Source organism: Hypoxylon fragiforme, assembly GCF_022984875.1.
Source record: "Hypoxylon fragiforme strain CBS 206.31 chromosome Unknown GGS25scaffold_2, whole genome shotgun sequence".
Taxonomy (NCBI): domain Eukaryota; kingdom Fungi; phylum Ascomycota; class Sordariomycetes; order Xylariales; family Hypoxylaceae; genus Hypoxylon; species Hypoxylon fragiforme.
In genome coordinates, this window is record NW_026054757.1 from 132,041 (window position 1) to 673,517 (window position 541,477).

Sequence of the window (541,477 nt, forward strand, 5' to 3'; positions counted from 1 at the left end):
CAAAGTGTAAAACATACATTAAACCCTACATATGTACTGTACTATGTAGAGAATGCATGTGGGTTGATGTTGCTCAGGGTCTACCGTCCACCTACCTACGTACCGAGATACATGTACGTAGACAAACCAGGGGGGCGTGTACTGCACATGTGCGTTAAAGCTACCCTTTAGATAGATAATCACTTATCAATCCCCTTACCCATAGAGACATCTGGGCCTACCTATGGACCTCACCTATGCATGTTGCTACCTATTACATATGTATGTCTCCAGGGCTACCTACATGTATATCATGTAGGTTTGTTCCCAGCCCCCTGCTCGTGCCTCATGCAGCATTGCTCTCTTTTATGTAGGTCACCGCCAGTCCAGTCGTCATGGCCAGAGTCGCAATTCCTAAAACCTGTGCTCCGACAGTTTGTTACCTCCATAGTTTCACTTCTTCAATCTTCTCGAAGGGGCACATGAACACGTTGTGTCGGAAGTGGACCGTTTTGGTTTGGCTCAGCCGTCGATCAAGCATCTAAGGGAGGGGAGGGGAGGGGAGGGGAGGGGAGACCAGATGACAGTTGTTTCTACTCAAACTCAAAGCAATGTACGGCGGCTTTCAACAAAGGAGTAGACCGGCAATGATGGGATGAATGACAGCTCGGACTTGATAAGTGACCATCTTGATACCTCCATGTAGTAATGAGGCACATGTCGGGTACACGGTCCGTTTAAGCCTCCTTGACTTATGCGTCCATCTAGGTAGTTATAGAAACATGTTGACGATAGTGGTTTCTTCACTCAGTTGTATTTTATTCCCACAACCTAGAACATTTTCCTTACCTATTTGCAGATCTTGGTAGAGTACGTAGCAAGTATCGTGTCGGATTATACCGCTACACCAAAAGCTGCAATGATTGATCTTTTATGATTTTAGTTTAGGTATGTGAGTATATCTTACATATCGCCTCTTCGTCGCCGTGGGGGATAACCTCAACCACCTAATGCGAAGACGACCCGTCTACCTACCTGTTTTCTTCAGAAGTCATGACTCACGAGTAGCATCTCATTTCGATCAACGTCATCTTACGCGCATATTCAAACATGCAGGGGATCGGGTATCATATCGCCGTGTTGGCAGAGCCGCTTTCAAGACTTTAGGGTCGACGGCACGTTGTTTCCTTGTTTCATGGAATAGTGGGATAATGGCCGGTGGTTCGATTTAGGGCACATACCTATCTATTCTCCGCGTAATATATCAGGGTTCGTTATAATTCATCACTTGGAAGAACCAGGCAACCCAGGGAAGCCAAGCTAAGCATGTGGCAATCATGGGTAGTCACTCTGTGAACCTGTATGTATGAACACACCGTCTACATACCTCCAAGATAGCAGTAGACTACCTTGCTGATTCTTACAGAATACTACAGATCAGATACCGTGCACGCAAGGGCGGGGGATATCAAGGCTGTCATATTGTGACTGCTCTCCTCTTCCCAGAACCCACTATACTAGACTATTCAACGCCAAAAATGCATCGATCAATGCCAGTATCACCATGATAGATGGATATTGTTCGACAATACATATGCTCTCAGCTCATGTACCTTGAGCCTTTGGTAAAAGCACAAGTGACCAGTCTTACTATAGGGTACCAGGACATGAGAATCCAACAGACGGGTATCATAAGTGATGACCCATTTGTCTCTCTCAACGACGCGTATAGCCGTTCAAACTATACCAAAGAGCGGTCTCTCGGATGCTTGATGATGGGAGACGACAGCTTGTACCCAGCTTGAAAGGACAAGTGCCGTGCCTTCATGGACGCGAGAGACGGTGCGACGGTGCCTGTACCACCGTTTCATGGACGATCATACCAGAGAGAACAGGCCCAACCAAGGAGACAAAGACGAGAACGGGTACGGGGAGTGGACCCTTTATGTGTACGTCTCCTGGCCTGCTCCGCCAGCTTGACGATGCTTTAAGATGGGTATATACTTTTCAATTATTGCAACACTGTCCATTCAGTTAGCATAAGGCCCCTATGTGAGGAGGTGAGGTTGATGAGGGAGGTTTGCTTACTATCTGTGAGTAAGTCCGCAGAGTTGGAAATGGGTCGAGGGCACCGTAGGACGAATGCCCAAATGGGAAAGAATTAATAGAGGCCATTTTATAAAAAACGATCGCGAGGCTGCATTGCATACACATGTATGTATGTATGTGCTTCACAGGCCACAGGCCAGAACATATAGGTACTTGCGGGACTGGGAGTTGAAGTATCGTGAGGATTGGGTGTACTCCGTACAGCGGGGAGAAGTAGCGATACTTAGCTAGAGTGTTACCTTACCTTGCCTTGCCTTGCCTTGCATGTGCTTGGCGTCGTGACCCAAAATATACCTAGGTAGGTATACTACGGTATGTATGTAAGTAGGTACCTACATACTCACATTCCCATCCTTGACCCGATATCAGTATGTATGTATATCTGACTTCAATGCTGCCATGTACATGCTAGAGTACCAGTACATACCACATACATGTATGTAGGCATGTACGCCTTGTCTCTACTACGTGTATGTATGCAAATATGTAGCACTGAACTAAAATCTCTAGACTCTAAAGGTCCACATTGAATCTGGGTTAGATACTTAGGAAGCGTACCCATTTACAGATGTACATGGTAGTAGATCTCTCGGAGGCGGACCGTGGATATTCTAGTTGGCGATATAGCCCAGCTAGTCTCTCAACTTGGCCATAGTATACCGGCTAGTAGTCTACCCAGGTATGTACAGTAAGCCAACCCAGACGCTGCTATCTTAGCTAATTCATATCATATCTAGGTACGTTTATGTAAGTTGTAAGCAAAGTTCATACTATCAATGATTTGCGGATGGGCACCAGCCACATCTGTTATCCACCGCCAGCATCACTTACATCAACTACCATGGCAGCCATGTAGGTAGGCATGTACTAAATATGTATATGTATGTAGGTATGCACGTACATATTGGGTACATGCCTGCATGCCTACATGCCTACATAGGTTGATACTTATTACCTCCAGGCTACTACACATGTATTACCTACTTGTCCATGCCTTGTATTGATGTATTGAAGCTGGCAGTGTACATCTCAGACAAGTTGAAAGAAGAATGCAGATACACACTTATGAGGTTGGATACTTACCTCTATGTAGCATGAAAGTAATTACCTGTCTTACCGTTTTCAAAAATACATCTACTATCAATGTTCGTAGAGTATTACCAACTGAGGTGCATATACCATCTCTTAGAAAGCAGACCACTACATACATATGTACATGTATTACATGTTACCACTCATTGACTCCTTGGTACTATACATCCATGTATATGCCATGTAATATATGAATAAATGTAGGCTTAGATCTACTCGAAGAGGCCATCGTAAGAAGTCTAGTTGTTTGTTATGTTCTATAAGACATAAATAATCATATTAAGCAGATGACATTCAGGTCATGTTATATTATTCGAGAGATCGAGAGATGGGAAGAAACAACATCTCAGAGGGATAAGGGGATGAAGGGATAAAGGGATAAAGAGATAAGAAGGGGGGATCAGCGAATAGTACGGCGCATAGTAATGCATATATGCACTATTAATGCATGCATGTGTGCAGTTATGCAGAATGTATGTACCTATGTAGCGCGTGGATACAGGCTAAATCCCCCAAGACCAACATCACGTGATGACTAACTATTTTAAATGCAAGCTGGCAACTTCCAACGTCCACACTCACATGCAACAACCAACATTGCAGTACAAGGATGGTACGTACTTTTACGTATGTACATCGAACTACATGGAACATTGAATTATCGGGTTAGTCTTCATGTAGATAGCTTAGGAATCTTGACCCATGATTAACCGAGTTAAGGGTTAAATCGGGTCGGCCTGGGCTTCTTTGACCTGGAACCCACATCTGTTAGTTTGACCAATTAGCGAAGGCAAAGCTGGTCCTAGAAGCCATGCCAGCTCAAACATTAAAGGTACTTTCCATCTTCGACACCTGCGTACCGTGAATTCTTAACTCTTTCCACACTTTTTCTTTCTTGAGGTGCCAGTACTCGAACCTAGAACCCACACACCCCAGGCCGCACACGAAAAAAAAGATTTAGACACCAATCCAAAACATCAACCAGCTTGAGCCTTGAGCCCAAGATACTTCCATTAATACCATTGATACTTTCATCAATAGTTACTTTCAATTATCGAAAGTACTTGAGCATCCGAGTCCTGGTTAGTTTTAAGCTACTTGCATTACCTCTTGCCTATTACCTACATACTATTAAACACTACAGTCACTACTACTTGCATCAATAGTAGTAGTAGTACTGAAGTATCAAGATCCGATCTTCGCAAAACAACAGAAGTCACTTTTCCCTCTTCTTTATACTATACTACTTTACATATTCATCAATTCAACAAGTACCTGCCTACCTTACCTCAGTTACCTGCTACCTCCTGCATACCTACGTTATACATCACCTTACATTACATTACATACCTAACCTGGTAGATACCTGAAGGTTTAACGCTACTTGTTAGGATCCTTGCATGAGTGTATGTATCATCAACCTTCGATTGCGATTCTAATTGCCAAAAAGTGCAAGACGTTGACTCCTCGCGAATTTTGAGGATTTTTTAGAGAAAAGAGGCCGCCGTCTCCGCCACCTCCTTTGACCAACCGAAAGGAAAGGATCTTTCATCTTACCACCAGTAATAGAAAGGTATGTATCGTGACACTTTAATTTTTTTCTTCTTTTTTCGCGCGCGCATATTTGGTTCGTAGGCAAGCACCCACGCCTTGCGAACTAAAATTTTCCCATACTACCATCTCATCATCATCGTCATCAATCACCATATCCATCATCCATAATCGCCCTAAGTCGTATGCATTACCATGGTATGGTAATTGGCAAGCATCAAATAAATACATTTTGCTAGTACGACTCGGGAGCAAGCAAAGTTACTTTGGATTGGCTGCATGTACCTGTCCAAGTATCTTACCCAAGTATCTTACCCAAGTATCTCAATTACCAAGGTATATGGGAACATCATATGGGAACATCGGGTGTATCTGCGACGTACCTACACCGCCCTAATGCCCCAACTCCCTTGTCCTCCCCCCCCCCATCCACCCTAAAAAAACCCAGCCAGAAAAAAAAAAGCCTAAAGAGGAGCACTTGAGAAACAGAGAGCCAAGGAGCCTTGATCAGATTGTGCTGCGAGCGGCATAAACATAAAAGATTTCACAATTACACAATTCACATTGCACAAGCCAAGTTGCGCGACTTTTGTGGAGTCCGTGCTTCGGGACTAGAGGGAGTAAAAGTTTTTTTTTTTCAGGTGCTACAGCCTACACAGCTTATCAGGCAGATACCAAGCCTACCAGCCTACCCAGCCTACCCTGCTTACCCAGCCTACCTAAACTTTAGCCCGGCGTTCCCACTACTTTTGAGTGTCTTCCCATGTTTTTCAACGGTTCATCATTCCCGTACCCCTCCCCCCATCCACACAGTTTGTTCCCTCTACCTCTCCCTTTCTCACCTCCAAGTACTCCGTACATCTCTACCGAAGCACGATACTTAGAACTCATTCCCTGTTCGTTGCAACAACAACTTTCTACCCCAACCAAGTTAACCTTACCTACCTCAATTATTCTTGCGTTCGTTCATCGGCGCCGGTGCCTGCGCACCACTTGAACTTGACTAAACCCTTCTTGTCACTTTACTTCACATTGCATTTGGTCTGTCTAACCACTGTTTATCCTAGCCGACCGCAGAATCTACTTTTTTCTGCGCAGTACCTAGTCAGACCACCTAGTCAGACCTACTTACTACCTACTTACTACCCTAGGTAGTGAGAGAGACGCGTCGTTTGTATCTACTAACTGCACGTTTTTTTTTTTTACCAACCGTCGCCTCAAGGTTTCTCAAACTTTGACCGTTGAGTAAAGAAGATCAATAAGCAGCACAAACTACTGTACGCGACCGAAGAAAAGAATAACGAGATTTTGCATTTGCATTGATTGCCCCCCCTGCCTTGTCATTCGGCGACAGGAAAGAAGAAAAAGAAGAGTGAGACGAAGAAGATTAGTCGAAGAAGAAACAAAGTTCAAGATCGTGTCAGTCTTTATGCACCAGCACCACTGATACCAGCTGGACACACATAACCCATACGTACATACGAATACATACGATACATCTTAATTGCCTGTAAGTCAAGAGTACCATCTACTTTTTGTCGCATCATTCATTGTATTGTATTCCGTATCATCCTATACCCTACCCTATACTATACCGTGTTCATTATTTCACTATGCCAAACTTCCCTATACTATATTCAATCTTCACTACATTGCCTATTATTTCCCCATTTCCCTTTTGAAGAAGCATCCCCAGAAGCTCCCCAGAAGCATCCCCACTCCCCGAACCATCAACACCCATTGCCTGCATCGACAAGACTTCTGGTTGCGCGCGACCTTATGCGACCATGTGACCAATTCGAAACAAGCGCGTTTGGCTGTCTGTCCTCGGCACTGCATCGCACCAGAGCCCATGATCATTAAATTCGCCATTATCACTATCATCCATCATGATTCAATTCAGTCCCATCTACGCCATTCACGATGTTGCTGTCGACGGGCCAGATTTTAGTTTGGTACCGGACGGTCAGATTGAGACCAATGTCAGCAGCATTGTCGCATAACGACAACCACGCGCTATATGGTGCCAGCCCCCAAAATATGGTCCCAAGCCTTTTCTGTTGCCTCAGGCGCAAAGATACAGATACATGAGAGTTCACTTCTCTGTCATTTTATCCTTACAGTCCATGGGCATCATCGTTGCTACCTACCTACCTACCCTTCATATATGATCATATATGATCATATCATATCATATATTATCTCGCTCCTTTGTTGAAGCGTCTATTTGTCTAACTTGTAGCCAGTGGTAAATTTTTCTCAATTCTTCACCTCTGCCGCCACCGTTACTACATTAGGCCTCTCCTTTGTTGCTTCGCCTCCCCACGTCTTCCCATATCCATCCATACCCATACCCATAACCCATAACCCATACATACCCATACGGAACAATTCTTATTTCCAGAGTGTACCTCTGCCCTACTTTTCGTTCCGAAGTTGTTTGTTTTTCTCCGTTTTGACTCATTTCCACTGTTTTAATTTTTTTCTTTCTTCTTCCCATACCCTCCAACATTAAAGTATTTGGCTTTTGGTCCATGTACTTTTTTTGAACTCTCCCAGAGAGGTTGTATCAGGAACAAGATACCTTGGTATATTTTTTTAGTTAGCTGACGCTAAGTTTGCCCATTTCAGATCATGCAGCAGTGGCAGGTCGGCCCCGTGCCGGAGTACCTATACACCAACTCCACCCAGCACGCGAACGATGGTATGCAGTAAGTATCCCCTTTTCCTACTACTCTACCTTCCTACACCATGTTCCACCTATGTACTGTACCTGTTCAATCAGTTTCCCCCCGAACACAATACCTACTACTACAATAATACATTACATATCCCCCCCTCCCTTTCCTCTCTCCGCGCCCCCCCTCGCCTACCCCAGATGGCTTGTACACATACGACCCAGTCGTGTTGTATAAAAGACCTGGTCATATATGTACCGGAAGTATATCTGCTGTCTCAACCATGGATTCGTCCCGCAAACATTGAGCTAGGTCGACCCGTCCATGCTCCACTACGAGTGGCGGGACCCCTGGGGATAGCTTCACCAGGTCCATCCTTCCTATATGCAAGCCTAGCAGAATTCGTTATCCTGCAGCTTGCCTGCTGGTTTCCTTCCCCATACCCTTGTTTATTCCATCAGCTCAAAGGCAACCGCAGCTTTTGAATCTGGCTCTGGCTCTGTTCTGGCTCTACTCTGGCTCTGGCACTTGCTCTACCAACTGCCTTGGATTTGGAACACCCAATGCCGTGCAGCCATGATTGCATTGCTCTTTGTTGTTGTCGCTCCTAGCATAACTAAGCTGTATGGGCAAGCTAACCTTGTTGCGTGATACAGCTCTAACCATCCCTACCAAGCCGACATGTCACGTAGGAATGACTTCGCTGGTTATACGCCACAGCCTACGAACCCCGGTGCCCAACAGCACCAGCCGCACGGTCAGCAGCATCATCAACAACTCTCTCAACATCAACAACACCAGAATCAACCACACCAGCAGCCGCATGGACCCCATGCCCAGCACCCGCATCACCAACCGCACCAACAATCTCATCAGGCGCAACAGCACCATGCGACTCCTGTCCCGCCGCCGATGACTATCCCGCAACCTGCAGTAGCTACTTCTCAGCAGTCCACTCCTACGCCAGCCCCAGCCCCAGCTCCTCCCCGCGGTCGCAAGCGAGCTGCGCCTGGACATCAGCAACCCCACGCTTCCGCCCCGAACGCGTCAACCCCTGTTCCCGCGGTCTCCTCTGCCGCCGCCCCTACTTCGTCTACTCCAGCCCCCGCCCCGGCAGCTACCCCAGTTTCCGCCGCGCCGCAGCCGCCAATGCAGGTGACTCCTGTGATTCCACCGGCAGTTCCGACAAAGGAAGAGGCCAGCACCCCGTCGGTCCAGCCCCCGGCTAAAAAGAGTCGAACCAACACTCCTTGGACACCGGCCGAAGAATTGCGATTGAAGCAGATGAGAGATGCTGGTAACAGTTGGGCTGAAATTGCCAAGGTGAGTCAGGTTACATACCCATAAAATCGCTTTATATCACTAACTCCAGTGGCAATAGACTTTCCCTACGCGAACCGAAGGTAGCGTCAAGAAACATTGGTACAAGGTAGGGGATTTTTTTATAAAAAAAAGCATGTTTTACTATTGGTTCCTTCGTTACTAAGCCATAACTAGGATATGCACTACGCTGAGTTCGCCGAGGATGAGAGCCAAGCCCTCCTAAGTGCTATCAAGGACTATGAGAACAACAAGTGGAAGACTATCGGCCAAAAGGTCGGCAAGCCTGCCAAGGTTAGTTGCGCCCCATTGTTTAACATGCAGATATGTTATGACTTCTTGCTAACTGGCATCAAACTAGGCATGTGAACAATATGCCAAAGAGCATTTCCCGGATCTCTTTGCGCCGCAAAAGGCACGTTACCCACTCCAGGCGCTACGCGTCTTATTTTCGTTCCTTCCTGTGCCCCATTCCTGTCATTGCTAGTATCCCTTCCATTCTTGATCAGCTCGTGCTAACCGGATTTGATGAAAGTATAGCAACCTCTATGATGGTTGTCTCCCTGAAATCGCACCACTCGAACGAGGCTGCTCCTATATCCCCCCGGATCAATCGACGACGTGAGGTGAGATGAAGGCGACATGAGGGTGGTGAGATAAGGGCGACATGGGTGTCTTAATTCCTTTCTCCATTATTCCCGTGTCTAGTTGTGTTTCGGTATATCGCTCAGGGATGATAAGGCTTTTCTTCTCTTTTTTTTCATTTCACACAGCAAAATTCCCCCGCGGGAGAATGATCGGGTTGTCGGATATTATGGGGGCTTGAGAGGACTAACATTCATGTATTCGCTTTCACAGGCTTGATTATGTATTGAAGGCATGGTGGAAAGCAGGGTTCAAAGGGTTTTCTAAAAGATGTTCTATTTCGAATAATCGATTTCGTGTGTGTTAATGCTGATCAGTCGGGCGACACCCAATATAGACTCGCCAATGTCAGATCTGAGATAGGCGAGCCGCTGGATGTCCCTGTCGGTCAATATCAAAAAGAAAACACCGTTTCTACACCGTATTATCATTTGTGGATTATTCAAGATGCATATTTTCATTGTTACCGCAACTAAATACATTGAATCGGATCAAATCGATTTAATGAAGTAGAGTCCCTCTAGTTGACCCAATGGTCCCCACCTCTCTCCTCTCCTTTTGTTTCACAAGAATATCGTGAGCTGAACTCTAGTGTTTAACTTGGTTCAGGGTAGAGGCATATTGGGATGGATCCATATAGAACGGTGAGTGAGGGGTGCTATCGATCAGTGAGTGACACAAAATAGGGGCTATTACCTACATGTATGTACTACCTATTTCCTACTATTAGGTACCTATCGCCTAGATATGCAGCACACATGCCTACATTACATAGTAGTCTGCTATTTACCTAGGTACTAGATAGGTAGGTACCTATAGTTATTGGTACATACATGTAGTTATCGGGACGCTTTGATCCCGCCGTTGCGTACCCTAGGTACGTAAGGTGGTAAGCTTAAGGGATAGGGATCACATATCTATATCGAATCGAAATTCGAGGTTTTAGACTAACTTGGTCAGAAGAGATTTCTTTCTTTTTTTTTCAATGGAAAAAAAAAAGGGGGGGGGGGGGGGGGGGGATAAAAACTCTAACAGCCACACACGTCTAGGGGCAACAACTTTACGACTGGAAACCCTAACCTTACGAGCTCTTGGGAGGTTTGGCCAAGCTGATACTAACTTAGGTGCGAGTGGTATGTAGGTATGGTTTGTATGTATGTATGTACTGTAGGTGGGTGTACCGACCACGCAAGATCTCGCCCCTTTTTTTCTTTTAGCTCAGCAGCAGACTCCAAAGCTTACTCGATTCTGACGAGTACTGGGAAAGATCAATGTATAAGGAGATGTGTGTTTCCTACTGAAGCGTAAGATGGAATGAGAAAGGAATCGGAGGAGTTTTTACTCTTTTCCCCTCCTGAAAATACTTACTTACTTAACCTGGTACTACTTACTGCCTAGTAGTAGACAGACAGACAATAGCAGAGCAGCTGGCTGTGTATGTATCACAAGAGATCCACGGACAGACGGGTACGCACAAACATGAGTTAAGACCTACCTACCTACCTACCTACCTACTTACCTGCCTACTCTCCCAACCACCACCCCCCCTTCCCTTCTATCTATCTCCCGCCCCCCTCTCAAACTATCCGAATATACCATGCGCGTATCCGACGGATAATAGAAAGGGCAAAGACAATAACGTACGACGTCCTAGTAACTCCTGGGAGAGACAGAATCTTCTCTCTCTGTCTCGCTCGCTCGTCTCGTCTTACGCGAAAAGAATTATGTTATGACGAAGGGGGAGTGGTGATAGCAGACCTACCTACCCTACCTACCTACCTACATAGCAATACCTTACCTTACCTGGTGACGACACAGACACAGACAGAGACACAGATAGACAAGCAAATTGAGTTGAGTGAGTGTGGGCCGAACATTAGGTACCTACCTAGTCAGGTAGAGCAAAGAGTGAAGAGATGGCGACGACGACAACGACCTTCCGCAAGACGACGCTCTCGCACGCGCAGAAGACGGTCCTGGCCATGTCGCGCGCGCAGTACCTCGACGCGATCCGCCACGCGCGCCCCGCGGACAAGCTGTACGTCGGCGTCTGCATCTTCCGCATGGACACGCATAGTTCCCGGCCGTCGGTGCTGCTGCTGCGTCGCTCGGGGTCGTGTGGGTCGGCTGCTTCTTCGGGTTATACTGCGGCTGAGTATAGTGATAATGGTAATGGTAATAATGCCTATTACACACATACAACAGCGAGGACGCCGACGAGCACGGAGTTTTCTTCTTCTTCGCACTGGGGGAATGGGAATAGCCAGCAGGCCAAGCAGCAGCCGCGGAACTCAAATCCTGGTACCAGTGCCTACGACATGGGGGAAGTGGTCGAAGGAGGACGAAGAAGAAGTTACCCCGGCGATGGCGGCGGCGGTAACGGGAACAGTAGCCGGGGCAGAAACGTCAACGGCAGCGGGACCTGGGAGCTCCCCGGCGGCAAAGTCCGCGACGGCGACTTCTGCATCTCCGCCGCCGTCGCGCGGCAAGTCGCGCACCAGACCGGGCTGCGCGTCGCGCGAGTGATCGGCGCGCTGCAGGACGTGCGGCGCGTGCGGCAGGTAAGGATCCTGGACTGGGATGATGATGGCGTGGGGATATTCAGCACGTACGCGGACTTGGACGCGCTGGATGGGGCGACGCTCACGAGTTTTGTGGTTGGAGGTGGTGGTGATGGTGATGGGGCGGGGGTTAGTAGTGGGGGGACGTTGAGTGGAGGGAGTAGGAGGGGGAGTTTGAGGGGGAGTTTAAGGGGGAGTCGGGATGGGAGTGTGAGTGGTGGGAGTATTTATAGTGGGAGTATTTACAGTGGGAGTTTTTATGGTGATAGTATCTACAATAACGATGGCGGGGGCGGGGGTGGGAGCTGGGGTGGGAGGGAAAGGGAAAGAGAACGGGAACGAGATCGAGAAAGAGGGAGAGGGAGCATAGGAGGAGGTGTAGGCACAAGCGTGCTATCATCCTCCTCCTCGTGGGATGCCACTGCCGCCGCTGCGCGCCCCTCGCCGGTACATAGTCCGCAGCTGGTGCTGCGCAAGGAGTGTCTGCAGCTCAACTACGCGGTGCTGGTGAAGAGCCACGACGACCTGCGGATCCAGTCGCGCGACCACGACGAGATGGTTTGGGCTAGTTTTGGTCGCGCCGAGACGCTGGATATGCCCGAGGAGATCAGGATGGTGGTGAGGCAGGGGCTGGCGTTTGCGGCGGAGTATTTGTTTTGATGTTTGGATATACTACTAGTAATAGACATATGTAGAGACTCTGAGGAGGGAATCTGCTTTGATAGTGGTTCTTACATGTACGAAGTATGATCATCTACTATGATGAGGACCACGAGGTGTGTATGTAGGCATGCCAATACGAGTGACGACGCGGCCATTGGTTTAGTTTGATGGATATCCTAGACACGAAACTATAATTAGTTTAACTCGATGCTTGTGTCTCTGAAAAGAGACAAACATACATAGCATCTCCATATCCCATCGTTATCTCCCTTAGTACATACGGCGTAGGCGTAGTAGAAAAAAGAAGAGAAAAAAGAGAAGAGAAAAAAAGGACGTTTGAATACGAGGTTTTGCGACCAACATTGAACAAATTGGAGATACCTATCATGTATCTACTACATTTTGTATGCAGTAGCCCCGGAGCTTTATGTAGTACCCAGTACCTAGTAGTTACCCAGTATAGCTAACCCAGTAACTACCTAGCAAGGCTACTAGGTAGTAGACTCCAATGCTACTCCACATTACTCCACAGCAACTTGAAGTTACATGTACTGTAACTAGTAACTATTGCATGGCAGTTCCTTGTCATTCCAATTTGCAGTTCAGTCTTCTTTTTTTTCCCTTTTTTCCCTTTTCTTTCTTTCTTTCTTTTCTACTGGCTTCACTGCTTCACTGCTTTGCTTCCTCACACCTCGTCACATTGTCACATTCGGATCATCTTCACAGATTCCCATTGATCCACAAACGGTATTCCTATTCCTAATCCTGTTCCCGCTATTCCCAACCGAGAATATCATCTACATTAGTAACTACCATGTATGTACATACTAGCACACACATCCAATGATTCTCCCATGATCCCATCCCTTCAACGTTGTAGACAGCCTAACACCTTTCAGCTGCTGGGATAGGTAGGTTACTATTATGTACGTAGGAGGCTTAGTACGTAGGTATAATGGCCCATGGCAGCAAGGTCCTTGGCTCCTTGCTTACTTGGCTCGCCAACATTCGGCCTTCACGCCATTTTCCCATATGTTCCCCCCCATGTCTGTCTGATCTCTGTCTGATCTCTGACTCCTCCTTTCCTAATCCTCCCTTGCTTTTTTTGGCTGGTCATTTCACTGTTCTTACACGTGGGTTGTGAGTCTTTGGCATTTGTTGCTTTGCTCGTTCGTTTTTTTTTTTTTTGCCCCCGTTAGTTCTCAGCCCTCTGTTTGGCTTTGTCTGTTGTTGTAATAATTTCAGTCGCTATCCTTTTCGAGGGAGAGAGTAAGAGAGAACGTCTGTGTGCGTGTGTGAGTGAAAGAGAAAGAAAATCGCGCTCCAGAGAAACAAGAATAGGAACATCGCCTCGATCGCTTCTGAATTACATACTCTCGCTTGAAACGCCCGGTAAGGCTCGGCTTACTCTAGCTGCTAAAGCTGAACGTGGTCTATGCTACAGGAGAGATCGCTGTCTGTCATAGCTTGTACATAAGTTGATTGACTTGTTGAGCCTCCTATTGTCTTCCCCTTTTGTCGGGAAATATACACGCGCCTTCAGACGTCAACCTTCCTTGGCTCGGTGATCGCGTGTCTGCCCACCTTGCCTATTCGCACGAGGAAGTGTTCATGATCGTGAACTAAATCGAAGATATCATTTCCCGGCTTCACTCGCTTAGCAACTACCTCGAATCTTCGGCTTTCTGTACATATTATATATACCTACATAACGACTTATGCGACTCGGCCATCGATCCCGCTAGCGATTACCCAGTACTTTCCATAAATATTTTGATATTACTCACATATATACATAATACTTTAATAATGCTTCGAACGATACCCACGGTGGCCTTGGCCATACTCGGCGCCTCGACCGTATTGGCTCAAACCGCACCGACGTGCTCATTGACCCAGAAGTGCCCGGAGGATACTCCGTGCTGTTCTCGTAAGATACCATACTGGCTATATATGTCTCTGTTACAGTTGATCTAACTTGGGGAATCTAAAGAATATGGACAATGTGGTGTTGGCGCATACTGCCTAGGAGGATGTGACCCGCGCATGTCCTTCTCCCTAGACGCGTGCGTGCCAGCGCCTGTGTGCCAGGATAGAACGATGAAGATGGACACCACAGACCGAATCGTTGATGTCTCGAAATACCTCGGTGACGCTGACAAGGCCGACTGGGTTGCGCAGGGTAGTCCGGTCGCCCACAAGGGCAACGTGCTTTTAACCATGCTCCCTCACACTGCTGGAACTGTACTCGCTTCAACCGCTTACATGTGGTACGGAAACGTGAAGGCACAAATGAAAACGGGGCGCACCGCCGGTGTTGTTACTGCCTTCATCCTGCTCAGCGACGTGAAGGACGAAATTGACTTTGAGTGGGTTGGTACCGAGTTGGATATTGCGCAGACCAACTACTATTTCCAAGGCATACCTGACTGTGAGACTTACTTGATTCGTAAATGTAGCATGTGGAGCTATGGTACTAACTTGGACTTGCAGACACTCATTCCAAAAACATCACAGGCCTCACGGACACCAACCAGGAATGGCACACATACGAGATCAGGTGGACCCCCGAAAAAATTGAGTGGTATGTGGATGACGTCCTTGGACGCTCTTGGGAGAAGTCAAAGACATGGAACTCTACAACGAACCAATGGGACTTTCCGCAGACACCATCTCGCGTCCAGCTCTCGATCTGGCCCGGCGGTGATGAGAAGAACGCGAAGGGTACGGTGGACTGGGCCGGTGGTGCGATCGACTGGGACAGCGACGACATCAAGAAGGACAAGTACTACTACGCCACTCTCGGCGAAGTGAGCATCGAATGCTACAAAACCGACAGCGCACCTGGTACCAACTCAGGCAAGAGCTATATCTACAAAGATGCCAAGGGCACAAACGACACCATTGAGGATGGAGATGCCAACACGGTCCTCAAATCCCTCGTGGGTACCGGCTTGGATATGGACAAAGATTACCCAAATTCGAGCGACAATTCGGGCGACCAGGGAGTCATCCCCGGTCTGAGCGGTGGTGGTCCCGGCACTAACGGCCAGGCGGCCGGCGGATCCTCCGGCACGGGTACCAGCGACGGCTCTACCAGCTCCAGCAGTTCTGCCAATCCCGCTTGCTCACAGGGCTTCCAGCAGGTCTGTGGTGGCGATACCACGAACGAAGGAGTCCGACAAGAACGTAGCCTGGGTGCGAGTGCGTTCGCAGCTCTCGTTGCCGTTGGCGGTATGCTCTGGATTTAGATGAGGATGGAGGTTGAGCATGAGGGGTGATACGCTCGTCACTTTATATACCGATCTAGGATACGATTTGAGTACAGGGGTCGTCTCGAGTATGACTGGGTGGGTTGGGTGTGCATGGGGATTGACTCACGTGTCAAGAGATATATGTGAGCCCTCTCTAGGGCGATCGTGATTGGATGCGCTTAATGGGTGTCTATGACTGATATGTACCTAGGTGTACATGTATTTATCACTTGGGGAGGTAATGGCGCGATGCCGTCCGCTCCTTTTTGGATATCAGCGCTATCATGTTGCCGAGAGATCTAGATGGGATGACATGTAGTTGGGACTCGGAACTTGGATATGTAATGCATCTTGGCTATGTGGCGTCGATATCCTCCATACCATATAAAGCAAGCCTGTTGTGCTGTTGTGTTGTCCAAGTCTGGCTTTGGGGGCTGTTACACTGCCTTGCGATTGTGAAAGCATGGAATTATGTGCATGTCTAAGTGAGGTATTCCAATGGTATCGAGTGAAGTGTCCTCGTTTGAGACCAACCAGACCAGGCCACCACCCCCAAGTTACCTGTTCAACATGCTTCGAGCTATAAATGCAATGTCATCGTCTAGTCATCTGGCGTGGCTATGCTCATATAGTTAACCCCTTTGAGGAGAATGACTCTTACACATCACTCACTCCTAAAGCCACGATAATATACAGGGAACGGGGTCGGGTTCGAGCTCCGAGTGTGGGATCTCCCAAAGGATTTCGCTCTGTCTAACGATGCATAGTATACGATAGATAGGATAGATAGTCTGATACATTTCTGTCGTTATCAATACAACTAACCTAGTACATAAGCAAGAGTACTATACTAACATAAATAAGTTTCCGAGACGGGCTGATTAATCCTCCGTCTCTTGCTTCTCCATGTATTCTAGACCATGGCCTTACCTAATTTGTTTCCGCGCATAGCTTCGCCCACGCCCACCACGATGTCCCATGCCCACCTACCTAGGTAGCTAGTTACCTAGTTAGGCCAAGTTCATTCACTCTTTGTATGGCTCATCCATTTATGCGTCCGAGTTTCAGCTAGTGCTGTTGAAAATGTTGCCAGATTTATGTTTTCTCGGACTTCTTTTTGGCTAGGATATCTCGAGATGGTTTGTATAGGTACCCTAGTGGGATGGGTATAAGGAGGAGAGTGGCCCCTTTGTGATGCGATTTGGAATATTAGGTGATTCAGACGATATATACTTACATATATCGCACACATATACACTCACACACACACTTCCAGCAAAAATGTCCACCTCACCAAGCCACCCCCACAAAACCATCGCCTTCTTCGGCGCCTCCACCGGCGTCGGCCTCGCAGCGCTAAAACGCGCACTCGCCGCGGGCCACACTTGCATCGCGCTGTGCCGGACGCCCTCCAAGCTCCTGGACAAGCTGCCCGCGGCGGACAGGGAGCACCCGAACCTAAAGGTGGTGCAGGGGGACGCGCACGATTTGGCGGCTGTCACGCGGTGCTGTTTGCAGGCACACGCGCAAGATGGGGAGGGGAGCGAGGGAGGGGGAAAAGGTAAAAAACCAGTGGATGTGATCCTCTCCTCCATCGGCGGCGTCTTCCAGTTCCCGCGCATGACGCTGGACGACCCGCACGTCTGCGAACGGGGTATGGCGACACTTCTCGAGGCTGTCACCTCGGTACGACAACAGCAGCAGCAGGAGCAGGAGGGGGAGGGGGAGGGGGAGTGGACGCCGCGCATCGTCGTCGTGAGCACGTGCGGCATGGCGCGGCACCGCGACTACCCGCTCGCGACGTTCCCGATGTACAAGTTCCTGCTGCGGGTGCCGCACGCGGATAAGATTAAGATGGAGCGCGCGCTCGTGGCGGGTGCTGGCTACACCTACACGATCGTCAGGCCGAGCCTGCTCGTGGACGCCGCGGCGCCGCAGCGCGAGATCCGGGTTGGCGTGGACGACGAGCCGGCGGTGGGGTACACCATCTCGCGGGACGATGTTGGGGGTTGGATATATGAGAGTGTTTTGGATAAGGGGGGGTTTGGGAATAGGATTGTTACGGTGACTTGGTGATTGATAATACTTTTAATACTTACCCGGGGAATTAATGCAGCACGGGATCTTACATGCCTTACCTAACCTAGGGGCTGCTGAGAGATCTGGGGGCTATGTTTCGTTTGCAAGCTAACGAACGGAATTGATTGGAGGCGCTTTGGATGTTGGTCCGGTGTAGTTAGTTATATTGTCACTTGCTTTTCTTTTTTGTTTTAGATACCAGTCAGCCGCTCAGCTCTTTACCCATCGAGTCACCTCACTTCCAGGTTACCTACGAAGTAACCTACCTAATCTACATATGTAACCTAGTTATGTATGTATATATATATGTATGTATATATGAATGCCAATGTTTCAAATGTGGCCAGTTCCACAAAGTCACGGTCCCTTTTCTTTGTCTCGTTCGCAGGTTCGTTTGCTAAGATATTCTGGGCGTGGTTACATCGTTGGTTGAAGATGGAGCCGCTAACATAATGTCCCTGAATTCGGGATGTCCAATACCACTTGATCTGCGCCTAGTCATCCCAAGCCCAGCGGGATCCATAGCCGCTTGGTGGTCTTTGTCGCCCCGTGGCGGGCTACTGCAGGGGGAAGAGAATGGCCATTGATGGTTTGTGGTACCCTTTGTTTCCCATATTGATAGGTGGGAAGCTAGCCATTTTAAAGAAGGGTGGTAGGCAGTTAAAGTACATACATAGTCAACAAGGCTGACCTCTATTCCCCCACTGTATGTACTATGTAGTATGTGCTATGCAAGACATTTATAGCAGTTGACATTCCCCTTGCGGCCGTGGCTACGTCTGTCACAAGTAGATGTGTACAATCTTCTTCTTAGAGTGAATATAATAAGGCCAAGCAAAGAGCCTCCATTTGTCCTCTCTTGTTGATCGTCTTTGTTTCTGGCAATTCAACTAATGCATTCTTCCTAAGTTGCCTCTAGTTCTATTGTCCCCCTTTCTTTATTTCTGACCATCGAGCGTGGATCGTTTGAGGTGAGTACCTAGTAAGGATCGAAGGCTTATCTTTGCAGAATAGAGTATATATAGCTGACGAGAAAGCAGAGGTATTCACATATTCACATATTATTGGATTATATTGGATTATATTGGTGACAAGTTTTTGTTACTCGCTCAAAAAGACATAACCGTCACAACAAGTCACAGTTTAAGCGTTCCTTCCCTGAATCACTGGATTCTGTTACAATACAATAGAGGTTAGTAGTGCCTACCTACCTATGTTTGCTGCCACTGCTGGTAGTTGATAAACTGCTGTTCAGGCACACTCAAGCACACTTCGTTCCTACCTTCGTTAAATCATACATAACTCTAACAAACCAAGATTTCCCCAAAGGAAACCACCAGGTACAACGGTACAACGGTACAACATTTAGTCTAAGACAGACATTTAAAAAGAAAAAATAAAAAATAAAAAAGTACAAAATGTTACGCAAAACTCTCACCTCACTCCTCACTCTTGGTATGGCTTCAGCAATGCCATCACCACTTAACGCCCGCCAGGACTCCACACCCCCGGAGCCGCGCAAACTTATGATCGGCGCTCCCTATCAAATCTTAGCTGCCAACTTCACCGGTACTGAGTTCACCATAACTGCAAATCATACTGCCGTCGGTTCCGCCCCCAGCTGGTTGCTATTCAGGAAACCTGGGTTCTTGTATGCCGTTGACGAAAATGGCAATGATACGAGTCTTTTCAGTTTGGAAATACGCAACCACCAGCCTGACCTGACCTCCTCCGTTAAGGGCTCTTCTGGCGTCGTCTTCTTGGAGTTTAACGCCGATCAGACCCGAATGATTGGCGCTGGCTACGGTAGCGGCAAGATCGATATTTGGGATACTGAGGAAGCTTCCAAGAACTTGGCGTACATAAAAAGTATCGACATCCCAGGTACACCTAACCCTAAACAGGGAGTACACCATCCGCACCAAGCTCTACTGGACCCTACGGGCCGCTTCTTCGTTATCCCCAACCTGGGCGGAGACACCGTGCTGGTCCTCGATACCCAGGACGGCCAATTCAATTTCAGCGGTAATGTGACGCTACCGCCAGGCACGGGGCCACGCCACGGTGGCTTCGTCACAGTGAACAGCGCTGAGGATGCATGCGCCGAGCCGCAGCATTACTACGTACTAGCCACGGAACTTACCAGCCAGCTATTCTTGTTCAAGCTCGCATACAAGGATAACTCGATCAGCTTCACGCAGATGCAGGTGCTGAGCACGTTTGGACACGACGCACCCCCGGCCAACGCCACCTCGGCGGCCGCAGGCGAGCTCGTAGTCGCCGCAAACCAGCGGGACGTGTACGTGTCGAACCGAATTACCGGCAACACGACTGATAGCATCGCGCATTTCGTCTTCAAGCCCAACAACGGCACCGGCGCCACCCTCGACTACGCAGAGACGATATCCACCGGCGGCCTGCGCCCTCGAATGTTCAGCCTCAGCAAGGACCCAGACCAAAGCCTCGTCTTTGTCGCGAACCAGGGCGGCGATGCCGGCCTAGCCGCGTTCAAGCGATGCAACGTTTCTGGAACCTTGAACCCGACTCCCGTCGCGACGATGCCGATGAAGTCGCTTGTTGCGCCGGAGCTTGCGGCGACGGAATTCATGGGTCCGCAGTTCGTGATGGAGATTTGATTCGATAGTTATATCCTGCTCTTACTTCTGCTTCTGCGCCTACTAGTACTAGGGATGCTCTAGTCTCGTCTTTCGAAAAAAGTATCAGCTGTGGGCGAAGCTGCATCGATCACGGCGTTTGGGTATCCAAAATGAAAGATGGATGGATGGTAAAATGGGCGTGGAGCTTATATTTTTATTTCTTTATTCTATTAAGGTTAGGTACCTATTTCTTCATTTAACAATTTACGTGCTTTTCATGATTTTTATTTTTGAGAATAAACTTGTATTTCGTATCTGGACTCCTGGAGATTCTATGGGTCCAATAAGTGACTTGGCCGTATGACAGATGAAGCTCATTGGTGTAGCCTGGGTAAGCTTCCTTTCAAAGGCGTGTCTCGACTATTATTAGAGCTAATAGCGCCTCTAGTCCAGCAAATCTGAAATCAAGCACATGAGCATCGAGGGGACCTAATTAATGTAGATCGATCGGGGGGCGGATTGCAGTGTCTTTGCATCACTATAACAGAAGCGTGTCGTGAGGCAACCTGCAATGTAACCCCACCAACGTACCGCGACGACACATGAACGGTGGGCATCAAATTAAAATACTTGAAGGGCGTAAATCGAGATCCGGCCTCATCAGGTCGAGAACAGCCTAGGTAAAAGATATTAATGGGAGATTATGGGAGATTATCTTCCCCAGATTATTCAATAGCGGTTCTTTGGATAACCTGTTTGGGGGCGTCCCACGGACTAGAAGCTACGAAAAGCTGCGAAGCTAGAGTCTGCTAGATAAGTCACAAGCTGATTCGCGAGATTTGTTGCTTTCGAGGCTGAAATCAGAAAAGCTGCCCAGGTGCACAGCGTTCAACAGGATTTTACGTCATAGAAGACCGAATGCGGAAATTAAAATCTCTTCGAGTAGCTGTTACTAGCCTGTTAGTTTCAATTTTACTACGGCGCATAGTGCTACATAGTTACTAGTAGTATGGTAGAGTCCAGTAGACATTGGTAGTTCGTGTTCCAGTTCCACTTGAGTTGACTTAAACACGTGTTTTACTCAACTTTGAGGGAAGCCTACTGTCTACTGTCTACTGTCTACTGTCTAGTCTAGTCCTCGGTTTTCTTTTCTCCATAAGACAAACGATGTCTTAAAAACAAGGACCTTGGAAATATCAAGGAAAGCTGACCTGATTGATGTGCAATACGTACGCAGAGTACGTAGATGGGAAACCCGCATTCCTACATACTACATGTAGGCACACATACATACCTACATACCTTAGTAGGTACTCATGCCTTTCATTTCTCATCTCCAACCTTGGCAATTTTAACATGCTATTGCGTGCATATGAAACATGAACGTGTTTACTGATGTACCTACTCATCACCGTCAACAGACCGCCACACCGGTAAGTCGGCATATTCAAGGTATGTAGGTAGGTAGGTAGGTAGGTAGGTATGGGTTGATACATGCATGTATCATGTATCTAACCTTAGGTTAGTTGTGTATCTGTAAACGAAAAGGGATATCAGTCTTGTATGTATGTATTTCCGAACCCATACATACACGTGCGCGTAAAGAATTCGGCCAGCATTGAAGTCTCTCGTTGTCGATGGAACTTTCACTACAGAACTGTAAGCGTGAGATTCCAATGAATTGATGAGCTTGATGAGCTTGATGAGCTTCTCTTCTCTTCTTGTTGAAGAATGACGGGTAGTTAACTGAAATAACCAAAATGATTATTATTATTATATACATAGTACTTGATCAGTAGCACGCTCGGGCCAGTCACACCTAAAGAAGACTGTAAATCCACTGTTATTAGCTAATCTAATGCAAGTTGTTCGTTGTTTGTGTAGCCCTTCCGTACCTGTCCAGCTCCGGAGCACTTGCCCGATGGTTATGACGTATAAGATTGTTAATTTCATACTTCACGTCATCAAGACCTAATACTTGGGCAAGAACAACCAAAGATGGACAGCCCACATCCCACTTCGGAGGAAAAGGTACTTGTTAATCATGCCAATAAACAATGTTTTATCGTGTACCTGGAAGTTAGCTCTCGGGCAGCTGCATTCGCTCGTTTTGGATATTGCCCATGTATGTACGTCAACATATACAACATATACAACATATACAACATACATACATCAAAGTATATAATAAACACCTTTGCCCCTCCATTCGTCTTGACTTTTGCTTTGATTCTCCATTTCTCACCTTAAAATACTCTACATCGTACACTCAGATATTTCATAAGTCTATACCAATATCTATACCCATTCCATATTCATACTCATATTCATACTCATATTCATATACCCCCTAGCCTAATACTGTATACTTTCTACGTGATACCCCAACCTAATCCTCTTTCCCATCCTCTGTCTCACTCTCCTCGTCCCCGAACAAGATATTTGATATCAAGATACCCCATCATAACGCAAACATGACGAGCGTAAACAAACCAACAGATGTCAAGCAAAAGGAGGCGGATGTAAACAGGAAGCTTCAGATATATGGCATCATCAACGCTTTCCAAAGCGGCAAAGTTCCTTCTGTAAGTGTCTCGTAACCTTATACCGTTTTAGGTGTTTACCGGCCCAAAGACTAACTTTGAGCCAAATAGAATGATCAGATCGACGTTGCCCTAAACAGTTTCCTGGAATCCAAGGCATTAGCGACTCCTTCAAAGAAGCTTTCATCCGAGGGACGAGAGTTGGTCGCGGATTTCAAGGACATCGTAGTACAAGCAAAGAAACTGCTTCTATCCAAGAACGAGGGGAATCTTCTCCAAGATTTTATCTGGCAAACGCAGCAGTTCGATCCGAGTGTGGTGAGCGTACCCAACGCGCCAGTCGACAAGGATACGGTGAAGCAGCACGGGGACAAGGCCCTCGAGGGGCTTCGTACCCTAGGAACTTTGATCATTACCAATGGTCAATTCCGCAAGCTTCGTGAGTGAAATAACATACTATAAACCCTTAAGAAAGGGTATTCTGACTAACATTTTTGTAGTCAATGACGCCACTGTACTTCTACGCGACATTGCTGGTGACGCTGCCAGCAATGCCGGAAATAAACTTCGTCCTTCCGGCGAAGTTCTCAATCAAATTGATAGGCCCGCCGACGATAACACCTGGCACGATGCTCCAAACTTCTCCAAGGAAACCGTTAAGTCCCAGCTGCAGAGTGTTTACAAGAGCAACCCAACACAGGATGCCAAAGGTGCCGTGGCTTCGGGAGCGCAAGCAGCCCGCCAGTCGGATGGAACCACTGGTGATCGCATAAATGCTGTGCAGAATGCGGCAAGTAGGGCTACTGATCAAGCCAAGTCTAATATCGATCCGGAGACTCGAGAGTCCACGAAGCAGACCACTCAAGAATATCGCGCTCGCACTAAGCAGTATCTATCCAAGAAGATGCCAGAAGAGCGTCGTGACCAAACTATCTGGCGCCTAAAGGTATGCAATAGAATCCTTCTTGTTGTTATTGTAACGTTGCTAATTCAAATCATAGAAAATGGTTGTTGAATGTCAGCAACACCCTGACTATAACCAAGCTATTACCACGTTACTCGATTTGGCTGAGCAGTACGGATCCCATGGTAGGAGCCTTGCCGCTGGCGGTACTGGCACTGTTAAGGAGACGCGCTCTAGCCTCGCCGCCGCCGAAGCTGACCTGAAGGTATGATCTTGTTCCTACAAAAGAAGACTGTGCCAGTTGCTAACACGGAATTAGACATTGATTGAGCGATTTGCCAATGGAACCTCAAGCGACGACCTCTGGGATTCGATCAACACCATTTATGAAGATGCCGACAAAGATGCTGAGCTTAAGAATTGGTTCAGATCACTCGATACTTATATCCGCAAGTGTCTCCAACAGCCCGGATACATCATGGAGGATGTTTCAAATGAGGAGTGGCATGTGTTGTATGACCACGGCAACTACCTCCTTCGTGAGAAGTACAGGACCCACACCGATCGTGTTGTCGATGAGATCAAGTTCCTGGCCGACCAGTTTGACCAAGATCCTCAGAATAAGGCTTTTGCAGCTTCCCTCCAGAAGTTGTTTAACGATCTTGGTACCGACGAGAGTGGCAAATCCGCTTTCAAACCTCACCTTGTCAAGGATCTAACCGATGTAATCATCCCTGCTGCATTTGAGGAGGTTGCATACATTCCTATTCCTCGTATTGAATATTCCGATCCCGAGATTGATGCCGTGGTGGAGAATCTCGTGTTGGAGAGCGACAACTTCATGCCGAATGTGCTAGAGGTTGCCAGCGACAACTATTTCCGCTGGGGTCGCAAGAAGATTGCCAGCAAGAACAAGACGTCGATGGACATCAAAGTCACGGGCATCCAGATGGACTTGCGCGATGTTAGCTTCCATGTCAAGCGCAAGCAGGGCTTCCCCTCCATCACCGACACCGGTGTTGCTAACATCAAAATGGGTGGTGACGGGTTCTGTTTCCGCTTGAAGATGTCTACAGCAGATGAGAAGGATCGACAGCATTTCTTCAAGATCGACAAGGTTGATGTCGATGTCAAACACCTGCAGATTAAGCTTGTCAAGTCGAACCACAAGATTTTGTTCGGTCTCTTCAAGCCCATCATGCTCAAGGTTCTTCGCCCAGTGATCCAGAAGACTGCTGAGAAGCAGCTGAAGGATCAATTTACCCAATTTGATCAACTATTGTACCAGATCAAGCAGGAGGCCGACCGGGCGCTTGACCAAGCTCGCGAGGATCCTGAGAATGCTCCCAACATCTACAACAGATATGTCAGTGCCGCTCAGAAGCAAATGCTTCAGGGCAAGAAGAAGGCCGAAGCTGCTGTGGCTGACAAAAAGGTCAACATGGCTGTGACCAAGGAGGACAGCATCTTCCCCAACATTCATCTACCTGGTGGCATCTCATCTAAAGCTACTGAGTACAGAGAGTTGGCCCGCAAGGGTGAGAAATGGGAGAGCCCAGTGTTCTCAATCGGGGCTGCGTCCAAGAGCACCAACCTGCCTCCTGCTCCTCACGTCACCCGTAAGTCGCATGCCGTGGGTAGCAACACCACCAGCACCCACTACACCAATGGCAACTCGAATGGAAACTACTCGACTGGCCAATACACCAACGGCAGAATTGCGGACCACAAGAATGAATATGCTCCGACAACCACTGCGCCTAACACTCTTACAATCTAGGAAGCGTAGAGTGAGTGCGTATGCCGCTCCTGTCTCATCACTACACTTTTAGTGATGACGATGGGAAGTAACGAGAATGAAAAAAGGTGTTTGAGGGGAAGGGGAAAATAATGAGGTGGTATGATATGACAGGCAGGAGTCAATGATGGTTATACCCGGAGATACCCAGGAATAAGAAAGATTTTGCTTGGAAAGATTCCCAAAGGCGAGAAGAGGGAACGAAGTTGGTGATTACTGCCTGTCTACGGACCTAATTTTTGTATATTCCCTTTGTTTTTCTGTTCCTTGCATTAAATACCTACTTAGTATCTGCTTAGTTAGCAATGTTTATGCGCGATTCCATTTCAAACATGAAACATGAAACATGATATTCAGGATATAATGCCATGTGATTGATTGCTGTAGTTTTCAAGTGTTGTTGCTGCTGTTGCAAATTTGTATATCGTAATTTCTTAAAAGTTGTAGAAAAGGGGAGACCTCATACTGAAGTTTGTCCTGGCTAAAATTCGGGTTAGTCAGCAAACTCCTCGTTGTGAGCATTAATGACCCCCCATTTAGGGCTTTCTCCATAATGACCCCACCTAAACTTAGCCAGGGCTGCCAAGCCAAGTTCAAGCTAAAGCGATATGCCGGCTCTCACCGCCTCTTACATCCCACATTTTCCATCAATTTGAATTTCTTCGTCTGTGAAATTTCGACATTTCGAACAACTCAACTTGCGAAACTTCATCCACGACCAAAGAACGCGTTGCCATTATCACCATGCCTCCCAAGCAGAAGACCCCCCGCGTTCAGGAGAACATCTCCCTGGGTCCTCAGGCCCGAGATGGTAAGATTCTCTAATTATCTGTACAATTGTATAATTGTCTAATATAATTGTATAATTGGTGTTGTCGTTGACTAACCTGGTGATTTTGATTATAGGCGAGCTCGTTTTCGGCGTCGCCCGCATCTTTGCCAGCTTCAACGACACTTTCGTTCACGTTACCGATCTCAGTGGACGCGAAACCCTATGCCGTGTCACTGGTGGCATGAAAGTCAAGGCCGACCGTGACGAATCTTCTCCCTACGCTGCCATGTTGGCTGCCCAGGACGTTGCTGCTCGCTGCAAGGAGCTCGGCATCAACAGCTTGCACATCAAGATCCGCGCCACTGTAAATATATCCCTACCCCCCAAGCGCTCAGTCTTGAAACAAAAGACTCTTTGGTGGCAGAAGACTAACAGATGATATGTAGGGTGGCAATGGCACCAAGACACCCGGCCCCGGTGCCCAGTCGGCTCTCCGCGCCCTCGCCCGTTCCGGCATGAAGATCGGTCGCATCGAGGATGTCACCCCTACCCCGTCCGACAGCACCCGCAGAAAGGGTGGTCGCCGTGGTCGTCGTCTATGAGCGTATTGTATCGTTCAGTACCATTACCTGGTACCTGGTACCTCTTCTGCACGTGAAGGCGAAGGCATTGGGCATGGGAAAGAAAAAGTACGGGGAGAACGGCTTCATTGTTGCCTGGTCTCCATCCATTATTTGGAACCCCCTTTTTTAAGTAGACAAATAAGAGAGTTAGTCTGCTAAGTACCTTGCTGCTGGTCACTGCGGAATCATGACGACGATTCTTTGCCCCCTCCCATGTTTCCCCCATGCTACATTGACGAGTTGTGCTTGCTTGTCGCTTAGGAGAATGAGAGTATTGAAGTAATGAAGAACACTAAGAGTAATTGAATTAGTCCCTGGTGCTAGGCATGTTTAGAAGCGTAGTTGTAGAGAGACTCAGTTACGGGTGTGGCTGGTCCACCGTTCGGCTAGCATCGTGTGTAATGTGTAGGGCCGTGGCGGATATAGGAGGTCCTACATAGGTTCCCTACAACAGCTCGCGGTAAGTAACCGTCTTCAATGATCGACCCTGAATAGGTTTTCCTAGCCCAGGTAGGTACAGTACAGTGCATGGCATTCAGCTCACCTGCCAACCTATCACGGTGGCTCCATTAGTACCTACCTACTTATCTACCGGATATCTAGCATATACGCCATAGGGCATCCCTCTCCCCGATGAGGTTCATAGGTTTTACTAGAATACGAGAAACTAACACGCCCACTACTAACAAGGTACTATCATCTATTCTGCCTAGGAGTTACCTATATAGCTTCATACGAACACAATATGCAGCGAGACCTCGTCAACTACATACACATGGCATCAACAACGAAGCCAGAAAGATCATCTTAGAAAGAAAGCGTTCACAAAAAACGGACAGACAGACAGAAACAAGAAACTGCTGACGTTGATGTTGATAGTTGAGTTTTTGGTATCGCCGCCTTATGTCCTGGTTATACTGTTATACTAGGTAGGTAGTTTGTATATAGTTATCCATATATACCAAGAATCTGAACTCCCCTTAACCCCCTAGGTAAACCCCCAACCCCCAACCCCCCTTTTCAACTCCAAACGCTCTTTTTTCTTTGATGAAGAAAAGAAAAGAAATCACTGCTGCCGACCACCCTTTCCCCTATATAAACCAACTACCTAACTCCGATATTAAATTCGTTTCTCCATTAAATTCATTCCATCCATGCATATACGTAACCCAGCCCCTGTCCTGTCCTGTCCAGCCTATTCGTTTTCATTATATCTTCCCTATATCTTCTTTCCGAAGGTTATATATATATATGTATATATATATGTGTGTGTGTGCGCGTGTGTGTGTGTGTGTATTAGATGTCATGTTAGATGTCACGAATCAACAGCCCTCCCACACTTCCCACACAGCAGCTTCTGCTTCCCCGCCATCTTCTTCGCCCTGAACGTCCGGTGACCGCACGCGGGGCACTGCATGTCTTCGCCTTCGTCGTCGTCATCCTGTTCCTCGCTCGTGGCGACTTCGGAGCTGAGCCGGCTGAGGCGACTGCCGAAGGAGTCCATGCGGGAGGCGATGGGTCGGGAGGGAGGTAGGAGACGGCTGTCGCTGCCATTGTGTTTGTGTTTGAATTTGTGTTCGGGGGGAGGAGATGGAGAGGACGATAACAACACCGCCTCTGCTGGTACGCTTCTTCTTCGGCGCTCGGATTCTTCTGCCGTTGTTGTTGCATGATCGCGCGATTTAGCTCCTTCTCCGAGTCCTAATAGACTCCCGCTTCCTACAGTTCTTCGCCGGGCATCTTTCACGGTTTGGTTACCGGAGGCTGGTGCCGCGCTCGCAGATCGGTTGTGCAAAGGACTTTTTGGCCCCGGGGATATCCCCCTCGGTGGGTTCCCGATGCTTCGCTGCTGACTGACGTTGCGCCATTTGTTCAGGTTCCAGAACGCGTAGCTTGCACCGGCGGGATCTAGGCGCAGATCGTCTTCCTCTTCGTCCATGGGGCGGAATGAAAAGCTCGGCGTTGGTGGCAGTGTAGGTTCTCGCAAGCCCGAACGGTCGTTGGTCTTGTTGGTCTGTAGACTGGCGGTAGGACTTGCAGGGCTTTGTACCATGGATGAGTGCGTGTAGGGTTGTCTTCTTGCTTCCGAGGCAGGATTCACAGGCGTGCGAGCTGCCTTGCTCGGAGACAATGACCGCTCGCTACGAGCAGGCGTGGATATGGAGATAGAAACCGGTCGTCCAGGATGTCCTTCCACTCCATGTCGCCATGTATTTATTCTATCCGAGTTGGCTTGGAATACAGCCTGGATGGGCTGTGTGAGTGAGCCGCGACGAGAATGTGGATCTCGACTGCCGGTGCTGATCTTCGTGACTATGCTACCGCTGCGACCAAGAAGCCCATCTCTTCCTAATTTCCTAGAGAAGGTTGATGCTGTGTCCCAATTGTCGTGTCGACGCTTGACGAAGGCGCAATCTTGGCGGAAGATTTTAATCAAGCCTGCGTGGTCTGTAGTGATGACAATATTACCATCGTAGTGGGTAGAACGGGAAATAAACCCAGGAGATTCGTCAGGCCTCTTGAGTTTGGATGAAGCTTCCGACTGCACATCTTGAGATTCTACCGTCTGATTCACTGGATTCACTGCAGATTCTTCTTTGCTGAGCAACGTTATAGGCGGAGGGTTACAAAGGGTGAATATGGGATCCTCGGAAGTTTGAAGTAACTGTCTCGTCGTCGTCGGCGCAAAAATAGCCCCGGTTACAATATGGGAGTGAGCCTCAAAGTATTCGCAAGGCCTCTTCTCCTTGTTCTCAGCGAGCCTTGGGCTAGTGGACCATATGAACGCTCGCTTGTCTTCACTTCCACATATAATATAACTGCCGTCGTCACTAAACGTCGCCCTGATTTGGCTACAGGCATTTTCATGACCCTTCAACTTTAAATCAAGATTCTTTTCCGAAAAATCGTATATTCTGATGCGAGAGTCATTCGAGGTAATGAGAACCTTGAGAATGCCATCGGGGGCGTTGGGAGGAAATCTCATCATTTCGATACCAGTTATCTTGCTCCCCTTGGCGTTCTTGCCCCGCGACGATCGCACGTGGATCTGCGCAAGGTACTTTAGCCCCTCGGTCTCGTAAAACATACAGAGACCATTAATACATCCGGCCAGGGCAGTTTTGCCATCAGGGGAGAAGGCGACTGCGGTGATAAAATCCGACAGCTGGCTTGAATATGCAACGGCCTTGTCGGGAATACTCCATAATCGTAGGTAAGAATCGAGCGATCCGGCCAAAAAGAACCGATCGTCACGAGGGTGGAATGCGATAGAGGTAACGAAGTCCTTGTGCTTGAACGTGCACAAGCATTCCTGTCGGCTGATATGCCACAGACGAACAGTCTTGTCCATCGAAGACGAGAGAAGAAAGTTGTTTTTGCTCCAACTAAGATCCAGAATCTCACCCGTGTGACCAACAAACTCGCGGATTGGTTTGGCACGGAAGACTGGCGCACTTAGGTGCTGTTCCTTGTCGTTCGTGGCCTTCTCTTCCTCGGCGTACGCTTTGCGGTCTTCCTGTGTTGCGAGAACTGCCCATATGCGCACAACTCGATCTCGACCACCGGTAGCCATGTATCTACCATCTTTACTAAACTCGACAGCCCAGATCGGACCACCCTCCGAATCCTCCTTACTAGATACATGGGATTCGGTGGTGCCGCTAGTGGTTTTCGTCTCATCGTCTTGAGCTGGCCGTTGCGTGCCTACTAGCTCCTGAGCCAGAAACATGCGGTTGAACTCCTTGACCTTCTTGTTCTGCGCTCGGACCCTAATATATCTGGGAGGCTCTTTATGGTGAGGGATGTACCCTCCCGCACCGATGGCAGAAGAGAAGACAACAGCATTTGCGCCCTCCGTTCGTAATTCGCTAAGCTCGGATTCGTCATCTGGGATCCCCTCTTCCTTTTTCTTGCCACCGATCATACTCAGACGACTAAGGAACCCGCCCTTCTTATTCGCGAGCATCCGTGAGGCCACTCCATTCTCCCTCGGATTCGAATTCGAGCTATACCTCTTGTCTCTAGATATATCTGGCTGGGCAGCCACCTGTCTGGAAGATAGGTCGGAGGAAGGACGAGGAAGGGCCTCGTTGGCAGGGCTATCGGGCCGGACGGGGTTGCGAAACCTCGAGGCGATGGAACGCTCGGTATTAGTCCGCGAAAAGATATGCTAGGATGGATAGACAGGTCAGCCTTGCTAGTATAAACTTTGAGGGAAGCATAGTACGCACGTGGGTTAAAGGATCGATTGCTAGGGGGGATGCGACCTGCGGGCCAGGCCGCCCGTTAGCATTTTCCGTGTCTTTTTTGTCCTTCGCATCCTTTCCTCCTGTATCTCTTCGCGATAATCTTGCGCCACTTTTCTTGGCGGTACCTAGCAGTGTGGTGTTGCTGCCTAGTTGGAGGGTTAGCAAAAGAGAAGGAAGGTAATGTGGATTCTTTAGAGTCTGTGAAGTCTTACTTGGATCGTCGGAAGAGTTAGGCGATCGTCCTAGTTCACGAGGCGATTCGGGTTGATTTGGATTTATCTTCAAGTTCGCATGCGCATTCGTAAGAGTGGATGGCAAATCACCTTGGTGAGGACGCGCGACCTCTGCGGCCGATGGAGATGTCGACATCTTCCATTATCTGGCTACGACCGAGGTCATTGGTATGTGGCTTGAGTTCACGCAGGTTGGACGAATGAAAAAAAGGCTTGCAAACGAATCTAAAGTGATAAGTCGTTAGGGGGGGTGTGTGTGTCAAGGTGTGTCGACGTATGTCAGGATCTTGCGCAACCGAGTTGATGAGTTGGGCTGGTTTGCAACTCCGTAACATCCGGCTTTAGAAGAAGATCTAAGAGAATTAGTGGTAATGCGACTTTGGAAGATTTCAATATGTATCTCAATCACATAACTATGAGTAACGAGACTGCTATTTAGGTAGGTATAGATTCAAGTATTATACAAGTATTATAATATATATTAATATGGACATTCCGGCTACTGGAGTCTGGAGTCTGGACTCTGCTTCTTTAGAAGAGCAGGAATTCTTATTAAATGAATAAATAAATAAATAAGTAAATGCGAAGACTTCCTGCTTTGCAAATAATTGCATGTGTTGCATGTGGTTAGATCTGGTAGATTAATCTATTAATCTGTAGTATTCTGTACTATAATCTATTAAATACCCTCAATTAGTCTCAGTTGGGTAATGCATGGATCCGTGGACCGTGGACCATGGACCATGGATATCATGCACATGCATGGAAGGAAATAGATGAATGGAGGAAATGGCATGACCTCGATCGAGACAACGAACGGTTGAACTTTGATGATACGGAGCGTTTAAAATGAACCACTTCAAACCTTACCCTCTGTAACTATGTAACTATGTACAGTAACCTTGAACCTTTACGTAGAATATTAAATCCACCGTTGATTCAACGTTGAAAGCCTAATAGGGCATCATGACGCAGATTCTTTTATTATACATTCATGCAGGTCATCTTATTGGGAACATACGTCATTGAAATATCACAGCGCTCCAATAGGAATTTATTGGTAGCCTAGTAGCCTAGGAGCCTAGCGGCGTTAGAACATTGAATTAATTCAATCCGTCAATTAACTACTTATCAACATTGAAATTGATAAAATTGATACCATGGTAAATATAGGTACCTACCTACCCTGGTACCCAGTCACCCAGTGTAGCTAACCCAGTGCATTGGCAAGACTCCAAGACTCCAAGACTCCAAGACTCCAACGAACCACATGAACATCACACAAGGCCATACTTATCTTTGACCCAAAAGTCATGAGGGAAAAAAGAATGATAGATATCCAGTCTCTAGTTAATATTTGTTTCATATTATCGTGTCCTCTCCCGTGTCACCCTCCCCGCCTTCATTTGCCCTATTCTCATTTCCATCCCCATCCCCATCCCCATCATCATCATCTAGATCTAACATGGGATATGTCAATATAGCTGCTATACCCCCTAACGCATCTAGTCGCTGCCCGCTTTCGTGATCGCTACTTAGTATCCTTGCCTCTCCTCCATCTGCCTTCACTTTATCAACCATCGCCACGTATCTCCTTCTTGTTTTAATGTCCATACTTCGGAATAGCGAGTTGTTGATCATCAAGACACCCCCTCCCCGGCCTACAGCACCCTCCCGGACCGCCTTCTCAACCGGCCCCGTACCGTACCACGCGCGGCCGTCGTCGTTTCGTATCTTTTCAAAGAAGTCGTCCATAATCCTTGTCTCCTTAGAGAATTTCATGTGTTTCATTGTCGCCATGACCTCGGGACTTTTGAGGATCTCGTTCAGGCTGTGCAAGTAGCCAGAACTCGAGTGTACTACCTTCGCTTCCTTGGCCATTGTCATCATAGATTTATCGGCTTTTCGGCTACCTTCTGTAGATATGTACTTTTTGAACTCTCCTGCGACAAAGCCAGGACTGGCCAATAAAAGTGGCCGGGGCATGGAGAAGTCTATGCTGCGAACCAGTGTGGTCAAAGTCTTCTCGAAGAACCGTCTCATCCCTGAATCTTGTTCAGAACTACTTGATCTCTTCTTGGGTATCGTGCTCTCCACTCTCTGCTTGAGTATGGTGCGATATTCGGTGATGAGACATATGTTTGCGACGCCTTCTTGCATCACGACAGCAGCCACAGCACCGTCCTTGTCCTGCTTCAGCGCGTCTGAGAGGGTTTCTTTTGCCACCGAATCCCAGCCATATTTCTTCCATAGGGTGAAGGTGCGGTTGAGCTCGAGATCAAGGGTATGGTATTGGCCAAGGTTGACCCAACTGTTCTCGACGATGACGGTGCCAGAGACATGCAGTTGCGACGAGCCCGGATCAAAGAAGGTGGAGGTGACGCGTATGGTAAGGTCCGTGTGTACTCTTTCTGACTGGGTGCTACCAGTCTTTGATTCCGTTGTCACTTTTCGGATCGCATGCGCTTTGACGATATCTTCGGGGCCTATTAAATTATTCGCGTGCCACTTGGTAACACTTGAAGTTAGATGAATAGGTACCTAGTATGTATTAGGATGGAGTGCGATGATTGAGACTCACCATGTCCTCTGGTTCAACGGGAAGTAGAGTGACACTTCCTTCGCCTATTTCATCTAGGCGTTGCGACGCCTTGGATCCAACAAGCTGCATATTTGATAGATGATGAAGCTCGTGCTTGCTGTTACAATGGATCGATTTGTATCTAATATTACAACTTTGCGCTAATGTGTTATAGATGGGTTCACTCTGAGAATCTAAGTTATATAGGCAGGTATCATACAGTCTATGATTCTTGAAATATTGAAGTTGTTGTTGTTGTCGGTAGAAACTAAGGAAACAGCCTTGGAAACAAATAAGCAAATAAGCAAATAAGCAAATAAGCAAATAAAGCGCCGCTCTTATTAGCTGAAAGCTTAACGAAAATGCGATATTTACAATTCAGGTTGCCCCTCTACCCCGCCCCCCACTTTAACAAATATGTATCGACGTATCGTATTGTAAACGACGGAGCTAATGGAAATAGTACGGCGTACTTTTTTTTTATCAGATCAAGTCATGGCCATCAGGGGGTAGTACAATGCAGCCCTTGCATACTATTTAAGCTTCAGAAAGGATATCCAGGTCATAATGGAAATATTTCCAACTAATTCCATTTTTCCAAACCGGAGATAAAACTAGGTAATGCCGTTGACGGGTTTAGTACATGCTTTATAATCGGCCAAGTTATAAATATCGTTTCAAGTTATTAATACTTTCAAGTTGCATTCTATAAAGAACTTTTGCTTCCATCTATTACGTATATGCCCTCATGTTCTCTCGAGTCTCTTCGAAATTACGCCCAGCATTTACTAGCAAACTAACAGCATTCCCTTTCGCAACAGCGAAAAGTAACAGGTAAGCAGGCAATTATAATTGTTCTGTGAGGGGAACTCACGCAAGGCTAAGCAACTAACCTGTTTATTGCTATCCTCGTCATAGAACCATGACGACCTATACCCTCAACTCTACTGTCAAGCTTAACAGCGGCTATGAGATCCCTCGGCTAGGATTTGGAGTAAGCATTCCACGTAAAACACCTAGGTACTAATCCCTTCCCAAGTAACCAAGTTAACGCCGCATAGGTATACCAAACGTGAGTCTTGTGTTGTCTACCCAAGTCCCACATCTATCTGGGCACCTAGTCAGCATGCCAGTAACAGATACCCTTATCTAATTCAATTATCTTCTTTTAGTCCGTTAGAAGTGACCGAAAAATGCTGCCTGGAAGCTTTCAAGGCTGGCTACCGCCACATCGATTCGGCCGCTGCATACCGGAATGAAGCCGGTTGCGGTGATGCCATGCGATCCAGCAAACTTCCACGATCTGAAATCTTTTTCACGTCCAAGATTCCACCCAAGGAAATAGGCTACGAAAAGACCAAGCAACAGATCGAGACAAGCCTGAAAACCTCGGGCCTAGACTACATCGATCTCATGCTCATTCATGCGCCGTACGGTGGATCGAAAGCTCGGAAGGACAGTTGGAAGGCACTCGTCGAAGCCGTCGAGGAAGGCAAGAGTCAGTACTGTTCTAACCTAGCGTAATCTAGGTACTTAACGACTAACGGTGCGCCAGTTCGTAGTATTGGGATTAGCAACTACGGCATCCATCACTTGGACGAGCTAGAGAAGCATATTGCGGAGCTTGAGGCAGAACGTGGCGGCAAAGGTAAAGGTGGAGTCATCTCGGTCGGCCAGTGGGAAGTCCATCCGTGGTGCCCCCGTAACGACATTGTCCAATGGTGTACTAAGCGCAACATCGCCGTTGAGGCATACGCTCCCGTTGTGCGTGGAGAACGATTCGGAGAGAAGGCTCTGGTGAGTCTGGCCCAGAAGTACGGCAAGACTGAGGCCCAAATCTTGCTCCGATGGAGCTTGCAGAAAGGCTACGTTTTGCTTCCCAAGAGTGTCACACCTTCCAGGATTAGGGAGAACGCTGCTATCTTCGACTTTGAGATCTCTAAGGAGGATTTGGAGCAGCTGGAGACTAACGAGTATGCTCCTGTGTGCTGGGATCCCGTTAAAGCCGGTCTGGACGACTAAGTTTCTCTGAAAAATAAAATGGGCAAGGGTGGCATGATTCTGCTTCACCTTGAATTAGAGCGCTATCTATACGTCAAGCAATACTAATGGAGATATCCAGATCCTATACCTGTATGATTCCACCTACTGGTATTTGCCAGGTCTTTGAGTGTCGTTTTTAATTTACCCAGTGTCTTGAACGACAAGTATATTTATGTGTTGAGTATAGTCAGCATATATATGCCTGTTATCACTAACGAAATATGACAGCCTTGGAATATTCGAGTGCGTAAGACTAATATGTCAGATTAGGGGCTGCCTGAGGAGGAAGGAGACCCGACTCCATGCTTATTAGCTACAAGCAATTATAGTTCTTCACCATAACATGATCTCAAGTCTAACGACACTTTCCAACAACACCTTCCCAAGGCTTCAGGGGTACACCTGACTGCTTCGGCTTATCTGGGACACCTTTCCCGTAGTTACCGCAGATCCAGGATTCGACCTCAAACTCCCGAGGCACCGTCCACTCCAACTCCTTCCCCGAGAAGTTAAGAATTACGAGCCAACGTTCGCCCTCGATGCTCGTACGGACGTAGGCAAAGACATCTGCGTGCTCTGCCGCCAACTCCTGGAAATCGCCATATACGAATACGTCAGCGTGGTCTTTCCTGCGTTTCAGCGCTTCTTGCCAAAACTGCCAGACGGAATGTTCGTTGGGGTCATCTGCTGCCAGCTGGGCCTCGACGTTTACCGTCTTATAATCGTCTACGACTCGCATCCATGGCTTCGTGTCTGCGTCGCAGAATCCGGCGTTATCCTTTGCATTCCACTGCATCGGCGTTCGAGCGTGGTCACGCGCTTTCATGTCGATGATCTTTCGTCCGTAGGCAAGCTTCTCCTTGTCGTCCGAGTACAGCTGTAGGCACTTCTTCCAGTAGTTGATGGTCTCGATGTCCTTGAACTCGGAGATGTCCCAGGTGGGTGGGATATTGCGAAGGCCGATCTCTTCGCCCTGGTAGACGAAGAGTGTACCCCCTAGTGTTGTCTGCATGATAGAGAGGAGCTTGGCGCCCTTCGTGCGCCATTCATCGCTGTCGTTGGTGTACCGCGAGACCGACCTTGGGTTGTCGTGGTTTTCGATAAACACCGAATTCCAACCATCATTCTCAATCATGGCCCGTTGCCATTTAGTAATGATAGACTTCATCTCTTTGACATCCCAAGGCTTGAGAGCCATCCTCACGTTCGGCTTGTCGATGTCGACCAAGTCGAAGATGAATATCATTCTCAGTTCTTCCGAGTTGGCACCGACGCTCCGGATAACCTCCTTTACGTCACTGACGCCGGGCATCTCGCCGACCGTGATGGTATCATACTTGCCTAGCACCTCTTCATGCATTTCATGAAGGTAGTCGTGTAACTTGGGCCCATTGACGAAGTACTTAGTCCCGGGCTGATACTTGTGTCCAGGACCTAAAACTACGTCCGCGTCGGGATACTCAGGGTCCTTGGAGATTAGGTTGATGACATCCATCCGGAAACCACTGGCGCCTCGTTTCACTGTCATGAAAATTGGTTAGTTCAGACACTGCGCGAGGTTTGGTTATTAGCTTTGTTCGGTGTATTTCTACGTACTCCAGAAATGCATGACATCCCAGACTGCTTTTCGCACCTCTGGGTTCTCCCAGTTCAGGTCGGGCTGTTCCGGTGTGAACAAGCTGAGATAAAACTCGGCAGTCTTCTCATCGTAGGTCCAAGCCGAATTAGCCTCGCCCAGGATCTGGGCCCAGTTGTTCGGTGGCTCGGGTAAGCCATCTGGGCCGACGCTCTTCGGCTTCTTCCAGATATACCAGTCGCGCTTGGGACTATCAAGGCTCGATCGGCTCTCGAGGAACCACGGGTGCTCGTTGCTTGAGTGGTTGACCACCAGATCCATCATGAGTTTCATATCTCGCTTCTTAAGCTCGGCGACCAGCTCGTCAACATCCTCTAGTGAACCGTATCGCTCATCGATTTTCTTATAGTCGGCGATGTCGTAGCCCATGTCGGCCTGGGGCGACTTGAGTATGGGCGATGACCATACTACGTCGACACCCAGTGACTTGAGGTAGTCGAGTCGCGACGTGATACCCTTGACAGTGCCCCATCCTGAAGTGACGCCAGACTTTTTTCCTCGTATTGATTAAGAATTAATCATGATGCCATGTATGAAAGAGTTTCGTGTTGCTTGCTGGATCATTATAGAAATAGTAGGTAGTCTGGTGCCAAACTTACGTGGCATTGGAAACTTGCGGGATAGATTTGATACACGACTGTTAAATAGGCCCTGGTTAGTTTATATTCAAGCTTGAGGAGGAGTTGCACTACACGGTGTTGTTGTCTTGTCTTACCGGCTTCTTTCCACCACTTGGGCGTCGAATAAGATGAGTCTACAGCAGCCATCTTGAGATGAATTTGTGCCCCTTTTTATTTATCGATCTTTATTTACTATTTGGTGCTCTGTAGTGAGACTATAGAGAAACATTGAATATATCAAGTATATAAAGTTTACTTGGTATGTTTCTTCCCCCTCGTTCAAATCCACGGGTGACGTCGATCGGCAGACGTTGAGATTTACACTACGCTACTATTGGTACTTGCAGCGTGTACAACAACGGTTCGCTACAGCTGTCCAGTGTATATTATGTAGCACTGCATATTATATGGACAGCTGCAGCTCCCCCCCCTTTTTAAGTGGGTGTCTTCAAGTATTCAAGTATGTATTCAAGTTATCACTCAGGTACTTAGGTACACATGCATGCTACTTACATAGTTTTTTGATCGCCAGATATCCGCGGAGTTCCGAATTACTGATCAGTGTCTTTTGTCTGCGAATGTTTCATGTAATTAGTTCCCTTAAGTTTCTTACGCGAAACGTCCATCTTCCGTATCCCGACCGACAAGTAGCTTCAATGAGACGTCTCGTTAAAGGAGTAAACAGTATCATTATGGAATCATTATGAAAGCATGTTATATGAAGCTTTCCAGGTTTGGTTGGATATATATCTCACTTATCTCTAACAAACGATATTACTTTATTTATTTCTTGACTTTCTCTCTGCATCTCACGAATTCTTCTATATAACCTCAATAAGCTGATATCCTCGAGTATGTATTTTGTTCCCATCGGCACAGTTGTAGGATTGCCCAACCTCCTGAACCCCGGCAGTCTTCTCATTCCTCCGCAGAAGCACCGTTCCTTAGTAGAGGGCTACTCTCCTCGTCAACCGCCACCTTTTGCTTAGTAGTAGTACTAACCACTGGCTTATTCTTCTGCAAGCTAACCCAGATCGCAGACCCGATGATCAGGGCACTGCCGAAAAGACTTTCCGCGGGAGGCGTGGTGCCCCAGACTATGCGCTCGAGAACGAGTGCGAATACCATTTGTGTGTACTAGGTTAGATCCAATAGTTAGATTTCTCGGAGTTATATGAGATGATATATACGGAATAGTAGACAGATAGTTTGTAGGTGCTAAAAGAGGGACTTACTATTAGATTCGTCGCCCTCCCAGCCTTTTCTCTCTGAAGTCCTTCGGTTAAAAGAAACTGTAACAAGAAGCCAGCCACGCCTATCGCTACCAATAGAGTCCTACAAAATTGTCTTAACTTAGTAATCACCTTCAACAACTAAAAAAAAGGGGGGGAGGTGACACGAAAGACTTGTCTTACCATTGCGTGACATTCTGCGGTATCTGAAAATGTAGGTCCGGATGAATCAGGATGACAAAGAACGAGCCGATCGTGGCGATGACGGCGAAGTAGTTGACGCTGACGAGCGAGTGCGTGCGCTTCCCGATGACGCGGATGGTGGTGTATGCCGTAGCTGCGCCGAAGGTGCCGATCACGGCCAGGATAACGGCGAGTGCGCGCTCGGCTGGCGTCGCGGGGACCGAGGGCACGATGCCTTTGGGCTGGTCTATGTTCAGGAGCAGGTTTGTGCCTTCGTAGCCTGGTTGCTCGTCTTTGTGAGGTGGGAAGAGGAAGGTTGGCCGGGCGATGAATAGCACGCCTACGAATGCGAGGAGGCCGGCCATGGCCTCTTTGACTGTGAATGGTTCCTGAGTAGATAGGTAGGTTAGAGATGGGGATTCAAAATCAACGGTGATTCATCATGTATTGGAGCTAATATATATGTGAAGGTAGGTATACATACCTTCAAAGCCACGAAGCATAAGAACGCAGTCATGGTCGGTACGAGGAACGTGATGACCGTCGCATCAGACATATCCAAGTATGAGAGCGAATCTGGTTGGAACTGTCAGCGCAAAGTGTTCCTACGAAATGCAGACAGACATATACAGAAGGAGACTACACTTACAGTATAAGCCAGAGAGTCCCGTGAAGCCAGCCAGTCCTCTCAAAACCAAGAGCCCTCTCACGTCCCGACGGCCAAGCGGGAAGTCGGGCACTTTCTTGTACCACATGTACAGAGAGCCCAAGAAGGCGGTAGCAAGCATGCGTACGAAGATGATTTGCAAGGCGTGGAACTTGACTTCGAACCCGGTCTCAAGGAGACGGGTGGTCATGGCCATCTGAGGGGTCATTTGTTAGCATTAAACTGGTCACTTTGGACGCTTTAGATCCTTTGGATCTTCAGAGTCTTTTTACGTACCAGCGATGCAAACACCTGGGCCATGAATACAAAGACTAGGCCAATATTTCTCTCGTAGAAACCCTTGAGTTTCTGCCAAAGGGGTTGACGTTCCTCATCCTCGGCACTTATAGGACTGTGATCATCTACTTCTTCACTGCTAGAAGATATTACGTTTTCGTTTTCGTTTTCGTTTTGAACATTTTGGCCATTGTCGTCGATTTGCGACGACTGAGCTAGGCGGCTTGGCCGGCCGTCCGTATGGACTTTACTGGTGTTTACGGAGCCGTAGGACATGGTAGTTTTTTAGTTTACTTTATTTTAGTCCCAGTACATTGAAGATAGTATGATTTATTTATTTTTTAAGGAAAAGAGGGAGAAAAAAGAAAAAAAAAAGGAAAAAAGAAAAGAAAAAGAGGTGATCAGACTTGTATTCATTAGTAATTATAAAGTATTAATAAAGTATTAACCTGGATGAATGTTGCCCGGTCTCGGCTTCGGCGTCGGGGTTCTTACTCTACTCCACTATAATTTAGTAGCTGCCGACCTAAAAAAGGGGTGCATACTCTAATAGCCGGGGTACCTAGGTACTAGTTACTATACTTTCCTTACATTGTACCTAGTATTGTACCTACATATGTAGTAGGGTTACCTAGGTACTAGTTACTCCTTCTCACCTAGAAAAATCAAAAACATAACCACCCCCCTATCCTTTTCGCCTTCCCAGACCATCCTCCCTCCTCCGGCTCCATATCATCTTTGGTATACACATCCGTAACCAGATCCATCTCACTCGCTCTCCTAAACTTTGTCTTCTTAACCAACTTCCACACCACAAACATCAGCGCAAAAGCCGGCAGCTCAACATAGTAGCTCACAAAGTCCACAGCGCTGAACCTCGGACTGAAGCAGCTCCACCCCTGCACGAGTACGATAAAAACATTGAGCACAATCGAAATGATTGGGCCCGCCGGGTACGTCCAGTTCTTGAACGGCAGTAGGTGCTCCTTGCCCTGCGCCCTCAAGCCGGCCCGGAACCGCAGCGACGCCACGCCGATGCTGATCCAGGACAGCTGATTGGACACCCCCACGAGGTTCTGCAGCCATGTCCACAGCTGGCCGGCCCCGATGAAGGAGGCCCCGAACAGCAGGCCCGAGATGAGGGACGTGAAGAGCACAGACACCCAGGGAACCTGGAACCGCGTCAGGCGGCCGAATACTTTCGGCGCGTGCCCGTTGACAGACAGCGTGTACAGCAGGCGCGAGCCCGCGAAGAGCGCGTGGTTGCCGGCCGAGATGACGCTGGTCAATATCACGGCGTTGACGAACGAGCCGGCCACCTTGGACCCGGCCATCTGGAACGCGATGGTAAAAGGGGACGTGCTGGTTTCCTTGGAGTTGAGACCGGGGTAGTTGTACGGCACGTTGAGGCCGATCATCAGCGCGGAGAGGATGTAGAAGAAGAGGATGCGCCAGAAGACGTTGCGGACGACGCGCGGCAGCTGGCGCGCCGGGTCGCGGGTCTCGCCCGCCGTGATGGCGATGGACTCGGTGCCGCCGTACGCGAAGGAGGCCGTCACGAAGACGCTCGCGAACCCGCCGATGCCGCCGACGAATGGCGCGCCGTCGATGCGCCAGTTGCGCCCGCCGATGTACTCGTGCGTTGTGTTGCCGCCCACGTTGACGGCGATGCTTAGCACGATGAAGATGACAATGGTGACGACTTTCAGCAGGCACAGCCAGTACTCGACCTCGCCGTACGCGCGCACGTTGATGATGTTGGCGAGGATCAGCAGGAACCAGATGATGAGGCCGAGCGCGTACCAGGGGAACGTGTCGGTCCAGTACTGGAGGATCAGTTGCAGCGCGACGAGGTCGGCGGCCGTGGACACGGCGTCGTTGAACCAGTAGTTCCACGTCAGCGCGAAGCCCCAGGCGTCGTCCACGTAGCGGGCTGAGAAGGTGCAGAAGGAGCCGGCCACTTTTGGTGAAATAGAAACTCAGTTAGCTCAGAATTTCTTTTTTGGTATCTAATTAAGTAGTAGGCAAGGATTTCTCTCACCAGGCACAAACGCCGCCATCTCGCCGAGACACAACATAGTCACGAACACGATGGCTCCGACGATGGCATAGCATATAAGCAACGAGGCCGGACCGCCGGTGGCCAATGCCTTGCCGGTGCCCAGGAACAGTCCCGTCCCGATGGTTCCGCCAATGGCGATCATCTGGACCTGGCGCGGGGACAGCGACCGCCGCAGCTTATCCTCGGCCACAACCAATGCGTGATCGGCGCTGTGGGCCGCGTACGCAGGGGCGTTCTTTTCCGCGTCGACCTCCATCTTTTGCTTGGTGACCTATTGACTACCTGGCTTCGCTGGCTAGTTGGTTGGCTAAGGCTGGTAGGTTAGCTTATAGTTGAGGTTCTATCGCAGATTGCCAATCTTCTATGGATTATCTAGGTATGGTACAGTTCCTACCTTGCCTATGAAGCAGCGAATAAACCAATGGATAAGTAGACAAATTTACTTATATCGAAGCACGTCATTTCACGTGAGAATTGTGTGTTTTTTTTTTTCTTTATTATTAGTTGTTTTTTATTAGGCTTCGGTAGACATCTTTGCTCCATCACCAATACGAATGACAGGTAGAAACTGGGGAAGACTGGGGAAGGAAGAAAGTTTCATGGGACTAGCCAGAACAGGACGGGTTGTATACACTGACCTGCCTAATTGGGCAGGTCAGTGAAGGCGACACGATCCTTATTGAGTAATGTGATCTCAGTTTGGATAGGTATAGATATCTTATATAGTAAGGTAGTAGTAGTAACTAAAGGCCAGGCAAACAAATGAAACAGTTTGTTGTCCTCGATAACTATGGTGGGACTATGGTGGGCAGGCTTGGCTTCACCGAGAAACTCGAAAATTCAGCAAATATATGGAGCTATATTTATCGTCAAGGTAGTACACATAGTTAAGGTGTAAGCAATGTTTGTTCTCTAACCGAGATGCTAAATAGCAATGATGTCACGGTGCTTTTCTGCTAGTCTCCTTGGCAATATATGTGTCTAGACTCCAGTGTAGCAATTCTGATTATAACTGGTTTCTGATGAGGCTCCACGATGGTGGGCCGAAGGGGATCTCGGCAACGTCCACTAAAACAAAAAAAAAACAAAAAAAAAAAAAAGGGGGGGGGGGAGGGGAGAAAAGAGTGGTTATCAGAACGCCACCGTGATTCTTCATCTCAGATCTCAGAATGTGACGAGATATTACAGACCTATACCTGCATATATCTATACTCGTCAGAATGATCAGACGAGCTGGTAGCATGCAGGTCTTGGCTTCTGTTTCGGAATATTACGGCAATATTTTTGATCATTCTTGCTCTCTCTCTTTCTGTCATGGGATATGATAACAACCACTTGACCTAGGTAGAGTTTGGTAGAGACATCTAACAATTTCCTTAACAGACTCAATTATGGTTCATACTACACAATACATCACGAACGATACAGAGTAGGTACGTTATGTTATGTAGGTAGGTATAACAGAAATGGAGAAGAACTGGTCCAGGTGAAATTAGGTCTGTGATACCTATTCTGTTCCGTTCTGATCCTGCATTCCTGCAGAGATAGATGCAGGCTCGAGACTCGACTCGACTCTGTGAGGGACAAACACTTCTGCTTACACGCAGCTAGCTAGCTATACCAGAGTTGTCGTTGGTGTAAAATGACAAGTGATAGATTGCCCCAAGCGACACTATACCTAATTACCTATAATGTAACCCTAACTGACGCCACAACCGTGCATTCCAGATATTGAATACCTGCACAGGCTACCTACAGGTCCTACACTCTTAATTACCACCTAGTAGGTAAACTCGCGAAATGATGCTAGCTTGCAGACCTAGCTGCAGACTTGGCACCTGCATCCGGTACGGGCCACTAGGCAGGTTTGCCGTATGATGGCCGTCACTGACCTAGGTTAGCAATGTCTGACAGACTCTGACTCTGGCATTCCTGTGATAGGTATCCCTATAAAGTCGCGCTACCTTGGGCTGAAAGGCGAGGCATCGATCTTGGCAGAGCAGCTAGTACAAGTCCTATTTATTACTACATGTAACTAGCCTAACGGTTAGTACTATGTAAGTATAGTCTCGATCACTGATCTGTTCTACCTATAAAAACGATAATAAGCGATTTTATCTGAAGAGAGTGGAATAATGGAGATGGCCAAGACCGGTTATTATCTTCTGGTAAATTCGTCAGGTTTTTAATAGCATTCATTATCTAGTGAGTAGATGTGTAGATAGGTACTCGACTTTCTTTCTACAGCCTCTCTCTCTCTCTCTCGCTCTCTTTCTCCTGTCAAGTCTCCCCCCTTTTCCTTAACCCCCCCCCCCCCCCCTTATCCACTCTGTGTAACCGACTGCCCTAAAAGCCGGCAAGGTGGAGAGTAAGTAGCGGCATCTGCTAATTTGACGGTCCAACGCTCCCGGAAGCCCGGTGATAAATCGCCTCTCTCTTTCCTATATTCCCTATTCCCTATTGGTTCGCTACCACAAGTTGCAGCTTACTGGCATGAGTAGATAGATAGGTGGTCACCAAGTATACTTCTGTTATTGGATGAGCAAAGTTTGTGGATGAGTGACCTGAAGTTGCCTGCATAGTAGGTATGCGGCCGGTGGTATGTATGTACCTAATATACGTATGTACTACCCACCCCAAGAGAGCGAACCCAAGCTTGAAAGTAAGGTACTGTACCTATATGTATTTTGCGCAGTTCAACGACGTGTCTGAGCATGATAAGCTGACCCGGATCTATAACCCGCTTCTGATATAAACTAGGGCAATGCCAGGTAACCTAGGTAAAAGGTGTCTCACATAGGTAGTAGGTATGTAGTAGACCTTGGAGAACCTGAACTTGAACTTCAACATGACGTTTCTATCAATCACCCTGGCTAGGTAGGTAGCTGTCCCTCGCAATAATCATGCAAACCTGGGGTAGTGTGTGATATGTCATGCTTAAGATTAGGTATCTATATAACTAGCACGTATTGCATGCCTATATCTCGGTTCGAAGCATAGTCTTAGGGCACATGGTCTAGTCTATTCTTGTCTGATGGACGTAAAATGAGGGTATATTAAGAAGAGGAGGGGACCTCCAGCAGACTTGGAGTCTTGATGGAAGCTCCTCTCTTTTCCCCCTTTTATCATTCTGGTATCAGCTAGAAGTTGACACGAGTCACGAGATACGATACAAGATAAGGGCAAGCAAAGGAAAGCTACACGCAGTACCTGGTACCTCTTCTAGAAAGCCAAGATGGTCTCTTCTTGGGGGCTCTTCGCCTCAGCTGCCCTCCTATCGGGGCTAGCTCTGGCTGACACCTGCTCCACTCTCAAGGCCACGTCCAACATAGACGTGACGGACCCCTTGGACTTATCGTACATCACCGAGCAAGCGGACTACTGGTCCACCTCCTGCTCCTCCATGCTCCCTTCCTGTATCATCTTCCCCAAGGATGCCGACGAGGTGGCGGCCGTTGTGAAGATACTCAACAACAACGCGGAGAACTTCGCCATCAAGTCCGGCGGGCACAACCCCAACAATGGCTGGTCAAGTGTCCAAGGTGGACCCCTGATCTCAACCCAGCAGATGAAGCAGGTCATCTTGGACCAGGAGACCGGCATAGCTCGAGTTGGACCAGGGCAGAGGCTGGACAGCATATCCGCCGAGCTCCAAGGGACGGGTTGGACTTTTGTAGGGGGCCGGATTGGAAACACGGGGGTGGGCGGCTTGGTGCTGGGGGGTGGCCTCTCCTATATGTCTGCACAGTACGGATGGGCAGCTTCCTCGGTGCTGGAATATGAAATCGTGCTCGCCAACGGTACCATCGCCACCGCGTCCGCCACCCAGAACGCAGATCTGTTCAAAGCTCTCAAGGGGGGCGGCAACAACTTTGGGATCGTGACGACGTATGTCCTGCAGCTATACCGCCAGGGCGATGTCTTCGGCGGCAACCTCGTCTTCCTCCGTACCCCTGAAACCGACGCCAAGCTCCTCCAAGCCGTCCGGGACTTTACGGACTACAACGACGACGACAAAGCTGCGGTGATCGTCACAGCGGAGCGCGGCAACATCGACCTCATCGATACTTGGATCCTCTTCCTCTTCTACGACGGAGCCGTGGTTCCGGAGGGGATCTTCAAGAACTTCACCGATGCCGGTCCCCTGCTGGACACCACCAGGGTGCAGACGTACGCCAGTCTCATGGCCGGCAGCAACTGGGTCATCGTGAAGGCGTCGGTGGTGCAGATTGGAACCGAGACGATCCCGATGCCGTCGGCTGAGAACGGCGTCAAAGTGATGGAAGGAATCCACGCGCACTGGAGGAACATCACGGATACCGTGCTGCTCGAACCAGGGATCGTGGCTTCCATCGCTTATCAGCCGTTTCCTAAACGGATTGCGGAGGCGGCACGGGAGAGAAGTCCGGATTTGATCGATGCTGACGATGCAGGCAATCGACTCATTCTGGAGATGAACTATAGCTTTGTGCCGCAGGGTGACTACGACAAGATGGATCTAATCCTGCAGCAGACAGTAAGTTCAGAGTCTACCTACACAGCCCTTCAGAAGTAAAAGAAGTCGATAAAAGAAGTGGTAGAGTACAGGTTACAACTAACACCTTGGTGTCACAGTACGGTGGCGTACGGGATCGAGTACTGGGTTGGCAGCAGGATGGAACGTTGCCGGAGATATATCTGCCCATCTTTATGAACTACGGATTTCATCAGCAAGATTACTTTGGGAGATTACGTCCTGAGAACAGAGCGTTTGCGCACACGGTGGCAGAAAGTGTAGACCCTGAGGGATTCTTCCGGACGAGAATAGGAGGATGGAAGCCTTGATTGAGGACTTGCCCTTCTTTACTCACCTACCCACCAACCCTTCTAGCCATTGGCATACTTACACACAGTTATCGTTTAATATCATATTTTTTATATTTGTATCTTTTATATTTGTAGTTGGTAGAATTGAGAATAACGTCTCGGCTCCCATGTCATCCTAACAGAGTGAGAGGGAAGATGTAGCAAACAAAGGTGGCTAAGCCACAAGTGAGTAGCACCTAAAAGATAAAAAGAATTAAAAGAAAAGAAAAAACAAAAAGCAAAAAGCAAAAATGAATAATTGATGCGGTCTGTGTGGATTGAACACACGACTTTCAGATTTCATGAATGAAGTTCATCTTCAGTCTGACACTCTCCCAACTGAGTTAAGCCCGCATTGTTGAAAATTTGCTTCTTAAGAAAGTTTATATCTCCAGGTCTGTTACTATTAGTAGTAGATTGTGTCTAGCTATTTAGTCGTGTGGGGCTACGATATTAGTAATTTAGTATTATGCAATTAACTAACTAGTTAGTAGTTACCTAAAGGTTAGTAACTACTAGGTAATTAGTTCTATTGTACAATATAATACATACTAAACTGGCAGTTGGGAACAGCTGCTCCGTGCTATCCCCCTAACCTCTCTCTCTACCTCTCTCTCTATCCGGCCTCCATATATCTTGTGCATCCCTCACAACTGCCCACGCAACACCTTATCCGTAGCCCGATCACGCATATTCTGCGACTCCGTCCCCACCGAGTCCAGCTCCCTCGGTTCCTGGAACCCGATTTCAACCCGTTGGCCGCTATCATTTCCTGCCAGCGCACCGCTACTAACGTATGCCGCCGTAGCCGTAGAATGGTGATAAAGCGCCGCCGAGGAACCGTTGCTGCTGGACGATGGCCGAAGCTCCTTGACCAACTGCCACGGCGGAGTATCTTGGCAGTCTTGGGGGAGGCGGCCGGAGCTACCAGGGAGAGCGGTGTCTCTTCTTCGCCGGTATCGCCAGAGCAGGAGAAGAGCAGCGACGAGGAGGGCAAGGAGGGCGGCGATGCTGCCGAGCACGATTCCAGCCATCACACCTCCTGATACTTTGGCAGACGGTGTCTAATTTCTCCCCGATTAATCATACTGCACCCGCAACAGGGGATAAAGGCCATCCTTCCTTGTCCCCGCACTCACGCTGGTGAAATTTTGAAATCCATCTATGGGGTGCGCGTAAACCTGGTCGTTCGTGGCCGTGGCGACCCAACTGACCGTCGCTGTTACACCAGCGCTATCATACGCCGTGACTTTGAAAGTCTCTCCGACTTGGAAGTTGCTGTAACAGGTGCCTCCATATGCGGGCCGGTCTGCGTCCGCCGTTGTAGCCGGCGGGTGGAATAGGAAGCCACTACCACCACCATCAGAAAATGTCATATTTATGCCATCATTAATGATATATTTGACTCGCTTGGCTCCTACGTCCTCCTCTATCACTTGTGCTCACTCCGCCTTCACCCTCTATCTTATAATTTGTCTAAAGGTTCGCGGGTCTATCGCAGATGTATATTCCACTTACGATGCGCAGCAAGCGATATAATTATTCGTCCACGTTTTCACCGCGCTCCAGCCTGAGGGGCAGACCAACGGAGAAAACAGGGGAGCGATAGAGCTTGACGAGTTTTGTATCTAGGGACGGATTCGTCAATAGCTTCTCTCGGCCATGAACTTACTTCATCTTCCCATCACCAAGCAGCGGGGAAGGCCTCGCGAGTCTGTAAGGAAAAGGAGGCGGGGGGGGGCTTATATCACGCACTACCAAACGATTAGTTTGTCTACATCATCAGTAGTCCAATCCATGGGGCCATCATATCCAACACTTCATACTGACTGACCACTTGTGTATCCGGCTGCGAACTCGGTTGGATAGCATTCCCCAAATTTAGATCCAGGCACTGGCTGTGGCTCATTCAACCAGATCTCATAACCCGGCGAAGACAACTGCGTAAGATGCATCTCTCCGCATGACAAGGGCGGCGTAAACGTTGTCGTCAACGGCTTTACGGTAATCATGAGGACAGACATCGCCGGTGCTGCAGTCGGGTTGGCACTGGTTAGTGTTCCAGAAAGCCCCGCCGCTGTACTTGTACTTTCTCCCATGTCGGCTGTCGATAGACGTAGGATATCTTGAGATAGATAGATGAGAAAGCGCGCTGAGAATAGCGAGCCCAAGAGCGGTTCTTTTTCTTTTCTTTTGAGGGGGGGGCAGGATTTGTCGCGTGAAGAGGGAAATCCGGCCATGGACAGCCTTGAAGGATCTGGTCGGTGCATTCCAAGTCGTTGTGTAGCGTTCGGACGTAAAGGTGCTGTGCATGTACAAGGGGAGGACGGTAACGCCAATGTCGCATCTGGGACGGCACGGCAGATGGACGACGATCCTGAATTAGGAATCATTTTGCATCCTTCGAGCGCCTCGAGCCTTACGCTGCATAACCGGAACTGGGTGAGGTAGGATAGACTCCGTGTCCGCATATCTGACCACTGCAAAGCCTTGCCCGCCACCCCAATGCCGTGTTTCAGTTCTCGTACAGGAAATTCGCTACGACTGGTGTAGGAGATAGATGATGGTCTGGCCACATCGGTTTTCTCCATGCATTAAGCTCTTCCGCCATGTGTCTTGCCTTTACGAGATACACTAATATTCTATAGAGTACCTATTAGGTAGGTATCACAGGTGGAATGTCCCGTACTGGGAAAAAGAAGAAGAAAGGGGCGGGGGCTTTACTGTTATGTATCATCCGAACTAATTCTCTCGACGCCAAGGTGAAAATAGCGCGCACTCGAGCCTAGAGATCCTTCAGCTGCGAGGAAGATCGTATATGTAGTACACACGCCCGTTGGGCAACAGCCAAGTTCCCTGATGCAGGGCATGGCCATCCACATCGTTCCTTTGAAAGAACTTACGCTCTAAGGCCACCGTAAAATTTGTCTTGATGGCCCAGAAGTAGCAACACAGTTGTCTACCGGGGAAATTTTGGCATTTGCTATCTGAGAAAAGTCAACAGTCAACAGTCAAACTTGAGACACCGCTACGTCGAATTAGCAGAAACATTATATCGTGATTCGTGAAAAATCTTGCTAGATAAGCCGCGAGGCTCCAACTGTTAGCTCGACGGCCTTTTGTCCATCCATCTGCAATGCCTTTTTAATCCCATATATTCCACAAGACAACGTTGATTCAGTTCAAAAAGTCCATACGTCTCAAAACATCGCCACACACACCCAAGGGCCAGAAAGGAAGCGCTCCAAAAAGGGAAAAGCAATCTTGAGAGCAAAAGGAGCAGATAAAAATCAATGCAGCTCGAGCCTCTGAGGGTATCTCTGCCTTCCATCTCTAGCCTATTGCATCCTTTCCCATTCGTCTCCCAGAAACGAGGAACAATATTCGGGTTTAAAAGTTATGAGAAAAAAAAGGTGTCGCGAGACGGGTTCCCATGTTCGAGTACATGTAAGTCTTAACTTCAACTCTGAATGAACAAGCACCGACACCACACACATCCGACTACAAGACGAAATGATATGGAAAAGTAAGATTGGAACTGTGATCCTTAGATACCCAATAGCACTACGCTAGACATCGTCTAGCTATTTGGTAACGGTGGCCAAGGCTAATGGTCCTGTTTTCGTTTCTGACAACAGATGCTTCTTTATCATCCAGCTCGGTAGTATACATTTAGTAGCCAGGGCCGTCCATCGAGGGGTTGAACGAAGGGGGATCCATGGCCATAAATTCGAGCAAGTCAACGCCTCCAACATTTACTCCCTGATCTGTCATCGTCACATTGGAGTTCTCGCCCACGCTTTGAAAGAGGCCAGGTCCTGGTGGGAGGTACCACATTTGGTCATCAGCAGCCCAATCAGCGCCAGATTCAAATAGGTTTTCGCCCATGTTGGATGCCTCTACAACATGACCGCCCATAGCAGGTGTAGTAGGCCCAAACACTGAAGTGGGCCCAGCTGGATAGGGGAAGTTGCCCGTACTTAGGTCAAACGGAGTGGCTGAAACGTTACCAGAAGGGGTGGAACAGCGATCTGCGCAACAAGTTAGAATCGTTCCAAGAATGCATACATACAAATATAGATGATAAAAAAAAAAAAAAAAAAGAAAAAAAAAAAACCTACCAGGAGGGACGGTAAGCCCTTCTCTGAATTTAGTATGGCTCAGATAGCCATTCTCCATACCATTACTCTGAACATGTCCATTTGTAGAGCTAGCTTTAGTTGGTTCGCCATTCGCGCGAGGACTCTTGCCTTCTCCAGAGGTCGTGGTGGCCGGGGCGTATTTAAACCGGTCTCGAAGCCGTGTAGTAAGCGACTCAAGCAAGTCGCCGAACCTAGTACCAAGGTGTATATCATCTACAACGCAGGTTCGTAGCGCATAGACCGTACGATCTAGAAGACCAATGCTTACTTCCACGTCAGACTTGGGAGCACCTAGGGCAAATGTCTTAAGCAAGAACATGGCACCACTAATGATTCGAAAATATGTTCGCACAGGAGCATGTTTGAGGTAGCCCTCCTTTAACAGACCGTCGACAACAGTTCGCAGGAGATTTCTGCAACCATCCACCACCTCCTTGACATATTCTTGATCCTGGTGACCGAAACCACCCAAATGGCCAAGAGGCAAATTACCTAGAAAATTCTGCGTCTGTGGTGATAGTTGAGGGTTACTGACAGCTACATTGCCTCCGTGAGCAGCATTCGTAGACGCTCCGGCGTTCGCGGTGCAGCGTTCAACCACCGCTTGCAAAGCCAAGGAATTAACATATATTCGCACATATTCGTATTCAATAGTCAGGATGTGACGGATATTCTCGGGCATATCAAAACGCTGGAACTCTCTCCACCAGTTCTTGAGGATCGGCTGAAATTCCTTGAGTGCCCTCGTGTAATCGCCGCTCTGGATGATCTCCGTGGTATGTTTTCGGGATCGGAACAGCCTCTCGTTGCCCAATTGCATGGCGTCGCTTACTCCCACCCAGCAATGAATGATCTGATCATCTAGTTCAACATTTGGCACATAACTAAACGCGTTAGAAATGACCGATTGATTGGTCCCCGGTGTGTTCCCCTCATTAGAGATCGGACGTCTTCCAGAAAGGGCAGGATCGGTTCTTCGGAGGCTTTCAGGAACCATGTTGGTCCATCCGAGGCGACCAGCTAGCTGGGTCAGATATACCAACAGCAAGCGCTTGATGCGCGTCGCACGAAGGCGATATGCTTCATCCTCGTACTCCGGTCGCGTGATAGCATTAGTCGCAAGCAGTTCGTCAATATCGTCGAAAACGCCTAGTTCGTAAGCGAGTCCCAGCGCGTTACTGAGCAACATCCAACACATGCGATCACTTCTCCACGCAGGTTCAAGCCAACTTTCGATTCTTCGACCCCCAACATTTCCGCCAAGTCTTTGAGCCCCTTCTTCGTCTCCAATATCGGAATGGGTCGGCATCGCTCGAGAGGGAAGCATCAGTTCGTCAATGGCCTCATCGGGAGGAAAGTGTAGCGCTCGAGGATGCCATTCGGTCAAGATCATAAGAGACTCGATTGTACCTAACGTCCGAAGACTGCCCTTCCTCAAACCTCGCCACGGTGCCGTGCTAGATGTCTGAGATTCATCAGCGCCAGATCCACAGAAGCCCCCACCAAATGCCTCCTGTCCCCAGAGACATCGTTCGATCATCCTGCGCAGGTATCGCCATAGCTCTTCGTGGATGGCGTGAGATCTACAATGGCCACCCGTCGATCGTATACGGTAGTATCTCGAAGCAATGGTCAACAGAGTGACCGTGAGTATGGGCTCTTCGGTCAGGAGGGTGACATGCGACGATGGGCTACGGAAGGTCGGTGGCGATATGGGCGTCATGGGAGATAAATATTCGTAGTAACTTGTGTGAATCAGTTAGCAAGGGTACATTCGGCAATTTTTGTGACAGCTGCGCTGCTGCTACTCGTCGACCTACTATACTATGTATTTCACAGCCTCTTCCTTCGTAAACCAGCCGGCCCTCACAAACCTAAATCGCGACCAAGCATCGAGGGCCTCCTGGTACCCGGCCTCATTTTCCACATTTAGCCGGCGTTCCATATCAGCCACTTCATCATTCTTAGTTGAGGATTGTAGCAGCGGATCGATTAGGTCTGCCGACTTAGACGTCGCCCGTTCAGCCGGACGGCCATGAAAGTTGGAGTTATGATCTCGTGGTGTTTTGCGACCGGGTACAGGGACGGGCGAAGGCTGAACAACAGAGGCAATAATTTCGTGTTGCCTATTCAGATCATGAGGACTGATGGAATAATCAGTAATTGGCTCGTGGGAAGTCATATTAGACAGACGAGACGGTTGGACGGACCTGTCGGTGGCAGCCTTGTAAAGTAAATCGAGAGCATCGTGGGGTCCATAGACCTCTTTTCTCATGACACTCTGGGCTTCGAGGTTCTCTAACTGAGCGTTTGAATCCTCACCAACGTCATTATAGCTTGTCCCTCTACTCTTCCGCCCATCTTCGCGTTCCGAATTAGGTCGCCTCAAGGGTTGTGTCCTACCGGTCGAGCCACCAGGGGTCAAAGGCACGCTACTAAAAGATTTCCTGTCGACAACGGAAGGAGGGGTGTCGTCGGAATGGAGTCGCTTTCGGGCATTACGGATGGTATAGTCGTCTTCTTGCTCCTCGATCTCGTCTTCGTTCTTGCGCTTGCGTCTCGTGGCACTAAAGTAACACTCCTTGCTTTCGCGGCGGCAACGCACGCATGGAGGGTCATGAGGGTCGTCTACGCTCCCTAAATCGCATCGCACTTTTCGTCTCCGGCATGGGATACAGGCCTGGTATACGCGTTTGTGCTGAGAAGGCTGACCCTGTTGTTGGGACTGAGACTGAGACTGGGACTGCGGCTGAGTCTGGGATTGGGACTGGGACTGATGTATGGACTGGGGTTGGGGTTGCGAATGCGCCGTGTTCGCGGGCAGAGATTGACGAGACTGTTGGCTAGCGGATGGCATGTTGGCAGCGGAAGCGGTGGGATTATCATATTGAGACATGGCCTGATGCAGTGGTGCTATCGTTCTGATCTGATCCGATTCTAGCCTCAGGTCCGGCTCCGGCTCCAGCTCCAGTCACGGCTCCAGCTACAGCTCCAACGCGAGCTTTGGCTTCTCGCAGATGCATTAACGAATCGCACAACACCCGGCGCACGCCGACTGCTGGCTCGGCTTACGACGGGAAATAGGGAAATAGGGAAATTCGAGAGCTGGAACAAAACACTCGAGCGCGCAAAATGGAAATAAGCGCTCTTTTCGAAATGGGACGAATCGAAGCTATCAATTGGGGGGAGAGTCTATAGTAATCCCGATAACGTACTAGGTCAGGTAACTCTGAACAACCTTGAAGACGGTCGATTATGAATGAAGTGGATTTTCTCGGACTTGCGGGGTCTGAAGACCGAAAATAGCTGAGATTTTGAAGTTTGGGAAGGTTGGGGATTATACAGTATGCGTAGAAACAGCCATACAGTACTACTATGTAAGGATGGACAAGATAGGTCCTACATAATAGTACATGTATAGTTGTATACTTGGGAAGGTAGTTGATGTTGTTGTTGTTGTACAGCTTCAAGCTTGTAATAAAATCACCTATGTATATGTAGTACGAATAACTATCGTAGACTGTTGTCAATATTGTACCCTATTCTCGTTTCTCTTGCCTGTCTCTTGCCTGTCTCTTGGCTCTGGATTCTTGGATTCTTGGATTCTTGGATTCTTGACTGTTGACTATTGTCTTGTCAGTTCAGTCTGTTCCGTTTTTCTCGTATAAGTTATGTCGGAGTCAGTCGGACTTGGATGGCCATTGACCTTTTGACCTTTGATAAGCCGCAGTTGTCGCAGACTCGCAGTTCACGGTTGTGGGTGGAGTGGCTTATTTCAGTTTGTAATCGGAAAGAGAACAACTTTGAATGGAATTAACTAGGCAATGGCAGGGGTTCGATTGGAGCGGTTGGTAATCATGGAGGCACCGCTATTCCAGGGTATTGAAGCAATCAGATAGCAGGATGGTTTCTTTACCAATGAATTGATAGTACAGAGTGGGATAAAGTGTGATTTGTATGTAGTAGATACGTACATGTAGTAGTCATGACACTGTCATGTATGTATGTACTCTCCGAGAATTGCAATCGAGATACATAACTTGAACCTTAAGTCGGTGAAGATAAGAACTTATTAAGAAGAAGCACATGGCACCTACATGTACCAAATCATAAACTTCAGGGAACCTACAGGGCTACTACGGTACCACCCGTACACTACAGTGTACAGTACAGCAATCGGACCCCGCAGCTAACGGTTTTAGTACTATGTATCATTGATCCATGTACCTAGTATTGTATTGTACAATACCTAACGCGAATGTACTATGTACAGTATTCTCGAATCCAATACATATCTTACAGTCGACACAAGGCCTCTCATCATGTCATGTCTGGTTGACAGTGGTTGTGATATAATACCCGGTGATACACAATACAGTATATCAGGCACATACACACAGCAACCGCTTACACCACCCCTTCATGCAATTGATACTGAAAACGGTAATCCCAGACCGCCAATAAGATTCTTGTGTGTGTGTGTGTGTGGCTGGGCTGAAGCCTGAAGCAGAATGACTTTGGTCACGTTATCGTCTACTAGTAGTAGTTAGTAGTTACATAGCATGACCCCTTCAGAAGAATACCTAGGGTATGTAATAAAATAACCGTCGTCATCCTCTTCTTCTTCTTCTTCACCGTGTTGCTTTCACGGTTCCCTTCACCTTACGGCCCAAACTCCCCATTCATATGTATCCCCCCCCCCCATCCATCCCCATCTTCCCTCTCCGCATACTCCACTAAATAGACCTGTTCCGTACCTAGCAGTAACCGGTCTAAACTGATGATCTCTCCCCAGCCTCATTTAATGCTTAATGTGATGTCATTTTCAGCTCGACAGCCCACAAGGCGTACTATGTAACAAGTTGTCTACATATTAACCTAATTACCTAGTAGTAGATAACGAAGTGCACATAATACTCATAATACACATAGTACGTATACATAATTCATGGATATACCTAGATGGTAGGTGTCAGGTGTATACATAAATATTTACTAGTACTTGGAGCCATAAGCCAACTACTAATAGGTAGCTCCATTCGGACCTACTAAGCAATATATATATATATATACTTGGACATCCATGATTCCATGGACATGATGGACCTCATAGATAGAACTTTTCTCTTTTTCTTCTTCTTTTTTAGTATCAATTCCTTACAGGGATCACAAATCGAGAGGCCGCCTATCACAAGTCATGAACCTACACCCTTACCTTTACATCCCTGGGTATCGATATATATAATACCTACCCTTGGTACCTAGTAGTTAGAACTTAGACCTGACTAGCCCAGTACATAGGTGTGTATGCATATGCGCGCAACGCGTCCTCAACTCCTCGTACATACTTGAGCAATCAGTAATCTACTGCAGTTTGTCTACTACTACTACTACTACTAACCGATATGTGTAGGTGTAGTTGGTTGTAGGCATAGGTTAAGTAGGCATACAATTCAAAACAAACGTAGCACCTATTGTTATCTTGATACGAATCTGTAGCCTAATGTACACAATAGCACACATACTATCTTATTATCAAAGTCATCGACTTGTTGGGGAACAAATTGCGAAGTGCCCAGGCTAAATGGGAACAAGCTCTGGGGGGTATCGTGCGTTGGATGAAGCGTTGAAACGCAACCAAACCATACGCCAATGTCACCATTGCCTCCTATCAACCAATGCCATTATTCATTTTTTGGCCAACCCTAAAAAAAAGGTGCCTTGGTTCCAATTCCCTGAAACGCCGACGCAAATGCAAAATGCAACCTTGGCCCCTATGTTGAGGTGACCGAATCCTCAAGTTCCGTCCGTGTACACATCAGCCCACAAGGTCTGTGATCTTACAATTGACATGACATCTAAGAGATGTGCTTCAGGTCAACCTGTATAGAGTTAGCTATTCACGTATCCACATACCCACTCACACCTGTATACATAGATATATAGATATACATGCATCGCGAGACGAGACTTCATCTTGTGCTTACCAGAAAATCCCAGATCATACGAGAAAGATGCTCGGGCAGCGTGTACAGATCAACAGTGAATTCACCAGCGTCAATATCGTTCTTCGTGTAGGTGTCATCCGCCTTGTTGTCGTGAATCATCTGAATGACCTGGAGGAGGTCCTCCTCGTTCAATTTGCCGAGTCCGTCGGCCATCTTCTCGAAATCGAATGCGGCCTTCTTCTTCTTCAAGTCGTTGGCCTTGCGAGCCTTGGCAGAGGCCTTCGAATCATCCTCGTTGGGAATTGGGCCAGTCTCACGGAGGATAGAGAGCAGTGCCTGAGAAGGATTCTTGAAGGTGACTGTTTGGATCGCTTCGTATCGGGGAGATTGGAAGTTCAAATCGTGGTAGACAGTGGTCTTGCCACCCTTCTCCGTGGTGAAAAGGTCGATGGACATCTCGAACTCGCCCCAGCCTTCGTTCTCGCAGGTGAAAGGGTGCTCGGTAAAGGCTACATGATTCAATAAGTCCTCCGGAAGATCAAGGTTGGGAAGAGAACGCGCGCGCGCATAATTGGGGGGGGGTTACTTACTCTGGTGAGTCTTATCCTCGAAGGAAGGGTGAAGATTGTAAGTGACCTTGGTAAAGCAGTTGGCGGGGTGTTCGTTTCCAGCTTGGTCAAGAAGGTAAATCTTGACGCTCCATTCCTTCATAGGAAACTCCGTCATGGGAGACGGCTTAGGACTAAACAAAACATAACAGTGTCAGCAACAACAAGAGGCGGAGGGGGCAAAGCTAGAGGTATGTAGAGGTATGTACAAGACCAATTGAGACAGGTCGGGTATGATGATTCAACTCACATGTTATGCTGCTCAGTGACGAGCTTGATGTTGCGCTGAAGGATGGTCACGTTAGTCAAGATTGGTTCAGAAGAATTGCGAATTGCGAACTGCGAGGCGCGAACCGCGAATTGCGATGGATGGATGGATGCATCAAAAATTGGGAATCAAGGAATTGAATAGAGGATAAAAACCAGTGGTATGTAATAATAATCAGTTGTATATAACATTGGTAGGTACACAAAAAAAAATGATATAAAACATGATAGACTTACCTCGACAATCATCTTGGAAGACTTGGCTTCAACAGCAGCAGATTCAGCGGTGTTGGGAAGAGTATCGCTAGCGGGAGGTGGTGCCTAAAAAAAAATAAGGGTGAGCGCTGTTAGAGATGTGTTCGCGACAAAATGTGTGTGTATGTGTGTGTGTGTGTGTGTGTGTAGTAGTAGTAGTAGTAGGAGAAACAAATTGAATGTTTTAAGGTGCATGTAGATTTGTATCTCGTCGCGGTTGCTGGGAATGGGTATGGGAATGGGTATGGGTAATGGGTATGGGTATGGTGGTATGGTAAGGTATGGTAAGGTATGGTAAGGTATGGTAAGGTAAGGTGCAGCGCGCGTACCTGGGCTTCTTTGGTCTTGTTCTTGGCCTTGGCCTTTCTCTTGTTCTTTTTGGCACTGTAGGCCTTCTTCTTTCTACCAGCAGCAGTGCCAACTGCAGTCTGCTTTTTCTTAGCAGGCTTTTTTTTAGCTGCAGCTGCAGCTGACATGCGGGTACGCAAAGTCGGAGGCATGGGTCGGATTATCCCTTGTAGCGTATCAGAATACTAATTGGGTGGCTGCTATCTCGGATAAATCTTTAATTCGTTGTTTGTTATTGTAGGAAGAAAGGAAGTGGGACAAGGTGGAATTAATCCGAGAATTTATGCACGTGATCTAGATTTACTGATTGGAGCTACATAAGTAACCCCCACTAACTACCTGAGAACCGAAGCACCTACATATCTCAGTAATCTCAGTAAATCAAAGATGAAAATACTGGAATATTCTTTTTTAACATTTTTTCCTTTCCAAAAATGGACAAGAAAATCAATTCCAGCCCTATTTAAAAGGGACTCCAACATGCCTGAGGCTCAAATATAGTGTTGAAGATCCCAGTTTTACAACTTCATGCTATAACACCATTCCTAATTTAGAACCATCAAGGTCGAAGGTTGTTGATAGCACCCAATGCCATCGAGGCCAACAAGGGACCCTTTACGCCTCAAAGCAGCAATAGACTCGGGCTAAATACACCCCCTTTCTAGAAGAAGGAAGTCTCATGACACATGATAGACTCAGCAAACGACACCACACGGATGTCTGCTTTCTTTGGTAGACAACAGTATCAAGAATGTTTTATCTAGCTCTTCAGTTCAACAGAGATCATATTCAAGCTGCCAACCCCAAGTCTAGTCATTACGTATAATAGATACACTTATATGTGTGAGTTGGTGGGTATCACAAACCTTCCTTGGCTGGCCATAAAGGTTGTGGAGATAGGAAAAGATCATGATCGAGCTGTTATAATCATGCTCTCCAAACTACGTAGACACAAATTTTCTTCCTTATGTCCCAGGACTCTATAGAACCGAGCATAACTGTCGATACATCTATTAATGCGTAGAAAACCAATGGACGAAATCAAGCAAATACCAGTGATCAACGAGAAGGCCATGAATAAGGAAGATGGAGCTGAATCTGGAGCTGAATCCATATCCGCTGACCAAGTACAAGAGCTGGACGCGAAGGCAACGAAAAGGCTCTTGCGGAAAATTGACATTCATGTCCTTCCTATGATGTGTCTTATTTGCCTGTCAGTTAGCAAACTCCTCAGAAAGAGATCAACGAGACATCAATCAACTGCACCATGTCTACTAGGCGAGTCCCTAAGGTATATATTAGTCGGTAGCTAACAAACTCCTCTCAGACTTTGCTTCCTCGACCGCAGCAACATCGGAAACGCGCGACTAGATAGCTTGGAATCAGACCTCCATCTCACCGGTCTACAGTACAACGACTGTCTCGCCATCCTATTCCCATTCTACATAGCCGCGGAGATTCCTAGCAATATCATGATGAAGGTAGGTGAACACATCTGCTCCCCCCTTTATATCCCATCAACTAACAAACACCACCAGCGCATCCGCCCCGCAACCTGGCTCTCCCTAACCATGCTCCTCTGGTCCATCTGCACCATCGGCCAAAGCTTCGTAGCCTCCTACCCGTCCCTGCTCACCACCCGCGCCCTTCTCGGTCTCTTCGAAGGCGGCTTCTTTCCGGGCGCAAACTTCTACGTGACGCAATGGTACCGGCGCGACGAGTGCGGGCTGCGGATGGCCGTCATATTCTCGTGCGCCACGATCGCGGGGGCCTTTGGTGGGGTGCTGGCTAGGGGTATTGCTGAGATGAGCGGGATGGGTGGGTTGGCGGCTTGGTCGTGGATTTTCTTGATCGAGGGGCTGGCGAGTGTGGTGGTGGCGGTGGGTGCTTTTTGGGGTGTTTGCGATTATCCGGCGAGGTGAGTGATGAAAAGGGGAGAAAGACAGAGAAAGAGAGGGAGAGTCGAGCATTGAATCTCCCCTTTCCCCTTTCCCCTTTCCCCTTTCCTCCCCTTGGCAGTAGAGAACATGACACTACCCCATCCCTCACACACCTCATCAACTAACCCAAACCCCTCTCATCCATATAGCGCCACCTTCCTAACGCCCCTCGAGCGCAACGCAGTCCAGCACCGCCTCGCCACCGACACCGGCTCCCTCTCATCCTCCCCCTCCTCCTCCTCGCCCTTCTCCACCAAACCCATCCTCCTCGCCCTCCGCGACTGGAAGATCTACATCCACATGCTAATCTGCATGGCTGGTTTCTGCCCCGTGTACTCCTTCTCCCTATTCCTACCCACCATCATCCGGAACATGGGGTACTCGGCCAACACCGCACAACTGATGAGCGCGCCGCCGTACGTGCTCGCGTGCGCCTTCACCGTCGGCGCCAGCGCGCTCGCGGACCGGTGTCGGCGTCGCGGGGTCTTTTTGCTGGGATTCCAAGGCGTCGCCATGACAGGGTTCGTCGTGTTGTTGGCGGCGGGCGGGAGGCCGGGTGTGCAGTATGTCGGGACGGTGTTGGCTGCGATTGGTAAGTATATGCCTTAAGTAATTTCATACAGCGTTGTCGATAGCCAAAGAATCTACCTGGGTACGCATCCTGTTCAACTAACTAACAATCATCCGCAGGAATATACCCGCAGATCCCGCTCGGCCTGGCCTGGAACAGCAACAACATCGGTGGGAGCCTGAAGCGCGCAACGGGGATTGCCATGCAGGTCATGGGCGGCAACTGTGGCGGCATCGTAGCCTCCTATGTGTATCTTTCAAGAGATGAGCCGCGCTTCGTAGTCGGTCATAGTATTTTGATCGGATTCATCGGGTAAGTCTTGTTCAGGAACCCTCTCCCTCTCCCTCTTCCAAGTTGTTATGGCTACGGACCTTGTCTTATTAGCTTCCCAAAACTCATTTGTTACTACTGTAGGATGGCCTTCGTATTAACGCTATTCATGACTACATGGTGCCGCAGAGAGAACATCCGACGTGATGCTGCTGCCGAAGGGGAAGCGATGGCCAATGAGTTAACAGCAGAGCAGAAAGAGTTGGAACAGGAGCTTGCTGACGACAATCCATGGTTTAGATATACTATTTGATCTACTGGGTAGCATATGGGTAGAATATAACAACCCTCGTAGTGGCAACCACTATTCTTAGAAGCTAGATACCAGTTATAAAAGCCATGTTGGATAATGGACCATCCCCTACCTAGGTACCTAATCACCCTGACACGCCGTTTAGGGGCTCCTCAGGAAGCAGCATAGTATACAATACAGTAGAATCCCACGAAACTAAAGATAACAATAAAAATGTTAATAATAGTAAGAAGCACATGTATGTGGTGTATTTTGCAGCAACTCGTTTGTAATAGAGCTTGTAAGTCCTTCATCATGATGACCTAGATATCATCCAGGGGCTAAATACCGTTTGGCGACAGATACTACTAGAAGCTACCATTGGTGCGGCTCGGTCCCAGGGCCGGTGAGCCCTGGGGAACTGACTGCCAATGTCTTACTTCTACACAGGCCCCAAAATCATCTGCGTTATCATTGCTGGTGGGCATTAACGCTTATCTGACAAGCAATTGGTGAACAGCAATGCGCGCATGCTATGCAGCCGTATCCCGCTCCGAGGGGCACTCTCCCGTTATGCGAACTCCTGCATAACCATCGACTCATACATCCATACATACCTACATACATCCATCCGTCCATCTTGCTACCAATAACATTTTAAAAACGTGGCCTTCGTACATATATCAAGGACGTATGATCAGCTGAATGAATAGATTTGGAAATCATATAATGCCACCAGGCGGGTCATAGCCGACTCCCCTGGCATTGCCGGTATTCAGACCAGCGCTGCCGGGCGCTTCAGTGTCCACCGGCGCTGTGTTGGTTTTCCGTAACATGAACATGGGCTTCTTTCCTTCCTTGTCCAATTGCTTAAAAAGGATCAATGGTTTCTCCTCTAGGCCCAAGCAGCGTTCTTGATCGCCATAGACAATGTAGAGCGCATATTGATCCCACGGCGCGTTGATTTGATATTTCTTCAAGGCAGCCGGAAGGACCTTGTAGCAAGGGTCATCCATACTAACCCTGAACGACTTGAAGATCTCTACCGAGGCTGAGCTCGAGCCGGGCGTTTCAGGGACAGGAGTCTGCATCCGCCGTGGGGCTACAGGCTGCTTCGCATTATAGCCATGATCGCTTTCCGAGAAGGTCGTGCGGCTAGATGGTGTCGGTTGCTCGTTGGAGCGGTACGTTCGAGGACCGAGGGTGGCACTACCCAAAGTAGGGGGTGAGGTGGGCGAAGGCACGCCCGCAGAAGAATACCCAGGTGAGGTAGCTTGGCCACTGCCGTTCATGGCAGCCAAATGTGACGAAGACAAGACAGCTCTTTCGGCGGCATTCGAGGGATCGAGGGTTTGCTCTACCGATGGCCGCTCGTGAGTAGTCTGAAGGTGAGAGGGGGATATGCTTTTGGGGTTCGTACCAAGGACAATTTTCTTAGTGGAGTAATGTCGCTTCAGATCACCAGATGGCTGATTCGACGAAGGGGTGGGAGCTGGAGGAGATATTGTCGCTGTTTCGTAACCGTGTCCTGCCTGGTTGTTGGCTACATGAGGCAGAGGTTGTTGCGCGTCCTTGACAAGGCGTAAAGCCGGTAGCATGTCTTCCCGCAATCGTCTGAAGTCATCTGTCATCCGTCGGAAGTCCTGTTCGAGAAAGCTCATTCTCTCATCTCGGAGACGTAGTTGCTCGACTAAGTGTTTGATGTCTTTTAGAGTCGCTGTCGCGTATTGAGCTTCGGCGTCGGCAGCTACATGATGAAGTGGTTAGGTTAATTTCGGAGGGAATCAATGAATTGGGACTAGGACCAGCACCAGGAGAGAGGATAGATAAGGAGGGTGGTGGGGGGAGGAATGAAAAGAAAAGGAGGGAAGATAGTAAGTAGTGACATACATAATGGTACATAATGGTCACTTTCTATAGGAACGTCTTGAGCTTTCTTCACATCATAAACACTCTTGAGAATAGTTAAGCGATGACCGACACTGGTCACTCCCATGGCCTTGAGGTCATCATGCAGCAAAGCCACCAAAGCCTCGCCGACGATCTCGTTCTCTAAATGTAGGGCGTTAGAACGACGATCACGAATGAGCAGATCAATGTGCGAGACACACCAATAAATCTATCTGAGTACTGCTGCAGGCCTATCGTAGCAATGAAGTCGGCGCACTCGTCGGCATCCCACTCAGATATTATGGTCTCAGGTAGTCTGTCGGCACTGCTGCGATGGCCATAGGTAGTGGGCGTGTGTTCGGTCGAGGAGCGGCCTTCGGAATCGGTTGGGGAGATCTCGGAGTCGGTGGCGAGAACTGGTGAGCTTGTGTGGAGGCTCCTCTCGTACTCATCGTCGGCATCGGATTCCGCGTAAGCGGTACCCGAATCGAAGCTCATCGTCGGCCAAGAAGCCTTCGAAACCAAGGCAAACAAACCAAGGCGAAGCAAATGTTAATAATCAAATTTAAGACGAGATTCCGTGGCTTGCGTAAGCTTGGCTATTATCGTCTCCTTTGTTTCAACCCTCTCTCTCCTACTCTCTTTCTTTCTTTTTCTCTTCTCTTTTTTTTTTCTTCTTGTTAGCTTCTTCTTCAACTTCTTCTTCTGGTCTGGCCTTGACGTTATGCCTTTTACTTTCTCGTCCAACCTCCCTCCTTTGCTCTCTCTCTCTCTCTCTCCTCTTTCTTTCTTTGCTTGTGCTTCTCCTCTCTGTATGCGTCTCTCCGCTCGAGCAAAGACGGGGTGGCCAAATATTGAACCTGAACTTGAATCTGCGACCTACGACCTGTGACCTGTGACCTGCGACCTGACCGATATGGATGGACCTTCTAAAGACGGGGAAGACGGAAGGAAATCTCTTGTTGCTAGGATTAACCCCGGGAATGGCAAGTCAAGATATGCCGATCTTAAATCCGATAATGGTAGAATTGAATTGTCGAGAGACAGGCAAGAGGATGGTTTGAGGAAAGTGACGTGACCGGCAATACTAGGTATGTAAGGTTAGGTAGGTACTTAGATAGAAAATGGGTTGGCTGTTTCTTGGATCGACACAGACAGGACAAGTTAGGACAAGGCAAGACAACACTGAACATTAAAGGCAAGACCAGGCAAGACCAGGCAAGACCAGACAAGACAGGAAGAGTTGATGAAAACCGCTACAGTGAACTTTGAGTTGTGGTACATGTAGTAAGTAGGTACAATACATATGTACGCTACATACCTAGTAGTTAACTACCTAATTACATAGTGTGTACTACTAGTAGTACTAGCTAATTAAAGCAATATGTGGTAGTATACCTACATGTAGTATAGTTCCGGTTCGCACTGTTCGGTGCATGTACCGCTGTAGCATGGACATGTAGGCCCATTGTAGGGTTTAAGTCGCTTGTATAATGTACCCAAGTTAAGCGTTAAAGCATTGCAACATTAAAACGTTAAACTAAATAGACTGGGCTGATTGATTTGACGTTGCAAAAAGCCCAGGGCGCCTGTTTTTTTTTTATGGTATTGCCCCACTTTCTCTCAGACTCTTCTTCGCAATTTAATTCGGTCTGTACTATGTACCTGGCCTCTTCCTAGTCGTCCTTGTCCATTAGTACTAGTTATTTATTAGTAGTAGTCTTTGGTGGGGGTTCTGGTACCTTTTTCTGCGTGGTCAATGCGCTCGCTTCACTACCTACGCAACTGGCAACTGCATTCTATCCTACGGCATAATAAAAGGGGGGCCTACATATTTACCTAGTACATCATGTCGCAGCCCCTGAATTAGACTAATACATATGTACTAAAAGTGGATTTGAGTGGGCAGATGTAGCCGCTGCTTGGCGCTACCTCTATGTAACTCTGTACATGTACTTTCTTCCAAGTATTCTTCCCAGTATTCTTCCACAAAGCTTCAATGTTCAATGTTCAATGTTCAAGGTTCAATGCTCTTTAGCTCCTATCGTCATGCCTGGCCTAGCGTTACATTCGCTTCTACCCATTCACCGGCACCGCGTCTTTTCGTCATCTATCATACCACCGATATCTGTTCCGCCTTTAAGACCGGTTGCTCAACGACCATAGCGCCCACAATCTATCCAATGCCTTGTACGCCATTATGTATGTACTCAATAGTCACTACTTATAGGTTAAATATTAGTACTAGGTAGTATATCTAATATACATTGTAGGGCCCTGTAATATCTGTAATATACTGTAAAGCCAACAACCACAAGGTGCTAGGAGTCAAGCCCAGCAGGAAGTACAAGTTGTTTAGTAGCGAATGAATTTATATTCCTATCGAACATAATTTAAGGCCAAGTCCAAAGAGGACAGGCTAAAGGTCATTGTCGACCCTGAGCCAACTGGCGGGGGCGGCAATACATTAAGTACAGTGTCAGGGTATCTTTGACTTCCAATGCTTGTGGCAAATAGGAGTTGTTTCCACCGAGCCCAACCCGTTTTTGACATACCAGCCGGTGGTGAAGAAGTGAACCTAGGTTTATCATAAAAACGAGTGCGGGCCAACAAACCCCCCCTTTAGATCCACAGCCAATTACGGGCCAACAGCCGTCCATTACCAACGCAACTCCATGGCGCCCATCCTTCCTCTTGACGTATGACGTTATTCCCATGCCGTGACAAAACGCCTTGATTGCAACTCATTCCCCGTCCACCTACAGCGGACAGTTCAATCTCTTCCATTATCGTAACGGTAACAGGGTATCTTCTGCACCCCGTTCAATAACTTCCTCAAGTGTCCATCGTGGCGGCTCAATGACAGCATCAGCATCTCTCTCTTGAATAGAGCCATCCGGTAGAGGCCTGAGGCCTCCAGCAATGCCCGTAGAGAATTTCAGTTGTAGGATGTCTCCGACCTCATCGCACGCAACCAGAAGACGATCCATGTCATCCTTGTTGTGGGCAGCCGACACGCAAAATCGTGCACGAGAGCTGATAAGGGGAGTGGCAGGGTACCCCACAACGACAACCGCGATTTTTCGCTTGAGCATTTCGTGGCTAAAGGCAGAGATCTTAGCTGGGTTATACAGCGCGACTGGAATGATGGGAGAATCATCATGTCCATAAACGATCAGGCCGAGACGCTTAAGACCAAGACGGAGATAGCGAGAGTTGAATGTGATGCGCTGTAATCGTTCCTCGCCTTGACCAGGAACAAGTTCGCCAGAGATGATCTTGAGTGAGGATAGAATTTGCATCAGGACAGCAGGAGTTGGAGATTCACCAAACATCATAGCGGCGTTCGTGCTCCTCAGCTTGTCAATAACGTGCTTCTCAGCTGCTATATAGCCTCCATTGGCACCGAACGATTTGGTCAAAGTGCCCATGAGAATGTCAACGCGGCCTGGGTCAATACCGAAGTAATCACAGACACCACGTCCTCCAGGGCCAAAGGCTCCGATACTGTGCGCTTCGTCGACATAAAGAGAGAATCTATATCGATCCTTGAGAGCCAAAATACCGGGCAAGTCGCAGATATCACCATCCATAGAGTACAGTCCTTCGACAACGACAAGAATCTTCTTCCAGGGCCGGTGAGTTCGAGGCTGGCCTTGGGCAAAAGCTTCGCGAAGGCGTTTCTCTAGATCCACACAATCGCCGTGTTTGAAAGAACGAATGACAGCACCAGAGAGACGAGCGCCAAAGCGGATTGAGGAGTGGTTCAACTCATCGGACAAGATCAAACAACCCCTGGAAACAAGCGCGGGAAAAGAGCTGGCATTGGTGACGAAGCCCATTGAGAAGACCATGGCGTCCGGCTTTCCAACAAAGTTGGCAACTTCCTTCTCAACCTCACGGACAAGGTCACAGGTGCCTGCATCGATACGAGGGCTACAATAGCTAAGCCCGTATCGTCGAACACATTCCTCGACAGCGTTAGCACAGGGTCCCTCGGATTGTGCAAATCCAAGATAGTTATAAGAGCTCATGTTCAGAGTTTCGGTTGAGCCTCCAATGTATTCATAGGACTCATTAAAGTTGTCCGAGATACGGTTCAAGACATTGATATATCTGCCCGGTACGCCAGTGGTGGTTCTTGCAAAGCAATCATCTATGCGCATCTTCAGTCGCCTGGTATAAAAGTTGTCGAAATCATCATTCAAAGGAGCGTAGCCATTGGCTGCGCGAAGAGTCTTGTAGGTCGACTTCTTGCTAATTCTCTTTCCGAAAAAGTCTCTGATGTGACCAAGAGCGAGGAGAAGCAGATAGCTGATGTAGGTAGTTAGGACGTAGTAATAGGGTGGTTCATCAATGATGGCCTCCTCGAGGTGGTCCCCGTGGTGCTTAGAGACATAGCGATGGGTTGGGTGAACCAAGGGACCGAACTCGGCATCGAATCGCTTCTGGCGTGATATCTCGGTAGAATCAGGTGGCTGGAATAGGGTGGTTGGTTGCTCATCATCATTAGGTTCGCCAGCAGTGGCGGTTGAGAGGGAAATAGATGGCAATGACAGGCCAGAGGTGGTGACCGATGGAGTAGAGCTATTTTGCATGGTCATAAGGGCTTGCTGGGAGCCTGGTTGCTGGCTCGGCTTAGGAGAGGAAGAAAACAGTTGACTAAGGCGATTCCCTCTGGTCTGTGAGGGCCTCCTCTCGCCGGTCTTCTCCGACTGAGGCATGTTGTTAGAATTGGAGAATGGAATTGAGATGCGTCGTGGCATCTCTATAGGTGAATGTCGGTAATAGGTCTCGTAGACTTCAGGCGACAGTAGGAGTACAAGTAGCGCTGAGCAGTCTTAAAATGTAGGTCTACTGATTGCGAGTCTAGAAAAGGGTGTTAATTAGGGATCATACAAATTCCAATTGTGTTTTGATTGTAAGGTTGAGTGAAGGGAAAGGAAAGGAAAAGCTAGAAGGATGGAGATATTCCCAAGGGTAACAACAGGTAACAATGGCAAGACCAGCAATATTGAATGAATGGTGCCATCGGTGACAGGAAGGAAAGCACAGATTCGGACCAAAGCTTCAACGTTGGTGACGAGCCTCCACAGAGCACCGCATCAAAGACGCAGCTTACTTGGTAGGTTGGCTGAGCACGCACTCTTTAATGTGCTGTGGCACAATAATTAAGCGGCTGACAATGCATTGGAACATTGAAGCTTAATGGATGTCGATTGTGATTGTGTATGTGTATGATAATAAACAATGATTCAGGATTATGATAGAAGGGGAAATCAACTTACGGTGCCCTTTCCTAAGCTCCAGTAAGCTTCCGGGTTTCTTTGTTCCTTGCCCGTCGGTGCGTGCAATGGCAGTGCAGCGTGCAGTGAATTTTGTGCTCTTATTGTTCCACGGTCTGCGGATGCACCGGTCGCAAAGCTCCAACGTACCAAGGTAAGTTGAGAAGGTCAAAAATTATCGAAATTGCAGCTTGGGGTAAGGAAAAAGGAGAAAGGTCGATTGGCTGATGTCTTGATTGTTGATTTCTGAATAATGATATCAAAAATTAATGAGGGTGAATTAATTAAAAAATAAAAAAGGACAATTATTCCCGTGTAGCAATAGTCACAATAATGACAGCTTCCCTCGACATCAGCCAGCACCCTTTCTGAGGTGCACGATGATAAGAAAGAAAAAGGAGAGACGAGACGAGGAGGAAGAGGAAGAAGAAGTAGATCAAATTTAGGAAGCGTGAAAGTGTACATAGGATGTACTGAATGTACCGAGGGTACTAATGTACTATGCTGTCTATGCAAATCTAATGCTGCAACTTGCCTGCAAGTTTGAAAAAGGTGGGTATAATCTACCGAGCTTTAGGTTTAGTACGTTTGAATAGTACATATTTCTTCTAGTAACTACCCTACGACGGGCCTACGTAGTATGTAACTAGTGACATTGAAGTTAGGTACCTAACCTGTCAGCTTAATCAATCACCCGACTGCCCGGCTGCCCGATAACTTTTTTCTGCTACAAGGCTAGGCGAGACCCGTAATAAACGGGCAATCCTGAAAATCCCATCCCTTCTTACTAATTAGCCACCCAAGGCACCAGTTTTCTTTTTTTTTTTGCTCAACTCCGGCCGATCCGCGCCCCCATAACTTTTTATGTTCAATGTTCATGTTCATTATCAATCCCCATTATCACGCCGCAGCTAATACCTAATGCTGTTGAGACCCTTTTTTTTTCTTTTGGACCTATTAGGTACCTAGCACCACCTGCTTTGGGCGAGCTGCATCGTTCGCAGCTGCAGTTCGTGAAGTTCGTATGTAGAGCCCCGCATCATCGTCAGCAACCCCTTTATAGAAAATATGTACACTAGAAAATGAACATAAGAGAATGAACATCCAAAGTACCAGAGCTATAACTAGTTATTATTATGTTGACTTTGCTCGCAATAATAATAGCTGTAATGAATGCATTTATGCTTGGAGATAACATTGATATTAGTATGTGTATGTATGTATGTATGTATGTATGTATGTATGTACAGTAGGTGCGGCATCCTTCCTTCAACTTTGAAATTAAGGCATATGCATAATATCTAGTAATCACAATTGGTATACGCGGTGTAATTAGCCCTTGGTGCAAGCTTCATTTGAGCTCACGCGATTATGCTTGGCGCGGCTTCGGCTTGCTCAATGTTGTTTTATACATAGTACGGATATGTGAAGGATCCCGAGGCCCTTCCACCTCACGTATGTACATATTTAAACAGATACTATGTTGTAGTACGGAGTAACTAACTAGTTATGTATTATCTAAGATGCTGTCATCATCCGCGTCTGCCGGACCTTTGGCATTGTTACATAAGACACCAAGACCTTCATACATGAATACATATATAATAGCGTATTTCCATCATTGATGACATCCGGAACTTGGAAATACTACTATGTACTAAGGTTAGGTGCATGTACATACATACATACATACATACATACATACATAACATTGTTCAAGGTAAGCTGATTGAGGCGCTCCCAGTGTTACCCCAAATAAAGCTTGTTTCGATACTTGACTTTGAGACAGTACACCAACCTTCAAAATACTACTATGTAGTATTACATACATACATACATACATACATACATACATACATACATACTAGTAGTAGTAGTAGTAGTAGTGCTACATATGTAATGAAGCCTTCATGAAGGTTTGAAAGGTTTGAAAGATTAAAGTTTGTATTTTATTTCTAAAAGGTAGGTGAGGTACACACTCACTACACGTTGACGTGCCTTCCAGATGGGTCTTAACGGCCTCTATCGGAGCTACTAAATTGCTAGGGATGACCTTTGAACATAATTGGCATATCTACATCTTTTATTTACATTCAACCAACATCTTGAACTCAATGAAAACAAACATTGAGCCTATCAGCTATTGTCACTTTGACATTTCTTGAACTTTACACTATACCCGTCAATATTCTTAACATATATCCAACATATATCCAACATATATCATCAGAATGACTATCAGCTCCAAAGCCGTGCCAGTCGAGTTGTGGCGCCATCCAAGCCCTTCCTCTACACCGCTATACAAGTTCCTACAGCATGTGAAGGTCAAGCATGGCATAGACACTGAGGATTATCCAACTTTATATAAGTGGTCTATCGAGAATATATCCGACTTTTGGGCCCAAGTTTGGCATTTCTGCGGCATCAAGGCGTCCAAACCATACTCATGCGTAGGTAGTATCTTGACCAGTTGAGAATATATCACTTATATACAAACAAGAAAGCCATTGGTCTACGCAGCTACATATCTACATATCTTCATTTCTCAAATTCCGACTTTTTCTGATCAAGATCATCATGTCTAACATGCCACTCAACAGGTCTTGCCGGATAATGCACCCATGTTCCCAAGGCCGGACTTCTTCTCCGGATCACTCCTTAATTTTGCCGAGAACATCTTGTTCCCGGAGAAAGCAGATATCGTAGAGTCCTCTACCGCTGTCATTACAGCTACTGAAGTTGACGGACAGCTCATCTCAACGACATGGGCTGAATTACGAAACGCCGTGCGGCAGTGCTCGAATGCGCTGAGAGCTGCCGGATTAAAGCCCCGAGATGTAGTCGCTGGCTTTGTTTCTAACCACACGCAAGCCCTTGTAGCGATGCTCTCCGCCGCCGCCATTGGAGCCGTGTGGACGGGGATCAGTCCGGATAGCGGTGTAAGTGCGGTCCTAGATAGGCTGGTGCAGATCGAGCCGAAGGTTCTATTCGCCGACAATGGGACTGTGTATAACGGCAAAGCATGGTCCAGCACGGACAAGACATCGCAGATAGTCGATGAGCTCAAGTCTAAAGGCCTAGAGCTCGTCATTATCATAAGCAACGTCCAAGACTTCGGCTGGGACTTGGAAGCACTCAACTTAAAAGGAGTTGTGGCGAAAGAATACGAAAGCTTTCTGAAAAGGTAGATCCCAGAAGAAAATCCCCCCTTAAAAAATCGTTTGAAGAAAATCCATATAGTTGATATTAACGTCCATATAGCGGCGGCGGCGAACCCCTGAGATTTGAGCAACTTTCACCATCACATCCCCTTTATGTCTTATATTCCAGTGGCACTACTGGCCTCCCGAAGGCCATCGTACATACCGCACTAGGCACATTAATACAGCACAAGAAGGAACATGTTCTTCATTGCTCGATGGACTCTACTTCGAGAATGCTCTATTACACGACCACATCTTGGATGATGTGGCATTGGAGCATTTCAGCCCTCGCCTGTGGAACTACTCTGGTCTTGTACTCCGGTTCGCCCTTCAGACCCCATGGCTATTTATCCCTGCCTAAACTCCTCTCCACCCTGCGGATAACTCACTTCGGTACTTCAGCCGCATATCTCACCACGCTTGAGACCAATGGTGTTTACCCCATTCGATCACTTGACCTTTCTCATCTACAAGCCATCTACTCAACCGCCTCACCCCTCCCACCATCGACCTTCTCATTCGTTTACGAGGCATTCCCTGCTCATGTTAATTTGGCTTCTATAACTGGTGGTACCGACATAATATCATTGTTCGGTGCCCCGTGTCCGCTACTACCTGTTCACGTCGGCGAGATTCAATGCGCCGGGCTTGGTATGGCTATTGGCGTAGTAGATCCCATCAGTGGCGCCGCGACACCCGGCGAAGACGGCGAACTCGTATGCACCAAGCCGTTCCCCTGCCAGCCCCTGACATTCTGGGGACCCGAAGGACAATCTAAGTATCGGGCTAGCTACTTTGAGCGCTTTGACGGCCTATGGCATCACGGTGATTTCGTGCGGATCGACACCAAGACAGGTGGCCTGACTATGCTGGGTCGCAGCGATGGTGTCCTCAAGCCCGCTGGTGTACGATTTGGGAGTGCGGAGATCTACAACGTGCTTACTCGATTCTTTGGCGGCGAGATTGAAGATGCTGTGTGTGTTGGTCGGAGGCGGGAAACGGACCGTGATGAGACGGTCTGTCTATTTGTTGTCATGAGCAACGAGAAGACGTTCACACCCGAACTACGTGAGAAGATTAAGGATGTCATTCGAAAAGAATTAAGCCCTCGGCATGTCCCTGGTGTAGTGGAGGAATGCGGAGCGGGAATCCCGAAGACGGGGAATGGGAAAAAGTAAGTCTCCATATCTTTTCACACAAAATTACTTATCATCTAACCTACTGCTAGGATTGAGGTTGCTGTCAAGCAGATTCTATCTGGTATGAATATCAAGACGAACGCCAGTGTGGCAAACCCGGAGGCTCTGGCTTGGTTTCAAGAATGGGCAGCAACGCACAACTAGATAAGAGGTCCTACTTTGTATAAAGGCTGAGTTTTGCAAGTTTCACGAATAAGGTGAACAACATTAGCCAAAGGCATAGGCATCAAAATAATCATAGAAGAAGACAAGAGCATATATATGGGATAAGAAAGGATATACCTAAAAGATAGAGCAGCAGTACCTAACTAGCGCGTTCTTGCCACAATATACTCCTCAACCTCTCCTTTTCATCGTCTCCTCCGAATATGACATCGATCCCCTTCCGTGCTAGGGTCAACACTTCCTCTCGCCGTAGCTGGAAATGCTTCTGGATGAGCATCCACTCATTTGACAGCGGACTCTCGAAGACGCCCACGTCGTCCGTCTGGTGATAATATGCGTTAGCCTAAGCTTTAATGGAAGGCGATACTCCAGCTGCCTAAGCATTGAATTTCCGGTCAGGGGGGGGGAGAGGGTCGAACTTACACAGGGCACGACAACCGGTCCCTCCACGCGCCACCACTCCCCAAAGTGATGCGCCTCGAAGCTACCCACGATCATCTTGGCGTGAACATTGCAACTCAAGCACAACTCCAGCCCAATACCCGTCCGCGCCGAGATCTGCCGCTTAACCGCATCGGGGACGTGTATCACGTGGCCCAAACGATGCGGCATCCAAGCCATGATGGTAGCGAGCTCTGCTTCGCTGGCGCTGGCCTCGGCCTCGGCGAAGTGGATCGTGACCTTGAGCCCCGCGGCACGGGCCTTCTCGACCGCGGGGGTGAACAGCGAGACGTCGCCTTTCATCGGGTCGCCGCACAGGTCGATGGCCACGACGCCTTGGTCGCGGAACGCGGTCGCTAGACTGACGACCTCGAGGGCTTCGGCGAGGGTGTTGCGCCGGTCGATGGACAGGATTAGGCGGGCGTGCAGAGTGGGTGTTTCCCGCGCCGCGGCATCGAGGGCGCGGAGGACGGTCCGCACGTACCCTGCCTTGTCCAGGCCCGCGGAGGGCATCGCCCGGGGCGTCGTTCGCAGCTCGAGGTACACCACGCCGTCCTGCGCGAAGTCCCGGAACACGGATTTGGTGGAGTGCTCGACGGACGCGGCATCATTGACGAGGTTGTAGATGTACGACGAGAAGAGCGGGAAGAAGCTGTAGGAAAGCTGGCCTTTAGCGCATTCTACGAGCGGTGCTATCTCCGTCTCTTCCTCTCTGTCTCTTCGCATTTTGTAACCCCCCCCTAAAAGAGAGCGAAATTCTCTTACGTTTTTAGATCGTAATCATGTCGACCTGGAGGCATTATAAGAAGCGGATCCTCGAGGTCTGTTGCCCCTATGGCCTTTTTCCCTTGCCATATTTCATGCAAACATTGTCGGCTGATACTTCCGGTTAGATGGGCGTGAAGCTGCCAAGTTGCGAATCATGCAGTTAGTACTAGTATATATGGCATTGTAAGACATTATATGCGAGCCAAAGACACGCATAAGATATGTACTGGTTAAGTATAATAAGGGGTGGGTGAGATAGGCAGGCGTCAGCTGAGCTTCACCCCTGGGCCAACACCATCTAGGCCTATGAAAGAGGTGGGATATATATATCAAGATTCCTAAATTTGGATATAGTTACCTCGATCTTCGGCATGGACTTGAAATCTAACTCGGATTCCCGGACCATCATGTATTACATCAGACTAGGCGAGGTATATATATGTGGTGGCCGTCTATTATGATATGAATATAGTAATTGGTGCCGAGGTAAAGATTGAGAGTATCAGATAGGCTCATTCACCGATGAGATTTGAATGGTTTAATGTTGTGTTGCGTAAGACCGACTTTGTAGGCTCAATATTGCTAAGTAGGTAGTTCGGGAACCGAGGAAGCCAATCTCTTCGTATTCAAAAGATAGTCAGTCGCCGCCCCATTAGCAGGTACATACTAAGAAGAATGTACGTATGTATTTTACAGACGAAATATACGCCTAGCAGTTACATGGTCACAGCAGATGTGGTGACTTTTTTTTTTAACCTAGTACTAACTATTGCGTTAGCATTGCTATTAACGACGTCAGGTATTTGCTATATGTATTCTAATAGCAATTGACGTAACCGGAACAGATTCATCGTTTCTTCTTCAGCTTTTTGAAAAATAAATATCGTTACCGGGATAGTTAGAACTGAAGCTGACGATATCTGGGTATAGAATGACACAGTATTGTTAACTGTAGCCGAAATCAGAGGCAAGACGTTCTTCGCTAGGGCAATAAATTCTTCTAGAAACGCCATCTGCATAACGTTCAGATCGTCCCGGACGATCAGAGCACACACGAAACCTGACCGGCCTGCCTCTACCTACCTTAAGTACATGGTGTACCTACTTAGGTATGGTAAGTACTATTATCTAGTGGGCAGACTAGATGGATTATCTTCAATGATCAAATGTCTTCAACGAGGACGGCAAAACTAACCGAAGGGCTCCCTTTTAGCTCCTTTGATGACCAAGCTGTCGATACCGTAATCACCTACTAGCTGCATAGTAGCTGCACACATGGCAGTAGAGCAGTAGGTATGTAGGAAAGCTAGGCGAGACGAGGATCTCGAGCGTCTTATTGAACCATTGAACCAGGACGGCCCAAGGCTAAGGCCAATGCAGTTTGGGTACCCGCCCTTTGACCATTCTGGTAGCGTACCCGCATCGTAGGACTCTAACGAGGATGGTTCGCGTCCCGTAGCAGCGGAGTCCTATTAAGATTGTGGCCAATCCCGGTTCGTAAAAGGGGCAGGTTAATTATACACAAACATGAATTCTTACTGGAGCTGGATCTCCGTCCTCGCTCTCCGACGAAATGAAAAACTACGAGTGTCTGCATTTTGGAGAAGGATGGTGGGCAAGAATTGGTAAGGAAGGGATAAGATTGGTAGGAAGACGAAAGGAAGTATGAAGTATCATAAATGTACATTACTATGTATGTATGTAAGTAATCTACTAGGTACTAGGTAGTTACTAGGTACATGTAATCTCTGGCCATAAGATTGGTCAGACTGGGTACTAGGTAACTAGGTACTATGTACTACATGCATGTATGCATGTACATCACTAAGGACTAAGGTAGGCTACCTCAATACTATGTAGTTACGGCATAGTATGTAAATAGGAACTTGAAGATTACAACATTGAAGCAAACAATATTTAAATCTTCAATGTTTATTACTCCAAATGACTTGACATATGTGTAAAATGCCTATACCAGTTATGTACCTGCCTTGCATGTAGTAGCTAGCATGTAGCGCTTGAAAGTTGAGTACATACATGTACGCCGTAAGCAAGCTTTGCTATCAGCATTTAATAAATGTAATTGCAGGTGAATGGCGCAACATGCTATCCCTGTAGGACGTTCCACCTGTAATACCACCAGAATGCAAGCTTGTAAATGCATACATGTAGTTAGTTATGTACATCAATACTTACCATGATACATGTCATATCTCCTTGATTCATTCCATGTTGGCATTGGACACAATACGTCTGAGGCTGGCCTAATATACAACTCATATTTTTATTTTTTTATTTTTTTTTTCTTTTACACATGTGACTCTGGAGGTATCTGCATATTTACACAATGTATGTATATAAATGTAGTAGTATTGCTCAAGCTGGCGATCTGTATTAGTTTATACATATATGTACCTAGGTGCATAGGCACATCATTAACCACATTGATGAACGTACAAAGATAATGAGCAAGAATATTGAAATTGAGAGAGGCACAGAAAGAGAGACAAACATTAAATATATTCAGTTAAGGTTAAACGCGTAAATATCTAGGTATATCTAGGTATATATATATGTACTTAACATAGATATGTACATATTACCTAGTGCTATACGATAAGTAATACATTTTGGACCCACCGTATGAACCATAACCAAAAGTCTTCATTACGGTACTTCCTTGCGCATCGATGCTCAAGCTGTAGTTATGTAGTTTCGCCAAGGATTCCTTTGCCAGCTTCCTCCTCTACATAATTTTTTTATTACATAGTAACTATTTCTTAGTTTTAGCTTATCTACTTCCATACTAAGGTTAATGTGCTTTAATTATCATCTCGTTTTGTTACCAACTTCAATTCTGAGCTCTTGCTGAAGTTGGCCAGACTCCAGAGAGTCAGATGGGTACTATTAGGTAGTAACTTGAAGTAAGTCAGTCAGTTTGTCAGTCAGTCAGTCAGTCAGCCTGCTTGCCTTCCTTCCTGACTTCCCGCCTTCCATCTGCCACTACTTCCGGTCATCAATCCAGAAAGGAAGGGAGAAGGAGAAAAAAGAAGAACTTGTTCTCCGCACCTCTCTCTTTTTTTTTTTTTTTTCTTCATTGCTTCTCTCTTGTCATCTATGGTCCGGTCAGATTGCCTTCTTTACCTGCATTGCATAGATATATGTATATGTACACACATACGTACATACATACATACATACATACATACATACATCCATACATCCATACGTTGATAATACCTCTCATACTTCAATTTTCAAATTTCGAACTTATCTTCTCCTTAGGTCTAAATTAAATCTGACATTACTTAGCAGCCTAGCAGGGTGTGCCTTTTTATTTATTTTTATTCTATTTCTTCCTTACCTGGTCCTACTAGTACCTATAACTCTTAACAATCCCCCCAAAAATCCCATCTAAAATATACATACTAGGTTTAGGTTACTGGGTCACTGGTCAGAGCACTTCCTCAACAAGGAACCCCCCCCCCCCCTGGAAGCTTGTCTTCTCCTTCTCCATCTCCATATCCCCCTACTACCCCTACAGCCACTACTACATACTACTACCACTACTACCACTACTATCCCTACTAACCCTACCTGCTAGCACCCTTACCCCGAGTTGATCCAACCTCTCATAACCTTTTTCCCTTCTCTTTTTTTTTACCCCCTTCGGTGTCCTCTCCGCTATTCGCGAATCCCAAAAAAATCAATTCATCCACACCGCTCGACGACACTCATCACCGTTCATCCAATTCCCTCACGCTGATATCCTCCTCGGTCCTCTTCTCTTCAACGCCCACTCATCGCCGTCATGGACTCGCAACGGCCGAACGATGTGTCGCCCGAGGCCATGCAGGCGCGCATCCAACAAGCGCGACGCGAGGCTGAGAACCTAAAGGACAGGATTAAGCGGAAGAAGGATGAGCTGGCCGACACAACTCGTAAGTCTTTCATCTACTATGTCAATTGGCCCTCATTCCCGGTCATCATGGTTATCAATCAAATATTGCACCTTCTTCTAACCTTAGCCTCTTGTTGTTTCCAGTTCGCGCCGTCGCGCAGCAATCACACGAGTCAATCCCCCGAAACCAGTTAATGAAGACGAAGAGGACGCTGAAGGGTCATCTTGCCAAGATTTATGCTATGCACTGGTCTACTGACCGAAGACATCTGGTATCCGCTTCGCAAGACGGCAAGTTGATTATTTGGGATGCCTACACGACGAACAAGGTCCACGCCATTCCTCTGCGGTCATCCTGGGTCATGACCTGCGCTTACGCCCCGAGCGGTAACTACGTCGCTTGTGGTGGTCTTGACAACATTTGCTCCATTTACAACCTCAATCAAAATCGGGACGGTCCAACGCGTGTCGCTCGTGAGCTCTCTGGCCATGCCGGATATTTGTCTTGCTGTCGATTTATCAACGACCGGAGCATTTTAACCTCGTCTGGTGACATGACTTGTATGAAATGGGATATCGAGACCGGAACTAAGGTTATGGAGTTTGCCGACCACCTGGGCGATGTCATGAGCATCAGCTTGAATCCCACAAACCAGAACACGTTTATTTCTGGTGCCTGCGACGCCTTCGCTAAGTTGTGGGATATTCGCGCCGGCAAGGCTGTGCAGACGTTCGCCGGCCACGAATCGGATATCAACGCCATCCAGTTCTTCCCAGATGGCCACTCTTTCGTCACAGGTTCCGATGATGCCACATGTAGGCTTTTCGACATTCGAGCGGATAGGGAACTTAACCTCTACGGCGTAAGTAGATGCATTGAAAACACTCCTCGCCATTCGCTAATGTTATCATTCAGTCTGAATCTATCCTGTGCGGTATCACATCTGTTGCTACTTCTGTGTCTGGTCGCTTGCTGTTCGCCGGCTATGACGACTTTGAGTGCAAGGTATGATTTTCTAGCCACCCATTTTAGAGTACTGATTAACTAACGCTTTGCAGGTATGGGATGTGACAAGAGGAGAGAAGGTTGGTTCCCTTGTGGGCCATGAGAATCGTGTCAGCTGTTTGGGCGTTAGCAACGACGGCATCAGCTTGTGCACAGGTTCCTGGGATTCAGTAGTAAGTACCAATTGCCATAGCATTCGGCCGGCTTCTATATATGCTAACTTCTTCATAGCTTAAAGTTTGGGCATACTAAGTGGGAGTATGCGGTGACGATGTTAAGAACCAATATATGGACCGCCGCCATCGTCAACTTCCTCGAACGAATGAATATTTCGAACTAATTTCAACCTGATATACGCCTTTCTGTATCGTGGAGAGCCGGCTTATCAGGACGAAGTCACGACAGCCTTTTTCAACCCCTATTTTCCTTGCTGGCCTGCGTTAAACTTGATTCCCACCCAACGACTGTTTGCCATCGCCAACCCCCCAAAACCCCAGTGAAATGTGTAATTTTACTGGCCTTATTCGTCCTTCGATAACCTCCATAATACCATATTTCTACCTATCTTCCATCTATCAGCCATTCTGCTAATATACCGCTCCGGACTGGAACAATGTTCTTGAACACTGCGTGGCCCATACCGTGCCTTCCGAAGCTACGAAACCGCGACTCCCAAGTCCTCGAGGGCGAATGTAACGATCTGGTGGATAGGCTTCCCTCTTGGCCATCAGTCTTCTCTTCTCTGGCGATTTTTGGTACTAAAATTTCAGCAACTCGATACACGGATACAGTCCCACCCCACCAGGGAACATGTTGATACGAAAAGCCTTTTCACCCGGAAATCCCTTCAAAATTCTTGCTCGTCTCTTTTTTTATTCCTGTTCATTGCCTTATAACACCTCGAAATCTTATTATGGTAGATGGTGTTGAGGTACTGATTTATTTTTATTTTTTGCCCTCGGATAAAGAACAAGTACACTTGAGCATGCGGCCCGGCATGTTCAGTCTGGTGGGAGAGAGCAACGCAGCATTTGGGCTTTGGCGATGGCTGGTCATCTCGCTAGTGTTTCCTGAAGATTGTCCCTTTGGTTGGCGTGCCCTTCCTGGTATTATGGGGGGAGAGAGAGGATTAAGCAGGTTGGGTTGTAGCTGATGTAGGGACAGGAGAAACACATTCGCATCCGGCGTCGCACCCGCCCTTTACTAACTGTCTGTACCATAGTCATGTCATATTGAAACGCTGAAATTATCCAAAAAAAAAATTTAATGGGCATTTGAAAAGATGGTGACCAAAATGGTGACCTAAGCGCGTTAGATTGTAACGAACCTGACCTAGTATCCCGGGGAACATGTAGGAGCGATTTTCCGTGCCATGCCCGTCCGTACAATTGTGGTGAGCTATAGAGTAATACGGTCATGAGCAAGAATTGCGTTGATGGTATGGATGTGGCTACTTCCAGTGGGCTTGTTATGTGATGTGCGATCATGACTTGTATGATTCTGAGGGGGTAGTGCTTTGAAAAGGTGATGGATTTTACCCAGATACCAATACGGCCTACCAGTAGTGTACTAGGTAGGCAGAGGTGTGCCCAAGGATGGTCCTCTGGTATAAGTACAACATTTGTAGCGGTTAAATGTCGAGCATCAGGTTTACATGCCTAGGGTTAGTAGGTTGGTGGATATAAACAAAGCGACGTAAAGACCGTTACAGGTTCCGACTCTCCAATCTGATTCAATCTACCTATTCGGCGGTAAAGGATGTAAAATGCCTAGAGATGCCACAAGCGGCCCAACGAAGTTACTGGGAAAGCAATGTGACTCCTGCTTACTTTCCAAGGACCCGGTCATATGATGATGGCAACCGCCGGACGTGTTTTCCACATCGTACGTTGCCGAATAGAAAGATGGCTCGAGACTTACCTGGTTTGGCCACTCAGGATACGATGGGTTATGTGACATGAAAGGGCTTGAATAAACATAATGCTGCGAACATCATGCTAGTTAGAAGTAGGTGGTTGTCCGTTGTGATGTTGTCGGCATAACCGATTTTGACCGAGTACATACGGACGTACATCCGGACATAGATACATACATGTAAGAAGTAATAGTTATTTTTAGGGGAGGGGGGGCGAGGCTGGGGACGCCCCTTATTTCGGCCGCCCCTGGTTGTTACTCTGAGCTAGCCAATGATTATGCCTTTATGCTGTGTATCAATGTTGCGTATAGTTCTAGAAGCATTGCAAAACTGACTGCCTACATAGATAGATAGATGGTAAGGCTGTATCATGCAATTAATGGATCACGACGTGTTGCGCCGTACACTACTGTACATGCCTGGCTGGGTACGTGATCTGGTGATCTGCGAGTGGCACCTCCAACGTAAGTAAATCCCCGGTTCGCTGATCCCATCTGGACGTGCCCGAGCATGACGATGGCATTATGGGCATTGTGGGATTATTCCTTCGACTTGGAAAAATAACTAGAGCTTGGATTCCAACGCTTGGGGCCAGCGTAGCATGTAGTGTATGTATCTATGTAGTATTCGGTAAGATTCCAACATTGAAGTTGCAACCATCGTCACTTTCTCCCATGTAGTACCTAGGGTAGGTAGTTAATATGTTATACAGACCTAGGTATAGCATAACTATGCATGATGTAGTATTCGTAATTAACCGAAGAGATTCTACATAGTGTAGTGTAGGCAATATAAATATAGAAACTGGATAAAGAAATTGTGAAGTGGTCATTCCGAGTCAATCATATGCGTTATGCCCTTCTCCCTGCCAATTCCCACGTTTTTAATCCCTGCTGAATACTACCTTGATCGGGATTGATTGCATTAGCCGTAAATAATGCCTTTCATCTACGGCCGGTAAGATATATTGCCGTAGACAAAAAGTGGCTTTGCGCTTTGCTCTTTGCCCTTTTTCTTCGTCCTTTTTTATCCGGTGATATTTTCGGGGGTTTTTTTTGTTAAGCTAGAGGTTAATTAGGTATAATGAAGTTAATATAGTACGTCAATGGTGTTAATTGTGGCGATCCATATACATATGTAACTAACTATACATTAAGTACTTTTGTATAAGTAGTTAGTTACTTTTGTACAATAAAATCAAACAAAAGAATTGAGGAAATGAATTGAGGAAAAGAATTGAGCAAACTGGAAGAAAATGCGCTGGTTAGTTAGTGGGACCTGTGCATAGTCTCTTACGGTAGCGTGCCCAGGTGTTATCTGATTAGCCCAGTTAGACGCGACATTGGACAAGTTTCGTCAGTTTTGTGGCGTCTGAAACATTCTTGATGCATGCCACACCCACACTCCTTCGAGCCTCCCTCCTTTCTTTGCTTGTCATCGTCTCATGTTTTCTTCCTTCCTATTTCCCAATTACTAGGTATTTACTAGTGTAGGTATTTACTAGGTACCTAGTATAATGTTTCAATATACTAGTCGCTTTTAGGTATTATTCCAGAATTATTCTCTTCATTTTTTGTGGTTTTGCATAGTACATACTACATAGTACATACTACACAGTTAGTACTTCTTTTATTTTCACTTCTTTTTATTCCTTGCATCCAATGTTCCATGCATTCCAACTAAACCCCAAAACTGACTAAACTAAATAAACCCAGTCAACAAACCAGCCCAAACCCTACAAGGCCACGTTCCCAACCCTCGTCTCCTCGTGTTCGCCCACACCGACCCCGACTTAAACCATTACATATATCACCCCCCTCCCCTTCCCCGTCTCCCTATATTGCTCACCTGCTCACCATGGACTCAACTTCTACTACCGCGAAGAATTCAAACCCAACCCCCGCTCAGGAAGAATTCCAAAACTTCCTCGATAAAAACACAGATAACGGCCCACGCGTACATCCCGACGATCGAGAACACGCTCGTCAAGAGGCTGAAAACTCGGACCAAGACGAAGGTGAAGACGAAGAAGACCGCTACCGCAACAGTCAGATAGACGCAGCTATGCGCGCTCCCACCTTGACAGGCGATGTGAAGCTGCCCCCGGCAACCTTCGACTCCGGTCGTAGTACCGGTGTTAAAGGCGTCATTGCCGACGCTCGCTCCTATGAGCTGGCCCGCCAAAACAAGTGGCGGACTAGGGTCCGTGCTGCTCGCAAATCTGTCTTCGGCAAAAACGACGTAATGAAGACCCCACGTTCCCATAACAGTGGAAGTGACGAGGATGGAGACGAGGACGAGGACGCGTTTCTACAACAATGGAGGGAGTCACGAAGGCAGGAGCTTGAGAAAGAGGCCAAAACTGGTTTTCATAACCGGAGAACGAGCCCAAGCCTAAGAATGTTTGGACACTTCGATACCGTAGATGCTTTGGGGTATTTGGATGCCATCGAGAAAGTGGGCAGAGAGTCGATTGTCGTCGTGTTTGTTTATGACCCCGAGGTTGGTTGAGTCCCTCGCACAAATAGCTAACTCTAACATGAACTGCGTGCTAATGGGAACACAGTCTGAAGTATCGAACCTGGTCGAAGCGGCGTTGAAACCATTGGTCACTGCGAACCCTTACATTCACTTTGTCAAGGTTCACTACGAAGACATCGAGTTCGACAATGCTGCCGTACCTACCATATTAGCGTATCGGAACCAAGGTGACCTGTTCGCAAACATGACAGGGATCATCGACATGATACCCGAAGACGAGGACTTTGACAGCGACTCGTTGCGGAGGATATTCGAACAGAATCGTGTGCTATAAGTCATATTTGAAATACCTCGGAAATTATACTTGCATCCACTAGCCTTGCCGAACGGCTATGCGAGAGCTATTTCTACCACGGCGTACTATCTAAGCCCTTATTAAACTTGTTGGAATACACAACGCAAAATCGATACCCCCCGGCAACTCTATTGTCCCCCACTTTCTCTAAAAGGGGAAACACCATAAAGTTGTTGACTAGTCCACGTTGTTGACTAGTCCACGTTGTTGCGTGGCCTGCCAACCGGACCAGACCATTTAAGGGTCACCAGATTTTGCATGGTCAGAATAGTACATACGTCAAGGGTCATCTGGCTCATGTTTAGACAGACGATGGGGGGTTTGATTGAGGCAATGACGGTAATGATGGAGACGAGCAAGATGCGTACGATTGATGTCATTGCCTGGGAGGGTTGGCTAGAAATGCAAGACGGCTGGCTTCATGATGATATCCCGTCAAAATAATACTGGTGTTTAGGAGTTATCATACGCATAGGCGGCATAAAGACCGTCTGGGATAAGGGGTTTGTTTCTCGTAGGCATTAAGATATCCCAAACGCCAATGCATGGAATGGAATGACTACCGATAAAGCATATTTGGGGGCCTTGATCTTGACTGTTTTGGGTTGATTACATGGTTGTTAATACCCTAGGTATGTAGTGCATATAGCTACTGTTTACCTATATATACACGGATGCTGTCGCTCGTATATTTGTCCTGTCGTCCTAAGATGCCCTAAGATGTCAGCTATATGCGAATCAGTCTACCCTAGGTACATATCATATCTTAGTACCTATGTAACTAGTTTTGATACATATGTACATAGCCTAGGGTTGTCAAGGATAGATATCGTCAATGATGACTACATCTATGTAGGTTAGTAGTTGTGTAGGATTAGTGCCCAACATCAAAATCGCGAGGCTACCGCTGGCAGAGATATGTACCTACTACATTGTACATGGGTAAACACCGGTACCTCAAAGCTGTACCTACATGTACATGTAGTACTAGGTACATAATAACTTACCTAGTATGAATATGTACATTCATTCATGTACATCAATATCACCAAACCCCCACCATTCTCCATCCTTCTTCAACTATGGATTCAAGGTGCACCACCCACACTAGGTAGCTAACACTAGGGCTGTTAGGTACATGTTTAGTACAGACTCCACCTCTTATCAGCCCCTCTCTACTAGGTACCTATCAACCCCCGATTCGCACATGACCATGATGACCTTACGGCGTAGTAGATGTCTAACCTAGATGTCTTGGACCATCAATGTTGAATCCGCGAACTTGAACATACACAACATACACAAATAATACATGTACATGGTTTTGCGGCCTAAAAAGAAGGGGAAATAAGCATCGAGTACGATGTATGTGGGAATTCTTGTTGGTCCCAAATTCTTGGGTCAATGAACAGATAGATGGGTAAGGGAATCTACACTTAGGTACTTTGTATATATAAAATGAAAGCATTAGCTGCAGATCTATTCCACATAGATTCCACATAGATTCCACATAGATTCCACATAGTTGAACGTCTACTCGCCTTACGTACATCCCACATTGCCTGGTGACCTACCTAATGTAAGTGCGCAGGTGCACAGGTGCACAGGTGCGTAGGTGCGTAGGTGCGTAAAGTACGAAATAGAGGGACAACCTTGGTAAAAGGTATGAATCTAACAGTCTATAGGAAGTGGCAGTCACGGCTATGAATCTTGGAAACCAATCCTTGGGCTTCACTTCGTCAGGTGCACAGTATGCATATCTAGTACTACTACCTACTAATGTAGGGTATGTATTTAAGTGCAGGTCCGATACAGTGTATTTAGTGGTTATATCAAACATGGGAATCATTAAATTGGATGTAGTTAAATCAATAGCTGCGACTACATCAATACAATAACTACAGTACCTACCCTCCTACCTACTTAAACTCTAAAACTCCATACCCCGCCCCCTCCATGTCTATCCGCGCGCGCCGCCATACGTAAGATAAATTGAGTAAGTTTAAGGCGGCTTTACAACTTACATCTGCCTGCCTACTTACCTACCTACCTACATACGTGCCTGCTTGCCTGCTTGCCTGCTTGCTTGCATAGTATGTAGTCGGCTAGCACATAGTAGCAATACCTAAGGCAAAGCAAAGCACTAGCTTAAGGTAAAGTTACCTCCAGGGCTATCTACCTTAGTGACCTTACTTACCTACCTTACCCATTATCCATCACTCATCATCACCCATCATCAACCATCTATCCATTCATTTCATTTATTTATTCATCCATCCATCCATCCAGCCAGCCAGCCAGCCAACCAACCATCTAACCATTTAACAATCATACCCATCATTTTTCATCATACCTTCTTACTACCTTCATATTTCCTCCAGTCATCTCATCCATCTGTCTTGTCTCTTCCTCACGATTTCCGCAGTCCTGCAAGGATCGCAAGGATCGCAAGGCAGCGCCAACCCGCCGCCAACGGAACCCTCTTGATGAGCTTTGCAACGTACGTGCGTATCTCATATATTGTCTCTTCTCGACTTGCCTACCTACCGCCTACCTTGAGGCTTGGGCCTACATACACTCTTTCCCTTGTCCTCTTTTCCCATCACATCACTCACAGTAGCCTGCCTAGCCTTCCCTTTTCCACATGCAACTATTCTAGCAGCCTAGAGATCTTGTAATAGGTAAGATAGAATACAGCACACATATTTGTCCCTTCACATCTTGATTTGCCTTCCTATGTCTCGCCTCGGTTTACCTTGCCTGGCCTGTCCCGGGCCCAGAACTTGACATGTTCAGGTTCTAATCAGGCCAGTTTAGATTCATTCTACCTATCATACCCCACGCTCCATTTTGGTTGTCTTATTGATTTACCAGGGAAAAAAAGGAAGAAGAAAATAGAAACCCCAAAACCAGAATCCTCCCCAAGTGATAACCGAAGAGCATCCTAAGAATCAGGGATTACAAGCGAGGCTCGCTGACGTTTCTTCGCACCTCTAGGTATCTGAACATTTCCGTACTCTCATCTTGTTTATTATATACCACTTGGGCAACCCAACTTATACCTCCTTAGCGTAGTGGTGTTGTCTGGTACGGATATTTGCGTATCCCTACTTCCTCACTGAAACCCGCAGCATACATCTTGTTTGCCTGCTCCTAGCCTGCTTGCATTCTGTCGTCCTCGCCTCGGTTTACCATATTACTACGGTAAACTTGAGGTATGACGTGATTTGGCAGAAGGGCATCTTACTTTACCACGTAATGGAACAGCCCGACCTCTCGATATCTACCGATATTCCGACAGCTGTTCCCCGTCAATCCACCGAATCTCCCACTGATAGTACCTCGGCCGAGTCAAGTCGATCCCACAGCTTCGACCATCTTGCCCATTCCGTTCCATCTCTCCGATTTCCCCGCCCGTTAGGCAACCGACAACTCACCAACTGGGTTTCTACCAGTTCGCCCGACATTATGCAACCAGAAACCCTCCTCGACGACGAGCCTAGCCTCGCCGAGCTAGGTTACGACGTCATCGGCACTGATGGGGAGAGTCAGGCCGAGTCCATTGCTAGCTCTTTTGACTATCAAAAGCCTGACGATGTTCAGAGCCTAGCCGGCACCGATACTGGAACCGATGTTGATGTTAACGAAGTCGATACTGAATCATCCGATGACGAAGAGGAAGAAGAGGCACCCACGCTAGCTAACACAGCTGAGAGCCCGAGCATCAGTAGCACACTCGTCGAGCGTGGCGATACAACCGATAACGAAGACATCGACGTTGACACTCTTTTAAATCGGAGTCTTGAGAATCCTACAGACTTTTCTCAACATGGTCTCCCGTCATTGATGTTCATGGGGCAAAAAGACCTAGGCCATACTAAGGAGTTCCTCACACAAAGACAGAAACTGCCCTCTCAAGATGTAAATCTAGGCAAAGGGGACACTGCCCTGAAACGGAATAGGTTTGCGTACTACAACTCGGAGAGCTATCGTCTGGCGCTCAGATATGCCCGAGGAAGTCGCCGCGTTTTGATAGTTCTGTCTGGCCTCGCCATTCTGTACAGTCTTGCTATCGCCGGCAAGCACTTACTATTCACTCCACCAACCCCAAAGGTCTTATCTACCGTTCCAGTGGCGTCAGTCTCTTCTGCTGCGGTTCCCTCTTCTGTCCGACAAATCGTTCCCAGTTCTGCGTCCACCCCAACCATGACGAGCTCCAATACACAAAAAGCTCTACAAACCGGTACCTCGCCGAGCAGCCTTAGCTTCATAGCGTTTGGAAAAGACAAATCACAAGCAGGCCTAGCCAGCCAACCACAGCAACAAAGTATCTGCTCGGCAGAGCTATATGATCGCAATGAGATCATGGTAAAGATTCCCCAAACCCATAAGTCCACCTGGCTTGCGAGGGATGCCATCCTGATCGCAGTTAGTCGGGGCCTTTACGACATCCCGACCAAGGTATCCTTAGTAGAGGAGGGCTTCTTAATTGAAGTGCCACTGGAAGAGGCACACGATGTCCTAGCCGTATCTATTGCGACGACTTCTCGACCCAAGATTAAGGAAACATTCCACGTTGACTTCGGCAGGAACAAGTTTATAGGAGCCCTAGATGCTGGCAAGCAACTTGTAAAGGGCTTTGCACAAAGGCTTGTCGACACCGTCAATGAGACAACGGCATGGGTTGAAGAGACCTACATTCCGGCTTTAGACGTCATGTCGAAACAAGTTTGTAGCCAGACTTCTTCCGTCTCCGACTCCCTCATCCAGGGGCTCAGAGAGGTGGGAAAGGCGGCCCTCGTGCACCCGACTCGACTTACAAACCAGGTTTTGGCTCGTGTCAAGGAATCATTTGATAGCGACGATCTAGCACGACGCCAACAAGAAGCCCAAGTTCAGCTCGGGCGTGGCGCCCAGAACGTACGTGACGATCTCGCCCTACGTTATCTCTCTGCGCAACTTAGATCTAAGCTCTTGTGGTTGCGACTTCAAGGGAAAACTGAGGAGTATGAACGTTATCTTTCAAAGGCCGAGGCTTACTTGAAAGACCGAACAGAGGATGCAGAGATGGCTAAACACGAAAGAGCCAAACCTATCAAGGGGCAGGCACGATCTAAACGAAATCAGGAGCATAGCGAAACGAGAAGATCCCTCTGGAGCAAAGCAAAGAGGGCGCCTCGGGCATAATCTGATTCTTCTGAGCACTTTATATTACATGGTTGGCTCAGGCGAACTGAGGGACGGCGGCGTTGGGCTTTAGTGATGTAATTGTCTTTGCTAATTATTACGTTCCTGTTTCTACCATTCTAACACCAATGCAGAGCGAGGAAATCTCCCATATCCATCCATATTCTCCTTTTACCTCCCCTCCCAGTCACTCTGCTTTGGTTGCTGCGAATGTGCTCGAGGACAAATGACCAGGGTTACGATGTGGCATCTTATTTTCTCTCCTTTTTTTTTCTACTCAGTCGAGTACTAGGGGCTGTAAAGGATTGTCAGGGGTCGGACAGAAGGGATATTCCCACATGTTCTTATATTCCATCCGATTCAGCATTGGTGTTGGGTGGTAGTCACCCCGGGGGGCGTTAAACAGCTCATGTTAGTGAAGGTTATATCACGTGGATAGTGGACTCTGGGATTGAGGGCTATTACGGTTGGCTTTGCATCAATCTGCAAAGGAGGGAAATGCTGATTAGACGCAGAGGAATCCCTACATAGATCATTGAGAAGATGTCGGATAATGCAGTGACTTCATGCTTGCACCTCTTTGGTCCCCCTTAATGAGATGAAGTGACAATCTCGGGGATGTCTTTATAATGTTACAAGAGTGTATACTTAGTGATCAGCTGTTGCCTATTACCTGCTATACCTAGTATCCTTTACCTAGGTCCCTGGAAAGTACTGTAATAGTAGTATGGCATTTAGGTGAAAACCTGTGATTAGATGGGCTACCACAAATGACAGATGTACTTGGGTACTACCTTAAGTTGCCGAGGGGTCCTTAGAGGGGTCCTTAGCGTGAAGTGGGGTTACTTCGAGTTGCTCCGTGCACTTGCTGCCCGACTTGGAACGTGGGAATAGTATATGTATTTGCGACTTCAATGTTCTTTCCATCAATTGTATACTTTAAGTACATACATAGTAGATGGTATTATGTACAGTATGTACAGTATGTACAGTATGTACTGTGAGAGGGGAGGGGAGGAGGGGAAGGGAAGGGAAAAAGAGAAAAGGAAAGAAAAAGAAAAGAAGAGAGCAAGGAGGGGCGAGCGAGGGGCAATTCTTTGATTGGGTTCCCCTCCTCCCCACTACCCACTACCACCCTTTCGTTTGTCTTGTGATTACCTACCTTAGATAGTGTACGCTACATATGTACTACGTAGTTAGTTGTTACTGAACATAGCAGCTACATATTACGGTAGGTAGTACTAAGTAGTGGTACTAGGTATGCAATACTAAGGTTAGGTATGTGGAAGAACTAAAATGTTATCGCAATCACAGTTATTTCAGTTTATTTCAGTTATTTCAACCTACTATGTAAAATACCCTAACTACTACATCTAATAAATAAACAACATAAACACAGACAGGCTGCTTGCTTACCACTTTAAAATCCTATCCTATCCAATCTTTTTTGTGTTGTACATACGCTTCAACTGATCGGTACGTGTGGTCTACTACATATATCCTATACATCACTATCTGCCTACGAGGTACACATGTTCAATTAGTTCCCAAGCTTTTTTTTTTTTTCAATTTTCAATTTACAGATCTATCTGGGTAAGGTGCCTTTTGTTCTATACCCTCGCGTTGCGTTTTGGGGTCACCTATCATATGTATGTATATATGATGAAGATGGCAAAGGTGTATGTACCAACATCCTACCTGCCTACCTACCTACCTACCTACCTACTTAGTGACTAGGTATAGTACATACAGGCAGTAGGTTAGGATGTTGTTGTTATTCCATGTTATTGTTGGTGTGGCGGCGAGAGTTTTTATTATTTTTTTTTAAACTGACATTTTTTTCTTGCTCTTGTGTACCTTTTTATTTTAATTAATGCGTACGGCCTAAGGTACACACAGTATATACTAGGTCAAGTGCCTGGCTGCCTGTTTACCTGGAGTCCTGGACAGTCTGGACTACCCATATGTACCTCCTACCTTCTTTCTACCTTGCCTTACCTAAGTTACCTTGCTTCATTTTTATCCAACCTTGACCTACCCACCCCTACCTTACTTACTTCACACTTACCACCTTACTATTTTACTACCCTACTTCCTACATCTCCTTGCAACTCTACAACCTGACCAATTTCGAATCGCAAGGTATCGCTTTTTATACTCTATTTTTCATCGTTCCTCGGCGCGAAACCCAATTTCGAAAGTGATTGCCTGACAACGTTCCTTTTTCTTACATTATTGCTTCGCAGTATTCGACATGTCGTCTACCGAAAACACCGACCCCAAGGTCGAGGGAACCAAGCCCGCTGAGATGGCCGAGAACAAGCCCATTACCTCTGCGCCTGTCTTCTCCATGTTTGGTGGTGGCGCAAAGAAACAGAAGGATACAGATGAAGATCGCGGCGATGTCTCCGGTAGCGCCAAATCCCAGCGCGAGGCCGCCGCTGCTGCTAAAGGTGATGAGGAGGTGCGTCAATATTTTACTCATCTCTCTTTGCCCACATTTCCCCTTCCTCATCGTTACAATGTGCGCTAACACCATGAATTCATACAGGAGGCCCCTCCCGATTCAGAGGATGTCCATTTCGAGCCCATCGTTAAACTCACTGAGAAGGTCAAGACTGTGACACACGAAGAGTCTGAGGAAGAGACATTCAACATGCGATGCAAGATGTTCAAGTTCACGCAAGACGCCGATGGAAATGGCGAGTGGAAGGAGCGTGGCACTGGCCCTCTTCGTCTACTCAAGCACAAGGAGAACGGCAAGACTCGCCTAGTAATGCGACGAGACAAGACCCTCAAAGTTTGCGCAAATCACTACAGTAAGGCCGCCTTGGAATTTTGTTCATGACGGGCCAAGAACTAACATAACTACCCAGTCACCCCTGACATGACGATTGCTCCCATGTCTACTAGCGACCGAGCCTGGCTTTGGAACGTCGGCGCTGATGTGAGCGAAGGCGAACCCGAGGCCATCACCGTGTCCGTTCGTGTCGCAAATGCTGAGAGTAAGTGATGATCCTTGATACTGTTGTTTGCAAAAACTTGTACCCCGAGCTAATCTATTCTTCTTCTATAGACGCCCAGCTCTTCAAGGAAGCCTGGCTCAAGGCCCAAAAACAGAACGAGATCTTGTTTGCCCAAGCCGAGGCTGCGGCTGAGGCTAAAGCTGAGGAGGGCAAGGGAGCTGAGTCGGAGTCTAAGACGGAGGAGAAGAAGGAGGAGGCAGCACCTGCGGCCTCATCGTAATTAGGCGGTGTCTATTTACGATGTCGATCGTGTTGAATTCCAAACCTATTGTGGTATCTTTGGAATCCCAATCATCACAACCCCTATTTCCCTTGCACTCTACTGGTGAGCCGTTCATGGGAATACGCTGTGGTGAAGGGTTTGGAAACACGGGTATACCTATTCCAAGTAATCCGGCGGAGCAGTGATGGACGATAATTATGACGATAGGAGAAGACAGAGAAGGAGAAGGAGACGAAAGAGACATTTAGATGGTCCAAGGGTGAATGGAGCACTAGTCCCCCCCCCCATAGTCACGGCATTTTGTCCCTTGCGATACACTTCACGATGAATAACAAACCCGATCCCCCCCCCAGTAGAATGTACTTGACAAGGTGTACAGTTGTAAGAGCTGTTTGTATGTCTTGAATTAGGTCTTTTCTGAAATGAATTCCAAACTGAAGACAGCCAATATTCCTGTCTACATATGTACCTACATATGTAGTAGACTTAAGTATTTTGTACTTTATACCTACCTAGGTACATAGGTACATACATGCCGTCAATATGTGAATGTGCTTATCCTTAAATGGGTGCATATGGCACGTGATTTCGCGAAAAGCAGGAGTAGGTTAAGAGGCTGTTTGGGAGCATAAGTTTTGCTTATACTTATGGTCCGTGACACTTTAGTACATAAGTATGCTGAAGTGCGTTTTGATTGTGGGGGTTTTCTCCACTAAAACCACGACCAATCAACGCATTTCTCGATGTCGATAAGTATTGAGATGTTTGTGTGTGTTATTTATGAAGAGCAACACTAAATCCGCAGTAGGAGTACATGCATTTCGTCCGCAGTACTACCTGGTCTCCCATACAAACTTAGGTGCGCGCACAAGTACCTCTGCCACAGCCAATTCAACGGCACTTCCAACCCACTCCAGCCCATCCAAACAATTTTTCAAAAATCCCCAAAGACAGTCATCTTTGTCGCCTCGACGAGACGGATTGATTGATATATGTTTCAGATCTCAAAAAATTCAATTGATCGAGACATTGATTGATCTTTGATTGATCTCTTCGGGCCCTACTGTGTCTTGTCCTGGTAAGGGAGGTGGTCCATGCGCGGTACCGGTCGCAACTTCAACCTTGAATAACTCTTGCAATAGAGCAGCTGCGATCGTGCAACTGGGATCAATTTGCTCCTTGAATTGAGCTCTTCAAATTGATACCTTCAACTGAAGAGTTGAAGATGGTTTGGATGGGTTGCAATTGATTGACAGCTTGGTGTGTACTGGAGCCGCCGGAGCTGCGCTACTAGCGCCATACTGCGGACAAAAAGCTAAGTACTCCTACTGCGGATTTAGTGTTGCTCTTTATGAATTTGAGCTGGACTGTAGCTACCTATTGTCCAGGCGTTAACAGGAGGTACGATGGGTCAAACCTAAATTTGCTGTACGGCCATGTACCTGTTGATATTCCACAGATGCTACCTTTTTTAAGCTTTGCAATTGAATAATTTCTTCAATACTATCTCAAATCAATTGATCAGGGCCCTATTTGAATCGCATTAATTGACTGATTAAGAATATCACTTTGCAGCGTTTCAATTGACCCGGTGCGGGTGATATTTGAGGTTGAAGACCGGGAGCAGTAGTAGCCGCCGCTGTGTGTTAAGCTTAGGGCGTCCACGTGACCCCCTTTGGAGCTGCCACGCCGCTACATCGGGCTTTAGAGCCTTTCAGGGCTATTCGTATATTTTAAGGCCCCTGTGGCCCCTGTGGCCCCTCTGTAAGTAAGGACATAAGTAGAAATAAGCATCCAAATAGCTGCTCATGAAAAGGCAATAAGCATAAGCTATTTCAAGAAAGATGATTGGATAAAAAAAAAAGTATTATGGTTCGATCCACAAGCAGAATTATAGTGGGTTTCAGAATAATTATACCTCACAAACACTTTACTTATCCTTTTGCTGAAAACCCACTAATTCCCCATAAGTCTTTTTTTACTTATGCTCCCAAACAGCCTCTAATAAAGTTAGATAGAAAGATAAGTTTAGATAGTGATATGATTTCGTATCTAACGCGTTCGCATCGCAAATCAAACTGTCAGCCCAGCAAGTAAAGCCGATCATGATCACATAATAAATCGATTAATATTTTTATTCTTCGATGAGTAAATAACTATCCTATATAGGTACCTAGTAAATACCTACGAACCATGGCACGCAAAAGAAAACAGAAGCGCCAAACTCGGCTTACTTTTGAGCCTGTTCCGTCTTCAAATGCTGCAAATGCTGCAAATGCTGCAAATGATTCTCCGTCGTCGCCTACAAAGGTGCGATACATCAAGGGCAATGACAAGAACAGTGGCGATGGCATAAAACTCAGCAGCCCAATTCGGACCCTACAACCTACAAAAAAGTCACACATCACAAGTAAGTTCTTGTGTTTGCCCCTTTTCCCCTTCCCTTTTTTCACTTCTATTAAGTATTTCTTAAACGTTATAGCCTACAGCTATCCGTCCAATAGACTAACACTTGTGCAGGATCATCTCAAGATGCATCGTCGTCTTTATCATCATCAGCCGGGCTACCCAAGGCCAAATCCATGTCAAGGCTGCGTAGCTCCCAGCGCCTTGCTGTAGCTAACGATTCCTCCGATGATGTGGCAATAGTTGAGCCTCCAAAGTCGTCTCAGTCAGTCTCCACTAGACTCAAGCACACAAGCCTCGGTGTGGACGACGATGATGATGAAGACGATGACGAGCCTGTCTTGCCTTCCTCTACCCGGAAACGGCGTCGTCCTGTAGTGAGATTGTCAGCCAGTTCTGAGGATGACGATGATAAACCTATCATCGCTCTTAGTTCAATGAAGCGTGCTCGCCCAGCGATGGTGATCCTCGAAGATTCAAGCGAGGAAGATGTTTCTCCCACGAAGAAAAGGAAGACATCACACCTTACACCAGAACGACAACGACTGGAGAGACCAACTCAACCGATCTCTTCCCCCGTAAAGCAAGCCCCCCACAAAGGTCACCGCTCCAAGAAGGAGAAGATGAAAGAATTACTTCGTCGTCGTCGAGCAGGCGAAAAGGTCAGCAAACTTACTTCGTCAGAGGAAGAATCCGATGAAGACAAACGAGGATTATACGATACAGATCCTGAGGAGGATATGTGCTTCCTGAAAGAGTTTGATGATGAAGAGACAGAGAATGGAGAAGAAATTCAGCAGTTGCCACAAGAGGACGAGTCTAAGAATAAAAAGGAGAGAAAGGACAAGAAAAAGGATAAGCAGGATGAGAATAATGAGAAGAAGAAAAGGAGAGAGAAGAAGGACCAAAAAGGATCCGATGAACAAGACTCGAACGAGAAAGGAGATGAGGAGGAGGATCTAGATGATTTTGTGGTTGAAGACGATGACACTACTCTTCTAGGGGCTCCGGCCAACCTCGATCTACCTCTCGAGTTCACTGCACAAGCGCACCAACCTCTTAGGTACCAGTTCAAGCTGATGGTTGAGTGGCTGGTGCAGAACAAAATTAACCCCGCCTTTGCTCGGGACGACCCTGTCTATCAGAACGCCTGGCGTAAACTCGACGACGAGTTCAGAGCCCTGGCGTCGTCCAAGTTTTCCTCCTCTGCTTGGAAGATGGAGTTCCACCGCGCACTGAATGCCAGACCCATCTTGGACTCCTATGAGATGGATGATGTGGGCGACCATGGAGCGACCGATGAAGGCACGTGCGAAGCCTGCGGTCGACGCGGCCATGTCGCTAGCTGTGTCATCATCTTCTCGGGCCACGCTTACCACAAGGACAAGCTTACGGAAGTCGAGTCAGAAGACAGCGACAGCCAAGACAGCGACAGCGAAGAGAGCGACCGCAAGTCTTATGACGCGCAGGGAAACCCCCTCCCGCCCCAGAGCAAGCGCTGGTATGTTGGAGTCGTGTGCTGCGAAAATGCCAAGATAGCACACAGTCTGATTCACTGGAAATACGCCCAAAAGCAGGAGGTCGAGGAGCGCCTCGTGCACGAGGGCTGGATGGAGGTGTCGAAGCTGAGGGAGCGCGAGGACATGAAACTTCACAAACGTCGCAAGGTGGCCGAACGTATTGTGGATGGCTGGTGGGAGGATGGCAGCATCGCCAGGATGTACGGCGAGTTCAAGAAGATGCTGGAGGAGGCACGCAATAGGGCAACTTCGAGCCGTGCTCGCTTCCGCTAGGCGCGGTAATCGGGAGACACGGCTATATCGCATTGTCACCACCTATTTATTCACTGCCGAACTCTAGAGGTTTATTGTTTCTCTCCCCTCTGCAAATGATACCCCTGAGGCAAGTTGTATACAATACGTATCTAAGTAAGTAGGTATGATGAATCCAGACGATTATTATAACAAAACCAACCCATGGCGAATCGTGCAAGTCTTTGCAAGGTGTCAGGACTGCGTGCGTAGCTGGAGCTGTGTACTATAAGAATAGGTTTGATACTTTCTCTATGTGAGGTTCATGGTCTATACTACTAGGGAAGAAAGAAAGAAAAGGGGGGAGGAGACCGCTTGTTAAGGAGTTGAAAACAATGGTATTGCAAACCTCAGTATTAGGATCACGAAGTAATGAACAAACCCAAGCAAAAGGGGTTCGAGATTTTAGACGACTTAGTTAGCTACTACCTAACACGATTCACTTTTCCATACCTAGCATTTAACTCATCCATCCATCCATCCATCCATCCCCGCCCCATCCGGCCTATAAGTTTTCTTCTTGGGAACATCATCCTCGTTCGCCTGATACGTGACTCTATGTTGTTTGGTTTTCGTTCATCTTATCTAATTGCTTTCGCCGTCTTCACAAATTCCCGTATCCTCTCTAGACTCTGCTGACCGTCCTCACTCTCGACCCCACTGCTTACATCTACTCCTAGAATCCTACTTCCCTCTTCGCCAGCCGCCTTGACAACCTCGGTCACATTGTTCGGGGTCAGACCACCAGCGAGCAGAATTCGCAACTCTTCATCCTTAGCTAGTGCAGCTTTGACATCAACTGCGTCTAGGACCTGGCCCGATCCGGAACCTGAGTCGAAGAGGGGAGCAGCGTGGTACCCCCGGGCCCCGATACCAGGCTCGCCAGGTGCGAAGCGCCGTAGCACGGGAACGGGGATGGCGCGGGCCCATTCTACGGGCTCGCGACCGTGAAGCTGCACGATGTCGAGGTCGTAGCGCGCACGAAGCGCAAGTATCTCATCGAGTGACTGGTTTTGAAAGACACCGACCAGGAGGGGGCGCGTGTGGTCGTGAGAGGCCAGTTTGCGAGCCGCCGAGGCGAAGAAGTCGCTCGCGGAATTGTTAGGTATGGCAGCGGGTGATGCGGACGCGGGTCGGGAGAAGGAGTGGACTGCCTTGGAAATGGCTTTGGCAGCATCGTCAATCACAGTGCGTTTCCGTCCCGGGACGAGGATCATGCCGATCAAGTCCGCGCCGGCCTCGGCAGCCGCGATCGCGGCTTCGGGGGTACGGGTCCCGCAGATCTTTACGAGTAAAGGTCCGGGCTTGGGCTTGAGTTCGGTGGCTGTGGTGCGACCTGCGCATAATTGTTGGATAAATTGCGAGGCGTTGGGAGCTCGCATGATGGCTTCCCCTACTAGGATGGCATTGACGCCATCCTTATGGTTGGCTACAACGTCGTCATGGGTGTTGATACCGCTTAGCGCACATATGATAGTCTCCTTGGGAACTAGGCTACGCAACCTGCTCGTGGTACTAAGGTCAACCTCAAAAGATTCTAGGTTTCGATTGTTCACCCCGATAGCCTTGGAGCCAAGCTTAACGGCCGTCGCCATCTCTTCCGCATTCTGGACCTCGACTAGAGGCTCCATACCTAGGGAAAGCGAATAGTGGTATAAGCGTGTGAGCAGGTCTACATCTAGCATCTTTACGATGAGGAGCACCGTGTCGGCACCCGCAAGCCGCGCTTCCAAAATCTGATACTCCTCGAAGATGAATTCTTTCCGTAGCACGGCTGGTCGGTTGGGCATGCTGTCTAACACTTGCCGCACAGCGCGGAGGTCTTCGATGCTACCTTTGAACCAATCGGGTTCTGTGAGAACGGAAATGACGCTGGCGCCTGCGAGCGCATATTTCTTGGCTTGCGACGGAGCGTCTATGTCGAGGGCAAATATACCCTTTGACGGGGAGCCACGCTTGATTTCGGCCATTAAGGATATATCAAAGGGGCTCTGCCGCAGGCGATCCACGAATGAGATTAGGGGCGGCGCAGCGTTGAGTTGATAAGCAGCTTCGAGATCTCGCGGACGATGGGATGGGATCTCTTTCTGGGCCGCTACAGCTTCTTTTCGACGGACGTATATTTGCTGTAGGATGTTATTCTTTTTCGGGGCCGACAATGATGACGGATGGCCGACGCCGTTCTTCACGTCGTCGGCGCGCGCCTCCTTGTACAACTGCTCGTTCTCCGCCCAAGTACCCCCTTGCATATGCAGGAAGTTCTTGATCATGACTCGGCCATCGGCAGACAGGATACTCTCGGGATGGAATTGGACGCCCTCGACAGTGTACTGCTTGTGGCGCACGCCCATGATGACGCCCTTGGAACCATCATCTTTAGGTATCCAGGAGGTGACCTCGAGGGATTCGGGCAAAGTCACATGAGTGCCTGCCAGTGAGTGGTACCTAGTGACGGGGAGGCCCTGAGCCATACCGGCATAGACGCCTTTAGAGTCATGAGCTAATGGCGAGGTCTTTCCATGGAGGATCTCGCCGGCAGACTTCACGTCGCCGCCGTATACATCAAAAATGCATTGTCTGGATATGGAATTAGGTGGCGAGTATGAGATGCAGAATGGGATGCGACTTACTGGCCCATGCAAACACCAAGTATGGGGACCTTTCCTGCAAAGTATTTGATAGCATCGCGGCTAATACCCGAGTCTGTGATGGGGTGACCCGGACCGGGGCTGATGACTAGCTGGGTCGGGTTCTTGGCGATTAACTCGTTGAGGGTGATCTGGTCGTTCCGGTAGACGGTAACAGCGGCACCCTCTAGGACAAGGTATTGGTATACATTCCAGGTGAAGGAGTCATAGTTGTCTATGAGGATTAAATTTGAGGCCGTGGAGACAGGTGGTGAAGGATCGGGATGATGAGGGGAGTGATCAATGATATCTAATGAGGCCATATTTTCTTCTTCTTTCTTTTTTGTTTTTTCACTTTCTTCGCTTTTTCCCCTTTCTTATCCTTCTTCTTCCCCTTTCACCTTTTTCACCTTTCCTTCTGTCTTGACTGGTGATGGCTTCACGTAGAAATCACGTAGAAATCACCTAGTGAGTAAGTGTGGTGGTTTTGATATATCTTCTTCTTTTAAGTCACTCTGGATGAAGGAATAGGCAAGAAGTAAAGAATGAGGAATAAGGGGATAGCTTTGCAAATCTTATCCTTGTTTGTTCCGATTTTATAACAAGCACCTTCAATATTTCGAGCAACAGTTACTCATCCAATTGTGAGGACCACATGCAGTTATTATAATATGTACCGTACTAAGTTAGGCACTTCAATGCTCTAAGGATTCTATTTCCGGGCATCGGAATTAACTAATGCTAATTAATACAAGACTATCGATAAGGTAGTGTTACCTTCCCACATACCTACCTACCTCCTACATACCTAACTACCTGCGAACATCCATTCTTTTTTTTCTTTTTTCCTACTAGTTAACTACTAACTACATAGACATGCATACCTAACAGTTACATACCTACCTAGTAAGTAAATACATACAAAGCCTTAACCTTGTATTTGCATGGGTCCAACATTGAAGCTCTCCCAATTATTATTTTGATAACTATTCTTTTTCTCGTCCTGCGCGTCGCAATAATCTGAAAATCAACACTTTTCTCACTCCACTCTCTTTTTACAACTACCCCTACTATTGCTCCTACACCTACTCCCTCTCATACTCCCTTCACATGCATCCAATGCCCATTCAACTGCGCATTGCCTGCTAAAAGCTGCAGCAATGGCAGAATCACTGTCCGACCTTGTTTACCTGCCCTCCTTGGAACTTTGCTTGAAGGGCGACACTATTGTTCTGTAAGTGGGAATTATTATGAAATAGCGAAAGAGAATGAGAATGAAGCTTGTTCAATTGCTAATCTTGTGTTTACTCCTTGGCATCTAGATCATGGAAGTTGGTAGCTTCTGCATTGACTGACCCTTCTGGGCATCGACTAGATAGCCATGCTATTATCGACTACTTGACCGATCCTCTCGTCCAGTCCTTCTTCACTAAGCCAGGCTCAGCTTTCGATCCCCCAGCGGACAAGAACTCTCACCATGCAGCCTTCGTCAAGAAGACAGCCGCTATTCAAGTTACTCCAGCCCCGAATGACAAATACGACATCAATGTCATCAAAGAGGATGCTCTCTGGCTGAGCAGGAATGCTCGCATAAATGAGATTGCTGCTCTACGAGTAGTGGTTGTGGAATTCCAATCCCGACCACAGAGCCAACTCCTCGGCCCCATATCAAACCAGGATGTCGCAAACCTACGCGAAGCCGCTGGTGCTGCGAATGCGCAAACAACCAACATCCTCCCTGGATTTAACATCGCCAGCACACTTGACGCTACAGAGATACAGGCGAACTTTGAGAAACCCGAGAGCAGGAAGCGTCGCATATTCCAGACCTACCTTGACGAGTGTCGATACTACGCCGCTACAAATGATTATATACTCACCCTGATGCTGCAGGAGTCCCTGCCTATGTTGCCCGCAACCGATGCGTCGAGGACGATCCGCAAGTCATTCTTGCAAGCGTATGGCATGTCTCCGAAGCAGCCTCAAAAGTCTCCACTTGACACGCCTACCAAGACCTTTCATGCTCTCGTAACTCAATATCTAAACATACTGCCAGACTCCGTCTCGCGTTCTCAAGCTGCCTTGGATGCCATGGTCGACGACAAAGTCTTGTCAACCGAAGAACTCAACGAGCGATGGATCCAGACATGGCTCACCGAATCCCTACACCGTATGGTTGTGATCTTCCAGCTATTGGACTTGTCAAGCGACGTCTTCGTATCAGCCCAGGTAGCCCAGCAGTGGTTTTCGTTGGTCAGCGCATTCAGCTTTTTGGGCCAACTTCAGTCGGTAGGTTATGTCCAGTTGTGTATATAAGGCGCTGAGGTCTATCCGCATAACCCCCCAACTAACATCACGAGTAGTATCCGGAGAGCATATCAGATCTCGTAGCTGCCTTACAGAGCCTCGTTTGCGTCATCTCACTATCAATTCTTAATCTACCTAGGATGATGGCCTTTTTCGAAGGAGAGGTAGACTTGAATACAGACGACGAATATCTCGCATCTTCGAACGTCCTTGAGCACATACACGACGTGCTTGAAGGCGCAATCGCCTCAGGTTCATTATATGCAGTTCCAGTTTTATTCGCCTGGGTTCCCGTCGTGCATGCCATGTTCTCGTCTTACCAAGAACGTGCGGAGAGGCGGGATGCCATTCAAAACGAGAAGGCCGTGGAAAACTATGATTCAACGACGCAAATGATCCCAAGTGCCGGGAGGCGGAACTCTGCAGGGAGTATCACTACAATTGACAAGCGGAGGTATGACGACTTCCTTATTAACAAGAATTTGGACCGCGATTTCAGGCGAGTCCAGACTCTGGCAGTGGTAGTTACGGACGAGGCACGTGTTTACGATGTTATTGCTGCCATGTCATCGTGTCTAGGTTCTTCTGATGGTGCCATATTTCCTGCTTGCATGGGCTCCCGTATGAGAGCCACGTTTTTAGATCTGCTCAGAATTACCTATCCTTTCGTGGGCTACAAGTCCGAGCCGGTCTTTGCGCTGCTAGCCATCCTATCCGGTGGCCAAGGCTACTGGGACCTCTCACGACCCAACAACACATCCGCAGAGCAAGATATACTCACCCTAGCTCTAAACGACGAAATCGTCGTTGAAAACTATTTCCACCAAGCTCTAAACCGATTTCCATACGAGTTCATTCCATTTATCTCCCTATGCCGCACCCTCTACGGATCCCAACATACCACTAAAGACAGCAATCATGATCTCCTCCTCAAACTATTACAAAAAACGCCTACTCTCACCTTCACTCTACCTGACCATTTCGTGGATTATCAACTTGCCAATGAGGAGGATAACTCCAACGGGTTTCAGTTCCTCGAGGATTTCCCCCTTATTTCGGCAGCAGCTAACTGGAAGCGGTTGGCGGCGGAAGAGGAACCATTTATAATACCAGCAGGCACGTACGGTCGCTTCATTGTGGACGAAGGACGGATCGTGCGAGTTGAATATGAGCACTCTGCCCTCGCTCTACTCGGGAAGCGACTAGATGCCAATCTTGCCGCCAAGAAGTATGATATGGAGCTCGGAGAACTCAGTAGGGAAGAAACAGCAGAGGCCATCTCGCTGCTTGCAACTCTAATACACATGGAATGCCGTACAGCAGCGAGTTCGAACGATAGTTCTTCCAACACATCCGAATCTGCATTGGCCATTATAGGCGAAGCGAGTCGGGCGCTGTCGCGAACTAAAGATATCATATCAGTTGTGTGTGATACAATGGACGTTCTGCTAGACGGTGAAACCGATAAACAGGAGCCAGCTGCTCTAGTGGCCTGTTTACAATTTCTACACGCCATCTTACCAATATGCCCGGGTAGGGTTTGGTCATATATGTCGCGCTGTACGATCCTCAGCAACGAAGGTCAGGGCGGCCGGCTGGCTAGATTGGTTGGAAGCCTTGACTTGTCGGAATCTCGGTTCAACTTACTGACATCTGCTGTGCGTCTCTTCTCAAGTCTTATCGACAGTGCTATGAGTAGCTCCGTGCGGCGGAAAACAAGTACCAAGACAAACCCTCGTCAAAATCAAGCTCACGACATTTGGCTTGGTGTTTCTGACAAGGTAGTAGGTCAGGTTTCCCTGTCAATCGTACAAGCGGCCATGGATATTCTAGAGAGTTCGTCTACATGGAGGTTCTCGTCCGTTCTGGATCGAATGATATTAGTACGTGACGTGGTACCCATCCTAGACAAGGCCGTCTTCTATACGTTTAGCATGGACGACATAAACTCCAAAACGTATTTAATGTCAGCACTAGAACCGGCGGCCAAGTACGTGATCGATAGCTTTCTAGCACCGTCCGCCGGAAGCCTCCGCATCCAGCCACTTCTTGTGACCCTGGTGGCTGCAACACAACCGTTTGGATCTACTATATATATCAACAGGACCGAGGCCTTCCGTGCCCAAACCGAAGCGGTACTCGGACTCGCAAGGAGCCTAGTGAGGGTGGCAAACTATTTTGACCGGCCCTCTTCCACGGTGGAGAACCAGTTATTCAAAGCGACACCTTTTGTTGCCCGGGTCTGCGCTTGCCATGATGCTTTCAGAGGACCAGCTATCGAGCTACTAGAAGCGTTGGTGATCAGCGCCGGCAAAAGCTCCGGTGAACCGCCTTCCCTGCTTGGATACTTAGGTCCACAGACATCCCGTTCGTTCATTCAACTTTTGTCAACCTTGGACAGGCCTTTCAACCAGGCCCGAGAGGTCAGCACGATTTGGAGATTCTTTTCCACTATTATCCGAAATCGTCAGCAATGGATGGCCAACTGTCTGCTCACAGGAAAAACGCCACGTGATGTCAAGACAGGTATCAGCAAGGCAACGGAGGCATCCTCAAGCTCTGTCCTCGTTTCTGCTCTCGACAGGCTTGTCTCGATATCTAAGTTGGAAGAGTCCGAGACACTTGCTATCTTGGATTTTGTTACCTCAGCCCAAAACTTCTGGCCATGGACTATCTTTATCCTACAGAAGAACAGCAGCTTTTTCACCGAACTACGGAGCTTCGTCCGCGACCTGAAGCCCTCGTCTATTACTTCCAAATCTAATGCATTACAAGCCTGTAATGAAGCTCGGCTGGCTGCTTACATTGGCGAAATATTTGCCATGCAACTCTTCCATCTCCGACAAATAGGTCAAGCAGGTGCATTCGCCAACGAGTTGACACGCGACCTGGACTACTATCTGCGTGATGGTGTAACCGTTTCCGGTTACAACAGAGGCCTGCATGTAAATTTCGCTCGAAATTTCAGCAACCAGTATCCGGTGTGTAGCCTAGACAACTTCAAGAGAACCTTGCTCGAACCCCGATCGTTAGGGGTTGAGTTTTATTACAATCTAGGGTTCGCAGATAAGATACTTGGATTTGATTCCGGGTGGGTTGGACCTCGAAGCAATGGATTCAGGAGTGAGATGGAAAAGGCCAATACTAACCTGTCGTTGGTTGACGCCCAAATCGTAAGTAACCCAGTCCAGGCCTCAGCAACAGCAACAGCAACAGCAATAAGTAAAATTGAGTACTAGCTAACAATTGAGTAGTGCCTCTATCATGCCTGGGAATTTCTCCTCCTGGAATTGAGTACCTGTTTACCAGGTAACGATACGCTGAAGAGGCATTCGCTCCAGGTTGCGCAGCAATGTTTGGAGGCGAACGAAGAAACACAGACACATGACCAAGTCTTTGAGCGGCTCGCCGAGTCACGAGTTAATCTAGCGCTCATGCTGGTGCAGAGGGTGGTCAACAGCGCTCCCTCTCCAGGTGATGTTTCCCAGCTCTTGACGGCCTTGTGGGGGACAGTCAGCAGCGTCCAAGAACCGTTTGCGCCGGAGAATATTTCACTCTATCGAGTACTTCTTAAACTACTCTATGTCACCTTGAGAGCCCAGGTTCAATCACTAACGACGAATGCGGCGTCTAATAAGCAGGGGAGCAATGCGGCTGCTGCCATGGTTTCTCAGACGGTCTTAAGCATACTGGATATCACGGTTGCTAAGGGGTTCCGAAGTTTGGTTTCGTTAGTTCACGATTCCCACACACTAGTCTCCCCGAGTGACTTTGCGCTCATCAACGCCATCTTGCAGGCCTGTCTCTGCGTTCCGGGAATGGATCAGAACCAGACACAGATCCTCAACATCATGGCCACCCACGATGCGGTGCAGGCTGCAGTATCCCTATACTCGTGGGCTGACAAGTTGGCTGACCAAGGCGACCCCATATATGGCGAACTGTCGCTTTTGTTCTTACTAGAGCTGTCTACATTGCCTCTAGTAGCAGAACAACTGGCATGTGACGGTCTACTAAATCACATAACGTCAGCTAACCTAGCCACGTACCTTCAACGAGCGAATGTCAAGCCTTTTGCCGAGTCGGTTGGGCTACAACGGTGTTATAGCATATGGGCCAAGGCCATTGTCCCATTACTTCTCAACATACTGACCGCATTGGGCACCACCATCGCCCCCGAAGTAGCCTATGTGCTCAACCAGTTCCCCAATCTCATGCAGTCGAGCGTCGAGCGATTTGAGCCCCCTGACGATGGCAGACGGCGAGATCGCAACGATCGCGATTATATCACCCTTTTGTCAGTATCTGAGATCCACTCGCTGGCTCTCATGACGCGGGTGCTAGGAGGTCTTCGCGTTAATAATGCGAGAGATATACCGGCGGTGGAATGGGACTCGGCGGGACTGTCAGAAAGCGTCGAGTTCTGGGTAGACCGAAGGAAACTTCTCAGGGAGAGGTTGGTGACGCTAGGGGCACGGGAGGCGGAGTGGAGGGTTCTACCAGCCACGGAACGAAACAAATCAAGGGGGATCGAGAGCAAGCTAGAGGAGAAGATAATCGAGCAGTTGGAGTCTGTACGAATAGTACTCGGCGAAGGATTGGAATGAGTACGATGAAATAGGATAGGGTCTTAGGGGTCTTAGGCAATGGAGAATCATCAGTGCCTACCTACTGGTGCGATGCCATTTTTGTTTTGCTTGTTTTTTCTTCCTCTGCATGTAGCATAGAGTTGAAAAGGTGAATTCATGACCCAAGTAAATAGGGTGAGGTGTCTATCGTAATGCGCCCAACCTCGACAGGGCAAAAAAAGGTCTCCCCTTTTTTTCCACCCCTTTTCCTTTCCTTTCTTCCCGCCGTTCCTACTTTGCTATTGTTACATGTGAGGCTATTCCCCTGTTTCTCAGCCTCAAATCCCTGTGCTCCTGTACCAGTGTGTAATAAGAAGGGCGTTTTAGGCATGCCCTAGGTTAGGTTAGTCCATAGTCTCAGCCTTTCCTAGTCCAATGCTCTTTATTTCACGATGATGATTCTTATAATTCGGTCGCAAAGTTGAAGAGCAGGGCTCAGAAGGTAATATGGATGGATGGATGGATGGATGGATGGTGGAGCGCAAAAACGCAGTGCATCTATCGGAGGCCACCCCCTTGCTGCTGCTGAGTCATGGCGGCATTGTGTTCCTGGAATCTTTCACTGAGGCGTTGGGACATGGCCATGTGTTTCTGGACACAGCGGGTAACGCAGCCAGACTCGCGGGAGTTTAGTGATTTAGAGGTGAAGTCGTCAATGCAGGACATGAAGCAGTGATCGACAAGGTTGCTGAAGAGCTATATGGTTGGGTGGTTTGCAGTTAGCAACTTGAGTATTCCTGGGTATATCTCTGCTTTGGTATCTCTACCCAGGTATGTTGTATCTAGGAAGGTAGAGGAATTCACGTACGCCAAAGAAGACCTTCATCTGCTGCTTTTGCATGCGCTGCTCCAACTGGCGCGTCTCGGCTGTGGTTAATCTTTTGATTGATAAATCATATTAGTTGTAGGTTCATTAACTAGTATTATATATAACATACCCGTCCATGTTGTGTGAATTGTGATGTTGTTATATTGTTGAATTATTGAAGTTGTAAATTTTGAGAAAGTTGAGTATTACTATGTAGAAACCTTAATAAAAGAGTCAATTGCTTGGAAAAGTTCAAGGTATACCGGTACATAGTACAATAACTACCTTAAGGTTAACTACCTAGTAGTACGTACTATACATTGAGGTCCAGCTCTGGCGGGGCACAACCTTAAACTTGGGAAACTTTTGAACCAGACCGCCCGCGCTAATCGCTAATCGATTAAAGCCAAAGAAAAAAAAAAAAAGAAGTTCTGCCAAATCTTTCTATTTTCTCGTTTTTATCTTCATTTTCATCAGGTACAAATAACCACTTACTTCATATCTATATAAGTCAATACAAGTCCGCCAATATGCCTAAGTCAAAGCGATCCAAGGTTGTCCACATGACCCAGGTCAACAAGAAGACCCGCGAGCACAAAGAGAGCCTCTTCGAAAACATCCGCAAATGCATCCCCCAGTACCAATACTGCTACGTCTTTAATGTTGACAATATGCGCAACACCTACCTGAAGGAAGCGAGACAAGAATTATCCGATAGTCGGTACGTAGTACCGCACCTTGCCATATCATTACCAAATCATTACAACATAAAAGTATACAACGAGGTGCTAATGTAGAGCAATCAATATCTATAGTCTCTTCTTCGGCAAAACCAAACTTATGGCTCGCGCCCTAGGTCACAGTCCTGAGGATAGTTACGCCGACAACGTTTGGCGGCTGACCCCCTACTTGCGGGGTACTGTCGGTTTACTCTTCACCAACCGCCCGCCCGAGCAGCTATTCCCTTACATCGAGGACCTCTCGCGCGACAAGGTCGATTTCGCCCGCGCCGGTGCCATCTCCCCCCGCGACTTTGTCGTCCCCTACGGCACACTCTATGCCACCGCTGGCGAGGTGCCTCTAGAGCACGACGTCCCCATTGGCCACACCCTCGAGCCTGAGTTGCGCCGCCTCGGTGTGCCCGTGCGCATGGTCAAGGGTCGCGTCGTCTTGGAGGCTGGTTCGGAGGTTGGTTTGGACGGGGGATACGTCGTCTGCCGTGAAGGTGACGTCCTCGACTCGCGCCAGACCAGGTTACTCAAGCTCTTCAGCATCTGCCTCAGCGAGTTTCAGATCAAGATTCTCGCCTATTGGTCTGCTGCTACCTCCGAGGTCATTCCTGTCAACGCCCCAGCCGTAGATGGTGTCGACAACGTTGACGAGGACAGCAATTAAGAAACTAAGGAGGAGAGAGGGCGAAATTAGAATAGGAGGAGACAGCCCTGGCTGCTTGCTTGCTTATTTCCTTATTTTTTTCTTTTTTCACATCCACTCCCCGTGTATATTCTTTATACTCGCATGTACGTGTGTGTGCATTTACGGTGATACCATGGTTTTCATTGGCGTTTGGTACAGGCAAAAAAATCTTTGGGCCAAGGTGATTAATAATTTGAGGGACTATTTCACGACTGCGTACGAGGCCAAAGCATAGGTGGTCGGGACAAAATAGAACAGAAACAGAAGACGTACGTAGCCAGTTTACCAGTTAACTAGTAAGGGTGGCCAGGGCGTTGGACGGATCATATAAGACTATCTTACATATCAAGACTCACTACTTGAAAAAGATAGAGCTTAGTCCAGCACGATACACTGCCATACTACACGCAAAATCTCGTTTGACTCATTGCTTAAGTTTTCCCATCATCCTACACCCCGCCCCTTTTCGACGATCAAGGTACCCTGGTCAGTAGGCATTTTCATCATTGCTTACCTCCGACCTTACCTGGAAAAAAGAAAAAAAGAATCAATCAATGGCCCATGTATTTGTTTCCGATGGTTTCGGGCTAGTCTGGCAGGTATTCCCTCTGCCGTCATTATAAAGTAAGTTACATGTAGAGAGGAAGAAAAAAATATTACCTCGCGAAATATGGCACTAGCAGCAGTAGTAGTAGTAAGCAAAGGTTGTGGCGGCCCAGGAGATAGATAGGTTCGAAGACGTCAACGACGATAGGCTTAAGTGAACGTGATCGGATCAAGAATTTTGCTGGACCTCACATGAGTTGGTAGTCTCTTGTTACCTTTCTCCTTTTTTTCCCTTCCCCCCTTTTTTGGATTTCTTGGCTGGTGACGGTATGCTGTTATGGGAGTTGGGTCGGGCTGGATGGGTTGTCATTCTCCTTTGTGGTAGCTTTTCAAACACGAGCTTACCCTTGCTTACCCTTGATGTCGAAAGGCAGAAGGAAAAAGTCGGAATGGTTGCAGAGGTAGAAGCAGGATATGGAAGACATGAAGATACCCACCAAGACAAACAACTCTTGTCTCGAAACGAAAAGAACGGGTTTTAGTAACGTCGTAGTTTTCGTGGATCCTCGTAGTTGCCTTCAAAGCCACGTTTTCGGCTGTCGTCTTCTCTCGACCGGTCGAAGTCGCGATACTCTCGTCCGCCACGAACCGGCTCAAAGTTAGCGCCGCTTCGGCGGTCACGATCGCCGAATCTACCTCCGTCACGATGTCCGCCTGATCTATCATCATATGAGCGACTGCCGTTGCGCGAGTCATACCCACCACCACCTGGTCCACCGCGATCCTTATCGCCTCCGCTAAATCCGCGACGTCCAGCCCAGTTAGGACCAGCCGGGGCGTTAGGGGGCGGGTTGAACCCATTCTGCTGACCAAAGCCACGATCACGGCTGGGACCGCCAAAGTCTCCACCACTTCCGCCAGCAGCTCCTCCTCGGAAGCCGCGGTCACGGCCAGGTGGGAATCCCCCTCTTCCACGGCCCTGAAATCCTCCACGGAAGCCGTCGCGTCCACCAAAACCGGTTCCGAACCCAGGCCCTCTAGGCTGGGGAGGTGCAGCTTTGGAGTATCCTCGACCACCTAGACCACCACCAAAACGACGAGGCTTCCAGCCCTTGACTGTGCGGCCTCTTTCAACGTCTACCTTAATGCGGCGGTCTCTGATGCGGATTCCATCGCAACCATCTAAAGCAGCTAATTACACGTGCGCGGCAAAGCGCAATTGTCAGTAAAGCCTTACCAATGCCTCATACCTTGTCTTAGGTAAAGTAGGAGGGGGATACAGGAGGGGAGGGAGAGTAAGGCAAGCCTGAGGGCCAAATCTCATGGGATAGACAAGACGGACAGGACAGGGGTGAGCTGAACCGACGGGTCGAATGGGTTAATCTAAGGGGGGAATCAATGGTAGTATTACCTCTCATATCTTTCTCGCGTTCAAAAACTACAAAGGCGTATCCCCGATGGGGCTTCTTTTTCTTGTTAGGCTTTTCGTTGGCGTGGGTATCGGACACGATACGAATCTAAGGACGGAATATCAGCATCGAATTGCATGACGAAAAATAGGCACGAGGATTGTATAGCATACACGCTCAATTGGCCCGAAGCGACCAAATTCTTTCTCAAGATCATGTTCCGTGGCATCGTAACTCAGTCGAGCAACAATGAGGGTCTTGAACGGGTCGCCACGGATGTTTGGGTCCTCATTGGGTTTATCTAAAAGAAATATTAGATATATTTTTCATACATGGGATATGCGACAAGGTAGATGATGGTATGCGGTATGCGGTATGGTATTAGGGTAATTACGAACAATGTATTGGTAGTTCGGTCAGCAAGTCTTCTTGCTGAGCCTTCTTCTCAAGCTTCTTCCTGTCGCGCATCTGCAGCCAACTCTCGGTAGGGACGTATCCATCATTATCCTTATAATCGGCAAGCACTTTACGGTATTCGGCCAGTCCAGTGATAGAATGCGTCTTTCGTTGCTCGGGGGCAAAGTCGGGAGGAGGCACCCATCGCAAAGGAGGTCGCGGGGCGAAGAGCGCGAGGAGATTTGGAGGTAATTTATCCGTCATGGTCGCGTAGTTGTTAACGTGACGTTGTTAGATGATTAAAGCCAAAAGGACACTTAATATTAGATAAAAACTGTGTAATGGGACAAAATAAGGAATGGCTCGAACCCTTGGGGTTTATATTAGATTCGTTTTGGTTTGATTGATGGATGAAAAAGAAAAGGGACGGAGTAATTAGAAGAAAGAAGGAGAGAGAAGGAAAAAAGACGAGTGTTGTTTCGCGTCAGTTTAAGTTCGAGGGAGAAATTGAAAGCTTGCATAAACAGTTGCTCCATAAATAACTAACCTAATAACTAAGTGCTTGTACTAGTTGTGCAATGTATACAAATAAAAAGGACAGTGCAAGTAACGAGTATTCTAGCAATGCATGTGCGACATCCTACTTAGTTACATAACTACTAGGTATTACATACCTAGTACTAGGTAATAGTTATGTACCCATGTACTTTCTCTTATTAACTACAAAACTACGAAACTGCGAAATTTCAACTGACACGCAAAAAGAGACACGCAAAGAGAGAGCAGAGCATTGTCGTGAACTTCCATTTCCATTAGTCGCAACCATGACTATCCGGGCATTGGAAAAGGTTTCCATTGGCCAAGTAATTCATTCCAAGGTTCTTCTTATTTCAAGGTAAATCAGCCCACTAACAAAAGAACAACAGAATGGCATCGGCGCCTTCATTCTGCAGTGTAGAAAGATAGACGTTCACTATTGCGACCACTCCGGAAGCTCCAGAGGCATGAGGTAAGATCGATACCCCATATCTAAGGAGTACCCAACATAACATAACACATGACACTAATGCGAATCGGATTGTTTCTTTGTAAAGTGCCTTCATCAAATCCCAACTCGCCAACTTCGCAGCCAAGCATCCTCAAATCGAATTCGCTGTATCTCCCCGTCCACGAAAACACCCCGTCCTCATCGGACACTATATAAATGGAAAGGAGAAGTCTATATGCGTCAAAAACCTCGACTCTCTTCAGATATTAAAGAAGATGGAACTGCTACGAGACGCCAGTGGTGAGAAGGTCAAGAAGGTTAACAAGCCAGTCACTAGTATCAGCCAAAGCGTGAGAGGAATGTGGAGTCCTTACCACGGCAATGGCATGACCGTATAGCGAGACTATTACAATACTAGAAACTTGCACGACTACATATTCTCAACTACACTAGCAAAGTGTATAGGGAAATAGGTAAATAGGTAAATAAACATCCATGGCCACAGACGCATCAATTATGGGCATGTTCCAGAACACCTAGGCAGCCCATTTGTATGTGCATACACGTTCGCAGTCGGTTTTTTTTATGAGCAAGCATATGTTATCCGGACTATACTAGTTCATATGCGCACTGCGTTCTATATTGCATTATCCTTAGGTACTAATCTAGGTACAGTAGGACAACAAACAGGGACGAAAGGTAGAGGTTATGAATACCTATATACGTAGGGTTCATAATCCAAGTAAAGTCGCTCTATTTCATATCATCCCTCACGTGGAAAGTGGTTCCCTTTTCATTTTCCTGGTCATTTTCCTTTCTTATCCTATTTTTCTATCCGTCTAAGATTTAGAGTTGATGATGTCGACAACTGTAGAATTTGTTAGTTCAGGTTGAAAGGCATGGAGTTGTAAACGAAGAGTATGCTACATAAACATAGGAATAATACTTACAAGCGGGCTTGAGACTGGCTCCACCGACGAGGAAACCATCTATGTCCTTCTCCTTGCTAAGATCTTTGCAGTTTTTCTCGCTGACACTGCCCCCGTATAGGATTCTGGTCTCATCTGCGACACTCTGGCTTACTTCCTTGGCCAGCCAGGAGCGGATGGAGGCGTGAACCTCTTGAGCTTGCGCGGTCGTGGCAACCTTGCCAGTCCCGATGGCCCAGATGGGCTCATAAGCAATAACGATCTTACTCCAATCCGAGATCTGGGCCTTCAAGGCAGAGAGCTGGGCAGCAATGACCTCAAGGGTCTTGCCAGCCTCTCGTTGTTCCAAGGACTCGCCGCAGCACCAAATAACACTGACACCATTTTCAGTTGCAAACTTGGTCTTTGAGGCCACAGTCTCGTCACTCTCGGATAGAATAGTGCGACGTTCGGAGTGGCCAAGGATGACCCAGTCGATGCCGCTATCCTTCAACTGGGAGACGGATATTTCCCCAGTGAAGGCACCGTTGGGCTTGTCGTAGACATTTTGCGCAGCCACACCAATTTCCTTCTTGGCCAGCTCGCGAACGAGGAGAAGGTAGAGTGCCGGCGGGGCTATGACCGTCTCTGATCATAAAGCATATCTGTGAGAAAAGCTACCCAGTAGATTTGGCATGGATAACGGGTGGGCCAACTAACCAACGTTGGAGTCCAGCTGGGCTTTGTTCAAATTGTCGACAATCTCCTTGATGGACGAGATGGTCCCGTTCCTACATGCGTTACAAGGTTTCTATCAGTCTTTGCAAATTCGTGGTAGACTATGTTATCGTTTATCTAATTTTTCATTCTGGTTTTCTCTTATTCGTGGTGGAAAGGACCTGATACATATGTAACATGTTGGTATAATGGGAGTTGCTTACATCTTGAAGTTGCCGCCAACGAAGAACTTGCGTGCCATTTTGAATGAGAGGGTTTTAAACCGAATATATCAGTTTTAGGTGGATAAGAAATATAACAATGAAGGTGGTTAAGGTGTTAAATTTAAATGGTAAAGGTAGTATATCGCAACAAAGATGGAAATAAAATAACTCGTAAGAGGAGAAATAGTATAAGTACTTAATAAAAGAGCTGCGGGTTACAACCGTATGTCATAATAAATTGTTAATAATAAACGCTTTATACGATATATCGCGGGGTTAAAAATAAAAAGGTGTTATCGATAAAGTAAATGTTAAAACAAATAAAGTAGTTCCGTGATCATAAGTAAGGCTTATCTTAGCGAGCTTATGCCCCGATCGGAATCTTTTTTAAACTGCCACTTAGAAAGTGGAGAGGTACATTCAAATGCATAAAGAATATATGGGTCTAGAATGTATCTTTTTATCCCCTGCGATTCTTTTTTAAAATTAAACCTTTAAAGTTAAAATTTAACTTTTAAGGTTATCGATTATAATATTTAAATTTAAATAATTTATAAATAAAGTAAGTTATTTAAGTTTAATTAAATTATTAATTTACTTTATAAGTTAAATTATAGCCTTATATATTAACTTTATTAATTAATTATATTATAATGCTTTAAATTATTATAATTATTATTAATTAAAATAACCTTAAGTTATTATTACTTACACACCTTTTTAACCTAAGGTTAATATAATATTATTTTTATTTATACCGTTAAACCTTAAATCTTAAAATTTATATAACTTAATCCTTAAATAATTTAATCCTTAAATAACTTAATCTTATATAATTATTTTACTTTCCTTTAATATCTCGTTATATTAACTTATCTTAATTGCCTTAATTTTAATTATACCTTAATATATTACCCCTTAATTACCTACCCGCCTTATAACTGCTTTATTACTTCGACTTTAACTATGCCTTAATATATCGCTTTATTAACACTTACCCACCTTAATTCCAACTTTATTTTAAGATCTTAACGCGCCTTTTAACTTAACGCTATTAGGTTTTTTATTTAATATACCTTATTACCGGTTAACCTTTTAATATACTTCTCATATCTTATAAAAAGTTATAATAAATATCTGGCATTATTAATGTTTTAATTTACGTTAATATTCTTATTTTTATTGTTTATATTATTTTTATTTTCGAGATATTTACGCTTTTAATAACCCTTTTTATTATAGCATTTATATATTTTTTTACGCTATATATTATTTATTTTCTTACCTTTATTCTTATATTTATTCTTAAATAAGATATAATTTTAATATTCCGTAATAAAATCGTTTTTAAAAACTTAAATCTCGATCGCCGTTATATATAAAAAAATACGTTATTATATAATCCACTTTTTAACTTCGTTTTATGCGTTTTTTAAAAAAAATATTTATTATTAAACGTTAATAACTACGTTATTTATATTATTATTATAATTTATTAAATATATAAACTATATAACGTAATTAATAAAGTTTTAACTATTATATTTAAATTTATAAAACTTTTCTTATAATAATATCTTAACTTAATCGCTTTATAACTAATAAATTATTTAAATTTATTTAATTATAACTAAGCTATTATTTAAATTAAATATTAATCGTATTAAATTCTTTTATAACTTTTTAATAATTATATTTATAATCTTTAATTTATTTATTGTAATAATAATTATATTAATCTTAAATTTAATTAATTATAATATAATAAAAAAAACATTAAGCTAAAGTTATATATTATTAGATTTATATAAATAAAAATTATCGTAAAACTTCCACTTAAATCCTCGCTATTTAAGCTTTATATTAAATGCTTTTTCTTTAATATTATCCTTTTTCTTATTATCCTCCTTTATTATGCCTTTTATTATTAATTTTAATTATAAAATATAAACCTTTAAACCTTTTATATCTTTAATTATAATATTAATTTGCTAAATGATTTAATCTTATTTCGTAACGCGTTTAATTTAAAAACATAAAACTAACCACTTTTTTATATTTTATAAACGTTAAAATATTACCATATAAATAAAGCAAATTATTTAAGTTTAATTAAATTACTAATTTACTTTATAAGCTAAATTATGGCCTTATATATTAGCTTTATTAATTAATCATATTATAATACCTTAAGTTATTATAATCATTATTAATTAAAGTAACCTTAAATTACCACTGTTTACATAATCTAAATAAATTTAAATAAAATTTAATTTAATAGTTATTTTTATATAAAAATATTTATTAAAACGTTATAAAATTGATTAATAATTTGTTTTTTTTTAGGAATTTTATCAATTTAAATGGATTTTATTTATTTAAAAAAGTGTTTATTTTTAAAAATGAAAATACATATTTAACCCACTTTATAAGGTCGAGTTTAACGTAAAACTTTACCTTTTAACCGCTTTTTAAAAAAAAGCCTTATTTTTAAGAAAAATAAAGAGTTTTGTTATCCGCACCCCCCTTTTTTAATAAACAAGCCTTATTTGCACCCTGGTACATTAAGATCGCAGCGTAAAAGGTCTACGCTTTAAAGCTAGCTTCCATTAAAAAATCTAATATAATTTCCAATCTAGAAATCGGATTAAAGTACATCTTATGTCGTTCAAATTAGCTTAATTAGATAATCTAAACGATATATATTTCAGATCAATACAACCGTTAGTTATAAAATTATTTAAGTTTAAAAATTATAGTTTATTTTAAAAATGGTACAAATTAAAATAGTCTATATATCACGTGATGCCCCTTGGCTAGCATTAGGCTAGCAGTAAAATGTTTATTTTACTCTTTTCTAAATAATTTTATAACCATTTATTGGGTTAGTCTAAAATATATATTATTTGGATTGTTAGGTTAAGACGGTTTTAATAGAGTTGGATACACTTTAATCCGATTCCTGGATTAGAAATTATTTAGGGTTATATGTTTGAAACTAGTTGGAACGCTCGGACGACCAGCATTTTTTCACTTTTTTTCCATGTACCGGGGTGCGAATAAGGCCCTTTTATCAAAAAAGGGGGGTGCGGATAACAAAACTCAAAATAAAAACGTTTTATTTATTATAATTTAATTTTTAATTTAATTTAAAAGATATTTATTAAAAAGTTCTTAAAATCGTTATAAGGATTTTATAAAATTTATGTAAATAACTTTTATAATTAAAAACTTACTTTATAATAAAGATATTTAAGTAAAAAATAATTTAAAAAATCTTCGATTAAAGCTTTAATTTAAAAATTAAAAAATAATTAAATTATACCCGTTTATATTATAAACATATTATTTTTTAACCCGTGTATATATATATATAAAATTAAAAAAGCGATATTTAAATTTATATAAAACCTTAAAACTTTATAAAGCTTTTTAAGCTTTATAAACTTTATAAATTTTAATGTTTTAAATATTATATAACCTTTTTTTATAAAATATAAAATTATTAAGCGTTAATAAATAAAAATAACTTTTTTTTTACTTTTTAAGCTTTAAATTAAATATATTTTTATTAATATATTAACTTTACTTAATTTTATTTTTTTAATTTATGTAATTATTATAATTAATTAAAAGCCGATATAATTAAAAAATATATAAATATAAACTTATAATTTAAGTTTATTAAAATAAAATAAAGCTTTAATTAAAAAGATTTTTAAATTATTTTTTAAAAAATAAAAAAATATATTTAAAAAGTTTTATTTACACTTTAATATATTAAAATTATAACGTAAAAAGTTTAAGTTTTAAAATTAATTTTTATTAAAGAATTTAATATAATTTTTAACTTAAAAATTAAATTAAAATATATTTATATAAAATTAAAATTAAGTAAAGTTTATTTTAATAAACTTAAATTATAAAGTTTATATTTATATATTTTTTTAATTATATCGGTTTTTAATTAATTATAACGATTAAATAAGTTAAAAAAATAAACATAAACTTATAATTTAAGTATATTATGTTAAATTTTAATTAAAATATCATTAATTTAATTAATTATTTAATTAATTAATTAATTAAAAATATTTAATTATATTTATTTTATTTATTTATTTATTAAGCTTTTAATTAATTTAAATATAAGATTTAAAGATATTTATAAAATAAGTTATAAATTATTTTATTTAAGTTAAATCGAATTATTATTAACGCGGCGTTTTACGTAATTATAATAAATACGTTTTAAAAGTTTTTATTAGTTTTAATATAAATATTGTAAGATTAAATTAAAGAAGCTTATATTAAAAAGGTAGGTTAAGATTTAAAGATCTTAGCTATTTACTTATATATTTAATTATTCTAATAAAAGAAGCATTCGAAGGCATGTGATAAATGGCCTTATCACTATTCCCGCGCCTTTTTTTTTTTTTTTTTTTTTTTTATATATGCCCGTAACTAAGAATTATTACGATCCGATTAAAACTATCGATCTAAACATTTATCCAATCTATTTAACCTTTTTTAACTTTTTCTACCTTTTTTTAATAATGTAAACTATTTTTTAATTAATTTATTAATTGTTTAAAAAAATTATAATAAAAATATTAATATTATACGTAAGGATTAATTTATTAATTAAATCTAATTCCTTAACTAACTTTAATTTGTTAAAAATAAGTTGGTAATTTTTATTAAATTTTTTAACAAATTATATAACGTTTTATATTAAGAATAGTTTTAAATATCATTTATTAAATTTTAAACCATAGCTTTTCTAAGATATTAAATATTTCAATATAAGGCACCTCTTAATGCGGTTAACTTAACATTTTTTAAATCTCTCGATTTTATATAAAACTAAGTTATTATTATCTTTATCAACGAAAATTTAGCCTGGTTTTAACCGGTATTTTAACCAAAAATTTATATTAATAAATGTAAAAGTAAGGTAAACGATTAAAACGATATAATAAATTTACCAATACTATGGAAAATTTAATTTATAAACCAAATCCTTAATTTTTTTTATAACTATAAAAAGATTTATACGTTATTTAAATCATTTTTGCTTTGATTTCTTAAACAAATAATAGCCTTTATAAAACTTAAAGAAAACTTCCTCTCCGATATTAAATTATTAAAGATTTTATTTAATATTATAATAGATTTTAACATTAACTACGGCATAATTAATAACGGCTTAAGCTTTTTATTAATATATGTCTTTTTAAATTTCGAAATTTATTACATTAATATCTATTTCTAAAATAAATAATAAAATATAAAACTTAAAGTTTAATATAATTTTATTTAAAATTTTTTAAATATTAAATAATAAAAGTTATTAAAATTATGTTAAAAAACGTTTAACATTTTATCCTAAAAAATATTAGGAAAAATAACGCATTAAAACTTTATTATAATTTTAACATTTTAGTTATGCCTTTTATTTATATTATTTATTTAAATATAATAGTTTATTATTATAACAATTTTAATATTGTTACGACGTTAAAATGTTTGCTATATTTTACCAATAAATTTCTAATTTTTATCTATAATTATTTTTGCTAAAAAGCCTTAATTTGCTACGATAAATATCTTATAAAACACTTTAATTTAATCTTTGGCAATATATATTAAATATTTAAAAATTAATAAGGTTTTTTTATTAAATTTATTAATAATTATTATAAAGGAATTATAATAATTATAATTTAATATATATTATATAATCCCTTTAACGTTAATTTTAAATAAATTAATTATAAAGTTTATATAAATTATATGGTAAGGGATATTAAGCTTTATAATTAGTTTTAATTTTTTTAAAGCTTTTTAGTAATTTATTTAATTAAATTAGTAATATAAATAATAAACGAGATATTAGTGTAATTTTTTTATTAGGTGTTAAATATTAAAGTTATTTAAATTATATACTATATAACATAATCCAAAATAATGCTTTTTATTATAAATTATCTCAAAAAATGCCTATACTTAACTTTTAAAAATATATAACTTTTAACGATTATCTTATCCCTTTATTTAAAAAAAGTTATTATTTTTAAATATATATATAAAATTCTAGGTTAAATATTGCGTTTATTTTTAAACTTTTAATTTAACAATAATTTTAACAAAATAAGGGTTATTAACATATTTAACCATTATAATTTACTTTTTAATATCGTTTATTTAAATATATATTTTTATTATATAATTAAAATCTGGTAATAGGGGTAAGGAATATTTATTATAATTATTATTTTTTATATTAAAATTATAATTATATTATTTAATGTTATTAAATATTAAGCAAGAAAATATAAAAGGTTTTAAATTAAAAATAAAAGGTATATAATATTAGAAAATGTAATTAAAATCGTTAATAATGTTATTTAAAACGTTTTTTATTTCTTTAATAACCTCTTTTTCGTCGTTAGGATTAAATAGTATTAATAGATAAGATAAGATATTTAGTGTAGGAATTATGGGGAACAGTCACGTGACCCACATGGTTTGTACCCATCTTTATAACTTACTTTAATTAGGAAAGGATCTTCGATTCTTTCTATCTTATTTAATAATTTTAATTATATTCATAATTTTGACCTTTTATTTATAACTTACCGTGATTATAGAATTACCTTATTTGTTCTAATATTAATCAATGGTTGATAAAATAAGTTAATTATAAATAGCAAGGAGATTTATATCGAATAATATTATCGATGGTATTAGGATAAAAAAAGATGAAGATTTGCAACTTTAGATTTGGTTAGAAATTCTTGGATAAAAAATTCCATCTGGAATTTCTGGATTGAAACTCTTTAAAATTTATAACTATTATAAATACAGGAATCTTGTGTTAATTTGAAAACCTTGGGACGCCGTATTATATCCGCATTTATAAGTTTACATTCATCACGCATGAAAAGATCAAATTAAGATCTATTAATAAATACTTAAGGCGTTACATTATATCTATGCCAATAATATCTAAAAACATTATAAAAAAACCTTTTACATAAACGATTTAATTAATAATCCCTTTATTAAATTACGAGATAATATTTGCTTTAATAAAATTTAGCTAATTCCTTTACCTAAACTAAAAACCTATTTAAGTTAATATTTATTTAAACTAATTTACTTAGGAAATATAATTAAGAATATATTTTTTAAAGATAATTATATCATATTTTAATAACTAAATATTTATACGCTATCCATTTTATAAACCTTAGCCTTACGTTACCTCACATTAATGCGCGATTATATTATTAAAAAAATTTTCGTTAAGCCGCGACTACACTTTTTATACTTAAACCCACTATCTTAAGTCACATTTTTTTTTATTATTTACAAAGTTTTTTTCCATAAAAGTTTTTTTTAAAAACTTATATTTATAAATATAAACTTAATTATATTAATGTTTATCCACTCTTTTATAATATCCATACCTAACTTTTTATTATTATTATATCTAATATCTATTTATTATAATAAACTTTATACATTCATTATTTTACATTTGCATAAACAACCACTAAAATAACAAGCCTTTTTAAAAAAGGAAAAAAATAAGTTATTACCCCAACTTTAAAACCAAACCATCTAAAACTAGATTTTAAACGAAAATATAGCCGTCCGATATAGGATATATATATTAAGGACAAATATAATAACAAAGAGGTGGATTTAAAAGATATCGACAAGTTAAATGCTTTAACACTAAATATATATTATACAAAAATATTCTTAATATACGACGATAATTTTTGTGATAAAGACTTTTAAGAAAAATATCAAATCAACTTTAACAGTTAAAAAATAAAACATTTTAAGAAACTAAACCAAATATTAAAGTTAAAAATAATTAATTATTTTTTTAAACATAACATATAAATTCCTAATCACACTTTTACTAAGAAATTTAAGAAAACTATTAATGTAGAAGAATTTCCTGTATTAATAAAAGATAAGACTATAAACGTAAGTATAAAGTATTTTATAATATTTATTTCCATAAAAAACCCTAATTATCGAAAAAAGCTATAATAAAATGCAAAAAATATAAATAATACTAATTTAAAACGATCTTTTGGAAAAAACAATTAAAATAAAGTTTTAAAAACCTATAAACGATAACTTATAAGATCGAATTAAACATTCTAAAAATTAAAATAATTGCTACCATTCTAACCCCTAATGCAAATAAACAGGCTAACTTAAACAAACCAGGTAGTTTATTTGCCCCAAATAACCAAATTAGATAAAATCCAGGTTTAAGTTTAGCTTTAAATTTAGGCTAAGGCTAAAGATCTATTATATTTGGCCGATTCTTTAGTTATAACAATAATTACCTTTTATTTAATAATATAACTACTTTTTAACAAAGATTAGTTATAGGCTTTTTAATTCCATAACATAACTCATAACCCTTTAACCTTTTAAACATAAACCTAAACTTCCGGTTAAAAATAGCTAACCAAACCTAAAATAATTAAAATAACCAAAAATAAGATAATTAAGGGAATTAAGATAATAACTAATTAATAATCCCTTTTAAATAAAGATTATTATATAAATAACAACTATCGTACAAACCATAATACTTATAAGTAATTACCAACCTTATTAAAATATATAATAATAATAAAATTAAATTTAATAATAATAAATATAATATTTTTAACGAAAAAATAAAGATTTTTAAAAATATATATAGCAAAACCAAAATCTCACCCTTAAGTTACGCTACCGCTTATTTAACCATATTAAAAGACCGCACCTTATAATATTACTATAACCAAATTACCCAAAAAAAACTTACTTAAAAACAAATAATTACTAAAACTAAAAATTTCTTCCATACTACTAAAAATCAACAAATATACATGTATAAGTAGAAAATAACCATAATTTATATTACGATAAAAAAAAATCCTAATAAAGATTTGCCTACTTATCTTAATATATTAATTAAACATATCCAACATTTCTAGAAAGAACTATTAATCGACTATATAAAAGATATTAACCTAAAGGATAACATAATTAACATCATCTAAAGCCACCTAATTTTTAACATTATTATTTTAAAACCATCTATTACATTTAAAAATGTTTACTTTAACCTCTACAATACAGCTAAAATTACCTACCGCTACAATACCCATAACTCATAATACCATATACCTAATAATCAATATTAAACCAATTAAACGTATAAGAATAATAATAAGCCTTAAAAGAATTATCGTCTTAAAAACACCTAATCTAAACGCCACTACAATAACCAACAAAATAAGAAAAATAAAAAATGCTTTATTTACAACAAGCTTAATTATTAATCAATAAAATATCTAATAAATAAACGCAAAACCAAAAAAAACAAATGGCATCGCTACGTTTAAAAAATCGGAAAAAAAGATTGTGGGAATTGTGGGGAACAGTCACGTGACCCACATGGCCCGTGCCCATCTTTGTAGCTTACTTCAATTGGGAAAGGATCTTCGATCCTTTCCATCCTACTTAACAACTTTAACTACATTCATGATTCTGACCTTTTATTTGCAACCCACCGTGATCACGGAACCACCTTATCTGTTCCAACAAGATATAAATAAGGATTTTACTACTTTCCTCTTAAACTATAAAAGAATTAATATTGCCACAAACGACGATAAAAAGTAAAACCAAATTAATTTTAACTTATGATATATAACCTATAAAAACTAAAACAATATTTACAACAATAATAAACAAAAACCAACCTTTTTAACATAATATCTGACCTAATATAATGCTATTAATAACAAAAACATTACCAACATTCTTACAAATTAAACAGCAATACATGCTTTCATTAAGATTAATTTATTTAATAATAACAATTTAGAAAAGATAACGGCTGTAACCCTTTATGAAACTTTTAAAATATCGATCGCGTTTTACTTAAAAAACCAATATACCAATACCTTTTAAGGCATATTCCCCAATATAAAAACAACCAAAATATTATTAAATAATAAACCTTAATTAAAAACCTTGTAACAAACTTATCTAAATATTTAACTTAATACTACCATTACTAATTAATATATAATTTATTTTGGGGATAACCTAAAATAATAAAACCTAAGCATAACATAAGTCTTAATATCATTTAAAATAATCCCGTTCCAAATTATACTTATAAATATTTTTTTTTTATTTAAACGATATAAACCGATTAAAAATATATTTTAATAATATGAAAAACATATTTACCTATAAAAATAAAAATTACCCTATTATCCGCAAATAAAGCCATTTATAATTCTTAATAAAACAAAAACGCTTTATCGCTTATTACTACTTAACAAAAAAAGAATTATGCCAAATATACCAACAATTTAACCATTTAATAATTAAACAATTTTATAATGTTTTTACAAAAACCAGATATAACGATATTAACCCTAAACTTATCAAAAAAATTACCAAATATTATTATCAATATTAATTACACGATAATATATTAAAAAAATTCAAATTTACCGTTAAAAATAACATCAATTTTAACCATATAATATATATTAACGTTATATATATTAATAGCCAATTAATACTTTACATTATCGATAAAATAACTTTATTTTAAACCGTTAAATTCTTAAAAGATATATCCGTAAAACAAGCCTAAAACATCTTAAAAATAATTTAAATTAACACTTATTTAAAACCGCTTAACAATTTAATATTTAATATAAATATAAACTTCATAATAAATAAAAGTTTTGCTATTCGCACCCCATAAAATTGCTATCGGAACTTATTCGCACCCTAATACATAAGAAATTAACGTTTAAAGGCCGTTAGTCTAAACTCTCCAACTAACTTCCATCAACAAATCTAATATAACTTCAAACCTAAGAATCAGATTAAGATACATCCAATACCATTAGGTCCGTCTCATTTAAACGGTCCAAATAATATATATTTCAGATTCATACGACCGCTGGTTACGAAATTATTCAGAAAAGAATGAAATAAACGCTTTGCCGCTAGTATAACGCTAGCCGAAAGGCATCACGTAATACACAAACCACTTCAATTTATACCATTTTTAAGGTAAACTACAATCTTTCAACTTAAATAACTTTGCAGCCACCGATCGGATCAATCTAAAACATATATCGTTTAAAAAATCTAATTAAAGCGGTTTTAATAATATAGGATACACCATAACGATAGCTTATATTAATAAGAGAATATATAGTTTTATAACAATTAAAGCTTTAAAGCTCGGACCTTTTATGCTAAGCTTTTAATATACTGGGGTACGGATAAGCTTCGATAGCAATTTTATAGGGTGTAGATAGCAAGACTCATAAATAAATTTAAAATAAACGCAAAAACCTTTGCCATTTTAATAAAGGAAATTCTTATAAAAACATATAACTTTATTAATAAATTAAAACGATATTATAAACCGTTAAAACACACCTATAAAATTATTTTCAAAAACATAAAAAAACATCGCATAAAACTATCTTACATTTTATAAATAACTATAAAAACCGTTAACAACATAACAAAACCCGATAATTTAATTTTAACATTACTTATCTTTAAAGTATATCCATAATTAATTAAAAACTTACTACCTATACCATCGTTATATTAATAAACTATTACCATTAAAAAAACCATAATAAAAATCCAAAAATTAAAAACATAACAATAAATAAACGAAACATTCGATATATAAAACAGCTTAAATACATTAAACACCCTTAACCTCCTTTTACAATCAAAAATTCAAATATTTCGAAAAAACAAAAACTAAAAAAAACCCTACAAATTAATAACATAAAATAACAAAACATACACGGTCCAAATTAACAACAAATTTATCAAATTTAAAACAACTATCGTAAAACCTTATCACCATAATAAAACTACATATATCCTAATCAAATCTAAATCTAAAAATAAACCAAAAAATAAAAATAATTTAAACAAATACGTTTTAAAACAAATACCAAAACGAAATCTAAAACCACAAACACCTAAAAAAAAACAAAAACATCCCCATAATAACAAAAATAAACTAAAAAAAAATATTATTAATATAACCTAAAAGAAAATCATCAATAAACAACTATCGATATAACTACATAACAAAAGCAAAATTACCACGCCAAAATAACCATTTAAAACTTTTAATACCTACAAAATTAAAAGCTTAATTAAATAAAATATATTTTCATTTAAAAAATATAACTATATCAAACATAATAACATCCAAATATTTAATTCATAAATCGTCTAAAAAATCAAAAACAAAACAATAAATAACCCATATAAAAAATCAAAACTTATTATTTAAAAATATAATAACATAAAAAAACAAATAATATTAACCTAATCATTAACAATTTAACAAACAAACCAACAAATTATTACAACTCTTACCCTTACGCTATTATAAAAAGACATAATTATTTAACTGCATAACATTACATAAACATATATATAATCTAACACGCCCCTTAATCGCAAGCTTTTAACACAATTACCTACCAAACTTATTTTAAAATATCCAGAAAATATTATTATAATAATTTTTAAACCGATTTATAAAATTACTAAAACTAAAATATATTAATAAACTACTTACTTTAAATATTATTAAAAACAACTTAATATAAAAACCTTAACTTATAACCTTTATTTACTCGTTATAAAATTAAATAAACGTTTTAATTTAATTAATATATAAACCGATAACACCTTTAATATCTCCAATAAACAATTTAACCACTTTAAAAACAAAAAACTAAAAAAAGCTAAACTTTTAACCAAACTTAAAACCTACCTTATTAATAAAAAACCCTTAATCTTTAATAATTATATTTTATTTAAAAATATAAACAAATCATTATATTTACGTCAAAAAAAACAAGAAAAGAAAATTATTTTTATTAAAAAATCTGCTAATAATATTACCTAATAATATATTTAATAAAAAACCTATAACGTTTATATCGCCATTATATATTAATTAAAAATAATTTATAATATATCTAAAATAATATAACACAAAAAACCTAAAAAAGATAAAATTGCTTAACTAAATAATAAACTTTAATAACAACTTAAAAACTTAAACAAAAAACTCTAATACGTTCCCCTTAACCTCCTAAATACTAAATTATTCTTATTTATAAACAAATCCTTTATAAACAATAAAAACTTAAATTCGTAAATAAATTACATAATTACTTTTAAAAACAAATTAACAAATAACAACAACATAATAAACAACAAATTCTTTAAAATAAAAGACAACTTAATATACTAAAGCTCGATAAAATATCAAAAAGTTACCAAAAATATCCTCGCTAATAAGATATACGCAATAATCCATAATATTAATATAAAAATTACCTTTAATAAAACCTTTACAATAATCTTAAACTAATAAGATATCCCGCTAATAATTTTAATCGTAATTTATATTAACTCTTTCTCCTTATATAAATACTTAATCAAATTAAATACTACTAAAAAAAAAAATTAATAATTAACATCATATCATTACGCTAATTATATAAACGCTAAAAAATTATAAAAATCTAATAAATCTAAAAAAAAAATAACCTAACTAATATTATAACTAAAATAAAAGCTAACAAAATATTAAAAACATTTATCGATACTAACTACCTTATATTATAATTATAAAAATAAGTTAAAAAAAATTAATACATTAAGATAAAAATAAGAATAAAATAATAAACAAAAATAATAAACATAAAAAAAGAAAAAATAACTAATATAAAAATTATAAAAAACAATTATATAACCCATATAATTTATACCTATCTTTATAACTTACTTTAATTAAGAAAGGATTTTTAATCTTTTCTATCCTATTTAACAATTTTAACTACATTTATAATTCTAACCTTTTATTTATAACCTATTATAATTACAAAACCACCTTATTTATTCTAACATTTAACATTAAATTTAATTAATTAAAAATATATTAAATATTTAAAGAAAATTAAAATAAATATATTAAAATTAATATAAGTTATATATTTAATTTAATTAAGTTAATAAAACGTAAAAAACTTTAATTTATTATATTATAAATAAATTTATAATTTATTAAAACCATTATAAAATATTCGTACGATTAAATTTACACCCAAAAATACCGATAAATTCATATTAAATAAAACATTTCTAATTTTATAATTTAATAATTAGTTTTTATCTTAATAAATATTTTATTTAAGAATTAAATTAAATATATATTATCCACATTAAATATATTACCATTTTATTTATTTTTATAATAAAAAACCATAACGCCATAATCTTATTTTAAGAAGATATTTATTTTAAAAAATATAATTACACTGTAATTCTAATATATTAAATAAATTAAATCTATAAGTTAAATTTAAAAGAAATAAAAAGCTTCCCTTTTTATTGTTATAAATTTAAATATAACGTTTTTTACTTATCGTTTTTTAGCTATTAATATTTTTAAAACATTTTTAATATTATTTTAACAATTAACAATTAATTTTATCTTTTATTTCTACAATAATTTAACCTTTTAATTATACTAAACAATATAATGCCTTAAGAATTTAATTATTTTAATATATATTTTTAAATTATAAAAGTTTATAAATTAAGCGATTTTTTATAAAACATTTATCTAGCCTTATATTAAACTTATACCAATATTATTAATTATAAACTTAAATAATTAAATAATTAAATATTTAATAAAACATTTTACTATAATTAATTATAGATTTAAATTTTAAAAACGGATAAATAACTTATTTAAATATTTCAAATAAACATTTATAAAAATAAAACCAACCGTAATATTATTTATATATATATAAACAAAGTTTTAAAATATTTATAATTTTTAATTTATAAATTTTTACGTAAAAAATACATTATTATAAAAACTTATAAAGATAATTTTTAATATTTTTAATTTTTTTAATAATATAATCACCATTTAATCCTAATATAAAAATTAGATTTAAAATTAATAAAAGAATTTTAATTTATTAATAATAATAATATATTTTTTATTACGTATCTTATTTATTATCTTATTTTAAAAAAGTAACGGGTAAGAATTTAATATTATAACTTTATTTAAAACTTTAAAATTTATTATTATACAGCTTTTATATTATCCGTTAATATTCTTCTATAAAATAAAAATAAAATAATTAAATGGTATAAGATTTTTTATTTAATCGATTTTTTTATTTTAATATATATTATTAAAAACTTTATTAATTATTTTTTTATCTTTAATATTAAATAAATAAACTTTTATAATTAAATCGATTTAATTTTATTAACTGTTAATAAAAAGAATTTTTATTATCTTATTTTTTTATATATTAACGTAACCAAGTTGGTCCTAAATATTATAATATTTAACTAATTTTTTAGCCTTTTTAATAAACCTAATATCTAGGTTTTTTTTATATACAAAAGTTTTTTATTTAATTTTAACAAATAGTAAATTAAATTATTAGGTTTTAAAAAAAAAGATTATAAGGATTTTCTTAATTTTAAACATAGTTTAGATATTTTAAAAAATAATTTATTAAATAATAAAAACGTGCGTTAATTTATTAGAAATAATTATATTAATATTAAATTATAAATCGATATAATAAATATTATATTTGTCCTTTTTAATTAATATTATAGCTATTTAGGTAAAAGAGGTTTTTTCTTAAGAAATTTGGATTATACCATTATTAATATAATTATATAAATGTTTTAAAAGGATATGTTTAAGTATTATTATAATATTATCCATTATATTTAAGTAAAAGATAATTTTAACGATATTTATATTAATAAATACGTTAATTATTCTATTATATATCCCTATAAAAACATAATCTTAAATAAAGCTAAAATTATCTAAGGATAATAGTTTAACATATAATATAAAGATTTATATAAACGTCTTAAACAATATAATTATTTTTATAATATTTAATATTTTTTTACATATAAAATTTTATTTATAAAATATTATAATAAATATTATAATATTAATATAAGAAATAAAAATTATAATAAATTTAAAATAATTTATATTAGCTTCGTAAAAATATAAAAAAAATATTCTTAAAAAAAAGTTTAATTTTAACTATTAATCGGATTAAAACCAAATCTAGATCTAATATTAGTTATTATATCTTTTTTTTTTTCAAATCAATTTACAAATAGTTATTATTATTATTATTATGTAAAAAGGTGGGAGGAGTAATTAGCTAATATAATATATATATAATATCTATATTAACATATAAACCATTTATTAGGTTATGTGATTATATCTATTTTAATATTAGCAATTTTTTTTTTCTTTAATTATGTATAATATAAATCCATTTTCAAATTAATTAATTAATTAATTTTAAACCAACAACTTTTCTCTACTATTCCCAAATCTTTTAAATCTTTTAAATCCTCCCATAACGTAACTATAATCCAATGGTTCTAGCAAGTAGCTTATTTTATACGCAGGCCAATAACTCAATCAGCTAATAGCTGGTTTAAGTTGGTTTAGGTTGGGTTAGATTATAAATGGATAAATTAAATGGTTAATCCATTTAATAGCTTTCTTTCTCTTCTTATAATCCTTTAAAATTAAGTTATCCATTTTTATAATAAACTCTTTTTTATACAAGTTAATGGGTTTAGATATAATAATCTTAACTTATCTAACCAACTTTTTTTTTTATACGTAAATGGGTTTATTACTTAGCTAATTACTTAACCCGTTTAAAAGCCTTTTTTTTTATATATAAACCGGCGGGCAACTAAGCTCCTATAAAAACTAGATAACTCGTATCAGCCAGGTTTTAAGATTTGTCGGTTAGGGCTTAATAAATAAAAAAGTTGTAAAATAAGGTTTGGTGGTTAAGATTATAAATAAAAAAAAAAGATTTTTTTAATTTTTTTAGTAAATTCCTAATTTACTTATCGGCTAAGCTAGCTAATAAAACTCAGACTAACTCTTAATTATCGATTAAACTAATAATAATATATTTAATAACTTAATTAAGAGCTTTGAGATATTAATAACAAACTCTTTTTTCGATGACTTAATGCCATTCACCTCTTTATTATAAAAAGACCTTTAACAACTTCAAAATATATTAACACAAACTTAATATAACACCCTAAAAGACTGTCAACTACTATTAACTCCTATTTAAAGAAAACTTATAATAATAATACCTTAATTCTCAATATTATTCACCTTTTTATTATAAAAAAACCTTTAACAACTTTAAAGTATATAAACGCAAACTTAATACGACACCCCGAAAAACTATCAACTATTATTAACTCTTAATCAAAAAAAACTTTTAATACTAATAACCATTATTATAATAAAAATCTTTAAATAAACGTCTTCTCGTAACCCAATAAAAAGATCGTCAATTAGATTATTTATTATAAACATCGTCTTATAACCTAATAAAAAGATCGTTAATTAAATCGTTTATATAAAAGACTTTATTAAATCTTTTTATGCGTGATAAACGCAAATCTATAAACATAAACATAATATAACGCCCTAAGATTTTCAAATTAACATAAAAATCCCGTATTTATAATAGTTACAAATTTCCATAAATTTCCATAAATTTTAACTTAAAAGTTTCAATTTAAAAGTTTTAATTCAAAAATTTCAATCCAGGAATTTTTAATCTAAGAATTTCCAACTAAATCTCAAATTACAGATTTCTATCTTTTTTAGTTAAACCTAACTATTTATAATTAACTCCGTAATCATTAATTAATATTAATCAAATTAAAACCAAATCCAAATCCAATATTAATTACTATATCTCTCTCTCTCTTTCAAATCAATTTACAAATAATTATTATTATTATTATTATATAAAAAAATAAAAGAAATAGCTAACTAATATAATATACATATAATATTTATGCTAGCACATAAACCACTTATTAAATCATATAATCACATCTATTCTAACATTAACAGATTAAAGTTAACTTATACGTTAACGATAAAAATCTTTCGTTTACTTTTATCATTATATAAATTATTAATTATAAAATTAAAAATAGCTTTTTTTATTATTTTAATTATATTATTAATTTCTTTAACATTAATTAATAATATTATAATAATTTATACGTTAAACGTATAAGTAATAAACTAATTTCTAAATATTATTATATTTAAATAATTAATATTAACATATATTATTATTTTTTTAAAGTTTTTAAAGATTATAAGGAATTATATATATATATATATAATATTAATTTATTATTAATGTTTAAATATCCTTTTAATAATTAAATTATAATTATATTAAAAAAATTATTTATTATAAATATATCCTTATTATTAATATAAATTTAAGGATTAATAATTTATAAAATCAAACAATTCTTATAAATATAATTAATAACGTATATAAAAAAATTAATAACGTTTTAAAATATTTTAAAATAGGTATTATATATATAAAAGGTTATGTTTTTAATAAGAAAATCACTTTTATAACTTAAATAAACATTAACGGTTTTTTTAATTTTATTATTAAGTTTTATATATATTTTTTTACGACTTTTTTCCTATTCCTTCCTAAATATAACATATCTAGTTTTTTATAATTTATATTTGGTTATTTCCATATTTAAGTTATTAATTTTAACTTAAACCTTATTTTAAATCTTAATATATTCGTTAATATATTTAATAAGGCAAATTTAATGTTGAAAATATTAAATTTATAGTTTTTAATTATAATAAAAACCCCGTTTAAAATAAAAATTAAATTTTTAGCTATAATTATAAAAGTTTTTTTAAATATTAACTAATTAATTATTATAACCTTAAAAATCTAATTAAATAATTAAGATTTAAAAAATAATTTAAACAATAATAATTATTTTATGAAATAAAATTACTATAATTATTATATCCTTAACTAATATATTCTTATATGGCATAATTATATTTATAATTAATATATTTATGTTAATTATTTAAAAAGTAAGGTCTTATATTTTAATTAACGTTTTCCTTATTAAAGGCAGCATTAATAATAATTAATTTTTAACCGGTTTTAATAATAAAAGTTATAAAAATAATAAATAAATTAAAAATTTAACGATATAATTTAACCGATATAATTTTGTCTTAATAAAAATGTTATTTTTCTTAAATATATCGTAAATAATTATTTAAAATAACCTTATCTTTTAATTTATTAATAAATTTATAAAAATTAGTTATTAAAGAATTATATATTTAAACGGCTTATTAATTAGCAATAATAAATTTATAATTTTTAACATATCTTATAAGCTTTATAACTTAAAATATTATATTTATATTTTAAATAAGTTTTATTTTATCATATATTATCGTTTATATCTTTTTAAAAATATTAATAAAATTAAACTTATAAACCTAAATAATCCTAATTAAAACAAACTTAAAACTATTATAACAAAAAACTTACTCGTTTAATATAAAATAAATTTAGAATTAAATAAATACGTTACCTTAAAATAATTAAATAAAATTAATAAAAATAATACTAATTTTAACCAAATGAAAAAAAATGGTTACAATATATATTATAAAATAAACTAATGTTACGTTAATATATATTAGATTTAATAATTACATAATCTCTAACATTAATAGATATAAAAGCATTAAAATAAAAATATCTCATATATTATAACTTCCAGCCATAGAGATTTTTGCTTTTCTTAAAAATGACGTTTATAACGATATTAATACTCCTTAAAATCTCTTAAATAATATTATCTTAAAAAATAACTTTAATTATAATAACTAATTTTATAACATACCTTTATTAATCTTTATTTATTATAAATTGAAAAAGTTTTTATACGTTAACATAAATAATATTTACTTTTAATAAAAAAAAAAATAACCCTTTAAACAATAATAAAAATAATAAATATAAAAGCTATTAAAATAATAAAAAAGATTTTATAAATAAAAATAATATAATTAAAAAAATTATTAATTATAATTATAATTATGATATAAAAAGGATTATTAATAATAATAATAATTAAAATAATATTAAAAAAATTATTAAAGATAATTATAATAATAATATTATTAATAATATTAATAATAATAATTAAAATAATATAAAAAAGATTATTAATAATAATTATAACAATAATATTATTAATAATGTTATTAATAATAATGAGTCTTGCTATCCGCACCCCATAAAATTGCTATCGGAGGCTTATTCGCACCCCAGTACATCTGGAACTAGCGTTCAAACGCCGCTGGTCCGAGCTCTCCACCTAGCTTCAATCAAAAGATCCAACACAACTTCCAATCCAAGACTCTAATTGAAGTGCATCCTGTATCGTTCGAATCAGCTCAATTAGACGGCCCAAATGATATATGTTTCAAATTGATGCGATCGGTGGTTGCGAAGTTATTTAAATTCAAAGATCAAAAAGCACCTTGAAAATGGTACAGGTTGAAGTGGTCCGTGCATCGCATAGTGCCGGCTAGCGCTACACTAGCGGCAAAGCGTCTATTTCACTCTTTTCTAAATAACTTTACAATTACTCGTCGCGTTAATTTAAAACATATATCGTTTGGAAGCTCTAATTAAGACGGTTCTAATGGTGCTAGATACACTTCAGTCCGACTCTTCAGTTAGAAATTATTAAAAGTTATGCTATATTTTTTGATTGAAGCTAGCTGGAAAGCTCGGACCAACGGCCCTTAAACGCTAATTTCTTATATACTGAGGTACGGATAAGCTCCGATAGCAATTTTATGGGGTGCAGATAGCAAAACTCATAATAATAATTAGGATAATATAAAAAGAATTATTAATAATAATTACAATAATAATATTATTAATAATATTATTAATAACAATAATAATAATAATAATAATAAACGAGATAAAAATAATGGATAAATATGTAATAATAAAAACGGAAATAATAATTATGATTTAAAAAAGTTTAAAAATAATAATCCAATATCTTATAAAATTTTACAAATAATTATTATAAAATTAAATATAAATAGCTTTAAAAATTTATTAAAAAATTTAATAAAAAAAGGAAAACATAAGATTAAATTAAAAAATTAAAAAGTAATAAATTTGATAAGTTTTATTATAAATGGCTTAACTTTTTAAAAAAGTAAATATACCTTTTATTTTTTTTTAAAAATTAAAGTTTATATTAAAAAAGTTAAAAATATCAATGTTTATTTTAACAAAGGTATTATTTAGGTTTAATAAATTATTAAGAAAGTTTTATAAGTTATAACTATTAAAAAAAAATATAATTATTTAATTATTTCTTAAATTATGTTAAAAAATATATTAAAATAATTATAATTTAATAAATTAGGAAATTACCCCTAGCTATAATATAAAAATCTTAATATTAAAAAGCGATATATTTTCTAAAATTTACAACGTAATTTTTAAAATTTATAAGATTCTTATCGTTATTAAAAATATAAGCTTTATAAATTCATATTTAAAACATTTAGGTTTAAAAGATAGAAAGATTTCTTAAAAAAATTCTTATTATATTAATATTAAAAATTTTAAGCAGTTAAATTAAATAATATTAAAAATTAATTTATTAATATAAATAATTATTTATTCAACCTTAAACTAATTAACATATTATTTATTAAAAAATGGTAATATATTTATACTTTAATTTTAAATAATATAATATTAAAAAAATAGGAACGTTTAAAATTCTTATTTAATATAAAATAACAAATTAATGGTTTTAAGGAATATGCAATTTATAATATTTAGATTTAATTAACATACCTATAATAAATCCCTATTTTTAATAATAAAGGCCATTACCTAATAAAAATTTTAATAATCTAAAGTTACCATAAAAGAAAATAATAATAATAAGATAAATAATAATAACAATATAAATAAATAATAATAATAATAAATTAAGAGACCCCTCTTCGATATAAAATTAATAAAATAAAATCTTGGTAAATAAAAAATAGGTAGGCAGGAAAAATAACAAGAAAGGTTATAAATCCTCTAAAAAATTTAAAAACCCCTTTATAATAATTAAAATTACCAGCAAAATAAAAATAAATTTTAAAAAAGTAAAACAAAATTACCAAATGTTAATTTTAATATAAATATTATAAGATTAAATTAAAAAAACTTATATTAAAAAAATAAGTTAAGATTTAAAAATCTTAATTATTTACTTATATATCTAACTATTTTAATAGAAGGAGCGTTCAAGGGTATGTGATAGGTGGCTTTATTAGTTTTTTAAAAAAGCTTTTTAAACGTCGCGTTTTTTAAAGCTTTTTAAACGTCGTAATTAAATAAGAAATGTTTTTAAAGCTAAATATTATTTATTTAAAAGATATTTTTATATTAAAACTTTTTTAAAAAATTATTATAAGAAATTATTAAATTAATTACGTTATTAAATATTTTTATAATTTTTAAAAAACTTATATAAAAAATTAAAATTAATTAAATCGTTTTTAACGTTAATTATTTAATAATTATGTGTTTTTTTAAAAGCTTTTTATTAATTATATTCCTTTAAAGTAAATAATTTTTATTAATTATATCTTTTTATATTAATTATTTTAAATTTTATTAATTATAATTATACGTTTTTTTAATACTTTTAATTAAATGTAATTAATTATAATTTAATTATAATTTTTTAACACTTTATAAATTATGTTAACGTTATTAATTATGTTTTTAATTAAATATATTTTAATAATTACTTTAATTTAATAATTATTATAAAAGTTTTTAATTTTTATATTATTTTAATTTATTTAAAAATAACATTAAATCCGTAATAAAAATATATATATTTTATTTATAATATTACTTAATTTCCCACATAAATTAAGTGCGCGTATAAATACCTTTACCACACTTAATTTAATATTATATTAAATTTATTTTAATTTATTTAAATAATTTTTTAAAAAGTTTTAAAGATAATTATTTTATCGCCTCGATAAAATAAATTAATTAATATATATTTTAAGTTTTAAAAAATTTAATTAATTAAATTATTAATTAATCTTTAATTAATTTTATTAAGCTTTATTATAAAATTTCTCTGGCCTTCCTTTAAAAAAAAATATCCAAAAGTGATTCATCAGCCCATGGCCCTTTATAAGCTCCGGGACAAGCCTTTAAATTATTTTTAGATATTTTTTTTTTTAGGAACTGCTGCGCTGGCCGGAGAAATTTTGCTTGTCTAATTAAAAGATTATTTTAAAAAGTTAAAAAAGGGTTAAAAGTTGGGAATAAATAATGGAAGGAAGGTATAACTATCTAAAGGATAAAATTTAACAAGTTATAGCAGTAACAGCTATAAAAATGTTTATATTGTAATAGCCATAAATAGCCACGGGAGTAGCTATCCACGTCTTAGTTAGGAGATATATGGCTGGGATATTTAATTTTTGGTCCTTCTAATCGACAAGATCTTTTAATTTTTGGTTATTTTAGCTAATAAAACCCTCCAATTTTTAGTTATTTTAGCCGGCGAGACCTTCTAATATAACTATTTAACATGGTTATTTTAAAAACATTATTCCCCTTATATTTTTATCCTTATATATTAATAGAGCTGTAATAAAACCTTAACGTATAAGCTATCGATAAAGTCTTAAAGTAATCTAACACCACCTTAACCATTTAAATTAAAGTTTAAACATATGTATCCCGTTAGAAAAACTGTTTAAAATCGTTTTAATTAAAGTAATATAAATTAGTTTAAAAATTAATATCAAAAATCAACATATATATATATATATATTAGACTTAAATAATGTAAACGTTATCCTTTCTATTAAAAAAGAAATGATATTAGGACATAGTTTGGTAAGTATCGGACTAGCGCTGGATATATTAAAACAAATTAATATATAAGTCGGTCAAATTAAAAAAAAATATGAAAAGATATCGATATAATAATAGATATTAAATATGGTTAATAAATAAAGATATAGTTAATAAATAAAGATAGGATTTATAATTAATTAATAAATAAGGAATAAAATCTATAGATAAATAACGATATAAGCAATAAATAAAGATAAGACGGTTATTAATTAACTTTTTAATAATTAAAAACGTTAATAATTAAAAACGTTAAAAGAAATATATGGTTATAATTAACAAAGTTTAAGATAGTTGGCATAAAGGGATGCAACCAATAAAAAGCGTTTGCTTTAAAGGAATATAGCTAATGAAAAGCTTTTAAAAAGAGCGCACGACTGTCGAGCAGCTGGCGCTAAGAACGATCTAACTAATCCTGATTTTCCTGCACGGGTTTTTGGGAATTACAGGGGTATTTAATGACGTAATTAATTCAATAATTTCCCATAGTAATTTCCCATAGTAATTTCCCATAGTAATTTTCTGAAAAAGTTTTAACATAAAAATATCCTCCGAATGGATAATATTTTAACTAAAAGTGGTAGTATAAGTAACTTATACGCGGTATTAATTATAATTTTTAACTTAAATACCTTAAGTAATTTAAGCCGTATAAATATGTAATTAAAATTAATATAATTTTTAAATTAAAAGCTTTAAATTAACGTTTTTAATTAAAAATTTAAAAATAATTTAAATTAATCGTAATTAATTAATAGTTTAATATATATTAAAATTATTAAAGTTGCGTTATTAACGTTATATTACGAATAAAAAGCTAAGTATTTTTATTACGAATTTAATATTACTTTTATTTAAAAGGTAAATAATATATTTATTTAAAAAATCCTTAAATTTTTTAATTATTAAAAAGTTAATTAATAATTATCTTATTTTTATTTATTAATTATATCCTTATTTTATTTATTTTTATTTATTAATTATATTTTTATTTATTAATTATATTTAATATTTATTATTATATTAATATTTTTTTTTATTTCTTTTAAATCTAATTTTTAATTAATTTATTTTAATATATTTAACGTTAATTTAATACTTATTAAACGTAATAAATGCTTTTTTTAACTAAAAAACGTTTATAATTAAAATTATTTTTATTATTTTAATTTGAGCAACACTAAATCTATAGTAAGAGTATTTAGCTTTTTATCCGTAGTATGGCGTTAGTAGCGCAGCTTTAGTGGCTCCAATATATATTAAACATCTAATTAATTACAACCTAACCAAACTATTTTTAAATCTTTAATTAAAGGTGTTAATTTGAAGCTTTTAATCTAAGGACTAAATTAGTTTTGGTTGCACCTCTTTAGGAGCTGTATTGGAGGAGTTATTTAAGGTTGGAGTTGCGACTGGTATCGCGCATAAGCCATTTGCGTTACCACTTTGATTTAGGATATTATATAGTAGGGTTCGATGAGATTAATTAAAGATCAATTAATAACTTAATCAATTGAATTTTCTAAGATCTGAAATATATATCAATCAATTCGTCTTATTAAGGCGATAAAGATAATTGTTTTTAGGGATTTTTAGAAAATTGTTTAAATAAATTGTAGTAGGGTTAAAAAGGTGTTAAGTTGGGTATGGCAGAGGTACTTATGCGCGTACTTAATTTATATGTGAGACTAGGTAGTACTGCAGACGAAATGCATGTACTCTTACTGTGGATTTAGTGTTGCTCTTTAATTTTTAATTATTTTAACCGATAAAATATTTTAATATAATAATTATTTAATATAATTATTATTATTATAATTTATTAAATTTTATTAATATATATATAATTAATTTAAAATATTAAAAACTTAATTTTCTTTTTTTTTATATATTTTTATTAATTAATTAACTTTTTAAGCTTTATTATAAATATATATTTTTTAAATAATTACGTTTTGCTTTTTATTATTTATTTTTAATTTTTAATCTTTTTTTAACTTTTTAAGATAATTTTTTAATTAAATAAGTAAAATTTCTTTAATTAATATAACTATTAAAATATAAGTAACATTAAATCCGCAGTAAGAGTACATGCATTTCGTTTATAATACTACTTAATCTCCCATATAAATTAAGTACGCGCATAAGTACCTTTACCACGCCTAATTTAATGCTATATTAAATCTATTTTAGCTTATCTAAATAATTTTTTATAAATCCCTAAAGACAGTTATCTTTATCGCTTCGATAAAAGGAATCGATTAATATATGTTTTAAGTCTTAGAAAATTTAATTAATCAAGATATTAATTAATCTTTAATTAATCTTATCGAGCCTTATTATATCGTATCCTAAATCAAAATAATAACGCAGGTGGCTTAAACGCAATATCGTTTATAATTTTAATCTTGAATAACTCTTTTAATACAACTCTTAAAAAGGTGTAACCAAAATTAGTTTGATCTTTGGATTGAGATTTTCAGATTGATATTTTTAATTGAAGATTTGAAGATGGTTTAAATGGGTTGCAATTAATTAATAGCTTAGTGTGTATTGGAGCCACCAAAGCTGCGCTACTAGCGCCATACTGCGGACAAAAAGCTAAGTACTCCTACTACGGATTTAGTGTTGCTCTAAAATATATATAATTATATAACTTAATACGTGATTTATACGTTAATATAAACCTTATATATACATTATATTAATTAATTACTTTTTTTACTTTTTTATATAATAATAATAATAATTATTATTTTATATATTAATTTAAAAAAAAGAAAAAAATATAATAATTAATATTAAATTTAAACTTAATTTTAATTTAATTAATATTAGTTAATAATTATAAAGTTAATTATAAATAATTAAGCTTAATTAAAAAAGATAAAAATTTATAACTTAAGATTTAATTAAAAATTCCTAAATAAGAAATTCCTTAATTAAATTTTTAAATTAAAATTCTTAAATTAAAATCTTTAAATTAAAACTCTTAAATTAAAACTCTTAAATTAAAATTTATAAAAATTTGTAACTATTATAAATATAGGAATTTTATGTTAATTTAAAAAATTTAAAGCGTTATATTATATTCGCGTTTATAAATTTACGTTTATCACGGATAAAAAAACTTAATAAAATTCTTTATATAAATGATTTAATTAATAATTCTTTTATTAAGTTATAAAATGATGTTTGTAATAAATAATTCGTATAACGTTAAATAATAATTGGGATAAAAGATTTAATGTTTTTTATTTAAAAGTTATTTTATTTAATTATAAGAAAATTAAAAAAAGAGAAAAAGGAAATATTTGTTAAAATATTCCTATTTTTATATAATTTTCTATAATAAATATTTCAAATAATGCTTAAGACTTAAAAGGTAAGTATAATTTTAAAATCTTAAATTTTAAAGATTATATTTATTAAAATTTCTCCAACCTTCCTTTAAAAAAAAATATCTAAAAGTGATTCATCAGCCTATGGCCTTCTATAAGCTCCGGGACAAGCTTTTAAATCACTTTTAAATATTTTTTTTTTCAAGAACCGCTACGTTAGCCAAAGAAATTTTACTTGTCCAATTAAAAGACTATTTTAAAAAGTTAAAAAAAGGTTAAAAATCAGGAATGGATAACAGAAAAAAAGGCATAATTATCTAGAAAATAAGGTTTAACAAGTTATGGCAGTAGTAGTTATGAAAATGCCCACATAACAATAGCCATAGATAGCCACAGGAGTTGTTATCTATGTCCTAACCAGGAAATACATAACTAGGACATTTAATTTTTGGTCCCTCCAACCAACAAGATCCTTTAATTTTCGGTTATTTCAGCCGACGAAACCTTTTAACACAACCATTCAACATAATTATCTTAGAAATACTATTCCCCTTATATCTTTATCCCTATATATTAATAGAGCCGCAATAAAGCCTTAACGCACAAACCATCGACAAAACTTTAGGACAACCCAACACCACCCCAACCACTTAAGGCTTAAACACATATATCCCGCTAAAAAAACTATTTGAAATTATTTCAATTAAAGTAGCACAAATCAGCTTAAAAATTCATATCAAAGATCAATACACATATATATATATAAATTATTGGATTTAGATAACGTAAACGTTATTCTTTCCATTAAAAAAGGGGTAATATTAAGACATAACTCAATAGATATTAAACCAACGCCAAATATACTAAAACAAATTAATATATAGGTTAATCGGATTAAAAAAAAATATAAAAAAATATAAAAAAATATCGATACAACAATAAATAGAAGATATAATTAATTAATAAAAATATAATCAATAAATAAAAATAAAACATAAATAAAAATATAATCAATAAATAAAGATAAGCAAATAAAGATATAATCAATAAATAAAGATAAAACGGTTATTAATTAACCCTTCAACAACTAAAAAGTCTAAGGATTTTCTAAATAAACATATTACTCACTCTTCGAATAAACCAAAATAATATAAAAATTAAAAATTTTTATAACAATTGCCAAACCAAAATAATTACTAAGATATATTTAATTAAAAATATAATCGATAACGCTAACATAATTTACAAAATATCAAAAAAAATTACAACTAAATTACAATTAATTATATCCAATCAAAAACGTTAAAAAAAACGCACAACTATAATTAACAAAATTTAAAACAACTAACATAAAAAAATACAACCAATAAAAAACGTTTGCTTTAATAAAATACAACCAATAAAAAGCTTTTAAAAAAAACGCACAACTATTAAACAACTGGCGCTAAAAACGATCTAACCAATCCTAATTTTCCTACACAGGTTTTTTAAGAATTACAAAGATATTTAATAACATAATTAATTCAATAATTTCCCATAATAATTTTCTAAAAAAGTTCCAGCATAAAAATATCCTCCAAATAAATAATAATCTTCTTTTTCTAATAAAACTTATCTTAAGTTTTATCGTTGTCTCTTATGGGTTTTTAAGATATTAGCCTCGTATAATTTATCGTTATCCTTATATAAAGAATTAAAATTATTTTTTTTAACTACCTTTAATTATATGTTAAGGTAGAACGAGGGATTTACGGCTTTTAAATTTTAATCGTAATATTTTTTTAACAGTTTTATAAAATTTTTAAAATTATTTGCTAGATATTATTTAAGATCTAGATTATAATCCTTTTATTTCACTTAATATTATAATTTTTTATAATAAAACTTTAATAATTTAATCTTTTTTATTTCTTATTCCTTTTTATTAAAATCTAAATCGATGATTTTATTATTAAGATTAGTTAGGTTTTGTTTTAGGATAAAATTATTAAGGTTTTTATGTAATTTATTAATATTAAATCATTTTTAGTTTTTTTAAAAATGAAAAAATTCTAATTTATATATATTTAATTTTGTAAGATATTTTTTAATAATTTTATAAAAAATTAATATTATTAGGAAGCTTAATTTATTATTAAAACGGTTTATTTATATGTTTATTTTATTATAGATAAATATTTAATTTTTAAATCTAAAATTTAGCTCTTTTTTATACTAGTTTACGTTATAAATCCATTACTTTTATACGCATTATATTATTTATTTTACGAAGTTTTCTTATTCTTTTATTTGTTGAGCCATATTTTAAGTTTTTTTTTATAATATACGTTTTAAAATAAATAACTATTTTAAAGATTTTATTTGTGTTTTTTAATTGTAAATTGTTTATATAGGTTTTTTTATTAAAACTTATCGAGAAGAGATACCCTTTAATGACTTATATGGTATTAATGCTTAAATCCCATTTATAGCTAATAATGCCTGGGACTAGTTATCCTAGAAATAATTTATAAAAAAATGCAATTTTTAGTCAATATATTTATTTATAATCTCCATTTATTTAAATGATTACTTATAACTAGTTATAATAAATTCCAACTTCGTTTTATATATTTAAAACGTTTTATCGATAAAATAATTGGTAAATTGTTTTTCTTAATTATTTATAATAAATATAAATTATTTTATTTATTTATAAAAACCGTTATAATACATCTAAATTACATTTTTCCTAATTATAATCTTATAATATAAGGTAGTTTATATTATTTTAATAAGTTTATTAATAATTATAAAAATATTATCATACTTATTTTTATCCTTTAATATTTTTTTAAAATTTATTATAAAATATTTTTATTGTTTGTTTAAAATAAGAAAAAACAAAAGTAATTCCGGAATTTTATCTTTTAAAACTTTAATAAATTAATAAAGATAATTATTTATATATTAGTTTATATATATATATATTTTTAGTTATTAATATCGATTAGATATTAATTTCTTAGTCTTTTTTTTTCCTAAATAAACAAATCTAAACTAAATGTATACTTCCTTAATAATCTATATTTAAAAGAAATTTTATCTGGAAATTATTAATTGTCTTTAATATAATATTAATTCTCCCCTCATTTCCTAATTAAACTTTTCTATAAACTGCCCCTTAACTTAATAATTAATTAATTTTAAATTAATCTTATTTGCTTATAAAAATTTATTTAAAAGTTTTATTTTAAATTTTTTTAAAAAATTTATTTCTTCTAATATAAAGATTAAAACAAAGTTATTACCGATATTAAATAATGTTATAATTAATTAAAATAATGTTATAATATGTTATTTGTTACGTTTCTTTTTTTATATATAAATACTTTTTATAAGTTATAAAAAAATATTTAAGATAATATTCCTTTCTTCCAATTAATAAATAATTATAAAATTATATTAAAACATTAATTTAACTTATTTTACTTATCGGAAATTTAAAACGCGTTTTATATTAAAATATTTTAATATTTTATAATTTATAATAATAATAAAAAAACATTTGTTTTATAAGTTAATTAATTTTAATTGTTAATATAATAATCTTTTTATTATAATTAACATCTCCTTATTATAGATTTTATAATTTAATTCTGCCTTGTACAAATTTTTGAAATAAAAAATAACTAAATATTAAAAGTTTTTAGGGAATATCTTTTAAGATAATGCCTTAATTGCCATGTCGTTTAAAACGTTGGTTTCTATTATTGTTTTTAAGTTATAATTAAAATGTTTAAAGATTAATGCTTTAGTTAACTTTTATTTAAGCTTATTAAATGTTTATTAGTATTAGGAAATCTAGGTTAAATTTATATGTATATGTATAAATTTAGAAAAAAGCTTTGTAATTTGGCCGTATTTCTTAATAAATTTTTTATAAAAGTTATAAAATCTTAAAAATAAATGTATTTCTTTTATTATAGCTTTTTTATTTTAAATTAATATTCCCTAATCTTGGATAATTTTTATTTTATTTAAATTTACGTTAACCTTTTTAGATTTGATTATATAATTGAGAAATTTCGTTTTAATTATGTAAAATTTATATTTGGTAAGGTTGGCTTATAAGCTAACTTCTTGTAATTTATTTAAAACTTTGTTTATATATTCCTCGTACTTTTTTTAACTTTTTAAATAAATTAAGATATTATCGATATATACGGTATAAAATTCGTCTAAATATTTGTAAAAAATATGGTTAATAAACCTTTAAAAAATAAACGGTCCATTTATTAGTTTAAACGGAATTACTTAATATTTATAAGCCTTATATTATATTTGGAACGTAATTAAATCTTCCACACCAAAAATTAATTTAATTTTATAAAAAATTTATTAAATGTTAATTTTAATAAAGATTTTAGCTTATATAAAACGTATTAATATCTTTTTTATTAATGATAATAAATATCTATCTTTTTAAATAATAGCGTTAAGTTTTTTATAATTTATGTAAAGTTATAATCTTTTGCTTGCCTTTTTTAAAAAAAGAATTAGTGCCGCTTATAATGTCGATGATAATTTAATAAATCTCTTTTCCAAATGTTTGGAAATATATTTTTAATAAGTTTCTATTTTTTTTAATAATATTTTATATAAAAGATTATATCTTAGGATTTCTGGCTTATTTTCTAATTTGATATTATAGTTGATTTTAAGTTTATATTTGGAAAGTTTATCCGATATTGTTTTGTTAAATATATTTAAATGTTTATAGTGTTATCTTAGGACTAATTTTTAAACTTTTTGGCGTAATTTTTTTTTGTTTTTAAAGAGTAATTTGTCGGTATGTTAATTTTTTATCTATTTATTTAATATGAAAAGGTTAATGGTAATGAGTTTTTATATGTTTGGTTTTTTTAATGTTTGGGAAAATCTAATAATGCTAATATAAACTATGTTAGATAGTTTATATTTATACCATTTAACTTGGGTTTTTTAGAATATATAAGGCTTTTATATATTACGGGATTAATATTTATCTGTTTATAGCTTTTTTTTTAGAGCAACATTAAATCTGCAATAAGAGTACATGCATTTCGTCTGCAGTATTATCTGGTCTCCTATACAAATCTAAGTGCGCGCACAAGTACCTCCGCCACGCCTAATTCAACGCCACATCAAACCTACTCTAGCCCATCCAAATAATTTTTCAAAAATCTCCAGAGACGGTCATCTTTTTCGCCTCGACGAGACGGATTGATTAATATATGTTTTAGATCTCAGAAAATTCAATTAATCGAGATATTGATTAATCTTTGATTGATCTCATCGGGCCCTACTGTATAGTGTTCTGAATTAAGGTGATAAGAGAAGTAGCCTATGCACGGTACTGGTTGTAACTTTAACCATTAATAACTCTTGCAATAAAGCAGGTACAATCGTATAACCGGGGTTAATCTGCTCTTTAGATTGAGACCTTTAAATTGATATTTTCAATTAAAGATTTAAAGATGGTTTGGATTGGTCGTAATTAATTAACAGTTTGGTATGTACTAGAGCTGCCGGAGCTGCGCTACTAGCGCCATACTGCGGACAAAAAGCTAAGTACTCTTACTGCGGATTTAGTGTTGCTCTTTTTTTATTAAATAATAAGATAAAATTAAATTTATTTCCTTTTTATAAAAGTGTTAATCTTCTTTTAATTGTTAATTTATATAAGACTTTCCTTAATAATACTTTTTTTAAAATTTATAAAATCGTTATAAAAATTGTAATAATATTTTAAAAATTACGATATAAATAAATATTTTTTTTAAATATATTTATTTAAATTTTCTAATCTTTTATTATATAAAAGCCTTATTTAATATTTTTTTTTAGAAAAGATACACCTATTTATTAATTTATTATTTTACAAACTTAACTTATATAACCATCTTTTCTTCATTTATCCTTTTTCTTAAAAAATCTATTATGTCGTTCCATATCTTTATCGTAAAATAAATCGATTAAAAGATTTCTAATTTAATTTATAAGGATATCCCTTATTAAAAGCAGATTAAAAATTTATTCCAATAGGAAAAATAAGCAACCTTATTTATAATTTATAAATAAGTTGTAGTTTTTTATAAATATATGTCCTAATATTATATTATATCTTATATTTGTTATGATTATTTTCATGTTAGAAACTACCCTTCCTTACACGCATAAATTTATCTTTATTACCAAATTAACCTCTTAAAAAATCTTACTATTAAAACCTGTTAAACTTTTCAAGATTTTTTTTTCTAATATCACGTTTAAATATTTTATTAATTTTTTAATAATTATTTTACTTATTATCATATTAATCGATATTCTTATATTAGCTAATATTTAAGTTATTAATGATTTTTTATTATAAATTATTATAATTTTTATAAATATAAATAATCTTTTTAATAAATAATCTATGTTTTTTAATTTATTTAGTCTTTTTATAATGTCGTTTCTTAATTTAATTATATCTATCTTAAGATAAAAATCTATTTTTTTAAGGTTAATCTTTTATTATTTATGTTACCATTACATTAACCTAAACTTTATATAAACGTTAGGCTTCATTTTTATATAAGTATTTTAATTTTTAATATTTAAATTTATAATATATAAAATAAAATCCTTTACTTAAAAGCTCCTTATAATCGTTTATATTATAAGGTTTTATATAAATCTTCTAATTTATTATAATAATTCCAATTATTTGAGAGTTTCTAACGTTTATTATAAATATTATTTATTAAGATCTTATTATAAAATATAAGGCCTTAAGACCTCATAAGGCCCTCTAGGCCTTGTGGGCTTTACAAACCCTAATGTCTCAAATGTTACGTAATCTTCTTTTATAGGATATGAGATTGTTAAGCGTTAGCAAATGGGAATAGCTTTTTTTTTATTTTTTAAGCTTTAGATTAAATATATTCTTATTAGTATATTAATTTTATCTGGTTTTACTCTTACATTTTTAAAGTTTCCCTAAATCGACCACCTAATAATCATTATGTTACCCAAAAAAAAGATTTTAGCCGCCGATTTGGTACGATAATATTGCAATCTTTATTACGAAAAGGATATTAATAAATTGCAAGACGAAAATGTAGAATTTGTATATTAAGCTTGTATTAAAAGTACTAGACGTTAAGTAAATATTCTTTTTAAGGATCTTTTTTTTTTTTCTCTTTTTTATTTGTTTTAATTCTTTATTTTTTGCCTATTTTTTTAATTAACTTAATAATAGAAACGGAAATAATAATAATGATAATAATTAAGAGATGTAATAAGTATTAGAGGTATTAGTGGATAAGGAATTATTAAAAGATAAATTAATTAATAAAAAGATTTTTTAATAGTTTAAGGTTTGTATTAAAGAATTAAAAAAATTTAAGAAAGTATATATATAAGTAAAAATCTTTGAAATAGAAATAGCAAACGAATTATTTTTTTTAAAAAGCTATAAATTAAGTAATATTTATCGCTAAGGATCCTAAATGTTTGAAGATAATAAACGTAAGATCGATATTAAAATTAGTTTTATAATTATATTTTAAATAGAATAATCTTTTTAAAAATATAAAGAATAGTTAGTTGATTTAGATTTAACCTTTAAATGAATCCTTAAAAAATTTAGTAAGTTAAAGAAATGTATCTTATATGCTTTTAACTATATAGAAAGATTTTATAAAATGTAATAAAAATATTATATAGATAGTAAATTTAAAAAAGAGTAAGCTAATATATACGATAATTATATTAAATTTAAGGATTAAATATTTATATTCTTAAAAGATGTCGAGAATTAAGAATTCTAAATTGCCAAAATGATTAAACGAATAGAATAATTTTATCGATAATTCCCTAAAAATTTTAATATCTATTTTAATTTATTTAAATGTTAAACTAAATTTAAGATAAATAAAATTAAAGTTTTTTAATTTTTTTCTAAATTAAAGCTAAGTTTTAGATAATATTTTAATAGATTTAAAGGTGTAAAGCTAATCTTAAAAATAGTAATGGTTAATTAGGCCTAAGGAAAATAGGATTTTTATTTAGCAATAATCCTTAAATGTTAATGTGATGATTTAAACGATAATATATATGTTAATAAGCGACGATGAAACGATTATTATAGACTAAAAAAACGAAACGACCGAAATAAGAAGGATAATTTAAGCAAGGAAGGAAGAAAGAATCCATAAAATCGTAAGACTAGATAATGCATTAAATGTTATACTTATAACAATAAAAAATATTTAGTTAATAATTATTTTAAAAAGAAGAAATAAAGATTAAAATCTTTAGAATAGAAAGAAAATTCTTCAATTAAAAAAAAAAAAGATAAAAATGATAAGTTATTTAATAAGCCATAAAATAAAAGAAAAGTCCCTGTTTTGTAGAAGTTTTAATTGTAAAATATAATGCCTAATTAAAAGTAGGATTGCGTTTTTATATGCAAGTTATAATCGATGCATAAATAAGGATTAACATATATGTGGATATGGATAATTATGTTAAAGCTAATTATATTAGTTACAAATTTGCTAAAGCTGTTAAACTCTAATAAATTAAGTATATAATGCTTATTTTACGCGGCATAAAAAAGATATAATGTTTAATTTATGGCATTTATAAGGTTTTAATAACTATAATAAATAATCGTAGCATAATGTGTAGTTTTGAATATTTATGCATAACGATTAATTAAGACTTTCGTATTAGTGGTAGTTTAATATTATTATTTATGATAACATTTTAAATTAAACGGATTATTTTAGATTTTGAAGATAATTGTTGGTAATTTAAAGTGAATATATTTTTATATAAAATTCTTATCTTTTATAAGTTTATAAAATATTTTTTTAAAAATAAAGTTTATATTTTTATTATTATTAACTTTATAAAGGTATTTTTTATTTTTATCGATAAAAAAGGTAATATAATTTTAAACCTTAATAAAAAAGTTAACATTTTTTTAAAATTAAATAAATTTTTAGACGTATTTAAATATAAGTATATTAACGATGTCTTATCTTATAAAAATATAGACTATCTTATTAAAATATTGTTTAAACAAATATCTCCTTATAACTTAATCTACCCCTTAACAAAAAATAAATTAGAATTATTATAAAAATATATTAAAGAAAATGTTAAGTGTGGAAGAATATAAGAGTTTAAAAGTCTAGTAAATATACTTATTTTTTTTATATTTAAGAAAGATAAAGGATTATAATTTTATGTCGATTATTACGGTTTAAATAAAATAATTAAAAAAAATCGATATTTTTTATTTTTTATCTTAAAAATTTTTAATAGAATTAACGGATTTAAGATTTTTTCTAAAATCGATCTTAAAGATGTTTATTATTAAGTATAAATTAAAGAAAGAGATAAATGGAAAATAATATTCTAAATATAATATGGTTAATATAAATATTTAATAATGTTATTTAAGTTAATTAATGTCTTAGTAATTTTTTAAAGTTATATTTATAAAACATTACATAGATATATTAATATATTTTATATTATATATTTAGATAATATTTTAATTTTTTTAAAAGATTATGTAGAATATATAAAACATTTATGTAAAATTATGTAAAAATTATGCAAGAATGGTTTTTATATCAAACCAATTAAGTGTATATTTTATATAATAGAAATTAAATTTCTTAAATATATTATTTTTGCAAAAAGAATAAGCATAGATCTTAATAGGGTTATAATTATTTAAGAATGGCTAATGCTTATATTATATTATAAGATTTAATAATTTTTAGGATTTTATAATTTTTATGAACGATTTATTAAAGGTTATTTACGAATAATAAAACCTTTGAATAATTTATTAATTAAAAGCGTTAACGGTAAGAAGTTAAGAAAAGTTGAATTTGATGGCGATATATGAGTAGTATTTTATGAATTGTGTAATATTTTTATAAAGAGTTTTTTCTTTTGTTATTTTAATTTAAAATTTCTTATAAAGCTTAAAATAGACGTTTTAGGTTTTGCCATATTTGGTATTTTGTCTTAACTTGACGAAAGAGGAAATTATTATTTTATTATTTTTTAGTTTTAAAAGTTTAAAGGAGTTAAGTTATGGTATGGTATGTTTAATCAAAAAATGATGGCTGTTGTAGAATTATTTAAATATTAGCGACATTATTTTTAAGGTAATAAGTATTTTATTAAAGTATTATTTGATTATAGAAACCTTAAGAATTTTATGTAATAATTAAAGTTTAACGGTAAATAAATACGATGATGTATGTTCCTCGCCTTATACAATTTTAAAATTATTTATTAAAATGGCAAGATTAATTTAGCCGATATATTATTCTAACGTTTTGATTATTAAAAGTAAGATAAGATTAATTAGAAAATTTTTATATTTAAATCAAAGATGGTATTAATACAAACATTCACAACTAAACATAAGATATTTGTAAATGTATGTAATGTATAAATGTTTTATTATAATGAAGAATATTTATTTAATAAAACAAACTTAGACAATCCCAATAATCTTGAAGATAATAACCAATACGATTTTAATTTAAATAATATAAAATTTATTGATATAAACATATTAGATTTTAATAATTTAGATCTAGAAGATCTTATAAGCGATAAAGATATATAAAATAGTAATTTAAATATTAAGAAGTTTAAAGTAAAAGTATAAATGTTCCTAAAAGCAATCGTTTAAGTATTTGCTATAGAAGAAGAACCTTATGCCGATTAAAGTTTAGACAGCTTCAAAAAACTATTAAAAAATGCATAAAATATCGATCTAAATATTTAATAAAAGAAAGTTATTTTATAAACCTTAATAAATAAAGTCTTCCGTTATTAGAGTATTAGTAATGATAGTTTAATTAAATATTAAAACTAAATTTAGATTTTTAATAAATAAAATATTAAAGAAGAAATGATATTGCGACATTATAATAATCTATTTGTAAGATATTTCTATATTAAATGTATATATGAATTTTTTGTAAGAAAATATTACTAAAGAAATATAAAAATCGAAATTTAAGAATAGATTAAAAGTTGTGAGATTTATTAAGGCTTTAAAGCATTTAAATATAAATTTTATGGAGATCTTAAATTATTCTTTTTATTTTAAAGTTTTTAGAAAGAATTAAGCATAAACTTCATTACCAGACTTCCAATAATATAATATAAAAAAAAAATCAATACAATATTTATTATAATAAACAAATATACAAAAATAATAGAATTTATATTTATAAGTATGGATATTATAGCAGCCGATTTAATTAAATTATTAAAAAAACACATCTTCTCCAAATACAATATATTAAATAGTATTATTATCGATAGAGGTTTTGTTTTTATAAGTGATTATTGGTTAAGGTTATACTTTTACTTCCAAATAAAACGTTGATTATCTACTACATTCCACCTCCAAACAAATAGTTAAATAAAAAAAGCTAACCAAATTGTCAAAAATTATTTACGTTGTTTTATTGGAGATAAATAGGTTAATTAGTTAACATTATTACCATAAACATAATTTGCATGTAATAATATAAACAATGTAATAATAGGCATATTATTTTTTATAGCATTTATAAGTTATTATCCGACAATCTAAGTTAACGTTAATGATAATATTTAAGAAGGAGATATATTAATAACATATGATTAAATGATTAAGCTAAAGGTAATTTGTAAGAAAGTAGAGGATTATTAGAAATATGCAATTAAATATTAAGCCAAGTATTATAATAAATATTGTAAGTTATTTATATTTAATACAAGATTTTTAATGGGATTTTTTATTAAAAATATTAAGCTTAAAAGGATTAAACCAAAGTTTATATCTAAATTTATTAAACCTTTAAAGATATTAAAACTAATAAACCCTCTTATATACCGATTTATACTTTTTGATAAGTATGTAAGATTATATAATATATTTTTTGTTTTATTATTAGAATTTTAGCATATAAAAAAAGGAAATAAGTTATTAGATTTCTTATAAATGTTAGAATTAAAAAACGATAATAAGGAATAAAAAATGGAGGAAATTATTAAAAAAAGAAAATATTAAAAATAAATATTATATTTAATTAAATAGGCTAAATGGCTATTAAAATATAATTAATGGGTAGATGAGGATGATATAAAAAACGTATAAAAAAAGATTTAATTTTTTAAGAAAAAATAGAAAAAGAAAAAATAAAAAAAATGTAAAATAGAATTGGAAGATATATAAAATAACGATTGGGACGATTGCATTTAGGAAGAAGGGATAATTATAAAGTTTTAAAATTTTATAAAATTCTTTAAGCCTTATGGGCCTTATAAGTCCTAATATCTCAAATATCACATAATCCCCCTTTATAAGATATAAGATTACCAGGTATTAGTAAATAGGAATAGCTTTTTTTTCACTCCTTAAATTTTAGATTAAATATATTCCTATTAGCATATTAATTCTACCTAATCCTACTTTTATATAAAAATTATAATTAATTATGATATGTTTTAAATAATATCTTTAATTATAGGAATTTTAATTTTTAATTAAATTTATCTTAAAATAATGTTATTTTTGGTTTTTTTAGTTTTTTTTTAATTAATTTTTTAATTAGTTTAATTTATTGTTATATTATTTAATTAATATAATAAATATGGTTATAACGTTATAATATAACGTAAAAATTTTTAAAATTAACGTTTTTGTTATAAAGTTTATTTATTATTTTTGTGTTTAAATATAAGGATAACTTCTTATTAAGCTACTTTTTATATTTAAATTATAAGATTTATACAAATCTTATTATTTAAATAAATATTAATTTAAAGGTAATAAATTTTTAATCTATTATTATATGTAAGTTTTAGAATTTAATATAAGTTTTAAAATAAATATTATAATTTTTAAAAGCTAATTTAAAATAAATTATTATTTCGTCTTAAATTATATATAGTAAAAAATCATTTGTTTTGTTATATATAAAAAATATAATAATTTTTGTAATAAATTCTTTCATTTAATTAAAGATATATACGATATAATCTTTTTTACCGATAAAATAATTAACGTTTGTTAGAACAAATAAAGTGGTTCCGTGATCACGGTGGGTTGCAAATAAAAGGTTAAAATCATAAATGTAGTTAAAGTTGTTAAATAAAATGGAAAGGATCGAAGATCTTTTCCTAATTGAAGTAAGCTATAAAGATGGGCACGGGCCATGTGGGTCACGTGACTGTTCCCCACAATTCCCACAACGTTATTTATTAATTTATTCTTTAATAATATATATTATTAAATAAACTTAATTTTAAGCTTTTTAATATTTATTTTATTATTTGTAAATATAAATAAGTCTTTAATTTTTATTAATTATAATAGTTTAAATTTAATAAATTAATAAATGTTTAAAATATTAGTTATTTTTATGATTTATTTAAAAAATAAATTAATTTAATTATTTTATTCTTAAAGTTTTTAATTATTTACTTTAATTATTTAATCGATTTTAACTTAAAAAACCTTAATTTCTTCTTTTAAATCAATTATTTAACCTTGTAACACATATATAATTTCTTTTATCTATTTATAAATTAAGCTTATTTTATTAATATTATTATTAGTTATGAATTTTTATATGTTAAAATATTAAACTTATTTATAAAATCTTTTAATATTTTTAAAAATATTCTTAATAATTTTAAATAAATTATCGTTTAATTAAAAAAATCTTATTAATAATAATATTTATGTTTTTAATTTTTAAAAGATTTTTAATAAATATTTAAATAATAATTTTTAAAACATTATATAATTAAATTTTATAATATTTCTTATAAACTTAAATTCTTTTTAAATATTAGGTTATATAAATTAAAATTTCTCCAGCCTTCCTTCAAAAAAAAATATCCAAAAGTGATTCATCGGCCCGTGGCCTTTTGTAAACTCCAGGACGGGCCTTTGAATTATTTTTAGATATTTCTTTTTTCAAGAACCACTACACTAACTGTAGAAATTTTACTTGTTTAATTAAAAAACTATCTTAAAAAGTTAAAAAGGGGTTAAAAGTTGGGAATAAATAACGGAAAAAAAGCATAACCATCTAAAAGATAAGGTTTAGCAAGTTGTGGTAGCAACAGCCATAAAAATACCCACATGACAATAACCATAAATAGCCACGAGAATTGTTATCCACATCTTAGCCAAAAAATATATGGCTGGGACATTTAATTCTTGATCCCTCCAATTAACAAAATCCTTTAATTCTTGGTTACTTCAACCAATAAAACCCTCCAACACAACCATTTAACATAATTATCTTAGAAATACTATTCCCCTTATATCTTTATCCTTATATATTAATAAAACCGCAAAAGCCTCAACGCATAAACTATCAACAAAACCTCAAACAACCCAATATTACATATATCTTGTTAGGAGGACTATCTAAAATTACTTCAATTATTAAAACAGCACAGGTTAACTTAAAGATTAGGATCAGGGATTAACACACATATATATATATATTAGACTTAAATAACGTAAACGTTATCCTTTCCATTAAAAAAATAATAATATTAAGACATAACTCAATAAATGTCAAACCAACACCGGATATGCTAAAACAAATTAATATATCTATAGGGGTTAGTCAGATTAAAAAAAAATATAAAAAAATATCGATATAACAATAAATAAGAGATATAGTTAAGGAATAAAGATAGGTAAAATAAGGATATAATTAATAAATAAGGATAAGACGTAAATAAAGATATAGTTAATGAATAAGGATAGGGTTATGGTTGGTCTATAATTAAAGATGTGGTTAATGGATAAAGATATGGTTAATAGATAAAGATAGGATTAATAAATAATAATATAATTAATAAATAAAAATAAGACATAAATAGAAATATAATCAATAAATAAAAATAAAATCCATGGTTAGGCAATTAATAAATATATAAATAATGGATAAGAATAAGATAGTTGTTAATTAACCTTTTAATAACTAAAAAATCTAAGGATTTTCTAAATAAACATATTACTCATCCCTCGGATAAACCAAGATAATATAAAAATTAAAAATCTTCTAACCGTAGTAAAAGATAAGATTTAAAAAGTCAATCAATCAATTAATTAATTAATATATAAAAGAGAAGAAGAGAGTTAAGCTCCTAGCGTTTTAGGCTAACTATATATACATTAATAAGATTTAGTAAATTGTGGCAGCAACAATGGAGATATGCTTATACGACGGTAGTAATAGAAATATGCCCATACGGTAACAGCTATGGATACACAGCTATAATTAATAAAATTTAGGACAGCTAATATAAAAAGATGCAGCCAATAAAAAACGTTTGCTTTAAAAGAATATAACTAATAAAAAGCTTTTAAAAAGAACGCACGGCTATTAAGCAGCTGACGTTAAGAACGATTTAACCAATCCTGATTTTCCTACACGGGTTTTTTGGGAATTACAGGGGTATTTAATGACGTAATTAATTCAATAATTTCCTATAGTAATTTTTTGGAAAAGTTTTAGCATAAAAATATCCTCCGGATAGATAAGATTAAAGTTAATAAAATGATTAATATAATAAGGGTTTATCTTATATAAACGTTTAAAACCAATTAATTTATTTATTTTTAGATGTTTTAAATGGCATATTTTTATTTAATAAAAACTAGGATATTTAAATATTTATCTTATTTAATTTTTTTAAATTTCTTAAAAAAATAGATATAAATAAGCTATTCCTTAAAATATTTATTTAATTTAATTATATTTTATATAAATAAATTTTCATTCCTAAGATATATAATAATTAAAAAAGAAAAACCACGGATTAATATAATGATTTTCTTAATTTAAATATTTTATTTTATAATAAAACATTTTATTTAATTTTTAATAATAGATATTAATATATTTATTTTTTAGATTATAAGATTAGTCTTAAACCGTCCTAATAAATCGTTTAATTATGATATAATTATTTTAAATTTCTTATTATAATTGCATAATAATATCTTTTTTTAAAGATATAATCTTCCTAAATATAACTTTTTTAATTTTTTTATTATAACGTTAAATAATAATTAAAATAAAAGATTTAATGTTTTTTATTTAAAAGTTATTTTATTTAATTATAAAAAAGTTAAAAAAAGAAAAGAAAGAAACATTTATTAAGATATTCCTGTTTTTATATAGTTTTCTATGGTAAATACCTTAAATAATGCTTAAGGCTTAAGAGGCAGGTGTAATCTTAAAGCTTTAAGCTTTAAAGATTATATCCATTATAATAATTCGATTAATAATCCCTTTTTTTAAGTTATAAAACGACGTTTATAACGATTTAATTAACGATCCCTTTTTTTTAAGTTATAAAACGACATTTATAATAATTTAATTAATAATCCCTTTTTTTTAAATTATAAAACGATATTTATAATAAATAATTTAATTAATAATCTTTTTTTTTAGAGTTTTGCTATATGCACTACCTATTTTTGTTATCAAGACCTTAAATGTATTATTATTAGGTATTATATATCCCATAAGTCTTTTAAAACTTTAAATCTGGAGTTGTCCCAGGCTTTTTAGCCTTTTAATTTTAAATAACTTTTCAACCACATATCGTATTAAAGTGTAACCAGATTTAATTAAAAGAGGATTTAGTTTTTAATTAATTAATATAAATCTTAAATTAAGGTAATGTGTGGTTGCGAAGTTATTTAAATATATAAGATGGTAAGCTAGGGTTACGTAACTACCCTTAAGGTTATATTAGGAGCTTTTAGGCCACACTAAAAACCTTTAAGCTATTTAGAGCTAAACCTTATTTAACAATTTTAATCTTAAATAACTCCATAAAACATATAGCTACAAACATACAACCGGATTTAATTAAAAAAGAATTTAATTACTAATTAATTAATACCAACCGTAATTTGAGGCGATATGTGGTAGAAAAGTTATATTAATATTTATTTTAAAAGCAGTTACGTGACACTTACTAACGTAACCCCAAACGACTTTAAAGCTTTTTAACAACTCTAAAGGCTTTTAGTGTGGCCTTAAAAACTCCTAATATAACTCTAAAAATAATCACATACCTTCTAAGCCACCACCTATTTACTTAAATAACTTCACAACCACATATCGCCTTAATCTAAAACCTATATCAATTAATTAAGAATTAAATTCCCTTTCAATTAAATCCAATTACATTATAATACAACATATAATTAAAAAATTATATAGATTAAATTAATATTAACAACTAAAAACGCTAAATTAAGGCCAGATTTTAAAATTTAAGACATATACTAATACCTAAAATAATATACCTAAGGCCCTAATAGCAAAAATAGGTAATGCATATAGCAAACCTCTTTTTTTAAATTATAAGAAAATATTTATTTAATAATTTAAAAATTCTTATCACAATAACGGTTATTAATATTATAAGCTTCCTTTAAATAAAAGTTAATAATAGTTAATAATTTTAACAAGGCCACTTGTCATATACCCTCGAATGCTCCTTTTATTAAAATAATTAAATATATAAGTAAATAGTTAAGATTTTTAAATCTTAGTTAATTTTTTTAATATAAGCTTTTTTAATTTAATCTTACGATATGTATATTAAGATTAACATTTAATAACTTTACTTTATTCCTTTTAAATTTGTTTTTATCTTGCCGGTAATTTTAATTATTATAAAGGGGTCTTTAAATTTCTTAAAGGGCTTGTAACCTTTTCCGTTATTTTTCCCGCCTACTTACCTTTTATTTATTAAGATTTTGCCTTACCGGCTTTATGCTAAAAAGGGGTCTCTTAATTTATTATTATTATTATCCATTTATATCGTTATTATTATTTATTTTGCTTTATTATCTTCTTTTATGATAATTTTAAATCATTAAAACCTCTGCTAGGTTATGGCTTTTATTATTAAAAATGGGGATTTATTATAAATATATTAATTAAATCTAAATATTACAAATTATATATTCCTTAAAGCTATCAACTTATTACCTTATATTAAATAGGAATTCCAAACGCCCTTATTTTTTTAATGTTATATTATCCGGAGTTAAAGTATAAATGTGTTATTATTCCTTAATAAATAGTGCGTTAATTAATTTAAGGCTAAATAAGCAATTATTTGCGTTAATAAATTAACTCTTAATATTACTTAATCCAACCGCTTAAAACCTTTAATATTAACACGGTAAGAACCTTTTTAGGAAACTTTCTTACCCCTTAAACCTAAACGTTTTAAATATAAATTTATAAGGTTTATACTTTTAATAATAGCAAAAACTTTGCAAATTTTAAAAGTTACATCATAAATTTTAAAAAACGTGTTATTTCTTAACATTAAGATTTTTATATTATAATTAAAGGTAATTTTTTAATTTATTAAATTATGATTATTTTAATATATTTTTTAATATAATTTAAAAGATAATTAGGTAATTATACTTTTCTCCTTTAATAATTATAATTTATAAAATCTTCTTAATAATTTATTAAATCTAAATAATATTTTTATTAAAATAAACATTAATATTTTTAATTTTTCTAATATAAATTTTAATTTTAAGAGAAAGGATAAAAGGTATGTTTATTTTTTTAAAGAGCTAAGCTATTTGTGGTAAAGCTTATTAAACCTATTATTTTCCTAATCTTTTATTAATAATTTAATCTTATCTTTTTTTTTTTATTAAATTGATAGGGCCACTTATTATATGCCTTCGAACGTTCTTTCTATTAAAATAACTAAATATATAAGTAAATAATTAAGATCTTTAAATCTTAGTTAACTTTTTTAATATAAGTTTTTTTAATTTAATTTTACGATATTTATATTAAGATTAACATTTGGTAGTTTTGTTTTACTTTTTTTAAATTTGTTTTTATTTTATTGGCGATTTTAGTTGTTATAAAAGGGTTAATGAATTTTTTGGAGGGTTTATAACTTCTTTTTATTTTATTATTTTTCCTGCCTACCTATTTTTTTTTATTAAGATTTTGTTTTATTGGTTATATGTCGAAGAGGGGTTTTTTGATTTATCGTTATTATTATTTATTTTATTATTATTATTTTTTTTTATAGCGATTTTAGATTATTAGAATTTTTGTTAGGTAGTGGCTTTTATTATTAAGAATGGGGATTTATTATGGGTGTGTTAATTGGATTTTAATATTATGAATTAAATATTTTTTAAAGTTATTAATTTATTGTTTTATATTAAATAAGAGTTTTAAGCGCTTTTATTTTTTTAACGTTATATTATTTGAAGTTAAAGTATAAAAATGTTATTATTTTTTAACGAATAATGTGTTGATTAGTTTAAGGTTAAATAAGTAATTATTTATGTTAATAAGTTGGTTTTTAACGTTGTTTAATTTAACTGCCTAAGATCTTCGACATTAATACGGTAGGAATTCTTTTAGGAAACTTTTCTATTTTTTAGATTTAAACGTTTTAAATATGAATTTGTGGGGTTTATATTTTTGGTAACGGCAGGAATTTTGTAAATTTTAAAAGTTGCGTTATAAATTTTAAAAGGTGTGTCGTTTTTTAGTATTAAGATTTTTATATTATAATTAAGGGTAATTTTTTGGTTTATTAAGTTGCGATTATTTTAATGTATTTTTTAGTATAATTTGAGAGATAATTAGGTAATTATATTTTCTTTTTTTAATAGTTATAATTTATAAGATTTTTTTAATGATTAATAAGGCCACTTATTATATGCCTTTAAACGCTCTTTTTATTAAAATAATTAAATATATAAGTAAATAGTTAAGATCTTTGGATTTTAGTTAATTTTTTTAATATAAACTTTTTTAATCTAATTTTATAATATCTATACTAAGATTAACATTTAATAACTTTATTTTACTTTTTTTAAATTTATTTTTATCTTATTAATAATTTTAATCGTTATAAAAAAATTAATAATTTTTTTAAAAAACTTATAACCTTTTTTTATTTTATTATTTTTCCCGTTTATCTAACTTTTTTCTATTAAAATTTTATCTTATTAGTTATATGCTAAAAAAAGATCTTTTAGTTTACCGTTATTATTATCTATTCTATTATTATTATTTTTTTATAACGATTTTAAATTATTAAAATCTTTATTAAATAACAGCTTTTATTATTAAGAATAGGAACCTATTATAAATATGTTAATTAGATTTCGATATTATAAATTAAATATTTTTTAAAGTTATTAATTTATTATTTTATATTAAATAAAAATTTTAAACGTTTTTACTTTTTTAATGCCGTATTATCTAGAATTAAAACATAAAAACGTTATTATTTCTTAACAAATAACGTATTAATTAATTTAAGATTAAATAAGTAATTATTTATGTTAATAAGTTGGTTTTTAGCGTCGTTTAATTTAGTTGTTTAAGATTTTTGACGTTAGTATAGTAAGAATTTTCTTGGGAAACCTTTTTACCTCCTAAATTTAAACGTTTTAGATATAAATTTATAAGGTTTATATTTTTAGTAATAGTAAAAATTTTGCAAATTTTGAAAATTGTGTTGTAGATTTTGGAAAGCGCGTTGCTTTTTAATATTAAGATTTTTATATTATAACTAAAGGCAATTTTTTAATTTATTAAATCGTAATTATTTTAACATATTTTTTAACATAATTTAAAAAATAACTAAATAATTACATTTTTTCCTTTTAACAGCTATAACTTATAAAACTTTCCTAATAATTTATTAAACCTAAATAATACCTTTATTAAAATAAACATTAATATTTTTAATTTTTCCGATATAAACTTTAATTTTAAAAAAAAAATAAAAAACACGTTTATTTTTTTAAGAAATTAAATTATCCGTAGCAAAACCCACTAAACCTATCACCTTTTTAATCTTTTAATTTAACTTTATTTTTTTCTTTTTTTATTAAACCTTTTAATAAACTTTTAAGGCTATTTATATTTAACTTTATAATAATTACTTATAAAATCTTATAAAACATTAAGTTATTACTTTTAAACTTTCTTAAATTATAATTATTATTCCCACCTTTATTATCGTATATTTATTTATTATTTTTACCTTATTTATTATTATCGTTACCATTATTACTATTAATAACATTACTAATAATATTATTATTGTAATTATTATTAAGAGTTTTGCTATCTGCACCCTATAAAATTACTATCGGAGCTTATTTGCACCTTAATACATAAGAGAATACTTAATGTTCAAAGGCTGTTGGTCTAAGTTTTCTAATTAGTTTTAATTAAAAAATCTAACATAATTTCTAATAATTTCCAATTAAAAAATCGGATTAAAATATATTTAACACCATTAAAACCGTCTCAATTAAAACTTTAAAACAATTTATATTTTAAATTAATACAACAAATAGCTACAAAATTATTTAAGTTAAAAAATTACAATTTACCTTAAAAATAATATAAATTGAAGTGGTTTGTGTATTATGTAATATTTCTTAACTAGCGTTAGACTAGTGTTAAGCTAGCGATAAAACATCTATTTTAATTTTTTCTAAATAACTTTATAAATATCGGTCGCATCAATCTAAAACATATATCATTTAAAAACTTTAATTAAAACAATTCTAATAATATTAGATATACCTTAATGCGGTTCTTACGTTAGAAATTATATTAGATCTTTTAATTAAAGCTAAGTGGAAAGCTTGGATTAACAGCCCTTAAACGCTAAGCTTTTAATATATTAAGGTATAGATAAGTTTTAATAACAATTTTATGGGGTGCAAATAGCAAGACTTATTATTAATAACTTTTTTTATATTATTTTAATTATTATTATTAATAATGTTATTAGTAATATTATTACCGTAATTATTATTAATAATTTCTTTTGCATTATTTTAATTATTATTACTAATATTGTTAGTAATATTATTATCGTAATTATTTTTAATAATTTTTTTAATATTATTTAAATTATTATTATTATTAATAATTTTCTTTATATTATAATTATAATTATAATTAATAGTTTTCTTAATAATATTATTTTTATTTATAAAATCTTTCTTATTATTCCAATAATCCTTATATTTACCACTTTTATTATTACTTAAAAGGCTATCTTATTTTTCTCTATTAAAAACGGATATTATTTATATTAATACGTAGAAATTTTCTAAATCTATAATAAATAGAAATTAATAAAAACATATTATAAAGCTAATTGCCGTAATTAAAGTTATTTTTTAAGATAATATTATTTAAGAAACCTTAAAAAATATTAATATTATTATAAACGCTATTTTTAAAAGAAATAAGAATTTTTATAATTAAAAATTATAATACGTAAAATATTTTTATTTTAATGTCTTTATATCTGTTAGCGTTAGAGATTGCGTGATTATTAGATTTAATATATATTAATATAACGTTAGCTTATTTTATAATATATATTATAATTATTTTTTTTATTTAGTTAAAATTAATATTATCTTTATTAATTTCACTTAATTATTTTAAGGTAATATATTTATTTAATTTTAAACTTATTTTATATTAAACAAATAAATCTTTTATTATAATAATCTTAAATTTGTTTTAATTAGGATTATTTAGGTTTATAGGTTCGATCTTATCGATGTTTTTAAAAAGATATAAATAATAATATATAATAAGATAAAATTTATTTAAAACGCAGATATAATGTTTTAAGTTATAAAGTTTATAAGATATGTTAAAAGTTGTAAGCTTATTACTATTAATTAGTAAGCTGCTTAAATATATAATTTTTTAGTAGTTAACCTTCGTAAATTTGTTAATAAATTAAAGGATAAGGTTATTTTAAATAACTATTTGTAATATATTTAGGAAAAGTAACGTTTTTATTAGAATAAGGTTATATCGGTTGGATTATATCGTTAAATTCTTAATTTACCTATTATTTTTATAACTTTTGCCATTAAAACCAGTTAAAAATTAATTATTATTAATGCCGCCTTTAACGAAAAAAACGTTAATTAGAACATAAAACCTTATTTTTTAAATAATTAGCGTGGACGTGTTGGTTATAAATATAGTTATGTTATATAAAAATACGCTAGTTAAAAATATAATAGCTGTAGTAATTTTATCTTATAAAATAATTATTATTGTTTAAATTATTTTTTAAATTTTAATTATTTAGTTAAATCTTAAGGCTATAATGATTAATCGGTTAACATTTAAAAAAACCTTTATAGTTACGGTTAAGGATTTAATTTTTGCTTTAAATAAAGTTTTTATTATGATTAGAAATTATAGATTTAACGTTTCTAATATTAAATTTATCTTATTAAATATATTAATAAATATATTAAAATTTAAAATAAAGTTTAAATCGAAGTTAATAATTTAGATGCGGAGATAGTTAAATATAAATTATAAAAAACTAGATACGTTATATTCGAAAAAAAAACAGGAAAAAAGTCGCGAAAAGGTATATATAAAATTTAACGACAAAATTAAAAAAATCGTTAACACTTATTTAAACTGTAAAAGTAATTTTTTTATTAAAAACGTAATTTCCTACGTATATAATATCTGTTTTAAAATATTTTAAAACGTTATTAATTTTTTTATATATATTATAAGTTTTGCTATTCGCACCTCATAAAATTGCTATTAAAGCTTATCCGCACCCCAATACATGAGAAATTAACGTTTAAGGGCCGTTGGTCCAAGCTTTTTACCTAACTTCCATTAATAAATCCAATATAACTTTAAACTTAGGAATTTAATTAAGATATATCTAAGGCTATTAGAACCGTCTTAATTAAAGCTTTTAAACGATATATATTTCAAATTAACGCGACAAGTAATTGTAAAATTATTTAGAAAAAAGTAAAATAGACGCTTTGCCGTTAGTATAGCGCTAGCCGGCACTACGCGATACACAAACCACTTCAACTTATACTATTTTCAAAGTGCTTCTTAATCTTTAAATTCAAATAACTTCGCAACCATTGATCGCATCAATTTAAAACATATATCATTTAGGCCGTCTAATTAAGCTAATTCGAACGATATTAAATGCGCTTTAATTAAAGTCTTAAAATGGAAGTTATGTTAGATCTTTTAATTAAAACTAGGTGGAAAGCTCGGACCAATGGTGTTTAAACGCTAAGCTTTTAATATACTGGGATGTGGATAAGCTTCGATAATAATTTTATGGGGTACGAATAGTAAGACTTTATATTATTAATTATATTTATAAAAATTATTTAATCTTATAAATTATTAATTTTTAAACTTATATTAATAATAAAAATATATTTATAATAAATAATTTTTTTAATATAATTATAACTTAATTATTAAAAAAACATTTAAATATTAATAATAAATTAATATCGTATACATATATATAATTTTTTATAACTTTTAAAAATTCTAAAAAAACGATAATATATGTTAACATTAATTGTTTAAATATAATAGTATTTAAAAATTGGTTTACCACTTATATGCTTAACGTATAAATTATTATAATATTATTAATTAACGTTAAAAAAATTAATAATATAATCGAAATAATAAAAAAAGCCATTTTTAATTTTATAATTAATAATTTATATAATAGTAAAAATAAGTAAAAGATTTTTACTATTAATATATAAGTTAATCTTAATTTGTTAAAATTAAACCTTTTTTTAAGAACATTTTTTTTATATTTTTATAAAGTTAATATAAATTATTTTAAATTTATTATAACCTTTACTTCTTATATTAATATTATAATGTTTATTATAATATTTTATAAATAAAATCTTATATATAAAAAAATATTAAATGCCGTAAAAACGGTTATCCCGCTTAAAACGCTTATATAAATTTTTATATTATATATTAAACTATTATTTTTAAATAGTTTTAGTTTTATTTAAAACTATGCCTTTATAAGGATATATAATAAAACAATTAATATATTTATTAATATAAATATTATTAAAATTATTCCTTATTTAAATATAATAAATAATATCGTAACAATATTTAAACATATCTTTTTAAGGCATTTATTGTAAGAGTGGGACTAGGTAGAGTTAATATGTTAATAGAAGTGTATTTAGTCTAAAGCTTAAGGAGTGAAAGAGAAGTTATTCCCGTTTATTAACGCCTGGCAATCTCATATCCTACAAAGGGGGATTACGTGACATCTGAGACATTAGGGCTCGTGAGGCCCACGAGGCCTAGAGGGCCTTATGAGGTCTTAGGGCCTTACATTTATATAATTATATTAATAATAACGTAATTTAAATTTCTTAAAAAAAAGCTTTTTTTTGCTTAAATAGTTGTAACATTAATTGAAAAAAATAAACACGATACCTACCACATCGGTTTATGGTTTAATGTTAATATAATTATTTCCAATAAATTGGTGTATATTTTTGCTGCTTAATAGATCATTTTTTAAGATGTTTAAGCTATATTTAAAATTAGGGAAGTTTTTATTACCCTTTCTTTTAAAATTTAACGGCTCGATTTACCATTTATTAAAATTAAATAAAAGGTTTTTATATATAAAAAAGACTTAAATATTAAATTTATTAAAAAAGCTAAAGAATTTGTTAAATATTATAATATTTAAGACTAATCCAGTTATATTAATATATAAAAAAATAAAATAATAAAAATCCCTTTTATTAAAAGTTAATAAAATTAAATCGATTTAATTATAAAAGTTTATTTATTTAATATCGAGGATAAAAAAATGGTCGATAAGGTTTTTAATAATATATATTAAAATAAAAAGATTAATTAAATAAAAAATCTTATATCGTTTAATTATCTTATTTTTATTTTATAAAAAAATATTAACGAATAATATAAAAGCCATATAATAATGAGTTTTGCTATCCGCATCCTATAAAATTGTTATCGGAGCTTATCCGCACCTTAGTATATCTGGAATTAGCGTTTAAGGGTTATTGGTTTAAGTTTTTCAATTAGTTTTAATCAAAAGATCTAACATAACTTCTAATTTAAGACTCGGATTGAAGTGCATCTTATATCGTTTAAATCAGCTTAATTAGGCGGTCTAAATGATATATGTCTCAGATTAATACGATGGGTGGTTGCGAAGTTATTTGAATTTAAAGATTAAAAAGCATTTTGAAAATGGTATAGGTTGAAGTGGTCTGTGTATTACGTAGTGCCGGCTAGCGTTACATTAGCGGCAAAGCGTCTATTTCATTCTTTTTTGAATAACTTTACAATTACCGGTTGTATTAATTTGAAACATATATTGTTTGGACGCTTTAATCAAGACGGTTTTAATGGTCTTGAATATACCATGCGGCGACCTTTAGATGAAAAGTTATTGCGGATTATATGTTTGAGGCTAGCTAGAAAGTTTGGACCAATAGTCTTTAAACGCTAATTTCTTATGTATTGGGGTGCGGATAAGCTCCGATAGTAATTTTATGGGGTGCGGATAGCAAGACTCATAATAATAGATTTTAAAGCTTTAAATAAAATTATTATACCAGATTTTTACCTATTATTTTCTTAAAATAAGATAATAAATAAGATATGCGATAAGAAATATATTATTATTATTAATAAATTAAAATTTTTTTATTAGTTTTAGGTTTAGCTTTTATATTAAGATTAAATGGTAATTATATTATTAAAAGGGTTGGAAATGTTAAAAATTACCCTTATAAATTTCCGCAATAATATATCTTTTACCTAAAAATTTATAGATTAAAAATTATAAACATTTTAAAACTTTATTTATATATATATAAACGATATTATAATTAGTTTTATTTTTATAAACATTTATTTAAAACATTTAAATAAGTTATTTATCCGTTTTTAAAACCTAAATTTACAATTAATTATAGTAAAATCTTTTATTAAATATTTGATTATTTAATTATTTAAGTTTATAGTTAATAACATTAACATAAGTTTAATATAAAGTTAAATAAACATTTTATGAAAAATCGTTTAATTTATAAACCTTTATAATTTAAAAACGTATATCGAAATAATTAGATTTTTAAAGCGTTATATTACCTGGTATAATTAAAAGGTCGAACCGTTATAAAAGCGGAAGATAAAATTAATCACCAAACGTTAAAATAATGCTAAAAACGTCCTAAAAACGCCAATAACTAAAAAACGATAGGTAAAAAATGTCATATTTAAACTTATAACACTAAAAAAAAAAGCCTTTTACCTTTTCCAAACCTAACTTATAAACCTAATTTATTTAATACATTAAAATTATGGCGTGATTACATTTTTTAAAATAAATGCCTCCTTAGAATAAGGCTATAACGTTATGATTTTTTATTATAAAAACAAATAAAACGATAATATATTTAATGTAAATAATATATATTTAATTTAATTCCTTAATAAAATACTCACTAAAATAAAAACTAATTATCAAACCATAAAATTGGAAATATCTTACCTAATATAAACTTATTAACATTTTTAGATATAAATTTAATTATATAAACATTTTATAATAATTTTAACACATTATAAATTTACCTATAGCGTAATAAATTAAAAATTTTTACGCTCCATTAACTTAATTAAATTAAATATGTAACTTATGTTAACCTTAACATATTTATCTTAATTTTCCTTGGATATTTAATATATCCCTAATTAATTAAATTTAATATTAAATGCCTTATCTTATTTACCGATACTACTTAACCCTAATAACAAAAAAAAGATTACTAAAAAAACAGAAAACGTTTTAAACGATATTATCGACGATTTTAGTTACATTTCTTAATATTACACACCTTTTATCCTTAATTTAAAACCTCTTATACCTTCTCGCTTAATACCTAATAACACTAAATAATATAATTATAATTTTAATATAAAAAATAATAATTACAACAAATATTCCTTACCCCTACTATTAGATTTTAACTATACAACAAAGATATACGTTTAAATAAATAACGTTAAAAAATAAACCATAATAGCCAAATACGCTAATAACCCTTATCTCGTTAAGATTATTACTAAACTAAAAACTTAAAAACAAACGCAACATTTAGCCTAAAATTTTACATATATATTTGAAGACAATAACCTCCTTTAAATAAAAGGGTAAGACAACTATTAAAAACTATACATTTTTAAAAATTAAGTATAAACATTTTTTAAGACGGTTTATAATAGAAAACACTATTTTAAACCACATCATATAACATATAACTTAAATAGCTTTAATATTTAACACTTAGTAAAGATATTACGTTAATATTTTACCCATTATTTACATTACTAATTTAATTAAATAAATTATTAAAAGACCTTAAAAAAACTAAAACCAATTATAAAACTTAATATCTCTTATCATATAATTTATATAAACTTTATAATTAACCTACCTAAAATTAACGTTAAAAAAACCATATAACACATATTAAACTACAATTATTATAATTCCCTTATAACAATTATTAATAAATTTAATAAAAAAATTTTATTAATTCCTAAACATTTAACATATACCGCCAAAAATTAGGCTAAAATGCTTCATAAAATATTTATCGTAACAAATTAAAACCTTCCGGCAAAAATAATTATAAATAAAAACCAAAAATTCACCAATAAAATATAGCAAACACTTTAACATCGTAACGGTATTAAAACCGCTATAATAATAGACTATTATATTTAAATAAATAACGTAAATAAAAAACGCAACTAAAATATTAAAATCGCAATAAAATTTTAATACATTACTTTTCCTAACATTCCCTAAAATAAAATATTAAACGCCTTCTAATATAATTTTAATAATTTTTACTATTTAATATTTAAAAAATTACCAAATAAAATCGTACTAAACTTTAAACCTCATACCCCATTATCCATCTTAAAAATAGATACTGATATAATAGACTTTAAAATTTAAAAAAACATATATTAATAAAAAGTTTAAACTATTATTAATTATGCCGTAATTAACACTAAAATCTGCTATAATACCAAATAAAACCCTTAATAATTTAATATTAGAAAGAAAATCTTCCTTAAGTTTTATAAAGGTTATTATTTATTTAAAAAACTAGAATAGAAATAATTTAAATAACGTATAAGTCCTTTTACAATTATGAAAAGAATTAAAGATTTAACCTATAAATTAAATTTTCCATAATATTAGTAGATTTACCGCATCGTTTTAATTATTTATTTTATTTTTACACCTATTAATACAAATCTTTAATTAAGACGCCAACTAAAACCAAGCTAGGTTTTTATTAACAGAAACGACAATAACTTAATTTTATACAAGATTAAAAAACTTAAAAAACATTAAATTAACCACGTTAAAAGATATCTTATGCTAAAATATCTAATATCTTAAAAAAATTACGATTCGAAATTCGACAAATAATATTTAAAATTATTTTTAATATAAAACATTATATAATTTATCGAAGAATTTAATAAGAATTATTAATTCACCCTTAACAAATTAAAATTAGCTAAAGAATTGGATTTAATCGATAAATTAACCCTTATATATAACACTAATACCCCTACTATAATCCTTTTAAATAGCTAATAAGCCGATTAAAAAATGATCCACGTCGTTAAAAAAGGATAGAAGAAGCCAAAAAAAGCCAAGCAAATTGGATAAATGCCTGGATCGATAGTTTTAGTTGGATCGTGATGATTCTTAGTTATAAGCATATAAAAAAAAAAAAAAAAAAAAAAAACACAAAAATAATAACAAAACCACCTATCACATACCCTTAAACGCTCCTTCCATTAAAATAGCTAAATATATAAATAAATAGCTAAGATTTTTAGATTTTAACTAACTTTTTTAATATAAGCTTCTTTAATTTAATCTTACGATACCCATACCAAAACTAATAATAATTTATTAAATTTAAATGATATTTTTATTAAAACAAATATTAATATTTTTAACTTTTTTAATATAAATTTTAATTTTAAAAGAAAGGATAAAAGGTATATTTATTTTTTTAAGGAGTTGAGTTATTTGTGGTAGAATTTATTAAATCTATTATTTTTTTAATCTTTTAATTTAATTTTATTTTTTTTTATTAGATTTTTTGATAAGTTTTTAGGGTTATTTATGTTTAGCTTTACAATAATTACTTGTAAAATCCTATAAAACATTAGGTTATTACTTTTAAACTTTTTTAAACTATAATTATTATTTTTGTTTTTATTATAAGTTTTACTATTTACACCTTATAAAATTGCTATCAGAGCTTATTTACATCTTAATACATTAAAAGCTTAACGTTTAAAAACCATTAGTCCAAGCTCTTTAACTAGTTTTAATTAAAAGATTTAACATAACTTTTAATAACTTCTAACTAAAAAATTGGATTAAAATATATCTAATACCATTAAAACCGTTTTAATTAAACAATCTAAATAATATATATTTTAAATTAATGCAACCAATAGTTACAAAATTATTCAAAAAAAAATAAAATAAACACTATACCACTAATGTAACACTAGCCAACACTACTTAATACACAAATCATTTCAACCTATACCATTTTTAAAATATTTTTTAATCTTTAAATTTAAATAACTTCATAACCACCAGTCGTATCAATTTAAAACATATATTATTTAAACCGTCTAATTAAATTAATCCAAATAATATAAAATACACTTTAATTAAAGTCTTAAATTAGAAATTATGCTAGATCTTTTAATTAAAACTAAATAAAAAGTTTAGATTAATAACGTTTAAACACTAGTTTCAAATATACTAAAATATAAATAAGCCTCCGATAATAATTTTATAAAATATAAATAGCAAAACTTTTTATTATTATATATTTATTTATTATTTTTATCCCATTTATTATTATCGTTATTATTATTATAGATTTTATTATATATACTACCTATTTTTATTATTAAAACTTTAAATACACTACCATTAAATATTATATATTCCATAAATCCCTTAAAACTTTAAATTTAAAGCTATCCTAAACTTTTTAACCCTTTAATCTTAAATAACCTTTCAACCACATATCACACCATAATATAATTAAATTTAATTAAAAAAAAATTTAATTCTTAATTAATTAATATAAGTCTTAAATTAAAGTAATACATAATCGCAAAATTATTTAAATAAATAAAATAACAAACTAAAGCCACATAACTACCCTTAAAAGCTATATTAAAAACTCTTAAACTATACTAAAAACCCTTAAACCACTTAAAACCAAATTTTATTCAATAATTTCAATCTTAAATAACTCCATAAAATATATAACTACAAACATACAACCAAATTTAATTAAAAAAAGATTTAATTACTAATTAATTAATACTAGCCGCAATTTAAAACAATACATAATAAAAAAATTATATTAATATTTATCTCAAAAACAATCATATAACATTTATTAACATAACCTCAAATAACTTTAAAACTTTTTAACAATTCTAAAAACTCTTAATATAACTTTAAAAACTCCTAATATAACTTTAAAAATAATTACATACCTCTTAAACTACTATTTATTTACTTAAATAACTTCGTAACCACATATCGCCTTAATCCAAAATTTATATTAATTAATTAAAAATTAAATTCCCTTTTAATTAAATCTAATTACATTATAATACAATATATAATTAAAAAATTATATAAATTAAATTAATATTAACAGCTAAAAACGCTAAATTAAAGCTAAATTTCAAAATTTAAAGCATATATTAATACTTAAAATAATACATCTAAAGCCTTAATAACAAAAATAAATAATGCATATAACAAACTTTATTATTATTATTAATAATATCATTAATAATATTACTGTTATAATTATTATTAATAACCCCTTTTACACCACTTTAATTACCATTATTAATATTATTAATAATATTATTACCGCAATTATTTTTAATAATTTTTTAAATATTACCTTAATTATTATTATTATTAATAACTTTTTTTATATTATAATTATAATTATAATTAATAACCCCTTTAATAATATTATTTTTATTTATAAAATTTTTCTTATTATTTTAATAACCTTTATATTTATTATTTTTATTATTACTTAAAAAATTATCTTATTTTTTTTATTAAAAGCAAATATTATTTATATTAACGCATAAAAATTTATTAAATTTATAATAAATAAAGATTAATAAAAATATATTATAAAATTAATTATTATAATTAAAATTATTTTTTAAAATAATATTATTTAAAAAATTTTAAAAAATATTAATATTATTATAAACATTATTTTTAAAAAAAGCAAAAATCTTTATAACTAAAAATTATAATATATAAGATATTTTTATTTTAACATTTTTATATCCATTAACATTAGAAATTACATAATTATTAAATTTAATATATATTAATATAACATTAATTTATTCTACAATACATATCATAACTATTCCTTTTATTTAATTAAAAATAATATTATTTTTATTAATTTTATTTAATTATTTTAAAATAACATATTTATTTAATTTTAAATTTATTTTATGCTAAACAAATAAACCTCTTATTATAATAATTTTAAATTTATTTTAACCAAAATTATCTAAATTTACAAATTTAATCTTATCGATATTTTTAAAAAAATATAAACAATAATATATAATAAAACAAAATTTATTTAAAATATAAACATAATATCTTAAATTATAAAATTTATAAAATATATTAAAAATTATAAGTTTATTATTATTAACTAACAAATTATTTAAATATATAATTCTTTAATAATTAACTTCTATAAACTTATTAATAAATTAAAAAATAAAATTATTTTAAATAATTATTTACAATATATTTAAAAAAAATAATATTTTTATTAAGATAAGATTATATTAATCAAATTATACCATTAAGTTTTTAATTTATTTATTATCTTTATAATTTTTATCATTAAGATTAATTAAAAATTAATCATTACCAACGCCACCTTTAACGAAAAAAATATTAATTAAAACATAAAATTTTATTTTTTAAATAATTAATATAAATATATTAATTATAAATATAATTACATTATATAAAAATATATTAATTAAAAATATAACGATTATAACGATTTTATTTTATAAAATAATTATTATTGTTTAAATTATTTTTTAAGTTTTAATTATTTAGCTAAATTTTAAAGTTATAATAACCAACTAATTAATATTTAAAAAAGTTTTTATAATTACAATTAAAGATTTAATTTTTGTTTTAAATAAAATTTTTATTATAATTAAAAATTATAAATTTAACGTTTTTAACGTTAGGTTTATTTTATTAAATATATTAACAAATATATTAAAATTTAAAATAAGATTTAAATTAAAATTAACAATTTAAATATAAAAATAACTAAATATAAATTATAAAAAATTAAATATATTATATTTAAAAAAAAATAAAAAAAAAGTTATAAAAAATATATATAAAATTTAACAACAAAATTAAAAAGATTATTAATGCTTACTTAAATTATAAAAGTAATTTTTTTATTAAAAATATAACCTTTTATACATATAATATCTATTTTAAAATATTTTAAAACGTTATTAATTTTTTTATATATACCATTAATTATATTTATAAAAATTATCCAGTTTTATAAATTATTAATCCTTAAACCTATATTAATAATAAAAATATATTTATAGCAAATAACTTTTTTAATATAATTATAACTTAATTATTAAAAAGATATTTAAATATTAATAATAAATTAATATCATATATATATATATAATTTTTTATAATTTTTAAAGATTTTAAAAAAACGATAATATATATACATATTAATTGTTTAAATATAATAATATTTAAAAATTAATTTATTATTTATACGTTTAATATATAAATTATTATAATATTATTAATTAACGTTAAAAAATTAATAATATAATTAAAATAATAAAAAAAATTATTTTTAATTTTATAATTAATAATTTATATAATAATAAAAGAGCAACACTAAATCCGCAGTAGGAGTACATGCATTTCGTCCGCAGTACTACCTGGTCTCCCATACAAACTTAGGTGCGCGCACAAGTACCTCTGCCACAGCCAATTCAACGGCACTTCCAACCCACTCCAGCCCATCCAAACAATTTTTCAAAAATCCCCAAAGACAGTCATCTTTGTCGCCTCGACGAGACGGATTGATTGATATATGTTTCAGATCTCAAAAAATTCAATTGATCGAGACATTGATTGATCTTTGATTGATCTCTTCGGGCCCTACTGTGTCTTGTCCTCAATCAGGGTGGTAAGGGAGGTGGTCCATGCGCGGTACCGGTCGCAACTTCAACCTTAAATAACCCTTGCAATAGAGCAGCTGCGATCGTGCAACTGGGATCAATCTGCTCCTTGAATTGAGCTCTTCAAATTGATACCTTCAACTGAAGAGTTGAAGATGGTTTGGATAGGTTGCAATTGATTGACAGCTTGGTGTGTACTGGAGCCGCCGGAGCTGCGCTACTAGCGCCATACTGCGGACAAAAAGCTAAGTACTCCTACTGCGGATTTAGTGTTGCTCTAATAAAAATAAATAAAAGATTTTTATTATTAATATATAAGTTAATTTTAATTTATTAAAATTAAATTTTTTTTTAAGAATTTTTTTTTTATATTTTTATAAAATTAATATAAATTATTTTAAATTTATTATAATTTTTATTTTTTACGTTAATATTATAATATTTATTATAATATTTTATAAATAAATTTTTATATATAAAAAAATATTAAATATTATAAAAATAGTTATTTTATTTAAAATATTTATATAAACTTTTATATTATATGTTAAATTATTATGTTTAGATAGTTTTAATTTTATTTAAAATTATACCTTTATAAAAATATATAATAAAACAATTAATATATTTATTAATATAAATATTATTAAAATTATTTTTTATTTAAATATAATAAATAATATTATAACAATATTTAAATATATTTTTTTAAAATATTTATATAAGTTTTGCTATATGCACTACCTATTTTTACTATTAGGGGCTTAAATACACTACCTTTAAGTATCAATATATGCCCCAAATCTTTAAATCCAAGCCTAATCTAACGCCCTAACTATCCATATTAATCTAATCCAAATAACTCTTTAAAACATATAGCTATAACCATACAACCAGATTTAATTAAAAAAAAATCTAATTGCCAATTAATTAATATAAATCTCATATTAAGGCAATATGCAGTTACAAAATTATTTAAATAAATAAATAGCAGCCTAAAAGGCATATAATTATACTAAAAGCCACGTTAAAAGCTTTTAATGCCACGTTAAAGCCCTTAAAACCGTTAAAAAGCCCTAAAACCGCTTAAAGTTACGCTAAAAAACATCACATAACTATTCTCAAGATAAATATTAATATAACTTTTTAACTATATATTACCTCAAATTGCAGCCGATATCAATCAATCAATAATTAAATTTTTTTTTAATCAAAACCAATTACACGTTAATAATAATATATGTTAAAAAATTATTCAAAATTGAAACTATTAAATAAAATTTGGCTCTAAGTGGCCTAAAAGCTCTTAACGTAGCTTAAAAACTCCTAATATGGCTTTAAAAATAATCACATACCTCCCAAACTGCCACTTATCTATTTAAATAACTTTATGATCATATATCGCCTTAATTTAAAACCTATATCAATCAATTAACAATTAAACACCCTTTCGATTAAATCTAATTACATCGTAATACGACATATGGTTAAAAAGTTATTTAAATAAATAGGATAGATAATTTAAATAGGCCCCAACTTTTAAGATTTAATAAACTTATAAGATATACAATACTTAATAATAATACACCTAAAGGCCCAATAACAAAAATAAATAATGCACATAACAAAACTCATTTATATAATTATATTAATAATAATATAATTTAAATTTTTTAAGAAAAAGTTTTTTTTATTTAAATAATTATAATATTAATTAAAAAAAATAAATATAACATTTATTATATTTATTTATAATTTAATATTAATATAATTATTTTTAATAAATTAATATATATTTTTATTACTTAACAAACTATTTTTTCAAATATTTAAATTATATTTAAAATTAAAAAAAATTTTATTATTTTTTTTTTTAAAATTTAATAATTTAATTTATTATTTGTTAAAATTAAATAAAAAGTTTTTATATATAAAAAAAATTTAAATATTAAATTTATTAAAAAAATTAAAAAATTTATTAAACGTTATAATATTTAAGATTAATTTAATTATATTAATATATAAAAAAATAAAATAATAAAAATCTTTTTTATCAAAAATTAATAAAATTAAATTAATTTAATTATAAAATTTTTTTTATTTAATATTAAAAATAGAAAAATAGTTAATAAAGTTTTTAATAATATATATTAAAATAAAAAAATCGATTAAATAAAAGATTTTATATTATTTAATTATTTTATTTTTATTTTATGGAAGAATATTAACAGATAATATAAAAATTATATAATAATAAATTTTAAAATTTTAAATAAAAGTTTTATTATATATATTATTTATTTTTATTATTAAGGTTTTAAATATATTATTATTAAATATTATATATCTTATAAGTTTATTAAATCTTAAAAGCTAAGACCTATTTAAACTATCTATCTTATTTACCCAAATAATTCTTTAATTATATATCATATTATAAAATAACCAGATTTAATAAAAGGAGAATCTAATTTCCAATTAATTAATATAAGCCTTAAATTAAGGCGATACGTAATTATAAAATTATTTAAGTAAATAAGTAACAAAACAAGAAATATATAATCATTTTTAAAGCTATATTATAAGCCCTTAACGCCTTTAAAACCCTTAAGCTTAAACCTTATTAATTAATTTCAACCCTAAATAATTTTTTAATTATATATTGTATTAAAATACCCCCAAATTTAATTAAATAATAATTTAATTACTAATTAATTAATATAAATCTTAAATTAAGGCGATATGTAATTAAAAAATTATTACGGTAAATATATTATGGAGGGTTATGTGATATTACTTAACGTAACCCTAAAAGGCTTTAAAGGTTTTAAACAATTTTAAAGGTTTTAACGTAGCCCTAAAAACTTTTAATCTAACCCTAAAAGCTTTTAATGTAGATTTAAAAATAATCACATACCTCCCAAGCTATAACCTACTTACTTAAATAATTTTACAACCATATATCGCCCTAATTAAAAACCTATATCAATTAATTAGCAATTAAATTCTCTTTTAATTAAATCCAATTATACGTTTATAACTATATGTTTTAAAAAGTTATTTAAATTAAATTAAAATAGGCAATTGGAGGCATTAGATTAAGCCTAGATTTCAAAATTTAAGATATATACCAATACTTAAAAATAATACACTTAAAGCCCTAATAACAAAAATAAATAATACATATAACAAAACTTTTAAATAAAATTATTATATTAAATTCTTATCTATTATTTTTTTAAGATAAGATAATAAATAAAATATATAATAAAAAATATATTATTATTATTAATAAATTAAAATTTTTTTATTAATTTTAAATTTAACTTTTATATTAAAATTAAATAATAATTATATTATTAAAAAAATTAAAAATATTAAAAATTATTTTTATAAGTTTTTATAATAATATATCTTTTATATAAAAATTTATAAATTAAAAATTATAAATGTTTTAAGATTTTATTTATATATATATAAATAATATTACAATTAATTCTATTTTTATAAATATTTATTTAAAATATTTAAATAAGTTATTTATTTGTTTTTAAGATTTAAATTTATAATTAATTACAGCAAAACTTTTTATTAAATATTTAATTATTGAATTATTTAAATTTATAATTAATAGCGTTAATATAAATCTAATATAAGATTAAATAAACGTTTTATAAAAAATTATTTAATTTATAAATTTTTATAATTTAGAAATATATATTAGAATAATTAAACTTTTAAAATATTATATTATTTAATATAATTAAAAAGTTAAATTATTATAAAAATAAAAAATAAAATTAATTATTAAATATTAAAATAAAAGTCTTGCTATCCACACCCTATAAAATTGCTATCGGAGCTTATCCACACCTTAGTATATTAAAAGCTTAGCATTTAAAAACTATTAATCCAAACTCTCCATCTAATTTTAATTAAAAGATCCAATATAACTTCCAACATAAGAACTGTATTAAGGTGTATCTAGTATTGTTAGAACCGTCTTAATTAAAACTTTTAAATAATATATATTTCAGATTAATACAACCAATACTTACAAAGTTATTCAGAAAAGATTAAAATAGACGCTTTACCGCTAGCCTAACACTAGCCTGGCACTAGCTAAAGAACATTACATAATACACAAACCACTTCAATTTATACTATTTTCAAGGTAAATTATAATCTTTCAACTTAAATAACTTTATAACCACCTATCGCATTAATCTAAAATATAAATCGTTTTAAAGCTCTAATCGAAATAATTCTAATAATATTAAATACATTTTAATCCGATTTTTTAATTAGAAATTATTAAAAATTATATTAAATCTTTTAATTAAAACTAGCTAAAAAACTTAAACCAACAGCCCTTAAACGCTAAGCATTCTCTTATATACTAAGGTACGAATAAGTTCTAATAGCAATTTTATAAGATGCGGATAACAAAACTCTAAAATAATATTAAAAACGTTTTGAAAATATCGATAATTAAAAAATGATAAATAAAAAATGTTATATTTAAATTTATAATAATAAAGAAGAAAGCCTTTCGTTTTTTTTAGGTTTAATTTATAGATCTGATTTATTTAATATATTAAAATTATGATGTAATTATATTTTTTAACATAAATATTTTCTTAAAATAAGGTTATTATATTATGGTTTTTTATTATAAAAATAGATAAAATGGTAATATATTTAATATAGATAATATATATCTAATCTAATTCCTTAATAAAATATTTATTAAGATAAAAATTAATTATTAAGTTATAGAATTAAAAGTATTTTATTTGGTATAAATTTATTAATATTTTTAAATATAAATTTAATTATGTAAATATTTTATAATGGTTTTAATAAATTATAAGTTTATTTATAGCATAATAAATTAAAATTTTTTATATTTTATTAATTTAATTAAATTAAATATATGGTTTATATTAATTTTAATATATTTATTTTAATTTTTTTTAATTAGTTAAATTTAATGTTGGATATCTTGTTTTATTTGTTAATATTATTTAGTTTTAATAATGAAAAAAAGGTTATTAAAGAGATTAAAAATGTTTTAAATGATATTATTAACGATTTTAATTATATTTTTTAATATTATATATTTTTTATTTTTTATTTAAAATTTTTTATGTTTTTTTATTTAATATTTAACGATATTAAATAATATAATTATAGTTTTAATATAAAAGATAATAATTATAACAAATATTTTTTATTTTTACTATTAGATTTTAGTTATATAATAAAAATATATATTTAAATAAATAATATTAAAAAATAAGTTATAACAATTAAATATATTAATAATTTTTATTTTATTAAAATTATTATTAAATTAAAAATTTAGAAATAAACATAATATTTAACTTAGAATTTTATATATATATTTAAAAACGATGGCTTTTTTTAAACAAAAAGATAAAATAGTTATTAAAAATTATATATTTTTAAAAGTTAAATATAAATATTTTTTAAGACGGTTTATAATGGAAAATATTATTTTAGATTATATTATATAATATATGATTTAAATAGTTTTAATGTTTAATATTTAATAAAAAAATTATATTAATATTTTATTTATTATTTATATTGTTAATTTAATTAAATAAATTATTAAAAAGCCTTAAAAAAATTAAAACTGATTGTAAAGTTTAACATCTTTTATTATATGATTTATATAGATTTTATAATTGGCTTATTTAAGGTTAATGTTAAGGGGATTATATGATATATACCAGATTATAATTATTACAATTCTTTTATAATAATTATTAATAAATTTAATAAAAAGATTTTATTAATTTTTAGATATTTAATATATATTATTAAAAATTAAATTAAAATATTTTATAAGATATTTATTACGATAAATTAAGGCTTTTTGGTAAAAATAATTATAAATAAAAACTAAAAATTTATCGATAAAATATAATAAATATTTTAGCATTATAGCAGTATTAAAATTATTATAATAATAAGTTATTATGTTTAAACAGATGGTATAAATAAAAAATATAATTAAAATATTAAGATTATAATAAGGTTTTAATGTGTTGCTTTTTTTAATATTTTTTAAGATAAAATATTAAATATTTTTTAGTATAATTTTAATAACTTATATTATTTAATATTTAAGAAATTGTCGAACGAAATTATATTAGGTTTTAAGTTTTATATCTTATTATTTATTTTAAAAATAGATATTAGTATAATAGATTTTAAGGTTTAAAAAGATATATATTAATAGAAAATTTAGATTATTATTAATTATGTTATAGTTAATATTAAAATTTGTTATAATATTAAATAAAATTTTTAATAATTTAACGTTAAAAAGAAGGTTTTTTTTAGGTTTTATAAAGGTTATTATTTGTCTAAGAAATTAGAGCAGAAATGGTTTAAATAATATATAAGTTTTTTTATAGTTATAAAAAAAATTGGAAATTTGGTTTATAAGTTAAATTTTTTATGGTATTAGTAAATTTATTATGTCGTTTTAATTGCTTATTTTGCTTTTATATTTATTGATACGGATCTTTAGTTAAAATGTTAGTTAAAATTAAGTTAGATTTTTGTTAATAAGGATAATAATGATTTGATTTTATATAAAATTAAGAGATTTAAAAAATGTTAAGTTAATTATGTTAAGAGGTGCCTTATATTAAAGTATTTGGTATTTTAGAAAAGTTATGATTTGGAATTTAACGAGTGGTATTTAAAATTATTTTTAATGTAAAATGTTATATAGTTTATTAAGAAGTTTAATAAAAGTTATTAATTTATTTTTAATAAGTTAAAATTAGTTAAAAAATTAAATTTAATTGATAAACTAATTTTTATATACGATATTAATATCTTTATTATGGTTTTTCCAAACGGCTAACAGACCGATTAAAAGGTGGTTTACGTTATTAAGAAAAGGCGGGGGAGGCTAAGAAAGGTTAAGTAAATTAAATGAATGTTTGGATTGACAGTTTTGGTCGGATCGTGATAATTCTTGGTTATGAGCATATACAAAAAAAAAACCAAAAAAAAAAAAAAAAAAAAAAAAAAGGCGTGGGGGTAGTGATAGGGCCACCTGTTACATGCTTTCGAACGTTTTTTTTATTAGAATAGTTAGATATATAAATAAACAGCTGAGATCTTTAAATCTTAACTAATCTTTCTAATATAAGCTTTTTTGATTTGATCTCATAATACCTATACCAAGACTAACACTAATTTTTTAATAAGCTTTTAGGGCTTTTTATATTTAATTTTGTAATAATTATATATAAAATCCTTTAAGATATTAGTTTGTTATTTTTAAACTTTTTTAAATTATAATTATTATTCCTACCTTTATTATTATATATTTATTTATTATTTCTATTTTATTTATTATTATTGTTATTACTATTATCATTAATAATATTATTAATAATATTATTATTGCAGCTATTATTAATAGCTTCCTTTATATTAATTTAATTATTATTATTAATATTATTAATAATATTATTACCGTAATTATTATTAATAACCTCCTTTATATTATCTTAATTATTATCACCATTAATAACCCCTGTTATAACAATCCCCTTTATATTATAATTATTATTATAATTAATAACCCCCTTAATAATATCATTTCTACTTATAAAGCTTTTTTTATTATTATTACGATTAGTAGCTTCTTTAATAACATTATTTTTACCTATAAAGCCTTTTTTATTATCTTAATAACCCTTACACTTACTACTTTTATTATTGCTTAAAGGGTTATCCCATTTTTCTTTATTAAGAGTAGATATCATTTATATTAACGTGTGGAAATTATCCGACGTTATAATAAACGGAGATTAGTAAAAGTATATTATTAAATTAGTTGTTATAGTTAAAATTATTTTTTAAGATAATATTATTTAAGAGATCTTAAAAAGTATTAATATTATTATAAATGTTATTTCTGAAAAAGATAAAAATTTTTATAGCTAAAAATTATAATATATAAGATATTTCTATTTTAATGTTTTTATATCTATTAGTATTAAAGATTATGTAATTATTAGATTTAATGTGTATTAGTGTGACGTTAGTTTATTTTATAATATTTATTACAACCATTCCCTCCACTTAATTAAGACTGGTATTATCTTTATTAATTTTATTTAATTATTTTAAGATAATATATTTATTTAGTTTTAAGCTTATCTTATGTTAAACAAATAAGCCTTTTATTGTAATAGTTTTAAATTTGTCTTAATTAAAATTATTCAGGTTTATAAGTTTAATCTTATTAACATTTTTAAAAAAATATAAGTAATAATATATAATAAGATAAAATTTATCTAAAATGTGAATATAATGTCTTAAGTTATAAAGTTTATAAAATATGTTAAAAGTTATAGGTTTATTACCGCTAATTAATAAGCTGCTTAAATATATAATTCTTTAATAGTTAATTTTTGTGAATTTGTTAATAAGCTGAAAGATAAGGTTATTTTGGATAATTATTTGCGATATATTTAAGAAAAGTAGTGTTTTTATTAAGATAAGGTTATATTGGTTGGATTATACCGTTAAACGCTTAATTTAGTTATTATTTTTATATTTTTTACTATTAAAACTGGCCAGAAATTAATCATTTTTAATGCCGTTTTTAATAAAGAAAATGCTAATTAAAGCATAAGACCTTGTTTTTTGGATAATTGGTATAAATGCGTTAGTTATAAACATAGTTACGCCATATAAGGCTATATTAACTAAGGATATAATAGCTATAATAGTTTTGTTTTATAAGGTGATTATTATTATTTAAGTTACTTTTTAAGTTTTAATTATTTGGTTAGATTTTAAAATTGTAATAATTGATTAATGAGTATTTAAGAAGATTCTTACAATTGTAGTTAAAGATTTAATTCTTATTTTAAACGGGGTTTTTATTATAGTTAAAGATTATGGATTTAACATTTTTAACGTTAAGTTTACCTTATCAAATATATTAATAAATATGTTAGGATTTAAGATAAAGTTTAAATTAAAGTTGATAATTTAGATATAAAGGTAACCAAATATGAGTTATAAGAAGTTGGATATATTATATTTAAGGAAAAATAAAAAAAAGGTTATAAGGAGGTGTATGTAAAACTTAATAATAAAATTAAGGAGATTGTTAACGTTTATTTAAGTTGTAAGAGTAATTTTCCTGCTCAAAATATAATTTCCTATATATATAATATTTATTTTAAAACATTTTAAGATGTTATTAATTTTTTTATATATGTTATTAATTATGTTTATAAAAATTATCTGGTTTTATAAGCTGTTAATCTTTAAATTTGTGTTAATAATAAGGATATATTTATGGTGGATGATTTTTTTGATATAATTATAGCTTAGTTATTAAAAAGATATTTAAGTGTTAATAATAAATTGGTATTATATATATATATGTAGTTCTTTGTGATCTTTAAGGATTTTAGGGAAACGATAATATGTGCCGATATTAGTTATTTAAACGTAATAATATCTAAAGATTAGTTTATTATTTATGCGTTTAATGTATAAATTATTATAATATTATCAATTAATGTTAAGGGAATTAGTGGTATAATTGAGATAATAAAGAGGGTTATTTTTAATTTTATAGTTAATAATTTATATAATAGTAAAAATAAGTAAGGGATTTTTATTATTAACATATAGGTTAATTTCGGTTCGTTAAGATTGAATTTTCTTTTAAAAATATCCTTTTTATATTTATATAAAGTTAATATAAATTATTTTGGATTTATTATAATTTTTGCTTTTTATATTAATATTATGGTATTTATTATAATATCTTATAAGTAAAACCTTATATATAAAAAAATATTAAACGTTGCGAAAACGGTTATTTTGCTTAAAACGCTTATATAAATCTTTATATTATATATTAAATTACTATTTTTGGATAGCTTTAGCTTTATTTAAGATTATATTTTTATAAGGATATATAATAGAACGATTAACGTATTTATTAATATAAGTATTATTAAAGTTATTTTTTATTTAAATATAATAGATAATATTGTAATAATATTTAGATATATTTTTTTAAGATATTTGTATAATTATATTAACGATAACGTAATATAGATTTTTTAAGAAAAGGCTTTCTTTGCTTAAACAGTTATATAATATTAGTTAAAAAGGATAAATATAACGCTTATTATATTGGTTTATAGTTTAATATTGATATAATTATTTTTAATAAATTGGTATATGTTTTTGCTGTTTAATAGATTATTTTTTAAGATGTTTAGGCTATGTTTAAAGCTGGAGAGGTTTTTACAATCCTTTTTTTTAAAAATTTAATAATTTAATTTACTATTTATTAAAATTAGATAAAAGGTTTTCGTATATAAAAGAGATTTAAATATTAGGTTTATTAAGAAAGTTAAAAAATTGGTTAAACGTTATAATATTTAAGATTAATTTAATTATGTTAATATATAAAAAGATAAGATAATAAAAATCCTTTTTATTAAAAGTTAATAAAATTAAATTAGTTTAGTTATAAAGGTTTATTTATTTGATATTAAGGATAGAAAAATGGTCGATAAGGTTTTTAATAATATATATTAAAACGGAAAAATTAATTAAATAAAGGATCTTATATTATTTAATTATCTTATTTTTATCTTATAGAAAAATATTAATAAATAGTATAAAGGTTATGTGGTAGTAGATTTTAAGGTTTTAAATAAGGTTATAATATTGGATTTTTATTTGTTATTTTTTTAAAACGAGATAATAAATAGGATATGTGGTAAGAAATATATTATTATCGTTAATAAATTGAAATTCTTTTATTAGCTTTAAATCTAATTTTTATATTAAGATTAAATAATAATTATATTATTTGTGACGTTAAATAACAATTGGGATAAAGGATTTAATGTTTTTCATCTAAAAATTATTTTATTTGACTATAAGAAAGTTGAAAAAAGAGAAGAAGGAAACATCCGTCAAGATGTTCCTGCCTTTATATAGTTTTCCATGGTGGATACCTTAAATGATGCCTAAGGCTTAAGAGGCAGGTGCGATCTTAGAGCCTCAGGCTCCAAGGATCGTATCCACCATGACATTATTAAAAAAGTTAAAAATATTAAAAATTACCCTTATAAATTTTTATAATAATATATCCTTCGCGTAAAAATGTAAGGCCTTAAGACCTTATAAGGCCCTTTAGGCCTCGTGGGCCTTACAAGCCCTAATGTCTTAGATGTCACGTGATCTCCCTTTGTAAGATATAAGATTGCCAGGCATTAGCAAACGGGAATAGCTTCTTTTTTATTCTTTAAGCTTTAAATTAAATACACTCTTATTAGCATATTAACTTTACCTGGTCCCACTTTTACAAAAAATTTATAAATTGAAAATTATAAATATTCCAAAACTTTATTTATATATATATAAATAATATTATAATTAGTTTTATTTTTATAAACGTTTATTTAAAATATTTAAATAAATTATTCACTTATTTTTAAAACTTAAATTTATAATTAATTATAGTAAAGTTTTTTATTAAAAACTTAACTATTTAGTTATTTAAGTTTATAATTAATAACATCGGCATAAACTTAACGTAAAACTAAATAAACGCCTTATAAAAATTATTTAATTTATAAATTTTTATAATTTAAAAACGTATATTAAAATAATTAAATTCTTAAGGCATTATATTACCTGATATAATTAAAAAGCTAAACCGTTGTAAAAATAAAAGATAAAATTAATTATTAATTATTAAAATAATGTTAAGGACGTCTTAAAAATGTTAATAATCAAAAAACGATAGGTAAGGAACGTTATATTTAAATTTATAATAATAAAAAGAAAAGTTTTTTATTTTTTTTAAGCTTAACTTATAGATCTAATTTATTTAATATATTAAAATTATAGTGTAATTATATTTTTTAAAATAAATGCCTTTTTAAAACGAAATTATAACGTTATGATTTTTTATTATAAAAATAAATAAAATGGTAATATATTTAATATAAATAATATATATCTGATCTAATTCTTAAATAAAATATTTATTAAGGTAGAAATTAATTATTAAATTATAAAATTAAAAATATTTTATTTAATATAGATTTATTAATATTTTTAGATATAAATTTAATTATATAAATATTTTATAATAATTTTAATAGATTATAAGTTTATTTATAACGTAGTAAATTAGAATTTTTTACGTTTTATTAACTTAATTAAATTAAATATATAATTTATATTAGCTTTAATATATTTATTCTAATTTTTTTTAGACATTTAATATATTTTTAATTAATTAAATTTAATGCTGGACATTTTATTTTATTTGTTAATATTATTTAATCTTAATGATAAAAAGGAGGTTATTAAGGAAACGAAAAACGTTTTAAACAATATTATTAATAATTTTAGTTACATTTTTTAATATTATATATTTTTTATTTTTAATCTAAAATTTTTTATACTTTTTTATTTAATATTTAGCGATATTAAATAATATAATTATAATTTTAATATAAAAGATAATAATTGTGATAAATATTTTTTATTTTTACTGTTAAATTTTAATTATATAATAAAAATGTATATATAAATAGATAACGTTAAAAGGTAAGTTATAATGGTTAAATATATTAATAATCTTTATTTTATTAAGATTATTATTAAATTAAAAGCTTAAAAATAAACGTAATGTTTAACCTATAATTTTATATATATATTTAAGGATAATAATCTTTTTTAAATAAAAAGGTAAAACGATTATTAAAAATTATACATTTCTAAAAATTAAGTATAGATATTTTTTAAGGCGGTTTATAATAAAAAATATTATTTTAAATTATGTTATATAATATATAATTTAGATGGCTTTAGCATTTAATATTTAATAAAGAAATTATGTTAATATTTTACCTATTATTTATATTATTAATTTAACTAAATAAACTATTAAAAAGTTTTAAAAAAATTAAAATTAATTATAAAGTTTAATATCTTTTATTATACGATTTATATAGATTTTATAATTGTTAGTCTTAATATAGGTATTATGAGATTAAATTAAAAAAGCTTATATTAAAAAGGTTAGTTAAGATCTAAAGATCTTAACTGTCTATTTATATATTTAGTTATTTTTAGTAGAAGAAGCGTTTAAGGGTATGTGATAAGTGGTTTTGTTATTATCCCTGCGCTTTTTTTTTTTTTTTTTTTTTTTTTTATATATGCTTGCAACTAAGAATTATCACGATCTAACCAAAACTGTCGATCCGGGTATTTATTTAATTTATTTAGCTTTTTTTAGTTTTTCCTGTTTTTTTTTAATGATGTGGATTATTTTTTAATTGGCTTATTAATTATTTGGAAAGATTATGGTAAGGGTATTGGTATTATATATAAGGGTTGGTTTATTAGTTAGGTTTAATTCCTTAATTAGCTTTAGTTTATTAAGGGTGAGTTGATGATTTTTGTTGAATTTTTTAATAAGTTATGTAGCATTTTATATTAGGAGTGGTTTTAGATATCATTTGTTAAATTTTAAATTGTAGTTTTTTTAAGATATTAGATATTTTAATATGAGGTGTCCTTTAGTATAATTAATTTAATGTTTTTTAAGTTTTTTAATTTTATATAAAATTAAGTTGTTATTATTTTTGTTAACGAAAATTTGGTTTGGTTTTAGTTGGTATTTTAATTAAAGATTTATATTAGTAGGTGTAGGAATAAGGTAGGCGATTAAAACGATGTGGTGAATTTATTAGTGCTGTGGAAAATTTAGTTTATAGGCTAAATCTTTAATTTTTTTTATGATTATAAAAGGATTTGTATATTATTTAAATTATTTCTGCTTTGGTTTTTTAGGTAAATGGTAGCTTTTATAAAGTTTAAAAAAGATTTCCTTTTTAATGTTGAATTGTTAGGGGTTTTGCTTGGTATTGTAGCAAATTTTAATATTAGTTACGGCGTAGTTAATAATAGTTTAAGTTTTTTATTAGTATATGTTTTTTTAAATTTTAAAATTTATTGTATTAATATTTATTTTTAAGATAGATAGTGGGGTATGGGGTTTAAAACTTAATATAATTTTATTTGGTAATTTTTTAAATATTAAATGATAGGAATTATTAAGGTTATATTGGAGGGTGTTTAGCATTTTATTTTAGGAAATGTTAGGGAAGGTGACGTATTAAAACCTTATTATAATCTTAACGTTTTAATTATGCCTTTTATTTGCGTTGTTTATTTAAGTATGGTAGTTTATTGTTATGGTGATTTTAATGTTGTTATAACGTTAAAGTATTTGTTATATTTTGCTGGTGAATTTTTAATTTTTATTTATAATTATTTTTGCTGGGAGGCTTTAATTTACTGCGATGAATATTTTATAAAACATTTTAGCCTAATCTTTAACGGTATATATTAAGTGTTTAAAAATTAATAAATTTTTTTTATTAAATTTATTAATAATTGTTATAAGAGAATTGTAATAGTTGTAATTTGGTATATGTTATATAATCTTTTTGGCGTTAATTTTGGGCAAGTTAATTATAAAATTTATATAAATTATATAATAAAAAATACTAGGCTTTATAATTAGTTTTAATTCCCTTAAAATCTTTTAATAATTTGTTTGGTTAAATTAGTAATATAAATAGTGGGTAAGGTATTAGTGTAGTTTTTTTATTAGGTGTTAAATATTAAAACCGTTTAAGTTATATGTTATATAATATGGTTTAAAATGGTGTTTTTTATTGTAAATTGCCTTAAAGAGTATTTATACTTAACCTTTAGGAATGTATAGTTTTTGGTAATTATTCTGTCTTTTTATTTAAAGGAAGCTGTCGTTTTTAAATATATATATAAAATTCTAGGTTAAACGTTACGTTTATTTCTAAACTTTTAACTTAGTAATGATCTTAGTAAGATAAAAATTATTAATATATTTAGCTGTTATAGTTTATTTTTTAACGTTATTTATTTAAACGTATATTTTTGTTATATAATTAAAATCTAGTAGCAGGGGTAAAAAATGTTTGTTATAATTATTATCTTTTATGTTAAAATTATAACTATATTATTTAGTGTTGTTAAATATTAGGTAGGGAGATATAAAAAGTTTTAGATTAAAGATAAGGGGTATATAATATTAGAAAATATAATTAAAATTGTTAATAATATCGTTTAAAACGTTTTTAATTTCCTTAATAGCCTTTTTTTTGTCGTTAAGATTAAATAATATTGGCAAATAAAATAAAGTGTCTAATATTAAATTTAATTAATTAAAGATATATTGGATATTTAAAGAAAATTAAGATAAATATATTAAGGTTAATATAAATTGTATATTTAATTTAATTAAATTAATAAAGTATAAAAAACTTTAATTTATTATGTTATAAGTGGATTTATAGTTTATTAAAACTATTACGAGGTATTTATATAATTAAACTTATATTTAAAAATATTAGCAAATTTATATTAAGTAAAATATTTTTAATTCTATAACTTAATAATTAGTTTTTATTTTAATAAATATTTTATTAAAGAATTAAATTAGATGTATGTTATTTATGTTAAGTATATTATTGTTTTATTTGTTTTTATAATAAAAAACCATAACGTTGTAATCTTGTTTTAAAAAAATATCTATTTTGAAAAATGTAATTATATCGTAATTTTAATGTATTAAATAAATTAAATTTATAAATTAAATTTAAAGGAGGTAAAAAGCTTTTTTCTTTATTATTTGTTAGTTTTGATATGGGTATTATGAGATTAGATTAAAGAAGCTTATATTAAAAAGGTTAATTAAGATTTAAAAATCTTAATTATCTATTTATATATCTAGTTATTTCCAATAAAAACGTGTTTAAGGGCATATGACAGGTGGCCTTGTTATTACCCCCGCGTCTTTTTTTTTTTTTTTTTTTATATATATGCCCGTAACTAAGAATCATCACGATTTAATTAAAACTATTAATCCAAACATTTATCCGATCTACTTGGCCTTTCTTAGCCTCCCCCGCCCTCTCTTAACAACGTAGACCACCTTTTAGTTGGCTTGCTAGCCGTCCGGAAAGACCACGATAGGGATATTAATATCGTACATAGGGGTTAATTCGTTAATCGGATCCAATTCCTTAGCCAGTTTCAGCTCGTCAAGGGTAAGTTAATAACTCTTATCGAACTTTTCGACAAGCTATACAACGTTTTATATTAGGAGTGGTTTTGGATATTACTTGTTAAATTCCAAACCGTAGCCTTTCCAAAACACCAGATACTTTAGTATAGGGCACCCCCCAACACAATTAACTTGACGTTTTTTAAGTCTTTCGATCTTGTAAGAAACCAAATCGTCGTCGTCCCCGTCGACAAAAACCTGGCCCAGCTTTGGCTAGCGCCTTGACCAGGGGTTTACATCGGTAGGTGCGGGAGCAAGGTGGGCGACTGAATCTACTAGAAGTAGCTAGATATATAAGTAGACAGTTAAGGTCTTCGGATCTCAACTAACCTTTTTAATACAAGCTTCTTTGATTTGATCTCACGATACCTGTACCAAGACTAACACTTGGCAAAGCTACCAAGTGTTAGTCTTGGTACGGGTATTGTGAGATTAAATCAAAGAAGCTTGTATTAGAAAGGTTAGTTGAGATCCGAAGACCTTAACTGTCTACTTATATATCTAGCTACTTCCAGTAGAAGGCGCGTTCGAGGGCATGTGACAAGTGGCCCTATCATTACCATAAATTTAAATGTAACGTTCTTTACCCATCGTTTTTTAGTTGTCGATATTTTTAGGACGTTTTTAGCATTATTTTAGCGATCGGCGATTAATTTTATTTTTTATTTTTGCAACGGTTTAGTTTTTTAGTTATATTAAGCAATATAATATTTTAAGAATTTAATTATTTTAATATACGTTTTCAAATCGCAAAAATTTATAAGTTAAGCGATTTTTTATAAAGCGTTTATCCAACTTTATGTTAAGCTTATGCTAATGTTATTAATTATAAATTTAAGTAATTAAATGGTTAAATATTTAATAAAGGATTTTACCGCAATTAATTATAAATTTAAATTTTAAAAACAAGTGAATAACTTATTTAAATGTTTTAAATAAGCGTCCGTAAAAATAAAACTAACCGTGACATCGTTTATATATGTATAAACAAAGTTTTAAAACATTTATAATTTCTAGTTTATAAACTTTTACGCGAAGGATATATTATTATAAAAACTTATAAGGGTAACCTTTAATATCTTTAACCCCTTTAATAATATAATTACCATTCGATTTTAATGCGAGAGCTAGATTTAAAGCTAGTGAAAAAATTTCGATCCGTTAATAATAATAATATATTTCTTACCGCGTATTTTATTTATTATTTCATTTTAAAAAAGTAATAGGTAAAAATCCAATACTACAACTTTGTTTAAAGTTTTAAGATTTATTATTATATAACCTTTACGTTATTTATTAATGTTTTTTTATAAGACAAAAATAAGATAATTAAACGATATAAGATCTTTTATCTAATCGACCTTTTTGTCTTAGTACATATCGTCGAAGATTTTATTAACCATTTTTCTATTCTCAATATCGAGTAAATAAACCTTTATAATTAAACCAATTTAATTTTACTAATTTTCGATAAAAGGGACTTTTATTATTTTGTCCTCTTATATATTAACGTAACTAAGTTAATCTTAGATATTATAACATTTAATTAACTCTTTAACCTTTTTAGTAAACCTAGTATTTAAATCCTTTTCGCATATAAAAACTTCCTATTTAATCTTAACAAATAATAAATTAAGCCGTTAAACTTTAAAAAAAAGGGTTATAAAGACCTCCTTAACTTTAAACACGGTTTAAACATTTTAAGAAATGATCTACTAAGTAATAAAAATATACATTAATTCGTTAAAAATAGTTATATCAACGTTAAACCATAAACCGATATAATAAACGTTGTATTCGTCTTTTTTAACTAGCATTACAACTATTTAAACAAAAAAAGCCTTTTCTTAAAAAATCTAAATTACGTTATCATTAATATAATCGTATAAATACCCTAAAAAGATACGTTTAAATATCGTTATAATATCGTTTATTATATTTAAATAAGGGATAACTTTAACGGTGCTTATATTAATAAGTGCGTTAATCGTTTCGTTATATATCCCTATAAAAACATAATTCCGGATAAAATTAAAACTATTCAAAAATAATAATTTAATATATAATACGAAAATTTATATAAACGTCTTAAATAAAACAACCGTTTTCGCAACGTTTAATACCTTTTTATATATAAAATTCTATTTATAAAATATTATAATAAATACCATAATATTAACGTAAAAAGCAAAGATTATAATAAATCTGAAATAATTTATATTAACTCTGTAAAAATATAAAAAAAATATTTTTAAAAAAAAATTCAATTTTAATAGATTAAGGTTAACTTATATATTAACGGTAAAAATCCCTTGCTTACTCTTACTATTATATAAACCATTAATTATAAAATTAAAAATGGCTTTTTTTATTATTTCAATTATGTTACTAATTTTTTTAACGTTAATTAATAATATTATAATAATTTATATATTAAACGCATAAATAATAAGCTAATTTCTAAATATTATTACGTTTAAATAATTAATATTAGCACATACTATCGTTTCCCTAAAATCCTTAAGGATTATAAGGAATTACATATATATATATAATATTAATTTATTATTGGCATTTAAGTACCTTTCTAATAATTAAGCTATAATTATATTAAAAAAATCATCTATTATAAATATATCTTTATTACTAGCATAAATCTAAATATTAACGGCTTATAAAACCAGATAATTCTTATAAATATAACCAATAATGTATATAAAAAAATTAATAACGTTTTAAAATATTTTAAAACAAATATTATATGTATAAAAAGCTATATTTTTAATAAAAAAATCATTTTTATAGCTTAAATAAATATTAATAATCTCTTTAATTTTGTTGTTAAATTTTATATACACCTTTTCGCAACTTTTTTTTTACTTTTTTTTAAATATAATATATCCGGTTTTTTATAACTTATATTTGATTATTTCCGTATTTAAATTGTTAATTTTAACTTAAACCTTATTTTAAATCCTGGCATATCCGCTAACATATCTAACAAAATAAACCTAACGTTAAAAACGTTAAATTTATAATCTTTAATTATAATAAAAATCACGTTTAAAATAAGAATTAAATCCTTAACTATAATTGTAAAAACCTTTTTAAATATTAACCGGTTAATCGCTATAACCTCAAAATTTAGCTAAATAATTAAAACCTAAAAAATAATTTAAACGATAATAATCACCTCGTAAAACAAAACCACCACAATAATCTTAATTAACATAACCTTATATGGCATAACCACATTTATAACTAACACATTTATATTAATTATCTAAAAAACAAAATCTTACGTTTCAATTAATGTCCTCCTCGCTAAAAACGACATTAATAATAATTAATTTTTAATTAATTTTAATAATAAAAATTATAAAGATAATAAAAAAATTAAAAACTTAATAATATAATTTAATTAATATAATTTTATCTTAATAAAAACATTACTTTTTTTAAATATATTGCAAATAATTATTTAAAATAATTTTATCCTTTAACTTATTAATAAATTCGCAAAAATCGATTATTAAAAAATTATATATTTAAATAATTTATTAATTAGTAATAATAAAACCGCAACTTTTAATATATTTTATAAATTTTATAACTTAAAACATTATATCCATATTTTAAATAAACTTTATTTTATCATACATTATTACTTACATCCTCTTAAAGATATTAATAAGATTAAACCTATAAACCTAAATAATCCTAATTAAAACAAACTTAAAACTATTATAATAAAAGGCCTACTCATCTAACATAAAATAAACTTAAAACTAAATAAATATGTCACCTTAAAATAATTAAATAAAATTAATAAAAATAATATTAACTTTAACCAAATATAGAAAATAATTATAATACATATCGTAAAATAAACTAACGTCACACCAATACACATCAAATCCAATAATCACGCAATCTTTAACGCTAGTAAATATAAAGGCGTTAAGGTGGAAATACCTTATATATTATAACTTTTAACCGTAAAAATTCTTGCCTTTTTTAAAAATAACGTTTACAATAATATTAATATTCCTTAAAATCTCTTAAATAATATTATTTTAAAAAATAATTTTAATTATAATAACTAATTTTATAATATGTTTTTATTAATTTTTGTTTATTATAAATTTAAAAAATTTCTATATATTAATATAAATAATATCTACTTTTAATAAAGAAAAATAAGATTACTTTTTAAATAATAATAAAAATAATAAACGTAAAAATTAATAAAATAATAAAAAAGATTTTATAAGTAAAAATAATGTTATTAAAAAAGTTATTAATTATAGTTATAATTATAGAGTTTTGCTATCCGCACCCCATAAAATTGCTATCGGAGCTTATCCGCACCCCAGTACATGACAAAATGCTTAGCGTTCAAACGCCGTTGGTCCGAGCTCTCCAACTAGCTTCAATCAAAAGATCTATCATAACTTCCAATCCAGGAATCGGATTGAGGTGCATCTTATACCATTCGAATCAGCTCAATAAGACGGTCCAAATGATATATGTTTCAGATTGATGCGACCGGTGGCTGCAAAGTTATTCAAGTTGAAAGATTGCAGTCTACCTTGAAGATGGTACAAATTGAAGTGGTCCGTGCATCACGTGATGCCCTTCGCCTAGCGCCAGGCTAGCGGCAAAGCGTTTATTTCACTCTTTTCTAAATAACTTCGCAACCAGCTGTCGCATCAATCTGAGACATATATCATTTGGACCGTCTAATTGAGCTGATTCGAATGATATAAGATGCACTTCAATCCGAGTCTTTGACTGGAAGTTGCGTTGGATCTTTTGATTGAAGCTAGGTGGAGAGCTCGGACCAGCGGCCCTTAAACGCTAATTTCTTATGTACTGGGGTGCGGATAAGCCCCGATAGCAATTTTATGGGGTGCGAATAGCAAAACTCTAATTATAATATAAAAAAAATTATTAATAATAATAATAATTAAAATAATATAAAAAAGGTTATTAATAATAATTATGGTAATAATATTATTAATAACGTTATTAATAATAATAATTAAAATAATATAAAAAAGGTTATTAATAATTTATTTAGAGGATATTTTTATGTTAGAACTTTTTTAAAAAATTATTATAAGAAATTATTAAATTAATTACGTTATTAAATACCTTTATAATTCTTAAAAAACCTGTATAGAAAAATTAGGATTAATTAGATCATTCTTAGCGCTAATTGCCCAATAGTTATGCGTTTTTTTTAAAAACTTTTTATTAACTGCATTCCATTAAAATAAACGTTTTTTATTAGTTATATCTTTTTATATTAACTATTTTAAACTTTGTTAATTATAGCTGTGCGTTTCTTTTAACGTTTTTAATTAGATATAATTAATTATAATTTAGTTATAACTTTTTTTGATATTTTATAAATTATATTAACGCTATCGATTATATCTTTAATTAAATATATCTTAGTAATTATTTTAGTTTAATAATTATTATAAAAATCTTTAATCTTTATATCATCCCGGTTTATCTAAAAAATAAATAATATATTTATTTAAAAAATCTTTAGATTTTTTAATTATTAAAGGATTAATTAATAACTATCTTATCTTTATTTATTAATCATATCCTTATTTACCCATCCTTATTTATTAATTATATCTTTATTTATATCTTATTTTTATTTATTAATTATATCTTTATTAATTAATTATATTTTTTATCCATTGTTGTATCGATATTTTTTCATATCTTTTTATATCTTTTTTTAATTTAATCGACTCATATATTAATTTGTTTTAGCATATCTAGCATTAGTTTAATACCTATTAAGTTATATCTTAATATTATCTTTTTTTTAATAAAAAGGATAACGTTTACGTTATTTAAGTTTAATAATTTATATATATATATATATGTTGATTTTTAATACAAATCTTTAAGCTAATTTGTATTGCTTTAATTAAAATAATTTCAAATAGTTTTTTTAGCGGGATATATATGTTTAAGTTTTAAGTGGTTAAGGTGGTATTAAGTTGCTTTAAGGTTTTACTAATAGTTTATACGTTAAGATTTTATTGCAGCTTTGTTAATATATAAGGATAAAAATATAAGGGGAATAATATTTTTAAGATAATTATATTAAATAATTATATTAAAAGGTTTCGTTAGCTAAGGTAACCAAGAATTAAAGGATTTTATCAGTTAAAAAGACTAAAAATTGAATGTCTTAACTACATATTTCTTAATTAGGACGTAAATAGCAACTCCTGTGATTATTTATGGTTATTACCATATAAGTATTTTTATAATTGCTGTTACCACAACTTATTAAACCTTATCCTTTAAATAGTCACGCCTTCTTTCCTATTACTTATTCCTGATTTTTAACCTCTTTTTAACTTTTTAAAATAGTTTTTTAATTAGACAAGTAAAATTTCTTTGGCTAACGTAGCGGTTCCTGAAAAAAAAAATATCTAAAAATGATTTAAAAGCTTATCCCAAAGCTTGCGGAAGGTTATAAGCCGATAAATCACTTTTAGATATTTTTTTTTAAAGGAAGGCTGGAGAAATTTTAATTATAATAATAATATTATTGGTAATGTTATTAATAATAATGGTAACGATAATAATAAATAAGGTAAAAATAATAAATAAATATACGATAATAAAGGCAAAAATAATAATTATAGTTTAAGAAAGTTTAAAAATAATAACCTAATATTTTATAAGATTCCGTAAATAATTATCGTAAAGCTAAACGTAAATAACCTTAAAAACTTATTAAAAAGTTTAACAAAAAAAAGAAAATAAGGTTAAATTAAAAAATTAAAAAAGTAATAGGTTTAATAAGCTTTGCTATAAATGGCTTAACTTTTTAGAAAAGTGGATATACTTTTCCCTTTTAATATTAAGGTTTATATCGGAAAAGTTAAAACTGTTAATGTTTATTTTAACAAGGGTATTATTTAGGTTTAATAAGTTATTAAAAAGATCTTATAAATTATAATTATTAAAAGGGGAAAATATAATTGCTTAATTATTTCTTAAATTATGTTAAAAGATACGTTAAAATAATTATAATTTGGTAAACTAAGAAATTATCCCTAATTATAGTGTAAGAATCTTAATATTAAAAAGCGGCGCGTTTTTTAAAATTTGCGGCGTAATTTTTAAAATTTATAAGATTCCTGCTATTACTAAGGGTGTAAACCTTATAAATTTATATTTAAAACGTTTAAGTTTAAGGGGTAAAAAGATTTCCTAAGGGGGTTCTTGCCGTATTAACGTTAAAAATCTTAAACGGCTAAATTAAACAACGTTAAAAATTAGTTTATTAATGTAAATAATTGTTTATTTAACCTTAAATTAATTAACGCGTTATTTGTTAGGGAATAATAATGTTTTTATGCTTTAATTTTAGGTAATATGGCATTAAAAAAATGGAAACGCTTAAAACTCCTTTTTAATGTAAAATAATAAATTAATAGTTTTAAAAAGTATCTAATTTATAATATTAGGGTTTAATTAGCGTATTTATAATAAGTCTTTATTTTTAATAATAAAAGCCGTTATTTAATAAAAGTTTTAATAATTTAAGGTTGTTATAAAAAAAGATAATAATAATAAAATAAATAATAATAACGATATAAATAAATAATAATAATAATAAATTAAAAAACCCCTTTTCGACATATATATAACCGGTAGGGTAAAATTTTAATAAAAGAAAAATAGGTAAGTAAGAAAAATAATAAAATAAAAAAAGATTATAAGCCTTTTAAAGAATTTGTTAACCCTTTTATAATAATTAAAGTTACCGGTAAGGTGAAAACAAATTTAAAAGGAATAAAATAAAACTATTAAATATTAATTTTAATACGGATATCGTAAAATTAAATTAAAAAAGCTTATATTAAAAAAATTAATTAAAATCTAAAGATCTTAACTATTTACTTATATATTTAACTACTTTTAATAAAAAAAACATTTGAAAACATATAATAAATAACCTTATTAATAATTAACTTACTTAAAATTAATATTAAGGAGATTATATAGCATATATTAAGCTATAATTATTATAATTCTTTTATAATAATTATTAATAAATTTAATAAAAAACCTTATTAATTTTAAGTTTTGTTATGTGCACTACCTATTTTTGCTATTGGGGCCTTAGGTGCACTACCTTTAGGTATCGGTATATGCCTTAAATTTTAAAATCCGGGCCTAATCTAGCGCCTCTAACGGCGCTAGCTGCCTACCTTAATTTAATCTAAATAATCTAAATAGCTTTTTAACCATATGTCTTATTATGATGCAATAATATTTAATTGAAAGAGAATCCAATTATGAATTGATTGATATAGGTCTTAAATTGAGGCGATATATGGTTGTAAAGTTATTTAGGTAGATAGGTGGCAGCTTGGGAGGCACGTGATCCCCTTTAGAGCCACATTAAGAGCTCTTAGGGCCGTATTAAGATGTCTTAGGGCCAGGTTAGGGACCCTTAGAGCCGCCTAAAGGCCCTAAAGCTGCTTGGGGTTATGCTAAGGAGTAACACATGACTATCCTCGAGACAAATATTAACATAACTTTTTAACCACGTATCGCCTTAAAGTGTGGCCGGTATTAATCAATTAATAATTGAATTCTTTTTCAATTAAAACCGGTTGTACGTTTGTAGCTATTTGTTTCAGGGAGTTATCTAAAGTTAAAGCTGTTGAATAAGGTTTGGGTTTAAGGGCTCTAAGGGCGCTAAGGGCCTATAGTGTGGTTCCAAAGGTGATCATATGCCTCCCGTCCTGCCACCTATTTACTTGAATAACTTTGCGACCATATATTGCCTCAATTTAAGGCCTACATCAATCAATCGATAATTAAACGCCCTTTTGATTAAATTTGGTTATATCGTGGTGCGACATATGGTTGAAAAGTTATTTAAAGGGATAGGATAAATAGTTTAGATAAGCCCCGGCTTTTAAGATTTAATAAACTTATGAGATATACAATACTTAATAATAATGCACCTAAAGGCCTAATAGCAAAAATAAGTAATACATATAACAAAACTCTTAATTTTTAAACATTTAATATATATTATTAAAAATTAAGCTAAAATGTTTTATAAAATACTTATTATAACAAATTAAAATTTTTTAATAAAAATAATTACAAATAAAAATTAAAAGTTTATTAATAAAGTATAATAAATATTTTAACGTTATAATAACATTAAAATTATTATAATAATAAGTTATTATATTTAAATAAATAATATAAACGAAAGGTATAATTAAAATATTAAAATTATAATAAAATTTTAATATGTCGCCTTTTTTAATATTCTTTAAAATAAAATGTTAAACGCTTTTTAATATAATTTTAATAACTTTTATTATTTAATATTTAAAAAATCATTAAATAAAGTTATATTAAGTTTTAAACTTTATACCTTATTATTTATTTTAAAAATAAATATTAATATAATAGATTTTAAAGTTTAAAAAGATATATATTAATAAAAAGCTTAAGTTATTATTAAGAGTGTTGCTATCCGTACTCCTATTTTTTGCTATCAGGGCCTTATTCGCACTCCTATACATCCCCTAAAACTTTAAATCCGGGCCTAATCTAGCGCCCCCAGCTACCCACATCAATTGAATCCAAATAACTCTCTGAAACATATAGCTACAAACGTGCAACCAAATTCAATTGAAAGCGCATTCAATTACCGATTGATTGATATAGGTCTCAAATTGAGGCGATACGTGGTTGCAAAGTTATTCAAGAAAGTAGGTGGCAAGCCGGGCGGCACGTGACTAACCTTAAAGCCACACTAAGAGCTCTTGGTGCCACGCTAAGGGCCCTTAGAGCCGCCTAAGAGCCCTAGAGCCGCTCGGGCCACGCTAAGAAGTGTCACGTGACTGCTGTCGAGACAAATACCAACATAACTCTTCGACCACGTATCGCCTCAGATCGCGGCTGGTATCAATCAATCGGTAATTAGATTCTCTTTCAATTGAATCCGGTTGCATCTTGGTGCGAGATGTGGTTGGAAAGTTATTCAAGGTTGAAACTGTTGAATAAGGTTTGGGTTTAAGGGCTCTAAGAGCGCTAAGGGCCCTTAGTGTGGCTCTAAGGGCTGTCACGTGCTTCCCGGGCTGCCACCTACTTTCTTGAATAACTTTGCGACCGAGTATCGCCCCATTCTGCGACCGGTATCAATCAATTATTAATTGAATTGTCTTTTAATTGAATCCGGTTGCACGTTTGTAGCTATATGTTTCAGAGAGTTATTTGGATTCAATTGATGTGGGCAGCTGGGGGCGCTAGGGGCGCTAGATTAGGCCCGGATTTAAGGTTTAAGGGCTGTATGGGATGTATAGAAGTACGAATAAAGCCCCGATAGCAAAAAATAGGAGTACGGATAGTAACACTCATTATTAATTATATTATAATTAATGTTATAATAAAGTTATTTATTATATGTTTTTAAACGTTTCTTTTATTAAAAATAGTTAAATATATAAATAGATAATTAAGATTTTTAGATTTTAATTAAAAGTTTTATTATTTACATTTTATAAAATTATTATCGGAGTTTATTTATATTTTAATATATTAAAAGCTTAGCGTTTAAATATTATTAATCCAAGTTTTCTATTTAGCTTTAATTAAAAAATCTAATATAACTTTTATTTTAAAACTTTAATTAAAGCGTATTTAATATCGTTTAAATTAATTTAATTAAACGGCTTAAATAATATATGTTTTAAATTAATACGATTAATAGTTGCGAAATTATTTAAATTTAAAGATTAAAAAGTATTTTAAAAATGATATAAGTTAAAATAGTTTATGCATTATATAATATCGGTTAACGTTATATTAATGATAAAACGTTTATTTTATTTTTTTTTAAATAATTTTATAATTATTTATCGCGTTAATTTAAAATATATATCGTTTAAAAGTTTTAATTAAAACGGTTTTAATAGCCTTAGATATATTTTAATTAGATTTTTAAGTTTAAAGTTATATTAAATTTGTTAATAAAAATTAGGTAAAAAATTTAAATTAACGGCTTTTAAACGTTAATTTCTTATATATTAAGGTGTAAATAAGTTTTAATAGCAATTTTATAAGGTGTAAATAGTAAAACTCTTAATTAATTTTTTTAATATAAGTTTTTTTAATTTAATTTTACGATATTTATATTAAAATTAATATTTAATAATTTTATTTTATTTTTTTTAAATTTGTTTTTATTTTGTTAACGATTTTAATTATTATAAAAAGGTTTTTAAATTTTTTAAAAAACTTGTAATTTTTTTTTATTTTATTATTTTTCTTATTTATTTATTTTCTTTTTATCGAGATTTTACTTTATTAATTATATATTAAAAAGAGGTTTTTTAATTTATTATTATTATTATTTATTTTATTATTATTATTATTTTTTATAATAACCTTAAATTATTAAAATTTTTATTAAGTTATAACTTTTATTATTAAAAATAAAGACTTATTATAAGTGTGTCGGTTAAATTTGAAAATTATAAATCGTATATTTTTTAAGGTTATTAATTTAAAGTAATATTAAATCCGTAGTAAAAGTATTTAACTTTTTATCCGTAATATAGCGTTAATAGCATAGGTTTAATAACTTTAATATATATTAAATACTTAATTAATTGCAACCCATTTAAACCATTTTCAAATTTTTAATTAAAGGTGTTAATTTAAAGCTTTAAATTTAAGGATCGAATTAATCCTAATTATACGCTTATAATTACTTTATTATAAAAGTTATAAATAGTTAAAGTTACGACCGGTACCGCGTATAAGTTATTTACGTTACCACTTTAATTTAAGATATCATATAATAACGCTCGAAGAAATTAATTAAAAATTAATTAATATTTCGATTAATTAAATTTTCTGAGATTTAAAATATATATTAATTAATCCGTCTTGTCGAGGCGATAAAGATAAATGTTTTTACGGATTTATAAAAAATTGTTTAAATAGGTTAAGCCGGATTTAAAGTGGCGTTAAGTTAGGTGTGGTAGTGGTATTTATGCGCATACTTAAATTTATATGAGAGATTAAGTAATATTACAAACGAAATATATATATTCTTATTACGGATTTAATATTACTTTTAATTTATTATTTTATATTAAATAAAAGTTTTAAATGTTTTTATTTTTTTAAAGTTTTATTATTTACACCTTATAAAATTATTATTAAAGCTTATTCACACCTTAATATATTTAAAATTAACGTTTAAGGATTATTAGTTTAAGCTTTTTAATTAACTTTAATTAAAAGATTTAACACAACTTTTAATCTAAAACTTAAATTAAAATACATTTTATATCTTTTAAATTAACTTAATTAAACGGTTTAAATGATATATATTTTAAATTAATATAATTAATAGTTGTAAAATTATTTAAAAAAGATTAAAATAAACGCTTTATCGTTAACGTAACGCTAGCCGAGGGGCATTATATAATGCATAAACCATTTTAATTTATACCTTTTTTAAGGTAAATTATAATTTTTTAACTTAAATAACTTTATAATTATCGATTATATTAATTTAAATTATATATCGTTTAAAAGCTTTAATTAAGGCAATTTTAATGGTCTTAAATGCATTTTAATCTAATTCTTATATTAAAAATTATATTAAATCTTTTAATTAAAGCTAGTTAAAAAGCTTAAACTAATAACGTTTAAACGTTAAACATTTTCTTATATATTAAAATGCAAATAAGCTCCGATAATAATTTTATAAAGTGCGGATAGCAAAACTTTAAATTAAATATACTTTATTTAATATATTAACTTTATTTAATCCTTATTTTTATAAAAAAATCACGTAACATTTAAAACATTAAAGTTTATAAGGCTTATAAGGCTTAAAAAGCCTTATAAGGTCTTAAGGCCTTACATTTTTATTGCGAATTTAATGTTACTTTTTATTAATTAAAAGTTTTATTTTTTATTACTCGTGAACCTAATATTTAATACCGTATTATCACTTTAATCGTCATAAATATCCTCATCCATGCCATCGGCAATGATATCCTCCACCGCGTCTTCCTCATCTATTAACATGTCTTCATCATCATCCAATTCGCTGTCTGTGTGGTTAGGCAAGACTTGTATCTTGTTACCTACCATTACGACACGAGCGGATTCACCGTCTCTGATACTTCCCCGGAGGATCAGAACAGCTAGACGGTTGAGAACTTCTTGCTCGATTAGTCTAGCCAGTGGCCTAGCACCGTACGCAGGCGAGTATCCCGCGTTACCCAAGTAATCCTTAGCCTCTTCCGTGACCTCGATGAAGACGTTGCGGTCGTTGTCTGCCAACCGCTTCTGGATCTCAGAAAGTCGCAGGTCAACAATTCTGCGGATCTCACGTCTTGTAAGTCTGTTGAAGATCACGGTAGAGTTGATACGGTTGAGGAATTCGGGTAAAAAGTAGTTACGCAGCGCGGTCGTGACCAACTCCCGAGTGGTGGCGTCGATCTTTCCGTCCCTACCGGCCGGCCGAGCTAAGTACTCTGCGCCCAAGTTCGAAGTCATGACCACGATGCAATTCTTTGCGTCCACGACACGACCTTGACCGTCTGTAATCCTACCGTCGTCCATGAGTTGCAAGAGGACGGTTAATATTTCCTTGGCAGCCTTCTCCACTTCGTCAAATAGCAGGATAGAGAACGGTTTCCGACGGAGGGCCTCGGTCAACTGTCCACCGGCATCATGTCCGACGTATCCAGGTGGTGCGCCAATCATCCTACTTAGAGAATGACGTTCCTGGTACTCGGACATGTCAAATCGTATCATTGCCTTCGGATCATCAAACAAGAACTCTGCCAAAGCCTTGGTTAACAGAGTCTTGCCAGTTCCGGACGGACCGCAGAAGAGGAAGCTGGGTGGTTGATTGGGATTGCTAAGTCCAGATCGCTGCAGACGAATGGCGTTGGAGACGGCCTGGACAGCTTCCTTCTGTCCGACAACGATCTTTCCGAGAGCCTTCTCCATGTGAATGAGCTTTTCCTTCTCCGAAGTCTTGAGCCTTGTGACGGGAATGCCAGTCCAGCGAGAGACAATTTCGTTAATCTGGTCTGGTCCCACAACATCTGTGACCATGGAGCCACCCGTGTCGTTATTGTTGAGAGCGGCGTCAGCAGCGGCCTTCTGGCGCTCGAGCTCTTTAATAGCGCTCTCTTGTTCGGGAATGGCATAGTATTGGAGATCTGCAGCTGCAGCGTGATCTCCCATTCGGGCTGCATCCTCCATCTTTACCTTGAGCCGATCAAGCTTCATCTTCGCCTCTTGAATGTCCTTTCCGCGCTTTCGTTCGCGCTCATACTTTTCTCGGAGCGGTCTCAATTCCTCTTCAACGTTCTCTGCGTCTTGCTTGGCAACTTGGAGCCGAGCCTTGGAGGCATCATCCTTCTCTCGGGACAAAGCATGGATCTCAATCCTAAGTTGGCGTAATTTACGCTCCAGAGAATCGATAATCTCGGGTTGGGACTCTCGGGCAACCCTGACAGCTGCGGCGGCCTCATCGACCAGGTCAACTGCAGAATCCGGTAGGCGACGGGAAGTGAGATATCGGCCAGCCAGATTCGCGGCAGCGACGATGGCAGCGTCGGCGATGCTCACACCATGGTGAACTTCGTACTTCTCCTTGAGACCTCGAAGAATGGAGATAGTCTCAGGGATAGAGGGTTCCTTTACTATAACCTGTTGGAATCGTCGTTCGAAAGCAGCGTCTTTCTCAATGTACTTTCGATACTCGGCAAGGGTAGTAGCACCAATGCAGTGTAATTGTCCACGAGCCAGCATAGGCTTGAGCAGATTGGCGGCATCCATGCCACCCTCACCAGAAGCTCCCGCGCCCATTAGTAGGTGGATTTCGTCAACGAATAGAACGATCATCTCTTTAGACTCGGTGATTTCCTTTAAAACTCCCTTCATTCTTTCTTCAAATTCACCACGGTACTTGCTTCCAGCAACTAAAGCACCGACATCTAGAGATAGCAGTTTGCAGGCGGCAAGGTTATCGGGGATGTCGGCATTGACGATCCGTTGAGCCAAGCCTTCGACGACGGTAGTCTTACCCACACCGGGTTCACCAATTAGTACGGGGTTGTTCTTGGTTCGCCGCGAGAGGATTCGGATAACTCGTCGAATCTCCTCCTCTCTGCCAATGACAGGGTCCATTTTGCCTTCCCTTGCCATGGCTGTCATGTCGATAGTGAACTTGGCAAGATTCTCATGCTCCTCTTCGGTGTCGGCAGTTTTCGAGTCCACCCTCTTCGTCCCGCGGATGGTCTGAACAGCCTCTTGAACTAGCTTGGGTTTGGGGATATTGGCGTCTTTCAGAGCGCCAGCGATGGTTGCATCTTCGGCAAGCGCAGTAATGAGATGGTCGACTGCGATGTAAGTGTCCTTCTGCGTCTTCTGCAGCTCCTGAGCCTTCCTGAGAATGGTGTTGAAGGTAGGTGACATAGATACGGTCTCCGGCGGAGGGTCCTGACTCGGCAGACGGACCAATATCCTCTTGAGGGCTCTGTCAAGAAGTTGCGGGTCGCCATGGGCTCTCTCAACTACTTGCTTGAAGAGACTATGAGTAGTGCCTGGTACGGCATTTTGTTGGTCCTTGGAAGGATCAGGCGGAGGGTCCAGAAGAGAGACAGCGAGATGGATTGGCAGTAGCTGGGAGTGAGCATATTGTTCGGCTAATGCCATAGCATCCTCCAGGGCCTTCTTGCCCCGGTCTGTGAACTCCATTCGTGAAGTCATTGTGAGTGTGGTATTTTTTCTATCAGTATCGGTGGCTCAGTGGGATGGATGTGTGTAGAGCTCGATATTGAATATGTAGAGTGTTGGATAGAATGGTTTGATTATGTTATGAAAGAACCCGTAATGTATCAGGCTCTGCCTTTTGTTCTGAAATGAAGTAATCGTAATAATGGGGTATCAATGAATATGAACAGTCGATCTGTGTCTAATGAAATCAAGTGAAGAAAAAGAAGAAGAACGATGGTAAGAGTCAAGATATGAAGGTTTGTATTTATCTTGCTTGGTGGAAAACTAGAAAAGTAGAAGTGGAGAGGAAACATGCGATGATGACGGAAACAGGAAATGGTTTCAGAAATCTACTCGTGCTTACTTCAGGTATCCAGGCACTTCTGGTCATCTGTTTATGTTCCTAGCAAGTTCCTAATAGGTTCAATAGGTTCCTCGCAGGTTCCAACCAGGCTTTGGCTACATCATCAGACGTTTAGGAAGCTTCGAGTTTGTTGTAGAACGTTTGCGAAGCTTCTACTAGGTACTACCAGGTAGTGGTGGGGTAGCGGGTCGCTGACTGCCCTACCTGCCTTACCTGCCTGACGAAACTTTAAAAGCTCTGTCCAATCGCGGCGCTCAACCATTATAAAGTCAGGTGCCCACCAAATACTACGCATAGTACTAACCTACATGTAGGAGTTATGTAGTTACAGTACAAGTACATTTAACTACATGTATGCGATAACGATAAGTTACTTGCATACAACCCGTGTGGGCCGTGTCATACATACCTATCAATGATACATAGTACATAGTACATGTACTAGCAGTACATGCACAGTAGTAGGTACTAAGAACCTTGTACCCACTAACTAACTGTCGCAAGTGGAAAATGGAATTTTTTCAAAACTTATCGATGAATGAATATTCAAAGTCTTCCAAGCTCAATTAGAGCAGTCCGCTTAAGTTGACAATAACAGAGCTTGACGACGCAATTTCCCACGATGGCTTTAAGATCCAATTCCATAATTTCCCAGCTGGGCAGGCTGTCCTTTGGTTTTACGCGGACGAGCGTTCGTTTTAGTTCCACAATGACAGAGGAAAGACGAAGGGAAATAGAAGCATCCACCCCGCTGGCACATCATGGCGAAAAGTTATGGGTATTTTCTCACTTCCTCGACGGCCACACCGTGTATTCTACTGGCCCGGTGCTCAAGGTATGGTTTTGGGTTATAGAGTTATACTCTTTTCTTTCTTTCTCAATAGGTCCAAGACGCTGATTCTAATACTTGACCTAAAGGCGCACAAAGCGTTACGGCAGCTCCCATTCACCGGCAAGAAACTTAAGCCCTCTAAATTCCGAAGAGACTACTGGCGCCCCCTCGCCATGATTCAGATCCCCGAGGGCTGCGGCGTAGTGGGCAGGAGTGTGTACAACCTCCTGATGGAATGCAAAAAGCTGCACGAGCTGTATTGGGAAGACAGCTTGTTATATAACAAGGAAGGGAAACCGTTGAATAGGCACGAGCGGGGAAGAAAGATCAACGACCAGAGGATCAACACGATTGCCGACATGGCTGCCATCCTTGGGGGCCAGGGCAAGGGCAACAAGATATGGCAGAAGGTGACGGAAGACCCCAAAGAACTTGCTATCCTGGACGTGGGAGAAGACACAATCGTGAGGGACGAAGACGGAGTTGTCAAGGCACGAGTAAAGGCTGAAGTTTGGTGGACGGACATTCAAAACCACAAACACGCACGAAGTTGGACCTCCAATGTCACCCACTACCGCTTTGAGGATGCAGCATTAGAGAAGTTACTGGACGAGGGCACAGAGGAGGAGAATGAAAAGGGGGATGAAGAGGAAGATCGAGAAGAGGATCAGGAATCAGCACCCGAAAAATCAGATCCGAAGCAAGCAGAACCAAAAGAGCAACCCCAATGAGGATCAGATACGAAGACCACCTCTAAATAAGACCCATTACGCGACGAGGAGATCAACTGCTATCAATACAGCTTCCGCAGTTGAGCATATTGATCATCATTCTCTCTTCCTAGCATCCTAAGTACATTATATGGTACAGGTCTGGAGACGCTGTATTCTAGTAGGTATGCCATCAATGTATTATATATTCCAATGAACACTGCCAACCCTAAGCATAGAGGGGGCAACCCAATAACCCAAAAGAAAAGAAGAGTACCCCCCAAGAAAACAACACCAGAGTAATTTAAAATTTTAGTGCGAAGGACTTGAGATACTCGTAGTGCGACACGTTCTCATCTACGCAAGCCCTAATAACTCTTTGGGCTTCCTCGCCGTACTTCTGTCTCCACTCCTCGTTTTCAGATTCGTCGGTGACAGTTTTCTGGTTTCAAACATGGTTAGCAAATAAAAATCAAGCTGAGTTCGAATGGATCTGGAAATCAGTCGGAACTTACATGAGCCTTGGTCCTCGCAGTGAGGCTCTTGCTACTGATGGCGTCGTTGTGAAACCCATTCCATTTCGCAAAAGCGTCAGAGACATACTTCTGATTGTCCTCGTCGTCCCATTTCAGCATGTCGGGCGAGAAATCGATACCGGTCTCCTTGCAGAAGGCCTTGACAACGGGTTCCGGGTGGTCAAGGAGATCATCAGCATCGATAATAGTGATGGTGACTCCTTGCCCCTCCTTTTTTCCATTTGTCTCCCCATTCGTCGTCTCCCCGCTCGACTCTCCAGCTAGGCGCGGTCCGACTATTCCTTGCTCACGCAGATAGTTGAACAGACGACAGAGCTCTACGTATCCAGCTTCATTCGGCATGAATTTCTTGAAACCGGTAACTTCGTCTAACGGAGGCACGCAGCATCGGAAATATGAGGGGATTCCTCTTCTCGGGTGACGGATGAGGAAAGTCCAATGGAACTGTTTGAGGATCTCTAAGGGTATCACCGTCGGATTTCCCTCCTCGGTGTAGTCATCACTCTTGCGCAGGGACGGTACAATCGTTGCCGGTTTCCCATCCGGAGGCATCAAGTAATAGGCCATATCTTTGATGAAAACCCGCTTGCCCTGTGAGGATGAAGTGTAAGTGCCCAGTTCATGGTTAGGCCCCAAAATCGGTTAAAAAGGGGATTCATGCCATTGCAACTCCGCCGCCTTGGCCATAGCACGACGCTCAAATCGAAATCGTCCGCAAATATGTAGTGTTTGGAAAAAATTTGTTAAGAGACATCGCGCTTGCGACCAGAGCAGGGTAGAAGAATATCAAATTATAAGGGGATAGTGGCGAGGATTTACAGGGACAATTGGGGACGTCAGGAGATTCCGAACCTCGCTCCCATCTTTTCCCAGCCGGCTGAGGACATCATGATATGTTGTCTTGGAAAAGCCACTGCTTTCCCTGGCCGCCTCGTCATCGGCATACCGCTGACTGAGCCTCTCAGGGCCGTAATAGAAACTATCTCCAAACGGTTCGTGGGCACATTTGAGAGTATCACGACGAGTCATGAAAACCTGACAGATTTTTTAGTATGTTTAATCCAGAGTCCAAGGATAGCCAGTAGCCAGGTTTTAAGAACCAACCCTCTCGAAAGCGGTGGAACAGGCACGTGGGTGCGTGACCACAAAAACAGGCTTATTAGACATGGTAATAATAGTAGGTAGTAATTGTCGAAGCTTTTTGGCTTCGATGTTGTGATCGATGGGTTAAATGAGGTGATTGGTATTGTGGATAAGTCTCCTTCACTTAAAGAGAGCACCACGCATAAAATAGTTGATCTTTGCGAATGACTACTAAGATAGAAGAATGAGTTTTTTTATTTTTTTTTTTTATGTTTTTGTTTTCGTTGGAAGAATAGACCGAGGGATAAAAGAGGAGAGAGAATTTCTTGAGCAAACCTGCCTAGCGAGCAAGGAAGTCTGGAGAGACTTATAAGTTACCTGAAGCTACTACTAACCACCACTATTATTGATGTACATACATGTAAGTAAGAAGTAGCAGGTGCAGTGGTGGTAACTTTACACATAGGTAGTATGTACTTGCCGAACAAGAGGTTGTTTCTGTCCAGTGTCTACTATTCTAGAACCCTACCTAGTAGGTGACTCCACCCACATAGCTTTTTCTTCGTAAGGCAAGGTTAACGGCTTACAACACCTTGTTAAACAGGGAAGCCAATTGGATGAATAAGCTTCATCGGCCAGGCAGGTACAGAACTATACCACTCTGTAATGGAAGAAAGAATAGCCCCCGGTGTGGATACGCCTAACGTTTCTAGAGAACTCTAGACGAACCCCCAAACTATAGGTTACGTCATACATGGATAGGTATACATACAATACCTAATGCCGTAATCCTAATATCCTATTATATTCCTATACTGGCTACGTACCAGCCTGTACTATTTTACTACTATATAGTATACATACTACTAGGTACTAGGTAGCGTATGGCAGTGTGACAATTGGTGCAACAACCTTTTTGCTAAGGCGAAGACTTGAAAGTGGTGGCGTGGGTATGCAGTCTAGATGCCTGGTACTTAGTAGTACATGGCCTGTTCGAGGGAAGAAGATCAATATAACCTAGGTTAGACGTGTATAAACCGGATACTTTGTATGTACTCCTCAGTAGGGCCGATGGCTATGGATGGCGAAAATCCCCCCCGAAAAAAAAGAGGTCATCTTTAAGCTCTTTAAGAATTTTCCCCCCCCAAGTCTCCTAAGCGTTGTTTTAGGCGAATACCGAATATCTATCACGTACTTAGTAGTATGTACTTGTTAGCACTAACTATACCTAGTATACATAGTAGGTAAGGTAGGTCGACTTTGTTGAAAAGATGATGTTCTACAGTTCTACTACCTAATCCTCTCGTAGAACGCGTAGAACGAACAAGTCATGTGGGAGGTTTGTCTGGTGGCTGGCTTGACATAAATATCGTCATAAGTGGGATGGGCGCGGACCAAATTCATCTTCTAACTTAGTCTGCCCCAACTCCATATATTCAGCCCGACTTTGGTTCCCTTTTTCACTGTAACAATGTAAGGTTAAGTTGATGGTTGCTTTATTTTATCAAAGGCAGCACAAATTGTATATGAGGGTTAGGGTTGAAGAGAAATGGAAAAGGAGAAAGGAGAGAAAATGACAAAAGCCAAGTCATGTACGTACCTGGCAAACCCGCATGCCACGTCTCATCCCACCCTCTCCCGGTTCCATCCGGCCGGAAATTCTCCCAGTACACGGCATTGCCGGCGACCGGCTTGAATATCACACCCGTGACTAGTCCCTCGTCTGCGTGTGAAAGCTCAGCCGCACGCTCAGCCAACTTGGTGCACTCGACCCATTGGCACCACGGGTAATCGGGCGCCTCTCGCTGAAGCAGTGGAAACTCGGTCCCGCCTCCCTCAACCTCGTCCGCTTGCACCCAAGCCATAAAGCTACTAACTCGACCCCAGCCTAGAGCACCCGAACCCCAGTCAAAGTGATGCGAGTAATGCTGATCGGTGCCGTAGCGTTGGGTACGAAGGCGTTCAATCCATAAATCATTGCGCCAGCCTTGAACCGCTCGAGCGCGGCCTTCAATGCATCGTACAGTGTTAGTACGAGGTATCAATGCGACCTCGGAGTCGCGAATGGTGGTATTACGGTGTGTCGATTGGCCATCGTTGGTAACGGTTGAAGGCTCAAACAACGGCTCGCTACGGATAGTTAGCAGCGAAGCAGTACTCCAAGAATGAGAACAGTGATGCGCAACCTACCTAATTTCTAACAAGTGAGATCGTTCATCTTCCGAGATGAAATTCTCAATATAAATTACAATAGGTGCCTTGGAAAGTATGTACACCGAATATGAATTAGGGGAACACTCCGGGGCTGTTTGGTTTGCCGTATCTAGAGCAAGCAAGGACTCGTTAATGCGAGGCCGAGGTGTCCGAGGCAGACGGTTTGGACGCGGTGAAATATGTTGCGTGCCTGGATTGTACAGAAACAATAAAATAGCAAGTCCTGCTACAATATATGAAAACATTGTGATGTTATCAAAATACTATGATGGGGACTAAGGTATACATATGGTGTATGGTGTATGGTGTATGGTATATGATAAATATGTATATATATACGCGTACCTAGCAGCCTTACCTACTTAGTACCTATCTAGTAAGTAAGATTCAATATGCCCCCTAGCTTTGAGTATTGACCCTGTTAGGATAACAAGCGACCCCATAACACAAGTAACCAGTAGCACAATCACATGACTCCAATGACCCATCGTATTTACCACAACACCTTACCCTCATAGCATACCTTCCCCCTACCAATCATCCCCCTTACCAGCCTAGATACCTACCCAGTACCTAGGTAGATAGAGACTGGACGATGCTCTTGGGTGCAATTTACAGACTCTTCCTTTTAAGTTTTCTACTACTTCTTCGTCTACCATAGCCCGATCCTAAGCAGACCGAGATGAGTTTCCATACTACAAAAAAGAAACCCATCAGGACCACGGTCGCTGTCCCGGTGTTAATTCCATTGGCCCGTGCCAAGTCTAGGACGGGAACCTGTATTTTGTGGTATAGGTTCTCGCCTACCTCAGGTTTTGCATTGATATGCCAAAACAAGGTACGGGGTCCAAATAGTCCATCGTAGCCTAGATTAACTCGGTCGAATGGATTATTCGGGAACCTCGTGCCATCCTCGGCAGTACAAGCCCAGAAGACTGCCGGCCAAGGTACTTTGACATCTTTATATCCTTGTGATCCAGGCGACAAGTATCGTAGATGAAGTGGGATCTCTGCTGTCCAGGGATGGTCATCCCTAACACTCTTGACGTTGGGAGGCTGGAGCTCGAGAAGAAGACTAGAACCCCAAGACCTCATGGCGTAGTCCGGTGCCTCAAGATCCACTGGCCTACTGATGTAGCGTAGCGCAGTCAAGTTTTTTGACGCCAAGAATAGCTCATCCCCTAGCTGATACTTATCGGCGAATACAGTTCGGGGTAAGGTGAGGTACGCGTGTAACGAACAAGACGCCCCCTCCATCGGCGGTTTGCTGGAGCTGATGCGCAATTGCATCGTTGGATGCAAGCCCCAGGGACGGAGGAACCTGGAGAGGAAAGTTGAGTCGGTGGCAGTCTTGTGGCGTGAGGGGAAAGAGAACAAGGTCGGCGCCGGTTTCGAGTCCTCGCCTACGACAGTGAGCAAGCCTGTGACACCAAGCTCGTGTGATTCTAGATGCGGTGGTGTGTCCGGCGTCATTATACCCACTTCGGACCTATGTTGTGGATGCGAGTCGATAGATAACGGTTGTCGTTCCCGTGGCCATAAAGCTGTGAGCTTGACTACATGAGAGATTGCATCGTAAGAGAAGTCCACAGAATAGGCACTGTCGATTCGCTGTGCTCGCGTGACACATTCTTGATTGCCAGAAGCACAGATGTTGTGCTCTAGATACGACGCGAAATGGGATAGGTCGTTTAGAATGCTGTAGTATTGATAGGCAGTTGAATGAGTGAATCGATCGCTCGGTAGTTTTGTAAATGATTCCTATTCGTGAAAGAGAAGAAGGGGAAAAACAGTTAGCTTGTTGAAGGATCATGATGCCACTAAGCTCGGCATAGTGACTTACCGATGAGGAGCAATCTAGGGAACCAAATGCTCCCCGAAATAAGCGACATAGGCGTTCGCCATCAGGCTTCCCGCCGTTACCAGGTGTGTAGAAGATATGTAGACCTGGGGGTATCCTTGAGGGCCATGGGCCTACAGTTTCGTAGGCATCGGGTGCTTGCCATCGTAGGTACAACTCTCGGGATCCCCGAACCAGCTCTTGAAGTTCAACAGGAAGCTCCTCGAGAGCCAAGGTAATCCGTTCCTCGCGTTCAGCTATGATATCCGGGCCGGAAAAAGAACGACCTGAAATCTTCAAGGAAGCCGGATCAATGCCATGCTCATTTTTGTGAAAGAAAGTGATTCTTTGACGCATCTTGTATGGTATGAGACGACGTAGTCTGTAGTCGACGATGTCGTATGTCCTGGGAGATTGATCACATGGGTATTCGCAGGGAGGAGGCGGTAATATGTATGTGTCCATAGTCGGTCGAATTAGAAAGTGGCCCAAGCTCCTAAATGGATATGACAATTGAAATTAATTAGATAAGCTTCCCCCTTAAAGTTTGGGGGGGTCTTTTAGCGGGTAGATTGGGTAGATTGGGGGGTGTTAGATGTAGATGGGGTAGATGCCCGGGTGGTTTTGGCAATCAAACTCTAAAAAAGGTCAAAAAGAAGCAACAACGAAATACTATGGAAATAGCGACCCTTTTTCTACTTTGCTATTCCTCGGAACTTCTCTCAACAGGGAGACCACGTAATAACGACGTTGATTGGGCCGCCATTTGTAAAGCTTTGGGCAGGAGGAAGTGACCTGCATATCTGCATACCTGCATGCTAGCCCTGGAATTAAATTGATTTTTTTCTTTTGAACATCAAAGTTTGGGACACTTTAGCACACTTTTGCACACTTTTGCACACTTTAGCACACTTTGGGACATATAGTGCCATGTACCCTTACCTACCCTACCTAGGATTAAGCACTTTGGGGACATATGGTAGGGCTGGGGATGGGGGATTGGGGATTCGGGACTCGACTCGGGGCTGGGGACTTCGCACTTGCAACTGCAACTGATCAATTCGTTTTTCCACGTAACATTGAACTGAACAACTGGACAACTACACGTATCTAGTAGGCGCCGGCCCATTTATTTCCTACAGGGAGGCCTATGACTATTTGCCAGCACTCCTGCAAGGCCTGGAAAAGACGCCTGCATCACAGGGCACTCGCATGAAGCTAGAGAAGAAAAGAAAAAAAAGAATCCTTGAATCCATGTTCATCACATAGCCGCCCTACTTAGTAGGTAACCTATTAGAATTCCTATCTTACATGTTGGCTTTCTAACAGGCTGCAAACTTAACCAGCTTACCAGGTGATTGCCAGGTTACCTACATATGTACATACAGTACTCACCGACTTCTCTCTCGAGACTATATATATACCTGCCTAGGTACCTACTATTGCCTATCTAGCATGAAGGTACATGCATTTGAAGTTTCATCTTTCAAGCTTTCTTTCATACAAGTTCTTGAAAAATCATAATCTAATCTAATTAATTCGTTGCCCAACCCACATTGAATCTCTCAACACGAACAACCTCGATACTACATACTCGGCAGGATATGGCTATAATACGATAGGTATGGCTAAGTCTACATGTAGCAGCTAGTGATATATTAAGTGATATATATCTGGAGAGAGGCCCGAGCGTCCGTGCCGAAAATCTTTGCGGAACCGGAAAAGGTAATAATTACGGTACCGGATAACTAACTACCTCCCTTAGGTATGTACCGAATCGTCCCGATTCCGCCGATCGCCTCAAGTAGCGCATTCTTGTTGTATCGTAAAGATCTAAGGTAAATAGTTTGTATCTGGACTTTTCTGAATCGAATTGTCTTCAAGGCTATTATCTCCGGGTGGGAAAAGAACTGAATAACAAGTTACTATGAGCACTAGGGTTCCTAGCATAATAGCGGCGGTCTGATGGCTTTAGCCTTCTATCCAACCACCGCAATAAATTTTCGAGAAGAGCAAAAAAAGAAAAAAGAAAAAAGAAAAAAAAAGACATCAAGTTTCTAATGCCAAGGTAAATCTTGGCTACCTAATTAGATTAGAGACTGTTATGATGTACATTCTGCGTAAGTACCTAGGCATGCTTCACACGTTCGAATGCTGTGCTGCCACTGATTAGATAGTTATACCTAGTAGCATCCCACAATGTCTCTTTAGAAATACCTAGCTTTTACCTTTCTAGACAGCTTAAGAACTATATAAGAAGGTCTAAGTATCTGTATCATTGGCAGCTTATAATTAACTGCTAGCACTATTAAAAAAACAAAAACAAAAACAAAAACAAAAACAACAAAACAACCAATCAAGCCTACCTGGTACTTACATGGTACCTAGGCACGCATGAACGAGAAGGGGTTGGGGGGGGGGGGTATGATAGCAAAAGGCTAGTGGAAATGAATAGTTTAGGGATATTGTACAACTACAATCAGCCCTTAACATATCAACGTAGACGCGCTCACGGCAGAGATAAATCAACGGAGTTTAGGCTGAACCAAATCTTTAACTCAGGCCCTAACTTCAGACCTACTAGCATCCCCCCTCCTTTACTCGCCGCCGCGGAGGCCCGCTGTACCTTCATGTATTCCCAAGATCTCATATATGTCACTTGAACGCATATGCTTGTCTCCGCATCATCCCAAAGATAATGTGTGGGGCTGGGTGGCTTTACAAGGGAGGCAGAGTTATTGTGAGTATGTCTTGGAAGGCAATTGATGGATAGGTCACACAACTTGTTGTCCGTTGAGACATAGAGGCCTACATGGAGGATCACATGACCAAGTCAACCTCCTTACTCTACCATCGTGATCTTACACAGATAGCGGAGTCATTATTTATTATTATTTGCAGTAGTCGAAACTACTGTAGATGAACTATTCTTAACCAAAATAAGTCCTAACCTAAGCCAATTGGAACAATGATTACATTCCATCAAATTACCACGCACATCACCATAACTTAATAAATGAGAAAGCACTACTACGTAGGCAAGACTCCTGATACGCAGAATATACGTAGTTGATCAATGATGATGATGATGTTGGCACTCTATTACTGCCATGCTAGGTGTACCTGCTATTCCGGCCAGGACTTCGTCTTATCCCTCCTTAGCTTGTGTGCCTTTTTTTTTTTGGATGCTACCCCTGACTATATCCATCTACCTTTTGTAAGCAAGAGATCCTGTGGCATTGTCTTCTTGACTGCCATGATGCATGTGATGAACTGATCTCTCCGATGCCGGAACCCCCTTTCCTTGCCCGATTAAAGAAAACAATTGGATGAGTGCAATATACATTGTGTGATAAGGGGGAAGAAGAACGTGATAGACACCCCTTTTTGATGCCACCTCCTTAGATACGATGGTTGCAAGGAAACTGACATATCTAAGCCTGTTGCCTATTCAGAGCATCATTCTTCCAACGTGAACACCTATTAGCAGGACGTCAAAGCATATAAACTTCCGAGACTTGTATCTATCATTGTAATGGTTGATGCCTCTTAATATAGAGAGAAATCATAAGTCTCGTTGGATTGTCCTAATCCCAACGACGGCCTTCGCGTTCCGCCTCTAAGCGACTCATGCGCTCTTCCTCGTCCTCCATGTTGACAGCTTCGCTGCGACGGCTCTTTCGACGACCGCCGCGATCGTCACCACCTTCCCGGCTACGCTTCACACCCGTCGAACGACCTGCTATGACTGCCATTCGTTGCGCTTCTTTGAGGAGTCGTTCGCGGTCTCGAGCTTCGCGTTCTAGCGTATGCGGGTCTTTTGTAGGACCGGTAGGACCAGATTTCTGTCCGGCAACAGATGACTGCGAGGCACGTCGGGATGCTTCGCTCTCGCGCCGGTTTAAAGTAAGTGGTTTGCTTCCAGCACTTTTGGTTTCTATCCCAGATACAACCACTTTGCTGCTGGCCCCCTTGATAGAGAAGCTGCCTCGAGGACCAGTGGGGGGGTTAAAGACCTTGTCCGAGGGTTCCACTGGAGTTGGCAGAGTACTGGAGTTCCTGGTGCTGCGATAGTGTCGGTCTTCGTCTCGATCATGAGTGTGGTTCCTCTCGCGGTCTTTCTTTTGCTCCCTGTCACGCTCCCTGTCCCTGTCACGGTCTTGGTCGCGATCCCGATGCGGCCGATGATTGGACTTTCGGTGATGGTCGTGATCGCTGTCCCTATCAGCCTCCTTATCGCGCTCTCGACGTTTATCATCTCGATCACGGCGGCTCCTATGACCCGAACGCCTATGCTCGCGATCTACTGGGGAAGCGGATCTGGAACGCTCGTCATATTTCCCATCTCCTGCTCGACTTTTATGGTCCTCTTCATCCCTGGCCGACTGTCTCTTACTCTTGTGCTTGCGTCGACGATGACTGTTATCGTGATCGTCATCTGAAATGGATGGGGTGTGGCGTCGCCTGTGCCTGCGGGACTCCTTACGATCACGGCTAGGGCTGCGACTGATACCACGGCTCCGGGTTCGGCTACCAGATACCGTGCATGCCCTAGAGTGGTCACGATCCTTGTCACGATCACGTCCCCTGCTCTTCTCTTCTTCGTCATGTTCTCGGTCACGTTCACGATGACGGCGGTCTTTCTCTTTGGAAGAATGCAAAGAACTACTTCGGGATTTTGGTTTATCCTCTGTCGGACTTGCTACATTCGGGGTATTAGCAATACGTGAACTTGGGCTTCTCTCATCAGTGATTAAGCCACGTGCTCTAAGGTGACGAAGACTAGTGTTAGGTAGACCTTGCCGCATGGCTTTGGGACCAGTAGGCGCATTCAACGGTACATCCGGAACCGCAATATGAAGATGCATAGGACCAGCAGTTCCACGGGAAGGGCCTTGAGGTGCTGAATGTTGATCTCTAGAAGATACATCACCCTTGTAATTCGTAGGTTCAGCCTGCACAGATTGCGTCTCATCCTCTTTGGAACCCCGTTCCGAGCTCTCCGGCACGAGTCTGTTGGCTCCCTCGGCAGTAGTACTATCACGGTCACCTGCATCCGCGTGCCCATTCTCCCCAGCCCGCTGCACCTCTTGACTAGACTCCGGTCGTATCGCTCGACCAAACTCGTCCACATTGCTGGCCTCCTGCCCCGTTGCCTGGGGGCCATCTAATGCTGGTTGGCCATCTTTACCACTTGGGAACTGAGGACCCTGACCAATCCAACCTGCGTTGGCGTTGTTATATCCATGATGATATCCGCGACCGTGACCTCCGTAGACGCCCCGGCCCCGGCCTCTACCTCGATAGCCGTAGTTGCCTCGACGGTAATCATTGAATTGGTTGTGGTGACCAAAATTACCTGCATTGAAACCTGTACGGAAGCCAGTGTTAAAGCTGCCAAAGTCACCATTTCCCATTCCGGGAGCATTTGGATTGAAATTATCTTGGCCGACGTTCCATGATTGCTGTCCGTTCCAGTCATTGCTGCCACCATTGAACCCATTCATGCCCATATTCATGTTCATGCCGTTCATGCCTATGCCCTGCGCACCAAAGCCACCGTTCATCATCATGCTCTGCATTGCCATGGGATCCATCATTCCTAGGTAGTATGAGATTAGCCATTGCACATCTATTTTAATCTTTATTTAATGAGAATATTCTTACCCATCATGGGAAAAGTCCCGAAAGCGGCAGGATTCATGCCGTTTTGCATGGCCATCATCATTTGCATCTGGGTCATGTCACCGTTACCGAAGTTCATGTTGAAGCCGCCACCCATCGAGTCAAAACTAGAGGCCACACCAGGCTGTGCTAACTGGTCTTTGCTATCGCCAACTTCCATATTTTCTCCCACTTCTTCCACCGTTGCGTCATCTTGGCTTTCTTGTCCTCTTGATACAACAGCCTTGGGCTCTTCCTCTCCAATGGACTGCTCATTGGGCTGCTCATTCGTAGGTAAATTCTGAGATCTTATTAGAGACGAATAAAGTGACACAACTTTTAGGAAATAATTACCTCGTCCTTGGACTGAGAATTGATAGAGATTGGCTTGGAATCAGCGGCCGAGGGCACTTCGGACTCAGCCATGGTATGGGGCGCTGTGGAGCCCGCAGTTTGAGGCGTTGTTCGAGGTTCTGGATCATCCTTCAAGGCTGGTGTAGGATCTGCAGTAGGAGGCTGCTCAGTGGGCACCTGGGTGTGGCTAGGGGTAGGGGCATCTTGGGCAGGAGTCGTCGGCGTAGACCCGTTCGTCTTTGGCCGGGCAGCTTCACGCTTTTTCTCCTCCGTCTTTAGAAAAACTCGGATGGTAGTTCTGAGAGATTTGTAGACGGTACAGTCGGGGGCTGAAATGGGAGTGTGCTCGCAAACTGGACAACTTGAGGATACGGTAGTTTGGCCTGCAATTCATTAGGATATGTGTCCACGATATGACAAAGGAGGTGGGCGGGATAGAGAGAGCGTACACTTCTCGCATATTGCAGTCTCACAGCAAGGCAACCTGTAGGCGTTCACAGCTAACTTGCTGCATACTGCGCAGCGCAATTTGGTAGGCAGTTCAACAGGAGTTAGAGAGCTGCAAAAGTTAGCATATGAGATAGACATGGCGACATTGGGTGGGAAAGAGGCATACTTTGCAAGCTCAATCAGAGCGGCGGTAAGCGCGGCCATGTTTAACACGAATGTCGTTATGGAAAAGTAGTTTATGGTGCATGTGGAAGTGATATGTGAAGCTCGTTCAAGGTTTGTTCAATTTGAAAGAGTTGAAGAGGAATTTGCGTTGAAAAATTGTACGAATCAGTGTTAGAAAGTAGAGCGACGCAGAAAACCAGCCGAGAGGAAAACCTGTATGGTTGTCGTTGTCGCGCTTCGTACCACAACCAATGCCGACATCTGGTGGAGTCAATGAATTGGAAGTAGATAAGAGAAAAAGAAGAAGAAAAAGGCGAAAGTTTTGTTGAATGACTGTAGTTCGAGATGGGAGAACACACCGGAGGACGGTGGAGGACTGGAAGTTCAAGTTGTTCGCTGTTTGGCTGAGTAGCAAAATTGCATACGCGCAAACGTCTGATTACTTAGCTTGCTACTAGTTAACTAGATGTAACTACTAACTATTATAGAGTTTATCTAAGTACCTAGTAACTAGTTTTAACATGTAAGTAACTACCTAGTAGTAAGTACCTCAACTACAACTGGTACATGCACTTTTAAATCAGATTATCTATTTATGCCATATATGCGCAAAACCACCACCCCCTACAGCTGTAAATACTGTACAGTATGATATTGATATGTATAAAATATAGGACCATAATAATAACTCTACAATAACAAAAATACGTAATAGTTAGTAGTCGACACGAAGCTCTATAATAATAACAATACGATATATTATCTACTATCTACATCGCGACACCACACCCCGCCTACCCACGTAACAATACCTGACATGCCCTGATTCATCGAACAAACTTGCCATGACACTTGTGATACTGCGTCTGCGTCAAGAAGAGCTTTGATCGTAACCAGCCTGTGTACCACACAGCATTTTATGTTTGTCATGGGTACTTAGATTGCTTCAGAGGTCGTATCGGAAGACACAAAATATGTGGATGGGGGAAAGAAGAAAAAAAGAAGAAAATTGAACTCGGAAAAAAAATATGATTCACTCATCGAAAGCAGTTCCAGATACCGAATCCCAATGAACCATCGCTCCATATTACAAGGTGAAATGTAGTCATAACCATAAGTGATGGTAAAACATCCCATCTAGACTCCTCCCTTTCCGCTTTGTAACTAACTTCAACACGCGCATCCTTCTTTGGCTGCTTCTCGAGGGCCGTATAGATTTACCCTCTGCTCCTCGCCGCCACGGTTCCCTGCGCTAGAAGCGCCGGGACCTCTCGTGCTCTTCAGTGATGTCTCAGGGATAGCATTCGCGATCGCAGTGAAGACCTCCGTAACATTGTGGCCCGTCTTCGCACTGGTCTCGAAGAACAACAAGCTCTCATCCTCGGCGTACGTCTTGGCCTCCTCCATGGAAATCTTTCGGGCATCTCCGAATTGCTCTCCGTCAGCCCCCCCTTCGCCATCGGCCGGGCCGGACTCGCTTTCGCTAGTAAGATCCAACTTGTTGCCGACCAGAGCAATGACGATACCCGGTGATGCTTGCCTTTGCAATTCTGCTACCCAGTGTTTGGCCTTAATCAGGGACGTTGGCTTCGTGAGATCGTAGACGACAAGGGCGGCTTGGGCATTTCGATAGTACATGGGTGCCAGCGAGGCAAATCGCTCCTGGCCTGCGGTATCCCAAATCTCAAACTTGATGGTTCGTGTAGGAAGATTGCATTTTTGTGTTAAGAAGGCGGCTGCATGTAATTAGTTTAGTTGGATGATCCATCAATGTTGTACATAGATATAATAATAATGTAGTTGACCAGTTACATACCGCCAATGGTCGGTTCCTTATTTTCTTGGAAATCGTTGTTGACGAATCGTAGAACAAGGGAAGACTATGGAACAGTCAGCGTTGCGATCTGGTAGAGACAAGCAGAGAAATAGCATACCTTTCCGACAGCTGCCTCTCCAAGTAGTACTAGTTTGACACTGCTGCTCGGCTTTGGAGCATTTGAGTCGGCCATCTTAATGAAACGGTCGCGGAGATAGAACGGGGGGATAGAACGGACGTTATACAAAAGCGGTCTTTGAGAATAATGAGGTATGGAGAGAATTAATTAAAATGAAAGCGATCGTTGAATACTGCAGTACGGTCTAAAGAAACACGATCGCATGCAAAGTAAGTAGTAGGTTCGTGGATGGGCAAATGCTTAGAGGTACGGCGGATGGATGGATTCTATATACTATCGAATCAGGAATGACGACGCTCGGAGATCCCAGCAACATTTCATGTAGAAGTATCGAAAGTAAGCTAAGTCTACATTGGGTTAGATGTGGCTGAAATGACTAGCCCAGGGCCCAGTACATAGTACTAAGTACACTGGCATGTAGGTAGTGAGTGACTGTGAGTCTACCTACATATGTAGTACCTAGTACTAGTGACTCCGACAGTCCGACTCCGACTCACTCAGGTAGTACAGGTACATACATACCTAGTAATAGTTACCTAGGGTACGGAAAAACAGCTTTCCGACACCGCCAAAGATAAATTTACAGGGGTTAACAATTTAATCCCCTCCATCTCCACTAAGAAGCGGCAGAAAAAAAAAGTTAAGATACCTACTAAGCTTCCAACCAATCCATCATCTCATAATTTTTTAATTAGTATGTAGATTCATATCTTCCATATTTACTTTGAAAATTATACCCATCATGGCGGCTTCCGACTCACGAAAGCAAACCCTGTTTGACGACAGCGACGATGAATCAGATGGTGGTGTTAAACTACAAATAAATGCCGAATATGCCAAAAGATTCGAGCATAACAAGAAGCGCGAGGAATTACACAGATGTTAGTGCAGCCGATCTTTCCCTTCCCTTTTTACCCTTTCTTTTCCCTAATAGACTACTAACCTGGTATCAACAGTGGAGGAGAAATACAAGTCGAAACAAACGAATGGAGGCAAGCCAAAGAATGATGGTGACGAGTCCGGATCTTCTTCAGATGAAACCGAAGACGAAGATGGCTTTTTGGCCACTGAGGATCTCGATGCTCAAATATCGGCTACACTGCAAGCAATCAAACACAAAGACCCTCGCCTATACGATGGGAAAACTACATTCTTCAAGCCAGTCGAAGAAAATGCAACTGTAGAGGATACCACAGAAAAGCAAAAGAAGGAGAAGCCTATCTTTCTACAAGATTACCACCGAGAAAAGATTCTGCGCGGAGACACTGGAGCGGATTTCGACGAAGACCTGCCTCCGCAAACATATGCACAAGAGCAAGATGCATTGAAGCAGACCATCAAGAAGGAAATTCAAGCCCAGCTGCAAGTCGAAGATAACGCCCATAGTAGCGATAGCGACGAGGGCTTCATGAAGGCCAAGAGGACGTCCAACCCCATTCCTGAAAATGGCATTCACCCCTCTAGGGCTGGAAAAATTAAGGTCGCCAAGCCTGACATTTCTCAAGCTGAAAAGGATCCAGAGCTATTCTTGTCAAATTTCATGTCATCCCGCGCCTGGCTCGAGGAAGATGGAACCAATTGGCAAGCATTCGAATCTGATGAAGGCGAAGACGAGAAAGCAGATGAATGGGAGACCGCATACAATTTACGTTTTGAGGACCCAAACAAAAGTAACGAGGTTTTGAAGTCATACGCCCGTGACGTCGTCGCCGCTCGCTCGGTCAGGCGCGAGGACAAGACTGCACGCAAGCGACAACGTGAAATAGAGCGCGAAAATAAGGAAGAGGAAAAACAGAAGCGAAAAGAGGAACGGGCACGACTACGTCGCCTGAAACTAGACGAGGCAGAGAACAAGCTCAAAAAGATCAAGAAAGCTGCTGGTCTGTCTGGTAAAACACTGAAAGACGACGAATGGCAGAAGCTACTTGAAGACGTTTGGGAGGACGATAAATGGGAAGAGCAGCTAAAGAAGACATTCGATGACCAGTACTACGCTGCAGGCGAAGAGGAAATTTCAGAAGATGATGATGAGGAAGATGATGAGGAAACTGAGGCCAAGAAGTCGAAGAAGGTGAAGAAACCTAAATGGGACGACGATATCGATATTAAGGACTTGATTCCCGAATTCGAAGATGAGGAACGTCCTAATATCGCCCTTACCGACGAGGAACAACGAAACGAAGAAGAAGAGGAGGAGGAGGAGGAGGAGGAGGCCCCCATATCCAAACGTCAGAAGACCAGTAAGGAGCGCAAGCGCGAAAAACTTGAAAGCCAAAAAGCCGTACGTCAAGAGCGAGCCAAGCTCGAGGCCTTTGTCAATACGAAGATGGATATCGATGATCCCGAGATTCTTGCTGGCGGAAGCTCTTCCTCCGCAAAGGCCACAGGCCCCTCGCGTTTTAGATATCGTGAAACACGTCCCGAATCCTTCGGCCTCACGACGCGCGATATCCTCATGGCTTCTGACGCCGACCTCAATGAGTATGCCGGCCTCAAGAAGCTTGCACATTTCCGTCCCGCCGACAGACAAGCCAAGGATCGCAAGAGGCTCGGCAAGAAAGCCCGCCTTCGCCAATGGCGCAAGGAGACTTTCGGCCCCGAGTTTGAGCGCGAACCGCCCGCTTTCAACCCTGGTGCTTTCACTGAGCCGAACGAACCTGATGCCAAGCAAAGTAACATAATTGAGGGCGGATCCAAGAAGAAGCGTAAGCGGTCTAGGGCAAAGAAGGGCGCAAAACAGGAAGAGGAAAAGGAGGAGGTGGCGGCAGTGGCGTAGAAGCATGAACCAAAAATGTGGTTATTGTTTGTTTGTACATGTGTATGTGTATGTGCCTGTACTGTATGTACATAATTACAGATGGCAGATGGCAGATGCACCTACATATCTTCGGCATCGTATCTCGGTAGATGGTGGAGTGATACCCTAAATTTTTTATTGCAAAAAATGTGTTCATGTCAAGTATTGTACATACCTATGTACTTTTTAATTTCTCTCAATGTCTATACCCGTACTGCACCTGATGTATCGTATGCGACAGACAACAGACAACAGACAACAGACGATAGACGACAAAACGGCAGACATGCATCCTTCCGATTCCCATTGCCGGGTCCGATATAGCAAGATCTACTACTGGTGTTGCTGAGCTTGGCCTAGCTGTCAGCCCCAACATGGATGGCATGATGGGGGGCATCAGACATCGTACCACCAGATCGCGCAGAACCCCGGCATAGAATGGGGGGGGGGCAAAGGCGGCTTTTGATTCTTCGGGGATACTTTTAAATATATAAACAAATAGGTAGGCAGGTACATGAAATGAACTACCTATGTAATCACGTCCAAATTACATTCTTACAACATATTTGCCTACCGGTAGATGCCTATTTCTTCCACGTCTTCCTATCGAAACACCAACGCTCTCATAATAATAATAATACTTACGACAGTCACCCTGACTACTAAATTCAAAACATAACAGTAATAATAAATTTGATTAAATAAGATTTCTTGCCGCGGCTTAACCTAGGATTTTCCACTCGCCCAGTTCTCCGAATCATCGCACGTCAAAGCTTTCCCCGAAACGCTCAGAAAATATACAGGTATAGACAGCAGCGAACGCAGAACCGTATAGCCTCAATATAATATAAAGCTAGCGATTTCCAGACCCTTATAACTCGCCTTCATATTCAACTCCGTTTTGCCTTGTTGCCTAGCCATGGTGGAAGGGCCCCATCCCCCCGAAAGAATAGGCTACAATCCCCAGATGCATTCCAAATATACAAAAAGAAGGTACGTATGCATCATCCGTCGTTGACATAACAGATAAGGAAAGAGATGTAAAGAGAAAAGGGGACGGAAGTAAAAGAAATCGGCTATCCTCCGTCCCTCAAAATCAAAGGGGTATAAGATACAAGTTGTGGTACAGGTAAATATGTAGGTAGGTAGGTAAGTAGATATATCAACGAAGATGGCCAGCGCAGATATATAATATGACGCAACAACATAATCGCAACATATAGTGATGCCCGATCACTTGTCCTCTGGCAACGAGGTCTCTCGGTATTACAACAGACTAGGCGCGTACCATGGAGGGGGTGTCTTTATTCGTTCGTCTCATCGACCTCCTCTTCGCAGACCTAAGCCGGGCCCCGGAGTATGGACGCCACCAGGACTAAACATCCCGAATCCATCTACGCCCATACCGCCCAGATCTTGGCCTAATTCTGGCGGTTCCATGTTGAACGGCATAAACCACGCAGACGAGGGCTCGGCTACAAACCCGGCAGGCAAATTGTCATGATGGCTACCCGGCCCATCACCCGGCCCGCCGTTCGATCCGTTCGCGTTGCTTGAGCTACTACCATTCCCGGCCAGCGCGTCCCAATCCATCATAGCTTCAGGCCCGCTGATGGTTGCAGGATCTAGCCCACCGTACGCATTGAATACAAGTTGTCGATCGAGCTGTGGTAGTATCCCTGCGGCATTGTGTGTGAGGGATAAGGAAAACAAGTCAGGATTGTAGTAGCCGTGATGCTGGTGGCCATGGCCATGCTGGAATCCGCCGACTGTGACAGGGCTAATCGGCGACAGGGAGTGGTAATTCGCTGCTGCTTTTCGTGAGCATGCATGCGCGACGTTAGAATTGAAGGGGATCCGCCCACTGTTTTGTCCATTCATACGGGAATAGTTCCGTTGGGCATGCGCCCTTTGCTGCTGCGCCTGCTGAATGCGTTGAATCTGATCAGGTATACTGGCCGCGCCAAGGTCAGTAAGGAGGGGCTCAAGTTGTTGCTGTTCGCTGCCGCGTGAAGAGATACTATTCTTTTTCGCTATCGACTTCCGTTTCATCAAGGGCGGCCTGCTTGGACCAGCATTGTCACGTCCATCTCCCGTACTTGGCGGTGGGGAGAGCTGCGTGAAAAACTCCTCGACCGTGTGCAATTCTGGTTTCTGCTCGAGCACTGCATCTTCGCCCGTTTCCTTCTTCTTGAACGAGGCCGGTTCGGGGAATTCAGGCTGCGACACGCCGTGGGGATATCGATCAAACCAATCTCCATACTGGAATATCGGCGAGGACGAGTTATCATTGGCTGGTGTGCCCTGCCGCGCAGCATCGGCGCACGTCTTATACTGTTCACGCAGATTTTCGGCCATGAAATGGAACATCCCCCAGTACCGCTTCATCTTCGAGAGGAACTTGACATTTATTGCCAGGTTTTTCTTTGCTGCAGTCTCAACCGTGGAATTTCCAGAGAAGATGCCGAATATATGAACAGTGCTCGACAGAAACGCACAGTAACCGACGAAAGGCGCAGCGATCATGTGGTGCTCTGAATCCTTTAATAACTCCGATATCCTGTTAGCCGCAGCGAAGGCCTTCGCCCCCGCCTGCGTGATAAAGGTCGTGGGAACGTCCCCGTTAGACAGTCCACCTGGCGAAGACACAGCAAAGCGGTTCATGAACAAGACATTCTGCTGTATCGATATATGTAAGAATAGGAACTGGTTAGCCATTCCTTCCGTCTGATGTAGATGAAGGTTTTCGGCACTGTATTTCAGACCGTCTGGAAGGTTGTCGGCAAGATCCTCGGCCTGCTTGAGAAGCCCAGCATATTCGGAATCAGTACTCCACATCGCATGCTCGTCTAGTTCTTTCCCTCCTTGATTTAGGAAATTTATTATTCTCCCCCATAAACCAATGGCACGAACCATGTATGCCGCGACGCCCATGTTGTCTTTGGCGTTAGAAAGCTGACCCTCATCGGTCGGCACTGGGTGGGGAACTTGTCCTTGCAAATCTTCAGTAGGGCCGGGCATATCGAGTTGGAAAAACTTCTCCTTGATAGGTAATTGAATCTTGACTGATTCTTCCTTTATAAACATAGGCCTATCGGTTCCTGAAGAGTTGAACCGGTCCATAAGAAAGCAAGCCCACATCGTACGCCTTCGGATTTCGCGGTCGATGAAGCTGAGTTGCTTGGTTGGATTAAACCGCATAGGATCGTACTCTAGATCTTTGTGTAGTTGCAATGCAAACGCCATTCGGATGGCCTGGCCACCTAACGACCAACTTCGTCCTCCGTGACAAGTGCCAAATTCATGTAAGCCCAGAAGTAATAGACATGTCAATATCGTAATGTTGGGCCATTCATAACGTCTCATCACGATATCCCGAGCAGGTGCTGCCCACTCCTCGCCCCGGAGAAAGTTGTTCATTGTCGCGAACTTCGGGTGGGTAGAAAATCGGGCAGAGATTGCACAGACAGAAAGTACTAGAACAGGGGGTAATGTGCCGGCTCTGTTGATGATAATTAGCTTCGTTACAGCATTAGGGACAGAGATTATGAACGTACTTTAGTTTCCTCATATAACTCGGCTTGTGAAGGAGGTGGTAAGCTTGGCCGTATATATTTTCGAAGAACACATCCGCTAAATGTTCCTGGATATCTTTTGGCGGCAGCGCCTCGGCGCCTTCATATAGCAATTTATTCTCCTCAGCCTCCTGAACTTGTAACGATGTTGGTTTGCCAGAGCCCTCTAATCTAGCTTTGGTTCCATTTCTAGCCCAATGGTCCAACTCCGCGCCAAATGCCTCTTCTGCTCCTCGCTTCTTCGTTGCCTGTTTTCCTGTGGGGAGGCTTCCAGGGATTGCAGGCTTGACCACGCCTCGAACAACGTTACTAACAGAGGAATCCTGCTCCGATTTAGGCACAAGTTTTATAATCCGGTCTTCCATTCTTTTAAGTCTCTTATCCAGCATGGCCATATAATCGGTCCTTGGAGCCGCTTTCCGCGTTGTGACCTTATAAACACAGGGGATCCGGGACCGAAGACAATGCTTGCAGGCTGGCTTCTCTCCTGAACAACGTATCTTTTTCCTCCGGCACGCAATGCATGCCAATGGCAATCGTTTCCTCTCCTTGCCCGCTTTTGTCTTTAGCTCACTCCATGCCGGGGCAGGGTCGGATTTGTTTTCTTTCAGTTTCCCTCCAAGGTCAGTACCGTCACCGAGTCCACCTGTCGAAAGTCCAAACTCGTCCGACATGTTGTCTTCTAAGGAGTTGGCGCCGACCTGGATGCTCTCTTGGCTTCCATCATCGGATCCATCGAGGCTATGTCGTCTATCCTGATGCGATGGGTTCATCATTGTGTAAGTAGCGCTGGGAGCGCCCGAGGCGGTTGAGCCCTTCCTTTCACCAATCGACGAGATTGACCCGTGGCCTGGAGTGGCGAATAGGTCATTGGTCTGATCATCTAAAGAGATCATTTGGCCAGCTTCGGACATTTCCTGGAACGGGAAATGGAAATCTGAAAACTGAGAAGCGTCGATCATGCCGTGCGAAGCATTGTCATTCGAAAGGTTGTCGTGGTGGTTATCTAAGGAGAAGCCGTTCAGGTCGGCCGGCTCGGTTGAGTTAAGCTGGGGTTCCGCTTTAACAGCAGGTTGCGAGCCATCGATATCCCCGGATGGGAAGGACTGAAGATTAAGGTGAGATTGATGAGGTGACATTTCGGGAGGTTGGATGACCATTTCAAACATGAAAGAGGGAAGGGATCAACAGCGTGCCCAGGACTACTCTCAACACTTATATGTCTCTTTCTTTTATTTTATTTTTCCTGTGCTATAATTCCCAAAAGCTCAATGTGCTCAATGTGCTCAATGTGCTCAATGTCCACACGCGACTTAGCCCTGCGCGACCAGATACTTCGACGTCGCCCTCAGCAAGCCGGTTATCAGAGAGCAGGAACGCCAACGCCGTGCGAAAATCTATCATGACAAACGTAAATGCAATCAATATGAAAGAGGAATATTATCCGCGTAAGGGAAAAGGAAAAAGAGGAGGAGTTGGTTGTCTATGTACGACGGCAAGGTGACGCTGGGGGGGGCGGCAGGTTAAGTCGAGTTACTATGTACTGGGTAAGTAGGTGGTGTAACGGGGGGTAGGCAACCGGTTAGTTAAACGTTCTTCCCATCATTTGAAGTTGAGAAGATTGGAAACCGCTCTCCTGTAAACCTTTGGTGGATCCATGCGTGTTCGGGCCTGCAATTGTGGGGTAATTAAACTAACCAGTAATGGTTCATTTACTGGGGCATGTGGATAAGGGGATGGATGGATCAATATTTACATGTACATAGTAGTATCCAAGAATGGTACTTGTGCATACAACATAAGTACATGCAACATAATACAACATTGAACTGTAACATCTTGCCCCCGGTGGATGTTTAAATATGCAATATCGACATCATGAAAATGTGGCTGCAGTACAATATCTCATCCATAAATGTTACTCTTATATTCGATTAGACTTCAATGTTGGTCACTTAGTACGTGTTGATGTATGGTACATTGAATTGTACATTGAATTGTACATTGAAGCTTGCGTAGCGGCTCGGTAACACATAAAGCGAAGATTGTTCCAGAAAGAATTGAACAATGCATTATACAGGTATGTACGACGTACGCACTCAACATTTTGTTAGCCTACATCAGTAGAAATCCCATTAGAATGCATGCATCTTGTACCTATTTACGCGTATTAGGTACCTAATAATACTAGGTATGGAATTGGGAATGCTATACCTATTCGTTCATTGGCTAAACACTAGGAAGCTTGGTTTATCCTGGGAGCTTAGCTTGATCTAGCAATGATCACTACCAACTAAGGCAACTAAACCTTGTTGAGTATGGATACATCATATGTGTCTTGTCAGGTTGAAATTGTAGGAAATTGTAGGAAATTGATCATCGCCCTATTATTAGTTATGTACTACCTAGGGTACCCTAAGTGAACACGGTGAATTGCATAACTCTTCAAGATATGTAGGTATGAATAAAAGACGATAATGTAGCTAATATGATTCATGTCTTCATATATCTCATATGAGTTCTGTTTTATTGGAATAATCAGTCATTTTGTTATTTTGCTATTGAACACGAACATGAAGCCTACCACGTATGTAGTGATACCGAGTTTACCCCGTCCCACTATACATATGTAGTATGTAGGTTTCTACATAACTAATAGTGTAGTGACGATTTAGTACTTGGCTCTTCCCCGTGCATTCCGAAGTTCCATCATTGAGTTCCAAGGGGTTTCCAAGGTTCTTTAGTAGCTTACTCATTCTTTAGATATATAAAGTGGGGTTTCTTGGCATGAGCTTGTCCTGCACCTTACGAGGCGCCTGCTTGTTAGTTACAAGCTTCTCTCTCAGCTGTAAAATTGACTTGCCAATCAAAGCCTTAAGGTTTATGTCTCAGCTATCCGCCATGTTCTCTAGCTGCCAACGGCCTCGTGACACATCAATTCTTCAATGTCCAAGCACAACCAGAAGCACAGCTGCTATTTATACCTAATAGCAAAAAAAACCCACCCCAGAAAAAACAAATCAACATAAAGGGTTTCCGTAAGGCATCATGGCATGAATAGTTATCTATAATAAGTAGATATACATTTAACGTAGGTTTCACACCCTAATTCATTCACAGATTCACAATAATGATAGCTCCATAAATCTCCAATTTACATATTCAAGGCTTTCTCCCAGTTGATGAAGTTAGAGCCAGTTGGTTCAAAGACATCAGTTTCGAAAATAGAACTTGTCGATCTGACTGATATGCAACGGTGGGTCCAGCGAGTACCCTCTTAGTTGCGCTACAGTTTAGAGCCTCCGGGGTATCATTAGCGTGTGGGGATAAACTCATATCTTGGCATCTTTGAAGGAGGGGGGGGGACCAAGGCCTGGATTTGTGGTGCAAGTTCCTCTTAGTTGGTTCAGTGCCCGTGGGGTAATAGAGACGCGTTATTTATGGTTGGGTGCGTGATGTATGTATGTACAATGTGGGTTACCACGTAGATTATCGGATTAGAGAACGAGAAGCCTATGAAAGACGGAGATTTTTATCGTTTGTATTTTTAAGGCCTTGACATATGTACGTATCTAATGTATATGTTATAGGATATAGTTAACTATGTATATGGGCTCCTATTATGTATATGTATCATACCCTACCCTATGTACGCATTACAAAGACTTCGTCATGTCACTAACCTAGTACATTATTAAATATATGCTTAAGTGCCTGCTATCTAATAGCTGCATAATACTTGTCATACATACTACCAAAATCACTCTAGCCGGCTATGTACCATAGTAGGCGAAGTTGAAGTGCGCAGAAAAGCATACTTAGGGTAAGAACCACTTGAGAAAGGTTCAGGGATTAAAAGAAAGTTGCTTGCTGCAGTAAGGAAGTGGAGAAAGGTTTTACAATTCTATAAATTATTATTGGTTATATGTTTGCTCTCGGCCATAAAATGGCCGGCGTGTCCATGGCCAACGTCCTGCGCTTGCGTGCATCGCGCAGCCCATCTTACTCGGCCGGGGATTTCTTTGGTCTCCTTCTCCCCTTCTTCCCCTCCCCTTTTACCATTTCCCCCCTTCCCCTTGCCCACCCCCCTCTCTCTCCAAAAAAAAAGAAGGAAAAAGATGATTCAAGTTGGGGGCGAATGGATTGTTTCCCTCGTGGTAATATCAGCTAATATGTTTAAGCTTGTATCGGGTCGTTAAGAGCTCTTCTTGAATTTGATTATTCACATCACAAACCACATAAGACACACAACCAATATAATTCCACCAATAGGTCATACTTCTCGAGTTGCTATCCGTGGTTAAGGCAACAGGCCATTCCCTAGCATACATCATGATGGCCAACACAGCGACCGCTTAACCAAGAGATTACGAAATGACGATATCCTGTAGTTGAAGTTAGTCTTACAGCTAAGACGACAATACCCAACACTTTCTCGAATACCTTCATCTACATATATACTAGGTACCTAGGTAGGGATACTTGACACTCGCTTAGCCATATCCAGCGCAAGGAGATTGTAGAAAGCTTCCATCATGAAGTAGTAAGGCTGAGATGAGTACTTGTTCTTCAGTCTCTTGAATACAGCAAAATATTTTTACAGTATTTCCTTCTTGGAGAGCTACCTTCCGATCACTTTGTCTATTGACCTTATGTCAACGCTCTTTCGTTCATCCAGAATAATTCCGGCCTAAATATTTACACCATAACGTATCTGCAAGAGGGTTACGCGAAACCGCATGACAGATAGACGCCCTTTATATCACCCTCGTGTTGCATCCGCCAGAGCGAGCGAGTCCCAATCGATTTCACTTCTGTCGTCTGCCAACTTTTTCTCGACGATCCGCGCGCCAGCTCCCTCGCATGTCGATCTATGGTGTCGACAGGACCGCTAAGTATCAGCACGGGGGCGGTTCGATATTATATCTCGGAATGTTACCGTACATCTTCTCAACTCGGCTTGCCTACCCCCCGTACTGCCAGAAACCTACCTTATGCTTAATTCAGGGGTGGCGAAATCGGCCTCAGCCTGTTGTTACCTACCTACATATTATATGTAAATTCAACAATTCATGCATACCTGCCAACTCAGTTCCTGCGGGATATCTCCTCCCTAACAGCCTGTGTACACTATTTATTTTACTTTGCTACATTCCCGTTGAATCGTACCTATCATCTAGAAATGTATTCGCTCGCCAAAGATACCTTCACTTGCTCTGACGAGATGAATTCCACATATGTAGGTAAACCGATTCATATCAAAAACACCATATACTTTTTCAAGGTATTAACCTCCCCCCTCCTTTCTTCTTGCTGCGTGAGGTGCTATTTTCGAGGTTACCTATTCGAATTTCCGCCTTTCTTGCGGGTAGCATGGAGGTTTGATGATTAAGCTTCTTCAACTGTACTCTCGATGTGTATTATAGCGAGCGAGGCGAGATGCGCCTTGTGGCAAGGTCCCACTGCATCATGTATCTCTAGTTATCAATGCCGACACATATCCACGAACCGATGTTACAAATGGTCTCGTGGCACAGCTATCTATTGTAACGAATCCGGCCGAAAAGAACGAAAGAAGAGAAAAAATAAAGCACGCGGCCGAGACATCATCATACACACATCAACTCGGCCCTTTCAAGAAGCAACACCAAGTAAAGTCCAGAGACACCAAAAAAAAAAGAAAAAAAAAAAGGGATGATGATCCTGGTCATTCCGCTTAATGTGGGCAATACGTATTTTACCGCTGATCCCCAGTCAGCTGCGCAGAAGAGTTGTAGAATACTTCGATAATCCCAACATGTCGACATGTTACGGGTGTGGGCCTCGGTAGCGAATTGGATATCATGGGGGAAAAGAAAGCCCATCATGCTTGGCAATCCTAGTGATCTACCATTCTTCTTTTCCCCTTTGATCTGCATACAATTCTTAAGCTCCAGCCCTACTGTCGAGGCCGAGCGGATCTTTACAGGGTCCTATATTCAGGATGTATTGTACAATACCTTAACCTTGGGGTTCCTGAGTCTCTTTTACGTATGATTAACAGCTGGAACATAGGCAAATGTTTCTAAACATCTTATCCCGATCGTGTAAGTATTCTTACGGGAATATGAAACCCCGTATCAGAATTCAACAACGCTGAAATTGGAAGCAGCACTAAAGAAAGAAAAAACTTTTGGGCAGCTTCATAAAGAACACATAAGCAGTTAACTACCTAGGGTAGGTTATAGCATCCCATCACGCGGAGAATCTCCCGTGTCTTACCTGGACTATCCATACACTGCAAAAATAAATATTGATAAATTCCAAAAACTTCAATTTATCTATAGTGGCTGTCATCTAATTCTTTGCTCGTTAAAAATCTACCAAATCACACAACGCCTTGTCTTCCCCAGACTACCAAAGACTGACCAATACCCCTTGCTGACAAGAGGAAGAGGGCCAAGATGATAAACAGCCTAGCACTACAACACTTGTCATCAGGGGGAAATACTCTGCGTGGTATTTCATTTCTGTTATTACCGTCTTTGTCTCTTTTGCGGTTGTGATTAACCTAATGCTACATGAACCTTCAAGATCTGCGCTAGGCTACAAGGCGACCTCTGTGCCACGTTTATCCAATGTTCTCCATAGGTCTCTGAAGTGTGTTGGCCGGTTGGTATCCCTGTGATAGCTCAAGAAGTCGATGTTACAAAAAAAGAAAAAGAAAAAGAAAAAGGAAAAGAAAAGAAAGCAAGTACCTGCCGCTCTATCCCTTTCCCTTTGTGAGGGTTCTATCGTAGCCCCTGCCGTACCAGGAAAAAAGGGGATGCATCTTGAACCCAACCCACCCGCCATCTTCAGTGCTTTTTAAGTGATCCAAGTGGAACAGTAGATGGATATATACACCTAGTACGGAAGAAGTAGGTAGTAGGGTTGCTCGACATCTATGTATGTTTATTACATGTTGGTTCTACGGCCGAACACGACCACCCCGTTGATATCCACCACTAATAACAAGCCTTGAAGAGTATCGCCACTACAAAATTCCCTGAATTATCTTCTGCTGCAAAAATAAAAATAAAATAGTATTCTGATGACGCAGGAACTTGGAGGGGGGGAGCAACGCTCAGAAGACATGGGGGGAGGGAGAAGTAAGTAGCAAAGACATTCATGTCACGGGGCAGTTCCTTGCTGCTTTACCACCACCCTTCGAACAAACCACCCACCCCCTCCTTGTGGAGGCTCCGAGGCTCCCCAGTGTTGAGGCACACTGTCACAGCAGCGTGTGCTTCATGTATGTGAAAACTGACAATTATGTGACCAAAACTACATACCACAACAACTAGCCACCGAGGTCCCTCCAGAGGACTGGAGATAAGCTATCGAGTCACACATCAACATTACTCCATGGGCCTATTTAGGAATCTTTCGTCGATTCATCTCCTATCCGGATTCCTTTCCCATCTTCGGGCCTACTGAGGTGTCTGACCTAGGTGCTAGGCAACTGAAAAGACTCATTCTATCTTCTATATACCCACCTAACCTATACCTTTTCTTGTATCTCTCTTACGGGAAGAAAGAGAGAGAGAGTGTGTGAGACGAAACATATGTATCGCTTCTCAAGATAACCTTCCCATAATGGCCGTACTTGAACTACCTACCCAGGCAGAATCACCGCTCGCCTCCAATGCTAGGTAACAAGTCTAAGAGACCCAGACCTGGAGACTACAAATACATGCGACACTCCGGAGCCCATATCTGAAGGGTTCCTATTCGAACCGTTCTGTGATACCAGATATGTTTTTGCTTTTTCTGTAAAAAAGAAAGAGAGAAAAGAAAAGGAGTACATGTGCCATCACATGCTAGGTATGACTGCCTCTAAGAAGAAAATCTCAAACTCCACGATGTTTCTATGTCCATGATAGAGCGAGCCTATTCCAACGGACGTTTCTTTCGTTTCTAGTGGCATAGACACCAACAGCCTGCTTGCCAAGTGTCCCAAAGCAAGCCTCCTATCTCCTCGTGCTAGTTTTGATGTAGAATGATGTAGTGGTAATAAAGCTTCAACTCTTGATATACCACACATGCATACGAGCCCCCAACTATATGTCCTCACAATATCACGCAGGTGTAGCCAATAATAATGAAGCGATAGCAAAAGTAAATGCAAGGCAAATATGTACGTATTAGACAAGTACGTATGCAGCTGGATACGCATAAACTCCGTACTGAGGGACAACCAAACCCCTATCACCCATACTACATACCCCAAACAACGCCAGCAACAGAGGCATGAAGAGTTCTCTACCTAGTCTATCAACCTTTCCTTTCCTGAGCGCCATGCCATGCAAAAATTGATGTTGAGTATGTAAGACCCTATTTACCTCCCTTCTACCTATTTCCCCGTTCTTCCTATCCTCTCTCCGCCTCAGTTGGCCATGTACACCTTCTACATCTTTCACGTTGATGCCCAATATAAGATGCAAAATCAGACAAGTCACGATTTGTGAATGTAAACCGGGATCCCATACACACAAACCGCGGCCGCCGTCAGATACCTGAACCGACACGCATCCCGCGCACTGGCGACCGCCTCCACGAGGCTCGTCTGTCCTCTCATACCTACTACCCCTTCTTGACCTGCTGTCGTCGCTTTCTTCCCTTTACTCCTAGATGCCTTCTTCCCTTTTCCACTCGTCACCTCCGCGAACGTGCCCCGAGGCATCAGCCCCCACTCCTCGAACACCTTTCCGGCAAAGCGATCGATATCCCGATCCGTTACATCCCAGAGTGTGCCCACAACGGCCGGACACCCGGCAAGCATGTAGTTCCAAACGGGGCCGTGGCACTCGAACCGACCTACATCGGCGAGGGAGGCCGAGCTGCAGCCCATGAGCAATGCAGCCGCGCGGCACTTATCCATCTTACGGATCGTGCGGCCACGGATGTACTGCGCGCCACTACCATGCCCAAAGTACAGTAGTAGGTCCTTTTCGGCGAGGGCTTTCTCAAACTCGGCCTCGGTCGGCTCCCGCATCTCGACGCTCTCCCACGCTAGCGGAAGACTCGAAAGCGCATCACCAAAGGTGTTTTGCGTGTTCTTGAGGTCCGAGCCCGGGTTCAGGATGTACGTGCCTGAATTGATCGATGCATAGTGACCATCTCGCTGAGCCGAGCCGTTAAGCTCGTCGTCATCTTCGTCCGTGGTTTCCGGACTAGTTGACTTGGACTCCAAGATTAACCTCCGTAGACAATCAAGAGAGGGAACCCTCGAAGTCGCTAGACCTTGCAAGCAAGGTAGAGACTCCCAAGGGAATGCATGCAAAGATTTGTCCAGGACTAGTATCGTATGCACGCCCTCACCTGCCTCCTTGCGGCCCTTAACTGCAACGTAGTAGGAACGTAAAGCGTCACATGTCTCTACAGCCATGGCGTCAAAGTCAATCTCATCGTATGCGTTTCTCTCGCCGTGGAACTGCAAAATGTCGATAACGAAGTAGAGTAAATCTGTTAGCGCCTCATCTAAGTCGGCTCCTCGCCCACTCGGGTCGCCCAGGCCAATAAACAAGTCGTAGATTCGAGGATCAAGGCTAACTCTGCCGGTAGGGGCTGCCTGTGTCTTTCGACCATTGACTTGCTGCCGTGAAGAGAGGTGCTTATCCAGGATGCCCTGGAAGCGATTCTCGAACTCTGCAAATAGGTCCGCCTGTCTTTGATGCTGAGAGAGTATACCTCTGAAACCTCCTAGCCAAGTTTGCTCAATGCACTCCATGAGATTCTTTAGGCGTTCGTCGAGTTGTTCCCGCTCTGCCCACCACGCAGACTTTGCCCCTGTCTTGCTCATATCTCGTGCATTATGACAGGTGAGATTGGCCACTTTGATAATCTCGAGTAGCTCTGTTCGTCCTTGACGGAAACTGAAGACTTCCGAGTCCGCATCCCGGGAACTTGCTCGCTCGAGCGGAAGTCGAATGCCAAAAGGATTTTGATTCCGCTGTAGCTTCGTGATGCAAAGATCATGTTCACTATCACTCAATGACACCGAGATAACATTCCAAGACTTGGGGATGATGTCGATGTAGTCACTCTGAAAGCGGTCCATGTCAAGTGAGAACCCAAGACTGCTACGTCTGGCCTCAGCACTGTCAGTAGGTATGGGCCAGTCCAATTTCAACTCTTTAGCAGCTTCCAAATGAAGCGTCTTTCGTTCGCGGCGCCAGGTTAGATTGCGGGCAAGTTCCACTGAACAAGTAGCATGGGCAGGATGAGTGGCAGCTGGCTTTAGTGAATTCGTATTAGACAGGAGGATAACGACATTCTGGAGTACTGTCGCAATCCGATGAACCAGATACCCGTCACCATTGAGACTTGCAATAGAGTGTGCCGTGAGCAAATGCCCCTGTGCTTCACGTAGCTTTTCAACGAACGATCGCGTATTGTCCTGTGCCTTTTTGGAAGGGGCACGACCTTTTCGAGGAGCCGAGGCTTTTGTCAAAGATAACCTATTAGATGCAGTCCTCTCCTTAAGAGATCCCGCTACTGAAGGGAAGGAAAGTGTTGAATCTTGAATGACAGAAAACACAGCATCTTGTCCCATTTGATCTAAGCCCTGACCTATCAAGGCTACTCCCATCAGAAAACAAGCTTGTGACACATCTGTAGGCAACTTGCAAAGTTCATAAGCGGTTCGGAGAGTAGTTACAGCTGAAGCCCAATCGTTCTCGCCAAGAAGCCGATTTGATTGGTGCTGGAGTATTGAAGCACGTAGGAAAGACAGCTGAGTATCCTCAGGGTTGTGTTGAGTTGTAGTAATCTCTGTTGGAGGAGTAATCTTCGTCGGTGACTTTTTTGTTGTTGGCTTTCTTGACGCCGCCTTTGTGACCTTTGTGACCTTTGTGACCTTCTTGGCCTTGCTCACAACTCTGGGTATTTTAGTAGCTGTACGGCGCCCTGTAGTTTTGACCACTGGCTTTTCTTCGATAGCAAGTTCTGCCATGCCTGATTCTAGATCCTCCGTGATCCAGTCGCTTGTGCTTTGATCACTATTCAAAATCTTGAGCATATATTCAGCTTTTTCTATCAGCTTCTCTTGTGCTTCTGGGTCTTTAATCTCTCCATAGACAGAACTTAAAAGGCATAACACCTTGGCATTTTCGTAGGTGGGCTCTAGACCATAGGCTATAGGGTTGGCCTCAGCTGCCAACTCCATTGCTTTTTCCAATTTTCCAGCCATGAGCCATACCTGTGCTAGCCAAGTAAGAGATCGAGACACATATGCCGCTGAACCCATGCTCTTTGCCACTTTCTGCGCTTGTTCAGCGTAATATAGTGTTTCCTGGTACATTCCAACGTGCGCATAAGCTGTCGATAGTTGAAGGAGGAATCGGAATAGAGGATAGGCTAGAGCCCAAAATTCTGGCCCAGTACTCGCTTGGAGAAATTCGGCCTTGTTGATGAAAGAACCATTCAAGCTTGTATCTTTGTCCGATGCTTCAGTTTGCGAAGAATCCTCCATTGAAGTATCCTGAGCGACGGATCTCGTTTTTTCAAGCCTAGTCCAGTCATGGAACAGTTTCCTGACAGCTATCCTCGCAAATCGCAGAGCGTGATAGCAGTCCCCACGTTCAAGCGCGAGGCTTGAAGAGATTGAATATGCATGGGCGGTCGTTATCATTCTCTTCGAGCTTTTGGTTCTCTTTGCCCCTGGCTCAGAAGCCAATGCTGATTCGGCATGTTGAGCATTACACAAATGCTGTTCTGCTTTGTCGAGAGCTCCCAGGGATAAATGGTACTCAGCAGCAGATAGGTAGAATCTTATAGCTAGGTCTTTAGTAATTCGCGGCTGGGATATAAGCTCATAATTGTCATTCAGTAGTTGTTCAGCCTTGGATGACCAGCCGTGGCTCAGGTGTTGTCGACAAAGGGCAAGGCTCTGAGTTATTAGCAACTCGGGGCTGCAATCTGTCGAAAGCTTGGAGATACTTTGACAGAGCTCGAGGATGTCTATTTGCAGTGCATCAAGACCTTTGATTCGAGCAAAGTCGACGAGGGATTGGAGATTTGCGAGCAGCTGAGAGGTGTTATCGATGTAGAAGGATAACTGTTCAGCTGATTGACATTTTGAGACCATAGATTTCCAACTGGAGATAGCTGTCTTCACCTGCCGCGTACCTATATTTGAATCAACTAGTCCAAATACACAGGCTGCTAACGCTTGCAGATGTGGTATATAGCGTGCCAGGCCAGAGTCATTCGCCAATGCCTCTTCTCTCGTTACTTTCAAAACAGCCTCTACCTCGGTTCGCATATCGTCAAGTCCATCCAGGGAGCCCATGTTGATCGTAAGAACCTGCAAAAGAGTCCTGAGTCGGCGGATTGGGAATTTATCAGCAGAGTAGAATTGTAACAATGTCTTGATCGGAGGGCTTGACAAGTCTGATTCGCTGCGGTACCTATTGTCCTTGGATATAATAGTATAGAGATCATGCTCAAGGGCAGTGGCCTTGTCCGACCCAACAAGCAGCCAGGTCCAGTCATTGTGCTTTCGATCAAGCTTGGAAAGATTACACACTGTTCGTGATAGCAATTCGGCATTAGGACATTGTTGCCACGCAGACCACCAAGGCTCTGTTGCTAGTTTTGCCGTAATTGTCGATACAATTTCTTGTCGAACGAGATGGTCCCTTATAGATCGAAGGGCGTCAATGGCATCGTCCAGCCTACCAGAAGCCCCACACAGATCAGCAAACCGCTCCCATTTAACTAATAATTGGGCTCGAACTTGTTCAGCTTCTGATCGGGATTTGACGCTTTCAATGGATTTCCGAAGTGCCTTTAGAGAGGTACTTTCCATAGCCTTAGACGGAGACTTCCGTAAGACAAGGTGTTGTTGATAGTAAAAATGCGAGATCTTCACATGGTATAAGGGAGACGAATTAGCCTTGGCTCCTGGCTGACTTAAATTCCCAATAACCTCTAGAATGGCCAGACTATCCTGAAGTGTAGGATCCAACATTTCCCATGCAAGCCGGTCTTGGTCCAAAAGCAACTTTGCAAGCATCAAGGCCGAGTCTAGAATGTGAGGCAAGTATGTTTTCAATAATCCTCGTCGTTGATCGAAGCTAAGTAATTCCTTCGTTGTATTAGCCGAGGTCGGTGGCTTGCCCAACCATCTAGAGGAAAAGCGTGGCAGTTGGAAGACAAAAGTTTCGAGAAGCTGTCGAATATCATGTGAGACTTTGCCAGACTTATCCTGCTTCCCGGTGATCAGGCTCATGACAGACTTTCTTAGAAGGCAGACACTGTCTAGAAGGTCATCCATCTCCGCACTCGTGCCTCCAAGTGGCCCTCGTAGACCTTCTGAGACTTCCCTTAAGAGACCCTCATTGACTTGAGTTGATTCTTTGAGAGAAAGTGCCAATAGTTGGGCGGTCACAGCCAGACATCTTGCAGCAGAGTCCTCGCTTGGGTTGACCAGGGATTTCAGTTTAGCCAGCCATTTCTTTGCTTCATTGACATTACCAGAGTCCCGTGATGTCGTAGCAAGCACCTGGTATATCGCCGCCAATGGAGACTTCGACGATTCCTGTGGTCTGAGGCCCAATTTTTCTACTCGTTTCCACACTTGTGAAAAGGCTGAAAATGCGGTATCGAAGTGGCCAGGGGATGCTCTACGGGTGAAGGCAGCGAGGCATTTAGAGAGAGGAAACAAGACATCCTTGTCTACATCTCCGCGATGGCCAGACACACTCCACGATACTAGCCGTATCGTTAGGCCCAGAGCTTGTATCTCTAATGCTACTGCCGGGCTTGGAGATAATCTCGGCTCCACAGCAAATTCATCGTCTTTGGGAGATATGCTCGGTGGTAAGGAAAGTAGGATTTGGGATAAATTCTCTAGTTGTCGGGCACATTTCGTCTGATCTGGATTTTCGTCTTTGAGAGACATGAGAAGCAAGTTCATAGGTGACGAGAGATGACTTTCGCGTAAGAAAGGCAGAATGCTTTCGAGGTGTGACGATTTCTTTAAGCCATGTATAACCCGAAGAGCGTGAATTTGCGACGAAATGATCAAACCAAGAAGAGGGCCTGAGCTAGTGACCTTGGGAAAATCCAATAGCTCGGAGAGTGTCCTTGACGTCGCGTTCGAATCCGTTCGTTTGCGTGTTGTTGTCTCCATGAAATTATCTCCATGAATCATACGTTCTAGGCGCTGTTTTAATATTCTAAGCTCCTTTGCCGCCTGTTCAAACATATCCAGCCCTATTAGCTTGGCGACAAAAGAGGATAGTCCAGATTCTAATTGTAATTCAGGAAGCTGAACGATTTTAGATGCTTGTAAGGCCCTCAATGCAGCAAAGGCTGCTCGCGCACATTCGATTGTTGACAAGCAACCTGTCGATGAGGCTATTGATGTAGGAGACTGAGGTATCTTGGGAACAGCAGGCGACGTCGAGGTTCGATTCAAGGAGCGGGGTTGTAATGGCTTCATGGGAGCTGAGGTCGATCGTTGGATGGCTTTCCGAGCTACTATTTTAGCCAAATCATTCTTGGATGGATCTCGTATGTCTGAGCTCGTACTTGAGGCAACCTTTCCGGCCTCTCCTAGGGCCTTGAGAGTTGCTGTGATGATCTGAGTAGCTAATACTGCCCTCTCCCTTGCCGTTAACGATCCTCCATTGTCCTTGATGCGTTGCGCTCCCGGCGCAGTGTTTACTCTGCTTGGTGGCCGAGATGCCTTAGTGGACCGAGATTTGGATGTCGCATTGGAGGAATCGGGTTCTATATCGAGATTTTGTAGAAGCTCCTTCACGGTAGCTGATATTGCAGGTGTGCATGTTGATATTGATGCGACCGCGTCACGGACGGCATCGACACGAACGTTTATGGGATCCATGTAGAGAGAGATATACGAAAAATGTCCTATGTGTTAATTTCCATTCATGTCGTCGTTAGTAGGAAGAGAAAAGCAGCAGGTAACAAGCTAAAGCTATCGAAGCAATTTGTTGCTATAAGAGGCAGGGCAATGTAATGGCAATTATTTTTAAGTGCTTCTAAAAGAATGTAGAAGACAGGTCTATCGTGCAAACTTGAATATTAAACAGTGCAAAAGGTGTGTATCGTTGAGTGGTAGGTGGGTGACAATGCAGAGCGTGAACCCATGCAAAGACTAAAGATTGTGCTAATTGTGAAAATAGATTAACCCAAAATAGAAAAAAAATATGGTTGTCCGGACAACGGCGCAACGGTTTACGGCGCAACAGTTAGTTACTAGTAACGGTGTACTATGCCGTAGCTAGCAGTAGTCTGTGCTATTCGGCTAATCTATAAACGTACTAGCAAAGTTCGTTATCGATACCGCGCATCATCGAGATAGTTCAATGTCAGTTGGGGTAAGCAGATGACAACTTGAATCGCAGTGCTGCCAATGGTTAGCGGTACGTACCTAGGTTAGGTACTTAAACGCTTCTGTAGTTTTCATAAATTTAGATAAACTAGACCATCTTGTTAGCATCAATCTTCACGCTCCTTCTTCACTTTTCACATACCTACTCAAGGCCAGTACTAACCACCTCAACATGGACAAGTTATTCTGGCGCAGAGCTGTGAATTTTACAGTCATTACTCGGCCAGTGGCTTTGCGGCCAGTGGCTTTGCGGCCAGTATGTGCCAGCTGTCATCAACTCCCACGGCGTGTGAGCTCAATGCCGACAATCATGCAGCCGTCATTTTGGAAGAGTATGATACCAAAGCCATTCCGCCGACGCTCAGGACAAACTGTAAACTGGGGTGTGCCAAGAAAGCCAAAATCGAAGGAGTGGAACCCGGCGACATTTTTCATCGTCATTTTCCTCTTCATTGGGTCCATGTCTATCCAGATGATTGCCATGAAGAAAGAATTCGATAACTTTATGAGACGCTCCGAAGTCCGCGTTGGTTTGCTACGTGAGGTTGTAGAGAAACTACAAAGAGGTGAAGAGGTGGATGTTGAAAAGGCTCTTGGTACCGGCGACGTAGAAAAAGAGTTAGCTTGGGAAGACGTGTTAAGGGAGATCGAGCGCGATGACATTCTGAAGAACACGAAGGATACCGACAAGGCAAAACAGTCAGCACCAACTACAGTAAAGGTAGAAGCTAGAGAAGCCAAAAAGTCTAAAGAGGCCGCCAATCCTGAAAGTACAGCGCCACAACGACCAAAGACTGGAAATTATTCAAATTTCTTCTAGTTCATGAACTTTATTGCTGTATATATACTAGGCACCGCTCGACACGATTACACTATTACGACATCAGGTCCTTAAACCCTAAAGCGCCATGTCGCTCGGTACTAGGGACAGGATCGGGATTCTTCGCAGATGCCTTTAGGTTTGATGTCTGCCGTAATTGCTCTACAAGAGCCGGTAGTAATTCATCAGTGGACAACTCTACTCTAAGTCCTTGATTCCCTCTCTGGGATGGATCAAGGTCGGCAAAGAAAGTCTCTTCACCCCTAACGCCACCAAGGTTAACGATCGCGATGGGAATGCCTCGATCTTTGGCCTTCTTGGCCAGTCGCCAGGCAGAATAGGTGGCAAGTGAAGTTCCCAATACCAGCAGGCTCCCCGCATTCTCCAAAATCTGTTCTGCAGCGATTTTGATAGAAGGCCGGATGTTTTCCCCGAACATTACAACAGCTGGCTTTAGCACACCACCAGTGCTTGTTGACAACAATGCACCATCAGCATCGGCTTCGACTCTCGCTCGGCTCCCATCTGTCATGAGGGGCGGAGCCACGAGACATTTTGGGCAGGGTGGATAGCGAAATGTTGTGTAAGGGGCGTCTGGGAGATCTACATCGCCATCAGGATTTGTTCTTAATCCCTTTTCTCGTCTTTCGTCTGGATTCTCAGTGTCCAAAGCACCAGAGGCTAGAATCTCCTGGAGGAAGGCTGCCCAGGCAGGGTTCAGCCGGGCTAGCTCGTTTTGAAAGGTGTGTCGGGGCAGTTCTTCGTGACATGATATGCATACGCATGATCTCAAGTAGCCATGTAGCTCGATCGTGGGGAGCAGGGGATGAGCCTTTGAATGGAAAGAATCCACATTTTGCGTAATCACATTCTGAACTAGTCCCATGTCACCTAATTGTTTTATTGCGTAGTGGCCGGCATTGGGTTTTGCATTGAGGAGCGTTGTCCAACCAAGAAAACTTCTAGCCCAGTAACGCTTTCTAGCCTCGTGGTTCTGGAGGAACTCATGGTAGTAGATGGGCCGATAGGTCTTGTTCACTCTGTAGGTACCCTGAGGCCCCCGGTAATCCGCAAGACCACTAGCCACGGATATGCCCGCTCCAGTTAGAACTACCGTGGGAGGCGATGCATTTGCTAGAGGGGCTTGGAAGAATTCCTGGAGAGCGGTAACAGCACCTGATATCGATGTTGCCGTTCTGGGGATGGTGGTAGGAGATGCTAATACATCGGTATATGGAATTCGCATGTAAGACTTGCGCATTTGGAAGGATTTGTAACGGATATCTAGTTTTTATTTGCGTATATATGTAGATATGTAGATATATAGATATATAGATATATAGATATATAGATATATAGATATATGTAGATCGATAATAAGGTTAAGTAATAAATATTCTGAATAATTTACGATGTATGAAACTGAAGCATCATTTTCAATGAGATTAGGTTATTAAGTTCAATGTTAATAGAGTGAAGTCATCACCTAGTGTTTTACCTGCGGTACATACATGTATGACATTGTATGTACCTACCTAAAGGTTAGTATTGATAATACTACTAGCCTAGTACTAGGTATGCCGTATCTAGCATCTATGGAAATACCAGCTAAACTAAGTTAGGCTTGTTAGAGAATCCCCTCCTGGGTTCCCCTGAGAACTTGCATGGTGGGGCGCTCATAGTTCCAAAATAGTACATTCCGATGGAGGCTGACGCAACTATGGGCTAGGATCTTTTTTTTGGCCGAACAAAAAAAAAAATCGAATTAAATGAAATCTGATTGGCCTAATTGGGATTTTGGCACCTTTTTTTGCACCGCCCGCCCCATCCGATGTCGTCGCAAGACGCACACGCATCACCAAAAAAAACAAAAAAAAAAAACTACTAACTACAACATCTACAACATGCGACATGCGACATTCATGTTAATTACACCTTTTTTTCTTCTTCGTCTAACTTGATGGTTTTGGGGGGGTTTTATTTACGCGCGTCTCATTGCCCAACATAGTCGCACTCCGGCACCCCTCCCCTTGCATTCTTTATTTATTCTTTTTACATTACCTCATCTTACCATTTGGAGCAAGTTGTACCCAAAGTTGTACCCATAAGTTCCATAACCCATACAGATGTTGTTTCCACAAACTCGACTAGGCTGGGGCCGAGGTGGCCTGCGCCTGGCTGTGACAGCTAGTAGCGCAAAGCTTACGCCTACACTCCCTACAGTGACTACTACAGTCCCTACACTCGGTAGCACAGGCGCAGGCGCAGTCTCAGGCTCAGGTCTGATTACCCGTCGGAAGCAACAATATAGTATGCCTAATTGGACACGGTTACAATACTTAACACCACAACCTCAACGTCGCCTTTTTCAATCTTCTTGTTATTCAAGTCATTCTCTTTCACATAACCAATTGTTTCCCGTGCACCATTCAAATTTTCACATTCCTCTTATATCTTCTGTTTCCACCGATCGTCGATTCTGTCGTATTCTACCCATCATGGCAACTCTTACACAAACGCGTAGCCATAGTGGACATAAGCATGGCCATGGTCATCACCACGACAATGTCTATCTCACCTCCCAGAACAAGAACGACGCCGGTGTTCGTATTACCCGCATTGGCCTATTTTCCAATCTCGGCATGGCAATCGCGAAAGGCATTGGTGGTTATCTATTCAATTCGAAAGCAATGGTGGCCGATGCCATTCACAGTCTAACAGATCTTGCATCTGACATACTGACATTGGCTACCATTTCCTGGAGTCTTAAGCCACCATCCGACAAGTTTCCCACTGGCTTCGGAAAGATCGAAAGCTTAGGATCCTTGGGTGTTTCGAGCATGCTTCTTTTTGGTGGCCTTTGGATGGGCTATGGGAGTCTTTTGACCCTCTACGGCCATTTCCTCCTAGATCCCACCTCTGCGGCAGATTTGATGGCACACGCGCATAGCCATGGACATGACCATGGCGCTGATGGAGTTCCCAGTATACACGCTGCATGGTTAGCTGCTGGTACCGTCGCCATCAAGGAATGGCTGTACCATGCAAGTAAGTTTTTACCATTCTTTCTGTGGCAACGTACTAGGTATCATTAGCACATTTACTAACTAACTTTCTCACAGCTATGAAAGTCGCTCGTGACCGCAAGTCCTCTGTACTTGCTTCAAATGCGATCCACCATCGAGTCGATAGTCTCACCGGAATCGTGACCCTAGCAGCCATCTTGGGTGCCAATCTTGTGGAAAATGCAGCATGGTTAGATCCTGTCGGTGGTCTACTCATATCGTTGATGGTAGTAAAAGCTGGTGCCGAGAATACTGTTTCCGCACTCTTCGAGCTAGCAGACCGAAGCATCGACGACGAAGTCAAGCTTTCAATCAAGAAGCATACACAGAAGGTCTTTACCGACATTGTAGATGGGCATGAGGTAGAGCTCCGCGACGTCACAGGTGTCAAGTCAGGCCAGAACTATCTCGTCGACTTGGAGGTGGCTGTTCCCAATGCCTGGACCGTGGAGGAGACCAGCAACGCCGAAGAAAGAATCCGAACTCAGGTCGGTAACAAGGTCCGTGGCGTTCGTAGAGTGCGCGTCCGTTTCCTACCGAAGAACATTTCTGTTTCCAAATTTGACGAATTCATTCCGGCAAGCGTTAGTCCTCGCTCAAGTCCCGAGCCTGAGGAAGAACACAACCATAACGGCAATGGAAACGGAAATCAGCACAAGTCGAAGTAGTGAAGGATGGAAGGATGATGAGAAATACGTTTTCTGGCGTTAGGGCGTTAGCTTGAACTGGGCACCTTGGACGGTTTGCCCAGGATTGATACCAAAATGGCGATTGTAACTTTGAACGAAGAAGGGTGCTCTCTTGATAGAGCTTGGATGTACCATGGCTTGTCATGTCATGCCATGCCATGCCATTACATTGCATTTGCATTTTCTGGACGGTTGGCATGCGGAAGAATCTTGCACTTTGACCCTTGTTTACGGGTGGCACTTTATATGAATGGAGTTGCATGGCAAATGCGGAGAAGAGACTGGAGGATAATGTAAGAATAGGGGCTTCCTTCTCTAATTGGCAACGGCGAAGGCTTTGAGGAGGTAGATGTTGTCGATGACCAAGCACTTCTAAGTTCTGGTTGCCACTGAAGTATCCAGCAGTCCTGATGGATGATAATTCGAGCAATGCAGATATTTTCTGGAAGCACCCCTACAGTATATATCTACATATACATGTAAATGTCGTGCGACTTCGGAGGTGATTCATTCGATACATACATATGTAGATACTCCATGTATGTAACTGTAGTACATACACTGTAGTACATACAAGGGTCTATCACTTTCCATAATTAGAGCTCATGGCGTTTTAGCCTAAATTGATATTTGCCCCGCCATACCGAGATCTTGGTCACCTCGTGTTGTAGTGGGTGTTACTACCTACCTTTACTATTTAGTAGGGTAGGTACAATACAATACATACCTACATAGGGTATTACTTACCGTATTAGAGAAATCTAACATCAATAAGTGGTGCGATAATTTTATACGAGTTTTACTTTGGAAATATTATTCCTGTAGAAATTATTCCTGAAGAAAAATACTAGAACAAGATATCTCATCTCACCTTGCCTTGATTTTGCTTATTCAAGCGTTGGCTTATATTAAAAAAGAAAAAAGGAAAAAAGGAAAAAAGGAAAACATAGATACAAAATGAGTCCTGGGCCATTATATCTCGGGTTTGATCTCTCAACTCAGCAGTTAAAGGGCAAGTCAACTATTACTCAGTTCAAGTTGTCTTATAATATCATATATAAAACCGATAAGGGCCTTCTAACTATTTGCTAATAGCGATTGTAATCGCCTCTGACCTCAAGGTCATCTCCGAAGCTAAAGTCGACTTCGATGCCGACTTTGCTGCCAAGTATCATATCAAAAAGGGTGTACAGACAAACGAAGATGAAGGCGAAGTCTACGCGCCTGTGGCCATGTGGGTTGAGTCCGTGGATCTTGTCCTAACACGTTTGAAGGAGAAGGGATGTCCTATGGACCGCATTAGAGGCATTAGCGGTTCTGGTCAGCAGCATTCGAGTGTCTATTGGAGTGAACATGCCGAATCATCCCTAAAGAGTCTTGACAGTGGAAAGCCTTTACTCGACCAACTATCCAATGCCTTCGCCTACGAGTTTGCGCCGAATTGGCAAGACCACAGCACGCAGACCGAATGCGACCACTTTGATACTCACCTAGGCTCCAAGCAGGCATTGGCTGATGCTACTGGGAGCTCTGCCCATCATGTAAGTTTAGCTATCGCTTCCAGTCACTAATACATACCTAACGAAGAAAGAATAGCGTTTTACAGGTACGCAGATATTACGAATGCGAAGACGGCGTCCCGAGGTCTACAACAAAACCGCTCGTATCTCTCTGGCCTCCTCCTTCCTAGCCTCTCTCTTCCTCGGGGCCATTGCGCCCATAGACATAAGTGACGTGACTGGCATGAATCTATGGGATATCGCTGGCGAGAAGTGGAATGAGACACTCCTGGAGTTGACGGCGACTAAGGAGGGTGTGACTGAGCTGCGCAAGAAGTTAGGCGACGTACCACTGGACGGCGGTGGTAGCTTGGGTGGTATCTCCTCGTATTTTGTGCAGCGATTCGGGTTCAGCCCTGAGTGTCAGGTTGCGCCCTTCACAGGTGACAACCCGGCAACGATTCTATCTTTGCCTCTGAGGCCGCTCGATGCCATCGTCTCGCTCGGCACCTCCAGTACGTTCCTCATGAACACACCCAGCTACAAGCCCGACCCGTCGTATCATTTCATGAACCACCCCACCACCAAGGGCCACTTCATGTTCATGCTGTGCTACAAGAATGGCGGCCTCGCTCGTGAGAAAGTCCGCGACAAGTTGCCCAAACCCGCCGGCGCTGACCCCTGGGGGTCTTTCAACAAGCAGGTCCTTGAAACCCCACCCCTAGATATACGGAAAGACGGTGATAGGGCTAAATTGGGCTTGTATTTCCCGCTCCCCGAGATCGTGCCTAACATCAAGGCTGGTACTTGGCGATACACGTGCGAGAGCGCGGACGGCTCAGACCTGAAAGAGTCGGGTGATTGGGGCGCGGAGCCCGACGCCCGCGTTATTGTGGAATCACAAGCGCTGTCGATGAGGCTGCGATCGCAGAAGTTGGTAAGCCACCCACCGAAGCGACCCGAACTACCGGCACAACCACGCCGTATCTACCTCGTGGGTGGTGGATCGCTGAATCCGGCGATCGCGCGGGTGTTTGGCGACGTACTGGGCGGCGCCGATGGCGTATATAGGCTCGACGTCGGCGGTAATGCATGCGCCCTTGGAGGCGCATACAAGGCGCTCTGGGCGCTTGAGCGTCACGACGCTGACGAGAGCTTCGACGACCTCATCGGCAAGCGCTGGAAGGAGGAGGACGAGATCCAGAAGGTCGACGACGGGTATCGTGACGGCACATTCCAGAAATACGGCAGGGTGCTTGGTGCGTTTGAGGAGTTGGAGGAGAAGATTTTGAAGGTTGCTCATAATTAAAGGAGGTTTGACATTTAGACTCAAGATTTGAGATTGAGCGATGGAAATAGAGAGTAGAGCGTAAGTAGAGGACCTAAGCCTAAGAGAGGTAGATCTTTAGAGTGCCTATTACATACTACATACTACATAGGTACGGAGATGAATGAACTAGAGATGGCAAGATCGTCATAAGGCATTCAACCTACCGGTGCTAGCTCATGGCTGGTGAACTACTATCTACAGTGTCCTGCATATATCCTTCATGAAAATCTAGATGTGCCAGGTTTAGCGGATGGGCTAGCTATTTAGGCGTGGTCTTGAAGAGTCTACCAGACTCTATCTACATGTAGGTGTGTGTGTATGTATGTATAGGAGCTTTAGGAGGTTAATCGACAGGAATATGAAGATCTGCTTATCTATTACTTACGAATAAGTGTGGCACAGTTCTAGTTAAACCCTCCACGTCATCAAGCCGCAGACCATGCAAGATCTGTACCTACCTACCTTACATACATGGCGCGCGTGCGGCGACATCTTAGCACTTACATACCTAGATAAACTAACCTAGGTAAGCGATCTGTCTAGCCCAGAAGTCTCACTGTCATCCATTGCTCAGGAGACGCGCATGTGAAATTTAAGGTCGCTTGGTTTGGAATGCTTATTGTTTAGACAACAACATATCGCCAGAAAGCTCTCTTTCTTCTTCTTTTTTGCCTTTTGTTGTGAGGCGATATTATACATATATGTTATAGCTAGCCTGCATCTACATACACGCCACCAATGCGCTTGCGGGTTGTGGGCTGTGGCATTTGTCCGTCGTCAAGATGATCTTGGGTCCAGTTTCTTACCTGGATTGCCTGGTATTCTGTGCATTTCTGGCACCGCAGTTGATAATACATGTCGGGATAATTGATACCGTCCTTGTGGTTCTACAATGTCTTCCCTTTCTGTGTAAGTCTGCACTGGAGTATATATGGGTTGAAAAGACTCTGGGCCATCTGTATAAAAAGAAGATGTAACTGATTTGAATACAACTTTAGTAATTAAACTGCCGTTTACTTTCCTCCGCGAGCGTTACCTTGTCAGATATGAAAAGCAGTCTCCGTTCATACAAAAAGCCTCACCATTCGAAGACTTTGTCATTCGCTGCGTTCGGTATGCCTTCGCAAACATACCACCTAGGGTCGGAAGGGTGTTCTTTTCGAGGCCAGTAGCATTGCCGTTTCTACGGTTCCGAATGCTGCGTCATGGTTATCTGAGATCACCCGTGCACTGGCACGAGTACAATGATGTATGAGATCCATCAATGTCCTTCGTAGAGCCACAGCTGCAGCTACCTACGGAATTCATGATTCTATTGAACACATGCTAACTTTAGCCTGAGCCCATCAGAAGCGTTTCAAAGGAATTTGGATGATCAAGGATCCATTGGCTAAGCCCGACATTTGCATATTCTATGCTCATGGTTTGTGGACATTCCCCTATTTAGAAGATGTATTGGGCATTGGCTAACAACAAATTAGGAGGGGGCTTTTCAATGGGCTCAGCATACTTCTACCTCGAGTTCTTGCTTACGTGGCTGAGTCTTCTGAGCGACAGCGGCTACCAGAATCCGGCAGTGTTTGCCTTGGATTATACATTGGTTCCCGACGGCTGCTTTCCAACACAACTTGAGGAAGCAATTGCTGGCTACGAACATGTGCTCACGGCAGTAAGGGATCCCAGCCGGATTTGCGTCAGTGGAGATTCAGCAGGGGCCACGATAGTCCTCAGTTTGCTGCTCCATCTTGCTAACATGAGTCGCCATTTGGAAAAAATGGACAGCACCGGAGCCAGGCGTTTAGCAAAGCCCGGAATGGTGGTGTTGATCTCCCCTTGGGTAACCTTGGTTTCCGACAAGCATCAGAATACTACGAGCGACTATTTGGACGCCGGCAACCTGCATCAGTACGCCCATCAGTACGCTGGCGGGTGTGTTTCCGTCCATGATCCATTGCTGTCGCCGGGCAAATGCAGGGACGTTTCATGGTGGAAGAACGCAACGCCTTCAAAAGGTATATTTGTAGCTTATGGCGCCGAAGAGGTGTTTGCACCCGAAGTTAAAAGCCTGGTCAAATTCTTCGAGGACAATGACATCAAAGTTCATAGTAGGGAAGAGAAAGGAGGAATACATGCTTGGCCAGTGGCATGCCTATTTCTCAGCAGCTCTCTAGCCGATAGGCAAAAAGGATTAAAGTCCCTAGTAGAGGAGATTAGAGATAATGTTCGTTAGATCATAACTGATGTTTGTATAGTATAGCTCATGGCAGAAAGCAAATAGCCACTCGATGTGTCATGTCAGATTAGATCAAGTAACACCATCACAGACCCTACCGTAGAAAAGGAACCATAGAGTGTGGACACTCGGCTTCTTAACTTGGATAGTTGTTTGGGTCTCCGAAAAAGCTCTTTGCATAATTATCATCATTCATGATACGCCAAGGTAAGTACACTGGTAGGCTGGTAGGCTGGTAGGCTGGGAGGGCGGTAGGAGTATGCATTGGCCAAGGAAACCCTCGAATATGAATATGGATGTAAGAGTGGATCATGGAAGTGAAGGGTAAGAAAAGACCATAACATCATTTCTCCAATGATTCATAAGAAAGTGAGGCTGAGAAAGAGTCATTCACCTTGTTGGATTAGGTAGCAACACACGATGCTGTAGGCTACGAAGCTGAAAGCCCTTAGCCCTTGATGGCACAAGGATACATATGCAGCTGCAATCTGCATGATTAGACATTTGAATATTTGGGTTATGCACGACAACGTTATGTCGTTATGTGTGTGCTACTTTTGGTATTCAGTGTGGACACCTGCCAAATCGATTCGTGAGAGGATCATCGAGAATGACTTGCATAAGTTGCCAGTCCTGTGGTCTTAGGAAATTATGTGATGAACGTGGAGGTGAAGTATGAAATCTATGGATTCAATGGAGAGTTAACTATGGAGTAACAAATGTAAAATAATTAGATCGAGATAGATACATACATAATATCGAAGGAAGGGTTACATTAACTTACATAATGCCTATGTAGTGCTACATTCTACGTACTATATGTAGTGCCTACCTAGTACTGAATACATATAAATACCTACCTTCAGTGCTAATAAAGGTGTGCCATTCGCGTACCAGTCTGTACTGGCTACATATATATAACTAATGCACACCAATATAAATCTGGATGTGAGGGAAAAAAAAAGGTAGGTAGGGGTTTAGTACATATGTAAATCTTAATCAAAATTTGCATGCATATAACTATGTATTATACAGGTTGAAACTGCTGCTAAGTACATATGTGTACAATCATGTATGTGCATAGTTGGTCACTGTAGTACATAAACTTAAGTAGCGTATCCTTTTCTTTTAAGTACTGTGGCGGTGCTAATCACGATTACTACCTAGTACCTAGGACCCCTGATTTGATTTTATGTGTTTTGGTGGCCCGTTGCGGATATAAAACAGGCGTCCTTTCGCTGCCCGTGCTGCGTTTGGGTGCAGAGTTCTGAACCCGCTAAACTGGTTCAAAAGTGACCCGATGCTCCTTCCCACCCACCAACCATTCAACGCGTTCCCAAGCTAAATACAAAACAACAACTCACGCATTTTCACCCCACCTTCACCGCCCGGCAGTTTAAGAATTGAAGCTGAGAAGTTGCGAGACTTCTGCATCTCATATTCCCTATTCGTCAACGACTTTCTCTTGGCGCGTTCGACATTGACCGACCACAACGTTCAAATCAAAACCGTTGTTCTAGACTGAACCTTACATACCTATTAATTCTATAATCTAAAATTGGTTGATGTTTTTATCTTCACTGTTACTACCAGATTCCAGTCCTGCATAACATACAGTGTCTACATGTAGGTAGCTACCACATACATCTACATATCCTAATCGATATAATCAATTTAACAAAAAAGTCGCAGCACTTGAGCCTTGGGAACTCAATTATCGAGTACGTACCCTTGTACTAGGTTATCCACCTGACTCAGATATTGTCGGGGGTATCAAAAGTGACTGGCTGTCGTACCTGCCTGCATTTCCACTTACAACTCAATACTGCGTCATCGTCACCATATGCGTTTGATCATTGGGTGTTACCTCCTGCATTAGTCTTAACTCCCTACCCCCTACCTGCCGTACCCTATTGTACCGTAGGTACCTTTAAGTGGTTCAACTTATTCAAACTGGTCATTGGTTCCTTTGAGGTCACGACGCATAGAAATGAGAAGAGTTCGCCCTTGTCTTTAGCAACACAGAACCTTGCAACCTTCGTCCAGTAACCTTTTAGGTAGGTATTTACCAGCCACAAAAAGGTCAATCTGTTCAATTCATTTGGCCACACTTGAAAAAAAAAGAGAAACATTGAAGAAAGAAAGAAAAAAGAAAAAAAAAGAAGCAAGGGTTGCACTGCGCTAAGAGGGTCTCAAAAAAGAAGAAGAAAAAAAAAAGAAAAAAAGGAAAGAGCTGCCCCGCCATTATCAAGCTCCCCAGTTTTTCCGCCGCTGCGAATTTTACATCTTGTAAGGGAATTTCTGAGACCATGTCCACTCAAGAAAGCTCTTATGCGCCAAAGTCGCCCGACCTCTCATCTTTCTATTCCAGCACAACTTCCGACATTCCCCAGGCCACCAACACTGCAAGTGGTTATCCCTTTCAAGCTGGACTCGGGGTTGGAGCTGGACCCAACACTCCTTTAAGATACAACCAGCCACAGCCCCACCACAGCCAATATCGACCGCTTTCACTGCCATCTGCACAACCTACCAGTGCTCCTGCATTCGGTAACAACAGCAACACCGCTTTCAACACCTTTCTGCACCAAGGCGGTGGAAGCAGTGGCCCATACGAAGAACAATACGAACAATACAACCGTTCCCAACAAGGAACACAATTGATTCATCACAACCAACCTCCTTATACATTACAAGCCCCGACCGCCCCAACGTCCTTTCAATCGTCTTTTCCCGAGTCTATTCCGATTCCATACCAAACTCAATTACACGCACAAGCACAAGCAGAAGCACAAAAACGAGCGCTGGCACAGTCACAGCCTTTTCCTCCTAAACCTCGCTCGCCTCCCAGCAACGAACAAGTTTCCCTTTCGGGTCCCCAAAAAGCGATGCCGCCCCGAAAGATTGCACCAGCTGCCAAGCAGGATGAGGTCGAGCCTTCACCGGTTAAGACGAAGTTTCCCACGGCGCGCATCAAGCGCATAATGCAGGCCGACGAGGAGGTAGGAAAGGTTGCCCAGCAAACACCCATCGCGGTTGGCAAAGCATTAGAACTCTTCATGGTGCAGCTCGTCCGTAAGAGCGCCGAGGTGGCCAAGGAGAGAAGCTCCAAGCGGATCACGGCGCCCATGTTGAAGCAGGCAATTGACTCAGCTAACGAATGGGACTTCCTACAAGACATTGTTGCCAAGGTGGGCGAAGAGAAAGAGTGTGGAAAGAGTAGTGGCAGACCCAAGGCCGAGAGCGATAGTGACGAGGAGGCCGATGTAGGTGAAGTCAAGAAGAAGAGTCGAGGTGGCCGTAAGAAGAAAGTACCGGCATAAATGTTGTCTATACCATAATATCTTCTACGTTCACCTACCTAACTACACTTCTTTTTGTACGGGTAAAATGACGGTGATGAGTCATGATGAATGATTTAGGCCGCTGGCGTTAACACCCAAAGGGGGGGAGCATATACTGGCGTTGGAGGTTCAGGGAAATTACCCTACGCTATGATGGAAAGGCGCCTATGAAGAATTGAAAGGAGTCGTAGTGTTCTGTATGGTAGTTGTACGACTAGTTCATCTCGGCCTTGAGTGTGGCCTCTACGTGGTCGCCACTGAGGCAACGTATATCGACTGATTTTCTGATCATTGTTGACAAGCAATGCTCACCATGTGATCCTTTTCTCCCTTTCAATGCCGTTCTCATTACATGCTAGCTTTATTAGAAATGACATGATGAGAGAAAAGGAGTTTGAAGTATATAGCATTGTCGCCGCTAATCTGCTTCATCTGCTTCATCTGCCTCATTTGCAAGGTCCTTGTATGTGAATACATACCTAGGGTACGTAAGCTACTAGAGTCAATGCATAGTTAACTAGTAGTCATAAAAAGATCAAAAAGGTTGACAGCCCTCGGTAAATTCGGCACCAGTCTAGCATCGAATCAAGGCTTACACATGTGTTCCTTGCCTTACATTTAAGCTTCCAAGTACCATTTGACCCATTATCAGTACTTCTAGTGCTTTATAGGGGAGAAATGCATGAATTAGAATAGCAATTGCGTTAATTACATGTGTTGATAATGAAAACAAGCCAATCAGATGATTTCAAGCCCTGTAAGTTTGGTGCTAGCTACATAGTATGGAGGGAAAGTTATTAGCTGCCGTGCGCTACATATACTATGGGAATGGGAATTACATATTCATTACTATGGAGGTACCTACTACCTAGTAGTATATATGCACTAGATGTACCTGACAAGGGGATCATTTAGCGACACATTTACCCTGTAAAGATATAAGTGGTCAAAAGTAGGTAAGAGTAGGTAAGGTAGGTAGGTACTATGTAGTATTGAGATCAGATGGCAAATGAATACCTGCGTGTACCTAGTAGATGCGCGCCGACACCAACCCGCAAATCTTCGGAGACAAACCACTTTCGACACGTTCACTTTTTACCCTTCACCTTTTTTTTTTATCTTTCAACCCTCGACGTTTTTTTCTTTTTGCTGCGTTAGACAGCCATGACACCTCTTCCCCATTCGATCCAGTTATTTGATGTAGAACATAGCTGAGGCGTCGGGATCGGGGCCTCATGATTTCTTTTCCTACACAAAAAGCAAGCTCGCTATGTCGTGGGATCTACTCCAACGTTTTATCGAGAGTGATGTCTTCAACCAGAACCCCTTTCTCTCCGTTTCATACCTATCGTAGGCAATTCCTCCCATATTTTTGCGATTAGCAGTATTTTGACCCAGAGTTCCATAGACGATATGCAGACCATGTCGGAATCCACTATGTTCTGTGCTCCAAGCTCCGCCAATTCCCCTACGAGGACATCGAGTTCTTTCTACCCCAATTATGCCACCTTATACTGAGCGTCGACAACGAGTCTATGGCATTGGAGGAGTTTCTGTTGGATCTTTGCGAGGAATCGGTCACTGCTGCTCTACTGGTCCGCATCCACATCCCACATCGAATAAATTATACCCTGAAGAATTATTACTGAGTATAGCTCTAGACGTTTTGGCTTTTCCAAACTTACCTACGCGATCTTGCTTCCACGCCCCAGTCGCAGGCCTTCCAGACCTGCCGGAGAGTTTACAATAAAGTACAGCATATCGTATTTGGCCATTCAGATACAGCGAGACACGAGCGGATAACAGAAAACATACTACCTGTCACAGTACTTGCCAGTTTTGTTTTAGCCAGCATCGGTCTGCCAAGTCTGCCACAATGGGCCGGGCCCTTGGCCGTTGCGCAAGCACGCAAATCGCACCCATCCGGCGACGTCATATCGGAAGCAAGTCAGACGAGCCAGACAAGCCAGACAGGCCAGACGAGCCAAGTAAGTCATATGTCAAAGGTAGCCAGGAGTCAAACTGTTACTGGAAGCACAACAAGATCCCGACGACCCCGCGAGCTGGCCCGAGTTGGAAGCGTACCCGACTCGAAACAGATCATCTCCTCGCCAAAGAAGTCACCGCGTCCTATTACACATGTGCCTGTGACTTCTGAGTCTGGCCCGGATGCTCCAGCCGAACCACGAAAGCCGGGCTATATCGACGGCAAGTTGTTGGAGGCTCGTCTGAGCTCATCGTCTCTTCCTCTTCCCGAGGTAAGATCGCCGAGGGTTATTACACGGCCCGGAACTCCGCTCTCTGCTGGTCTACCACGTCCAGCCGATACAATCTCACGCAGGCACTCCCATCACATCAAAACGCTTGCAAGCTTGGCGGAGATGACTCAGGCCCAGAAGGCGAGGTTACTACGGCAGAACTACTTTCATTGTCAAACAGCATTTCTAGCTGCGCTCGAAGATATATCTAATCGACTAGTAATAGTGCCGAAGCCGGCTCGTCTTAGTGCTTTACGTGCCGAGCTTGCGCTCATTGCTAGAGACTTGCCGACAGAGTTGGATATACCTATTATATGTCCTCCAACCTTAGTAGATGGTTCGCCCGCAAAGAGTCGTCACCATCGCATCGTCAGAGTCAACCCCGCCGAAGCAACTGTCCTGAACAGTGCTGAAAAGGTACCATATTTGCTCATGGTGGAAATCCTTCGCGACGACTTCACCTTTGATCCTAGCTCGGGGGAGAATCAGAGGCTACTCAGTAATCTTGTGGCTGAGCAAGGTACTCGCAAGCGGCTCTTCGATTTATCGGATGCGCAAAGAACGAATGCTACCGACCGGGTGTCCGAACAAATCGTGGAGAAAATTGACAGTGTCTTCGAGCCAACTTCGGGAGATTTAGGAACTTCACCAATGCTCAAGCCATTTGATCACGACGAATTTTTCAGCAAACGGAATGGGAAAAAGCAACATGGCCATCACAAGAGTCTAACCAATGGCATAGGAAGTCCACCGCCGCTGCCCGATTTGACTCCGCGCGCTTCGGTAGCGTCGACATCTAGGTCCAGCAGTCCAGGCCCGCATAAGAGAAAGACGATGCCTAACCAACGGAATACATCTGGTGAGCAGCCTGACTTCTCGGCTCTAGCAACACATATGCGGACGGCTTCTCAAATGTTGGCTCAGCTTGATGCAACAAGTGGCAAGAGGCCACGCCAGGAGGTTGCGGCTATCAGATCGAAAATCATCGCAAGCATGCAAAGCCTGGAGGAACAAAGCTTTGATCTCGACGACGGCCATGGCCCCACTTTCGACTTGATTATGGCCAAAGCTGACACGGCTTCTGCGGTATCCGCAGCATCTGCAGCATCCGCGGCAATTCCAGCTCCTGAAGGTGCTGACTTAGAAGAAGACCTTGATCCGGCGAGCAATTCCAACGCTGGTGCTGCTCGGATGGAGAATGACGCAATGACTGGGGGTGTTCAGAGGAAAGGCGACCGCGACGATCCCAGCGCGGCGGTGTTTGGTGAGGCGTGGCACATGAAGAAGGAACGTATACGCAAAACGTCACCATATGGGTGGATGAAGAATTGGGATTTGGTCAGTGTCATCGTCAAGACTGGGGCTGACCTTCGACAAGAGGCCTTTGCTTGTCAACTGATCCAAGTCTGCCACAGGATTTGGGTAGATGCTGGTGTCCCCGTATGGGTGAAGCTCATGCGAATTCTAGTTACCGGAGAGTCCTCGGGTCTTATTGAAACCATTACCAATGGCGTTTCTCTACACTCGCTGAAACGGAGCCTGACTTTGGCGTCGATCGAATCCGGAGTGAACCCTCGCCGTCGCTTCGCAACACTCAAGGACCACTGGGTCAAAACATTTGGCAAGCCAACAAGCGAGCCTTACCGAGCAGCAGTGGATGCTTTTAAACGATCTCTTGCGGCGTATAGTATGATTTCATATATATTACAGTTAAAGGACCGGCACAATGGCAATGTGCTCATTGACAACGAGGGGCATATTATCCACATTGATTTCGGGTTCATGCTCTCTAACTCTCCTGGTTCGGTTGGATTCGAAGCAGCTCCCTTCAAGCTGACTTGGGAGTATGTGGACGTGCTGGGTGGAGTCGAGTCTCCAGATTTTGATGATTTTAAGACGCTATGCAAGCAAGCTTTCCAGGGTGAGATTGTGCCTATCCGAGGACGATTTATGCGGTATAGTAGTTTCTAACATTTCGCAGCTTTACGTCGCTCGGCAGACAACATTGTCGATTTAGTCAGCATGATGGGACGCGATTCGAAGATGCCGTGTTTCGCGGCCGGGGTAACGCAGGCCACTGCCACACTGCGACAACGTTTTCAGTTACATCTAAGTGCCGAAGAAGCCGAGAATTTCGTGGAGACTGATCTCGTGGCAAAGTCCCTGGGTAGTTACTATACACGACTGTAAGTTTGGTCTTCTCCCTTTCGTATGATTCAGAATTTAGGGGGCTAATGTTAGCTACGCAGTTATGACACTTTTCAGTACCGCACGCAGGGTATATATTAGTAGGCTCCCAGAAGAGGAGGAGGTCTGTTTGTCAAGGCTTGGGGGAGTTGATAGCATCATGGCATTTGGGCGGCGTTGTAGGCGATATAGACTCGGGTTTGGACAAGTCCCCGCCTAGGACACAGTTGTTTGTTTGAATAACTAGATCTCAAGTGACGATGATGTAACACGAGCCTAGATTCGTATATATGGATGAACCATTGTTGAGGCTCTTGTCGACCGGCAGCGCCACTTGTTGGTTTGAAGGAGAGATGGGAAAGATGTGAAGCGAAAATATAAATTCAGGGACCAAGGCACCCTTACGTAGTAGTATACATACTACTAGAGTGCACCACTTTGAGCAAATCTACCGGTGCTCTATTTTGTCGAATATTATCAAATAGGTGCCCAGGTATCTTCGAAAGTCAATCAATATACATCGCTTTTGTAAGCTCTAGTCTGGTTTTATTCTAAATCGTCTTCCACGTTAAAGTCGCGGTCTTCTTGAGCTAGGTACGGAGTTTATTGGCCCCCTATTTTTGAAGCCATTGTTGCTCTTCTAGGTTGTGTATATAGGACAGGTACGAGTAACAATTCGCTAGCTTAAGTATCTCTTAAGTATCTCTTAAGTTCATAACAAGGTAGGACAGAAGACAGTTACTTGGGATGCCATGCATTTTACGAATGATTATACAGATACGTAACTTAGTACATGTATATGTAGGTAGTCCTTAAGCTGATCAAATCAGCTGACTACGCTCTACTTGGCCTGCTTGGTGCTTCCTGGCCCTATTTCCCGTGTTCATCATCTACATGCAGGTAATACTAGGCACTCTTCGATTGTGAAGCTATCACCAAATCTTTGTTTAGGGTCAAAGATTATGGATTTGGTAGGTTTCTTGCTAACTATACCTATATAATGATTTACAAGCCGTTCTCACGAGATTCTTTCTAGGGGATTAAGAACGTATGTAGGTGGGCGTGGAGGACCTGGAGCGAAGGAATCCAAAATTTATTTTACTTTTTTTATATATATATATATATCATAATCTTGGAAAGCTTCCTAAAACTTGAATAGATGGATTTCCCCTTTTTCCAATTGATATTCCATCACTGAAAAACAAGAAAGGATTTTTTTTTTTAATTTTCAAGAAAAAAAAAAAAAGCCCTCCCCTTTCATCAAATCATCCATTCGTTCCTCCCTTTTTCTCCTTACACTAGGTCCAAGTAGGTAGGTAGGTCAGGTAGGCGGCAACTCTAGATCAAGCGCAGGCACCCATCCTCGTTCCTTATCCTCTCGTCGAGGTTGATCGAGCGGCGGTGCCAGTTGCCGTGGACGTCGAGCAGCTCGGCCTCGAGCACGCGGCCCCCGTCGACGAGGCGGATGTCCCTGGCGGAGGACGCGAAGTTTCCGGTGGCGCGTCCGGGGACCTGGAGGTTCTGGCCCGGGTAGATGCGGTCGGGGTCGGAGATGTTGTTGTGGCGGGCGATGTCGTCGACGGAGACGTTGAAGCGCGAGGCGATGTTGCGCAGGGTGTCGCCCGACTGCACGGTGACGCTGGCGGAGCCGCCGCCCGGCTGCTTCCACCGGAAGTGCCCGTCCTGGTTGCTGAGCACGTCGTTGAGGTTGACGATGCTGGTGCGGCTGCCGCCGTCGCGCAGCCGGCAGTTCGCGCTGAGGTCGTAGTCGCCCTCGAGGTGGATGTCGTGCGAGGTCGACGAGAAGTTGCCGTCGTTGTGGCCCATGATGCCGCGGTCGGAGGAGGGGTTGTGGAAGCTGTGGGTGCTGTGGTTGTTGTGGTTGCTGTTGTAGTAGCCGGATGAGGAGGAGTTGATGGAGGATGTGTGGTGCAGCTTTTCCTCTTCCTTCCTCTCGTGGCGATCGTGGGCGTAGTCTTCTAATTTATGTCCGGCGAAGGCTCCGCCCAGCGCTCCTATGATCCCATGCCCCATCTTGTGCCCCCCATAGGCGCCAACGGCCGCGCCGGCCAGACCTCCCATTAGACCACGATCTCCATCCCCTCCAGGGCCAACAGCGCCTGGGGGCATGTTGTTAGGTGGGGGGTACGGGGTTCCATTGTGGTAGGGGGAGGGCGAGTGGTGCGGTTGACGATCGTCGTATCGATCTCCTCCAGGGAAGTCGTAGGGTACATCTCCATAGGGCGGGTTGTTAGGCTGACCACCGTATCCTTGTTGTTGTGGTTGTCCGTATACTGGTTGTGGTTGTCCGTACGGTTGTGGTGGTTGTTGACCATATCCTGGCTGACCACCATATCCTTGAGGCCCACCCGGGGCACCACCTGGATGCGAATACCCATATTGTGCGTTGGGCTGGGGCTGCTGGGGCTGGGGTTGTCCGCCGTAGTAAGAAGTAGACTCCCCCCCATATTGTCGTCCGTCTTGGTAGACGGGACTACCGTAGCGAGGGTCCATTCTGCGTGTTTGCTTCTACGTGTTTTTGCGTGTCTTGCGTGTCTTGCGTGTTCCTGCGTTGGTCCCAAAAGTGTTGCGAGGCGTTCCGGTTGGTGATGATTTGGTTTTCTGCACACAAGTCGAGTGGTTCTTGAAGTAGGATATGCATGAAGTCGAAGGAGAGAAGAATTGTTAAAGTAGACATATATAGTTGCTGGTCTACAACAGCACAAAGACCAACCGCTTCGGCCGGCATCTTGCGTGACCCTTAGTCTGACGTGTGCAAAAGCCGGCCATGACATTCAATGACTAAGTGGGCCTCTTCGTATTGCGGCATCGTAGCTGTTGGGCATGGTCCCATGGTAACCCGATGGCCTGGAACGACACGCTGTGGATATTGAGTTGGGTACCTACCTAGGTTAGTTGGCCGGCGTACGCATAGTACTATGTAGAGCTTTCCACAGCTTATGGTACGGGTATTCGGCAGTGACGAAGATGCATTTCTCAGCTTTTCTAGTGACTCAATACTAAATACTAGCGCGCGAAACGACGTTATGTGACTGGACTTGGAGTGAAGATGATCAGAGAGCTACGAATGAGATCGAGCAAATAAGATCGCGTTTACAAATTGCTTTGAGACCAAAAGAAAATGATGGACCCCTATTTGGGACTGCATATATTTATAAATTATGACTGCTGAGGTCCACCAACAAAACACAGACCAAAAAAACGGAACATCATGAGATGGGTAGAACATGGAGTTGAATACGTAATAAGAAGGTCGATGAACACATACAAAGTGACTTTCAATCACACTGGATAGGTAAAGTAAAAATAAAAATAATAATAAAAAAAGAAAAGAAAAGAAAAGCCAGCAGCAAGTGATGTGCTGTTTGCATCTCATCTCGTTGTTGTCAACCTCACCGCCTCGTCCGAGTCATCATCCATTTATCACGTCCATCCATCTCATCCATTATAGCCACATGTCCCATACGTTAAACGGAAATAATAAAACAGTCTCGAAACAATGTAAGTAGGTATAGTATAGTATAGGATAGGATAGGATAGGATAAGCAGAGTGAAGAGAATGATGTAAGTGGCCTACCTACCTAGTAGGCAAAAGGAACGTCCCGTACAGTCGAAAGCTTAGTAGAAAAAACAAAGGTGCAAGGAAAAGATAGATCTGCAAACTCCCATGATCCCAAGCTTATCTAGTAAAACTAAACCAATAGCCACCTCTTGTTGTTTAATCGTCACCATATGCTGTGCCCCTTAGGGAGGAGGGGGGGAAAGCAGGTACGATATGAACAACAGTTGGAGCACTCACTCACTCACTCGCACATAACTAGACACACACCGCCTCTGCATCCTTGGCACGCTTTCGAGAATACCCGGGTCGCATATCGCCATGAGCGCCCAAATATCCATCCGGCAAAGCCTCATTTCCTTTCCTCCAGCATTCTGCACCTACACCGGACCCTACCTAAGCCAAACCCCCCCCCCCCCCCCCATCCTACCTTACACTTAGGCCTTATGTAGGTACCCCTAATGCTGCTGCTGCTGATGTCCCTGCACGACCCTCGGCGGCGACGATGCCAAAAAATCCTCAACATCGATCTCGAACCTCGGGAAGCTGGCGCTGCTGCCACCTAGCGCGCTGAAGAGCTTGGTCAGGTCGTCGCCACGGTACGTCGACATGTCGTACTCTTCTCCGGGCTCGAAGCAGGCGCTTCGCACGCGGGCGCATAGCATCCACCCTGGCTCACCAGTGTTGTTATTGCTATTGCCGCTGTTGTTGTTGTTGTTGTTGCTGTTGCCGTGACCCTGCTGCTGCTGCTGTGAAGAGGAACTGTTGGTGCTGCTGTTCTTGCCGAATCCCGAGGCGTGCGCTCGCACGTACGCGATGGCGAGTTCCTGCAGCGCGCCCTTGCTCGCCCGCGTCTTCTCTAGGACCCGCTGTTCCCCGTGACCGAGCCAGCGGATGTTGAGGCGGACGTCGTAGAGACGGTACGCGTTTTGGTTGTGACCATTACCAGGGCTGATGTGCTGATGCTGGTTCTGGGGTTGGTGTTGAGGACTCGTCATTGGTGCTAAACTAGCCGCGTGACGATGAAGTTGATGGTGCTGATGGTTGTGCTGGTTATGGTTATGGCTGCTTGCCGCGCTGCCGAGGTTCGGTGCACTAGCCTTGTAATGCAGGGACGTGGTCGGGATAGTGGTGGCATTGTTGGGCTTCATGCCAGTACTTTCGGAGCTTGTTGGGCTACTGGACCCCATCCCAGCTACTGTCGGGGCGTGGTGTGCTGAAAATGGCTGCGCGGGAATCGGAGGCGGCGGCGGTGGTGGTGGATGTGCGTGGTATTGCGGACCGAGTTGATGAGACTGGGGTTTTGACAAAGGCAGGCGAACTACAGGAGTCTGCGGTGGCCTAGGGGGTGTAGTCCATCCCGTGGGATAAGCAGTAGCAGCAGGTGATGATAGTGTGAATGTGGAATTCGCGAATCTAGTGCGAGAGGGCGGCCGACGCTGATCATCGTCAGAGACGATGGATTCGGGGCTTCCAACTCTCGGACTCCAAGATCCGAGTCCCGTAACTGGTTTACTCGGTTTGTAGCTTGGCTTGTAGCTCGGCTTGCTACGACGTTTACCGATGTTGTTACCCTGCCCGTTAACAGGTTCAGCAGATGAAGTTGGCTTCCGGGCTGCCTCATCGTCCTCACTGCCCCAATACGACAGGGTGACGGTCGTGGACACAGAATCCCCCGAGACTGTGGATAATGTATCGTCATCGTCCGTAAGTAAGTCCTTAAATAGTTTGGGTTCCGGAGGGTACGAGAACCCGTTGTTGGTGGTGATGTATTCGTTAACCGCCGTACACGATTTGTTGAATAGTGACTGAATAGCATCCATTGCCCCGCGGCAGGGCTCCGAGTACAAAAGCCCCTCACGAGAGTCTTCAAAAGACCGTACCGCACACGCCTTGAAACAACCCTCGTCGTCTAAAGTGATGATTACCGAGATAAAGTCATATTTACCCACAAGTAACTCGCAATTATCTGTATGACCAAGTTAGTAAGAACGGCAAGGAGGTCATATGGAGTGTTTCTAGAATGCTTGCCTATTATCTGACGCCTGTAATCGAACCTCGTTGTCAGACCCGCCATCTTGTGTTCAGACTGATGATGAAGCGTTCGTAGGACTCGATCGTGGAGACGGATGAGCATCGATCAAATTCGCATATATCAGGCAATGGCCCCTTAAGATTACTTCAAGATTCAAAATCAAAAATTCCGACGGATATATATTACCTACAAACGTCCCTATAGTGCGAGGTAGGCTCTACGTGAGACTCTGCACCTACCCGTGCTTCGGGAACTGGAATTGGCTTCATGTAACCTATATCACATTAAAGTGAGGCGGACACGGGCATAGTAATGGCTCTGTTGACACTCCCGATCCTCCCCGAGTTCTCATGACCAATGAGATGCCATAAAATAGTTGTCCTCTTAATACGTCAATGGCTGTAATAGTTGACCAGCCGTCGTATTCAACGGTACACAATGTTCCTTTTATCGCCTTTACAGCAGGTCTCGGCGCTGCCTGGTATTCCCGGTACATGCTGAGAAAGATAGCACCGAAGGCACCTTTTCTTCTGCCGGCAGCTACGGGTACCGGCTCTGAGGTCATACCTACCTAGTTATGAGGTGCATGTGTTGAATATAGACACCAAGCGTTGATCATTGACGGCAGACCCTGGAAATTGGGTATGATTTTGCCACCATACATATGGTCCGCGTGCGTGTCCGCGTGCGTGGGAGTACTAAGAATGTAGGTAGTAGGCACTAGATATTTAGTATATGTATGTGATACTGTATGTGAAGGTTGCCGGGAGGAGGGTGTCCAGGTGAAAAGTGTTCGGGCAGGACATTATGTGCGATAGTGAGTGCCTAGGTGAGTGCCTAGTGAGTACAGTGAGTACAGTGAACTAACTCAGTGAGCACATCAAGGGTGGTTTGAATAGAGCACAAAACAAACCCTAGACTGTTCTGCCGGGAAAATAAAAAAAAGGAGGGCCAATAGAAAACAGGGCGAACAGTCGGACTGTCGGACGGCCCAGATTGTTGGGATTTGCGATGGACTTTGACAATGTCGGTTTAATGTTATTCTATATCTAATGGTCACCGTAATATATTCAGCTCAGCTACGATGAAACCATCCCAAGACATGACAAGGAACCTTGCAAGTTTCCCCCCCCTTTTTCAAGAAAAGGAAGAGATCCTGGGGTGGGTTATATACCTTGGTACCACCAAGTAAATAGTACCTTTACCCACCTACCTACCTAGGTAGACAGCCTTCTGATTCATATGTACATACCTATGCTACAATGTGTTCTGAGGCCTCAAAGTCCTAGGGTAGGACAATGGCTTAATGGCTCAAAAGCAGATTATTTGCGTTGGACCTTGACTCTATGTTGTCAACTGCGTATCTACATTACGGCAAGGCTGCAAGGTGGACTGATGCTTTTCCTCTGGACCCCCCGTTCTTGGAGGTAACCTACCGAGATCCGCCTCCTGTGGTGCAACATACAAAAACAAGACAAGAGATCGGCGTCGATATTCCTTGCCTTCTTTCCCTTCACCTGTACCCAACTGGGTATTTGAGTGACTACTCCCTTCGAGATGTCACAATGAGTGACGGTAAGATTCGCCAAGAGAGAGCCACGACAACAACGAATGATGCTGACTGTACCCAATTCTGCCAAACCTGCCACGAACAAACTGGATCGAATCGCCCTGCTTATAAGCTGGACGTACATTAGACAGTAGTATCACATTTATACATTCCTCAACAGGATACATCCCTCCAACATAATGCATCCTGGCGTAAGCCATGCCACGCCATGCCTATCTGTCGTACCCCATTCACGAAAGCACCGACAATCGCTCGAGTCGCGCCTTCACTGCATCCACCAACGCAGTCTCACGCTCAATAAGCCCCTTTACTTGACCAACCTTTGCTTTTCGGAGCTCCGTCGGTATGCGCAAGTCAGCCGTCGAACTGCCCACGCTCTCTTCTCCCTCACTCGTCGTTGCACCCAGTTTCTCTGCCTCCTCCAAAAGTTCCTCCTTCAATCTTATAACTTCTTCATACCTTCTCTTCGTTTGTTTCAACCGAGTCGGCCCGTCCTTTGTTGCGGCAGAACCAAGTAAATTGGTATCTAAGGCCTTGACCTCATTGATCCAAGCCTTCTCCTTATCGCTCAGCTCGCGACTTGTAGCCTTGCTGACCAACTTCCGCATCTTCTCTAACCGTTGACCGAGAGCCTCCCCTCTCTCCTTCGCTGCTTGTAGCCGCCTCTCCATTGCCATATTGCTTGACACTATCTCGCCGTTTTCTTCGTGATCTTCTCCTGTGATAGCCTCCACTCTACTCTTGACCTCATTCGCCTTGTTGACCTGCTGTTTCAATTCTGCTTGGAGCTGAATACATCGTCGGAATACCTCCGCAGCCGCTATACCGAGTCTATGCGTCTCGTCACTCAGGATTCTATGAGCTTCGGTAAAGAGCTGTAGGGTCAGTGGCGAAAGCCGAACTTCCTGATTGAGTATCATCTTGTGACGACCAGTGCGGAGCTGACTGAGTAGATCTGGTAGTTTAGAGTTCACATCAAAAGCATGTGATGGCTGGAAGACGGGACGAGGTTCGTAGAATTCTAGGGGTTGTACTTCTTCATCCTTTACAAAACTAGGCGAAGTAGATCGGATGGGAGTAAAGTCATCTTCTGGCGTATCGAACGTTAGAGCAACCGGATCGAACGGAGTTGCAGATAGTAAGAAATAGCCCAGATCAGGGTCGCGAATAGCGACCGAAGCTGCTAGGGGTAGTTGTGTATCGCCCAGAGCCGTGTTCGTGTAAAGGCGTTCTCGAGTCGAGTTTTGCCCATTGACAAGTAGGTCAATCCTGAATTCAGACCCAGCTTGTGAATCATTTTGGATTTCGCTTTCTAGACGGAATACCCATGGTGAAAGGGATATGTGAGTGATACTGGAGGGATGCGTGACGTAAAAAGAATATCTTGAGGTAACATCAGAACTGAACATAGGCCAAGCATTGCCTGTGACTTCCAAGGAGCTCAAAATATCCATACTCTGAAATGTCAGTAGGGATGGTGACCCGAACAGGCGGCCCATAACCTTGGATTTATTCCGGGGAGGGAGCCACATGGCTTGAACGCCGTCCATGTCTAGACACAGTCGCAACTGGCCACTAGACGAGAGCAAGCAGATAATCGACAAGGATAAGCCTTCTGCTTCCACGTCCTCCATCTCGAGCTCTTCCTCTTCACCCATCATCAGCTCGTCAGTGTCAAGTTTCTGTCCAATGGCAAAGATGTCTGTCAGCTCTGTATCCAAATCGTCCTCGCTCTCTGGGCTTAAATCTAAGTCAAAAGGTCCTTGTAAGCGTGGTACTATGCCAGGTCTTGCAGGGCGGGTATATATTTCGGCGGGAGGTTCTCCGGGGGGGCCTTCGATAATCCTGGGTTCTTGGTTGTCAAGGTCTGACATCCAATCTAGCTGCTGTTGTGCTAATAGCTTCGTTTGTTCGGATACATTCGGGTCATCTTCAATTGCCGCTAGGTTTCCAACAATCGATATCGAGAGTGATGGAATGAGTGTTGGCGGAGGGGCCCATTGGGTAGGTAGTAAGGGGCACAAAGCGTATACATCGCCTTCCCGCATCGCGATCCAAAGCGTCATCGGCGACCACCCACCCGAACCTCTACCGGCAAAACATGCAGCGGCCACCTCCATCTCGACAGAATCCGGAGAGAACCCTTTGTTGGTGACATCAGGCGAAGGCCCAAAGTTTTGCTCTAGAGATGTACCATCCGCAAGCTTCTGCAAGTCAATTGTAAGGGATGGAGAGTCGAATGACCAGCGATCTTTCTGGGAGAGCTCCCAAAGTCTGATGACAGCATCCTTAGTGACCGTCACTAGTGCGGAACCATTAACACCTAATGGGTGCCAAATAGCTGAGGCGATGGGCGACCGATCCATGACATGGGTTGTTGGGCCCAAGGTCCACGACTTTGGTTTGATAGGTTCGAGACTTGGTGCTGTGAGATGGGAAGAGTCGGGCAAGAGAAGGATGCGAATAGTATGAGTAGTGACAACCGCCATAAAGTTGGCGTATGGTGATATGACGAGCTGTTGGATGTCACTGCCAACAGAAGTTTTGATGGTCTGAAAACGTTAGTATTGATTAGTCGTAAACGAATGCGCAGCGAAACATCTTACCCGGAAGCCTTCGGCACACTCATTCTCGATCGAGTCCTTGAGTATATCATCATCGCTAGGGCTAGCTGAATCCTCGCGCTTGATCGGAACACTACCCCTAGTTCTAGCTTGTTTCTCCTCCCATCGCTCTTTCAAGTAAACGAGATCGGCCCAACGGATTTCCTTTCCAACAGCAATGAAGACTTCGGTACCACGGCGAGCAATGGTTCGTCGCGGACCAGACCTTAAGGCTTCCTTAGAACTATACGAGGGACTATTGGCATCGCTCGGACTAGGCACGAAAAGGTCGTGACCGGGTGATGGCGGTAACAACCAGCCAGGCGTATAGCTTTTTATCTTGGGCATTTTTCTTCAGGTTTAGCAAGTTCGAGATAGTTTTCGTGCGCCCTCACAATAGCAAAATTGCATGCCTGACTACTAGGTAGCCAGTACAAGCGTGCTGAGCTGCAGTATTACAGTTGATAAGGCGATCTAGAACTATGGAGGTCGACAATCGGAATGAATACAATATCTCGAGCGAAGTAGGATAGGTATTACAGTAGATACCCAGGTAAGGCTAGGCTGTTGTTCCGTTTGCCTTGTTCAAGATGTTTGGGGTGAGCATTGAAATTCCGTTGGAGAAGGGAAAGCAGAGAGGTCGAAGCAAGGATTTAGTTTTGTTGGTTCTTGTAAATGAATGTTGTTGTCGTAGTAGTAGTCGGGAATTTGGAATTTGGGGTGGCAGAAAGTGAATTAAAGAAAAAAAAAAGTACCTGGGTGACCTTAGAACTTGAGGTACATTCATATGTACCGACTACCTAACTGCATCCATACTTGACATTGCAAGCGCGATCTGCCTGACACGGTAGCTTAAGTACATTCTAGGAAACGCGCATCAAAGCTCAAGCTTCAGTCCCTGCAGGTCGATTAGCAAATCATGGGCCGTTAGAAACTTATACAGTGGAACCAAAACTTCAGCCTTTTCCTCAATTCAATTGACGTACCAGGAAGTAACAAGTACCTGTAGTACATACCTATATATTTCAATTGTTAGTATCAATTCTGTACCAACTTTTACACATCATATCTATTACTTACTCTTTTATTTGCGCATGAAATAGACATTGATACTTCAATATGCCGGCTCGATCAACCGTTGACCGATTGGATCGCCCTAGCGCATACTACAACAACAACAAGGTAGCTAACTAACTTATTTCATTTTTCTTCTTCATCACCTTCTTTCAAGCTTATATAAGTTCGATGCAAGCTAAAACCAGGCGCCGGGAATAGAATAAGCGAAGACGAACCGATCGACGAGATAGCAGAGATGGCGACAATGAGGGAGCTTCTGCCCAGGTAGAAGAGCCGCAAGCGGATCCTCTGGCCAACACCACAACTGTTTACGTTGGAAACCTGTAAGATCACACACATCATCTCTCCGTTGCTGGGCCTGCTTAACTGATACCCGTGGTCCTTTAAAGATCGTTTTACACAACCGAGGAGCAGGTTTACGAGCTTTTTTCCAAATGTGGCGAGATCAAGCGCCTAATCATGGGATTGAACCATATCAGCAAGACGCCATGCGGCTTCTGCTTCGTCGAATACTACACGCACCAAGATTGTCTTGACTGCATGAAATACATAGGAGGGACGAAGCTCGACGAACGAATCATTCGCACCGACTTGGACCCAGGCTTTGAAGAAGGCCGCCAATACGGTCGAGGCAAGTCTGGTGGACAGGTCCGAGACGAGTACCGAGATGACTTTGACGAAGGCAGAGGAGGCCTTGGCAGAGCGATCCAACTAGAGAGAGAACGCGAGGGACAGAGACGCAAAGATAGGGATCCCCATACAGAAGAGGATTACGGTCGCCTTAGATAGGCTATTCATGGCGTTTCAATGATTCATTAATACCTACCCATAATGAGAGTACACATGGCTACAGACAGCCCACCACTAATTAGCCTTGATGCCGATGATATATTCGCCTACTCGCTTCACGATACATTGACCACCCTCTTTGAATTCATAACATTCATATAAACACAGAAGCCCATCTGCTCCTCTGATTCAAGTGCAATAGTGTACAATCAGTTAAACGATAGTTGGTAGCCTAGTAATCGTGTACCTATGTGTGAAATAACCCGGCCCTTGACGTCACGCGCACAACTCCATGTGATGAAACAAGGACGCCTCGAAAATTGATACACTCGGAACGTATGATACCCAGGCTTAATATCCAGGCGGGTTTATTCTCTGTGATACTCTCGTCCACTTTGGGAGCTCTGTTCCTCGTGGTTAGCATATCGAGATCCAATGGCTATGGCCAAGCTCAACAACAACAACATAGAGACATACTGTGAATGCCCTTTCTATACCGCTTCGCATTTCTATCAAACATTGTGTATTTGTCCTTGGGTACCATTTCGGCCTCGGTAGGCATCGTCTGCTTCCACGTCTCGAGCGCCTTTAGCGTTTCCCCCTTCTTCGCCAGCGCGCTGTCCAGAGTCGCTATTACCGCATCGACGCCTCGAAGTCGTTGTCTTTGCCGTGCTTTCTGGAACTTAGAAAGACGCCATGGATTCTTCCTGTAGGAGAAGCATCGAGTTAGAAACACTCGATAGTAATGTCAAATGAAGGTTATGTAGGTAGGCGCTTGGTGTGCAAGTTCAATGGGAGGGTTTCCTTTTAATGAATAGAACAATTAGTCAATTACATACCATAATAGACCCGAGAATACTGGACTCGTTGCTCTGAATGCGCCGAACATTGTGTGTGACGTTATGTTCGATAGCTATTAGAGGTTCATGTAGGTACAGTACTCTAGTAGAGATGGAGCAAATCGCTAATCGCAAATAGAAAACTTTGGCGCTGCGGAATCAATAACGCACGGGCCATACCATATCCGACCAGTCGGGGTGTCCCACCCCTAGTTCCACCGCTATCATCCAGATGTCCGTCTAAACATTGAAGGTGCATGCACGTACACATGTACCGTACAGTGGCATACCTACAGTAGTACTAGGTACACACCTATCACGACTTGACCATTGAACTCGAGCTTCCATCCAAATCCCACCGTCGCAAATGATCGATAGATGAAGTTATACAAAAACAAAAATAACAAAAAAAAGCCAACATAAAATTGAAACTAAAAAACGACAACCCCAATCCGCCACCGCAAAATGTCCTACTACTTCGCCATCATCGGCACCCAAGACAACCCGCTCTTCGAGTATGAGTTCGGCACCTCGAAGCAAGGAGGCGACGGCCTGCCGCGCTTCAGCGACCAAGCCCGCCACATGAACCAGTTCATCGTCCACAGCAGCCTCGACATGGTCGAAGAAGCACAGTGGGGGACGGGGCAGATGTAAGCATTTCATTCATACATACATACATAACTCTACCTACCTACGCGGCGCAAAAGATGTAAAAAGGAAGAAGAAGAAAAGACAAGACAAGACAAGACAAGAAGAAGCTCTATAGAATATCTATTAATTAACACTCCATGCTCCCCAAAACCAGGTACCTTAAATGCGTCGACAAGTTCTTCAACAACTATGTGACCTGTTTCGTGACCGGCGGCAACGTCAAGTTCCTGCTCCTGCACCAGCCCACCGCGCCCATCACCACCTCGTCCACGCGATCCTCCACCTCCATAGGCGCCAACCCCACGAGCCCGCAGACCGAGGAGGCCGTCAAGAGCTTCATGCTCGAGGTCTACGAGAGCTGGGTCAAGGCCATCATGAACCCCTTTTATAGAGCGAATATGGAGGTCCGCAGTCCTATATTTAGGCAGAGGGTTTCTACGGCGGGGAGGAAATATTTATAGAAGACGTGGCAAAAAAGCAAAATCCAAGCATAGTTACAGTACCTAGGGATAGCTTTGGGGTTTGGCGTTACCGGCATTCATGTGCATGCATTACTTCAGCAATCACGACAAAACGAAAGGATTAGAACAAGTCAAAAGAGACATGCAATTTAAGTTTTAAATGAAGCAAAGCCCAAGGCAATGCAAAATGTATTCACTATGCCGTAGCAATTCGTAGAGGCTATCTTTTCTTCAGACGCCATCGTCTCAAAAGCTCGCCGCAGAGACCATAAAACCCATAAAACCACCAACGCCGAGTTCAGAACGTATCATGTCCATCCGTAATGTCACAGGTCCTCCCCAGAAATCCACTGTATGCCGCGATATGCTCTAGTTGCTGTCTTGTGTTTATCTTTATCGTCTATCAACTTCTTGTGATGGGCGTGCCGATAAATAGCATCACAAGAGCAACCAAGTAGGAAGCGATATCACATTTAACCACCGAAACCGTAGAGGGTACGGCCCTGTCGCTTCAGAGCGTAGACAACGTCAAGCGAGGTGACGGTCTTGCGCTTGGCGTGCTCGGTGTAGGTGACGGCATCACGGATGACACCTTCTAGGAAAGACTTGAGGACACCTCGTGTCTCCTCGTAGATCACTGTAGAGTTGGTTAGAACCTATTGCAATGGCTTGCGATGGAGGTAAGGATAACTTACTGGCTGAGATACGCTTCACACCACCACGACGAGCGAGACGTCGGATAGCGGGCTTGGTAATACCCTGGATGTTGTCACGAAGAATCTTACGGTGACGCTTGGCACCGCCCTTTCCAAGACCCTTTCCGCCCTTGCCGCCTATTGAAGTTCAAGTTAGTATAATGATTGATAATTAAATGGAACGAGGATGCAATTAATTAAGATCGCGTTGATAGGTATAGATTGAGACGCGTCGAGGGGTATAGACGGCCTCTAATTAGCAGCATCATTTAATGACGCGACCGTGATATAATTAAATGAAAAAAAGTAAAAATAGAATATACTTACGTCCAGTCATCTTGAATGATGTTTATTGGTGATGTAGAGTTGATTTGATGATGTTATTGATGAAGTTGTGGATACTGTTGATGAACAGTTTGGGCGGAAATTGATGCGTTTGTTGATGTTGGATAAATCGGGAAAGGGGAAAGAAGTGTAAGAAGTAGAGGAGAGGAGCCAGTCTTTTATGTATTACAAGGAGGGGTGTTACTGATTCGAATTGCGGGAAGTGACTAGTCTCGATTTGGGGGGTGCTGGGTGCATCAGTTTAGGGTGATTAACTGATTAATAAATAATAATAAAAAATGCGCTTTTGTTGCGTCTGATTTTCTCTTATTTTTGGGGCCTTGTAAAGCGTGTATTCTGCGCAGCTTCTTACGCTTAGGTTGCCATTTCCCTTTTTTGGAACATTTTTTTTTAATTCAATGGGCCGTTAAAGGGTCCGTGCTTTGTTCCCTTCCTTCCTGTCTTCCCTGAATCCCTGCTCCCTTAGCGTAACATTCCTAACATTCCCGCGCCCCGCCGGACCTAACATCACAACATACCCTAGGACCTAGGTACCGTTGACCATTCAAACAGTCATTCACGTGACGGAGCCGTGTCTAACGGACTCTACATATGTAACAATTCAACCAGCCAGCCAACATACAACATTGAACAAACCATTTTATATCAGGCAGATAGGTACTGTGTCTATTTATAGGTAGGCATGTAGTGCCTATGTGCCACATCATTGACGCATGTAAGATTAAGTAGGTAAGTACATACCTAGGTTAGGTATGTAGCCATATGCAACTCAACCTCATCTTTCCGCATCTCAAGAATACATTACACTTTTACTTACATGTGTAGATATACATATACCTACATGTACATTGACCCATTCATAGATAGAGACATATGTATATACACAGGGACGCGCAAACGCAGTTCGCAATAAAATTTCATCGTCAGCTTGTTTAAGGCGAACACGCCATACACCTATGGTATGTCGAGTTTATTATTGCGTTGTCAGGCCTCTCGGCATCGTGGAAGCAGTTTCGGACGGTCGACAGACTAGTCCAACCCCTCATCGATGCGTATTATTATACACTTAATCATCATGCAAACCCTTAACCGTAGTACCTTATACACAGGACCTTTTGGTTGCCTGAAACTAACCAGCGCAATAGTCTGGTTGAAAATCCCTAAACGCCGATGCATATGCCTTGCCAGAGCTCGTAATGCCAAACACCCAAAAAGGTGAGGGCATGTGTGAGCTCGTGCTGCGCCGTGCCGTGCCGTGCTATACCGGATATAGCTTCCACCGAAAACATTAAACGCATGCCTCCGGAATCTTCTCAAGTCCCGGCTAAACCACCCTATGCTGTTGCAATCGTCGTAATAGAATGCAACGATCCTGTTCAATAAATCAAAGGTTTATTGCGTCCTTCCTCATGCCATCATAGAGTCATCAAAGCTGTCGTCGTCTTCGAGGCTCTCGATAGCTTCCTTAATTTGCTGGCTCGCCTAGAACAACTCATCAGTAAACGAATTCAACAGTTAAATGGTTGGAAGGACGCTTTCAAAGGATCGTGCTTACCTTGGGATCCAGATTCAGGGCAATTGTAAAATGTCTCACGGCCGAACCTTTGTCGTTCAACATCTTGTATAGTTTTCCGAGGAGAAAATGCACCGTAGCCTCGTCGGGAGCGAGGGTCTTTAGAATTTCCAATTCCCTCTGGGCTTCGTCAAGCTGATTGAGAGCTAATAGAGCTCGAGCCTTCTTGTACCGGGTCTGCGCTGCATTGGGAGCAAGCTCTGTGGCTTTGGTGAAAAATTGGAGAGCTTGGACGATTTGGCGCTGCTTTTCGAGTACATTGCCGATGCAACAGATGAGGACGGCGTTGGTAGGGTTGATAACGGATGCCGAGTGAAAGTGTATGTAAGCCTTGTCGTAGTTACCCAGCTTCTCGTAAACTCGGCCAATTCCGTAATAGGCATTGTAATGCCGACGATCAGCTGATATCGCCTGGCGATACGCCGTGAGAGCCTTCTCGTATTCTTCGTTCGAAACGTGTTCGTGGCCTTGTAGGGTGAACGCATAAGCAAACTTAGGGTTGAGCTGGGTTGCTCGTTTGAAACATCGCAACGCCTGCTCATGATCACGAGCGAGTGACCAAGCGTTACCAAGGGCACACCATGCCTGGGGAGAATGCCACGACAAGTCAACGAGCTCGTGGGCGAGGAACGACAAGTCCGTCTCTCTCTTGAGGAACCATAGAATTGTGGAGTATACTTCCATGTCTTCAAGGCGAGTAGGGGCCAGAATACGTAGTCTCCTATAATACTTTTCCGCCTCCGCATATGCCGCTTGTTCGTAATATGCCCGTCCTATCTGCGAGAGCACCCACGGGGTATCTTGGTGCGTTCGTGGTAGTGAGGTATAGAGAGCTAGAGCATCAGCGCACTGATATTGTGATAGAGCAAGGTAGCCGGAGCCGAGTTTCTTCAAAAGTTCGAGGAGGTATCTCGTTGTCTCTTCGACTTTGATAAATTCTGGTTCTGCGGGCTTTACAGTTGCGGGTTGATGATAGACTTCCTTGACACGTGGTGCTTCAGCCTGGTCTACGTCCATATTCTCTTCCAGTGGCTTCCTGTTGCCACTCACAGCTCTACCCACGTTAGAGCCGCTTGAGTTTGGTCGCACACTTCGGGAAATAGGGGGCCTAGCCCTTTTTAATTCTCGCGAGGTACCAGTCGGTGGTCCAGAGCTGGACTTAGTGTTGGGTCCCTTGAACATGTTTAATCTTGCGCTCCGTCTTTGCGGAGCTCCAAGGTCTTCCGACGGGGGTCTAGGTTGGACCAGTTGACCGGATACGGTCCTCTTCCGTTCTATTCCTGGATTTCCCGGGGCACCGGGCTTGAGAAGAGCTGAGTTAGTTTCTGACGAATGCTCGTCATGGGATTTGTCCTGTAATCTATGGCCCCTCTTAGAGCCAGCTCGGTAACTCATTTTCGAGTGTATGTCTGTAAGGCCTGGATCAATAGATGGAGGGTTCCTGGTCTTCCTCGCTGGGGCCTGAGGAGGCTCGGGTGGGTAGGTAATACGAGGGATATTCGAGTCGTTATAGTGTGATGCTACTGGTGTTTCCACGCTTTCAAAATTGGACTCAACGTTGGGCGCCTTAGAACGGCTTGCGTTGACCCTGGACATAAAATCGTTCTCGCCGGCTAGGAGATTGGCTCCCAGGTACATATCGCTCCCAGCTGTTGATTTCTGGGACTCGAAGGGGTCCCCATTGGGATCGTACGTTGTAGAACGAACAGTGGTCTTCTTAGGTTGAGGATCCAATGGATTGGTTGTACAATTATCTTTCTGTTCTGATAAGCCTGCACTCAGTTGGCTACCGCTTAAACCCTCCACTAATGTCTCGTTCAGCTTGAAAATACTACTCGTTCTAACGTTCACACCCATATCACACAGGGCTGTGAAGGCATCCCACATGAATGGGTTCGATTTCAAGGCTTCTTCGAAGTTGACTATGGCCTTTTTCTTGTCGTCGTAAGCTCGGTAGAGTTTCCCAAGCAAGCAAGTAACACTCGCGGTATCCGGATGTTGTGCTCTACTTGTTGCACTGTGTTTCCCAAGATTGGACTTCCTGGACCACTGATTTCTTGACTTCTCCAGCGCGAGGATACCATCTTTGTATCGTCCTAGAACCAGACAGCACTGGGCGAATATATATGAACAGGAAAGGTTGGTTCCACGGTACCCGGCAGCCTTGCCAATCTCATATGCGGACTGATGATCGCCAAGTCGAAAGTGGCAAAGAGCGAGGAGATAGGGTGATTCGATGGAACGAGGATCATGGGCGGCTAACCTCTCGGCGAAGAACAGGGCGTTGTCGTAGGAGATGTTATCGAGATGGTAATAAACAGTCTGCCTTAACTGGCACGAAATAGCTGAAGCTGTAGGCGCCATGCTGGGTGGCAGATAGGTAATTTGAGTAATTGTTTGAGTAGTTGAGACTATTCGTATATGGCCATTGGCCATGTGATTGGGTGATCGTAGCAAAGTAATGGGTCGAGGTAATGGGTCGGCTCAACTTTTTGGCTTTGTTGTTTGTTTTTGAGATGAGACAGGCAACTTGGCAGCCTTGATGATGATTAGTATTATAATGTGACAAGCACAGAATGCCAAAAGTCGGGAGATTCGTTTTTCGAGGATGGGAGGTATCCGATGAAGTTGATGAAGTAGAAATAGGTATCGGCTTGGTCCCGTTCGCTGTGTATGAGCATGTCGATCTAATCGCTGAAGATTCGAGGATGAAGTATAGGAAGGAGGAAGAAAGCACAATTTAGCACGGTATCCCATTAACAACCTTGTACCAAAAGTAGATGGCCAAGTGACGAAAATTGGTATGTTGAAGCCGGAGATGAAAGGCAGCAGGTTGACAAGGCGACAGACAAAGCGACCGGTTTTTTTTTCGGTAGCGCTACCCTGCTCCCAACCCGACAGTCGTATGCCCCAATGACACCACTTATTGGATAGTAGTATCAAAAGTTAATGATCGTGGTGGGATGAAGACTGGTTAAGTCTCTTTTTTTTTCTTTTTTTTTTCTCTTCCTTCCCTTCACCTTGTCGCAGTCCAAGCTTCCCTCGCGATTTTGGGGGATGTTATGGTGGATAGAAGTTATCAGGGGGTTGATTGGTCACACGCTAGTAGCCAGGCACCTGCACCCGCCAGAGCAACAACGCCAGCAACCAAGGGCGCTAAGTTAGGACTTTGGATGACAAGCACTGCGGGCTTTAGGCAGGTGCCCCCACCCGCCAATTGATCTTCATCAATGATAGGTAGTATTTGGTACTAACTATATTAGGTTAGTCTGTAACTCTAGCCTTACCATCAAGCCACGTTCTAGCTTATCAACACCCATTTCAACACCTACTGTATCACTTCCAGGGCTGCCAGGAATTGTATATCTTCAACATTGAACCCTTTAAATGTTGAAAATTCCATTTTCCATCTTTCGAGGCAACCAACATATTTGCCCTCCGTTGCCATATATCATGCATACTTATTAAATATCACTAAATAAAACAAACAATCAAAAACAGCACAATTATCCATCATCATACAGTACCATCAAACAACAACGATCTAACTATGGCGCAAAAAGCACGCAAAGATAGAGCCAAAGCCAATGCGGCAGCTCTCACAAATCTCCACATCGGCACCCTCGTCATCAACCTACTTTTTGTGCTATTTCATTTCTTGCTTAGGAAACGCTCCTTGCTACTCTATTTCGTCTTATCGATCCCCAGCTTCGTCTGCGAGTATGTCTTGGAGTCATCCGGACGCCCCAAATACGATCCATCAACGAAGGCCCTGCAGAATGCTGGTGAGGATCTATCTGCCCCTGGCCTCACCGACTACATGTTCGATGTTATCTGGGTAACCTGGGCCTCGGTGATATTTACCATGCTGTTTGGTAATTGGGGGTGGCTCCTCTGGTCCGTTGTGCCTGCTTATGGGGCCTTCAAAGGTTATAGCCTCTTTGGTGCAGCTCGGGGAATGGCCGGCATGCAAGGTGGACAGCCGGATAATTCTGTGCCTGTGGCAGGTAACAGAAAACAAAGACGAGCAGCATGATGCATCTCACATCGGCCAATATTACGCTAGGAAGTTCCTCTTTTGACCTCAGAATTGCCCACTTGAGTTTACACGTACTTGCCTCTCAGTTCAGTAATTTATGGCAATCAAGCTCTGCCGTCCACTCATCCAAGAGATCCTTCTCCACATCCCTGACAATGATATGAATATCTATGATATCTAGGTCAGTAAGGGTCTCGGCAGGCTTTAAGGAATGGTCCGAGATACAAGTCCTGTTCTGTCAAGGTGACCCAGAAGTTGCCCATGAAGGCAAAGCAATATGAGCACTGGATAGTCAAAAAATATACATACGTTCCAAGGTTCTTACACTTTGTAGTGCAACCCAGTTCTTAAACCACAAGACCTTGTCGTCTCCATCCGGGCCTAATTTGTCTACGAAGAATCTCTTCACAAAATCTCCCACATTACGGCGACTTTGGAGGGTCATGTCTCCGGTTTTTGGGTCCGTCTCGATCGTTGTCCTTGACCATACAACTATGTGGGTCAAATTCGGCGTCATCCCGTAAGGCCAGTCGTTGATTAACACTCTATAGTCAGATGGATCATGAAATGGAATGAGTGATGTAGGCTTGAAAGGGGGAGAGCCCCAGGTCTTGGGCAGTCGGTGCTCCATGAGATAATTTGTTATGGATCCATATTCTGCCTTGGTTTCAGCGGTCCATTTCATGTATCGTCTTAGATCAGAAGGCTTTCGTTTAAGAACGGAAAGGTTATTTTCACCTAATGACCCGCCTCAGCATCTCAACACAGTGTGTTTATCAGAAGCCATTGTTCTACCTATAACCTTCTTGATTTCATCCCAGTCATGATATATGTACTCTTCATCCGTCAATGACAAGATCCACTTGTCTACATCTGTCAAGGGGAATGGAGCTTCCTCCAGTGAGGCCTTGGCCGGAACGCTACTCATCCTCGGTCTCCGAACCTTCCGTAGGATTGTGACTCAGTGCCGAGTTATGAGCGAGCGAGTGCTTAGCGGATTCGATTGCGACAATTGAAGATGTGGTCAAATATATAAAAAGATAAACAATATTAAAATTTGAAGCTCAGCAACACGATAAAATTGGGGTTGTTGATCACAAATGCCTTCTAGAACACATAACGAATACTTTGACATCGGAACATTCAATGTTAAGGATTTAATGTTCAATGGAGTTAAGGAAGAGCGTCAGCCACAAAGATACCCGAGGTGTGTATCCGAGATGTGTGTCATCATATGATGCTCCTTCCCGAGATACATCCATGATGCCTATGTAATATAACTAATATTGCTGCTTGCAATGCTTGCAATGCTTGCATTGCCTTGCAATATTGCATGTAGTGCCTTGCACTTGCCGAGTTCTATGTAGCAATTCCCCCAACCGCCGGTTCACTCCGCATACTAACTAACGTAGATTCGCCTAGTGGTGCACACATGGCGCCACTTTTTCTTTTAGTTTCCCCGATTTAGGAGTTTAACCATCTTAGCACATCTTTAAGCTATTACGCATGTAGTAGTTAGCATGGCAAGCACGTAAGTTACATACTATGTACTACCTGCTGCCACTGCCAGACTGCCAGTCAGTGCCAGATATGTTAAAACCCAGGACCCACCACGAAATTGGTTGGGATTTTTATTTCCCACAAATGGCCGACATCGATATCTGAAGCTGACCGCTTGCGCCTACATAATTCACTTCCCCTACCCACTTACACTTTTCAGAGCATGCTATCACCCAATTGCTAACAGACAAGAACTTATCTGTTAATTCAGCAATTGCAAGAGCCCTGCCTCTCTAGGATACGCAATCCAGCTGAGCTCCAAAGGGCAGCAACTCACCTTCAAGATGTCGCTACCTTTGTCCTCAAAGGCATACATCGACGGGATATATATCCCGGCCGGTTTACTAGTGGTGGGAACCTTGATCGTCAAGCGAGAATGGACACCTTTCGCCGCCCTCATCGCCATTGTCTTGGGTTCTCTTAAGTACTGGCGTACACGTATGTCCCATCTATCCAGATGTCCATCCCACTTCTAAAAACATTCATCTAATATGATTACTCTATAGTACCCAAGAAGGTCTTGAAGCCGGATGTTTTCCAAGAATTCGAGCTCAAAGAGAAGACGATCATTTCGCACAATGTTGCCATGTTTGTTCCCCTCATTTATTTATTATCTCTATTTCTTTTGTTACTAACAACGTGCAGTTACCGATTTTCCCTACCCTCCCCGACGTCCCTTCTCGGATTACCTATCGGTCAACACATTTCCATTGGTGCTGCTATCCCGCAACCCGATGGCTCTACCAAGGAAATTGTGCGATCATACACACCTATCTCCGGCGACCACCAGCCTGGCTATTTCGATCTCCTCATTAAGTCGTACCCAACCGGCAACATCTCCAGACACATGGCATCGCTTGTTGTGGGCCAGACCATTCGAGTGAGGGGGCCAAAGGGCGCATTTGTCTATACTCCTAATATGGTTCGCCATTTCGGAATGGTTGCTGGTGGCACTGGTATCACACCCATGTTGCAGGTTGTTCGGGCAATTATTAGAGGACGAGCCGCGGGTGATAAGACCCAGGTTGACTTAATCTTCGCCAATGTCACCGAGCAAGATATCTTGTTGAAAGAAGATCTCGATGCGCTAGCAAAGGAAGACTCCGGTTTCAGAGTTCACTACGTTCTGGACAAGCCTCCTGAGGGATGGACCGGTGGTGTTGGCTTTGTGACAGCTGACATGGTTACTGTAAGTTCTCTCCCCTGATCTTGAAAGGTTATCCTTGGGGTCCTGAAATTAACCCGTGCGTGATAGAAATGGCTGCCAAAGCCCGCCGACGACGTTAAGATACTGCTCTGTGGCCCGCCGCCCATGATTGGGGGACTCAAGAAGGCAGCAGAGAGTCTTGGGTTTAAGAAGGCCCGCCCCGTTAGTAAATTGGAAGACCAAGTGTTCGCATTCTAGAGCGCGTTGCATATCGCATCTTGTAGGATACTTGGGGATTTTCAGTAAGACGAATGGCGCATCCAACCTCTCAACATGCACGAAGTTAGCATACCACGTGGAGGAAATCGGCATCTTAATGCATGTTGATTATCCGGTGTGCTCTTTATATAGGTGAATATATATCACTGAAAGCGTCGAAGGTTGTATTACCACGACTTTAGTGAAGAAGCCAGCTACTGAGCTAATACTCGGATCTTAAGTATCAATGAACATTGTAATGAATGCTCACTGCCGCCCCTATTGTAATTACCCGCCCGATACGATCTAAGCATTCAAAATTGGTAAGATTGCCTTGCTAGATGGCAATGTGGACAGGTCATTTCTCATTAATGATATCAAAATCTGTGAAACCTAGGTACCTAAGCCATCTAGAAAAGTGATATGCTCAGCCGGAGTAGATTGCCAAGAATCCGATCTAGGCCTTTATGTTGATAGTCGGAATGCCTCGGGATGCTAGCTTATAGGTTTAACATATCAGACCGATAAGCCGGATCTCAAGCCGGTGAGCACCGGGACTTCGATTTTGCGATGCATCGCCAACCGTCTCCCCCACCTCCCATCTGATTCAACAACTGAGAGATCTTGTTAGAAAGCCCCCTTCTCCTCCAAAAGGTAAGAAGAAAATGCCAATGGACTAATAGTCGACCTATGAAGGTTTCACAACGTAGAGTCGCAGAAAGAAATGAAGACGGAACAGGCGGTGAAGATATGAGAAACTCGGGTCGACAGCACTCGCGCAACGAGTCGAATGCGTGACTCGTGGTGAATTGGAGGTCAGATGGAGAGAGAGAACATCAATCTCTGAATGACATTTGTTATATAAGTGGTCTTGATGCTCAAAATATCCGCAGCCGGGTCCTGGATAGATGGTACATGATAGGTTCCTCCTGCATCAAGCTTGCCTAACGTGATATAGTGATGCTGCAGTATATCGTGTCCCGTGTTTCCTCCCGATGATTGGGCTTCCCGAGATCCATCTTCGCTGGGTATGAATTGCCGGTCTCGGGACAGCTGCCGGGTGCTTGTCAGACTCATAGCGGCATCGTATTAGCCGAATCACATGATGGGTGAGTATACTGACAATAACAGCTGTATTATTTGCTCCGTAGTATCTATATGCCTAGGTAGGTAGTCAGCTAGTATAGCAATAGTAGCTACTTAATAGCAACACTTATATATGTTCGAATTAGGGGGTTCACATGCAACCAGCTGTGACAGAGCTCAGATGTCTGCCTATGATAGCAATGATGTACTAATATAGAAACCATTTCGTGGCTAAGAATAGCTATTATCCATACAAGTTGATCTTCAGATCAACTGGAAGGTTGAAATTGACCCAAGTCATTCATTCCTCTATGCATTATGGATTTTGTACAGTACCTAATCCGAGAACCAGAGTCAGGTGGGATTTGGACGTGTGGGTGGCTACATCAATAGTAGACTATTAGTAGTAGTACATACTAATATGATACTATGTAATATGTATAGGGGCGTACTGTGTATGTACCTTGCACCAAACATCAAGATTGAATGATATTATTACCAATTTACCATGTGCAGCAATTGATGCTAAATGGTATGCACGTGTACCCAACTATAAGGTATGTGTGTATGCTAGCAAACTACTATGTTTGCAGGTTAGTGAGTATGTATGTAGGTATGTATGTAGGTATGTATGAGGTATGAAGTATGACTGAATGTTATAAAGAGTTAAGTTATAAAAAGCATCGAGGGATCAATGGATTAATGTTGATATCTGTCGGATGATTTCCATCTATCAGTACATTTGTCACCAATGATACATCCCTGTACAGCACAGGTACTAACGGTCACGGTACTTATTAATTCTCTTTTCTCGATAACCTTAAACTTCAAAGCTTCAATTACTGATGTTCATGATGTAATACTATTATCTTTTATCATTTTTATCATTTAAAACGTTATATATTTTGTTATATCCCTGTCTTGTGATCAACATAGTACTACTAGACTCTACATAGTAGTAGTACCTGTTGGCCTTACCAAATCTTTAACGTTCCAGGCAATTGGCAGGCAACGTTCCAGGCCTAAAAGATCAAATTGTTCAGTTCGCAATCTTGAATTGACCAGGGCCTTTCCAGGTCGTCGGAGACCAATCCCACCATTTTACCATTTTCCCCACGCGTCTTGGCTTCCACACCTACCATTTTCTCCACACCCAATTTTTTCAGAACTTCCTTGACCTTGATTTCAGCAAATCATCTTATCGAAACCATTTTTTCTTCGTGATCTTTAACTTTTTCAATTGACGAGTGTGCGGCTCCAGCTTTTACGCACCCCGGGCTTCAACCATAACGAACGACAAGAACTAAACTATTTCGCCTTCGGTTAACTGCGGAGCTATCCTCGGTGGCCAATTATAACACAATACAGACAACCTTTGAGCCTTGGCTGCTTAGAAGGCAATACAACAAAAATATCCTCCAGGGCTACTTACACAAACGTTATGCTAAGGGATAGTTCGACTACCGTCACAGACTGTCAGGCAACCTTGAACCTTTGACCTCTGGGGCAGCATAGGGCCACAGCTCCACTATAAACGGCAAAGGGCCAAAAAAAGGGCCAGAAAAATACGAAGCAAATTTCACATGCGCACATAGTCTTATGGTCATATACTCGCATACTCAATTTTTTATTTTTTATTTCACGAATCTGAGAAAATTCCGTCTAATTTGCCGTGTGTTGGTTACCACCAACAATGCCTGCTCTTTGTGCCTTAGACGTTTTCGATTAATTAATTTGTGGCGCACTTCAAGCACCGGGCACAATGGATGACACCTCTGAACTCGTATCGGACCTTCTCCAGAAGGTTGCCGAGCTTGATAATAAGGTTCAAGAATACCGCCAGGACATGGCCCAAGAGTTTCGTCGATATCTACAAGGCCGATTGCGAAATCTGCCAGGACATGTTTCTTCCAGAGTCGAAAACTTGCTTGCTCAACAGCTACAAAATTATCCTGCCTTAGGTCTTAGTCTAGACCATGACTTCATGGTTGAGCTACAGGCGGAAGCTGGGGAAACCACCCCAGACGAAAAAACGTGGTCTTCTGTAGGACACTTATCACCGCCGACTTCGCCGCAAAGCCCTAGTATTTCGGATGACGCCCCTCGGAGTCCACATGAACGAGAACACGAATTCCACGGTCTGTTCACACCGAGCTATCTTCCCCTGCTTGAGGCCGTGCAGCGACCCAGCCCGACACCAACTATCCTATCACCTCAAGTGCCTAAAGTCAAGGAGTCTAACAACAGTCAAGACCCCTCACCTATTACTTTAGGCAATGTCGATTTATCACGGCCAGATCCCGTTCGACGTCACACCGAAGACACCATCTCCTCAGTTGCATCTGACGACAGTGCAGCGCGATACCGAAGAAGTGCCTTGCGCCGCTCATCAAGTTCTTCCACCAAGGCTCAGAGTCCTAGGCGGGTACGATTTGACGTAGAAGGGGAAGAAGTTCTGCCTACCTCATCACCCCCTGTCTCGCCTCGAACCCTGGATCATCCGTCAGGCAACCCCACTAGTTTGCTAGATGAGTCATACAATACCATTGTCATCAGCGAAGATTCCGATCTATTCGGCAGCTCTCCACCAATGCCCAAAAAGATTACTTCGACTGATCGACTGAAGGCTATGGCAAGGAACTCGACTGAGGATACGTCTAAGTGGGAAGTCGTCGGTAGCCTAGAACCCACAGATGACGATGAGGAAGACGAGTTAGTCATGGCTAGCATAAATGGGCGAAAAAGCAATGACGCATACCACAATGCGACCAGCCTCCCAATCCCCGGAAATACGGCATATATAAATGACTCGCGCCTTCCGACCCAGCTCGGCGCTCCTTTGGCAGCTGTGAGAGAAGTCGAAGAAAACGAGGACGCCAATAAGACTACTGGTGTTGACGAGCTTCTCATGCCACCATTAAGCTCCTTCAAGGGAAAAAAACGATTCTCGCCGTCGCTTGAAAAATCTGCTGAATCAAGTTCAAAAGCTTCTGAGTCGCAAGAAGTAGAAAAGGGCGAGTTTCAATCATCAGTGCCATCCAATTTCGTTGGCGAACCAGTCCTTGACGAGGAAGACATGTTCGAGTTCGAGGATAATCCAAGCGTATCGAGTAGCAAAGCTGATGAAGCCAAATCAAAGAAATACATCGACGAGGAAGAAGACGCAAACGAAGAAGAAGCTGATGTGACACCCCTTGCTGAGAAGGCGGTCTTATTTTCTACTTCTCCTGGGATTCCCGTCGTTAAACCCGCTACTCCCACACCCGCCTCGTTACCTTCGCACCATACAGTTGCATCGGCGGGGTCGTACCGTGGCAAGCCATTTTCAATTGGCGTAATTCGCGATCCGGAACTGCATAAGAAGGCTGCCGAGATGGGTGATTTCTACACATTCGTTGGTAGCGTTGATGGGAGAAGTGGGGTCGATGATAGCAGCTATAAGCCTGATATGACCTACTTCAATGGCACACCGAGGAGCCTTAGCGAGCGCTTGATGATGGAGGATTTAGACGAGACCCGTCGAAATACAAAAGCAAACGAGCGCGATTAAGTTTTGACCAGATCCACATTATATTCCCGGATATCCTACAGGAGGACTGCAAAACAGAGGAGCCTCCTGGCAAATTCGGGTCTATCGCTACTCCTAGTATTATTTTTATTAATTATAACTGCATTACCTTGCATTATACGGCACTTGCTCGGCATCGGGAGCCTCGAGTAATCGGGGGAAACTGCATCCACGTTGGCGTTGGAGGGATGGCATTATGTTCGGCTTCGATTTTATTTTCGAGCGACATAATGTTCGTTATGAATATATGGGTATATATATAAGCAAGGATTCTTCGAAGGATTCCCTTCTTTTATTTTATAGAAGTACCCGTCTTTTTGGAGAGGAGTTGGTTCTGGGGGCCGGGTAACATCTGGGTCGGGTTATATAGCAAGATTTGTTCCTCGCTCTGCATCTGAACGTCCGAGCAAGCGTTGCTTGTTTGTTTCGAAAGATTGTCTTATTTGCCCCCTCACACACTTATGTGAGCCTCGAGATTCGGCAGCCTTAAGGGCCGGAGGTTGTTGCTGTTAAGCAATCTGAAACTGTGTAAAGTGATCAGATGATGCTATGTAGTGTAATGGGAGAGCATATGCAGGGGACACTACCTATACATGTAGTTCAATGTTAATTGTACAAAATTACAAATAATTCAAAGGAGAAGCATTTCAGGTACATACTTGAAAGTGAGATGACGTTTAACTGCTTACCAAGGCTGTGTCTGCCTACCGACGTACTAGTCACATCATTGATAACAGGTGCCGGCATACCTAGTTCGTACACGGCACATAGTAGTATTCTAGACATATGAATAGTATTGAATACAACATCAATGATTGATCGTACATTGAATCGAATCTCGATGTCTTGGGAAGTTTCATGTTTGAAGTTTGAGGTTTGCGTACGGCCTTAGCGTAGTATCCACTGTTTCTTAAAATGGATTTATTTTGAATTAATCCAATGTGATTCGTATTAAGTGAGATATTCTAGAAGGTGAAATGGAAGGCAAGGGTGAGAGTGAGGGTGAGAGTGAGGGTGAGGGTGAGGTTACACGCACAATCCTCTTTGGCCTGTTTCTGCCACCACTGCCACAATTTACTGTATGTATTAACTATGTACGTACGTAGGCAAGCTATAAAGAGGGCAAGCAAGATCCTTGGACCAATGGAACGACAAGGCAGTCTACTCCAAATTTGGTCACCGCAGACAAGCGCCGCTAAACCGAATTCCGATACCGACGAACGCCTATCCTAACATTTTGGGACATCCTTCATCCTTCGGGTTAAGTTCAGCCATCCACCTATGAGGATGATGTCCCTTTTCCACTCTCGCTTCAGCTTTAGATGGTAGAAGACGGTACGAGAAAAAACAAGCCACGCCACGGGTTACCTGAGAGCTCAAGTGAGTCGACAAAATAGTATTCCTAACTAATCGCGCGGCTGCAGCCGAACTATTCCATCTATCTTCTTACATACAACTACTCACTCAAGTGATTGACGGAACGGACGAACGAACGTGTGATTGATTGATTCTGCTCTACTCAAGTTCAACCTTCCAGCTCATCTTCGTGATAGCCGCTCAGCGGTATAGCGAAACAATGTAAAGACATACCTAGGTAGTCTTTTTGATATATACGATTCTTCTTATTTGTCTTCCTCTCCTTCTTTTTCTTTCTTCTTAGCGTCTCTTATCTCGATCTCGCTCTCCTACCTACCTACCAGCCTACCTACCAGCCTACCTCCAATTTCCCTCACTCCAAATGAGTGTAGTCGGATCTACACGAGCGCATATGATCATGGGTGACCAACCATTCGTGACGATAAATGAGTGGCATCGAACAGATGGACACAGTGTCAGCAGTGGGGATTCTGCCGTACGTCGAGACCACAGGAAAGCCAGGCCTCAAGCTCGCTCTCATCTAATCAACTCTTCTCAGTATGGCTCCAGCACTGATGATGAGAGGACGCCATCGGCGACCCACGACATTAGTCGCGTAAACTACCACGTCAAGCATCTGCCCGATTTTGCCAAAACTCTCGAGGATGTGCGTTCAAGCTTCTCCCTCCATCAGCTTTCGCTCCTGATCCCAGAACTAACAAGGCTACCTCTCATAGTCGGCTACGCGAGCCTTCCCCAACCGGGGAAGCTCTCAGAGATACAAGAAAGTTCATGTCCTTCTTCTTCACTGGACATGCGATGACCTCTTTGTCCTCAAGGAGCTTGATGATCTGGAGGCTTGCCTCCGTGAGGATTATAGCTACGAGACGGAAATATTTCCGATCCCATCCGCCAATGCACATCTAGAACTCATGCTGAAGATCGGTAGCATGATCAAGGACCATGAGTCAAACGATACTTTATTTGTCGTTTACTATGGTGGCCACGCAAGAATCGACGAGTCTAGACAGAGTACGTGGTGTGGGTAAGTTGTTGGCCACCGCTTGAATATTTTCTGCTTAATATACTAATGTCCGACCAGAACTCGAAGCTCGGACTCTCCGTGGCTACAGTAAGTCTATATACATCGCTTACGCCCATATCGGTCGTAAACATGTCTCGGGACTAACTCCTTTATAGGTGGTCCGCGATCCAGACATTATTAGAACGATCTCTTTCTGACGTTTTGATTCTCTTGGATTGTTGCGCTGGAGCCGCGAGTGCGACTTTCCCTAATGGAAACAGCATCACAGAAACAATTTCAGCCTCTAGTTGGGATGCCATCGCTCCAGATCCAGGGAGGTATTCTTTTACCAACACCTTGATTGAAGTACTCCAAGAATGGAAACGAAGGACGTATTCCGCCGCAATGCTGCATGCCGAAGTTCTAGCACGCCTGAAGCATCCAAGGCCCGAGATGCTGAATGGCAAGCAATTCGAAGCACGAGCTACACCAGTGCATTTCATGATGACGGCTAATCACAAAGCGCCAAGTATTGAGATTGCTCGAGTCATTCCGCCAGACGCGAGGCCGCCTTCACCTCCTCTAGAGCCTGGATTTGATGGCAATACCCCCAACGGCCGGTCTGCTGGTCCACAAGACATCATTGGGTCTGAACCCAACGAAGAAGTGCCACATGTGATGATCTCCCTAGCTCTGGAAGAGGACCAACGCCTGAACATCAACGACTGGGAGCACTGGCTTTCAAGCATACCTGCGCTCGCCAAGTACGTCAAGGTCCAAGGAGTATTCAAAAGCCATTCAACATTACTTCTTCTATCCTTGCCAGTAATGGTTTGGGATCTTCTTCCGGAGAATCATGCATGCAATTTCATTGCATTCATTCGTTCGAACAATTTGGTAGCTCGCAACCATGGTGAACCACGCGCAATCGAAGAGGAGGTATCGACGGGGGCTGATATAGATGCGGATTTAAGGTCCATCTATTCGGGGACTACAGCATACACCGCTGCGCCATTCGATTCCGCTGGAGGACCCAGGATGTCTATGATGTCTGCCTTTTCTGGAAAATCGCCCATAGATCCAGCATGTAGAGGATTTGAACCTTCAATACCTGAAACTGGCACCACTAGCACCCCAGCATATCACGCACCGACGCAGGGTGTACCCATGGACCTGCCAAAACCTCCTCTCAGGGGTTGGTCAACAGCCTCTTATAGCTCATCATCCAAGAGCCGCGCCAAACCCGGTTTCCTTCATAAGAGTATGTCTTACGGGAACATAGCCCAACAGCTGGCTGTGAACCAGCCTCGAGGTGTGAGGAGGCCATCTGTAGTATCGACACCAAGCCAGCCCGAACTTCCACAGCATGTCCAGACGCGATTAGAAGATTACTTCCAGAGTAACCCGACACCGACCGTTGCAGTCAAGGAGTTCCTAGCTTCAAACCTAGGCATAGAGACAGCCAACATTGATGTGAGCCTTCTTTATCACCGTATCACATATAACGTATATTGACATAGTTTTAGATTTGGTTCCGACACCGCCGCGAGCAACAAGAGGTGGAGAATAGGCTACAGAGTCTGAAGATAGATGACCATAGCCACGATCCTCCGACGGATGGTGCTCAGATGATCCTTCCAGGACATTTGAACAAATTGCTGGAGATTTTCCCAACGGGCCAAGTCGTCATGGTTGACCTTCGCTCACCTGCTGAATATGAGCAGTCTCATATTCACGGTGCGATCAATTTCCGAGCCCCAGCATCGTTCGTGGCACGTGCAACTATGGAAATGATCGAAAAGGCGCTACCAGATGAGGCGAGCCGCAGCTCATTCAACAAGTGGTATACTAGCAAATGTGTTGTATTCTACGACAAGGTAGTCGAGTATACCTGGGAGGCGCCCGCAGCAGACGCACTGTTTCAGAAATTCAAGAGCAAGGGGTGGACGGGGCAATGTTTTGTGCTCAAAGGGCATTATCGCGAATTCTCACACTCGTTCGATAAATACATAGTAGGGACGAACACGACGGACAATGCTAAGGAGTATCTTGCTAGCCTTCAAGATGTATCATGGGAGAAGACGGTAAATCCCCCACACGAAGGACACCTTAGTGATGGTTATACTAACTCTGCAATAGAAGAAAGATGATCATCAGCGATACGATGACTGGCTTAAGCTACTCGAGGGTGAGGACAGAGTACACTCAACAAATCTGGTACCGACGGTGAAAGCCGAGCGAGTCGAAGCCACAGTGAAGCATCAGAAAGAGATCGAAGATGAGTTTGAAGGAAGACAGCCAGTCTTATACAAGGATGCGAGAGATCGGAAACCAGATGGGAATTGGGCTATTAAAGCTCCCATGGTGACTCATCTGGAGCGCGGTATATTCAAAATGCAAGAAGCTGGGAGGGGTCTAGGGATAGGGATGGCTAGATCCCCTCCCCCAGATATGAAACGAACATTGGATAAGACCTCAATGTCGGATTATGACCTATTGGAGTCTGAGGATGAGATCCGCGACTCAGCGCCACAGTCTGTTCCTCCGCATAAAGTAGGGCGCTCTGGACTCGGTGGAAGTCGAAGTTTCTTGGGCAAGTTTATGAGAAGCAGTCGTCCGGATACTCCACGATAAAAAATACAACAAAGAGGCGCTGGATATTACCCCTTCACCTTCTAAATTCTATGGTCGCTGGCTACCAGCATACGAAAGCCTCACGCGGCGGATCTGTCACGCGTTTTCTACATATGCATTTATTATACAACTACCTAGGATATCCTGGAACCTCTAACATGAGCTTGGCATGGGAGGTACCCTTAACGAAACAACTGACGCGATTTATTATTCTGTATATAACTTGGTAGGGAAGATGGATAAATGGGGTTACGGAAGGCGGTTTGTGGGTGGCAGTATACCTAGAATTATTTACCTAGATCTAAAAGATCTATAAGCTATTTGCAATTATGGAAAAGGATTAACTTATGAACTTCCAATGAACAGGCTGCCTTTGTTTGTGATTGTAGTCTTTATGAAGAGCTTCCAGGTGCTCTGATTATCAGCCAGCTAGGTACCCACTGAAGGTTCTTATTCTCAGACAGCGGTGCTTAGAATCCCATATATGGCGACTTTGCTATGAAGTTCTGACTGGCAAGACTATGTCACATCTAGTACTCACTACGACGTAGGCCAGGCAGTCAATGAGGTAACATCACTGACTACCGGTAGAGTGACAGAATTCAAACCATGTGCTCACGAGCTGGGTGTGGTGTTATTCTTTGCGATCGGGGGGTTGTCTTGCCACGAGCTTGCACATCCATCGGCTTGACTTGTGTGTAATATCCACCAATACTCTACCAAGGTTCTCTCTATCTGTAAGACTTGATGTCCAGCAGACCATTCTAGGGTGAAGCAGGAGTGGAGGGAGGGGAAGGAAAGGGGGGTTTCTTGCGGCGGCAAGGTAGCGCTGTGAGCCGCAAGCGAGAATGACTTACTCTTACTAAGGGATGGGCGGGTTGCTTGCTGATGTCGAGGTATCTACTAGGTAGGTACTCAGCCGTCCGTGAGTGAGTGAGTGAATGAGTGAGTGGGTGAGCGGCAGTTCTTCCCCGCGCGCGGGCTGGAGGAGCCGAGCCAAGATTCTAGAGCGAAATTTATTGCCTAGGTGATGTAGGTATCTATCTATTACGTGCGGATATCACCAGAGCCTGGAGGCGAAGTACTGGGTTCAACGGGGTTGAGGTCGTTAAGGTTCCTTTGGGGTGGCGGCGATGAAGAGGGAGTCGTATGTTGTGACTTGAGGAAGGGAGAGGAGGGAGGAGGGGGGGGTGAGACTGATGATGATGAATAAGCCGAGATTCAGACCTTCAACGGTTGACGAATGAGGTTTCATGATGGGACTGGGTATTACTTCTCACGTAGGCCGGTACATATGTAAGCTGTAGTTATCTCCTATATTCTTATCCCTGGCTGGCTCATATGTGTCAATCTGCACGTACAGCACCGATGTCCATCTATTCTGTCTACCTGAAACTCCACGTGGTATTCGTTGGCTCATGGGATATACACCACACGCCGCGGAACCACATGGCTTTTGTTTGATGGGGGCTTACTGGCAGGTAGGTATAGGTGGTAGGTAGTATATGCCGTGGTTGTATGTGTCTACTCTACGGCGGTTACAACTTGTTTCTTCATTTTTACATAGGTAGCACTTCGCCAACTCCTGTCTGTCTATGCCTGCTTGTGGTAATAGGTAACAGCCTCGTGACTAATGCTCGCAAGATACATGCCGATGTCTAGAATCATGTTCATAATTTCGTGAACCGTAATCTCTACAGTACGTGCCTATCTACGGGATCCCGTTCTCTCAACCCTTACATCTATCTACCCATAACCCAAAAGTTCCTAACCTAGGCAGGTAGATACCTATCGACCTAGATACAAAACTCATCTTACCTTCCTCGTAAGACCGTATTGCGTGCAGTGAAGCATCGAACGCTACCAACGATGAGGTCTATGTCTAGGTATCAAAAGTCAAGCGAAACCGCTTCGAACACCCGGCTGGAGGTCTGGGCCAATTACTACCCAACCTACATAGTTTTCCATGCAGATTCCTGCTTGGGATAACAGCACGGTTGTCTTGTCTATCTATCTCTTGGCTCGCAAGCTCTCCCCTTAGAGGAATAGGAGACGAGACTGGGCAAGACAAGACAAGACAGGACAAGCGAGTGCCATTGCTGTTGCTGTTTGTCATTGCTGGTCCATATGCTCAAGTGAGTACCTATCCTCCTATCCTCCGCGACGGATGGATATACACGCCCATATAGCCAGTAACGGGTATGTATGCATATCCAACCCTCGCCAATTTCGGTGGCTTGAACAGGAGCTCCGTTAACCGAATGAATGTGCAAATGAAGGGATTGACTGGCTGATGGGCCCTGGATCTTTGGCTGCATGTGTCTATCTGTCTGTCTGTCAGTCACCTGCAGGACTGCTGTTTCAACCTGGCTTCTCGAACCTTTTTTTTTTTTTGTCATCTTTCTCCTTTTTCTACTGCATGCGCAAACGCCTGTTTATGGTACGTTGCCGCAACGCAACGCAAAGAAACACATTCCGGCCCGAGCTGCTGCACAGGGGAAAAAAAGAGGCAGCTGAAGTTGTCATTCCGTTTCTGGACGTGGAGCCTCTCCGCGGTTCTTGCTCTGCTCTGTCAGCCAGCCAGCCAGCCAGCTCGCAAAAGACTCCCGGACCGCTGGCTCAGTTTCAACGGGGGAGCACTCTGCGGCGGTGGCTTGCATGTGCGTGTAAATGTGCTGTGACGAAACGAAGTACGAGGTTTTCCGAAACTACCTAGGTACCTACATGTGCCTACTTATCCACCTAAGCTCGCTGTCTCCATTCTTTTCCTCCCTTCATCTCCGCCGTGCGGGTGATGAAGCTCTCGCCGGGCACGGCAGTCATCTATGGTGGATGTCGGTAGCTGGCTGAAGCTAGGTGGCTAGCTAATTACTTACTTACTTACAATGAATCAATGATATACCTAGCTAAGCTAAATACTAAGCTACGAAGCTACTAGGTTAGGTACAATATATAGCTCAGCTGCCTTCAGTCCTTTCCCCCGCGAACAAGAATGACAGGTATGGTATTGTACATGCATAGGCATGAATTGATCGAAGATACAAAAGCCAGCCTTACGGACAGGACTTCCCAAAACGGGAAGCGAACGCGCGGCGTCGTGCGCTTGATAGGGCCTTCTGGCGTTTTATTTCTGACCCCTTACCTACCGAGATAGGTAGGTAGGGATGCTGTATGTATTTGTTGATTTACATAGTAAGTATGTATTAGAGAGAGAGAGTATGTGAGCAAGTAAGTGAGTTGCCAAGTGAGTGAGTTTCTCCCTTCCCCTATTCTAAATTATCCCCTCACACACCATTTTCCCTTTACGCAGGTACGGACAGCCCACATGGGTCCCTCATTCGCCTTACTCTGCACATTGCGATGTTCAGGGAGCCTCACTCGCTTAACTTGGATGGATGCTTTGGGTGTGTGTGTATGTAGATACTGCCTATCTAGGCCATGTGCTGTGCATACATACCTATATGTATGTAGGTCGATAGGGCAGCGAGTAAACATGCCCGCCCCATAACTATTCATATTGGGGAGAGCTAAGGCGACTGTACTAACCCTAATTACTTACCTCCAGCTACCTAACCTAGCAGGTAAAATACCTAACCTAGGCAGGTAAGTCAAGTAAAGTAAAGGGAAACAGGATTCCGCGGGCCAAATGAACGAGAATCGCACATGTCCGGAAGTTGGAAGTTGGGAAAAAAGCTGGGAAGGAAATAACAATAAAAGAAGCCTAATTCTTTACCGAGGAAGGGGATGGGGAGGGGGGGGGGGGAGGACGGGCCGTCGATGATGATTGATTTGGTGGACCTCTCTTTTTGCTCTTTTGGTTTTAACTATTTTCTAAGGTTAGCAGCAGCTTGTATGCATGTAACTAGTTAGCCATGGAATAAGTAATAGCATGGCCTCCTACATACAATAGTTACTTAGAGTATTGTAGCTGGGTGTATGTAGCAGGTTAGCATGTGTACGCTAATTGCCTTTGTATTGTTAGAAAACCAAAGGAAAAACAGGGACCTTGGACGAACCAGAGACGGACCGGTTCTGGTTTTGGGGTTCAGGTACCCCGTCATCTTAGATTGACACAAGCAAAAGCCCGTTTTTTTGGTCTCTGTTTTTTTTTTAAGGCGGCCGGCCCCTCTGAGTGAATACTTTGGATCGACACACGTGTCAGATATGGCACTCAATTCGTAAGGCCCGGGGATGGTCGCGAGACCCGCTGCTACTGCACATGTATGTGTATGTGGTAAGCATCTACTATGCACCTAGCTTCTGAAGGCTCGGTAGGTAGGTATGTATGTATGTATGTATGTGTGTATGTGTGTATGCAGTCTAGACCATTCTTGATTCGTTCTATGGGGTATTATGATGCAGTGTTGCTTCGCACGTAGTTACTATGTACATGATTACCTACCTACAGTAGGTATGTTCCATACATACTACAGTAGCAAAAGACGAGGAACGTTTCGTAACAGGGGTTCTAGAGTAGTATACTAGTACTATGATGGTATGGAGTGAGTATGGAGAATGTATGGAGTATGGAGTAAGTAGGTATTTTTAATGGCATGGCACTATGTATGGTGTTTGGTGTGGACCCTCGCACTCGCCCACCTTTGCACATGTTCTTCTCGAAGCCCCCGATCTACCAAATGTATAAAAAGTGAACTGTGATGTACAGTTGCAACGATCTGGGTCGCAACCGGGGGATTGGCCCTTGGGGGCTGATTTATCTTTGAAAAGGGCGCCGCAGGGGGGGTGCGTGTGGTTCTTTACGTGCGGGCGGGCGCGGGGGCAGGGGTTAGCTAGTGTAGTAACTGTAGTTACATATGTAGTAGTGTAGTAGTGTAGTAGGTAGTATACAAATATGTATGTACAATACGTAGATATGTAGTCTAGATAGCTAAGTTATGTAGATGTGTAGGTGTTTGTTGATGGCACAATACATAGTGTAGTGAGTATATCTACATAGTAATCTTGTTAATTCTAAGCGAGGACAAGGAGGGGGACAGGCTTTTGACAGCTTGACAGGACAGGGGAAGTTGACGACTTCTGACAGGGTATGTGATCCTTGGGATACGATTCGGTCGTCAGATATGTGACAGCCAGGGGGGAGGGGGGGTGGCCCTGCGAAATACTGTCCTATGGTTCTTATTTCCCGTTTCAAGGATTTTTTTTAGTTGACAGGCGCTCGGGCCTGAAAGTTATCCAGATAAATCCTGAATTAAGCCTCTTCCGAGTTACATACTTGAATAGTTACATACATGTGGGTAGCTAGGTAGCTAGGCTGCTAGGTAGGTATATAAATAGGTACCTAGTTGTGAATATATGCTGGGGAGCAGGGCAATCTATAGGGACTAGGTTAAGGGGAAATAGTATGGAATCTTGACTCTTGACGTACGTATATAGGTACCTAGGTAGGTTAGAGAAGTTATGTATGCCCTGTTTCGCCGATTTGGCCTCTTCGGCCATATTATTTTTCACTGGTTTCCTTTGACCAGAATGGGTCTTGCAGCCTTTTTTTGGTTGCTGATCGTTATCTTCGAGCTAGCGCCTTCGTGGGAGGGGGATGGGATAATGGGGTCCTTTGCCAGTGCGATTTCGAATCGGATATGGTTGTTGTTTCGTACGATACAAACGAAGTTACCAAGCATGGGCTGAGGTTGCTTCTCCACGGGCCAAGAGCCAGAAAAGGACCCTAGGGGCCTCTTGGTCGCCCTTACGTCTGTCAAATCCTTGACAGCGTCCCGGCAATCCGTCCGCTGCACTGCGCCAGATCTGATGCCGCTGATACCGACAGGGTTCTATTCAACTATAAGACTAGGCCTATATAGAACCATGCTTAGGGCCCTTCGGTTCGGCCTCTGCCCCAGTCGAGAAAAGTTGCCCGCAACAAACATCGGCCCTTTTTGGGAAGCCGTAGACCTTTGACCTGGGTCTGATCTCTGTTCTGGAGAAAAGGGACATTCCATCAACTACCTGTTTTGGAAAATACCTTGCAAGCAAGCTCGAACTTGCTCGGGGCTTTGGACGTTATTGTGCCGAGCCAACAGGCAGAATATGCAAAATGAAGTATTTCCAAAAGTACGTATTCGTACGTATGAAAGGGGGGAATCATTCTCTGTTGAAAAAAAAGAACTGCCTGTGAAACCGATGTTGAAAAGCACCAACCCAAATGCCTAACGCTGACATTTTCAGGGGGTGCGATTATATGTATGCGGTCGTATGACACCGCGATTTGCGTCGGCGCTCACCGGTGTATAATCCACCATAGGGGCCAAGGTTGTATAAGACTCCTGATACGTACAGTATCACTCACCGAGTTCGTGTAATCTTCCTCGTAGAGATGAGGATGACCTAGAATTCAGGGCATGCACTTCGTCAGTCTATCGTAGTGTTAAATAAAACGTATGACCCATGCAGTCAAGTTGTTGCATAGGGATGTCATGAGTCCTGCTCAATGTCATGGTCAACCTTGAGATGATTCGACCGCATCGCAGAGGAGGGAAAGGGGAGGCGAAATCCACAGCGATCGTAATCTCACCTAATACGTGAGTCCACGCCGGCTATTGCTGCGAGAAAAGAATGAGAATGGCGCTCGGGTGGAGTTACGAAAAGAATGGAAAGAATTGAGAAAAAAAGAGTCACATTGAGGTTAAGGTCATGATATGATGTTGATGCCTCGCGGTTCTGCTTGCCTGCCTGTAAGCCGGCCAGAGTTACAGTTGGCGTAGGTAGCTTGACAACCCGTGCCAGTGAGAGGCAGCTGTGGCTAAAATGCCAGGTGTGTCCATGGCACTAGACTTCTTATTGACCGAATGAGGCGCTGGATCACAATCGATGTGGATTTTGACCATGATTCTCTACGCTGTTCCGGTGTGATATGGAAGTGTTCCCCAACCCTTGTCGGATCCATCATGACGGTAATCCATGATAGCACTGTGAAGATGTATCCTCTAAAAGCAAGAACAAGAACGTCATTGAAGAACCGCATTGAAGAGCAAGTCGAAGAACAGCGTTTTCTGTAGCACGTACAATCTGAGAAAGATTTCTAACTAACCGTTTAGCCTTGCTTGTCTTCTTGATGGTTGACGACGACGTTGATGTGTGCGCGGATGTTACACTCAGTAATGTATTTAGCTAAAAGGGGTAATCATTTTACGACCAGATGATGAAAAAGCATAAGACATGCAGTATGCATAATTCCGATGGACAGCCTCAAATCTCTCATGCTAGTAGCTTTAAGAAGCTGACTTGTCTCATCATCGCCTAGGTTAAGGAGATGAGAAATCATCATGCCGTGCTAAGACCTCGATTTTTTTATTTTATTTTATTTTATTTTTCTGGTCCCGTATGTAGTAATTAGAAAAGAAGACAAAGAAAGAAAAAAAGCAAAAATTCAAGGTGGTTGAAACGTACTAAACAACTTGGAGGACCGCCTAATTAGTTATATAGCTGAGGACGGGGGGACACTTCTTGGCAATGAGCCGCAACCAGGGGAATGATGGATAGGGGAGTTGGGAATGGGGTTCAGGTTCGCTAAAAGTTGTACATACAGTTAATACCGGTAACAATCCCCGAATCTCCCAAACAATTCTTATTCTCGCGAAACCAAAAAAGTCGGCTGGAAACATCTGGATTCTGGACAGGTCGACGGTGATCCTAGCCTTATTAGGCCACGATGGTATACAATCTTTCCATCGAGCTTGCCGACATGCAAGGTTCATCTCAACTAGATTGATGAAGGAGTATTACCTAGGCGTACTGATGTGGCAGCCATAGTCATGTCGGTTACAGACTCCATGTCTACCAAGATAGAAGGTACCTACCTACCTTACCTAGTAGGTTAGGGGGTATCTATCTATCTATCTATCTATCTACACCTTGCAAATATTGGCGGACGAATGCTTCTTTGAACCACGGACAACCCCGCCGAAAGTATGCAAAGAGCCGTTCGTGCTGCGTGGAATGGCGGTGGGAATGCTGTTCAACAACGAGATCTGGGCTAATGTGGCTCTTTGCCACTGAACAATAGATGCATGGCCGGCGGTCATTCCGGGTAGTTGAGTCGGGAACGACAAGGCAGCTCTTTTTTGTTGTTCGTCTACCTACTAACCTAACCTTAGGTATGTAGGTAGTATTATAACACATTTCTAAACTTGTACCGTTGCGTTGCTGCACGCGATGTTTGTGGCCGTTCTGCAAGATTGGCGATGCGGTGGCAGAGAGGCCTATGATTTCCTTGTGCTCCCACCACTTATTACCTACTAGGTTAGGTACATAACCTAGGTAATTCTCTCATGCCGATGAAGTAAATATAATATAATAGAATAAAATCGTCAAAGAATCCATCACTGTTAGAATTCAAAAAGCAAAATAAAATAAATAGGTACCTGGGTACTTAGGCACTACATGGCAGATGGTGGCAGGTACGCCAGAGAGGAAAGTGCGAAGCACTGTGGTCATGTATTTAAGAACATTTCAATAGCAAGGTCTGATCCTTAGATCTTATCCTTTTAATATAACTACAGATCCACCCACATTTATCTGGTGACCCCCCACCGGAAGAGCTGTGGTGATAGCCTCATTTTTGGTTTTTGGTTTTTTTTTGATAATTAGGACCTTTATTATTTTCAAAGTTATTTTAATCCTTTTATTAATTAAAACGTTATTATTAATTGAAAACTTTGTTCTAAAAGTCAACGTTTATTCAAAAAGTCATTTATTCCAAAAGCCGTTTATTCAAAAGTCGTTTAATCAAAAAATCCACAGTCAGTTTATTTAAATCAAAAAATCCAAAAACCATTTATTCAATTTAAAAAGCCCACAATTTACTAGCCATTATAACTTATTTTATTACCTCCCATATAAGATGCACTATACCTTATTTATCCGATTAACCCCTTACTCTAAAAGACCACACTTTTGGCACCTTATCGCTATTCCAATACAACGTCACCCATCTCTAATACTTATTAAATAGCTATATAGTTCAAGAACATCTATATCAGAGCTTATTAACGCTATTAAAACAAAGCCTAGAGATGCCTAAGACAGGCACTATTATCCCCCCCCAATAGATAATGGCAGATACGCCAAAGAAGAAAATACGAAACACTATGGTCATGTATTTAAGAACATTTCAATAACAAGGTCTGATCCTTAGATCTTATCCTTTTAATATACAGGTCCACCCACATTTATCTATGGCGCTGTATGGCGCTGTAATCTTTTGAGAGGTTATCCCCATGCGCTCGGTTGTAGTACAACATGTTTGCGTCTCTCCCAAGTTGAAAAGCCTGATGACCGTTAAGGCTTAATTTAAGAGCCGCAAGTCGTACGTACCATTTTAGCTTCAATGTGTCGATCATGGTTAGTGTGTGTGTGTGTGTGTGTGTGTGTGTGTGGTAAGAATGAATAAGTAGGTAAGGCTGGTCGGCTCGTTAGGGTAGGGTAATCGAAAAAAGGGAGACAAGGATCGATGGAGATTGAAGATTATTCTAACATGCATGCGGATCTCTATGCGTACGTAATACTACTTTGTAGATGTGCATACTGTAGATAGAATAACCGACCACGCGTTCACCTTGTCGCTATATTGTACGTACCGCATCTTATATGATGTATGATGTATGATGTACATATGATGTATTTTGCTCGGACGGGGGATACGATAGTGAAGCTCGGGTTGTAGGCACGTTATTCCAGAAGCAAGGTTAGGCGGAACCACCCCGGCTTCTTGTCTCTTAAACCCTTGTCTTGTTTTTTTTTCTAGGAGTTGTCGCAAATGGGCAGCTCTCATACCAAACTAGCCCGCGTCCTGGTAGGTCTGTGTGTGGGCTGGCAAAGTGGACCGGCCACAGTAACAACGGGTCGGGATGAGCTTGGACAGGGGAGTTTAAGTCAAACGCTGAGAAAGAACTAGCGAAGAGATGTCGTCGACGGAAAACACATGTATGTATGTCTCTCTTCTTGTATGTTATGTGGCGAATATGAAAAAAAAAAAAAGAAACCAGAGAAACAAGGCGGCGACTCAGGTTATGAAGAATGTATACTGTAAAGGTGACACCATCCACGAGGACACAGGGACACGAGAGGACACGAGGACACGGGATGGTTGCGTACATCAAAATACTGTACATACCTAACTACCTAGTACTTACATGCTTGAGTATGTAAATGTAGGTACCTAGGTTAGTATGTAGAGGCAGGAGGTAAGTGCATAGTATGTTTAGCCTATGTACATGGTATGTGATGCGGGCCTTCGAGTCGCCGCATCATTAGCTGTTGCATCTGATCGCTGTCAATCAGACGGCAGTCTGTTCCATAAAGCCAATGGACGGAAGGATAGGGACATTTGAACCCAAGGACTTGGGTATGACAAGTGGTTGTGACATTTCCATACCTGCAGCTGGCCGTGGTTATAAAGGGGCAGGTGATATTTGATAGGTGATAGGAAACGTTTACGGCCATCTCGAGATGCATAGTAACGAATTTCTCTAGGTTAGCAATGACTTATTCTGGAAATCGTTCGGATTCCGTGTTCAGCCTATATCGACGCACAGCATCTCTAGACATGGATACAACGGAAGAGGCGTTTCAAGTTATTGAAGACCAACGATACTTGCCTACCTTGGTATTGTACCTATTAGACTATCTATCAGTCGGTCCGGTACATATATAGTGAAATCATATGGTATAATAAGTAGAGTAGCAGAGTAGCAGAATAGCAGAGTAGTAGAGTAGGTAATAGGTATAGGGTACTGTAGCAATAACAAAAGCGTGGGGGAAGTCGTGGGGGATTGGCATAAAAAGGGGAGAATCAAAGAGCTCTAATTCCTACATAGTATGTACGTACCAAACAATTCACGACAATGGATGCAATAGACGGGTAAATCACGGAAATATTGTAATAGCTAGGTACTTACTACACTACTAATATCCATGGAACGGATACGGATCCCTATGGATAGATATGATTGTGGATATGGATATGTATGGATATGGGTATGGGTATGGGTAGGTAGTATACCAACTTAGGGTAGCTTACCAGCCACAACAAGTCGGAGTTCCGACGTGTGAGGCAGTTCTACGGTCCGACATTTCGAAGTCATGTAGGTACGATATGTATAATATGTATGATGTAGGGAATGGTGTCAACATTAACCTACTACATATGTACTAATCTAGGTAGGTTGGGCAGGTAGCTACCTGGTATGTATTTGTTGGCTGCTTAAGTAGTCTGCACCTACATGTATTTACCAACACATACCGATTCAATGTGACGCCCTTTTTCTTCTTCTTCCTTAGGTACGTAGGTAATTTAATATGCCCTGTCTGGCCCATCCGACCACCATCAGAACAAGCAAAGTTCATTAACAGTACCTAATCAAAGCACACACACATACATGCCATGATGCAGTAGTATGCAAATATCTACATATCGTGTGAATCGTGTGCCTGATCTTTACATGCCTACCTACATACATACCTAACTTTGTAGTACTAGGTAGGTAGGTAGCACGGCGGTCATCTGGGACTTCCCTTGTTGTTTTTAATTTCAAGCTCAAAAGATGCCCAAGTTATCGGGATTTCGAATATGTAGCAAAGGAAAAGAAAAGACGAATAAGTAAGGTAGGTAGCAGACAATCATGATTGCTCTGCAGCTCTAGTCTTACATACATAGCTGTCCAATGACTGGGTACTAGGTTAATAAACAGCGAGATCGAGAGAGATATGTGTAGCTCTTGGCCATAGATTTGAGGCATGCTTACATGTATGTAGTAAGTAGCAGCCTTGTCCTTTAAAAGTCATCACATAATCACATAATCACATAATCACATAATCACATATTTTGGGTGTGAGTAGCAGCCTACAAAATATAATTGTAGTGGTTGCTTTCCTGTAAGTGGCTTGCCTGATGGCTTGCTTGATGGCTTACCTGGTGGTGGTTCCAACGGGAGGATGATCAAGTAGGTATGCACCAAGTCGAAAAAGACGTTGACAGGGTTGGGATGTGACAAGTGAGGAGATCAACGTGACGGAACCCGGGAACCGGGTTTGCACCATGGATCCGGATTCATTGACCTGCAGCTGTTCCGCTGTCGTTGTGTCTCTCTCTTGTGCTCCTGCCACGCAATTGGACGAGTCACACACCACGCAGCCACGTTAAGAAAAAAAAAGCTGGTTGAGAAGCACAAGGCGCTTGGGGCGGCGCACGGGATGGTTCAAGTCAACCACCCCAGCTTCTCGGGATTACGAAAGACGGCCCTTGCTTAGATGGGGAAAGAGATCGGCACCCCCTTGGCAAACTGCAAACTTCAGATCGTACCTAGCTTCTTCTTGTTGGGACCAACCGGAACACTATACTACCTACCTAGCAGCCTTGGTTACCTAGAATCCTAGATATGTAGCTACCTGCTACCTATGTATGTATATGTATGTATGTATGTATGTATGTACTCCAGTTGTCAGGACTCAGGACTCCGCGTCAAATCAAACCTATTACTATACTATGTAGCACATATGTAGGTGTAGTAGTAGCACAGTAGTTCACCGTACCAGATATGCATGCGGTACAGTTCCGCACCAATGGATTACCGTGGCCCACCATGACGAGTGGGGAGTCAGGAGCGTCCATCCTATATGTAGTATACGATATACAGAGCATGTAGTACTACTATAACTATAAAGACACTATACCTAGATACCTCACTCAGGGTTTATATAGTAGGTAGGTAGGCCGTCGTCGAATGTCATAGTGGCAAACGTTTTTCTGTATTCGTACCATTATACCTATTATATTAACTATGCATCACACAACGCATCAAACTATGCATTAGTCACCCGTCGTTCGGGCTAAAGACTGCCTACCATCAGACTTGTCCTGTCAGACACTGGAGAATCGTGGAGACAGGCGTGGGTTTGTGGCATTGCCTCGTAATTCCCCCTCCCAATGATTTGGTCGGGGGCCAGAGCATTCTAACCTATGATGCACTGTATTAATGCCGTCAAGTGGTTCTAATCTAGGTAGCCAGTACCTGACTCGGACTTTGCCTCGAAGAATCTCGTTGCTAGGTATTGATTGTATACTTATTATAAGTTGGCCTGCTTGATTAGAATATAGGCAGACTTTGCTTTCATAGAAGTAGAAGGTAGCTAACCTAGGTCTGTATATTGTAAGCATCCTTTAAACACCTATTCAACGCACATCGGAGTCTATCTTGCATGAATGATCCAATCGCAAAGAAACAATGGCTTAGAGCCAAATCACGGCTCGGCACCGATCTGTCTTGCAGCTTCGGCTGGTGCAGATCTCGCCTACGAACGGGGTACGGGGATTTTGCCAAAAGCATGCTAATTCGACGAGATTTGACAGCCGGCTAGAATGGGCAAGTCCGCCAGGGCGGAGGCCACTAGAGCTACATACTCGGTGATGCATAGTTAGTACATAGTACACGCCATGCATTCCCGAATTGTCGTCGTCGCCGCCGCCGCCTAACGGCAGTCTACCTTAGTACGAGGAGGGAAGGTGGGAAGAAAGAAAAAAAAAGAGGCACCATCGCTATGATGTACATACATAGATGCATACCTACATACATAGTTAAATGACATTAAATGTATGCATACTTACACACATGTGCACATAGCTACATACATGTAGTACAATACATAGAATGATGTACCCACCACATGCTACGTAGGCATTTTCCGCCACATTTATCATGACTCGAGGCAACTTATACGGGCCAAACCAGTTACCAATCCAGCGGAACGCGTTTAAGGGTTCTTGGTCTAATGCAAATCATGCTTGTCAAAGTCAAGAAGCTGCATATTAGTGTCAGAGTTCTACATAGCGGTTACCGAGGAACGAAGGTGTGTTGTGCTAATAATATCAGGTGGCCCCCTCTCCCCTCCCCCTCCTCTTCGACGCCGCAGCGTTGCTTCGACTTGGTGCCCGGTGTCTGTCCTGGAAGGTAAAATGATCTATGTAGGGCAGGTCGTCAAGGTTTCGGCTCATGACTCGCCCTAGGCCTGGCGAGAGACTGGAAGGGAACCAGAGCGTTGGAAGATGTTGAAAATCCCGAACCGCTGTGTGCATAGGCTAATTGAATTCTTGGTTGGATCGTCACGGGATGTCTACGGAGCTTCATATATCATTACCCTTGAAGTTGGAATTGGCTACTTGGGTTAATTCCTACTACTAATGTAGGAATATAGCCTGTGGTCGGCCGAAAAGTACAAAGTGAAGTAATTCTTCCATATAACTAGGTTAGGTAGGTATCTATTTACATAGTACTACTAGTAGTATTTTACTATGTTGGTATGTGAGGCAGATGATCATATTGTAGGTACATATGTAGTGGCATGGCATGCACTCCACCATCCAGAGTCCAAAGTGCATACCTAATCTACAGCACATACCTACATACGCGTTTGTTTGGAGAAAGACATCCCAACTACTAGTAGTAGGTTTATTATGTAGGTACGTTTGTTTTGTTAGGCAAAGTCCAATGACTGCTAATTACTCCCCTGAACAAAGCATAGTTTTAGGCGACGGTCATTATGGTGAGCTCTAACTAGTTATTGATATTATCATTTCGTATCATGGTCAGGTATTATTACTATTACTTGCACTTAGCCAAGCAACTACACGTAAGCTTTGATCATCACTTGGACAATTAAGCAAAAGAAAAAATAAAAAAAAAGATAAAAAAAAATAAGCAATCAGTAAACTGTCTGTGTGCACGCACTCAATTCAATCGACAATACATTTCACGAAGTTAATAACCATTAACTATACGCAACCCACACAAGCGCCACACAAACCCGCATCAAAGTCAGACTGACACGATTCAACACCCTGGAGAACCCACTACAACTTCGCCGCTCATCAGCATCACGAGAGTCGTGTTGAGTATATTGTAAAATGGCTTTTTTATTGAGGTAACCCACAACCCATCAGCTTACCTACTAGATAATAACTAAGTAAGTTTTAACTATACAGTAATCATTTTTGTCAATGGGAAAAGTAAGAAACATGTCCAGAAACTAGGAATCTTGACCTCTAGGGCTATCTTAGATCTTAGTGAAGCCTTTTAACCACTAGTTTTGCTCCAGAAAAAAAAAGGGGCTGTCTTTTTGATGGTGCCAACTCCTCGGGCGCATCTGCGTCATATCATCTGGCCTGAAGGGATGTCCTGGGCCGAATTGCAGATGCATAGAAACCTTCTTTTGGGTCGACAGGATGCAGAAGGACACTTAGTTTTTTTTTTTTTAAGATATTTGTTCCTGGCTATCATCACGACTTCTCATAAGCGACGCTGCGGATACCCCCAAGAATCGGAAAGCTCTTCTTCACAGGCTCACTCATATGATATGTACGCGTGACAGTCATCATGTGAGCGCTTACTGCACGACTAGTAGTTAAGCAGTCGTGTTGGAGTCAATCAGCGACTTTGCTCATGGATGAATCTGTGCTCAAAAAATGTCAAAAATCACGATACCTTTCTTTTCATTTCGGGTCAAGGAAAAGAAAGACAGCCATCAAAAAAGGGTTCCGCTTCTGACAGGACTCGCATCGATCAAGTAAGTAAGTTGCCGCACAGGTACAGAGAACAGGTACAGAGAACAAGTTGTTAGGAGGGAAGAATTCGATCCGGGCTTCGAAATGCACGCACGTATGCAATGGTACCTACCTACTACCTACCTACCTACCTACCTACCTACCTACATACTACTACATACATACATGTATGTACAATACAAGTCTACAGTAGGTAAGTAATAGGTATACATCCATGGATAGTACTATCATAGTAGTATATATGCAATGGTACGTGTGTAAGGGCAACCCCGGTAGCATCTTTCTTTTCATCGGGCAATTTCATCTGGCACCAAAGCAATAACCGTCACGGTCCGGGGTCTGACCCCTGTCTGCATATACATTTTCCAATACTACCACCGACGCTTGCTAAACGCTTGCCCTTTCCACTCCCACTCTGCCACTGTGGTCGTGTCACTTACTTTACTTTCCCCCCTACCTCTGACCCTACTATGTACTTCTGACCCTACCTCTGAACCTGTGCTAACCTACAAGTACGTCCTAACCTAGCCTACTACCTGTACAGCTATCCAGCCTATCCTATCCTATCAAGCCAAGCCCAAGCCCAAGCCTGTCTTCTTTTAAGCTACCTACAGTAACCTACCTACTTAAATAAACTTGCCTAGTATCTTGGTATTTTAGTATCTCAAGTATCTTAGTATTCTTACTATCCCAAGTATCTGATCCTAGAATACTCAAGAATTAGCCCAGACCCTTTAAACCATGTGTGTTCTCGGCAACCCAGTATTAACTAACCTAACTAACTATCTACATACTAGGACCTAACTATATACCTAGTAGCCCTAGAGGTATATAATGTACTCATATATACTTACTTTGGATGCATGCCTCCATACCTACATGCCTACATGCCTATATATGTAGGGGACTCCAGTGTACAGTCATGTACTACCCCCTACTATCAATAGTTAAAGAGCTTGTCAAGTCTTTTCAGTCCGTCGTTCGTCAGAGGCAACGCCACAAGTATCAGCAAAACTTCGTCTGTGGGGAGAGGTGGGTACACGACTAGCCCGCGGTACAGGTCCTCTTCATCCAACCCTGAACGTTGTCTTAACATCTACATAGTATGTCATCCTTGCTCATGCTTCGCATCCTGGGCTCTTTATGGTTTAGTCACTCCATCGAAACCACACCTCCACACCCTTAGAGATCCTCCCGTCTTGACATAGAAAAGCGTTTCTGCCTCCTTGCTGAAGTGCCCTGTCCTGTTTTCATTCAGCCTTTTTGGGCCAATTATATGAGGATCCTCTCCCCAGGCTTTTCTCCATCAGCCCTTGCCAGCATTGTTCTACCCGAATTCGCCATAAACCCATTATTAGTTCTCCCCGAGATATCTGTTTCTTGCATTTAGTAGGCTAGGCTTGCCCGTACTTGACTCTTTCATCAAATCATTATCTAAGCGTCTCCGTTCTATCTGTTTCACTACTTTGAAAGACAAGACCAACAACCATTAATACTCCATTACATCTCCCCATCTACTAACAGTACACTATCTACTTTTAGTATTTTTTATATCTTTGCAAATCACAGAAGAATAAGACTGTAACTACAAGAGACACGGCATAGGGAGTTTATCTACCAGTCATATATACCTGATATTGTATCTCTGTCTCTTGCTAGCCCTTGGACTCAAGTGTGCGTGAATGGTCGTATAAGTATCGCGATCGAGTGAGTCAAGAAGGTATCTCTAGGTCCCAAGGACCGACTTCTGTATTCGTTTTTTTTGGGTTGCAACGAGGTCCGCCTCTGAGTATCTATTACATCAAGTCAAGGTAAACCGTCTTTTCCCTTTTCAAGGGATATCATATCTGAGAAAGCATTCATGTTCTAACTTGCTCAACAGAACCCGACGACTAGTTGAAAAGATAAATACATCTACATCATGTCTACTCTTACCATACCGTCCTCACCTTACCACCATGCTTTCCCAGGAGAGCGGGCGTGGCATGACACTCGTGTGGAACGGTCACCTGCACCTCGAGAGAGAATTGCACTGCCTTCTATTCGACAGGTAGAATCACCCATCTCTGGCCAACGTGCTATACTAATCAACCTATCAGGCTTTCCCAGAATTACAACATCATTTACAGCCAGAAGCATCAGCTAGGAAACTGTCTGCCAGTGCTACTTCCAATAGGGGCCCTTACACTGGCATGATAACGCCACCGGAATACGTCCACTCACCAACTCATCAGAAGAGGCGGCGATTATCATTTGAGCACGAGAAGGAGGGCGAAAGAGTGAATCAGGTCCCAAGACTATATAATGGCCCACAAAGTACCATTTCTCGACAGCAATCACCACCTTCCCTCCACAGACCCGGTTCAGAATGGGACACCTCAAGCCAGATTAGCCCCCATAGCGGGCACGGCACCCTTCCTTTCATGAGATCTACCGTGGGCGTACAACCTCGTGAACGAGTGGAAACTAGGCCTACTCTACACAGCCTACCGCTACTCAACTTCGAGAGACTCGAGAGACCCGCGAGCGAGACTGTTCGAGTTCGAAATCACCCCAATGATGAATATGCCGCCCACGAAAGGATAAGGAGGCCGAGCGTTGCAAGCAGTAATAGCCATAGTACGGACGGAGGTTCGCCTGCCTACAGACCCCCCAACTTCGGATACGCGTTCCACCACCCCAACCGAGTACAGTCCCATTCCGTAGGGTCTGTCCACCCCTTTGACAGGACACCTTTCTCACCAGGGTCGTACGGACATCAGTTTCACGACAACTTCATGCGTGTGAGCGAGTTTGGGGTGGGAATAAACGGCGACAACAAGCAGCGGAAGCGTCGTGGGAATCTACCCAAGGAAACTACAGACAAGCTCCGGGCCTGGTTCGTCGCTCACCTACATCACCCATATCCGTCAGAGGAGGAGAAGCACGACCTGATGAGACAAACTGGCTTACAAATGAGTAAGTTGAGCCCCAAATTTCCAGGGTTAGAAGAAGAAAAGGTCGCTGGAAGAAGAAGGATATAGCAATACGGCATATGACGAGAAAACTTCTGGGTTGTCTGTTTGCTAACCAAACCCTCGTTTCTACAGATCAAATATCTAACTGGTTCATCAACGCGAGGAGGCGGCAATTACCGACCATGATCAACAACGCCCGTGCCGAGTCCGACGCCATGACCGTTCGTGGAGAGAGTAACCTACTGCCATCCACTGAACGAATAGACTACGAACCCGAGAGCAAGCCCCTGAGTGATGGGGAGGGAAGCACATATCGAGAAGTCGAGTTAGAATCACTGAAGCGACGCAGAGTTACGAACATCAACCGCGGTAGCATATAGAAAGGGGGAAACGATTGGTAGCAAGATTTGGAGGAAAGAAAGAGCGTAATAATTATTACCTACCGTGGTCTATTGGAGCTTTTTTTACATGTTAAGAATGATATTGTACTTTTATTATCGAGCGACTAAATTTTGTCAATTTGTTTTGGGTTGGGGGATCCTTATGATGAGACAGAGACAATGTACGACACAGCATTTTCCTTTTTCTATTATTATTTTCCAGACATACCAAAATTTCCGGGCATACGGGTGGAATACCACATGGATATGGCGCACTGGAGCGATAGAACAGGTTATGGCTGTGCGGTTTTGATTACTTACACTCTACAGAGAAAGACAAGGGAGGGGACCGGATTGTATGTATATCACTTTCGAATTAGATTTTGGGGGGCGGCGGTTGGAAGAATCATAATAAAGAAGGGGTGATAAACATCCACGGTTATGGGAAATATATCGCCATGTATTGTGTAGATTTAGCCTCAACTGCCAAAGTGCACTATCCGGATGATAGAAAAGATGTTGATTCTTAATATCGTTTACCGGGAACAAAGAAAAAAAAAAGAGACGATGCATATAAGCTTCTTCGCGGATGGCTTCCGGCTCAGGGTGAACACTATTTACCAACAAGGGGGTTTCCTGCAACCACGAGCTGGGATTTGTTCCGAACTGTCTAGAAAAAGAAGATCTCTCTCTCTACTTGCCTTACGAAACAAACAAGAATAGCTGTAGGTAAACAGGTAGATAGGTACGTAGGTGGTAACTCTCCCATTAGCATTTTTGAGAGAACAAATATATTGTCTTACATGCCGCCCATTCCGATCGATAGATTAAATGCAGATGCCCGCGAGCATGGGAGTCCCGCCCTTCCTGGAAATCCGTTGGCTACCAAGTTCATCGTGACGGCCACCTAATCTCGCCGCATCGCACAGTTTCATCACCGACCCAAGATGGCCATCTCGTGGTAGGCATATATTATACATGAGAGGACTCGGATGACGACAGAGGTTACAGAACAGCTGACGTGCCCTTGGCGACCTGGGGTCAAACCAAAAGGAAAAACAACAGCAACAACCCAATATGTTGTGAATCCGAAGAAAAGGGAAGAAAGAAAAAAAAGGAAGCTCACATATCTTTTCTGGTTACAGCACGCAGATGTCGTGCCATCCACTATCTTGTCTTTGCCCGGGGCCAGTCGCGAGGTAGCCAGCCACCAGAGAGTACCACTGGACTGGTAACCCAATGTTCCTGCCTGTCGAGCTGGAACCCATAGGAATGGCCGCTTGGTGGGATAGATGCGACGGGATCTAATCGGCCATTAACGAGCACGACATATGAAGTTCCCTCCTCCTTACTCTTTCTTTACTCTTCACTCCTTACTCCTTACTCTTCCCCCCGCTCCTTTGGAAACATGTCTCCATTACCTAGTTGATCTTCATATCAACTACGAGGGTTGTGATACCCAGCAGTTATACTACGTTACCGTCACCGTCACATATGTGTTTCTTATGGATCTATGTATGTAACTATGTAATGTAGGTACATAGTAGGATGATTACATAGCATCTATCCACCAGGTCAAAGCCATGGGTGAGCCGGACTAGTCCGTTAGCTTGACATCTCGAGTGTTTTAGCCAAAGATAGTGCCGCCTTCACTTAAGGGTTCGACCATGGAACTACATATGTAGCTAAAATGATGAAGAAAACTGTGAAGGAGAAAAAGAAAAGAAAAAATAGGGCCACGCTAAGCAAAAATCTTTAGCATATGCTACCTCGGACGAAGTTTTTCTAACTACAGAGTTCTTGTTATGAGAAGCCATCAGCCCGTAGCACGGATCTCCGGCCGGTCAACCCTCTGACATGAGACATGGCGTTTTCTTCGGACAAAAAAGCAGTTAATGTGTCTTATAATTCACAGGACGAAGCACCGACCTTCTCCTCCCCCCCTTCTTCTTCGCTAGGCTAGTGAATGTCTTAAATAAAAAGTTCTTCATGGAAGTAAGTCTTAGATGCCTATCAATGATGACATCTGAAACATCTCACTTGAGCCGCTCTGGAGAAAGACGGTTATATGTGACGGTTATATGTCTCTCGTCATTGTACCCCTGAAAAGCATTTGTGCGGCACGTTCAGGACAAAAATGCAATTCCCCTTTTCTTCCCAACCACTCATTATACAACTAGTATAAATTGAATTTTCCTCGCTTGTGCCACTTTCCAACTGAAGCGAATAGATTTCACGAACAGGGAGGAAGCAATAGGGTTTTTTGCATGGACAGGCTTTTTGCCCATATTTTCTAAATGAGTTTACCCAAGCGCTTCCTGGGCCAGGAGAATAAGAAGAATCATGTTAATATCAAGCACTTTTCTATTGCCGTGCTGGGGGAGGGCATTCGCTTCTCAATACCGGTGTGCCATGCAACTTTAGATGGACAGATAAATTATACCAGATTACCTAAATGTATCGTACCTGACAAGGGAAGATAATAAACCCAAGTGACTACTAACCTAGTATGTTCAGCAACATCGATAATATGCGACTCGGCCGAGATCTTCCCGCAGCACACTACCCGGTCCAAAGGGTATCTTGCTTGATGAACTGAACTCTAACTGGGTAGTATCAGTGTTCCGATGTATGGGGACAATAGAGAACACTATGTAATATAGGTGAAAAGAAGGGACTATCTAATTCGTCAAAGTGCGTTAGAGGTGAGGCTTGCTAGGCCAGAAACATTTATCTTCTACCCCCCTCTACCTCTTTCCCTCCTCCACCCTTCCTATTTCTCAGCTACACTCTATGTATGTAAGTCCTCAATATAGGTATTGATCATCAACCAACGTACATGCCGAGCATGCGGGGGGGGTTAAAGTTCTGTAGCCACCAACAGCAATCAAGATTCCAAGTACCTATCCTATTATATTACATACCTCCATACCTACATGCTAACTAGTAGGTATTTCCAACCCTAGCTTCTGGGCAAAGCTCCATCGCTGTATTGGTTTTACTAAAATCACGAACTACCGGAGACGAGACTAGCTCGCCTGAATCTATACTAATCAAAAATTCAGGGACCGGAAACTACCTTGTCCGTTTCGTGGTCCTTTTACCATGGTCTTCTCTTCCTTTGGCCCTGAAAAAAAAAAACCTTCTACTTAGTATACCTTGCCTAGGGTTTAGGTAGGTAGGTAGGTAGTCGTACGCAAATACTAGTAACTAAGTATACCTATTGATTAGAACAACTGGGTCAAGACCCTTGGCTTGTAGAGGTATTGCATTCGGGGATGCCTGAGCCCTGACTTCTAACTAAAAGATACCCATTCGAACCTCCGTCACCGTCCGAGTCATGTCTTTATCGTGCTGTATACCTGGGTAGGTACGGAACTGGAGTCACAAACGACAATTTAGAACGCGCCGGGGTAACAAAAGCTATTCGGTCCATGAAGGGGTCTCCGAAATATATGACCAGGGCTACTACTCCAGCGCGAAAAATTAATAATAATATTAATATGACTCGGGGAGCGCCGAATACACGGAACGGAGGGTAGCCCGGCCAAATGACGAGCTGTCAGAGACAGGACTAAATCACCGATTCTACTACCACCTACCTAAGGTAGCTAGTCAGTGTCCTCATACTAAGGCCTCTAGTGCTATACCAGACGTCCGGGTTTTTTCCAAGCCGGTTTACTAGACTCGGGATGGACGAGCGGGCTCTACCATGTGAAGCCGACCACGCTGTCACGACTCACAAGTCCTACCTACTAGGTACCTAGCAGTAGACAAGGCACCGCTTATATCCATCCATTCGTCCCAGGGTTCCCATGCGGTGTCGATCCTGATCTAAGAATGATCTCCTCCTGTCACTCTTGTCAGTTGCTGCGCTGGCCGGTGCTATGTCTGGGCAGCCTACTAACTACCACTACATAGTATGTAGGTAGCTGATCACTAACCACCCCCCCTAGGCCCCATCATCACCAACCATCCGCTCGAGGCTCGCTAGTCCTGTACTCTGCCGGACAAGCAACCCTACCCCCCCTTTTTTATGAGGATTTAGAAAGAAAAAATATGGAGTTCCCGCATGCAGGTGGACGAGAATCTTCAACTGCTGTACGCGGCCCACTCCACCGGGGCTAGGTTTAAGTCATAAACCCAGGTCCCCGGGGCTTTTTCAATGTCCAGACGGCCGGGATGAAGACCTACACTAACTAAACACAACCACCGTTGGTAATAGTAGTAGTTTAAAAAAAAAGCCAAAAAAAAGTAACAACGAGCGAAACGAAGTTTGAAAAAAGCTGTGGGAATAGATACTCCACATCGTCCCCCCCCCCGGGACCCCCTTGAATGAAACTAACTGTGCTGCGCTGTGCTGATGCTGATGCTGTAAGGTGTAAGGCCCCAATGCATACCGACGCTGATAGAGGTATGTGTATCACGAAAGAGGCGTGTAAGCAACAAAAAAACAAACCTGGCGATCTGCTTTCCGGGTCTGGGATTTACTACATACCTACATTACATACACAGCTACACAAGAAAGAAACAAAGCCCCTCCTCCCCGAAAATTAAAAAAAAAAAACGTGTTCTGTCATGCCATCGAAGGATAGAAAGATGTGACAGGTCGTTTACGGGTGGCACTTGCTATGCTTGCAGATTGGCGCTCCCTGAATCGCACGCATGGGGTGACGGGTAAGTCATGTGCTCGAGTCGGTCTGCACCATTGGCACCGGACAAGGCTTACCTAGTAGCTAACCCACCTCGTTACCTTGGGCCTGGAAAAAAAAAGCAAAAAGCATCCAATGTTGAAGATGTTCGGGTTAGGTAGGCATTTGTGCCCCCTTTTTCTTATTTATCGTTCTATGGTTGAAACATCTCGGCAGATACTAATTGCATTGGTATGTTGATCGACTTACATAGAGGATTTACAAGAGGATAAACTACAGCCATACCAAGTATACGAGAAAAGGTGAAATATGAATACATAGAAAGAGAGAATGTGTTATACCAGAAATATCCCGATTTCTTACTATACTCGAATAGCTATCCTACATAACATGCATTTATCAACAGATATCGTGAAAACCGAGTAAGATATTCCAATATAAGAAATACAGTATGCTCTTATGCATGCCAAGACCTGACATAAATACAGCATATCCATATGGATTGAATTCGGAGATAGGCATGTTATGGCGCTGGAGATATCGGATTTCGGTACGAACCAGGCTCCGATTACATAGGTGTAATGGATCCCGGACGGCTTACGGCAGCACGGAAATGGATGCCTGGCTGGTCGACGCGGACACGGAATTGAAGTTTATTGAATGTTAATGTTTACTATGTACATACATACCTCCTGTACTTACACTTGGAAGCTAGCAACGAAACGGGTGGAGATAATTTATATATTTATTTAGACGCATACCAAGTATCTACTCACATAATGTCCGAAGATGAACCCTGTATAGAGGCATCAACAACCAGTCGTGCAGGGGAAAGCTTGGTATTTTGCCCCTTTTCCATCCTCACTACCAAACTCGCTAATCCTTTGAATAGTCGTGTGTGTTATGCCGGTATGACTTTTGCTGGCCTATGCGTGTAAAACACCAAATATTATCCCGTGGCTCATTATCGTTTGCAGGAGTCGGAAACTTAAATGTGACCGCACTAAACCGCGGTGTAACCGGTGCAAGAAGGCCAGTGCCGAGTGTGCCTATCCCGAGTCCCGGAGGAAGCCGGCGTTCAAGCGGAGGATTGTGAAGGAGCTTGAGGCTCGCCTAGGTAGGTGCCTCCCGTAACTAAAGGATCATATGAGGTTGGAGACTGAGACTAAGATATATCTACATATAGTTCAAGTTGAGGTGCTCTTAAAGGAAGCGGCAGAGAATAGAGCACAGCATAAGGAGCCTGTCAACTCTCTCCCCGCTGAAACGCTGCCGGCCGAAGATGTCATGAACCAGGGGGTGGACTTCGCAGACCATGACATCTCATTTGATCATGGCGACCAGTTCTCCTTCCCAAGAGACCCAGCGACGACATTCCCGGCTAGTAACTTCGGCACCCAACCCCAAAATGACGCCCCCCCTTTTATGGACCTCATGGACCTAGGTGGGCTACACGAGAGCCTGCCCCCTTTCGAGATGATGGAAGCCCTGTAAGCGACACCATGTGTTCAGAAAAGCACTACCTATCCATCATTGCAAACTCCGCTCATCATCATGGCTACCTACCTAGCAACGGAATCTTCTTCACCCGCCACCACAACCTCATCCCGGCGATCCATCCTGCTCGCTACCTGCAGGCGTTTTATTCTGCTCCGCACATGAGACCCCCCATGTCTCTCCAATACGCCATCTGGGCTCTCGCTGCGTATGGCGATCCGAAGTATGGCCACTACCATGAGGTCTTCTATCGGCGCGCGAGGCAGTACGCTGATTCGGATGAGATGAAGGTGAGTCTGTACCTCCGACCCCCCCTGGAATTGAATGTCTGCTTAAGCAGTTTCTGTGATCAGGGACACGGCGAACACTTCATCACCATCGCGCACGCGCAGGCGTGGAGTCTAATCGCCAGCTACGAAGCCAAGGTGATGACGTTCACCCGCGCCTCCATGAGCGGCGCCAGGGCCGTTCGGCTGGTGGAGATGATGGGATTGCATCGGCTTGACGACGCCACGGACGAGATAAGTCCGACGCTGCTGCCGCCGAGGGATTGGACGGAACTGGAAGAGCGAAGACGGGTGTTCTGGGGCGTGTTTTGTATTGACAGCCATTGCTCTATCTCGACGGGCTGGCCGTTTCTCATCGATGCTTCTGAGGTCACAACTCTACTGCCTGCCGTGAGTGAACCTTACGCTTGTATATGATTCCGTCGAATAGAAGACTTCTGCTCGAGTGCTTGAGGCTTCTTTAGGGGGCATATTGGCCTAAGCCCCTTTATAACCTTTTTACTAACTTGAAGCTTGACAGCCAGAAGAAGCTTTCCGAAATGGCGAGGAGGTAAAAACATGCAGTCTCCACGATGCCGTTAAGGGGTATCCATACTCATCATTCGCTGGGACAATTTTAGCCTGTCATTTGTGCGCTCCATCCCTTTTGCATGAACAAAAACTGACGACCTCCCTTCTTCCACGCTACTCGCTAACCTCAAGGCTCCCAAGCTTCAACCAAATCCTGAAACACGTCCACAGACCCAAGCCAGGCGACCACCCCGAAGACTACGAACACGGCGAATACTGGAAACGGCACCGCGAGATCGACAACACCATCTCGAGCGCCTTCATGTACCTGCCGAGCTCCTTCCGAATGCCCGACAACTACCGCGACCCCGTCGCCATCCACGCCAACATCAACTTCCACGCCGCCACCATTTGCCTGCACCACTCCGCCCTCGACAAGATAGACACGTACAAGTTACCCGAGAGCGTTCAGAAAACCTCCCGGGATCGCTTGACCACGGCAGCTCATGAAATCACTAACATCATCAAGCTCACTAGCCATACGAAAACCACCCCGGTAGGCCCAAGCAGAGCACCAGGCTGATGAGATAACTCTCTCCAGTGCCTACCTACCTAGTACCCAACGCTGACACCTACCACAGCAGAGAAGCCCCCTAGCCGCACTCTCCCTCTACTGCGCCGCCTCCGTCTACATCTACCTGTGCAAAGAACCGCCCCCCTCCCCCACCCCCACCCCCGCCTACACCGCCAACCTCGACTTCATCATCGCCGCCATGTCGGCCCTCGGGCAAACCCACCCCATCACCAAAGCCTTCCTGCGCCAGGTCGTCGCCGACATCGAGCAGAGCGGCATCCGCATCCGCGCCGTCGGCATGCCGCACCTCGACGGCCTGGGCGACCGGTTCCGCGACACGATCTCGCACAACATCCCGCTGCTCGCGCGGTCGCGCATATCGAGGCACACGCAGGTGCAGCCGCCGCTGCCGGGGCGGCAGCTGCCGCTGGGAAGGCCGGTTGGGCCGGTGTTTGATGCCGAGCTTGCGGGCGGGCGAGGGGTAGTAGCTAGCAGCGTGGCAGGTTGTCGCAAGCGGAGGCGCACATGTCCGCCTTCCGAGGCCAGCGCTGCGCGCGACGGTAGTCCGGAGGGAACCCACGCTGCGGCGTCGTGCATCGCCACGCCCTCGTCGCCTGCCGACACGATCCCCGCGAGGGGGCCCAGGGCGCGAGACGCTGCTTCTGCCTGTCGCGCTTCCCCTACTCCCGCTGCTATTGGCAGTAGTAATAATAATAATAATAATAACACGCGCCCCTCTCGTTTCCAAACCACACACTGCGACCCAGGAGGACGCACAACACCCACGTCCAAAAGCGCCTTCCACAGCCCCTGGGATACCAACACCGCGTACGCTAACACCCCTCTCGAGTCCGATATATCCAACCCGTATGCCGAAAACAGTGGTGCAAACGGGGATGTCGACGCGGACATCCCCTGGGTTCTTACCGGTAACGTTGGTAGCGGCGATACCGGAGAGCTGGGCATGGACTGGGAGGCTCTGGCTGCTAGTTTAGGGGATGGGTTTTTTAGATAGATGAAAACGATGGTAGATGATGGATGAAGTGTACGATTCAGGGGATACTGGCTGTGTTGTGTGTATGGGTGCCAGTTGGATACCTAGGTACCTAGAGACTTGATATCCCCCTCATTTATAGGTATGGCTCATAGAAGATACTGGGTACCTAATAATACCTACATACCTAGGTTGGCTACCAGGATAGATACCTAGGTAGATATATGGAGGTATCCTTCCGAGCCAAAACCACTTCAACTATTTAGAGTCTTCATCGAAATCAAACTTTACAGCATTGTGCTTCTTTGTTGAATATCTTACCAATTTCGGAAATACTACTAGGTATACCTGCGGAACCCCTATCCGAGGGCATCCGGGCATCTATTTTTTTCACAGGTGTCAAGCTACGTAAGTAGCCACCTACTTAAGCACGAACGCCAACTCCCCATTCCCATTCCCATTCCCAACTCCAACTTCAACACTGACACCACCAACACCCTCTCCCCTCCTCACGTCGGCGCCGTCAGCACCGGCATAACCGGCTCAAAGTTCCAATCAAAATCATCCATAAACGTCCAATCGATCCCCTGCAGCGCATCCGCACCTCCCATCAACCCCGGTGCCTCGGTGCCAGGCGCAGCAGGAGTACCGGCGGCATACGCAGCAGCGCCGGGCTGAACATTATTCGCGCCAACACTACCATTACCAATACCATTAGCGCCCCCAGCGGCCGCGGGGTTAGCGACCGCAGTCCCAGGAACGTAGTTCGGCGGCGGCTGGCTAGAGCGACTATCGCTTTTCCAGCGGGTGATGAGGTCGTAGGCGACGCTAGCGCAGAGGCGCTGGGAGATGCTGGAGACGGGGTCCTCTGACCAGCGGACGCTGGGGGTGCGGAGCAGACGGTCGGACCAGCCCTCGAGCAAGTTTCCCAGGCGGTGGGGGAGGTCGCCCTCGGTGACGGTGGCGAGGCGGCAGGCGGCGATGGCGTCGGTAGCGGACTGCTCGGCGGCCTTGCAGTCGATGAAGGACATGTAGGAGGAGCGGATCAGGCGGTAGATGACGCAGGAGGCGGAGAGCACGGCGCGGAAGTGGAAGTGCGATATGTGTCGCAAGAACTGCACGCTGCGATCTAGCGAGAGGACCTCCCGGATCACGGCTTGTGCCGAGTTGTAGGCTCGTAGGACGTTGCGCTTGAGGGCTTCGGGGTTGTAGCCCGGCAGGGGCATGAGGTAGTAGGTTTGGATTTCCAACTGCACCAGTAGGGCGTTGAATAAATCAAGTTCATCTGTATCAAGTAAGTGCCCCGAGCATCTCCGTATGTCTATGGATATATATGTGTGGGTGGGTAGTTACCTGCACGTTCCGAGCATATAAGCCCCCTTACAGTGTTCCATTCATCTTCGAGCAGCTGCACCATATGGGTCGAAATCCCTCGCGACTCTTCCAGACAGGCCATCATAGTTTTACTCACATGGTTACAGAACTTCTGGCACTCTAACAAGACACGAAAGGTGGAGGGAACTTGAAAAGGGGTTCGGCCGTCGATAACGTTCTGAATAGTTTGATTGAACAGATTACCGAGCGGAGGGATTCCGAGAGACGAGGATACCCTCTGAGCAATGATATTGTATCCAGCCCATGTAAAAGAAGCCTCTTCGTCCGTAAAAGTAGTATTGAAGACACCATGGCAATACTCCGGATGGGAACCTTTTCCGGTGTGAACTCCTAACTGGAGGGCTGCATTCATGCAGACGCCGGAGAAAAGAGTGGTTGGATCATTGACGAACCGTACTTCCGGGAATATCCAGGTACAGAGCAAGATAAGCGCATTTATTTGCGACATTGACAAGGGGAGGCTGGTGACGGCCGCAAAGGCATCCCGCTTGACAGCTTCCAGAAGAAATGAAAAGGTCGCCGGACTTCTTGCATAGCGGCGCGCGGCTATATAGATGATCATCCAGAAAAGGAGAGGCCCAGACTCATAAACTTTATTCGGATCCCTAACCCTTATGATTGGCATATAAGGGTGATAGCATTCGAAATATCTACATAGTAGCCCCTAGAGGTAAGTGAAGTTCTTCCAGATTAAAGATAGGATCCAACTCACTTATGGAAGTAGTAATCGATTTCTTCGCCAGAAAATGGCTGTGAACCTAGAGCTCTCGGGAGCGTTGGCTCGGCGGCTGGGGTCTGACCAACAACGATGCTCACAGGTGTATGTACTACTGAGGAGGGAGCAATTGTGCCAGGGGTTGGAGTCACGATAGCAAGAGATCTTGCTTCTGTTCCCGCAGAGGAACTTTTTGGAGATGGAACTCCTAGCCGCGGTGGGTCGGGCTCTTTGAAAGAAGTGAGAGCTTCATTTTGCTGAGAATACTCTGTTGCCTGGTTTGGCAATGGCGGGGACTGTTTGCCCACGCTTTGCTTGATAGATTGGATTTCTTGTACGAGTTCGTCTAATTTACTACACGGATCATTTAGTTTTCAACTACTCTACTGTTACAGGATCAAATAGGCTAGGAATGGTTCGAGATGAAGAAGTATTATAGAGAAGTAGTATCTGGTACCTTCTCCGGCTCACCCTTTTGTGAGTCTTATCCACAAGACAAGTCAAGTGAAGTTTTGCGCAACGTTGACACGGTTGTGCAGGATTCTGATTCGGGTTACACCGTACCTTTAAGCACGGTCAATATAAGGGATACACCAATCAATGAGACTATGTACATAGTATTATGTATGGATGTATGCGTACTTTTGCGTCTCGGCAACTGGTACATGCCGTGTTTCGCTTGATTCGGCTGGATGATACTGACGCTGAAGGCGGCGGCGATTCTTGATTTGTGTTAGGCATTGGGCATGAATAGCTGAGTAAGACAAAGTTATGAGAGCCTAGCAGATATATTATTCGGGGCCGAAAGGATATTGAGAATGGTGTTGCCGTTGAATAACAAATTACTACTAACCTTAAGGTTAGATAACTTTGCTATGTAGCTTAGCCGATCGGCTACTAGGTATGTTTAGTTACCGGAAAGTGGGCATAAAGAGGCTTACGCCACGTGCTAATCAAGGCTCGGCAGAAAATCGGTGCCGATCCCTGCAACTACCCGCAAGCCACTAGTACTAGTCTAGTAGTACTCACACTCAATAGTTATCACCATCTTCTCTCAGCAACACCCACCCACAACCCCCAACCCAACACCTTCCCAACTATAGCTTCACCAATCTGCTCCCTCCTCGCTTTTGCTTTTAGCAAATTAGGATCTAACGGTTCGCTAAGCGCTATAACCTGAAAGAAGTCTGCAAGAGATCCAACCGTTAGCGCTTAGATCTACATTGACAGACAGGACATGAAAAACCACTTACACCTATGCGGGCCGTGATTCATCAACGGTCTTGGTGGCGCATAAACCTTCCCATTCATCAACCGGCCGTGATAGAACCCGCCTTTCAGCAGTGCCTTTTTCGGGTCCTCCACCTGTAAGTCGACTGCATCGATGCTTGTTTTCGACGGCTGGATCCCCGCGTAGAGACTGTCCCAGATTAACCAATAAGCTTTACTTTGCATACCTACATAGAAAGGGGGCATCTATTCCATCCCAGGGCTTTACTTACCCGTGGCACGGCATAAGTATCGGCGCATCCGGGTCCTCCACAACCACCAGCCACTCGCCCACCTGCCCCGCGAGGTGCGGCGGCGCCTCCCAGCGCAGCGTAGGAAACTTCCCCGGCCCGTCGTGCGTGTACTCGACGCCGAGGATCGAGCCGGTGGGGCCGACGTCCGGCGCCGTCACCGTGATCTCGCGCTTGTCCTGCAGCCCGACGAAGGCCGGCCCCGTGTAGAAGCTCTGGGCGTCGTGGCCCTTGGCGTTTTTGAAGAGCCAGGAGAGGGGTAGTTCGATCAGAGCGGTCATGTTTTTTTTTTTTTGCTTCGTTTCGATTCGTTATCTCGTAAATTCTCGTAATGTAACAGTAACCGTGGGAGCAACCGTGGGAGCTAGGATCTGTGGTGTGCCTTGGCGTTGGTCGAGTAAAATAAGGCGTTACTATTTAGGTAGGTATCTAACTATGTAGTTGATACCTTTTCTGCCTTTCCTTTCTCCTTTTACTTGAAGCCACTAAAAGTTGCCTTCGAGTTTCAAAGGTCGACGCATCACTGTTATATTCAAATTTAAATTCAACTTCCTAAAAGACTTCATACACCAGCAACGCTCCGTTACTTATAGAAAAGACGAGCAGCTGAGCTTCACATCTTGTATCAGAGCCCTCCCCCCTGGTTCGGAGCCGACCGCGCTTATCTCTCTATCGTCCCGTTGCAACGCCAAGCCCCATTGCGATCCTACCTATCGAGTATCCAATCCAATCCAATCCAATACGACCCAACCCCCTGAAGTAGTAATAACCGAGAAAAGCAAGCTTTCATAAGCATACATAGCTGAGGTGCGCAAATGAAAATTTTAATTCACTAATACCCAAGTTTGGACCATTTATCCATTTTCATATGTGGTTTAAATTGGTCTCATCGTATTACCCGAACATGTCGCTAAAGTGGATCACGGAAAGCAGCAGCAGCTGGCTACGGTCCTTTCTGATGGCCGAGCCGACCGCGCCCGAGATTACGATCGAGCCCGAAATCGTGGTTGAGAATCTCGCGCCGCTGCACCCGTACTACCCCGAGGGCGTGGCCATCCCGTCGTATGTGCCCAACGAGGTCCCCGTCCCCGTGCTGCTGGCAGCCTTGGGGGGCATGCTGGCGTTTGCGCTTCTGGGCGCTGTAGCGGTTGCGCTGAGGGTCAACCCGAAGTTGAGTCGGGTTAACATAGTCAGGCTGTGTTGGTTTGTTATGAGTGAGTAGCCTGAATACCTACTTACTTGAACTACTATGCCAGTATATACAAGTTGTACTTTATTTGCTGACTTAACATCGGGTTATAGATGGCTGCTTGCATTGCGTTTTTGAGGGTAGGTCTCTCATCTCTCTGTCTGAATAATACCTATATATGATGAAACGAAGGAGCACGTGAAATATATCGACCTAGTGAACTGACTGACTGACTGACCGACTGATCCGCTCACCTCAAAGGCTACTTCGTCCTAACCCACGCAACCGTCGCCTCATCCCAGAACCTGTTAGCACAGCTATGGAAAGAATACGCGCTTTCCGACTCGCGCTACCTGACCTCCGATTTCTTCATGCTCAGCGTCGAGGGCATCACATCCGTAAGTGGCACCCACCATAAACGAACCAACAACCCCTTTACTAACGAGAAAGCTCATCTGGGGCCCCCTCTGCTTCGCCAACGCCGTCGCCATCGTCCGGGGCAGCCCGTCGCGGCACGCGCTGCGCATCATCGTGTGCATGGCGCACCTGTACGGCGTCGCGCTGTACTACACCACCAGCCTGTGCGAGCTCTACTTCACGGGCCGCTCGCACAGCCGCCCCGAGACCCTGTACTTCTGGGTCTACTACGTCGGCTTCAATCTGCCGTGGGCCATCATCCCCGCGGGTACGTGATGCTTACCTACCTAGCCAGTCTGAAAGATCAAGGTTATATCAAAGATGATGGAACTTTGGCTGACATCAACATTTTAGTCCTCTTATACGACAGTGCCAGAACGATCACCGCGGCAGTACGGGCGTTGGAAAAGGTGGACAACACGCTGGATGCTCATCGCCGTAGGCAAGGGAAAACGAACGGGGTTGCTGTTGAGCCGAAGAAGACGAAATAGTCTTGTGCTTTATTAGAACATTGAATGTCGCCTGCTGTATTTGTAGAGGTTTATAGAAACGGGGAGAGCTAATCTAATCTAAGATGGGGGTTCAGACCACACTTTTAGTAGGTACAATTATCAAGACTACACCACCGTATCGCAGTTTGTGATGCGCATGATGAGTGTCTTTGAACCGGTCTGTAAATATCGGCTTCTATTACGAGGGTATCTTGATTGTACCAACTCTTATACGACCGTGGTATCTCTTATCCATATAATTGGGGTTTGCGATGCATCGCCATGCACACGAACTTAAAAGTAAGGGGTACTATAAAACCATCAATTTAAGGTCATGGACCATCTTTTGTCTTCTTCCTAACCCATCCGTGTTATTGAATGAAGTAGTAACCACTAACTCTGTAGCGGTATCCGTAATGAAATTCTGAATCGTCTTGCGCCATCGCTTAGATACCAATGCGAGTCGGGTGATTGAACCCGAGGGGAATAATTTTACAACAAAGACCACCTTCTTGAATACCTAGGAATCAAGTCCCGTACTTCGAGTTCAATATGAGTACCTATTCTTCCTACAGGTAGTATCCATCGTTCATCAGGTAGCACACGTCTTATCTGACGTATTTGCTCATGAACCGCTTATGGAAGTCGGATCGCAAAAGATCCTATTCATACCATCAGCATTTTCGTCATAAGATAAAGAATAAGTTGGGGGCTTACGTTAATGAACTCCTTCTTCTTGCCCTTGTCTTCAGTACCTCTTGCCTGGTTCTTGAAAACGACGTCGTCATCCCACCTACCATGACTTGATTAGCACGGAGCCTGAACCGCTTCGTCCAAAATTTTGACATACCTTCGCTTCATATTGAAATTCTTAGGATTCAACAACGGGTTACCCAGCGCAATATCCTTTTCTCGCTCCTCCTCCTCAGCCGCAGCCTTCTCCCGCTCTTCTTTTTCGCGCTTTTCAGCGCGCTCCCGTCTGATCTTCTCCAGCTCTCGCTGCAACTCAGCCTCCTCATCTTCTTCGTCGTCACTGTCTTCTTCACTGTCGTCATCGTCCTCCTCCTCATCATCCGAGTCTGCATCCACGTCTCGGGATTCCTCTAATATGCGCCGCCGTTTCGCATCGGGGTCTTCTTCTCCATTTCTATCACCCTCAGCTTGCGATGTTAACTCTAGGGGACGTTTTGCCGCGTTGTTGGTAGTGGGTTCGGCATCAGGAGCATCAGGTAGGGCGCCCCCGTTCTGCTTGGCGAAGTGGGCGGCTTCGGCAGCGAGGAGCTCGGCTCGCAAGTCGCGTGGCTCATCTGCATCTCCTCCTTGGCCGGGTTGTCTGAATTTGAGCTGGGTATGAGCGGGAAGGAGCCTTTGGTGGTAGGCTGGTCCTCGAAGGGCTTCTTTTCCACGCGCCTATCGGATGGTTCATTAGTAGGTTTTATTAGTATTACTTTTAATGATCAACTTACCGGATCGAAGGTAGGTCTGTGTGCGGTAGTCATCTTGGCTCAATGTTCAAGTTCAATATTTCTGGTAGACTCTGGGTGTAAGGAAGGGTTTCGATGTGCTAATGATGAAGCTTAAGTTTTGTTTGTTAAGTAAAGGTAAATATACTGTAAAAGACAAAGGATCAAGGTTGCATACAATCATAAATGTCGGCATTCTAGACGTGGAACCCCCGATTTTACAGGGATTAGATATTCACCGCCCGGCAGAAATTCCAAGTGTGGGAAATTCCATCTGAAGCTTCCATCATCAACACATACAAACACACCCCACTAACTAACGAAGCTTCCGCATTTACAATTGGGACGAATAATAAGATTGAGAGAAAGGAGTTGGAAAAAGCGTCTACTTATTTACTTATATTCCTCTCAAAATGCCTCGAGAGGCCGAGCCTTCACTCAATGAACGTAAGTTCGTAGTGGAGGCCCTACAACAAGGCCTGCGCATCGACGGTCGCCACTTTGACCAGTACCGAAAGCTCGAGCTTAACTTTACCGATCAGTATGGAGTCGCGGATGTAACCCTGGGGAAGACGAGGTAGGAATATAAAGATGTATACTCTACAGTGCAATGTTACTCACTCACTTGCGACTAGGATACTTGCCAAAGTCTCGGCCGAAGTCACAACTCCCTACACGGATCGACCGTTCGATGGCATCTTCACAATCACCACCGAACTAAGCCCTATGGCTTCACCTGCCTTCGAAGTCAATCGACCAACCGAGACAGAAGTGCTACTATCGCGACTACTCGAGAAGACGGTTCGTCGATCTAATGCGCTAGATACCGAGTCTCTATGTCTTGTCGCTGGCCAAAAGTGCTGGTCCATAAGGGTCGATCTACACGTACTCTCGCACGACGGAAATTTAATAGACGGGGCTTGTTTCGCCGTCGTAGCCGCATTGCGCCACTTTCGAAAACCAGATACGAGCATAGAAGGCGAAGTTCTGACTGTGTACACGCCTGCGGAAAGGGAGCCAGTCCCGTTAAGTTGGTTACATTCGCCGTTTTGTGTCACGTTTAGTTTTTACGGAGAAGGAGATATTGTGTTGCTAGATGCTACCCTCTTGGAGGAACAGTTGAGTGTATCTAGCTGCACTATCAGCCTCAACAAGCATGGGGAGATATGCCAGATTGCAAAGTTGGGTGGTACACCTGTAGAGGGCGCCACATTGTTGCAATGCGCAAACGCCGCGCTCCACAAGGCCAAGGAGTTCTCGACATTATTAGATCAGAAGCTGGCCGAGGACTCGAAACGGAGGGACAAGGGTGGACTGCTAACAGAGTTGTCCGCAGAGAATGAAAGATAGCGATAGCAGGTTGAAAACTGCTCGCATCAATGACCAAATAAGATACCCCTTGACTTTATAGAGGCGAGCCCTCCTGATAGAACTTGAAACCATAGACAGACCTTCCTAGTTCCAGAACGCCTTTTCTATGTCGCTGAATGCAAACCCGACCCGAGCCCCTATATAACCAAATAACACCGTTTTGCCGAATTATCTAGAGTCTTCCTTCCAAGACTCTACCTCATCACCGGTGGTCTTGACTCCTTATTCCACTTCACCCTCGACCTCACCCACTCGACAGCTTCTCTTACCCCGGTCCCCGTCAGCGCGCTCACGGGCAAGACTCTCGAGTCGCGAATACTGGACGCCTTCTCGCCCTCGAACACCTTCTTCACCAGGCCCTCCTTTATGCGCACGACCTCGACACAGTCCTCGCGATCCTGCTTATTCGCCAGTATCAGCAGCGGCACGCCCTCGGTCTCGGAGTTCTGCAGGACGTCCTCGAGCACGAGGCGGCACTCGTCGAGGCGGCCGGAGCTGTCGTGCTCGAGGGTGCCGTCGCCGATGTCGGTGCTGTCGATGATGAAGACGATGGCGTGGCAGCTGGCGTAGTAGCTCTGCCACAGCTTGCGCAGGCTCAGCTGCCCGCCCACGTCCCAGATCTTGACGTACATGTCCGGCAGCGTCAGCGTCGACACGTTCTGCCCGACCGTCGGCACCGTCTTGAGCTTCGGGTCCGGGTGCTCCGGCAGGAAGAGCGACTTGGCCTGCTCGTGGAACGTCGTCTTGCCGGCGTTGTCGAGCCCCAGGAGTATGACTGAGTATTCCTCTCGGCTCCGCGCGAGCAGGTAGAGGGATTTGGCTAGATGGTACATGGTGGTGGTGGTGGTGGTGGTTTTTTATTTTAGGTACTACTACATACAACTTAGTAGGTACATAACTAGTAAAAAATATGTAGTATGCAGGTATGTAGTGGTGTAGCAGCAGTTTGAGAGTCGATTGCGCAAGATAGGGAGATAGGGAAATTGATTGATTGATTGTGAAATTGGAGCTTGATAAGCTAAGCGCGCAGCAGTTTGAATTGGAATGGTTTTAACTAGATGGACTGGACCAATGAAAAACGTCCTTGTGGCTGGGGGTGCGCCGGGTCTTGCCTATCCCGATTGCCCGAGTCCTAACCGCTTTGGGATTTTTCCTAATTAGATTTTAAGGTTATGCCAAGACAGACCTGCCAACCTTGAAGAGGAAAGGAATGCTTTGCTTGCTTGTCCATTGAGAAGAATGGTCACATGACTTTTGAATGTCACATGGATTTTCAAGGATAGAAAACAACCAACATTCATGGAAAGTCCTATGCACAATACATCCCTTAGTATGAGGTACCTAGTATGTACATGTAGGTTCGTACTAGGTAAAGTTCAATCCTATCTACAGATGGAATGTACCATATTCTTCCAGGAATTACCTACTCAGTGTTGCGTGTCACCAATCTTCAATTGTTACACCGACATTACAAGAAAAATATGTATTAAAAAATACAAAATACTTACCTACGTAGTACGTGCAGCTACGTAGGTCCCGGAAAAGTGCATTAGGTACCTGCACATACCCAACCTCAAGTTTTGACGTGGGGTCAGTCAGCCTACATACTATTAACCTAGGTACTTATGTCGGGCTATTCCTGCAACTTGATGTGTACCTACATACAGTACATATAAGATCCCTTGCCCCTTCGTAAAGAGAAACTTAATTTGTTACTTGGTTGAATTTCAAGGTTTTGGACGGTAACAAATACCTTGGTACCTGAACCAAGACACCAATTTTCCCAGCTGAGCGCCACATCGTCATGTCCTGCATGTAGAGGTGCCTATCTACATATGCATTTTCCCTCTGGTACATAACTCTTCAATTTCTTCCTCAGCTACCGAGGTAGTATCTTGATACTACATCTCGTCCTTTGGGCTTCCTCAAAGCAGGATTGACTGCTCGAGATGGCTCCCGTACCGTTTCAACATCCACTGAGGTATGTATATCCAAGCCGCCTTAGCTTACCGACGAACGGACACAAGCGCGGACGCGGACGCGGCCACGGACACGGACTTGGACAACTAATGATCAACATGAATTATATAGATACGCTCCATTGGCCGTAGTTGGGACACATCTTGTATCGGTCATCTATTTGACGTATGCTATAACGGTCAGTCTGTATACGTCATATAAGTCCATAGGACCAGCACAAGATACGCGATCTCGCCTCGCACAACGCAAGAAGCTGGTCCCGGCTTTTCTCGGACTTGCAGTTGCAGCATTATGCTTGGCGACTTACACATCTACTACTTCGGCCGTCTTGTCATATCAGACCTGGGCGTCTGAGCACGGCCTTGACAAACCAGAAAAGTATCAATATCCCAACTACCCATTCTATATAGACGTGACAAGCGATGAGGGTCTAATAAGTTTTAGATTTATCCCTGAGGATGAAGTCTTGCTATCCCAGAACTCAAGTAAAATAAACTTGGCCTATGTCGCCCAGTGGTTGAGCGATACGCCAGTATATTCCGACATCCTCGAGATTGTCACCGAGAAGGCTCGCCGGTTCTGGTGGGGTCAACAGATCGACCTCGCAACAGTGGCATTTAGCACGCTGCTGTCAATCGAAGGAAGAAGACGAAATGTCCTTCTCACTGCTGCTTTTCTGACTCTGGCGCACTTGGTCAATTTATCGTATGCCCAGAATCTGTTTTATCTCGCCCTTCTCCTGACTCCGTCTCCGTTGCCATCGGGAAACAATGGTCTTGAGTCAGCAGCCATGCCTTTCCCTATCCCACAGTTGGTTCGAATTGGCAACAGGGTCTTCCCCCCGAAGCCAACGAATTGGCATCTGCATTCTTCCATATTTATTAGCACCCTGGTCTTGAATTTCGGGTCAATTTTCACTCTCCCGTATGTCGCTGGGACGCAGTCATTTGTCAATGTACTACTTCTCACTCGAGCCTCGACCTTCTTGCCCCTAATTTTACCCAGGATTGCCCCTATGAGTTGGGGAACAGTCCATTACCGCCCTCATAATTCCTACTATTCATTCACGGTTATATTTCGAACTATCTCCTTCGTATCGTTTGTGTTGCATATGAAGTCAAGCATCATGGGACTTACCTACAACATTCCCAACTCACACTATCATCGGCATAGTGCGATTCTCCCCTGGGATGTAGAGGAGCGAACCGCATTCGAACGTGGCACTACTGCCTTTGGAAAGGTTTTGGGTTCAATAATGGATCATCCTGCTGTGGAGGCTGTGGGTTGGGATGTTCTGATCTGCACTCTCAGTATCGGTTTATGGGCTGGTGTCCGTGCTATAGATGTTCAAGACATCATTGAGTCTTCCATACCGATATATGCCTCTCGTCACAAACCCCAAGAATTAGTCGAAGATGAGGCAACAAAGACTCCCATCAAAATCGAGCCTGAACCTGAGGAGTCTGTATCGGAGCATTCGATGACCCTGAGACGCCGAGGGAGACCCGCCAAGCCCAGATTCGGGAGCGTCGCGAGTTCGAGCGGGTTTAGTGAAGATAACATGGTGACATCAGGACGGAGGCGAGGAAGGCCAAAGAAGAAGCAACCCGAAGGAGAGAAAGCCTACAAACCCACACCATCAGTAGTCAGAGAATTGGTAGAAGGGGATACCTTGCCTGCCAATGAGTTAGATTGGGAGTCTTCTACTTTGACCTGGGGGTTAGTAGCACTTACTGGCCTTGGCTCTGCATGTGCTGGTGTCTTTGGAGGAGAATGTACCTCGAGGTAAAGTTTCATGCGGGAGGGTAAAACAGTAATCAAAGGCAAGACGAGCTATTGAATTCAACACACATACGTGGGTACATAATGCCAGATAGGAAAGTCGCAAGAGAGGGTAGTAGGACTGACGAGATACTGCGGATGTTTTAGAGGTCAGAAACAACACTTTCAGTCTTCCTGTCCTGATACGCAAGTATCTAACTAGATAGCAAATGTCTACCCTAGATAGTAGATAAATGTCTTTATGAGAAGTTGACGTTCAACTTGGTGATGCTCTCATAAGAGTGTCAAAAAAAAGAAGAGATCGATAGGACGATCTGATATCGAAGCAAGGTCACTTAAGTTTTATTAGGTTTTATTATGTACCTAGGTACACTTACCTTCAATCACGCCTCTCGTCAACGCTCCTTCTCCGTATAACCAACTCTCTTGCCACCTATGTACCCCTGCCCCTATTCCTCCCCCTTTCCTCTTTTGGCACAACTGATCTTGAACCATCAACACTGCGACTTCCTATTCTACTATACCGTATAATAAGATGAAGCAGTTTGAAGTTTAAATTTGCCAGGTACTAGGTACCCTAGGTAGTATCACTTCTAAGGTTATCATCTCTTCTTCCTTCTTCACCTTTCTCATCATCTCCAACAATCTATTTTACTCTTTAGATTGCCCCCCACCTTATCATATCTATAAGTGAATTCTATGTGAATTTATTCCCAATCGTACTAGTAGCACCACACGATAATAGTTGGCAACTTACTCTTCAATTTGTTTGTCCTCAATCCCGTTGTCATGCTTATTTACGGTGGTTTTAATTGGCTTGAAGAGCCCCTCAGCCTCTCCAACGATAGTCTAGATTTACTAAGAAAGTACGCTGACTATGAAAAGCGCAAAGTTACTCGTGATGACCTGATCTGCTACGTCCTCGCGAGAGCTAAAAATTGCTCTTCTATGACTAACACCGCTTCTCAATACGACAAGAACAAAAGAGGGCAGCGGGGCGGGGCGGAAGGTCGTGTAAAGTTTATAAAGGATCTAGTCGAGATGATCAAGATTATTGGCAAGTCACATAGCCTTAGCTATACTCCTCTATTACCGATAGGTTGCCAGTTCCTCTGCTAAATTTCATGACTAGCATCTATAAAGATAGGCATTCATCTACTAGCGATGGTTTCTTTTCTGCCACCGTCTTTATAGCTCGCTAGAGAGTTAGCTACTCGCATGAATATAACCAAATACAGTAGGTACAGCTGTGTTATAACCTGAGTGCTGCCGCTACTTGAAACCCGACTGTGTTGTGACGTACTATAACCCAGGTATATAGGAGGTCGCATCTTCTACCTCTAATCACTGAAAGGGGTAAATAGTTACCTACTTAGGTACCTAAGTACTAGGTAGGTATCTAGCTACATAGGTCAGAGCCTTCAAGTAAGAGAAAAATTTTTTCAAACATGAGTGTGTATTGACACTGCCTGCCTACTAACCTAGGTACATACGTAACCTTAGTAGGAATCTTCTGCAGTAAGTATGTAGTATAAACCAGGAAACACTCGCTCTCGCTAACTTCGCTGCCTGACCTAGGTACCTATACAAGGTTAGCTATTTCTATCCCATTACCCCTGAATACCTATCCATAGGTACCTTGTACCCTAAAGATACCTTCCCCTATCCCCCCTTAACTCTAAACAACCCAACTCAAACAAAACCCCCTAACCTAACACTCACTATAACCAAACCAAGATCCCAGCCCTGGAGTTGACCGACCACTTAATCAACCAACAGAACCAACCTACCAAGTAACCACAATATTCACCAACCACAACCCCATCCCCAACCCCCACAACCTTCGCGGCGTGATCCACCCCCTCGCCAGCACCTCCGTCGCCTCGTGCACCAGAACCGCCATCCCGAAAAACACCACCGAGAACAGCACCACCTCCAGCGCGCCCCACCACCACTCACCTCCTACCCCCCGTCCCAAACCCAGCGTGAGCCGCGCAGTAGCGTCCCCGCCCAGCCAGGCATGGTACTGCAGAACGTACGTCTCGAGGGACACGCGGCCGAGCGCCTGGGCGAGGACCGAGGCGTGAGTCTGTCTGAGAACCGGGAGGCGGAAGCGGAAGCGGAAGTGGGGGATCGGTGTGGCGAGTGCGATGGTGATGGTGCTGCTGCTGCTGCTGCGGAGGACGGTGAAGGCGAGGATGGGGAGCCAGGAGATGTAGGGGTGGAGGGCGGTGTACTGGGGCTTGGAGGGGAGGGTGGTCTGCGTGAGGTACAGGAAGATGGCGATGCTGGCGATGCAGAGGGTGGTGGTGGTGGTGGGGAGCTTGGTGGAGGGGAGGAAGCGGGGGAAAGGAGGAGAGCGGCTAGGGAAGGGGGAGTAGGAGGCGCGGTGGACGAGGGCGGCGACGAGGATGCCGATGTAGACGATGTACCGGTCCAGCCCCAGCCGGAACCGCATCTCTGCAGCATCGAAAGTCGTGCGAAACCCGACGTCGCAGGCCCAGGAGAACCACTCCAGGATCCCCGGGTGGTAGATGAGCCAGTCGGTGAAGCACGCCGCGGCAGCAACCTTCAGCACAACCCAGCGGAAGTGGCGGTTGAAGCAGCCGAAGCAGCGCAGCGTCAGAAACTGGACCACGTACCAGAACGATACAACCGGCGCGAAGTAGTAAGCCGTGTACTGCGTGCCCAGGACGTAGGGCAGCAGCGCGCTCAGCACGTTCAGGCGGAAAAACACAACGGCGAAGCGCCGCGCCGAGAAGTCGCGCGTCCGGAGGAAGTACAGCGTGTGTCCGTACCCCGACAGGAAAAAGTACGTCGAGATGAAGAGCCGGGCGAGCTTGTACACCCACAGCGTCTGCGAGGCGTGGTGGTAGTGGTACAGCAAGATAAAGCCCTGCATCCAGCCTTTCATCTCGTCCGAGTGCTCGCGGGATAGGTAGTAGTAGCCCGGGCCGCGGTGGCCGCCGAGCGTCGGGCCTCGCTTATCGCCATCAGCTTTTTCGGCGTCTTTTTTTGCCGACGGCAGCTCGTCTAGTTCTATCCCTTCGTCGCTATTGCTTCTGTTGCTGTTGCTGTTGCTGCTGCTATCATTGTTATTGTTACGCCGCACCCACAGCGTAGCCCCAAGCCACAGCAGACACGCCCCAAGAAACTCGCTGGGCCGATAACGGCGCTCCTCCTTGCCGACCGCGGTCGTCCCGTCGCAGAACCAGCACCAGAGGAGCGCGTGCACGAAGACCACCGCAGCGGCGCACATCTTGCTGTGCCGCCACAGCACGGGGTGAACATACCCATGCTTGACGAGCTCGACGAGCCCGAGACCGAGCCCGCCCACGCCCAGCAGCTTGGCCGAGACGCGCGGCGTCTTCTGGACGCAGCACGTGCCCCTGAAGGAGCGCGAGCGGGCGCTGAGCTCGGAGTTGCAGCGCACGTTGAGGGCGAGGTCGAGCTTGCGGGCCGCTACTGCGTCGGAAACGTGCAGGCCGTCTTTCATGAAGTTCTCGTCTCTGGGGGAGGAGGGGTCAGCCACGAGCCGGTTGAATGTCCAGGGGACGTGCGACGACGGGTTCGAGGGGAGATGCGAGAGGTAGCTGTTCATCGCCTGGATCCGCTGGTGCGTAATCGTCCGAGATCGGTTGGGTGATAGGTTCTCGTATAGGGGCACTTGGATGGGGGCGAGGAGGACTTGGCTTGCGTGAAAATTGTTAGTTCCTTTTGCGTTGGGGGTTAGCCATGAGGATGACGAGGAGGAGGAGGATGATGATATGAACTCGTCCAAGTTAGTCGACAGGTACGGCGTGATGCGGTTGATCCCGCGCTCAAAGAGGTCTAGATAGCTGTCCCCGCCGTATCGAGCGGCCCAGAGACCCGCAGCCCCCACGACAACGAGCGCAGCAGCAGGTGGTTTGTCCTCCCCCACCAACGCAACGGCCTTCTCGTCTCCAGACGTAGGGAGAACGCGAAGAGTCCTCAGCACATTGTGCAAAGCAGTCGAGTTCAGCCAAGGGTCCCAGATAAACTCCACCTTGACGCCCCTCGCCTCGAACGTAAGATCGCGATGCTTCTTTTCCCCTCCAGACTCCTCAGTGCCATGCTTGCTCCAGCTCACGTTCTCCGCGTGAGCAGGATCGAGCCGCCTCGCCGCAGCACAGAAGAGCTGCCGGATAGTCGAGTCTCCGGCGAACACCAGTTTCCGGCCGCCCAGGCAATCGTGGAGATCGTCCGCGGAGTACTTCACCATACGGCACCCTCGCGGCTCCCATTTCTGCTGCTTCGAGCCTTCCCAGTTGGGCGACCGCGTATCGTCGTACATGAGAGCGTGGCAGCGGTGGGGATCATCTGCTCAGCGAACAAGAAATGTTAGAACATACGCTGGCTTGACGGAGGAGATGTAACCCTATTTGCTCTTTTCCTCTTCTTTCAAGCTTCCTGGGGGCTTGAGTATAATACCAGTTATATGTTCATAGTATCCCCTTATCAGGAGGATCACGAATGCAGCGCCGACGGTGACTGCAGTGAGGATGGAGGTCTGGAACCGTGCCATGATGATGGTGTTTGACTGATAAAGTGGCTATCCGTATGCTATACGAGCGTACGTGAGTGATGAGCATGTCAACAGTTTGGAAGACCTCCATGTAAGGAGTTGGGCAGGTCGAGAAGCACCCCGTGACCCTGCTTGGTCTGGTCCATTTTGGATTCTGTGAGGAAGCTACAATTCTATATAAGTTCAACCAGGTAGTTACTAGGCATGTAGGTGGTTAAGAACCGCCCCTACAGATGTCATTCATAGTCTCGCTTTCCTAGAGATATACTAGGGAAGGAGTAAGGGGTCACATTTCGGAATATACGTCTCTGTCGAAGAGAGAAACAACTTGTGCCAACAGATGAAAAAAAAAAAACCGAGATGAGTTGACGCCGCTAGGTATACGAGTGCTCGTCTAAATAGGTGCTCTGCAATGCAGCTAATCCCTATCAACTTCAGAAGGGCTCAGCCTTATGATAAGATTAATCATGATGAACATGAATACCATGGCTTGTAAGTATAATACATAAGCAGCATGCTGGTACACATGTAGACTTACTATGTTCTCCGTGTTTGTCCATATGTGCACACATGCATGTGCATGTGGCTGGCTACCCGATCCGATGTACATAGTACTAAGGTTAACTAATATGCCCAAAAATACCACCAAAAAATCCCCCCTTAAAATCACTAAACCAAAACCCCCGTGGCTGCGACAGTGGCGGTGACGAACCCCCATCCCATGCGCCAAGTTCAGGTCCCAGGCCCACAGCACTTGAACCTGGACGGTTAGGTAGGATTCTCGTTTGTCAAACAAACAAACAGAAGAAAAAAAAAATTTTCTCTTCCTCCGATCCGGTCGGCCTATCCTCTCTCCCTCACTTTTCTTCTTAAAAGCAACATCATCTATCAAAGAGATAGGACATCTACTACCTACGGATGCCAGAAAAAAAAAGCGAAAAAAAAAAGAAACATAAGAAAAAAGGGGCCAAATCTTTTTTTACCTCCATAAGCAAATGCAGCACATACATAACGACAGTGATGAGTATTTGACTAGAAGGTACCTATTCACAAGTAAGTAGTTAACCAACCTCAAAGGTAAGAGGACAGACAACAGCTTCAAAAGGTGAACCCCCCCCCCCCCCCCCCCCCAACACCAAATAGCCCTCGCGAATCAACCTCGCGAACAAATCCAACACACCTCGTCTCTAGCCAAAGCTCGATCAGACCCAACCCATTTCCCCTATGTCTGATCTAGAGCCGGATACCCTCGTCGCCTTTCTGTGCCCGAGCGTACGAGACAAGACTGAAACTCTTTTCCATACAACGATCTTTGAGTACGGGACCTCCTAGGCGATATAGCGTCGAGGCTCTCTCGTAATTAATCTGTTGTAACAATTAATATCTGCGACCACGTTTGTTTTTACCACAGTGGCCTGCTGATATCTTGTTGGTTTTATGGTCTAGGTAGATCTCTGTAAATTTACTCATATTTGCAAATTTATATTGCTATTTCGTGCTTGATAAATATGTGTCTTAGATCCTAATTGCTACAATTTGAGAGCCTCCCATTACTAACCCTGAAAGGGCATCGGTCTAAGAATTCTTCTACCCGCAATAACCTAATCACAATGGCTCATGTTACAAACGACAAACTAATCGCACAGGATGGCTTCAACCTTTCATTCTTTAGGCATACCATTCACCTCCGAGCCAGCGGTTGAATAGGTTCAAAGAGCCCTCGGGCTGGTTGAACGGAACCATGTGGCCGGCCTGGTAAATGCGGGCAAACGTGAAGTTGCCGCTGCTCTTTACCTCACCGTACTTGTCGGTGGCGGTCTCGAGGTTCTCCATCTTGGCGGCGTTGAATCCCTTCTTGCCAGACCACTCTAGAGCCTCAGACCAAGCCTTGTTGCCAAGCCAGTTGCAGATGTAGTCGGCATCACCAGCATAGATCAGGACGGGGATCTGCTTGATGAGGTCGGGCACAAGACGGTGGAACGGCTTGGACCAGTCACCCTGGAACAAGAAGTTCCTGTTGATATCCGTGTTGCAGCTCTCGTAGTTGTGTACCTCAGCACCGACGGCCTTGATGACCTTCTCCTGGTTCAAGTACTGACTAATCCAAGCGGTCTCGGTGTAGCAGAGGTTTTCCTGGTCCTTGCACTTCTCGCGGATGTCGTATACGTTGTATCCGGTGCGCTGGAAGGGGCCAATCATAGCATTGTTGCAGTAGATGGCACTGGGGACACAAGACCAGACACTCTCCGAGTCGTAGCAGCCCGAGATAAGGGACTGGCAACGGGGAAGAGAGTTGTCCATAGATTGGCATTCGCTCTCGTCTAGCACTGCCTTGTAGCCACCCTCGCCACAGGCCATGGGGCGGTACTCAGCATATTGGGTGAAGGGGTCGGTCAAACCGTTGCCAATGGCAATGCTTTGCAGGTTGATGTTGCGGTTCTTATGAGACAAAATCTCGGACGCAAAGACGGGGATGTAGTGGCCGGCGTAAGATTCTCCAGCAATGTGGAACGGCTGCTCACTATATTCTGGGAAGTTGTGGAAGAACAGGGTCAAAAGAGCGTAGATGTCCTTGCTGGCGGCGACAGTGTTGTAGACGGGGTTGCTGCTGTAAGAGTAGCCGGTGTTGACGGGCTGGTCGATGAAAATGACGGAAGCATTGCTGTTCCACGAGTAATCATTGTACTTGAGGGTACCGTCCTTCTTGACGCTGGAAGGTCCCAGCTCCATGAAGAGTCCCATCATGGAAGAGCAACCGGGGCCGCCGTTGAGCCATAATACTACGGGGTCGGTCTTGGGGTTGTTTCGGGATTCGAAGAACCCTGGGTATGACAATTAGCAGATTATATGACGGAAATTAGGTATGCAGTATATATAAACTTACAGTAGAAGAGATGCTTGTCATCCGCCTCATCGTCAAGGTATCCACTAAATTGCTTGACCTTGTCTACACCGAGTTCGGACGGGTCGACCGACTTGGCTCGCAAGTTGTAGGCCTCAAGAGAGCCGCCAACCTTTCGGTGTTTGACACCGTCTGTCTCGACCCACATGTTTTGGATATCAGCGCCCTTGACCACATGGTCCCATTCGCTATCTGGTCGGCGTGAATGAGCCTTGGGATAGGAGATCATGTTGGAGGCCTTTTCGTAGAAACCAGGAACCAGAAGGCTCATTTCTTCCCAGAGACCCTTAGCAGCAGCAGGCATCTCTCCGAAAACACTGCTCAGGTGCTCCATGGGCTTCTTGAGGGCATCACCGGCACCACCCAGTACCTTTTGCTGGTCATGCGCAAGGGCAGCCGTAGAGGCGCCGAGCAGCAAGGCCGAGCTTGCTACTCTCATGATTGCAAAGACTATGGGTATTGACGATGACTGTGATGATGGTGATGATGATGGTGATAGTATTGATGGATTGGTTGGTTGGATGAAAGAAGGATTGGATAAGAAGTTGAAGAATGGATGGAATGTTGACGATGATACAAATAGAGAAGGAGAAGGTTGGGGGAGCTCTCCATAAGATATGGATGAGCGATGAAACGGGAAGGGAACAATACCCGACTGGCCACTGTCTAGCCAACCGTTAGCGTGCTTGGTGCCTTGAGGTGGTAGCCCCTTATCGCAAACCAGGGTAGCTTCCCATATGATGGATGTAGGGGGTAGCTCCACTATTGTTAGCAAGTGACCTGCTCGCCTTGCTTAATGCAGGACCCGATTACGCCAGCTGTGCCTTATGCGCTGCGTGTCGAGTGATAGATGGAGGGGGTCTTTTTATGATAAGCGTCATCGGTTCATAATTCCCCAGGCAAAGTCACACTTTAGTGTACTGATAGTACAGACTAAACTATAAGAAGCAAGTCATTTACTCAATTAGGTATCTGCTAAGTGCTGAAGTAGGTACATATGTAAGTATGCATATAGTGATATGCATGTAGTAACTAGTAGTTGATTCACGTCAATGCTACTAAGGTATCTTGTGATGTAAACTGTGCAATAGGAACTGAGTCAAAACTTCAAAAGAGGATAAGAATCAAAGGGATAAAATCCTTGGTCCCCCTGAGCTGTACCTGCGTCTCTCTCGTATGTGTACTAGCTAGCCCCAGAAATGCATTTGTCGGTAAGTAAAGTTGGGACTTCCAATGTCGGCATATTCCATCAATGATTGCACATGCTTTCACGCGCCCATTGCTGAGTCCCATGTTCCTTTTCTCCACGCCGAACCTTATTTTTATGTTTTGGGGAAACCACCCTTTTATGAATAATTGTGGAACCTACTAGTTATGTAGAACCTTACATAGTACTATACCCAATAGATACATAAACATAATTCTTAGTGTTAGTCAACTTTGCGACATCAGATTTTCGCATTCAGCGAAAACGAAATAACAACAACATCCCAAACTTTAAAAAAAAGTAGGATCAAAAAATGTCGAGACAAATAAATCAACCTGGTATGTTGGACAAGTGTTATACACCACACCAGACCCCTATGTCTTGCCGGATGCTAATATCTCGCAGTATGTAGACAGACAGAACCCCTCCATACCTACGTACTGTAGTATCCATCTGCCTCCCCGCAATCTTTGCGATAGCTTGCAAGAGAAGGAACTCATATATCTACCTATACATCTATGCATCTATCTATATGTATATATGTATATATATATATATATATATATTGCGCTGAAATATAGAATACCTATTAACCAACAAACTCCCAGTCCAACCAAATCCGGCTAACCAACGTCTCCCTCGTGCGGCTCAAAAAGGGCAAAAAGCGCTTCGAGATCGCCTGCTACAAGAACAAAGTCCTCGAATGGCGATCCGGCATCGAGACCGACCTCGACGAGGTCCTCCAGATCCCCAACGTCTTCCTCAACGTCTCCAAGGGCCAAACCGCCCCCTCCGCCGACCTCGCCAAGGCCTTCGGCAAGGACAAGCCGGTGCAGGAGATCATCCTCGAGATACTGAACAAGGGGGAGCTGCAGGTGGGGGAGAAGGAGCGCGCGGCGCAGCTGGACCGCGTGCACGCCGAGGTCATCAGCATCGTGGCGAGCAAGCTGGTGGACCCGCGCACGAAGCGCGTCTACACGACCGGCATGATCGACAAGGCGCTCGACATGCTGAGCTCGCAGGCGCATCAGCAGCAGCAGCAGCAAGGCAACGGCGACAACAATAAGAAGGGCGGCGCCGAGACGGGCAGCGGCACCGGGACGCCGGCGACGGGCGACGACGCGGAGGCGAAGCCGCGGACGAAAGACCACCTCTGGACAGGCGTGGTAACAACAAAAAGCGCAAAAAGTCAGGCCCTTGAAGCAATGAAGGCGCTGATCGCCCACCAGCCCATCCCCGTCACGCGGGCACGGATGCGCCTCAGGATAACTTGTTCCACGAACGTTCTGAAGCAGGCAGTGAAGGCAGCAGCGAAAGGTGGGGATGTGGAAGGAGGAGAGCAGAAAGCCCCTGGAACGGTCAAGGACAAGATCTTGAATTTCATCGAACAGGTAGATACCCAAGATGTTGTCGGGTCAGAGTGGGAGGTTGTAGGGTTCGTTGAGCCAGGTGCTTTCAAGGGCCTATCCGATTTTGTGGGCAACGAAACGAAAGGCCAAGGGCGAGTAGAGGTTCTCGACATGGCAGTCATGCATGAAGATTAAAAACATCCTTCCTAGAGAGCATGCGTATTATAGATTATGATATTAATGACAAAGCACGACGGTTTGGTGGCATTATATATACTGGCATAGGGATTTCAGTGGCATAGAGGGAAACATAGCACGGATTAGGCTTAAGAGAAACTACAATGACAAAATATCACTTATGCATCCGTGGGTATAATTGGACCATGTTCACTCAGAAGCAGTTTGGAGTGTTGGCCACTGATGTCTCGATTTATCTTCTCAGAGTACACCCATGACTTTGTCGTAACCGATGAGAAAAGCCCCCAAATTCGCGAAGCATATGAGTAATAACGTCAATGCAGTAATTTCAGTCCAGCCATCACGCCTTTCCATCCGCAATGAATGATCTGAACCAATGAAACCATGCCCTTTTCCACCGATTTGTTTAACCACCCTTCTTCTTGGAGACACCGACAGTCCGGCCACGACGACCGGTCGTCTTGGTGTGTTGACCGCGGACACGGAGACCCCAGTAGTGTCGGAGACCACGGTGGGCACGGATCTTCTTCAGGCGCTCAAGATCTTCACGGAGCTTGGAGTCGACACCGTTGGCCAAGACCTGGGAGCTCTTGCCATCGGTGATATCACGCTGTCTGTTGAGGAACCAGGCAGGGATCTTGTAGGCGGTAGGGTTCTGGAGAATGGTGACGATTCGCTCGAGTTCTTCCGAGGTAAGTTCACCGGCACTGTATTGGTATTGTATTAGTCTTCCACTCGTATCATATCGCTGGATATAATCTAAATCCATACCGTTTGTTTAGATCAACGTCGGCCTTCTTGCAGACCAAGTTGGAGTATCGTCGTCCAACACCCTTAATTCGGGTCATGGCGTACATAACCTTCTCCTTGCCATCGACGTTCGTGTTGAGGAGACGCAAGATCTGTTGTGGTTCTAGTTAGACAAGGCAGTTCCAAATACTGATATTGAATATCGATATGAAAGTTGAACTGAGGATCAACATAGTTTTTGATTGGGAAGCGGGATGGTGATGCGACAACAGCAAATTAAATAAGATGGATGAATATCAATGGGGATTTACTTACGAACTGGAAGTTCGTCTTCTCTCCTGAGACGAGCGACATGATGGGCAACTGTTTTGTGTTGGTGTTGCCTTGGTGTCGTTCAGAGTATCAGAATGTTGTATCGCGAGTTTGAGAGAAGTTGAAAGATTGAAGCAGTTGACTTTTCTGGTAGGCTCGCTTAATTAGGGTACGGTTGGAAAAAAATTACTAAATTATTAAAAGAGGGGCCATTGATTTGTGCACCCGGAAAATCCAACTGTGTGATCGGAAATTCCTAGCCTCCGAAGCTTACCTAAGGTAGGTTAGTAATAGTGCACGGACCATCTATACGATCCACCCTCAGAAATGAAAGAAATTTTGAATGCGCCAAACTTTTTGAAAGTTTCTTCTTGTAACATTCTTTTTTACACCTTTGAGTCGCAGACATGGAAACATGCAGCGATGAAAATGTCCCCTTGCCTATGTAACATGACTGTTCTATATGGCCGTTTTGCAGCCGGTCACTGACTGCAGGCCATGGAATGGTCGCAATGGATAATTCAACTCGTCTGCGAACTGTCTCCTAAGATATGAAGTCAACATTATCAAGACCAGTCAGGCCTTACTGAGGGTTCAGCGTGGTTAGGCTTATGTCCTGGATATCTTCACGGTAAGCACTGTTTCCCGTTAGTGTTGAGGAGTGCTTCTTCGACATGGATTCTTTTCAGCATTAGCACTCTCAACCACTACATACATAGGCGGAGAAACGGGTCGGATATCACATGCGGCCTATGAGGAACAATCTTACACAGTCTATGAGGATATTCTCCTATGAGTTATCACACACTGAAAATTCTGAGGCCTTCACACAATCTTTGATAGATACCAGAAGTACCAATATTATACCCGAATATTTATACACAAGTTGCAACCAAAATGCGTAGTGATTTTCACTTCCGCTGTCCAGTACGCCCTACTCCCATTGACTTATCTCGTCAAAATGTCGTTCGAATCCGAGCCCATCATATTACATTCGTTCTGTCGTCGTCCTCGTCAGCTTGCTTCGATTACTTAGATTTATGCGATTCCTGCCATTAAAATCCCCTAAATATTCATCCCATCTCAGCCCGATGATCCACGTTTGTTATCTCGGGGTGGCTTGTGGTGACTGAACCGATGATGTGTCTCTGTTGGACTAGAAGAAAGAGCTGTGTGATTGCGGTCTACACTGGCATTCCTCGAAGTGCTCGGGCTAATGCCACTCATGCTACTCCGACCACCGTGGCTCGACTTCCTCCTTCTCCCGAAATTCCACTCGAAAGCGCCCAAGATCTTCTGGTGCTCTAGGTTTTGCGGGGTAAATGGCTTGTTCAAATGGTAACACTCATCCCGCTGCTGCTCGGCTGTCTTTTTTGCCTTGGGTGATTTGAAGCCTCCGGTCAGACTTCGTAGCAGGCGGAACTGCGATTTGCTAGAATCTTGTGTTTCGAAGTCACTGGGTGTCGAGGCACCGTTCGTGCGGTTCCCGCTAGAGCTCGCGGTAGACTGCTTCCTACTCGTGGGAAACGTCCATCTCCCTAATGCCATTATGATACGTATAGAAATGGATCGGTCCTCTTAGAGTTTATGTTATGTTGTATTTGATGTATAGAAGCCTAGTTTCGTTGGAGCTATAATTAAGTATGTATAGGTAGGGCTAATGGGGGCCGACTTGACTCTAAGGTAAGAAGATATTAATCTGGGTATGTATAAGTAGGACTTCGGAATAGACTAAGGTTAGGTAAGTAAGTAAAGGTCCATGTGGATAAACGGAAGCTCGATAACATGAATATCACAGAAGCGGTTCTTGAATGGTTCGATGGTGGTGGCACCCACCATTTTATCACATCACAATTGGCTCTGTTTCTATACTACCTATGTATGCATTTGTCTACCTACCTTACCTAGTGTAACGATTAGTACTACTAAGGCATTGAAAGTAGGTACATGCTAATATGTAAGTAAGTAAGTTGAAATGGGTTCTCAATGTTCCCGCGGGGTCGCCGGTTGGCCAGGTTTTCGTCTTGCACATATTGTATGCGTGACCCCACGACGTCATCTCCACCTCCTCTCTGTACTAGGTAAAGGTAGGTAATACTACTAGCATGTATGTACTTGATCGAGAAGAAAAGCCAACCACAGTTTTACTCCTTGTCTCTGTTCTGTAGCCGCTAGAGCAAGTTAGCACTGTTCCGCTGATGATGGTGGGGGGGGTCTAGAATCTTGTTCTTGTGAGGCAGCAAGTCCATGCCTATAGATAATAGGTGCTCCTTTGTTATATAACCCCCCCAGCATTTACCCCAAGGTCTCTAGTGTAGTTGTCCTAGTAGGTAATAGTTAGTTGCAGCTCGTATACATGGCGAGTAGGTGATGTACATAATAATATCTACATACATGGCTATTGATGTACAGCCCTTGCCTACCTAGGGATGGGTGTAAATGTCTCGGTGGCTACCGTCGGTCGGTGGCAAACTTTGAGCGAACATCGCACCGTCTAGAATACACTACTATGTAACTACCTACACTACCTAGCACAAAGGTTGGTAAACGTAGTAGCTATAGCCGAGCGAGCCGATCTTTCTATGTGTAATATTGCTTCGGTAGTTTTAGTAGGTTATACACTACATAGTAATAGTGTATGCTATTGTAATTGTCATTTATCTTTGTTATGTGAGTTGCGGTTGATGAGGCATTAGCTATTATGTAGCAGTCCCTTCTCTCTCTCATGCTAATCTTTCTACCCATGTAATTCTATCTAAGGTAGGTAGGCACACGAGAATATCTAGGTACATGTTCTAGCTAAATACATTCTTCTTAATATTTTTTCTCAATTTTGTTTATTTTTAAATTCTTGATATTAGGTACTAGGCAATATGTAGGTAGATAGTAGGTAGTAGGTATCGTAGGAAAACAAAAAGATGCATGATATGGGTGTGATATGATATGCTCTAGAGTCTAAAATAAACAAGAGATCATGCCTAACCTACCCACCCACATACAACATACCTAGGTATCCAGTCATTTCAACCCCATCCGCTGTCATCTTTATCTTCGTCTTCGTCCTCTTCGTTGTAGTTGTAGTTGTTGTTGTTGTTATGGTCGTGGTTATCGTTTGTAAATAATGTCGACTTTCTTCCTAACGGACGACTCTCTCTCATCCCCACCGCATTAATGCTCATGCAAATATCGATCGATGCTCATTCATTAGGTATCCTTTTCGTGAAACCCTATATTGTGTGTGTGTGTTTGATTTTTGATGTTGTTTAATGTTTATTCGTTGTAGTCCAAACCCTCCTCTGTTCGTCCATTATAGCTTCTCCTTGACGGGGCCGGGATTGATAAGATCCCCGTTATCGTCCACCTCGACCACGCACAGAGTGAACGTGTCCTTGAGCGCGCCGAGGCGGTATTCGTGGTTGACCTTTTGGTAGTTTCTGCTGGAAGTCATGGCAGCGAAATGTTGGATGGAAGGGTAGTGCACGAAGGAGATCTCGTCCCACCCGTCCCCTTGGGCTTGTCCGCCCGTGACCCTCCCGACAAGCTTGACGCGTCCGCCGTGTCGGGCGCCGACCTCGGACGCGAACGCCTTGTGGTACTGCTTGTACTGGTCCTTCTTTCCCGGGCGGAAGGCGAGCAGGTTTAGCATGGAGATAGGGTGCTCGCGTAAGGGGCGGGGCAGCGAGGCGATCCAGCCGCTCAGCTCGAGGCTCACTTCGAGGTTTTGGGGCGGGCTCGACGACGAAAAAGACGACGAGGACGAGGACGACGGCATGGACGGCTCGTCGGCGTGGAGCTCCGGTGGGATCACCGTTCCGAGTGGTGGGTGCATGAGCTCCGTGTTGGTAGCTGCGTAGCCCGACAGCGATTTGTCCGAGACAACGCACATGGCGCTCCAGACGGCCTCGATGTCCGGATGGGTCTCCTGTGGGAAAGAGGTCTTGCCCTCGAGGATCAGAAGGAGGTCCCAGCTGATGTTCCTGCCTAAGAGATGCCCCGAAGACATCTGCGAAGGCAGGATCATCCACCGCACGACCCGCGCCTGAATGACGGGGTTAACGCCATTCCGTCGGAGCTTGCCGAGGAATGAACGGTGCGAGATGCCGTGCTTAAGGGAGACTATGTGTAAATTGCAGAGTACCATATTGTCTGACTGACTACCTTACTGTGTAGTAATGTAGTACCTATGTGTTGACTCTCTGGTACGGTAAAGATGTATAAGATGTATAGAAAGGTCCCCTCTCTTTCTCTTCAACGTGTTTCCTAATCTCGAACTGATCGACTCCAGATGTGATGGATATTTGAGGTGACGGTTCGTTGGGCATTTATGGCGGGTGAATAAAGTAGTTAGGTAGGTATAAAGTGTATATATGGTTATATGTAGGAGGTTAGAGAGTATATATTAGTATTAATGTAAGTTATAACCAGAGAAGAAGCAAAAATTGATGTTCTTTAGTTGATAGGATAGGCTACCTAAGGTAAGGTCGGTGAGGACTTTCAATGGTCAAGCTCCCAATCGGCCGAGGTTGGCCGAAAAGGGTAACCAGCTGTACCCCACTCCCCGTACTACATGTACGTACTGTTCTAACTTTTTGGTATTAACGCAATTACAGTGTACATATGTAGTATCTCCCCTGCTTCAATATTCCTAGGGTATATGTAGATCTACAGGGGTACTAGATGAATACATATCCATGATGGATCCATGTTGCAACTAAACTACAACTTGAACTTAAACCTAGGTCCTATTATTTAAGTACCTATAGTTATAATACTACATAATCAGTATGGGGTATCTAAATATATGTATTTCTCTCTCATTCATTCATCACTCACAACTCTCCTCACCCTTCCCTTCCCCTACACAGCCACATTAACCTCCTCCTGATCCTGCTTCTGCTTCTGCTTCACAATCGACACCTCCGGCGCCACCACCTCCTGGAACGAAGCAAAAGACCCCAGCTGGATGTTCAAAAACGCATTGTTATTAGACTGGTAAAACCCGCAGTCCTGGAGGAACGATCCCGTGCTCTCGACAAACAGATTGTCCTGGTTCGGCAGGATGATGGCCGCCGGGTCCGCGAACACGAGGTCGATGGCCGGCGCCTGGGCGCCGATCGGCAGGATCAGGCTCTCGTTGCTGTTGGCTTTGCCGTAGGGCGCGGCCGGGTCCGCGTCGACGATGGCGGCGGGGGCTCCGGTGGCCTGGGACACGACGGCGGTTGCGCCGGCGACGCCGGCGAGGTCTACGGTTTGCGAGGCCCCGATCGTCATTGTTTGCGCGTCGGAGACCATGACCATGACTTGGTTGTCGGGCTTGCCGTTGTCGACGAGGAGCTGGTTCACCATGTATCTGTTCCCCTTGTCCTGCCCCGCGCGGCTGTCGACTAGAGTCGAGACTGTGACGATCACGACGTTCTATGGGTAGGTAGGTGTAATGGTTAGTTCTATCTCCAAGTCTATCGTAGTTTGGTACGGTGATATCGACTTACCACTTGTGAGAAACGGGCCTTGAAATGGTTGACTCGGATGTTATTCTTAACCGCTTCCAGCTGGGTGATGAGAGCGACCTCTGCCTGCACGAGCTGAGCAAACTGTTGCTCGGCCAGTCTCTGCAGTGCATCTAGCTCTGCTTGGTTGTCTTGGACGATGATGATGTTGGTCTCTTGCACGATCTGCTGGATAGTAAGTGGAGCCCGCTTAGGCTTCCACTTCAACCCCCGTCTCGATGCCGGTGTGAGAGACCTGTCTGTGGGAACTAGGGGTGGGTTGTCAGTACCGGATAGCCTCCACATATGGAATCGAGGTTCAAGTACCTGAGGCAACGAGTGATGATAGACCCAGAAGGGCGGTACAAGCATACGTGAAATACATGATTGAACGGGTTGGCTTTCCAGAAGCAAGAATGAACGGATAAGAAAGCCTATCAAAGGACTGTAATAAACTGATAGTTAATTAAAGAATGGAACAAATAAGACTGCCACTAGGGCATCGCACAGCGAAGAGAAGAGAAGAGAAAAAAAGGAGGGAAATATGGATGATCTACCAGAAATACGATCATACAACTAATCATAAGGTGATCACTACCTGCACGAAGATCATTCTCTGCCTAGGTATATATACTCTACACCCGTTCTTCCCAGACGGCGATCCAACAACAAGCCATGGTATCTGTCGATGATGATTGCCATGATTGCCATGATTCTCATGATTCTCATGATCCCCTTCTTGCCCCTTCGGATGGTTGGCCATCCGGCAAATCCTCAAAGCGTCAAGGGTAGTCAAGTCACCCCCCCCCCCCCTTGTTTCCAAGTGCAGTTGGTCATAGTCTGATTCGCCTGGAGCCGGGAATGCGGCTCTGGCTTATCAAGGCGAAAGACAAGCTTCTGGTCCAGGCGTGGGTTGATGTCCTCCCGGGATCTCATCACCAAAAGAACCGAGAGCCTAGCCTAGGACACTAGGCACCTGCATGCATGTATGTACATAGCTATCCCATCGTTACCCCGTAACCATGCACAGCCTCATCCGAATCTCATGTATTAGCGATTCACTTCATGGAGGGTTTAGACGTTTGAAAGGGACTAGCGATGACAGGCACTTGAAGTGCATTTCCCGGCTTATATTCAGTCGGGGGCCAATCAGGAGATAGGATGGCTCCCCTGTCTAGCGCAGACATGCAAATGTCCCCGGCATGGCACAGGGCTGTTCGAGACCCAGGCGAAACATGACTCGTCTTGAAAAGAATCTTACATATCAAGGTGTGCCATCACTGCCATGTAACCCAAGCCGGTAAATGGGCATGTCGTGAATTGTTATAACTTACATATCATGCAACATTATCATTATAGACTACCTAAACTTCAATTATGGCAAGCCTATCTATCAGTCATCTATCATCCATCACCATCTTCTTTAACTCAGCACCCTCTTTCTTGATTTGAAAATGAACGTTTACGAAGTACAATAGGTATCTAATCACGACGTGAAAGGTTTCTAGATTAAAAGAATAGGTAAGACATTGGCTACCTAAATCTAAGGGTATCTCGGTACACCTAGTACACGGTGTCCATTGCAGACACATTTCGTAGTCATCGCACACTTGAACCCCCTTTTTGTTTGCTTGTAAAGCATCAGCGTCCGCGTGGGCGTTGGTATTTGACCTTCGGAAATTCAAGTGGTAAGGCCAAGAGTGCCATTTGTGCGTGTGTGCCCTGCTCTGTGCCTTTGACTGTCTTGACCTTGCCACCAATTTCGCGGAAGTACTGAGCGAATTGCTTCTCATCCAGGCCCAGATCAAATCGGATAAAGCTTGTATCAAAACTGTAGTTCGACAAGATGGCTGCAAGCGCACAGCAGTACGTATAGCCCAAGTCGATATGGAACTTTCGCATCTCTCCGTTCAAAGAGAATTTACGTCTGATATTCTCAATAACCGGCTCTGGAGCTGGTTTCAACTCTTCTCTTAGCTTGTCTCGCGGTAGCACTCGTTTTGTGCCTCTCTCCTTTCCTGGCTTGGCAGTTTTGAGGAACTTAAAGAGGAGCTCTAGATATCGGAGAGCTCGTAGTCTTTGCGTTGGGTTTGGCCCTTCAGCAATGGCTACCAATCGGTTGGAGATGAAGGCAGTCTTTGTCTGCTTGTTCGTTTTCTGTTTGATCTGCTCTTGCCAGTCTCTGATTGGGATGGCATTCAACACATCACTTCCAATAAGGCCTTCCAACGTGTACACATCCTGGATCTCCTCGGCGTCGAAATTGCCAGGGGGCACTGGTTTTGCTGCATCGGCTACTGCCTGGAGATCCTCTTTAGAAGCCATTCCTGCCGTGACCTCGTTTATGGACTCCATGAGCGCCATTGAAGAGGAGCTGAGCTTCGATGGGTTGCCGCCAGCATCAGTGATCGCCTTTTCGGGAGCAATGGCATTTTCGGTGATTGCGGCGAGAGCTTTCTTAGCCTTCTTGGTTCCGAATGCTTCGCCGAGGTTGGTTCGGAGTTCATACATTGTCTATAAGATAGTTAGATATCTCTTGAAACAAAGCCAGAAAGAATATTTATTTACCTTGGAAGCTTGTTTCTCTGCATCATCTTCTTCGGGAGCTGTTTGTGCCCGAACCACACCTCGGACTGCCATCTTCTTAGCTTCCATCACCGCTAACTGTCCTGTCTTCGGATCGAAGACTCCGACATAATGCTTTAGGTGAGATTCTCGCCCGCCCGGGCCCTCCTCTTTGGCTGTATAGTCTAATTTACTGTGTGAAGTTGAGTGCAAGAGGAGATTGGGTGTATGGGAATCGGCTTTCTTGCTGCGCCTAGATCCCGTAGACTGCGAATTGGTATATGCTTGGAATTTGACTGAATTGGGAATGCAAAGGCCTGATGAGGTTGCTATGAAGGGTTAAGGTCAGCATAAATGAGATGTAGATAATCCAAAATGTGTCATACCTATCACTGGAGGACAACTCTTTGCTGTGTGGACTGAAGAAACCTTTACAGTGCTGGGCTGTGGGCGTTGCGTGCGTTGTTGTGTCGGTTGGGGAGTTTGTATGGCTACCTTCTTATTTGGCCTTGGACCAGCATCCTCGACTCTCTTTCTTTTCTTTTCCTTGTGTTCCGCCATGGTGATATCTCAATAATTGTGAAAAATCAAAAGATGAATGAGCGAGACTTTAGCGATGTTGTACTTGTCGGAAGTAATTTTTGGAGAGATAGAAATTAGTTGTAGGGTGATTGACGAGTTTGCGAAGAAAAAAAAAGCTGAGATGAATTCTGCCACTACCGTAATTGAGTTTAGTAAGGGAATTAGGTAGGCGGTGAAGAAGCATGCATGTATTGTAACCTTATGTAAGTAAGTACAAATTACATACTGTACCTATCCAACATTGAACATTGAAGTTCGTCATGTATGTAGCCGCAAACGGATCGGTTGAGATTTGGAAATTGTTAAAGTTAAAACATTCCATATATAACTACCTCCATAGTATTTAATACAATCACTATCAACACTCACGATATCTTACATAGTACTGTAAATATGAAGATTCATGGAATGTAATCTCGACATATCATTGGACATCAATGCAATTTGTGGATCTTTTGCTTATGTACTGCGTAGTACCTAGTAGATAACTACGTACTAGGGTAACTGTGTACATACCGTAGCATAGGCCATGGCTCGATGCAAAAAGCCGGACCTTTCCAAGTCATCAAATTCTAAGGGTCAAGAAGAGGGGCAAGCTCTCGAGACCAATACGACGTCATCGACAATTATTTGCATGAAGACAGTATTAAAGCTTCGCGCAATCTTACTGTAAGCACATGCACTTGAGGGGAACATCATTATATGGGACCAGATCTCGTAAATCGATTGACTAGCAAGTTGATCTTATTTCTTGAGCAATGATCATGAACGTATGCAGATATTCTGCTTCTTATTCCGCGATGCATAAACACATAAGGTGGTCCACTCGATAGTGAATTGACCAGCCATCCTCCTGTCCAGCTCTATGCCGTCATATTGCTTAACCTCCACAGCCCCAGTTCTCCCAATGATGTATTCCATGGTGCCTTGTAAGTAGGCATTGTACTTGACTTGTGGAATACTCAAGAGTAGTCACGTGCTGAATGCTGGATGATGTGTCGGTTGCAGTTGTTGGTTGCCATGATGCGATTTGGTCTGGCGGAGAGGTGCCGAGATCGAGTAGGGTTGATGTGTTTACTTGCTATAGTGGGGGAAATTTCAATTAGCATCAAGCTGTTGATGAAATGAATAGAGAATATGGGTGCGATTTAACATACCTGCGAGCTCTCATCTTTCTTCTCTTGCGCTTGAGGCGGCGAACTCTCTTCTTTCTCCACTTGGCTCTCATCTTGGCGACTTCTACTTCTTTATGTTAGCTCTTCGAGTCATTTGCCAATGATGAGGGAAGTGTGTTTAAGGAGGGGTAGTGGGTAGGATATATTATGACGATGGCGGGGAATGAAGCTGTGCGGATTGATTTTGCGAATTGGAAAATTAATGCGCGCAAGCAATGATGAGGCAAAAGCTTCAATCAATGCTTCTGGCATTCATATTGTGACCCTTAATAGGGCATTGGGTAGTTTGGGGGTGCGGAATATACTCACAGGTTGCTGTCGATGAGTTGCTTTGTTGATGAAGCTGAGGAGAAAGAAAAGAAATTCTAAGAGTGGCACGAAATGAATGAAGTAGCCGTTGGAAATTACGTTAGGGTTGTGATCGGCTGTTCTTCGGGTGCAAATAACTACAATGGGGGGTTACGAGTCTGCCACCTTAGGCCACCTGCCAGGCTGCTTCTTGACCTACCCTAAGGTACTCGGCATAGTTGTTAGGTAATAAAAACTGTTGTTTGCTCGCTTGCTCCTTCCTCATCTATGATTGCTTCTATAATAGGGCAATCTCTTGATTATTTTATTTTATTTTACTGCTTTTTACTAAATAACTAGGTATGTACTACCAGTCATAGGTACTACCTACTAGGTAGTCGCCATGTAATGAATACTCCTTCCAAGAATAACAGATATGGGCAATGGGCATACATAATGAAGAATCTTGGAAGGTACTATGTAGGTACGGTTGGGTTGACTTGTCTTTCACTTTGAAATCAGAATTCTATAATACCTAAAACTTTGTAACCTCTTTCTTTTCTTCAGGTTGGTTTCATTATTGAACTCGATTCAAATTGAGTCAAATCTATAGGTATGCACAAACTTCAATGTTGTGCTTCTAGTATATCATTATCCCAAACATCCTAGGTACCTACTACCTATTCCAGCAGAAACTCGGTTACTAGTAACTTACTACTCGACACAACTATGTTTGATATTCATCCTTCCTCTATCGTCACTCCAGCATTGTGTGTCCACTATGGCCCATCAAATCGCGCAGATATCATGCTGGGTCGATGTGGACCAACCAGAAGGTTCTAACCCGCCAGGTATGCCTTGGTTGTTTCGCCTATCAATTGTATCACTTCAAGGTCATGCGGTGTCTAATTATTACATTCAAAAGGCTTCTCTGTGAATGCCTCACCAGGAGACAAAGCGAGCCGCCGCAACTCGCAGCAATTCATAGACTTCCCCTTATTCGTAGGGAAAGTTGTATCTGTTGGACGTGACCATCATGAAAAGTATGTTATAGTTCTACCACTAACCTTTGTCTTCTTCTTCGCTACTAACAACTTGTAAGTGATATCTCAATAAACCATCCTTATATCTCAAGGAAACACTTGGTCATATATTCAGTCGTCTATGACCCAGAAGATACCCAGAATCAGCCACCCCTGCTATACGTTCGGGACTGCCAGTCTCTTGGAGGTACCTACGTGGATGAAAAATGCATTGGCAAAAGAGAAAACGGCATTTCATCAGGCTTCTATCTCAGCCGAGATGTCGTGATAACTATCAAGCCTTACTGGAAATTTCGGGTATCTCTTCTGCAAGACACTGAGTTCAAAACTCCGTTGACTGCAATTCAACTGAAGGAATCTAGTGTAGGCTTGCAAGAACCATATTGTTATGACGTAAATCAAACTAATCGTAGACATGTGTAGCTTTTTAGTGACCGATACATAATTACCAACCGAGTTCTAGGTAGTGGGGCCTACGCCTCAGTTCATCTAGCTGTTGATGCAAAGACGGGAAAACAACTGGCCTGTAAAATCCATGACTTTGATCGTCTTAGACGATTTCCTCATGCGCAAGACCTTATACGACATGTTATACATGAAACTGATCTACTTGGGAAGCTGAGGCATGTAGGTGTCAACCTGTTTCTATACTCCTTCAATGTTCCAATATCAAAAAGCTAACGTGGGCATTAGTATAACCTCCCTACATTCGAATACGCTTTTCGTTCAAAGCATAGTCTCTACACCTTTTCTGAACTGGCGACTGGCGGTGATCTCTTTTCCATGCGCGCAGTCCATGGAGCCTTTTTAGAGAAGAACTGCAAATTTATCATCCAGCAGATCGTGAATGCTGTACGCTATCTCCACAAAGGAAGCGTTGCACATCGTGACTTAAAGCCAGAAAATATATTCTTTGCTACAGGACCAGACATAAAAAGCCGAGTTATTGTAGGCGACTTGGGTTTCGCAAGATCCACAGCTTCGGGTCGTATGGCTAGCCGGGTAGGGACGAATGAGTACATGGCCCCGTCAGTCAGATCATCACCCACCCATCATGTTAAGCTTCTGCTAACTGTTCTTGCAGAGAGATTGAACTTAGCTATGTACATGATATAGCTGTTGATATGTGGTCTCTTGGCATGATCGCCTTGTTTCTGTTAATACCCGTTGGCAAGTTTGCGCCTAGCAGCCGTGTTAGGGTAAGCCAAGTAGCGATTGACCAATGGCTTAACATTGTCTTCGAAGACTTGCCTCATCAAAGGTTAAGCACACCTTGCCGGGATTTCATTCGGTCTTGCTTGATGTTTGAGCCTGAGAGCAGGCTAAAAGCAGCAGAAGCGAAACGTCATCCTTGGTTTCGTCAAGAGCCGGATAGAGGAGAATTCAAAGTCCTCGTCCAGGAAACCGTTGAGGCATGGAGGCCGTCTCATATAATTACACCTCCGGTACAAGAACTTCCAGATATGATGATTACTGACACGCGACTAGGGCAGCGAGACGGTAGTACTGGCCACTCGACCGCCTCAACGAGGCCAAATAAGAGAGGGCACGAATGCATTGATTCAGGCGAGAAGGATTACGAAAAGTCTCGTCACTTTGCCATAGCAGATATAAATACAGCCAAGCGATTCAAAAATTCCACATTGATTTGTGAATGCCCCTCCGCCGCCGCCCAAAACAACATCGCTCGCGCAGGTTTGGACGAAAACATAGGTACGGTTTTATTGAGTCCTGGCCCAGTTATTCAATAAGAAATATGTCAATCACTAGGTAAATATGAATTATGAATGGTGCTTAAACTCGTTGTGCTGATGTACAGATTAAGGGGCATTCTTGTACAACTTGGGAAAAAAACCGAACAATCAAGTAACTGGCCATAAATCTCGCTCAAACTAAAATAAACTCACAGATTAGATTATGTTGTTCATCACGTATAAATGCTTTGTGCTCAAGAAGAGTCATTACTTACAACGTCCCGCAACAAAGTCCTTGTTCTAGTTCTTCAATTGTTGTCCTCGAACCGCTTTCAGCCAGTAATAGATAAAAGGGGGTGTGTGCATACCCATGTTTTCATTGAATGTCTAGAATAAACAAAACAGTCTTTTTTACAGTCTTAACTGTCTCTATTTGGCAGTAACCTACTTAGTAAACAAAGAAAAAATGTCGCCATCTCGATATCAACAGGATTCTAGCAATCCCCCAACCGCGCGCAATACACCCAGCAGAATCAGTGCTCTCAGTCAAATCAAGAGAGAGCGGGAAAAGAAGTTGTCTGCGCGAAATCGAGGCTGGGCCACAGAGGCGCCCAGACCGGAAACTACTACTACTACTAGGAGTCGTGCGGGCACAAAGGGAGCAGAAGGGGAAGGGAGAATATCTGCTGATTACTTCAGAGACGAAGTCACCGGCCGCGCCCTAGCCTATGACGGCGACTCGTGCCTGCGGTGCATAGAAAAGGGGCTGCGGTGCACCCTCAACTACGCCGGCGTCGAGGGCGAGGACAAGTGCAGCGCGTGCCGGCGAGCCACAACGAACCCGTCGCCGCGATGCATCCGGCAGCTCGCGCCGAGCCGGCGCACGCCCTTCCGCGGCAAAGAGCCCTGGCAGAACCCGAACTTCTTCTGCCTCGGCGACCCGCAGCCCAGCAAGCTCGAGATGCAAGAGATCCTGCGCACGCACTTCCTCGGCGGGGAAGAGGCGGCAACCCCCACGTACCGCCACGGGACGTACGCGCGCGACGCCGACCGCAGGGCGCAGGTGCTGCCGCCGTTCAACGGCACGGACATGCCGCTCGCGCAGCGGCCCGCGAACTGGAAGACGGCGGACTGGCGCACGGCGCTACCGGCGTGGAAGAATCGGAGCTTGCACGCGCGCCCGATCTTGCTGGATCGCGAGAACGGCGCGAGGCCGGCGAACGCAGAGGAGATAAGGCAGAACGCGCCCGAGTTCGTCAGCGAGGATGCGACGAACTATATGAGGGTGGTACGGAGGTATGTTGCGAGGAATGCGCATCTGAATGAGTACATGAGGGATGTTAATGAGACTTTTTAGGCTGGTTGATACGTAGGTGCCCAGGTACCTGGATTCTAAGAGCGGCTTATTTGTGGGGGGGTAAATAAATAGGGGGGTGGGGGTGGGGGTGAGGGTGAGGAAGTTGTGCTTATTTAATAATGGGGCTTATAACTGATTGTATATGTTTAATGTAATGTAATATCATATTATTACAGTATATGTTTTAATGTTGGATACCTAATTGAAGCGTTTCTTCTTAATTTTTCGTCAGAGTGTTATTTGTGTCTAAGCACAGGTCAAGGAAGAGTACCGGTAGTTGAGTGGCAAAACTTTGGGATGTTCCTTTTGTTGTTCCAGGCTGCTTTTGGCCTCAGCTAACTAAGCCATGTAGTTTCAATCATGCAATGCGATTTAGCTACGTTTGTGGAGGCAATACCTACTTGAATATTATCAGTTATGTTGAACGTGTGTATGGTGATCGTACCATTGATCTCAAGTCAATATCTCGAGTTCACGCACGTAGGAAGTTAGACAACTAGGTTACTAGGTTAGGTACGTACGTACGTACGTTTGAAGTGTCCGAGTTGCCAGTTGAAGGTCTATCTATCCTATACATATAGAGTACCTCCCTACCCAGTAAGCACCTAGTCATTGGTATTTTAACCCAACCTCGGGCATCTTAATCTGGTGCGAGGGTGCGGTCGTGAACGAGCATTTCCCAGTCCCATCCTTCATTTCCACCACACCCCACTGAACTGGCAGTAGGAACCCATCCTCTCGGTCCTCGTCTAGGACATGGCAAGCAGTGCTGATTGCCATGCTGTTAGTGGAGACCATGCTCATAGTGCCGTCGTATTTACGGAACCCGATCACTACAATGAAGATAACGATGAAAGTTCCCATAATCAAAGCTAATAAGTATCATAGGTTAGAAAACACAAGAGTGAGTTAAAAGCTGGGGATGAAGGGTATTTCTAGTTTGTAAGAAAAGGGGGGGGGGAAGCTTACTGATGATAACCGAGATGGGGCTATAGCCACAGGTGGAAAAGGAATTGGCTCGATCAACTTGCCCGCTGGGACATGCCTCCCGGGAACCATCTCCGCATATCGCCGTTATCCGAGCCAAGAACAGGCTTTCGGCCACCAGCCAGTGCAACAAAATGGAGCTGGCATACAGCGGTATCCCATAGCGAAGCGGCAGGGAGATGAAGTAGCTGGACCGTTGAATCCCTATCGGCTCCGAGACCCGAAGCGGCTTTCGCTGCCGCCGATACATCCGACTGAACTCGCGCTGGACGAGAAACGTGCTCAGCATGGTGTTGTATAGTATGTAAAGAATAGATAGCACGAGTTGCGGTAAGTTGGCCAAGAGGACGTTCAGGATCAAGCCTGCGGGGTCTTTGCGTGGTAGGCCGATGACGAGATAGGTGTATGGCGTGACGGCGCCGAAGCCCAGCTGCCAGAGACTTGATATGGCCGTGGAGAAACGTCGATGGCGGAGACATACGAAGGACATCCCTAGTAGGACTGAGGCTATCAATATCGTGAGACAGCAACTAGAGATAGGTGGGTAGGTAGGTGTTTAGGTTAGCTTGCAAAGGCTATAAAATAGCGACAAGTCGACTGTTAGGTATATATAAGCAGGGAGCTCTCGTACTTACAAAACTAACAAGATAACCCATCGCCAAATACTAGCAGCCTCGAACCAAGTCCTTTGCCTCCCCTCCCACTCGCGCGGTTCCCTGTTCAGAACCAGCGGTAGTTTCACGAGACGGGCACTCCACGGCCGCCGGCGTACGAAGTCGTCTTTTCCAGAAAGCCCCATGTCGGCGGTAGTAGCGTCCGGCCTCCGCATGAAAGAGGCGATGGCGTCGCCGAGCGTACACAGGATCTCCTTCTCTGCATCCCCGCGCTGCGGGTTCTGCCACCTCCGCGTGACCCAGATGCAGAGCATGACACTCGCCTTGAAGAAGTTCAGCGCGCACACGGCGGCCATGAGGTACGGCGAGAACTCGAAGCGGCAGTCGTTCGTGATCGTGTCGGGGGATTGGACGCGGCAGTGCGAGACGGCGTATTTTCTCGGCCCGAGGAACCACGTCGTCACCGGGAGATCCGGGGACTTCGCTACGAACACGTTGCTACTCCCGTTCCCGAGCGCCCACATGTTCTTCGCCCAGTCGTCTAGCCGCGGCACGATCGAGACGTACATCAGCAGGCTGTCGGCCTCCGGGTCCGTGGTGTCGTTGCTCACAAATATGACGCCGTTGCCCTGCGGGGTGAAGTAGTCGTTGTACAGCGCGAAACAAGCAGACACGTTCAGCTCCTCCCACGTGTCGCTCAGCACGCTATCCTGCATGCTCTGGATGATCTCCGTGTAGTTGCGGCCCCTGGGGTTCACGCGGTCCTCGTCCCAGCCCCAGTCTCCTCGCCGGTTCGCCTCGGCCGTGGCGAGGTTCCAGGGGCTGCCGTCGACGAAGGAGTTCTTGACGACGGCGATCGTGTAGTCGTTCGAGGCGAGAGCTTGGAAGATGGCGGAGTTGTAAATGAGATGGATGGGGACAGAGCTGAACGCCAGCAGAAACCAGGCTAGCCGTCGCCAGTTGCTGATGTACCGCAGATTCCGCAAGCTCGGCACGCCGATATCCAGCCATGTCCCCTCCTGGTGGGCGCGACTCACCTCGTGCGCGCGAGCCTGGTGTGCGCGGTCGACGTCGGCGCGGGTCGGCGCGACCTGTAGCTGCATGCAGTAGTTCGAGGCCGACAGCATGCCGGTGCTGAGCAGGTTTATCAAAAGATGCATCCACTGGTTGAGGGTCTTGACCTTGCCGCAGTCGCCCTTGTAGAGGGTCCCCACCCCGTTTTCGCTGCCGTACCGGACGGTTGCAAAGATCGTCAGGCCGAGGTTGGTCGCGAAGATCACGCTGACCAGCACGATTTGCAGCAGCAGGGCCTGGCTCCGCCGCGAAAGATAGATGCGCCAGCTGTCGTTTTCGTCGTCCTGGATCTGGGGGAACCATTGGGAGAGAGTATGCTTCTCCGCGAATAAGTTAACGCGGAAGTTTGGTGTTGCTGTTGTTGCTGAATGTTCGCTGTTATCGTCGGGACTATCTGTTGTGTGGTCGGGCGAGGCTCCGGCCTGGGCTCCCTCCGTGGATTCTGGTGTTTCATTTCTCATCAACGGTTCCGCCTCGGGAACCCTCTCTCACTTTTAGTTTTCATGATCGTACCAGGTTATGGTTGTGTGACCTACCTATCCTCTAAGGGGGTTTCCTCTGCCATGATTCATGCTTGCTTCATGTATTCGACGCCGACTCAGCTTCGCACACGAAGAGCTTTTTTCAGAGTACCCATGGTTAATAGTCGAGTCTTGGGGTATCAATACTATATAATATTTCGAGCCTGCCTGTGGCATGTGGTGTGCTACCGCTTCGAGGTGTACTACTAGCCAAGGTATGTTGTGAGACTTGGCGAACACCGAGCTGAAACTTTGCGGCTACGTACTTCGCCTCCACTAACAGGGCCTTACACCAAGGCCATAAATTGATTGGTATTGATATGAAGTCAATGTGACGAGGTTGTTCTCAGCCGCAGCCACAAATCGCTCATACTGGCATAGTCCGCGGACATTGTTGCCGGTATTTGTGCTGCGTAGGTGGCGTATCGCCTGTTAGAGATACCTAGGGGTCATACGTACCACGTGGATGATACGGATAAATACTAGCCCAGTAACGTCCAGAGTATGTGTTATGAGTTTGGATATATACCTAAACACCTAGTAAGCAATAATACATGGGTCCCAGTTAATTATGGCTGAGGCACGTACAGAGGTTAGGTGTTACGAGGCGGAGCCTAGAAGATGCAGAACAGCCTCGTTATCATGCAGGGACCCGTAACGTCCCCCCGGATACTGTGAAGACTACCTAGGACATGATACATGTAGCCATCTTTGTTCTATTTAACCCCCTACTCTGCCTTAGCTAGCCCCTGAGTAGACCCTTGACATTAGGAGTCTGATAAATGATTTAAGGGGACTCCCGAGGAACAAGGAGAAGTATTTGTACATATATATTACAATCATTACTCATAGGTTCATAACTCTTCGCGTCCCTTCGTGGCTATGACTTTGGCCGCGCCGCTCCCTACGATCCAAGCTTATTCCTTGTGCACATCATAGTGGCCAACCCTCATGTAATGGCAGCTAGGTATCACTCAATTGTTAGACCAGTAATCAAGGTACCTGGCCTAATGCGTATCAATGGCAGAACGCCAACTGAATAATAGGTCAGTTCCTAGGTACGGACTTCGATGCGCCGATACCACCCACCATAGCGGAATCGTGGAGGCCATCACCTTAAATAATTATGATTATCACCATGACACAGATGTGAGTTGTCATGAAGGCATCTTTGAGTCAAAGCCTAGGTTAGTCACTTAACTGAATACTAAGGTAATGAGATGTTTGCCTCAAGTCTAATAGGATGAGGAATATGTGATTCGCAGCTCAGTTTACAACCCGGGTCATATGAATTACTAAGTTATGAGAGTAATTGGTAATTACACTTGTAGTATTATATATAATACTTTGTCTCTTTATCCTTTATCACTGTGAAGAGACACAGCATGAGTCCCTGTTCGAATCAACTCAGCTCAGCTCAACGTAAATTACAAACAATGATGAGCTGTAAGACACTTTCACAGCTCAACCTGGGCCTTGGAGTCACGTACGTACAAGTTTTCAGCAACGAATATATAAATCTAGCCCCCTCAACTGCCTGCCTTCACTCGTAGCCTCAAGATACCAGGCCATCGCACGAATCAGCACCGAGCAACAGATAACGGAAGAAGAAAAAAATCAGAAATCTCCAACTCAAGATGTCGAATATCAACATAAGGTACAGCCACGCCCAGGAGCAACGCCAACTGGACAGCCTTGCGAGGCTGGACAGCCTCATCAGCGACCTCAAATACGAGGCCGACACTATGAAGATCGCGCTTTCCTACCGCGTCCTCAGCGCCGAGGAGGAGGCGAAGGCCAAGTACTGGCGCGATTGGGTCGACGACGTGCACGACAATCTTCGCCTCGCCAAGATAATCGCCGAGGTGCAGCAGCAGAGCAATGTCTCTGAGATCAAGGACACGATCGAAAACCTGGAGAAGTTCGAGAAAGCCGTTGGTGAGGTCCAGGTTGCTAACGAGACGAAGAAGCTCGGCTAGAGAGAGGGACTCGCAGACGGCCTTCGACCTGATTCCTTTTTTTTTCTTTTTTTTTTCTCTTCATATTATCACTTATATGGTGGAAGATAGAATGGATTATATAGTAAAATAGAGAGAATCTAGTACGTAAACCTCAATGAGTTTAACGGCAGAGTGATATTTACTCCTGAGCCCCTTTTTGCCCCTCTAAATATCCAAGCGCAAGGCCTAGTGGAGTCATGTGCCTTAATGGCCATGGTTCAGACACCTGCAACAAAATGGTTCTTAAAAAGTATCGGAGTACGTTATTCTCTATGGTTGTAGAGCTGGGTTTGGTATATTACTCAGTAAGCATCGCGAAAATATCACTTTTTACGTTTAGAACATAGTAAGACTCCCTCATATTGTCAAGATGAGCATATGGCCCATGATTAGAGGCCAAGTACTGTACTGAGAGATACAGCCAGTCAATATGAGCTTAGTGTTACATAACCAGTAACCAGAGTGCTAGGTCTGCACCAACACCCAGTCTACCGCTGGGATCTGAATCTGATCGCTGCCTGCGAGCAGCTTGACCACAGCTTGACTTACAGTACGGAAGGAAAACTACCACCGACCATCAACAAGTTACCCATCTAGGTTCTGTCTTAATCTCCTCTATACAACCCCTTTTCCACCCTGAAAGCTTCAACCGTCCTTTCTACCACGTGACCATCTAGTGAATCAAACTCCTCCGTGCAAACAGATTTCACTCCTGGTCAAAATCAACATTTGAAGAAGTTAGATTGAGTTACAAGGACTGTAGATTGAGAAATATACCAATTTTCGCATGTATAAATAATAAAGGGTGGTAGTAGATAAAAAGGGGGAGTCACGTGAGTACCCTTAGCTGACACATCTAACTCTACTAGGTACATAGGTTAGCTCTTAGACGGGAAAAGATAAATTGGTCGAACTTCAGAAATTCAATCCTTGCCGATGTTGTCAAGCTACATGCCTACCGACGCATTCCATCTTCACCTTCCATCTAAATAGGTATCTACTTAACAGGTGATTTGGAACATCTTACTTAATGGAACGCTTCAAAAAACTCGGGAATAAAATGTACTGATATCACGTTCAACCTTCCTCGTATCCAAATACTACCTAGGTTACCCGCCTGTATTAGCACCAGACCAACCCAGGTACCTACCTAGGCACTCATACCGAGGAATGCACACCAAGCCCTTATTCCATCAAGTCGGAACCACTTCCTAAGCATGCAACTGACCTGGAATCCTCCTAGCATTGGTATGGCTAGGTAGGTAGGTAGGCTCAAATTGAGTATGGAATGTATTATATGGGTATCTCTATTGCCATACTAAATTTGCCTATCCGAACCGTAGGATGACGTGACTTATCGCGGCGCCATTCCGCGCAGTCCTTGTAGTTGTCCTAAGTTTGAAGGTCTTCAGAATAAACTTCTATCTGACTGACGTGCCTTCGCGTACGACCCACTCGTAGACGCGTGTAATTTGTCGCATCTTCATGCGTGCGTCGTGGTAACCAACTAAACCTATCAATACCTTACGTCGAGGGTTCATCGCCGTTTTCCACGTTTTCCACGTCTTCCATTTTCATATCATCATCTGCGGCAGCGCCGTTGGTATTGACCCCATTAGTCTCCTCCGAGGGCTTATATATAAACGCCTCGAGAGCCTTGTACGCTTCCTCTAAATCATCATTCGTGATGACGACATCGTATATGTCATTGGATTTGGAGTGCTCGATATCTTCTTGGGCAACCTCGAGCGCACGAGCAACCTCATCATCCGTTAAACCGGCTTTCCTCTGTCGAGCTTCCAATTCTTCCAAGCTTGGTGGCGAAACGAAGATAACTCGAGCAGAGTAGCCATTATCTTTGGCCATTTGAATGCCCTGACATCATTGTTAGCGGATGATCCATCTATAACTACTCCAGTTGAATCTATACTTACTTCACGGTCTAATTGTATAATAGGAACTTTCCCGGATTCCTCCAGGGCTTCAGCTGCCTTGCGATTTGTCCCGTACTCGCATCCATCCCGATTGCTGAACTCGAGGAAGTAATCCCCATCCAGTATAGTATTATACGTTTTGGAGTCCACGAAATGGTAATCTTGGCCATCAACTTCCCCATCCTTAGGGCTCCGGGTAGTATGTTGAATGACATTTCCAAAGACGTCCTTGTGCCTCTCCAGGAGCATCGAGACTATCGTAGACTTGCCAACTTTTCCAGGCCCTGTCAATAAGATTGGCCGTCTATCTGTTGGCGCCTGGCCGGTTTCAGACACTTCTCCTTGTAGCTCCTCTGGATCTGGTTGCTCTTGGAAGATGACATCGACCTTTTGCCAGTCATCGATCTTGTCAAAAAGGGCCAGCTTTGATCTCTGGGCGATCCTCAGGGCCCTCCAGGTCTTACTAGCTTTGGCTTCAAGTATCTCGGATTTTTCTTTGTCGTTCTTTGCGAAGTCAAGATCAAGATCGTCGGTAGCAATTTTCTCCTGGAAGACATTTAGATCAGGAAGTTTCCACTTTGCGGGATCCTTCAATTTTTCCATGGCGGTTTCACGGTCTTCCTCCTTCAGAAATTCGAGTGACAGGGAGCCCATCGGTACAGGTCGCAGTCTCTTGTTGGTTGCAAGGCGTCTGACGTTGGATTTCGCTTCGTTGAATTCGGCGGGAGAAACAGGGTCCTTTTTAATAGGGGGGCAACTTTCGACCTTCCAACGGACCCAACCTTTATCCCTCGAAATAACGCTCTCAACCACGCGAAAAAAGAAGTATCCATCAGTCTCGGACTGTATGTACGTAGTGATCCTTTCTTTCATAGCCTTCGCCCATTTGGCCTGCATATTGTTAGTGAATCCACCCCTTTCGAGTTGATGGATTTTTTTTATTAGAACTTACATCTTCGTCCCCAAGCGTTTGGTCGCCGTAAATTACTGATCGGTTTTGCACTTTGATATTAGCAAGTTTCGCTCTGGCTTGTGGCGTTAGTGATAAGAGGAAGTCCAGCACGATGAACGCTTGTATCAGGATATGACGTCTGAAGTAGAGATCGCCGATCTAAATTGAATGGTTAGTCCTAGTTGCTGCAATGTATCGTTTTAAGAAAGGGTATTGAGCGTACCTCTAGCTCGAAAAGCTCTCTGCTTGTAAGGTATTTGGGGTTGTTGGTGCTACTGCGAAGGTCCTCGTCTCCTTCAGGGTGTTTTCTTTTTTGAGGAGTGACTTTGTTGTCATCAGAGCTCTTATTACTCCTTTGCTGCTTGTCAACTGTCTCAAAAGCGGTCATGGTGGCCTCCAGGCCCGTCTTGAACTTGACTAATTGAGCTGAGTCAAATAGTGTCGTAGGTTGACTGAAGTAATGCTGGAGCGACCAGAATACAGGGTACAATGCATCAGCATCGATAGGATTCTCGGATGCCTGCTTGTTCTTGGCGTCGAACGAAACGGCCTTAACACTAGACTTGCTTTCATCTTTTCCATCCTTTGTGGGGTCGGCCTCGGTGTCTACGACCATTTTATCTGGCGAGTCTTCCGATTGGACTTGTGTCTCTTCAAAGGCCGTTACATTTTCGGCGTGGTACTCTCCTCGCAAGTTTACAGAGCTCCTATCCCCCAGAGGAAAGCATTGGAACATGAAGATGAAGACACGACCGCAGAAAGCGGTGTCTTCAGCACGCGACAACCGACGAAGGAGATCATTGCAAGATCTAAGAATGACTAGCTTTTTCGAGTTCAAGTTCTGAGCTATTATTTGCTCCCTTCGCGATTCGAGAAAGTCGAATATCTTGCGGCATCCTTCGGTAGTTTGGCTGTCAAGCAACTCTTCCACGAGCCAGAAAAGGAGGGCAGGGTCGCATTGTGCGCTATCCGATAAAACTGTCAGGAAATCGAAGAGGTTCCAGATCTGTACGAACTCGGGTGAATCGATCGGAGTCTCGGCCTAGACAGGATCAGCGACCAACTACTACGACAAATGTTGGGAAGATTGATACTGACGACTAAGCTACTAAACACATTGCGCGCAGCAGTTTCCACGATAGCCCATTGACGGGTCTTGTCAAAGAATATGGTCGGTACCCGTGCGAGGAATTCGCTAAAATCAGCCTCGGTCAGAGGGGGTTCGATTGAAGCGGCGGGTTTAATAGCCTGCGCATGATCCAGAACCTCTTTTAGTAGCGCTGCGAAGTCGTCTACTTGTGGTACTTCGTGGTCCGGATACTTGGCCGAAGGCATGGTGAAATGTAGGCGGTATATTATCGAGGTATTGAATAGTAGTGCCCGTATCGTAATTTAGTTAGGTGAATGCGCAAAATGCAATTCCCTAAACTACCCAGGGTAGATTCGGGCGCGGGATGGCTGATGGTAGAATGAATGAATAGCTATAAAGAAGCAGGATCGATGATCATGTTCAAATGATAGACATGTCGAAGAGGTTTGTTAGAGTTAAAAGAATGTCGTGAACAAGATCTTTGATAAGTAGCCTTTGTTGTAACAATTGCAGACTATGATAGGTGCGCAGGTGAACTTCTCTAATGAATCGCAAAAAGGTACCCTTAGATGTAGATAGAGATGAAGCAAGGCTGCATGTGAGCTTTAACGCGAGATACACACAGTTGTATCAATTCTGCCAGGCCCGACCGCCCAAGATTCCTGAGCTAGTACTAGATACATACGCTTGCAAGGATCAATTAACGATTAGAGTCATCATGCATGCATGGGTGGCAGGCACATTACTGGCTGTAACCTCAATTGTGTGGCGTAGGGATAACAAGGGCCAGCAGGGGGAAATCGGGACCAAGAAATTTTAGGGATGGTATCGAGCACGTACCTAGGTACCTTTTATCGATATGGACATGGACCTATTGATTGTACATCAATAGTACTAGGTAACATTGAACCTCGAAACTTTTATCAAAATACAACAACGCGACAGGGCTGAGGAAAGTCGACACTGCACTAACCTAGGCATTGAACTTGTTTGCGCCACCATCGTGAAACCTTACTTTTACTAATAGCAGTACATACATCTTCTACACCTACACACTACTCAACCTACCTCAGTTCACCTTCATCGAGAAAGAGCTTCATGTCTGCATGTTTGCATTGCTCAAGCCCATAAAGCTAGGCATTTAATTACCTAGTACTCGGCTGACCGCCAGGGCCATCAATCTAATAGCTATGCCGACCGCAAAAAGACTGAAGAGTGACGCCAAGGCCAAGTCGCGCGATACCCAACCGCGACCTACCATCGCCGACTTGGAGGGCGAGAGCGAGTTTGCTCAGCTTGCAAGAAAGCATTGGCTAAAGACCACCCGGCGAGCTACAAAGGTCAAGGTTAAGAATGATGTACTAAAGCGAGACATTTGGGATGTGCTCGAGAAAGATGGTTTCCCTTACAAGCTATTGCTTGTTCTCGAAGGACTTCAAACCGTCGAGAGCTACCTCTGGCCTGGCTATTCCGAAGACTCATCGAATTTCCATGTCCTTCTCATAGCCTTAATCACCACCGTCAAAGCGAGGGAACGGCTTGAGACTTGGAGCATTTTCGAAAACCGGCCCGCCGAATTCTCGAGCTTGTTCACCCGCATATTGTCCATGAGCCTTGACCAGACGCTATCTCTTACGATTCGAACCCACCTTCTTTGCTTTATTATTTACGCATTCCAAAGTCTCGATTGGGCCAGCGTGAGGAAAGAATGCGCTCCGTTGGTTTCTATAGGCATTTGGCACAATCTCTCGACCGACGCGAAGCGAGAAAGTAAGCTAGGACAAACTCCACAGCTCAAGAAATCTTGGAAAGCGGCGGCAAAAAGATACGATTCGGCAGACGATGCAACAAAGGCTCGATTGCGTTTTGAAAGAGCTTGGCTTTACACTTTGACCTTGGACTTTATACACCTACTCTACGACGAGAATAGGAAAGACGAGCACGTCATCTACTGCGAACGATTTGTCGAATTTATTTCCGATTTATTGAGCCAGCTCCCAACTAGGCGATATGTCAATACCTTGCTGCGGGACCTACATATATTGCCTGCTCTACGGCTTTCCCCTATGTTTAATGATGAGGATAATGGTCTGCTTCGGGACCAATGTTCGTTGTTAAGTCACTACGTTCACTTCACCATCGACGACCAGACAGGGGCCCAGCAAAGCCGCACAGAAGCATACGATCATCATTGTACTGAGTTGGCAAAGCTCCAAAGGGTTGCCTTGCGGTATTTCAAGGACAAGCTGACAGTGCTAGCCTTGTCCAACTATGGATCCATAGATAAAAGGGGCGAGCTAGAAAACCTTCTCGAAGCCCTTACTGACGAGGAGCTTAAGAGGCTTGCAAATTTTCTTGAACTTAGGACAGAATACCCAGAAACGGTGGCGGTACCTATTGATCGAGCATTCTTAATGGAGGTCCTTCTGTCTAACTATGAGAAACGGAAGACGTTCCAAGAGGTTGCTCAAGGTATGAGTATTCTTCCAACCGAGGATAGCCTTTTTGATCAAGGTCTACTGAGAACCGACAACTATGATGGGTCAAGACCACTTGCACTCCCTAAGTTGAGATTGCAATACTTGTCAGTGGGTGACTTTCTTTGGAGGGCCCTAGCCCTCTACCGGTGCGAATCCTTCTATGGTATCAGAAAGGATATTAGTGATGCGTTGAGACGGTTACGTCCAGAGTCGAAACGTCCGGGAGAGACCACTTTCGCTGGGTTCTCTCGAATGGCGCTACCTATAACTCGGCCATCAATATTAGAGGTCGTACCAGCGCTTGTTGGCGATGACAAGCCATCTGTGGTTAATGCTGAGATATCGCTCGATGTACGCCGCCTGGCGGACAATATTAGAAGAGAATGGGATTCACTCCGTCCAGATGACGTGGTGTTCCTTGTCGCAGTGGATGCTTCCATATCCAAGGCTATCTCTAATGGCAGCACACAAACGATATCCGAGGCACAGAAGATAGGACTAATATCCGTTCGGACTGCAGAAATTGCCCAAGTCATGGATGACAAGGGAAAATCTATCAGAGACCCTGCCACTTATTTCAACGGGCATAACCGATCTCCAACGAGAAAGATACAACTCAGACTGGACCCAGCGAGCTACAAGGAAGACACGGAACGAGTTTCCAGAGGCAAGCCAGATATATACGAACGGATCAATCTAATTGTGCGACGCAGTGGCCGAGAAAACAACTTCAAGCCGGTTCTAGAGTCCATTCGTAGCCTATGTCTTTCGGAAGTGCCCCTAGCATCGTGGCTCCATGAGAACTTCCTCGGTTACGGAGATCCTGCTGGTGCTACATATAAACACCTTCCCAATCGCATCGGAAAACTCGACTTCAGGGATACCTTCTTAGATTGGCAACATCTTGTTGCGAGTTTGCCTGGAAAAACCATCGAGCCAGGCTTTGATGTCACGGCAAGCTTCGGCCCCCCTTATGTGTTAGAGTCAGTGGATAAGCCTCCTGTGAAGACGGTTAAAATTTCTAAGAAGCGAAGAAGAGACACCGAACCCTCCCTTATTGCCGAGATTGAGACATATAACGTATCTACCTACAAGCCACCTAATACTGGACCATATCCTGTTGATGCTCCGAAGCTCAATTCTGTTCGTTTCACGCCCGCTCAAATCGATGCTATAATATCGGGCACCCAACCTGGACTTACAGTGATCGTGGGCCCACCTGGTACTGGCAAGACAGACGTTGCGACGCAAATTATCAACAATATATATCACAACTTTCCGGAGCAGCGCACGCTACTCATTGCTCATTCTAACCAGGCACTGAATCAGCTCTTCGCGAAAATAGTAGCTTTGGACATTGATGAACGGCACCTTCTTCGTCTTGGCCACGGAGAAGAAGATCTCGATACTGATGGAGATTTCAGCAAGTATGGGCGAGTGGAATCGATCCTCGCGATCAGACAACTCTACTTAACTGAAGTAAACAAGTTGGCAGCTAGTATAGGTGCCCCTGGGGAGCATGGGAACTCAGCTGAGACTGCAGGATATTTCAATCTCGTCTATATCCAGCCGGCATGGACCAAGTTTACTGAGGTGGCCAAAGTAGACGGTTCATCGGCAGCTGATATCATTGAAGCCTTCCCGTTCCATGCCTATTTCTCTGATGCGCCCCAACCTTTATTTCCACCAGGGAGTGATCGAGACGCTGTTTTGGATATAGCCAACGGTTGTTACCATCATATTTCAAAGATCTTCTCTGAGTTGGAAGGTGTCCTGCCATTTGAGATTCTACGACGAGATCGAGACAAGGCCAACTACCTCCTTACTAGCGAAGCTCGCATAATTGCCATGACGTCGACGCACGCCGCAATGCGTCGCACTGAGATCGCATCTCTTGGTTTCCACTACGACAATGTGGTCATGGAAGAGGCAGCGCAAATAACTGAAGTTGAAAGTTTTATTCCTCTAGCTATGCAGAAGCCCAAGGACGGGCAGATGGCGCTTCAACGAGTTGTCCTCTGTGGTGATCACTACCAGAACTCTCCGGTCATACAAAGCCTTGCCTTTAGGCATTATGCCAACCTTGAGCAATCGCTTTTCTCCCGCTTCGTTCGTCTAGGGATACCCGTAATTACACTCGACCAGCAAGGCCGAGCTCGTCCGTCCATCGCTACCTTGTACCAGTGGAGATACCCCAACCTTGGAAACTTGCCGCATGTCGAGAGCCTTGAGGAATTTCAAACTGCCAATGCTGGCTTCAAATATGACTACCAGTTTATCAATGTACCCGACTACAAGGACAAAGGAGAAATCGAGCCAACGCCTCACTTCATCCAGAACTTGGGCGAAGCGGAATACGCTGTTGCTATATACCAATACATGCGACTTCTTGGATACCCATCCTCGAAGATCAGCATCCTTGCCACCTACGCTGGCCAAAGAGCCCTCATCAAGGATATCTTGAGCCATCGATGCACAAAAAATGATATATTCGGGTTGCCCAAGATAGTAACTACCGTTGACAAGTATCAAGGCGAACAAAACGATTGTGAGTAATGTAACGTTCTATGATTAGAAGCCGTCGGGTCTAACTTTGACTAGATATTATCCTCTCCCTAACACGCACATCACGAGTTGGCTATCTCCGAGATATTCGCCGTCTTACCGTTGCTCTATCACGTGCTCGGCTTGGCTTGTACATCCTAGGTCGGAGAGAGATTTTTGAAGCATGCTACGAACTTCGTCCGGCTTTCGAGTTGCTGCTGCAGCGGCCAGACAAGCTTACCCTTGCCACCGGTGAGATGTGGCCTTCCAAGCGCATTCAGGCAGAGGAAGATGGGGCCGCGATACCTGGCGAGGCAGTAATGGAGAACGTTGAGCATATAGGACAGTTCGTCTACGAAATGGCGGCGACGAAGATTAGGCAGTTACGTGCGGAGCGCGGGTTACCAGATACGGATCAGTTACCGTCTATCGACGAAGGAGGTGTTGAGTATGTTGCGGCGAGCGACGACGAGGCCGACGTAGGGGCGGCGGCGGGGGAAGGGCCTAGTGCTGGAGAGGCGTAGTCCATAGGAAGAGAACAGCTGGAAGAAAACAGCTGAAAGGGAAATAGTATATCCTTATATTCTAAATTTGAGCATTTATAAACTAGGTGCTATGGGAAACTCTGAGGTAGAGTATGACTCTGGAGTATGAGGTATGGAGACCATTATGCAAGGACTAGAAGGACTCGAAAGAAAAGAAAAATAAACTACCCGTGGACTGCATATACACAGAACATAATGACAGATTTTAACGGCTTGAATAGTAGTCTTATCTACATCTGGGTATTTACACTTCGTGCTATACATGTTGAGAGCAAAATCAAAGTGTCTAAAGTAGTCTATGAGTCTGAAGTCTATGAGCAATATCGCATGACCTGTCAACAGGCCTTTTACACACACGGACGATATATACGCAAGGTAGCTATATTATCCGGCAGTGGAATAATAATTCTAAAAGCTACATGGTACCTATATGGTTCTCCAACATCTTCCCCCCTTCCTCAGCCCTATGTAACCTTACCCTTTAAGGCCATACGTATGTAATGCGGAATATTTTTTTTTTAATTTTTGTTTTTCATTTGACATGTTAGTTCTTGGCTTGTGGCCGTGGCTTGGGCCTTTTTTTTTTTTTTTTTTGGATGGAGCTTGTCCTGGAGGTAACCTAGGGTTTTGACGGAGAAAAGGGAGGAAGAAAAAAAAAAAAAAGGCTTGGAGAAAATGGAAAAGGGAGCTATGTAGAACTAATAGCTAATAGGGAAGCGTTCTTGAAGTTCTCTGGCCTAGTTAAATTCGCCACCCGTCTACGCAGTACTTAGGTTAGTTGTGTATGTATTGGCTACCGAGTACCTACCTACTAGGTTACATATGTAGTGTAGACTGTAAGTATAGTTGTTTCTGCTCTCCCTGAGAAGATGTCGGTGCTGCACGTAGAAGCTTACATGGAAGTTATCCATACATATTTGGGTATGTAAGTATGTGTGTATGTGTGTATGTATGTACAATGGCCGGATCATGGATGACTGTGCGAAAAAGCTGGTGGTGACAGGCGGGAGGAGGGCGGCTCTGTTGCACGGCATGGGATGTGTCATGTTGTTGGGCTACAGACATACTACATATACAGACAGTTGACATATCATACATGGTAGCACCCAGCTATTCTTAGTTACGCCACGTTTGGTGTTTATCTACATAGTACGGGCTTAGGTACATGTATGTGCTCCTTTTTTCCCTTTTTTTCTTTTTCTTTTCATCGTCTAAGAAGGTAGGTAGGTGCTATGTAGGTTACCCTAGGGCATGGAAACTCCGAATCGAATCATTGGGCGGCTAACCTAGCTTTTTGACTAGGGATTTAGATGTGCGTCATCCAAGTATGATTTCATCGTCAGGCCGTCCTCTTTTATTTTTTTTTCCTCTGTTCCTTTTTCTTTTCTTTCTTTAAGCGCGGGGGTAATGAGTTAGACTCTTAGGTTAGGGTATACATTGTCAATGTGCATATGGCATTTGTCATAACCTAGATAGATTTCTGATACACACGTTTTTATTTTATTCATACTACCTATGTAGATGTAATGTTTCTACACCTGCATGCGTACTGTTGTAGTACGACGTACGTACCATCGATGCCATGCTGTGGAAAATTATCCGTTACATTTAAAGGTTTGTGATGGTTAAAGTATGGAGGATATTCCGTGTAGTTCGATGTCAGTAGTAAATAATCATTCTAATAAGCTATCTCCAGAGCTACATACCCGACATGTATCGTTTTCAGGTGAGATTTTACAACATAGTGGACGGTGTTAACCTTATGTGTTCCGGGCTATATGTATACTAGGTTAGGTACCTACACGTAGGTAGGTAACTTCAATGTTTGAGTCTCAGTCTGTAGTAGACTCTGTACTGCAATTCTAGCTCTTATTTTTTAGGCGCTAGCCCTTTTCAGGGACCGATCTAGACTTGAGTGAATTAATTAATTCGCGTTTTAGCCGCAACATTGACAGAATTTGAACCTTGAAAATGTCCAATGTTGTATTTCGATAATTTCCTTAATTTCCTTATCAGTTTGGGAAGAAAATGTGAGTTTGTGGCGCGCATAATGCTGGATATTGACCCATGATGCCCGTGGCTTGAAGAAATATCGGTGGTATCAAATCCCGTTGGAAAAATAGGGGTAACAGACAAGCCAATACGTAATATTGATGGCATGTGAAAATATGGACTTACTGTAATGAAATGCAAAGCTGAAGATAGGCTGTCTTGAGCCCTAAGTTCAGACTCTTCAACTGTACTATGTACGAGCAAAAGCATTAATCATAAAAATTCGAAGCCCGAAACGAATTTAGCATCCGCACTGATTTTGGTTTCTTCGGATTTAGGAGACAAGGCGGGTGCGATATTCTAGAATGTGGGGAGACTATGCACATACCTAATCGAGGGCAACTTCAAGAGGTTCAAACAAATGGAAATGCCAAATGGTCTCTGTCCATGAATTGTCACATGGAGTTCCACTTATGTATTCTTTGGTGACCACAAACAACAACATTATGTTGTAAGTAATACTAATAAGTACATACCGACATACCGACATACCGACATGCCTACTACATGCCTACTACATGCCTACTACATGCCTACCTAGGTATATTATAAATATTTTCATTTTGTACACGTACCTCTTTGCCTACATACATGCACATACATTGCACATACATACGTACGGATACATATGTATGTACTGGATGGATAGACAAAGAAAACTGGGCGCGCAAATAGCACACGTGTATCGGTAGTTGCTCTGATTACATTTGCTCAACGTCGAAAAGACAATGGATTTGATCTCTTTATGTCATTACTATCCCGGGAGCCTGGCTAAAACAAAGACAATAAAATGAAGGTTACGATAGCCGAGTCGGTTGGCTATTTTAAGGGGTTACATATATGTATGTACTTATACATAGTAACTAGAGGTAGGATGGTCGAGGTTGAATTCGGAGACTCGTGGGTGACAACATTGAATGTGTATAAACCTTTTGGAACTTGAACTGACCGAATAAAGATATGTACTATTAAATTATTGAAATTCCGCCTTTTTCTGAGTTTCGAGATGGGATGGCCCTAACAGGGCCCACGTACTATGTTATGTAAAATGGAAAATGGAATTACCACATGTACGTACGGACTCAACTTGAAGTCAACTGGTGCAGTCTGGTGGCACTATACTACGCACTATGTATGTACTAGGATAGGCAGGTAAGAACTTGAAGAGCATTCAAATGTTATTAAAAAGTCAAACGCCACTGGGAAAGGGACGGCAGCCACGTACCGAGACACTGGATTTTATATGTCACAGTACACGTAGACTTCCAAGTTGGATGACTTTTTTTTTTCTTTAAATATTTATATGTAGTTATGTGGGACGTGCGTGGATACAGTACAGACTGTACAGTACATGCAACTACTGCAGCAGTTAGTCGAATAATCAGCCCAGTCTCCAGGTGCCCCAGGTGTCCAGTTGCCCTGGTGCCCATTGCACCTGTCCACTACAGTGGGCTAAATTGTAGTTACCTAGGTAATGCTGTAGGTATTGTACAAGTACCAGCTATATCCATGCATCATTCATGATTGTAGGTCTCCAGCTGTATTGGCAGTGTAAGCCTATGTAACTAAAGCCAGTGTATGGGGGTCTGTATGTACCAGTAAGAGGTGCTAGGTTCAATGTTAGTAAGTACATAAGTACATACATAGGTACCTAACTACCTAGTACACTTAACATTTGAATAATAAAGTGCAGCCCAGAGGGTTAGGTACATTACTTGTGCGTATCAATTTGGGTGGTGCGAGAATCACAGACGACCCAGTCGCAAACCCAAGCCTATTTCCCCTTCCCAAAAAATTCCCATGGTTATTTTTTTTTTAACCTGCACCACCTTTTTTTGATCATAGATCAACCACATACAACCTCTCTAGAAGATACCCCTTCTGAAGGTTGTAATTATTTCCTCCTTGACTTTTGTTCATCGAGGTCGGATACGGATATCTTTTTGTATTCTCTGCATTTCTTTACAGGCTTACAGGGAATACTACACTCCTCTCCACTCAATTAATCCCTCTCCCTCTTACTCCCGCGACAAGATTGAAGATTGAAATCGATAGGAAACCCTGCGCGCACAGTGCTCCAAAGGTTTATCCTACATCGATCAACTTTTTTGTTCACTATCTTCTCTCACCATTACAAACTCTTTATCGAGTCCACACAACCCCGGGATTATTCTCCAGGTTCTTTTTTTTTTTTGCGACGACGCTCATTCTATCAAGTTCCGCTGACAGATACCCCCACCACTCTTCACCTTTTTCTATCACTTTCACGAACAGACCCGAGCCTCTATCATTGACGCTTGCGTTTCTGTTCTTGTCAGTCAGCAAAAAGGCGACTACCAGAACATACACATCTAATATAATTGACGACAACCCTTCTCGACTAACCGAGAACTCGTCATTCACTTCTAGAATCGACCGCTCAATTTGATCTGCCTATTTGCAGTCTACTACTCGAATTTGATATTCGATAAACTTTGCGATCCAGTCTTTCTTTCTTTCTCCGACATTTAGGCGCGAAAGAAAGGCTTTTCGCTCAACGACACGAGAAATCCGAACGAGATCGTTTAGTACACATATAAACCTCACTGCTCTTGTAGCGCCAGTAGATTGTCACTTATGACTTCACCTGCTGCGCACGCAATCCCAACCCCGGCGTCGAACATCAACACGGCCGCCTCGGCACCGTCATACGCTTCTGCCGTCGGTACAGCGAAGAAGCCATCCACGACGCCGGTGGTTGCTACTGGATCACATCCACCCGTCGTTGTGGCGAGCTCATCTTCTACGCCACACCATGCCAAGTCGTCTTCCGTATCGCCTCTGAACGGCCGACCCAACATCATGCCGGCCATCCCAGCCGTTCCTGCCCTTGCACACGGCACATCTAGCGCCAACGGACTCGCAGACCATAGCCGCAAGAGCTCGGTCACTATGAGCGCCAACGGCCCCAACAGTTATTCGACGAATGGTGGTTCTACCGGAGGAAAGGCCAATATCCAATTCGGATACGATTCGCCTGCTGTCTCTCACAGCACCCCCCAGCCCGGATCGGCCCCAATCGCTATTCCAGATAGTAACCCGCGTGTAACTCAACCCGCGAAATCCCCTTCGCCTATTCCACAGCCATCCGCTAGCGGTGGACGACCCCCCTCTGGAACTGCTCAGTCCAGTATGACTTTTGGTAGTTTCGGTGGCGACAATGATGTGAGTGCTTACCATCCCCCACTGAGCTATCAACTGCAATATGAACCCATCACTAACATAGGTCGCCAGCGCCCTCACATACGAAACCCTTCTGTATCGCAAGACCCGAATGCGTTAGCATCACAACCGTCCCCTCATATGAGAAGAGGCTCGAATGTTAGCGACATGAGCAACCAGGGCCACCCTCAGTTAGGTCGAGGCAATTTCCCAGCAGGCCGCGGTGGCCGAGGATTTTCCAACAACTCATACAACCAACCGATGGGATATCCCCCCAACTATGGGCGGGGTCACCAAAACCCTGGACGAGGCGGCATGCCCCCGAATTTCGGAAACGGCCGTCAGCAGCAATTCGGTACTCCACCGCCACACAACCGAAGCCCGGCACTCCCACCGGCTATGCCCCAGCCTCCGAACATGCCTCCTTCCGGCATGCCGCAATTCTATTATCCCCCTCCACCTATGGGGCCAAATCAAGTTCCACAAGTATATATCCCCCTTGAACCCCCCAACTATGATCGTACCCATAAAGTCGGAAAGAAGAGAGGAAACCGTCGCGAGACCGAGAAGTTCTCGAATCAACACCGGCGGTCAGAATCTTCCAACGATGAGCATCGTGATTTGAGCCAGAAGGCTCGACGCTTTAGTAGGCGTATAGATCAGAGATTCGTCGCAGATGGCTCGCAGCGCCATGGTTCAACTTCACTCAGTAGTAGGGTGGAAGCGGCATACGCAATAGAGCCACCGATGTTTTCTCTAGAGCAACATTTTCCCCCAAATTCTTCATACCCACAAAGTTCTGGACGAATTGATTTATCGCCAGAAAGTGGAAACTTTGACCGGTTGCTGACTAGTACCAAACAGAACTTTTACCACAGTCATTTTGACCCTAATATGCGACCGGGTATGCCTGTTTCAGCTGGCTATCCCATGTACCCGATAATGCATAATCAAGGTCAATCTCCTGTCCCTACTTACCAGCAGCCGTATAGTACGGGCCCGTATAATGCTCCAGGTGGCCAACCAATGTCACGTAACTCTTCTCAGGTATCCGCGGATCATCGACCCGCTTCAAGCACGGGTCAGAGTCAGGCACCTGTCATTCCTCAGGGAACTCCACAAACCCAACCCGCTCAGATTAAACCCGCCGTCGTTGCGTCGCCCCAATTCAACCGTCCACCTAAAAAGAATATGGCTGTCACCATAAAAAATGCGGCAGGTGAGACCGTTGATTTCACTAAGATCAAGGTAGCATCACCTGTCCCTAGCAGCCACCAGTCAAAGACGCCGCCGGCTATCGTGTCGACCCCTACACCGCCCCCCAAATCTCAAACCCCTAAAAACGCGACCACTGTCCATTCACGGGGCGAAAGCTTAGCAACCGCTAAGTCGAGGGAAGAAATTCAAATTGAATTCAAGGAAAAGATACAGCTTGCCAGTGCCGATAAAGCTAAGGAAGAGGAACGCCTGAAAGCAGAACAGATGGCTCGGGAACAAGCCAAGGCCGCCGAAGAAGCGAAGGCTGCTGAAGAAGCCAAGGCTGCCGAAGAAGCGAAGGCTGCCGAAGAAGTGAAGGCTGCTGAGGAAGCCAAGGCTAAACAGGAAGCCGAGGATAAAGAGAAGGCCGAGCGTGAAGCGGCTGCTTCTAAAAAGGAGGAGGAAGCTCCTAAAGCTCCCGCTGAAACCTCAGAAGAAGAACTTGATCGCATCATTCGGGAGATGGAAGAAGAAGACGCCAGGCGTGAAAAGCAAGAAGAGGAGCGGCGTGTCAAGTATGAAGCTGAAAAAGCTGCTAAGAAGGCAAACGAAGAGGCCACGCGAAAAGCCACGGCTGCTGAAAATGACCGTAAACTTCGTGAGGCTGAAGCTGAAATGGAGCGGTTAGAAGAGGAGAGAGAACGCAAGCGTGCTCAACAGTCTGCCGAGAAGACGCCAGCTTTGGAACCTGTCAAACCGTCGACCGACAAGTCTGCTATTCCATCGACAACCGAAACCACTGCGAAACTTGCCAGTCTTTCTCTCAGCGATAAGCCTGCTAGTGCAACTACCAAGTCATCTGCAAGTGGACGCAAGCCAGCAGCCCTTAATCTTGCTCCGATCAACACCAAGTCGGTTGAGCCCCCCCAGCCAAGTGCCGCACTCCAATCCCTCAAGACAGCCAGGCTCTTAGGTTCTAGCTCCATCAAGGCAGACCTTTACCCAGCAGGAATTCAATCGCCCAATCCTGCTTTGAACGCCGCTGTCGCCAGAAAGGGCACATCGTTCAAGTATGACTCTGCTTTCTTGCTCCAATTTCAGAAGGTTTTCACCGAGCAGCCTTCGCTCGACTTCGGTCATCAAGTCAAGACCTTAATCGGCGACGGGGACAGTGGACGATCTGCCTCTATCAGAACTCCAGCTGGCGGTTCTGGTCGACAGAATTCTAGGCCCGGCGGCGTTGGTCTACCTATGGGTGCTTTTGGGGTTTCTACTCCCGAGGGACGAACTCTGCCTCCAGGAACCACCTCGGCAGAACGATTCGGCCGGAGCAACGACAAATCTATGTCTCGCCCATCTATGCCTATGGGTACTTTCCCCCGGCCTGCTGGGGTATTCCCAGGTGGTAGCCAAATGGCACGAACGCCGTCTTCCTCTAATATGAGCATGCCTCATTCTCCACGTCAAGGAAGTCGCCGTAATGCTAGCAGACAGAATACGTTCAACCCCAAGGTCGAAGCTCAGGCAGCTAAGACGATGCCGCTTACCGCCAACATGAAGATCGAGGCTCTCAGCACCTCGTCGACTGGCTGGAAGCCAACTAGCATCGGTAAACCCGCAGCGACTAGCAACCTCTCTCCCCAGGTTGCCACTCTTGATCCACAAATGGTTCAGCGTAAGGTCAAGGCTGCTCTGAACAAGATGACCCCTGAAAACTTTGACAAGATCTCGGGTCAGATCCTTCAGATTGCCGCCCAGTCCAAGGACGAGACTGATGGCAGGACGCTCCGCCAAGTCATCCAACTTACTTTTGAAAAGGCAACCGACGAAGCACACTGGGCATCAATGTATGCGAAGTTCTGCAAGAGGATGCTCGACATGATGAGTCCTGAAATTCGTGATGAGAACATCAAGGACAAGAACCAACAAGTCGTCAGTGGCGGTGCACTATTCCGAAAGTATCTTCTCAACCGATGCCAAGAGGAATTCGAACGTGGTTGGAAAGTTTCACTCCCTGCCAAGCCGGACGAAACCCAAGACAAAAAGAACTCGGAGGCTGCCATGCTCTCAGAGGAATACTATATCGCAGCAGCCGCCAAACGACGCGGGCTTGGATTAGTTCAGTTCATCGGTGAACTATACAAACTGGGCATGCTCACAGAACGAATCATGCACGAGTGTGTTCTGAAATTAGTGGACTACACGGGCATTCCTGACGACGCCGAAGTTGAGTCTTTATCCAAGCTACTGCGAACGATCGGAGGCAACCTGGAGACAACTGACAAGGGTCATGTCATGATGGACGTGTACTTTAACAAAATCCAGACTATGGTCGATCTACCAGACCTGCCTAGTCGTCTTAAGTTTATGCTCATGGACGTTCTTGATCTAAGACGGGCCAACTGGGTTTCCAAAGAGGCCAACAAGGGTCCCAAAACGCTCGAGGAAGTTCGCGCAGAAGCAGAAGCGGCAGCGGCACAGAAGGCTGCCGAGGCCGCACGAAGCAACACCAGAGGTGGCCCTGGAAGACCTCAAATCGGCCGTGGCGATGCCAGGAACTTCTCTGGATATGCCACACAAGCGCAGAACCAGGTCAGCAAAGATGACCTGCATCGTCTAAAGGGTGGAGCAAACCGAATTTCGAGCTCCAACCTTACATTAGGGCCCATGTCGATGCTCAACTCTCGTAGTAACAGTGGCCGTCGTTTGGGCCCTAGTAGCTCCTTGAGTAGGGGTGCGGAGGACTCTGCAGCCTCTTCTAGAACTGGAACGCCTCCTGTGAGGGATGCGCAAAGTAGCACCAATTCGTTCGGGTAGGCTTCCCTTGACTCCCTTTTTTCCCCTTTCCCCTTTCTTCTTGTATACCTTTTAGATAGGACAAAGCAGCTAATCAAGTTATTTAGTCTACTTGCAAACATGGATTCCGATCACCCAGCGTCGCCTCCTTCGACGACGGCCTCGCCTGCTCTAGCGAAGGCGCATCCGGATACGACAAGCGCAGCGGGGAAGAGCGGTTGAACTGTTCGACTTCCATGATCATAGAACGTCTTGCATTTGCGGCTGCATCGTTGTGCATAGACTAGGACACTGGACATTGCGTTGCATTTACGAAGGGGTTCAAAAAATGTGTCTTTAAAAGTTTCAGGTTTCTTTTTCATCATAATGATACCTCAAGCCGAATAGAACTAACCCTCCCACGACCTGTCACCATTAAAGACGACATTTCCCCAAAAAGAGAACTTCACTTCTCCCAAACTGTGTTTTCATTTCATTTCTACCTTTTCCCCATGACTTGGGACGAGTCGTAGGTGACGTTGTTTTTGGCGGGATGCTCACTCCATAATCCCAGCATCGTGACATGGATTGCCGTCTGGTCGGGGATAGCTGAGAAGAAGATGACGAGACCAATATGAAGGAGGAATGGGGAACTTTGAGAAAAAGGAGGATATTATCGGTTTCGAGGCTGAGTAACGCACGCATATGAATCCGACCACGAAGGGATCGGCACGGTTGCAGAAACCAACGGATTTGGTTGTGTATTCTTGATTGCATTTGGAATTCTTGGTCCCGGCGGACCACTGGCAATTTCTCAAAGTGCGTTTGTCTGCACGAGGCTCGGGCGGGGGGGAGAGAGATAGAGGAGTACAGGAGGGCCCTCGGATCTTTTGCTAGCAAGTCGAGTTGACTAGGTGGTTATTCATCTCGCTACGGTTTAGTTGCTTACGACAGTGGACGACGATGACACAAACAACACACTCACACACACTCTCACACACACATAAACACACACACACATACACACCTCTACAACTCGGACACTCGGCAGACAGGCACGGTACGCACAGACGGTGGTGGACATAGGGGAAAGGCAAACTTGGTTCCGTCCCGTGTACACCAACCATCTATACCTAATCATTAGACAGCAAGAGCCAGTGGCAGTCACGAAAAATTGATTATACTGATAAAATTATTGCCTGTGTGCTGTGTGTTGTGTGACTTGATGTATTCATTTGTGGTATTCATGTGTAGTATTCATGCAGCACTATGTGGTTATTATTCTATGGCTAGGTATTCATGTATGGAGTCTTACAAACGTAATAATGTCCAGGTACTATGACTACCTACCTACCTACCTAGGTTTCCAAGCAAGAGTTGATATAAATAATGGTAATGCTAGGTACCTAGGTAGTTGTATGCTATTATTCCCCCTTAGGTATATTCCAAGTTTTTTCGATTCCAAAGTCACTACCTCCCACGTCTTTTTTTCCCCTATAAGCCCCCTAAGAAGTACCCATCTACATGTATCTACTTGCATATCTGCCTAGGTAGCCTACCTAACTAACTAACTAACTAACCTAAGCTTATCACGTTGAAGATTACTAGGTTAGCGTGGATACCTAGTGTATGTGTGTGTGTGTGTGTGTGTATAGGAGGTAAGCACTTAACCAGGTGGGCTAGTAGGTAGGTAGGTAGGTAGGTATACATTGGATGGTAGACGAGGACGGAACTTCTATGAGGTAGGGTTTGTAGGTAGGTAGGTAGGTAGGTAGGTAGGTTACCTAGGTACCCCTGTTGCAAGTCATGGAAAGGCATCGTGGACCATCACGAATCATTGTATCTCTTTAGGAACTGCAGCAAAGAAGCACCAAGAAGTAGCAAGCAGGTGTGTATGTATACATATAAAGATATACGCCTACCTCACCTCACCTCACCTAGCACAAGCATGCCAGCCATCGCCAAGTACCTAACCTAGTTACATGTAGTTGAAAAAAAAAAAGGGGAGCAAAAGTCAAGCTAAACAGCCCTGGAGATATGTGTAGGTATATAAAAGGCACTTGAATTACTCCCGACTAACTGAGCACCTAACGTAGATAAATAGGCCATCCATCCATCCATCCATTGCATCCATTCATGCCATCGAATAATCAACCCCGAAACGCCGATTTCACCAAACGCCATAAGTCTTACTTAAACCATCTACTTACTCGACCCCTAGCAGGTATCTACCTAAACAAGGCAGGTAGGTATGTAGGCAGGCAGGTAAGATAAGATACTTAAACAAAGTAAAGTGTATAATATCTTGAATCCCGTAACCTTCGTCATGCTAGCTATTCTCCCTACTCCCCTTTGCCCGATTCCCCATCTCCCTCTCCCTATCTCCCCTTTGCCTGCCCATAGAATTCACCTCACAACCACCAAAAGAAGAGACGGCGATAACGCTCGTTCGCTTACTTACGCAGGAGCGAGCCCAATTTTCTGGAACAGTGTATCCATAGCGACCCACTGGTGGCCGCATTTATTGAGGTGGCCATCGACGACGGCCTTGACGGTGTCGAAGCGGGTGGAGTTGTGCGCGGCGAGCGCGAGGACAGTGTCCTTCTCGGTGCTGTCAAGGCTGCCGCCGTTGCCTTTGCCGCCGAGGCCGGTGGCGCCTGACAGGGCCTTTTCGCGAGCCTTTTTTACGTCCCAGAGCGAGGCAAAGTATAGGAGCTGGTTGTAGATGCCGCGCTCGCTGTACTCGTAGCGCATGCGGCCGAGACAGTCCTTGGCCAGGCCCTTGGGGCCGAGGCACCGCGTGCCGTATACTGACATCTGCCGCGTGCGGTTGCCACACGACGCGTCGTCGCACACGAGCCAGCCTTCGTAGTACCGCGCCGTCTCGGTACGGATGGCACGTTCTACCTGCGCCACGATGCTGAGATTGGGTATCAGCGCCGAGCACGATGGACACACGACCCCCTGAGGTGTAACCCGATTATCGGGTTGCGCTGATGGGAGAAGCCCCTCAAAAAGTGCGGAAGTCTTGCACTTGCGGCAACGCAGAGAGAGACGCGCACAATCGCGGAACCGGATCTCGTCAGGAGTTTGAGATTCTAGTGGATGTAATTCGAGTTCGTTAGACCCCGACTGGTTGAAGCTGGAGTTGTTGGTGTAGCGGCGTAGATCGAGACCGAGTTGTTCCGCAAGCTGTGTGGTAGATGTTCCGGCGATGTTGGCGCATAGACGCTCAACAGGCGGGAAGATCTGCTTGCCCATATACCACTCGACATCCACTTTGAGATCCGAGTTGGCCTTGGTCACATCTTCCAGCGTATACGAACGTTTGGCAACAGGCTCCGAACTTGTCTTGCTGTCACCCGTGACCAAGTACGCGATCACGTCTCCGCGACGGACAGTCTTACCACGTGCCATCTCTCGAAGAGCAACCTGAACCTGCGGCATAGAGTCCGCGTTCGGGTAATCCTTCGGTGCCTTGCCTAGTTGCGTGTAGATGATGTATTTCTGAACAGGAATACTGTGTTCCCTCATCTTCCCTGCAATCTCGCGAAGATATTCGTGTATGCGCTGAACCGAAACTTCTGTGTCGTTGCCCGAGAGAATCTCATTGAGGATGCGAGAGGAGATATCCTTTGCCAAACCACAATATTCTCTACGCTTCATATCGAGACCCTTGACTTCCATCTTCTCGATGTACTTGCCGCCAGGTACCTCTACCAAGTTGATAGCTGCATACTTCTTCTTGGACTGTAGCAATATACGTCGGAAGACATTGTCGATATCGATCTCGAGTAGGCGGTATCGTTCATTGACGGCTTTCTTGAACTCCTGGCCGACTTTGAGTGCCTCTGAAACCGAATCCACATTGGCATTTATCATGACTGAATCGGTATCACCGTAAATGACTTGGAGGGCCTTGGACTCTGCCAATTCCTTGGTGCTGCGGAGAATTTCCCGACCTTTGTAGGTTGTGAGAACGGCAAGGGGTCTTGCATAAAAACGAGATTTGGTATACCCCAGACAACCGTACATGGAGTTCGCTGTCAGCTTCAAAGCAAGCTGCTTAATTTCCCACGTGGCAAGCTGTTCGGACGTGGCATTTTTATCCTTCATGAGCGATTTGACTGACCGTCGCCGGCTAACCAATGTGGCAATGAGCCTAGGGAGTATACCTTGGTCTTGTTGAGCCGGGACTTCTGGTACCATATCTTCATCGTCCGACTATATCATAGGTTAGTTCATAACCTCCCATTAAAATGAGAAGACATGCACACAGGGGGGCTTACTAATGCACTCCGATCGACGGTGGTGAAGCAGATGTTGAACTCTTGAATAATTGACGGATAAAGGGAGTTGAAATCCATGACAAGCACGAATTTATCGTATAACCCCCTTTCCGGTTCAAAGACTAGACCGCCCTTATACTTATCCTTCTTCTTGCTATTGGCGGCATCTTCATCGTTGTTTTCTTCTTCCGCCTTAACTTGCCCTTTGAAGGCTTGCTTATCAGGACAAATGTACTTATTTCGGTGGAATTCGTGCAGCAAAATGTATTCATTTCGTTCGGCTCGAGTACCCGTCAAAGTTCGTGCCCATGAATTACCCGCTAGGTTTGTCAACACCTTCGTCAAAGGTAACATCTGAGTGCTCAAAGCCAATGCGGCAATGAAATAGGTATCGGCTTCCATGTGCGTAATATAATCCATGAGACCGGTCTTGTCTGTGGCCCATGTCTGGAGAGCCAAGTCATTATCGAAGTCACGCCTATGGCTGTCTTTGCCCAGATAGAGAGTGCACATCTCTGTCAAACTCCAGGTGTTGCATTTGTACATGGCAGACTTTCCGGCGTCATTGAAAAGATCACATAGGAGACGGCCAGCCATGAGTTGACGCTCTGCAAACACATTTCCACCATATTTTCCAATGGACACTGGCCACTGTGCTCTGCGTAATCGTCCTAGTCGTGACCATTGCGGGGTCTTCTTTTCGTGTAGTCGGTTGACTAGGATGCTATAGTCGACACCTTCAAGCTGATGACCGAGAATTACATCAGGGTCGATAAGACCGATCTGTGCTAGGAAGAGTGACAGTATTTCGGACTCCTGCTTTACCAATTTGGTGGGTGACTTCTTCCTCTCCTCGGCTAGCTTTTCAAAGCCGAGTGGGAAATTGGATCCATTTGGCCTCATGAGTGTGAATGTCCTTGAAGGAAGTTTCTCTGCCGGTGTAGTATCGCTCAGCAGTACATTTTCATATATGCGGGCGCTTATTGCAAGTATTTCCTGCTTGTTAGCTTTCCGGTTAAAGGTAGTCCGCATAGCAATGCTCATAAGTGTGAGAGGAGGTGCATCCAAGTTATCCGAATCACTCATAGAAGACACTGTGTCAGGATCATGGACAGCGACTTCAAGTTTGGCATGGGACATATTCTTCAGAGTACCGAAGTCAGCATCCTTAATCTTCAGCCAACACGGGCCCATAATATTCTTCCACAACACAAACTGCTCGAAGAGGGCGGTGTTGGTTCCGAAAACATGGGAGAAGGTCTCGCCCTTGATCTCGGGGGCAATTTGTGGTTCTAGTTTAGTTAGCATGCATCAGGTGGACAAAAGATGCGAGAAATAACATACTTGTGTAAGGGTATAAAAGCTTCAGATACTGTCCTTCTTTGGGAATATCCGGAAGCTCAAAGGCATATTTCCTAGTGCAGGGCTTAATCTTATGCATGTCGACTTTCATCTTCGTCATGATATTGTCTAGTTCCACGTAGACGTCCATCATGCTTACTTCTTCACTCGTATCCTCTCCGTTTTTCTGGCGGTACTGGCGAGGCAGAAAATAGAGCTTTCTCAAAATGTTGTCTATCTTGACAAAGCAACTCACGTACGTATTCGTTTTCTTGTCCAACACTTTTCCGAATAAGCAAAGTGATCCATTGACCTCTGTGTAGTCTGTCCAGAACATGTTGAGACTGCCATCTTCTTCGATGGCATCTTTATAGTCGATTTTGCCGATGGAAGGGCTCGAGGTAGGAGAGCTACTGACAACGTTCAGCCTATTGGTGATATTATTCCATGACGACGAATCAACTGCAGCTTCGAGGGCTTTTGTTGGAGAGGAGCTGGCAGGCGAAGGGTACGGCTCGGGCTTGGCCAGCTTTTTGATAGGTCTAGAGGCAGACAAATTTACACTTGCGGCGTTGACCGCACCGGCATGACCAACTTCCAACATCTCTTCATCCTCATCTTCCGCAGGCTTTGTTTTGGATAGGGGTTTGCGAGCTTGGACTCTCGTCGTAGGGGACGAGGGAGCCGGAGCTGTGTCACTCATAATAGGCAGGTCAGAAGCTGAGGGTAGTAGATCGTCATCGTCGTCGTCCATAGCTGCTGGCAGAAATGTGTCGTCATCGTCCATATAATTATCTTCTACTTTTGGTGTCGGTAGCAAAGGCTCCTCGCTAAGTCTCGCTTTCTTGGTAACTGGCTGGCGCGTCTCTCGAACGGGTGACAGGACACGAGCCCGGCGTCGTTCCGGAGATCTGTGTCGTTTCGGGGCTCTCGATACTGGGGCAGGGACGTTAGCATCTACTTCGCCAAGTAGATCCGCCAGAAACCTGTCGTCGTCTTCGGTTTTCACGGCCTAGCAACTCGTGTTAATTATATATGCTCTTAGATGCTTTCAGTGGCCATAAGATTCCATCTACCTTGGGTTTTTGTTTCTGTTGAGCAGTAGCTTGCCCCTTCATGAAATACTCGCTAATATTGTGGTCATTCGCATCTCGTTTGGCCTTTTCTTCGTCCCGTTTCTTCTTGTCTAAATAACAAGGCATAAGTAAATTATTCCAAGCAATTGAAACTAACTTGGCTCTACAGTACCTGATTTTCGAGGTCTCCCTCCGAGAGGGACTTCACCATCACTCTCCGACTCATATGTGTGCACTCGATCCCACTCCTCTCGACCATCGTCAGCGTAACCCTCGCCATTGTCGTCGACGACGAAGTCATCTTGGTTCAGACGATCGCGGACAATCTTTTTGTATTGATTTTCGTCAACCTCCTCGTATAGGTCTTGTTCTTGTTCAACTTCGTAAGAGTCGTAGGCCTTTTTGCCAGAAGCCCGCAAAGCTCGAAGCTCAGCGAACTTATTACGTCTGTTACCTGCCTTGGACATATTGGTTGTGATAGGGGATATGAAAGGATATATTATTATTATTATGAGGGCAGGAATGACGAAGAAGAATAAGTCATATTCCGAATGGAAAAGAGAGGGGTGTTTCTTTTTTCTTTTTTTTTTCGGTCTGTTACAGCAATTATTGTTATGAGTGTAAAGTAATTTAATTGATTGTCAATTGGACGCAAGACTTTTAGGGGCCCCAGGGACCTATTATTCTGTTATCTTTCCACTTTAGTGGGAGACGCGACGCGCGAGCCACCTATGTAACCCCGTTTCCTTTTTAATCGCGTTTTCGCGAATCCCTGTCCGACTCGTTATGTACTACTAGTACTAGGTATGTAACTACATACTAGGTAGTAATTAAGCTGCATATGGTCTAGGGTACCTTACATGGATGTCCCACCTTACGGAATCAGACCGTCTGCAAGATTCTAGAGACGTCACCGTCACAGTGTCTATCGATAAGAGGATTTTATACAACGCTTGCTTGAATGCGACAATTCAACTTGCTAAAAATGAAATTTGACAAGTTTTTATATTTATATGATATTTATATGAACATTGAAATCGGAGAACCTTGAACTTTTCCCACAAATGCAGAATATGCAATCAAGCAAGTAATCATGCTTAGTTCCATGTTTACTTGTAGATCTTGCACCAAGAGAGCTTTTACTTCACTCTTTAATCACACTCCTCGCCATGACAGTGCCAGGACCTTTGCGATAACTCGACCGATCCTAACTTCTACCCAATCCCATCACCCTAGGAGGTATGCGACAGCAACCGCCGCTTCTGAATGGACTACCCAACAAGATGCACCCCCTGACGGTACAATGCGGAGTCGGAGGTTATCCCCTCTGGAATGGGCCGCTCAGAAACATTTGCAATATCTAAAAGATCCATTACATATTGCAGACTTTGTCAAGAAGACTTTGGGGAAGGGGAACTTCGAGGAGGCTGCCTTAGTTACAAGGAAAGCCAGCAAAAACACAGATGTAGTTGTTAGCTGGAATCACCTAATCGACTATCAGTTTCAACAAGACAGGCTGCATGCCGCTTTAAAACTATTCAACGAAGTCAGTTTTGGCGACCTGCCTTTGTCTTTTATTTGCTTGCTTTGATGCTTATACATGCCTATAGATGAAGAAGCGAGCTCAGTACCCCAATGCTCAGACCTACACTATAATCTTCAGAGGCTGCGCTATTTCCTCTCACCCGAAACTGGCCGTGTCAGAAGCGACCAGAATTTACTATTCCATGTTAAACAGTGACCGTTTGAAGCCGAATACTATCCATATGAACGCCGTTCTACAAGTCTGTGCCAAAACCGAAGACCTCGACACCTTATTCAGTGTCGCCCAGAGCGCCAACAATGGCCTTAGAGCGCCAAACACGTTAACTTATACCACCATCATCAACGCTCTTCGTTACACCGCTGACAAGCGGCAACACGGGATCGTCTCGGAACTCGATATCGCCGAGCTTGAGAAAGCGAAAGCAAAGGCAATTCAGCAAGCAAAAGCTATATGGGAGGAAGTCATGTCCAAGTGGAAGGATGGTTCCATCATCATGGATGAAGAATTAGTCTGCGCCATGGGGAGGATCTTGTTAATAGGCGACTACTACGATGCTAACGCTGTGGAGGCATTAATAAGTCAAACGATGGCAAGGCGGCCACCTAAAAGGTTTCCACCAGAGCCCGAAAACTCTGGTGAGAGATATAGCAAGACGGAAAACTACAACGAAATCACTCCGGACAGACATCCAACATCTGACAATCCTAAGCCCCAGGCTTCAGGAGCACCTGCTATCAGCTACGCGACTCCGGGCATGAACTCTCTCTCCTTAGTCCTCTCTGCTTTGGAAAAGACTGGTAAGACGACCAAGGTGGAGCAGTACTGGAACAGTTTCACCGGACACCACGGCGTTATCCCCGACGCCAACAACTGGAATCAACTATTCGCAACCTTGCGTCGTGGGAAAAACAGTGGCAAAACGGCCTATTATTTACAGGCTATGCCCACCAACCTCATGACACCCAAGACCTTTCGGATAGCCATGAGCACTTGTCTCCGGGACAATCTAAACCCCCTTGCCTTTAAACATGCTACCGACGTGTTATGTACAATGACGGCTAGACTCAACATCCCCGACCTCCTGGTGATGCGCACCTATCTACGCGTAGCGTACGCCAACAAGCGGCACCTCATGCAAGCGTCGAAGGACAACTACGAAGCCGCGATGCTGTCGTGGGGGGAGCAGCTCGCCGCAGCTCTCGACCACCTCTGGAAACCCTACATGATAGCGACGAGGGAGTACGGGGATGACACGCCCGAGTCGAACGACAAAAGCGAGCTCGTCGCTCTAGCGCGGAAGATGATTGCAGTCTCGGACAGGATAATATCGGGCAAGATGATACCCCCCGAAGCCGGGGAGCAGATCAAGCTCAGACGCAACGGTCTAAACAGGGTCGTTGTCCAACACTTTGAGCAGATGGTGGCGATTAACCCCAACTTCCAGCTAGAGAAAGATCCCGATGACGACGAAGACGAGAACGATTTTGACGGATTAGGCGCAGAGTTCCGACCAAAGAAGATCATAAAGGACAGACGCCCACGAGCTAATGGCCGATAGGTAGCTAACCTAGATGTTTTCAACCGTATTTACGGTGTGCAATGTATGATAATTCAAATATTGCACTGTATATATAAGAAGTTGAATCATGTAGTTGAATCATGTGCTTGATGGTGTGCCTATGTAGGTTAGTACTATCGTGTGAAAGTCGCTCATTCCCTATAGCGTTAAAAAGGGGGTTTATTTTTAACAAGGAGCTACTCTAAGCTTAACCTAATAGCCACATCGCCCCTACTCGTTATACGTAGTGCTTGGGCGTGTATGTTGCGTTAGAAATGAGCAGGTAGGTAGGTAGGTAGGTAGGTATGGGCCTGATGTAGACTGGAGGCAGCAATAATCTCACATCCGAGAAGGGGCGAATAGGGGCTATTGCTCTAGCCAAACTTTCCATCCACCATGATCAACCTTACCTGCTACTAGAAGTGATACGGAACCCGTTCAAGCTATACATACCTCTCACCTACTCTCTTCTCGTTTCTCACTGTCATCCATCCATCCATCCATTCTGCATGCTTAGTATGTTGCTATTCGAATCTTAAGCAAGCAAGCACCCAAGATACCATCCATTTCATCAATTATAGCACTTTGGGAGCTTAGCATACATACATACAGACATACATAGCTTCTTCTGCTATCACTCAGTAGACACTCACTTATCATTCATCCATACATCTCAGCCCCCCACCACCATATTTCCAGAGTCCGGTAGTTGTCAGCTAAGCATATCTGCCCACCATGCTTAGCTTTCGCAAGAAGCTAGACAAACGGCCCATTCCTCGGCCGGTGCCGAACTACTTCGACCTGGAGCCCATGATGGACCTGAGCGAGTACCCGAACGTGAGGGGCGTGAGTGAGGAGACGAGAAGGATCCACGCCTCCCTGCGTGAGCGGGTAATGCAGAGTCTCAACCGGACCAGGCCCCCCCCCCTCCCCAAGAGACCGTCTATCCAACCACAACAGCAACAGAAGTGCTCCTCTCGGGAAAGCAGCCACGAGGAAGCACAGCAACACACCATCCGCAAAAGCATCAGCTCCCTCTCGTCATCCTTGAAGAGCCGCATTGCCAACAGTGCCTCTGGCGCCTCAGCCGACGGCAGCGACGCACACAGCACGCACCCGTCCGTGATCCGGAAGGGCGTCAGCTCCATGGCGTCGTCGCTCAGGGGCCTGCGCAGCTCCAGGAAGTTTCGGGACAAGTCCACATCGACGCAGTACAGCGGCAGCTTTCCGGAGCCCGTGAGACACGTGGGGGATTTCTCAGCTCACGACGAAAGATCTAGCAGCTTGGGCCGGGCGTCGGACGTAGCCGTGAAGCTGGATCCGACGCCTCCTCGCCTGCCTAGGCTGGAGGAGATAATTGCCAATGCTGAGGCTGAGGGCAGTTCTACTCAAGGCCAGTCGCCAAAGTCAAATTTCAGCATGAGTATGTTTGAGAGCCTCGATGGGCCATTTGCTATAAACTGGGAAGGTAAGAAACTCTTTCGTTGAACTTGATACCGAATTCATCAAATCACTCATGATCATCTCCCTTACCCGCTGTGTTAGGTGCGGTTGGAGATGTATCATTGTCAGCCCGCCTTATATGGTATGGTATTGGAGCTAACGGGAGAATTAGACAAGCCCAACAGCGAAGACGATAATCCGTCAACTCAAAAATACAATACTATAAGTGGACGTATTCCAATACGTCCCAAAGAGCCTAGGGTGCTCTTTGCTCCTCCATTCGATAGAAGCCCCGTAGACCCCAAAGCCAATTCATTGAATGCATGGAATGCAGCCTCTGAATTTGTATGGAGCATGACTACAGAGGCCGGTTCAGATGCCTGCTCGCGCGCTGCGAGTTTCACGAGTGACACACATTGCCCGGAGAAGCCCGCGTTCCGCCGGCGCCAAAACACACCGGCGACTTCGAGACTCCCTACACAATGGCTTGACTCCGTCTTGGAGTCGTCGATTTCCGTGCGAGATAACATATGCCCTGCGCAACGAAGAGTCTTTGCTTCGGAGGCGGAGGCGGAAAGACTTCAGAAACTGGACAAGCGGGTGCGCGTGCTGGTGCCAGACGAGAACGATAACAGCAAGCCGTGGCCCAAGACGAGCTACCCGGACTTGCAGATAGCCCTTACCGATCTATACGCCCGGTTCAAGCCATACTATGCCCCGTTCGCGGCGTACACTGGTGTGAACCGTACCGTCCAGCTCTTCCCGCCAGACTTTGTGCTGCCGGAGGGCGCTCGGTTCTCGGACACCATCATCTTCAACATCGAGGAGGTGCTGCGCAACTGGAACACATCCGAGCCTCCGCAGTGCCCAGATATCAGCGCGGGAAACTCCATGCTGACGGAGAGAACATTCACGCCTACGACAACTGCGGCATCGGTGGAGGGGCTGCGGCCGTATTCATCGCCTCATCACGAGTAGGATTTGAGCAGCGTGAAGCTGGACGAGGACTTTGCGGTTTGCATGCTGAAGCCTGAACCTGGGAACGAGGTAGGGACAGGGATAGAGACAGAGAGGCAGCCGTTGAGGAGCATTGATGTGTCTCTGATTAATTCGGAGATGTGCAGGTCGCGGGATACGTTGTTGTCTGGCGATGATGATGATGATGATATGGCTATCGCGTCACGGATGGGGTTTATCCCTTGAGTGATGGATAGTGTTTAATGGGTAATACTTGTTTAGTATTGGTTAATGCATGTACCTGCTTAACTTAGGTAGGTACCGAGCCTATCTTAGGTAGTACCTAGAAGGTATCGTCATTCCTTTGTCTACGGTTAGGTACCAGGTATCAATCAGATTGGGGTTGGCGGCTGGCTACATGCGGAATGCAGGGTGCAGAATGCAGAATGCAGAATGGATGGTAGATTGATTACTAGGTAGAGAATAATGGACATTATTGAATTACATTATGCCCTGGTGTTTAGGTGGCCATGGTTGGATATAATGTTGAAGGAGATGGATGTTATACTTCGTATTGAAGGATTTCCATACTATATAACTATCTATTTAACAGCTCTATTCGTATATCGAGATTCCATCGGCGCTACTAGCCTACCAGCTGTCGACAACTGCATGCAAACGTCATTTGTCAAACCACCCACCAAGCTTAATTCAAGCTTCAAGCTACTAGTTAACCTTAACCTACGTACTAACATCCTAGTAGGCGCATAATGCCCATTTGGACAATTCAATCTTCCCTTTTCCTTATACCTCGAACTAGGTTACATAATTGAAGGATAAAACAAAAAAGAACATGTAAAAAGGGAACAAGAAAGGCATAACAAAACCAACAAAAAACTGCATATATACAGTACCACCGAGGTATCCATCTATCCATCTATATCCACCCCGTGCGCCATGGCCTCCAGCAGCAGCAGCATCCCAACGCAGATCGCCGAGACGATCCAGACGGCGTCCCTCCAGCGCAACCCCTCGCCCCGCCACGACCTCAACCCGTCGACGGCGGCCTCGGAGATGGAGCCCGTGAGGCTTGTTGAGGAGGATCGGGAGAAGAAGCAGCAGCAGCGGAAGCAACGGAGAAGAGAGCTAAGAAAAAAGAGGGGGGAGAAGAGAAGGAGGCACGAGTCGTCGATTGATGGGATCGATGACGATAGCTTATCTGATGATGATGAGGATTACGGCGATGATGACTTTGGGGATGGGGATAGTAGCGAGGAGGATGACGACGACGACGACGAGATCCCGATCAGCGTCCTGCGCCCAAGACCAAGGGAGCGCAGCAGCTACCCGCCCATGCCGGACCTGCGCTTTGAGCAGAGCTACCTGCACAGCCTGGCGAAGGCGGATACGTGGTGGAAGGTTGCGTGGGTTACCGTGAGGGATCAGGTATGTATCCATCCTCCTTTCCCCCTTTCCCCCTTCCCCCTTCCCCCTTCCCCCTTCCCCCTTCCCCCTTCCCCCTTCCCCCTTCCCCCTTCCCCCTTCTTCCTCTTCACCTCCTCCCCCCCTCTCTCTAAAACCAGCACTCCGTAACTAAATGGGTGAACTCGACATAACAAACCAACCAACCAAACAAACAGATCATGATGCCCTTCGCCCAAGGCGTCCTCTACAACCTCGCCATCTGCGGCTGGCACCACTGGAACCGCCACGCCCAGCTCGGCGGCAACTCCGCCGGCGCGCGCCTGAGGAGGTGGTGGTACTCCGTCAACAACTGGCCGCTCGTGTCGGGGAACGTGTCTAGCAGGCCGAGGAGGAAGCCTTATTTCGGCTAGGTTTGGCTGGAATGGGTTGTTGATTAGGCACAGTTGGCTGGTTGGTGAGGCGGTTGGTCAGTTAGGTGGTTGGGTGGTTGGTCACTTGATCAGTTGGCTGGTTCGGGCGGTTGGTTGGTTGGTTGGTTGGTTGACTTGGGCGGTAGGAAGGAAGGGGACGGAAGGGAATGGGGATGGGAATGAGGGAGAAGGGAACCGGATGGACTGGGGTTTGGCGATACCTTTCTTCCCACTTGCCTAGTACCTACCTACATAGGTACACACCAAGGTCCAGCCGACGACTTCTTCTAAACATCCAAACATTCTGAGGGTATGGAGGGTATGGAGGGTATGAATGGTATGGGTCGATACGTTAATTGTGTCTACGTTACATATACATAAGAGAAAACCTCAACACCAATGTATTACCAACGAAACCAAGACACGAATCAAATGATTAAAAGTACATTTCACGTCAGAAAAGAAAAACAAGAATAAAAGAAACAGTAGCAACAGTAACACAGTAGCAGTAGTGATAGCATCAAAGGCTCGTCTCTGAATTCATCAAGTCCACCATATGAATTATATAGGTATGTACCTATCTAACCAGGTAGGCACTATGACTACCTATGTGACAATGAACCCTTTTGGAATGGCCATAATTACTTATTAGCACTTCGCTCGTTGCCTTCATGACCGATCAACCAATCCGATCCAGCACTTATCCGTAGTATAGCATCAAAACATCCATCGACATATAATGGATGCTAGGGCCTTGCCATCTACCTACTAGGTATGATAGCTGGTCAGGTGCCTATCGGTTCTTCTACAACAAGTCTGTACAAGATTAACCGATTCCCCTGCTTCCATTCCCGATCGCCTTTTCGTCCGTACTATCGCTCGTGGTTTCTTCCAGTATAGGTGGCTGCATATTGCACACCTTTTTTTGTTCCGTTCGCCTACCTAGCGAAAATGGCCAGTCCACCTGAGTATGTACATTTTGCAAGTAGTATGTACGTGAGTATGCGACTTCTTCTGTTTAGGTCCGTCGTCCATGAGGAGAAGAGTGTATTCTTGTCGTTGCTTTCTTCCTCTTTTCTGGCCTTGCGGCAAATATTTTTGGCGAAAGTGATTTCTCCTTTATGAGCATGCGAATTTTTATCTTGTAGTAACGGTAGGTTGTATCATTATTATCGATTTGGACTCTGTCCTTTACCGAAGGAAAAGCCTCGGTATGTTTCATGACGTGGATAGTTTACTCTCCAGCGCCAACATCGACGTGCTTGGGTATCGTTTGCTGCACTTTGTCTGGGCTTTCTCTAAAGGCCAGCGACGTGGACTGAACGGAATTCAAGGCAGGTGTGGAGGGGCGGTGCTGGGTTTTTCCTGCGATGGCCGTAATAGCTTCCGGGATGTCCTTCTTTCTCGACGTAGCCACGGAGATAACCTCTTCGCTCTTATCCTCTGGCATGTCCTCCTTCTCAGAAACATTTTGAGTAGTGGACTCATGCTTCTGTCCATTGTAGCGATAAGCGTTCAGATCTAGTGCCGATCCGTTGGATTCTGGCGCCTTGCCCTTCGATGGCACCTTGAGCTTGACTAGCATGCTATCCTTAGCACTTTGGTTGTCCAGGTCATCATCAGCCATTTCCTCATCTTCCTCGAAATCCTCCTCGTCTTCACTATCATCATTAGGGACATGGTCGTCCTCCTCGTCATCACCAAGCTCTGGCGAGCTTTCGTTGTCGTCTTCATCGTAATCCTCCATTTCATCGTCCATGGAGCCGTAGCCCGTCTTCTTCTTACTAGACGACGAAGTCCAACCATTCGTGCCGTGGTTGATGGCAGCCGATCTTTTCGGTCTGCCCGAGGGGCCAAGCGAGGATTCCTTCGATGTGTTGGCTCCGTTGTGACCCTGACTTGTTGTTGGGCTAGTGGTGACAATGTTGTTAGAGGCATCCACTGTCATACGCGATGGTGCTTTGATTTGACGACCACTAGCTGTGGTAATGGGACCGACAGGCTCGGCAGGCGTTGGATTTCGCGTATTCCGCGATGATCGGCGCACAGTTGAATCAGAAAGGAAATCCTCTTCATCAGAGTATGTGTACTTCATTCTTTTTCCTCGGGTTCGGCCCTCGTAACTGGAGAAGCCGGGTTCGGGACGCTTGAAAATTTCCTTGCGCATTATACGATACTCACGTCGCTTGCGCTTCTCCTCAGTCGCTTCAAAGCGTGGTACAGCTGCCAACATCTTAGTTGCTAGCTTCCTAGCTTTGGGACCACCATCTGTATTGTTCAATTTCTCTGCCAAGGCATTCAGTTCCTCAATCGTCCCGGCAACGCTCCACCAAGTTCGGTTGAAACCCTGTGGGTTGCTTTCGCGATATACTCGGAAATTGGTATCGTCTAAACCTTCGATCAAATAGTATCGACGTTTGTCGCTGTCGGAGCCCCATGGTTGAACAGATAGGGGTTGATTGAGGTCGTCCTCGTGTCGATTGCGGTACGACTTATTGATGATGCCCTTGATGGCATCGGACGACGACATTGTCCATAACACGAGAGTACGGATCAGGGTCAACTAAATAATGGACCGTGTTAGTTTCAAGTTATGATTGATTCATCTAGAAGGTAATATGGGTAATATAGTTAATATGCTAGGTACTTACTCGTTCTGTTGGGTTCATTGTAGCGAAGCTTCGATTGCCCGCCACCGGGTTTTGTCCGTCCCAATCTTGAGGCCATTGGCTCTTGTGCGAGGTAATTGCATCTTCTAGAGCTCTACTGTATTGAGTAGATCTGTTCAAAAAAGCAAAGGTATTAGAAATTGTCCTCGCGTCGGCGTTGTAGTATTGGGGGGTCGGGTATTGCGTCATACTTAACATCCTGCTTGCGGTTCAAGAGCAAGCTAAGAATAGCGCACAAGAAGAGTACAGCTCGCTCTCCAGGACTGGATTCGGTCACGTCTCGTTCGAGTTCTTGAGGGCCGAAGTTAGGTAGAGATTTGGGAAGAGCGTCGGTGAATCTTGCACGGAACATCACAATAAACTACATTTTTCACGTCAAGTTAGCAAGTGGGGGAAAAGACGCGACATTTCGCGTTTTTTTGACGCGAAAAAGGAAATCATCACGTACCGCGATACTCGGATTGTCTGCCAACACATACTCGTGCGCAGGGGAAGGTGATCGTTTGCGCGGCGGCGGGGACACCTCCTTCTTCTCTTCGGCCTTTTTTCCAGCAGGCAATTTGTGAAAAAACTTCATAATGCCACCTGCTTCTTGCTTCACCTCAATGTCGCCGTCATCTTCAGATGGGGCATCAGACAAAGAGGAGAGCGAAGAGAGTTCGCTAGACTCGTCTTCGGTGGCCATCTTGTGTAATGCTATCGTTAACGATAGAAACTGAAACGAAAGTCAAGTTCGAAGCAGTTGGGGGTGGTTACGTAGATGATTAAGAAGGAAAAAAGAAAGTGGGATGTGGATGTGGGTGTTGGAATGTGATGTATAGTGGAGCGTGGAGGTTTAGGAAGTTTAAGAAGGTCGAGGTCGAGGTCAAAGTCAGGACGAAATTTGGGAAAACGCTAAAAATCCACCCTGATTAGGCTTGAGCCGCAAATCAACCAGGGCAGGGAAAGAACAGATTTGATAGGTTAGGTATTTGTTAAGCTACCACCTACCTGTCTACCTGTCTACCTGCCTACCTGCCCTACCTGCCTTACCTGCCTACCTTAATCTCCCCCCCCTTCCAAGTAACTGGAGGTACTATCTATTGTATATCCCCCTATCCAGCCTCCCTTTCATCACCTAAACCCCCCATCTCCTCCTATCCCCCATTTCTCCGCCTCCCCGTTGATAACGCCATCCTCCATCCGTAAGCCCTGCCCTATTCTGCCATGTTCCGCCTTGTCACGGCCAAGACCACCGGCTCTGTCTCTTCCTTTTACACTCACCTATCACTAACCATCATCCTTCTTTACTCACACCGGCTACCATAACAACGTATAGAAACCCTCAATAGAAAGCAACAAATTCTACCCCAATTCCCTTCCAACCCACGTAGTGTCAATCAGGTATCAGGTACCGTAAGATATCCCCCTTGGGAGACCCAAATGACCAAGGTTTGTTTGTAAGTGGCCATCATCATCATCATCAGAGTTCGACTAAGCCAACCAACAAATAGCGCACCCAGTGCGTATCGTGGGCTATTGAGTTGGTTGTTTTGTCGGTCGGGCCAAGTGTCTGCGTCTTCTTGACCGAGACCACCAATTAAGTTGATACAGGTTGGGTGCAATACTCCTCGAACCTTGGTGCAAATAATTGATGCCAACACAGTATTAAAAGAGAGTAAGCCCTGGCTGGGATGGTAACTTGGTGGACGCTAGAGTCCATCTTGCCTCGATTTAATCGTGCATCATATCGATACGCTGGATGTACACAGGTATGTGTCCCGTGTATTGCCGTTACATTCTGGTGAAGTGGCCCAAATCGCTTAGCTCCACCTCGGCTTTGGGGCAACGCAGACCGTAGCCGACAGAATTTTTCATTTTCCACCCGATACTCCTCGACATTGAGGCTATCGTGGGCAGTCAAATTCTGTCAAAACTATTCCTGCCCAGGATGACTAGGTACTGAGTAGCCACATTTTAGCCGCCCGGTTGGCTGACGGCGGAAAGACGACAGCTAGACAACCATACATGGCCACAACCTTTGCCATGATCTTTCTTGCGGTCATGTTAGTGTGTTGTATGATGCCACTTCAATACGAGAGGCCCTTTTTCCTGAGAAATGGGCTCTTTGTTGCACCAACCCAACAGCTTGCTTATCCCCCATAGAAGTCGCACAAGGACAGTCCTGCAGGCTTGGACCTGCAGGTTCATGTAATAATTCATTGCCGATTCTTTTTTTCTCTCTCTTTCAAGTACGCTTTTGAACGGCCTACTGCATTTGCATTATTAGTAAAAGGTACACTTGCTAAACGATTAATGATAGGCGATTTGAGTAGATGGTTGTGCTCATGGCAATATGGCTCTGCATTTTATCAGGATTAAATTCTGTTGTTATGCCCATCACTCAAATATAAATATTCGCATCGTGAACTGAACCACTACTCATCGACAAAAGGACGAATCATAAGACATGCGAATCCCCACACGAGGTGATGTTGGAGGCGCGGACGGTAGTCAGGAGCGGCCGCTCAACTGTGTCTTCCTACATGATTTGCACACAAGGCCATCACATCCATGTTCGGACATGTTAACTTTTAGTAAGTCAGCATCCAACATATTTGAATAGATGTCTTGATGAAACAATCATATATCATCCTCTCTAGAGCCGGGTTATATGTTATGAGGCTGGCATAACGAGGCCTTAAGATATAAAGGGAAAATAGATTAATCAGTGTAATATTTGGCTAGTGCGGTAAAATTACACGTTATGTCATGGATTGAATGCATTGTTTTCGTGTCTCATCAATGATAATGGAGGGGTGTCGTTGATGGCCGACATTGGAAACTGCCGAATAATGTTTGGATTGACGTGTTGTTTTTGAGACGGACAAGGTTACGACTCGCCGGTCAACGTCAATGCGGGCGATGGATGGAGAATGGGAAATCTGGAGTCACGGGCTTTTTTTTTGGTTCAGCCATCAGCCTAGCAGCCTAGTCGTCCGAAGGCGGTCAGCGGAATTTAATTCGACGAATTTCAACTTGAACTAATTAACCTGGTTAGTGCCCACATGCAGTGCCAAAACATGGACCCACTGCAATAAGCAAAACTTCAATGCAGTGCTCAGTGCTGACTGGAGCTTATTCCTGACGCCACGTTGTGGCTTATGTACAATAAAATTATGTAAAAGGCTACTAAAAGCTCACTACTAGGTATGTATGATTAATGTGCAAGTACGAAATACGTAGGTACACGTGCAGTACGTAGGTACAGTACGTAGGTACACATGTACTTAAAGTCTTACCTACATTTGTTCACAAATCTACATAGTTAGAGGGCCCGCCCTGGCGTCGCCTGCGCTTCCTTGTTTCCCTCAACCACAAAAATTCACCCAACTTTTCTTCTTCTTGATCCACGATACGATCTTCAACCCACTCAAGAATTAACTCCACAGAAGAAAGACCGTATCTTAGATCGCTCATCATCCTCGAGCCAAAATGAGTGACGCTCAGGCTACCGAGGCCGAGAAGAATGTAAGTTACCTCTTACGCTACACCGTCATAGGTGCCTCTCTAGCGTCGCTTCCATAATTTGTCCCTCATCCTTTGTTTGGTATATTGAAGTAACCTGTTCTTGGTCAATCTTGGTCTAACACTTTTCGCCTTTACAGATCGAGATATGGAAGGTGAAGAAGCTGATCAAGCGTCTTGAGGCAGCTCGAGGAAATGGCACAAGCATGATTTCCTTGATCATTCGTATGCATTTTTACCCCTCCCCCGCTTTTTCTCCTATAAAAATAAATTTCGAAATGAATACTAAAACCAACCAACAGCTCCTAAGGATCAGATCTCACGCGCAGCCAAGATGTTGGCTGAAGAATACGTATGCGACCTCCTCCGTTTCCCCTCCACTCGCGACTCTAGTACAATTTCACGGTAAGCTGACTGTTGATATTATAGGGAACGGCATCCAACATCAAGTCTCGTGTCAACCGACAGTCCGTGCTCTCCGCCATCACCTCGACACAACAGCGACTTAAGCTTTACAACAAGGTACCTCCTAATGGCCTCGTTGTATACTGTGGTGAAATCTTGACCTCCGAAGGAAAGGAGCGAAAGGTCAACATCGACTTCGAGCCCTTCAAGCCCATCAACACCTCCCTATACCTTTGCGACAACAAGTTCCATACCGAGGCCTTGGCCGAACTACTCGAGTCTGATCAGAAGTTTGGTTTTATTATCATGGATGGAAACGGGGCTCTGTTCGGTACACTCAGCGGAAACACTCGTGACGTTATTCACAAGTTCTCTGTTGATCTACCCAAGAAGCACGGCCGTGGTGGACAGTCTGCCCTTCGTTTCGCTCGTCTACGAGAGGAAAAGCGTCACAACTACGTCCGCAAAGTTGCCGAGTTGGCCGTCCAGAACTTCATCACCAACGACAAAGTCAACGTTGGTGGTATCATTCTTGCCGGTTCCGCCGACTTCAAGAACGATCTTAATGCCTCTGACATGTTCGACAATCGACTACAGAGCAAGGTCATCAAGGTCGTGGATGTGTCGTATGGTGGCGAGAACGGTTTTAACCAGGCCATCGAGTTGTCTTCAGAGACTCTAGGAAACGTCAAGTTTATCCAGGAGAAGAAGCTCATCGGCAAATACTTTGAAGAAATCAGCCAAGACACAGGCAAGGTCTGCTACGGTATCGAGGATACACTCAAGGCTCTGGAGCTTGGCGCAGTGGAAACCTTGATCGTTTTCGAGAATCTCGAGATTACTCGATGGGTCCTAAAAGAGAGCACCGGCTCAGAGATTGTTCTACATACCACTAAACAACAGGAGATTGGCGATCGGGCTAAGTTCATGGATAAGGGAACTGGACAAGAGATGGAAGTAGTATTGCAGGACTCGTTCCTCGAGTGGATTGCAGAGCACTACAAAGATTTCGGAACCAACCTCGAGTTCGTATCGGATAGATCGACTGAAGGCAATCAGTTCGTAAAGGGATTCGGCGGTGTTGGCGGAATTCTCCGCTACAAGGTGAACTTCGAGCAATTAGCCGAAGTGGATGACGACGATGACTACTATGACGATTGACAGGTATGCGCATGATGTCCCTTGGCATAAAACTTGAAATTTTCGTGTCCAATCGTTCCTTTGAACATACCGGCAAAAAAGTTATAGGATGAGAACAAAAGAAAGAAAAAAACATATCCCACAGTGATGACCTTTTTCTTCTTCTTATTCTTGATAATCTGGGTAGATTTCTTGTTACTAACCTAGATGCGTGTGTAGTTTGAGGAATCCCTCGTAATCGACGAGGGGAAAGCTCAAGCAGTCCCGTCTAAGCAGGCATTTGTCGTGAAAGAATCGGAGCGTCCCCTGCCGCAGCCCCCGGCGCCCTCGGCCAAATCGGTCTCCGGACCGGCGCGCAAAGGTACGGCAGCTTCGTTCGCACAGCGGCGTCTGATGAAATCTGGCCCAGCGAACTCGGAGCACACGGCTAGACAGGTCGCGACACCCAGCCCGCTTCGCTCTATGATGACGGCTTGAGTTGACTTATGGCACAGAAAGGAGGTATGAGGCTAATTCCCACTCCCTAGCATAGCAGTAATATGAGACTATAAAAGACTAACGCGGACCTTACCAGATGCTATGCCCGGGGGTCTATAAGAAGTCGGGAGCGTTGGACCTGCCTACATCATAGGGCTTCATCCTTTGAAAGTAATACTCAGAGTGCGATTCGACAAGCCTCCCCGCCTCACTACTCCCATGACACACTGGTGTTGATATTTTACTTCTTGGCGCCCTGAATAGTTAGGTATACGTAGTGTATCTTATTCAGGGTGTACAACATTGACGCGATGCTTTTGTAGTGGTTCGCCACTAATTCCCTTCATTAACGGTTCCTATGGAACATTACACTTAGACAATAGTGCAGTACGATAAAATAGAAAAGGAAAAAAAGGTCACTCATTTATATTATGTATGATTTGCGTATCTATTTTGAATTGTGATCTTTCCTATGTACCTACTAGGTTACTACTATGTATGTAGGTAATACGTGCTAAATTTTGGTTAGGTATTAATTGGCCAATGAAATGAGGCCGAACTACGGAGTATACCTAGTAGTGTTTCCTAGCATGAGAACCATAACCAATGACGTTTACTCAAGCTCACAATTTCGACTCCACATATTCCGGGAAGATTTGATTCGGTATCGGAGTCCGGACATGTAAAATACTGCACATAGGTACTACCTCTAGTACCTACTACGTAGTACCTGTAGTATGTACCAGTAAGGATCAGTACATACCTTAGTAGGTGGATTGGGAAGTCAAGAATATGTAATTCATGTCACTGGCGCGCCCTTTCAACCTTCACGCCCTTTGCTCCCCCCCTTTTTTGTTGTTGTTGTTGTTGCCTACAATACCCTAATCTAGATAGTGTCTGTCTAGGGCCAAAGCTGAGCATAAAGGTGACAAAGGAAAGCCTCTCTTCGGACTCCACTGCTGGTCGGCTTATTGGGATATTATATAATATCACAACGAACCTGAGCAAAACAAACCCCTTTGCTCCTTGGTTTGTTGTCTCGTCGCAACATTTGAGATCAGAAGCGTTTTCGAGTCAAGCTTTTTCGAGGGGGGGTTTTTTTTTTTTTTTGAGATACTTTGAGATACCAGGCTGTCGGTAACTTGATTATCGCCTTGTTTGACCTTTGTGAGGACGCAAAACTTCCCTCCATCCCTCGCTCTTCCGAAAACCCAAGCTGGAAAGTTTGAAGTACTTCGTTTCGAGATGGAGTCAACCGGTGGACAGGAGAATGGCTTGAATGCCACAACGACGGCTGAAGGGGTACCGAGTGGGAAGCCTACCGTGTGCTTCCTCGGCCCCGTGGCGTCGTATACTCATCAGGTACGGCGCGATTCTGGATCCCAACGGAAGAGGGGTCTCTCTTCTATGTGGTTGCAGGAGACACCCTTTTCGTAGTCGTTTCCAAGCTTCTGAAGATAGAAGGAGTAAAAAGAAGCAAATATGAGATGGATATAGAAAGCTAATACTCTGTCTTCGTTCGCGTGTAGGCTACGCTAGACACGTTTCCGACGGATCAGTTTGACTTGGTACCGGTTGAGACAATCAAAGGTATTTGACATTCTTCTCATCTAACCAGCCCCCTACCCCCCTTTTCCCCTTTCGCCTTCTACTCAAAGACACAAATCTATGTCTCAGAGAAGCAGCGTATCAAACACCAGCAGAATGATAACTAACAGACTAAAGACATCTTCGACACAACGCAATCCGGCCGCGCCTCCTACGGCGTCGTCCCCTTCGAGAACTCCACCAACGGCTCCGTGGTGTTTACCCTCGACCACTTCGCCGACCGCGCCGGCGAGTACCCGGACCTGTCCGTGTGCGCCGAGATCTACCTCGACGTGCACCACTGCTTGCTCGGACATCCTCCTCCTCCTTCCCCTTCTTCTTCCCCATCACAGTTCTCCCACATCAAACGCATCTACAGCCACCCCCAAGCCTTCGGCCAGTGCCGCCTCTTCCTGCAACAGCGCCTCCCCAAGAACATCGAGACCGTCGACGTGAGCTCCACCTCCCGCGCCGCCGAGCTCGCCCTCGCCGACCCCTCGGGCGCCAGCGCCGCTGTCTCGAGCGCTGCCGCCGCGAAGCTGGTGGGGCTGCAGGTGCTCGCGAGGGATATCGAGGATAGGAAGGATAACACGACGAGGTTTTTCGTGCTGCGGCGCGGGTTTGGGGGCAGTGGGGAGGATGGGGTTATGGAGGAGCTGCTGGGGAGGAGGAGTAGCGAGCGTGAGCGTGAGCGCGCGGCGCCAGACAGCGAACACGTCGACACCATATACGCGACCGCCCGATCCCTCGCCTCCTTCACCCTGCCCCTCACCTCCCGCCCGGGAGCCCTGGCCGACGTCCTCGAGTGCTTCCGCCGCGCCCGCCTGAACCTCACCAGCATCAGCAGCCGCCCCAGCCTCGCCGCGCCGTTCCAGTATGTCTTCTTCGTCGAGTTCGAGGGACACCTGCACCGCGACCCCGAGGGGCGGGTGGCGGACGCGCTGGAGAGCGTGAGCACGGTTGCGAGGAGCTCGCGGTGGTTGGGCAGCTGGGATTGTATGCGGTAGGGTGCTGTTTCTCTCTAAGTTACCTGCTGGCTACTAAACTGGGAAGGTGGTGGTGGTGGTGGTGGTGTGTGTGTGTGTGTCTTTTAGTTTCTTTCTCTCGGGAAGGGCTGTTGAAAAAAAAAAAAAACACACAAGGGAGGCGGGTAGGTAGTAAAAAATGGGGAGATGAAAAAAAAAGGGAAAGGGGGGAAATCAAAAGGAAGAAGAAAAAAAAGCTATAAAAAAAAGCTAGGTACTTACTTACTTACTTACTTACTTGTTAAGGATACCTACCTATATGAGATTATTCGGCTAGATCCCATATAGTTATATCTACCTATCTACCTACCTACGTGTCACGCATCTACAAATCCATACTCTCCACGGGATGGATCATCATCATCTAGGTATCAGCCGTAGGTATACTCATCGACAAGGACCAAACAAACCCCAAGCAATGCACATAGCCTTATTTGTGAAATTAAGCACTACGCCTGTCTCACTTACCTAGGTACCCTCTTGTTAAATCACTCTCTACCACTGGTCACCTACTCCCCCTTTATATACACCATCTCAAAGGTTATCATGGCAAGTCCTACAAACCACCTAACTACCCACCCACCTACCCACCACTAAGTAGGTACTTAGGTAAGGAAGGCATATAACACGCACACCCAAACCAAGCACGCAGAATAAGCACGACAACCGTACTAGTCAGCCATAGTCATCGTTGCACTTAGTACTTGAAATAAAGGGGCCGTAATCGTTTTTGACATGGACAGTTAACATGACATGACTTTTAACATTACTCCAACCCTCCCCCCTTCCCCTACGCTCCCCTCCCACTATCCCCCCTGCCCCCCCTTTCTTCTATTCACCATCCGGTCCAGTCCAGTCCAGTCCGTTCCAGTCCCAGCCATGGCCGTTCGTTTCATCTCTATCTAAATATGTAATACTACACTGTGGACTTCGTCGTCATCATTGGCCATTGTCGTTGTTGTTGTTGTTAGTGGTGGTGTCGTCGTCATCGAGATTTGTGCATTGCAATAACGAGAAGAAGAAGGAGGAAAAAGATAAGTACATGATTAGGCGGGTATTTATTTTTCTATTTCTTCAAAGTCGTGCGTGCTATGCATCAAGTACAAGGTTACTAGGTAACTACCTAGATTCTCCGTATCCATGAGAGAAAATCTACGAGTTAAAGTAGAAGTTCTCGTCGGGGGTACGGCCGCGTAGGAATTGCGGTTCCGATCCCTTGACGTAGATATCCTCGTATAAGATCTGGGGGGTGGTCTCGGGGACGGCCATGGCCTCAGCGATGGCAACCTCCTCATTGACGTGCTTTCGGGCCTCCTTGTCGATTGACTTGAGTTCCTCCTCAGTGCACACGGACCAGTCTAGGATCTTCTGCTTGAGGCCGGCGATGGGGTCGTTGGTGGAGCGCATGCGCTGGATTTCCTCTCGGGTTCGGTATGTGGTGCCGGGATCGGACATGGAGTGACCACCGTATCGGTATGTGACGTATTCGAGGACGAGCGGGCCATTTCCTGCGACGGTCCACTCCTTTCCGTACTTGACGGCCGCCTTGACCGCAAGAACGTCCATGCCATTTACCTTGAGACCGGGGATGTACTGGCCACGCTTGTAGTAGTCTGTGAGAGCGGAGGACCGAGCGGCAGCCGTACCCATACCGTACTTGTTGTCTAAAAAGTATATATATTAGCAACAGCAAAACGTTCATGATTGTAAATGTGCAAAAAACCTACTTTCACAGCCGAACAAGGCCGGGAGGTTCCAGAGCTTAGCCATGTTGAAAGCCTCAAAGACTTGACCCTGGTTGCTAGCACCGTCACCGTACAATATTACCGCAGCGTTCTTGTTGCCGTTGTACTTGTGCGCAAAAGCCAAGCCAGCACCGACGGGGACCTGAGCACCGACAATACCGTTACCGCCGTAGAAACCTTTGGTGAACATGTGCATAGAACCACCCTTTCCGTACGCAATTCCCTCACGCCGGCCCAAGAGCTCACCAATGATAGATCGGATGGTACCTCCGCGCATCAGAGCGAAACCGTGGCATCGGTAGGCAGTGATGATGTCGTCCTGCTTAGTCAACGCATGCTCGATACCAACGGCCACGGCCTCTTGACCAGTGGACAAGTGGCAGAAACCCCGGATCTTCTTCTCCTTGTACAATCGGTCGGCGGCCATTTCCATCTGTCTGTAAAGCAAGCAAGCCAAGGCCCCATTAGCAAATTGCGTCATTGCGACTTGGCCCGAATAATCAAGGAGAGCTCGGACGCAATTTCTTACCGGATAACCACCATATCGTAGTACATCTGTTTGAGCTCCTTCTTGGTGAAATCGAGAGTGTACGGGGGTGGGTCGAGCTCGTACGTCTCGAAGCTCTCGTCGCTCAAGGTGACTTGGAAGGGCTTGTCGTCGGCATCGGGGACGGCGTTCTTGTCAACGTGGGAGGATGCAGCATCTGTCGTGACGGTACGGAAAGGTGCAACGGCGAGGGGTCTAGCAGCTCGAACACGCGCAAGAGGCGCTACTGCTCTTTGAACTCGCAGAGCACGCGAGAACATGATGTCTACTATTATTGTCGGAATTGATGATGGAAATTCCCGCAAGATAAAAAGACAAGATTGAGAAAAAAGAATGAGAAATACCAATAATGTAGTTGGTAAGCTCTTGTTTGGTGGGATGGGGGAGAATTGAGGAATTGGGGGAATTGGGAAATTTAGAAAAAATGGAGAGCTCCGGAGCGGAAAGTCACTCAAATTTCTCAAAAATTCAACGTTGGGATTTTCCGCCCGACATTTTCCTTTTGGGGGACCCTGAGCCGCTTGCCTTACTGCCCGTTTACGTAGTTAGCTGACCTAGACTAAGCCCGCCTAGTCCACTTTTAGTATAATCCTTTTTTAAATAACTCCGTGGTGGAGTCTCAGATAAGCTTTAGACATAACTGCATAGTACAGTAGTTGTTAGTGTGTAGTATGTAATCAAGGGATGAAAGCTTACTATCATACAAATTGTTGATTGCACCTATCTAGCCTCCTTTAGGTACTTCATATCCCTATTAACCTAGGCTAGGTTAGATATGTACTTGTACGCATGTTAATTTTGAACATATATTTTCATATTCTGAACAATACCTCACAATGAAAAATACTAAATAATAGCACATGGTAGTTAGGTATATAAGCAACACATAGTTATAGTCAACTAACAAGACTCATTAACGTGTACTTGTTAGGTAAGTAAGTAGTTGAGTTGGTAGATAGGTCAAGTTAGGTAGGTAAGGAGGTAAGGAGGTTAACAATTCCAGCCAACAAACAGACACCCTTCACATACATAAATACATACACATACCATCCAGTCATCATTCACTTCAACTTCCTTAAACTCCGTCAAGAATGATAAAACGCAAGGCGGGGTGGGTATGGGGTATTCTGTAATAAGTGAATCCAGCAACGTCGTCCAGGAAATCGAAACCCTCCAAACAAAATAATAAAATCAACCAAAAAACCATCGTTGCCTAGGTATCAAGGCCCTTCCGAGTCCCATCGCCATATTCATGAGCCCTTAACAGTAAAAAATAGGTATATATCCCCCTTTTTTCTCTCCCTCTTCCTCTGCCCCCTTCCCTCTTCTCTCTCGTCCACCTCTATGTAATAATATGGTTTATATGTCCTTTCGTCATTTTCCCCGTAAAAGCCCATGTCCAAGCCCTGAGTTTGGCCACGCGCTCCCGGGGCATTGACAAGGCTTCTCCATATCTCATAAAACCAAGCGCGCAGAGACGCCCTCATAACGTATAGTATAGGCCACCCTAAATGTGTCCAAATCCTTGGAGCAAATTAGGGAACCCTCTAGAAGAGTGTCAAGATCTTCTAGTCCGTTTTACTCGGCGTTGCGCCGATCCACCCCCGTCTTCTTCGTCCTCGTCGTCTTCATCACTATCGTCACGCGCATGGCTCCTCTCGTTTCCCTTCTTGATAGAAATGAGGCATCCTTGCTCTTTAAGTCTCTTGGTTAACGCTGTACTTGCCCGCATCCCCGGAAAGTCTTTGGCATTATAGACGGTAAATTCGTTACTCATGGCGATGGCGCATACCGGTGTCCTCGACCCCGGCACCGAGTTCGGGTCCAAAACCACCAAGCTGAATCGCAGACGAAACGTACCGGGCGTCCGGCAAGATAAGTCGGGAAAGCAAAAGAAACATCCCTCCTCGTTGTTCTCGTCGAAGCCCACAAAGGGTGATGATACGATCGTCCCCATTAGTCTTCGCTGCTGTCGGTAATCGTCCGGCATGCCCGAGCAATCCTGGTCACCTGTTTGGTTCCAGATCGTGCAATGCATCACCGAGAATCGGAATTTGAGCTGTGAACGAATTTCTTCTTGTGAAGCTTTCGGATCATCAATGAACACTTGTACGATCGGAGGAGGATCAATAACTCTGCGGTCCCTTTCGCCAAATCCACAAGATCTCGCGGCAGCCGGTTGCTGGCGTACGTGTAACCTATACGTCGAGGACGTTGCGGCGACGGCGGCGGGAGCTCGCCTGCGCTCGGGAGCCTTCGACTTGGACTCGGACTTCGGCTCGTCGCTTAATAACTCTGATATACTAATCCGCTCCGTAGCCCGAGGTTCGGCTGGGGGTGCCCATGTTTGTCGAGCTAGCGTTACCGCCTGTGGAGAACGCTGGGCACGGACGTCTCGGTGTTGATAATCTGAAGCACGTCTGACGGGTTGAATTTCGGTGTAGTGATGCTGTCGGGGAGATCCCATCATTTGTCTCGGCTGTATGGGTAACCTTGGAGCCTGCATGGGGCTTGGTTCGCCGCTGAGTTGCCGAAGTCGGATGTGCTCCGGCGGGTCTCCGGGTCTGTCACCCACATTAGGCGGGTGCGCAGGACGAGGATGACCAGCAGCCTCGACGGGTCGCCTAGGGTAAGGACTCGGCGTCGTTGTACGTGGCCCAATGCCTAGCATTGGCGACTGCGGGCTATGGTGGGTAGGTGAGGAGATCGCGTACCGGTCCTCATAAGGGTTATGTCTATAAGCGGCCGGGAGCCTGCCATTCGACGGCCCTTGCGTCGCGTGTGGTCCGGTAACCAGGCTAGGAAGTGGAGGCAAGCGCAACTCATGGCTACGCTGTTCTGGAGGATAATAGGAAGCGTGTCGTGGAGCATAAGGGTCTTGGGACCACGAGTCGGGTGGCCTAGCCATTGTGTCCACCATGGTACTACAACAGAAGCCGCCGTGTGATGGGACCTCGGGGAGAGCAAGCGACTTAAAACGGAGGCCGGTGTATATACTCGACAGCTCGAGGTCGCAGTGGAGCTATATAGGATTAGTCTGGAGGTCAACCCACACAAGAGTGCGGGCTGTGTCCTGATCGTACTGTGCAAGTGAGACCAACTGCACAAAAGATAGCCCCCAAAAATGCTATCGTTTGAGTGACGATGCAAGACTGTAACGTAAGGGTCGGCGGGACAATAATCATCGATATATAGTAGCCAAAAATGTTTGACTGAGGTGCACCCCGATTCCACCCGGCGAGAGGCTGGAAGTTGAGAGGGCCAACTATCTAAGGAATATCTGGTAGAAAGCGGGTATTCACATATCTGTGGTCGGCAACAAGCGCAATGAGAGGTCGAGACGGGAGAGCTGGCCGGGAATATCCTGGTAACGGGAAGACTACTAGAGATGTAGTGCAACTATTGTATGGTGCTATTTGGAGTTTGTGACAAATGAGTGTTGACACGGACGTGATGGCTGGGCGAATGCGGAAGGTGAATAGCGTGTCTGACGTGCAGTTCATAGGGCCACAGACGTAAGCGAACATTTAGCACCTATTCCGCGCCACGAACATGATGCTCAGCTTGTACCTAAAGTCGAGCTCTGCGCGGAGGGGAGAAGAGGAGGAGGGATCAACGGGTGGTATAGGATTGTCACGGACCGCGACGGGATCCCAGCTTTTTTGAAGAAAAGTTACCGATGACCAGAAGCGGGTACGCCTCTTCAAAGCAACCCGTTTGGGTAGAAGATGATGATGATGAGGATGATGACGACAAGAGAGATAAAAAAAAATTAACAGCCTAAGTTTGAATAGGTATGTACTACCTAATAGGTATAGGTCGGTAGGTAAGTAGAAGGTAGGTAGGTTAGGTATGCAGGTATGTAGGTAGGTAATGCTTTTTTTTCCCGTGGATGCTTTACTGGTATTTTGGAAAGGGCATAAGAATAGGATGAATAGAATGGATAGGATAGGCACAGGACCGGCTAGGCTTAATCCGAGCTAGTAGTACTGTACTCTGGGTAGGTAGTTGACATAACTGTGGTAGCAAAACCGAGATATACGTGATGGAACCCGGCTGGGAATGATAAATGAAAGAGTGGCCGGGCCACGGTAGATAGAAATCGACGGAGGAGAGATGCCTGAGATGTTGCACGCAGACATGGACCAGGAGAATGACTAGTCCGAAACAGTAAGTTGGCAGCGGCAGTGATGCAGGAGTGGAACTGGAAGCGAGTTCCGGTTGAGGCGTGAAAACCGAGTATTTGGGCCGTTTGGTCCCCTCTTCAGCCCGCTTTCCTGGCCCCTGGGGCGTGGGAGAGACATACATCCATATTTACACCCACATACAACAAGATGCTTGCTGGTAGTGTTGCGATCTAGTAAACTGGGGGGCAATCTGACCCATACCTCCCCCTGCTTCCCTTACTCCCCTTGTTCTCCTGGCTCTCCTTTTGGCTCCTCTTACATACATAGCGCTCTCTCTCCCTCATCAGTTGCTCTCTAATAAATCCTGGTTATATTTTTTAGGGGGGATGCGGGACGAACTCACTCTAAACAGAACCCGATTCAGCCACGGCTTCTTCCACATTATTTTTCCATTGCTCTCACCAACGTTAATAATATCCGTGCCGTGTCTTGCTCCACCGAAATTGGGCTTTTCGCTCGTGATGGCGTGGGTATTACCGTCCCCCGCCCCCTGCCAGACAGCCCTGGAAACTAACCTGGGCGTAACGTTGGGCTAATCTTCCTGATCCGCCATTCGTGACATACATTCATAGGCCAGTATAATTAAATGTCACTAGGTTAGCATAGTATGGTACCTAAATTATCAACCGGTCTGAATAATCTGCGACATTTTTTTGTTCTTCCCATAATAAGGATGGGTACTTGTAGATAAACTTGGAAGTTCGAGACTCGAAAGACAAGAGGCGCGGCCTAGGCGGCGGGCACCCTTTGCTTTTGCTTGTGTCGCTTGTCAGCCAGCTTCCTACTATGTATGTACGCACCTGCAACAAAAGATCATTTCTTCATTTTGGTTGTTTGACGGCATGTCCAGTGAGATCGCGCCAAAAATCCTGATGGCGTCGGATCCTAGCTAGGTATCGAATTACACAGCGTTACCAGACTTTGGGAGGCGTTGTGAGCGGTCGAGCATCACGATGCACACTATCCTTATTAGATAGTCAGATAGGTACTCGATGGCAGCAAACTGCTGCCTTGTCTACCTACCTACCTACCTAATACCTCGGTACCATGCTAGAGCGAGAGACCGAGACAAATCCGTGTGCGCGGATCACTTATGTATTTTCATGATGGTTAAGGATGTTGTGACATTTCCTTCGACGAAGTTTTCCACAGACATGGATCTTTTTCACGAGAACTCGGTTCATCCAGGGGAATACACGAACCACAAGCGTGGACGTGGACGTGGACGTAGACGCACCCCGTGGCACTTATTCGGGCCAATTTGCCATTGAAGCAACAGTGAGCCCAGAGCCTAGCCTGGCCTTGCACTCGCGAAAGAAAAAAATTGTTCATGTTCCATTCATAGACGGTCTTTGGTCGAGAGGGAGTCAGCAGTTGCATCACCAACCGTTGTAACATCCTAACCTGGTGGAGTCCGAGAATTTTCCACGGCAGGACATCTGGGCCTGTTTAGGTATCAAGTAGGGTACAATACAACACAATACATACCTATTACCTACCAACATATAAGTAGGTACCTAAGTCCCATAAGCAGCTTGGAGCGTAATGTAGATAGATAACCGGGCAAGCTATATGTATTATGCGGGCCGGCTATAACTAGTGCTAGATACTAATCCCCTTGGTGATGCAGAGGCGATTCATCCGAGTCGTGGTAGGAAGCTTCAAGTATCAACCGGCCTGGAGAGAGGGTCGTGTGCGTTGTAACACTGTAAGCACAACACAATCCCAGATTCTGGAATACCTACCTAGACGGATGAGTGCATGCTGCAGGTGTTGCCTTGTCTCGTTTACGTGTACTAGATTGGATGATAAATAATTGTCTAGCCGGTCGCCTGATACTCCTTGGTGCTCCTGAGACTATGATTGCTTGTCATGTACATTACAATGATTACATTACATTGGTACAATACAGTACCTAGTGTAAATTGTAATTTGTAGATACATATTACATGCTGGTACATAGTGTCAGCATACCATATATAATACCCAACAGACAACATACGTACATACGTGCTTATTGGAGTTCTGTATGCTACCAGATTTGGTCTGATCCTGGGTCGCGTCGTCGGGGAAATATAGAATTAGTTCCAAGCATAAACTAGTGGAGTGATGAGTGATTCTTTAGCCTTGGTCACAAAGTAGTTACAGACTGACAGTAGGGTAACCTTTAGAAGGCAAAGAATGGTAGGGGAGGATCATGGATGAGCCCCGATTTTGATTTTGCGCCAAGCAGGTGAGATGGAGGGTTGATGGTTGAATGGAAGGGTATTTCTTGATCGTTGATGTGTTGAAAGATGCAGTGCAGCCCGGTGGATGGCAATGTTACCCTGGAATCCGGGTTTTGATCTTATTAGTTGTATCGAGGGATGTTGTAATTGTTGTAATGGGTGGTTAATGGGTGGTTAATGGATCATGGATGGATCATGGATGGAGATGTATCAAGTTCAAAGGTCTCTTCCGGCACCCCAGACTGTGTAATTACAGGGGAATACCCGTACCTTCCTAGTAAATATTATACTTATTAGAGGTAAAACCAGGGTACGTGCCAGCCTATTCCTTAACCTATTATGTGTACCTATTACTACTAGGTACTAATATATTAGTATGTAGGTACCTAGACCTAATATTATATCCATTTCAATGTTCTTATGCTCCTTCCCCGGTCGAAGCCGAAGAGAAAAAAACTCCCGTCGAATATCCCACGCTCCTTACCCAGTAGCTACATACATACCTAGTAGTACTAGGTAGTAAGTACTAGGTAGTAAGTACATAGTACCAAGTACTTCAAGGTTGAACAATTGAACCTTACAACATTCGATGTTCAAATTTGAAACTTCATAGCTTCAACTTCTACTTCTAACATTGAACATTGAACCTACTACCACCACATTGATATAGCGCAAGTTGAATCTTACGTACTCTTAGGTACTTACATCACGAGTGGTTCGCGACTACGACGGTCTCCCACCCTACAGGTTCAATATGAAACATTGAATACAACTACATAGGAATGTCAATGCATGCTTGCACATTCTTGGGTATTTACTAATTACTACTATGTATGTAGGTATGTATGTATGTATGATAATACTCAATCAGGGTTTCTATTGTACATACCTATCTACGCATCGCATTAGCTCTTTATAATTGTCCTCACATTAGTACTTACCTAGATCTCCCTACTTTGCGGCTACATATGGATATCTCCGTCCCCGATCCTGAACCCTGAACGAGTTGAATGTCGGTTCAACTACATATGTCCATGCCTATGTCTAAAAGCAGTACGACTATCAAAGGTACATATTCATGCTAGGTAATATACACCTATTACTAAGAAGTCTTCTGTGTTCTCTAACATTGACGGTTCTCGTAGATTTGGTGCCAAAGTTATTCTCTTGAGGGTGTACCGAGATGATCAATGGCATCATCCCTCTGTCTACGCAAGATTAATGACTTGATGACGTCTTCAGTCGGAAAATGAAGCAGCTTCCGAATGACTACCAGATGATAATACTACTCCTAGTACTGGAGCTTTGGTGCCTTCATCCACTCCTGGGCCAGGTCTACGCGCCTCCTTAAAATATCCCAACCTTGGAAAGCATCGACAAATACTCTCTAATTTGTTGACAGACGGCAGTTCTCCTACTGGTTGGCACTGGACGAGGAGAGCAACTATTGGCGCGTAGCAATTAGATGGAACGAAAGCTATGTTTATGGTCGTGGAGGTTGCCGCTTAGTTAGCCACATGACAATATCCCGTCGTAGGAAGCCACCCTTCTTCCACCGTTGGTTCCATGGATGACGATACTGCCTGGATACCCATCAAGACACAGTCAGCCACGCTCCGATGCAAGTCGCCGGCGTGTGCCCATATTCGGCCGATTGCAGTTGAATCGAGCGTGCCAAGATACGACATGGCACTACAACTACATGTATGCAAGCTACGCGTACGGAATGTAGCATATTCAGCTATGGAATCATTCCGTATGTCCCAGGCCCGCAATCTAGTCTTGGTTGCCAGGTACAAGAGTTGGAGACGATTCTGAGCCGCTTTAATATCACATTCAAGCCGTGACCCGGACCTTGGTACTTTCTGGGTTCTTACCGGTCCGGAGAAGAGCTCAAGTCTCCTGGATCCAAATCATCAAGCTCGCTATTCCTTGTGTGGATGTCAATTTTTCTCTTCCCTGCGTTTTCCGCCATGTCCTAGTTCCACCCGTCTAGTTAGGCGTCTTCACTATCAACCGAAGAGAACCTTTTCTTCTTAAAGGTATGGCTCCATCAGGAGATACACGCTTACGTACAGATATGGTTGATTTGACCAGAGAACCCGAGGCCAACAGAAGGACCCGCCTTCATGAACTATACCTAATATATTCCTTTATATGCCTAGGTACCTACCATTATACATCCAAGACAAGTCTACCGAACCCACACGATCTGATTCGTCAAGATATGTATTTCACGGTTGAATTGTCAATCCCGTGGCTGTCGACCCTCCTTGGAATATTCCGACCCACCAAAATGTGAACGACAACCGGCCAAGATGCCCAAGTACCTGGGCAAGACATTAAGCGAGCTAAACCAGCCGCCTCCGGCTAAAACGCGTCCGAATCCCTGTTGCAGATCTCACAAGTTCATTACGATAGAGTTTAGGGTTAACAAAGCCCCCTCCCGCTCAATTCAACGAACCAAACTTATGCAGTGTTGATGGAAGACCTCGATGCTACCCTCATAGCAAGATTGAGGGTAGTCCCAACCCTTGGGAAGTTTGGGTCCAATAAGCCATTTTACTTATTATTCTCAAATTTCATATGTCGAACTATATTTGCCACAAATGGAAAATTTAGTCTCCTGGGGATCTTAGTGATTACTATTCCGCCATCCTAGAATAAGGACATGGATAGGCTTGATCCATACTAAATAATTACATCCATGGATACTAACCTAACCTTAGACAGGTGTCGCTCACACTCGATATAGCATCTTCCAAGGTCAAATTTGTCTTCAATTTACCTCAATATCTCCGGTTTTAACAATGATGAATACTAGGTAGTCACCTCTAACTGCAGTACAGAAGAAAAGAGAATCCCTACGCTTAGGATCAAAGTGACAAGTCATTTATCAGCCGCTATCGTACCATACGGCACGGGAGGCTAGCCTACTAGGTACCCACCGCCTAGTCTAGGTATTCTATACCTACACGGGTAGTTAAGCTCGTTGACGATCACCGGGATACTATGAAGAGAGAATCTCCAGGCCTTAGCTGCCTTAACTTTGCAGCTATGCAAGCCACAGCACATCTGGCCTACCTCCAGCTCTCCAGTCGGTTTTCGCGCGAGAAAGATACCCCACGCCAATATTCTAGTAAAGAATCGAGATCTATGTTATTACCTAGGCATCTTTGTTCAGCTTTACCCCATGCCTCGCCTGAATCTAGCAGTTTTGATTCCAAGTCAGCCTCTTCTCATGTCAAAAGTCCATCCCATTGCAGCCTGAGAAATCCACTAGTCATACGCTCGTTATCGTTACCTTTCCGGACGAAAACCAGGATCGTGACCATGTTGTAGGTACCTCTAGCGCGGCATGGGTACGCCATTGTCGTCTACTTTGGGATACGCAGTACCCGGATTTCTTGCTGCCAAATAATGAAAAGACATCATTGCAATTCTCTTCGACTGACTGTTCATAGGTATGTACCTGGCGAGCATACCAATAATGCCGAAAACAAGGGACCAGCCGGCCACCTACACGCGCCTAGATATTTACTATACTTATAGGAACTTAGGAAGTGGTCTGAAATCTCATTATCGGAGAGGATTTATGCACATCGTCTGTTTCCCTTCACCAACGTCGTCAAAAGGCGATATTCCTTTCACCTAAGTATATGCCTACAATTCACGTAGGTATCATCAATGGGCCGGATAAAGTCTGCGAGGATACGCACACCTCCGTTCTCGCAGCCACGAGAGACATAATTGAGTGACCGATGAAAGATTTAATACTACCTATGTACATATTGACATCTAAAAGAAACGCTACGTCCTCTATTGTATTTGTTAATTTCCCAGGCCGATATCAAATTGGATTGTTCTTCACAGCAAACAAAGGCGCCTATCTAGCACCTACCAAAGTAGGTAGTCATATGCGGTCTCCTGGTAATTGGGGTTGGAGATGAACTAGTGATCTCCAGGAGTGGAATCGATAATAGGCTTTATTTTCAATAACTTTGCCATAAATCTCCGACCGTTTTCTATCAGCATGGAAACTCCGCTCCAATAAGCTCTTGTCGCATTTGGCCCCATCTGAGATACGTGAGTTGTTATAAAGCCGCCACGCATGCAAGGGATCAGCATACATAAATACGCGAACGCCTTGTTCATATACATATATATATATATATATATCTATACCCATATAGGTAGGCATTAGGTTAGGTAGGTAGGTATGCTCACAGGTCACCTATCAGCTGCATGGCAGAGTAGCATTTGAAGCTCTCGCTTAGATCTTGTAGCTACCTACCCATGTGCCGATGGGAGCTATGGATGTAGGTATTTATGTACCTATCTAAGTAGGTAGGTAGGTAGGTAGGTATGCAGACTGGACCCAAGTAGCGATTAGCTCTATCGACCTTAACCAATTACCCGACCAGAACAGCATGATAATTACGCAGTGCAGTTGAATGGTCGTTGATGGGTAAGTAAGTATGTAGCTTGGCTTCGGAAAAGAAAAGGGGCAGATCACAACGAGAATCGGTCATATTTCAGAAATCCCTCATGATCTGTAGCTAGGTAGGTTACCTGGTAAAAAAAACGTCGACCTATCTACCGTGCGTTCCCAGGTTTTTTTTTTTTTTTTTTTTTACTTGGACTAGCTCCGTGCAGAGCTAACGACATCCACATATCTATCTGCCCAGTACCTACCTAGGTACTATACGTCTGCCCTCGGCTTTTCACGGGATTCCTGATACGAGAATTGGCTGGCTTCCTTCTTCCTTCTTCCCCGGATATCCTCTCTCATACCCACTTCCCGATTCCGATTTTTCCAATGGCCCACGGGAAGGAAGGAAGGAAGGAGGGGGGGGGGGGGGGGGGGGGGGCGCATCCCCGGAAATCCATATGAGATCAGCGTTTTCTTTGGCGCGCGCGGAAGAAGAGAGGCTCGATCCTATTGTACGTACATATATAACCTACTAGTATGCCTATGTATGTACATGCCTACATATACCTACATATACCTACATACAGGCAAATACTAAACTTCCCCGCCCCGATGGAACATGGGGCTAAAGCTTCTAGTACATGCCTACCTACCTATGCCTATACCTATGCCTACTACCTACATGTATGTAGGTTGGATAGCTTACGGCTTAGATGCCACACTACTACTAGCCAGGGCAACCGAAACATCGCGGCCCGACGATGATGTATGGTAAGCCTCGCTAGTGTAGGTATGTACATCCGACATCTGGAGGCTATTTAAGCTTCGGCACCGTGTCCCCGGGGCTGCTGTGCCGCGCTCGTGCAGTAGTGGCGCCTGTGAGCCCTATGTGTAGGTATGTATGTATGTTGCCTGCGGAGATCAAGGCAAGCCCCAGATATGTATGTAGGTATGTATGTATGTGCCTAGGAAGGTAGATATGGATGGGTGTGTGTGTCGCCTGAGGAGGTAGCGATGTACATGTGAGGTAGATATGGATGTATATATATACGTACGTAGGTGTGCATGTATGTCAGGTAGGTATCATAGGCAGGTAGAGATAACGTCGAGGCCTTCATCTAAAACGTCGTCTATCTCATGCAGGGTTTTTGGCAATATATCAGTACCTGGTAGTACCACTCGTCAAATATCGGCAAGCTCTCCCCCCTTTTTACGGAGAGGCGGGGTGGTTGCGGATGCTTCTTCGTCTTCTTCTTCTTCTTGGGATCCCTGGGTTGGGTTTTTGGTTATCCGATCCAAAGCAGGCCGCTTGTCTGGAACCTTTGGGCGTTTTTTTGTTTTTAATTCTCCACGGATGGTGGGCGTATCACACACGGCTCGTGGTGCAGGGTATGTATGTACTGCACGCACTGAGATCTTAATCCTGGATAATGCTGTGCATGGCCTGGGTACTCTCGGTCTCGTATCATCGTGTGTAGGTAGGTTACGCAAGTACTTGGTGGGTTTCAGCCGCCCTTCTTCTTCAAGTTGTGTTGAAAGATATGAGGTATGAGGATGGATGATCCTATCACGAAGGTCCTCAGCTACTGTCACATATCAACTATTGGCATTTGGTGAACCGCGAGAATGGTAGATGAACATCGTATTCTTCTACCCACCTACGGTCGGAAGTAAAAGGCTAGGATATGCACTGGGTATTCGTGGGAACTACTTAACGATCGGTCAGGACAAGCAAGCACGCACCAATTTATACATGCCGCACTAGCACTGGGACTGGGACTGACCTATCACCCACAATCCAGCACCTACGTATAATGCCCTCACGAGCAAGGAAGTATCAACGACCACATACATGGGTATAATACGTCTCTATCTCGTAACCATCCGAAGCCATGCGCCGGTCATGTCGCTATTAGATTTATGATACGGGATTACAGATCTGGGTTGTTGGTAGCACTCGGATATTCAACATCGGCCATCCTAGGTTCTACAGCAAGCAGGGGATGCGGCAAATTGATATGATCCATAAAGCCCGATCTCCCCGGCATATGCTGGGTAGGTAGGCATGTGTGTAGATATGACCATTCATACGAGGGTAGCGTTCGTCGTTACGATTGGTCCACTGTAGATTTTCACTCAATGGAGAAGGATGAGTATGAAGATAGCTAGGTGCTCTCTAGATGCAAAAGCGATTCAAGCCGAGAGCCTATGTCTTCGCTACCAAGGCCAAGGCGGCTGTTAGGTAGAGCCCTGTTGTGAAACTGAAACTTCGATACTTGTGAGCGCGTGTTTCCCCCTGAAACGGTGACGGAGGGTTATCTTGACCGCACACAAGCTTACTACTAGGGTTACACACATCTATACATCTACCTTACGTGATTCTCAAGGGACAAGATGGCTGAAAGGGATTCGTCTCTGCATCGTGCGTAGAGGCGTGATTAAGTGCCCAAAAGGAGAATATACACCTAGGCACACATACTTCAGCTATGACCCAAGACAATAAAAGAAGTTGGCTCTCTTCTTCTTCGAAGATTGCCAATAATGATGCCATCACCCAACTTTACAAGCTACCCAAGAAAGAGGTCAGCAGAACCGAATGAAAGAAAAAGGGGTTCGCTCAACTTCAAAAAGGGTATTACGTATGATATCTCGGACCACGTTCCTTGGAGGTGTGTATAGGATTTCTTGGGGGAAAAACCGGGGCCTGATGATTTCATAATGTGTGGTGATGTTGCACTTTCTCCAGCCGAACCTCATCATCGCCATCGCCGCGCATGACGTCAGTGACGTCAAGGGGTTATATGTCCAGGAATAGCAATACTAATACTACCAGTATTGCTGTTGCTACTGTATGTAGGTATCTACCTAGGTAGGTAGGTATCTAAAGAGACTCATAATAGGTAGATAGGGGGAAAGGTCTCATACAGAATTAGGTATCAAACCTTAAGTCTATTGCATAAATCAATTCTACGAGTTGTCTACCTGCCTGCCTAGAAGTTCCACCAAATAAATAAAAGGGGTAGCTCGAAAGCTACTGACATATCCATACAAAATGGCGCCGTCCTCTCAAACCCTCCGCGACATCACCGACCGCGCCGAACAGGACCTAAATATCTACGCGGCTAAGACAAGCGCGCGCGAGACCTCATCTGCCGATAGTAAGTTCCCTGATGCCGGCTACGGGAATCGGGTACCGCCTGAGGAGGGTGGCGAGGTAGATGCGCGCGGGAGGTAAGGTATCGTCGTTTTCTTATCCCCCCCCCCCCCCCCCCCCCCCCCCCCTTCTTCCCGGCGTATTGGATAGGTAGGTAGTCTGAGTACGCACAGTTGCAGTAGAACCGCGACGCATGATATGGGTACCTACATAGCTGACTAAAAGTTCCAGACGCAGACAAACCCACAGCCACCACCTATCAGGCGGCAGCGGGCCCTCCTCGGACAAGCTGGCTCGCGATCACGGCGGCGACAGCGTCAAGGATTCTGAGCTAGCCCTAACGACGACGAGGGACCGTGATTTTGGGCCGTCAACCGTTGGTGACAAGACAGAAAAAGGAGATGGTCGGCGCCGCGATGTGATGATGTCCGAGGGGAAGGCGAAGGAGGCTGTGCTGTCGGATAATTAGGGGAACATGCAAAAGACACGCTTCAAGGGCTCTGAGAAGTATAGCAGTGAGGATGGGAAGGGAAGTACTACTGCTGAGGGGCGATGAGATTCTAGAGAGCGAAGTGTGAAGCTTGAAGGAGGCGGAGCGGGGCTGGGGTTGGGTTGTAGGTATACATGTCTGGTAGGCCATTACTCAGGTGGTCTGCGTACTTGATGAGATGAATGAGCAGGCACATATGTATGAATAACTACGTTCAGTCAAGAATGAGTCCATGCATCCCAACGATAGGAATCGAGAGAAATCGTTGGGATGCATGGATTCATTGGATGAAGTTCGGAATGATTCTCGCGAATAGGGGGTTCCTGCTACGGTACCTACAGCGAGTTTACATGCGAAAACACCATGTATTTTTGGTACTTTCATAGGGTTTCTTCGTAAGGATTCCGGCTTCTATATCATGGCTTTATGCCACAGCTTTATTCTTGATCTTATTGCAAGAACTACCTACTTAGATTATATGGAGGGAGAGTATTCTACTGGTTAAGACGAGTAGACGAGCACTAGAGACGACTTTGATGCATTCATGCGTGCGGACTTGATGGCACTATTCGGCCCGTTCACAGAGACGCTTTACCTGACATACATGTCATATCATATCGATATGCCCTAGTTCGTTCCTCAAGGTTCCTCACTCGCATTGTTCGATAGCTAGTGTAGTTGATGAGGTTAGCTGCCACGCTTGATGCATCAAGCTGATCATGTTGATATTCCACGGATACGAATCGTTCGATTAGAGTAGCAGGGGAGGTGCTGACATCTAACCTATTCCCTCGTCTCGTCCTCGAAATTTATATAGTTGCGTGTGATACCCCGGTGTTGAAACCTTCACGTGTGAGAGCAATACGAGCCACCGAGATGTCCGCCTCATTTAATACCTTAGTACCTAGATACTTACATATATATTGTAGAACCTCGGCTTAGCGACTAAGAGATGCCAGCGGTGTATTTGCAGGTCCTTTCGGTTAGTATTGTGCTAAGAATTGAGAGCTGCTTCAGAGCTATGTTTAGAACGAAACCACGGGTCTCGGCTCGGCTCTGCGTTATAGCATGTATAAGAGAGAGCCGAGTTGGGTGTTAGGCTAGGCACCTAGTACGTAACGAGTTTATGACGTCGATGACAACGTTACCACGCCTCTACATTCTTATCTTGTGATGTCTCACGGCTAGATACCTAGGGAGTCTGACGCTTGGGGTTACAGTGCTTACTGCCGCATGCATGCATTAAACCCGCATGACGGCTCCCCTTATAAGAGGGTTTAGGGAGACCATATTCCGCTTGAAGCTGCTTGTCTAAGTGAATAAACACCACTATATTTTCTGACTAGATATGAATGTAGGTTAGATTATTAGACTTGCACATAAAATACATATCCACCAAGTCGTGTATCGAGTCACAGCACCTGTCTTAGAAAGCTTTGAGGTATTTGATTCTCGAGACTAAGCTGATCTTTTAATATAACAGAATTAGTAAGCCTCTACTGGTAGGTAAAGTAGGTAAGTATATATACATTTATTTACTGAGTCTTTGAAGGCCAAAGAGCGTAGGCTAGGACGGTGTCACATTGCATATACGAGTTTTTCTTTTCTTTTCTCTGCACTTGAATCGACGGAATAGGATAGACTATCGGCATCTCTCAGATTCACTTACCCTAAACGTAAGCGCCTCGATGACCATGTGCGGAGTAGCTGATACGATGCAACCAATAAGATGACCCGAACTGGAATCCCATCGCCCTGAGGCGAAAGATCATCGTCGTGATGTTCACCTTCCACCTTCGTCCTGCAGCATCTCAATGGCCTCATGGCGATCACCGTAGCTCGTTCGGTAGGCTTACGAGCTATTGATATATAAGAACCACTCTCGCCTTGTCCTTTTTCTTTCTCTTTTTTGATCTCACTTCACCTCAACCAACAAATAATCCAAATCATCTGGTTTCCATACCTTATAATATAATATCCTAATATTACCTGTTAAAAGCATCATGAAGCTCCAACTCACATCCCTATTCCTCGGCCTTGCCGCCACGGTCGTGTCTGCACAGGAGCAGCTGCAGACCGGCCCCTTTTCTCTACACATTACTGGTAAAGGAGAGAATAGCTCAATTGATGGTACGCACCTACTGCAGACCCTATGATGATACCTAGTAACTAGAAACTGACACTCCCGAATAGGCTACGCAGGATCTTGCCACGCCGGAGCCGCCATCGAGGGATTCTGCTACTCCGCCGGCGAACTCCCCGCCGGCAGCAACTCCTTCCAGTACTACTTCAACTACACGAACGGCAGCAGCACGATCGGCGACGCGCCCATCGGCCAAGTGATCTGGAAGCTTCCTTACTTAAACGGGACTGAGCAGGCGTATGTCGAGCAGACGATGGGGCTGCAGTACTCGGTGAACAGCAACGTGGCGGCGCCCATGTTCGGCTTCGGCTCCTACTCCTACCTGCCCCTCGGCTTCGACGCCGACGGCAAGCTCTTCGCCTACAGCTACCTCGACGACTCGACTTTTACCCCCGGCCAGAACCCCGGCCAGGGCGCGGAGCCAAAGGCGTACTACCAGTGGTACGTGTGCTGGCAGTACTTCACGAGTTACTACTACCAGTCGGTGGGGTGGTCTACGACTGATACCCCCCATAACCCGACTTGCGAGGCTGTGGACATCACCCAGGTGTTCGCTACTTCTTAAGGGGGGTGGGGAGTGGCCTATCTTATTTACCTACCTCTTAACCCTAATGCTTGATATGAGAGAAAAAGTTGGATGGCCACTCGGGTATATGATGGACGATAATGAACAGTATGAGTATACGAGATTCTGTTAATGGCTTGGGATCATGAAAATAAAGAGGAAGAATTTAAAAGGCTTTAATGATAGGAATATAATAATAATAACAACTTGACCACGAACCTGTTATAGTGATGAGCCTAGGTGTAGTGGTACATTTACTCCAATCGGGGTGAATTCCGAGCAAGATGAACGTATCCCAAGCTTGTGATGTAATCTCGATTTCCTAGAGATCCGTTGATTTCCGCTGTCCAATGGATATTTCCTACATGTTTTTTATGGTTAGTTGCCGAGAGGATATATTTACCAATCCAGTCAAGCCACGATCGAGATATGTAACTCACCAAAGCTGTCGGAGCACAAGTCGGAACTCCCCGTTTGCTCACATATCAAATATGTAACCAGCCGTTTGCTCTTCAACCCAGGTACATATATGATATGTATGTACTACACACGCATAAGATGAATACACGTTAGGTACTCATGTGCCTAGGCACATACATGTATCTGCAGACGACCAAAGAATTGGACACCGGCAAGATCTGGCAGATGCTGAGCTGCACTACATACACTACATACCTAGGTTAGGTACATATACTTAATGCTGCACGCCTCTTTTCATTCAGCTCGCACCATAGCAAACATTTGGACGCTTGAACGGGCCGCATTTATATCGCCGAAGGGCTACAGTATGTATCTGTCCGACATTGGTGCTTTCTGTCGATGTCGCCGAGATCGGGGAGTTCTGGCTACATTTTAAGCAGTCTACCAGACTCTGCCTGAGTAGGTAGGTACGGTACGGTACATATGTACCTAGGCAGATAATAGGGAGCAAACATATACACAATCAACGTAGTTGGTGATACTTCAAGTATAGGCATGTTGTAGTTTGTGGGTAGAGCTTTGTGCAAGTAGAATACATAGATAAGTACGTAGGTTGAAGCTCCCATCAGTCTGCGGGAGGAATATATGATGAAGCCTGGACAACTGCGTCGCTTAGCGAATACTACACTCCAAGTCTAGAAACACCGCAAAGATATACTCTGTCTCCCTAATACCTGAGATATGGTGAATAATATCATCTATTTCGTGCTGTCGCAAACCCAACAGCCAACCTCACACGTCAAACAACTCCCGCCCAACACCACAGCCGCCATGTCAGCAACCACAACCACGCTGAGAGCTGTAGCGCTGGCGTTGGCGCTGCTTATCTCCACAACAACAGCAACATCATATGCATCCCCGGACAACCCAGCCACCACCACCACAAACCCACCAGGCAACCTCACCGTAGTCCCGCTTCCACCGATCTCCACCACCGCTCCCTACATCACCATCCCCACAACGACGACTTCTTCGACCTTCACCGGAAAATGCGACTACAGGTACTGCAGTGACGGCGCGGACATGTGCTTCTACTGGGCCGGGTACACGTCGTGGGATGTGTCGCGGGGGCCGGTGCCGGGGGAGGTGGTTACGAGGCTTGGGTCTTGTTAGGGGGGGGGGTTGAAGGGGAAGTAGATCACAAATACCCAAAGCTCTGCCTAGGTACGTTTTGACGTCCTGATACCTATGGGGACTATGGTGGCGGTGATGATAGGAATAGTTATTTGAGCTACCTAGGTACCTAGGTAGGCAAGTGTGGCTGGGATGGGAGGAAAGGGAGTTGATCGGCTGTTGATGACGATGGGAAATCCATCAAGTTAAATAGTTTATGTCAACCCCATTTTTTTTTTATACTTCTTATTGGTATCCGTGGACCAAAGGCGTCACGTAAGGATAGATGGTATGTAGGAGAGTAAGCCAGCGAAGATTCGGACCGGCTCGTCTGTATAGGTATATAGGTAGGTATAGGTATACGCTTAGTCCTAGTTAGAAGTATATGCAAAGACCAAAACCACATCACCTACCCAGCCCACTCCCAAGAACCAAACCCTCCTTAATCTAACACCTGCATCTCTCCGTCCGGGAATCAAACCCCACGACACGAATATCACGCAGCTGAGAAAACCCATATTAGCCATAGTAACGTAGGTAGAACCACGCATAAAAGGGGGGGGGGAGGGGGGAAGCCATAATCTCCAAAGAAAGAAAAAATCACATACCCGGGCCCCCCACCGCCGTCGTGATCGCGCCGCTCTCCACATAAACCCCCGAGAAGTAAAAGTCCTCCACCGCATCACCGTACCCGGACCTCGGGAGCTCCAAGACCCCAAGATGCCAGTCGGCGCCGTTGGAGGACGCGGACGTCTTGACGGGGGCGACGGTCTGGACCAGCGGGTCGCCGCCCTCCGAGTGCCAGAGGCCGACGGTGCCGCTGCCGAAGTCGATCTCGAAGGCGACGTTGTGCCACACCGAGGGCTTCCACTCCGTCTTCCATTTGGAGGTTTGGGAGACCATGCTTTTTTTTTTGGAAAAGGGGGGGTTAGTCTTTTTTTTTTTTTTTTTTTTTTTTTTTTTTTTTTTCGCTATCACTGTTGCTACATAATTCCAAGGCAAGGAAAAAGAGTACTCACAACTGCAAATTCGGGTTCTCCGCCCCCTGCTCCCCCGAAATCCACCCATACTTCAGCTCGACAAAGTGGCTCTCAAAGAAGCAGATCTGGTGCTCCCTGTTCACCGACGGCGCATTCGCCTCCTTCCGCATGACGCTGAAATGGTACCACACCTTGCCCGCATTGATCGCCGCCTTCGTCTGGGGGATGAGTTCCGTGCGGCGCATGTTCTGGCCGTTCCAGAACGCGGTGCTGTCGAGGGTGAACCTGGCCCCCTGCTTCGACACGGTGTCGGCCGGGTTCTTGAAGTCCGGCGACAGGTTGACGTACTTGTCGACGGACCCGGAGCCGTGGATGTAGTACTGGTACGGCCCCACCTGGTTCGACCACGACCACTTGTTCAGGTCCGTCGAGGCGGCCATGTCGTTGAAGCGCCCGTCCCAGAGCACGGCGGCGCGGGCGGCTGTGGCGAGCGCCGATGCTAGGGTGAACTTCATGGTGAGAAGTGTAGTGACTGATGTGCGGACCCTTAGAAATGAGAGAGACGATAGTTATGCTGATGGTGGTAAAAAAACTGAGCCGTGACTGTCATGGTAGCAGGACTAGGTTCCTGGTGGTCAAGCAGGGCTATATATACCTCTGTGAAATTGACCTGCTGGTAATATTCTACCAGGTTATTGGGCACCCTAACCGGGGAGAGCTGCTCATGGTCGGGGCTCTATTCCATAGACCATTCAGGTACGGTCTAGATCCAATATAAACCTGGTAGGCCGGTCCGTAGCCAGGAAAGCTTGTGGGAGTTCGTAGCGAACTGCGGATAGAAGGCCCCGATGATAAATATACCCCGGAATAAGATCATATTAAACGTGGGGGGGTATCTATTGCAGAATTTAGCCTATGCTTCTACAATGACTTTTCAATTCAGATTAAACGGTGGCCTAACTTCATACAGATACACAGGTATATTAATATATTAAAAATAACCTCGTGCGCTAAATCACAGATACATATATCATTCCACACATAAACAACATTTGTTAGTCCTGATGTAGGCAATCTGAATCTAGATCATCCCGAACCCTCAGAAACGAACCGAAAACCCAAAAACTGATGAAAAATACCGTACATTGCTTCCTATGAGTTACAAGGTGTTGAATGGACGATGAATAACAGGGGGGTATATCATAATCTGAACGAACTGGTCGATGGGTATTGTCTATGGTAATTTGTGGACATAAGCCACCTAAAGGATCCTCAGTATTCTAATCCGGCGCCGAAACTGCTGCTTCTAGCCCCATTTGCTCGATCTAAGCTAGCTCTCGGTTGGTCAAAACTTTTCTTACTATGTGATGTGCTCGGCCGAGACTCCTCTGGGTCACCCTGTTCCGCGGCGAAGAGTGCGGCCTCTGGTAATGACATGTCATCGTTGATTCTGTGGATAAGATAGGCGGCTATGAGCGCGAAGAAGCCACCACAGGCTAAGACGATAGCCATACTATGATCGCCAGGGACACCTCTGGGCTTTTGGAAGAAGCGGAAGATGACACTGGAACCAAGGGTAGCGATAAATTGTGGCGATGCAATAGCCATATTGTGAATTCCGAGAATGACACCGGCTTGATCTGGCTCATCCTCATCAGCTTGCAAGCGGGACTCTTGATCGAGAAGCCCGTCAGTAGGACTATCGATATCCAGTTGTTCACCTTGTGCGAGCGACCGCATCTGCTGCTTCCGGGCTCGGTAAAGAATGTCACGGCGACTTATTTCCGCACTAATGATAGCCCACGGCGCCCAAAGTGCCAAAGCCCACGTGATACCGATGAGGCCGATGAGGAAAGTTGCTGCTTCAACGCTTCGGACAAGCACTGTACAAAACATGGCTCCGGCGAACAGAATTTCGGATAATAGCCAAGCTCTCCGCAGTGTGAACCCAGGAATGACCAAGCGAGCCAGAAAACTTTTACCATCGGATAACGACCCCCCGAGGACTCCAGGTGCTTCGCCAGGGGCCTTGCTGCCGACAACGGGATTGTTATCATAAGTTGGGTCGATGAAGAAAGGGAGTAGTACATTGGTTGCTAAGCTGGTAATGGCGAAAATTAATAAGGCGAAAGTACCAACCCGGGTAGCCCTCTCGTAAAGCTCGTCCAGCTCTTCTGGAGTCATGTGAGGGTTCTCTTCCAAAAAGGGCTCGACGTAGATCTCCCCGATGTAGGATGATGTGTAGAAAAGCATTGGAAAGAAGCCGATCCATGCCGCTATCTGGACGCCACAAACTTTGGAAACCTGGGGAGGAAGCTTCTTAATAGAGGCAAAAATCCTGACAAAGAAGGAAACTAAGCCAACTTTCTCGGCAGGACGTCCTTCGAGTCGAGGGTTTCGTTCACGAATTAAGGTCGTACTCAAAAAGATTGTGGAGAGGAGCGCAATGCTCGCGATGGCGCAGAGATCCTTAAACTGAGAGCTTCCGAACCACCAGAAGTATCTCGGTAGATTAATACCACCGGCGATGTATCCAATAATGTTGCCAACACCAACTAGCCTGCTAGCCATTGAGTTGGCAGCTTCTTGTTGATGAGATGGCGCACAGTCAACAATAAAAGCTCGAATGGATGCCTGAACCGTGTTAACGGCAACATCAAGGACATAGATCCAGATGACAGCCGTAACAATGATCGTCACCTTTACTCCATGAGATTCGGGATCTGCTCCAAATAATGCTAGTATGCCCCCGACGATTTCTCGAATCCAGGCGAGAAACATTAGGGACAACACGGTAGAAATAGCACCTCCAATCATGAATGGTTTGCGTTTCCCCCAAGGCAACCTGCAATTATCACTAAGCATGCCGATGTACGGCTGAACTAGGGTGCCGGTGATGGGACCAGCAACCCACACCAAAGCCATAAACGACTTGCTGAGGCCGAGTGACAGTAGGTAGGGCGTGCCATTGGAAAGTTCCACGGCCCAGGCAACTTGCAATCCTCCAATACTGATGGTCAAGAGTAAAAGGTACCATATGCTTTTGGTTTGTTGAAATTGATCTTGTTCGGTTTGTTGCGCGTGTTCTCGGTCAAAAGAATCACCCCCAGCCCTGCTGGGAGAGAGAAGAGGAGAGTGTTCATTGAGCCTATCTGACTCTGGAGCTTCTCCAGTGTTGACTCGTATCGTACTTTCTGACCAGGCTGGGTCAGCATAATTATCGGGTTTCAGGGATGAATCATATTGGCGGCTTGAGGAAGATTCGGGGTCCGCGGACGTGGAGCTCAACAGTGACGAGGTCATTCGATTGAATGGAACCGCTTCCGCGATCCGCAACTAGTTTCGAATAATATAAAATCGGACGATGGAAGTGGGAGTTTGTTGACTATAGTGGAGGAGAGAGAGTCCAAGAATGGGGGGAGGAGGTAGTGGTTATTATTTTCGACAATTTTCGATGGATTTGCGCAAGTATGCTGCTGACTTAGTTAAGCACGTCAAAGAGAAGTTATAAATTACCTATGTATACAACTTGTATACAATATAGTAAATGGTGTAGGTATAGGTATTATGTATGTATGTATGTAGAAGGGATTCGGCAAGTCTGGGGATTCGGGGGAATTTAGCCGTGATGTCTAGACCAACATTTGGTTAATGTACCTAGGTAGTTGGTACCTGGTAAGTAGGCAGGTACATAAGGTCGTGACCCCCCAATATTGGTCGTCACGCGGTCAGGACTCGAGGCGGCAGCACGAGATTCGACCAAAATGTTTGAATGGTGGCATGTAGTAATTGGTTCAAAAATGGTTCTAACAAGAGATATTATACAAAATACTATCAACACTTAATAGGTTCCTGAGACACCGCATAATTGCCCATGACCTTCTTTGACAAGTCGGAATGCCGAGGCTGGGAATATTGTGACAGGACGGGAAGCGATGACATCAGGCACTTGGCGACGTAAAGGGCATAAGAAGAAATAGCAGCTTCCGATTTCCGGGTCCAAAGTCTACATAATATCGTATAATAGTGGAGTTTGGATCTGGTAAGTTCCAATTTGCACCTGTTCTTATCTGTTTAACAGTTGGTAACGGACAAAACGGCAAGTGCTAGTGCATACTTATTAGTACTTGGCACTCCATACTCTAAAAGGGGTTAGTTAGTGGGTAGTTAGGTCAACTACTTTTTACATCATAAAGTGTCTGAGACTCTGAGTCTCTGAGAATAACCACTAGTTACACGCTAAGTGGGCACCGATGCCATACACAGTTAGTACTTATATTACATAAAGCAGCTTAGAGGTGCAGTTATTGAGAGTAAATATGTACATAATGAGTAGATTAACAAGGCCCCTGGCAAATGTACCTAGGTACATACATACCTGATACGTAACATTCTGGAACTGACTACACCTTGCGGCTGCAGCAGATCACATTCAATGTTGAGCCAAACTATCGAATTCAACATCAATGTTCTATAATTAATTAAGCGCAATACCAAAAAACCGACCTTCACAGCTTCAGCACAACTGCCATTCATCCCGTTTTCTTGTTCCAGCATTGCGAACCTCCTACGTATATGAGTTCACACGCCGATTATTCAGTGCTCGCTTTGGAGCGAAAGGCCTTTATCTTGCCAAGCCTTCAATCACCCACCTGAGGCCCTCACTATCCGTGTCGCGATCATGCTCACAGAAATCGCTAGCTCCGTCATGGAGCTTGCTCGTATGTTGAATATGTGCTCTTATGATTAATATCTTCTAATATGATTGATATACTGTAGGACGAGCGGAAGAGGAAACGGATCCCGATGGTATGGAATTGATCCAACATCTCGTTGCGCAGCTCGACCCTCCCACTAGTCAATCCCCCTCCATCTAACATTGCGTAACAGAACCCGAGGATGGGGACAAGGAGGTATTCGCATCAAGAGCCCTCCTCATATCCGTCATACTCCTCCTCATAGCCTTCTTTACGAGCTATATACTACAACAGAAGAAAGTCCAAGCTGTCCACGAAACAGTCATCTCGATATTTGCTGGTTGGTTCCATATTCCCCGCCCCGAGAAAATCGAGAAGAAAACGATCGCAACAATCAACTAATAATTGATACTAGGAATGACGGTTGGGTTGATTCTTCGAGTTAGCACTGGCCACTCTATTCAACAGCTTGTGAGCTTTGATTACCAGATCTTCTTCAACCTTCTCCTCCCGCCCATTATTCTAAACTCGGGTTACGAATTACACCAAGCCAACTTTTTTCGAAATATCGGCACCATTTTGACCTTCGCTTTTGCCGGAACCTTCTTATCCGCCGTCGTAATAGGCCTTATACTATGGCTGTATACTCGAATACCGTTGGAGGGGTTGGATATGACATTTGTTGATGCCATCTCTGTTGGCGCAACGTTGTCTGCCACTGATCCTGTCACCATCCTGGCCATTTTCAACACCTACAAAGTGGACCCCAAGCTATATACTGTGATTTTTGGTGAATCCATCCTAAACGATGCTATTGCTATTGTTATTTTCGAAACCGCGCAGAGCTACAAGGGTGGCGCTGAAGAAACATACGGCTTTATCAACTTCTTCGAGGGTGTGGGCCTTTTCTTGCTCAATTTCTTCGGAAGTTTACTCATTGGTGTCCTTTTTGGTGTTGGTACTGCGCTCGCCCTCAAATTCACGTATATTAGAAGATACCCTCAGATTGAGACTTGCATGGTTGTGTTAGTCTCATACGCAAGTTATTTCTTCGCTCAGGCAGTAAGGCAATCAGGTACGGACTGCCCAATTCATTATCCTTTGCATATGAACCAGGAACTAAAACTTGAACGACAGGCATCGTGTCACTACTATTTTGTGGTATCACTCTCAAACACTATGCTTATTTCAACATGTCGCGACGAACACAACTCAGTACCAAGTACTTCTTTCAGATATTGGCGCAGTTATCTGAGAATTTTATTTTCATCTATTTAGGGTTGTCGCTATTCACGGACAACGACTTACAATTCCAACCGCCTTTAATCATTGTCACTATTGTTGCCGTTTGCGCGGCGCGATGGGTAGCTGTATTTCCTTTATCAAAGGCAATCAACTGGTACCATCACTACCGAGCGCGCCGACAAGGTAGAGAGGTTGCCGATGAGCTACCATACAATTACCAAGCCATGCTATTTTGGGCCGGTTTGCGGGGTGCTGTCGGTGTAGCATTGGCTGCGGTATTGAAGGCAACTAACAAATATGCACTTCGAGCGACCGTGCTTGTTGTGGTGGTGCTCACCGTTATCATATTTGGCGGCACTACGGCACGAATGTTAGAAATACTAGGTATCAGAACCGGGGTTGTAGAAGAAGTTGATAGTGACGATGAGTTCGATATTGAGGCGGCACCAGGGGGCTCTTATTACAAGCGGTCTGGGAACGGAATTGGGTATAACCCCAGGCAGAGGAATGGATCGGTACGTCTTGACCGTGTGGGTTCCGGGAGATCTCGCGCAGCCACAGGCCCAGAACGAGGCAGCTACGTATCCGGGCATCGATCGCCATCATTCCCAACCTCGCGCGCTGGAAGCTCGAGTCGTAAGGGGGCTCGTCCAGCTTCTGGTGATGAGACTGAACGAGCGGATCTCTTGGGTCGTAACGGTAGCGTGACGGACTCAGATCTAGGGAGTGATATAGACACGTCGGATCTGCCGCCCCCTGCGCGCAAGTCTTCTCGTAGTAGGTCGAGCCCTATCCTCACGCCCGGCGGTACATCGGAAGAAGAAGGGGTATTCTCATACCCAACATCAGGTCATCGGGAGGCAGCTCCCGTTTCTGCCAGAGCAGCTTTCAAACAATTACTCACCGCCCCTGATCCCCACGCGTTATTTAGACAGCTTGATGAGGATTTCATCAAGCCTAAACTACTCCTCGATGGTGGTGGTGGTAGTGGTGGCCAAAACCACGGGAGGGGGAATGGGGAAGGAAGCTCCGGGTCGAGCTGAGCGTGTAAACTATTTTCATCTTGAAAAGTGTATCACTGCGTACCCATAGATAGGATATTGTAATCTACCTACCTACATACATATGATATATTAGACCAGAGGTTCATAAAAGCAAACTGGAGTTCTGGATGCTTGTTTTATTCGTACCTGGGTTTGTTGTATGCTATGCCTGCAGTTGTTAGTGACAGCCCTGGAGGTGCAAGGGCTTAGCCTAGCTTACATGTAGGCAATGTCTACGATCATTTGTAGCACTCTTGGCATAGTCTTCGATATTGGAACGCAACGTTTTAAAGATTGAATTCCATGATTACATACTTATGTAGGTAATGAGTGCATGTCTATATGTATCAATACCATACAAACAATGGTACCTTCATGCATATGTGTATGTACATCAATTGTTATCTGATGCAGTGATGTGTTGCTAATCTAATATAATATTGGGTAACTGTTGGCTGTGTAGTTTGTTAGCGGCTAACTAGAACAAGTAGCATCCATTGAATTTAACTATTAGATTTCCAAACTTACCAACCTAGGGTACATAAGTACTGGGTAGTACTAGGTAGTAAGTACCTTAGGTACTAGGTAGATACATAGTTAGTCAGATTCCGATAATCTGCCGGGCTGGCTAAGCCGGCTTAAACTGTACTTATCAATAGGGGATCTAGTGGGGAACAATTACAGGTGGCACAGGCTGTTACGAAACAGCTGGACAAATGGGACTTGATTACCCCTACGGATTCACTACAAAGTACTATAACCTTAGTACGGTGCATTAACAACTACTATTAACACTACCACTTACCACTACCAACCAAAACTTGGACTCCAGTATACAAAAGACGAAGAAACGAAGAAACGTTTCTAGGTACCAACAACCATTTCCCAAGACATCGCCTGTTTTTTTGCATCTTGGAGGCGCATACTTGAATTTATTCACTGTGAACATCAGTAGCTTACTCTTCCGTATGGATATGCGTCAATTATAGCTGCAAGGCGCATGCTATCTTCCTCCATGCCACGATCGTGAAAGATAAACCCCCCGACCGCTGCTATCCTTTACCTTTACCGACTCCCACCCCATCTCCCTTTACCAACGAATATACCCCTAAGTTTTGAACCGTTAGTATGGCCTCCTACGGAAACACCATCCCAATGGCTGCCTCCCGCCCTGACCACCAGGCTGCTTATGGTGCGCCAATGCAGATGCATGCTCAAATGCCCATACAAGGACCGCCTGCTCCCGCTGGCACCTTTGCCCCGGGAACCAAGATCCAAGTCGGTAATCATAGGGTGGTGATCCAGAAATACCTTTCAGAGGGCGGCTTTGCACACGTTTACCTGGTAAAACTGCAACGCCCCGTCGACGGAACCGACCAGGCCGTATTGAAGAGGGTTGCCGTGCCGGATAGGGAGACGCTCCGCGGCATGCGGACAGAGGTTGAGACTATGAAAAGGCTTAAGGGACACCGAACCATTGTTACATATATCGATTCGCACGCATCCGAGCTGAATGGAGGGGGGGGTTACGAGGTCTTCCTGCTCATGGAGTACTGCAACGGGGGTGGCTTGATCGACTTTATGAATACACGACTGCAGCACCGTCTTACTGAACCCGAGATCCTAAATATCTTCTCCGACGTTGCAGAGGGTGTTGCTTGTATGCATTATCTCAAGCCACCCCTGTTACATAGGGATTTGAAAGTCGAAAACGTCCTCATTACGATTTCTGGCTCGAGGAAGAAGTTTAAGCTGTGTGATTTCGGTTCGGCCGCACCGCCCAAAGCCGCACCCCAGACTGTCACAGAATGCCGCTTAGTGGATGAAGACATCCAAAGACATACTACATTGCAATACAGAAGCCCGGAGATGATTGACGTATACCGAAAGCAGCCGATAGATGAAAAGTCAGACATCTGGGCTCTGGGAGTCCTGCTTTACAAACTATGCTACTATACTACACCCTTTGAGGATCAAGGGCAGCTGGCCATTTTGAATGCAAGCTTCAAATATCCTAGCTACCCGATATTCTCAGATAGATTAAAACAACTAATCGGTAAGCGATGGCATCCTCTGTCTAAGGATTATTACGCTAAGAACAGTCATTAAGCATCCATGTTACGAGAGGACTTACGATCTCGACCTAACATTTATAAGGTACTCCGGGAAAGCTGTTTGATGCAGGGCCGGGAAGTGCCTATCCATGATGTACGTTAAACTACTTCTATTTCGTGATACTCTAACTGACATTCCTTAGATTTATACCGGTCAACCTCGGACAGAACCGAGGAGTGAAAAACAGCCAGGTACGGCTATAGGTGCAGTATATTCTCCGCCGCCAAAACCTCAAGGTCAAACGATCCCTGATATTACCCCCATGAGGCGCGGTAGACCATCTGCTACCAGCCAAGCAGCACCAAATCATCTATCAAAGCCCAGTCCATCCCCGGGAAGAGTCACAAGTGGCGATCCATTTGCCGCACTAGACTCCAAAACCGGTAGCAATTTCAGTGCGGACGAATTATCATCGAGGTTCCCAACCCTCGACCAGTTCTCTCTCCTACATGACCATGGCGCCCAGTTCGACTTTGATAATGCAACATCTCCTGCAGATTCACAGAGGCAACCGGGTCAACGCATTGCGGATCATGTGAATGATGCTTTCGCTAGGACCCAGCCTATGGCGGGAACAAGCCGAAGAGGATCAACAGATTTAGGCAGATCAAAGCCGCCAATGGCTGCGAACGAACTACGGAGGTCATCACCGCCCCTCGGATCCGTCAACAAACCTGGTTCTGTCCCTCCAAAGCAGCCTTCAGAAATGAGCCGTGCTTCAGCTATCATCTCTAGTAATCCTGAGCTTCAAGCTATCGCATCCCCTCCGCTGCACGCTTCGCAAGAATTTCAAAGCAGGCCATCCATGGTATCTACTGGAACAATGACCAGCACACCTCCTCGAGATTACCCCCCAGTTCATCGATTTCCTCCAGCCGACCAAAACCACCTGCCGAGTTTGCCTGGCCAACAAGAGTCAGTGGGCACTGGTCAAAAACGACCAGAATTCAATTATGCGTTGCGGCCTATGCCGGCTCCTCGGGCAGAGTCCATGCAACCACTACCGTCGCATGCTCGACACACGTCTTCGTCGCGTCCATCACTAGAAGGTAGTCGACCAAGTGTTGAACACCTGGAACCCTTAACCAAGTCGTCGTCAATCGGAGGACGTCCCAGACCGGCCAGTACATATCTTGAATCAGACATGGACTATCTTCGAGAAAGAGAGGCAGCTCCTAGGCCCCTCCGTTCCCCAAGCTACTCGCCGAATTTAATAGGGAATTCTTCATCCCCGAGACTAGAGCCACAGGACGAATCAGCGATAGAATCCAATGTGGATTTTCTCCGAGCTATGGAAGACGCTGAGGGAAAGAAGAAGGATAAAGGTACCAAGCAACATACGAAGCGAGCTAGTCTCTCCTCTTTGGCGGGTACCAAAAACATCCTAGCAGGCAGATTCGGCGACGCGTTCAAACGCTTCGAGAGTAATCCCTCCGGCTCAGGGGCAAGGACCCCTTCCCCGCTTAAGGATATGGAACGCCATGATTTAACCCCTATTGCTGGATCAGAAGCCACGGACGACCACAGTGATAATGGCCAACTTCTGGGAGAGCCCGAGCTGACACCAGAGATGCGACGAGAGCTTGAAGCACAAGCTCTCGCCGAGGAGGAACGGCGAGTGGAGGCGGCAGCAGCTGATTATAAGCAGCGAATGGCGGCACGAGATGCTGCTGGCTCATCAGCTCCGCTCCCTAAAAGTATCGGTGGAGTCTCGCGAGCAGTAAGTATACAGAACCGCGTGCAGAATCTGCTAGACGAGTCTCAGAAATCCTCCCAACAAGTCCAACGTACAGCAACAGGCTATGGGAAGTTTTCAGATGCCGCCGCGCCAAAAGCTCGGCCAGAGAAGCAAGCTCCCGAAGTCCCTCGCAAGCTAGTCACGGGCGGGAAAGGTCCTGCTCTTCCGCTCAAGCCCGTTAATACCTCTACGGAAGCCATCATTACAAGAGGACGAGCTCCTGATCCCATCCCCATCTCGCCTAACAAACCGACGCTGCCACCGAAGCCAACACACCTCAACAATTTACCAACCGGGAGTAGCCGGGCGAGATCGCCTCCTAAACAACCGCAACAGCGAACACCAGGTCCCTCTCACCGCAGCTCTGAAGAGCACCTTGCTGGCGTCGGGTTGCCAGGGCGACCGATCCTCGATATGACCTTCAAGGAGAAGGAGGACTACATCCAGGACTTCTCCAAGAGGTTTCCCAGCCTGAGCTCCATTGAGATGGTGGAGCGCGATCTGGACGCTGAGATAGATAATAAGGGGAAGCGATAGGGGCGCCTTACCTTATCTAACTTGACATGAGGAAGAAAAGTAAAGAAGAAGAAGTGTACGCTTATATGCGAAAGTGTCGATTGATGTTGTGTGACTAAAAGAACGAAGATGAAGAGAACATTGAAAGAGGACAGGCGATGAAGCCAGTAGAGAGAGCGAGCGAGAAAGACGAAATAGAAGAAGAAGAAGCAAAAGCTAGAGCAGCCATATATATTTTACCTACCCCATACCAGAACATCAACATCAACAACTACAACAACAACCAGAATACCTACCTAACCAACCGTTAACTTAGAAGGGGGGAGGAGCTGGGAAAGGAGGCAAAGGGGGGCGGTATAAAGAAAAAGAAAGAAGAAAAAAAACCGTTTTAGTTGGTTGGCTGGTTCGGTTCGGTTCGGTTCGGTTTAAGCACAAACAGTTGGGTCGAAGTTGAGTTGAGGTTGGTTAGTACATACACATACACATACAATATCATACAAGTCATACATATATACCTACCTACCTACCTACCTACCTACGCACGAAGAGTACGCGGTCCATTTACACCATATACCTCTCTACCTCTCTTTTTCACCTTTACCTAGGTATATATTCAACCTTACTCCTTACTTAGATGTCTACCAGAATGTAGGCCCTTTCTACTACCTACTTCCTTCCTTCCTTCTTACCTAGTACCTACCACCATGCAATAATGGTTAACCCACTCACAAATGGGAGTCATCATGTCAAATTAAATGTTACCTATGTTTTAGACGTGGAGAAACAAACAAACCAGGCGTTCACAGAAGGGGGTAATTGAATAAGCATGCATCATCTGGCACATTTTTTTACCTTTACTAGGAACACCAACTACTACTGCTTTTTGTTATCTTTTTTATTGATGATATTGATAGCTACCTACTTTATGATGCTGGGTGATTTCAAGTTCGAATGTCGACTTGATGCGAGATAGCTTAGCTAGTTGGTAGGTGGCTATCAGTACTTATAAGCTAGGTGTTATACCTGGTCCTTCGCGAACTGTTGGAGTAAATATCCGCCGTTGTATAGCTCACGGGCTGTCTGTCTGTCGTCTCTTCCACCACGACGCGTGCCTATATCATGTGCTGCAAATCATAGCAGCGTGGCTCATAAATCCGTCCAGCTTCATGTTGAAGCAATATCCCCCCAAATCGTAGGCACCTCTGCGACCACCATGGCAGAATCAGTGTTCACTACGTGTGCCTTTCTCTTGTAGGCATGGCCCGGAATAGCGGTTTTTTTCCGGTTTTTTTCCGGTTTTTTTGGGGGGGGGGGTTTTTTTTTTTGGGGGGGGGGGGGGGGGGGATGCGCGCGTGTATATGCGCGTGGTACAGCTAGTACTCAGCGAGGAGAACAAAGAGGAGACCGAGTTTAGGGATCCTGTCAATGATTGCATCAATAGACGCATCAAGAACCACATCATCCTCAGCCTCTTCCTCAAACTCGTCATATTCCTGCGGTGAAAACCCCCACCGACTCACAGCAAACTTCTTATTCTTTTTATAGATTCTGTCTGCCATTTTCTTGAGCTGTTCTCGGTTGTATAACAGACAATACGCGAACGGGTCCCGTATCAAGTCGCTTCTGATCCTCTCAAGAAGCCTGCCAATCACTGCATTTTTCAACTTTGGGTTGCCAGGCAAGTTGTGATTGTTGCTCGATCTTGCAATCCAGTCCAGCCATTTGGCTTGAATTGAGAACTTCATGGTATTCCAGTTGAATATGTGCATCTGTTCGTGGGAGTAATTTGCTTCGAATCTCGCTGCACATGATTTGGTGGCTTCTTCTGTTTTGAGAGCAAGAATGACCTTGTCGACTTCAAAGGGGTCCAAGAGGTCAATAGTTCTGAAAGAATCGTTGCCAAATAGATTCGTAATAGCCTTGTTTTCAGAGTTGCCTTTCAGAGTGAAAAAGTTTTCACCCTCTTCGCCTTGCATGATGAAATTGACAGTACGAAGCGCCGGCATGTTGTCGGCCAGGCGATCAACCCAGGCACGCTCCTGCTCCTCCCTCCAAAAAACTGTAAACCCTTCGAAGACTTTAGAAATAGTGATCGATTGGAGGTGCGCTGCAATGTTGCCGCAAAACTTCAAGCAAGAGTCCATCTGAGGATCAAATTCGTCAAGAATGACCACTAAATGTTAATGTCAGTAGAATGTTAAACGATACAACCACATCAAAGAGACAGGTAAATTGATGACAATATGCCACTCTGGATTGTACATACCGAAATCTTTCTGTGGATCAACCCATCCACGGCGTCCGGGATGACCGCTACGGTAAGATGGGCCTCCATCATCCATATACAGACGGCGAGCGACCTCACCCTCGCTTTCGAAGTACACCTTTCGTGAGTCTTGGCAGGTGCGGGTGATGGCTGGTGGTGGAAGTCCCTTCATTTTTTGGTTGCTCCAGAGAACAGAGGCTCGTCTATAGATTGACGCTTTCCATATCATGAATTGTAGCTCTTTAGGTAGCCTGCTGAACTTGGGGAACGTATCGGGTGCCATCTTTGCAGGTGGGCTTGTCAAAGCGGCAGATGAATTAGACGATGCCATGTCTAGAAACCCTGCCCAGAAGAGGCTCAGAACTCTAGTCAATGGGTAGGTGTATAAGGTGAGCTTATGCTATAGATGAAATTGTTAGTCAAATATGACACTGATAGTTGGACACCTTAGGTTAATGTTTATAACCTTGTACTTAGTATTTACCTTGTAGTTTCGTGGCTGTTTCGTTATGGATCACGATCAAGTTTACCCTGATAATAGTACTGGCAATGGCAATGATGGAAAGTTTGAGTTTGAGAAAATAGAATTGTGCTTCGCATTAATTGATTTATATAGGCGAGGGAAGTACATCGTGCCTTCCTCAAGTATATAGAGGTAGTTGCCCGAAACACCATTGAACAGTGCGGCCTGCTTTTTACTGTTATATTAAGTTTGCTAAAATTTATAAACGAGGGAAGTCGCGATATTCACACGATGCGTGACTTCGTTAAAATTTATAAAAGAGGGAAGTTGCGAGAATCAAATGATGCGTGATTGTCTCTTTTTTTCGGCAAACTTGGAAGCTTCCCCCCCTATCTTGAGTTCAGATGATCCACATTAGACGGTGCACCTAACACCGGCGGCTTCCCTATGACTTTATCAACTACTAATATAGAAGTGACATACTACTAGGTAGGTACTGTATTAATTCGATACACTTATACACAGTAGTTTCCAACTATATATAGGTAAGCAGTCGCATTGCCCTTTCTTCAAGTTATTTTAGGCAATTCCATCCAGGACACCGTGCCAATATCTACCCTCCTAGGTACCTAGTAGGTACTAACATTTCTCAACCTCCAGGACTAAAATACTGCTCTAATCAAGCGATAAGGCAGATTCTTCCAGGTCTTCTCCTCCATTTCTTCCATTCCCTCCTCAATTACTATTGGACGAGCACCAGCATTCAGGTCGATGTCAGAGAGTTTGACCCACATCCTCCAATTACCAGTCCAGGCCTTCCAGAACAGATACAACATGATGACAATGGGAGCCGCTAGGTATTGCTGGAAAAAGGCTGCCGCGTCTGGCTGCGAGTCGGGTGAAGGCTAATGATCCTACATGTTAGCCATGGTACTAGTACTGACTCACACATCTACTGCCTCCAAGCAAAGGGCAAGGGAAGTAGAAAGATACTGATTTGCAACGGATTTGGGTACACTTACATAGAGGGCATTGTAAAATGTCGCAATCAAGCATAGCCAGTTGAGGCCCAAGCCTATAGCACTACCCCAGATTCCCAGCGGAGCCCGATAGGGAATTTCTCTCAAGTCACGCCCTTGAGCCTTCCATGCCATTCGAAATCGGATGTGAGCAAGGCAGCAAGAACCCCAGACGAAAAAGTAGGACAATCCTGAAAGGGAGAGCAACCAAGTGAAGACGTCTAGTCCATGCGATGCGACGCCTAGGTAACCCAGAAAACCAAACAAAAGCTGGATCACAATACACCATAACGGGCGCCCCGCCTTGTCGATATAGGCCAGGAATTTGGGCGCCATTCCGCGTTCTGCCATTGCTTGCATCGTGCGAGTCGATCCGAAGGTACACGAGTTGGCGACACTGATGACCGAGATAGTGATGACCACGTTAAAGATAGACGGCAAGACAGCGATGCCAGCATCCTGGATAGCAAGCACGAAAGGCGAGAAGCTCGAGTTCGCGGAGGTCGCATTCTCCAGACGGCTATCGTCCGATGGCATGATGAGGCCAAGGATGAATAGGTTAATGATGTAGAAGAAAGCGATACGGAAAAAGACTTGCTTAGATGCCAGGGGAATCGCGCGTCTAGGGTTGGATGACTCGGCAGCTGCTAAACCAACGAGCTCGGTACCGCCAAATGCGAAGGCTGCCACGACGAAGACGCCAGCAAATCCGTTGAAGCCATTCTTGAAGGCGCCCGGTTCATGCCAGTACCTGGCTCCAATGTAGCCCTTATCACCGACTCCTCCGCAGTTTATGACGATGCCTAATATTATAAATCCTAGCTTTCATTTAGTAAACGCCCATGTTTTCAATGTGAAGATACGAACCTGTACAAGCGGCGATCTTGATCATACTGAGGACAAACTCGACTGTGAACCGTTAGTTATCTAGCTGATAATGGAAACCGTCGCCGCGATGCATCGGATTCTAATTTACCTTCACCATAGCCTCGCACACCAAATATTTGGATCAAAGCTAGGACAGCCAAGAAAACAGTAACCCAGATAGCCACGTTGAGATCTTCTCTCCAGAATTGAATGGTGATACCGGCAGCAATCAGTTCAAACGGTAATACAGTGAGCCATGCAATCGCATAGTCCCATCCCATCGCAAACCCCCTAGGCAAGATGTTAGTGTTAGCATTATGGAGGCATGTTGAAGGCGTACCAAGATGGGTCGACGAAGCGAACAACGTAAGTATAGAAGGCACCATTGACAGGGTAGAGCACAGCCAATTCGGCCAAAGCCTGCATCGTGAATAGCAACATAATACCAACAATCAAGTATCCGATAACCTGTGAAAAGCAGGATGTCAGCACCAGAAGCGACCACAATATTCGCATAATAGAAAGAGAAAAGGGGATGCTTACCAACGCAGCTGGACCGCCCTTGTACAGAGCACTACCCGAGCCAATGAATAGACCAGCTCCAATAGCACCACCAATTGCTATCATCTGCATATGGCGACTTCTTAGATCGGTGTGAAGCTGTCCGGGTTTGCTGACGAGGCCGACTTCTTCATCGTGGGTCTCGGCCGTGTGCGTGCGCGGCTCCGTCGCCGCGTCTTCCTTCTTGGCATGGTGCTCGGTAGTATCCGACATGGTGACGGGTATGTATGTATGCTGTTCCTCCCCCCAAGAAACTTGGCGTGCCTACAGCGTGGGATGATCTCAAAAGCTTAAATCGCTAGATATGGAAATGCCAAGGCTCTGAGAGAGGAAAGGAAAAGGGAGGGAAGGGGAAGGGATGTGTGAGGTTTTAGGGGACGCGGCTGGATTGGTATATATGTGTATTCTCTCAGCTTGCTGGGTACAAGGTTATGCAGACATGTTCATGTAACTAACATAGTAGAAGATTATGTACAGGCGGGCGCCGTCTACGGGTCTAGGCCGTTCTCCCTGGGACTGCCCGGGTCACTGGTCTGTATTGTACAATACATGTATCGTGGCGCTCCAAGGATGAGCTTCTGTGTACGCCTACATACATACATTGATACATAGTAGTAGGTTAGAATGTATGTAGCTGCATGTGTGTTTTGACTACTGCGCCTGGTACCTATCTGGTTAGTTATTTACTTACTTACATGTTCAAGGCAAACCCAGACAGACAATGGGCGAGCTTGGCTGCCTCGTGCAACCCGAGAACCGCGTACCTACCTACATATGTACTGTAGCTTCCTGCCCTTTGAGACAATCGCGCGGTTAGGGACGAAAACATTTGATTCAATAGAGCTTAGTTAGTACCTACCTAACTTTAGTATGTATCGATTTCAGCCCTCTCTCTCTCTCTCTCTCTCTCTAGTTATCTCTCGCTTTCTGTCTCTATGTACAATGTACATACCTAGTTCGGAATTCGAATCTACCCATGTCTGGATGTCTGGATGGATGGGATGGATGGATGGATGAATGTATGTACCGGACGGGGGGGGGGGGGGGGGGGGGGGGGACGATACCGATACCTACATTTGATATCTATCTACTGTACGTAGGTAGGTATGTATCTGCTCGATCTGATCAGCATTGAAGTTCAATAAAAATTCCATGGCGATGGGCAATGGGCTCTAAACTACCTACCTAACTGCAAGCTGTGTAGCTTGGTTTGGAAACGCACATACATACATGGGTTGTGCCTGCTAGTAGTAGTACTAGGTTAGGGAGGGTTAGTTGGTTAGATAGGTAGATAGATAGATAGATAGAGATGACTAGTTAACTATGTCGATGTTATGTTATCTTGCTTGCTGGCTGGCTTGCTCAGCTGTATGTACATTGTAGGTAGGTAGGTAGGTAGGTAGGTATGTATGTATGTATTAGGTCAGGCGGGTTAGGCCCAAAGAAGATAGATATTACCGATGTAGCCTTCAGTGCCCTGCTTTTTATGTAACTATATACAATGTAGGTAGTTATAGGTAATCAGGGTTTTTTGGTAGCTCGAGGGTAGATATCTAGTTAGGTTAGTTAGGGTTAACTACCTAACCTAGTAGGTTGGTAGGCTAGGTTGGTGATGCGGTGATTTGATCGTTTGAGGGTGGCCTTATCTCGATGGATGGATGGGATGTGGATGTGTTTTGTTTTGGGGGAGGACGGGGAGAGGAGAGGAGAGAGAGGGGGGGTCCGCTCAGCCCTGTGGTAAGGTAAGTATGTAAGTGCTTTCGGATACCTACCTATCTACATAGACACGACGATGTCCGTTGTTTTAGTCACTTATTACATAGGTAGGCTTATTAGTAGGAATGTAGGTTAAATGTGTAGCGAAGGAAGGCTGCTGCTCGTTATTCTTGAATCTCGAGATACATGTAGGTTTCAAGGTTGACTTACATAGCTAACATTCCCTACCTAGTACGTAGCATCATTCTACTACGTACTACTAGTATTACTACTTGCACATCGTACGAAGCTAGTCAGATTTAGGTACGTCGCACAAGATAAGGTTCTAGAACAACCACGCGCTAAATAAGAAAGAGACTAGCCCCCCCCTGGGGAGTTGGAAGGAGAAGCGCGTTTGGGGATGATCCCGCCAGAGAAGAAGCTCGGTCTTACTACGCAGTATGTAGGCGAATGGGTAATGGCCAATGGGAGTGGGCGCATTTGTTTCTTCGTCCTTATCCTTATCCTCCTCCTATCCTGCGAAATAAGGGTAGGTTGGCCCATAGTAACATACATCCCCCCGGCCCCACACCCAGTCCGCGCTGTCGGTTTTCTTGAATGGACGTCATTTTCGATTTGGAAGCTAATTATTACCCTCCTTTATTTAGTTTGGGGTTGGTTTAGTTATTATCTAGTATCTAGTATGTGTTCCGGTGGTTGATAGGTAGATTAGGTTGGGTTAGCTCGTTGATTCGAACTCGGGGTTGCCTTGGCAGGGATATAGAATAGGTACGGTAGGTACCAGGTTAGGGAGGTATCTGAATCTTGTATGGAGGATCGATTGGCGTGGTTTAAATCCAAGATTCACAGTTCTATAGGAGGGGGGGAGGGATGTGTATAGGTACGGAGTCGGATAGATACCTATTGGTTGGGTAGGTAAGTAAGTAGGCAGACAGACAAACATTGAAAGTCCTCCTTGCTTCATTACCTAGCCATAGTTATTGACCCCGCGTCAACCTTTCTCCTTTTCTTCTAACTATCTGTATCTAATGTCTACATGTAGCATCTTGCTATTCTCTTCATGCGCGTTCGCGGTGACTGGATTAGGAACCGAACTATCCAAGTTAATTAACCTAACCTAACCTACCTACTTACCGGCCTCTAAGAAACGCGTCTAAGTAGCCTTAAACCTTTAGTAGGCACCTAGGTAATTAACCTAAGGTTAGTTGCTTGCAGCATGATACGTAGCCTATGTATGCATGTATTTCGCCTCGGCTTCCGCCCCTTCTTCAGCTCGTGCGACACGTGGGATGAGAAATCACCTGAATTGAGTCCGCCCGGATGTCAGCCGTGTCTCGTCTGACGCATAGGTACTACGTGGTTTTGGGAAGTTTTAGAATGGTAAAGTGTGGCGTGGCGTATTTTTTGTGACACCTAGGTTACCTAGGTGGTTTTGTACTGTAGGTATTGTGCGTTTAATTGTCTATAGGTACCTACCTAGGTAAGTCGAATAAAGGGTGACAACGAGAAAGATGGGATACTATAGGAGAGAGCTCTACATACTTAGTAGTCGTTGATCTTGATATGTTTGTACGTCAATTGCCTAATACACCTAGTAATCCAGTAAATATCTACCTTCCCCATGGAGTTACACCCACGGCACTAGGTTAGGTACTAGTCTAGGTAAACATATCCAAGATACCACATGTGATGTGATATGCTCCTATAGGCTAAGATCATGCAAGACCAAGCGGCCGCTACGAAGCTTCTACCTACCGATCCTACCCATTGGTCCCATCCATTCCTTCTAGAAGCCTAGAACCTCCCATGTTTTGTTTGAGGTATTAAGAGGTAATAATACCAAGATTTATCAAGTTACTAACCGTACCTAGTGTAGGTTGGACAGTTCCATCGTGTGATGACGACGGCGAGATGCGGAGATTTGGGGATTAGACTCAAAATAGGGAAATAGGGGTTCAGCTACATGCAGGTGCCTACTTGCCTACCTAGGTAGGCCTACGCGGGCTACCTAGCTCGTCTAGGTAATTACCCAAACAAACAGATAGGCAAGCACCTCACAAACACACAAACGTCACGCCCTCCAACACCGGCACATCCATCCCCATCTCCTTCACGTCCACCATGCCGCGCTCATACAAGAGCAGCCAAACGGCATCGGGATCCACAGCCTCGAGCGCGGCCCTCGCCTCCGCATTCGTGGGGAGGCCATCGAGCAGCAGCAGCAACACCTGATCCAGCACGTCGTCGTCGAGTTGGACGTAGGACACGATGGCGACGAGGAGGCTCTGCACCGCGTCCCATACACGGGCCGCCTGAGCGAAGCGGCCCAGGCCCCCCGCGGGGCTCGAGACAGTAGTAGCTTCGACGGCCGTGCTGCTTATTCCTTGGTTCTCGATGATGCCGTGCTGTCGTGATCGCATCGGTATGAGTAGGCCCTTATCGACACTAGCACCCCCTTTCCTCCCCCTCCCGCTGTTTTTGTAACTACTGTTGTTAGACTGCCGTGTCGCGTCCGCCTTCACCTTCCTACACCACCTCCCCATATTATCCCACCACTCCGTCTTGATCCTCGTAGCGAGGAAGTCCCCAGCGCTCTCGCACAGGGTAGCCACGGCCCTGCAGGCCGATATGACGACGAACGGCTCCTGGTCGTACAGCCGCTCAACTAGAACCGGCCAGATCGAGTTCACGAGCGGTAAGAATGCGTCTTCATCGGGCGAGAGGGCCGGGCAGACTGTGGTCAGGAGGTCGAGGAGGGATTTTCGCAGGGTGGGCGTGGGGGAGGTCAGATAGTGCTGGGTCAGATCTGTAATCCGGGCTAGGATCTTGAAGGTGGGTGTTTTGGGTGGTGCCGGCTTCTCAACTGTGGTGCTGCCCTCCTCTGCAGCGTCGTCGGCTTCGTCTTGGTTCTTTGCTGGCTCCGTGGCTTTCCAGGGACGTTTTGGATGAGACCCGATTTCCTCGATTTCAGACGCTTCTAGCTGTCGCTTCTTCCGTTTGCTTACGCGGGTGGAAAGGATATCGCCGATCTCTTCGATCGTGGCTGAGGGCGGTGGAATTTTCTTGTGATTGTTCGTCGACGAGTTTGCAGCTTCTACAAGTAAGTGGTCCGATTGCGATCCTTGCTGTACGACTTCTGTGAGGACACTGAACAGACTTTCCACGAATAGGGGATAGCCGTGGTAGTTGTCGAGGGCTGCAAATATGGACGCAATCACATCATCAAGATACGGTATCAGTCGCGGGCCTGTGAGCCGCATCATCATTCGCAGGACTTGGGTTGACGCGGGAGATATATCAAAGGTATTCAAGCGTAAAGAGATAGAGTTGACCATATAGTCAACATTGTCAATGATTAGTTCCGTAACGTTGGAGTATCCGCACGAAGCAGCGATATTGTTTAGACTGATGATCGCATGATCCCGTAATAGGGGTATTTCAGAGCCTAACATGGTGGTAATGGGAAATAGCACATCAATAAGCTCTGGACGAAACCCTTGTTCCATCCTTGACGCTGCAAAAGTAGTAACTTCCAGAGCCAGTGCCTGTAGCCGCCAATCAACTTCTTCCGTTTCGGCCTGCGAGTCTAGAACCGAGACGGAAAAGGAGTATAATTCATGGAAAATAGACTCGCTGTCATCCGATGCACCGCCTACAGAGCTAAAGTCGAGAAAGTCGTCTAGATCTGAAGACTGCGAGACAATCGACTTGACTAGCTCGAATGTTAACCAGTACGATGCTATCTGACTCGGACCAGTAGACTCGCGGACGTAATTGAGCAAGTCGTCTGCCAGCTTGCGCTGCTGCGAGACAGATCCGGCCTTTGAAAGCAGGTTGAGGAATGCCGTTCGGGTAGCTCGCTCTGTTTCCTGTGCTATTAAAATAGGCGGGAAGGCACTAGACCCATCCCGTTTGACCACGTTCATATTCAACTCGACACCATTTGATGTGATCTCTGACATGCCAGTCGATTTCGAAGCAAGGACAAGCGCAGTGGCACTGTCCCTTAGGGATACAGAGAGGGAATCGTCCAATATGGAAGAGTCAATCTGAAGAGTGGCGATGAAATGCTGGCCTTTCGTGAGGTTTTGGATTGCTTGTTGCTTGACTCTATCGTCACTGGCTTGCACCAACCGAGGGAGACTTATGACCCAGTTATACACTACAGTCTTGATTGTATCACCAAGCTCTGGATAGATCCTAGCTAGGTCTGTCAAGGTAGTCTCAAATGTAGCTTTCTCATCTTCATCTTTGGATAGGATCATGGCACTCTCTACTAGTATAGAAGCACATTCCGCGAGTGACTGATGACATTCGTCCAGGAGAGAAATGCAGAGTCTTTCCAAGGCCGACCGAATGTCGTCAAAATTCGTATTGCGTAGCTTCAACACACTTGCAAGAGCGAGTTTTATCCTGGCGGTGGTAGCCTTTAACCACGAAGGGGTCAGAACCTTCGTCTCGTTGCCAGTTTCATTCTCTATTGTCGCTTGCTTCTTTGTCAACCCCATAACATTTATATCTTCTAGGACCTTGATGAGAACGTCCTTTAGGATATTGGTACCGCTGATCAAGACTCTCCTCTGGTGCTTTAATGCCACCGGCGGTGTAAGAAGTCGGCTGAGGGATGACACGATTCCAGGGAGGAAAGTAGCCAGAGCGGCTCGGTCCTTGATTGCCACCACAAGCGCATTTAATGTCCTTAGCGCCTCAAGCTGTATCTCTGGTGTTTTACCATCAGTGATGCACTCTAGCACAATGCTAACGGCGTGGCCTAAGGAAGGTATTGCATTCGTGTTTACCAATGCAGCGGATCCAGCAGATGATAATCCAACGGCCTTGATCAACGACGTTAGGGTACTAAGCGCTTCCAGCTCCGTCTCCTCGGGAATAGGGGCCTTTTTCTCCTGGCCGGGAACACCACCAACGATGAAAGTGAGGAATATTAGAAGCTGCTGAGAAAGCTCGTTTGATATTTTAGCCTTCCATCCATATTCAATGAGTATCCGCAAAGATCTAATGGTGAGTTCTATTAATCGGATGGGATACTCTTGCTGGTTTCGCAGGATATTGGAGAGTGGGAAAAAGATATATTCAGCAAGCTTCTCATCCAGGATAGAAGCATCGACATTAATCTGCTGATCCAAGACGGATAAAAGGTCTTGCACAACATCTGTTAACTCTTTAGCAACCGCCCTCTTGTCGGGTGCGCGCACAGCTAAATTATTGATGGCAACACATCGTGGTTTGAGCTATCATAGATCATCAGTAATCCGGTCTTTACTGCTATAATTGAAGAAATAGAGAAGAGAGATGAACCTTCTTGAAGAACTCCTCTCTAGGGGCCGAAGTATGACTGGACATCTTGAAAGGTTCCCATTATTTCATTGAGAAAAGGGGGTTCATGGGTAGTATTCTGGTTGTTAAAATAGTGTGTTCACTTGTGTTGTTTAGTCTCAAAAATGACTTCAATGTTGACTTTCGGTTTTTGATAAAACATCATTGATGCATTTATCCAGTTGGTCTAGTTAACTACTTAGGTAATTATGCAGTACTTATGCATTTAACCCAGCTTATAGTCGTAGGGCCGATGTCGAATTCCTCATAGCCAACAATTTAGGTACCTAGGTAGACATGATTTACATAAACGAACATCTGCCTAATATATTTCATATATTTCATATATTTCAAAATTAGCAAGATAGTTATCGAATAATCAATTCTATTAAAAGCAAAGAGAGGGAAATGACACCAACTGAAACCTTCACCACGACGGTGCATCCCTTCGACTCGCCAACTTCAAACGCCTGTGCTTACGAAATCGGCCTCCACGACTCAAACAACGCTCTGGTATTTATTGGCGGGCTCGGCGATGGCCCTCACACAGTGCCCTATCCGCGTGCTATAGCAAAACGTCTAGAAGCCGAAATCGACCTGGGCTATTCTGTCTTCGAATTCAGATTAACCAGCTCATTCAATGGCTTCGGCTTTGCTAGTCTAGCTAATGATGTAGCGGATATATCGGCCTTGGTTGAGTATCTACGAAGCATAGGAAAGGGACGGGTGGTCCTCCTAGGTCATTCTACCGGGAGTCAGGTATGCTTTAGCTCATTGCCATGCTTTGTGCCCCTGCCTACATAGTAGTACCCAGTACCTACCTAGATACCTAGGTAGGTACCTAATTAACAGTACCTAAATGCAGGACTGCATGGAATATACCTCACCGTCTCATATCGCCACACCAGTTGATGGATATATCTTGCAAGCTCCCGTGTGCGACCGAGGAGCGATAGCCCTAGACATGGGCGTATCTGCGCTCGACGACGGCCTCAAGGTCGCCAAAGAGCTCATCAAGTCTGGTAGAGGCCTGGAGCGTATGCTGCCTAAACACCTTCCACCCTCATTTGCAAGCACGCCGATTTCTGCTGAGCGCTGGTACGCTCTGGGAGCAGCTGAGTATGTGATCCAGCATTTCTTGACACTCATTCCCCTTATTTGTCTTGCGTGCCTGGTATATATACCTATCTAACCGTGTCTCGTAGTGGTAACGACAACTATTTTGACCCTGCGCTTCCGGATGAGGTAATTGGTCCCTATTGGAAACGAGTAAATAAGCCGATTTTGATACTTCATTCGGGTGAGGATGAGTTTGTGCCTAAATCGGTCGATAAGGAGGCGCTGATCCAACACTGGAAATCGCTCTGCCAACCAGGCATCGCAAGTGAGCTCTCCGGTGTAATTCCGGGTGCCGGCCATAGAGTAGAAGAGCCCGGGGCGGAGAAAATACTCGTGGAGACGGTGGTCAAGTTTTTGAAGAGCATCGCGTAGGTAGTCACGGGAAGAAAAGGGGAGCGAAGAAAAAACTTAAGACCACCTAGGTACAGGATTCTAAGAAACAATATTCTAAGAAATAAGTCGAAAGCATCTATGGGAGTGCTGTTCAAATTCAATCATTCGGAAGGTATATACATAGAATCCGTCATAGTCTTGACTTGAAACAATTCAATCGATTACCTAAACGAATATTTACTAAGTTCCGTAACACCAACATAAACGGCGACCTCGACCCGGGAGCGGGCTTAGACTAAGATTGAAGGCTGTGGCCGTTTCCTAGCGGCGAGGGGTCGCCGATGGTAGACGCCGGACAACTTTCCGTTTAAATGTCATCGCCGAAACGACTCAGGTAGACGCCGGTAGGACAGCAATCTAACGTAATACCTAATAATCTGTTGGATTTCTCATTCCAAGCCTTTTCAACCTTCTTCCTCCAAACCTGATTGTTTCCAAACTACCTAACCAACACCATCACCATTTCCCACAATTTGACTCTAAATTATCATCTCAACCTTCAAAATGTGTTTCGGCGCAACGTGCCCAACTTGCTGTTAGTAAATTCTACACTTCACCATTTTTGATATCGACCTACCTACTCCATCATCGCTATTATTAAAACTAAAATATTAACCGTGTCGCAGCAAAGAAGGCCTGGCGGGGCTGCGGCTCGCACATCCCTGCTGCCCTTTCGGGGGTTCCCGAGGATCAATGGTGCACTTGCGAGCCGCGGGTCACGGTCGACGGGAAAGCGTATCCTCCCGCCGCGAAGGTGGCGGTTCCCGGCCTATCGTGGTTATCGAACGCTTTCGGAGGCGGAGGTGATCAGGCTAAGGCCGGTGAGGAGACAAAGGGAAAGGGAGGTGGAAAAGGGGAGCTTTGAATAACTACCCTAACCTAGGTACTTCAATGTTATCAATATTATCATATCTCAAACTAGTCATTTTAATGAAGCTTTTTAAAGTTTATATAATAATTACGTCCATAACTGCGACATCGCTCCTTATCAGTTCTAGATATTTATCAGAGTTTATACTTGCATCTACCTAACCTTAGGTTAGCTATCTAATACCTACATACTATGTAGTACTATGTAATGCTACCCCACGCCCCTCTCTTCTCCCCCCTCTCCCCAGTCCCCAATCAACCGTCATCATCCAATCACGATAAGTACATAAACATATTACTTGATTAAGCAGCCTTATCTCTACTATCTCCTTACAGCTCGACTTCATCAGACGATGAACTCTTTATAGCAGTTTTCAGTCTCAATTTATTTGTACAGGTTCCTATTCTTAGATGATTTATCTAACTGAAGGCCTCTTATCGCTGATATAGCAAGGTAAAAAACAGCCCAAGATGCTACTCCTGAACCCCCTCCTATTAGCCGCCGCATCTGTGGTCTTGGGCATCCTATATATCTGGCAATGTGTCGCCTCCCCCTTACGGACACTTCCCGGTCCCAAACTATCCCTCTTCACCTCGTGGGTTCTCAAGTATCACGAGTTTTATGCCCTCCGAACGAGATATGTTCATCTTCTCCATCAAATATATGGACCCGTGGTTCGGATAGCACCGAACGAGGTCTCGTTCGCATCTGCTGGGGGCATCAAGGAGATATACGGCTCCGGGGGCAGTGGCTATAATAAGACCGAGTTCTATAATCTCTTCCAGGTATACAATAAAAGGTGAGTGTCTAAGCATGCAATATACTCGACCGTGTTACGCCTAGGCCAGGCGATTTGGGTGAATAGATAAGCTCACCAGAGGTTGCATAGAACTATGTTCAGCACCTTGTGCAAAGAGGATGTAAGTCTTGTTCATAGGTCGTCTACCTGGCTACGTAAGCTTAGTCTGACGTCCGTCTAGCATGCTCGGAGGAAAAGAGTACTCGCTGATCGATATGCCAATTCCAATATCTTGAAGCCGGGCTCTCTCGATGGAATCAGGGAACGCTCAAGGAGGTTTATGGAAAGATGTTCGAGATCCGTCGGCGGGAGTGTCGATGTTTTTGTAAGTAGTCGAACTCATTGAAGTCCTGAATGATATGTTAATCAACTTTCAGATTTGTAGGTACCCCTGGATGAGTCTTACGAGGCACTCGCTAATACAGAATGCCAGACCTTCATGACTACGCGTTTGACTGTGTCACTCATCACCTGTTCCACCCTTATGGCTCAGATTCTCTACGAGACGAGAAGGACGAGGAGGTCATGAAGCAGGTTACCTTTGACGACAGTCTTCAGAGTGAGTCCCAACCCCTGAAACTGCAACCATCCACTGGTACATTCTAATTCGAACAGACCGTCTGGTTCGATACTATTCCCCGACTCTTCACAGCATGATGGGTAGCATCTTGTCGCTCTTCTCCAAACCACGCGAGACACCCCTCGCTGATGACCTGGTCATATCTGCCTGTGCTAAAACTGGACCAGCCCAGTTCACTCTTCTGAGCCGAATGCAAGACAAGACTTACGGCATGGAGCATATCGAGATGGCTGCTGAATGTCTCGACCACATGGCTGCCGGGATCGATACGACCGGCGATGCCTTATGCTTCCTCATGTGGGAGATCTCGCAGCCCAGCTCCTTTTACGTCCAACGACATCTTCAGGAAGAACTCCGAGCGAACCCCGACGCCAGCTTCGACAAGCTTCCCTACCTCGACGCTGTCGTCTCAGAGGGGCTGCGCTGCTTCCCCGCTATCCCCATGTCTCTCCCTCGGTACGTCCCTGCTGGAGGTCGCACCATCGACGGCTACTTTATCCCGGAGGGGACGATAGTGAGTTGCCAGGCATACTCCACCCACCGCATCGACGAATCTGTCTTCCCCCACCCCGACATGTTCGATCCGGACCGTTGGTTGCAGGAGGTAGGGGAGTCGGATAGGAAGCGGCTCTTCTTCGCTTTTGCTAGCGGTGGTAGAGGTTGCGTTGGAAAACAGTGAGTTCTAGTCCACCTAAACCGTCAATGTGATTTAAGACAGGCAATTCTCACACATTTCTTGTAGTCTAGCAATTGCCGAGATGAAGACTCTGCTTCGGGACGTCTACTCCCGATACACCACGATACCCGATCCCTCGATGTCCGCCGACGACATGCAGATGTCGGATAATCTGATCTCATCGCAGCCGAGGGGGAAGAGATGTCTCTTGACTATGATACCATTGGACACTGGTCGTGCTTAAGTACCACTAGGTGGGTATCCATGTTGGCATGGCATCTATGTTGGTGGGCAAGCGCCTTACTTGGACTGGCATTTTTTACGAAATGTTGTTCATCATATTTATATTCACATATGGGTATACTATTAAGGTCTATATAGCCCCTGAATGGGATTCTGTAGTAGGATTTAGGTGTGTATGTCGCACAAATCTAAGACATGAATCATGTGATAAGTCATCTTTCGCTTATCTCGGGAACCTCACAAGTTCAACTACATACATAGCCTAGGCGACTACTGCTACTAGTTAGCTAGGTTAGGTGACTAGTAATGGGTAGGTAGGTTGTAGTAGGTATGTATAACATATCTATATCTCTGATCTCTGTATCACCTTACGTGTCATTTCTGGTAGGGCTAATCATGGGATGAGTATCTGCCTACCTACCTACACACCTTAGATACTAGCAGGCAGGTATATGAGGGGGTTCATCGTACTTGGTTTGAATACACGATGGGAAGTCCCTAGGTAAAACTCAGGTTGGCTGTATGTTTGGATAAAAGAAGAGTTTGCACATCAGGTGAGTAAGGGGCTTGTTGATGTTATGTATGTTGTTCTACCTATTTGAATTCGGATTACCTAAGTACCTATCTACTCATCTACCTGCCTACATATGTATCATCTAAATTGCCTACAGCTCAGTACATAGATTGCCTACGTACAGACCTACCTACCTAGTACCCAGAGCTTCATGCCGAGGCGCATACATATGTATGTAGGTCGACAGGTAGGTTTTATTAATCTACAGCCGGATGATCCGCCTGGCATCCGAGGTGAGTATTGTTTGGATGAAACTAAGCCTCATGCCGGCAGCGTGCGGTGAAACAAACCGATGGCCTACATATGTATATGTACGTAGGTGAAAGGTATCGTCGTCAATGGTCTGCATGTGTGTTAGTAATGCATATGTGGAGGTTGAGATGGTCTAGGCACTCCTTGTGAATGGGATACGTGTAGTTGATATGTAAGCAAGAAAGGAATGATGTAAACCTAGGCCTGGAGGTAGTTATTATCTGACGGCTAATATCTCGAGACAGAGATACATAGATCAACATGCCTAGGTACCTTTTTTTTTCCAATTACCACAAAACGCAGAGCAACGCAGACGTACAATACAATACAATGCAATCCATCCCACAATAATCAGCCATAAGATGTGAAGTTTGCTACTTCATTTCTTTCATGCCATATACAATACCTGTTCAGAGAGTGTGTCATTGATAAACGGCGACTACCAGGGCCCTTCGTCTGCAGGCCTACTGCACAGACTCCCCGAGACCATGGCACATATATCATATGTCTCCATGTACCTACCTAACTACAACAACACTTTAGCACATACGGCATGTACATTAGGTATGTAGGCCGGCAGGCTAGATTGCTTAGTACCTAGGTTAGGTATGGCGCGTACTATGTATCTCGCGTATCTCTCCAAGCCCACAGCCCACATTACATAGACATCATCCTATGACCGGCGCATGCAAGCCGTGCATACCCACCCACCGACCCAGCCTACCTACCTACCCAGCTAGCATACATATGCAACCCTCGAACGAGGCGCGCCCCCCGTCGGCCCTTCAGTCAGCCACGAGACGGGCCCCGTACTTCCCATGTGGTCGAACTACCCTACATACCTAGTACATACCCTGACGCAACAGGGGTGTGGAGAGAGAGAGAGAGAGGGAAAGGGGCTAACTAGTCGTTGGCTGCCTACCTACCTATTGGAAAAAAAAAACCGTGCAGCTGTCTGTCTCCATCATCCCCCTCCCCCTTCCCCGGGCGGCATCGCGCGGCGTTTAATCTCCTAAGCCTCGTCGAAGCGGAATTTGTGTCAACGCCGCTAGAAAGAAGGGTTGCGGTTTGATTGATTGATTGGAAAGCGCGGGAAGGGGAAGAGGAACTTTGCCTGCCCCCTCCCCCGATGTCTACTCTACCTGCATGCTTCCATCTTACATACATACATACATACATACATACATACATGTCTGGACTAGTGTACGATACGATATATGTAGGTAGCTAGCTAGCTTGGACGCAACGGGATGGAACTAACTATAAGCTTACAACCGACACTAGTTACCTGCCTACCCCCCCGGCGCTACTGTACATACATACATACATACATACATACATACATACATACATACATACATACATACATACATAGTACATAGTATCTCATGCGGGCGTCTGCACCCGTCGTCTGCACACCCGTCGATGATCTAGATTAGGCAGGGAAGAGGATCGAGATGGGGGACTATTGACTTTTTTTTTGGGGGGGGGTGTGTTGGGGTTCCCATCGACGGACGGGAACTTGAAAGTGCAATCTAATTCGCTGCCTGCAAGTTACAACGCCCCTTTCTGGGAGACTTGCATTTCCGAAGGGTAGAGCTGGAGAGAGGTTTTGTGCGGGCAGGTTAGTTAGTTAGTTAGTTAGAGCCGCTGTCTAACGAACGGGCTGGGGGGGGATAATCACACCATAGGTAGGTATGTATGTAGTCGTTACCTGCACCTTGTTTATTTACATGAAGAAAGCCAGGATGTGGAGAAAGAAGAAGAAGAAGAAGCAAAGGCGAAGAAGAACATCCATGTCTACCTAAGTAGGTACCTAGGTATTGCAGTAGGTACCTAGGTTGAAAGTTCTAGAAATCCCCCCCCCCTTTCTCTCTCTCCTTTTCAACCCCTTTCCTTTCATTCGCACCCCAAAACGCTTTTTTTTTCAATCCCGCAACCGTGGAACCGATGCTACATACAGTAACCTACATAGGCCAAGGGGAGAAATACAAACGACTAACTACTACCTACCTAATTACCAGCCAGCCTACCTACCTTCCTTCCTTCCATTTCCAAGCTACAGTCGGAACGGAGATAAAAAAAGAAAAAGAATCCTTCAAAACTTCGTAGGTACGTTACCGTGACCTGGTGCTTGGGGCCAGCGTGCCAGCTACCCCCCCTCCCCCTTCGCGAAGGACGGGCGGGCGGGCGGGTCATGTACGATGCCGTGGCTAGGACGACGCATGGGATGCGGTGTCACGTCGCAGCAGCGATATGTACCTACCTAAGTACCTACCTAGTTGGGTTGTTTGAGAATATACATGTAGTTACGTGCAAGCCAAAATCAACAACTAACTACGTACATAGTTTTAGTTTTGTGTGTTTTTCTTTTTCTTTTTTTTTTCTTTTTTGAGAGAGAGAGAGAATTGCAGCCAAGTCATGCCCCTCGCGGGATGGGCCACGGGGTAGATGTTTGGGTAGCACAAGACACTATGGAATATATGAATAAAAGCTGGAGAAGACGTAGGTAGGTAGGTAGGTAGATTACTTACATACGCTACATGTACGTGTGTAGTCCTGTATGGGGTTCAATGTTGACTACACACTTGTTTACTACTTGTACGGTGTTTGGTTACTAGCACATGATGCACATACGTTAGGCAATAGTGTACGCATGTAGGTAGGTAGGTGAATATTGTGTCTTGAGCCCCTAAACCCTAACTACCTAATGTGCCTACTCACCTCGATCCTCCGCGCATATCCAATCAAACAAGTTAGAGAATGGGTGAAAGAAAACGAGGCTGCCATGTACGTACATGCATACATACCATACATATATACCAAGTACCTAGGTTAGGTATATACCTACCTTGAGGTTCAATGCTATGTAGGTATTATAGGTAACTACCGAAAATAAAACAAAACACTCTAACACGCCCCTATGTGTAGATGGATACCCACTAATAACGCAGGCAGATTTGAAATAGGTAGGTCGTCGAAGCGACACGGGATAAGGACTTGCTTCGATCTTACCTACTAGGTACATACATAGGTATCCATCCAGTACCTATGTATACCTATGTACGTATGTATGTATGTATGTATGTATGTATGCGGGTCCCAAAGGGTCAAAAACGGGCGATCTGAGCCAATCTTGTGTCAAAAAGGGCGCGGGAACCCGAGGCGGAAATCCCGAGGGAGCTGGGTTGCGGGTGCGGGATGGATTGTAAGAGGATGGATGATGCATACCTAGGTATGTATGGATGCATGTTGGTAGATAGTTACATAGTTAGACGTCGCCTTTTGAAGAAGATGTCGTCCCAAAGGCGGTTGTTTCGATGCTACATCACTAACTACCTGGCAACTGCCTGCCTACATTACATTACATGATACATATAACTACATATAGGCAGGTATTACATCTATTATAGGTCTGTGTCTGTGTATATATAAAGTAGGTACTTGGGTAGGTAGGCAGGTAGGCAAGTACCGTATATTACCAACCAATGCTCGGCCACTTTTCTCTACCCCAGTATTATGAGATGTGACCTGTAGTGTACATATATCCATCCCAATCCAATCCGATACCTACTGGAACCACACACCCCCTACCTACCTACATTAACCTATGTACCTAGTTACTCCGTACAGTACCTACTTACCTGCTATATAACACGTACATATAGGACTGCGTCATCTGCTGCCTGGCCTGCTTGATCTTGCGTCTCCGGGAGTTTGATCTCTTCGGGGGAGGTGAGTGGTTCGGCCGAGATCGGGTTTGCTTTTGTTTTTTCTTCTTTTTTTTGTTTTGTTTTGTTGCTATTCTCTATTACCCACCTATGTAGGCAATTATCTATTAGATACAAACCTCAACGGCCAGACCTTACGCGTCTCGCTCCCTGATAAACCCCGTCGTCGTACCTACACGCAATCAACCATCATCATCATCGCCATCCTCATCCTCATCGTTTTTGTTTGTTCTGCATAGGTGATCTTATATTACGACCGACACAGCCTTGGCACACACACACACACACACCTAGCCTTTTTCTTTTCTTTTATATAGTTACATCGATGTACGATGTGACCCAGTTACACAAAACTACGTTTGTGGAGAAAGTTCAGATGTGCCCGCGGGCCGGGGTTGGGATTGGCTTCGGTATGGATTCCTGCGTAGGATTGTATTGTGCATGTAGTTACATAGATGATTGTCCCTGTAGTCATTTCGCTAACGATGAAAGCAAGTAAGCAAGCAATAGGGTAGCCGTTGTCGAGGGTTCGGCTTGCCGGTCCCGCGGGTTTTTGTATCGTCATCCCCATGTCATTTTTCCTCCAGCATGTTGAGATTTGAGATCCAGCAACAACGTCAACGTCGTTTTGGGGGGGTTTTGTTTCTCTGCCCCCCCCAAATTTTATGTGGGTGGCTTGAATGGACGTATCATATAATAGGTAGGTAGGTACTGTAACCAAGTCCGAGTGTGAGTGTATGAGGTCGCATATGTATGCGCATGCAATACTATGTAGTGGCATTAATAACATAATATAGATAGATATTTGCCTAGGTTACATACCTATGTAGGTAGAATCGAATCTAATGCCATCCGGCCTAGATCAAAAGCGAGAGATCTTACTTGAAACTCGATCTGGCCATGTTACATCGTCAAAGTAACTATCTCTCTACAATGTCTACATCTAACTAAGTTACATACATAGTAGTACCTACATTAGGCATTACTACTAGAGACTAGAGTCTAGTAGTACATAGCACATACCTATATATGTAGCTAGGTAGGTAGCTAATTAATTAATTAACTGTTCGTGCAACGTAAAACGGGAGCCAAAAAAAAAATCGCGGGACGGGCCTCGCGCACCCCCGTCCGTAACGCAGGACCCCATCACCATCCACTTCTTACTTGCTAGGTATTAACTAGGTACAGTAGGTAGTAGAGGTACGCATCCAATCGCCTTGCGTTGTATTACGCCAGTCGTTGAGCTGAGCTTCAGATGTCCAGATGCATTTCTTTTTGGTTTGCTCGGGTACTTAGATACCTACCTACCTACTAACCTAGGTTATGTACTTGCCTGCATACCTACACACATGATGCATGCATGCATACATACTAACACGCATGCATATGCCAGTTTTTTCTCTGTTGAAGAAAACGCCTCATTTCTCCGGGGAGGCATTACATATGCAGACAGGTGGAAAATATATATAAAAAAAGAAAAATTGCCAAAAAAAAATCACGGGATCGAAATGCAAGCACCTGCCATACATGCACATATGCTACAAGCGGCATGGGGCATGTATGGATGGATGTGACCTTCAATATAGATATTCTTGATCTTCTCTACCTAAGTACCTAAGTATCTAGCTTAGATTAGTATGTATTTGGGCAGGTATATACCACCCCCCCTTAAATATACTAGCCTACCTACCTACATAGTATCTAAAGATAGTCTACCTATGTACCCAGTATGTAGGTACCTACCCAAGCAAATCTCAGAGCACCACAAAGCACACACAACGTAGAAGGCATCTCGCTTCTTCTTTCTCTTGAAGTGCTCACTTTATGTTAATTAGATCCCGGCAAAGCCATGCCATGCCATGCCCATGGGGCCTTCCCTCTTTCTCTCAGCATGCAGACCATACATGTCCATATCCCGAAGCTCCCCTCCCCCACCCCCCCTAGATTTCCCCCCATCTACAGCATGTACCTAGGTTAGGTAGGTAGGTATGTAGCCCCCCTAATCCGGGCGTATCCCCAAAGCTTATGCAGCAATCTACCAAACGTGTCCAGCTCTTGACCTCGGTACTACAATCCCCCCCCCCCTCCCCCCCCAAAAAAAGCCAAGTGCCTCCCTTCCTAGCTTGCCCCCTAAGCCACCCGCTCGGGGAAAGCTACCTAGGTACATATAAAAACACACACAGACAGACACACGCACACACACCGCGCACAGAGAGAGATATTGGTAGGTAAGTAAGCAGGAGGGTGTAAAGCAACGATCATGACGGCATCATCATCCCAACTCTTATGTGGGGGCCAGGGTCTTGGAGTAGGGGTAGAAGGAGGAGGATAGGGGGGGTAACGCAGGCCCAAAAGAAAAAAAAAAAAAAAAAAACCTCCAGAGCTAGCCACCGCCGCGCCAGGGCCAGAAAAAGAACCTTAGGTAGCCTCCGTGGAAGTTTTGAGCTCGCTAATATGCCGCCAATAATGGGAATGGGAGTGAGAATGAAACCAGCAAACAAGCAAGCCAACGTCCCTGTCTCGACTCGTTGGGGGATCTCATGTTCGATGGGTGGCAGGAAAAGGGGGGAAGGGATATCCCCCAAGTTTGCGTGGTTAACGTCGCGGCGAACCAGTTGCGCTTGCGAGATCGATCGATCGTAAGTCGTTTGTTTTCCAAGGCTGATAGAAAGCAATGAAGCCACCGGTCCGAACCGAAAGGCTGTATTGTATACCGGGGGGCTTTCTCTTATTCCCCTGAAATCCCAAGGTCCCCCAGGTAAGCCCAGTCCAGACAGCCCAGCCGCCATGATAATGTTCCAAGGATTGTTGTTGTCCAATTCATTTCATCTCAGTCAGTCAGTCTTGCCGGTCCTCCATTTCTTCCCTTTCCTTCCTTCATTCTTTCCCGTGCCCTTTCGATTCGAAAAACCCAAAACCCAAACCCAGCCAATGATGATAATAAAAGATGCTCGCAGACTAGGTATCAATAGCAGAAGACGCAAAAAAAAAAAAAAAGACGAGAGATTAAGAAGGATCATGAGTGAGTACACGCTCCGAAGTACCTAGATTGAAAAAATAAAGAAGAATAAAAAAAGATGGATGGATGGAAATGCAAACGGCAGGACCGGTTTGGTTTGGCGATGATTTGTTGAACTGACTCATCGCGTCGAGTTGAAGTAGTATGTATTGAAAAGCGCACACTGCCGCCCCGGGCATACCGTATTCTTGGTTGTCAGAGTTTCGTATCTTCGGAATCCTTTTTTTCGGGGTTTTTTTTGTTTCGGTTTTTTTGGGTAGATACCTCGATACAATGTAGAATAATCGTAGGCCGGGGCGTATCCAAATGTCTCGCTCTCTCTGTGTCTCCCCCCCGAAACTTTACCCTTCATCCCGGGGGAGATAGATTTGTTGTGCCCTATGCTGTTTTGAGACATCTTTGGGGATTTCGAGGCGAATATATATCCGTAGAACTAACTGGGAGTCGAAAATTGGGCTGGGTTGGGTTGGCTGTCCGCCAATAGTTTTCCAAAAAAATAATCGACAAGTCGGGTATTCATTACGTAGGTATGTTGCTGGGTTGATGACTACCTATTCAGTAAAAATCGTACATAGCTAGCAATAATTTTCGCTCAGGGATAATGATAAATTGCGCCTCCTCTTCCTCGACGACCAGCAGGCGTCGGGTAGGCAAGGCCGTTCTAGTCTTCGCAGGCTTAGTCACAATCCTATTGCGTAGAATGCCTGGCGAGACCGTCGACCTTGATGCCTGATCCCGGAAGGGGCCCTGGTTCGTGGGGCATGTAGCTGGGGTAGTTCGGCGGAGGCGGTTGCCGGAGCAAGCTCGGGTGCTGTTGTGTATCGTGACTTCGTGCCAGGCCGTCGAACGCTCCCCCCATATATTGCTGGGCTTGGGGCATCGCCACGCTTGTGTGCCCTACAAACGGTTGATGTGTGTTACTCGCCTGCTGCTGGAAGGCATATACTGGAGGGTTGTTGGGTGCTGTGGATCCAGTCTGCCAATGCGAGTACATCGTTGGCGTGGCTGGGCTTGTGTATTCCGACTGCGAAGTGAACATAGACGATCTTCTACTAGAATCGTGTGGGTTAGTGTACAGATCGTGAAGCCCTATATTCGTAGGGGGATGCAGTGGAGGTTGACTGCCTTGCATATTAGGCGCCTCCACGAACGTTTGGCGTTCCGTGGTAATATCTGGTCCTAATATCGATGGGTTGTACTGATTATTATTTCGGACTGGCATATCCCCAACGAAGGCATCGCTTGGCATCTGAGGAGTTGGACTCTGCTCCGTGCTATGACTTGGCGCCATCAGTGGTTGCGACACACTAGCTCTCGGGGGTGATGCGCTATCTGAATGCGGCGACAGCTTAGGCTCGATGTCATCTCTCCCTGGCGTGACGTCTTCAGTGTCTGATATGTACCCTTGGCCAGATCGATCATTTGGCATCACATGAACCGAGGTTAGGTGATCTAGGGCCTGGTTAGCATTATATGCTCAGATAGGTATCTACTTAGTGATACTGCTTCGGACTGCTTACCAATTTGCCCATCCTTGTAACGTTCTTCGATCTTAGCAACCCTGAATATTTCTTTCAAGTAAGGTCTCTTGGCCATGTTGCTGGGGTTCTCCTTATCGGTGAAGAAAGAAGACAGCGCCTCGTTGGTGACCTCCTCCAGCTTGGTCACGTTGAGATAGAGCTTTTGTAGGTTTGCGTGTTGTTTGTTGTTAGGTTCCACGATCATCCGAAGAATATGAACCAAGAGATGTACTCGTTCTGCAAGGTCTCATTAGCATTTCTGTCTTCGTCATTTATGGTATCTGTCTTACCGCGCTTGTACAGATGGTCGGGCTCCTTGTGCCGTACTCGGTGTTCTTGATTTGGCCCCCATGGCCTCGGCCACCACTCAGGCGCTTTCTCGTCCCTGCCGGTATATGGATGTGTCGATTGTTTTTTGGGTTCTACCGCTTTCACCCAGGCCTTTGCGATTAGCTTACATGCAGTCTGTTGGATAGTTTTAAACCGCTCCTCGTAGAATGCCCAGAGGGCCTTCTCGTCACTTATGGTGATGGTCCTCTTTACCGGGGTTGAAGGCATGGATTCTTCCTCAAAACTTTCCATCTCGCGCCGCATCAAGCTGGCCCTGGGTCGTTTGCGCGCCTTATAATTCCCGTCGTCTTCAAACCCGGCCAAACTGATAGTCTGGCCATATCGACGCTCCGGAGCCCAGCGTCTTGCTGGATCTATTGGATAACGGTTGACATCTAAATTAAACCCGAATTCTGGATCGGCATACGCTGGATTTGTAGCTGGATACCGTCTTAGTCTGGCTCATACAAATACTGTTTATTGGAAACGCCCAGAACTTACCGGACTGAGCGCGCTGCAATTCGCGACCTAGAGCTTCTACGTTCAAAAACTTTGATATATCAAGCGAAGGTATCGTGGGTGCCGTGAAGATATGGGGCTTCCCGTCGATCACCGGTATAAGCACATAAAACTCCGCTGAAATGTTACAAAACTCGCGCAATGCTTTGTCGATAGCCTAATATCAAACTTTAGTAACGAGCTTTCCATAGAGAAGGGTTATGCCCAACCCACCATTGGGGGTCGCCGTATATCTTGTGGGTCAGCAGCAAAACGGTTCTCGTCAGGAACTGAATCCATGTGAATTCTATCCGGAGGGGTCCAGAATGATGGTGCCCGGGGCTGGAAATGCTCCCTATGCTGGTTGGCGTCTTGTACCATGGCTGAAGAGAGAAAAAAAAGAGGCCCGGAATCAGAGGAGAATAGTTTCTTGTGGTGGCAGGATATTATATCCCACTTCGATGATTCGGTGGATGGCGATGCGAAGTTGCGAGCTTGCAGAGCCTCTCCACTTTGAACGACTTGAATTAATCACATGCAACTTAAGTTGCCTTCGAGGAGCTCCGCTCCGATCCTTCGTGGTAGCGTCGCTGATTTCCGACTTCGATGTTGTGTCCAGGTATGTCTCACAGAGAAGAAGTAGTGAGACGGGATTGGATTGGATCACGATGACGCAGAACCAAAGCACCGGCTGAATGCAGTCAGAAGAGGAATTTCTATCAGAGCTAGTATATGTTGTGACAACCCAAGGAGAGGTGGCGCGCGTGTCCAATATATGTGGGAGGGTGTATATAGATGGAAGAAGTCGTGGCGAGATAAAGAGTGTATGTAGTACTTCGTATTGGTAGACTCAAACAAACGTGGGAGGTAGGTGGTGTAGGTATGTTCTGGAGGAATTGGCGGTGGCCTATCGAGGAAGGGAAACCGAACGGAAAGGCAAAACGCGCATCGAGGGCTGATGACCCTCAGACGAGACAGTCTTTCTTTGTCCAGGAAGGGTAGCGGGAGCTTGCTTGCTGAGGAGGCTGGCTAGTGGAAGCGGACGGGATATGAAATAAATGCTATCAGACCTGGGATGTAGAGAACTAGTAGGTAGGCGGCTGCGAACTAGGCCGAGCTGAACATGGGTCCTGAGCGAACAACAAAGAAAGGGCAATATCGCAGTGTGAGAACCCGATAACCTGTTGTATCCGGTTTAATGAGCTGAAGCTCGTAATGGGGTTCAAACGGAATTATCAACTTGTTGTAGGTGTTGCGCGTGAAGGACGGTAGTTGTCCTCTTCCACTCTTACACAGCTGCAAGACATTGGGCAGCGAAGCCTCTTTCACTTACGTGCGATATACCTTAAGTTGGCTTCTGTGGCTGTTTTAGAATCAGCGAGAGTCGTCATGAGAAAATGCGTAAGAGTTTAGATGGCATCACTTGCTGCTTAGATAATATCTCATGATCATCTACAGCTTTCTGGAGCCTCAAAGCTACCTAAACACACTGTGAAGGTAGCGGTATCAAGGCGGGCAATTTACCAACCAGTTTTAAAGAATGCCTTATCCAGCGCTACCTAGTATGGAGATTGAGTAGTAGTAAGAGTAAGAAGCGACTAACTAACTGGACGTCACCACGAGTGCCGGCAGTATAATGCGAAGGAGGATAGGTGATGCGACGGAGTCGAGCTATTTCGTAAAACCATGTGACGCCCACAGCTCATGCGGCAGGCGGCAGTAGTACTCGGTCAGAGAGGAGTATGAAGTAGCAACAAGATCTCAACTCGGTGCTCAAACGATTGCGATGAGGACGGTGGACCGACTGACATGCGCGAAAATAAGAGTGCGGCAACACATGGGCTACTTTAGCTCATCCCCGTTAATAAACATCGGCGAAGGAGGGAAAAAAGGAAAAAAAAAAAAAAAAGGGACTTCTACAATGGCAACATTGAAGAGGCAAGTGTGTTTGTGGAGAAATAATACCGTGTGTAGTATTTCGTACATACAAGTAGTTCTCGTAAAGTATGTATGTAGGTACTAAGAGAAAAAAAATATACCAACCTAGACCAAGAGTGCACAGATGGGCAAGGATTGGGGAGCGAAGCGAATTCGCGACCCCCTGCCCCTCCTTTCCAACTGTTAATAAGACTCCTTGAGAGCAGGGCCTGTGTATGCAGCTGGGAAGACTACTACTGTATGGCCTTGCCGGAGTATGAGGTAGGTAGCATTGAAACCGTGTGGGTTTAGATACCTACCTACGGATGTAGTGTATGTATGTATGTGTGTATGTATGTACGTATGTATGTATTTGCGAGGGTCTTGCCCTCAAGGGGCATAGATATGACAGGGCAGGGCAAGGAAAAGATCTCTCCCTCTCTCCTCTTTCTCTCTCTTTATCTTTCTCTTGAAGCTCTACCTTTTTAGGTACTATGGTAGCTACTTGGCTACAGGGCACCGTATTCGATGATGGTGGATGGCGGCATCAGGAAAAGCCAACCAGGCCTTGTAATGTAGTGTACAAGTAACTACAGTACATGGATTGGCTTCCCAACCAATGCAATACTCTGCTGGTACAGTGGGGGAGGAACCCAATACAGATATGCCTATGTAGACGGGGTACTGGGCAACCCGTACATAAATCATCCATATCAGCGAGATCTAATCCCATTTGTGTTAGATAGATACATTAGGTACAATACATGCCTGTCTACCTACATATGTACCTACTATCTAGTGATCCTAGATACCATGTAGTAGATATGTACACATTGGTTGTAGCAATTATGTAGGTAGGCTAGTAGGGTAGATAATGTACGGATGTATATATCTTCGTTTGGGATGCACTGACAACCTTGAAAGTTCACGGGAGATTGCCGAAAGAGTCGGAATCTTGACGCTATAATCGAAATCGTTGCTTTTTTTTTTATTCTTTCGTCCAAGATGATCTGATATATTGATGAAATGCCTACCTACCTACCTAGAATATCTGATATCTTGTGGAGATGGGCTAGGTAGGCATCTGATAGTAACCAAATACAGGTATGTAGGAGGTGAATGACCATCGGACGCTGCTACAACTACATCAGCATTTCTGGTTCAAATGTTGTTCTGACCAACGACAAAGAGCATCTCTCTGGAGTGGTTTCCGGTTGTACAGCCAAATAGAAGGGGAGAATAGGAACTACAATAGGAAGAATATTTCAGAAAGCGGGATCAAAAAATACCAAGGCGACAGGCGACAAAGTGGTGGAAGAGTGGTGGAAGAGTGGTCCAAAGAAAGCTTGGGAAAGGAGGCACGCGGAGAGAGACAGATTAGAATAGTGGCAGAGTGGATGAAATGATCACGGTTTGGTGATTTTGCATGATGTGTGGGCAAAGACCCCTGTACTAGGACCAGGGGAGTTGGCTTCTCTGCCCAGTAGTTGCCCCCCTGCTAACCATTGCCAACCCCTGCCACCTCTTCAAGGTTAGGTACTGGGTAGGTACTAGGTAGCTTTCAAGGTTGGCATCAAAAGGTTAGCCTTCAAGGTTATTAGCGGGAAGAGTGGATTCCAAGTGGCCCTTGTACTGGCCCTGTACTGGCCCTGTACTGGCCCTGTACTGCACTAAGTGGGCCATCATAGCTCCAAGTTAGCTGTCCACCTGGCAGGAAGGACGGTTCCGGGGGCGATGCGTTGTGGAGTTTATAGTGGAGGCGACCCGAGAAGGCCGGCGCGGGAGAGATTACTGGGGGAGAGCCTCCCGACAGGGCTCTTTGTTCTACGCGTCATTTCCGAAAATACAAAGAAAATATTATTCTAAAAAAGAAAAGAGGAAGGATTAAACATGAAAGAAAAGGAAGAAAAGAATAAATGTTGAGCCGAAAGGCGATCTAAATCTACCTATCAGAAAACCCAATCTCAATATTCATAAGATGTTGTCCACTTATATGGATGGTGATGGGTGCAGTAGATACTAGATAGATCCATGTAACTAACTACCTAGTTACTTTCTAATATGTATCTATAGTAGTTGAAAATGCATAGAATTCCTTCAAGTTCAAATGTTCTTTACTTAGGCAAATACCTATGTAAGTCGGCATATTTCTATAAAGTGCATGTATAGACATTGAAGATATTCATAATCTTTAATTCATAACACCTACAGTACCACATGTAAGCGCATAGCTACATGATGTACACTAATTACCCCAACTCTACTTGGGTACTAAGTACTAACCTAGTATATCTACTATGTAGTTTACCTTACTCCACATCAAGTTCAATTTGCGAATACCCCTGAATTCTATTCGGCTTTGTTACAAAGTAAAATAGACGACCTTCTAAGGATTCACTATACGACGAAGATCCAATGGGGTGTTGGTAAGTAGTAGGTTAGTTATATACATAGTAGGTAATTAATGTCTTACAATTTGGGCAACTTAAGCAACAATGAACTTAAAGAGCCAGATACATTTGTATATGTGGGTTTGGAATATCCATTCTCCTTAATACATCCACATGCAGTCCGTCAGTCATCGCTTTTCTGAATAAATATTCAAAGCAATATATGTATAATATGTATGTACCTACTTGTTGTCAACAACTAACCTAACTACATATAACAACCAGCAGCCAGCAACTTCAACCCCACGTTGTATTATCCATGTCTTGGCTCTTTAAGATCTCACAGTCCAATGCAGATCAACCTGGCAGACGGGTTTGGCCAACTACTTACTGTATGTAGGTAATTGGGTACTTACTTTCTTCTCTTTTTCCTGTCTCGAACTCATTCTTCAACACAGAAAAAAAAACGTTCAGGTGCTATGAACAAGATGGGGTTCAATGCCAAGATGCAAGTCCGCTCTGGGGTAAATCTGCTTTAAAAGCATTCGGGTTCGCATAGCATGACCTTAAGTCACTTTCGTTATACCGTACGAACCCGCACAGGACAACTTCGATATCCATATGTATGTATGTATGTAGGTATTGATGAATGGGGAGCCCTGGTGGATAAGTAGGATAAAAGATTATGTATCCTATGCTTCTCTGCTTTCTAACAACTTACCTATCTCAATCATTAAGACATCCATGGTATATAGACCTATACCTAGTAGGCATTATGGTGTAGTATGAACCATTTCCGTTATCACATTGGCTATCTGTGTAGCTATCTACGGCATAGTATCTAACGTTGACTTTTCCCCCCCATGTTTGTAACAGATTCGCCCAATCTGTAAGCGAGCAACTTCGATGCAGCCGGGTAAATGAGGTAAGGTTCTATACATGTATTGTAGATACCTAACCTAATACCTACATAATACGCCGTCATGTTACTATGTGGGGGTACCAAGAAAAAGCTCAAAGTGCCAGATCTACATGCATGTACATACAGGTTCTCATTGGTCTTGGCTCATCAGGCTACCTGTCAGGCTTGCGGAAGCTAAATGGCAATTACAAGGATCTATCTCCAAGGGAAGGCTGGGTGTTTGTCTACACCATCTGCGATATTCTGACAACTACAACTACATGTCTAAGATTATCTATGTTCTTGATTATACAGAGTATAGTGAGGCGCTCACATACACATATTCACATGAGGCAGCATATATACAAGATATAGTGCAACGAATCAAGATCCTAGAGGGTACCAAGGTAACAAACAATCTATTAGATCTATATTTACCACCTGAACGCGCGACCGTGTTGCCAGGAAGTCTGAGAGTGGCGATATCAGGTGCCAAGTTGATGATGCGAGTACGTGCGTCTCTCCAGCTTGAACAGGTCGTTCAAACACGATCGATACCTACATATACATAAGGGCTGAGCAGATGAGGCACCTGCACCTGAACTATAGTATTAATCTGGAAATACCAAACCATACTATAACAACATGCGCCGCCGCCACCCACTGCCAACCAACAACTGTTCGACGACATTAAAGGATTAGGGTACAATAATGTAATGCTTTGACTACACTACACTGCCCTTGCCATGCCAGCATGAGTCCCACCACACCTTACCTAAGAAGCTAGACGTTCTTCCTAATCCAAGGCTGGCACGTTGTATTTATGTAAGTGATACAGAACATCCACATCCACATCCACACTCTTTCGCAAACTTATATCAGAAAAAAGCAAAAGCAGAAGCAAAAAAAGCAAAAATTCCATTCAATGTATACTTAAGGTAGGCATCCATGTTAGCCAACCTTGTCCAACACCAAATATGGCCTTCACTGCCTACCTACCTTGTCTGCGATCCAAAGTCCCGTACCGTACCGTACCCATTTTACTACAACTCGGCCCGACCGTTTCATAGCGAGCAGTTCGGACATTCGGAACGAGAAACCGCCTAAGTGAATTTCGTACACGGTTTAAAGTCAATTTGAGTCGATTAGGTACTTACCGGGGGATTCTCACCGGCCGAATGCTTTGCCTCGGCATCTGGGATGCGTTCCTCTCTCTCATCGTCCATCATGTGTTTCTTGTGCTACCTATCCACGTGTAGGTGGGTAGGTTAGGTAGGTAAGGTCTGATATAATAACCCTTTGTCAGGAGGAAACTAGGTAGCATTACTATGACGGGTGCCTATCACTCTAACAAAACAACAACAAGGTCCTGGGTCTTAGAATCTACATACCTACGCCGCCCGTCCCGTGTCAACGGACGAAAGGGAGGGAAACTTGAAAGGGCGCTCAGGTTTCTAATTAAGCATAGACATAACTACTACCTATGTATGGACTCTTTTCCTGATTATATCTAACAGGGGCCAGGTTTACGGAATAATTTCTCACAGCAACACCTGGCCATGTCTCAGAGAACCACTGCACACACCGACTGACCCCGCGAATTCGCCGCTGCTGCTCACACTACATCTGTCTGAGAAGTTCTTCCCCCTCCCCCCAGTCTTTGTTGCCCGCTAGGTTTGTGAAATGGGCTTGCATTAACGGACATTAGGCCTTAGACATTTGATAACCTACCTACCTAGTATGTAGTAGTAGTAGTAGTAGTAGTAGTAGTAGACAGACATCATATGGCAAAGTCGGTGGGAGGTTGTATGTAGGTCGGCCGATGTAGGTAGGTGGTTTCACTTACGCAAAATCGTCACGGACGCCGTATGCTTGGCTTCAAAACGATCCTACCTCGGTGAACTTTTCTTACCAGGTAGCTTACAGTAGCTCATTTTTTTTTTTTTGGAAAATCTGGACTGACCTCCCTTGTAACCCCACGACCGACCACGGCAATGCTGGACGGAAGTTCCCTTCTTCTCGATCTCTATCTCTCGATATATTTTCTCTCCCTCTCCGTACTCCACCAGAGTTATCAAGATCAGCATGAACGTTAACTGTCTGTGTACCTACCTACCTAGGCATGGACTAAGCCATGTAAGGCACGTAGTTATATCTAGGCTACTCTTATCTTATTTTTAGAAATAGCTTCACAGCTGAAAAAATAAAATCACACGGTTCTTCGCGCAAATGAACGATTGCTGTTAGCTGTCGGATGGTTCGAATCCTATTGGCCATACGCCGGCAGAAACGCCTTGCAACTTGCATGGCGTTGGTGGAATAAGGTGGCGCCTTTTCTTTCTCTCATTCGGCTATCACTTGTCAGCCTGTTTTTTTTTTTTGGCAGCAATTTCATCGCCCAATCGAACTTTTTTTTTCTTTTTTTCTTTTTTTCAATAGCTTCTTCAGGGAACCTGTTCCCCGCGGTGCGTCTTTGTTTTGTAATAACTACCTAATTAACCTGACAGTCGGGAACCCTTGGGCCCCCCCCCCCCCCCCCCCCCCCGCCTGCTCTACCGCCCTGCCGGGTCGATCTCTACCAAACGTGATTATCCCTTCCGGGCTTTGTTTCTACATTTTGGCGCCTCGTCCGAATTCTTGGGCACAACCCACCCATATAAATCTATTACTTGGTACAATACAATAACTACATGTATTGTACATACCTAACTTACAGTACATACAGACTTTTAGTATGTAGATTTTGCAAGGCAGATAGATAGGTACATACATACTACTTCTCGTATTCTGCTACTATGTACGTAGCATAAAGAAGGGTTCGAAAAGAAAGAAGAAAAGAAAGAAAAAGATCAACATGAAACCTTTTCCAGAATTGCAAAAGTCTCGGAACCTAGAAAGCCTTTCTCGCGAGATTAAGATGATGTTCCTGCCGTATCAGATGCGGCAAGCGTTGCGTGCGCCAGGACCATGCTCGGTAAAGTGATCCATTGACCCCTCCGCTGCTCACCTTGAATTCCTTTAATTACCTACCTAGCATTGGCTCGAACCAGTTACCCAGGAAGGTATTGTATTGTATTGTACATTTAATAGGTACGTACAGTAGGTACTTACCAGAGACCACGATGCCAGCCGGCAGCATCATTGGATACCCAGATAGGGCAGGGGAAGAATACCATGAACTAATCAAGTCTCGCTAACAGAAGAGCAACCTTGAGCACGCGTCAGCAGCCGCGGCGTTCATCCATCCCATTGGGTTAATATGATAATGTGGTGCTGGCTCAATGGCCGCCACATGCGGGAAAGTCGTCCCAACGGTTGTTGCAATAAGGAATTGGCTAGTCTAGATCCTGCAGGGGTTCCTCACAAATCGATCGGTAATAATTGTAATATGTATGTGAGGAGAGATCAAAGGGCCTCTGGATCTTGAGATGAGACTTTTTTTTTTTTTTTTTTTTTTTTTTTGGTGATTTTTGAAAGGATCACTTAAATCAACCATGCAAAAATATGACGATACAACAAGACAAAAAATAGATCTTCATAATTACATAGTAAGGCACATATGTAATGCAGCCAACCTTATCAAAACAAAGGAATGACAATAATAAGATTAATGATGAGGTTGACAATATAACTACTAGCTTTATCCTTTATCCTTATGGATAATAGATATAATAGATATAACTACACAACATAAGTAAATGTAAGTACAACCTATTTAAAGATTTGTACGACCCTTTGTGCTTTGTGAAATTATCGTTGACTGTCAACAACGCCTCTCCCTACATTCGTTAGTTGCGCCTTGCAATATTATATTGACATCGCCCGTTTTAATCAGCCTAGAAGGCTGGCTAGATCAAGGCGATGATGATCAGCAGCAACCTTTTCTTCCAACCTTTGATTTTGTAACACCTCAAGTCGTTTCTGAGTATACATAACTACATGTACGTATACAGCTTGTACTCATAACAGCATCGAACTAAGGTAGCCCTGTGGCACACATAGCCATCTGTGTGTGTATCATCACTTAAAGGCATCATCAGCATTGGACGGGTGAAGATTTTCTCACAGCATAAAATACTACGCCATATTGGTATATCTTTTCGTACTTCGTCTCTTGGTGCTACCAATATCGAAATATATAACACCGCTAGCAGCGCCTACACGGTAAATACTAAAATACCTACCTTTTACCAACCTGGAAGTGAATAGCTGATGAACAAGCCTAACCTGATACCTACCTAACCTACAATATCCATCTTTGATACCTACCTAATCTATCTTTTCGCTCCACCATCTAGTTGACAGTAGACATGGATTCCCGTCTCTCTTTTTCCTATTTCTCTCTAGACCATTGCCTCATTTTTTCTCTTTCTCTTCCATATACCTTGTTCATTGCCCGTAGTATCCACCCCAGCTGTCTTTCTTTGACGAATAGCCCAAGCTATCTATCTACCTAGGTTAGGTATGTATACAGGTTCAAGCCTTTCTTCTTCGTTAACCTTACCTAACCCCAGGCATTTACCCATGTTGTTATTTTCCCCTCGTTTATCTTTCTTCTCTTCCTTTTTTTTCCCTTTTTTCTCGTGATTTATTTACTTTCCCTCCTTTGCGACCCTTGACGTTACACGGCATGCCGGCCGCATGGTGCTGCTGCATGTCTGCCGTTTAATAACGTCTGGTACGCCCTCTCGACGTAACCTGCCAAGCTCCGCTTAACCCACGTAACCTAACCCTAGATTGGGTTTATATCATATGTATGTAGCTGTGTTTGTAAAGTGCAATATCCATACACAGGTATGCAATTCCCAAAGATGGGTTGCGTCGCATAAAAATTATGCATGCCTTGCCTCAAATAGGCCTCTCCGTTCATAACGGAATACCTTTGTTGGCGCCAGAGAGTCGAATCCAGAACAGCTCTTCGCCCATTTGGAGCTCTTGGAGCCTCGTGTTGCCTGCAAGTAGGTAGATTAGGATATATTAGAAACATGCAACATACTATATGTATCATCAACGATCGCTGACCAAGTTTGCACGTGACAACGAGATGTTGAGAGCTCTAAATGGATGAATCGGCGATAAGAGCCGGTGACTTCAGGACTGCAGGATCCCTTTAATATACTTCTTTTTCAAGAAATGGACCAGCTCATACAGTTAGGTAAAAACGCCCGAGAAGAGAGGCTTGTGGGATTTTCAAGTAAATTGCCTGCCGCTGGAGAGTGCATACGGTAACAAGGAACTGTTACCTATGTACATTATAGCCATGCTCCAAGCCCGACGGCTACAGAAACTGAAATGATACAAGCAGCGAAGAGAAGCAGAAACACGGACTTATAAGATCGATAATAATGTCCAGTTCCAAGCCATCTAGACTATGCAGCCGCCTACCTACCTAGGTACCCAAGTCGCAACTAGTAGAGTCCAGACTTCCCCCTTCATCAAAAGCCTAGCTCGCCAAACACCTCTCGTTAACATTGGTTGTAACAACTTCCTGGAAAAAAAACCGGTGGTGGCTTGGATAGCTGCCGCCAAGAAATGAATGGGCGTTTGCTAGTTCATGCGTTGGTCTTCAGTGGGAAAAAAAAAGATGGCTTGCGGGCTTTGTGCGCATGGCGAGTGAGTGAGTGATCATGATCAAGTGATACGTATTGTACCTAGCATCTACACCTTACCTAGGTTAGCTATGTGCAAGTAATCGTGAGATCAAGAACCATAACAGCAGTATGTTAGATATGTTAGTGAGGACTTTTAAACTTCCCAGCCTAGGACGCTTCTCATACATACATACATACACTACTTCGCAACACGAACTACTACCACCCAGGTAAGCGACAATTGATAGGATGCGGTCGTTTTAAAGAGGATAACGCTGATGTTGTATCACCTCACTTACGTCAAAAGACAGGTTCGAGCAGGGGGGGTGGGCAGCCCTATGCTAGAACATGCATCTTTAGGGGGGGCAGCAGCACCTATGTACATACAGACCTACCTACGTAAGAACATGCCTACTTTGTTAGGTATGTAGGTAATAGGTAGGTAGGTAAGCTATACCCGCACATATAACATGACCGCAGTTCCACGTAAGACGTAAGCAAGCAAAGAACTATGTAAGAAAGCTCTAACCTAAAGTCTTTGTCCTGGGAACTTGACATGATGTCGTGAACATGCTTTTAGCGCAGTCTAGCAGCATATACATAGTCAGTTCGTGTTCACAAGTATCTATCCAGGTCTAGATGCAAGGAGGTAGGATTTAGAAGTTCGTCGTAAAAATAGCAATATCAGCAAGAAGACTTCTTCGCAGTAGTAGCCACACACGAGAGATACCCACCTAGTGACACCCTCAGCACCAAAGCTGAGAATGCATCCTCAACGATGTGTGTCCAACGTCCACCATACTCGAAGTAGGTATGTAGCATCAGCTGCACCGAAGAGAGACCGTTTCCCTCCTTCGGGCATTCCGTATTCTGTGTGCATAAATTGCCTAGGTAAATAAGAAAACCCTTCCTGCACAACTCCGGCTGGTAACATGATGAGTGGGATGGCCCGGGCCGAGCCAAGCCTGAGTAGTTAAGAGCGATGGGGGTGCCAACTCCGAAGTTGTAACGCGCCACAGAAAGAGGGCGAGAGAGGGAGAGAGAGAGAACTACCTGTGACCTTACAAGTATGTATAGAACCTCGCCTTGTCCGTTTTGGACCGCGGGTGTAATGACCCCGGGTCTGAGATGATGTTGGGAAGCGAGCGTATAGCAAGTAAGTAGGTACGGGCAACCACCAGAGAGCATCCATTGAGATAGGTATGTAGGTAGGTACAATACATATTAAGCTAACATCGTGTTCAACAATCAGCCATATCGACTCGGACCCTCCCACCTATGTAAATGGTAAGTGGGTGGGCTGTACAACGGGAATAGCAAAATGCAAGTCGATTCGAGCAAGAGGGGGGGGGGGGGGGGGGGGTCTTCGTGGAACAGGAAAGACTTCGAGAAGGCAAGAGAACAGAAGGCCAGGCAATTATAGCCGCCTACCACAGGAATCCTTACATAGCAATAGGACGTACCAGAATATATCATCCCCCCCCACCCTCCCCATTTCTTTCTCACCTCTTTCCAGATGTCTCTTCTTTTCTCTCACTACTACCCTACTTATACCGGGCGCGGGGTCGCGGATCTCGATTGGAGATATGGGTTTTGAGATGTGATGCCGAGAAAGCAAAGAAAAGGGACCTTGTCAAACTTACTCGTCATGTTTTGCACAGGACAAACATAGATTACCGTACATATCTGCCCACAGGAGGTGTATGTATGTATGTAGGTACTAGGCCTAGGTAGGTACCTACCTACATATATGTATAGGTGTGTGTGTGTGTGTGTGTGTGTGTGTGTGTGTGTGTGTGTGTGTGTGTATTGTACAATACAGAAAACAAATCACCACCATTACCAAGGTAAGGGGGGGTACTGTACATACATACCTACGTATAAAGTTTGGGGGTAGGGGAGGCACACACACACACACACACACACACACACTAAAAGCCCATCAACCCTCGTGGGAGGGAAGCAAGACGTTTCCCCATTGACCACCCCGCATTAGACAAAAAAGAATGCATGAGAACCTTGAACAACTGCACGCCCGTGGCGGCGGCGCCAGACGACCCGACGGGAAGATGGCAGCTCACCAGTTGCATACAAGGGTAGGTAGCGGTAGGTGCATTACATATTATTCCTAGTAGATACCTACCCAGCAACACGCTGCGGCGTACATACATGGAGAACCTTGAGGCTTACTCGGTTGTGAGTAGGTATAGAGGTATGTATATACAATATGTATAAGACGCTGAATGAAGTTACTCACAATGTATACATAGCCATGCCAGTACATACATACCTATATACCAGGTATGTACCTACCTACCTACACACACCCAGATGCCGCTGTGTAACATCGCTAAGACTAACTAACTAAACATACCATCACGAATACGCTGCCCGAATTGGAAACAACAACAAAAAGAAGCAAAAGGTGCAAAGTGCAAAGTGCAAAAAGAGAGAAAACCAACGAGCCAACCAAAAAAAAAAAATCCACAAACCCCCGCCAAGCTACCTTACGCACTGTACCTAGGTACAACCCCCCTAAAAAGCCACCAAAAAAGAAATAAACTTGGAGGGATGATGACGATGATGATGATGATGGTGTTTCAACGTGATACAAGGCGAACGGCTGACGAAGTACAAACAAACAAAGAAAAGACAACAAGGAAAAGAAATAGCAGGTACATAGTTACCTAGAGGCGAATTAAAGGAAAAAAAAAAAAAAAAAAAAGCGGAAAAAAGGGGGCGAACACCTAGGCCGTTAGCGACCGCCCTTTCCTCCCCCCTTTATTTTTTTTCACGACATCACAACATCACATCAAAACATACTCCCTTCTTTTGCGTAACAAGGACACAACGCCGACAAGCCAAGCCAGGCTAGGCCAGGTCAGTGCCAGTGTCAGGCCGTCTCTTAGAGCTCACCTGGTGATGCTTATCTTACCTACCTACCTACACTTACACTCTCCGCCGCTTCCCCTTCCCTTCCCTTCCCTTCCCTTCCCCCACCTCACCTCGCCTTACCAGGCAAAGCAACACATCTGTGCATACCTAGGCATCGCAGAGTCACGCGCAGCAAGCAAACCCCATCTTTCCCATCTCCTCCCCTTCCTCCCATATCCCATATCCCATATCCCATATCCCATCTCCCATCGCCCCCCTCCTTAACTCCGCCAATATGCGGCACCACAAACGAGTACAGCGTAGGTAACGCAAAACGCATAAGGCGGGCAGGGCCGGACGAGGGTCAAGCTGCGAGGCGACGTGGTACCTACTGTACCTACCTGTCCAACACCGAGCTCACACCTACCTACCTACCTACCCTGCTATGCTACCCTATCTAGGTAGTGCCCTACTGTACGATGGAAGGGGGACGTAGGTTACCTAGGCATTACGAGAAGGATGTATCCCAGAACAGAACAGAGCAGAGCAGAGCAGAGCAGGAAGCGCGTAATGTTGACCTACATAGTCTGGGTAGGTAGGTAGGTAGGTAGGTAGGTAGGTAATAGGTAAAGGATCAGTACGGCAAGTACGGGAAAGGCCAACAGCTCACATCACATCATCGAGAGAACCGGCGCTCCTCCTTCGGCTCACATCGATCGCCAAAGGCCACCTACCTACTTACCAATCTTAGCGTCGTCGGGCTGCTGGCTTCTGGCTTCTGGCTGCTTACGGCTTTTAACTAGACGCTATAAACGGGCTAAAGATCGTTGATGTCCAGAGTGTATGACTGTATATGCGAGAGGGGCCTCTAGACATATATGTATAGGGAGGGAGGGAGGGAGGGAGGGAGGGAGATCTATCAATCAATCATCATAGACTCGACGTTGAGGAATGGCGTCAACGGCTACTTTCAGTCTATGCCTAGGTAACGAAGACCCTTGAATTAGACTACCTAGGCTAGACAGTAGGAAGAACCAACATACGTAAAGATTGGTGATTGCTAAATGTAAAGTAGGTAAATACACATGAGGTGAAACAAATCAAGGTATCTACGTAGATATTTTCATATTCGCTTCTGCAAACGATGCGTAGAGGTTTCAATTTGTTATATGGCTAATAAGTACCTACTTCAATGACTTTTTTCTTTTTTTTTTTTCTCAAAACTCCATGCTCGCTCAGGACATGCGATAAACCGGAAAGACTGCAAACGGCTTCATTCCATCCCAGGACTAAAACAACTACTCTGTGTCTAAACCGGCTTGCTTAACTAAACCATAGAAAACCCCCTTCTTTTGGAGAAGCGCCTTGGGTGTATCAAACTCAACCACTTCACCCTTGTCGAGAACGACTATCCTGTCGCTGTCAAGGATGGTGTTAATACGGTGAGCAACTGTGATGATGGTGCGGTGAGCGAAGATTTCGGACCGCAGTGTACTCTGTAGCATTGCATCGGTTTCGACGTCAACGGCTGCTGTTGCCTCATCCAACACGAGGATGTTGGACGGTGTGAGCATTGCACGGGCTAGGGATATTAGTTGTCGTTGTCCAGCAGATAAATTGGATCCTATGTAGACGGAATCATTAGCTGGTGTGTCAATTCGTTTGCCTCAGTAACATCGTGTCCAAGTCACTAATTAGGTGGGCCGCTGCTGGCCTTCATGAGCGAAACATGACGACCATGCAGGGTCCTATCTAGAATTTCGTAAAAAGAAAAAGCCAAGCCGACGAATCAAGATCGACATGCCAAAGATGCCAGAATGAGTCTCGCTTGCTCCTGCACCCTCGCACATCATGCAAGTAGCCGGCGAGGAAGGAACAACAACCATAACGACGACGACATAAGCCGAAAGAAAGCGTGAATTTTGAACTTACCTCCTTCGTTGATCTTAGCCTCTAGTCCGCCCTCCATACCTGCCACATGTTCTTTCAAACGTGCATGATCTGTGAGTGACGATGTGTCAGTTTAATAGAGATGGTGGGAAGGGACCGACCTGGGCGGAGTTACGCGAGAGCATGTGGTCTCTCCGCCCTGCGGCACGAATAAGGATGAGTGAGATCCGTGTAACACTTACCTAGTACGCTCCAAAGCTCTGTATCATCATGAACATGGCCTGGGTCCAAATTATCACGAACTGTACCCTCGAAGAGCGCGGCATCTTGAGGGATGATCGCAAGGCGTCGCCGCAAATCCAACAAACCAATCGTCGATGTGTTCAGGTTATCTATACTTATGTTTCCGGTATCTGGCTCGATTAGGCGGAAGAGGGACAACGTCAACGAGGACTTGCCCGCTCCAGTCCGTCCCACCACACCGATTTTCTCATGAGACTTGATATCCAAGTTGATATTCTTGAGCACCAAATCCAAGCCTTGGCGATAGCGGGTGCTGAAGTTGTGGAACTGAACCGCTCCATTTGCGGGCCAGGCAACTGGAGGCCTGTGTCCGGGTATAATCTCAGGAGCTTCACTCGGTAAGCGTGCATATTCGAGGACTCGTTCCACAGACACGATGTTTGTTTCCACTTCTACTGTCTGGCGAACGATCCAGTTGAGCGAAGTCGTGATCTGCAAAGCGTACGACATGGCCAAGCCTACCATTCCAGCACTCAGCCCACTGTGGTTCGTGACGGAAATGATAGCGAATCCAGCAGCCGCAAGGATAATGACGGCACCGAGGAACTCTAGACGAACGGCCAACCATCTGTTTGAGCTGATGGATGGGAAGTAAGCCCGTAGGTTTGAATCCACCCGCCATTCGTTCTCTAGTTCAAATCTGTCTTGCTGTCGGTATGCTCGGATGGTGCTGATACCGCCTAGAGATTCTTGGAAGTGTGCATATATGGGACTTCGGCTGACACTGTCCAATCGTTTCAGTTCTCGTGATGTCCTGAGGTAGTATCGCTGCACCCAGTAGTACACTGCACTCAGCGGTAGAATCAATGCGACGAAAATAGGAGTGCTGACAGAGATGACGATTAGCGTAAACCCGGAGCGGGCCAGATTTACGAAAAGCATGTTGAAAGTCCGGGCTAGAACCTCATCTAGTCGATATATGTCACTTGAGAAACGATTCAGGATTCTTCCAGCTGGAGTAGTGTCAAAAAACGACATTGGCGACCTAAAGATTGCCGTCGCCATTCTCTCATGCAGCTTTCGCGAGGCCTCGATGGAGCAAAATATCCATAGAATGAGTGTTTGAACAACAGTCAAGGCAGATGAGCCGACACCGAAAGCAAAGTAGATACCAAGGTATTTCGCAACTTGAGGATTAGCTCCAGCATTTCCGTTCGCCTCTGCCCAATTCTTCAACCAAACGCTACCGGCTAAAGAAGCGTTAGCATAATAATGACCTTATTGCGGGGCCTGGAAGGGGATATAAAGGATATAAACCAACCAATCTGTGCCGTTTGCGCGGCGAGTAAAGCGACGAGGTATATGGAGACAGCTACTAAGTTACTAGTTTTGGCGTACTCGATGTAAACTTTTCAACGGTCAGCCTTATGATTATACGTTTTGCAAGAACTCCTAAAGAGAGACACGTACCATCCCACTTGACTTTTCCTTGCTCTGAGTGTTCCTTAGTCTGTTTAGTCTTAGAACTAGGCCCCTCCTCGTCTTGGAGTTTGCCTCTTGGACCTTTGAAACTGGCTGCACTTGCTCGTCTAAGAGTTGACATACTCCCTGCCCGTTTCTGTATAGCCGAACTTGAAGAAGGCCCAGTCTTAATGGGTGCTAATTCAGCAAGGCCTTCCTGAGCCTCTTCGATTTCTTCCTTGTCTTGATTATTATCCGGTTCGATATACGTAGACGTCTCACTTCCTGAACCCTCGGGGCTAGCCTCTGCGGATGCTGATGCAGAATCTTGGCCCAAGGACTTAACAAGATCTGCGATGCCTCCTTTCATGGCTATTAGCTGACGGAACGTCCCACTCTCCGCAAATTCGCCATCTTTGAGTTGATAGATATAGTCAGCTTCAGGGAGAACCGAGATGGCGTTAGTAGCCAAGATACGGCACTTAGAATTGAGGAGACCCTTCGGGCCCAATACATTCTCGATAATGTGTCTGCCGACGTGGGAATCTACTGCAGATAGACAGTCGTCAAGTAGGTAGATATCAGAGCGCGCATAAACTGCCCGCGCAAGAGCAACGCGAGCTTTCTGTCCGCCACTTAGGGATATTCCTCTCTCACCAACAACGGTTTCATCTCCATCGGGTAGCTGTGTGAAATCAGCAAGAAGTGCACATGCCCTGACCGTTTTATCGTAGAAATTTGAATCGTATCGGTGTCCAAAAATGATGTTTTCCTTAACTGTTGCATTCATAATCCATGCCTGTTGGGCGACATATGCCACTGTGCCTTGGACATATACATCACCATCTACCTTCCACAAGTCGCCGAGGATACACTGTAAGAGAGATGACTTTCCAGCCCCTACCCTACCAACTATACATGTAAGCTCTCCCTTTCGACTAGTGAGGTTGATGCCATTGAGGACAGTCTTGGGCTCGTGGCGATTCCAGGAGAAAGTCGCGTTACGAATAACGACAGCATCCTCGCCTCGTTCTTCTACGGCTGGGCCGATGTTGATTGCATCAGGTTGGACCTCTTCGGCTGTGAGATAGTCTGACAAACGACCAGCAGCAACAGAAGCTTCGATAATAGAGGTAATTACCATAGGCAACACAGCAAGCGGGAATGTGAGTAGATTGAACAAAGCAAGAGCAGGGAACACAATGTCAGTTGTCAACGGGATATCCTTGGTCCAGACGAAGATGGCGAAAGTTGAGCATGATACTAAAAATGGAGTAGTACTCCAGGTGAAATTAGCGAACGCTTGGCCAGCACCAATCTTGCGAAGATTCTTGAGCTCGAGATCATTCCTGACATAGTTTAGCTTATTCATAAACGCTGTGCTCCAAGCGTAGAGTTTGATGCTCTTCATGTTGTTTATAATCTCAGCAATCAGACGACTCCTTGCGTCTTTATTTTTCATCTGATCCTTTTGTAGACGCTTCATGAACCTAGCAATGAAGCCGTTAATAGGAATCATGACAATCATTACAGCGATTCCGGAGAGCATAGACCATCCGACAAGCTGGTATAGTGAGATCATGCAGATAGTAATCTGGAACGGGGCGGACCAAAGTTGTTGCGCAAACTGGGTGAGATCTTGAAGGCGTTGCGCATCGACGGCCATGTAGTTGACGATATCACCAGTGGTCTTTGTAGCTCTCCCTTCGTTCGAAAGCTTTAGTGATTTCTTATAGATAGCAGACGCTAGACCCGACTTGATGCGCATGCCAGTGACGAAGGCAAGCTGGAAATATTGGTGCTGGAGTGTGTTAGTTCAAGTGCCTAGGTACGTATAATGACAAGGCCTTATGCTATTGAAGAACTCACAATCATGGTAGTTTGCAGACCTGCGACGAAAAACATGGCAATTGCAATGGCAGCACCCTTAACAGGTGGCTGAGGCACCTTTCCTTCACTATAGGAATCCACAAAGCTAATCAGGTAACGTAGAAGCTGAGGCTGTGAGAATGCGGCAAGGTCATTAATGACCTTGAAAAACGTAGCACCCATATAAGGCCCGCCATAAGCGTGGAACAAGGCTAGCCATATAGAAGGACGCTTTCCTCGGTTCAGTTGATGTTTCCATGCCTTTTCAAACCTATCACCGGTTGCAGAGGTCTTGTCACTAGGAGTCAGGCCCCAGAGGTCGTCCTCGGTGAGATATTGCTTGTAACCCTGTTTCATGAGAGGGGTCATCCAGGAAAAGGCAAGCCGAGAGAAAATGGTCGCGTATTCTACCGGACATTCCTCCCCTTCCTCGTCCACCAATGCTTCATAACTGCTTGTTTTCTTGGGCAAAAGCCATTCAATGCCGAACTCGATTGCGGAAAGACCAAACCCAACAGTATAAGCAATGAAGTATGGAAGGTTGCTATGGTAAATCTGCTGGGACACCAAGGACCTCAGCTTCACAGCATACGCGAGCAAGAGAAGCAGCCAATAGAATAGCACGACACCATTGGCATTTCTCATGCGGTCATATTCTAGCCATTGAACCGTAAAGATAACACCAAGGGATATGAGAGTAAAGAAGGTCGTGATGACTCGGAAATCGCCGTGCCATATTCCTGGGAAGTTGATGATCTGGATAGCGAGTTGCGCGGCTACATCGGCAAAGACGAGAACAAGCAAGGACTAACGTGATGATCCTTTGTCAGTACAAACAAGAAGCTCAATATGCGACATAAGATATTATGATGGATCCCTTCTGTGTTTTTCAGTTTCAGAAGCATTCAAACGCACCTGTTTTATCCAGAAATGCCAATCCTTGGAAAGCTCAGTAGGTTTACGTTTTCGTAGAACGTACCATACCGCCAGAGCTCCGCCAAGGATACCAAATACAGCCACAACAAATACCCATACATCGATGAAGCACGGGGTGAAGTCGTAACGAAAGGGACTCAAAGGCCCCCAACCTTCTTCGTTACCACATAGGGGCTGTTTGAAATCTTTAGTAGCACTAAGATAATTCTTTCCAAGCTCTTGAAGCGGCCTATAGCCCGTGAAGGACCCGGTCGATTGGAGGACCTGTTGGGAGGTATGGTCGTCGAATCGCATGACCGCCTTGAGTAGGTACCTTTTAAGTTGAAGATTGGACGATAAAGATCATAGTATAGGTAGGGGGAACTCCAATTGCGCAATAAGGTGTAGTGTTGACGGAAGTTTACCTATGTATAGCTCTGGAGGTAATGCTGCCAAAAATCTAGGTAGCAGTGTAATCCAAAAGATGCATGGAATGCTGGAATGAGAAAGGTAAAAAAAAATGAACACGGGACGATTAGTAAGAGCTGGTGATGTTCGTTTAATAATTTTAAGTGGAGGGAACGGTGAACTTCAGTTCAATTCCATCTTAAATTCCATTTCAATCGGCGTTTACTGTTAGTAGAAGCTTAAAGCTGGGTACTATGCTGGGTACTAAGCTGGGGGTGAAGCATTAGACTAAGGCATATGTGGGTCATGAGCTTATCTGCATATGGTTTAGGCAGCCAAGTTATCACTAGTAATGTACTTTGTAATGTTCCATCAATGATTCAATTGGCCCCGGTTCTCGGGCCATATGTGCTGCACTCTACAGTCTCTAGACTCTCTACTCATATGTAAGCTACAGTAGTACTTGTCCGATTCCCGAGCTGCTGCGCATCCGAAGTCGGGTTCTAGACTATCTAATCATGCACACTGCATACATGTAGTCAGTCGCAGATTACACATCACTTGTGTATCCCTTTTTCAAATCATTGATGCCATGTCCAAGCCTGGATAATGTCTATTGATCAGTGACTGTAGCAAAATCATATTGACTGTATCAATCATTGATATGCATATACTGATACACATTTTATATATGTATGTAATACAGGGTAGATAGTGCACACGTTGGAAAAGTTTGTAGTTAATTATTAACAATGTTGAACTTTGAAAGTGCTTTATCAATCAATCATATGTTACACTCATTTTGGTAGTTATCGATAAGAAAAATTAAAGTTGTGCTGATAGCAAGTAACTACCAAGTAGTTAGTTACCTATGCACCTGGCACGGCAACACGGGTAGAGCACAGGCCAAGACGGAGTTAAGCCCCGCAGCTTGAACCCCGACGCGTCTAAGGTTAGTTAGTTGCATCACCATTCACCCACATTGATATGCCACTCTTCACCTTTAACTAAACTTATCCACATTCAACATTCGCATTCACATCCACATCCACATCTACATCCATACCATTAAAGAGCAAAGGTAGGTACCTACCTACCTATCTTACGTACATAGGTATGTTTATGCGTCTGTCCATCATTGATGCCATCCAGTTTCCATACATGATGTAATTGGTGTATGCAGGTATGGGTGTCTAGATGCAAATGCATGTACAGTTACTACATGTGTATCCTCTGATGCAAGCTGCTGCTGCCCACAAAAGTGGTAGATACTAACTACACATATTGTACATATTATACATATTACATCTATTACATCCACTACCATCTACTACGCCAACTACACAGCTCTATCCATCTGCACCTTGTTTCAACGTCCCACTCCATCCACCACCATATATCCCCAACACCTCCATTATAGCACACCCATCCATCACTTCTTTCAATGCTTGTGATCGCAAGGTGCTACCTATTAACTTTCTGCCAGCCTTGAAAGATCCATAACCCACACCCCGTTAGCCCCAATTTCAGGCCCGAGTGACTATTCTGGTAGTTGCAGGGCCTCCCCAGGTCCATGCATTCACCGGGACAGTCGCCTCGCGACGGATTGTCCTCATTTGTGACCCCGTCCAAACGAAAGCCGACTGGTTCCAGTAACATCAAGCAACTAGCATTCGACGGCCAGTCCTCCACTTCTGACCACAAGCGTCCTAAACTCAACACCTCGACCGACCCAGACATTCCGACAATGAGCAAGGTGCTGGGCAAGCAGCCAGAGATCGTCGACTTGACGAGACCTCACACTGCCTTCCAACCTCATAAGGGCGCTAAGAAGATTATCATCAAGAATTTACGAACTACCTCACGAACTGACGATCTCGAGAAGTATTATGCTACCATCAGACAAGAGTTGCTTGACGCTCTTCAGGATATATTCGATCAGAAGCAACCCCGCCAACCACTCGAGAAGCTATACCGCGCAGTGGAAGATCTCTGTAGACATGGCGAATCTAAATTTCTATATGACATGCTGCTAGTGCACTGCGAAAAATACCTACAAAACAACCTTCTCGAAGCTGTGGCGGCAGAATCTGGCTTATCGAATGTCGACATATTGAGGAGCACCTACAAATATTGGGTGATATGGAATGCTCAATCAGTAAATATTCTTAAATCATTATAATCATCGTGGCTTCTACTGACAAGCTGTCTCAGACCACAATCCGTTCGATCTTCAGCTACCTCGACCGATCATTTCTGCTGAGCACCAAGGAGTTCCCACAGATCAACGACATGGCCATAATGCTATTCAGAAAGATCGTATTCATCACATTTCCATCAGGCCCCAAGAGCGTTGCTGGTGCATGTGAGCTAGTGGAATATGACCGAAAAGGAGATCCACGGTTTGACCCAGCTCTACTGCGTGACTCGATCTCCATGTTTCATGTCCTAAACATCTATGGCAAATTCTTCGAGCCATGTATCTGGAAAGCATCCAAGGCGTATTACGCCGAATTTGCTGATGAGCAAGGCACAGCGTCCCTAAAGAGTTACATTGCCAGTTGCGAGAAACTACTGGCACGCGAAGAATACCGTTGCAACGCATACAATTTTGATAGTACGACGAAGAGAAAGTTGATGGACTATGCGAATGCAGCCCTAATATCCAATTTCTCTGAAAAACTTCTCGATGGCGGCAGCATTAGGAAGCTCTTGGATGAGAAAGCTATTGAATCCATGAGAGCCCTATATGACCTTCTACGTTTATCAGGCATGCACAAAAAACTGGAGCAGCCCTGGTCAACGTATATCAGAGAAGCGGGCTCGGAAATTGTGAATGATACCTCTCGCGGAGACGAAATGGTTGTCCGCTTGCTCGAATTTCGAAGATCTCTAGACCTAATGATCCGAGATGCGTTCAACAAAGATGATGGATTCACCTACAGCATGCGACAATCGTTTAGTAGCTTTATCAATGATCGAAAGATTCTATCTTCATGGAAGACGGGTACCTCCAAGGTTGGCGAAATGATTGCTAAGTATATCGATGCGCTGTTGAGGGGTGGGCTTAAGAACCTACCCAAATCACTGCTTTCGGACGTAAAAGATCGAATGGATGCTGAACAGAGTGGACAAGCCAGCACTGGCGATGAAGATGCCGAATTGGACCGGCAGCTAGATCAGGCTCTCGAACTGTTCCGTTTCATTGAAGGAAAGGACGTCTTCGAGGCCTTTTACAAACAAGACTTGGCCCGGCGGATCTTGATGAGTCGTAGTGCCAGTGCAGATGCAGAAAGAAGCATGCTCACAAAGCTCAAGAATGAATGCGGTTCTAACTTCACCCATAATCTTGAGCAAATGTTCAAAGATCAGCAAATTGCCCGCGAGGAGATGTCTTCTTTCAAGTCTTTGTTAGAGGGCATTGGACTTGGTAAGAGCAGCTTAGACCTTCAAGTTAATATCTTGTCTGCTGCGGCTTGGCCAACATATCCAGATACCCAGCTCGTGGTACCTCGCAATGTCGCCAAGCAAATCGGACTATTTGAAGACTTTTATGTCCACAAACACACCGGAAGACGGCTTACTTGGAAGCATTCACTCGCTCATTGCATTGTTAAGGCTCAATTCAATAAGGGACCAAAAGAGCTTCTTGTCAGCGCATTCCAAGCCGTGGTATTGACGTTGTTCAATCAACTTGACGCTGTGCCAGATGGATTCCTCACTTATAAGCAAATCGCAGATGGCAGTGGCCTTAATGGGCCAGATCTCGATCGAACCTTGCAGTCTTTGGCATGTGGTAAAGTCCGCGTCATTACAAAACATCCCAAGGGGAAGGAAGTTCTACCAACAGATACCTTCACGGTGAACAAGACATTCACCGACCCCAAATTCCGCATAAAGATCAACCAAGTCCAACTCAAAGAGACCAAACAGGATAACCAAGACACTCACGAGCGTGTCGCACAAGACAGACAGTTTGAGTGCCAGGCCGCGATTGTGAGAATCATGAAGAGCAGGAAGACCATGACACACGTCAACCTGGTTGCCGAAGTCATCAACCAGACAAAGAGCCGGGGCGCTATTGAGCCATCTGAGATCAAGAAGAACATAGAGAAGTAAGCTTAGCCCAGTAACCCAGTAATAACCCCATGTGCCAGCTATCAAAGCTAATCCATTCTCAGGCTTATCGAGAAAGACTACCTCGAACGAGAGGGTAACGCCTATTCATACCTAGCATAGACGCTGGCTTGCAGGTAGCTGAAACTGGTTTCAATGGAATGGAAGGCCTAGATTTGCATAGAAGCATGTACGTAGCCCACTGTGGTGGTTGTGGATTCAACTCTATACGCAACTCGAAGCAGTTGAAGTTGGGAATAGCCTAATCTTGAATGATCAGTAGCAGTGACTATTACAGTGACAGTGAGGCGTGATCTGACCTGATATGATCTGGTTGTGTAGGTAGTAATACTATTGCGCGACTAATACCGACTAATACTCCCCCCCTCTTTTTTTGGTACTCCGTGATTTCTAGAACAGAACAGGTATGATTGACCGTTCTTTTGTTGCAGTAAATTAAACGATCTTAGTTAGGAAACTTAGGATTGCTTCCTGCTCGTAGTTGTAGAGATTGGTGGATAGAGGGGGGGGTTCTATATTTGCGTGTATGTGCGTAGGTATGGATATGGACATTCATTCGACCAGAGCTCCTGAGATGTAAGTAGGCGTTGGTGGGTGTTTCTCCTCTATCCATGTCTAGGTAGGTACCTAGGTTAGGAGGTCACTTGGGGGGTTACATAGGTGATGAACCAGATAGATAGATGATTGGTACCGTTGATGTGATATGGCAAGCTAGGTTAGGTAGGTAAGTAGGTAGGTAGGGACGCAGTTGTTTATTATGTAAAGTGATGGGTCTTCTATATACTGCCTCGGTAGGTACTGCACCTTACTAAGGGTAGGCTAGGTTGCACTTCTTTTCCTAGGTACCTAACCTAGGTTAGGTAATAATAGCGTACTAGAATCCGTAGCTTTGTTGTAAGCCACGTACGTGGTAGCTCACACCGAAATACCGAACCTACTTATATACCTAAGCTTTAGTATGTACCCAACCATCCGCATCCCGATGCAAACACCGCCTTCCCGCCAACCTGCCTACCCAGATACAGAGGTCCGTCCCTATGCATCTACGGCTCAACAGGCAATCCCTCATCCTCATAAAACCCCGTCGCCCACACGACCAGCCGACCCGCCTTCCTATCATCATCCGTGAACAGGCCATTCCACTGACTCCAGACCTCCTTCAGGCTAACCTTGTGGCGGGCGCCGGGACCGGACGGATCGAAGTAGGCGCGCAGCGCGGACTCGATGCCCTCGTAGCCGACGATGAAGCGGGCCATGTCCTCGCCGGGGCCGTCGCGGGGCCACAGGGCCTGCTGCAGGAAGGCGGTCGGGTCGGCGTAGAAGCGGCGCGTCTCGTCCTGGTACGCCTGCCGCTGCGGGGAGCGGGGCGGGGTGTGGATGGGGGGCTCGCAGGTGAGGGCGCGGGCGCGCAGGGAGGGGTAGACGAGGTGGGAGCGCCAGGGGGTGGCGTGGCAGGGGGTTAGGAAGAGGGCGAAGAGTTCTTGGGAGAAGCTGTCGTCGTCGTCTGGTTCGGTTGTGGGGCGCGGGATGGCGAGATGAGTTGGGTGGGTGGTTTCAAATTCGGACCGGAGGAAGCTCATCACACTGATAGGCGCTGCGGCGTGGAAGTAGGACAGGTACCCGCCGATGATGATGTTGACGAGGAGCCCTGCTACTAGCAAGGGGACCTTCTTCCATCCTAAGGATGGCAGTGAGCAAGTAGCGGTAGCATCTGCTATTGTCGTGAAGAAAGATACGATATGCGGCGCACCTAGGATATGGAAAGCAGGTAGAAGGGGTGTGATGAAGCGGACTTCCTTGTGAGATATAAAAGACAGGGACGATATAGTTGTGAGAATAACAAATGACAGTGCCTTAAGAGCGTTGGAAGTCACCACCGGCCACTTCGAGGTCTCTGCATCCAGAGACTTATAGATGCCCTTCAATACGAACGGGGTTATCGTAGTGCATAGCAAGGGTATGCCCTGAGAGAGATAATAATGCCAGTCATTCTGTCCATAGAAAGCGGCGAGATCCTGCGCGACATTGACATGAAGGAATGTAAGTGGAGGGAATGTCCAATCTCCATAGTATAACCTGTCAGCTAACACAGACAGCCCGAGGACAAAAGACCTACGCGAATTAGCTTTACTTGCTAAGTATATTTGGCGGACGACAGTTTACTTACCCGCAAAGAAGCACCTCCCTATACACAACGAGGAGGTTCCTTCGAGTAAGGGGCGACTTTCCACCGAGGGTAGCTCTCGTAAGTACAAGAGTACCGATGGCCATCCATATCAAAATGTTAGTTGGCCGTAATAGAACCGCATATGCGGCCAGCATTAGAGACAGGCGGAGACTAGACAACTACGGCTTAGTATAGAATAAGATGTTTCCAAAAGGGCTCTAGACTTACCTATTAAGTTGACCCCACGTCTCGAATAGTGGAATTGACGAATCCTGGGATTCTTTGTTCCCGTCGTTATCCGTCCCAAGCAGCTCCCAGGGCCAGTAATAGAGAGCCATGGCTGTTAGGGTAGTCTCGAAGCAATTGGAAAAGGACCGCGTTGCAGTATACCATTGCCAAGGATTCAGCAGAGTCGCAAGAAACTACATGCGACTATGAGTAAATGTTGCACTAGAACCCTTCAGATGAGTCAAGGAAACTTACGACAGACCAGGCAGCGGCACTACTATGACCGTAGAGCCTTTCGGCAAGCCTCCATGAGTACCAATCGCTCAGGGCAGCAAAGCCAGACTGTAGAACCTTGGGTGCCGCGATGAGCCATTTGGCTTTGATCGTTGGATCCATTCCTGGGCCCCCAAAGTTCTCAACGATGTAGTATCCCAAGGCAAACACGGCAGGATGAACAGAAGAACGGATCTTATGTTGCCATTCCTTTTTTAATTAAGAATCCCTACAAATTAGCTAAGGCTTGTTAAAGGGGATGAGTTTAGAAGAGCGTACGCACCCAGGTTATCCATGCGCCGCTGTCCTCCCCGAACACCATACGCCATGCCGGCTCGAGAGCTTGGAAATATTCATCTGGCTGAAAGAAAGTACGGACACAGAGCGCGTTGATGAGACGAAATGCGAAAATGACAGCTAGCGCCTCTCGCGCTTGAGTAGAAATTAGATGGGATACATGACTCTTTGAGGGATTTGATGTAATCGAATTCGAAGTCGAAGTCGAAGTCGCACTAGACGCTTTGGCTTTTGACTTCTTCTCTGAACTCATCTTCTCATTATATATATCAATATATTTCAGGATACGTAGGCACTCATACGTTTTATGTCATCACATCGGAAGGGGGGGTATCTAGGGATTTAGTGTTTGTTTACTCAAGAGAATGAATGGTATCTTTTTAAATGAAATAAAACAACGAAGGAAATAACTATATAGCTTGGATACCAAGATAGATGAGGCTACCTGGCATTTGTTGCGATAGTATTCTTCAAGCCAAATTTGGATTTCTCGGAACTGTCCCAATCGAGGTTCGAATGGAGTGATTTGTATGTATGTATGTATGTAGGTACTGGGTAATATGTCAAAGTTGAAGTTCAAACGTTCGTTAATACCTAGTTAAGACGTTACTACCTTGCCCGCCTTACGTAAAAGTAAGTGGGCACAATTAAGCAACTGGGCAGTGGGGCCTGGGCAGCTGGCCGACCACAGCCGTACCTACCTTTGAGGCTGCCTCCATAAATCATTACGACCCGATATCAACATAACCTTATTCATATTCAATCAACTTACACCAGTTTTTATTCCGCTTAATTGAATTTAAAGATAACTCGATAGTCAGATAACCTCACATGACCTCATCATTATGTTTGCTGCCAAGCAATACCAACGTCGGATACCACCCCCACGATCATCAAATTTTCATCACTTTATTGGACAAGACGGAAAATGCAGATTTTGTGATTGGCCCGCGATTGAAGATTCATCGGCTTACCGTCACTACTCCGGGCTCGGCGAACGCACTCTGATGCAAGTCCGGTTGTATTGGGTATTACTTTGTTTTTTCTATGATTTTTTTTTATCTCTCCCTATCTCTACTTTGCTTGGTGATTACCTATATTTCCAATAATTGTTGGTTGGTTGGCTGGCTCGTTCTTTGATTCTACCACCTACATACATAACTTACCTGCTAACATAGTAACATACCTACCAGTGGCTACCACACTATGCCCATGGATACTAACTAGTAGGTGGTAGTTAATCGGACGAGCAATGAATCGTCAAGGGTAAGGCTTACAAAAACTAGTCGACAGTAAGAGCAAGAAAAAAGTCGTCCGTCTCTCTCTTAGCTTGAAAGATCAAGATAGATTCATTTTATTCTCATCTTCTCCATTCACTCTCGTACCCTCTTCCCCCTCTTGTCCCTTGTCCTTGTCCACTTCGCTTTGCTTCGGCACGGCCAGACCACCGGAGTCGCCTTCTTCACCGCATGTGACTAACTGGTGCTGAACTTCAAAAATCCCGGGCAAAACTTGTCATCATCGCCGCGTCGGTACTGGATAAACCGCTTCGACCTGCACTTAGAGGCTTAGTGGCTATCACTCAAGTCTGTTCACATTACGTACCAAAACTTCCTGACCTCAGATTCGCCCCGCCTTGTTTCTTCCATTTATCTCTACTCTCTCCTCCAATATTTTGCCCTCTTTTTCTTTTAGAGAATCTTCATTCTTCCTAACCAAATCCGCAAGAGAACATACCCATAACTTTTTTTTACGGAAATCCTATTGTAGCAATAGGCTCACTCCTTTACCTAACCTCTTAAACCATTGAACGAACACTCGCGTCGCGAATTGTTACTTCCTAGTAATCCTTTACTACCAGCCTTGTCAATCTCCTCGTAGCCATGTCTCCTCACGCAGACGGACCGACTGCCAACAACGGCAATGGCTCAACGACTGAGTCGAGATACCATTCTTCCTCGACCAAGAGCGCGATTGACGCCGAGAACAAATACGCCGCACACAACTACCACCCTCTTCCCGTTGTCTTCGCTCGCGCGCAAGGTGCCGATGTTTGGGACCCGGAAGGAAAGCACTACATCGATTTCCTCTCCGCATACAGCGCCGTCAACCAAGGCCATTGTCACCCGGAGCTCATCAAGGCTCTTACCGAACAGGCCGGAAGATTGACTTTGAGCTCTAGGGCATTTTACAATGACGTATTTCCCAAGTGGGCCGAAAAGGTGCAATCGATGTTCGGGTATGACATGGTTTTGCCCATGAACACCGGAGCTGAAGCCGTGGAGACGGCCATAAAGGTTGCGAGAAAGTGGGCGTACAAAGTCAAGGGGGTGCCCCAAGACAAGGCACTGGTATTCGGTGCCGAGGAAAACTTCCACGGCCGCACAGTAGGTTATCCCACACTTATGAGCAAAACATCTATTCTAATACGTATCACGCGCAGATGACGGCTGTGACCCTGTCCACTGACCCAGAGTCGAAAGCAAACTACGGCCCATATGTACCTAACGTTGGGGCCGTCTCCCCATCGACTGGTAAGGCAATTCGGTACAACAACGTAGCCGATCTGGAGGAAGTGCTAGAGGCTCATGGAAAGGAGACTGCTGCATTCATTGTCGAGCCAATTCAGGGAGAGGCAGGCGTAGTGGTTCCTGATTCTGATTACTTGAGCAAGGTCCAGGCGCTTTGCAAGAAGCACAATGTTCTGCTTATCTGTGATGAGATTCAAACGGGTATCGGTCGCACAGGACGGATGCTATGTTCTGAGTGGGCGGGCATCAAGCCAGACATGATTACGTTGGGCAAAGCTATCTCTGGTGGCATGTATCCCGTCAGTTGTGTCCTCGGTAGTAAAGACATCATGCTTGTTGTCGAGCCTGGAACCCACGGTTCCACGTATGGTGGAAACCCATTAGGTTGCGCTGTCTCTATTCGTGCTCTTGAGCTCATGGAGGAGGAGCAGCTTACCCAGAAAGCTGAGAAGCTGGGTAATATCTTCCGCGACGGGTTGACAGCACTTAATTCGCCTCTTATCAAGACCGTCCGCGGAAAGGGGCTACTAAATGCCGTTGTTATCGACGAATCAAAAACGAATGGCCACTCAGCTTGGGACCTATGCATTCTCCTAAAATCAAAGGGACTTTTGGTAAGACCGGCAATATTGCTTTGCTAATTTCTTTTCTTTTCCCTTTCCTTTCCTTTCCTTTTCTTTTTTAGCAACACACAGTGCATGTAGCTTACTGAGACAATTAGGCTAAACCGACACATGGAAATATCATCCGGTTCGCACCACCATTGGTCATCTCGGAGACACAGCTGCGAAAGGCAATGACCATCATTGGTGACGCACTACAGGAGCTACCAAATCTAAAGCAACATGAGAATGTCCACGTCGAACTGGAGAATTGATTTCCTCACTGTGCACACGCACACGCAATACGCAGCACGCGGTAGCAGCACACTCACAATCACACCTAACACTTATACATACATACCTACACACACACTCACATACTCCCTCCCCCCCTTATCGACACCCCGCATTTTCATTAGTTCGTAGGAAATAAAAGGGAATTGGACGAATTGGAACGGCATTGAATTTTTGATTGATTGGAATTAGACAGACAGACTTCTCCACGGCTGTTCCGTTGGCAAGGCGCACAACAGCGTCGACTAACCTAGGTCAGGTACTTTAGGTACACAAGTGGAAATAAACAAAATACCTACACAGGGAGTGGTGGCGAGAAAGAAAGAAAGAAAATGCGAGGCTACTTGACCTACCTACTGCTACCATTGATACTACTAACTACTCCTATATAGTAAACTCAACTTAGATACCTACATTTTATGTATTTCTGCAACGCTGTCACTTTTGAGCTCGTTTTGATATGTGAACGTGTAAATACCTAGTTAACCCTACATGATATCGTCTAATCATTAAACCAGGTTCGTCTCATCTTCCTGCTTGCCTGCCCTGCCTGCCTGCCTGTCAGTATGTACATGGTATGTATGTACATAGGTCATCTGAGATGCTGGGCACCTATGTATGTAACTACCTAGGTATGCTGATTGATCGGTTCCTACATACATACTTCGCTTAAAGCAAGGGGACATCAACATTTTCAATGCTACCTACCTACCTACCTATGCAGGGATTAGTTATGTACTGTAGCTAACTAACTACATACCTTTAAGTAGGTAGGTTAGGTAGGTAGAATTGGTTGACGATTAGGATATTCAAATGTTCAATGCTCATTATCAAAGGACTATCTAACTACTAGGTACCTATCTACTGTGTAGGTAGGACTTACATATATAAAGCCCCCCCAAGTTTCCAAACGGGGTAATGCGGGGGGGGGGACCCTGTATTTTTTTTTGGTGGCAATGGTGTAACCTAGTTAATGTAGTGTAGTGCCCGTGTCTGCCTAGGTGGGTAGCGAGGTGTGGAAAGGGAACGCCGTTAATGGGTAGACGTTCCTACCTAACTATGTACCTACAAGCTGATACGAAGCGAGTGAGCGGGCGGGCTGGGGAAGGTGGTTCAAACGCACGGATCCAGGGCCGTTTGGATAGTGGGTGGTGGGTGGTGGATGGATGACAAGTTTGATGGAGGTTGTTACTATGTATTATTGTACATAGTATGTAGGTATGTAGGCTCGCCAACTCACCCCTAAAAACCAAAGTCCTACCTTAGCTTAATGCAGTAGACGTGTCTCACAAATTTCATGTGGCCCGGAGACCGCAGGTTACCTAGCTTCTGTTGCTGCAGTGGTGGTAGTAGTGGTAGCAGCCTCCATGCGTCGTCGACTTCTTTTGTTCCTAACCTAGGTTACTGGGCCTTGCGTCTTATGGCTTATGGCTTATGTATGATGCTCGGCATTGAATCGACTTACTAAGAACATTGAAGCTTTTCCGACTGTTCTTAGTACAAGTACAAGTATAAGCCACTTGCTTTCCCCCAACCTCTCAAGATTTGATACATGCCTAACCCTAACCTAATCTAATACTTGGTTACAGTTAGGGATTCGTAATAAGAGGAGGTTGAACAAGAAGCCAAGGTGTTGAAATTGAATTTATGTATAAATGGATTTTAGGTATCGGGTAAGTCAGGGACAGGAACCTTAAAAAGTACCTACAATACAATATAAGCCTCAAGCTTGGAACCTACATGTAAGCGTCTCGAGGTTCGAAACTAACATAGCGAAAAGGGGTAAAGAGTGTGTGTTGGAGACAGCTGTGGAGAGACAGAAGAACCGAAAAAGGAACAAGAACAGCGCAAAAGGGAAAAAGAAAGAACCTAAAGACTTCGAAAAAGGAAGAGAAGAAGAAAAACCAAGAAAAGAAAAAAGGCTCCTTTGGTTCGGGTTTCCGGTTTGCTCTCGGATCGAGAAAGGTGCATACCGAGTCCCATGGGGGCACATATGTATGTTTCACTGTTGCCGAGTGCACAATGTGTAGCTTCGGTCTACCTAAAGCGACACAAGTGATGAACGGGCGTGCATAATGTTTACAGCTCACAGGCAAGGAGACTCCGGGGAGCGTTGGAGAATCAACCAATGAATGAATCAATCGATTAGAACTGAGAAAGGGGAATACTTATATGTAGGTTGGCTATCTCTGGCGAATCGAACACTTTGTTCATCTATGCAAGTAGATATGTAGGTATGTAGGTGTATACGAGGGAACGACTTGTCATGACCCTAGGCGTCAGCAGCTAGACACAGGAGAGAGGTACTATGCAATGCGATCGCCGATAAGAAGCAGGAGACAAAAGGATATGGATATGGATATGTATGTGTATGTGGTATGTATGTGGTAGGATTCGTGAAGTTTGGTTTGGATCTGAGAGGTGAGCTAAAAGACCCGGTTACGGAGTCAATGATAAGAAGATAGGGAGATAGGGAGATAGGAAGATAGGAACAAGACGAATCAATTGAATGAGCCGCTGGTTTTCAGGGTCCAGTGATAAATGGCTGCTTTGTCCCACCGATATAAGCGCCAACCTTGTAGGTCCTCTCTTACCTCTTACTTAAGTTACTTTTCTTACCATTGTACTACTACAAGTACAGCACTTGACAGCACTTGAGTCTTGAGGTCCTACAAGAGAAATCGGCCATCGATTTGGGAAAACCTTGTGATCAATGAATCCATGCTACCTCCCCTGATAGGCATTGGCGTATAAATACATTCGGACTAGACCAGTCAGATCAATCAATGACCATCACTTCATAATTCGTAAATATGTACAAGCACTATTTTATTTTAGGGTGAGCCTCAATAAACTAGTAGCTGCAAGAAAGCGGCAGACAAAACAAGTCCATTGTACTAGTACCTGGTCATTACCTGGTCATTGCCTGGTCATACAAACCACATGCAGGCCATGGACCGTACAAAGAAGGCAACGTGGAATAGGCGGTCGACAATGATGCAATGCGAATAGTTGCTTGCGACTTGGTTGAGGTATATCCCAAGTATAACGAACGCATGGCGCATGAACAAAGACATCCATTCAACCTGCCTGACCTGCCTGGGGCAATAAGAAGGAAGCAAAAAGGGCCCAGTAAAAGCCAGCAAAGGAAGGACCCTCGACCCTGACTTAAGAAAGCACAACAATTCCCCCTTTTCTTACGTCCTTCTTTATTACATGGACTGCATTAGGAGATGCAAACAATCAAGAGCCAGAGCCAGAGCCAGAGCCAAAGCCAGAGCCAGAGAGAGAGAGAGGCAGAGTCAGAGACAGACCGCCTTCCCCAGATGGCCCAGGTAGTTCAGATGGGGGCCAGTCGAAGGAATCAAAGAACAGGACTGATTGGGTTCGAAAAGACGATCAATTGGGATGGATCAATGGCCGATGATGGAACCAATCGGGACTTGAAGAAGAAGCATGGATATATGTAACATGGTGCTACTAGGTATGTAGGCAGGAATACATGGATAGTTCAAGTTGTGCATCATATATGTGCACTTGGGTTAGTAGACAAGAAAGAAACATGAGAAGAAACATGAGAAACAACTTGAACAATGTTGAGCTCGAATTTATTAAGAAACTACTCTGTACTATGTATGTAGGTACAAACAATACCTAATTTGTAGTAGCAACCTTGAACATCGAACATCGAAAATCGAAAATGGGGGAGGCTTGTGGCTTCATCTGTCCCCTTAGTTATATAACTAGTGCTGTACCACATAAGGTAAGCACCTAGGTTAGGTTACTAGGTACTAGGTAGCCAGTGTCTAGCGCCTTGGAACAATTGTAGCACACAACTTGAAGGAACATTGAACATCAAATTGATTGAAGCCCTGGAACATTAAAGTTAGTGCACTATATGTATGTACTATTAGAGGGAAACAAATCATTCAAGGTTGATGGATGGAATCAATGGATGAGAATTGCGGTACGTAACATCCATTTAGCACCGGGCACCCTAGCTAAGGTTGAAAGCCCCAGCAGGGACTACCTAGGTTAGTGCCTAGTACCTACCTAGTATGCAGTATGTAGTAGCAAAGCAGCTGCTAGGAAGGGGGATTTATTACATCTGATTTGCGCAAATGATGAAAATAAAGTGGATTCGGACCTAGCGGAATCGGCTTTCTAGATTAGCGTTGCGTGTCAGTGCTTCGATTGCCTTATCAACGTTATCATGCGCTGAACAGTCACGAGTGACGAGTCTGATCTTCATTGTTCACCATCTTCCAAGCTTGTTACGAGTCTTTCGTCTCTCCTCTGCCCTCTGCCCTCTGCCCCCTCCAGCCCTCTACCCTCTACCTGGATTTACTAAACATGGTACCTTTCCTGCCTTCTCGTCCCGTGGACAAATCTGATCGCCTCACCTCAACGACTTCTGTTGCCATCCATTGATCTCTCCTTCTTTCCTTACCCCGGATTATTCTGGTCTTCCTTCTATTCTTCTTCTTCTTCTTCTTCTTTACTCATAATTACCTATTATTACTACACTCCTCCCTTTAAGGCGGCCTTCTCTTGTATCCATCCATCCTTGTGATTATCCTTCCTCGTAATTCGACTTACACTATTTTTATCTTATGCTTTTTTTATCGCCATCGATATACTTAATCCCATCTTTAAGCTTCTCAACCTGACCCGGTCTAGATTAAGACTTTCTGTACACAAACCTGTACCATTGAATAGCAACATACCTGCCTGTTTTTAACCCCTGTCAATAGAGGCAAGAGTCATAAGAGTCATAAGAGCTATCTTAAGAACATTGAACGAAAAACAAACTGGAGGTGAGAAGCTCGAGCTTGCTTGCCTGTCTTGCCTGCCTGTCTGCCTGCCTACATGCTTCAAGTTGCTTAAAGAAAGAAAGATACATACATACATACATACATACATACCTACTACTCACTTACCAACGTTTGGTATCCCAGACCGAGTCATTTACTTGATTATCGGTCGACCCAACCACACCCAAATCACACATGCAACACATACTCAACTAGTAGGAAAGCTACATTTACATTATTCCCCCATACTCGATATTGCAGTTCAAGGCTAGCTGCCTCGCCTAGTATCTTCGCGAGCTCTCATTGACACATCCCACCCCCCCATCCTTCCCATCACCCCCTGTCCACCACCAGAAGGTACCTACATACACCCTACATACATCGACAGCTACCGCATACGGCACCTATTCATCTACGGTTTCCTACATACATACTACATACTACATACATAACATACTCACACACATACATGAAATACATGTACATGTAGTACTTGTAATTGTACCTACATATACATACATACATACACACACACACACACATGCTTACATCGATACTTCGTACCTCCAGCATCTCTAGCATTGGATCATCCCCAATCTACGTAACCGTTCATCTGGTTTGGTAGACTGATCTCTCTACCTTTGTCGTTCAACCGTCATCTCATCTCTGCATCGATACTCTTTCGTCCCTTTTCTTCAACACCTGGGGAAGACAAGGCAACAGTTCAGTTGGTTGTCTAGTCATTAAGAGTATAAAGATTAGTTATATTGGAACAATACCCTTGTGGCCTAAATCTTGCCGTGTCTGTCATTCGAGAGTGACACAGACATCCCCGCCTTTCAAGGTTCCTGTCTTTCAAGGGCCTCGATTCTCCTCCGACCGACCTATCGGATACCCTGCCTTTAACGGAGTACATCAATTACATCCACTTTGACATCCAGGTCCCAATCCTAAGCCTCACTCGAATCTTTTGACTGGCTTCTTGTTGTTATTCGACTTTACTCACGCCAACGCCCGCCTGTTGCATCTTTACCACCCCCTTTTCTCATCGACGAACCGGTTCCGTCTGCGTCCTGTTTCATCCTCGCTCAACCTGAATGTGTGTGTACATGACGCATACTCGAGCGACCGATCTCAACCCGATTCCCTTACAAGCCCACGGGCTACATTAACCAAGCTTCCTGTCATAAGCCAATCCACACAGGAAGCTATGGCCGACCATCGAGCTCCGTCGGGCTCGTCCTCTCGTCGGACGAGGACTGGCGAGGATATTGTTGGTCAGTTCATTCTTGGCTCTGAGATAGGAAAGGGCAGCTTTGCCCAGGTGTATATGGGCAAGCATAAGGTTTGTATCCCTTTAACATGTCATCTATCTATCGTATATTGTTATATTTATTACGCTACGAAAACAATTTCATTTTTTTTTCTTTCGCGATACCCCATACTCCATACCTGAACAGGCGCATGTTGCACGAATCTTTCCCCACGATCGTGAGTCACACGCAGGTAACAGTCCAGCTAATGGAGATGGAGCAGATGTCCGGCGCCTTGGTGGCTATCAAATCCGTCGAGCTCGCGCGACTGAACAAGAAACTGAAGGAGAATCTGTACAGCGAAATCAAAATTCTCAAGAAGCTCAGGCATCCACACATCGTTGCTCTCCACGACTGCGTCGAGTCCTCGACCCACATTAACCTAATGATGGAATACTGTGAATTAGGAGATTTGTCACTATTCATTAAGAAAAGAGATAAACTTATTACACATCCTGCAACTTGCGACATGGCGCGAAAGTATCCTAGTGTACCAGGCGCTGGCCTTCACGAGGTGGTCATCCGACATTTTCTCAAACAGCTCGCCAGTGCTCTACAATTTCTGCGAGAGGGCAACTTTGTCCATCGAGATATCAAGCCCCAGAACCTATTATTACTCCCATCAGTCCAATATAGGGAGACCAGTAAAGATAGCCGCCCAATACTCAGCGCTAGTAACGATTCGTTAATACCGGCTGTTGGGTTGCAATCGCTTCCGATGTTGAAGCTAGCAGACTTCGGATTCGCCCGTGTGCTCCCTTCAACGTCACTCGCTGAAACCCTGTGCGGATCCCCTCTCTATATGGCGCCGGAAATCCTCCGATACGAACGATACGATGCCAAGGCAGATTTGTGGTCTGTCGGGACTGTCGCGTACGAGATGATATCTGGCAAACCACCATTCCGAGCTAGTAATCATGTCGAACTTCTAAGGAAGATCGAAAGTTCCGATGCTCAGATCAAATTCTCGCGGGAATGTCAAGTAACTCCGGAAATCAAAGCATTAATTCGGGCACTTTTGAAGCGTAACCCCGTCGAGAGGTTAAGCTTCGAGAATTTCTTTAACCATTGTGTCATTGCTGATGACATACCCGGTCTGGTTGAGGACGATTTACCTAAGATCCAAAGAAAGCCGTCAAAGGAAGTACGTGCTGCATCAAGAAGTGACGAGGTTGACCTGATTCCGCGTCGCATGCCCAGCCATCGCCGCTACGGTACCGATCTAGACACGACTGGTCAGGATATTATCTCTTCTTCGCCAAGGGAAAAGCCCTTGAGGTCTTCGCCTCTTGCCTCCCCAGCCGAATACAGCACCCAGGAAGCACAGTTCCAAAGTGCAACGCGCGCCTCGCAATCCCCACGAGATGAAATCGCTCCGGGTCTTGGGATTCGGCGGCCAGTATACCCAATACCATCTACATCAGCTCCCGCCCGACCTTCCCTTATCGAGGATCGGCGGAAACGCGGAGTTTCTAACGCTTCAGTCAACAAACATGGCCGTGACGGCCAAATCCCACCGTATGAGGAGACTAGCAGGGGTAAAAATATGCCTGGGCACTCCGCCACGGACGAACGAACAGCAGTAGAGCAGGATATCGCCTTTGAGCGGGATTACGTCGTTGTAGAGAAGAAGCACGTAGAGGTGAATGCATTTGCCGACGAATTGGCCGCTAAGGGAGCACAAGCACAGGCGTCGTCTCCTAGATCGGGACAAATCATTCGTCGTGCTACCCAACAAGGCCAACCGACATCGACGACGGGTGCAATCCCCGCTCAACCTTCCAGTGCGCTCCAAATTGCGCAAGGCAGACAACGACCAGAACATTACCGTCGGGGCTCCTATGACAAGAACATATCCGGCAGTCCTAGTTCCGCAACATCTGCGATCTACAATGCGATATCTGATGCAAGTTTGAGATTCTTCGGCATCAAGTATCCAACACATCTACTTGGCAAAGGCACATCGCCTCCACACCCCTACAATGCGTTTCCAGCATATCCTACCCCTACTGCTCCGGCCGGTCTCATTACTGATGGACGTCAAGGTGGACCTATCGATGAAGACTTGCGGGTTGCCCAATGCATTGAGGATTGTGCAACTCGTAGCGATGTTGTTTGGGGGTTTGCTGAGGTCAAGTACAAGCAACTGGTACCACTGGCACCTTCGATGGACCACGGTCTTGGTGGAGTGTCCGCCGATAAGTTAGCCGAGGACGAGGATGATGGTCTCACTGTGGAAGCGATTGTGTCACTTTCCGAGGAGGCTCTTGTCCTCTACGTCAAAGCACTTTCGCTTCTCGCCAAGTCGATGGACATCGCAAACATATGGTGGACGCGCAAGAACCGCATTGACACCAATTCCTCGCAGCACTTCCTCAATCGCGATCCAGTAAGCGCTCAGAACCTAATAACGAGAGTAAATTCGGCAGTGCAATGGGTCCGCAAACGGTTCAACGAAACCCTAGAGAAGGCCGAGGTAGTGCGGCTCAAGCTACTCGACGCTCAGAAGCAGCTTCCAGATGATCATTCCAGCCATCCGGCAAACAACAAGATGGAACCCGCTTTGGCCGGTACCTCTAGTACCGAAGGTATCGTATTAACGGCAGGTCTAAGCGCGGAAAAGCTGATGTACGAGAGGGCTCTAGAAATGAGCCGTGCTGCTGCTATCAATGAAATCGCTAACGAAGATTTGCCTGGGTGTGAAATCTCGTACGTGACTGCCATCCGCATGCTTGAAGCGGTCCTAGAAAACGACGAGGATATATCAAAGCGCAGGTTATCCGGGTCCTCGAAGGTTGAGCGTGATTTGATAACAGAAGGTTCGTCTGAAATGAACCAGGACGATCAACAATCTGTTCATAAAAGTATGTGCCTTCCATACCTATAAACCAGGAAAACGGCTGGCTAACTTGACCAAGTGATCCGAATGATCAATAACAGACTCTCATCCCTTCGCAAGAAGTTGCAGATGATTGCCAATGCCTCTAAGGCCCAACAGGACTTGGCCCGAAAACGTAGCGGTGATATTACACCGCGCAGTGTTCCCACAGGTACTTCATGACACGAAGGGATCACCATTTCTCACGACGTATGACGACACGTAAAAGATTGCACTACAACTCTGTACGCCCCGCGGCCTGCATAATTGTTTATTAAGACGGGTATCAAAGCTACATTAGCGATGGCTAGTCTCATCGTTTTCGACAGGATTCATCAACAGGCGTTTTGGGCGGCAACTTGATTTCAATTTCATTACACCTATAAGCATTCAATTTCATCTTCTATTGTGGCCGTTGAACCGGCATCTCATTTTCTTCTTTTTCTTTCCTTCTTTCCTTCACAAGGAAATGATTCTAGGGTCTCGAGGCGTATGCTTATTGGATGATGAGAGCATCATTTGGCCCTCGGTGTAAGTTGGCGTGTTAGCACAGAGCACATCTCTGTAGCAATGACTGGCGTAAAGGCGGGGGGATATACGGCACCAATGATTCTGTGGTTCTCGGCTTCTACAAGCCTTACTCACGGGCGATATGGGGTTCCCCCCGAACATGTCTGGCATCTTTTGCTTGTGTTTGTTTTTTTGTTGTTTTCTGTTTCTTTGCGACGACCGAATACCCCCTTTGGAAGATCATGGGACTGTCCGTGGCGAGGGAAAAGGGTCATTTTGTATCTTGCTTCTATATCCTCTCTCCCCCCCCCCTCTACTCTTTTCGGTCGGTGTCATAGCAGACTTGTCGGGCTCATTTGCTAGAGTCGAAGTCGGGGCTTGGTTGCATGTGGTTTGGCACCACGACTCCCTCTGTAACTACATCTGTATAAGGCAGTCTTACTTACCGTTCTCATCATCGTATTAGCAACTAGGAAATTGACGGTGTCTCGGTATTTCATCTTTTATTCTACATTTTTATCTTTATTCATCCCCCTCTTCCCTCTGCTTTGTTTTTTCAATCTGATTCTTGGACTGTGTCTAGTAGTAGTAGTAGCAGTTGTAGTACATACGTTACTATGAATAGATACTCGTGTAGTCACTTGAACTGTGGAAATTAGAGCCTCGTAACCTGTGACTTGTAACTTGTGACTTCCAAGGTTATGACTTGTAAGTATTACGTAAGGTTTAGCATGTGGTCGGGTGTCACGGTTATTCAGTGCTAGGTATAAACAGGAACTGCTTGATATATACCTAGTAAGTACTTGCTCTTTCTATGTACAACCAGGTAGAGTATTCTGACTACCTGGACTACACATGTGATAGCATTGGTGTGCTTTACACAATGGCAATTGGGAAAGGGGCTTAGTACCTAGAGTAGGTAGGAGCTTTGCTCCCTGGTGGTTCAATTGGGCGTTAGTTACTTAGTTACCTACCGTAGGTTATTTACCTACATAAGCTGCCCAGGTGCCTGCCTACCTACCTACCTACTTACCTACCTACCTACCTCGTATGCAGCAGCGTCTTTCCAAGTTCAGCTTGCTTCTTGGGGACTCTGATGGGCTTTGATGAAGATAACACGGCTGGGATGGCTTATCAGGCAGAGGTAGCTCACGTTTCGGCGTTTGGTACATATGACGAAGTTGCGCGTCTTGGAACTGGGCTGCGCGTGTTGTAGTGCCTGAGCTAGGTGGGCGGGGGGTTGTTAGGGAGGTAGGGGGGTAGGGGGGTAAGGGGTAGGGGGGTAGCTGCGGTTGATGGTCATGGATTGCTTGTCTTCTTTTTTTTGCTACGTACCTACCTAACTATGTATAGTATATTATATTGCGGCGGGTGAAGCTTAGGTCGACGCTATGTATGTTGGCTTTCTTTCGAGTTCTAAGTAGTATGTATGTATGTACTAGATATCTAGGTACTAAAGATATCTAGTAGGTGCCCAGCTAGGGAGGCACTACACTAACCTAACCTAGGTACAGTAGGTACCTAAGCTTGAGAGCTATATACTGGATTCGGGTTAGACGGACAGCTAGATGGATAGTCGAGTGTAGGGAGGTAGGTAGGTAGGTGTTCGTTGTGCATGTGTCAACGGTGCCAGGTACATACATATGTAACACGGCAGGGTGGTAGGTAGGTAAAAGGTTCAGGTCGTGTCTGTTCTGATCATCATCTACCCCCTTTTTTCTTGTTTTCCCCCCTCTTGTCATCGCCATCGTTCAAGTTGTTGCGGTCTTGCTTTTTCAACGTTACCTACCTACTTACCTATAGTAAGCAGCGGGCAAAGTACATAAAGGAGGTACATACATACATACATACATAGCATTCACGGTAGATGTATACCCTCGGTACTAGGCATAGGGCGTATTCTACTAAGGGGGGAATATGCGGGGAAAGCTCTTGGAGCTAGGTTGAGGGCCGCAAGGTCTTAGCTACTAATTTACATATGTACATGTGTAGGTATGTAGGCTTGTTTACTTTCAAGTTACCACCAACCCAGCTCTGGGTAAAATATGTGCACATGTGTATGTATGTATGTATGTAATGTCATGTCATGTAATGTCATGCAAGTCTTAGGCATGTCTTGTAATACTAAACCTGGTTTTTCTTTTTTTCTTTTTTTTTTTTGGCAAAATTCGACGTAACGAGGTGACATCCATATGGAGAGATATGTAGCGACTCTCTCTTCCCGTGACCACCATTTATTTATATACTATGTACACAGGCTGCCAGGTTATATTATACATACATGTACATATGGTAAGACTGTACCTGACTGACTAGGTAACCTACGTAATAGTAGCTCAGCCCCCCCTTGTCTACAAGTCAGCCGAGTTTCGACGATGACGAAAGAGAAGAGGGGCCATAAGTAATGGGTAACGGAAGCTTGCGCGACTTTGCATATCCTCGTGTGTTTTTTCTTATATAATCACCTAACCTAGGGTATGTTGTGTGTGGTGTGGTGTGGTTTATCATGTGCATGTGTGAATGACATAAAGACAAAGCTTTCCGGGCTGATCTAAATATAGGAGCACTTGAACTTTTTGGAGTAGGGACTCGATGGGGTTTATGTAAGTTTCGAGGTTGGTCTGTCGTTATTAATTAGATAATTGAATATAGTTACTCGGCTCGGTTCTGTAGATCCCAAGAACCACTCAAAAAAAAAACATAAGAAAAGAAAAGAAAAAAGATGGTGGGGTTTTTCTTCTTGAGCTTCGAAAGAACTACATATTATTAGTTATCTAATAGCTATAATAAGTTTTATATTCCGACGATCATCGATGCAGAACTATGTAACTTACTCCTCTTAACCTACCTCAGTACCTAGCCGGAAACCCTCCCGCGCGTAAGCATTAAGCAAGGTACCTGGTATGTAATCATCATACGTGCGTGCGTGCAATGCTTGAATGTCGATAACTATTAGGAGAAGGAAAAGAAAAGAAAAGAAAAATTAAGCTTTGTACAAGTCGTTTCGTTCCATGTGCACAGGTGCCTGGGAGCTGCGCTGTGACGCCAACATGGATGCAGATCTGGTGCCCGCTGTAACGCGGTGGGAAAGAAAAAAAAAGGCTAGGGGAGAGGAGGGGGGGGGGGGGGGGGGGACGACGTCATTTTTTGATCTGGGACCTGAGTTGGTAACTAGATAGATACAAAGAGGTGGGTTGGTGGGTGGGTAGGTATACTAGGTGCTTACTTAGGTACTATAGCAGGTAACTATTATTGAATCTTTTTTTTTGTTTTTTTGTTGCTTATGGGACGAAACAGGCGGAAGCTCTTGTGTATGCTACCTATAGGTATGCTAGCTATTTGCCTTCCTAGGGTATCACCAGACATGTCGGCATATTATATGCACTTATTGATAGCTATCCCTATATCATCAATGTTAATATGTGCGCTTTAAAAGGCAAACAGAAAGCCCCCAAAAATAGGCCCGTCAAAAAAAAAACCCCCCGTCCACTCTTTTCCTCTTTCTTCCTAGCCCTTTCCGTAACAAAAATACCTGTCAGAATAAGACACAACTGGGGCCGTTGATGTGGATTGGGGGCTAGTATGTACCTACCTACTTAGGTCCTAGGTAGGTAGGTATGGATGTCTCTCCTTTGGGGGAGGGGGGGAGGACCTTGGCTTCTCGTCCTATCAAAAACTTGGAAATGAAGGGTAGCGTATGACGCTGACAGGCATGAAGAAAAAAAACTACCCGGCGTGGGTAGGCTGGTCAATAGGCTGGTAATAGGTAAAACAGAAAATAAGGTGGCAACGGGCAACGCAAGTTCAATGTTTGCAAGTTTATAGTTGAGTTGTGTTGTGTTGTGTTTTGATGCTGATGCTCGGCTGGCTTTAGGGAGGGACCTGCTGACTGCAGGTACGTAAGATCTTTATTGGTTGAGGACTTGGTATGTAATATTTGTATTGTATATAACTACCTATAAGTTACATATTCAACTATTGCTATGTGGCTTAAGCTGCTGGTGTTGTCAAAGCTGTGACGCCGAAGCAACCTCTTACATATGGCTGAGAGTAGCTCATGTGATATCTAGCCCTACATATAGGTAGGTAGGGATCTAATTATAGCTGCCGAGAAAACTTGACTGTTATGTATTATTTGCTATCATCACTGATATGCATCACCATCATCATATGCATTGAAAGCAAGAGAATGAAAGTTCAAATGCAGCTTAAACCATGTTTCAGACAAAGAATGCCAACCCTGTTTAGAAGGATACGAGAAAGTCTAGAAGTACCAGGTGCCATCTAGACCCCCCAAATCCCCAAATCCCCCCTGATTACTACCATTAGTTTCCAAGGTCAGATCTTTGTTCCCGTGCCAGGCCAGGCTTCACGGGATGCTACTACATACATACATACATGTATGTACATAATATAGGTATGTAGGCCTAGAAGTAGGTACTAAGCAAGGCAGAACATTGAATAACATAACATCCATTCATGTCACGGGTATGTATGTATGTATGTAGAACATTAATGCAGAAGTTGCAGAAGTAAGAGGAGGAGGAGGCTTAGCACAGTTTCTAGCACGGCTCTTCGCAAAGTTCCGGCCTTCCCAACCGTTCAACCATGAATGGTCTATATAGAATGCGGTATGGGGGGTTTTAGAGTACGGTGGACTTTACCGGCGAAGCTCCTAAATGGCCACATACTTTTGGGCTTGGACTTGGCTAAACGTAGTTTATTGAGTCTATCCTCATGGCATCTCTACAGATACGAGATAAGAGAGTTTACGCCGTGTCAAATGAGGGAACGCCATGTGTTAAAGGGGGAACAAACCCAGAGTAATGGCCGGGCCTTTGGACGTTTAGTAAAACAGTCCGCTATGATACATACAACATTTTACCTACGTGTGTGTGTGTGTGTGTGTTTGTGTGTTTGTGTGTCCGAGGCAGGCATATCTTCGAGATGGTTTGGTTTATACTATGTCAACACTTTCTTCCTCTTCCTCTTCATTTTCCTTTCCCTTTTTTTCATATTGTGATAGTCCAGTTAAACCCCCAATGACTTTATAACGATGCCAAGCACACACAAAGTACAATACAGTGGGTGGTGGGTTCTAACGGCAGGACGGCTTTAGTTGATATATGGGCCTGCATACTACTAAGGTTAGTAGTATTGTGAACATTGAAAAGGGAAGGACAACTACAACGTATAGGTTATAAGCTGCCTCTTTAAGGCTAACAACTTGACGGGAGAAGAATGAAGAAATTGAAGAAACTTAAGTCTGTATTCATGGACACTTGAATTTATAAAACCTGTGAAATCTAAAATGTACCAAATTTTATTAAATTGACTGAATTAATATCAATGGCTGGGGCTCTTGAGTGAATACATGTATTGAAGGAAGAAGTGAGATGCTACGCTACAGTGACTTTATTTAGGAGGATCCAAGGTACCTAACATACCTAGGTTAGGGTAGTACTAAGTAGGTAGTACGCACTGTAGGCCCTAACCTAGGGGCTTATGCACGTCTTGAATGATCCAATAGCCAGCACTGTATTGTAGAGTAAGAGCGATCAAGCAAATACCTCCCACCCTCGACCTCTCAATTCAATTCTACAACAGTCATTTCCTTACATGGATGCAGGATAGAAGTACCTACCTAGGGTAGTACTGGGTAGTACTGGGTATTAAGTGGTATTAATAGGTACCACATGCAGATAATTACAATAATTACAACAATTATAATAATTACAGTACATACTTCCACCTGCCTATTGACCTAATTGACCTACCCGCATGTCCACGGGTACATCTTTTTTAAGAGACTCTTTTTTTTTAATATCTTAGCACTTGAGCCCACCTATCGTACTATTGAGGCCACCCGCATTCACTCGCTTCTAGTTCCTCCATCTTCAAAACCTTTAACCCTTTACCACTTTACCACTTACCACATTTTACCACCTTATGCTTCTCATGAATGCACGAATGCGTTAATAATTGTCTGTTGCAGTAAAGCCGTCAATTTCCCCAACTATCCAACATTACTGGCCTTACCCTGAAACATTCACTTTTCACAGTTTCTTTTTTCTTTTTCTCTCTTCAGCTAGTTATCAGCGACAATCAATCAACAATCCAAGTCCAGTCCAATCCAATCTACTGTACTGTAGTTACTGTCCTATACTGTATTGTACTGTCCTGTATCTACCCACCAGCAGCAACTCCAGAGTCCCTCCACCACCATACACCATCTCACACCCACTACGCCCGCCGCCACGTCCACACGCAACCTTTACAACCGACATCGTGTCGCTACTTTACTTAGTACACCACCCCCCTCCAAACACGACAAACACGGCGAACACTCCGAGTTTCCACTATCTCACCGCCGCTTCACAAGCTACAACTTACAAGATACAAGTCCATCTCTTGCTAGAGATAATACAGACTGGAAATACTGGAAATATTGGAAATAATACATTGCGCGCATCCGTTGTTCACAACGCATCATACTAAACCAGCCCTGCTGACGGTCGCGGTCACCGTCGCCCGCGCGTCATAGACACCATGACGTCCGCCATCACCCCTTCCAAACCACAGCAGCAAACTCAACAAATGAGTCCACCCCATCATTCTCATCATCATAGTCATAATAATCCCGCCTCACCCCCTAGCAAGCGAGACTTGAAGTCGTGGTGGAAGAGCTTCCAAACTCGAGCAAAGCATCAGGACTCTCAAGGTAAGGCCGATCGCACTTCCATTCCAAAGGCCTGCCAACTCGTCTGCATTCTCCTCCGGGCTATTACAAGATTCAGAAGCGCACGCGATGCAAGGGTATTCACTAACATGGCCACCCAAACAGAACCACAGCACAAGGGTATCTTCGGTGTCCCGCTACGACAGAGCATTACCTACGCGAATGTCGCCATTTCCCTGATTGACGAGAAGGGCGAAAGCTACATATACGGATACGTGCCAATTGTAGTAGCCAAATGTGGTGTGTTTCTGAAAGAGAAAGGTTGGTGATAATTATATTATTCTTATATAAGGCCCGATCTCAGGCCTCAAGACATTACGCTAACAGAAGCAACACCACAGCCACCAATATAGAGGGAATCTTCCGTCTTAGCGGCTCCGAGAAGCGCATCAAAGAGCTCAAGATACAATTCGACTCACCCGATCGATATGGCAAGGGGCTTGTGTGGGATGGATACACGGTTCATGATGCTGCTAATGTTCTTCGCCGGTACCTAAATGACCTACCCGAACCCGTCGTGCCGCTAGACCTTTACGAGCGCTTCCGAGACCCCTTGCGCGGGCATACGAAACAAGCTGTGGGCGATACCGAGGGCACACAGCTCGTCGATAATTTTAACGAAGTTGAAGCTATAGCAAAGTATCAACAACTTATTAAAGAGCTGCCTCCCCTCAATCGACAACTGCTTTTGTATATCCTAGACTTGCTCGCAGTCTTCGCTGCCAAGGCCGACGAGAATCGAATGACGGCTCAGAACCTGGCTGCCATTTTTCAGCCCGGAATGCTCTCGCACCCACAGCATGCCATGGCACCGGAGGAGTACAGATTGAATCAGTGTGTGATCATTTTCCTGATTGAGAATCAGGACCATTTCTTGATTGGTATGCAAGGCACCGGGACAGATGAGAAAACTAAGCAAGAGATCGAAAAAGGTCCGCCGACCTTGGTGACGCCTGCGACGCCAAGTCGTAGCACTGGCGTTGTCCGATCTGCGTCAAATGCAAGCGCCGGCGCCGAGAGCGTCAGCAGAGACGGCAAAATTAGGAGGAATCGTTCAACTTCCTCACGTCATTCGCTCCAGTCTAATGGCGCATCTACACCTGGTAGCCCTGCACTGACGCCTAACAGTGGCCTTGCTAGAAGCAACACCGTTCCGTCCAAGAAATCCCCTCATCTTCCCTCGGGAAGATTCCCCACCCGACAAAGCTCGCCAACCGTCGCGGTGGCTCCCGCTTCGCCCTCGCCTGCTGGATCTGCCTTAATTGCTCCGCCAACCGTGGCTGAAGAAGTACCATCAGCTACCACACCGTCCCCAGCAGCATCGCAACATCTCACCCCGATGGCAGCGGGGTCGCCACCGGGCGTTAGAAGCCAGGAAAGATTATTAAGTCCTGCTGCAGATGTAATCACTCCCCTCAAGGAGAGAAACCTCCAGAGCCTTTTTCTCCGATCGCCGGAAGGCGAAAAACGACAGCCCAATAAGTTACGCAAGAAGCGGCTGCCGAGTAGTACTAACCCGAGTGCCCAAAGCTCGACGGCCTCGTTACCTCATTCAGAGACGATGTCCCCGGTACATGAGCCTACGACGAACAACCTACTAGAACACAAAATACCTCACTTGGAACCCTCCATTTCGGAGAATGGCGCGTCTGTCGCAACTTCAACTCCATCAGAACCAACTCCTCGAGCATCCCAAGTACCATCTGGGACTACCGTTCAAGCTGAGCCGGAGGCTAATCATCATACGCTGAACATACTCAAGCCTAAAACCTCACCGCAAACCTCCTTACACTCATCATTCAACGACGGATCTGATGTCGATCAAACAGAAGAGGCCGCGCGTGCCCCTTCCGCGGAGAGTGGTGAAAAGAACCGCCGCTGGCGCATATCCCGACGAAAAGAAGACATGGCAGGTTACCCCCCTCAGAATATGAGTGGAAACAGCAACGCCGAAATGAGTACATCTTCTGTAGGAAGTGGGCAAAGGGCACGAAAGAGCTGGACCGGTGATTCTTCGGATGTGGCTGCGACACTCGCAGAGAGTGAAGCGGGAAGTAGAGAGAAGGAAGAAGTCAAGGGACCCTTAGGATGGATCAAGACTAAATACCGTGAAGCTAAGGAGAACGTGGAGATCAAGCGCACAAAGTCTCCTCCGAGGGACCAAACTCAGGGCTTTCTTACTGCCGGAGGAAAGAGTGTCGATACCATGGGTAGCATAGACGAAAAGGGAGCGCCACCGCCAGCTGCAGTCCCTGCCCGGGTCACCACACCGGGTCCCGAGCGGAACTCCGCACCCGCTCCCCACGATGTCCCGTTACCGAACTCACCGCCACCTTCTCAAGCGACGCACAACGAAAGGCCCTCGAATACTTAGGAGGAACAAGCTCCCCGCCGTGGTAGCGAACGTTTTGGTTGGGGTATGACGATTAGGCTAGTCAATCAACCAAATGCGATTATTCGCAAAACTCGATGGAAGTAGTTATGATGGGCAGGCTTTTGAACAAAACGCTAGAATAATCAGTGCCGTCTAACTTTTGATATCTTGGGCGTTTTTCTGCTTGTCTAGAAGAGAGAGAAAAAAGAAAAGGGGCAGACGAAAACGAAAGGAACGGGCGAGCAGATGGGTTTATTTGCTTGCTTGCTTGCTTGCTTGACGGATGGCTGGATAGGATGGATAGGCAGGCGGATGGGGTGATTGTTTTTATTTGCCCCCATATCAGAAGTTTTGATGACGAAGTTTATGAATGTGCGTTCAAGATAATTGTCTTAATTCGGGGGAAGTTGAGAGCCGACGATGAGGTCCACCCACATCCGCTTTTGTATTCGCGGGAAGTGGGATGGGAGATAGTGCAAAGGGAAAGCAGAGAGAGAAGAAGAAAAAGAAGAAGAAGAGAAGAAAGGAGGGATAGGATTTGAACTGCTTCATCATCATCATGGATACCCCCCACCCCCCCTTTTTTTTTCACCCCCTTATCATTCTTCGTTTTTTACTTCTTCCTATCACCCAAAACCCCCCTTAGGGGGCTAGCAGGTAGTTTTGTGTACGTCCTCCAAAGACTTTTTTTTTCTAAAAAGAGAAAAAAAAAATGGGAGTCTCGCCGGCTGTTTTTGTTTCTGTTATGAATCGTTGTTGTAATGTGGAATATATTTTTCCTCCGAGGACCGAAACTATGTTGCCTGCCTGCCCTATCTTGCCCTAGCCTAATCTTGCCCGGCCTGACATGGCCTTACCTGAGCTGACTTGGCGTAATGCATTCTTGTTCTTGTTGTAAGGCTGTTATGGTCGTATCCCACATTCGATCAACGTCTTTGGAGTTCCCATATCCATCCCCTTGCTAGTGGGTAAGTAATGGTTTTGTGCTTTGGGGTGGGGGAGGGGGGGTTTGATACGGAGTTAATTGTGTAGTTGTTTTTTTTTTTTTTTTAATCTGGAAAGGGATAGGGGGTATGTTAGGAGTTGGGAGTGCATGTGAGGAGTCGGGAGTTAGGGGTTTAGGGGTTTAGGGGTCAGGAGTTGGAAGAAGGGGGGTGTGGGTTAATTAATTATAGCATCTTAATTACTTGACTACTAACTAGGTACTAACCTAGTAGGTAGGTAGGTAGGTAGGTAGGTATGCCTGCCTACGCAGATAATCGATACATTTTTTTTATTTTTTATTTTTTTGATAATTTGATAATTTTTTCCAAGGTTGGTAGCTATAGAAGAGAGGCGAGGAGAGTGAGAAGAAAGGAGTGAGGAGAATAGGAGGGGAGGGTAAGGGGATAAGATAGGAGGGTATGGGAAGGTCGGGAATGATTCTTCCTATACTTTACTCCTACATAACATATCATATTTTACGATGATTAGTAGATGGTTTGGTGTTGTTGTTGTTGTTGTTGCTGTTGCTGTCGCTGCTTTGTCGGAGCTTCAATGCTCTCTCTCTATATAGGTAGGCACCTACCTACCTCCTGCGGTGACGACCAGACGGACGGGCGGATATATATATATATATCTCCCACTCCCGCTTTACTCGCCTTTCCCGGCGGGTGTAGTTATACGAAAATCCGGGTTGAGTGCTTGTGTGTTCTGGGTGTGAGCACGTCTACGGGTCTGGTCTACTGAGCAAGGGAGTCTGAGAGTTATGTTGGGTGTTTAATTCATCGTATCGTTTGTGTGTGTGTGTGTGTGTGTTTGGAGAAGGGGTGGGGATACTTATCATGGGTTGAAGATGGTATGTATGTCTTCTTATATCATATCTTTTGCTAATATCTTTATCGGTTATTGGGTAAATTTGCCGCCTGCCTCGCTGTTTATCCTGTCACTTGCTCGGTATATTATCTTGGATGATTCCATTAATCATATAGGTAGTAGCGGCCTCTTCTGTTGCTTAACTAAGTGAATAGGGGTTGTAGGAGCTAATGGTCAGGTGGTTTTAGGGGCTGGTCGTATAGTTGGGAGATTAGGTAATGTAATGGTCGATAGGGGGGGTATTGATAGGGGTGTAGTATGGGAAAATATTCTGAACGCTAGGAATCACATTGGCTTAATTTATATATTCATTCACGTCTAGTTTAGCTTTTCAATTGATTTGGTGATTGTGTAGGTAAGTGCCTAAGTATCGGCTTTTACAACTGCGATGGATGTGTTAAGCTGAGGGTGTCCACGTGACACGCTTTGAAGCTGCCGCTTTTCTAGGTATGTAACCACCTAGGTACGATTTACATCGTAAAGTACGGACTGCTAGGTATGTGTGGCATCTCGGGGTCTCATGGATATTGAGATCCACCATAAATCCCTATCAATCGACGGATTACGGTTTCACGCAGTGGTATGTATATATATGGGAGATGGTGGCATAAGTATTATAGGTTAGGACACTCTTCTACCCACTAGTTCTCGTCTACCCTAAGGAGATCGAAGACATCAATTTTGCCATGTGATTACCTAGGCTGAGATATAGAAACAACGAGATTGAGACGTGAAGAACTATGGAGCTATATACCAAGTATGAAGGAGAGGGTTTAGTCAGTGCGATTAGAGCAATACTTGGTATATAATACCTAAGATGTGAGTTGTATGATATCTGTATGAAAGTCCAGCGTCATATCCCCCGTCTGTCACCAGAGATTCAGTTGCAAAAGAGGAGAGGACTTAAAACCAGCAAGTTAACAAGTCAGTTCAAGCACAATACCCCCCTTTGGTAAGCCGTGGACGCCGAAACGTGATTCTAATTCTGGAAGTATTCATGTCAATGAACACCGCCTACATGAGTATTCACACTAGGCCGAAATAGTTTCAATAGATGATATAACATAGGATTTAGTTCCCATCTATGTATAGAATGGTAAACAGAGTAATTGCTACCTATCCTATAATATACGTTATCGACTTTGTTTATAATTAGATTATATCCCAAGCTATCACGTACCTAAGCATTATATCACCGAAAACAGATGTCTAAATAATTCGATAGTCTGGTGGCACATGTAGACCCCCGGTTTTGATACAACCTTCACAGGGGACAATCTGTAGATAGAACTGCACAGGAATGGCACAGAACAACTTCGAGATCAGAGTTCAATCCACATTGCTCTGGCTGAACCGATGTCTAAAGACGCTATAAATACAGACGTAAGAGAGAAAGATGTCCCTACTGGAAATTCCTTTCGATTCTTACCAAATACCCGTACACTCAAGATTATTCACAACATAGTAGTGATAGGTCGAACTCTTAAGACATAGCCCACACTCGTGTAATCAAACATGACTAAACCTACATTCGTCATTGTCCCTGGGGCACTTGCACTTCCCTCAAAATACACCAACCTCTTTGAAGCCCTGGGAGCAAAGGGCTATGAGCTCACAGGAGTACACTACCCCAGCGTCGGCTTCAGAGACTCACCTCATAAGGAGGTTCTGCCGACACTTCACGACGACGCCGTCACTGTTGCTGAAGCGGTTATCAGACTGGCAGATGAGGGCAAAGATGGTAAGGAAACATCCTAAGACCTAAACCAGAAACCACAGATATGAAGAAATGAGAAAACTTACTAACTTCCAAATTCTCGCAGTAATACTAATAGGACACTCCTACGGAGGCCTCCCCATAACCGAGGCTCTCAAGATCAAAGGTGTGATAAAGGCAGATCGACAAAAAGAGGGCAAGAAGGGCGGCCTGGTAAGACTCGCGTACATGACAGGCATCGTTGCGCCAGTAGGGTCGTCAGCCACAGATATCCTGGGGGACATGCCTGAAGAAAACCGCGTTGATTTCGTGACTCGTGTTAGTCTTTCCTTCCTTCTTTCTTCTTTCCCTCCCCCTATACCAACCTACTACCTATCACCCCCTTGCCGGCCCACTAGCTAACCCCATCATCCCCCAACAGCCCGACGGCTGGGTCGACTGGGGCGACAAACCCTCCATCGCCGCCCTCGTGCTCTCGGACCACGCCAACCAATCCGAAAACCTCGCCTACATCAACGCCACCGAAATCCAGTCCGCCGTCAGCTTCACCAGCCCCCTGACCTACGCCGGGTACAAGGACGTGCCCGTGTCATACCTGCTGTGCGAAGGGGACCGGATCATCATCCCCAGGGCGCAAAGGGAGGGCATTGAGTTGATTGAGAAGGAGAGCGGGAGGAAGGTCGACGTATACACGACGCAGGCGGGCCACTGCCCGAATTTCACGGCGATGGGGGAGGTGGTGGAGTGGGTTCTGCATATGGCGAGGCTGCATGAGGAGGAATAGGTAGGTGTAGACTTGGTAAAGAAGCAATGGGCTGCATTGAAAAGTGGAAAGGCATTGTTTAGTTTTATGTATTTTAAGTATGAAGATTCGTTCTCTATAAAAAAGTAAAGCATAGCTGCAGACTTCTCTTCCCCCCTTTTCAAATAACGGCCAACGCAACATCTAGAATAAAATGACACCCTCCGACATACAATTGTTGTTATACAAGCCATCCGTCCATCACCCCCCTCCCTATTCCTACACACAGAGACGAAAATCAATAGGTACATCAAAACTCTTTGCGGCATCGTCGCCGTCGCCGCTGTTCTTCTTATCCTGAGGGCTCAGCACATCCTTCAAGGCACACCCCGCCTTGGCAAAGAGACGCATGTCTTCGACCGTAAAAGCATGCGCGGGCCGTCTTCTGCGTGAGTTGGAGTTCGTTGCACAAGCGCATCCCAACACCGAGACTGGTGTAGGTAGGTCCCCGGACAGGGAGGATGGCGCGGAATCAACCGCTGAGAGAGTGCGCTAAACCGTGGCAACGATGGCAACCCGAGCAGCGGTGATGATGCTAACTTGAAGGCCGTGTGCGATGGCCTTCGAAAAGAGCTGATGGATATCGAGAAGCAACTGCAAGATGATGAGAAAATCCAACAGGCCCTTGAAATGGCCAAACGATGTGAGTACGGATACTCGTATGTCAGGCATGGCAATGGCTATCGGTGTGCTGGGGGTTTGCACTACATCGCTGATGTAGAGGTGCAAGCGCATCTTCACTAAGGAGGTCAAACGTGTCAGAAGGCTGAAAAGGATGTTGTAAAAGGTATGGAGAGCTGCTAAAGAGCCCACAACCAAAAAGCCTTAAATACATGTTCAGAGTGATATCGTGATAGTAGCGAAGGTGGTACAGAGGCCTTCCAGTCTTTCAGGGGAACTGGGAACATTCACAATACGGACAATGCATTGAAAGGGGTTAATGGCTTAGCTGGTGTTTCCCAGTAGTACACAGTAGGTAGGTATTTAGAACTTGAAGGAACGAGTCCTTCACACCCCAAGCGAACCTTGAAGTCTCTGGGTACCTGTGTGACTTGGTCTGGGAAGTACCTAATGGTACCTAGTACCTAGTATACTAGTTAGTAGTTAGGCAAGAGAGACGAAGCTACAAACATGGCAGCCACGACACTCAACTGAACGAAGCTGCCGTGCATATTCCAGGTTATTTTACGATAAATGCCCTGTATGCCAGTGTGTGGTAACCACTAAAGACCATCAGTACCTCCCTAGTACTTACTCTAGTAGGGTCTCTAGTAGGGTAGCAATAGACCACAAACCTTTGAAATCAGTGAAAAGTTTTATTGTGATTGCTTCATCCCCAAAACTCCAAACATCAATGAACCATACTCTCACAAGGCTTGCCCAAGCTTATAGTAGTTGTTGATTGAACAGGAAAAAAGAAAATAAGACTAGCTACTAACTTACTGGGTTGGTGGTAGAAGCAGAGCAAACACCACCTTGACACAAGCACAGACAAGTTCAAGAGCTTTTTATGATAAGATTTTCCATTCCATTCTCATCACACTTAAGTCATCATACAAGTTCACACCTCTACTGATATATATCGATAATTTCTAACAGCCCGTTGAATTATCAACTACCCACCTGCCTCGGCATCCTGAAAGCATCAAATGCTTTTCTGCAGTTCTTTGCTGCTGTTGCTAATACTGCCTCAATCTTAAAACGACGACTCTGCGTTAGATAATAAGATGTTGATATGTCACACTGCTCCACTCCATTTCGGGCCTAGGATCATCGAAGAGGAGGAGGAGGACCCTTATTATGACGTACGAGGGCCGGCACCGCGGTATACGATCTATGAGCCACCGCCAACGTATTCATTAGAAGCGGCAAGCACAGACGCAGAGAAGCGACAGTTCGTGGCAAGAGTCTGGAACGGACTGTCAGCATTATTTCGATCCTTTCGTCGACCTCCGACTTATATGATAGTTAACAAGACCCATGGCACCGCTCTTACTGAGATCTCTCGAGTTCTTCGATGCTCAAACCCCTTGGTTTCGTTCACACCTTATAGTATCGGAATCTCTACTTGCGTAGGAAGGCCGATAGTGGAGGTTGATTTTATGAACACTACGAGATCTAAATCGCGTCTTGACGGGCCCCTGAAAATCTACGGCTCCCTTTATGCCTCCAAGAGTCTACGTCTCAGGGGCGATTGTGAAGTCGTACAGTCAATAACTGTCCGTGGTCATATGCGTTCCAATGGCAACATGATCTGCCAGTAGGTTTGGTCGCTTTGATTTAGAGATAGGTACCTTACACTGAGCTTGCTAACTCGAGTGGTAAACAGTGGATCTATCTCTACCAAAGATGAAGGCAACTTTTATGCCAACGGTTTGACCATTTGCGGGTAAGTAAATGCCTGTTTCAACCTCGCTATCATATATTGACTATCGTGCAGACAATCTCTACATATCAGTGGTGATTTTAAAATCTATGGCTGTTGTGTCGTTTCCGGCGACGTTGTCGTCATGGGATCTGTGACAGTCAACGGAGTTTTGTGAGTAGTTTCCACCTACCTATCTGCCTGCCTGCCTGCCTGCCTGCCTGCCTGCCTGCCTGCCTGCCTGCCTACTGGATATATCCGAGGTTGAACTTGAAGATGAGGCTGACGATTGCCAAACAATAGTGAGTGTCAATCACTTAGAGTATATGGCTCGGTTAAAGCAATCGGGGCTCATTCTCGGTATAGGGTGGAAGGATATCAAGTGATTTCAGGAAAGATAAAGATGGGCGTGTAAACGATGAGTGGGCTAAGCTTAGATGCAAGATGGGATGGAAAGAAAAGGGGTTGCAACTCGGGTGTTTGCTTGTGCTTCATATCGATCCTACTTTCGGGTTCATAAGTATAAATGGTTTGGGATGGCGTTTAGTGAAAACGATAAGAATTTATCTTATAGACACCCAGACATCTAATGCCTACTATATAGTTACTCTTTAGACTTCAACGAAGGTGTTGCCATCAATGTTTACCTACATATGTATGTAGTACCTACTAGGTAGGTAAGGAATTATTTGAACCTTGGAAGATGTCGATGTGTACCTAGGTACCTAGTTGTGGTATTACATAACTAACTTGAAGTCAATTTGTTTGCCTTAAGGTGGGCATTGAGCGTTGATGTGTATCTATGTAACTAGTTAGTAAATAGCCGACTTTCAACCGACCTGGCTTGCAAGTTGCATCTGCTCAAGGCTACACTACACTACACTAGTGCATAGTAATACCCGGGTCCACATAAAGCTCGTGCCACAAGCTGGACGCGAACCTTCTTAAGTTCAAGTTCTGACCATTTACATAATTCCAGCTACATATTCCCAATCTGCAAATCATCGTCGGGCATTCGCGTTAGTTGCTCATCACTTTATAGTCAAAAGTCATCTTCATCATCCACCCCTTTTTTGTTATCTGCGCTCGGCGCATACACTACTGATGTAGTCAAAAGAGCCCCTAGTGGTATTTATTGCATACAAAGCCTTTTTTTTGTCTATGGCCTTATAGCACCGTGACTATGGCAACTACGGTAGATACAAATGGCGATAAAGGTGGGGAGCTTGATGATAATATGTCGCTGAGCAACAAGGACACCAACACTTTGACACACCATCACCCATCTTCCTCCATGGTTGCGAACAACAATGGCCTTGATTCGCTTCATATGCGCGCCGATCCGGACGCCCAAGCTACTGTCACCGACTTCCTCGATTTCACCGAATACCTCCCCTCTGATATGATGCGATCCCTTACCCTTATTGGGAAGCTTGACCAAGCCTATGTCGATGCTTCAACTAATGTGAATGATCTTACCTCTACATGGGGCAAGCTGCCATCTCTGCCACCAGACCAACGACCCATTCCTGCCCAACTACGCAAAGAGATATCTGAGAACATGACCCGCGCCGTCAGTTCACGATCCTTTTCTCATGCCGAAGCCGTTCGCGTCCACGAAAATGTGCTTAGGCACTTCCATAGGGCCCAGACCATCCACGCGAAGCTTCAAGCTATGCGCAATAATTTCCCTACTGTCGAAGAACAAAAGAGCCCCTCCCAGGTTAAGTCACCGCAGATGGTTCGCGCTCCCAAGATCACCCTTCGCCTTGACAACAATGGTCAGAAGATCCAGAGACCCCCCCGAATCACCGTCCCCGGTGAAGTTCTTGCACCCTATGATATGGATTTTAACACCTACACCTCATTAGGTGATGAGAGCTCCGACGACGAGATGGCCGAGGAAGAAGAAGGAGAGGGCGAGGTTGAAGGTGAAGAAGAGGAAGAAGAGGAAGCACCTACGTCTCCTCCGAGACGAGTTACAACCCCATCTGCCCGCATCAAGGTGGTCAAACATCTTAAACTCCCTAAGCAGAAGATTCCTAAACAACCGCGACCTCCTCGAGCACCTACCAACAGGCTAGATAACGCTGGACCAATAGTTTCCACAAGCACTGCGCTAGCTCAATTGAAACCACCACCCGAGGACGCGATCCCCGGCAGCGACGACGCTCCTTGGCTTCAACTGACGCCATACGAGCTCGCAAAACTGCGAAAGCGCATGAAGAAGAACGCCGTATGGAATCCAAGTGATACTATGATAGCTAGGGAGCTCAAGAATCTGGGTCGCGGTGTTGAGGCATATAGGGCTGCACAGAAGCAAGCTGAAGAGGAAGGGAAGCCTTTCGAGCCAGCCCTGCCCGCCCCGGTAGTCGATGCCGAGTCTGGAGCCCAGCATCCCCCTGAAGGTGCGATCAGCGCCGAAGCCCTGACGGCAGACGAGGTACAGTTAAGCAATCGTGGCATGAAGTTGAATGAGGCCAAGAAACTGAAACGTGAATCCATGGCAAGAATAGCTGCCGAGGAAGCAGAAGAATCAGCTAGGAAAATGATGGAAGCTGCTCGCATGTTTCTAAGCCACGAAGCTTCTCCTTCTGTCAACGGAAGTGCACAAGATAGGCCACCCGAGGCAAGCCAGAATCAGGGCAAGATCACTAGCAACACCGCCGGAAACGGCAGCAAACCTAAGACGAGAAAGCGCAAGCGCAACTCAATGTCAGAGACTCCTGTTGCAGAGAGGCCCGAGGGATCTCAGAGCCAGGCGGGGAATCAGCAGCCTAGTCAATCCGAGAGGCCTCAGCTAAAACGGACCAAGACTGAAACTCCGGTCCCATTGCCTCAACTCACTCCTCGACCGCCATCGGTCCCACCTCCGCCCCCAGCACCCACTGCCCCTACGGAGACCCCAGTTCCTGTCCCACAGCTGGGTAAAATTTCCCAGATTGCTGCGTCCACCAAGACGCCAGTACCCATTCCTGTTCCGGTTTCTTCTGATACTTCCATGGTGACTACAAGGTCCGCCGCATCCTCCTCCGCAACCAGCCCGGCTCCGCCATCCAGTGCTACCACAACGGTGCCTGTAAAGCCAGCGGCGGAGACACCTATTCTTCTCCCTATTAAAACCTCAACTACTCCTATTCCCCCACCAGTTCGAGAAGTCCCCAAACGGGAGACAAGACAGAACTTGCAGCCGGCTGCGGCCCCAGCTAACTCTAAGCAGTCAAGCTCTAGGAGCAATACCCCCACAGCTACCTCTACGTCCGAATACCCATTAGCGCCAGCTCGTCGTCCCAATTCACGTGGGAAAGCTGCAAGCCAAGAGCCTCCGACTATTGCGGCTGAACGACCTCGACGTACGAGCACTGCTCGGAACACTCCTGCTCCTGAATTGCGACAGCCTAGCAAACGGACTAAGCGACCAGTACCAGGCGTCGTCACTACAAATTCGGGCGGTACCAGTGCTATAGGAAAGCGCAAAGCAGCACCTCGTAAGAAATCGCGTGGCGGTAATCCCAAAAGGGACAGAGGCGCAAGCCAACAGGCCGAGCAGGATGTTGAGGTTGAGGTGGATGATGATGGCAATGCCATTGATCCCGAGGAGCCAAGATACTGTCTGTGCAACAGAGTTAGCTTCGGCACTATGATACAGTGCGATAATGTAGATGTGAGCGCATCAGTGACTACCGCAGCCCCAGCAAGCAAAAAAAGGAAGAGAATGCACAAGAAGAAACTAACCAACCCCCACAAACAGAACTGCAAGCAAGAATGGTTCCATCTGGAGTGTGTGGGACTGTCCGATATACCACCACGCACGACGAAATGGTATTGCCCCGAATGTCGCGTCTTGCTGAATATTGGAGGACGAGGAGAAGTTAACTCACGCGGTATCAAACTATGATGATAAAATCATATCCGCCCAATTCTCTGGATCCGCAACAACGCGGCGATATGACCGAGTTAATTCTCTCAGAATGCATTTACATCCCCCCTTACCTTTGTTTAGGCTCTATACCCCCCCTCCACCCATGTTCGATACTATATAACCCTACAGTTTCTCCTCCCATCGAATTTTTTACTACTACTACTACTACTAATGACATTTCTCGGGGGCCTCATGCCGTTTACGACCTTGGTGGACTAAAGCATGAAAGGATGCTGTTATTCTAGGACATGGAGAGGCTAAACGTTGTTGCCTTAATACTTCCAACCTGCCAGTTTCAACTTACTACCGGCAAGTTGCGATCTGGCTAGGATTGCGAAGGCTATACTCCCCTCTACTCTTGTGGGAGTTCGATTTGGTGGACTTCCCTGTCCCAACCTATTGATTCTATGGCATGTACAAGCCAATGTTGATGCTGGGAATACCAGATCTTTTGAGATTGATGAGGCGGAGGAAGTGATGGCCTCATTACGGTGATGTATACGTGCTTTCTGTGAAGTTGTTTCGGAACTTTGAACAGGAGACCAAATACAGAATGAAAACAAGATAACCCTACGGGTGCTTGACCCTACATTCTACATAGATAGATGCCTGGAGCAACTTTAGGAGGAGGAGTTGCTGTTTTCTAGGTAGACATTTGCACCAGACATTTGTACCACGATACCCCTATTGACCAACATTGTTGTTAAATGATGTTCTGGCAACTCAGATAATACACACTTTTTTTTTTCCCAAGGTTGGAACTTGATAATTGCCAACGCTGTGTTTTGTGTCAATTGTTGTTCCCAACGCTTGGTGATGATGCCACCTGGCCTGGGCCACGATGTAAATACCGCTGGTGGTATGTGAAATGTTTTTGATGGCAGGAATACGACAAATTTGACAACCCTTGTCTTTCTTTGTTGTATCTTTAATGGTCTTTGGGTTTGGGGGTGACTTGCCTTAATGAAGCTCGTTCCTCGGCCGGTAGATACTTCTTTAGAGTAGTACGTAATCAAGACCTACCTACCCAAAGTTAATGGCGTACAATATGCGAACATGGTACTACCTGCAACCTTTGAAGTTTGTATCATATTTTCTCTTCCACATGCAACTTCAACTACACGTCTTTTTCTTCACGGAACACCGGCGTCGACACTATTACCTTACACTTACCCCCCCCATCAACCCCCTCTTTCTTTCTTTCTACTTCTCTCCCAAAAACAAACAATTCCCCCCAAACCACACTCTCACAATGTCCACCCCAAACGTAAACAACGAATACATGCCCGTCTTCCCATCCAGCAATGCAGCAGCAGTCCTCGACGAGCGCGTAAGAAAGTTCATAGCAGACTTCTACGCGACGTCGGACGACAAGGCGCGCAACGAGGAGTGGGTGGCTTGCTTCGCGCCCGATGCCGTGGTGGTGATGGGGGAGAGAAGGGCGAGGGGGCGGGAGGGTGTGTGTTCTTTCTTACCTAGCTACCTACCTACATATCTACTTTATCTTGTAATGTGTAGTTTTTGTTTTTGAGTTTTTGAGTTTTTTTTTTGGGGTTGGAGTTTTTTTTTTTTTACTGACGAAAGGAAACAAATACAGAGATCCGCCGCCTGCGCGAGGGCATGTGGGAGCACATCACGAGGCGGAAGCACAGGCCGGCGAAGGTGTTTCCGGCTTCGTTTGGGGAAGGGGCCGGGGGTGGGGATGGCGTCGTCGCTGAGTACATGCTCTACGGGTCGTTGGATGCGGTCACAAAAAAGAAGGAGGGGGAGGGGGAGACGATGACGATGGAGTGGGCGGGACGCGCGGTGCTGAGGGAGGTGAAGGAGGAGGGGAGGTTGTGCTTTGGGTTTTATCAGGTTTATTTGCATAGGTGAGTTTTTTGTTGTTTTGGTTTCTGTTTTTATACTTCTATTCCTATTTCTATCCCTGCTTCTTCTGTTTCTTCTTCTACTTCTATTTCTATTTCTGCTTCTATCTCTGCTTCTATTTCCACTACCACTACCACCTCTGCTTCCACTTCTAGTTCTGCTTTCTACAGTACCTTTGTTCCTGGACCGTGCTATAACTATGCTGTACATACTGTACGGTATGTGACGGGCAGTAACGGGGATAGATAGATGGATGGGGGTGGGTAAGTTGAGTGAGTTAGTGGATTTGCTTCTCCTTTTCTGATCTTCTTTTAGATTCTCTATCTTACCTAATCTAGTTAATTTCCTTCTACGGCATCTTTCTTTCTTTCTTTCCTTCCCTCTTTCTTCTTCTCCAGCCTTTCAACCTCCCCTCCTCTCCCCTTCCCCCGTAAAGCAGGTGCCTACTTACTACGTACATGTACCCATACAGTATAGTATGGATACATCTTACGTAGTAACAGATTGATGATCTTGGACTTGTTTAGCTAATGGGCTTTTTCGAATTAGGAAAACCACTTGATTTGATCCAGCCTCTCTTTTCAGATGCTCGTAAGGCACTGCGATGATGCAATGAATTTGCTCTTTGTCTACCTGGGTCCCTACATGTATGTATGTACAATACAACTTGGTACTCGGGTAGGTACATACAAAGCAATAAAGCAATAGCTTGAGGTATTAGAGGCATGACCTTCAATATTTTATCATTATCAATAGGACAATTTTGAGTTTTGCCTCCTTAAAAGCTATTGGCGTCAGCATACCTATATTCTGTCTAGTACACAGAGAGACAGTTGACCCGGTGATTTTCTAATTGGCATACACGTACATCAGCTGATTTGATGTCCTCTATTTACCTTGAGTCAAGGGCGTCACAATCACGATGGATATGATGTACAAATATACTATCCAAGTAGAGTACAAATGATGACGACGAGTCCCGTGATGAAATCATCTGGAGTAATGTAATTCATCTGTTCTGATTAGTCATTGTTCAGCATATGTACGATACTAACTACATGTATTATGTATTATGTATTTATATGTATTATGCGTTCAATGTTGAGTTTCAATGACTGATCATTGATCATTGATGTTTTGTTGTCTTAAAAGCGCCGAATGACGTAAGATGTTGACTTGTTATCGATAACAACGGGAGGTTCATCACATGGAATGGTTTGTGCCCATCTGTTCCATCTGTTCCATCTGTTCCATCTCTAGTGTATTCCATCTGTTCCCAAATAGAAACAATGGAAGATTTCACCGCGCGGCAAAATATGTACAACTACAGTACTAGGCACAAGCCGCAGCAGCGCAACAGCTATGACTTGTCTTACAAAAGCTCCACCTCCACCCTCCAGCGGAGCATTCGAACATTCTCATGTGGCATCGATTGCTTCTTAATGGGGGGGACTGGAGGACTGGATCGGTCGGTTGCGTTCCCGGCTTATCGTTTGCCTCAGTGCTGCTTTGTGGACCTGAGTTTGTGGTTTCAACGATGTTTGTATTGAATGCAACGTGAAGGGTATGTATGTAGGTATGTATGTAGGTATGTACGGTACCTGCTGGAATTGTTCCCAAGAATCCCAACTTTATTGCATGCACCTGCTAGTGTTGAATCGTACCCAAAGGAATGTGACTTGACTGACTTGGCTGTTACTGTACTATATTTGTATAAAAATGACTTGTTCTTTTTAGACAACGTTGAACTTGAACGTGCTGTATAATACCTACATAACCTTGTGACCATTATTCATTATATTATGTAGATATATTATGTAGATACATAGTTACAATTTGTATTCGTGTCATAGCAAGTACCTCCTTCATCTTCAACGTTAACATTAAAAGGACCTTTGAGGCACTTTAATTTAATCAAAGTACATACATGTACATAATATGTACACCTACCTTGTAGGTAAGTTATTAGTACGTGGACAATTCTATGTTATTAATGGTTGCAATCATTTAGTTCATAGTTATTGTCTGTTCCTTGCTTCTGAGACCCCAAGCTTTCCAAGCTCGTCTTAATGCTTTCATGCCCCTCCCAACATGTGCGTATCGCGCCTATCTCCAAGCTCCAATACAACTTATCAATGCTGGATTAGCCAAATTAGTACTAGAAGTTACCATAACACTATCAATGTATGTTAGCATTGTTAGGTACATACTATGTAGTATGTATTCATGTACGTATTGTACAGTACATATGTACACGTAGGTAAACTTCCAAAGATCATTGATCCTATCACCCCTAAACTTACCCCTGTCGGTCATTAGTTCTCCAGCGACTAATCCTCCCCCCCTAACCGCACCCTTCACCCCAGCGCCTCAGCATATCCCCCCCCCCCCCGGTTGTACAATCTATACCGTTACGTACCGTGGCTAGCTGCCCCGCCTTCTCATCTGGACCTGGGACTCTCTCAATGCTTCAGGCAGTCTCTCACTCACTCCCCGATAGGGAACGTGCCTTGTCCAGCTCTCTCTCCCCACGAGTCATACACCGTATCCTGGTTCCTGACTTCCTTTCCCATCCCTCGGCTCTCACTCTCAACTCAACTCACACTCTTTAATCACAATACATACCTACATACTTACATACTTGCATCAATACATACAGAACAGACTTACACTTACATCATTTCATCTCTATTCAACACTTCAACTATTACACAACACCAGCAACAGCAACAGCAACAGCAACAGCAACGACAAGCGGAAACAAGACCACCTTTTAATCTAGACTCGATACCCCTTCTCTTAAATACTACTGCCGCCTACCTATTTATTTATTATACAAAACAGCAGTGCTGATAATCAATCATTCGCTTCCCAATCTACTATCTGTAACAGGATAGTGTTGCCTTGCTTTGCCTTGCCTTACCTTTTTCTTAATAATACCTACTTTGCTTGTCCTTCTTTTCGGCTGCCTGCATCTTCCTTTCTTTGTACTTCCCCTCTTCAAACGTAGCTTCAGATCGATCGCGTACAACGCGCTTGTGATTCTTTGTCTGTCCTTCCGGTTCTTCATCGACTCGACCACTCAACTTCAACTACCAGGCCCGACAGCCCTCCTATTTGCGACACGATAAAACTGTTTAATCATCATATCTTCCTCCCTCCTTCGTCGTCCCCTTTTTTGCGATACCCTGTACAACCCCTCGCGTACGTGAGTAGAGCTCCACCCCGAGCTCCTCCGCTGGCGAGCAGGAAACTGCCCCAGCTACACTGCTAGCACCACTCTATGCCCGGTTCGTCTACCCGCGATACCTCCCCGACCTCGTCCTCTTCCCAAGGGAGGAAAGGTCGTAATAAACGGAAACAGAAGCTTACCGGAAGTGATGCGCCAGTCTCAAAGAAAGAAAAAAAGAATGCTAAAGATAGTGGTGGGGTTGTGGCAGCGGTGACGAGACATGGAGCCAAGTTCGCGTACGTTGTTCTCTTACGAGTGCTTTCTTACTATTACTCATTCACCGTGGAACCACAAATGCTGTTGTTGTCGTTGTTGTCGTTGTGGATTTGCCCAGTTTGCTACCAAGTTTGAATCTATGAATGCTAGTCTGACTCCCCAGGCGAACCGACGTTAACTATAACTTAACTTTAGTAATGGCTATAATGCCAGAGAAGATGCCTATCCACCCTCGGATTCTCCCCTCTCTCCCGAGCTGAAACCCGCGAGTCCCGCCTCGATTCCCACAAATGGTAATGTGACGACCTCTCCAATGTTAGATGCCGTTTCGACAACATCGGCTTCTGCTAGCACAGCACCGAGTGCTAATGACTGGGCGCGGGCGATGGGAACTCTAGGTGCTTCACCTTCTAACTTGATAAGCATCATGGGTGACTCTCCACCCACTCAGCCATCGTCATACGAAGACCCGAGGGCCATGCCATATGCTTGGAGTACTCAGCAGAGACAGCACTATGTTAACAGCAACGCGTATTCAGCTTCTCCTCCAGGCAGTATTAGGCGACCTTTGAGCTTCCAGTTGGACTCTCACTACGGCCCGAACGACGCCCGATCTCAGGCATCGTCACCTCCTGGTGGCATACGAAGGAGCTCCATGCATTCCCCATATCTTCCGCCGCGAGTTGGATCCCATCCACCGTTGCCCCATCAGCCTCAGGCCCATTTCTATGGCGCTCCGGAGATTGACTTTGATATGAACCCTAAGGCTGGTTTGAAACCGGGTGAGAAGGGATTCCACTTTGGTTTCGATACTCTTCCGAATCCAAATGGATTTCACACCCCAGGAAGTGACAACGTGGTTCTTGCAGGCTACGAAGGCGGCCTAGACATCTATAGTGTTGGAAAACATGCCGTAGAGCCACTTGCTAGCCTCAGGGGGTTGCGAGGCGGCGTCTATAACGCAAAGATCCTACCATGGAACGGGACACCGGATCCATATGGTATCTTTCCTTTAGTTGCCCTTGTCATCCATGGACCAGTCATGCCTCCGAATACTCCCGAGGTCACTATTGAGACGCATTTCGATGGTTCGCCTAGCCCTCGGCTCGATGGAATTCACACGCCGCAATCGGACACCAACCGGGGGCAGCCGGGCATTGGAAAAGCGGTCCCAACGATTGATGCATACCAGACGACCGTTGAGGTGTACTCTTTAGCGACGAACAAACTGATTGATGTACTACTGCAGGCACCAAAAACCCCCATCAAAACATTGGTATCAAACCCGATTCTCAGAAGTCCTCCACCGTCCGGGGCTTTCCAGATCCGTGCTGATGCGGGGAGTCTTGTGGTTGCTTCTGGAGCCACGGGAGAATGCTGGGTCTACCGGCAGGAAATCTCCGAACAAGAACCTGGATATCAGTTCTATTGCATAGGGAAAGTATGGACGAGCTTGAATGGGATTTCAGCTCCTGAAAAGGAGCGGGGCAAGAGTCCACTACCCACTGGCCAGCGTCCACAGATACCCATCATGGCCCTGAATGGTAGGTGGCTAGCATATTGCCCACCAGCTCCATCACCCCAGAAATCTCTCAATCCATCCATCCCCGTTCCGCTCCTAGGCAAAACACCTGGCTTGGCGAGCCTTGCAGCGCCAATTTTGCCAAATGAGAGCTCTGAAGTGGATCAACCAATGCCAGATGGTGTCATGAACCGCATCATGAGAGAAACCACCCAGGAGGTCTTGCAAGGGGCTCGATGGTTTGGCAAACAAGGCGCCCAGCTAGGGGCCCAGCTCTGGAAGACTTACTGGTCTAAATCTGGCCAGCAAACACCGACTCGACAACCCCAGATAGGGTCTCCACCGTGGAGTGGAGGCTACTCGGGAAGATCAGATGCCTCACAATTCCCTCCAACCTATGGCATACCGGGTCAAGCGGTAACAAAAGAACCGGGTCTCGTGTCGATTTTAGACTTGCATAGCTTATCGAACTCCACGACCATCCACCACGTCACCACCTTCAAGGTGCCACTTGGCTGCAGCTTCTTATCGTTCGCCCCGACCGGTGTATCTCTGTTTACTGCGAGCAGTAAGGGGGACGTGCAGACACTGTGGGATTTGATGCGTATTCAACACACTAAATCCTCTGCCTTGCAGAACTCAGCTTCGAGCAATGGTCATTCCACCCGGGTACGGCAAACCGCCCAGTTTTCACGGATGACGGTTGCTCGCATAGTGGATGTGGCATGGGCGAAGCCAAACGGAGAGCGAGCCGCCATGGTGACTGAAAGAGGTACCGTGCACCTGCTCGATATGCCGTCAAGTGTATACACGTGGCCGCCCCCGCGTCGTCGGGTCAAGGTCCAGGACGCGACGGCCAATGGTTCAGAAAGCGCGCCTTCTGCCGTTTCAATGGCATCAAACGCGCTCAGCTCTGCTTATGACGCCACTCGGACTTTGACCAACCGACATCGGCGTAGTAGCTCGAACTCGCAAACGCCATCTACCATAATGGACCATGCTAGCTATGGAGGTAAAGTGCTTGCTGCAGGAATTAGTCATTCGCTGGGCAATGCCGGGACTGCCATCAACCACTTGCGCCACACAGGTGAGAATCGCGTCAGCCTTCCGCTCGGGAATTTGTCTCCTAGTCCGTTTTGCGCGACTTGGGTCACTGGAAAGAAGTATCATGCCCTATTCGTGCTAGGAGATGGTATGGTGAGGACCTTTCCCGGTAAAAGTAGAAGACCAACTGCCGGCAAGGACAGATCACGTTTCCATCGTAGTAATAGGTATAGGGATTTCAAGCTGAGGAACTTGCCCGACGATTTGATTGCACCGTCCATCAAACAGATCATCGACCCCATCGAGGATTTGGATCTGAACAACCATGACCATGACGGTGGCAACACTTTGGTTTTCAACCCTCGACCTCAACTGGTCGACTCCGATTACAGTCCGGAGGCTTCTATCCCGCAAGCCGAGATAGAGTCTAGCGCACCTTATCAACCTTTCCACACGGACAGACGGGTAGGCGTGTATATATATGGTGATGGATCTTCCAACGATCTTCCAACTTCGCTTTCCCATCTTCTTAGCACCGCAACATTGGACGACGGACCGAAGCGCAGCAAGCGTCGACAAGCCAAGACCCAGACGCCACCTTTGGCTTCATCCAAGCAACCTTGGGCTTTTGGACTCGCCGTTAGCGCGATCAGAATGAACGCGGTGTCAGCCGTCATGATTGATGAAGAGATGGGGAATAGTGTCGATGATCACCGAGCGCTCCCTGCGTCGGCGATGGAACGAGTCCTGGAAGTTGGTGAGAACGATGAGCAGATTGTGGTCACAACCCGACGGCGCAGAGGTGGAAACAGGTCGCCCGACACGGACGAAGACGGTTTCTTTGAAGACGATTGCGAAGTGCTCGATTTTGCGGACCAGAGAGTATGAGACAGATTGCCAAATCGCAAGAAGTTGACTCTAGGTTACTGGCATGGGGCGTTCTTGTTCAACACGGAGACGGATGCCGAGACTGCACAACAACAAAGACGTACAAGAATGTCACCGAGCAAGGTTCGCCCTGCTGTCGACATGGTGTCGAACCCTCGCTTGATCTGGTTGGGATTGGGATGGGAACGGCTGGATTGGAGTTATTGCATAAATCAATCACGTTGCATTACCGAGACACACGAGATGTATAGAGATCCTTCTCGTCCATACGAGTTAAATACACACAGCTCAATTAGATACCATCAAGTCACCTTGGCTATGCTTTTTTTTCTGTGTTTCTGTGTTTCTTGTGTGAAAGCATTCGTAAATTGTATGACCATTTTTTGGTATTAGGATTTGAGGTAGATCTAGTGGTACAAGTTCTTCAACTCGGGGCGTTTGACGCAGTGGCGAATAGTCGCCATGTCACTTTCAACAAGTAGTTCCTCGCAACCATCAGGGATCAGCTCGAGAAGTCTTTCTTTCTATACAGGCCCCCCATCTATAATGTCCATAACATTGGTATACACGTGAATGAGCACGCTAAGTTCGTAGATACATGTAGTAGGTAGGTCGGTAAGGTAGCATCGTACATGCCACCTTCCCCCCCTTTTTTTATTTTCTTTTTGTTTAAACTCGGAGTTCCCTTCCCCTTCCCCTTCCCCTCCCCATCTTCCTTTCCTCATGCCCTCCAAGAAGAAAATCACCACTGAACCCGATAGATAAGAGGTGCGCTGTTAACAAACAGACAGACAGACAGACAGACAGACAGACGAAAAAAAACGGATTTATTCATCTACGCCTTCTTCTTGGAAGCGGCAGCCTTGGCCTTGGCGGCCTTCTTCCGGTTGCTGCGGATCATGACGACGCTGAGGAAGGAGCCGACGACGGCGCAGCCGAGGAGGACGAGGATCACGGGCAGGCGGATGGCCCAGACGCGCGGGGGGAAGAAGGCGTGCAGGGGGTGGTCTGAGTCGACGAAGGGCTGTTGTTTTTTTTTTCTGGGTTAGTAGATGGGCTGACAGGGTGGATGAATGGTAGGGGGGTGGAGAATGGGAGAATACGAACCATTGCCAACGTCCAGAGCGAGTAGTACAGAAACACGACGGAGGCGGCCACGAGCATGGCGAGGCCTACGAGGGTGCCGAGCTAGATGGAAGGAAGATTCAAGATTAGCGGGCCGTGGATGTGTGAGGTGGGTGGGCGCATAAGTAGCAGTTAGGTGGTAGATATGTTTCTAGACCTCGTGAGGCTTCGAGTTGGATGGGATTGGATCGCGCGTACCATGATCGATTATAGAGTGGTGTAAGAACACGTTAAATATTAGGTATTAGACTAGGTAGGTAGATACCTAGAGTAGGGAGCTGGGGAGGTAAGTAAGTAACCTAGTGTGAGAGACGATTGA

At 42.7% G+C, this 541,477-nt stretch overlaps 131 protein-coding genes across 131 annotated transcripts in view; 68 read left to right on the top strand and 63 right to left on the bottom strand.

The window, feature by feature from the left end:
• Positions 1-7,419: 7,419 nt before the first annotated feature.
• Positions 7,420-9,874, top strand: GGS25DRAFT_473513 (uncharacterized protein). The gene is made up of 4 exons (XM_049259541.1): positions 7,420-8,732; positions 8,791-8,838; positions 8,907-9,023; positions 9,091-9,874. Exons 1-4 carry the CDS (start codon positions 8,091-8,093, stop codon positions 9,214-9,216), a joined length of 933 nt encoding a protein of 310 aa, XP_049119595.1. The 5' UTR covers positions 7,420-8,090; the 3' UTR covers positions 9,217-9,874.
• A 1,112-nt stretch (positions 9,875-10,986) lies between these two features.
• On the top strand, positions 10,987-12,696 carry GGS25DRAFT_103034 (uncharacterized protein). The gene has a single exon (XM_049255973.1). The coding sequence runs from the start codon at positions 11,291-11,293 to the stop codon at positions 12,593-12,595; it is 1,305 nt and encodes a 434-aa protein (XP_049119596.1). The 5' UTR covers positions 10,987-11,290; the 3' UTR covers positions 12,596-12,696.
• Positions 12,228-12,977, bottom strand: GGS25DRAFT_473517 (uncharacterized protein; the record flags this gene model as incomplete). Its single annotated transcript, XM_049259542.1, has 2 exons — positions 12,228-12,774; positions 12,838-12,977. Coding segments are annotated over 2 exons (222 nt in total), but the record flags the coding sequence as incomplete, so codon positions are not given.
• Positions 12,978-13,916: 939 nt separating this feature from the next.
• Positions 13,917-15,993, top strand: GGS25DRAFT_103055 (uncharacterized protein). The gene is made up of 3 exons (XM_049255974.1): positions 13,917-14,528; positions 14,592-15,029; positions 15,092-15,993. Exons 1-3 carry the CDS (start codon positions 14,408-14,410, stop codon positions 15,847-15,849), a joined length of 1,317 nt encoding a protein of 438 aa, XP_049119598.1. The 5' UTR covers positions 13,917-14,407; the 3' UTR covers positions 15,850-15,993.
• Positions 15,994-16,639: 646 nt separating this feature from the next.
• Positions 16,640-18,258, top strand: GGS25DRAFT_473521 (NAD(P)-binding protein). The gene has a single exon (XM_049259543.1). The coding sequence runs from the start codon at positions 17,047-17,049 to the stop codon at positions 17,926-17,928; it is 882 nt and encodes a 293-aa protein (XP_049119599.1). The 5' UTR covers positions 16,640-17,046; the 3' UTR covers positions 17,929-18,258.
• A 590-nt stretch (positions 18,259-18,848) lies between these two features.
• On the top strand, positions 18,849-20,680 carry GGS25DRAFT_103193 (putative isomerase YbhE). The gene is made up of 3 exons (XM_049255975.1): positions 18,849-18,902; positions 18,972-19,123; positions 19,187-20,680. The coding sequence occupies exon 3, from the start codon at positions 19,350-19,352 to the stop codon at positions 20,565-20,567; it is 1,218 nt and encodes a 405-aa protein (XP_049119600.1). The 5' UTR covers positions 18,849-18,902; positions 18,972-19,123; positions 19,187-19,349; the 3' UTR covers positions 20,568-20,680.
• Positions 20,681-22,483: 1,803 nt separating this feature from the next.
• GGS25DRAFT_473527 (uncharacterized protein) lies at positions 22,484-26,201 on the top strand. The gene is made up of 5 exons (XM_049259544.1): positions 22,484-23,113; positions 23,183-23,510; positions 23,572-24,017; positions 24,073-24,240; positions 24,295-26,201. Exons 1-5 carry the CDS (start codon positions 23,003-23,005, stop codon positions 25,753-25,755), a joined length of 2,514 nt encoding a protein of 837 aa, XP_049119601.1. The 5' UTR covers positions 22,484-23,002; the 3' UTR covers positions 25,756-26,201.
• Positions 26,202-26,411: 210 nt separating this feature from the next.
• Positions 26,412-27,470, top strand: GGS25DRAFT_473528 (40S ribosomal protein S14-like protein). The gene is made up of 3 exons (XM_049259545.1): positions 26,412-26,584; positions 26,680-26,909; positions 26,992-27,470. The coding sequence occupies exons 1-3, from the start codon at positions 26,518-26,520 to the stop codon at positions 27,145-27,147; spliced, it is 453 nt and encodes a 150-aa protein (XP_049119602.1). The 5' UTR covers positions 26,412-26,517; the 3' UTR covers positions 27,148-27,470.
• A 685-nt stretch (positions 27,471-28,155) lies between these two features.
• On the bottom strand, positions 28,156-32,387 carry GGS25DRAFT_473533 (WD40 repeat-like protein). The gene is made up of 3 exons (XM_049259546.1): positions 31,631-32,387; positions 31,401-31,564; positions 28,156-31,339 (listed from the first exon to the last, which is right to left on the bottom strand). Exons 1-3 carry the CDS (start codon positions 31,785-31,787, stop codon positions 28,484-28,486), a joined length of 3,177 nt encoding a protein of 1,058 aa, XP_049119603.1. The 5' UTR covers positions 31,788-32,387; the 3' UTR covers positions 28,156-28,483.
• A 491-nt stretch (positions 32,388-32,878) lies between these two features.
• On the bottom strand, positions 32,879-34,660 carry GGS25DRAFT_473534 (uncharacterized protein). The gene is made up of 2 exons (XM_049259547.1): positions 34,233-34,660; positions 32,879-34,159 (listed from the first exon to the last, which is right to left on the bottom strand). The coding sequence occupies exons 1-2, from the start codon at positions 34,320-34,322 to the stop codon at positions 33,014-33,016; spliced, it is 1,236 nt and encodes a 411-aa protein (XP_049119604.1). The 5' UTR covers positions 34,323-34,660; the 3' UTR covers positions 32,879-33,013.
• A 45-nt stretch (positions 34,661-34,705) lies between these two features.
• Positions 34,706-36,442, top strand: GGS25DRAFT_103376 (aldo-keto reductase). The gene is made up of 5 exons (XM_049255976.1): positions 34,706-35,066; positions 35,135-35,226; positions 35,294-35,304; positions 35,405-35,730; positions 35,788-36,442. The coding sequence occupies exons 2-5, from the start codon at positions 35,155-35,157 to the stop codon at positions 36,252-36,254; spliced, it is 876 nt and encodes a 291-aa protein (XP_049119605.1). The 5' UTR covers positions 34,706-35,066; positions 35,135-35,154; the 3' UTR covers positions 36,255-36,442.
• Positions 36,443-36,630: 188 nt separating this feature from the next.
• GGS25DRAFT_512715 (glycoside hydrolase family 13 protein) lies at positions 36,631-38,678 on the bottom strand (the record flags this gene model as incomplete). Its single annotated transcript, XM_049262811.1, has 4 exons — positions 36,631-37,796; positions 37,872-38,400; positions 38,511-38,548; positions 38,627-38,678. 4 exons carry the CDS (start codon positions 38,676-38,678, stop codon positions 36,631-36,633), a joined length of 1,785 nt encoding a protein of 594 aa, XP_049119606.1.
• Positions 38,679-39,070: 392 nt separating this feature from the next.
• On the bottom strand, positions 39,071-41,336 carry GGS25DRAFT_473555 (uncharacterized protein). Its single transcript, XM_049259548.1, has 6 exons — positions 40,890-41,336; positions 40,596-40,809; positions 40,431-40,522; positions 39,947-40,335; positions 39,767-39,866; positions 39,071-39,668 (listed from the first exon to the last, which is right to left on the bottom strand). Exons 1-6 carry the CDS (start codon positions 41,163-41,165, stop codon positions 39,450-39,452), a joined length of 1,290 nt encoding a protein of 429 aa, XP_049119607.1. The 5' UTR covers positions 41,166-41,336; the 3' UTR covers positions 39,071-39,449.
• GGS25DRAFT_473557 (tryptophan permease) lies at positions 41,337-43,862 on the bottom strand. Its single transcript, XM_049259549.1, has 2 exons — positions 42,931-43,862; positions 41,337-42,849 (listed from the first exon to the last, which is right to left on the bottom strand). The coding sequence occupies exons 1-2, from the start codon at positions 43,205-43,207 to the stop codon at positions 41,555-41,557; spliced, it is 1,572 nt and encodes a 523-aa protein (XP_049119608.1). The 5' UTR covers positions 43,208-43,862; the 3' UTR covers positions 41,337-41,554.
• Positions 43,863-46,646: 2,784 nt separating this feature from the next.
• Positions 46,647-48,146, top strand: GGS25DRAFT_473570 (uncharacterized protein). Its single transcript, XM_049259550.1, has 2 exons — positions 46,647-47,455; positions 47,551-48,146. Exons 1-2 carry the CDS (start codon positions 46,688-46,690, stop codon positions 47,773-47,775), a joined length of 993 nt encoding a protein of 330 aa, XP_049119609.1. The 5' UTR covers positions 46,647-46,687; the 3' UTR covers positions 47,776-48,146.
• A 176-nt stretch (positions 48,147-48,322) lies between these two features.
• On the bottom strand, positions 48,323-49,551 carry GGS25DRAFT_473572 (uncharacterized protein). Its single transcript, XM_049259551.1, has 2 exons — positions 48,936-49,551; positions 48,323-48,860 (listed from the first exon to the last, which is right to left on the bottom strand). Exons 1-2 carry the CDS (start codon positions 49,170-49,172, stop codon positions 48,444-48,446), a joined length of 654 nt encoding a protein of 217 aa, XP_049119610.1. The 5' UTR covers positions 49,173-49,551; the 3' UTR covers positions 48,323-48,443.
• Positions 48,999-50,678, bottom strand: GGS25DRAFT_103681 (uncharacterized protein). The gene is made up of 4 exons (XM_049255977.1): positions 50,521-50,678; positions 49,631-50,449; positions 49,315-49,424; positions 48,999-49,146 (listed from the first exon to the last, which is right to left on the bottom strand). Exons 2-3 carry the CDS (start codon positions 50,385-50,387, stop codon positions 49,336-49,338), a joined length of 846 nt encoding a protein of 281 aa, XP_049119611.1. The 5' UTR covers positions 50,388-50,449; positions 50,521-50,678; the 3' UTR covers positions 48,999-49,146; positions 49,315-49,335.
• A 619-nt stretch (positions 50,679-51,297) lies between these two features.
• On the bottom strand, positions 51,298-55,254 carry GGS25DRAFT_103685 (uncharacterized protein). The gene is made up of 3 exons (XM_049255978.1): positions 53,759-55,254; positions 51,918-53,683; positions 51,298-51,827 (listed from the first exon to the last, which is right to left on the bottom strand). The coding sequence occupies exons 1-3, from the start codon at positions 54,832-54,834 to the stop codon at positions 51,469-51,471; spliced, it is 3,201 nt and encodes a 1,066-aa protein (XP_049119612.1). The 5' UTR covers positions 54,835-55,254; the 3' UTR covers positions 51,298-51,468.
• Positions 55,255-57,057: 1,803 nt separating this feature from the next.
• Positions 57,058-59,222, bottom strand: GGS25DRAFT_473579 (SAS complex, SAS5 subunit/transcription initiation factor IID, subunit 14). Its single transcript, XM_049259552.1, has 6 exons — positions 58,999-59,222; positions 58,745-58,779; positions 58,477-58,628; positions 57,926-58,395; positions 57,356-57,820; positions 57,058-57,243 (listed from the first exon to the last, which is right to left on the bottom strand). Exons 1-5 carry the CDS (start codon positions 59,008-59,010, stop codon positions 57,797-57,799), a joined length of 693 nt encoding a protein of 230 aa, XP_049119613.1. The 5' UTR covers positions 59,011-59,222; the 3' UTR covers positions 57,058-57,243; positions 57,356-57,796.
• A 901-nt stretch (positions 59,223-60,123) lies between these two features.
• On the top strand, positions 60,124-62,809 carry GGS25DRAFT_103843 (MFS general substrate transporter). The gene is made up of 6 exons (XM_049255979.1): positions 60,124-60,577; positions 60,692-60,845; positions 60,903-61,282; positions 61,454-61,896; positions 61,995-62,187; positions 62,290-62,809. Exons 1-6 carry the CDS (start codon positions 60,381-60,383, stop codon positions 62,456-62,458), a joined length of 1,536 nt encoding a protein of 511 aa, XP_049119614.1. The 5' UTR covers positions 60,124-60,380; the 3' UTR covers positions 62,459-62,809.
• Positions 62,810-63,159: 350 nt separating this feature from the next.
• Positions 63,160-64,825, bottom strand: GGS25DRAFT_517745 (uncharacterized protein; the record flags this gene model as incomplete). Its single annotated transcript, XM_049263428.1, has 3 exons — positions 63,160-64,184; positions 64,328-64,489; positions 64,549-64,825. The coding sequence occupies 3 exons, from the start codon at positions 64,823-64,825 to the stop codon at positions 63,160-63,162; spliced, it is 1,464 nt and encodes a 487-aa protein (XP_049119615.1).
• A 2,288-nt stretch (positions 64,826-67,113) lies between these two features.
• Positions 67,114-69,051, bottom strand: GGS25DRAFT_512721 (serine palmitoyltransferase 2; the record flags this gene model as incomplete). Its single annotated transcript, XM_049262812.1, has 1 exon — positions 67,114-69,051. One exon carries the CDS (start codon positions 69,049-69,051, stop codon positions 67,114-67,116), a length of 1,938 nt encoding a protein of 645 aa, XP_049119616.1.
• A 2,634-nt stretch (positions 69,052-71,685) lies between these two features.
• On the top strand, positions 71,686-74,284 carry GGS25DRAFT_103979 (acetoacetate-CoA ligase). Its single transcript, XM_049255981.1, has 4 exons — positions 71,686-72,062; positions 72,213-72,796; positions 72,874-73,989; positions 74,044-74,284. Exons 1-4 carry the CDS (start codon positions 71,844-71,846, stop codon positions 74,156-74,158), a joined length of 2,034 nt encoding a protein of 677 aa, XP_049119617.1. The 5' UTR covers positions 71,686-71,843; the 3' UTR covers positions 74,159-74,284.
• Positions 74,156-76,102, bottom strand: GGS25DRAFT_104031 (Metallo-dependent hydrolase). Its single transcript, XM_049255982.1, has 4 exons — positions 75,747-76,102; positions 75,386-75,525; positions 74,603-75,272; positions 74,156-74,501 (listed from the first exon to the last, which is right to left on the bottom strand). Exons 1-4 carry the CDS (start codon positions 75,795-75,797, stop codon positions 74,319-74,321), a joined length of 1,044 nt encoding a protein of 347 aa, XP_049119618.1. The 5' UTR covers positions 75,798-76,102; the 3' UTR covers positions 74,156-74,318.
• Positions 76,103-79,199: 3,097 nt separating this feature from the next.
• GGS25DRAFT_512723 (guanine nucleotide-binding protein subunit beta) lies at positions 79,200-80,547 on the top strand (the record flags this gene model as incomplete). Its single annotated transcript, XM_049262813.1, has 5 exons — positions 79,200-79,329; positions 79,434-80,152; positions 80,206-80,295; positions 80,349-80,468; positions 80,527-80,547. 5 exons carry the CDS (start codon positions 79,200-79,202, stop codon positions 80,545-80,547), a joined length of 1,080 nt encoding a protein of 359 aa, XP_049119619.1.
• A 2,082-nt stretch (positions 80,548-82,629) lies between these two features.
• Positions 82,630-83,485, bottom strand: GGS25DRAFT_473604 (uncharacterized protein). Its single transcript, XM_049259553.1, has one exon. The coding sequence runs from the start codon at positions 83,040-83,042 to the stop codon at positions 82,827-82,829; it is 216 nt and encodes a 71-aa protein (XP_049119620.1). The 5' UTR covers positions 83,043-83,485; the 3' UTR covers positions 82,630-82,826.
• Positions 83,486-83,630: 145 nt separating this feature from the next.
• On the top strand, positions 83,631-85,238 carry GGS25DRAFT_473614 (thioredoxin-like protein). The gene is made up of 3 exons (XM_049259554.1): positions 83,631-83,826; positions 83,926-84,712; positions 84,777-85,238. The coding sequence occupies exons 2-3, from the start codon at positions 84,068-84,070 to the stop codon at positions 85,023-85,025; spliced, it is 894 nt and encodes a 297-aa protein (XP_049119621.1). The 5' UTR covers positions 83,631-83,826; positions 83,926-84,067; the 3' UTR covers positions 85,026-85,238.
• Positions 85,239-87,081: 1,843 nt separating this feature from the next.
• Positions 87,082-88,136, bottom strand: GGS25DRAFT_473629 (uncharacterized protein). Its single transcript, XM_049259555.1, has 3 exons — positions 88,117-88,136; positions 87,931-88,043; positions 87,082-87,546 (listed from the first exon to the last, which is right to left on the bottom strand). Exons 2-3 carry the CDS (start codon positions 87,987-87,989, stop codon positions 87,384-87,386), a joined length of 222 nt encoding a protein of 73 aa, XP_049119622.1. The 5' UTR covers positions 87,990-88,043; positions 88,117-88,136; the 3' UTR covers positions 87,082-87,383.
• GGS25DRAFT_104224 (uncharacterized protein) lies at positions 88,015-90,972 on the top strand. Its single transcript, XM_049255984.1, has one exon. The coding sequence runs from the start codon at positions 88,305-88,307 to the stop codon at positions 90,231-90,233; it is 1,929 nt and encodes a 642-aa protein (XP_049119623.1). The 5' UTR covers positions 88,015-88,304; the 3' UTR covers positions 90,234-90,972.
• A 1,515-nt stretch (positions 90,973-92,487) lies between these two features.
• GGS25DRAFT_517752 (uncharacterized protein) lies at positions 92,488-93,479 on the top strand (the record flags this gene model as incomplete). Its single annotated transcript, XM_049263429.1, has 4 exons — positions 92,488-92,697; positions 92,785-93,052; positions 93,110-93,238; positions 93,310-93,479. The coding sequence occupies 4 exons, from the start codon at positions 92,488-92,490 to the stop codon at positions 93,477-93,479; spliced, it is 777 nt and encodes a 258-aa protein (XP_049119624.1).
• Positions 93,480-95,370: 1,891 nt separating this feature from the next.
• GGS25DRAFT_473643 (uncharacterized protein) lies at positions 95,371-98,256 on the top strand. The gene is made up of 2 exons (XM_049259556.1): positions 95,371-95,892; positions 96,003-98,256. Exons 1-2 carry the CDS (start codon positions 95,676-95,678, stop codon positions 97,679-97,681), a joined length of 1,896 nt encoding a protein of 631 aa, XP_049119625.1. The 5' UTR covers positions 95,371-95,675; the 3' UTR covers positions 97,682-98,256.
• Positions 97,981-101,021, bottom strand: GGS25DRAFT_104432 (indole-3-glycerol phosphate synthase-domain-containing protein). Its single transcript, XM_049255985.1, has 2 exons — positions 100,330-101,021; positions 97,981-100,276 (listed from the first exon to the last, which is right to left on the bottom strand). The coding sequence occupies exons 1-2, from the start codon at positions 100,647-100,649 to the stop codon at positions 98,281-98,283; spliced, it is 2,316 nt and encodes a 771-aa protein (XP_049119626.1). The 5' UTR covers positions 100,650-101,021; the 3' UTR covers positions 97,981-98,280.
• A 159-nt stretch (positions 101,022-101,180) lies between these two features.
• GGS25DRAFT_473647 (nucleoporin subcomplex protein binding to Pom34-domain-containing protein) lies at positions 101,181-107,345 on the top strand. Its single transcript, XM_049259557.1, has 4 exons — positions 101,181-101,560; positions 101,649-102,615; positions 102,690-105,806; positions 105,888-107,345. Exons 1-4 carry the CDS (start codon positions 101,487-101,489, stop codon positions 107,238-107,240), a joined length of 5,511 nt encoding a protein of 1,836 aa, XP_049119627.1. The 5' UTR covers positions 101,181-101,486; the 3' UTR covers positions 107,241-107,345.
• Positions 107,346-107,737: 392 nt separating this feature from the next.
• On the bottom strand, positions 107,738-108,313 carry GGS25DRAFT_473651 (mitochondrial intermembrane space translocase subunit). Its single transcript, XM_049259558.1, has 3 exons — positions 108,200-108,313; positions 108,070-108,139; positions 107,738-107,957 (listed from the first exon to the last, which is right to left on the bottom strand). The coding sequence occupies exons 1-3, from the start codon at positions 108,205-108,207 to the stop codon at positions 107,760-107,762; spliced, it is 276 nt and encodes a 91-aa protein (XP_049119628.1). The 5' UTR covers positions 108,208-108,313; the 3' UTR covers positions 107,738-107,759.
• A 120-nt stretch (positions 108,314-108,433) lies between these two features.
• Positions 108,434-109,953, top strand: GGS25DRAFT_104554 (mRNA turnover protein 4). Its single transcript, XM_049255986.1, has 2 exons — positions 108,434-108,790; positions 108,885-109,953. Exons 1-2 carry the CDS (start codon positions 108,600-108,602, stop codon positions 109,462-109,464), a joined length of 771 nt encoding a protein of 256 aa, XP_049119629.1. The 5' UTR covers positions 108,434-108,599; the 3' UTR covers positions 109,465-109,953.
• A 616-nt stretch (positions 109,954-110,569) lies between these two features.
• On the bottom strand, positions 110,570-112,100 carry GGS25DRAFT_517758 (U1 small nuclear ribonucleoprotein of 70kDa MW N terminal-domain-containing protein; the record flags this gene model as incomplete). The annotated part of the gene is made up of 4 exons (XM_049263430.1): positions 110,570-111,222; positions 111,443-111,548; positions 111,614-111,741; positions 111,839-112,100. The coding sequence occupies 4 exons, from the start codon at positions 112,098-112,100 to the stop codon at positions 110,570-110,572; spliced, it is 1,149 nt and encodes a 382-aa protein (XP_049119630.1).
• A 560-nt stretch (positions 112,101-112,660) lies between these two features.
• On the top strand, positions 112,661-113,222 carry GGS25DRAFT_517759 (thioredoxin-like protein; the record flags this gene model as incomplete). The annotated part of the gene is made up of 3 exons (XM_049263431.1): positions 112,661-112,699; positions 112,763-112,845; positions 112,931-113,222. The coding sequence occupies 3 exons, from the start codon at positions 112,661-112,663 to the stop codon at positions 113,220-113,222; spliced, it is 414 nt and encodes a 137-aa protein (XP_049119631.1).
• Positions 113,223-113,312: 90 nt separating this feature from the next.
• Positions 113,313-114,820, bottom strand: GGS25DRAFT_104584 (Triosephosphate isomerase). Its single transcript, XM_049255987.1, has 5 exons — positions 114,674-114,820; positions 114,453-114,523; positions 113,775-114,380; positions 113,541-113,692; positions 113,313-113,461 (listed from the first exon to the last, which is right to left on the bottom strand). The coding sequence occupies exons 1-4, from the start codon at positions 114,709-114,711 to the stop codon at positions 113,664-113,666; spliced, it is 744 nt and encodes a 247-aa protein (XP_049119632.1). The 5' UTR covers positions 114,712-114,820; the 3' UTR covers positions 113,313-113,461; positions 113,541-113,663.
• A 90,783-nt stretch (positions 114,821-205,603) lies between these two features.
• GGS25DRAFT_473666 (heat shock protein) lies at positions 205,604-209,102 on the bottom strand. Its single transcript, XM_049259559.1, has one exon. The coding sequence runs from the start codon at positions 208,470-208,472 to the stop codon at positions 205,695-205,697; it is 2,778 nt and encodes a 925-aa protein (XP_049119633.1). The 5' UTR covers positions 208,473-209,102; the 3' UTR covers positions 205,604-205,694.
• Positions 209,103-209,121: 19 nt separating this feature from the next.
• GGS25DRAFT_104674 (transcriptional regulation of mitochondrial recombination-domain-containing protein) lies at positions 209,122-210,645 on the top strand. Its single transcript, XM_049255988.1, has 2 exons — positions 209,122-209,677; positions 209,761-210,645. The coding sequence occupies exons 1-2, from the start codon at positions 209,465-209,467 to the stop codon at positions 210,403-210,405; spliced, it is 858 nt and encodes a 285-aa protein (XP_049119634.1). The 5' UTR covers positions 209,122-209,464; the 3' UTR covers positions 210,406-210,645.
• On the bottom strand, positions 210,547-212,232 carry GGS25DRAFT_104679 (P-loop containing nucleoside triphosphate hydrolase protein). The gene is made up of 4 exons (XM_049255989.1): positions 212,025-212,232; positions 211,773-211,955; positions 210,900-211,511; positions 210,547-210,826 (listed from the first exon to the last, which is right to left on the bottom strand). The coding sequence occupies exons 1-4, from the start codon at positions 212,085-212,087 to the stop codon at positions 210,689-210,691; spliced, it is 996 nt and encodes a 331-aa protein (XP_049119635.1). The 5' UTR covers positions 212,088-212,232; the 3' UTR covers positions 210,547-210,688.
• A 547-nt stretch (positions 212,233-212,779) lies between these two features.
• Positions 212,780-214,523, bottom strand: GGS25DRAFT_473677 (uncharacterized protein; the record flags this gene model as incomplete). The annotated part of the gene is made up of 3 exons (XM_049259560.1): positions 214,194-214,523; positions 213,604-214,133; positions 212,780-213,466 (listed from the first exon to the last, which is right to left on the bottom strand). Coding segments are annotated over exons 1-3 (850 nt in total), but the record flags the coding sequence as incomplete, so codon positions are not given.
• Positions 214,524-214,645: 122 nt separating this feature from the next.
• On the bottom strand, positions 214,646-217,233 carry GGS25DRAFT_104735 (PIG-X-domain-containing protein). The gene is made up of 2 exons (XM_049255990.1): positions 216,061-217,233; positions 214,646-215,978 (listed from the first exon to the last, which is right to left on the bottom strand). Exons 1-2 carry the CDS (start codon positions 216,520-216,522, stop codon positions 214,830-214,832), a joined length of 1,611 nt encoding a protein of 536 aa, XP_049119637.1. The 5' UTR covers positions 216,523-217,233; the 3' UTR covers positions 214,646-214,829.
• Positions 217,234-219,489: 2,256 nt separating this feature from the next.
• GGS25DRAFT_104789 (uncharacterized protein) lies at positions 219,490-223,211 on the bottom strand. The gene is made up of 5 exons (XM_049255991.1): positions 222,692-223,211; positions 222,525-222,634; positions 222,076-222,458; positions 221,725-222,022; positions 219,490-221,659 (listed from the first exon to the last, which is right to left on the bottom strand). The coding sequence occupies exons 1-5, from the start codon at positions 222,727-222,729 to the stop codon at positions 219,645-219,647; spliced, it is 2,844 nt and encodes a 947-aa protein (XP_049119638.1). The 5' UTR covers positions 222,730-223,211; the 3' UTR covers positions 219,490-219,644.
• Positions 223,212-223,338: 127 nt separating this feature from the next.
• On the bottom strand, positions 223,339-224,915 carry GGS25DRAFT_473684 (ras-domain-containing protein). Its single transcript, XM_049259561.1, has 3 exons — positions 224,625-224,915; positions 224,507-224,570; positions 223,339-224,426 (listed from the first exon to the last, which is right to left on the bottom strand). Exons 1-3 carry the CDS (start codon positions 224,697-224,699, stop codon positions 223,861-223,863), a joined length of 705 nt encoding a protein of 234 aa, XP_049119639.1. The 5' UTR covers positions 224,700-224,915; the 3' UTR covers positions 223,339-223,860.
• Positions 224,916-225,273: 358 nt separating this feature from the next.
• GGS25DRAFT_104854 (Krr1-domain-containing protein) lies at positions 225,274-227,530 on the top strand. Its single transcript, XM_049255992.1, has 2 exons — positions 225,274-225,526; positions 225,602-227,530. The coding sequence occupies exons 1-2, from the start codon at positions 225,388-225,390 to the stop codon at positions 227,419-227,421; spliced, it is 1,959 nt and encodes a 652-aa protein (XP_049119640.1). The 5' UTR covers positions 225,274-225,387; the 3' UTR covers positions 227,422-227,530.
• Positions 227,531-228,759: 1,229 nt separating this feature from the next.
• GGS25DRAFT_512732 (zinc finger transcription factor 1) lies at positions 228,760-231,913 on the bottom strand (the record flags this gene model as incomplete). Its single annotated transcript, XM_049262814.1, has 2 exons — positions 228,760-230,944; positions 231,000-231,913. The coding sequence occupies 2 exons, from the start codon at positions 231,911-231,913 to the stop codon at positions 228,760-228,762; spliced, it is 3,099 nt and encodes a 1,032-aa protein (XP_049119641.1).
• Positions 231,914-239,144: 7,231 nt separating this feature from the next.
• Positions 239,145-246,149, bottom strand: GGS25DRAFT_473693 (peptidase family C50-domain-containing protein). The gene has a single exon (XM_049259562.1). The coding sequence runs from the start codon at positions 245,890-245,892 to the stop codon at positions 239,494-239,496; it is 6,399 nt and encodes a 2,132-aa protein (XP_049119642.1). The 5' UTR covers positions 245,893-246,149; the 3' UTR covers positions 239,145-239,493.
• Positions 246,150-246,574: 425 nt separating this feature from the next.
• Positions 246,575-247,222, top strand: GGS25DRAFT_517775 (uncharacterized protein; the record flags this gene model as incomplete). Its single annotated transcript, XM_049263432.1, has 2 exons — positions 246,575-246,658; positions 246,719-247,222. 2 exons carry the CDS (start codon positions 246,575-246,577, stop codon positions 247,220-247,222), a joined length of 588 nt encoding a protein of 195 aa, XP_049119643.1.
• Positions 247,223-247,249: 27 nt separating this feature from the next.
• Positions 247,250-248,714, bottom strand: GGS25DRAFT_104902 (DHS-like NAD/FAD-binding domain-containing protein). The gene has a single exon (XM_049255993.1). The coding sequence runs from the start codon at positions 248,481-248,483 to the stop codon at positions 247,278-247,280; it is 1,206 nt and encodes a 401-aa protein (XP_049119644.1). The 5' UTR covers positions 248,484-248,714; the 3' UTR covers positions 247,250-247,277.
• A 369-nt stretch (positions 248,715-249,083) lies between these two features.
• GGS25DRAFT_473696 (cation efflux family-domain-containing protein) lies at positions 249,084-251,616 on the top strand. Its single transcript, XM_049259563.1, has 2 exons — positions 249,084-250,270; positions 250,345-251,616. The coding sequence occupies exons 1-2, from the start codon at positions 249,349-249,351 to the stop codon at positions 250,953-250,955; spliced, it is 1,533 nt and encodes a 510-aa protein (XP_049119645.1). The 5' UTR covers positions 249,084-249,348; the 3' UTR covers positions 250,956-251,616.
• A 53-nt stretch (positions 251,617-251,669) lies between these two features.
• GGS25DRAFT_473698 (actin-like ATPase domain-containing protein) lies at positions 251,670-254,158 on the top strand. The gene is made up of 3 exons (XM_049259564.1): positions 251,670-251,988; positions 252,072-252,517; positions 252,573-254,158. Exons 1-3 carry the CDS (start codon positions 251,934-251,936, stop codon positions 253,782-253,784), a joined length of 1,713 nt encoding a protein of 570 aa, XP_049119646.1. The 5' UTR covers positions 251,670-251,933; the 3' UTR covers positions 253,785-254,158.
• A 287-nt stretch (positions 254,159-254,445) lies between these two features.
• GGS25DRAFT_104947 (alpha/beta-hydrolase) lies at positions 254,446-256,105 on the top strand. The gene is made up of 4 exons (XM_049255994.1): positions 254,446-254,714; positions 254,804-255,054; positions 255,156-255,228; positions 255,287-256,105. Exons 1-4 carry the CDS (start codon positions 254,588-254,590, stop codon positions 256,033-256,035), a joined length of 1,200 nt encoding a protein of 399 aa, XP_049119647.1. The 5' UTR covers positions 254,446-254,587; the 3' UTR covers positions 256,036-256,105.
• A 1,557-nt stretch (positions 256,106-257,662) lies between these two features.
• Positions 257,663-259,540, top strand: GGS25DRAFT_104994 (uncharacterized protein). Its single transcript, XM_049255995.1, has 3 exons — positions 257,663-257,664; positions 257,731-257,759; positions 258,100-259,540. Exon 3 carries the CDS (start codon positions 258,348-258,350, stop codon positions 259,359-259,361), a length of 1,014 nt encoding a protein of 337 aa, XP_049119648.1. The 5' UTR covers positions 257,663-257,664; positions 257,731-257,759; positions 258,100-258,347; the 3' UTR covers positions 259,362-259,540.
• Positions 259,541-260,334: 794 nt separating this feature from the next.
• GGS25DRAFT_528800 (phosphatidylinositol 3) lies at positions 260,335-263,929 on the top strand (the record flags this gene model as incomplete). The annotated part of the gene is made up of 5 exons (XM_049265223.1): positions 260,335-260,732; positions 260,791-260,977; positions 261,044-263,561; positions 263,622-263,826; positions 263,890-263,929. Exons 1-5 carry the CDS (start codon positions 260,653-260,655, stop codon positions 263,927-263,929), a joined length of 3,030 nt encoding a protein of 1,009 aa, XP_049119649.1. The 5' UTR covers positions 260,335-260,652.
• Positions 263,930-265,023: 1,094 nt separating this feature from the next.
• GGS25DRAFT_528804 (carbohydrate-binding module family 50 protein) lies at positions 265,024-266,927 on the bottom strand. The gene has a single exon (XM_049265224.1). It carries the CDS (start codon positions 266,339-266,341, stop codon positions 265,166-265,168), a length of 1,176 nt encoding a protein of 391 aa, XP_049119650.1. The 5' UTR covers positions 266,342-266,927; the 3' UTR covers positions 265,024-265,165.
• A 938-nt stretch (positions 266,928-267,865) lies between these two features.
• Positions 267,866-269,484, bottom strand: GGS25DRAFT_517783 (uncharacterized protein; the record flags this gene model as incomplete). The annotated part of the gene is made up of 2 exons (XM_049263433.1): positions 267,866-269,376; positions 269,451-269,484. The coding sequence occupies 2 exons, from the start codon at positions 269,482-269,484 to the stop codon at positions 267,866-267,868; spliced, it is 1,545 nt and encodes a 514-aa protein (XP_049119651.1).
• Positions 269,485-271,190: 1,706 nt separating this feature from the next.
• Positions 271,191-274,068, bottom strand: GGS25DRAFT_105055 (uncharacterized protein). Its single transcript, XM_049255996.1, has 2 exons — positions 273,619-274,068; positions 271,191-273,564 (listed from the first exon to the last, which is right to left on the bottom strand). The coding sequence occupies exons 1-2, from the start codon at positions 273,961-273,963 to the stop codon at positions 271,243-271,245; spliced, it is 2,667 nt and encodes an 888-aa protein (XP_049119652.1). The 5' UTR covers positions 273,964-274,068; the 3' UTR covers positions 271,191-271,242.
• A 403-nt stretch (positions 274,069-274,471) lies between these two features.
• On the top strand, positions 274,472-275,722 carry GGS25DRAFT_105084 (RNA-binding domain-containing protein). The gene is made up of 3 exons (XM_049255997.1): positions 274,472-274,797; positions 274,891-275,015; positions 275,082-275,722. Exons 1-3 carry the CDS (start codon positions 274,735-274,737, stop codon positions 275,479-275,481), a joined length of 588 nt encoding a protein of 195 aa, XP_049119653.1. The 5' UTR covers positions 274,472-274,734; the 3' UTR covers positions 275,482-275,722.
• Positions 275,723-275,832: 110 nt separating this feature from the next.
• Positions 275,833-276,370, bottom strand: GGS25DRAFT_517786 (mitochondrial ribosomal protein L31; the record flags this gene model as incomplete). The annotated part of the gene is made up of 3 exons (XM_049263434.1): positions 275,833-275,885; positions 275,959-276,188; positions 276,321-276,370. 3 exons carry the CDS (start codon positions 276,368-276,370, stop codon positions 275,833-275,835), a joined length of 333 nt encoding a protein of 110 aa, XP_049119654.1.
• Positions 276,371-276,562: 192 nt separating this feature from the next.
• GGS25DRAFT_473717 (Sedlin) lies at positions 276,563-277,646 on the top strand. The gene is made up of 2 exons (XM_049259565.1): positions 276,563-276,970; positions 277,126-277,646. The coding sequence occupies exons 1-2, from the start codon at positions 276,786-276,788 to the stop codon at positions 277,430-277,432; spliced, it is 492 nt and encodes a 163-aa protein (XP_049119655.1). The 5' UTR covers positions 276,563-276,785; the 3' UTR covers positions 277,433-277,646.
• A 22-nt stretch (positions 277,647-277,668) lies between these two features.
• On the bottom strand, positions 277,669-279,090 carry GGS25DRAFT_105127 (histone H4.1). The gene is made up of 3 exons (XM_049255998.1): positions 278,455-279,090; positions 278,128-278,265; positions 277,669-278,069 (listed from the first exon to the last, which is right to left on the bottom strand). The coding sequence occupies exons 1-3, from the start codon at positions 278,462-278,464 to the stop codon at positions 277,906-277,908; spliced, it is 312 nt and encodes a 103-aa protein (XP_049119656.1). The 5' UTR covers positions 278,465-279,090; the 3' UTR covers positions 277,669-277,905.
• Positions 279,091-279,433: 343 nt separating this feature from the next.
• On the bottom strand, positions 279,434-283,132 carry GGS25DRAFT_473723 (putative 20S cyclosome subunit). The gene is made up of 2 exons (XM_049259566.1): positions 280,028-283,132; positions 279,434-279,954 (listed from the first exon to the last, which is right to left on the bottom strand). Exons 1-2 carry the CDS (start codon positions 282,479-282,481, stop codon positions 279,880-279,882), a joined length of 2,529 nt encoding a protein of 842 aa, XP_049119657.1. The 5' UTR covers positions 282,482-283,132; the 3' UTR covers positions 279,434-279,879.
• A 463-nt stretch (positions 283,133-283,595) lies between these two features.
• On the top strand, positions 283,596-284,081 carry GGS25DRAFT_517790 (uncharacterized protein; the record flags this gene model as incomplete). The annotated part of the gene is made up of 1 exon (XM_049263435.1): positions 283,596-284,081. The coding sequence occupies one exon, from the start codon at positions 283,596-283,598 to the stop codon at positions 284,079-284,081; it is 486 nt and encodes a 161-aa protein (XP_049119658.1).
• A 42-nt stretch (positions 284,082-284,123) lies between these two features.
• GGS25DRAFT_105392 (uncharacterized protein) lies at positions 284,124-285,429 on the bottom strand. The gene is made up of 3 exons (XM_049256001.1): positions 284,880-285,429; positions 284,394-284,822; positions 284,124-284,252 (listed from the first exon to the last, which is right to left on the bottom strand). The coding sequence occupies exons 1-3, from the start codon at positions 285,010-285,012 to the stop codon at positions 284,167-284,169; spliced, it is 648 nt and encodes a 215-aa protein (XP_049119659.1). The 5' UTR covers positions 285,013-285,429; the 3' UTR covers positions 284,124-284,166.
• GGS25DRAFT_105264 (ferredoxin reductase-like protein) lies at positions 285,350-287,181 on the top strand. Its single transcript, XM_049256000.1, has 3 exons — positions 285,350-286,082; positions 286,151-286,833; positions 286,900-287,181. The coding sequence occupies exons 1-3, from the start codon at positions 285,929-285,931 to the stop codon at positions 287,047-287,049; spliced, it is 987 nt and encodes a 328-aa protein (XP_049119660.1). The 5' UTR covers positions 285,350-285,928; the 3' UTR covers positions 287,050-287,181.
• A 2,716-nt stretch (positions 287,182-289,897) lies between these two features.
• GGS25DRAFT_517793 (uncharacterized protein) lies at positions 289,898-291,685 on the top strand (the record flags this gene model as incomplete). The annotated part of the gene is made up of 1 exon (XM_049263436.1): positions 289,898-291,685. One exon carries the CDS (start codon positions 289,898-289,900, stop codon positions 291,683-291,685), a length of 1,788 nt encoding a protein of 595 aa, XP_049119661.1.
• Positions 291,686-292,829: 1,144 nt separating this feature from the next.
• GGS25DRAFT_473749 (uncharacterized protein) lies at positions 292,830-297,076 on the top strand. Its single transcript, XM_049259567.1, has 6 exons — positions 292,830-293,726; positions 293,797-294,104; positions 294,162-294,191; positions 294,260-295,556; positions 295,610-296,167; positions 296,223-297,076. Exons 1-6 carry the CDS (start codon positions 293,442-293,444, stop codon positions 296,715-296,717), a joined length of 2,973 nt encoding a protein of 990 aa, XP_049119662.1. The 5' UTR covers positions 292,830-293,441; the 3' UTR covers positions 296,718-297,076.
• Positions 297,077-305,797: 8,721 nt separating this feature from the next.
• On the bottom strand, positions 305,798-307,497 carry GGS25DRAFT_473764 (uncharacterized protein). Its single transcript, XM_049259568.1, has one exon. The coding sequence runs from the start codon at positions 306,842-306,844 to the stop codon at positions 306,449-306,451; it is 396 nt and encodes a 131-aa protein (XP_049119663.1). The 5' UTR covers positions 306,845-307,497; the 3' UTR covers positions 305,798-306,448.
• Positions 307,498-314,209: 6,712 nt separating this feature from the next.
• On the top strand, positions 314,210-315,625 carry GGS25DRAFT_517796 (uncharacterized protein; the record flags this gene model as incomplete). The annotated part of the gene is made up of 3 exons (XM_049263437.1): positions 314,210-314,338; positions 314,388-315,246; positions 315,378-315,625. The coding sequence occupies 3 exons, from the start codon at positions 314,210-314,212 to the stop codon at positions 315,623-315,625; spliced, it is 1,236 nt and encodes a 411-aa protein (XP_049119664.1).
• A 5,431-nt stretch (positions 315,626-321,056) lies between these two features.
• GGS25DRAFT_517797 (uncharacterized protein) lies at positions 321,057-324,160 on the top strand (the record flags this gene model as incomplete). The annotated part of the gene is made up of 9 exons (XM_049263438.1): positions 321,057-321,116; positions 321,170-321,186; positions 321,255-321,394; positions 321,464-321,767; positions 321,848-322,064; positions 322,128-322,451; positions 322,582-322,691; positions 322,773-323,127; positions 323,213-324,160. 9 exons carry the CDS (start codon positions 321,057-321,059, stop codon positions 324,158-324,160), a joined length of 2,475 nt encoding a protein of 824 aa, XP_049119665.1.
• A 209-nt stretch (positions 324,161-324,369) lies between these two features.
• Positions 324,370-326,578, bottom strand: GGS25DRAFT_105830 (uncharacterized protein). The gene is made up of 4 exons (XM_049256003.1): positions 326,247-326,578; positions 325,493-326,184; positions 324,461-325,424; positions 324,370-324,391 (listed from the first exon to the last, which is right to left on the bottom strand). The coding sequence occupies exons 2-3, from the start codon at positions 326,157-326,159 to the stop codon at positions 324,649-324,651; spliced, it is 1,443 nt and encodes a 480-aa protein (XP_049119666.1). The 5' UTR covers positions 326,160-326,184; positions 326,247-326,578; the 3' UTR covers positions 324,370-324,391; positions 324,461-324,648.
• A 2,095-nt stretch (positions 326,579-328,673) lies between these two features.
• Positions 328,674-329,866, top strand: GGS25DRAFT_517799 (EBP-domain-containing protein; the record flags this gene model as incomplete). Its single annotated transcript, XM_049263439.1, has 5 exons — positions 328,674-328,983; positions 329,072-329,098; positions 329,220-329,356; positions 329,409-329,643; positions 329,730-329,866. The coding sequence occupies 5 exons, from the start codon at positions 328,674-328,676 to the stop codon at positions 329,864-329,866; spliced, it is 846 nt and encodes a 281-aa protein (XP_049119667.1).
• A 304-nt stretch (positions 329,867-330,170) lies between these two features.
• On the bottom strand, positions 330,171-331,662 carry GGS25DRAFT_106045 (Pre-mRNA-splicing factor Cwf15/Cwc15). The gene is made up of 4 exons (XM_049256005.1): positions 331,333-331,662; positions 330,717-331,276; positions 330,584-330,659; positions 330,171-330,528 (listed from the first exon to the last, which is right to left on the bottom strand). Exons 1-4 carry the CDS (start codon positions 331,363-331,365, stop codon positions 330,475-330,477), a joined length of 723 nt encoding a protein of 240 aa, XP_049119668.1. The 5' UTR covers positions 331,366-331,662; the 3' UTR covers positions 330,171-330,474.
• On the top strand, positions 331,596-332,787 carry GGS25DRAFT_105870 (ribosomal protein S5 domain 2-like protein). The gene is made up of 2 exons (XM_049256004.1): positions 331,596-331,906; positions 331,965-332,787. The coding sequence occupies exons 1-2, from the start codon at positions 331,743-331,745 to the stop codon at positions 332,677-332,679; spliced, it is 879 nt and encodes a 292-aa protein (XP_049119669.1). The 5' UTR covers positions 331,596-331,742; the 3' UTR covers positions 332,680-332,787.
• Positions 332,787-333,908, bottom strand: GGS25DRAFT_105825 (P-loop containing nucleoside triphosphate hydrolase protein). The gene has a single exon (XM_049256002.1). The coding sequence runs from the start codon at positions 333,531-333,533 to the stop codon at positions 332,895-332,897; it is 639 nt and encodes a 212-aa protein (XP_049119670.1). The 5' UTR covers positions 333,534-333,908; the 3' UTR covers positions 332,787-332,894.
• A 414-nt stretch (positions 333,909-334,322) lies between these two features.
• Positions 334,323-336,889, top strand: GGS25DRAFT_106215 (uncharacterized protein). Its single transcript, XM_049256006.1, has 4 exons — positions 334,323-334,681; positions 334,792-335,058; positions 335,125-336,611; positions 336,669-336,889. The coding sequence occupies exons 1-3, from the start codon at positions 334,650-334,652 to the stop codon at positions 336,467-336,469; spliced, it is 1,644 nt and encodes a 547-aa protein (XP_049119671.1). The 5' UTR covers positions 334,323-334,649; the 3' UTR covers positions 336,470-336,611; positions 336,669-336,889.
• A 997-nt stretch (positions 336,890-337,886) lies between these two features.
• Positions 337,887-341,258, bottom strand: GGS25DRAFT_106225 (10 TM acyl transferase domain found in Cas1p-domain-containing protein). The gene is made up of 4 exons (XM_049256007.1): positions 341,240-341,258; positions 340,915-341,173; positions 338,101-340,803; positions 337,887-338,044 (listed from the first exon to the last, which is right to left on the bottom strand). The coding sequence occupies exons 2-3, from the start codon at positions 341,006-341,008 to the stop codon at positions 338,249-338,251; spliced, it is 2,649 nt and encodes an 882-aa protein (XP_049119672.1). The 5' UTR covers positions 341,009-341,173; positions 341,240-341,258; the 3' UTR covers positions 337,887-338,044; positions 338,101-338,248.
• Positions 341,259-342,455: 1,197 nt separating this feature from the next.
• GGS25DRAFT_473827 (Alpha/Beta hydrolase protein) lies at positions 342,456-344,729 on the bottom strand. Its single transcript, XM_049259569.1, has 2 exons — positions 343,893-344,729; positions 342,456-343,830 (listed from the first exon to the last, which is right to left on the bottom strand). Exons 1-2 carry the CDS (start codon positions 344,347-344,349, stop codon positions 342,677-342,679), a joined length of 1,611 nt encoding a protein of 536 aa, XP_049119673.1. The 5' UTR covers positions 344,350-344,729; the 3' UTR covers positions 342,456-342,676.
• Positions 344,730-345,109: 380 nt separating this feature from the next.
• GGS25DRAFT_517806 (SBDS protein C-terminal domain-containing protein) lies at positions 345,110-346,661 on the top strand (the record flags this gene model as incomplete). The annotated part of the gene is made up of 2 exons (XM_049263440.1): positions 345,110-345,121; positions 345,726-346,661. The coding sequence occupies 2 exons, from the start codon at positions 345,110-345,112 to the stop codon at positions 346,659-346,661; spliced, it is 948 nt and encodes a 315-aa protein (XP_049119674.1).
• Positions 346,662-346,865: 204 nt separating this feature from the next.
• GGS25DRAFT_106336 (ribosomal protein S13) lies at positions 346,866-348,182 on the bottom strand. Its single transcript, XM_049256008.1, has 4 exons — positions 348,001-348,182; positions 347,730-347,873; positions 347,436-347,566; positions 346,866-347,371 (listed from the first exon to the last, which is right to left on the bottom strand). The coding sequence occupies exons 2-4, from the start codon at positions 347,766-347,768 to the stop codon at positions 347,071-347,073; spliced, it is 471 nt and encodes a 156-aa protein (XP_049119675.1). The 5' UTR covers positions 347,769-347,873; positions 348,001-348,182; the 3' UTR covers positions 346,866-347,070.
• Positions 348,183-348,253: 71 nt separating this feature from the next.
• On the bottom strand, positions 348,254-349,397 carry GGS25DRAFT_106456 (uncharacterized protein). Its single transcript, XM_049256009.1, has one exon. The coding sequence runs from the start codon at positions 349,272-349,274 to the stop codon at positions 348,810-348,812; it is 465 nt and encodes a 154-aa protein (XP_049119676.1). The 5' UTR covers positions 349,275-349,397; the 3' UTR covers positions 348,254-348,809.
• Positions 349,398-350,300: 903 nt separating this feature from the next.
• Positions 350,301-352,211, bottom strand: GGS25DRAFT_473832 (uncharacterized protein). Its single transcript, XM_049259570.1, has one exon. It carries the CDS (start codon positions 351,865-351,867, stop codon positions 351,034-351,036), a length of 834 nt encoding a protein of 277 aa, XP_049119677.1. The 5' UTR covers positions 351,868-352,211; the 3' UTR covers positions 350,301-351,033.
• A 372-nt stretch (positions 352,212-352,583) lies between these two features.
• Positions 352,584-354,019, bottom strand: GGS25DRAFT_528810 (uncharacterized protein; the record flags this gene model as incomplete). Its single annotated transcript, XM_049265225.1, has 3 exons — positions 353,540-354,019; positions 353,216-353,481; positions 352,584-353,141 (listed from the first exon to the last, which is right to left on the bottom strand). Exons 1-3 carry the CDS (start codon positions 353,595-353,597, stop codon positions 352,584-352,586), a joined length of 882 nt encoding a protein of 293 aa, XP_049119678.1. The 5' UTR covers positions 353,598-354,019.
• A 534-nt stretch (positions 354,020-354,553) lies between these two features.
• GGS25DRAFT_106499 (RNA polymerase I associated factor, A49-like protein) lies at positions 354,554-356,720 on the bottom strand. The gene is made up of 3 exons (XM_049256010.1): positions 356,164-356,720; positions 355,781-356,106; positions 354,554-355,726 (listed from the first exon to the last, which is right to left on the bottom strand). Exons 1-3 carry the CDS (start codon positions 356,336-356,338, stop codon positions 354,854-354,856), a joined length of 1,374 nt encoding a protein of 457 aa, XP_049119679.1. The 5' UTR covers positions 356,339-356,720; the 3' UTR covers positions 354,554-354,853.
• A 342-nt stretch (positions 356,721-357,062) lies between these two features.
• On the top strand, positions 357,063-358,003 carry GGS25DRAFT_473835 (uncharacterized protein; the record flags this gene model as incomplete). The annotated part of the gene is made up of 3 exons (XM_049259571.1): positions 357,063-357,440; positions 357,517-357,601; positions 357,844-358,003. Coding segments are annotated over exons 1-2 (174 nt in total), but the record flags the coding sequence as incomplete, so codon positions are not given.
• Positions 358,004-358,043: 40 nt separating this feature from the next.
• Positions 358,044-360,635, top strand: GGS25DRAFT_473838 (kinase-like protein). Its single transcript, XM_049259572.1, has 7 exons — positions 358,044-358,673; positions 358,748-358,865; positions 358,925-359,228; positions 359,289-359,492; positions 359,559-359,893; positions 359,950-360,277; positions 360,354-360,635. The coding sequence occupies exons 1-7, from the start codon at positions 358,604-358,606 to the stop codon at positions 360,468-360,470; spliced, it is 1,476 nt and encodes a 491-aa protein (XP_049119681.1). The 5' UTR covers positions 358,044-358,603; the 3' UTR covers positions 360,471-360,635.
• Positions 360,636-360,748: 113 nt separating this feature from the next.
• GGS25DRAFT_106607 (uncharacterized protein) lies at positions 360,749-361,971 on the top strand. Its single transcript, XM_049256011.1, has 2 exons — positions 360,749-361,855; positions 361,917-361,971. The coding sequence occupies exons 1-2, from the start codon at positions 361,026-361,028 to the stop codon at positions 361,930-361,932; spliced, it is 846 nt and encodes a 281-aa protein (XP_049119682.1). The 5' UTR covers positions 360,749-361,025; the 3' UTR covers positions 361,933-361,971.
• Positions 361,972-362,085: 114 nt separating this feature from the next.
• On the bottom strand, positions 362,086-365,224 carry GGS25DRAFT_528818 (uncharacterized protein). Its single transcript, XM_049265226.1, has 3 exons — positions 363,539-365,224; positions 362,886-363,433; positions 362,086-362,788 (listed from the first exon to the last, which is right to left on the bottom strand). The coding sequence occupies exons 1-3, from the start codon at positions 365,050-365,052 to the stop codon at positions 362,526-362,528; spliced, it is 2,325 nt and encodes a 774-aa protein (XP_049119683.1). The 5' UTR covers positions 365,053-365,224; the 3' UTR covers positions 362,086-362,525.
• A 2,704-nt stretch (positions 365,225-367,928) lies between these two features.
• On the bottom strand, positions 367,929-371,654 carry GGS25DRAFT_473844 (THO complex subunit 1 transcription elongation factor-domain-containing protein). The gene is made up of 5 exons (XM_049259573.1): positions 371,097-371,654; positions 370,222-371,040; positions 369,999-370,157; positions 369,047-369,937; positions 367,929-368,987 (listed from the first exon to the last, which is right to left on the bottom strand). Exons 1-5 carry the CDS (start codon positions 371,331-371,333, stop codon positions 368,637-368,639), a joined length of 2,457 nt encoding a protein of 818 aa, XP_049119684.1. The 5' UTR covers positions 371,334-371,654; the 3' UTR covers positions 367,929-368,636.
• A 362-nt stretch (positions 371,655-372,016) lies between these two features.
• On the top strand, positions 372,017-376,952 carry GGS25DRAFT_473846 (P-loop containing nucleoside triphosphate hydrolase protein). The gene is made up of 2 exons (XM_049259574.1): positions 372,017-376,116; positions 376,170-376,952. Exons 1-2 carry the CDS (start codon positions 372,279-372,281, stop codon positions 376,634-376,636), a joined length of 4,305 nt encoding a protein of 1,434 aa, XP_049119685.1. The 5' UTR covers positions 372,017-372,278; the 3' UTR covers positions 376,637-376,952.
• A 4,373-nt stretch (positions 376,953-381,325) lies between these two features.
• On the top strand, positions 381,326-386,739 carry GGS25DRAFT_528826 (uncharacterized protein; the record flags this gene model as incomplete). The annotated part of the gene is made up of 4 exons (XM_049265227.1): positions 381,326-381,913; positions 381,983-383,129; positions 383,163-385,920; positions 386,011-386,739. 4 exons carry the CDS (start codon positions 381,326-381,328, stop codon positions 386,123-386,125), a joined length of 4,608 nt encoding a protein of 1,535 aa, XP_049119686.1. The 3' UTR covers positions 386,126-386,739.
• Positions 386,740-388,202: 1,463 nt separating this feature from the next.
• GGS25DRAFT_106716 (uncharacterized protein) lies at positions 388,203-393,292 on the bottom strand. The gene is made up of 5 exons (XM_049256012.1): positions 392,761-393,292; positions 392,589-392,698; positions 391,516-392,524; positions 390,172-391,463; positions 388,203-390,106 (listed from the first exon to the last, which is right to left on the bottom strand). The coding sequence occupies exons 1-5, from the start codon at positions 393,053-393,055 to the stop codon at positions 388,340-388,342; spliced, it is 4,473 nt and encodes a 1,490-aa protein (XP_049119687.1). The 5' UTR covers positions 393,056-393,292; the 3' UTR covers positions 388,203-388,339.
• A 248-nt stretch (positions 393,293-393,540) lies between these two features.
• GGS25DRAFT_106733 (uncharacterized protein) lies at positions 393,541-395,847 on the top strand. Its single transcript, XM_049256013.1, has 2 exons — positions 393,541-394,134; positions 394,199-395,847. The coding sequence occupies exons 1-2, from the start codon at positions 393,682-393,684 to the stop codon at positions 395,690-395,692; spliced, it is 1,947 nt and encodes a 648-aa protein (XP_049119688.1). The 5' UTR covers positions 393,541-393,681; the 3' UTR covers positions 395,693-395,847.
• GGS25DRAFT_106758 (uncharacterized protein) lies at positions 395,845-398,346 on the top strand. The gene is made up of 2 exons (XM_049256014.1): positions 395,845-397,160; positions 397,308-398,346. The coding sequence occupies exons 1-2, from the start codon at positions 396,428-396,430 to the stop codon at positions 398,111-398,113; spliced, it is 1,539 nt and encodes a 512-aa protein (XP_049119689.1). The 5' UTR covers positions 395,845-396,427; the 3' UTR covers positions 398,114-398,346.
• Positions 398,347-399,049: 703 nt separating this feature from the next.
• On the top strand, positions 399,050-399,927 carry GGS25DRAFT_517822 (DUF1770-domain-containing protein; the record flags this gene model as incomplete). The annotated part of the gene is made up of 2 exons (XM_049263441.1): positions 399,050-399,538; positions 399,733-399,927. The coding sequence occupies 2 exons, from the start codon at positions 399,050-399,052 to the stop codon at positions 399,925-399,927; spliced, it is 684 nt and encodes a 227-aa protein (XP_049119690.1).
• Positions 399,928-401,106: 1,179 nt separating this feature from the next.
• On the bottom strand, positions 401,107-403,961 carry GGS25DRAFT_106772 (uncharacterized protein). Its single transcript, XM_049256015.1, has 4 exons — positions 403,045-403,961; positions 402,788-402,957; positions 402,579-402,708; positions 401,107-402,490 (listed from the first exon to the last, which is right to left on the bottom strand). The coding sequence occupies exons 1-4, from the start codon at positions 403,279-403,281 to the stop codon at positions 401,162-401,164; spliced, it is 1,866 nt and encodes a 621-aa protein (XP_049119691.1). The 5' UTR covers positions 403,282-403,961; the 3' UTR covers positions 401,107-401,161.
• Positions 403,962-405,864: 1,903 nt separating this feature from the next.
• Positions 405,865-407,888, top strand: GGS25DRAFT_473857 (eukaryotic peptide chain release factor subunit 1-like protein). The gene is made up of 4 exons (XM_049259575.1): positions 405,865-406,106; positions 406,244-406,328; positions 406,406-406,455; positions 406,533-407,888. Exons 1-4 carry the CDS (start codon positions 406,071-406,073, stop codon positions 407,667-407,669), a joined length of 1,308 nt encoding a protein of 435 aa, XP_049119692.1. The 5' UTR covers positions 405,865-406,070; the 3' UTR covers positions 407,670-407,888.
• A 1,482-nt stretch (positions 407,889-409,370) lies between these two features.
• GGS25DRAFT_517825 (PDT-domain-containing protein) lies at positions 409,371-410,756 on the top strand (the record flags this gene model as incomplete). The annotated part of the gene is made up of 4 exons (XM_049263442.1): positions 409,371-409,487; positions 409,655-409,715; positions 409,851-410,662; positions 410,739-410,756. 4 exons carry the CDS (start codon positions 409,371-409,373, stop codon positions 410,754-410,756), a joined length of 1,008 nt encoding a protein of 335 aa, XP_049119693.1.
• A 738-nt stretch (positions 410,757-411,494) lies between these two features.
• Positions 411,495-413,598, bottom strand: GGS25DRAFT_473862 (dehydrogenase E1 component-domain-containing protein). Its single transcript, XM_049259576.1, has 3 exons — positions 413,012-413,598; positions 412,465-412,919; positions 411,495-412,401 (listed from the first exon to the last, which is right to left on the bottom strand). The coding sequence occupies exons 1-3, from the start codon at positions 413,287-413,289 to the stop codon at positions 411,890-411,892; spliced, it is 1,245 nt and encodes a 414-aa protein (XP_049119694.1). The 5' UTR covers positions 413,290-413,598; the 3' UTR covers positions 411,495-411,889.
• A 989-nt stretch (positions 413,599-414,587) lies between these two features.
• GGS25DRAFT_517827 (velvet factor-domain-containing protein) lies at positions 414,588-415,937 on the bottom strand (the record flags this gene model as incomplete). The annotated part of the gene is made up of 1 exon (XM_049263443.1): positions 414,588-415,937. One exon carries the CDS (start codon positions 415,935-415,937, stop codon positions 414,588-414,590), a length of 1,350 nt encoding a protein of 449 aa, XP_049119695.1.
• Positions 415,938-421,375: 5,438 nt separating this feature from the next.
• On the top strand, positions 421,376-421,836 carry GGS25DRAFT_107093 (uncharacterized protein). The gene has a single exon (XM_049256016.1). The coding sequence runs from the start codon at positions 421,489-421,491 to the stop codon at positions 421,744-421,746; it is 258 nt and encodes an 85-aa protein (XP_049119696.1). The 5' UTR covers positions 421,376-421,488; the 3' UTR covers positions 421,747-421,836.
• A 5,092-nt stretch (positions 421,837-426,928) lies between these two features.
• GGS25DRAFT_517829 (uncharacterized protein) lies at positions 426,929-427,499 on the top strand (the record flags this gene model as incomplete). The annotated part of the gene is made up of 2 exons (XM_049263444.1): positions 426,929-427,107; positions 427,262-427,499. 2 exons carry the CDS (start codon positions 426,929-426,931, stop codon positions 427,497-427,499), a joined length of 417 nt encoding a protein of 138 aa, XP_049119697.1.
• Positions 427,500-428,917: 1,418 nt separating this feature from the next.
• On the top strand, positions 428,918-430,446 carry GGS25DRAFT_473891 (uncharacterized protein). Its single transcript, XM_049259577.1, has 3 exons — positions 428,918-429,035; positions 429,250-429,650; positions 429,714-430,446. Exons 2-3 carry the CDS (start codon positions 429,524-429,526, stop codon positions 430,226-430,228), a joined length of 642 nt encoding a protein of 213 aa, XP_049119698.1. The 5' UTR covers positions 428,918-429,035; positions 429,250-429,523; the 3' UTR covers positions 430,229-430,446.
• Positions 430,447-430,786: 340 nt separating this feature from the next.
• GGS25DRAFT_473893 (uncharacterized protein) lies at positions 430,787-432,230 on the top strand. The gene has a single exon (XM_049259578.1). The coding sequence runs from the start codon at positions 431,390-431,392 to the stop codon at positions 431,819-431,821; it is 432 nt and encodes a 143-aa protein (XP_049119699.1). The 5' UTR covers positions 430,787-431,389; the 3' UTR covers positions 431,822-432,230.
• A 191-nt stretch (positions 432,231-432,421) lies between these two features.
• GGS25DRAFT_517832 (uncharacterized protein) lies at positions 432,422-433,316 on the bottom strand (the record flags this gene model as incomplete). Its single annotated transcript, XM_049263445.1, has 2 exons — positions 432,422-432,725; positions 432,841-433,316. The coding sequence occupies 2 exons, from the start codon at positions 433,314-433,316 to the stop codon at positions 432,422-432,424; spliced, it is 780 nt and encodes a 259-aa protein (XP_049119700.1).
• A 450-nt stretch (positions 433,317-433,766) lies between these two features.
• On the bottom strand, positions 433,767-436,811 carry GGS25DRAFT_473896 (uncharacterized protein). The gene is made up of 2 exons (XM_049259579.1): positions 436,459-436,811; positions 433,767-436,402 (listed from the first exon to the last, which is right to left on the bottom strand). Exon 2 carries the CDS (start codon positions 436,102-436,104, stop codon positions 434,074-434,076), a length of 2,031 nt encoding a protein of 676 aa, XP_049119701.1. The 5' UTR covers positions 436,105-436,402; positions 436,459-436,811; the 3' UTR covers positions 433,767-434,073.
• Positions 436,812-437,226: 415 nt separating this feature from the next.
• Positions 437,227-440,081, top strand: GGS25DRAFT_473899 (Sodium/hydrogen exchanger family-domain-containing protein). The gene is made up of 7 exons (XM_049259580.1): positions 437,227-437,522; positions 437,581-437,610; positions 437,692-437,838; positions 437,914-438,573; positions 438,636-439,855; positions 439,931-439,954; positions 440,006-440,081. The coding sequence occupies exons 1-5, from the start codon at positions 437,483-437,485 to the stop codon at positions 439,784-439,786; spliced, it is 2,028 nt and encodes a 675-aa protein (XP_049119702.1). The 5' UTR covers positions 437,227-437,482; the 3' UTR covers positions 439,787-439,855; positions 439,931-439,954; positions 440,006-440,081.
• Positions 440,082-440,914: 833 nt separating this feature from the next.
• Positions 440,915-444,176, top strand: GGS25DRAFT_517835 (kinase-like protein; the record flags this gene model as incomplete). The annotated part of the gene is made up of 3 exons (XM_049263446.1): positions 440,915-441,842; positions 441,897-441,994; positions 442,044-444,176. The coding sequence occupies 3 exons, from the start codon at positions 440,915-440,917 to the stop codon at positions 444,174-444,176; spliced, it is 3,159 nt and encodes a 1,052-aa protein (XP_049119703.1).
• Positions 444,177-445,499: 1,323 nt separating this feature from the next.
• On the bottom strand, positions 445,500-446,949 carry GGS25DRAFT_473906 (uncharacterized protein). Its single transcript, XM_049259581.1, has 3 exons — positions 446,906-446,949; positions 446,422-446,821; positions 445,500-446,328 (listed from the first exon to the last, which is right to left on the bottom strand). The coding sequence occupies exons 2-3, from the start codon at positions 446,750-446,752 to the stop codon at positions 445,529-445,531; spliced, it is 1,131 nt and encodes a 376-aa protein (XP_049119704.1). The 5' UTR covers positions 446,753-446,821; positions 446,906-446,949; the 3' UTR covers positions 445,500-445,528.
• A 597-nt stretch (positions 446,950-447,546) lies between these two features.
• Positions 447,547-449,544, bottom strand: GGS25DRAFT_512759 (amino acid permease/ SLC12A domain-containing protein; the record flags this gene model as incomplete). The annotated part of the gene is made up of 6 exons (XM_049262815.1): positions 447,547-447,789; positions 447,907-448,721; positions 448,771-448,812; positions 448,880-449,061; positions 449,111-449,238; positions 449,314-449,544. The coding sequence occupies 6 exons, from the start codon at positions 449,542-449,544 to the stop codon at positions 447,547-447,549; spliced, it is 1,641 nt and encodes a 546-aa protein (XP_049119705.1).
• Positions 449,545-452,570: 3,026 nt separating this feature from the next.
• On the bottom strand, positions 452,571-456,493 carry GGS25DRAFT_107400 (ARM repeat-containing protein). Its single transcript, XM_049256017.1, has 2 exons — positions 456,364-456,493; positions 452,571-456,296 (listed from the first exon to the last, which is right to left on the bottom strand). The coding sequence occupies exons 1-2, from the start codon at positions 456,406-456,408 to the stop codon at positions 453,102-453,104; spliced, it is 3,240 nt and encodes a 1,079-aa protein (XP_049119706.1). The 5' UTR covers positions 456,409-456,493; the 3' UTR covers positions 452,571-453,101.
• Positions 456,494-456,667: 174 nt separating this feature from the next.
• GGS25DRAFT_473912 (DUF1749-domain-containing protein) lies at positions 456,668-458,094 on the top strand. Its single transcript, XM_049259582.1, has 3 exons — positions 456,668-457,140; positions 457,247-457,500; positions 457,587-458,094. The coding sequence occupies exons 1-3, from the start codon at positions 456,790-456,792 to the stop codon at positions 457,870-457,872; spliced, it is 891 nt and encodes a 296-aa protein (XP_049119707.1). The 5' UTR covers positions 456,668-456,789; the 3' UTR covers positions 457,873-458,094.
• Positions 458,074-458,903, top strand: GGS25DRAFT_107565 (uncharacterized protein). The gene is made up of 3 exons (XM_049256018.1): positions 458,074-458,428; positions 458,520-458,776; positions 458,840-458,903. Exons 1-2 carry the CDS (start codon positions 458,398-458,400, stop codon positions 458,756-458,758), a joined length of 270 nt encoding a protein of 89 aa, XP_049119708.1. The 5' UTR covers positions 458,074-458,397; the 3' UTR covers positions 458,759-458,776; positions 458,840-458,903.
• Positions 458,904-459,228: 325 nt separating this feature from the next.
• GGS25DRAFT_473926 (cytochrome P450 3A13) lies at positions 459,229-461,410 on the top strand. The gene is made up of 6 exons (XM_049259583.1): positions 459,229-459,563; positions 459,654-459,684; positions 459,745-459,892; positions 459,997-460,122; positions 460,179-460,818; positions 460,886-461,410. Exons 1-6 carry the CDS (start codon positions 459,235-459,237, stop codon positions 461,061-461,063), a joined length of 1,452 nt encoding a protein of 483 aa, XP_049119709.1. The 5' UTR covers positions 459,229-459,234; the 3' UTR covers positions 461,064-461,410.
• Positions 461,411-464,091: 2,681 nt separating this feature from the next.
• On the top strand, positions 464,092-464,342 carry GGS25DRAFT_473931 (uncharacterized protein). Its single transcript, XM_049259584.1, has one exon. It carries the CDS (start codon positions 464,119-464,121, stop codon positions 464,281-464,283), a length of 165 nt encoding a protein of 54 aa, XP_049119710.1. The 5' UTR covers positions 464,092-464,118; the 3' UTR covers positions 464,284-464,342.
• Positions 464,343-467,698: 3,356 nt separating this feature from the next.
• On the bottom strand, positions 467,699-468,523 carry GGS25DRAFT_473938 (uncharacterized protein). The gene has a single exon (XM_049259585.1). The coding sequence runs from the start codon at positions 468,406-468,408 to the stop codon at positions 467,878-467,880; it is 531 nt and encodes a 176-aa protein (XP_049119711.1). The 5' UTR covers positions 468,409-468,523; the 3' UTR covers positions 467,699-467,877.
• An 803-nt stretch (positions 468,524-469,326) lies between these two features.
• GGS25DRAFT_517841 (uncharacterized protein) lies at positions 469,327-471,367 on the bottom strand (the record flags this gene model as incomplete). Its single annotated transcript, XM_049263447.1, has 5 exons — positions 469,327-470,090; positions 470,159-470,395; positions 470,449-470,928; positions 470,990-471,164; positions 471,221-471,367. 5 exons carry the CDS (start codon positions 471,365-471,367, stop codon positions 469,327-469,329), a joined length of 1,803 nt encoding a protein of 600 aa, XP_049119712.1.
• A 12,321-nt stretch (positions 471,368-483,688) lies between these two features.
• Positions 483,689-484,462, bottom strand: GGS25DRAFT_473981 (uncharacterized protein). Its single transcript, XM_049259586.1, has 2 exons — positions 484,056-484,462; positions 483,689-483,997 (listed from the first exon to the last, which is right to left on the bottom strand). Exon 2 carries the CDS (start codon positions 483,954-483,956, stop codon positions 483,717-483,719), a length of 240 nt encoding a protein of 79 aa, XP_049119713.1. The 5' UTR covers positions 483,957-483,997; positions 484,056-484,462; the 3' UTR covers positions 483,689-483,716.
• A 1,106-nt stretch (positions 484,463-485,568) lies between these two features.
• On the bottom strand, positions 485,569-491,734 carry GGS25DRAFT_473985 (P-loop containing nucleoside triphosphate hydrolase protein). Its single transcript, XM_049259587.1, has 7 exons — positions 491,038-491,734; positions 490,123-490,929; positions 488,263-490,054; positions 488,114-488,200; positions 486,792-488,042; positions 486,592-486,660; positions 485,569-486,283 (listed from the first exon to the last, which is right to left on the bottom strand). Exons 1-7 carry the CDS (start codon positions 491,350-491,352, stop codon positions 485,958-485,960), a joined length of 4,647 nt encoding a protein of 1,548 aa, XP_049119714.1. The 5' UTR covers positions 491,353-491,734; the 3' UTR covers positions 485,569-485,957.
• A 700-nt stretch (positions 491,735-492,434) lies between these two features.
• GGS25DRAFT_473991 (Cullin-domain-containing protein) lies at positions 492,435-496,322 on the top strand. The gene is made up of 3 exons (XM_049259588.1): positions 492,435-493,603; positions 493,660-495,560; positions 495,627-496,322. Exons 1-3 carry the CDS (start codon positions 493,019-493,021, stop codon positions 495,682-495,684), a joined length of 2,544 nt encoding a protein of 847 aa, XP_049119715.1. The 5' UTR covers positions 492,435-493,018; the 3' UTR covers positions 495,685-496,322.
• Positions 496,323-496,410: 88 nt separating this feature from the next.
• On the bottom strand, positions 496,411-499,141 carry GGS25DRAFT_108215 (glycosyltransferase family 22 protein). Its single transcript, XM_049256019.1, has 5 exons — positions 498,534-499,141; positions 498,233-498,460; positions 497,978-498,171; positions 497,750-497,920; positions 496,411-497,694 (listed from the first exon to the last, which is right to left on the bottom strand). Exons 1-5 carry the CDS (start codon positions 498,798-498,800, stop codon positions 496,626-496,628), a joined length of 1,929 nt encoding a protein of 642 aa, XP_049119716.1. The 5' UTR covers positions 498,801-499,141; the 3' UTR covers positions 496,411-496,625.
• A 1,289-nt stretch (positions 499,142-500,430) lies between these two features.
• Positions 500,431-501,955, top strand: GGS25DRAFT_517846 (ornithine aminotransferase; the record flags this gene model as incomplete). Its single annotated transcript, XM_049263448.1, has 3 exons — positions 500,431-500,934; positions 500,991-501,692; positions 501,800-501,955. The coding sequence occupies 3 exons, from the start codon at positions 500,431-500,433 to the stop codon at positions 501,953-501,955; spliced, it is 1,362 nt and encodes a 453-aa protein (XP_049119717.1).
• Positions 501,956-507,927: 5,972 nt separating this feature from the next.
• On the top strand, positions 507,928-511,397 carry GGS25DRAFT_108522 (Serine/threonine-protein kinase ATG1). The gene is made up of 2 exons (XM_049256020.1): positions 507,928-510,965; positions 511,020-511,397. Exons 1-2 carry the CDS (start codon positions 508,151-508,153, stop codon positions 511,160-511,162), a joined length of 2,958 nt encoding a protein of 985 aa, XP_049119718.1. The 5' UTR covers positions 507,928-508,150; the 3' UTR covers positions 511,163-511,397.
• Positions 511,398-518,038: 6,641 nt separating this feature from the next.
• Positions 518,039-520,602, top strand: GGS25DRAFT_512765 (RhoGAP-domain-containing protein; the record flags this gene model as incomplete). The annotated part of the gene is made up of 3 exons (XM_049262816.1): positions 518,039-518,210; positions 518,334-518,489; positions 518,570-520,602. 3 exons carry the CDS (start codon positions 518,039-518,041, stop codon positions 520,600-520,602), a joined length of 2,361 nt encoding a protein of 786 aa, XP_049119719.1.
• A 3,369-nt stretch (positions 520,603-523,971) lies between these two features.
• GGS25DRAFT_528858 (uncharacterized protein) lies at positions 523,972-525,719 on the top strand (the record flags this gene model as incomplete). The annotated part of the gene is made up of 5 exons (XM_049265228.1): positions 523,972-524,197; positions 524,292-524,491; positions 524,595-524,917; positions 525,221-525,364; positions 525,464-525,719. 5 exons carry the CDS (start codon positions 523,972-523,974, stop codon positions 525,717-525,719), a joined length of 1,149 nt encoding a protein of 382 aa, XP_049119720.1.
• Positions 525,720-526,406: 687 nt separating this feature from the next.
• Positions 526,407-527,561, top strand: GGS25DRAFT_474009 (uncharacterized protein). Its single transcript, XM_049259589.1, has 3 exons — positions 526,407-527,235; positions 527,305-527,364; positions 527,416-527,561. Exons 1-3 carry the CDS (start codon positions 526,703-526,705, stop codon positions 527,516-527,518), a joined length of 696 nt encoding a protein of 231 aa, XP_049119721.1. The 5' UTR covers positions 526,407-526,702; the 3' UTR covers positions 527,519-527,561.
• Positions 527,562-528,634: 1,073 nt separating this feature from the next.
• Positions 528,635-531,238, top strand: GGS25DRAFT_512766 (uncharacterized protein; the record flags this gene model as incomplete). Its single annotated transcript, XM_049262817.1, has 2 exons — positions 528,635-531,004; positions 531,068-531,238. 2 exons carry the CDS (start codon positions 528,635-528,637, stop codon positions 531,236-531,238), a joined length of 2,541 nt encoding a protein of 846 aa, XP_049119722.1.
• Positions 531,239-532,268: 1,030 nt separating this feature from the next.
• Positions 532,269-534,089, top strand: GGS25DRAFT_474018 (uncharacterized protein). Its single transcript, XM_049259590.1, has 3 exons — positions 532,269-532,719; positions 532,860-533,133; positions 533,681-534,089. The coding sequence occupies exons 1-3, from the start codon at positions 532,299-532,301 to the stop codon at positions 533,691-533,693; spliced, it is 708 nt and encodes a 235-aa protein (XP_049119723.1). The 5' UTR covers positions 532,269-532,298; the 3' UTR covers positions 533,694-534,089.
• Positions 534,090-536,308: 2,219 nt separating this feature from the next.
• On the top strand, positions 536,309-540,379 carry GGS25DRAFT_108748 (uncharacterized protein). The gene is made up of 2 exons (XM_049256021.1): positions 536,309-536,599; positions 536,775-540,379. The coding sequence occupies exons 1-2, from the start codon at positions 536,415-536,417 to the stop codon at positions 540,031-540,033; spliced, it is 3,444 nt and encodes a 1,147-aa protein (XP_049119724.1). The 5' UTR covers positions 536,309-536,414; the 3' UTR covers positions 540,034-540,379.
• Positions 540,380-540,816: 437 nt separating this feature from the next.
• Positions 540,817-541,477, bottom strand: part of GGS25DRAFT_474028 (dolichol phosphate-mannose biosynthesis regulatory protein) — a 771-nt gene continuing 110 nt past the window's right edge. The window contains exons 1-3 of the mRNA XM_049259591.1: positions 541,357-541,477; positions 541,141-541,221; positions 540,817-541,057 (exon numbers count right to left, since the gene is read on the bottom strand). The exon at positions 541,357-541,477 is cut by the window's right edge and continues 110 nt beyond it. Of these exons, the coding sequence (XP_049119725.1) occupies positions 540,869-541,057; positions 541,141-541,221; positions 541,357-541,359 (273 nt within the window). The 5' untranslated portion in view covers positions 541,360-541,477 and the 3' untranslated portion in view covers positions 540,817-540,868. The remainder of the gene's footprint in view (positions 541,058-541,140; positions 541,222-541,356) is intronic.

Coding starts and splice junctions, on each gene's coding strand:
- GGS25DRAFT_105825 (XM_049256002.1), bottom strand. CDS start 333,533: ATGTACCATCTAGCCAAATCCCTCTACCTGCTCGCGCGGAGCCGAGAG.
- GGS25DRAFT_104902 (XM_049255993.1), bottom strand. CDS start 248,483: ATGCGCAAGTCTTACATGCGAATTCCATATACCGATGTATTAGCATCT.
- GGS25DRAFT_473906 (XM_049259581.1), bottom strand. CDS start 446,752: ATGGCATCGTCTAATTCATCTGCCGCTTTGACAAGCCCACCTGCAAAG. Junction 446,329..446,421: donor TGATCCACAGAAAGATTTCG/GTATGTACAATC, acceptor ATTAACATTTAG/TGGTCATTCTTGACGAATTT.
- GGS25DRAFT_473985 (XM_049259587.1), bottom strand. CDS start 491,352: ATGCGATTCGACGACCATACCTCCCAACAGGTCCTCCAATCGACCGGG. Junction 490,930..491,037: donor GGCATTTCTGGATAAAACAG/GTGCGTTTGAAT, acceptor TCATCACGTTAG/TCCTTGCTTGTTCTCGTCTT. Junction 486,284..486,591: donor GGCTAAGATCAACGAAGGAG/GTAAGTTCAAAA, acceptor CCGTCTACATAG/GATCCAATTTATCTGCTGGA.
- GGS25DRAFT_103979 (XM_049255981.1), top strand. CDS start 71,844: ATGACTATCAGCTCCAAAGCCGTGCCAGTCGAGTTGTGGCGCCATCCA. Junction 72,063..72,212: donor CGTCCAAACCATACTCATGC/GTAGGTAGTATC, acceptor GCCACTCAACAG/GTCTTGCCGGATAATGCACC. Junction 72,797..72,873: donor TACGAAAGCTTTCTGAAAAG/GTAGATCCCAGA, acceptor ACGTCCATATAG/CGGCGGCGGCGAACCCCTGA.
- GGS25DRAFT_473527 (XM_049259544.1), top strand. CDS start 23,003: ATGACGAGCGTAAACAAACCAACAGATGTCAAGCAAAAGGAGGCGGAT. Junction 24,018..24,072: donor AAACTATCTGGCGCCTAAAG/GTATGCAATAGA, acceptor TTCAAATCATAG/AAAATGGTTGTTGAATGTCA. Junction 24,241..24,294: donor CCGCCGAAGCTGACCTGAAG/GTATGATCTTGT, acceptor ACACGGAATTAG/ACATTGATTGAGCGATTTGC.
- GGS25DRAFT_473698 (XM_049259564.1), top strand. CDS start 251,934: ATGAGTCCTGGGCCATTATATCTCGGGTTTGATCTCTCAACTCAGCAG. Junction 251,989..252,071: donor CTCAACTCAGCAGTTAAAGG/GCAAGTCAACTA, acceptor ATTTGCTAATAG/CGATTGTAATCGCCTCTGAC. Junction 252,518..252,572: donor CTGGGAGCTCTGCCCATCAT/GTAAGTTTAGCT, acceptor AAGAAAGAATAG/CGTTTTACAGGTACGCAGAT.
- GGS25DRAFT_528818 (XM_049265226.1), bottom strand. CDS start 365,052: ATGAGAAATGAAACACCAGAATCCACGGAGGGAGCCCAGGCCGGAGCC. Junction 363,434..363,538: donor TGGGTTATCTTGTTAGTTTT/GTAAGTACGAGA, acceptor ACCTATCTCTAG/TTGCTGTCTCACGATATTGA. Junction 362,789..362,885: donor CCCCATCTCGGTTATCATCA/GTAAGCTTCCCC, acceptor GATACTTATTAG/CTTTGATTATGGGAACTTTC.
- GGS25DRAFT_473579 (XM_049259552.1), bottom strand. Junction 58,629..58,744: donor GTCACTGAGCAGCATAACAT/GTGAGTTGAATC, acceptor TGTTTTGTTTAG/TCCTAAGCCGTCTCCCATGA. Junction 58,396..58,476: donor CGAGGATAAGACTCACCAGA/GTAAGTAACCCC, acceptor TGAATCATGTAG/CCTTTACCGAGCACCCTTTC.
- GGS25DRAFT_474009 (XM_049259589.1), top strand. CDS start 526,703: ATGTTGATATGTCACACTGCTCCACTCCATTTCGGGCCTAGGATCATC. Junction 527,236..527,304: donor AATGGCAACATGATCTGCCA/GTAGGTTTGGTC, acceptor AGTGGTAAACAG/TGGATCTATCTCTACCAAAG. Junction 527,365..527,415: donor AACGGTTTGACCATTTGCGG/GTAAGTAAATGC, acceptor ACTATCGTGCAG/ACAATCTCTACATATCAGTG.
- GGS25DRAFT_105055 (XM_049255996.1), bottom strand. CDS start 273,963: ATGCCCAAGATAAAAAGCTATACGCCTGGCTGGTTGTTACCGCCATCA. Junction 273,565..273,618: donor AGTGTGCCGAAGGCTTCCGG/GTAAGATGTTTC, acceptor TAACGTTTTCAG/ACCATCAAAACTTCTGTTGG.
- GGS25DRAFT_104679 (XM_049255989.1), bottom strand. CDS start 212,087: ATGTCTAATAAGCCTGTTTTTGTGGTCACGCACCCACGTGCCTGTTCC. Junction 211,512..211,772: donor TGGGAAAAGATGGGAGCGAG/GTTCGGAATCTC, acceptor TCATCCTCACAG/GGCAAGCGGGTTTTCATCAA. Junction 210,827..210,899: donor CTGCGAGGACCAAGGCTCAT/GTAAGTTCCGAC, acceptor GTTTGAAACCAG/AAAACTGTCACCGACGAATC.
- GGS25DRAFT_473827 (XM_049259569.1), bottom strand. CDS start 344,349: ATGAGAGTAGCAAGCTCGGCCTTGCTGCTCGGCGCCTCTACGGCTGCC. Junction 343,831..343,892: donor TGACAAGCATCTCTTCTACT/GTAAGTTTATAT, acceptor TGTCATACCCAG/GGTTCTTCGAATCCCGAAAC.
- GGS25DRAFT_106336 (XM_049256008.1), bottom strand. CDS start 347,768: ATGTCGCTCGTCTCAGGAGAGAAGACGAACTTCCAGTTC. Junction 347,567..347,729: donor AGAAGACGAACTTCCAGTTC/GTAAGTAAATCC, acceptor GAACCACAACAG/ATCTTGCGTCTCCTCAACAC. Junction 347,372..347,435: donor GACGTTGATCTAAACAAACG/GTATGGATTTAG, acceptor ATACCAATACAG/TGCCGGTGAACTTACCTCGG.
- GGS25DRAFT_473723 (XM_049259566.1), bottom strand. CDS start 282,481: ATGGCCAATGGCCATATACGAATAGTCTCAACTACTCAAACAATTACT. Junction 279,955..280,027: donor CCCTGAATCTGGATCCCAAG/GTAAGCACGATC, acceptor GAGTTGTTCTAG/GCGAGCCAGCAAATTAAGGA.
- GGS25DRAFT_473684 (XM_049259561.1), bottom strand. CDS start 224,699: ATGGCCGACTCAAATGCTCCAAAGCCGAGCAGCAGTGTCAAACTAGTA. Junction 224,571..224,624: donor GAGAGGCAGCTGTCGGAAAG/GTATGCTATTTC, acceptor ACTGTTCCATAG/TCTTCCCTTGTTCTACGATT. Junction 224,427..224,506: donor TAAGGAACCGACCATTGGCG/GTATGTAACTGG, acceptor AATTACATGCAG/CCGCCTTCTTAACACAAAAA.
- GGS25DRAFT_473981 (XM_049259586.1), bottom strand. CDS start 483,956: ATGTATGTACGCCGCAGCGTGTTGCTGGGTAGGTATCTACTAGGAATA.
- GGS25DRAFT_104735 (XM_049255990.1), bottom strand. CDS start 216,522: ATGGACACATACATATTACCGCCTCCTCCCTGCGAATACCCATGTGAT. Junction 215,979..216,060: donor CCCTAGATTGCTCCTCATCG/GTAAGTCACTAT, acceptor TTTCACGAATAG/GAATCATTTACAAAACTACC.
- GGS25DRAFT_108522 (XM_049256020.1), top strand. CDS start 508,151: ATGTCATCTATCTATCGTATATTGTTATATTTATTACGCTACGAAAAC. Junction 510,966..511,019: donor TCAACAATCTGTTCATAAAA/GTATGTGCCTTC, acceptor AACTTGACCAAG/TGATCCGAATGATCAATAAC.
- GGS25DRAFT_103681 (XM_049255977.1), bottom strand. CDS start 50,387: ATGGAGAAAACCGATGTGGCCAGACCATCATCTATCTCCTACACCAGT. Junction 49,425..49,630: donor CGCAGCCGGATACACAAGTG/GTCAGTCAGTAT, acceptor ATCCGTCCCTAG/ATACAAAACTCGTCAAGCTC.
- GGS25DRAFT_103055 (XM_049255974.1), top strand. CDS start 14,408: ATGCTTCGAACGATACCCACGGTGGCCTTGGCCATACTCGGCGCCTCG. Junction 14,529..14,591: donor GGATACTCCGTGCTGTTCTC/GTAAGATACCAT, acceptor GGGAATCTAAAG/AATATGGACAATGTGGTGTT. Junction 15,030..15,091: donor TTTCCAAGGCATACCTGACT/GTGAGACTTACT, acceptor TTGGACTTGCAG/ACACTCATTCCAAAAACATC.
- GGS25DRAFT_103685 (XM_049255978.1), bottom strand. CDS start 54,834: ATGTCTCAATATGATAATCCCACCGCTTCCGCTGCCAACATGCCATCC. Junction 53,684..53,758: donor GCTGTGAAATACATAGTATA/GTAGGTCGACGA, acceptor GATTCACACAAG/TTACTACGAATATTTATCTC. Junction 51,828..51,917: donor AGGGCTTACCGTCCCTCCTG/GTAGGTTTTTTT, acceptor CTTGTTGCGCAG/ATCGCTGTTCCACCCCTTCT.
- GGS25DRAFT_105084 (XM_049255997.1), top strand. CDS start 274,735: ATGCCGGCTCGATCAACCGTTGACCGATTGGATCGCCCTAGCGCATAC. Junction 274,798..274,890: donor CATACTACAACAACAACAAG/GTAGCTAACTAA, acceptor CGCCGGGAATAG/AATAAGCGAAGACGAACCGA. Junction 275,016..275,081: donor ACTGTTTACGTTGGAAACCT/GTAAGATCACAC, acceptor GGTCCTTTAAAG/ATCGTTTTACACAACCGAGG.
- GGS25DRAFT_473844 (XM_049259573.1), bottom strand. CDS start 371,333: ATGCCTTCGGCCAAGTATCCGGACCACGAAGTACCACAAGTAGACGAC. Junction 370,158..370,221: donor GAGAGCTTTTCGAGCTAGAG/GTACGCTCAATA, acceptor CATTCAATTTAG/ATCGGCGATCTCTACTTCAG. Junction 368,988..369,046: donor TTATACAATTAGACCGTGAA/GTAAGTATAGAT, acceptor CAATGATGTCAG/GGCATTCAAATGGCCAAAGA.
- GGS25DRAFT_106225 (XM_049256007.1), bottom strand. CDS start 341,008: ATGGCACGGTTCCAGACCTCCATCCTCACTGCAGTCACCGTCGGCGCT. Junction 340,804..340,914: donor ATACTATGAACATATAACTG/GTATTATACTCA, acceptor TTCGCTGAGCAG/ATGATCCCCACCGCTGCCAC.
- GGS25DRAFT_103034 (XM_049255973.1), top strand. CDS start 11,291: ATGGCGACGACGACAACGACCTTCCGCAAGACGACGCTCTCGCACGCG.
- GGS25DRAFT_106733 (XM_049256013.1), top strand. CDS start 393,682: ATGCTTAGTTCCATGTTTACTTGTAGATCTTGCACCAAGAGAGCTTTT. Junction 394,135..394,198: donor CTTTAAAACTATTCAACGAA/GTCAGTTTTGGC, acceptor ACATGCCTATAG/ATGAAGAAGCGAGCTCAGTA.
- GGS25DRAFT_473521 (XM_049259543.1), top strand. CDS start 17,047: ATGCGATTTGGAATATTAGGTGATTCAGACGATATATACTTACATATA.
- GGS25DRAFT_105830 (XM_049256003.1), bottom strand. CDS start 326,159: ATGCCAATCATAAGGGTTAGGGATCCGAATAAAGTTTATGAGTCTGGG. Junction 325,425..325,492: donor TATATGCTCGGAACGTGCAG/GTAACTACCCAC, acceptor TACTTGATACAG/ATGAACTTGATTTATTCAAC.
- GGS25DRAFT_107565 (XM_049256018.1), top strand. CDS start 458,398: ATGTGTTTCGGCGCAACGTGCCCAACTTGCT. Junction 458,429..458,519: donor CGCAACGTGCCCAACTTGCT/GTTAGTAAATTC, acceptor ACCGTGTCGCAG/CAAAGAAGGCCTGGCGGGGC.
- GGS25DRAFT_473570 (XM_049259550.1), top strand. CDS start 46,688: ATGTCTGCACAGTACGGATGGGCAGCTTCCTCGGTGCTGGAATATGAA. Junction 47,456..47,550: donor ACGACAAGATGGATCTAATC/CTGCAGCAGACA, acceptor GTTACAACTAAC/ACCTTGGTGTCACAGTACGG.
- GGS25DRAFT_106716 (XM_049256012.1), bottom strand. CDS start 393,055: ATGTCCAAGGCAGGTAACAGACGTAATAAGTTCGCTGAGCTTCGAGCT. Junction 392,699..392,760: donor AGGGAGACCTCGAAAATCAG/GTACTGTAGAGC, acceptor CTTGTTATTTAG/ACAAGAAGAAACGGGACGAA. Junction 391,464..391,515: donor GCTTTTATACCCTTACACAA/GTATGTTATTTC, acceptor TAACTAAACTAG/AACCACAAATTGCCCCCGAG.
- GGS25DRAFT_473912 (XM_049259582.1), top strand. CDS start 456,790: ATGACACCAACTGAAACCTTCACCACGACGGTGCATCCCTTCGACTCG. Junction 457,141..457,246: donor GTCATTCTACCGGGAGTCAG/GTATGCTTTAGC, acceptor ACCTAAATGCAG/GACTGCATGGAATATACCTC. Junction 457,501..457,586: donor TACGCTCTGGGAGCAGCTGA/GTATGTGATCCA, acceptor CGTGTCTCGTAG/TGGTAACGACAACTATTTTG.
- GGS25DRAFT_106456 (XM_049256009.1), bottom strand. CDS start 349,274: ATGGCATTAGGGAGATGGACGTTTCCCACGAGTAGGAAGCAGTCTACC.
- GGS25DRAFT_104854 (XM_049255992.1), top strand. CDS start 225,388: ATGGCGGCTTCCGACTCACGAAAGCAAACCCTGTTTGACGACAGCGAC. Junction 225,527..225,601: donor GCGCGAGGAATTACACAGAT/GTTAGTGCAGCC, acceptor TGGTATCAACAG/TGGAGGAGAAATACAAGTCG.
- GGS25DRAFT_107400 (XM_049256017.1), bottom strand. CDS start 456,408: ATGTCCAGTCATACTTCGGCCCCTAGAGAGGAGTTCTTCAAGAAG. Junction 456,297..456,363: donor GAGAGGAGTTCTTCAAGAAG/GTTCATCTCTCT, acceptor GATCTATGATAG/CTCAAACCACGATGTGTTGC.
- GGS25DRAFT_473647 (XM_049259557.1), top strand. CDS start 101,487: ATGGCAGAATCACTGTCCGACCTTGTTTACCTGCCCTCCTTGGAACTT. Junction 101,561..101,648: donor AAGGGCGACACTATTGTTCT/GTAAGTGGGAAT, acceptor CTTGGCATCTAG/ATCATGGAAGTTGGTAGCTT. Junction 102,616..102,689: donor TTTTGGGCCAACTTCAGTCG/GTAGGTTATGTC, acceptor CATCACGAGTAG/TATCCGGAGAGCATATCAGA.
- GGS25DRAFT_104674 (XM_049255988.1), top strand. CDS start 209,465: ATGGCTTTAAGATCCAATTCCATAATTTCCCAGCTGGGCAGGCTGTCC. Junction 209,678..209,760: donor CTACTGGCCCGGTGCTCAAG/GTATGGTTTTGG, acceptor CTTGACCTAAAG/GCGCACAAAGCGTTACGGCA.
- GGS25DRAFT_106499 (XM_049256010.1), bottom strand. CDS start 356,338: ATGGCGGAACACAAGGAAAAGAAAAGAAAGAGAGTCGAGGATGCTGGT. Junction 356,107..356,163: donor GAGTTGTCCTCCAGTGATAG/GTATGACACATT, acceptor AACCCTTCATAG/CAACCTCATCAGGCCTTTGC. Junction 355,727..355,780: donor CAGAGAAACAAGCTTCCAAG/GTAAATAAATAT, acceptor ACTATCTTATAG/ACAATGTATGAACTCCGAAC.
- GGS25DRAFT_104947 (XM_049255994.1), top strand. CDS start 254,588: ATGATCTTGGGTCCAGTTTCTTACCTGGATTGCCTGGTATTCTGTGCA. Junction 254,715..254,803: donor ACAATGTCTTCCCTTTCTGT/GTAAGTCTGCAC, acceptor ATACAACTTTAG/TAATTAAACTGCCGTTTACT. Junction 255,055..255,155: donor ACTGGCACGAGTACAATGAT/GTATGAGATCCA, acceptor TGAGCCCATCAG/AAGCGTTTCAAAGGAATTTG.
- GGS25DRAFT_105127 (XM_049255998.1), bottom strand. Junction 278,070..278,127: donor TGTGAAGCGTATCTCAGCCA/GTAAGTTATCCT, acceptor CCAACTCTACAG/TGATCTACGAGGAGACACGA.
- GGS25DRAFT_108748 (XM_049256021.1), top strand. CDS start 536,415: ATGCCCGGTTCGTCTACCCGCGATACCTCCCCGACCTCGTCCTCTTCC. Junction 536,600..536,774: donor AGACATGGAGCCAAGTTCGC/GTACGTTGTTCT, acceptor ACTTAACTTTAG/TAATGGCTATAATGCCAGAG.
- GGS25DRAFT_473846 (XM_049259574.1), top strand. CDS start 372,279: ATGCCGACCGCAAAAAGACTGAAGAGTGACGCCAAGGCCAAGTCGCGC. Junction 376,117..376,169: donor TCAAGGCGAACAAAACGATT/GTGAGTAATGTA, acceptor AACTTTGACTAG/ATATTATCCTCTCCCTAACA.
- GGS25DRAFT_473528 (XM_049259545.1), top strand. CDS start 26,518: ATGCCTCCCAAGCAGAAGACCCCCCGCGTTCAGGAGAACATCTCCCTG. Junction 26,585..26,679: donor GGGTCCTCAGGCCCGAGATG/GTAAGATTCTCT, acceptor TTTTGATTATAG/GCGAGCTCGTTTTCGGCGTC. Junction 26,910..26,991: donor ACATCAAGATCCGCGCCACT/GTAAATATATCC, acceptor GATGATATGTAG/GGTGGCAATGGCACCAAGAC.
- GGS25DRAFT_104584 (XM_049255987.1), bottom strand. CDS start 114,711: ATGGCACGCAAGTTCTTCGTTGGCGGCAACTTCAAGAT. Junction 114,524..114,673: donor GTTGGCGGCAACTTCAAGAT/GTAAGCAACTCC, acceptor TAACGCATGTAG/GAACGGGACCATCTCGTCCA. Junction 113,693..113,774: donor AGCCAGTCTCAAGCCCGCTT/GTAAGTATTATT, acceptor CAAATTCTACAG/TTGTCGACATCATCAACTCT.
- GGS25DRAFT_474018 (XM_049259590.1), top strand. CDS start 532,299: ATGGCGTACAATATGCGAACATGGTACTACCTGCAACCTTTGAAGTTT. Junction 532,720..532,859: donor AAGGGCGAGGGGGCGGGAGG/GTGTGTGTTCTT, acceptor AAACAAATACAG/AGATCCGCCGCCTGCGCGAG.
- GGS25DRAFT_103376 (XM_049255976.1), top strand. CDS start 35,155: ATGACGACCTATACCCTCAACTCTACTGTCAAGCTTAACAGCGGCTAT. Junction 35,731..35,787: donor AGCCGTCGAGGAAGGCAAGA/GTCAGTACTGTT, acceptor ACGGTGCGCCAG/TTCGTAGTATTGGGATTAGC.
- GGS25DRAFT_105392 (XM_049256001.1), bottom strand. CDS start 285,012: ATGAGTAGCGTTCCGGCCAAGGCCTCACTGGAGGAAGCTCCATTCCCC. Junction 284,823..284,879: donor TGAAATCAAGAAGGTTATAG/GTAGAACAATGG, acceptor GCGGGTCATTAG/GTGAAAATAACCTTTCCGTT. Junction 284,253..284,393: donor AAGTGTAAGAACCTTGGAAC/GTATGTATATTT, acceptor TAGATATCATAG/ATATTCATATCATTGTCAGG.
- GGS25DRAFT_473651 (XM_049259558.1), bottom strand. Junction 107,958..108,069: donor AGATGAAGGTCTTCTTTGGC/GTACGTGAATTC, acceptor CCAACCATATAG/CTCTTCAGCAACCTTGTCGA.
- GGS25DRAFT_103843 (XM_049255979.1), top strand. CDS start 60,381: ATGCGTAGAAAACCAATGGACGAAATCAAGCAAATACCAGTGATCAAC. Junction 60,846..60,902: donor CTAGCAATATCATGATGAAG/GTAGGTGAACAC, acceptor AAACACCACCAG/CGCATCCGCCCCGCAACCTG. Junction 61,283..61,453: donor GTTTGCGATTATCCGGCGAG/GTGAGTGATGAA, acceptor TCATCCATATAG/CGCCACCTTCCTAACGCCCC.
- GGS25DRAFT_473857 (XM_049259575.1), top strand. CDS start 406,071: ATGAGTGACGCTCAGGCTACCGAGGCCGAGAAGAAT. Junction 406,107..406,243: donor CTACCGAGGCCGAGAAGAAT/GTAAGTTACCTC, acceptor TCGCCTTTACAG/ATCGAGATATGGAAGGTGAA. Junction 406,456..406,532: donor AGATGTTGGCTGAAGAATAC/GTATGCGACCTC, acceptor TTGATATTATAG/GGAACGGCATCCAACATCAA.
- GGS25DRAFT_473572 (XM_049259551.1), bottom strand. CDS start 49,172: ATGACATTTTCTGATGGTGGTGGTAGTGGCTTCCTATTCCACCCGCCG. Junction 48,861..48,935: donor GATTTCAAAATTTCACCAGC/GTGAGTGCGGGG, acceptor GGGAGAAATTAG/ACACCGTCTGCCAAAGTATC.
- GGS25DRAFT_473899 (XM_049259580.1), top strand. CDS start 437,483: ATGCTCACAGAAATCGCTAGCTCCGTCATGGAGCTTGCTC. Junction 437,611..437,691: donor AGAGGAAACGGATCCCGATG/GTATGGAATTGA, acceptor ATTGCGTAACAG/AACCCGAGGATGGGGACAAG. Junction 438,574..438,635: donor TCAGGCAGTAAGGCAATCAG/GTACGGACTGCC, acceptor CTTGAACGACAG/GCATCGTGTCACTACTATTT.
- GGS25DRAFT_108215 (XM_049256019.1), bottom strand. CDS start 498,800: ATGAGTTCAGAGAAGAAGTCAAAAGCCAAAGCGTCTAGTGCGACTTCG. Junction 498,172..498,232: donor GTGCCGCTGCCTGGTCTGTC/GTAAGTTTCCTT, acceptor AGTCGCATGTAG/TTTCTTGCGACTCTGCTGAA. Junction 497,695..497,749: donor AGGGAGGTGCTTCTTTGCGG/GTAAGTAAACTG, acceptor TAATTCGCGTAG/GTCTTTTGTCCTCGGGCTGT.
- GGS25DRAFT_473931 (XM_049259584.1), top strand. CDS start 464,119: ATGCGGTGTCACGTCGCAGCAGCGATATGTACCTACCTAAGTACCTAC.
- GGS25DRAFT_473555 (XM_049259548.1), bottom strand. CDS start 41,165: ATGTCCTACGGCTCCGTAAACACCAGTAAAGTCCATACGGACGGCCGG. Junction 40,810..40,889: donor CCCAGGTGTTTGCATCGCTG/GTACGTAAAAAG, acceptor ATGACCCCTCAG/ATGGCCATGACCACCCGTCT. Junction 39,867..39,946: donor CCGCAGAATGTCACGCAATG/GTAAGACAAGTC, acceptor ACAATTTTGTAG/GACTCTATTGGTAGCGATAG.
- GGS25DRAFT_103193 (XM_049255975.1), top strand. CDS start 19,350: ATGTTACGCAAAACTCTCACCTCACTCCTCACTCTTGGTATGGCTTCA.
- GGS25DRAFT_473557 (XM_049259549.1), bottom strand. CDS start 43,207: ATGGAGGTCGACGCGGAAAAGAACGCCCCTGCGTACGCGGCCCACAGC. Junction 42,850..42,930: donor GATGGCGGCGTTTGTGCCTG/GTGAGAGAAATC, acceptor TTTCACCAAAAG/TGGCCGGCTCCTTCTGCACC.
- GGS25DRAFT_473614 (XM_049259554.1), top strand. CDS start 84,068: ATGGACTCAACTTCTACTACCGCGAAGAATTCAAACCCAACCCCCGCT. Junction 84,713..84,776: donor TGTTTGTTTATGACCCCGAG/GTTGGTTGAGTC, acceptor ATGGGAACACAG/TCTGAAGTATCGAACCTGGT.
- GGS25DRAFT_473862 (XM_049259576.1), bottom strand. CDS start 413,289: ATGTTCTCGCGTGCTCTGCGAGTTCAAAGAGCAGTAGCGCCTCTTGCG. Junction 412,920..413,011: donor TACGATATGGTGGTTATCCG/GTAAGAAATTGC, acceptor CTTGCTTTACAG/ACAGATGGAAATGGCCGCCG. Junction 412,402..412,464: donor GGCCTTGTTCGGCTGTGAAA/GTAGGTTTTTTG, acceptor TATACTTTTTAG/ACAACAAGTACGGTATGGGT.
- GGS25DRAFT_473534 (XM_049259547.1), bottom strand. CDS start 34,322: ATGCAGCTTGTTGGATCCAAGGCGTCGCAACGCCTAGATGAAATAGGC. Junction 34,160..34,232: donor CCGTTGAACCAGAGGACATG/GTGAGTCTCAAT, acceptor AGTGTTACCAAG/TGGCACGCGAATAATTTAAT.
- GGS25DRAFT_473533 (XM_049259546.1), bottom strand. CDS start 31,787: ATGTCGACATCTCCATCGGCCGCAGAGGTCGCGCGTCCTCACCAAGGT. Junction 31,565..31,630: donor TAACTCTTCCGACGATCCAA/GTAAGACTTCAC, acceptor CCCTCCAACTAG/GCAGCAACACCACACTGCTA. Junction 31,340..31,400: donor CAATCGATCCTTTAACCCAC/GTGCGTACTATG, acceptor TATCCATCCTAG/CATATCTTTTCGCGGACTAA.
- GGS25DRAFT_473629 (XM_049259555.1), bottom strand. CDS start 87,989: ATGCTCTTCGGTTATCACTTGGGGAGGATTCTGGTTTTGGGGTTTCTA. Junction 87,547..87,930: donor GGGTTTCTATTTTCTTCTTC/CTTTTTTTCCCT, acceptor ATACGCACGTAC/GTTGCAAAGCTCATCAAGAG.
- GGS25DRAFT_473891 (XM_049259577.1), top strand. CDS start 429,524: ATGAAGCTCCAACTCACATCCCTATTCCTCGGCCTTGCCGCCACGGTC. Junction 429,651..429,713: donor AGAGAATAGCTCAATTGATG/GTACGCACCTAC, acceptor ACTCCCGAATAG/GCTACGCAGGATCTTGCCAC.
- GGS25DRAFT_473643 (XM_049259556.1), top strand. CDS start 95,676: ATGGCACGCAAAAGAAAACAGAAGCGCCAAACTCGGCTTACTTTTGAG. Junction 95,893..96,002: donor AAAAAAGTCACACATCACAA/GTAAGTTCTTGT, acceptor ACACTTGTGCAG/GATCATCTCAAGATGCATCG.
- GGS25DRAFT_105870 (XM_049256004.1), top strand. CDS start 331,743: ATGCCTCGAGAGGCCGAGCCTTCACTCAATGAACGTAAGTTCGTAGTG. Junction 331,907..331,964: donor GTAACCCTGGGGAAGACGAG/GTAGGAATATAA, acceptor ACTTGCGACTAG/GATACTTGCCAAAGTCTCGG.
- GGS25DRAFT_104789 (XM_049255991.1), bottom strand. CDS start 222,729: ATGGCCGCGCTTACCGCCGCTCTGATTGAGCTTGCAAA. Junction 222,459..222,524: donor GACTGCAATATGCGAGAAGT/GTACGCTCTCTC, acceptor AATGAATTGCAG/GCCAAACTACCGTATCCTCA. Junction 222,023..222,075: donor ATTCTCAGTCCAAGGACGAG/GTAATTATTTCC, acceptor ATAAGATCTCAG/AATTTACCTACGAATGAGCA.
- GGS25DRAFT_473938 (XM_049259585.1), bottom strand. CDS start 468,408: ATGGCGGCTGGGCTGTCTGGACTGGGCTTACCTGGGGGACCTTGGGAT.
- GGS25DRAFT_473838 (XM_049259572.1), top strand. CDS start 358,604: ATGGCCCATCAAATCGCGCAGATATCATGCTGGGTCGATGTGGACCAA. Junction 359,493..359,558: donor TACTTGGGAAGCTGAGGCAT/GTAGGTGTCAAC, acceptor CGTGGGCATTAG/TATAACCTCCCTACATTCGA. Junction 359,894..359,949: donor ACGAATGAGTACATGGCCCC/GTCAGTCAGATC, acceptor CTGTTCTTGCAG/AGAGATTGAACTTAGCTATG.
- GGS25DRAFT_473513 (XM_049259541.1), top strand. CDS start 8,091: ATGTCACGTAGGAATGACTTCGCTGGTTATACGCCACAGCCTACGAAC. Junction 8,733..8,790: donor GTTGGGCTGAAATTGCCAAG/GTGAGTCAGGTT, acceptor CAGTGGCAATAG/ACTTTCCCTACGCGAACCGA. Junction 8,839..8,906: donor TCAAGAAACATTGGTACAAG/GTAGGGGATTTT, acceptor AGCCATAACTAG/GATATGCACTACGCTGAGTT.
- GGS25DRAFT_104031 (XM_049255982.1), bottom strand. CDS start 75,797: ATGATGGTCCGGGAATCCGAGTTAGATTTCAAGTCCATGCCGAAGATC. Junction 75,273..75,385: donor CATGATTACGATCTAAAAAC/GTAAGAGAATTT, acceptor GCTTTCCTACAG/CTTCTTCCCGCTCTTCTCGT. Junction 74,502..74,602: donor GACCGGTTGTCGTGCCCTGT/GTAAGTTCGACC, acceptor TATTATCACCAG/ACGGACGACGTGGGCGTCTT.
- GGS25DRAFT_473926 (XM_049259583.1), top strand. CDS start 459,235: ATGCTACTCCTGAACCCCCTCCTATTAGCCGCCGCATCTGTGGTCTTG. Junction 460,123..460,178: donor CTTTGACGACAGTCTTCAGA/GTGAGTCCCAAC, acceptor TAATTCGAACAG/ACCGTCTGGTTCGATACTAT. Junction 460,819..460,885: donor AGAGGTTGCGTTGGAAAACA/GTGAGTTCTAGT, acceptor CATTTCTTGTAG/TCTAGCAATTGCCGAGATGA.
- GGS25DRAFT_104554 (XM_049255986.1), top strand. CDS start 108,600: ATGCCTAAGTCAAAGCGATCCAAGGTTGTCCACATGACCCAGGTCAAC. Junction 108,791..108,884: donor CAAGAATTATCCGATAGTCG/GTACGTAGTACC, acceptor CAATATCTATAG/TCTCTTCTTCGGCAAAACCA.
- GGS25DRAFT_104994 (XM_049255995.1), top strand. CDS start 258,348: ATGTCCACTCAAGAAAGCTCTTATGCGCCAAAGTCGCCCGACCTCTCA.
- GGS25DRAFT_473693 (XM_049259562.1), bottom strand. CDS start 245,892: ATGGATCCCATAAACGTTCGTGTCGATGCCGTCCGTGACGCGGTCGCA.
- GGS25DRAFT_473604 (XM_049259553.1), bottom strand. CDS start 83,042: ATGACCACTTCACAATTTCTTTATCCAGTTTCTATATTTATATTGCCT.
- GGS25DRAFT_473991 (XM_049259588.1), top strand. CDS start 493,019: ATGCATTCACCGGGACAGTCGCCTCGCGACGGATTGTCCTCATTTGTG. Junction 493,604..493,659: donor TGATATGGAATGCTCAATCA/GTAAATATTCTT, acceptor AAGCTGTCTCAG/ACCACAATCCGTTCGATCTT. Junction 495,561..495,626: donor ATCAAGAAGAACATAGAGAA/GTAAGCTTAGCC, acceptor ATCCATTCTCAG/GCTTATCGAGAAAGACTACC.
- GGS25DRAFT_528804 (XM_049265224.1), bottom strand. CDS start 266,341: ATGGACCCTCGCTACGGTAGTCCCGTCTACCAAGACGGACGACAATAT.
- GGS25DRAFT_106045 (XM_049256005.1), bottom strand. CDS start 331,365: ATGACTACCGCACACAGACCTACCTTCGATCCG. Junction 331,277..331,332: donor ACAGACCTACCTTCGATCCG/GTAAGTTGATCA, acceptor ACCATCCGATAG/GCGCGTGGAAAAGAAGCCCT. Junction 330,529..330,583: donor AGAAGAAGGAGTTCATTAAC/GTAAGCCCCCAA, acceptor TGGTATGAATAG/GATCTTTTGCGATCCGACTT.
- GGS25DRAFT_106758 (XM_049256014.1), top strand. CDS start 396,428: ATGCTTAGCTTTCGCAAGAAGCTAGACAAACGGCCCATTCCTCGGCCG. Junction 397,161..397,307: donor ATTTGCTATAAACTGGGAAG/GTAAGAAACTCT, acceptor CGGGAGAATTAG/ACAAGCCCAACAGCGAAGAC.
- GGS25DRAFT_106607 (XM_049256011.1), top strand. CDS start 361,026: ATGTCGCCATCTCGATATCAACAGGATTCTAGCAATCCCCCAACCGCG.
- GGS25DRAFT_106215 (XM_049256006.1), top strand. CDS start 334,650: ATGGCTCCCGTACCGTTTCAACATCCACTGAG. Junction 334,682..334,791: donor CCGTTTCAACATCCACTGAG/GTATGTATATCC, acceptor TGAATTATATAG/ATACGCTCCATTGGCCGTAG. Junction 335,059..335,124: donor GGCCTTGACAAACCAGAAAA/GTATCAATATCC, acceptor AATAAGTTTTAG/ATTTATCCCTGAGGATGAAG.
- GGS25DRAFT_104432 (XM_049255985.1), bottom strand. CDS start 100,649: ATGGCCTCATTAGATATCATTGATCACTCCCCTCATCATCCCGATCCT. Junction 100,277..100,329: donor CTTGGTGTTTGCATGGGCCA/GTAAGTCGCATC, acceptor TTCCATATCCAG/ACAATGCATTTTTGATGTAT.
- GGS25DRAFT_107093 (XM_049256016.1), top strand. CDS start 421,489: ATGGCTCCATCAGGAGATACACGCTTACGTACAGATATGGTTGATTTG.
- GGS25DRAFT_473749 (XM_049259567.1), top strand. CDS start 293,442: ATGAGTGTAGTCGGATCTACACGAGCGCATATGATCATGGGTGACCAA. Junction 294,105..294,161: donor AGACAGAGTACGTGGTGTGG/GTAAGTTGTTGG, acceptor ATGTCCGACCAG/AACTCGAAGCTCGGACTCTC. Junction 295,557..295,609: donor TAGAGACAGCCAACATTGAT/GTGAGCCTTCTT, acceptor ACATAGTTTTAG/ATTTGGTTCCGACACCGCCG.
- GGS25DRAFT_473832 (XM_049259570.1), bottom strand. CDS start 351,867: ATGGTACTCTGCAATTTACACATAGTCTCCCTTAAGCACGGCATCTCG.
- GGS25DRAFT_473666 (XM_049259559.1), bottom strand. CDS start 208,472: ATGACTTCACGAATGGAGTTCACAGACCGGGGCAAGAAGGCCCTGGAG.
- GGS25DRAFT_104224 (XM_049255984.1), top strand. CDS start 88,305: ATGGAACAGCCCGACCTCTCGATATCTACCGATATTCCGACAGCTGTT.
- GGS25DRAFT_473717 (XM_049259565.1), top strand. CDS start 276,786: ATGTCCTACTACTTCGCCATCATCGGCACCCAAGACAACCCGCTCTTC. Junction 276,971..277,125: donor CAGTGGGGGACGGGGCAGAT/GTAAGCATTTCA, acceptor CCCCAAAACCAG/GTACCTTAAATGCGTCGACA.
- GGS25DRAFT_473896 (XM_049259579.1), bottom strand. CDS start 436,104: ATGACCTCGTCACTGTTGAGCTCCACGTCCGCGGACCCCGAATCTTCC.
- GGS25DRAFT_473696 (XM_049259563.1), top strand. CDS start 249,349: ATGTTGTTTCCACAAACTCGACTAGGCTGGGGCCGAGGTGGCCTGCGC. Junction 250,271..250,344: donor GGAATGGCTGTACCATGCAA/GTAAGTTTTTAC, acceptor ACTTTCTCACAG/CTATGAAAGTCGCTCGTGAC.
- GGS25DRAFT_473893 (XM_049259578.1), top strand. CDS start 431,390: ATGGTGAATAATATCATCTATTTCGTGCTGTCGCAAACCCAACAGCCA.
- GGS25DRAFT_105264 (XM_049256000.1), top strand. CDS start 285,929: ATGTCGCTACCTTTGTCCTCAAAGGCATACATCGACGGGATATATATC. Junction 286,083..286,150: donor TCTTAAGTACTGGCGTACAC/GTATGTCCCATC, acceptor ATTACTCTATAG/TACCCAAGAAGGTCTTGAAG. Junction 286,834..286,899: donor TGACAGCTGACATGGTTACT/GTAAGTTCTCTC, acceptor CGTGCGTGATAG/AAATGGCTGCCAAAGCCCGC.
- GGS25DRAFT_473764 (XM_049259568.1), bottom strand. CDS start 306,844: ATGTACAGTATTTTGATGTACGCAACCATCCCGTGTCCTCGTGTCCTC.
- GGS25DRAFT_106772 (XM_049256015.1), bottom strand. CDS start 403,281: ATGGCCACCGAAGACGAGTCTAGCGAACTCTCTTCGCTCTCCTCTTTG. Junction 402,958..403,044: donor CAGACAATCCGAGTATCGCG/GTACGTGATGAT, acceptor TGAAAAATGTAG/TTTATTGTGATGTTCCGTGC. Junction 402,491..402,578: donor CAATGAACCCAACAGAACGA/GTAAGTACCTAG, acceptor TCCATTATTTAG/TTGACCCTGATCCGTACTCT.